Raw genomic sequence first — 548,254 nt, 5'->3', positions numbered from 1 at the left:
CCCATTACACCTGTAGAGCTCTAGAAACATGATTTTCTAAGAAGCTATGCAAAAAATTGAACACCCAAGGTCTTGGCCTTTTGTATTATCTCTTCTTTCCCATCTACTTGGTGTTTTGCGTGTGTGTTGTTAAGAAAGAGCTTCAGGATTTCTATAATTAGACTGGCCATCTTTCCCATCAAGTATACCTCCTTCAGAAGCTACTCTTGAGATTTACAGTGCGGACACCCAGAAACCCTTAATAAGAAGCTCAGTATCAAGACTTCTTGCAGACAGCATCAGTAGGGTTGCCAAGTCCAATTCAAGAAATATCTGGGGACTTTGGGGGTGGAGCCAGAAGACTTTGGGGGTGGAGCCAGAAGACATTGGGGGCGGAGCCAGAAGCAAGGGTGTGACAAGCCCAACTGAACTCCAAAGGGAGTTCTGGCCATTACATTTAAAGGGACCGCACACCTTTTAAATCCCTTCCCTCCATAGAAAATAATGAAGGATAGGGGCACCTTCTTTTGGGGCTCATAGAATTGGTCCCCCGATCCAATCTTTTTGAAACTTGGGGGGTACTTTGGGGAGAGGTACTGGATGCTATGCTGCAAATGTGGTGCCTCCACCTCAAAAAACAGCCCCCCCAGAGCTCCAGATACCCGCAGATCAATTCTCCATTATTTCCTATGAGAATAAGTTTCCTTAGGGAATAATGGAGTTCCCTCCCCTCCCCCCGCTTTCTCTCTCTCACTCTCACACACACTTAACTGTCTCTGTTGCCTCCAACATGAGGTCTGGGAAGTACAGGGGCTACGCTGCTCTCTTTTACACACACACTCACTTGTCTGAAACGAAAGCAAAACAACGAGGGGCTGCACTCTAAGGAGGTCTGCTGTTGCTAACCCTTCCTCATGAAGTACTTCCTGCTCCAATTTAAAGGAACACACACATTTTAAAACCGGACCTGTTTGCAGGTCCTGCCGGAGATCTAGAAGTACATGGTGGCTGTGGGGGGAGGGGCTTCCCCCGCTGGCCAACTGGCTGGGGGTGGGGGAAAGCCTGTAAAACTGGGGGATCCCCCGCTGGGACCTGGAGATTGGGAAGCCTAAGCATCAGAAAGCATCAAGATACCATCCACATTGACTCTCCCGCCTCCTTAGGCGACTGTGACTATTGTGTAACTGGATTAGTATTGTCTGGAGTCTTTTTTTAAATGTACCAAAGTGTGTGTAAACAAGAAAAAACACTTATGTTTAGAATGCGTTATCAGAGATGCGGCTGTCTTGGTGTAGTCAAAACAGCTCCCCAGCAAGTATCGGCTTAGCTTAGCAGGGTGAGATAATAACAGAAGGCTCTTCTCTTCTCTTAGAAGCTGGAATGAAACAACATCAAAGAGATCCTTCCTGTGTCTTAGACGATTAAGTCTTAAAAATGATACTCAACAAGAAATAGGTCAGGCTTGGCTGACAATGGAATGATAATGGATCTATGGTTCCCTGAAGTTTTCAAATGTACTTTATGGGGGGAAACGGTTGCTTTTTTGTTACATTCAGACAAGTCTCAAACATTAATGTTTCAAGAGGAGTCCATATTGGGCTGCTTGGAACATGCCCTGGAGTCATTCTAAATTTTCAACTTCTCAGTAGGCTCTTTTGTTTCTATCGTTGTGATAGATATTGTTAGAGAAAACACAGAAGAAAACTGAAAAGGTCTTGTTCATTTGATTTCTGTGTGCAAATTGTTAGGATGCTCTCAGGGCTTTTTTGGTAGAAGAAGTTTGCATTATTTGCATATTAGGCCACACCCCCTGATGTCACCATTGTTTCACATAGGGCTTTGTTGTAGAAAAAGCCCAGCAGGAATTCATTTACATATTAGACCACACCCCCTGACACCAAGGCAGCCGAAACTGCGTTCTTGTGCTTTCCTGCTAAAAAAAAAAGCTCTGGATTCTCTTATCTTTATGTTGCAACTCCCACTAAGTTTATTTCATAAACAGATTGTCTGGTAGCTTAAATATCTGTAAAAAACAGGATGGCTTCCAAAGTCAGTGTGTTAACAAATAATAATTTGCACTATACCTGGTAAGCTAACATTTGGAACCAGTATAATCAGAAGATAATATTCAGTGGAATGCAATAATCTCAGTATAAAATTATTAAAATATTTATATGCAGGGGGTTGGTCTACAAGCAGCAACGATATGTTATTTTCCATTCTAAAACACAACTATAAAGTAAGTTAATAAGTAAACTGTAGAAGAAGAAGAAGAAGATATTGGATTTATATTCCGCCCTCCACTCCGAAGAGTTTCAGAGTGGCTCACAATCTCCTTTACCTTCCTCCCCCACAACAGACACCCTGTGAGGTGGGTGGGGCTGAGAGAGATTTCAGAGAAGCTGCCCTTTCAAGGACAACCTCTGCCAGAGCTATGGCTGACCCAAGGCCATTCCAGCAGGTGCAAGTGGAGGAGTGGGGAATCAAACCTGGTTCTCCCAGATAAGAGTCCGCACACTTAACCACTACACCAAACTGGCTCTCTGGTGGCAGGCAAAGCAACAATTCTAACAGCAGTCGTTTTCTTTCCTTACAAGTGTTTCTAATTGATAATGCCACAGTACTGCTAGGGTTGCCAAGTCCAATTCAAGAAATATCTGGCGACTTTGGGAGTGGAGCCAGGAGACATTGGGAGAGGAGCCAGGAGCAAGGTTGTAGGAAGCATAATTGAACTCCTAAGGGAGTTTTGGCCATTACATTTAAAGGGACCACACACCTTTTAAATGCTTTCCCTCCTTTGGAAATAATGAAGGATAGGGGCACCTTCTTTTGGGGCTCATAGAATTGGACCCCCTGGTCCAATCCTTTTGAAAACTGGAGGATATTTTGGGGAGAGGCACTGGATGCTACGCTGCAAATATGGTGCTTCTACCTAAAAAAAAAGCTCCCCCAGAGCCCCAGATATCTGCAGATCAAAAAACAGCCCCCCCCAGAGCCTTAGATATCTGCAGATCAATTCTCCATTATACCCCATGGGAATCGATCTCCATAGGGAATAATGGATTGCCCAGCAAACATTTTCCTCCCTCCCCCTGCTTTCTGATGACCCTGAAGTGGGGGGATGGCCTCCAGCCTGGGGGATCCCCTGCTCCACCTGGGGACTGGCAACCCTGATGTAATGTGCTGGGTTCCGAGACTATCAGCAGTCAACATTCTTTATTAGCGAGTACATCACAAAGACAACATGGTGAGTCCGGGTCCCCGATTATATACATTCACCTGGAACAACCCACTTCCCAGTCCAGTCCAAACCTGACCCTTTAAAGTTTGCACCATAGATCTTCATAGGCGGTCAGGTAAGTCCATCCCTAGTCAGACCCAAGGTTCCCCTGAGAGCGCTAGGTACACTGTTTTGTAAATTCAGTCCCTTAAATGCAAGACACAACACCTGAGTACTGCCAGGCTGCAGAAGCACAAGGGAGATCTTCTCCCCCATCCTATGCCTCCCAGACTGTCCAGGAGGTGAACGTTTGCTGGGTGTTCTCCCTGCTTTTTCAGCCTCCTGCTACAAAAGCAGGAAGAAGACCTCTCCCCTCCTCCCGCCACACACACACACCTGGCATTACATCTTATGTCACACATGACCCGGTCTGACAAGGTCTCATTTATGGCAGATCCAGCCCTCAGAAAAAATGAATTTGACACTTCTGTGAGGGTGATGTGAAAGACACATCAGCTACCTGATGTAGCTGAGGGAAACCACTGGCAGTCAGAGTAGACAACACTAACCTTAATCAGACGAAAAATCTGATTTAGAGTTAAGGTGATTTCATCATGAGGATTTAGAAGAGCCAAGCAGAAAATAACAGTACAAAATGCACTGGCCTTCCCATAAACATATATATGGGCTTCATTCTACTTCTTCCTTCATCTGGATAAAAAAAGAAACTAGCTGATGTGCTTATCTTCCTTTTTAATAGGGTTGCCAGGTCCAATTCAAGAAATATCTGGGGACTTTGGGGGGTGGGGAGCCAGGAAACTTTGGGGGTGGAGCCAGAAGCAAGGTTGTGACAAGCATAAATGAACTCCAAAAGGAGTTCTGGCCATCACATTTAAAGGGACCACACACTTTTAAATGCCTTCCCTCCATTGGAAATAATGGATAGGGGCCCCTTCTTTGGGGGCTCATAGAATTCGACCCCATGGTCCAACCTTTTTGAAACCTGGAGGGTGTTTTGAAGAGAGGCATCCGATGCTATGCTGCAAATTTGGTTCCTCTGCCTAGAAAAACAGTCCCCCAGAGCCCCAGATATACGCAGATCAATTCTCCATTATACCCTATGGGAATTGGTCTTCATAGGGAATGATGGAGTGCCCAGAAGACATCCCCCCCGCTTTCTGATGACCTTGAAGTGGGGGAGGGCCTCCAAACCAGGGGATCCCCTGCCCCAACTGGGGTTTGGCAACCCTACTTTTTAATATAAATGTGAATGAGATATTCCAGCAGAGGAAGACATTTGCACGTTTCAGACGCAGTCGAGGCCAAGATAAGCACTTAAGTCCCATTGATTTCAATGAAAGAGAATTAAGTCTCATGCTTTACTACTCCACGAAAATCAATGGTATTTAATTGTGCTTATCATGGTCTGGATCATTCCATTTGTCCTGATTCACTGCGCCAGTATAAAAATAATTAAAGTCTAAGAAAATTATATTGAAGAGATGTATTTTTATCTGACGGGTTAATTAATAGAAGCACCTGGTGCCTGCCTGGATTATTGCTACTTTGTCTGTATTGGAACCAGATTTGATTTTATGGGAATGTGTTTTCATAAAAACCTTATGGGGATTCTGGGGTTTTGTTCCCAGTACAGTTTGTGAGCATACTGGAATAAAAAAAAAAAGATTTCTCCTGATTGAATAGTCAGTACTTTTCTCATTGCATAATGTTTACATTATATTAACTCCACTTATAATATAGTGTGCTTTAATCTTTCATCATCCTCTCATCTGCCATATAGCTTTAATCTCTTCCAGACGATTAAGGGGGAAATTCTGTTTATATGTCATTTAGAGATGAACAATCACATTTCAACTCTATGCAGAAAGCTGACAGTAATATTATTTGAAACTCTCACTCAGGGTTTACAGATCACTGAGAAAGTGCCTTCATGGAAATGGAATCTAAGTATTTATCAGGCGTTTGAACTTGTAACTAAGTGTAAATTTACTCAGAATAGTCCATATGGAAACAGGGATCGGAAATAAGAGGGGTTTCAATCCTGAAACATATTTTAAACATGTGCGCCCAGTTTCATTGCGTTATCTCAATGTTCATAAGAACTGTGTTTCAAACTAACAAACAAACCAAATTTCAAGTGCGCTAAGTGGGCTCACTTAGGCCAAGTTATAACTGGTCCTACACCTTATGTAGGTGACAGTCTTGATCTGGTACTTTGGTTTGGGTGGGGGGAATGTGATCTAAGAGTAGGGTTGCCAGGTCTGTGTTGGAAAATACATGGAGGCTTCGGGGATGGACAGGGCCAGTGCTAGGCTTTCTGGTGCCCTAGGCGAATCACCCACTAGCGCCTCCCCATTATTAAAAAAAAATAGAGAAATTGAAGAGTGCCAAACTTGAAACTTTTCACATTTTTAATTTACTGATTTTTATTTTTATTTTTTTTTTTTTAAAAAATGTGATGTTATAAAAAAAAATTGTGAGAATAAGTGCTTGCCGGCCATGTTAGGAAGAAGGGTGGCAGGATAAGATGAGGTGGGAGGCCAAGTCACATATCAGGGAGAGGGGGGTGGCTTGGCTTTGTTGAGGGCAGCTTGGTGATGGGAGAGGACAAGGTCTGACTGTTCCCTGGAAAATCTAGACCTGGCGTTACAAGCCGTGGCTTCTTGGCTCAGACTGAGTCGGCTGAAATTGAATCCGACGAAGACGGAGGTTCTCTACCTGGGTCGGGGCGGTCCAGGGAGACAGATCCAGCTGCCGGCCCTTGACGGGGTACCACTGATACCGGTCCCTAAGGTCAAGAGTTTAGGCATGCTCCTTGAGTCCTCCCTTACAATGGAGGCTCAGGTAGCAGCCACCGTTAGATCTGCCTTCTTTCATCTCCGGCTAGCGCGGCAGCTGGCCCCTTACCTGGAATGCAACGACTTAGCAACGGTAATCCATGCTACGGTCACCTCAAGAATAGATCACTGTAATGCTCTCTACATGGGGCTACCCCTGATGCTAACCCGGAGACTGCAACTGGTGCAGAACGCTGCGGCACGGCTGTTAATGGGGCTGCCACGACGGGAGCACATTCAGCCAGTGTTGAGAGAGCTGCACTGGTTGCCTGTTGTGTTCCGAGTTCGCTTCAAGGTGTTGGTACTAACCTTTAAAGCCCTCTATGGTCAGGGACCTGCCTATCTACGGGACCGCCTTTCCCCATATATCCCCCAGAGAGCACTGAGATCAGGGAAAAAAAAATCTGTTGTCTGCCCCTGGCCCAAAAGAAGCCAGGTTATGCATAACAAGATCTAGGGCTTTTTCGGTGGCAGCACCAGAACTTTGGAACACCCTCCCAGAAGTTATAAGGGCCCTGCGGGACTTGTCGGCATTCCGCAGGGCCTGTAAGACCGAACTGTTTAAACAGGCTTTTGCGGTTTGATTGGAAAAGGGCTGCCACCAGGACATCCACAGAGTGCTGGCGATCATAGTCGGAAAGTCAATACCGCCTATATTGGATTGAAACAGCGCTAGAATGTTTTTAAAATTGATAAGTAAATTATGGTTTTATATGTTTTATTGAATTGAATTGTTTTTAAGATGTTGTAAGCCGCCCTGAGCCCGCTTGCGGAGAGGGCGGGATATAAATGTGAAGTAATAAATAAATAAATAAATAAATACAAGGTTGCAGTGGTCAGGAGCCAAAGTCATGCGTCAGGGAGGGGGCACCCAGTGGTGCCCCTAGGTCAGGTGGCGCCCTAGGTGACTGCCTACTTTGCGTACTCCCACACACCGGCCCTGGGGATGGAGCCAGGAGAGGGTGGGCTTCAGGGAGGGGAGGTCCTCACCATGGTATTATGCCATAGAATGCACCCTTCAAAGCAGTCATTTTCTCCAAGGGAGCAGGAGATCAGTCGTAAAAGCAGGCAATCTCCAGGCCCCACCTGGGGCTGACAACCCTGTCTGACGAAGCAGGAACTGGTGATGTTCCTTTATCACGGACAAAGCACTATTACTTGGGTCAAGATTTACAAGGATACCAAAACTCTCCCGGATTGGGGGTTCTATTAAAGAAGATGAAGAAGATATTGGGTTTATATCCCGCCCTCCACTCCAAAGAATCTCAGAGCGGCTCACAATCTCCTTTACCTTCCTCCCCCACAACAGACACCCTGTGAGGTGGGTGGGGCTGAGAGGATTCTCCTAGCAGCTGCCCTTTCAAGGACAACCTCTGCCAGAGCTATGGCTGACCCAAGGCCATGCTAGCAGGTGCAAGTGGAGAAGTGGGGAATCAAACCCGGTTCTTCCAGATAAGAGTCCGCACACTTAAACACTACACCAAACTGGCTCTCAACGATCCCCCCTGAGGCTGGAGGGATTCAAATGACAGCTGTAGGGATTTTACTGTTGATATGGCTGGTTTTAATTGCTTGGGCATGATTTTGTTTGGTTTTATGTTTTTTAAGATGTATTTTTATGTTTCTTTGTAATGTGCCAGGTGGCCTTGGTGATCCTAATGAGGGCAGAAAGGTGGGGTATACATTTTGTAAATGAAGTAAGTGAGCTACCTAAAGTCCATCTCCCTTTTGGCATGACTTAGACTCTGAACCCAGGAATAGTGCTGTGCATTTAGGACTGACTTAAACATGACCAGCAGGAGAACCTTTACTGCATCACTTCAGGAAGCTTTAACTAGATTTGGGACTATGGTGCCCAGGGAGGTAAATTAGTTGTTTCCCCTATGCCTTTTTCTCAACCATCACAAAGTTGTTATATAACAGGGGTGGTCAAACTTGCTTAACATAAGAGCCACATAGAATAAACTTCAGATGTTTGAGAGCCGCAAGACATGAATGTCAGAGTTTGAGAGCCAGAAGGAAGGAAGGAAAATAGTTTGGGAGAGAGAGGAAGATGTGGAAAGAAAGCAACTTTAGCTTTAAACGCATTCTCCAAGCTGCCAGCTGGGCTTGGCTTGAAGAAGTTATTTAAGGAGACAAATGCTTTCTCCAAGCTGGCCAGCAGGGAAGTGGGGGCTTTGAGAGCCAATGTGCGAAAGAGCCACATGTGGCTCCCGAGCCACAGTTTTGCCACCCCGCTATATAACCAAAAAAGATACAGATACAGCACATGCTAGTTACGTACTAAGGCCAGTCACAAAATGCAGGGAGCTAGATATGAGACCAGTTGCACCTTAGAGACTAATATGATTCTTGAGGTATAAGAAAAATGTATAGAGGTTCCAAGCCAAGCATCCTTCTACAATGGAAGCAGTTGTTTCTGAGTGGGTTCTCCGTAGTGACACAAAGATAATTTCTTCTAGGTTCTGTTGAAGAACTTTGTGCTGAAATGAGGTGGAAGAAAGCCACAACTGGTAGGGTTGCCAAGTCCAATTCAAGAAATACCTGGGGATTTTGGGGGTGGAGCCAGGAGACATTAGGGGTGGAGCCAAGATCAAGGCTGTGACAAGCATAATTGAACTACAAAGGGAGTTCGGGCCATCACATTTAAAGGGACGGCACACCTTTTCAATTCCTTCCTTCCACAGGAAATAATGAAGGATAGGGACACCTTCTTTGGGGGCTCATAGAATTGGGCCCCCTGGTCCAATCTTTTTGAAACTTGGGGGGTATTTTGGGGAGAGGCACTAGATGCTATACTGAAAATTTGGTGCCTCTACCCCCAAAAATAGCCCCCCCCAGAGCCCCAGATATCCACGGATCAATTCTCCATGATTTTCTATGGGAATAAATCTCCATAGGGAATAATAGAGTTCCCAGCAGACATTTCCCTCCCTTCCCCCCGCTTTCTGACGACCCTGAAGCGGGGGGAGGGTCTCCAAACCGGGGGATCCCCTGCCCCCACCTGGGGATTGGCAACCCTAACAACTGGCTATTTACTTTAGGGAAGAGATACTTTGAGGAAGAAATAAATAAGGACCAGGAAACTTATCAGCGAACATCATGGTGCCCATGAGGATTGCCATGTACTCAGGGGCCCAGAGCAGCTTACAGTTTCCTTCCCTTCCTCTCCCCACAACAGACACCCTGTGCAGTACGTGGGGCTGAAAGAACTCTGAAAGAATTGCTCTTGAGAGAACCGTTCTGAGAGAACTTGTGGCTGACCCAAGGTCACCCAGCTGGCTGCAGGTGGAGGACTGGGGAATCAAACCTGGCTCTCCAGGTTAGAGTCTGCCACTCTTAACCACTATACCAAACTGGCCCCCTATTGGCAAATTTTGTTGCTGGCTTCCTACTGCACCCCTTGTTACCTGCTGTCACTCAGAGCAGTCGTAGGAGTGGGGAAAGCCAGCATCACATTGACATGATGACCTCACAAAGCTCTAGGAATCACTCCAAACTCTGTAGCTTCCTGCAATTCATAGAGTGACATCACTTCTGGTTTTCCCTGGAAGTGACATCATGCCATAGTTGATGCTGTCAGGTTGGAATTCAAAGTTCTGTGTAAACAGCTGCAGATATAGGTCTATCTGCTCCCTCACAGTTAGTAGTAATGGTAAAACTACAGAGTTTGGGGATGATTCCTAGAGCTACGTGAGGTCACTTCCAAGTTTTCCTTGGAAGTAACATCATGTCATAAGTGATGCTGTCCCTGCTCTCAAGCTCCCACCAGTTGCCAGGCATGGCCTGGTAACTCTAGTGTCCATTTTGGGAACCAATGTTTGGGAATCAGAATAGTCACCAAGATCACCACAATGAGGAATGAAAGATCATATGCTCACTTTGAAAGATCAGGTAAAAAATTAATACTAAGGTCTTACCTCTTCCCTTCCAGTCTCAAAGTGTCAGCTAGCATGTTAGACTTTTATAACGGTTACAGCATCACTAGAAAAAGACTACTCTTCCAGTGTGATGGCTGCAAGGCCCAGCTATTCACTCAATGTTTGTTTGAGAGATTATGACATAAAACAATTTTCATGAAAATTGGATGAAAAATTCTTGGCTATTTTTCATCCCCCAGTTTAGCTGATAGGTCTGCTACAGGATAATTTTAAAAAAGCACTCTGATATATCACTGGTAACATTTTTGAATTATTAATTATAATTTTTGTTACATAAATTCACCTAGAGAGTTACAAGGAGGATGGGGATTTATAAATATTGATAGTCTTTTTTCTAAGGTATTTCCCTGTCTGCTCAGTATAAACATATTTGTCTATTCTTTGTGTGTTCATTTGGAATGGTATTTAAAGTAGATCTATTTTTTTAAAAAAAAAGTTAAAATAAATCACATAATCCGTTCATGAAATATGGATTGCCAAAATAAAATCGGTTCCCATTTTTATGAGTGGGGAATTAGTACTGAAACTGAAAGATAAAAATATAATATACAATTTTTAGGAAGGGAAAGTATTTTGCAATAACTATGAAAGCTTGCCATGCTCACAAAGCATCCTTCCCTACAGATAGCTTTTTATGTCTCTGTTTTACATTTGTATTTGATAACATTTTATATTGCTTTCTGATACATTTCATTTGCATATGCATTTATGTGCTTCTTTTCCTCTGGAATGGTCATAGAAGCTATTCTGATTTTTAAAAATAGAAAATAAACAAACTGTTAAAACAGCATATATAATAATAAAGCAAGCAAATCAAAACCAGCTTTTAAAATGTTTTCTCAGAGATCACAGGATATTACACAAGGGGGGAAGTTTATATTTTAAAACGTTTGGGGAATTTGCACCTTGCTTCATTGTGATTAATACTGGAGCCTGGTTCCACAAAAAGGGGCAATTGTTCAATGCCAAAAGTATAAAAATAACTGCCACATGAAATGGCTAGTCTCTGAAGTTGTAGCTCTGAGATTAAAACGTCACACCTGCCCACCAGTCAAGAAGAAGAAGAAGATATTGGATTTATATCCCGCCCTCCACTCCGAAGAGTCTCAGAGCAGCTCACAATCTCCTTTACCTTCCTCCCCCACAACAGACACCCTGTGAGGTGGGTGGGGCTGGAGAGGGCTCTCACAGCAGCTGCCCTTTCAAGGACAACCTCTGCCAGAGCTATGGCTGACCCAAGGCCATTCCAGCAGGTGGAAGTGGAGGAGTGGGGAATCAAACCCGGTTCTCCCAGATAAGAGTCCACACACTTAACCACTACACCAAACTGGCTCTCCAAGATATTATTGTGAGGCTAGGGTGGCCAGCTCCAGGTGGGGAAATAGATAGATAGATAGATAGATAGATAGATAGATAGATAGATAGATAGATAGATAGATAGATAGATAGATAGATAGATAGATAGATAGATAGATGATAGATAGATAAATTTATTGTCATTGTTCTCAACAAAAAGAGAGCAACGAAATGAGGTGCTCTTCCACAAAACATACCAACACATCAAACACACATATTCATATTCATACCATTTAAATACATCTAAAACCATTTAAACCATTAAAACCATTAAAACCATTTAAATACATCTAAAACAGATAAACATTCATAAAACCATTAAAACCATTTAAACCATTTAAATATATCTAAAACAGATAATCCTTCATAACCCTGCATTTAGCCTAACCACAGCACTTGGATAGAAACTGTCCTTAAATCTGTTTGTCCTAGCCTTCAACATCTTCAAATGCCTGAAGATGTTGAGGGTAGGGTTGCCAAGTCTGTGTTGGAAAATACCTGTAGACTTTGGGGGTGGATATGGGAGACCATGGGGTTTAGGGAGGGGAGGGGCTTCAGCATGGGATAATGCCATAAAGTCCACCCTTCAAAGCAGCCATTTTCTTCAGGGTAGCTAATCTCTGCCAGCTGGAGATCAGATGTAAAAGTGGGAGATCTCCAGGCACCACCTGGACACTGGCAACCCTAGTTGATGGTGAAGCCTGGGGAGGGGAGGAACCTCAACAGGGTATAATGCCATAGAATCCACCCTCCAAAGCAGCCATTTTCATCAGGGGAACAGATCTCTGTCATCTGGAGATAAACTGTAATTACAGGAGATCCCCAGGCTCCACATGAAGCCTTGGTATTGGTTATTGGTAACCCATCTGAAGCTAGGGCTGCCAAACCCCAGTTGGGGGCAGGGGATCTCCAGTCTGGAGGTCCTCCCTCCACTTCAGGGTCATCAGAAAGCAGGGGGAAGAGAAATGCCTGCTGGACACTCCATTACTCCCTATGGAGACCGATTCCCATAGGGTATAATGGAGAATTGATCCACGGGTATCTGAGTCTCTGGGGGGGGGCTTGTTTTTTGCAGCATAGCATCCAATGCCTCTCCTCAAAACACCCTCCAAGTCTCAAAAGGATTGGACCAGGGTGTCCAATTCTATAAGCCCCCAAAGAAGGTGCTCCTATCCTTCATTATTTCTAATGGAGAGAAGGCATTTAAAAGGTGTGCAGTCCCTTGAAATGTGATGGCCAGAACTCCCTTTGGAGTTCAGTTGTGCTTGTCACAACCATACTTCTGGCTCCACCCCCAAAGTCCCCAGATATTTCTTGAATTGGACTTGGCAACCCTATTTGAAGGCCTCACAATCAGGAGTGAGTTGGGAAGGGGTCTACCAGAGACACATTAACACCCTGGAACTCTCTCATATAATTTAATTGCTTGATGTAGACATCTTCATTTGGCCAGGGGTTCCCTCAAAGTATTGTGTTCTTTATTCATATTATTTGTTGCTGGGCTTTGTTTTCTGTCTGTTCTTCAACAGCTTGAGACTCATCTGTTCTGTATCCATTTAAAGTTAGGAGAGCTGATGATTTTTTAAAAATTGTCACTGTTGCTATTGCTTTTGAGTGTCAATTTTGCTGGAATGTTTTCTGCTGATTTTACTTTATTAGTATTCTTTTTATTTACAGCTGCAAGCTGCCTCATGCCTTGTTTAAGATTATGAGATAGAAATGGCTTAATTAAAAAATAATATTATGGCTTAATTAAAAAATAATATTATACCAATATCTGTTCTAGGTTCTCTGAATTCCCAGCTTCATTTTTTTTATATAAAATAAGTCTCTTATTTCTAGTCCCCTCCATTCCAGAGATATAAGGAGAAATGCATATCTCCACAATGGAAGATGCTCTAGAGCCTTTTTTAAAAATGAAAACTGGGAATTCAGAGAACCTGTTGTATCAATATAATAATAATATTCTAGGGCCATTTCTGTAAAATTTGACGGTGCGTCACTGATACCAGTGTGCAGGGTCAAGAGCCTGGGAGTGCTTCTGGAGCCTTCCTTGACAATGGAGGCACAAATAGCAGCCACTGCTAAAGCTAAAGCTGCATTTTTCCATCTAAGGAGGGCGAAGCAGTTGGCCCCTTTCCTGGAACGCGGCGACCTAGCAACAGTGATCCATGCAACGGTCACCTTGAGGCTGGACTACTGTAATGCCCTCTACATGGGGCTGCCCCTGCACCGAACTCGGAAACTGCAGCTGGTGCAGAATGCGGCAGCCAGGCTGCTAGTGGGACTACCCCGGTGGGAGCACGTACGGCCTAGGTTGCGGGAGCTGCACTGGCTGCCAATTGCGTTCTGAGTTCGTTACAAGGTGCTGGTTATTACCTTTAAAGCCCTATATGGCCGAGGACCTGTCTACCTTAGGGACCGCCTCTCCCCATATATTCCCCAGAGAGCACTGAGATCTAGCTCCCAAAATCTCTAAAAAATCCCTGGACCAAGGGAGGCCAAAATGAAAACAACTCGAGAGCAGGCCTTCTCAGTAACGGCTCCCCATTGGTGGAATCAATTACCAGCGGAGGTTCAAGCCCTGCGGGACTATAATCAGTTCCGCAGGGCATGCAAAACTATCCTTTTTCAAATGGCCTACAAGATTGAAACCTGAAATGACATCCAGCCATCTGATATACATTGTCTTGTAATTATAGCACCTTATCTGTTGTGGTTTTAACTAATTAATTTATTTATTTAATGTATTTTATTGTATTTTATCGTATATTGTATCTACTGTAATTCATGGCACTTTCCATGTCTGTGAGCCGCCCTGAGCCTGCCTCAGCGGGGAGGGCGGGATATAAATAAAAATTATTATTATTATTATTATTATTATTATTATTATTATTATTATTATTATTATTATTATTATTATTATTATTATTATTATTATTATAAAAAATGAAAATGCCTCTAGAGATAGTGGGATGAAATGGGGACAGAGGTATGGAACATGGCTGCCAGAAAATTTTCCCTCCCACATAACAGCCATCCAGGATATTACTCAAAACTTGGGACAAAAGATCAGAGAAAAACCAGGGAAACATCAGGGTGCTGTGGGAAAGCAGGAACCACCCCCCTTCTCTACAAAACACTGAAGGGGGGGGCAATAATTAATGTGGAAATGACTTGGGGGGTAGATATTGAAATTTTCTCCGCACCACATATACGCTGAAACCTTCCAGAAAGTTATCCCCAAGGGAAAACATTTATTCATCTGTCATGTTAAGCAGCTTACCAGTACCCCCTTTTCCTTCACCTGGTTCGCTCAACATCCACATTGCTCTCATTAGAGATCAATTCCACATACATACACATACACACACACACACACAGAGTGATCACAGCCAAACACAGAAGTGTAGGCTGAAGTCTACAGTTATTACACACTAGTGGCCATACAGAGATAGTAAAACAGGATTGTTTTTCCATGCCTGTTTAGTGTTTCAGCTGGTAGAGTTTTTAAGCTGTATTTAAAATATTCTTGTCTTTTCCACACATTCCTGTTTAATATGACTATAATTTTACCATGTCAATGACATGATCCACGTCATGTCAACTAAACCACATGACAGAAAGCAGTTTGGTCTCTGGCAAGCTATTTTTAATACTTCTTTCTGACTTACACATGGATGGATACCTCAACATTCTCTCTTTTTTAGGAAAATGAAGAGGGCAAGTGGTCAAGGAATACATTCCAGTCTCGCTGTGGTAGTGTAAATTTCCTGTCAGGAACTGAGTCCTGACTGAGACCAGGTTGGAATTCCAAGTTCAGTGTAAACAGCTGTAGATATAGGTCTATCTACTCCCTCACAGTAGTTACCTGTCAATTAAAAAATAGCTCTTCAAAGTTCAAATCACTTCCTGTCATCTGGTTTGATTTGAACAAAAATGTACTATTTATTGTGTCACTGAGGTATTAATGACCCTGCCCATCACCATCACTCTCTCTTCTGTCTTACAATCAAATACTTCAAATTTATTTTTGCAAGGGGGCCAGAAAAATTGGGCATGAAAAATTCTGGTATCTTTATTCCAGTGTTGATTACCTGTCACAAACTGGGGCCTATTATTATGATGGGTAAGGGAAATTATATAGCAGAATGACTTTATATACGTTAAAAAGACCTCTTCAAAGCAACCAAGAAAGTATCTGTTTAATGTGCATATGGAGATATACTGCGCACACACGCTTGCTGGGTCACTGTTAATGGAAAGCAAGCAGTGTCCAGTGAAGGGGGCAGGTTTCCTCCCAACAATGTCCCATATTGCAGTCCACTTATTTTGTCCAAAAATAAGTCCAAAAAACTCAGCCACATCTGCTTGAGGCACTGGCCTAACTTCTTGGTCATGCTGAAGTATTATTGAAACCAGAAAATATTTTTTTTTAAAAAAATCAGTTTGGTGTAGTGGTTAAGTGCGTGGACTCTTATCTGGGAGAACTGGGTTTGATTCTGCACTCCTCCACTTGCACCTGCTGAGATGGCCTTGAGTCAGCCATAGCTTTCATAGAAGCTGTCCTTGAAAGGGCAGCTGCTATAAAAGAACTCTCAGCCCCACCTACCTCACAGGGTGTTTGTTGTGGGGGGAGAAGGTAGAGGAGATTGTGACCGCTCTGAGACTCTGAGATTCAGAGTATAGGGCAGGATATAAATCCGAAAATATTTATATCCATGTATTTTAATTCAATGCCTATAAGCTAGGGTTTCATTCCCCTGATGGGACTGGGAGTTCTCAGCTACTGCTCCTGTTGCCTTCTGCCACTTTTAGCAGTGGTAGGAGACAAAAAACCAAAAACCTGCTATGTCACTGCCAGTTAAAAAACCCAGAAGTGACATAGAGTAGTCATATGGTTTTATCATAGAGTTTACAGTGATTCCTAGAGTTATCTATGGTGCTGCAGCTCATGCTGTGCCCCCCATATCCCCACCCACAACCCTGCTGCTTGTTGCCTGAGAAGACTATTATAAGCACACATTCTGAATGAAGGTACCTGCTTTTACAGGTGAGAAGCCATGCTTGCTCTTTTTGTGAGAGTTCAGAACCTTCCTATTAACATTGAATTTTAAGAAGAACGCAGTGTTTCTTTCTCTAAAACAGGGATTTTCACACTCTCCATTCAGGAAACACTTTTCTCACCAACTTGAGTTGCACATTTGGTGGTGGAAAGAGCTATCAAGTCACTTATGCCAACCCTGGAGAGGCGGTTTGCCATTGCCTGGCTCTGTTGTGACCCTGGTTTTCCTTGGGGGTCTCCCATCCAATACTAACTAGTGCCGACTGGCTTAGCTTTCAAGACCTGTTGAGATCAGGCTAGGCTAGGTCATCCAGGTCAGTTGCACATCTCCCACAAAATATTTGACTACTAGGGCAAATACCATTAACACTGAGTTTTAACCAGATACAACGGCATCACTGCAACTGCCCCACAACTGAATACTCTAAACCATCACAGACCACTTTCTTTGTGTAAATGGCAAGTTCTCCACACAAGCAACTAAGCCCTGATGGTTGGCACCACCACTACTGGGTCTGGAGGCATTGGACAGGACAACAGGCATGGCTAATCCCATTATTACCACCTGGACCCACTGCAAACCCCTAAGGCATCCCTTGGGCTCAAGGTGGTTCCAGCCTGTATGTCCAGCCACATACAACCTTCATCTTCCTCCCCTACTCTATTCACTGGCACACAAATGACTTCACAGGTAGATGTTGCATTGCAGAATACCTAAAAGACTGCCTAGTCCTGACATACTATATTCCACTGAACCTGGGAAGGTTGGCAGCACTGAGCAAGCAGTATTTTAAGGAAGTTTTCCACCAATTACTGAACTTCTCCCTGAGGAGCCTCTGCTAATCTACAGAGTAACCCCAGGGTTCCTTAGAACATTGAGAGCCAGTCTTGTATTATCATGATTTCTTTATAACTAAATGCAACCCCCATCCAAATCCTTCCTTTATTTTTTTTTTCCTTCAGGTGGTAAAGTATTCAAAGCCATGAAAATGTTAGAAGGGTTAAAAGCTTGTCCTTTGCATCATTAATTCATAATTATCCAGCCAAGGTATAATTTCAGTACCATTTAATATGACTCAACCAACACAGAATGGAAGTATGATACAGCCAACAAAGTAGCAACAGAAACAAGGGCAGAATTACAAAATTATGAAAACTATTTGCTTACTTTTCTCAGCATGCATAAGAGCTTTGCTTGAATATCCATGTTTCTATTCAAGATTCAAGTCTCATTTTATGATCATTTAATAATAACACAACAGTACCTAATTATTACACCTTAAGAGAGATTACAACATTGTCTTGTAGCAGTCTCACTTTCACCATGCTGAATCATTTGTTCCTTTTTTCCAACAAATGCTTCTATCTTCCATCTGACAGCCATTCCTGCGCTTCTTTGCAAAGCTCCAGCAAAGACAAGTTGAAGGGAGTGTAAATGTAACTAACACCCAGCTTTTAGTCCTGCTACAGCACCACAAAGTGCCCTTGGTGCAAATGGAAGCTAAGCCTACTGGGAATGGGCATACAGACCCAGTTTGGGTAACTTTTCCTGTGAAACAAGCTCGTTTTTCTGATAGAGATCACCTTTAAAAAAAAAAAATGACAAGGTTCTGCAAAAGCCCCCAGTTTTCCACATCATTTGCACTCAGCCTGGATGATAAAATGATGATTCACTTTCTGAATCTTTAAAGTGAGATGTGACCTTGAAAGAAAGAGGATGACTATGGTGTTGGAAAGTAGAAGTGCCTCCAAGTTTGCAGCAAATGTTCAGTAGATGAACATTCCTTCTTTGACAACTCCAACCAAACTCCTTGCCTCATAATATTACACTGTTAACATTGACTTAGTCCAGTGTCCCCCACTGCGGTGCCAGTCAAAGTCTTTTGGCTAAAGTCTGTAGAAAGTTATGCCTGCCTGATAGGCCTAACAATGAGAATTGTGGGAAGTTTGGTTTCCTAAGAAAGGCAGAGATGTGTTGGTACAGAGGCCCAGGTGTAATGAATCATATTTGCATCAATGACCTGTCAGGAAGGGGGAACATTCCAGTCTTTTTTATCAGTCACTTCATTAGAAATAACCTGGATGAGTACTTGCTAATAAGCTGACGTGGTTCAGCTTCAGAGAATCAAATCATCTATGTGGCAGTGTCTAGACTGGCTCCTGAAATTTGTTTTGTTGCTGGACAATGGGGCATAAAAATGAGTTCCAACTGGGCTTTTTCTACCAAAAAAGCCCTGGATAAGATGAGTACTTCATAGAGAAACAGGACACAGAGAAACAGTACAAAGGTAATTTTGGAAAGGACAGTCCTGCACAGAAAAAAAAATGGAACCCTGTCCAGTAATTCAAAGCAAACAAAATTCTACATGGAGAAAAGGGAGAGAGATCACACCTATTGCCCCTGACCGTGGACAGCCAAGCTTATAGACAAATATCTGCAAGGAACCCCATGTGCATCCATTTCTAGGCTTTGAGTGTGCAACTGAGAATGCTGCAAAAACAGCTCCCAGTAACTCATGAAAAGAATGAGCTTAGGTTTGACTGTGGCACAGAAGAGGTTGATGCATTTCTTCAAAGCCCTCTGGGTTCAAAGGAAAGCATCAGTCTGTTACAGTCCCATATGTTGTTTTTATTTACAAAGGGGGGGGACCACTGGGAGGATCTTAGCCCAACACCTTGAGTGACTGGGTCAATGGAAAATGCATTCCCTCCCATGGGAGAGAGAATGAGGGGTCGTTTTGAAGAAAAAGAGGTGCCAGAGCTCATTTGCACAACTCACTTGCATAACTCATTGGCATATGCCACACACCCCTGACATCACCAGAAGGTGGACTAAATTATATCAGCTCAGCATCTACCTTAAAATGCTTCTTGAATTAGAATTGTCATAATAAAACCTTACTCCCATCTAGGGTTGCCAATCCCCAGGTGGGGGCAGGGGATCCCCCGGTTTGGAGACCCTCACCCTGCTTCAGGGTCATCAGAAAGTGTGGGGGGGGAGGAAAATGTCTGCTGGGCAGTCCATTATTCTGTATGGAGACTGGTATAATGGTGAATTGATCTGCAGGTATCTGGGGCTCTAGGGAGGGCTGTTTTTCTAGACAGTGTCACCAAATTTACAGCATAGCATCTGATGCCTCTCTTCAAAACAGCCTCCAAGTTTCAAAAAGATTGGACCAGAGGGTCCAATTCTATGAGCCCCCAAAGAAGGTGCTCCTATCCTTCATTATTTCCAATGAAGGGAAGGCATTTAAAAGGTATGCAGTCCCTTTATATGTGATGGGCAGAATGCCCTTTGAGTTCAATCAACCTTTCTCCTGGCTGCACGCCCAACGTCTTCTGGCTCCACCCCCAAAGTCCCTAGATATTTCTTGAATTGGACATGGCAACCCTACTCCAATCATACTTTTTAAAATTACTTTCTCCTAGGTGGCCACAGTGGCACAATGAAAATTTTCATCTGTCTGCTTTATATGTTTTGGTTATTCTCCCCCCACCCCGCCTTTTTGTTTGGAAAAATATTAGAAAGTTTGTCAAATCTTACAGTTCAGCAAAATTCTCACAGTGGGTTTGAACAATGGAGTCCAAAACCAAATCTTTGGGGGGAGAGAGAAAGAAAAAAAGAAAGCACAATAAAATTCAGAAGTTTCCGGAGCTCCACTCCTGGGAGCTCCTGCCCAAAATGAGGCTTGCCATTTGAGGCACTTATGGGCCACATTATTACCCTCAGTGAAATAAAACTGCATCTTAACAAGAGCACATGAAACTGCCTTATCATAAATCAGCAGGAAAAAAAAGAGGTAGGCATGTTCTGGAGGTATAAATGCAATAAGCACATCAAAAAGCAAATGTAAAGAAAAATTAGGATAAAATATGACAATTCATAAATATCAACATTCACATAATTATAAATGCAAATAAGGACAAAAGGCAAAAATGTAACAATGTAACAATGTCTTCAGTCAATTATACAATGACAAGTGGGAGAAATTAAACCCCCAGTGCATTTTTTTCTTTATATATATATATATATATATATATATATATATATTTAGGGTTCCCCAAGCTTTTGCATTCAGGTTTTGGAAGAGATCTTTCTACAGCAGGGATGGGGAACCTTTTTTCTGCCAAGGGCCATACGGATATTTATAACATCATTCGCGGGCCGTAAAAAATTATCAGCTTAAAAAAAAGAGAATGATTCAGGACAGCAAAATTAATGCAAATAATTGTTTTTCTATTCAAAGTCATGTGGGGAAAGCCTAATCTGGCACACACCCACCCACACACACACACACCTGACCCGCCACCCTAGGCAAATGCCTAGGTCCAGAGCTATTTTGCAGAAAAAGCCCAGCAGGAACTCAGTAGCATATTAGACCACATCCCCTAATATTAGGCCACACCATCTGGGATAATCAAGTGCAAACTGAACTGTGACAGTAACTCTTTCAGGCCCTGCAGCAATTCTGGCCGGCCAGCCAGGCCCCAGGGAAGAAGACGACGACGACATTGGATTTATATGAACATATGAAGCTGCCTTATGCTGAATCAGACCCTTGGTCCATCAAAGTCAGTATTGTCTTCTCAGACTGGCAGCGGCTCTCCAGGGTCTCAAGCTGAGGTTTTTCACACCTATTTGCCTGGACCCTTTTTTGGAGATGCCAGGGATTGAACCTGGGACCTTCTGCTTCCCAAGCAGATGCTCTACCACTGAGCCACCATCCCTCCCCTATATTCTGCCCTCCACTCACAATCTCCTTTATCTTCCTCCCCCAGACACCCTGTGAGGTGGGTGGGGCTAAGAGGACTCTCACAGAGGCTGCCCTTTCAAGGACAACCTCTGCCAGAGCTATGGCTGACCCAAGGCCATTCCAGCAGGTGCAAGTGAAGAAGTGGGGAATTAAACCTGGTTCTCCCAGGTAAGAGTCTGGACACTTAACCACTACACCAAACTGGCTCTCTAGGCTGCTGCACAGTACATATGGGACCTGTGATCCCTGCCTGGACCTGGGGAGGTGAAGGAGAGAAATAATGTGGTCCGCACACATTACTGGTATGAAACGAGGTATTTTATTTTTGGCACCAACAGCGGAACTTAGCCGGCCATGGGCCCCCAAAATGACTAAGATAAAATTATTCCACATTCAGCCAATTTTATCCACATCCAAAACAAGCAGGAATGCCCCCCAGACTTATTTGATTCAACATTCTCCACCCTCCTGTAACTTCTAGTATTTTTCCACTCTTTCTGTCTCCATGCGTTATCAGCTCCAGCAAGAAGCTTCTCTGAGGCCCCTTTGTTATCTAATACACATCCGAAGGCCTCAATGAGGTCACTGTCTCTTTATCTAATATAAAACCTTGAATTCACACCCACTTGGGGCTGTCTGTGTTTCTAATGAAGGGTTGCATCAGACATCCTCTTTTTGAAGGCATAAGCATGCTTTTATTCATTATTATAGGGGTATTCATTAATTATTCAGGGGTCCCCCTTCAGAGGCTGCTGCACACCGCGGCTGGGCCCCATGATCCTCGCTGTCCAGCCAGGCCCCAGAGAGGCTGCCACATGGCTCGGTTCGGTCCAGCAATCCCCGATGGCCACACCAAGTGACCTCGGGGGCCACATACAGATCCCCATCCCTGTTCTACAGGCTCTATTTAATACCTGCTAAAATAGGGGGGAGGGGGAACTCTTCTGTGTATTCTAGTAGGTTTTTTTTTAACTACTAGCAGATGATCTCATGACCTTCACTTCTCCAGTGCCAACATCCTCAGTTATCCAATGTTCCTGCTCCATCAAATCACTTCAGCCTTTCTCCCTACCTACTCCTTATGCCTGTAACTTCCTCTCAGATGCTACTTTCCTTCCTTCCTTCCTTCCTTTTTTTTTTTTTTTTGCATTTTCTTTACTTAGGAAGAAGGGGGTACAGGAGGGGTGGGAGTTTCTTAAAAGCGAAATACTGAAAGCTCAATCACAGATGTTTCCTATGAGAAGAAAAAATGGAAAATGCCTAAAGAAGCCAAAGTGGCTCCATAAACAGCTCTCTAGAGAAATAAAAAAGACTCCTTTAGGAATTGGCAGGAAGGCCTTATAACCAAGGAAGAATATAAACAAATCACCAGTGCTTGTAGAGAAAAAGTTAGGAAAGCTAAAGCTCAATATGAGCTTAGGCTGGCCAAAGATGTTAAAAACAACAAAAAAGGGTTTTTTTCTTATGTTCAGAGTAAAAAAAAAGAGCAAGGACATGGTAGGCCCATTGCGAGGGCAAGAAAGTGAAATTGTAACAGGTAATGAAGAGAGGGCGGAACTGCTCAATTCCTACTTTTCCTCAGTCTTCTCTTCTGGCAAAAGTATTTGCTCAACATGGCAAAAACAGAACATATAAGGGTATGAAGTTCTAACCTAGGATCAGCATAGGGGTAGTACATAAACATCTAGTTTCTTTAAATGAACTAAGTCCTCAGGACCAGATGAATTGCATCCAAGGATTCTAAAAGAGTTTGCGGATGCAATTTCTGAGCCTCTGGCTATTATTGGAGAACAGGAGAGGTGCCGGAAGATTGGAGGTGGGCGAATGTTGTCTCCATCTTCAAGAAGAGAAAAAAAGATGATCCGGGTAACTACCGACCCATCAGCCCTGGAGCTCGATGCGCTTGGTGGTGTTGGGGTGCCCTGGACCTCGCTCATCCAGATCCCATCCTTGTCGCCACTATAATATAGTAGGTTCTATGCATAGCAGAGTCTCAGAGTAAGTGATTACAAGCTCTTTAATAGGAGTGACATAGTAAAAGTTCACATTACAAGACTCCAGTCATATACATCTCTGGTTTCTTGCACAAGCACATTACTGGGTCATACAACCCGGTGGGGGCTTGTGATTGGTCCTGAGCTGCAGGGATTTGAATCCTGCAGCCCTCTGTTCCCAAGTCCCCAAGCTCAGTCCGCATGGCTCCAATGAGCCCGGCGGGAACATCCAAAGTCTTCCCTTGAGTCCATATACGTAACAGTTCCCATGCCAAGTATCTGAAGTAATCTCAGATATTTTTGTCTCGAGCTCCGTTGCTTTCTAAAAAGCTGTTGCTGCTTTTTGGCATGTTAGCTTATGAAGCTCTTCTAATTCATCCAGGCATTGCGTCACAGGTTGTAGCATTTTATTATATAATTTCTCAGCTCTTGCCTCTGTTTGGTTAGTGCCTGCATTAAAAAAATTGCAGTGAGAGGAGTCTCTTCAGCCATTGACTCACCCCCCTCCAGCATTGTGGAGGAGGTGGATGGTATGTCTGGAGCTGGAAAAGAGTCTGTTAAACGCTGCATTTTTCTTCTTTGTTTTTGCCTTTCTTTCCCCCCTTTGGAGCCATCTTTTAAACTTTTAATTTTGATGTTATAGGGGATAAAAATATTTATTTTTCAAACAGGCTGAGTAAGAGCTTGGCAATGGCTTCCAACCTGGAAATGGGTCAAAGCCACTCCCCCCCTTCCTTCCTTCCTTCCTTCCTTCCTTCCTTCCTTCCTTCCTTCCTTCCTTCCTCCCTCCCTTCCTTCCTTCCTTCCTTCCTTCCTTCCTCCACTTTTCCATGACATCTGACACAACAACCCCACAGTGTTCTGTTCCCTATTGAAACTAAGAATGTACAAAGGAAATGGATTCATCCATATCCTTTCTCCCTCCTTATCTTTGCTTCTCCTTCCTTGCCTTTATCTTCAGACCTTAAACTGATTGGAAGTCTTATTGTACTCTGTAAATCAACAGGCATAGAGGAGGGAGAATGGCTTAATAGAGAACATGCTGTGCACACCGAAAGCCCCAGGAGGAATCCCACCATACAATCCCAGGAGTGACGGTATCAGGGAACATCCCCTTCCATCATCAAGAACCTGGAGACTCAGCCCTGACAATACATATACTAACGTTCTGACTAGGTGTTAAGGAAACTTCATCACCATAAATAATTTTTAAAATGGTGCCTTGAACACACTGCTAACTTTTATGGTGGATATAAACTCTTCTTGCCATGCTGTAGTCTCAGAGAATAAGAAAAAAAAACAAAATAAGGAATGTTAACCACATTTATTGGACCAATGTCCACTGGTGTAGGGCCGTACGTATTTTTTGCATTCTTTAGAACTCTTCATCTGAGTAAAAGCTGCTGAATAAATGGCAAACTCCCATCAACCAAAGAGGACCCATTTCCTGTTTTTACTGCAATTGCCTTTTATTTTTAAATCAACACCTTTCATGGCAACAAGTCTCAATTCAAAGCAGCATACCTTAAAATTCTTTCTTTGTAATAAAACAAATGTAGTGCACTTGTGTTACATATGTGTAAGGGCCAAACTATAAGTGACAGCAGCCACAGAGCCAACATATGGCCATCAACACCATTTTTAGAGGAAAATTTAGCTGTTTTAAAATTGCCTTGAGGGGCAGATCCAGATCAGGCCTGTGGCACAGTGGCAACAGGTGATCTTGTTTCACAACCCCCATCCCCACCTACCTTTTAAAATGCCAAAACAGCCACAAAAGGTGCAAAGTGGAGGATTTTTTAAATGGCAGCAATTTTAAAATGGCTACAGTTTCCTTTAAAATGATGCTGGTGGCAACATTTCCTCTAAAATGATGGACTGGCTGCCATCACATCTAGTTTGATCCTATGACTGTTTTTTTTTTTAAGGTCATGTCTGATTTCATACATTTCCATGACATATTTACAACACTGAGGCCATAGGTTTCCAACAGGCAGCGCTCGAATGACTGCAAGTTTGCTGGCTGCAGCAGAGAAGCTCACGGCATCTTCTAGCCTGATCCAGGAAAACATTTTTAAAAAATATGTTCTAGGCTTTAAAAAAAAATACATTTAATAGGGATTTTCCTCTGTGCTGCTTAGCTGATAATATCATTTCTGGCGTTTTCCCTAGCCCATGAACAAGATTTGTTAGTGTGCAGTGGGAAGAGGAGTTGTTCAGGACATATTTTGTTATTCAGAAGTAGTTCTCATTGCAGAAAAGGCTGTGGTTTAAGCAAAGTTACCCATGTGTTTTCCCTGCCATGACTAATGCGTGATGTAGAGTGTAGAAGGGGAAAGCAATAAATGATGGTCTCACAGTATGAGGAAGTGTGCCTAAATATTTTTAAGAACTTGATGTCAGGCTGATATTTTCAGCAGCAGCCCTTCATTAAACAGCTAGTCTAGTTTCACCTTTGTTTCCCGAAGTTTACTGAGGCCACAAGTTCCATTGACACAATAAGAATTAGGGGTGTTTGAGTGTGCACATAAGCCTGTTCCACTGTCCTTTTCTAACTCTTCTTCACATGCAACCAGACCTGCTTTAGTAACACAGCTGTTGTTTCTCATTAGACAGCCAGTGTGGTGTACTTGTTAGAGAGCCTGACTAGAATCTGGAAGAACTGGGTTCAAATCCCCAATCAACTCACTGGAAGACTATGGGCTAGTCATTCCCTTTCAGCCTAACTAGCTTACAGGGTTGTTATGCAGATAAAATGGGAGAAATGAGAGCTATGCATGCTATTCTGTGTTCCTGTCAAGAAGGGTGGGATAAAAATATGTGTTAAATAAGCTGATATGGTTTGTTCTTTCCCCTACAAACTTAATTCTATTCCAAGTCACCACTTCATAAAACTATTTGTATTTAGTGTATTATTACTTATATTTTCAACTTCTATTTGGTATTTATCTCCAATTAGTTTTTTTTCAGAATTCTTCCCCACTCAGTGCCATCTCTGAAAGGTATTACTGTTCTACTGGTTCCTTTTTTCCAGATTACTTATCAAGAGCCAAATTGGGTCTATACACTATTGTGTAACCCCCACTGACTCTTGTCTGTGCTGCTTATCACTACCAAACCTTATTTACAGTTTTGAGGTCATTTTTTATCCCCATGGCAATGTTCATAACCAACTACCTTATGGAAAGGCATCTTACAGAGTTGTTTCTTTGATTTAAGGATCCACTATCAACGACTCCTGCCTTTGGACTAGATCTTTTTCAAGCAGTAAATCAGTGTTTCAAGCTCTCACGAGAAAATTGGAGTCAGTTCTGCCAATAAGCAGCATTTGCCAGGCCTTTATGTTGCTAGTGCAACAGACCACCACAAACCACAACACCAGCCATTTATTTTTAACAGGAAATGTGCCCGGTCTCCAGCTGTCGGTTGTTTTCTGCTTTTGATGGCTGACTGTAGTTAATAAAAGAAGTTAATCTTCTAGGACGATGGTAGTTCAAAGTGTCTCCCAGTCCACAGGAAGACAGATTACATAGCTAAACATTACTCATATAGTCCACAGGAAAGGAAACATAATTTCTAGGCCGGGGTGGCCAAATTTGCTTAACGTAAGAGTCACATAGAATAAATGTCAGATGTTTGAGAGCCGCAAGAGATGGATGTCAGATGTTGGAAGGAAGGAAGACAAATGGATGGGGGGAGGGAGAGGTGGAAAGAAAGCAACTTCAACTTTTAATACATTCTCTAAGCTGCTGGCTGGCTTGTCTTGGAGAAGTGATTTAAAGAGAGAAATGCCTTCTCCAAGTCAGCTGATAGGGTGGTGGGGGCTTTGAGAGCCACACAATGGGTGATAACAGACCGGTACTTTGGGCCTACTCAGAGAAACCTCAGAAATTGAACAGAAAAATCCTTCCAAACACAAACATCTGCCACCCCTCCCCATCCTGTACTCACCCCATCCTTCAGCGTCCTTAGAGCGGCTCAGAAAGTTACCACAGTTGAAGTGGTAGGAAATTTTTGAGCTGCACACCAAGTCGCCTCCTCAGCGTCTGAAGGCAGAAGCGCACAAGTGAGGCCCCTTGGCAGTGTGAGCCCACCAAGCCACCCCAAACTGCTTCTAGCTAACCCCCCCCAAAAAAAACCTGCTTAAAGTGCATGAGTGCTTGACTCAGAGGTGTCAAAAAGAATGGTCTGGCTTCTGAGGCGCCCCCTGTCTGGTTGTGCCAAGCTGCCTTGCAAGTGGGATGGGGCTGCCTGCACGGGAGCATGTGGAAGGTTCAGGACGGGTTTTTTTTTGAGCCAGCCCAATTTGGGACGCTTCCAATCCACCCCAAAATGCCCATCTGTTATCAGCCAATATGTGTGAAAGAGCTACATGTGGCTCCCAAGCCACAGTTCGGCCACCCTTGTGCTAGGCGATACTCCAGACAGTGAACCGGAGCTATAGAAAAGTTTATTCCCTATTGCATTCTTCAATTTGACCAAGTTAGGTCAGTCATAATGTTTTTTTTCCAAAGCTGGGCCAAAAAAACTTTAATTTTGGATTGTCAGAAAGAAACCCTTTTTGTGGAGCTGTGAAATGAGAACCTTCTTTCACGTCTGTCGCTCTTAGTGTTATGCTAGACTTCCTTTCCTAGCTCAGTTGATAGCCTCGCTGTGCATGTGTTATCTTTCACTGGAAAAGAACTCCCTTTTCTGTTTAGGCAACATCTAGGTGCAAATGCCTCTTCACCTTGGCCCATCATTCAAAAATCATTTGGCATGAAATTACCTTCCATGACCTTACTGTACCACATCCTTGTGGCTGGCTGTTTAAATTCCTTCTCTCTTTGACTTAAAAAAGACATTCTTATCTACAAATCCAAACTGCTGTTAACAATGGAAATGCTTGGAATTTTCTAAGGAGGCAGGCAGTAAAGACCCATGATGACTTTTCAGCTGCTAGGGTGCAACCAAGCCTCATATCTTTGGGTGGGGTTCTTCCTATCCACAATATTCAGCTACCTTTACAATTGGTTTGGATGTCTTTTAGCATCCTGTTTTTAACACCAAGTGATGGAACCCTTATAAAGTCCACAATATTCCAACAACCCGGTGAAGGTTCTGATTCCAATGTGATTCTCCACGGAGACTGATGCTCCTATGTTCTATTGCACAGCTAGGCATAAAGTGATACTCGACGCAGTAGTACTTTTCCCCACGTTTCATTGTTTGCTTCTACAAGCTTTTCCAAAGACTTTTTTTCACCAATTAAATACTGCTGCTTCAGATAGCTTTACGCCTGTATGGTCTAAATAGACCATACAGGAGTAAAGCTATCTGAAGCAGCAGCTGCATCGCGTATCACTTTATGCCTAGCTGTGCAATAGAACATAGGAGCATCGGTCTTCGTGGAGAATCACATCGTTGGAATCAGAACCTTCACCGTGTTATTGGAATATTGTGGACATGGACTTCCATTTTAAATGACTATGGGTGGGTTACATATGTTCCTTTGCTTGCATTTACTGTGAATTTTTGACATGATGCCTATTTATAAGTAAAATTGACATTTTGTATGAGATAGGAGGCTGATCTTCGCGGAGGTTTTTACCTATTTTCCCTGCCCCCTCCATTGGGAATTGGCAACCCCAGGGCTTTTTTTGTAGCAGGAACTCCTTTGCTTATTTAAAAAAAAAAATACAGCAGACCCGGCCGAATTGGCAAATTACCGGCCGGTCTCGAATTTACCGTTTTTAGGTAAAATTATAGAGAGGGCAGTGGCGTTGCAGTTACAGAGTTTTCTGGATGACGCTTCCATCCTAGACCCTTGCCAGTCTGGCTTTCGCCCGGGTCATGGGACGGAGACTGTGCTGGTTGCCTTGGTGGATGACCTCCAGCGGCATCTGGATCGGGGCGGTGCGGTGGTGCTGATGTTGTTGGACCTGTCGGCCGTGTTCGACACGGTCGACCATCGGCTATTGACCCGCCGCCTCGCCGATGTTGGGGTCGGGGGGTTGGCCTTACAATGGCTTTCCTCCTTCCTTGAGGATCAGGGACAAAGGGTGGCAATCGGGGGTGAGCTCTCCCAGAGGCGCACACTACATTGTGGGGTGCCTCAGGGAGCAGTTCTCTCGCGGATGCTATTTAATATCTATATGCGCCCCCTTGCCCAGATTGCCAGGAGGTACGGGCATGGGTGTCACCAGTATGCAGATGACACCCAGCTCTATCTGCTAATGGACGGCCGGCCTGGCTGCGCCCCAGAGAACTTGGACCTGGCACTGCAGACCGTGGCAACTTGGTTAAGGCTGAGCGGGCTGAAACTGAATCCGGTGAAGACAGAGGTCCTTTGCTTAGGCCGGGGCGCTCTAGGAGGGGAAATACTTCTCCCGGTCTTTGACGGGTCAGAAGCACCGGGTCAGAAGCCTGGGAGTTCTACAGGAGCCTTCATTATCAATGGAGGCCCAGATAGCAGCCGCGGCCAAGTCAGCCTTTTTTCATCTGAGGCGGGCAAGGCAGTTGGCCCCCTTCCTGGAGCGTCGGGACCTGGCAACAGTGATCCACGCAACCGTCACCTCGAGACTGGATTACTGTAATGCCTTCTACATGGGGCTGCCTTTGTGCCGAACCCGGAAGCTGCAGCTAGTGCAGAACGCGGCTGCCCGACTGTTGCTGGGGCTTCCAAAGCGGGAGCACATACAGCCGGGGCTGCGTGAACTGCACTGGCTGCCAGTTATATACCGGATTCGCTACAAAGTGCTGGTTATTACCTTTAAAACCCTATATGGCCAAGGACCTGCCTACCTTAGTGTTGTGTCCTAGGTTCAAATGGAGAACTGTTACTTTTGGAGGGAACTGTTACTTTTGGATGGAAGCTGAACAAGCCAAGCTTGTACTCCACACCAGGGTTCCAGAGAAGGCCTAAGTATGCCCAATCAGGGGAAGGATTGAAACATAAGTAGCCAATCAACATCTAGGCTCATACTGTACCCTGATAGGCCCTTAGGCCTCTGTAAATAGCCAATCCATGTACATAGTTAAGGTCCAATCAGAAGGGGGCAAGAATTGTATAAAGGAGCAGGAGGTTTGAATAGAGCTCAGTTTGTGTTGGTGTTCCTGAAGTAAAGCTTGCTGAAATCACTCTCCGACTCTGGTCTCTTACTGCGCCGACCCCAGTACTTTACACTGGCGACGAGGATGGGATGCCAGTAAGAACCAGCAACAGAACCAGGAACACGGAAAGGTGGCTAAATCCAAGCCATCTGGGTCCGCACCTCCGCTCTGCGCACACCCCATCTCTCAAGCCGCCCAGACACGCTGCCAAGAATGGAGGCTTCAGCTAACCTCCTGCAGCCCTTTAGCATCGATCGCCCCGAGCTGTGGGACTCATGGGTCGAAGGCTTCCAGTCATACCTGACCTTCCGGAAGATTACAGAGACTACCATGCAGAGAGCTCTGCTTATCAGTACGTGTGGCACGGAGACCGTGGACTTAGCCAGGGCTCTTCTCCAACCCAGGAAGCTCTCAGAGACGCCGGTGGACGACATCATCAGCGCTCTGGAGAAGTATTTCCAGCCCCAGCCAACCAAGCTCACCCGGCACTGGGACTTCCGACAAAGGACACAGAAGGCAGGCGAAACCACGATGGCGTTCTTGACAAGCCTGCGCCGGGTGGCAAGCCAATGCAGTTTCGCAGACCTCAATGAAGCCCTTCTTGACCAGTTTGTATGGGGCTTGAGGGACGAAAAACTAGTACAGAAACTCCTGTCCCTCTCCGAGTGCGACCTAACAAAGGCAATCGATGTGGCCACCAGCTGGGAGAAGGGCAGATCAGCAGAGCCACGGCTGACAAGACAGGCTGCGGCACACCAGATCAACCCTGAACCATCTACAGAGGACTCAGACGAGGACAAAGCTCTACAAACCAGCTATCGTTCAGCAGGAAGGAAGACCACCCATGCCCCACAGGGCATGAGACACAAGACACCACCTGCATGTGCAAGCTGCGGGGGCCAGCACGAGCGAAAGACCTGCCGATTCCGGAATGCCACCTGTCGACTCTGCAACAAGGAAGGCCACATCGCCTGTGCCTGCAGATCCACATCCCGAGCACGCGTCCCGCAAAGATCTGCGCACTCCGAGGGCCAGCCAGACTTCGAGACCGACGCTCTCCACGCCCACCCATACCCGGTACAGTACCTACCCTCGCCAGTCAGGCCCTCCAAAATCCGGGTCAATGTCGGGATCGGGGGGGTGCCCTGCCAAATGGAGGTGGACTCTGGGTCAGCATCATCTATTATAGCGGCAGAGACATTTTTTAAAATCCCCACCAGGCTGAGGCCTCGTCTCAGGGACCCGGGGTTTACCTTAGTGGACTTCCAGAAGAATAAGGTGCCTATCTTGGGAGTGGGCCCGGTCCCAGTCCAATACAAGGGGTTCAAGGGCCAGCTACAAGTGCTAGTGGTCAAGAACCACCTTACAAACCTTTTGGGTCTCGACTGGTTCAAGCCCCTGGGAATAGAGATCAGGGGGGTCAATAAGACTGTCGGAGTGGACTTTAACAAGGTTTGTGAAGAGTTCCCGGCCATTTTCGATGGCACCTTGGGCTGCTACACGGGTCCCCCGGTTACACTACACCTCGACCCCACAGTGCGGCCTATTAGGCTTAAAGCGTGGCGAGTTCCATTCGCGCTCAAGCCTAAAATTGAGGAGGAACTGGATAAACTGATTGCACAGGGAATACTAGAGCCTGTCACCCACGCAACCTGGGAAACTCCCATCGTGACTCCAGTCAAGCCCAGTGGGGAAGTGCGGATTTGTGCAGACTATAAGTGCACCCTCAACAAGGCTCTTCAGGCCCACGCATACCCTGTGCCCATCGTCAGCCACGTTCTAGCCACCCTAGCCGGCGCAAAAATTTTTGGCAAGTTGGACTTGGCCGAAGCTTACCAACAGCTGCCGGTGGATGAGGCCACGGCCAACACCCAAACAATTGTGACCCACCGGGGGGCCTTTAGAGTAAAGCGGTTGCAATTTGGCGTGAGTGTGGCTCCGGGGTTGTTCCAGGAACTCATGGACTCTCTTTTAAAAGGACTTCCCGGAGTCACTCCATTCTTCGATGATGTGCTGATCGCGGCAGCCTCGCCTGAAGAATTCGCCGCCCGCCTTAGAGGAGTCCTACAACGTTTTGAAACAGCCGGCCTCAAGGTCAAACGGGAGAAGTGCCTCCTGGGCGTGGATCGGGTGGAATTCCTGGGGTTCTCCATCGATGCCCAGGGGGTCCATCCCTCCGACGCCAAGCTGCGTGCCATCAGAGATGCTCCAGCGCCCACCAACAAGCAAGAACTCCAGGCCTTCCTCGGCCTCCTAAACTTTTATCATGCTTTTCTCCCCCACAAGGCAGCGGTGGCCGAACCCCTGCACCGGCTTCTAGACAAGAACCGACCCTGGGCGTGGGGCCGCCAGCACGCTAAAGCCTTCCAGGATATCAAGGGCCTCCTGATGTCCAACTCCGTCCTTGCCCATTTCGACGAGACCCTGCCCTTGGTCCTGGCATGCGACGCATCCCCTTATGGCGTGGGGGCAGTTCTGGGCCACCGACTCCCTGATGGGACCGAAGTCCCTATCGCGTACTACTCGCGGACCCTCTCATCGGCGGAGCGGAACTACGCCCAAATCGACAAAGAAGGGTTGGCAGTTGTGGCCGGTGTCAAAAAATTTCATGATTACATCTACGGCCGGCCCTTTACCCTCTATACGGACCACAAACCCCTCTTGGGCCTCTTTGCATCAGACCGGCAGACCCCTCAGGTGTTGTCCCCACGGGTCCTCCGTTGGTCCATTTTTCTAGCCGGCTACACTTACACCCTAGTGCATCGCCCGGGCAAGGCAATGGGCCATGCTGACGCCCTGAGCCGCTTGCCCTTGCCTGACGTGGATCCCGATCCAGCCCCGGCTCATCAGATCCTACTGATGGACATGCTTCCAGACAGCCCATTGCTCGCCCGCGACGTTGCTGCCCGCTCCGCTCGTGATCCAGTCCTCTCCCGTGTCTTGGACTGGGTGGGGAGGGGGTGGCCCAAGGGCTCGACTGGGCCGGAATTTACTCCGTTTGCAGCCCGGAAAGACGAACTATCCACCCACAAAGGCTGCCTACTATGGGGCAACAGAGTCGTCATCCCCAAACCCTTGCAAGACCAAGTGCTTAGAGCCCTGCACGAGGCACACCCGGGCATAGTCCGCATGAAGGCTCTCGCACGGAGCTATGTCTGGTGGCCTGGCCTCGATGCAGAAATTGAGGCTTGGGTTAAAAGGTGCCCGACATGCCAGGTGTCAAGGCCTGACCCCCCACATGGCCCAGTGCAACCATGGGAATCCACCAAAACCCCCTGGTCAAGACTGCATATGGACTTTGCTGGCCCCTTCCATGGGCGGACTCTACTCATACTAGTGGATTCATACTCCAAGTGGTTGGAGGTGGTCCAGGTGCCCTCGCCATCATCGCAGGTGACCATCACGGCTCTGAGGGCCATCTTTGCAACCCACGGGTTGCCGGAGACCATCGTCACCAACAACGGCACAGCATTCACGTCCGCAGTGTTCCAGGACTTCTTAGCCAGGAACCTCATCAGGCACATTCGCTCTGCCCCGTTTCATCCAGCCACCAATGGCCAGGCAGAGCGGATGGTGCGCACGGCAAAGGAGGCCTTGAACCGTCTGGGCCCCTCAGACTGGCCAAAAGACTTGGCGTGTTTCCTAATGGCCTACCGGACCACACCCACCGCCTCCACAGGTCGCAGTCCAGCCGAACTCCTCATGGGCCGCCGCATCACCACCCTGCTGGACAAGCTGCACCCTGACCGAGCCCCAGACAGGCGACCGGCGCCGGAACACCTTAAAGCCCCCAGAGGGTTCTACCCAGGTGAGACAGTGTGGGCACGGAACTATGCCACCACTGGCCCCGCCTGGCTCCCTGGAAAGGTGGACCACGTCACCGGACCGGTCTCCTATGCAGTGACCTTGGAGGGTGGACATCTCCTGAGGCGACACATCGACCAACTCCGTGGTCGCCTGCCTGCCGGGGAGCCAAGGTCAGAGGCTCCAGATCCGGACAATGTAAGTCCCCGTGAGCCTGACACAGAACAGGGTTCCGTGGAGCCCGCTTCGGCCCAGCAGGAGGAGACCCCCGACCGCGCAGCTGAACTCAGGTCTCCCGGGGCCGCCATCCCAGATGTCTCCAGCTCTGCAGCCGCGGAACCACCAACCGAGTCGGAATGCCCAGTCCCCTCGGAGCTCCGACGCTCGACACGAGACCGCCGCCCTCCGGCATATCTCCAGGACTATGTCACCTGATAGCTGGAACTATGGGGGAGGGGTGTTGTGTCCTAGGTTCAAATGGAGAACTGTTACTTTTGGAGGGAACTGTTACTTTTGGAGGGAAGCTGAACAAGCCAAGCTTGTACTCCACACCAGGGTTCCAGAGAAGGCCTAAGTATGCCCAATCAGGGGAAGGATTGAAACATAAGTAGCCAATCAACATCTAGGCTCATACTGTACCCTGATAGGCCCTTAGGCCTCTGTAAATAGCCAATCCATGTACATAGTTAAGGTCCAATCAGAAGGGGGCAAGAATTGTATAAAGGAGCAGGAGGTTTGAATAGAGCTCAGTTTGTGTTGGTGTTCCTGAAGTAAAGCTTGCTGAAATCACTCTCCGACTCTGGTCTCTTACTGCGCCGACCCCAGTACTTTACACTTAGGGACCGCCTCTCCCCGTATGAACCCCAGAGAGCACTGAGGTCAGCAGGGAAGAACCTGCTGACTATCCCCGGGCCAAAGGAAGTAAGACTCCAGAGCACCCATACTCGGGCTTTCTCAGCTATGGCCCCACAGCTGTGGAATCAGCTCCCAGAGGAAATGCGGGCCCTGCGGGACTTTGAACAGTTCCGCAGGGTCTGCAAAACCATCTTGTTCCAAGCGGCCTTCACCAGCTGAAACTACTAAACTGCCAAATAAATTTGACAGCATAATAGCACTAAATGTATTAATGTTTTTAGAATGTTTTTAGAATTTTAATGGATTTTAATTAATTATAGTTAAATGCTATTTACTGAATAATGTATACACTGAGTTTTGCTGTTAGCCACCCTGAGCCGCTTGGTTGGGGAGGGCGAGATACAAATAAAATGTGACTGACTGACTGACTATTAGGCCACACCCCTTTGATGCAGCCAATCCTCCTGGAGCTTACAGTAGGCCCTGTACCAAGAGTCCTGTAAGTTCTTGGAGGATTGGCTACATCAGGGGTGTGTGGCCTAATACGCAAAGGAGTTCCTGCTACCAAAAAAGCCATGGGCAACCCTATCAACCTGAACTCCCTCTTTCCACTCCCTATCCCTTTCCCTAGTGAGCTATGCTTGGGGAGCTGCCCTACACCATTTTGAAAGTGGAAATTAGCTCTACCTACTTAGCAGTGACAGAGCAAGTGTCCACATGGAAAACTGGACAGGTCAGAAGTTAGAATGGCATTGGAGAAAGAGCTGCTGGCTTAACCCCCAAACAGTTGCCACAGCGATGTGGTCCAACCCTTCATACAGGAGTTACATTTCCCTGGAGGGGGTAAGGGATTCCCTGTTCCCATGGACCACTGCCATTCCAAGTTGAGGCTGGAGAAAAAAAAATTTAAGCCTCATAGCATTGTCTGCAGCGCTACATCACTTCAGGAATTAAAAAAAAAACAAACCCAGAAGTGACACAGAGTAGCTCTAGGAATTTCTGGTGATTCCTACAGTTACCTATGCCACTTTCATTTTTTTGTGCCAGAAGTGATGTGGTGCCACAGCCCATGACATGCCCCCCATATTCCCACTCACAACCCTCCCATCAGTTGCTAGGCCCATCCTGGAAAATCCTTCTTATATGTCTATTCATTTGGGTAACTACAGGCAAAGGCTCGATACCAGGACTTTTTCTGTAGAAATAGCCCAGCAGGGACTCATTGCATATTAGGTCACACTCCCTGACATCACCAATGTTTCACACAGGACTTTTTTGTAGAAAAAGCCCAGCAGGAACTAATTTGTATATTAGGCCACACCCCCTGCCACCAAGCCAGCTGGAACTGTGTTCCTGTGCGTTCCAGCTCAAAAAAAACAACTACTCTGCTCTATACCTTAAGCTTAATATATGTAAGAGGATTGTAAATATATAGTTGTGTGTATATATATATATATATATATATATATATATATATATATATATATATATATATATACATACACACACACACACACACCCATCACAAAGAGGCTAGGAGAGGCTGTCATACTCTATTAATGTGGCTGGTACACATAGATTTATTTTCTTCCCTCTACTGATGACAGCTTACCTATTAATCCTATCCTGTTTTAACTGGCTGTGAACTGCTTTGGATGATTAAAGTTTGGGAAATTTGGGAGAGTGCAGTAAAGATCATATTAATGAAATAAATTCTAAGCAAAATTTAAGACATTCACTTATCATTCAAGTATAATTCACTTAACAGTGCTTTCCCTTCACCCGCATGGAGCAGCTCGTCTCCAGATAAAACAAATTCAGCATGGGGAATTCATTTTAAAACCTAATAGGTTTTTTCTTTGCCTCATGCCTTTTACTCTAAAGAAGGTTACGATGCTGCTGCTGCTGCTGCTGCATAAAAGGTATTTTACTGACATATATAAAGAAATGCAGTTAAGAGCAATAGTTATCCCAGGACTTTGGTTTGCCATTTCTACATATTGCCACCAGCTACCTCAAATAGGGTTGTAAATCCCCAGTTGGGGGCAGGGGATCCCCTGGTTTGGAGGCCCTCCCCCCACTTCAGAGTAATCAGAAAGCGGGGAGGGGGGGCGGAAATGTCTGCTAGGCACTCCATTATACCCTATGGAGACCGATTCTCATATGGAATAATGGATAATTGTTCAATGTGTATCCGGGGCTCGGGGGGTGGGGTTTCTGATGCAGAGGCACCAAATTTTCTGCCTCTCCTCAAAATACCCACCACATTTAAAAAAGATTGGACCAGGGAGTCCAATTCTATGAACCCAAAAGAAGGTGCCCCTTTCATTATTCCAAATGGAGGGAGGGCATTTAAAAGGCATGTAGTTATTTTAAATGTGATGGCCAGAGCTCCCTTTGAGTGTTCAATCGTGCTTGCTACACCCTTGCTCCTGACTTCACCCCCAAAGTCTCCTGGCTCCACTCACAAAGTCCCCAGATATTTCTTGAGTCAGACCTGGCAACCCTAACCTCAAAACCAACCCACTACTATGACTTGCTGGGAAAGGCCATACTACCACCTTTCAGATCACTATCAGCATCAGAAAGCAGCACAAATTACACAAATAGTTTCAGAGGTGTTATTCAGAACTTTTATGCAGTATTCTTTGCAATGCTAAATGCCAGGAACAAAGGCAAATCCTCTCCCTAAACTGGGAAGGAGTTTTGTTGTCATGCCTTTAAGCCTGTGGACTTTTTACAAATATCAAAAAGTTTCTGTGATAAACCAGCCTCCAATGAAGATTTTAACAAACATAACGTTTTTACCACTTCACTAGAGAATATATAAAGAATCTTACAAAAGCAATCTCATACAAATACAATCTCATACAGAATATCTACATACAAAATGGAACCCCAAAAGGTCAAAAAGCCCCCATTCACAAATTCATCAAACAAATAAATGTATAACTCTTCCAGGGTAGAGGCCACACAGTTCCTTCTGTAGGTGGATGTCAGTCCTCCAAAATGTCATCCTCCAAAAGTGCAGCAAGCATGAAAATCTCAGTACGATGAGGCAGTACTTGAAGTTCCTCATTTCACTATCACTTTGTCTAGCTTCCCACTATTCACTCATTAAGACATGGCATGAACACTCACAGACACAGCTGACTCTCAAGTACAATAGCAACAAGTCCTTATCCATGATACTCTGGATTACCCAACTGGGGATTGGCAACCGTAGAGCCCCTGGATCTGCCAATTGCCCTTTTCTATACCCTTTCCACTGCTACAATATTCTTTTTGAGATACAGTGACCAGAATTGTACATAATATTCCAAATGTACCTGCAATACAGGCCAATTTTGTACTCAATTTCTTTCTTAATAGAACTTGCCATAGTCACAGCTGAGCCAATATTTTTTATCAAGCTATCCATCAACAGCATACAATGCTTTACTGGTCAGAAACCATCAAACCACATCGACAGATATTGGGTTTAAAAAAAAAATCTCTAATACATCTAGCTTGACTCTTACCGTTAAAGTAATCTGCTTCATTGCCTTCTACTCCCCCAGATCCTTTAGGAGCTCCTCAGGGCTTTTTTGTAGAAACCCCCCAGCAGGAACTCATTTGCATATTAGGACACACCCCCTGATGTTGCCATTGTTTCACACAAGGCTTTTTGAAGAAAAAGCCCAGCAGGAACTCATTTGCATATTAGGCCACACCCCTGACACCGATCCAGTCAGAACTGCATTCCTGCTCAAAAAAAGCCCTGGAGCTCCTCACAATCCATTCCGGTTCTTACCATCATAAATGGTGTCACCCACAAACTCAGCCAGTTCATTGCTTGTGCCTGAATCCATATCATTTATGAACTAATCAAATGGCAGCTGTCCCCCACCTCCAAACCTTGTGGCAGGGCTGTCTTGACAGCATTATGGGCCCCGGGCAAAGCAGTGTACTGGGCCCCTACGACAACTACTCACAGGAATAAAAATGTAAATGGTCGATAAAATTAAATATATATTTATTTTATTGGCACTTTCAACAAAATCGGTGAAACATTGAAAACATGCTGTGCAGCAGCAACTAATCAACATGATGAACATGCTATGTTTATATTTCCAGGGTTATTCACCTGGAAATATACATTATAAATGTTTAGTATTTAGTCCCATGCCAGGATCTTTATATAGGTCTACAAGACTCATTCAACATTTTCTCAACTTGCACAAATAAAAAGCTTATCTAGTCATATATTCACAAACTATCAATACCTTGTTATTAGTACTGCATCATACACAGACTAGTATGGGGCCCCTATGCTTGTGGGGCCCACAGGCAAGTGCCCATCAGGCCCATGCGTTAAGACAGCCCTGCCTTGTGGAACCCCACTGTTTGCTTTTCTGCCCCACCAAATCGGCTTCCTGTTATTTAACCAAAGTTTGAGTCCAGCAGCATCTTTAAAACCAAACAAGTTTAATTTTGGGTATAAGCTTTTGGTCTTAAAGGACTCAAACTTTGCTCTCTTGCTTCAAACCAAAACAGCCACCCGTCTTTTATTTTACTGTTTTGTAATCCTTGACAGAACCCATCTTCAAACACTGCTAAATTTAGGAGTCCAAAAGCTTTTGGGAAGCCCAGGTATATGATGCCCTGATTTGGATGGCCCACACTAGACTGATCTCATCGGATCTCAGGAGCTAAGCTGCATCAGCCCTGGTTACTATTTATTTGAATGGGAGCCAAACAAGGAATTTCAGGGTCATTGCAAAGAGGAAGGTAATGGCAAATAATCTTCTTTCAGTCTCTTCCCTGGAAAACCCTAGGGTCACCACCACATACACACGCAGGTTATATGCTGTCTTAAACTTCTTACAAAACACCTCCAGTGGACTGTTAAGGGATTTCCATTTGCAGAGACCATGCCGATTTTCTCTCCATAGAGTTTCTGCATGCTTAATTCTCTCTTCATTAGCAGTTTCCACCAATTCACCTGGAAGTGGCCTGTAACGTCCAGATCCCATTTTGTAAAACTGGCATTATATTTGCTACCTTCCAATCCACTTCCCTCCCCCTTCCCCATTCCCATGAACATAAATTCAGAGGGCTACATGGGTTGCAGCAGAAGCGGAGAACCAGTGGAAATCACTGCCACCGCTTCCAAAAACTTTAGTTCTCTTAAATCTTCAGAACTAAGTGATAGGAAGTGAAAGGTCTTTGCCTTTCAGTGCATTGCATTTGGTACAGCTATATAAGTTTATTTTGTTTTCCTACTCCATCGCTGTTATAAAGCAAATGGTTCAGCCTGTGATGTACCAAATGTAATGTCACAGAATAAGAGGAAGGAAAGTCTGTGATTCTACTTTTATATGCTTCAGATGACAGTATTTGCAACGACCCCAACCTTGACTTCCTGATATGAAACCACAGAAGGCATCAGCAAACTGGAAACGAAATGTAATCAGCACTTAAAGCAGAGGATCTTATTCTTCAGATTTCAGCAGTGTGTTTTTGTCATTAAATATTCCTAATCCAGCTAAAAGCAGCCATTCAGATAGCCAAGATAGGTCCAAGCAGCTCTTCGGAAAATCATTTGCTCAAGAAATGGGGTTTTTTTTTCTCATCAAGAAATCTGTTCTGACCAACTGAACTGGTAACAGAGATCAGTTCTTAGTAGGGTTGCCAATCCCCAGGTGAGGGCAGGGGATCCCCCGGTTTGGAGACCCTCCCCCCGCTTCAGGGTCGTCAGAAAGCGGGGGGAAGGGAGGGAAATGTCTGCTGGGAACTCTGTTATTCCCTATGGAGATTTATTCCCATAGAAAATCATGGAGAATTGATCTGCGGGTATCTGGGGCTCTGGGGGGGCTGTTGTTTGGGGAAGAGGCACCAAATTTTCAGTATAACATCTAGTGCCTCTCCCCAAAATACCTCCAAAGTTTCAAAAAGATTGGACCAGGGGGTCCAATTCTATGAGCCCCAAAAGAAGGTGCCCCTATCCTTCATTATTTCCTATGGAAGAAAGGCATTGAAAAGGTGTGCCGTCCCTTTAAATGTGATGGCCAGAACTCACTTTGGAGTTCAATTATGCTTGTCACAGCCTTGATCTTGGCTCCACCCCCAAAGTCTCCTGGCTCCACCCCCAGAGTCCCCTTATATTTCTTGAATTGGACTTGGCAACCCTAGTTCTTAGTGGGGAAAATGTTATAGGGAGGAAAGCCCATTGAAAAGTGAAATTAAAGCTTTACTAGTAAAAGTGGATTATTTAAACACACAACGAACACACATTTTTATCTTTTTCTACAGCTAATAAATTTAAGCAAAGAACTATACATGCATACAAATATTGTTGGGAGTGACTGGTAAGTTAGTCCATTATCCCTTAGCAGAGTGCAACTGGGCTACATGAAGAAGAAGATATTGGATTTATATCCCGCCCTCCACTCCGAAGAGTCTCAGAGTGGCTCACAATCTCCTTTACCTTCCTCCCCCACAACAGACACCCTGTGAGGTGGGTGGAGCTGAGAGGGCTCTCACAGCAGCTGCCCTTTCAAGGACAACCTCTGCCAGAGCTATGGCTGACCCAAGGCCATGCTAGCAGGTGCAAGTGGAGGAGTGAGGAATCAAACCCGGTTCTCACAGATAAGAGTCTGCACAGTTAACCACTACACCAAACTGGCTCTCCATGCAGTAGAAGCCCTTTGTTTTCAGTGTGCTGGCAGATTTACAAAAGTTACACAGAGTCACTAGGGTTGCCAGCCTCCAGGTGGGGCTTAGAGATCTCCTTCTTTTACAGCTGATCTCCAGCTGGCAAAGATCAGTTCCCCTGGAAAAAATGGCTGCTTTGAAGGGTGGACTCTATGGCATTGTATCCAACAGAGGCCCCTCCCCCTCCTCAAGCTCCTCCATCTCTCAGCTCCACGCCCAAAATCTCTAGTATTTTCCAACACTGGCAACCCTAAATGTGAGAGCAGATAGCAAAACATTGTTCCTGTATTTTGAGATTAATTATGTCTTTAGAAGAATAAGTGTTCTGAATTGCAATATTCTATTACTAATAAAAAAAGATTACATCTTTTAGTTAGACAAATTTTATGCAAAGTTTAAACCATCCTAAAAACCTAGGTATTATCTTAATCATTTAACAGTTTCTAAGTCATTCTTACATAGGCTTCCCAAACCTCCCGCTCTGGCGGGAAACCCCTGGGTTGCAGCCTCATCTCCCGCTCTTCAAAAATCGGGAAGCGGGGGGTAGGGGGGGGGGAGAACATACCTGTAGGCTTCATGTTATTATAGAGCTCCTGAGCAGTTTGTAAAATGTATGCCCCTTTAAGGCTGGGCAGGAAGCAGGAAGGGCTTGGGAGAACGGCCCCTCCCTTTCTTTTGCTTTCGTTTTCACAGCAAGAGTTCTCCGGAAGAAGATCTGGTAAGTATTTGTGTGTGAGAGAGAGGGAGGGGGCAGGGGATTCCCTGGTTTGGAGGCCCTCCCCCCCTTTAGAAAGCGTGGGGGTGGAGGGAAATGTCTACTGGGCACTCTATTATTCCCTATGGAGAACGATTCCCATAGGGAATAATAAGGAATTCATCCGTGGGTATTGGGGGCTCTGGGGGAGGGTCTATTTTTTGAGGTAGAGGCACCAAATTTTTAGTATAGCATCTAGTGCCTCTCCCCAAAATACCCCCCAAGTTTCAAAATGATTGGACCAGAGGGTCCAATTCTATGAACCCCAAAAGATGGTGCCCCTATCCTTCATTATTTCCTATGGAAGAAAGGCATTTTAAAAGGTGTGCTGTCCCTTTAAATGTGATGGCCAGAACTCCCTTGGAGTTCAATTATGCTTGTCACATCCTTGTTCTTGGCTCCACCCCCAAAGTCTCATGGCTCCGCCCCCAAAGTCCCCAGATTTTTCTTTAATTGGACTTGGCAACCCTATTCTTACATAGTATTTAAATGCTATTGGAATACTGAATAATAAAAAAGCTATAACTTTTTGGAAGGTTTGACTGGTTGTGCAGATTTTTAAAAACATTGCCGCCAGCAGCTGCCACCACAAAAGAAAGCTCTTCAGGCTATCACTGACGATAAAGGCTGATAGCAGACGGCCGTTTTGGGGCAGCTTGCAGCCGCCCCAAAGAAAGCCAGCCAAAAGAAGAGCACCCTGGAGCTTCCGAATGGCGCTGGAAGAAGGGGCGGACCTTGGGCGGCCGGGGAGCGTGTGGAACGCTCACGTGTCCGGTTCATGGCTCCCTGGGCGCTTGTAAGGCACTCTCTGAGCATCCAGATGGCTGGCCACCGCCTTAGAGCCGCCCCGGCGAAAAGTGGTTCCTGTTTGAGGCAGTCCCTTGGAAAATGGTCCCTTTTTGAGGTGGTTGGAGCGTCTCTCAGAAGGGGGTAAGTGCAGGATGGGGGCGGCCGGCAGATGTTGCTGTGTGGCCGGTTTTTTGGGGTCAACTTCAGAAGCGTCTCTGAGTCAACTCAAAGTGCCACTCTGTTAGCAGCCAAACTGTGGCAGCCATTTTGTGGCTGGCTCCTCCTCCTGCAATATCCATTTTGTGGTTGTGTGCCTACAGGTTCAAAAAGGTTGGGGACCCCTGCTTTAGTTTTCTTCCTCTGTTCCTTTGCTGCTCTCAGCTCTTTCTTCTCCCATTACTTGCTCCTTTCATTTATTTAGAAAATGCCACCTCTCCAGACAGCTTGCTCAAGATAGTTCACAAAGGAAAATATGATGCAATAATAAAACAAAACAAAATTATTGAAATTAACAAACCATGAAAAACCCAGCAATCAGAAATACACAATCATAAACACCAAGCCAACCCCCCACCTCACACACATACCTCCCACTGGTGCCCAGGGGAGACCTGGCAACCATAGCATGAAAACAGCACCAAAAAATCCAGCAGTCACAAATGATCTTCAAAAACTAGTACTTAGAGTAGAAACAGACAATAAAGACAACATTAAAAGATGAAACTCCTTAGTGAAAAGCCAGGGGGGAAAAAAGAAACGTTTGGCCTAGCACCTAAACGAGATTAAGGCAGACATCTGTAGGGTTGCCAGGTCCAACTCAAGAAATATCTGGAGACTTTGGGGGTGGATCCAGGAGCAAGGTTGTGACAAGTATAATTGAACTCCAAAGGGAATTCTGGGTATCACATTTTAAGGGGTTGTGTGCCTTTTAAATGCCTTCCTTCCATTGGAAATAATGGAGGATAGGGTCACCTTCTTCTGGGGCTCATAGAATTGGACCCCCTTGTCCAATCTTTTTGAAACTTTGGGGGGGGAGGGTTGAGGAGAGGCACCAGATTTTATGCTGAACATTTGGTGCCTGTGATCAAATCTCCATTATACCCTATGGGAACTGGTCTCCATTGGATATAATGGAGTGCCCAGCAGGCATTTCCCCCCCCCCACACACACACTTTCTAATAACCCTGAAGTGAGGGGAGGGCCTCCAAATTGAAAAAGCCATTGAAAAAGTCTTGATGCTGGTCACCTCAGCATAATGCCAAAGAGTCCACCCTCCAAAGCACCATTTTCTCCAGGGGAACTGGTTGTCTGGAGATCATTTGTACTTCCAGAAGCTCTCCAGGCCCCAACTAGAGGTTGGTAACCATGGATGGCAGGTGTGACTTAGATATCATCACCTCCTAGACTTGTACTACCATTGCCCAGACCAAGGCAAGTTCCAGTGCTGATGGCTGTACTTAGATCCTAGTAGGGTCGCTGGCTCTGGGTTTTGAATACCTGGAGATAACTTGGACCCTGAAGAGAGCAGGATTTGGAAGGGGAGGAACTTCAGTGGGGCATAATGCCATAGAGTCCACCTTCCAAGGTGGCCATTTTCTCCAGCCACACGTACCACACTGGCGGCATACTGGATGGACCAAAACCCACCATCTATCCTAGCATGGCAATAGAAACTTTGGGAATATTTCATTATGGGTAAGATTTCTGTTCAGACCCAAATCCCTTTGACCGAAAGGTATGAAACCTTTTTTATTGTTGTATGGTACCCAGCGATAAACTACTTATTGGAACAAAATATCTTACCACGCAGAATGCTGTATAGAAAGATGCTGTATTTTTAGTTTCCTTTTAAGCTTATGATCTCTTTATTTCAGCAATTTGTAAAAACGGAAATACCCATTTTGTTTGTTCTTAGTTAATTGTAATTCCTTTTGTTTTATTTGCTTATTCATTTCATTTTTCAAATTTGATATGTAACTACTACTAGAGTGATTTCTTAAACTGAATGTTCAGATCCTTCTAATGTGAGCAGGGCTTGCTTTCCAATGGATTGTGCATATCATCAACAACAAGAATGCATCCCCCTCCTTTGTGGTAACCTTGTTTCCTGTTGATAAACTCAAAGAGGCATATTTATATGAGCTTATCCCCAAAGAAATGGGCTTTAATTCAGTCTGCCACTTGTCCCCCAGCCTTGTCAATTTTCAATCTATTCATAATTCTAGAAGATCTATTTACTCAGATGCCTGCTAATGCATTCTGCAACCTCTGGGCACTTTGGCCTCATGCTTCTCTGGCCCTCAGTTATTTTTCCTGATGCTTTACATGCATGCCTGTTCCTTGACATTCATTTTGTATGCCAGAAAGAAAGGGGGAGAAATGGATTGTTTTCCATTTCTTCCAAATCCTATAAAGGCATTACAGACTATGGGGTGGGGTGAGCAGAGAGGAAGAACGTTTTTATTATTCTTTATTTACAAAGTGCTTTTGCTAAGTATGAGAATTTACTGTCTTTCCAGCTTTGGTTGTTGTCCGCTCAGAGATCAAAAGGGATGTTTGCTGATTTAAGAGACATAATAAAATGTGAGACTATTATTATTATTATTATTATTACTTTAAACTTCTATCCCGCCCTCTCCGCTGAAACTGTAATATACGGGGTTTGGGAAGAAGGGACATGCCTCAAAGTAAACATACTTGTATGTAAACGGACTAGACACTATGAAAGAGAGTGGCTCATATCTCCTCTGGCTTTAAGAAAGTCAGTGAGCAAAACCGCTGGAGATGTGTTAACTCTTAATGGTGCAGTGGTTAAAGTGTGGCATGAGGAACTGACAGACCCAAGTTCAGACCCCAACTCTACCAGGGAAGCCTCTGGGTGACCTTGGGCCTGTCAGCTTAACCTACCTCACAGAGTTGTTGTTATGATAAAATGGCAGCTGGGAGAACAATGTTGTAAGCCACTTAGAAAGAGTCGCTGGGTCTCACCAGCTGACCACGAGCAGGGGATGGGAGAAGAGGGGTCCCATTTCCAGGCTGGGAAACTCCTGCAGATTTGGGGGAGGAGTCTGGGGAAGACAGTGACCTTAGCAGTGCATAATGCCATAGAATCCACCCTCCAAAGCATCCATTTTCTCCAGGGGAACTGATCTTTGTAGTTTGGAGATGAGTTGTAATTCCAGGGGATCCCCAGGTCCCACCTGAACTCCATCAGGGAAAGCAACAGGGTATACATCTCTAAAGAAGTCCCATGCAGGGCCAGCCCTAGGGCACATAGAACCTCAGGCAGCCTCGCCTCCCCCCACACCCTCCCCTGCACAGCGCTGCATGGTGCCACCTTCGCCTCCTTCCTCCCTCCCTCATCCCTTCATCACAATTTTAATGCCTGGGAACGGCAGTGAAGTGCCACACTTCCGGGCTAAAGGCTGACCCCCCTGATCCCTGGACGGAACAACACCAACCATATCAGGTTCAATTGCTTGTTCATCTTTCAGCATTATATATGGCATCAAATGTCAGGAATTCCCTTCCACTCGCTACCTCAGACAGACAGGTCAGTTCTAGTGCAAAATAATAAATGGACATAAATCTGACATTAAAAACAACACTCAACAACCAGTGGGAAAACATTTTAATCTTCCAAATCATTCCTTTGCTAACCGTTCTCAAACAGAGAAGCTTCAAGGGAAGAGTACAACAAAAGATCACTGAACTTGAATTCATTCACAAATTCAAAACAATGGACCCTGCCCCCCCTTGGGCTGAATAGGGATATAGGATTATCTCATTACATGTGCTAATTTTCTGCCTCAAATGTTTCTTTTCTGCCCTAATCAAGCGGATTGCAATATGCATCATACCTCTGCATCCTGAGTTCCTTCTCTGCAACACCCTTTCCACCTTCTATAAGGAATCTCCATTCCTCATTCCATCTGATGAAGACAGTTTTAACTCTCAAAAATTTATACTCCAATAATCTTATGGTCTCTATTAGGCTACTGGACTCAAATCTGTCTGTTCTACTTCGTACCAGCACTGCTGCTCCCTAGAACTTTCTGTTCTAGTGTTCCTTTTCTTGACCACCATATCAGGAATTTTAATCCCTTCTTCTTGGAAGTTCACAAACAAATAAAACACAAAGTTGTATCTTAACATCTTTCACCACTGTTTCCCACACTGAGGTGATGGGAAGGCTATGGGCCTGATGAGATGAGACTTCCACCCAGTGCGCTTTTGCAGACGAAAAAGGGCCACGATGGGAGGCTGTCCATCTTATTTCCTGTTTCACATTTCTGCCCACCATAACTGCCTGTCAGCGAGTCTGTGTGTGAAGCCTGATGGATCAGGATTTCGGTGTCAGAACTTGTAACTCTCTCTCTGTCTGCTTGACCAAACTGACTCCATGCTGTAACCTAACACTAACACAGAGTCCATAGCCTGAGCAATTAACCCTGCACCTCATAGCTATTCTAAATATTTAGGGCTCCAGGGCGGGCGACAGATAGTCTCTGTTCAACATCCACAGGTGCCCTTTGAAGACAGGCCGTTTGGCCTTCACCACAGGGAAGCATCCTCTCTCCTGATAACGAAGCCTGAGAAGGAGACACTTGTCTGTAACCCGTGTGAATGATAGCTTTATTGTACTTTGCTGATGGCATAAAATGTAACCAACTGCCAGGACTTGGCATTACTGTTATCTCGTTGCTCCAGCACTGCAGTTCTTCAATAAAAATCCTTACTTTGCAACAAGTATTGGAATCGTCTGAAGTTCTTCCCAGTTCTGACATTCGGGTCACTAAGCATTTGTCTATTTCAGTGTCTCCTTTTTGTGTCTACCATATTTAGATATCTCTCATCAGCTTCCTACACTATCATCTATCTATCTATCTATCTATCTATCTATCTATCTATCTATCTATCTATCTGTCTGTCTGTCTGTCTGTCTGTCTGTCTGTCTGTCTGTCTGTCTGTCTGTCTGTCTGTCTGTCTGTCTGTCTGTCTGTCTGTTTTTTATTTATAAACCGCCCTTCCCACAACAGGCTCCAGCCTCTGAATTACAGCTAATCTCCAGACTACAGAGATCAGTTCCCCTTGAGAAAATGGATGCTTTGGAGGGTGGATTCTAGGGCATTGTAGCCCTAGGTCCCTGTGCTCCCCAGGTTCCACCCCCAAATCTCCAGGATTTTCCCAACCTGACTCTACCATCTCACCCCTCTCCCATCCCTCACCAGTGGCTGGGGGAACCTGGCAACCCTTCCAGTAGCATCTGGGGAGCAGGGCTGGATCTAGGGGGGAGCAGAGGGGGGAGGTTGCCCTGGGTATGGAGTCCATTCTATTCTATGGGCCCATAAGGGGGCATCATTTTTAAATTCCCGCCCCCCTCAAAAAATGCGTAGATCCAGTCCTGCTGGGGAGTATTCTTCCCCACAAGCTGCTGCTATTTCTGTTTTGTATAATCATTTCCTAAAATTTATCTAACTTCTTTACAGCCCATCTTTCTCATTGGCACTCAAGGTGGATTACAGAGTACACCAAGAAGGAAAAAAATGTAATCCTACAGTACAGAACATCAAATGATCAATGAAATACAATGAGCAGGTTTTCCAGTCACTCAGCCCTGGAAGTTGCTTTTTCTGTGCCTGAAGATGGGAGTCAAGCTTCAGTAAGCAGAGGGACTGGACTTGGGTGTCTCTTGATGTTACAGGCTACTGTCCAAGGGAATTACTCTGTTGATAAGCTTTGCTGTTTATGGGTATGTTCTGACCCTGAAACTTCTGTTGGTAAAACCATGGCTGAGCACCATTCAGGCACATGTTGCTGACTTTCAGCTTGAGGAGTGTTCCACAATCATAAATTTAGGCTGCTAAATGGTTTGTGCTGCAGCTGGGATTTTTCACAGCTGTGAATTTTATATTAGGGACGGTAATATAATTTTATATTAGGGGAGGGACGGTGGCTCAGTGGCAGAGCATCTGCTTGGGAAGCAGAAGGTCCTCGGTTCAATCCCCGGCATCTCCACTAAAAAAGGGTCCAGGCAAATAGGCGTGAAAAACCTCAGCTTGAAACCCTGGAGAGCCGCTGCCAGTCTGAGAAGACAATACTGACTTTGATGGACCGAGGGTCTGATTCAGTATAAGGCAGCTTCATAGGTTCATTAATGATTTCCATGTGTTATGATTTTTTAAAATAATATTTTACGATGTAGCTCAAGCATTTTCTCTGCAGGGGTAGCATTCTTACTTCCAAATCAACAAACATATATGGAGGCGGCAAAGTCTTGCACTGTCCCTGTACTGTTAGTGGTTCACATACCTTCTCTTTTGGCTGTGTTAACAAGAAGAAGATATGGAACATAAGAACATAAGAGAAGCCATGTTGGATCAGGCCAATGGCCCATCCAGTCCAACACTCTGTCACACAGTGGCCAAAAAATTTATATATATATACACACACATATACGCACTGTGGCTAATAGCCACTGATGGACCTCTGCTCCATATTTTTATCTAACCCCCTCTTGAAGCTGGCTATGCTTGTAGCCGCCACCACCTCCTGTGGCAGTGTATTCAGCATGTTAATCACCCTTTGGGTGAAGAAGTACCGTACCTCCTTTTATCCGTTCTAACCCGACTGCTCAGCAATTTCATTGAATGGACTCGAGTTCTTGTATTGTGAGAAAGGGAGAAAAGTACTTCTTTCTCTACCTTCTCCATCCCATGCATAGTCTTGTAAACCTCTATCATGTCACCCCGCAGTTGACGTTTCTCCAAGCTAAAGAGCCCCAAGCGTTTTAACCTTTCTTCATAGGGAAAGTGTTCCTAACCTTTAATCATTCTAGTTGCCCTTTTCTGGACTTTTTCCAATGCTATGATATCCTTTTTGAGGTGCGGTGGCCAGAATTGCACACAGTATTCCAAATGAGACCACACCATCGATTTATACAGGGGCATTATGATACTGGCTGATTTGTTTTCAATTCCCTTCCTAATAATTCCCAGCATGGCGTTGGCCTTTTTTTATTGCAATTGCACACTGTCTTGACATTTTCAGTGAATTATCTACCAAGACCCCAAGATCTCTCTCTTGGTCATTCTCTGCCAGTTCACACCCCATCAACTTAAGAACATAAGAACATAAGAGAAGCCATGTTGGATCAGGCCAACGGCCCATCAAGTCCAACCCTCTGTGTCACACAGTGGCAAAAAAATGTTATATACACATGTACACTGTGGCTAATAGCCACTGATGGACCTGTGCTCCATATTTTTATCTAAACCCCTCTTGAAGGTGGCTATACTTGTGGCCGCCACCACCTCCTGTGGCAGTGAATTCCACATGTTAATCACCCTTTGGGTGAAGAAGTACTTCCTTTTATCCGTTTTAACCTGTCTGCTCAGCAATTTCATCGAATGCCCACGAGTTCTTGTATTGTGAGAAAGGGAGAAAAGTACTTCTTTCTCTACTTTCTCCATTCCATGCATTATCTTGTAAACCTCTATCATGTCACACCGCAGTTGACGTTTCTCCAAGCTAAAGAGTCCCAAGCGTTTCAACCTTTCTTCATAGGGAAAGTGCTCCAGCCCTTTAATCATTCTAGTTGCCCTTCTCTGCACCTTCTCTAATGCTATAATATCCTTTTTGAGGTGCGGCGACCAGAACTGCACACAGTACTCCAAACTTGTATTTGTAGCTGGGATTCTTGGACCTAATGTGCATTACATTGTACTTGGCCACATTGAACCTCATCTGCCACATTGACGCCCACTCACCCAGCCTCAACAGATCCCTTTGGAGTTCCTCACAATCCTCTCTGGTTCTCACCACCCTGAACAATTTAGTGTCATCTGCAAACTTGGCCACTTCACTGCTTACTCTCAACTCCAAATCATTTATGAACAAGTTAAAAAGCATGGGACCCAGTACTGAGCCTTGCGGCACTCGATTGCTTGCCATCCTCCACTGCGAAGACTGCCCATTTATACTCACTCTCTGCTTCCTATTAATTAGCCAGTTTTGATCCATAAGAGGACCTGTCCTTTTACTCCATGACTCTAGAGCTTACTAAGGAGCCTTTGATGAGGAACTTTATCAAAAGCTTTCTGGAAGTCAAGGTAAACAATATCTATCGGGTCTCCTTTGTCCACATGTTTGTTCACCCCCTCAAAGAAATGTAACAGGTTAGTGAGGCAAGATGTTCCCTTACAGAACCCATGCTGAGTCTTCCTCAATAACTCGTGTTCATCAATGTGCCTACTCATTCTGTCCTTGATAATGGTTTCTACCAACTTTCCCGGTATTGAAGTCAGACTAACTGGCCTGTAGTTTCCCGGATCTCCTCTGGAACCCTTTTTAAAGATGGGGGTGACATTTGCTACCTTCCAGTCCTCAGGAATGGAGGCCGATTTCAGTGAAAGATTACATATTTTTGTCAGAAGAACCACAAGTTCAACTTTGAGTTCTTTCAGAACTCTTGGATGTATTGGATTTATATCCCGCCCTCCACTCCAAATTTCAGAGTCTCAGAGCAGCTCACAATCTCCTTTATCTTCCTTCCCCACAACAGACACCCTGTGAGGTGGGTGGGGCTCAGAGGGCTCTCACAACAGCTGCCCTTTCAAAGACAAACTCTGCCAGAGCTATGGCTGACACAAGGCCATTCCATCAGGTGCAAGTGGAGGAGTGGGGAATCAAACCCGGTTCTCCCAGATAAGAGTCCGTGCACTTAACCAATGCACCAAACTGGTTCTCTTAAGTTTTATTGTCACCTGTGAAACAAAACGGACCTCTAATAAGGCCTCTCTGTGGCATTTGTCAAAACAGAACGTGCAAGCTTCTTTTGTCTTGCCATCTAATGTGCTTTCTTCCTTGAAATCTGGCTGTGAGATGTACAAATTTCATCTCTGAGGCTAGAAGTGGTATTAGGGTTACCAATCTCTAGATGGGGCCTAGGGATCTCCTGGAATTACAACAAGTCTCCAGGCTACAGAGATCAGTCCCCTTGGAGGAAATAACAACGTTAGAGGTAAGGTTGCAAGGTCCTACTTTGCTGCCAGTGGGGGAATCCTGGTCCTGGAGTCTTCTATGAAGCAATTATGTCACTTGGAAGTGACGTCATTGTGTTGCTGATATCACGTGTGATGCTTTAGGTTTTGGGCAAGAACTCTATGGGTTTTTTGCTATAAAACCATAGAGTTTGTCCAAAACCCAGCACATCAACACAACATCAGCAACATGTTGGCATCACTTCTGATGTCATCATGTCAGGGATGTCACACAATGATGTTCCAGTTTGGGGGTTGCCTTTCCTCCACAGGCGGGCTTCAAGGTGGTGGATTGGGACCCAAAAAACTGGGGGATCCCTTGGCCGGACTGGGGATCTGGCAACCCTATTTGAAGGGGGAAAGCCTATGGCATTACACCACGCTACGCTTCCTCCCTTCCCCAAACTCTGCCCTCCCCTGGCTCCACCTCCAAAAATCTCCAGGTATTTCCCAACCCAGAATTGGAAACCCTAAGCAGGGTTCATACATAACTGCTGTTAAGTTGCAACTGACTTATGATGACCCCAGCAAGCAGGGCCGGATTAACAATTAGGCAAAGGAGGCACTTGCCTATGGGCCCCCATGCCTTTGGGGCTCCGAGGCCAGCTTTCTCCCCACCCCAGTTCCGCCCCCCATGGCTAGTTTGCCTCTTCCTCCGTTGGCCCCTTCCTCTCAGCTTGCCTGCCTCGCCTCCTCCCCATCGCTTACCCCTTCGTCCACCCTCCCCCTCGCTTCCCTCGTTGCTGCTTCCCTGTTTGCTGTTCGCCCGCTTCCCTCTTCATCTGACCCCTCCCCGTTGTTTCCTTCTTTGTCCGCCTGCCCTGCCTCCTCCCCATCTGCCAGCCCAGCCCCAGGGAAACCCATGTCTGGAACGAGAAACCCGCTTCTGCGCTTGCTGGGCTTGCAAGGTACTTTCCGCAGAGTCAGGCGGGGAGGAAAGGGAAGCCGTTGCAAAACTCCATCTGGGCTCTGGTTGAGTGGTGGGCAGCGGGGACAGGACACTTCCCCCCCCCCTCAGAAGCAGAAATCCGAATCGCCTGCAGCAAAACAAAGTAGGAAAACCAGCCAGGCAAGCTGGCTCCGTCAGGCTCGCCTACCCTTCAGCAGCTCCTCAGCCCCTCTTCTGTGTCTGGCAGTGCCAAGCCAGCCAACACTGGCTCTCCTAGAGCAATGGGACAGGGAGAGAGATTGGGCTGGCAAAATCGCTGCAAAGCTTCCTGCGTTGGGAGCTTGCTTCCCCACCCCCCTCGGTAACTTGCAGGCTGCCTCTGTCAGTAGCAAAGGACAGATATTTTTTTTAAGTTCCCTTTGCTCTTTCGGCTGCCTCTGCTCTTTCTATCAAGTACAAATGGGGGGGGGGGGGAATAACAACTTCCCTTCATTCACTGGGGAGGGGGAAGGGAAAGAGACAGCAGAAAGCCCATGTTGCCCGGGAGTGCCTTGAGAAGCCCAGCAAAGATTCCTTCCAGGTTTTGTGTGCAGTGCTTCTCTGGGACGCCTGCTCCAGAGCCTCCAGTCAGTTCAGCAAGAAAGAGTCTTGTTTGTTTCAGAATGGTTTGCAGGTTGTCTCTCTTACCTTGAGATGTGAAGAGATCAGGTTATACCATACCATTCCACATTTCTACCTGAAGAAGAAGATAAGAAGATACTGGATTTATACCCCGCCTTGCACTCTGAATCTCAGAGTCTTAGAGCAGTTTACAATCTCCTTTACCTTCCCCCCCTCCCACACCAGACACCCTGTAAGGTGGGTGAGGCTGAGAGAGCTCTCCCAGAAGCTTCCCTTTCAAGGACAACTCCTACCAGAGCTATGGCTGACCCAAGGCCATTCCAGCAGCTGCAAGTGGAGGAGTGGGGAATCAAGCCTAGGCTTGCCAATCCCCAGGTCCCAGTGGGGGTTCTCCCGCTTTCCCAGGCTTCTTCCCACCCCCAGTCAGCTGGCCGGCGGGGGAAAGCTCCACCCCCATAGCCCCCATGTGACTTTCATTCTTCGATTGGAAAGGCTTCCGCTTGGAATGGTGTTTCTGTGTTACTTTGAAGAAGTTGGCAGCAACTTGTGAGTAGAGAGACCAATCCCTCGCTTCAGAGTTGCCAGAAACGGCAGGGAGGGAAGGGAAATAGATAGATAGATAGATAGATAGATAGATAGATAGATAGATAGATAGATAGATAGATAGATAGAGAGATAGATAGAGAGATAGATAGATAGATAGATAGATAGATAGATAGATAGATAGATAGATAGATAGATAGATGATAGATAGATAGATAGATAGATAGATAGATAGATAGATAGATAGATAGATAGATAGATAGATAGATAAATAGATAGATAGATAAGATTCTCATAGGGTATAATGGGGAATTGATCTGGAGGTATCGAGGGCCCCGGGGGGGCTGTTGTTTGAGGTAGAGGCACCAAATTTTTAGTATAGCATCTAGTGCCTCTTTCCAAAATACCCCCCCCAAGTTTCAAAACGATTGGACCAGGGGGTCCAATTCTATGAGCCCCCAAAAAGGTGCCCCTATCCTTCATTATTTCCTATGGAAGGAAGGCATTTAAAAAGGTGTGCTGTCCCTTTAAATGTGATGGCCAGAACTCCCTTGGAGTTCAGTTATGCTTGTCACACCCTTGCTCCTGGCTCCACCCCCAAAGTTCCCAGATATTTCTTGAATTGAACTTGGCAACCCTAATCAAGCCTGGTTCGCCCAGATTAAGTCCACGCACTTAACCACTACACCAAACTGGTGTTCATCAGCTGTGCAGTGTTGTATTTGGTTGTGTTCATCAGTTCTTCCTTATTCAGGATGAGAAGGCAGTCCTAGAACTCTTACAGAAGCAGCATTGCATCTAAAAACCAGATGTGACAGACTAGTCATTCCCCCTGTTTCACTGAATTATTAGAAAAAGCTGTGATATTTTACACACGTCTCCTTAATTCCTAGCATTCAGGACAGGCATGTGTGCAGCAGATATAAAGGAAATATATTTGAGATTTCACACTGCACTTCAGTTTGTGACATGACAGTTTCCACAAAAGAATGTGAGCTTAGAACAGGGAAGAACAGGGAACAAATTCTGGCTGAAATATAGGCTGTTTCTCCTCCCCAAAGCGGTCATGGTTGGGTGAATCTTCTAAAAATGCCACAGAACACTATTAGCAGCTCTACCAGTGTTGATTACTTGCTAGCAGGGCTTTTTGGGGTAGAAAAAGCCCAGCAGGAACTCATTTGCATATTAGGCCACACCCCCTGATGTCACTTTTGTTTCACATAGGGCTTTTTGTAGAAAAAGTCCAGCAGGAATTCATTTACGTATTAGGCCACACCCCCTGACACCAAGCCAGCCGGAACTGCGTTCCTGTGCATTCCTGCTCAAAAAAAAAAAAAAGAGCCCTGCTTGCTAGCAAATCGTGATGAGAAGCAAAGCCACCTCCATACTCCATGGTGATCTCACACTTTAGATAAGAAGGCTTCTTGATAGTCCAGTCCTAAGCAGAGTTAACCCTTCTAAGTTCATTGAAGCCAATCAACTTAGAAAAATGTAATGTTATTTAGGACTGCAGTATCAGTCTTGCATGCTGCAACCTTTTGCCCTATGGTTGGGTTGTGGTCCATTATTATATTATAAAGTCTTTATTCTACCTAGATGAGAAGAATTCAGGGTGACGGCAGTCAGGGCCTAAAGAAACTTTGAATTATTTAACAACTCATTTTATATTCCAGTTTCATTTTATGCAGTTGAAGTCCCTTTTTTAATTTGACAAGAAACAGACTTTGAGATGTCCTCTCTCGAAATTCATTGGCTGCTTCTCTCAAAAAGGGACATCTAAATTTGCCTAAAAATTTCACTTCTGACAAAATTCAGTGGCAACTCCTTTTGTAAAGTTTGTATTGTGCAAACTTTGAATGATTTAATAACTCATTTTATACTCCAATTTCCTTTTATGCATTTGAAGTCCCTTTTTGTATTTGACAGGAAACAGACTTCAAGATGTCTTCTCTCAAAATTCATTGGCTGCTTCTCTCAAAAAGGAACATCCAAGTTTGCCTCGAAATTTCACTTCTGACAGAATTCGTTAGCAACTCCTTTTGCACAGTCCATACAATTTCTTGAATATGCTGATCATAGCTGTGTTTCTTTGCATGTGTGTATAAAGTGAGGTGTTTGTGAGTTTCCTGCATTGTGCAGCGGGTTGGACTAGATGACCCTGGAGGTCCCTTCCAACTCTATGATTCTATGAAAGTGCTGTTGATTTGCGATTGACTTATAGTGACCTCAGCAAGGAACTTTCAAGGCAAGCAAGAAGCAGAGATTTCCATTGCCTTCCTCTGCCTTGGTGGTGGTCTTTCCAAATACTGACCCTGCTTAGCTTCTGAGATCTGACAAGATTTGGCTGTACCATGCCACCTTTCCTCCATAGCAGTATGTCTACACAACTGCTTCTATTTATTCTCCTGGTTTCGGGTATAGCAATATGTGGCCTTTGAGGCAGTTAGTTGAATTTCCAGCAAGTGACCCTACTCACAGTTTCCCGTAAAACCGCTTGTCCTCATTATTTACTCATTTATTTAGCAAGTCTGCTTAATCCATTTTTATACATCTCCAGATTCATGCCCATGTACCCAGTGAAATTCACTGAGGGTATTGTTTCCCGATCTTGGCACAGGTTTGTCTAACTCCTTTGCCAAGCCATATAGAGGAAACTGTGCAATGTTATTATGGAGCTCCTGTATGTAATAGCAAGCTCAACAACCTGGAATGCGAAGAGAACTGAAAAATGTTCCCATGTCACAAAGTGTGAGACAGTTTGCTTCACAGTTTGACCAACGTGGAGATTTTCAGCATGATAAGCTTGATTGTGTTTTTAAAAGGACTGGCTCCTTCCTTCCAACTGCATAGATTGAAATCTGAAAGAGAGTGTTTGTTATATCAAAGTAGCCAAGACCCAACTGAGCCAAAAATACTTGACCCTTTTTCATCTGTATTTTCAACAGCATCAAAAGGTGATTTATATTGATTGATAGGGATTTCTTTTTCAGTGACTGAAAAGAAAGAGTTCAAAAGCAATCACTGATTAAGAATTAGTTTTAACACATGGCATTTGCCAAGCGTTCCCAAGTTATAACAAACATATCTTGTGAATTGCCATTGGGTAAAGTCCTCTTGATCTCTAATCAGCGCTTGTAGGCAGAACTCGTGTACACCCTCTATTCTTGCAGAATTCACTGCAGGTTAAATTTGCTTGTGTTTAGGGTTTTTTCCCTGGGGGAATGCAGCAGAACAGAGTTCCAGAACCTCTTTGTAGAAACAAAATTCTCAAAAAAATGTTTAAAAGTTCATGAGGAGCACACCCATGTGTTTCTCCTTCACTTCCCTCTTGAGGGTTCTGGCATCTCTTTTTCCAGAAAAAAAGCCCTGCTTATTTTACACTAAAGTTTGGTTCACACATGCATGTTCAGTTGCCAACTGGCTTAGGAAGCTCGGGATGCCAAATCTGGCCTGGGAAACTCCTGGAGATTTGGGGAGAGGTGCCTAAGGGGGCAGAGTTTGGGATGTGGGGGAGCTCAGCAGGCATGTGATATCCTAGAGTTTGAAGAAGATATTGGATTTATATCCCGCCCTTCACTCTGAATCACAGAGTGGCTTATGATTTCCTTTACCTTCCTTCCACAAAACAGACATCCAGTTAGGTAGGTGGGGCTGAGAGAGCTCTCACAGCAGCTGCCGTTTCAAGGACAACGTCTGCGAGAGCTATGGCTGAGCCAAGGCCATTCCAGCAGCTGCAAATGGAGGAGTGGGGAATCAAACCCGATTCTCCCAGATAAGTGTCCGTGCACTTAACCACTACACCAAACTGGCTCTCTATCTTTGCTATTGTAGGCTTCCGTTTCCTCCAGCGGAATTAATCTCTGCCGACTGGAGATTAGTTATAAGTCCAAGAGAACTCCAGGCCCTAGCATGAGGGTGGTAAGCCTACCACCACCTAATTTTTCTGCATGTATAAACCAAGAAAGCCAGGTTGGTGTAGTGGTTAAGAGCGATGGACTCTAATCTGGAGAACCACATTTGATTCCCCACTCCTCTACATGAAGCCAGCTGGGTGACCTTGTGTGAGTCATAGTTCTCTCAGAGCTCTCTTGGCCTCACTTATCTCACAGGGTTTCTGTTGTGGGGAAGGAGAGGGAAAGGAGATTGTAAACCATTCTAAGACTACAAATGAAGGGCAGAGTATAAATCCAATCTCCTCCTCCTTTTCCTCCTCTCCTCCTCCTCCTCTTCTCCTCCTCCTCCTCCCCTCCTTCTCCTTCTTCTTTTTCTCCTCCTCCTCCTTCTTCTCTGAAGCCATCTTCAGCCGCGGAGGGCAATAGAGGAGAACCTTTTAAGATGGACCGTATTTCAGTGACTAGCTACCGTTTGTACATTTCATAAAGTATTCTCAAATGTTGTAAGAGGCCTCTTTAAAAAGACATTGTTGTCTTTCTAAAATAAATACCATATAATGGGGAAAAGCTTGGCAACAAATGATTTTTGAAGTTTTCTCCCATACAACAAACTCATGATGCATATCTGTGTGCTTCACCTATCAACTATGTTGAAAACAGAAGTTAGTATAAATTCAACCTGCTTTGACTGCTTCTGGCTTCTTAACCTTACTCCATTTTGTAACTAAGAATCCTACAGTGATTAACCAGCCAGTCTGTTCAAAGGAAAGGCATTCAGAAAGGAGAGCTGAAATGTAGTCTATTAGCAATGGAACATTAAACCTGAACAAATACTTGGTCAGCTGTTTGGAAGGCAGGTTTAAAAAAATATCACTGTCATCCTATAGATGAAAGCTAAAAATAGAATTGCCAGAGTGGATGAAAGTTAACACCTTCTGAGGACATAAAAGAGTGCTGGTACAGGAAGTGACTGGCCCAAGGTCACCCAGCAAGTTTGCCATTTGCGGGAAGGATGGAATATAAATCTAAATAAAAAAATAAATACAATAGTTGAAGAAAATGAGAAATGGAAAGATTCAGGGAATATTATTAAAAAAAAATTGCCTCAAATGAGAATGACTTTTTAAACAGTTAACAGTTGTGTAGTGTAGTGGTTAAGTTTGAGGACTCTTATCTGGGAGAACCGGGTTTGATTCCCCACTCCTCCACTTGCACCTGCTGGAATGGCCTTGGGTCAGCCATAGCTCTCACAAGAGTTGTCCTTGAAAGGGGAAGCTGCTGTGAGAGCCCTCTCCAGCCCCCACCCACCTCACAGGGTGTCTGTTGTGGGGGAGGAAGGTAAAGGAGATTGTGAGATTGTGGATCAAAAACTGGCTAATTAATAGGAAGCAGAGAGTGAGTATAAATGGGCAATCTTTGCAGTGGAAGACGGTAAGCAGTGGGGTGCCGCAGGGCTCAGTACTGGGTCACATGCTCTTTAACTTGTTCATAAATGATTTGGAGTTGAGAGTAAGCAGTGAAGTGGCTAAGTCTGCAGATGACACTAAATTGTTCAGGGTGGTAAGAACCAGAAAAGATTGTGAGGCACTCCAAAGGGATCTGTTGAGGTTGGGTGAGTGGGCGTCAACATGGCAGATGAGGTTCAATGTGGCCAAGTGCAAACTAACGCACATTGGGGCCAAAAATCCCAGCTACAAATACAAGTTGATGGGGTGTGACCTGGCAGAGACTGACCAAGAGAGAGATCTTGGGGTCGTGGTAGATAACTCACTGAAAATGTCAAGACAGTGTGCGATTGCAATAAAAAAGGCCAACACCATGCTGGGAATTATTAGGAAGGGAATTGATAACAAATCAGCCAGTATCATAATGCCCCTATATAAATCGATGGTGCGGTCTCATTTGGAATACTGTGTACATTTCTGGTCACCGCACCTCAAAAAGGATATTATAGCATTGGAAAAAGTCCAGAAAAGGGCAACTAGAATGATTAAAGGGTTGAAACACTTTTCCTATGAAGAAAGGTTAAAACTTGGGCATCTTTAGCTTGGAGAAACGTCCACTGCGGGGTGACATGATAGAGGTTTACAAGATGATGCATAGGATGGAGAAAGTAGAGAAAGAAGTACTTTTCTCCCTTTCTCACAATACAAGAACTCATGGGCATTGAATGAAATTGCTGAGCAGTAGGGTTAGAACGGATAAAACGAAGTGTTCACCCAAAGGGTGATTAACGCGTGGAATTCACTGCCACAGGACGTGGTGGCTACAAGCATAGCCAGCTTCAAGAGGGGTTTGGATAAAAATATGGAGCAGAGGTCCATCAGCGGCTATTAGCCACAGCATATTATTGGAACTGTCTGGGGCACTGATGCTCTGTATTCTTGGCGCTTGGGGGAGGGGCAAAGTGGAAGGGCTTCTAGCCCCACTTGTGAACCTTTCAGTACTGTCTACTCAGACTGGCAGCAGCTTTCCAGGGTCTCAAGCTGAGGTTTTTTCACACCTACTTGCCTGGACCTTTTTTAGTTGGAGATGCTGGGGACTGAACCTGGGATCTTCTGCTTACCAAGCAGATACTCTACCAGTGAGCCATCATCCCTGCCCTTGTAGGAGCTGTATTTACTAATCTTGGTGTCTGTCAAGCCAAAGAGAGATGCATAAGAATGCAAACAGTCATCAATGATTTATATAGTACATACGTGTTTCCTTCTCCCACTGATGTCAAAAAGTAATTCCCTAAACTTTTCCTATGCTGATTTTATGGGGACTGTTATTCCCAGCTTGTTTTTTTTAAAAAAAGCCTTTTCTAGCATGGTCATGTTGTAAAGTACATACATATGCATTTTATCTTTCTGTGCAAAGAAAGTATGAAAAATTTTAATAAAAATGTGTGTGATATTTGTTCACATCTTGTAGCTCCCAGACATCTGATGTTTATCCTTTATGTCTCTTACGTTAAGCAAGTTTGGCCACCCCTGCTATAGGTTTATGAATTTTTCTTAGTAGGAATGAATGAAACTCTCCAATTGGTTAGACTAGTGGGCTCTGCCCTGACACTTAGGCCATTTATTCTCTTCCAGCTTCATCTACATCACAAGGTTGCTATGAGTGTAAAGGGGGAGGGGGGGAGAGAACCATATATGGTATCTCCAAGAGTGGGATAAAAATGCACTGCATGTACTAAATTAGGGTTTGATCTTGTTTATTGCCAAACAAATACAGTATCCTCCTACCTTCCCTGACTGCTCTCTGAGTCCTACTGCCTTCAGTGCCTCCTCCTAGCCAGCAGGGATCCTCTGGAAACGCCCATCCACTATGTTCCTATAAGGATGTGTCTCTAAATTACAACAATCACTACACTACAGGTTTCTTCTGTCACCTGTATCTTTTGTTTTCCTGAAGTGTGTTCTAAATACTGATCTGCAATGTTTGCACTGAGGTTTGGGTTTTTTTCTCATTCGTTACTTGGAACTGTAGTTGTACATTCATTCTTTGTCTTAATTGCACACAATTCCTATCAATGTCAATCTGAATTGTTGTCGCCCATTCGGTTTGTGTATTTGAAAACTTGTTTTCAATGGTGATTTGCCCTTCAGGGATGTTCTCACAGATATTCCACAGCATCCAAATTTGTGTTTGTATTTAAGTGTTTGTACCAAAATTGTAATTTGCATCACAGTGCTCTTTCTTCTTTGAAAAGTCACTAGGAATCAGTTTGTCTCAGATGTCCAGAGAAGACAAAATTTAGAGTCGGTGCCAAAGCTTACTTACCAAAGCCAAGAACTCTACTCAAACTATAAAAGTTTTAATTATTTTTAAAGAGAAGTTGGGGGACTATGAAAGCAGCAGAACAGGAATTATCATGATGTGAAGGAACACTAGTCAGAAACTGAGTGGGGAAACAACCAGCATTCTAATATTCTGTGCAACAGATTATAGGTCAGTCTGTGCCACACAAGTGTGGTCTAAGCAATATTGTTAATGACTTGTGGAATTCACATGTAATGCATGTTCCATCTCCAGTCCAAACTATCTATCTATCTATCTATCTATCTATCTATCTATCTATCTATCTATCTATCTAATCTATCTATCTATCTATCTATCTATCTATCTATCTATCTATCTATCTATCTATCTATCTATCTATCTATCTATCTATTACTTTGCATTTATATCCCGCCCTCTCTGCAAGCGGACTCAGGGCGGCTTACAGTATCATAAAAACAATCAATTCCATAAAACATATAAAACCATAATACATTTATCAGTTTAAAACTATTACGCTATCTCAATCCAGTCTGGCGGTATTTGGTTCTGACTATGACCACCAGCTTCTGTAGGATGTCCGGTGGCAGCCCATTTTCAGTCAACCAGAAAAGCCTGTCTAAACAGTTCGGTCTTACAGGCCCTGCGGAACGCCGACAAATCCCGCAGGGCCCTTATAGCTTCTGGGAGGGTGTTCCAGAGTTCTGGTGCTGCCACCGAGAAGGCCCTAGATCTTGTTGCGCATAGCCTGGCTTCTTTTGGGCCAGGGGCAGACAGCAGATTTTTTGTCCCTGATCGCAGTGCTCTCTGGGGGATTTATGGGGAAAGGCGGTCCCGTAGATAGGCAGGTCCCTGACCATAAAGGGCTTTAAAGGTTAATACCAACACCTTGAAGCGAACTCGGAACACAACAGGCAACCAGTGCAGCTCTCTCAGCACTGGCCGAATGTGCTCCCGTCGTGGTAGCCCCATTAACAGCCGTGCCGCAGCGTTCTGCACTATCTATCTATCTATCTATCTATCTATCTATCTATCTATCTATCTATCTATCTATCTATCTATCTATCATCTATCTGTCTGTTCGTCCGTCTGTCTGTCTATTTTTCCCATTTAAAGCCCGGACTTTCCCAAATGGGCTCTGGGCGGGTAACAACAATCAATAATACAAGATTAAAATCAAATGCATATAATAAAATATACAATTTAAAAGCATATAACAATCTAAAAACAAACTCCAATTCTGCAGTTGGTGATATCATTTGCTTCCACCCCTTCCATACATCCCCCAGCTGGTGTAAGATAGATGGGTCAGCGGAGTTATATCATCAGGGTCCTTGCAGCAGAGAGGCCACAGAATAACAAAATGTCCGCCACCTCAGTTGAATGCCTGGTGGAACAGCTCTGTCTTACAGGCCCTGTGGAACTGCAACAACTACTCCCAAGGTTATTTAGTACAAAACAATTCCAATAACAGATTCACTAATGGTATTAACTGGATGAACAGTCAAAATGAACAGTCAAAACTAAGGAAGAGTGAATGGTAGTTCATGTTCAGTATCGCAGACCCCTGTGCTGAAAGATCCGCACTGACTATCTATGGATTTTCCACATTCTTATCTTACTGGCTGGTAAGCTCCTGTTTTGGTGTGTGAAGTGTCCTGTTCCATATGTGTTTTGCTTCCTCCAGTGGTTGATTCAATATCACACAGGTTTATTTCCAGCATTGAAACTTGCAGTTTAAATCTTTAGGGAGATATGCTGGAAATACACATGTCTGATATCGAATTGACCACTAGAGGGAGCAAAATATGAGGAACAGACACACACACACCCTCCAAAGAGAGAGGAACTTACCAGCCAGCCAGTAAGATGAGAATGTGAAGAAGCGCGATTCCTGGGCACATTTCAAAATGCTGGTTCTTACCTTAAAAACCCTAAATAGCTTCAAAACGAAGTGCCTCGTTCCATGTTGCTTCTCCTGCCCGTTAAGACACTGTTCCCAAGTTCTTCATGGCTCTGCCTTAAGATAGCACTTTTAAGTAGGTCTACTCAGAAGTAAGTGTCATTGAATTCAGTTGGACCTGCTCTCAGGAAAGTGTTTTTAGGATTTTAACCAGAGTCAAAGGAAGCTATGACAAGGAAGAAAACTTGATTTAAACAGTGGAAAGCTTGTCCAAATTAGGAGAATTTTAATAACAGTAAGCACAATCTCTGATTTTAAAAAGACCACAAGGAAAAAAACCATAAGGAGTTGGGGCTAAAAATGTCAAGGGAGTCAAACAAAACATTCTTCAAATATATTGGAAACAGGAAATCTGTTAGGAGGTGGATGAACTGTTAGATGACAAAGCAGTGAAAAGATTTCTGAAGAAAGTAGAATAGGAGTAGAACAGAAATGGAATTAAATCTTTGTGTTGGTCTTGGTTGTGGGTGGAGGTAGACACTCTTCTGAATCATTTTTTTGGGGAAGAGGCAAAGTCAAACAGAACTAACAAGGAATAAAGTTTTAGGGCTTATTGACAAATGGACAAATAACACAATGGGTCAGGATGGTATAAATCTGAGTATTCTTAAAGAATTTGAATGTAAAATTGCTGAATTTCCCATCCAAGTCATGCAGTCTCCCACCAGAGGTCTCGAAGTTTCGCAACCTAATAACATTGTTTAATGAGGGATCCAGAGGGGGGCAGGACATTACACAATCTTTAGCCTAATTTGTCTTAAGTAATTTAGTAAAACAAATTACACTCCCAGAAGAAGAATAAATTTGCATGGTGTCTATTGAGAGAAGTTCTGTCTCATTGACCTTCTGGAGTTCTTTGAGAGTGTCAAGAAGCATATGTCTAACAGTCTATGTGGCTGTCTGTGAATATCATATAACTGTATTCCAAGAAGGTTTTGATATAGGTACTCCCCAAACTTTCTTGAGTAACCATAGCAATCATGGCATAAGAGGACAGAAACTCTTAAGAACAGGATGAAAAGGGTCAAACAATTCTCACAAAGGAGGGCATTGAGCAAAGGGTTCCCCAAAAATCTGCTATTGGAATTTCTGTGATTTACTTGTTTTGAGGTGAAATCAAATTATTCAAAATGGTGAAATCCAAGTAGACTTTGAAGAGTTCTTTTCCCTAACCTGGATATCCCAGGCGAGCTCACTCTTGTTAGATCTTGGACACTAAGCAGGATCGGCGCTGGCAAATATTTAGATGGGAAACCACCAAGGAATACCAGGGTCAGTCACGATACAGAGGCAGGCAATGGCAAACTACCTGTGCACATCTCTTGCCTTGAAAGCCCTATGAGGACTCATTGGTCGTTTTCACACTCACCTTTATCAGCAGCGACGACCCTCTTCACCGCGCAGGATCTGCGCGGATTTCGCACTAATTGCCGCGGAGCACCCGGAAGAGCCAGAAAGTCCCGGCGCTTTTGCAGCGCAAACCAAAACCACCAAAAAGCAGTTTCCGTTTGCGCCGCAAAAGCGCCGGGACTTTCCGGCTCTTCCGGGTGCTCCGCGGCAATTAGTGCGAAATCCGCGCAGATCCTGCGCGGTGAAGAGGGTCGTCGCTGCTGATTAAGGTGAGTGCGAAAACGACCCATAAGTCAGCTGTGACGAGAGCAAAAAAAAAAAATTATGTGAGAAACCTTTAAAGACCCAAAAGATCTCTCCGCACTTGGGTGAACAGGAAAACAAGTGGCAAATATAATTCAATGTCAGCAAGCATAAAAGTTATGCAGATTGGGTTTAAAAACGTCTTATTACATATATACAAGCAGGGCTTTTTCATAGAAAAGGAACTCATTTGTATATTAGGCCATGCCCCTTGGTGTCACCACTGTTTAACACGGGACTTTTTGTAGAAAAGGCCCAGCAGGAACTCATTTGCATATTGGGCCACACCCCCTGATGCCAAACCAGCCGGAACTGCATTTCTGCTCAAAAAAAGGCCTGCATACAACCATATCTGTATAGCACATGGTGGTCTGAAAGAGACCATAGGGTTGTGATAAAGAGATGGATGAAAACAGTAACTCAATGTCCAGGGGTTCACAGTGGCTCATGCACACATTACATTTATCCATCTAAGTGTAAGCTTGGACTGAGATATGTAAATATACCCACTTGCTCATGCAAAGTCACTTTATGCTAGTAAAACGATGCAGAAGAAGCATCTATTTCTGAAGGATGCTGATATCTTTATGACCAATCAGGAACATAATATCTTCCATCGACTTTGTTCTGAAATAATAAGGACGGCAATAAATGGAGCACAGATGTTACACGGATGACTTATTCCTTGCTGCAGATAAAAATGATGAACCACACATGGTGGTTGTTGATTATAAATGAAGATGTTGACTTGGATGCTGGCAGAAGTGCCTCACACTGGCTGAGCAGGGGAGTGATTTTTGCCAGTCCCCCCTCCCAATGCAGGTATCCACATCACCATTCCTGGAGGTTCCGTCACCCCCTTGGGATATCATTTCAGGGGACACAGTGAGTTGCAGTGAGAATAGAAGGCATATAAATTCCAGTCTCTCATAGAACTCTGATTATGTTTCTTTGAATTCAAGCCATTCGCTTTATTGTAGTTTAGGAAGGAGATCCAGGACTCATCTTTCCTTATTGTAAGAATTTTATGGGGTGCTCAGGACAAAGAAGACAGCATTTATGTATCTTATATGTAACATTCATTTCAAACTTTCCTAAAATGGGGCAAAAGCTTTCTATGCCACTTCAAACCATCTGATGTTCCAGACTGCATTAAAAAATTCGCCCTGATTCAGATGGCCCAGGCTAGCGTGACCTCATCAGATCTCAGATGCTAAACAGGGTCAGCCCTGGGACAGAAGGAAACATCAAAAAAACAGCTTCCACAGTGGAAGTTTTTGTTTGGGAAGCACAATTCTCAAGCCACTGGGGGCTAGCTTTGTGATTCATTGGACCACAGCCATTATCTGTGTTAGACTTACAAACCCCTGTGTTCATAACTGCGACACTGCACTAGTAATGATTCAAGAGACCGAACTCAAAATTTAATATTCCTCATTTGGGAACAATATGCCTTCCATGGAGCACCCACTTGTAACAGACCCAAGAAAATCCTATGATTTGTCAAGCCACAAGGCTGATATTTCCATGTGTATTATTTTATTTAATGTTGTCTGTCCTATGATAAAAGAAAAAAGTTACTTAGGAATCAAAATACAAAAAAGTAATCAAGGAGATCTAAATACCAGATAGCGAAGTAAATGTGATGGCCACAGGAATAAACAGCTTTCAAAGGGGATTAGATAGATAAGAACATGGGGTGTGGTCACACGTCACATTAAAAGTGGGTGAGTAGCAGTCAAATTTGAACTGCTGAATATTGATTTGATGCAGGGCCGATCAGACGAGCATCTAAGAATGCGACTGTTGTTGAGCGATCAGACATCCAATACTATCACGCTCTTTTCTTGGAGCATGCGTGATCAGATGGTGATTCCTGGGAAGGGGGGTTCCATTGAGGGGGGGGTGAAGCCGGGAGACTTTGGGGGTGGAGCCAGGAGACATTGGGGGCGGAGCCAGGAACAAGGGTGTGACAAGCATAATTGAACTCCAAGGGAGTTCTGGCAATCACATTTAAAGGGACAGCACACCTTTTTAAATGTCTTCCTTCCATAGGAAATAATGAAGGATACGGGCACCTTCTTTTGGGGCTCATAGAATGGGACCCCCTGGTCCAATTGTTTTGAAACTTGGGGGATACTGTACTGAAAATTGTGCCTCTACCTCAAAAAACAGCTCCCCCAGAGCCCCTGAAGCCTCCAGATCAATTCCCCATTATACCCTATGAGAATCAATCTCCACATAGAGAATAATGTTTCTGGTGACTCTGAAGGGGGATTGGCGTCTCTACTCACGAGTTGCTGCCAACTTCTTCAAAGTAACACAGACACCCCATCCCAAGAGGAAGCCTTTCGATCGGAGACTGAAGCCTCCGGAGGTAGAAACGCAGATGGTCCTCTGGGGGCAGGGCTTCCCCCTGCCGGCCAGCTGACTGGGGGCGGGAAGCAGCCTGGGAAAGCGGAAGAACCCCCTCTGGGACCTGGGGATTGGCAAGCCTATCCTAAACCAATAGATTAATCTTGTTTTATCGGCTGTTTTCTTCTCTGTGTCTTTTTTTTTTTAAATTTCAAAGCCTGGAATTTCATAATATTGTCTTTTGAGGTTTTAGGATCAACCTTCAAGAAATGTACACTGTTCTATAAAAGACTCAAAGGGATCTAATGATCCTTTTTGAACCAGCAGGCTGAAGCTCCCTCTTCCCTCAGAGACTTTAGAATCTGAATTCTAACAGGGCAAAAATGCTATTAAATCTCTTACACTACAAACATCATGAAACTGAAGGCAGTTTTATTTAGGTTAATTTATTGACCTTATTGCATGAGCGGGTTTTAAAGCAATAGTTTAACTACCTTCCTTTGCTCAGTCTTATTATTTATGATAATGTGGGCTATAATTTTGCCTGCTTTAACTAGCAAGCTCACCAAATGTTTCCTTTTAAGAGAAAGCATCATTATCACAAATGGCTTTTCCGCTATTGTAGTGTATGGTAAGCTCATCAATATAGATTAAATTTAATTCTTCCTGAATTGGAATTCATAGCATGAATTGGTTAGTACTACAATTAGACTTTTTCTATATAGCTGTAATTCTATATTCATGAAGGGAAAAGTTATATGGAGCATACATATAACCTGAAATTCAAATTTATATAAGCAAATATGCTTCTTGAAGCCTTACGTTTCTGTTTACAGGATATCTTGTTTTACAGATGTATTATGGCCAGAAATGCCACCCGAAAGGGCCAGAGTGATATAAATACCCATTTCAGAATTTTCAACCAATTTACAAGGTCCATGTCAAAAACAGGGGCACAGAAACCTGAGGATGACAGGTGTTAAAGACTTATCGCAACAAACCAAGGTCAGATTCTTTCATCCAGCATACAGAAAGACTCCTGTACAATGGTTTCTAGATGCCATCTTCCAGAGCTTTTTTTGTAGCAGGAACTCCTTTGCATATTAGGCCACACCCCACTGATGTAGCCAATTCTCCAAGACCTTACAAGGCTCTTAGTACAGGGTCTACTGTAAGCTCCAGGAGGATTGGCTAAATCAGGGGTGTGTTGTCTAATATGCAAAGAAGTCCCTGCTACAAAAAAAGCCCTGCCTTCTTCCCAGGAATCTCATATTCAAAATTAAGACATTATAAATAAATAAATGGCTTGCAGTTTCTCAACAATGCCTCTCCATTCTCTTCCCTATCAAGAGTCACTGTTATCAGTCATTTGGTAGAAAAGCAGAGCAAATCTCTCATATTTCCCCTCCTCACGGGCTTATCTATTAGACAGCTATCCACATTCTTAACATAATGTTTGCTGGGTTCTTGAGTCTCTATTGCCCCACTCTTGTGTGTAGGATCTGCCATCCAGCAAAGGCCTGCAATTTCCTCTTTGGCCACCAAAAAAAGAGTATGCTTAGGATCATTGGGCCCATGTGTATAAAAGTCACGTGAGATGGGGACTGTAGTGAGGAGCGAGATTGGGCAAGATGAAGAGAGCTGTGTTTCTCAAAAGCTTATGGTACTACAGGGGGTTTTAAAAGAAAAGGCCCAACCGGAACTCATTTACATATTAGGCCACACCCTATTATATCACCATTGTTTTGCCCAGGGCTTTTTTGTAGAAAAAGTTCACCAGAACCTCATTTGCATATTAGGCCACATACCCCTGACACCAAGCCAGCCAGAACTGCATTCCTGTGCATTCCTGCTCAAAAAAACTCTGTGCTACAATAAAATGTGTTAGTCTTAAAGGTGCTACTGGACTCTTTTGCAGCTACAGACAATGAATAGGTGGATCCAACCCATGGACAGCAGAAAGTAATGGGATCCAGCCCATGGAAAGCAGATAGCAGTGATCTTGTAAGGCATCCTGAGAGTTAACATTGGTCATGTGTTCCAAAATGGTTGTCCAAACAACCTTTCCTTCTTAATAGCAAAACTACCTCAGTACCAAACCATGAGGAACAGAAGTGGAATTTGCTCACTGAAATGAGATTTTCCCAAGGGTGCAGAATGAAAGCAGGCATGAGATCTACTGATGTCCCTCCTGGCGTTGTCCAGACTCCAGAACTTGTTTGATAGGACTCCCAGCTACTTTGGTCTTATGACTTATGAAATGGGAAAATTAGTACTGAATCTTGCAGACTGGAGTCTTTTAAAAACTTACTGATGAGAGCCAGTTTGGTGTAGTGATTAAATATGTGAACTCTTACCTGGGAGAACCGGGGTTTGATTCCCCATTCCTCCACTTGCACCTGCTGGAATGGCCTTGGGTTAGCCATAGCTCTGGCAGAGGTTGTCCTTGAAAGGGCAGCTGCTGTGAGAGCCCTCTCAGCCCCACCCACCTCACAGAGTGTCTGTTGCGGGGGGAGAAGATATAGGAGATTGTAAGCTGCTCTGAGTATTTGATTCAGAGAGAAGGCTGGAGTATAAATCTGCAATTCTTCTTCTTCTATTTGTGAGTGTTACAACCCTGAGGACAAACTTCATTATCATTTTGAATGCTTTCTGAAATATTGTGTCGTAGGTTCGCTCTGAACCGATGATATGCAGCATCATTTCATTCCTCTACACACACACCCTTTTGCATAGCACTTGAAAATAAACATCCTGGTGCCTAACAACTCATTTCCTTATTAATACCATCTCCTTTTAAGTTGTAACAGAGTTTGTCAGGTTAAAAGTCCTTCCTCTTAAAATATTGAAAAAGGCCACAGCGTTCTACCCTTCTCCCTATTCCATATTTAAAATCCTGCTAAAGCTAACAGTCATATTAAAAACTGAAGGCTTTTTATCTCCAAGTGGTCAGGATATCCAGACATTTTTTTTTCTCAAGAAAACACTTTAATAAAGTTTTATCCTACCCAGAACTTTTATTTGAGCAGGAACACACAGGAACGCAGTGTCAGGGTGTGTGCGGTCTAATATGCAAATGAGATCCTGCTGGACTTTTTCTACAAAAAAGGCCCTGGTCGTACCTTCATTTCATGACAAGTGTATATGTTGCTTAAATGTGCCACTGTCCAAATGGCACCATGAAGCTATCATTGGGAATGGGGTTCTGAAGTTGACCTGCTGGCTGGCTACTTGGATTTGCCAGGGACTGAGGAGTAGGTTTGACAGCTCCAGGTTGGAAATACCTGGAGATTTTGTGGGTGGGGCCTGGAGAGGGTGAGGTTTGGGAAGGGGAGGGACTTCACTGGGGTATAATGCCATAGAGTCTACCAAAGCAGCCATTTTCTCTAGTCATGATCAAAACAACTAGAACCGGTGTAATCAATGGAAATAACAGAAAATAACCAAAAGTAATGAAATTTACACGAAAATGTGTATCAATATGTTTTAGTGCAAGCTTATATGAAACTTAAACAAAACAAAACTAAGGAACACTGCTTTCAACATATGAATTTTTCCACACAGTCTTTCAGTAGCCCTGTAAATCAGCTTCCTTCAAGTAGACTCAGTTGTGGGTGAACGCCTTTTTCCTCAGTGCCCGACTCCTAACGATGCGGCACTCTAGGCAAACTGATCTCTGTCATCTAGATTAGTGTTGCCAGCCTTCAGGTGGGGCCTGGAGATTTCCAGCTTTTACAACTGATCTCCAGCTGGCAGAGATCATGTTTATATAGCATTAGCTCTGAGAAGCAGCATCTTTGAGAGAAAAGGCTGAGGAAGATCATGTTTATATATATCATGTTTATATATCATGTTTATATATATCATGTTTATATCATGTTTATATAGCATTAGCTCTGAGAAGCAGCATCTTTGAGAGAAAAGGCTGAGGAAGGACCGAGGATATGAAACCGTGTAAAATCCTGGGAATACAGTTCCATACTCTCTCAGTTGGAATTTTACAGCTAAACACTGGAAGGGTCCACCCAAAGTTACAGACCTACAAACTGATTCAATAGAGGCAGTTGCCTGATGGAACATTGAGCAGTAATAAGACTTTGGGGGAGAGAAGACCTTGTGTTTCGGCTTTGAGTAGCTGCAAATAACGCATAACAGTATTTGTTGAATGTTTAGTTGAATTGCACTGAATAGAACATATGTACACACTGAATGTGTGAAGGTATTATTATTTACGGGTGATTATTCTCACAGTTTTTTCTCCTGGAGGGTGGCATTGTATCCCCAAACCTTGCCCTCTCCCTCCCCACCCCCAGATCCCGCAGGTATTTTCCAACATAGACCTGGCAACCCTAAGATCAACTGTAATACCCAGATCTCCAGCCAGGTTGGCAGCCCTAGCACAGAAGACAGCTACCATACTAAAAGTTGAAATGAAACAATTCTATTTTTAAAAAAGATAAGCCCAAGCAACTTCCTATTCTTTGCAGCCTTGTTAGCAGCCATTTTTTTTTCAGGTGAACTGATCTCTGTTACCTGGAGATCAGCTGTAATCCCAGGAGATTTCCAGCCACTGCCTGGAGGTTGGCGACTCTACAGTGAGGAAATAAAATTTACTGCAGATATTTATTACACAGTGCACAGAATTTTAGGATTAAAAATGACATGCATGGGATACCGTTTAAAAAACTCAAGTAATAATATACAACAAGGTGAAGTTGCACAGTGCACATAGGGTAGTAGTTAGGTATTTGTTTCTAAGTGAATTACCAGCAAACAACATTCCACTGTTGGATCATTACAGTCCTGATACCTCTGATATATTTGCCTGAAACTTTGTTAGCCTTTTCTGACACTTAAACAGAGAGCAGCTAACAGGGAATGTCAAATTAGCTATGTGCAAATTACCAAAGCACACATAACCAAACCTGGTATAAGTGTCAGACTCCCCCAAATCCCCAAAGCTCAAAGCAGGCAGACAGCATATCTAATTCAAGTTTTCAGTTTTGAAGCTGTTGTTCAAAGCATGGAATAACGCTCTAATAACCCATGTTCTCTGCAGTGTATTCTCAGAGAGCTACAGCATGGAAAAGGAGGCACGATTTCAGAACCACATACAATCATAGAAACAGTAAATATATTTACATATTTTTGAATTAGGGCATTGAACTATCTGCTTTTCAACATAGCCAAATCTGTGTATAATATAGTGAGTTCAACGCAAGGAAGAGGTGAGGTGGTAGTGATCGTAGCTCTTTATTTCAGTACAGCATAGTATAGGGCTGCACTCTAAGACTAAAGAACTGGGCTAATGAGGCCAACTATATACAACTCAGGGTTCCTGCAACAGCATGTTATTGGATCATTTAGACCAGCAGGGGGCCCGTGATTGGAGCAGGGCAGCAGGGATTTGGATCCTACTGCCCATTATTCCTGAGTCCGCAAGCTCAGTCCTTCAGGCTCCAATGAGCCAGGCAGGAACACCATTGATACCCATACTATAGTTCACCTACACAACACTGTGGATACTAAAATCCAGAGACTGAGGTCATGGACAGAAAAGACAGTTCTTTCTACAAATCCCCAGGACTACAGAAAAATCCGAAGTCTAAAGGTGGTGGTGGGGATTAGAGGCCTTCTGCTTTCTCTTTATGGTCTGTAATGTGTCGGGGTGAATTTCTAGCTTGTGAACTCCTGTTTTTTGCGCCCATCAAAAAACCCTGCTATAGAATACTACACCTAACAAACAAACGATACAACCACAACATAACCTCTACAAATTAAACTTTGAAAATCTCTCTTTCATGGACATTGACCTGTATCAAGGTATACATAGCCTATCAACAATTGTCTCTCCCACATGCCTCAAATTTTTTCTGGACCAGATGTAACCCTATTCCACATTCCCTTTGTATCTTGATGTCTTAAAGGGCAGAACGCTCTGCTGATGCCAGTTGCTGATACCAGGGGTTACCTTTCATTAGCCTTTTCTGACATCTAAACAGTGTAAGCCAAAATGCCCTCAAAAGAGGTTGGGGAATTGACAGGTGGGCAACTTTGAACCTAGAATCTATGTATACAGGATTCCACTTCCAGAAATTATTGCTAAATTTACCAAGGACACTAATTAAGTAAAACAATTATGCTTTTATTACAGAAACTTATAGAACACACATACAAGGTAATGAATACATATAACACACATACAGACCTAATAAAAATAGAGAGAAATGCACAGAGGTAACACAGGGATAGACAAACAGGGTGATAATTTCCTATCGTAGTCTTTGAGGAAGGCTCCAGTGGCGACAAACTAGGGCGATGGGGGAAGGGACCCTCAACTGATCAGGAACCAGAGATGTATCTAAACAGCAGGAATGGGGTACTGCTAGATGCACATGTGCAGAAAGCTGGGTCAGAGGTTATAAAGTCTACCTGGACCCCTAAGGGGTTAGGAAGTTCAGGGGCGGATGACAGGTGGTCAGCTGGTACATGACCTCAGAAAAAGGGGAGGCTCCGCAATGACCATAAGGGCTGGACTGGTGCGGTAGCCAATGGACAGTTTATTGGGGGCACCTGATTGGATATCCATACCTGGCCAATGAGCAGACCTGGACCTGGTTACCTGATTGGGCTTCCAGGTAACAATGGGCAAGGGGGAGGCTCCAGTGTGACAGTTAGGGCAGGGCATGGGTGGAGGTATTGGGTGGAGGTGATTAAACAAGCTATCCAAACTTATCTATAAGTGACAATAGAGGGTCAAATTGATACCTAAGGTGACACCCGATTTATACAATAACTATGGCTCTGAGTGAAGCTGTTCTTCCTCTTCTTTACTCCTCTGCTGGCACCATCCTTTGTCTTGGGTTCCGTTGGATAAAAGCTTAGGTGGTCTGGCAGGATCCACGCCTAAGATAAGCTTGATTGCCTTATGCAGAAGTTGAAGCAGCTGTTGGATACATGAGTCTCTTGCTTTGCTGTAATGGAGTCAGGAAAACAAGATGGATTCTGGTGGTGTTAGCCTTTGGTTCATGGAAACAGGCTGGAAACTGTTTGCCTGTACAGTTCATGGCGGCATGGCTTCTTTTACTACAACGGCCAAGATTGTGCACGCAAGGAGCGGCTAGAGGCTCGTCTGTAGTTCTGGCTAACACCCATCCAGAGATGTAGAATGCTGCTGCAAAGCTGAGGCTTATAGTATTCACATAAGTCTTAGAAACCATGGGCAAAGTCCACTTCTTAGAGCAGATGTGTGTGAGTCAGAACTCCAGGCACCCTGGCAACCATACTGGTGATCACGATGCCCATGTGTATGAAAAGTAGGGTGCTTTTTCTTACAACAGATAGTAACTAACAGAGGATGCCAAAATGGCTATATGCAAATTACCAAGATACATGTAACCAAACTTTTAATAAGTGTCGACATCTCAAAGAGCATCAAAACAGGTGAAAGGAAAGGAAAGGTTCCGTGTGCAAGCACCACTCGTTTCCGACTCTGTGGTGACGTTGCTTTCACAACATTTTCACGGCAGACTTTTTATGGGGTGGTTTGCCATTGCCTTCCCCAGTCATCTACACTTTCCCCCCAGCAAGCTGGGTACTCATTTTACTGACCTCGGAAGGATGGAAGGCTGAGCCAGCTACCTGAAAACCCAGCTTCCTGGGGATCGAACTCAGGTCGTGAGCAGAGGTTAGGATTGCAGTACTGCAGCTTTAACACTCTGCACCACAGGGCTCTTTAAACAGGCAGAACACCACATCTAATTCAAGTTTTGATTTGTGAAAACATCCTTCAAAGCAAGGAACGGAACTATAACTCCTTGTATAATTCCAGAAGACTTTTGGACAGGTTGCATGCCCATTACACAGTGAAATTAATCTGTTTCCATGACCACCAAACACCTGTAGAATAACAGACAGCATGTCTGGACTGCTGACTGTTTTCCAGTGGTCCTCTTCCTCTTCTCTAATTGCTGACCCTGCACTATTCTTTCCCTCTGGCACTGATTGCCCAGGTGCTTATTTGCCATGTTTCCTCATGAGGCTGAACATGCTCACTCACGTGTCCAATGGAATATATAAATATAAATCAACAAGGCAGAACGCACGTGTGTCTATTTGCATTGGCTTTACAACATGCAAGAATGTGACTGTACAACATCACAAGGAAACCCAAGAGTTGCATTGAGGTTGCCAGCAATTACTAGGATCAGAGGTATGCCATAATGGTGATATATCTGGGATAGGCTTCCCAATCCCCAGGTCCCAGAGGGGGATCCCCTGGTTTTACAGGCTTCCCCCCTCCCCCAGCCAGTTGGCCGGCGGGAGAAGCCCCGCCCCCAGAGCCATCATGCACCTCCATGAACGATTCCCATAGGGAATGATGGGGAATTGAACCGCGGGTATCGGGGGCTCTGAGGGAGCTGTTTTTTGAGATAGAGGCACCAAATTTTCAGTATAGCATCTAGTGCCTCTCCCCAAAATACCTACCAAGTTTCAAAAAGATTGGACCAGGGGGTCCAATTCTATGAGCCCCAAAAGAAGGTGCCCCTATCCTTCATTATTTCCTATGGAAGGAATGCATTTAAAAATTTGTGCAGTCCCTTTAAATGTGATGGCCAGAACTCCCTTGAAGTTCAATTATGCTTCTCACACCCTGGCTCTTGGCTCCGCCCCCAATGTCTCCTGGCTCCACCCCCAAAGTCTCCTGGCTCCACCCCCAAAGTCCCCAGATATTTCTTAAATTGGACTTGGCAACCCTAATCTGGGAAGCTAAAATATTGGATGTATATCCCACCCTATACTCTGAATCTCAATCTCTTAGAGTGGTCACAATCTCCTCTACCTCCCCCCCCACACACACACACAACAGAAATCCTGTGAGGTAATCTAAAGCCTATGCGGAAGCTAAGGCCTATGTGGTTTTATAGTGCTTTTATGCAGGAATTTCACACTTGCTGGTTATTCTAGATATTCAAATTTTAAGCTGTTTTAATGTTTTTAACTGATGTTTTGTTGGTTAATCCTGTTTGCAGGAAGGGTGGGATAAAAATCAAACAAATCAAATAAAAAATATTCTGAAGGGGCTATTATTGCTACAGTAGGCTAGCACGGCTGCCCTTGTGGAATTAGTCTTAGATTTAGGTTTGCCAGTCCCCAGGTCCCAGCGGGGGTTCTTCCGCTTTCCCAAGCTACTTCCCGCCCCCAGTCAGCTGGCTGGCGGGGGGAAGTCCCACCCCCAGAGGTCCATGTGCGTTTCCAGCTCCGGAGGCTTCAGTCTCCGATTGAAAGGCTTCCTCTTTGGATGGGGTGTCTGTGTTACTTTGAAGAAGTTGGCAGCAACTCGTGAGTAGAGAGGCCAATCCCTGGCTTCAGTCACCAGAAACGGGGGGAGGGGGGGAGAGGAAGGGAAACGTCTGCTGAGCACTTCATTATTCCCTATGTGGAGATCGATTCTCATAGGGTATAATGGGGAATTAATCTGGAGGTTTCAGGGGCTCTGAGGGAGTTGTTTTTGAGGTAGAGGCACCAGATTTTCAGTATAGTATCTAGTGCCTCTCCCCAAAGTACCCTCCAAGTTTCAAAACGATTGGACCAGGGGGTCCAATTCTATGAGCCCCTAAAGAAGGTGCCCCTATCCTTCATTATTTCCTATGGAAGGAAGATATTTAAAAAGGTGTGCTGTCCCTTTAAATGTGATGGCCAGAACTCCCTTGGAGTTCAATTATACTTGTCACACTCTTGTTCCTGGCTCCACCCCCAAAGTCCCCAGATATTTCTTGAATTGGACTTGGCAACCCTACTTAGACTCTTTGCTTAGACTCTTCCTATTTCCCTCTTCCTAGGTTCTGAGAACGTCCCCGAATGACAGCAGAAGAACTTCCCTGTGGGCCTTCTGACCATCTATCTCCTTTGTGACAGTCAGGTAGCCAAACCAATTAAAAACAGGCATTTTCCCACCACCACCATAACCCTTAGTGTATTACAATGTAGATTGTCAAACTCATGGCATAGATAGAGGCAATATTCAATTAGTATTCGGTTGGTTTAACATGAAATATTCAACATCTTTGTTAAAAATGCAATTAATTTGTCATATTAAACCTGAGTAGCATTGTATAGCTATCAGATTAAACCTAAAAATTGCACTTAGTGAACTAAATGACTTTTATTTCTAGTAGTAACTACCCTGTGAATCACACTTATATGTGTTTAGAAAATGTAATTAATTTTAACAGTTATTTAAGTTATTTAATAGAGAAACTGTAACTATTTGAAGGACCAATATGTTTTCAGAAGCACTCAAGCTCTGAATGCCAGACGATGGTCATGAGCAATATAGGATGGCCCTTGCCTTCACAACCTACTTTTAATCTTTTAGAAACATTTGGCAGATCTCTATTGGAAGCAGAGTATAGGGGTTAACATACACAGAGCTGCTCTTTTAGTTGCTAGGATCACATATGGGCAGAAAAAACAGGGCTGTGGTTGACATGAGATGTGCGAATTAGAATCATGTCTAGCTCACATCCATTTGTGTGACCAGGGGTCGTTTTGTAGGAAAAAAGGTGCCAGAAGCTATTAGCACTCATTTGCATAACTCATTTGCATAACTCATAATTGCATTTGTCACACACACCTGACATCACTGGAAGGTGTACTACGTTATATCAGCTCAGCATCTACTTTAAAGTGCTTCTTGAATTATAATTTTCATCATATTACTCTCATCATATTCTTAAAATTACTTTCTCTTATATGGCCACAGTGGCATGAGGAATATTTCCATCTGTCTACTTTACGTTTTGGTTATTTCCCCATATTTTGTGGGGGAAAATATTAGAAAGTTTGTCAAATCTTAGAGATCAGCAAAATTCTCATGGGGGTGTGTGTGTGAACAATGGAGCCCAAAAGCAAGTAAGGGGGGTGGGGTTAAGAAAGAAAGAGCACAATAAAATTTAAAGGTTCCAGAGCTCCTGCCCAAAATGAGGCCTGTGTGTGACCAACCAAATAAACAGTCTCAGCTGGATCTTATGACTCCCTTCCAGCATTAGTCCTACAATTCCTTTCTGTAAACTTGTAATTTACAACATACTTCCATTAAGCTGGAAGTTGGAACCTAGAGTTTCCTTCCAACGCAATGAATCCTATGACTTCATTCTGCCAAATTGGAACCTCCAACTTCTTTCTACCAAGATGGATCCTTCAGCTGCCAAGTTGGAATCTGCAACTTTCTCCCATCAAGTTTGATCCTCTGACAGCATTTTGCCAAGGTAGAATCTGGAACTTCCTTCTGCCAGATCTTCCCTGGAAAAAGGCTTGGAGGAAGAGAGTCTTAGGATCCAACCCTAGGGAGGTAGTTGTCGTATTCTTATGCTAACTATCAAATAAGGAGGCAGCATGGTTTCAAACAGGAGCACAGTTCAATAAGTCCACTTCTTTCTTTGTCTGGAGTTACAGTAAGTACAACTTCCTTTCTCCTTGTTTCTGCCCACAGCAAATCCTAGAGTGGACTTGAGCAGTCTAAAACACTGGCCTGAATTCAAGGAACAGTGATGACCAAACACCACAATTGTGAGCTCCTGTTCACTGGCAGTCTTCAAGCAGCAGCGGGATAACACTTGTTGGGACATTTTTAGGCTAGTTCTCCAATGAACAGGGGACTGGACTAGATGGCCTGTACAGCCCCTTCCAACTCTACATGGTACCTTGGCATTTGGCAATAAAGAAGCACAGTTTTTTTTTTATGATTTATGCTTTAAATGAAGTTTCAGTGGATGAGCTTCTGAGAGAGAGTGGCTTACCTATACTCAAAGCAGAAATTCAGGTAACATTCCTTCCTAATTGTTTTTGTAAAACAAAACTGTCTAGAACTAAACAACTCTTTAGAACATTTCACATTTTTGCATCAGCTTCTCTAAAAGGTTTTATTGATGGGGGGCATAAAAAGAAATTCTTTTCATTTGGTATTCCTATTTTAAACAAAAATGGAATTGTAATGCATTTGTATGAAAGGCTGCTGGTATAGAAATGGTGGTGTTTTTTTCTTTATTTCATTTTTTAGTCCTATGTATTTACTTTAGTTCCAAAGAAAATAATGGGTGTGCCTTCTGCCATTATAGACTCTATAATTGGGTTCTATAATCATAATCTTTCACGACTGTTTTGCTTAACACTCGCCATCTGAAAAGTTAAGCCAGTGAACAAAGGCCTCCTTCCTTTGCTACAAAGTCCATATAATTACAGATGAAATGATTCAATTATGCGGACAGGATTCAATCACTCTTTTCTCTTTCCCTATGAGAGCCATTGCTGCAACACTGGGTGGCACTCAGCTCAACTCAACACTTCCACGTACAACCCTACACAACACCAACATATGTACTCACTAAGGGTATTAGAGCTGCCTTCAATTCCTAGCTCCCAACAATAGGAAACGGTTAATGGGGGAGACTTCACACGCTGCTCTGACGCCCGAAATCTTTGTCATACATCAAAGTAGGAAACCCTGTAATTTTCACAGTATGGTAAAGCCAAGGTTTAGTTGCTTTAACAATTGAGTACCTTTGGTGTGTACAATGCACAGGAGGCATCTCCCGCGCAAACCCCATAGAAACTGGGCTGGGCTTGTGCAACTCCACTGCTGTGCTTTTACGCAAGTCCCTTTCATTTCAGAGGATGTTGTGTAGGAGATGTTCCCAGGGGATTCTAGAAGGTGTCACACGCCTCCTGGTTTGGGACTCAAAAATAGAACTCAACATCAATTCCATTTTTGTGTTGTGGTATCTTAACGATTTTGCAAAGGACTGTACCGAACTATATTCTGGGACAGGGTAGACAGTCCATCTGCAAAGTCTACTTGTGAAGATGTTGGTTGGCTAGCAAATAAAATGAGGGGGAGACATGAGGGTTATACTTGGCCAGAAACACCGGGAGCAAGTCGCAACCCAGCAGTACTGCCAATAATGACTCAAGGGCTTGCCTCAAACCTCCCTGGCGGCTACGCGGCTTTGAGAGGCAACGACAAGCATAAATAATACCTGTCACCTTCTCTTATTCCACTGGCTTTGGCAGCAACTCAGAGGCTCACCTTGCTTGCTTGGATGGAACACTGACCTCATACATCAAGCAAAATGGTCTGGCATGCTGCTGTTCCCACACATGTGGCATGGATTGCCTAGTCCTGTTCTGGGGGGGGGGGGGGTTAAAGCCTTGCATTTAAGAGGAGATTCAAGCCACTTATAAATTCACCCATTCTTCTTAAAAACACAGACCCTTTTCCCACTAACCTTGCTCTGACGTTGCTCCGCACCAGGCTTCTGTTTCTCTCTGGAGCAAGCTAGCAATTTTGCACCAGCTGCTCCGTGCTGCCATTTTGCGCCGGGGCAACTCACAATTTGCCGTGTAGCAATGTAAACCTTTTTTTTTCAGGTTTACACTGCCCTGCAGCAAATCACAGGTTGCCCCAGCACAAAATGGCAGCGTGGAGCAGCTGGTGCAAAATCACAAGCTTACTCCGGAGAGAAACAAGCCTGGCACGGAACAACGTCGGAGCAAGGTTAGTGGGAAAACGGTCACAAAAAACACAAAAACATAAAATCAAACAAATTATAAGTCAAAGCTGAATTTCTGGGCCTTCTAAGCAGGGAATTAGTTGCACAGACGCATTTATTAGGACTTAGTTCTACCACCTTTTTGGTAATGGCATAGCTTTACCCCTTCTTTATAATGGTGACAGAGGGATATATAGCCACTCCATGGACTTAGTTCCACCCCCTTCTCAGTAATGGTGACAGGGGGATACATAGCCACTGCATGGATTCCTCTTTGAGCAAGATTAAAGCAGTCTTGTTTTTAATTGGGTTTAGAATGCCCTTTAATATGTGGTCTTCTGGCTTAGTGTGAGATGAGAGATTGACAGTGGTAGCAACCACAGACTACATATGAATAAGACTCAGCTTTAGGTACAGCATGCCACAATGTTGTTGACAGAGCTTCCTTGGCTTTCCTTTGGTGTAGTGGTTAAGTGTGCAGACTGTTATCTGGGAGAACCGGGTTTGATTCCCCACTCCTCCACTTAAGAACATAAGAGAAGCCATGTTGGATCAGGTCAATGGCCCATCCAGTCCAACACTGTGTCACACAGTGGCCAATATATGTGTGTGTGTGTGTGTATATATATATATATATATATATATATATATATACACACACACACACATACACACACACACACACATATACATTGTGGCTAATAGCCACTGATGAACCTCTGCTCCATATTTTTATCCAACCCCCTCTTAAAGCTGGCTATGCTATAGCTGCCACCACCTCCTGTGGCAGTGAATTCCACATGTTAATCACCCTTTGGGTGAAGAAGTACTTCCTTTTATCCATTTTAACCTGACTGCTCAGCAATTTCATTGAATGGCCACAAGTTCTTGTATTGTGAGAAAGGGAGAAAAGTACTTCTTTCTCTGCTTTCTCCATCCCATGGATAATCTTGTAAACCTCTATCATGTCACCCCGCAGTCGACGTTTCTCCAAGCTAAAGAGCCCCATGCGTTTTAAACTTTCTTCATAGAGAAAGTGTTCCAAACCTTGAATCATTCTAGTTGCCCTTTTCTGCACTTTTTCCAATGCTATGATATCCTTTTTGAGGTGCGGTGACCAGAATTGTACACAGTATTCGAAATGAGACTGTACCATCGATTTATACAGGGGCATTATGCTACTGGCTGATTTGTTTTCAATTCCCTTCCTAATAATTCCCAGCATGGCGTTGGCCTTTTTTTATTGCAATTGCACACTGTCTTGACATTTTCAGTGAGTTATCTACCACGACCCCAAGATCTCTCTCTTGGTCATTCTCTGCCAGTTCACAACCCATCAACTTGTACTTGTAGTTGGGATTTTTGGCCCCAATGTGCATTACTTTGCACTTGGCCACATTGAACCTCATCTGCCATGTTGACGCCCACTCACCCAGTCTCAACAGATCCCTTTGGAGTGCCTCACAATCCTCTCTGGTTCTTACCACCCTGAACAATTTAGTGTCATCTGCAAACTTGGCCACTTCATGGTTTACTCCCAACTCCAGATCATTAATGAACAAGTTAAAGAGCATGGGATCCAGTACTGGGTTCCTGGTCCTTACACTACCCCCAGGCTAAAAGCCACAGGGCAAGAGCCCTTTATCTCTCACCCTTCAGCTCGCGCCTCCAGCAAGGCACAGCTTAATAATGCAAAGAGGGTGGGGCCTCAGTCTGCCCCAGGAACACAGCCACTCCTAATCAATCAGCAACAATCACCTTCAGCCCACTCAAACCAAACAAACAGCAGTTCCCCAGCAACCACAAACTCAGAATTTTCAGCAATCACACAGTCACACAAACTCAGAAATTCTCAGCAACTCCCCCAGCTGTTTGGAAAGCCAAACCTCACCCTTATAGCACTTCTTATTTTTTTTATTTATTCTTATCTGCTCTCTCTCAGAGCTCTTGCAGCTGCTGGAATCGCCTTGGGTCAGCCATAGCTCTGGCAGAGGTTGTCCTTGAAAGGGCAGCTGCTGTGAGAGTCCTCTTAGCGCTACCCACCTCACAGGGTGTCTGTTGTGGGGGAGGAAAGTAGAGAAGATTGCGAGCCGCTCTGAGACTCTGAGATTCAGAGTGGAGAGCGGGATATAAATCCAATATCTTCTTCTTCAATATCTTCTTCCTTGTTGGCTGGGAGTTACTTGATTGTTGAGGAAAAGTTAAATTACTGAGGAAGGCTATTCAGTGGGTCCCATACCTCCTTCCACTGATACGTGAACATGAAAAGATGGTGGAATTGTGCGAGCAAGGGGTCCATCAGCCCTCCTGCATTCCCAGCTACCTTGAAAATAGAGATCAAGAGCTGCAGCAATTAAAATGTTTATTGAATAATGTAATAAGTGAATAAACTGTTGCCCTGATAAGCCCTTTTCAAACACACATTTCAGAAGGCAAGCAATCATGTGTGCATCCTGGCAATATTTATGGTCACCATGTTGTCTGGTGGGGCACTGAGTGGATTTTCAGCTTTGGTATGCACGTAGCAGAACGCTGCAAGTTAGAGTTCCATGTCGCATGTACAGAGGCTTTATGTGCATGCAAAATCCATGCATTACCCCTTTCAGTCAACATGACATCCATGGATATTGGAGGATCACAGGGTAGCACATACTCCTGATACATGTGATTAGCAGGCTGCTTGTAGACATGATTGTGATATCTGAGAAGAGCTATAGAAAAAGTCTTTCCCATCCATTGTTTGCTGCTGATGAAATAATACTAATTGGGTGTTTGTATGACTACTTTGCAGGGCCTACTTACCTCTGGGAGACATTGGCGTCACAAAAATGGCATGGAAAGGGTTATCTTTGTTCCCTCAACCAAATTGGGCTTCGAGAGCCAGTTTGGTGTAGCAGTTAAGTGCGTGGACTCTTATCTGGGAGAACCGGGTTTGATTCCCCACTCCTCCACTTGCACCTGCTGGAATAGCCTTGGGTCAGCCATGGCTCTCACAGAGGTTGCCCTTGAAAGGGCAGCTGCTGTGAAAGCCCTCTCAGCCCCACCCACCTCACAGGGTGTCTGTTGTGAGGGGAGAAGATATAGGAGATTGTAAGCCACTCTGAGTCTGTGATTCAGAAAGAAGGGTGGAGTATAAATCTGCAATTCTTCTTCTTTATTGCTGCAGTCCACCATTTTGGACCAATTTATCTAACATATGTTTGTATTTTTTTGTATTTGTGTGGGTGTGCATACATGCATGCCTGAAAGTCATGGTGGCTTCTGGAGCCTCCTACTGGCGCATGGAGGAAGTTCAGAGAAGTGGCTTGATACAGCCTGCCCCTGCCTCCTGGTTGCTGGTATTCCAAGGAGGCCTCCCATCCAAGTACTCGCCAAGGTCATCCCTGCTTAGCTTCTGAGATCTGATAAGATTGGGCTTGCCTGGGCTCTCCAGCTCAGGGTATAGCTAACATATTCTCAATTTCCCCCTGCTTTTTTGTCATTACTGGCTTTCTGTCTTCTCATTTCCCTTCCCTTATTGGCAACATGCAGCACCTGAAACAGAAGGTATTAGAGCCACCAGGTGAAACATAAAATATGACAGTTTGATGTTGCGTTAATTCTGTGGAGCGGGGTAGGGATTTTTAAACAATTGTACCGGCAATTGAGTTAAACCTTCAACTCTTTGAATGCTTGGTCATTTAGGGCCTGTGAGTTATTTTGATTTAAATGATGTGGGTGATAAACAAGCCCTCTGCATCTTTCATTATTCAGTATTTTATTTAAAAAGAATCCATAACCTGCATCAGCATGGCTGGCATTCCCTAAACGTCCAGTCACTGTAATTTTTTAAATGACTAATGCCAAATACATCTAGCTTTGTAAGTAATCCATTCCTGTAATGCTGCATAGGAAATTTATCGTAAATTAAATCACAGGACCCCAGTAAAATCCTGGGAAATTAAAAGGGCTCTTGTGAAGAACAAGAATCAATGAAAGTTTAGACCAGTCTTCAAGACTCTTAAATATTAAAATTTGTTGCAAACCCACAAGAAAAGAAGAAGAGATTGAATTTATATCCCGCTCTTCACTACTCGAAGGAGTCTCAGAGCGGCTTACAATCTCCTTTCCCTTCCCTTCCCCTCCCCACAACAGACACCCTGTGAGATAGGTTGGGGCTGAGACCTCTGACAGAGACTGCTCTTGCCACAACAGCTTCTGAGAGAGTTATGACTGACCTAAGGTCATTCCAGCAGCTGCATATGGAGGAGTGGGGAATCAAACCCAGTTCTCTCAGATAAGAGTCTGTGCACTTAACCACTACACCAAACTGGCTCTCAGAGGAGGGCTTGGAACCAATGGTCCCGTTGTGCCCATACAGCAGCAACAGCACCTCTGGCAGAATGGCTTTCCTTGGACCGATTCCCCCCTCCTTTTGCAGATTCCCAGTTTACAACCCCCCTCCATGCTGTACCTTCATGTTGCTATCACAACGGATCATAGTTCCATGGGACAGAAAGGCTGCGGGGGGGGGGGGGTGAGCAAATGGGGAAGTTGACTTCTTTGGGCACTACTCTACTCGCCCTGCAGAGGATCCAAGACTGCTTTTTTAATCCCAACAACCACAATCATTAAGGTTTGTAGCCTCGGTCCAGCTAAAGCTAATCAGGACAAAACCTTTCTGAAACAAATGTAAAAACAGTTAGGGCTGATTTAAATCCCACACTTTCATAGGAGTTCATTGCACAATCGTTTGCCTATTTTCTCTAGGAAATAAATAAGAGCTTGCCTACATCCCAGGCTTGTACACAGGATTGTAGACATAATGGCAGCTAACTTCAGCTGGATGAGGCCTTTTGAGTATAATTCATAGGGCTTTTTTTGTAGCAGGAACGCCTTTGCATGTAAGGCCACACACCCCTGATTAGGCTTCCCAATCCCCAGGTCCCAGCGGGGGATCCCCTGGTTTTACAGGCTTCCCCCCTCCCCCAGCCAGCTGGCCGGAGGGGGAAGCTCCACCCCCACAGCCATTATGCACCTCCAGGAACGATTCCCATAGGGAATGATGGGGAATTGATCCGCGGGTGTCAGGGGCTCTGGGAAGGCTGTTTTTTGAGGAAGAGGTGCCAAATTTTCCATATAGCATCTAGTGCCTCTCCCCAAAATACCTCCCAAGTTTCAAAAGGATTGGACCAGGGGGTCCAATTCTATGAGCCCCAAAAGAAGGTGCCCCTATCCTTCATTATTTTCTATGGAAGGAAGGCATTCTAAAAGGTGTGCTGTCCCTTTAAATGTGATGGCCACAACTCCCTTGGAGTTCAATTATGCTTGTCACACCCTTGCTACTGGCTCCGCCCCCAATGTCTCCTGGCTCCACCCCCAAAGTCTCCTGGCTCCACCCCCAAACTCCCCAGATATTTCTTGAATTGGACTTGGCAACCCTGCCCCTGGTGCAGCCAATCCTCCTGGAGCTTACAGGGCTCTTAGTACAGGGCCTACTCTGAGCTCTAGGAAGATTGGCTACATCAGGGTGTGTGGCCTAACATGCAATGGAGTTCCTGGAAAGTAGCAAAATGAGGTGGAAGAATCTTGTGGTGGTGGAATGACTTCTAACACTTCAGACTGCAGGTAAAGCAAGACATAGCTGTCAATATAAAACCACATTGGGTATTAAAAGCAAAACAAAAGCTAGCACTCAGGGAGAAATGCTGTCAGTCCCAGCATACTTCTGACTGTACTATTATTCCTTTTGCCAGGAGTTGTTTGCAGCATTCAGAAATGTAACCCTAAACCACCACCATCGGTCGTCTGTCAGCCCATTTTACCACCTTAGAATTCTAACACCTCATGCTTAACTCATGCATATAGACCAGGGATGGCCAAACTTGCTTATTGTAAGAGCCACAAAGAATAAATGTCAGATGTTTGAGAGCCACAAGGGAGGGAGGGGGGTAAGGGAGGGAGGGAGAGAGAGAGAGGAAGGGAGAGAGGAAGGGAGGAAGGAAGGTATAGGGGGAGGGGAGGGGAGATGCAACTTTAAGAGCATTCGCCATTGGCAAAGTGATTTAAAGAAAGAAATGCCTTCTCTAAGCTGGCTGACGGGGTGGTGGGGACTTTGAGAGTCACACAATACATGTGAAAGAGCCATATGTGGCTCCCAAGCTGCAATTTGGCCACCCCTTGCTAAACTTTTTCACAGAGATAAAATGTTAAAGCGGAAATTATGTGGGTTACATAATGCCTTCATTTTGCATGTTTACAGGCTCAAAACTCTGCCTTTCCTCATGCTGCAAATAGAACACGAACAGTCAGTACATTAAATTGTCCTCAGGACTATTGTTTGCCTGAGCTCCAATACCGACCCTCTGCTTTGACATCCGCATCTCTGTGTATCAGAACATTGAGGTTGCCCTGCTCTTCCAAGAAAAAGCCTCCAGCCTCCAATTCCAAGCCACTCTCTGCATGATGAATATTGTCAGCTATAAAACCAGCCAGGGCTGCTTCCTGGAATTTTCCTTCCCTGATGCATACTATAAACGTTTGACATTGTGAAGTGAAGTCAATGAACAGCAGAGGGCTGGAACAGGGAATTAATTTAGATCTTGTAGGGTTTATTGGGGGGGGGGGGTTGCCCCCCTCCCTAGCATATTGTCAGTAAGCAAGGTTCTGGAAAAGGGGGCGAAGAGTATCCATACAACTTTCATCATGTACCCAGGGCTTGTTTTTGTAGCAGGAATCTTTTGCATATTAGGCCACACGCCCCTGATGTAGCCAATCCTCCAAGAGCTTACAGTAGGCCCTATAATAAGAGCACTGAAGGCTCCAGGAGGATTGGCTACAATCAGGGGTGTGTGGCCTAATATGCAAAGGAGTTCCTGCTACAAAAAAAAAGGCTCTGCCTGAAACCATTTATGACAGAACATGAACATGGATTGAAGGACATGACAGTCTGAAGATCTGTTTGCTATTATCCCCTGTCTGACATAAGTAAGGACACTCCAGTTGAGCATTCTGAACTTCCAAACAACTGTCATGGCTACGGCATTCATTTTGCTCCCTCTGTTGGAAAAAATGGGGAAAGCTGGAAGAGATCCTCGAGTGCATCGGTCTCTGGGTCAGACAGCCTTTAAAAAACCCTGTATGCCTTTATTCTGACCTTTATAGCTACCAAAGGTGCATAGCCTCACAGTATCACAGCCTTGCAAGAAAGGAATCAGACAGGAAAAGTTGAGAAAATGACCAAAAAACTGAGGATTTTATATTTGATGCTTTTCTTTTATGTCTTCATTAGAAACGGTGTAATTATTTGCAACATTCTGAGGGTATGTGTTGCTTTTGTTTTTAAATTGAAGGCCATTCATTTAAAACATTTTAATACCACCTTCTCTGCCTAGTAGATCTGAGATGGCTTGCAAGACAAACGCATTGTATTTATTATTTATTTAAATACATTTGTGTGTGTGTGTGTGTGCTGTCATTGGCAACAAACCAGAAATAAAACCACATCGCAAATCACTCCCCATAAAGAAGACAGCCTATCAAATCTCCCATCCCCAAGCTAACTGTAGAAAACCAAACAGCAGGAAACCAATCAAATCAAATGAGAGTCCTTACAAACTAAATGCCCCTGGAAATTTTCTTGAATAAAACTCGATTGCAAAATTTCCAAAATATACAAAAGGAGACTGCTGCATATCACTCCACTGGTGTGCTATGTTTCTGTCTAAAAGACAGCACCTAGTAAACAGGTAGTAGTTGATGATTGTGAAGTCAGGTGAGACTTGGAGATACAACTGGTCTCCAATACTCCCTCTAAACTGTGGAGTCTTGTGAACAAAAATTCTATTTTGTGAGCTACTGGCATTAAAGTTGTGAGCAAGTGATTGGGCTACTGCATCAATTAGTTTGCTCTGGGGCCGTCCTTCCTGAGCGAAGACAAAAATGTGTAAGCTGCAGGTGAAAGAAATGTGAGCTAGCTCACAGTAACTCAGCTTAGAAGGAACACTGCTGGTCTCCAGACTATTGAGACCAGTTCCTCTGGAGAAAATGGCAGCTTTGGAGAGTGGATTATATAGCATCACTTCACTGTTGTGCTCCCTTCCTTTCTCAGGCTCTAAACCCCAATACCCTGGAATTCCCAAGCTGGAGTTCCCAAGAAGGTTTTTATACCTCACTGTTCTCTACCATAGGGAGTCTCAAAGTGGCTTACAATCTCCTTCCCTTTCCCTCCCCGCAACAGGCACCTTGCGAGGTAAGTGGAGTTGAGAGAGTTCTGAGGGAACTGTGACTGTCCCAAGGTCACCCAGCAGGCTTCATGTACATCCTGGCTCTCTAATCATGTTTCTGAGATCATTTTAAAGGCAGTTCCATGTTGAATGCATTGAAGCAATCCAAAACACAAATGACCAGAGCATATGTAATGAGTATATGTTTATAAATGATGAAATGGGCCGGTATATATAGACCAGCTATGCACACATGCAAAGCTCATGGATTCATTTACTTTTGAAATGAAAGATAATTGTCATGCCATTGTAAACATTGCTGATTTAAAACAACAGGAAGAAAAAACAAAGGGGGAAGAAACCCAAGCAGAGAAACAAGGTGGGTATTCAGAAACTTGAGTATAACAAATTTTAAAATATAAAAAAGAATTTATTATACAGTGTAACAATTAACTTTTTAAAAGAGAGACTCATAAACAATGTTAATATCAGAGCTTTTTTGTAGCAGGAATACCTTTGCACAGCACTTTTTTTGAGCAGGAACACACAGGAACACAGTTCCGGCTGGCTTGGTATCAGAGGTTGTGCCTAATATGCAAATGAGTCCCTGCTGAGCTTTTTCTACAAAAAAAGGCCTGTGTGAAACAATGCTGATGTCAGGGTGTGTGGCCTAATATGCAAATGAGTTCCTGCTGGGCTTTTCTGCAAAAAGCCTTGCATTTGCCTATTAGACCACGCCCTCCTGAAATAGCCAATCCTCTAAGAACTTACAGGGCTGTTAGTACAGTGCCTACTGTAAGCTCCAAGAGGATTGGCTACATCAGGGGCATGTGTCCTAATATGCAAAGGAGCTCCTGCTACAAAAAAAGCCCTGGCTAAAATCCAACCTATTGAACTTGAACGGAACATGGATCACATAATCTCATAAAGAGCTGCTAGACCAGATGTGTTTTGGCTCTGAGAGCCTTCTTCAGCAGCTTAAAACCAAAAAGCACACACTTAAAACCATTTATAACAGTTATGGGCCAAGCAGGTTTGGAGTATATCAATGTGAGGGGAGGCTCCATGTAAAAAGCAGGCCTGTGTATAATTCTGAGCCAATCCACAAAGAAGGCAAAGTCTCTCACTAGTTATTCTGTCTCTGGCCAAGTATCCATCATCTCTGTGGGCCCTGATGTAAAACCGTTACATTGTATAATAAATACTTTGCTATATTTTTAAATTTGTTATATTTAACCTTCTGTGTATCCACCTGATTAAAAACAACAAATATTCTTATTATACACTGCCCCCCCTCAGCCTTCTTAATTCTGAATGATCCCAAACTGGATGGACCGTATTACATCTTTGGCTCTCGCTCTTTCTAAAATAGCCTAGCCTAATGGCAACTGTAAATCAGCCCTCGCCAATATGCGATGCTCATTAGCAGACATATTCATGCTCTAACAATAGCCATTGATTCTAATGGAGAATGCCAGAGATTCGGAAGCTCATTTGGCTAGCAACTCAATACCCACACGGACTCAAAGTACGCAAACAAAATGCATATACTGATATTATGAAATGGTAAGCCTAATAAGCACAGTGGAGAATAGCCAATGCCTTCGACGTCCTTAGAGAAAATCGGTCTTTTTTTTTGCTTGGCGTTCATTCCAGGGTGAGAGCTGAGGAGGTGCAGACATAATGCAGAAAGGTGGAAGGACTGTCCGGGAGCCAACATAATGTTCCCAATCTTTTCAGCAATGTCAGGAGATGGCGAACATGCCAAAAGTTCATGCGCTCCCTGCTCCCATGCTAATTCCTCACTCCCTTCTACAGTTTGGTCATAGTCATTTTGTCTCCCAGTGCACTGTTCACACCCTGGTTTGCAATTCTTGTTAGACGTGCAATACTAATCAAGACAGGCCAAGATTAACTCCAGTGGTGCACCATGTTACGAAGGGGGAAGAAGAAAAGTTGTTTTTCTACTCTGCTTTTCTCTACCTCAAGTAGGGTTGCCAAGTCCAATTCAAGAAATATCTGGGGACTTTGGGGGTGGAGCCATGAGACATTGGGGCGGAGCCAGGAACAAGAGTGTGACAAGCATAATTGAACTCCAAGGGAGTTCTGGCCATCACATTTAAGGGGACAGCACACCTTTTTAAATGTCTTCCTTCCATAGGAAATAATGAAGGATAGGGGCACCTTCTTTTGGGGCTCATTGAATTGGACCCCCTGGTCCAATCATTTTGAAACTTGGGGGGTACTTTGAGGAGAGGCACTAGATACTATACTGAAAATTTGGTGCCTCTACCTCAAAAAACAGCTCCCCCAGAGCCCCTGAAACCTCCAGATCAATTCCCCATTATACCCTATGAGAATCGATCTCCACATAGAGAATAATGAAGTGCTCAGTTTCTGGCAACTCTGAAGTGAAGGATTGGCCTCTCTACTCATGAGTTGCTGCCAACTTCTTCAAAGTAACACAGACACACCATCCCAAGAGGAAGCTTTTCAATCGGAGCCTGAAGCCTCCAGAGGAGGAAAAGCACATGGTCCTCTGGGGGCAGAGCTTCCCCCCGCCGGTGAGCTGACTAGGGATGGGAAGGAGTCGGGGAAAGCGGAAGAACCCCTGCTGGGACCTGGGGATTGACAAGCCTAACCTCAAGGAGTCTCAAAGTGGCCTACAGTCTCCTTCCCTTCCTCTCCCTACAACAAGTACCTTGTGGGGTAGGTGGGGCTGAGAGAACTATGACTGGCCCAAGGTCACCCAGTAGACTTAATGTGGAGGAGTGAGGGATCAAACTTGGTTCTCCAGATTAGAACCCACCACTCCTAATCATGACACTATGATGGCTTTCAGTGATAGACAGGCCTTAGTTTCAGTAGGAGTTCACAGGAGCACAGCTCCTGAACCTTTTTGATGGCCTCCCTTCCTCCTCTCCACCTACTTGTCCATTGAATAGTAGGCGTAGCTGCATAACAATCCCTGGATTAGGAGAGGGGTCAGCCAGCCAGCCACCAGAGGCTTTGCCATTCCCCCAGTAGCCCTCATTAACCCCTGGAGAAGTCCACACCACCCTTCTTATGTAATTTTGAGCAGTGGGTGGCTTGCTGGCCTTTTACCCATGTGGGGAGAGCCTCAGGAGAGCCCCAGGAGAGCGAGGCCTGCTTGGGCTAGCTGGCTCTTTAGCCAGCCCAAACAGGCCTCGCTCACCTGGGGCTCTCCTTTCTTGCATTGGGTTTTCTCTACCTGGTTGGGGGTGGGGCGGCATATGCTAATGAGTTATGCTAATGAACTCCACCACGTATTTTTCTACAAAATGATCCCTGGTGTTAGAGCATCTGTTATGCACACAGAAGGTAATAGGATCAATCCTTGGTGTTTCCAGTTAAAAGGATCAGGTAGCAGGTTATGAGAAAGACTCTACTTGGGGCCCTGGGAAGCTGCTGCCAGTCAAAGTAAAAGTGATTCAGCCCCCAAGTTGCATGTTTGATACCCCTGGGCTAGATGGACCAGTGGTCTATGTGGCACTTTCATGAGTGCTTATTTTTAATCTTTATTAGGCAATCGTATTGTTATGTCTGTGTTAAGCTAGAGTGGTAGACTTGGAACACACTCTCGTCCAGGACATTAACAGTAGGCTTGCCAGTCCCCAGGTCTCAACAGGGGATTCCCTGGTTTTGCAGGCTCCTTCCCAGCACCAACCAGTTGGTGGATGGGGGAAAGTCCTGCCCCAACAGCCATAGGGTTGCCAAGTCCAATTTAAGAAATATCTGGGGACTTTGGGGGTGGAGCCAGGAGACTTTGGGGGTGGAGCCAGGAGACATTGGGGTGGAGCCAAGAGCAAGGGTGTGGCAAGCATAATTGAACTCCAAGGGAGTTCTGGCCATCACATTTAAAGTGACTGCACAAATTTTTAAATGCATTCCTTCCATAGGAAATAATGAAGGATAGGGGCACCTTCTTTTGGGGCTCATAGAATTGGACCCCCTGGTCCAATCTTTTTGAAACTTGGTAAGTATTTTGGGGCGAGGTACTAGATGCTATACTGAAAATTTGGTGTCTCTAGCTCAAAAAACAGCCCCCCCAGAGCCCCCGATACCCGTGGTTCAATTCCCCATCATTCCCTATGGGAATCGTTCATGGAGGTGCGTGATGGCTCTGGGGGCGGGGCTTCCCCCGCCGGCCAGCTGGCTGGGGGAGGGGGGAAGCCTGTAAAACTGGGGGATCCCCCTCTGGGACCTGGGGATTGGGAAGCCTAAACAGCCACCATGCATCTTTAAACCTTGGCAGGCTTAGAAGATGCTTAGAACTATTTGTGTTTTGGAACATGTGAGTGCCTTTAAATCTCAGCAGCAGGAAAGCAGGGGCAGGCAAAGCAGGCAAAGCCATGAGCGTGTGAAGCTGTGAGAAAGGCAGAGAGCAGAGTCCCTCTGTTTTGCATTTGCTTCAGAAGTCATTTCTATAGTAAAATGGATAGGAAAGAGTTAGCTAGAACCTGATTATCGGATGGAGGAAAACTCCACCACCCCAGGCTGCTCTCCTTTACTGTTCCTGTATGAAGAAGTTCAAAGCTCAAACCTTCAGATATTATCCATCTATTAACCATCTAAACCTCATTCCATTGTCCCTTAATTTTTCTGTCAATTTTTTATATGTTCTTTTTCCCCCTTTTAAAAACATCTGAAGTCCACACAAATAAAATGTCCAATAGTATTTATCTTGTTATCCTCTTCCCAATTGATTCCAACATTTTTTTAATGTCCCGAATACTTTAAAAACAATATTTTAATTTTGACCTCCAAGCAATGGCCGCCGATGTTTCTCAATGGTATATATATTCCTAGAGTAGGTTTTCCATCCGCTACTTCCTACTTTACTTGCCACCAAGTCTCATTCTCACTGGTAAGGAGATCTTACGATACTTGACGTACTTCCTGTATTGCTTGAATGTGCTGCAGGTCTGTGACGTTGGTGCTCTTTTTTCAAAACCGCAAGTAGACCAAACAATAAATTCCTTTCCACTTTTTAGCACTGTCCTTTATAATCCAAATTTCACCTCTTCCTCCCTTCTTCTTCCAAACTTTCTAGATTTTCATTTCCCACCTCTTAGATTTATTCCATTAAGCTGTAAATAGTCTCGGAATGAAAGATAGTAATCTGTACCTTCTCTTCCAATTATCCAAGTTCCCACCGGTCTTGCGTAGCATTAGATGTTTAGCAATGTCCAAGAAGGTTAGGATTCTGTCGAGCTTATGTCAAATAAATGACTCTGAAAACTTCTGCAGATGATGCAAATGCAACTATTCCCAGAGACCCCTCAAAGCCTCAAAAGAATCCCCCCCCCCGGAACTCCCTTTTAGCCAAGGTAAATCTCCTCAAAGTTTCCTGTGCATATCTTGGATTAATCTCTGACAGAGAAAAATAGGCAGTAGGCATTAACTCGCCTTCCACTACCCCGAACAGAAGTTCCAGCCTGCTCACGTTATGAGAAGCAGCTCAGCTCGACATTTTCCTCCCCCGAAAGTCTCCCGCTAGAGAACTTTGTTGAACCTGTGGGCACTTCTGGAATGTTGGGGGAAATTACAAACCATCACAAAATGGCTGCCATGGAGAGGCACACTACCCAATGGCTGCCAAGGGGTTCTGTAGGACCAATCACACCAAGCTGAAAAGTTGTAAGCCAAGTATCTTCCTAAAATGGAGGCAGCTGTTTCCAAATAGACACAAATGTGATGCCTCTTGGACTCTTCTCAAGCATCTTCTGTACCAGCGAGGTAGAGGAAAGCCAGTATTATCTCTTTCCTCTGATGAAGAAGAAAGTGGGCACCATGCAATCCATTGGCAGGCACCACATTGGGGATCACTGGACTAAAGCACAGGGAGCTGCAGCTGGGGTAGGAATCTAAGACACACACAACAGCATGAGCAAGTTTGGTGTAGTGGTTAAATGTGTGGGCTGTTATCTGGGAGAACCAGGTTTGATTCCCCACTCCTCCACTTGCAGCTGCTAGAATGGCCTTGGGTCAGCTATAGCTCTCGTAGGAGTTGTCCTTGAAAGAGCAGCTGCTGTTAGAGCTCTCTCAGCTCCACCTACCTCACAGGGTGTCTGTTGTGGGGGAGGAAGATAAAAGAGATTGTGACTGCTCGGAGATTCAGAGTATAGGGCAGGATATAAATCCAATATCTTCAATATCAATATCTTCATGTGAGTGGAAGTGCCTTCATGCCAAGCCATTATGTTGTATGTTCCTTGCAAGAAATCCTATTATACAGTCCTTATCTGCTGCTATAGGAAAGGGAATAAACTTTTACAAAACAACTTCATCCCTTCTTCCAGAGGATAACCTGTTTTGTTGAACTGATTAACATTCTGTTCTGATGAATAATGGATGTAACAAGTCTTATCCCAGATGATTATGAACAATAGGCAAACTAATAATCAGGTCCTTGGGTGTGCAGATAAGAGCATAATGCCCTGGATCCTTTACCTCATAGGACCCTCATTTTGTTAGTATTTGTTCCCCCATTTTGTACATATGCACACCTCAGCATGGGCCTAGGAATAACAGATGGAGACTATATTGAACTAATATCAGGTGGCGATGAGTGGTTAAGAGCAGCAGACTCTAATTTAGAGAATGGGATCCGATTCCTCAACTCCTTACTTGAAGCCAGCCGGGACAAACCACTTCACTCTCAGCCTAAAAATTAGCTTAGCTCGCTGCCTAGTGGTGCAAAAAAATAAAAGAGCTACAGCTTCAGGCAGCCAAACAATCCTTTGGGATCTCCTGCCTATTCCACCACACATAATGCCATATGATAATTTAAATTTACACTACGGGCAGGGGTGGAATTCTAGCAGGAGCAGCTTTGCATATTAGGCCACACCCTTCTGATGTAGCCAATTGACCAAGAGCTTACAAAAAAGAGCCTTGTAATCTCTTGGAGGATTGGCTACATCAGGGGTGTGTGGCCAAATAAGCAAAGGAGCTCCTGCTAGAATTCCACCCCTGACTAAGAGTGTAAAGGAATGCAGGGCAGCTCCTCCATCAGTTATGCAAAAGCCCACCCTAAGAGGGATTTTAGTCAAGGGCCAATTTCCCTAATGATCTCAGAGCCACCTTTCAGACAATCTGATCTAAACAAATGACCCAGATATCCAAAACAATAAGCAACGGGAGATCCCAGCTCCATAATTTAACAGTTTCTGTCCTTCCTTTATCGTGCCCAGTGCCCAGTTATAGTTCTAACTTTCAGGTCGTCCCAGGGGAACATTTTGATACATTTAGTGCAAACAGGGAAAACTCCTCTCCACAATACAAAAGAAGAATTTCTTTTCAAACTTGCTCATTTCCAGAAAGGTGTCTTTTTATGACTCTTGCATTCTGACGCCGACACACCTTCCCCTCTTCTCTCTTGGCAAAAGGGAATAAAGAGTTACCCTTCAGCTCCAGATCAGATTCATCCAATTACCCTGGCTTCATGGTTGGCCTCTTAGCTCTAGGGACCCATTTTGCTGTGCTTTCTTCCCTTGCCTGGTCAGTTAAGAACATAAGAGAAGCCATGTTGGATCAGGCCAACGGCCCATCAAGTCCAACACTCTGTGTCACACAGTGGCAAAAAATTTTATATACACACATACACTGTGGCTAATAGCCACTGATGGACCTGTGCTCCATATTTTTATCTAAACCCCTCTTGAAGGTGGCTATACTTGTGGCCGCCACCACCTCCTGTGGCAGTGAATTCCACATGTTAATCACCCTTTGGGTGAAGAAGTACTTCCTTTTATCCGTTTTAACCTGTCTGCTCAGCAATTTCATCGAATGCCCATGAGTTCTTGTATTGTGAGAAAGGGAGAAAAGTACTTCTTTCTCTACTTTCTCCATCCCATGCATTATCTTGTAAACCTCTATCATGTCACCCCGCAGTCGACGTTTCTCCAAGCTAAAGAGTCCCAAGCGTTTCAACCTTTCTTCATAGGGAAAGTTTCAAGCTCCTGAAGCTACTTTATCACTGCCAAGGACAACCCCCCCCCCTTCCTATGTCTTGTTTTCCCCTTTTAGTTTTCCCTTATACTTAGGTAGTTTATTAGGAAAAGGGTTGGGGTTTTTTGATTAACGCTTTTTTCCTTCTCTGCAAACCTTCATTTTACTCTGCAAATTGCTTAAATTTAATTTGGTTTCTTTTCCATTCATTCAATAAAACAATCTTTCTATTTATGAAAGCTTATTCCTCCTCATATTTTCAAGTCTTGGTCTGAATCTGGACCTGACATACTTAAGGTTAAGATCCCAAAGATGTTTTTACCTCCAAATACAAGTATTTGCTCCATGCTAGCTAGAGTATGCCTTTGCAGCTTACAAGACCTTCACGTGTATGCCAGTTTGTGTGACAAATGGGGCAATTCAAACATTTAAGAACATAAGAAAAGCCATCTCGGATCAGGCCAATGGCCCTTCCAGTCCAATATGCCATGTCACACAGTGGCCAAAAAAAAGGTGCCATCAGGAGGTCCACTAGTGGGGCCAGAACACTAGAAGCTCTTCCACTGTTGTCTCCCCTCCCCCAAGCACCAAAAATACAGACCATTACTGCCCCAGACAGAGAGTTCCATCTATACCCTGTGGCTATTAGCCACTGATGGATCTCTGCTCCATATGTTTATCTAGGGTTGCCAAGTCTAATTTAAGAAATATCTGGGGACTTTGGGGGTGGAGCCAGTACAATAAAGATATAACAGACTCTTGAGCAAGTCATTAATACCAATAAACGTCACAGTCAAGAATGGCTAAATGTGTTTATATCTTTATTGTACTTTTCTACTTTGGTATTACATCTGATGAATTTAAAAATATTTTCAACATTATATAAACTTTGTATGGTGAATGTATCTTGTTAAGATTCCACAGTAAATTTGGTGTGTTTAATCCCCAGTGAAGGGCAGGGTATCACCTGGTTTGGAGGCCCTCCCCCCGCTTCAGGGTTATCAGAAAATTGGGTGGGGGACTGGTCCCCATAGGGTATAATGGAGAATTAATTAATTCATAGATATCTGGGGCTCTGGGTGGACTGTTTTTTGAGGTAGAGACACCAAATTTTCACATGGCATTTGGCACCTCTCCTCAAAAAAAAAAATTCAAAAAGGTTGGACCAGGGGGTCCCATTCTATAAGCCCCCAATGTGAGCACATTTCAGATGTAGGTTTGAGAAAATGACAGACTGGTGTCAGATTTCAGCACTGCAAAGCTTAGATTTTGACAGCATATGTTACTTTGAATAAGTGAAGTGAGAAACAGGATCACGTGAGCCGTTTTCCCACTGACCTTACTCCGGAACGATGTCCCTCTTCACCGCGCAGCGTCTGCGCGGATTTCCCACCAACTGCTGCGCACAACCAGGAAGAGCCGCGGCTTTTGCGTCGCAGATGTAAACCGCTAAAAACCAGTTTACATCTGCGACGCAAAAGCCGCGGCACTTCCTGGTTGTGCGCAGCAGTTGGTGGGAAATCCGCGCAGATGCTGCGCGGTGAAGAGGGACGTCGCTCCGGAGTAAGGTCAGTGGGAAAATGGCCTAAGTCTTGTTTTCAGGTAAATGTCAACATAGAGCGTATGCAGGTTGAACAGTCTGCACAGGATTTCTGTCTGCACTATTAGGAACCCAGTTTGAACAGAGTTTCTGATTGTACATGGAAAGCCATACATATTTATAATGGTATGTGTGAAAGCTAGGGACCCCAGACTTACCTGGGCCCTATTTGTGTGCCTGCAGGGGTGGAAGGTGATATAGCTCGATGTGGTTGGCGGGGTCAATGAGGCCTCCACAGCTGCACAAGTTCCCCTGGCCTGCCAAATCAGGATCAGTGTGGGATGGTCAGGGATGGGACCCTGGCTGGCTTACCTCAACAAAGGAGTTTTCCTTCAGGTCTGCCCAGCTCTGTAATTAAGTGTTTCTTAGGGCATATTAGTTTTATCTGACTTCTGAATGGAAATCCATTCTACTGAATTGTGCACTTTATTTAATTAACAAAAGGCATTTAGGTAATTACTTTTTAATTCCAGTGAATATACTACAAGAGAGATTCCTTGGAGAGCCAATGTCATTTCTGAAGAACAGAAGTAATCTGAGGTTTATATCTTTGCATGCATATTGGCCATCCTGCCTTAATAAAATACAATTATCCTATTTGGAGACTCATTTTGAATGATCTGATACATCGTTGTGCCTACATAATAAAGATCGGATTGGCTTTCCATTTTACATTAATTGTGAACAATTGCAAAAGATACCCTGCATATATATGCGCTGGCAATTAAGGCTTAAGGCAGACATGACATGTATTTAGCACAGATAAAACTATATCTAATGTTAGGGGGTTTTGCTAGAGAAACACCTCAGTATTTGGAAACTAGAAAATCTTCTAGCCAATTTTTATTCAGTGGCACTGAAATCAACAACTTGTTTAAATTTGGGGCTCCCTGGTTTTTAGAAAACCCAACAATCTTCTCCCAGACTCATTTTTTTTAAAAAAAATTACTATTGAAATCGCACCTGTGTGAGTAGTGTGAATAATGATGTCTCAAAATTTAAGGGAGGTTTTGTTGTTGTTGTTGTTCCCCGCTGAATTAACATTTGTGGATTTCATAATATTCCCCATTACTATCTGTACTAATCTTGTACATGGGCCTAAAGGAAGCGAAGGTAGATGGTGCTTATTAAAGCACTAAATAATGGCTCAGAAGATTCACAGCGTAAAAAAAACCCCCCAAAAGATAACAATGAAGAGATTGCAGCAGGAGGACTCAGGTACCTTATTCTCCACAGCAATGTGATGAGTTGGTGGAAGGGAGAGATGTTTTGGCAGGCTTTCTGCTGCACTTCAGTGCCACCACTGCAGGTGGCCAAAAGAAAGTATTGCAGCTTGCTGCTCCATAGCAGTCTTAGGCAAAAAACCCCCCAGATGTACCAGTACTAGCTGTGTAGTTAAAAATGTACACCAAATTTCCTATATGTTTTAAATCTTTTTTCAAAGGAGAAAAAAAAAATGTTCTCCAATAAGTAAGAGAGTTGGAATCTATTTTAGTCGGTGGTGGTCTCTGTAATCTGTACAGTTAAAGAACTGTAATTTGGAACATAACATGAAACGCTTAGCCCATGCTGGGTCATGGGTGTGGGATTGGATTTGTAGTTAGATGTGCATTGCGGGGGGGCTCCTCTTAAAAAGCAGTCTTTCATTCTGTGCTGTGAGGAAGCATCACTGCAAGGGGGAGACGGAACTTCCTGTTTCCCTCCCAGTCTGTTATTGCTAGTGGAAACTGGGGACTTTTTGACTCTTCGTCTCCACTAAAAAGCCCCAACGCTACCCTTTTTGCTGGAAAAGCAAAGTGTGAAGCAAACAGGAAGTTCCTTTTTCGCCACCAGCAGAACTCTCTCACAGCATAGAATGAACAAGCACTTTTTAAGGCGAGCTTCCCTGAAGTACATCTGACTGTGAGTCTGGTTATGTACCTATGAAGGATACTGTGTCAGTAAGAGCCTGATGCATGCAGGCCTGAATGCCTTTCTTCTCTATAAACTTCTCTATGGTAAAGACAAGTCAGGGTTGCCTGGTTTGTGTTAGAAAATACCTGGAGACTTCAGGGGTGAAGCTGGAGGAGGTGGGGTTTGGGAAGCAGGGTTGCCAAGTCCAATTCAAGAAATATCTGGGGACTTTGTGGGTGGAGCCAGGAGACATTGGGGCGGAGCCAGGAACAAGGGTGTGACAAGCATAATTGAACTCCAAGGGAGTTCTGGCCATCATATTTAAGGGGACAGCACACCTTTTTAAATGTCTTCCTTCCATAGGAAATAATGGATAGGGGCACCTTCTTTTGAGGCTCATAGAATTGGACCCCCTGGTCCAATCATTTTGAAATCTGGGGGGTACTTTGGGGACCCCCTGGTCCAATCATTTTGAAACCTGGGGGGTACTTTGGGGAGAAGCACTAGATACTATACTGAAAATTTGGTGCCTCTACCTCAAAAAACAGCTCCCCCAGAGCCCCCGAAACCTCCAGATCAATTCCTCATTATACCCTATGAGAATCGATCTCCACATAGGGACTAATGAAGTGCTCAGCAGACGTTTCCCTCCTACCCCCACCCCCCACCCCATTTCTGGTGACTCTGAAGGAGGAATTGGCCTCTCTACTCATGAGTTGCTGCCAACTTCTTCAAAGTAACACAGACACCCCATCCCAAGAGGAAGCCTTTCAATCGGAGACTGAAGCCTCTGTAGTGGAAAGGCACATGGTCCTCTGGGGGTGGGGCTTCCCTCCGCTGGCCAGCTGACTGGGGGTGGGAAGGAGCCTGGGAAAGCGGAAGAACTCCCACTGGGACCTGGGAATTGGCAAGCCTATTGGGAAGGGGCCTCAGCATGGTGCAGCACCATAGAGTCCTTCCAAGCAGCCATTTTCTCCAGGGGAGAATGATCTCTGCTAGCTGGAGATCAGTTGTAAAAGCGGGAGATCTCCAGGCCCCACTTGGAAGCTAAGCAAGCCAACAAAGAGAATCACGGAAAGGAACTATAGCAAGAAAAAAATCCGTGATATATAACTAATACAATATCGAATACTACTTTTAGCTAATTAGGGACATCTAGCTACCACATTTTGAAGCATCATAAAGACTTTTTGCACAAGCACTTTGTTGTTGAGAGAAACAATTGTGAGACTGTTGCTACTTGCTCACGACCTGAGTTCAATCCCAGCGGAAGCTGGTTCAGGTAGCTGGCTCCAGGTTGTCTCAGCCTTCCATCCTTCCGAGGTCGGTAAAATGAGTACCCAGCTTGCTGGGGGGAAAGTGTAGAGGACTGGGGAAGGCAATGGCAAACCACCCCATAAAAAGTCTGCTGTGAAAACAACATCACCCCAGAGCCGAAAATGACTGGTGCTTGCACAGGGGACTACCTTTACCTTTTTACCTTAGCTACTTGTAAATTTCGTTTGCTTATACGACCTGGTGAATTCTCATATGCTTATACATACTTACACAGAGCTTTATATAAATTAACTAAAAGTAGTATTCAATATTGTATTAGTTACTTATCATGGATTTTTTTTCACCCTTGCTATATCCACCAGGAGGCTGGCAACCCTAAGACAAGTAGAGCTTGGGAGTAACTCTAAAGAATCACTCAACATGTTGAAGTTATTCCCCTGCCTCATTTTTCTCTCCACCATTCCACTGAGTGCCAGCATGAGACAGGAAGTGCCAAGGGAGGTTTGCAGTGGACAAGTGGTAACCGTAACATAAGAGATTGTGGGAAACAAAAGGGCAAAGGGCTTCCATTGCAATGACAGAGTGTGCTATATTGTAAGCAAGCATATTTAGCAGCATTTAGAGCAAAATCTTCCCTTCTACTTATGAGAAGCAGAAATAAAACCAATCTGGATTAGTTTTGTCTTCGGGGACTGACTGCTTTCTATAGTTCAATGAAGAGAAAATTATTAAGCTAAAAAATAAGCGAAAGAAGCCATCTGCAGCCAGCAGGGACCGTCTCAGGCTGGGGTGAGTCCTCTAGTAAGGCTGCAAGGAATGGAAAGTTACTTGGGCTCATCTTTTTCTTTTTTAAAAAAATAGCACTGTTTCATTTCAACTCTTAGCGTGGTCTTTGCAGGGCTATTGCTGTCTTTGCAGGGCTAATATTGGAAGAAAGATTGGGTATAAATACTGGAAATACATTTTACAAAATTGCAAAAAAAAAGTTCTGGGGGGGGAAATTAAGGAACTATGGAACAATGTAAAGAAGGGAGATCAATTAAGATTAGAAGTAAAAGGGCCTCAGTGATGCTAAATTGTGCTCCAGTCACCTATTGGAATTTGATTCACAGAGTTGGGTTATTGTGATTTATGCTTATACAAACCTCTGTAAGTAATTATAAGCTATTGAGCTCATTATTTATTGAACAAGAGCCATTGTCAGACCTTGCTCAAGAGACAGATTGCCAAGCACAACTAACGTCCGTAATTGAAATGGCAACTACAGTACCTCTCCACGAATGACCTTGCATTCCCATGATACCAAAAGTAACCGTATCCAGTGCCTGGTCAAATAGTGAATCAAATTGATTTTTTAGGCCAAAGGGATCCTTAAATAAAAACCACCCCCTATCTAAACAAATTAATATTATAAACTGGAATGTAGCAGGATGGAGCAAAGCCTTAATTGATCCTACAGTCTCCACTGCATTGGTTAAATCTGATTGTATCTTGATTCAAAAGTTCTGGCTCTGTGATCCCTTTGCCCTGGACAGATACCTATGCTTATAATGCAGTAAAAATAATACTGTAAAATACTGGGTTCTATGCATGAGGAGGTTCGTAGTAGAATGATCACAGCTCTTTATTAATGATTACGGCATTGCAACGGTTAAACTAAGACTAACGCTAGAGAAATGGGCCAACAATATACAACTCAGATTCCCGTGCTAGAACATCATTGGACCATATGAACCAGCAAGGGGCTTGCTATTGATCTGGGAAGTGTAGAATCCTGCTTTTCATTGTTACAATGTCCCCGAGCTGGGTCCTAGAGGCTCCAATGAGCCAGGCAGGAACTAACAACCCAACATCATTACAATGAATCGCATACAAATACCATGTTCATATTTCACAGCATTGTCTCAATAATACCAAGACTTTAAAATCTAGCCTTGGGTCGCTAATCATTTTGCAACCAGGAGCCTGAAACCTGACCACTGAAGTTTGCATATTGAGCCATTCTAGATTTGTATTTAAACCATAGTTTGGATTCAGATCGCCTTCCTTCCACTGATGGAAGGAGTCCTTTTCTGAATGTAAGATTCCTCCTTCAATAAAAGGACACATTTGAATGCTGGCCAGTGTCTGAGCTGTGATCCTGAGCAAACAGTTTTGCCCTAGATGTACACAGAATTTCAGTGTTTCATGCTGTATTATGCATTGGATCATTTAGAAGTCACATTGTTTCTCTAGGGAATTCTGCACCCTATCCATTACAGTTGCTAACCTCTTGATTAGGGTGACCATAATGTCTGAAGGCCAGCCAGGGACAAGGGGGGGGGGAAGAGGCAGGGGTGTGCGCGCGCGAAGCGCGCGTGCCGCCGGAAACAGGAAGTGACGTCACTTCCGGTGACGTCACTTCCGGTGACGTCATGCCACCACCGGAAACAGGAAGTGGCATCACTTCCTGTGACATCATTTTCCCCACGTCACCTGCCGGAAACGGGAAGTGACATCACTTCCTGTGACATCATTTCCCCCAAATGACATCATTTCCCCCAAATGCCACTGCCGGAAACAGGAAGTGACTTCACAGCACTTCCTGTGACGTCCCCAAAAATCCCCCAAATATCACCGCCGGAAACAATTTTGTTCTCAAATCCTGTATATACTTCATCAGTATATGGGATAAGGCACTTTCTCAACTGTGCTGCATAATGCAGCCTATTTATTTTGTCCTGTTGGCTCTGTTGGCTCTATCTGCGCCACCTTCATCACTTTCGGGGTGTGGATCCCCCAGTGGGGTGGTCTCCCGACTCCCTCCGCTGACTGTTTCTGATAGCCCTGCGCCCCCTCTTTCATTTGATATGTGTCCCGTGCGGGTGCCACCCTCCCGCCGGGAGATGCCGCAAAATGAGCCCCCTTGAGGCTTATGGCGGCAGGGCTCGGGGGAAGCGAGCTAGACTGCTGTTCTTTTGAGGGGTTATAGAGTGTTTCGAGCCCGTCCCTGTGGCATCAGTCCCATCGTTGTGGGAACCAGGGGGCCGGCGCAGCGGCACGCCGAAGCAGCCTGTCACTAATAACACAGGTCGAGATGCAGGACAGGAACCTGGAAGTGACCGACAGGCTGCTTCAGCGTGCCGCTGCGCCGGCCCCCTGGTCCCCACAATGATGGGACCAATGCCACAGGGACGGGCTCGAAACACTCTATAACCCCTCAAAAGAACAGCAGTCTAGCTCGCTTCCCCCAAGCCCTGCCGCCATAAGCCTCGAGGGGGCTCATTTTGCGGCATCTCCCGGCGGGAGGGTGGCACCCGCACGGGACACATATCAAATGAAAGAGGGGGCGCAGGGCTATCAGAAACAGCCGGCGGAGGGAGTCGGGAGACCACTCCACTGGGAGATCCACACCCCGAAAGTGATGAAGGTGGCGCAGATAGAGCCAACAGAGCCAACAGGACAAAATAAATAGGCTGATTTATGCAGCACAGTTGAGAAAGTGCCTTATCCCATATACTGATGAAGTAAATACAGGATCTGAGAACAAAATTGCACTAGAAGACACAAACACAAAGCTCCCTTACACTGAATCAGTGCTTGGGTCCACCAAAGTCAGTATTGTCACATAAGAGAAGCCCTGTTGGATCAGGCCAGTGGCCCATCCAGTCCAACACTCTGCGTCACATAAGAACATAAGAGAAGCCCTGTTGGATCAGGCCAGTGGCCCATCCAGTCCAACACTCTGTGTCACACTTAAGAACATAAGAGAAGCCCTGTTGGATCAGGCCAGTGGCCCATCCAGTCCAACACTGCGTCACATAAGAACATGAGAGAAGCCCTGTTGGATCAGGCCAGTGGCCCATCCAGTCCAACACTCTGTGTCACATAAGAACATAAGAGAAGCCCTGTTGGATCAGGCCAGTGGCCCATCCAGTCCAACACTCTGTGTCACATAAGAACATAAGAGAAGCCCTGTTGGATCAGGCCAGTGGCCCATCCAGTCCAACACTCTGTGTCACACTTAAGAACATAAGAGAAGCCCTGTTGGATCAGGCCAGTGGCCCATCCAGTCCAACACTCTGCGTCACACTTAAGAACATAAGAGAAGCCCTGTTGGATCAGGCCAGTGGCCCATCCAGTCCAACACTCTGTGTCACATAAGAACATAAGAGAAGCCCTGTTGGATCAGGCCAGTGGCCCATCCAGTCCAACACTCTGTGTCACACTTAAGAACATAAGAGAAGCCCTGTTGGATCAGGCCAGTGGCCCATCCAGTCCAACACTCTGCGTCACACTTAAGAACATAAGAGAAGCCCTGTTGGATCAGGCCAGTGGCCCATCCAGTCCAACACTCTGTGTCACATAAGAACATAAGAGAAGCCCTGTTGGATCAGGCCAGTGGCCCATCCAGTCCAACACTCTGCGTCACATAAGGGAGGGAGGGAGGGAGAAAGGGAGAAAGGGAGGGAGAAAGGGAGGGAGGGAAGAAGGGAAGAAAGAAAGGAAGGAGGGAAGGAAGGAAGGAAGGAAGGAAGGAAGGAAGGAAGGAAGGAAGGAAGGAAGGAAGGAAGGAAGGAAGGAAGGAAGGAAGGAAGGAAGGAGGGAAGGAAGGAAGGAAGGAGGGAGGGAGGGAGGGAAAGGAAGGCCACCCCCCCCCCGCTTTCGGCCCCCTTACCTACGGCGGCGGCGAGTCCAGCGGCGGCGGCGGCGAGTCCGGCGGCGGCGAGTCCGGCGGCGGCGGAGAGGCCTTTCCGATGCCCTCCCGGGCCTCCGCCAGCACGGGGGGGGGTGGTAGAGGCCGGGGAAGCGTCGGAAAGGCCCGCGGTGGTCGCTGGAGGCCCTCCAGCGACCCCCGCGGGCCTTTCCGACGCCCGGGGAGGGCGGAGGAGGACGGGGGGTGGGGGTGTGGAGCCCCGGGAAGGGTCGGAAAGGCCCGCGGGGGTCGCTGGAGGCCCTCCAGCGACCCCCGCGGGCCTTTCCGACGCCCGGGGAGGGCGGAGGAGGACGGGGGTGGGGGTGTGCAGCCCCGGGAAGGGTCGGAAAGGCCCGCGGGGGTCGCTGGAGGCCCTCCAGCGACCCCCGCGGGCCTTTCCGACGCCCGGGGAGGGCGGAGGAGGACGGGGGGTGGGGGTGTGGAGCCCCGGGAAGGGTCGGAAAGGCCCGCGGGGGTCGCTGGAGGCCCTCCAGCGACCCCCGCGGGCCTTTCCGACGCCCGGGGAGGGCGGAGGAGGACGGGGGGTGGGGGTGTGGAGCCCCGGGAAGGGTCGGAAAGGCCCGCGGGGGTCGCTGGAGGCCCTCCAGCGACCCCCGCGGGCCTTTCCGACGCCCGGGGAGGGCGGAGGAGGACGGGGGGTGGGGGTGTGCAGCCCCGGGAAGGGTCGGAAAGGCCCGCGGGGGTCGCTGGAGGGCCTCCAGCGACCCCCGCGGGCCTTTCCGACGCCCGGGGAGGGCGGAGGAGGACGGGGGTGGGGGTGTGCAGCCCCGGGAAGGGTCGGAAAGGCCCGCGGGGGTCGCTGGAGGCCCTCCAGCGACCCCCGCGGGCCTTTCCGACGCCCGGGGAGGGCGGAGGAGGACGGGGGTGGGGGTGTGCAGCCCCGGGAAGGGTCGGAAAGGCCCGCGGGGGTCGCTGGAGGCCCTCCAGCGACCCCCGCGGGCCTTTCCGACGCCCGGGGAGGGCGGAGGAGGACGGGGGTGGGGGTGTGCAGCCCCGGGAAGGGTCGGAAAGGCCCGCGGGGGTCGCTGGAGGCCCTCCAGCGACCCCCGCGGGCCTTTCCGACGCCCGGGGAGGGCGGAGGAGGACGGGGGTGGGGGTGTGCAGCCCCGGGAAGGGTCGGAAAGGCCCGCGGGGGTCGCTGGAGGGCCTCCAGCGACCCCCGCGGGCCTTTCCGACGCCCGGGGAGGGCGGAGGAGGACGGGGGGTGGGGGTGTGGAGCCCCGGGAAGGGTCGGAAAGGCCCGCGGGGGTCGCTGGAGGGCCTCCAGCGACCCCCGCGGGCCTTTCCGACGCCCGGGGAGGGCGGAGGAGGACGGGGGGTGGGGGTGTGCAGCCCCGGGAAGGGTCGGGAAGGCCCGCGGGGGTCGCTGGAGGCCCTCCAGCGACCCCCGCGGGCCTTTCCGACGCCCGGGGAGGGCGGAGGAGGACGGGGGTGGGGGTGTGCAGCCCCGGGAAGGGTCGGGAAGGCCCGCGGGGGTCGCTGGAGGCCCTCCAGCGACCCCCGCGGGCCTTTCCGACGCCCGGGGAGGGCGGAGGAGGACGGGGGTGGGGGTGTGCAGCCCCGGGAAGGGTCGGAAAGGCCCGCGGGGGTCGCTGGAGGCCCTCCAGCGACCCCCGCGGGCCTTTCCGACGCCCGGGGAGGGCGGAGGAGGACGGGGGTGGGGGTGTGCAGCCCCGGGAAGGGTCGGAAAGGCCCGCGGGGGTCGCTGGAGGCCCTCCAGCGACCCCCGCGGGCCTTTCCGACGCCCGGGGAGGGCGGAGGAGGACGGGGGTGGGGGTGTGCAGCCCCGGGAAGGGTCGGGAAGGCCCGCGGGGGTCGCTGGAGGCCCTCCAGCGACCCCCGCGGGCCTTTCCGACGCCCGGGGAGGGCGGAGGAGGACGGGGGTGGGGGTGTGCAGCCCCGGGAAGGGTCGGAAAGGCCCGCGGGGGTCGCTGGAGGCCCTCCAGCGACCCCCGCGGGCCTTTCCGACGCCCGGGGAGGGCGGAGGAGGACGGGGGTGGGGGTGTGCAGCCCCGGGAAGGGTCGGAAAGGCCCGCGGGGGTCGCTGGAGGCCCTCCAGCGACCCCCGCGGGCCTTTCCGACGCCCGGGGAGGGCGGAGGAGGACGGGGGTGGGGGTGTGGAGCCCCGGGAAGGGTCGGGAAGGCCCGCGGGGGTCGCTGGAGGCCCTCCAGCGACCCCCGCGGGCCTTTCCGACGCCCGGGGAGGGCGGAGGAGGACGGGGGGTGGGGGTGTGGAGCCCCGGGAAGGGTCGGGAAGGCCCGCGGGGGTCGCTGGAGAGCCTCCAGCGACCCCCGCGGGCCTTTCCGACGCCCGGGGAGGGCGGAGGAGGACGGGGGGTGGGGGTGTGGAGCCCCGGGAAGGGTCGGGAAGGCCCGCGGGGGTCGCTGGAGGCCCTCCAGCGACCCCCGCGGGCCTTTCCGACGCCCGGGGAGGGCGGAGGAGGACGGGGGGTGGGGGTGTGGAGCCCCGGGAAGGGTCGGGAAGGCCCGCGGGGGTCGCTGGAGAGCCTCCAGCGACCCCCGCGGGCCTTTCCGACGCCCGGGGAGGGCGGAGGAGGACGGGGGGTGGGGGTGTGGAGCCCCGGGAAGGGTCGGGAAGGCCCGCGGGGGTCGCTGGAGGCCCTCCAGCGACCCCCGCGGGCCTTTCCGACGCCCGGGGAGGGCGGAGGAGGACGGGGGGTGGAGCCCCGGGAAGGGTCGGGAAGGCCCGCGGGGGTCGCTGGAGAGCCTCCAGCGACCCCCGCGGGCCTTTCCGACGCCCTCCCGGGCCTCCGACGCCACCGCCGGGCCCCGTGCGCGGGCGGGGAAGGCGGCGAGTGAGGGAGGGAGCGTCCCTGCGCGTGCGCAGGGCGATCTGCGCAGGCGCAGGGTCGCTCTCTCCCTCACTCGCCGCCTTCCCCGCCCGGGCGCGCGGCCCCCGGCTCTCTGGCTGGCTAAACCGGGACCTCTTAATGGTCCCGGTATACCCAGCCCGGGAGCCGGGAATTGGGGGCCAGATCCGGGAAAGTCCCGGGAGACCGGGACGGTCTGGCCACCCTACTCTTGATGGAGCCTAGAGATCTCCCAAAATTATAAGTGATCTTCAAACTACACAGAGTAGTTTTCCTGGAGAAAATGGCTGCTATGGAAGGTGAATCATAGACACCCTGCTGATGTCTATGATTGCCAACCTCTGGAAATCTCCCAGTATTACAATTGATCTCCAGATGAAAGTGATCAATTATGCTGGAGAAAATGACTGCTTTGGAGGATGGGCTCTATGACATTATACCCTGTTGAGTGTCATGTTCTCAGGGTGCAGGCAGGCAGGAGTCCAAAGTCAGTCCAAGGTCAAAGTCCAGGAAGTCAAGCAAGAGCCAAGTCACCAATGCAGAATCACAAACCGGAATCAGAAGTCAATGTCCAAAAGCCAAAAGGTCAGGGTGCCAAGGAAATCAAGCAGGTCAGGATCAGGAAGGAGTGTAGATGCAAGCCAGAGAACAGAATTGTTGCTTCCACAAGGTTACCAGGTCCTGGGTGGGAGCTATATGGGAATCGCAATCAGCCTGCTCCCTGGGTGGCAGTGACTCTGCTAGAACTCAGGGCTGAGAGATCTAAAGCATCAGCGTGCCTCATGTCTTCGCTCTGAAAGTTCTTTCTGGAGCCTGCTTCAAACTCTTGAGATGGGAGGAGGAGAGCTTGGAGGAGATTGATCATCAACAGCTGACACTGGTGCCTGGCGAGTGATTGAAGGGCCAGCTGAAGAACTGGCTGGCACTCTTCCAGGTCTGTTAACCCTTCCAGCTCCTCCTCGTCAGGGCTCATAACACTGAGGTCTCTCCCTTTCCAAACCCCACCCTCCCCCAGGCTCCACCCCCAAAATCTTCAGGTATTTCCCGACCCAGAACTGGGAACTCTACTGATGCCCCTTCCCTCCCCAAATGCCACCATCCTGAGGTTTCACCCCAAATCTCCAGGAATTTCCCAATGTTGAGCTGGCAATCCTACACTGCTAAATATTTTGTTCCTTTCCAATAAATGAGAAATCTTTCTTTGGCAGATGGCACTTTTGACAGAGGAAGCAACCTTCATCAAAGCACGGCTTCATCAAAGCAAGACTCCTCCAGAGATAGACATTTTATTTAGTGGAAGGAAATTGTAGGATCTAGTCCAAAAATCTGTTTACTTGAATATTTATCATAAACTGAAAAAGAGGTAAGGCTTGCAACCCTACCCATGTTTATTAGATGTATTTATGACTAAACTTTATGGAAAATTATTCTTGATCTTTGTGTGCATGCATAAGAGTCATCAAATTAAAGGCAACTTTTGGTGACTCCAACAAGGGGTTTTTGAGGCAAGAGAGAAGCTGAGGCAGTTTGCCATTGCGTTCCTCTACAGCAGAGGTGGGGAACCTCCATCCTGAGGGCTGTATGCGGTGTGGCCCTCAGGGATTGCCGGGCCAAACCAAGCCATGTGGCAGCCTCTCTGAGGCCTGGTTGGTCAACGAGGATCGTGGGGCGCAGCAGCCTCCCCAGGGCCAGGCAGGGATCACAGGTCCCAGATGTACTGTGCGGCAGCCTCCCTGGGGCCTGGCCGGCCAGCCAGAATTGCTACAAGGCCTGGAAAAGTTACTGTCACAGTTCAGTTTGCACTTGATTATCCCAGATGGTGTGGCCTAATATGCTAATGAATGTGTGACCTAATATGCTAATATTAGGAGATGTGGTCTAATATGCAACTGAGTTCCTTCTGGGCTTTTTCTACAAAAAAGCCCCGGACCTATGCATTTGCTAGGGCAGCGGGCTGGGTGTGGATGCGTGTGTGCCAGATTAGGCTCTCCCTACATGACTTCAAAAAGAAAAACAATTATTTGCATTAATTTTACTGGCCTGAATCATTCTCCCTTGGCGGAGCACTGTTTTTTAAATTGATAATTTTTATGGCCCGCGAATGATGTTATAAATATCCACATGGCCCTTGGCAGAAAAAAGGTTTCCCACACCTGCTCTACAGAACCTTCTTTGGTGGTCTCTTTTCCAGGTTCTTGTTGGAAGCGAAGGGCTTTGTGCTGTCTCTTAGCCTCAGACTTCAGAAGGGGTCTATAAGAGAGTCAGAGAGACAGAAAAGCCAGGGCACTGATCATCCTTTCCTTTATTCTCTAATTCTGTCCATTTGGTGTGTAGATTACTACTCTCAAGGAATCTTCTTTCCAGGGCTTTTTTTTTTCAGGAAATCCTTTGCATATTAGACCACACCCCCTGATGTAGTCAATTCTCCTGGAATTTACAGTAGGCCCTGTACTAAGAGCCCTGTAAGCTCTTGGGAGTGTTGGCTACATCAAGAATGTGTGGCCTAATGTTCAAAGGAATTCCTTCCTGCTACAAAAAACGCCCTGCTCCTTTCCTTCCAGTTTGACACCTTCTCTCCACACTATGCTAACCTTCTCCATCTTGTCCCCTTGACGGCAGGACAAGCTTCCTGCATTTCTATCCATCCTAGCTAGTTAGATTAGATTAGAATCCTACCTCTAGAATGGAGTTTCTTACAATAAAGGACTCATATTAGTTTTGCAATGATAAAGAAGTTATGTGTGTAACTTTGTTTCTTGTCAGCAGGCACCAATCAGATAGATTCTGCTACATTATTTGTCTTAAACACTCTGCTACCCAAATAATCCTTCAGAACTGACCCTGCATAGCTTCTGAGATCTGATGAGACATTTATCCTTCCTTATGCAGTTCAAGGCGTACAACATAGATAAAATACATAAAAGTAAAAACATAAAAGCTTGATCATAAACACACCCACATACAGAGAGATACAAAAAAAATGGCTTTTCTTTTTCTAAGTATGTCTATATGCTCATAAGTGTTCAGCTATTCTGAAGCACTGTTAGCTTTACATTTTCCTAAGGACCATGTTCCCAAAGAAGGAAAGGAAAGGTCCCCTGTGCAAGCACCAGTCGTTTCCGATTCTGGGGTGACGTCGCTTTCACAACGTTTTCACAGCAGACTTTTTACGGGGTGGTTTGCCATTGCCTTCCCCAGTCTTTTACACTTTCCCCCCACTTTAAAAACGACTCTGCTAATTTTGAGAATAATTGATGAACTCACAGCAGGTCATGGACTTCCTTTCCATCTGGCTAAGCAAATTTAATTAGACCACAACTGCTCACTTAGCAGTGAAGCTTTTGCCTGTATATAAAAAATAGATACTTTTCGTATTATCTCTTGTATAATCAGAACTACATTTATATAATTTCCATGAGAAAGGAAACCGCAGACTTTTTGAAACTGTCGTCAAATCTTCACCCCAGGAATTTTGATAATAATCACCTAAATCCAAAGGTTACCATATGAATATATCATGACATTTCAAAGACCAGCCTGCATCATAAAAATGTCCTAGAGGCTTACAAGTCTGTTTGAACAATTTTCCCATTTACAGACAAGGCAGGGCCTGTCTGAAAGCTGAGATGGAGCAAAAAGTCACTTTCCACATGGGAGCAAGCCCCCCCCCACACCTTTCCTCTTCAAAATGGGCAGGGAAATAATATGGCTTTCCCTTGAATTAGTCGGGGGCAGCACAGTAAATTGGTTAGAGTATTGGACTGGGAGTGGGATTATCGAATTTCAAATCCCTACTAATACATGACATTCCCTGGGTGATGATGATGATGATGATGATGATGATGATGATGATGATGATGATGATGATGATGAAGACCATAGATTTATACCCCACTCTGCTCTCTGAATCAAAGTCTTAGTGTGGTTTACAATCTCCTTTATCTTTTTTCCCATAACACATGCCCTGTGAGGTGGGTGGTTCTGGGAGAGCTCTCCCAGAAGCTGCCCTTTCAAGGACAACTCTTGCGAGTGCTATGGCTGACCCAAGGCCTTCCAGCAGCTATAAGTGGAGGAGTGGGGGATCAAACCTGGTTCTCCCGGATAAGAGTCTACACACTTAACCACTACACCAAACTGGCTGTCAGCCACTCACTCTCTTGCAGCTTAACCTACCTCATAGGGTCATTATGAGACTAAAAGGAAAGGAGAATGTTTTTTATACCACCTTGAACACATTAGAACAAGGGTGGGTTACAAATAAAGTAGAACAAGAAGAAGAAAAGGTTTTTATACCCCACTTGTCTCTATCCTAAGGAGTCTCCAAGTGGCTTACAGTGACCTTCCCATCCTCTCCCCAGAACAGGCACCTTGTGAGGTAGGTGAGGCAAAGAGAGTTCTGAGACAACTGTGACTGGCCCAGGGTCACCCAGAAGGCTTCACATGGAGGAGCAGGAACTCAAACCAAGTTCTCCAGATTAGCATCCGCCACTCTTAACCACTACATCAAGATGGCTCTCCTACAAACAGCTAGTAGCTGCTACTCTTGGCATGTTACAATGTATCATTTTGTCATATTTTATTATGTCCTCTTCCTAAAGTATGGTTTTGGTAATAATATGAACATTCAGAGATTCTGCTGTTATGGTTGTGAGGTGGGGGACAGTTGTCCTTTTCAAACAAGCAACATAGGTTGAAGAAACAAAATTGAGGGTTATGATGTAAGCCATGGCCCCTACCATTGACCATCCATTAGAATGTACATCCAGAAATGTATTGTCTCTTGACTGCATTTGGAACCCTGAAAAAGTGGGATTCCTAATTGTGTGGAAAATGTTTTAGGTGCATACACTTGTATATGCGTAAGACATCCAATGAATGTGTGTAGGGTGGGACGAATTAAAAAATAGAAATGAAATTAATTGATCCCTTCCAAACGGTATTGGAAAGATTACTACTTTAAAATACACTTTGTGTGTGTGCATGATTCATAAACAACTGATCAAGGCTGAAAGCTGGAGGAATGTAAGAAAGTAATGTTCTTCCTCTTCCAGCTCTCTGTTCCTGCTATCCCTCCTCTCTTCTGTGTCCTTCATAAAATGGATCACAATCATGCTCTGGGTTTTTTGCCTAATCCTGTAATCCTTGAACCATTTTACGAGCTCGTTTGCTCCTTGGGAGGACAGCTATGGCAATCCTAGACAGTTTAATAAAAAGTAGAGACATCACCCTGAAGTCCATACGGACAAATTGATGGTATTCCCAGTAGTAACGTATGGCTGTGAGAGCTGGACCATAAGGAAGGCCGAATGCAGAAGAATAGACGCTTTCAAATTGCGGTGCTGGAGAAGACTCTTGAGAGTCCCTTGGACTGCAAGAAGATCCAATCAGTCAGTCCTAAGGGAAATCAACCCAGACTGTTCCCTGGAAGGTCAGATGCTGAAGCTGAAGTTCAAATACTTTGCCCACCAAATGAGAAGGGAGCAGTCACTGGAGAAGACCCTGATGCTGGAAAAGACAGAAGGCAAAAGAAGAAGGGAACAGAAAATATGAGATGGCTGGACAGCATCACTGATGTAACAAACATGAATTTGAGCAGACTTTGGAGGATGGTGGAAGACAGGAGGGCCTGGCATGACTTGGTCCATGGAGTCACAAAGAGTCAGACTCAACTGTGTGACTGAACAACAAAAAGTGCCCAGTGAGACAGATGTCTACAGTCACTGAGAAACATTACCATTCCTTTTTTTCCTGCGAGACAGACGGAGCCACAGTGATGAAGATACAATATTTATGCACACAATTGGCTGGCAGCCTCACTTAGGGAAGAATGCTAGCTCTAGAACTACTATAACCCACCCTGGCTCTCTCTAACCACCCTCTCCAGAAATTTAGGGCCACAAGCTCCACTTCAGGGCTAGTACATGCACCATCTGTCATTAAATGAAAAGCCATCCCAGAAACTTCCATGAAACTGGCCAGACTGAAATGGAAGCAATTGTATTAGCCTGACAGAGATTACACTGTAAATGGTTTGGAAATTTACTCTTCTTTTATTATTTTATGTCAAGCTCTTTCTAAACTGTTCAGTAGTACTTGCAAAAAGAATGCACCAAATGCTAATGGCTCTGCCTAATGCAAATTAAATGTGCTTGACAAGTCATATTTTTTATCGCAAAACAGCTGTGATAAACCCCATAATAAGACTGCATAAAAATAACTGATGTGGTTCAAAGGGAGATGTAAAAGGGCAGGTGTGCAAAGGAGAAAAATATAAACCAAAAAGGAATCGGAAATTTATCTCTGGTGACCAGAAAGGAAATGCCCGCATTTGTCATTCCATTAATATTCACCACCTTGGTGACCTTAGTCAGGTAGAAAGACAGCATAGAAATGTTTTTAAGTTAATTAATTAATTACAAATGACCTTAACTATCAATACTGAAACACTAGAAAAGAACAAGAGTCCGGTAGCACCTTAAGTACTAACAAAGTTTGTGGCAGGGAATGAGTTTTCATGAGTTACTGCTCAGTTCTTCAGAATATTGAAACGAGTACAGTTTACACCATGGTTTGGAATGCTTTTTGCTTCTGTAGACTGTTACCAGCAAAACTCTGCCTTGTTTGTTGCTTCTGCTGTGGCAACCTATTTGGGGCTTTCATGTCCTTGAATACAGACAAGTGTTCAACAACAAAAAGGGCCACTTGTGAAATAAGCTCTTTACCTGCTCCTGATTGGGTGTTTTCAGAAATCCCTGCCTGTGGTTGATGGATTGAGGGCAGGAGGTTCTGTGGAAATGCTGACAGGATGGAATTAACAGCAGCGATGGGAGAAAGGGGCAGATTTGGGGAGCAGAAACCTGCCAACAACAGTGTGTAAAAAATGTCAACCTATTCACCTTGATATTAACAGCCTTGTGTTCTCCCCAGTGGAAACCCAGAGCAGCTGACAACATCATTCTCCCCTCATCCGTTTTATCCTCAAAACAAAACCCCTGTTGGGGTAGGTTTAGCTGAAGATGAGTGACCAAAGCCACCCAATGAGCTCCCATAGTAGAATGAATATTTGAACCTGAGTCAAGCAGATACTAGTCCTCTAACCACCGAATCATGTTGGCTGAGTGTCTAAAATATTTTTAAAACTATCCTTTTAATGTTCATAGCTGGTGAACTGTCCGGCCCTGAGGTTGGTCTCTCCTCCTCCTCTAGGGTTGGGCAGGTTTGTGCTGGAAAATACCTGGAGACTTTGGGGGTTGATCTGGGAGAGGGAAGGGGCCTCAGCGTGCTACAATGCCATGGAGTCTACCCTTCAAAGCAGCCATTTTCTCCAGGGGAGCTGATCTCTGCCAGCTGGAGATCAGTTGTAAAAGCGGGAAATCTCCAGGCCCACCTGGAGGCTGGCAACTCTATCCCCCACCACTGAGGGAAAAGCAGGCATTCCCTGAATATGAACTGGCTATGTGGCTGAGAGCCCACATGCTTTTGAATCCTGACAGCAACGACAAGACAAAACATTGCTGAGCATGGCTTCCTAATCCCCCACGTAGCAGGGAGTAATCATCGGCTGTGGTCACAAAATTAATTTCTTTGGAATGAGAGAGCTGTAGAGAAAGATGACGTTTTTGTTACTCTCTTAATGAAAAACGTCATGAGTTAGGAGCAGTGGAGATGGAAAGTGGAGTACACACCAGTGTGACAAAGGTAGAAATATGCTCTGTTTGTTTATTCATGTCATTTATATCTCACCTTCCTCCCAAATGGGGACCCCAAGTGGCTTACAGTATTATCCTTTTCTTCTGGCACAGAGTGACTGGCCCAAGGTCTCTAAGAAAACTGTCATGGCGGAGTGAGATTTCAAACCCAGGACTCTCAGATCCTAGTCCCACACTCTAACCATTACACCACACTGCCTGCAGCATGTAAAGCCTCAGCCAGGCATCCAACTAGGCCTCCAATAGGGCCTGCAACCAGAGGCCCCCAAAATGGTGCCTCTGCATGCCATGACTCCCCCCTCACATTGTTCCTGGTGCCCCGCTCAGTGTTTATAAAAAGTGTATGGGGCCAGGTGGACCTCTTGTACAGCAAAGCTTCTGATTGGCCATTGGTGACATAGCTGGCTGCCCAGATAGGCTTCCCAGTCCCCAGGTCCCAGAGGGGGATCCCCCGGTTTTACAGGCTTCCCCCCTCCCCCAGCCAGCTAGCTGGTGGGGGAAGCCCCACCCCCACAGCCATCATGCACCTCCATGAACGATTCCCATAGGGAATGATGGGGAATTGAGCCGCGGGTATCAGGGGTTCTGGGGGGGCTGTTTTTTGAGATAGAGGCACCAAATTTTCAGTTTAGCATCTAGTGCCTCTCCCCAAAATACCTCCAAAGTTTCAAAAATATTGGACCAAGGGGTCCAATTCTATGAGCCCCAAAAGGTTCCCCTATCCTTCATTATTTCCTATGGAAGGAAGGCATTTAAAAAGATGTGCAGTCCCTTTAAATGTGATGGCCAGAACTCCCTTGAAGTTCAATTATGCTTGTCACACCCTTGCTCTTGGCTCCATCCCCAAAGTCTCCTGGCTCCACCCCCAAAGTCCCCAGATATTTCTTAAATTGGACTTGGCAATCCTATGCCCAGATTTGTAAAAAGTGTTGCTGTGGCAACAGCTTCCACCACAACACAGGGGTTTTCACTGTGTGGCTGAAGGTAAGCTGCAGCAGTCATGTTGTGATTGGCTTCACCTCCCAGAGCAGTCATTTTTGTGGCAACTATTGTCTGGTTGGCTGCACCCACTATGCTGTGTCCCACTGGCTCAGAAAGATGCCCTCAGACTCAAAAAGGTTAGGAAGCCCTGGCCTATACTAACCTCAACTTCCCCAACATCAATTGTAGCTGCTCAATAAAAGGTACATGCCACTCGGCTGCTAGGTGGCAGTTAAGTGGAAAAGATATTACAGGAGACGTCTTGATGGTCTTGAAGCAAGTGGCTGGGCTCAGTGACAGAGTCTCTGCTTTGCATGCAAAAGGCCACAGGTTCAATCCCTGGAATCTCCAGTAAAAAGGACTAGGCAACAGATGATGTGAAAGACCTCTACTTGATACCCTGGAGAACCACTGCCAGTCTGAATAGACAATACTGACTTTGATGGACAAAGGATTGGATTCAGTATAATGCAGCTTCTCTCTCCCACTATGTACTAGCACTGAATTCTCAGATTTTATTTCTTTTAAAAGTAAGTCTGTGGTAGGGCTGCCAGGTCCAATTCAAGAAATATCTGGGGACTTTGTGGGTGGATACAGGAGACATTGGAGGTGGAGCCAGGATCAAGGGTGTGACGAGCATAATAGAATTCTAAAGGCAGTTCTGGCCTTCACATTTCAAGGGACTGCACACCTTTTAAATGCCTTCCCTCCACTGGAAATAATGAAGGATAGGGGTACCTTCTTTGGGGGCTCATAGAACTGAATCCCCTGGTTCAATCATTTTGAAACTTGGAGGATATTTTGAGGAGAGGCACCAGATGCTATGCTGCAAATTTGGTGCTTCTGCCTCAAAAAACAGGGCCCCCAGAGCCCTAGATACCCCCAGAGCAATTCTCCATTATACCCTATAGCAGGGGTGGCCAACGGTAGCTCTCTAGATGTTTTTTGCCTACAACTCCCAATCAGCCCCAGTCATTGGCCATGCTGGCTGGGGCTGATGGGAGTTGTAGGCAAAAACATCTGGAGAGCTACCGTTGGCCACCCCTGACCTATAGGAATGGGACTCCATAGGGAATAATGGAGTTCCCAGCAGACATTCCCCCCCCCCTGCTTTCTGATGACCCTGAAGCGGGGGAGGGCCTCCAAACCGGGGGATCCCCTGCCCCCACCTGGGGACTGGCAACCCTAGTCTGTGGCCTTTTTGTGATCCCTGGAATAAATTTAAGTCAAAGTAATTAATTTCATCCCAACCCAAAAAATTTGCTCTGGTGTTATATTCATCACTCATTTTCTAGTACGGTGAGATGTAAGTTCTCGGCCTTAAGTGTTTGTGGACTGCAGCCAAAGAGCGACAGACTTCAACAAGACTTGCAAAAGGATTGCTGTTTCTAAAAGTGAGTGAGTGAATAAGATGTATCGAGTCCCGCATTTGGCATGCATACAATCGAGCCATTTGGCAGAGAGGAGACAATACAGGACCAAAACTGCTTGAGGAATTCTGTCCTTGTAAGGTAGCTGGTAAACTCTTTGGAGTGCAAAAACAGTCAGCCAGGCTAGTGAACAACTCCTGACTACTGCAAGATCACAATCAATAGCTGAAATCTGCAACCTCCTTCTTCCAGAGTTGTTCTAACTTTAACAGTAAACAATCTGTGATGTTAGTCGAAGGGTACCAAAGTGAGGGGGGGGGAACAGGAGCAACACCGTGAACTGAAACATGAAAGCCCGAATGAGGTCGATAATAAGGAATGATCATTTGGGCTAGCCTTACTCCTTGCTAAAAATTTCCAACTTAATTGTAGTTTTGCACTCAAATTGGTATTATACTCTATACTCAACTGCAACTTACTTGAGATTCAATTTGCAATATAAGTTGATGTGCAAGAGTTATGGGTTGGATACAAACTTCCACAAATGGAGTTGAATGCGCAAATGTGCTTTTTAGCGCCTTCCCCCAGCAGCCATCTCTCCACTAAAAAGCCACTGTCCTGTGCTGAGGGATTCTTCAGAACAATATACCACGCAGCATCAGGGGTTGTTGTGATCAATGTCATAGAGGAATCAATATCATAGAGTTCACCTTCCATGGAAGCCATTTTCTTCAGGGGAAATTGATTTCTGACACCTGGATAACAGTTGTAATCTCAGAAGATCTTCAGCTACCACCTGGAGATTAGCAACCCCGAGTCTATTCATTCCTTGATCTTGCTATGCTTCATATAAGAGCGAGAGCATATTATGTTAATCCATTACCCTTTATTGGTCCTGTTCCTCAGGCTGCTTGGTATAGCATTATAAGGGAGGGAGGTACCCTGGCCACAGGTGCTTCTGTTTAAAACTATGCTGCCTCCTAGCTGAAGCTCAAATACTTTGGCCACCAAATGAGAAGGAAGCACTCACTGGAGAAGATCTTGATGCTGGGAAAGACAGAAGGCAAAAGAAGAAGGGGACGGCAAAAGATGAGATGGCTGGACAGTGTTACTGATGTAACTAACACAAGTCTGAGCAGACTTCGGAGGATGGTGGAAGACAGGAGGGCCTGGCATGACTTGGTCCATGGGTCACAAAGAGTCAGACTTGACTGTGCGACTGAACAACAATAAATTTTAATGGCTAGCATTAAGGTCTTTCCTCCAAAGCTGTCATTTTCTCCATAAGAACATAAGAGAAGCCATGCTGGATCAGGCCAACGGCCCATCAAGTCCAACACTCTGTGTCACACAGTGGCAAAAATGTTATATACACACATACACTGTGGCTAATAGCCACTGATGGACCTGTGCTCCATATTTTTATCTAAACCCCTCTTGAAGGTGGCTATACTTGTGGCCGTCACCACCTCCTGTGGCAGTGAATTCCACATGTTAATCACCCTTTGGGTGAAGAAGTACTTCCTTTTATCCGTTTTAACCTGTCTGCTCAGCAATTTCATCGAATGCCCACGAGTTCTTGTATTGTGAGAAAGGGAGAAAAGTACTTCTTTCTCTACTTTCTCCATCCCATGCATTATCTTGTAAACCTCTATCATGTCACCCCGCAGTCGACGTTTCTCCAAGCTAAAGAGTCCCAAGCGTTTCAACCTTTCTTCATAACCTTCTTCATAACCTTTCTTCATAACCTTTCTTCAGTTCTCCAGGAGAACTGATCTCTATAGTCTGTAGATCAGTTGTAATTCTGAGAAACCTCCAGGCCCTACCAGGAGGTTAGCAACCATAGTCACTTTGGAACACCAATGGGACAGGCTTTGTTTTCCAGGTTCTGTTTGTAGGCCTTCTGGGGGTGCCCGGTTGGTAACTGTGAGGAACATAATCCTGGACTAGATGAACCAGGGGTCTGATCCATCAGGGCTCTTATGTTCTTAACACCATGTGAGGAATGGCATTTTGAATCTTACTGAGAAAGACCCTTGGATGAGTCCATGGAAGGTGATAGAGCTAAGAATAGACTCCAGTTGCTGGGATTTGGTGATAATGATACGGACATCACAAACAAATTTCTCAGTACTGAATATGAATAGCCCTTTATTGTGGGCTCAGCATGTAGACTCACCAGTGTTCTTTGGAGTTCCCTTCTCTTGTGCCACTCTGAGCTAGTTAAAAGGTTTAAAAGATAGTTAAAAGATTTAACAATCCCTAATTATAAGAAGACTATTTGCACTTACTCGGTTAAATTATTTTCCCTTGGTCATACTGGAAGGCTGATTCTAAGGCTCAGAGTATTAAAACAGAGTTTGGATATGGTCAGCTTGAGTCCTTAGAACATACTTTATTGGAGTGTGAATCTGGCCAGATTTGAGAGAAAGCTATTTGTCCTCCATCTTAACAGGTTATGTGAATTTGCCACCTCAAAAAAAAAAAAAGGTCATTTTTTCTTGTAGATGAGGATTGGAAAACTACCTTAGCAGTTGCTAAATATTGAACTGCAGTGATTGCTTGTAAGAAGAGGGTTTGATTTTGATCTGCTCAACACCTTTGAGTCAGATGAACAGTAAGATAATATGTTCTTAACATCAATGGATAAAACAGAATGCCTTGTTTTTTATGTGTAAAGGATTCATGAGGCATTTTATTCCACTGCGAGCTTTAATTTCTACTTCAAAGTATCTTTGTATTTCATTCTCTATAGATTCTGGGCATCAGTGCACTATAACAAGATCAGAAATAAGCAGAATTGTTTTTTACCTCTCATTGTTATGAAAAGTACAGAATGATTAACCTGTGCTTTCTATGAAACTGTCGGGGCGGAATGACTGCTTTTGTAGTGAGATCATATTAAAGTACTAGCTGTACTGATATTAACTTGTTAGATGTCATTTTAATCTATGTGCAATACTAATACAGATGTTCTAAAAACTATTTTCTTGATGTTACTAATAAAATTATTTCTTTTAAAAGCATGTCATGCTTCTCTTTTCCCAGTGACTATAGCCTGGAGGAAATTACTTTTTAAAAAACCCAACCCTTGGCTAGGATATAGTGAGATTCTGTTTCTCTAAAATAGATTTTATCCCTCTACTGTTTTGCAAAAATTAATAATGCATACAGTGCATTTAAAACTTCTTTTAATTCATACCTTTACAGTTTTAAAAGTGGGCTTTCAATAGGAGAACAAGTGGGGGCCTGTAAGACTCATGGGGGAATTCCACTCTCTCACCAAGCCCAGTGGAGCTCGTAGGCTCTCCAGCAGCTGCTGCAAGGTCCAGCATAGAACCCTTGCCTATTTGTCTCTCCCTGGGCTGAACCATGGAGTAGGGTTGCCAGATCCAACTCACGAAATATTTGGGGACTTTGGGGGTGGAGTCAGAAGACTTTGTAGGTGAAGCCAGGATCAAAGGTGGGCCAAGCATAATTGAACTCCTAAGGGAGTTCTGGCCATCACATTTAAAGGGCGGATTTAAAGCTAGGATCAAGGGTGTGACAAGCACAATTTATTTATTTATTACCTTTAATTTATACCCCGCCCTCTCCGCAAGTGGACTCAGGGCAGCTAACAGTCAATTCCAAATTTCAGACAATAAATACAAATTAAACTTCAAACAATAAACAATAAAACTTCAAACAATAAAAACTTCAAACTTCAAACAATAAAAACTACTAAAACATTTTAAAACCATTTTTCGGTGCTGTTAAATAACTACCCAGGAGGGATTGTCCTCCCAATTGAACTCCCAGGGGAGTTCTGGCCATCCCATTTAAAGGGACCACACACTCCTTTTAAATGCCTTTCCTTCATTGAAAATAATTAAGGATAGGAACACCTTCTTTGGGGGCTCATAGAATTTAAGGAGAGGCACTGGATGCTATGCTGACAATTTGGTGCCTCTACCTAAAAAAACAGCCCCCCCCCCCCGAGCCACAGATACCTGCAGATCAATTCTCCATTATACCCTATGGGAATCAGTCTCCATAGGGTATAATGGAGTGCCCAGCAAACATTTCCTCTTTCTGACACCTCGCTTTCTGATAACCCTGAAGGTGGGAGAAGGCCTCCAAACCAGGGGATCCCCCGTCCCCAACTGGGAATTGGCAACCCTACCATGGAGTCCTGGACCTCAGAGCTCTTGCTACTAGGCCTGGCACAGCTCCTGGGGTACACAGCCAAAGGTGGAATGCCCAGCATGGTTCTCAATCTGTGCCAACAGTGGCATGCCCAGCATGGCTTCTGGGCTGTGTGGCCACTGCTGAGCCCAGCACAGCTGCCTCCACTGGACTCAACATGAAGCCCACCCCCTTTGGCTCTGCAGCCACCGTTAACCACCAGAGGTAAGTGTGTTCTCTGTGCTTGCACAGAGAATGTTGTTTTACTTTTGGGGGGATTTAAACTCCCTGATTTAAAAAAAAAAATCAGATTTTTCTGCAAACCTGAGGAGTGCCCCAAGTTTGCTGGAAAATCTGTTTAGCCTCCACATAGCTCCGATCCACAGATTTAACTGTCTGCAAATGAGGGACATGGGTGGCTATAGAATATAGATATCTTGAGGAAACTTGTTATGCTTGCTGTTATCCACCTTGGAAAACAGAACCAGCAAGAGTGAAAGATGCCTTCGGAGACAGGATTATTTAGTAAGTTTAAATATTTATATCATACCTTTCCATCCAATGATCTACAAGGCAGCTTATACCTCAGTGAGAACAAAAGATGTCTAAACTGGCACACTAACACAATGGTAACAGAGAAACAGCATTAATGTTGATAAGAAAAATCAGGAATATTGTCTACCTCAGCAAGGCCCTCTGAAAATGTATGTTAAATCCATTATTTAGGAATCCATGCTTTGTTCTTTGGGGAAGAGCTGTGCAACTAGATGTGAAACCCCTTTTTCTGTATGCCTATAGGCGAAAAAGAGTTCTCAGTTACAGGTTGGAAAATTCTTGGAGATATGGGGTGGATCCTGGGAAGGGCAGGATTTGGGAAGGGAAAGAACATCAGCAGGATACAATGCTGTAGATAAAGCCCATGCTCCAAAGTGTCCATTTTCTCCAGAAGAATTGATCTCTGTAGTCTGAAGATTAGTTATAATTCCAGGAGATCTCCAGGCCCCACCACAATGTGAATAATAGACTGATGATGATGATGGTAGATGGATGGATGGATGGTGATGACAGACAGACAGACAGATATGAACTTGCATTTATTGTAGTGCTTATGCAGGCCAATGCAAATGGTAGATATACAGTTCCAACCAGGGTTGCCAGCTGCTGTTCAGGACTATTTCCAGGTAGTCATAAGAAGAGAGCAATCAGCCAAATTACTCATATAAAGGGGGCATTATTGCTGTCTTCCTTACACCAAAGAATTTGCATATCTTTTGATTAACTATTGTTCAAGGGCAAGTTACACACAATTTCCTCTTCTTGTCGTAGTTCCATTTTTCTAAAACCTGAGCTCCTTCTCCATGAGCAGATACCAACAAAAGCCCAGCGGCACTCATAAGTCTTATCCTTTGTTTCTAACCAGTGTGATGGCTAGAATGCTGATGTCATTTTGAGGCAGTGCAGTGGTTAGATGCACTACATTGAACTGCTTTGGTTCCTGAGATCTTTTAAACTGTAGGCATTAGCAGAGGTTGTTTTGTAGAAAAACAGGTGATGGAGCTCATTAGCGTAAGCATATGCCACCCCCACCCCCAGCCAAAAGCAACCCAATGCAAGTATGGAGAGCCCCGGGCAAGCGAGGCCTGCTTGGGTTGGCTAGGGATTCAGCCAGCCCAAGCAGGCCTCGCTCGCCTGGGGCTCTCCTGGGCCACCCTCCCCCAGTCAAAAGGCCAGCAAGCCCCCAGCCACCCAAAATCACATAAGAAGTGGCTGCTGGGGGCGTGGCAAAGCCTCTGATGGCTGGCTGGCTGCTGGCTCTCCTAATCCAGGGATTGTTATGCAGATGCACCTACTATTCAATGGACAAGGTAGGTGAGGAGGAGGAGGAGGAACCCTCAGACAGGTTCAGGAGCTGTGCTCCTGTGAGCTCCTGCTGAATCTGAGGCCTGGGCATCAGGATCCAAAACTGAGACCTGTCAGGCATTTTCCTGGAGCTTTATTTATTTATTTGTGCTAATTTCTAGTCCACCCTATCCCACAAGTGGGCTCAGGGCAGATCACAACACACTTAAACAATAACAATGAGCAATAAAATTATAAGTAAATAGGCAGTTAAAACAATAAAATTACTCCATTTCAGGTGGAAGACAACTAATCAGGCCATAGTGCAAACACAGCTGGAACCAATGATGTTCCAGTAGGCCTGATAAATGATGGAGGAAGGCCAGACTCAATGTACTATAGGTATCCTCTGCCTCAAAGGTCTGGCGGAACATCTCCACAGCTTCCACAGCTCCACATTCTATCCATAGGTCTCATCATTGAAGGTCAAATGTGATACTTATCAAGTCCATTTCTCCAGTTATGTTCTCATCAATCCCACTGATTCCCTTAACTGAAAGCCAAGGAAAACATCACCTCCTGGCAATTCTAAAGTTTAATCATTTAATCATCTCAAATAGACCCGTCAAAGGTTTTACTCCTTTAAATCAAGATAAAATGGTTAATGTTTGGGTGAAGATCTGACTTCATTATATGATTAGAGAAGGCTGACAATTATTCTGTGCTGACCTGTGTATGATGTTATTCAGAGCCTGACATCCATGCTATTGGTTTTTACCATGTAAATCTCCAAGGGCATGATGACTCACTTCCTACATGACAAAAAACAGCTGGGAGATATCCTTCTGTCACTAATCCAAACCTGATCCTTAGCTTCCATCCTGACATTTAAAACCTCTGCAACAGTCAGTGATAATAAACATTAGAGCTGAGACTGTAAGGGTCATACGTTCAAAGAAAATAAGTCCCCTCTAAACTTTCTGTGAACAAGGATGACATTATTTGAAGCACGTTACTGCTGTGTGGTGCCAAGTATAAAGATCCTGGATTATATTGTTTCTGTTATTATTTCTGCTGCACAATTAAAGAAAATTTTCAGTGTAATCTTAAACAGAACTACGGTCTATTAAACCCAGCGGATTTAGAACAGTGCAATTCTGTTTAGGATTGCTTCTGCAGTCAATTAATAGTATTCAGGGCTTTTTTGTAGAAAAAGCCCAGCAGGAACTCTGCGGCATATTAGGCCACAGCCCATGACATCACCATTGTTTCATACAGGGTTTTTTTTTAGAAAAAAAAGCTCAGCAGGAACTCAGTTGCATATTAGACCACTGTGGCCACTGTGTGACACAGCGTGTTGGACTGGATGGGCCATTGGCCTGATCCAACATGCTTCTCTTATGTTCTCTTATGACCCAGGGATTTTTTTTTATCAGGAACTCCTTTGCATATTAGGCCACACACCCCTGATGTAGCCAGTCCTCAAAGAGTTTATAGGGCTCTTTTTACAGGGCCTACTGTAAACTCAAGGAGGATTGGCTACATTAAGGGTGTGTGGCCTAATATGCAAAGGCGTTCCTGCTACAAAAAAAGCCCTGATTAGACCACACCCCCAATGCCAAGGCAGACGGAGCTGCATTCCTGTGTGTTTTTGCTAAAAAATAGAAAAGAAAAAGCAAGCCCTGACTGTATGAGGTTTAGACAATCCATCAAATCTGCATATATCTGCAAATGAGAAAAGTCAGTAGAGAAAACAACACAGTTACTTGGTTTGTAGAACATACACTGCTGGGGGACTTCTGTGTGTTTTCCTTACCGCTCGTCACTGCATTCACTCTACTGACAGCAAAAAGTGTGTCTGATTTTCGAACGAAATGCTGGCAGAAATGGCAAGATGCTCAGCTCATGTTAAAGAGGCAATGAAAGGCCTACAGCACACCAACAAACCTGATAAATTGCAGCAACTAAGGATGAAATCCGGTTTAACAAAGAGACTGGGATTTTGAACAAATCTCTGAAACAATGTGTTAAAGAAGAAAAAAGATCTGAGAAAGAATGTGTGTGAGATTGTGAACTTATTCTAATCAAGTGTTTATAATCATTTAGTACAAGTATCACACGGCTGAGAAAATACTGGGAGGCATTATCGGTGGTGTTATCAAGTTGCAGCCAATTTAAGGCAACTCTGTAGGCAGGGCTTTCTTTGTAGAAAAAGCCCAGCAGGAACTCAGTTGCATATTAGGCCACACACCCTGACATCATCATTGTTTCACATAGGGCTTTTTTGTAGAAAAAGCCCACCAGGGCCGCATTTAAGCTTGCAAATCCCCAGGTCCCAGCGGGGGTTCTTCCGCTTTCCCAAGCTCCTTCCCGCCCCCAGTCAGCTGGCCGGCGGGGAGAATCCCCGCCACCACAGCCACCACGTGACTTTCCACCTCCAGAGGCTTCAGTTTCTGATTGGAAAGGCTTCCTCTTGGGATGGTGTGTCAGTGTTACTTTGAAGAAGTTGGCAGCAACTCTTGAGTAGAGACACCAATCCCTCGCTTCAGAATCGCCAGAAATGGGGGAGGGGGAGAAGAAATGTCTGCTGGGCACTTTATTATTTCCTATGTGGAGATGGAATTGATCTGGAGGTATCGTGGGCTCTGAGGGGGCTGTTTTTCGAGATAGAGGCACCAAATTTTCAGTATAGCATCTAGTGCCTATCCCCAAAATGCCCACCAAGTTTCAAAATGATTGGACCAGGGGGTTCAATTCTATGAGCCCCAAAAGAAGGTGCCCCTATCCTTCATTATTTCCAATGGAAAGAAGGCATTTTTAAAGGTGTGCTGTCCCTTTAGATGTGATGGCCAGAACTCCCTTGGTGTTCAATTATGCTTGTCACACCCTTGCTCCTGGCTCCGCCCCCAATGTCTCCTGGCTCCATCCCAGAGTCTCCTGGCTCTACCCCCAAAGTCCCCAGATATTTCTTGAATTGGACTTGGCTACCCTACCTCATTTGCATATTAGGCCACACCTTCTGACACCAAGCCAGCCAGGACTGCGTTTCTGTGCTTTCCTGCTCAAAAAAGCCCTGCATGTAGGGTTTTCAAAGGATGAGATGTTCAGAGGTGGTTTGCCATTGCTTAAAAGCAAAGCTCAAGGTGGAAACGTTATTATCTGAAGCCAAAGCTGCTGCTTAGAAAGAAGATTGTTTCAAATATGAAGACTCTCTGGCTGCTTGTCCTGATTGAGTGACATCCCTAGAGTCACCAATCCCCAGGTGGGCAGGAGATCCCCCGGTTTGGAGGCCCTCCCCCACTCCAGGGTCATCAGAAAGAGGGGAGGGAAATATATAATGGAGAACTGATCTGCAGGTATCTGGGGCTCGGGGGGGGGGGCACGTGATGGCCAGAACTCCCTTTGGAGTTCAATGATGCTTATCACAACCTTGCTTCTGGCTCCACCCCCAATGTCTCCTGGCTCCAGCCCCAAAGTCCCCAGATATTTCTTGAATTGGACCTGGCAACCCTAGACATCCTAAAGAGAAATCACATTAAAATCATCCCAGGAAATCACTCTATGGCTGCGATCACACACACTAAATAATGCACTTTCAATCAAATTTCAATGCACTTTCCATCTGGATTTTGCCAGTTCATACAGTAAAAAACAGCTGGAAAGTGCATGGAAAGTGGGTTGAAAGTGCATTATTTAGTGTGTGTGATCACAGCCTGTTAACATGTATATTTAATATATTTAACCCAATATATTTTATGAGCTAACATTTTATATATATTATAGCATTTTTTATTAACAGTTGCATGCCCTGACCCACTGGGAAGAGGAGTGCGGCATGACATTCTATAATACTTGGCAGCAGGGGCTGATTTGTAGAAAAAAAGGTGCAGGAGCTCAGTAGCATCTCTCATTTGCATATGCCCCGGGATCTGTGTGTAGTGGGGAGAGAACTCCTCACTGCATGCAGACCCTGGCTGGAGGTTCAAGAGCTGTGCTCCTGTGAGCTCCTGCTGAATTCAAGCCCTGCTTGGCAGAATTAAGCAAAGAAAGACAAGTCCATGCCCTCAAGGACCTGACAATCAGATTTCCTATAGAGGAGAGGAGAAAGCAAGGTCAGTGAGAGAGACTGTTAGCAAAAGATGGATGTGTGCAAATGTCATTATAAGCACCGAGGCTTCTGCACAAACAGGGAAAGGGGTAAGCCAAAGGCATCATGGAAATAATGGGTTGTCAGGAAGGTTTCGAAGGACGAAAGAGACGTAATGCGGTGTAGGTGGCTCAGCAAGGGGAATTGTTGAAGGGTGGAGATGTCCTTATGGTGGGTTTTCACTTTTTAGAATAGCAACCTCTGGAATGCAAACGCACATGCACTTAAATAGGGTTGCCAACTCTTGGTTGGGATATTCCTGGAGATTTTGAGGTGCTGCCTAGAGAGAATAGGGTTTCGGGAGCGGGGGGAGGACCTCAGCAGGGTATAACACCTTAGAATCCATCCTTCGAAGCAACCATTTTGTCCTGGAGAACTGATCTCTGTATCTGAAGACCAGCTGTAATATCCAGGCCCCATCTGGAAATTTGCTACTCTAAAGTATTAATATTTTAGTGCTTCTTAGTAAGTTGCTCTTAGGCAATTTAAGCTCAAGCACATCCAAGAGCAGATCTTTTGACCTGGCTGAGAATCTTGCCACCTCTTATTACTTCTGTTGGGCATGATTAAAAGGCTGTTTTCTTCTGCTAATGAGATTTGAAGAGATTTATCATTCTGCTTGAAAAAGCACTACAGTTTATCACAACACTGATGTAATAACACTCAGTCAAGAGCCATTCCGAAGGAAGGAAGGAAGGAAGGAAGGAAGGAAGGAAGGAAGGAAGGAAGGAAGGAAGGAAGGAAGGAAGGAAGGAAGGAAGGAAGGAAGGAAGGAAGGAAGGAGTTTTAAATTAAATGCATATCAACAGTTTGCTCGGCAGTTTGCAAACACTAATCTTTGGCTGGATTATGCCCTTTCTTAGATAGCACTATATTTTCTCCTCAGAGGAAAGCGTATCTTTCTACTAACTAAAATAATGTCTGTAAGAGATACCTAAAATTTACAAAAATAAGGAAGGGAAGAAGAGACAAACAAGGGGTTTTCCCTACCCCAAGCAATAACTGCTTTGGTTAATTTTAGTAAGGAAGGGGGACCTTAAGAATGTGTCCAAAGCTTCATGATAACATAGGATGTGAAGGAGGGTCTGATGTGGCATCCCGTAAGTATTTGGGGAAGCAATTCCAAGTATCTGTCCTATGCTGTGACCACAAGGAATGGTAGGCATGAAGGCCCAAGGCCATCCTGAAAACCAAGAAGTCTCAAGGGTTATAAGAACTGCTTTACCAGCATCTCTCCAAATATCTCCTCCATTACTAAGCTTTCTACAGAGGCTAGCCAAATTCCTTTGGGAAAACAGGAAGCGGTGAAGACCATCACTGTACTTTTGCCCCCCTATGTCTATATGTCTCTATGGGGGGGGGGGAGCATTTCCAGTTACACCAGGGCTCCTCCCACCCCAATCACTCAAAAACAATACTATTGACCACTGCACCGCATTGACTCCAAATGACACACACAACGTTTGAGCCACCAAACTGGCTAGAAATACGGGACAGTTCTCACCAGTGTCAGGCTCTTGTTGACAACTTTCTGCTCATGGTGAGCAAGGAGTCAAGCTCAGGCTATAGAAAAAACTGGACCTGTGTACCTTGGCCTTGGATAAACAGTTCATCATCAAAGGGAACATGAATAGCTCAGTGTTAGAAGACAGCAATAAGGCTCTCATTATATGAATAACTACCAGATTATTGCTCTCTTCATATGCCTATGTGGAACTAGTCATGCACAAGATGTACCATTTCCATCCCATTAAACTGCATGCAGAAGGTAGCCTCTTCATAAAATGGGCACCATATTTCACTGAATCACAGGGCTGCTAGAAAGATACACAGTAGACGAGGATCAGGCAGGACATTCATCTGTTCCAGTCCATGGCTGTAGAGTAGATCATGAACCCATCAGCCCTGTCTCTTTCCATAGCGACTGCATTATGCCAGAAGTGGAGAGCTGCAGATGCAACATAACAAAGGGGCTTGCAGTGGAAATAGCTCCAAATCACTCCAGCCAATGAGAAGTGCTTCAGGATAGAAAAGGGGAGCATGGATCCAATGGTACTATGTCATGGCTTTCTGGATTATATTGTTAGTTGACCTACATTTAGCATTGTAGCATTGTAGAGTGGTTTGCCATTGTCCTTCTCTGCACAGTCTTCCTTGATGGTCTCCTGTCCCATCACCAACCCTGCTTAGGTTCTGAGGTCTGACAAGACTGGGCTATATCGTGCCACCTTCCCTCCTTTCCTACCATCCTACATTTATCCTTGCTTCCCTCCCATCCTACCATCCCACATTTATCCTTGCTGCTGCCACTGCTTAGTGGATGGAACGACTGTTTAGATGTGTGAAGCTGCCTTGCACTGAATCAGATCATGCGCCAACCAAGGGCAGATTTGTCTGCTCTGGCTGGTGACAGCTTTCCAGCGGAGGCCTTTGTCATCCGCTACTAACTCTACCCCTGAGTTGTGCTCCCTGCTCTTATCTTAATGTTTTCTTAGTTGGCTGGTGTTCATGCAATGTTGATCTTCTGAGACCATGTATTTCCCACAGCAGCCCTCCGTTTCCTGTTCTCGAAACTTGTGACCTTTCATCCTGAGAAACCCTTGAAATAGATTTCAGAGAATAGCAGGAGCTTGTTTTCAGTTTAGTGAGGGACCTACATCAATGTGAGGAGCGCCCACGCATGAAATAGAAATTAGCGGAGGAGGAATGTTCCCATTCCTCAACATTATAAACAATCGTGGCATTTCCTTTTAAAGTTTGCATGATGCGGCTTTCATGTTGAAAGGAAGCAATTTCCTCATATTCCCCAAACTGGAGAATATGTTGTCTGCTGCATCATCTGACGTCAGGTGGGTGGATGAAATCCAAACACTTTTTCTATCTGCTATTTACTCCTCGTCAGAGCTGAGGGATTTCAGAGATACAGGCTGGCAGGTCAATCAAACGTCACTTGCAGCCTGCTTACTGAAAGCCCCCTGCCCAGCCATGCTCCTCTTCCTCCATCATTCCCTACTCACTAAGAGCGTCATCAGGGGTATGAATACTCTCAGCAAACTCTGCAAAACTGAATTATTCAAGCAAACTTTTCTAATGCAGGCAACAGAAAAATGATTCACAAATAGGGACGGGCACAGACCAGGAAAATGCAGTTCAGTTCATGTTTCGTGGTGCACCTAGTTCACAAACCACAAACTGTCACAGACTTTTAGATGCTAAATCAGGGGTGGCCAAACTGGCTCGGAAGCCGCATGTGGCTCTTTCACAAGTATTTTGTGACTCTCAAAGCCCCCACCACCATGTCAGCCGGTTTGGAGAAGGCATTTCTCTCTTTAAATCACTTCCCCAAGCCAAGCCAACCAGTGTCTTGGAGAATGCATTTAAAGTTAAAGTTGTTTCTCTCTCTCCCCTCTCCCATCTATTTGTCTTCTTGCCTGCCTGCCTGTCTGTCTTCCTGCCTGTCTGCCTGTCTTGCAGCTCTCAAACATTTCATGTTTATTCTGTGTGGCTCTTACATTAAGCAAGTTTGGCCACCCCTGTGCTAAATGAACTGGTTCACTTTGTGAGGTTTGTGCCCTCCAAGTTTTGTGAGGATTGGATTTACAGGATCTGAGTTTGGGCCCTCCAAAGAAAATGCCCCAATCCTCCATCGCTTCCAATGGAAGAGAAAAGCAGCAAAAAAAGCAAAGGCAATAGAATCTGAGGGTGGGGAACATTTTTGCAAGTCCATCAGAACCAGGGCCACTGTGGCAGTGCAAACCCATCAGGACTAAGCTCAAGCCAGAGAAGTGCTTTTGGGGAAAATGTGAGGTGCAGGTTCAAAAGTGTACAGAATGGACCCCCTGCAAGCTACATATACTAAACACACAGGGAACTGCACCCTGCAACCCACTACTCTACAATCTCTCCAAGTTAGGGGCAGATTACATTTCTGGGATCCCGCTTACAGACCCCCTCCAAAGGTCTCCAACATTTATACCCTCCCACACCTCCTGAGTGTGAACACCTCTGTGTGCCATAAAGGTGAAAGTGGGTGCACAGGTTGCTCATGGCGGGGTGGGGAGTCTCCACCACAGGCCCCACCCCCAGGCACCAAGCCATTCTGCCAGCCCACTTGACCCAGCTTAGCATGGCATCACCAGGGGTTCTGGAGCCTCCTTCCCCTGATCTGTTCCCAGGGCTCTCCACAGAGACAAAAGAGTTGTTAGCACTGCCCGGAGACTCCAGCAGTTGCTAACACTCTTCAAAGAAGACTCTGACAGCAGTGATTCAAAGGGGGGGGGGAGGGAGCCCACAGCTTGAAAACATTCCTGCACCCTCCCCAGTGATCCCTGTGTGACAGAGTGCCACACCCATGTCTGGAGGGCACAACCCCCCTACAACACTTGTCCTCTTCCACCCTTTACAGCCACCTGCAAAGGGCTTGCTGTGATCCAATCAGGGCTTTTTTGTAGAAAAAGCCCAACAGGAACTCATTTGCATGTTAGGCTACACACCCCTCACACCAAGCCAGCTGAAACTATCTCCGTGTGTATTCCTGCCAAGAAAAAGCCCTGGAAATAAGGATTTTTATAAATTCCCCCCACCCCATCCCAAGCTGAAGCATTTGAATTTTTTTTATCATCAAAGCATAGTGTTTGATGGCTCTTTGGGGCAGACGCTGTGCCATGCCATTGCCCTCAAGCCAAGCAGGAATGCAAATGTGACAACTAACATGGATAGACATCACACCCTTTGAACCCTGGCCAAGCAAGCCAGAACCCTAGCCAAGCCAGTCGGAACTGCGTTCCTGTGTGTTCCTGCTCAAAAAAAAAAAAAAGCCCTGCATCCAACTATGTTGCCACCAGAGGAAACAGGGGTGGCCAGTGGGAGGCCCACTTCCTCTCAGTAGGGAAAATCAGAGGGGGAGGCCCCTCTAAGAAAGGCTCTTTGCATTCAGGCTGCCATCAAGGTGGACCACCCTCTGAGGGCCAAAAGGGCTATATGGAGGGCAAGAATGCAATCACTCACCTCATCAGTGAGATGGATGCTGTGGACCGCCAACTGCCGGAGCCCACAGGGGACTTGGTAACCCTATTTGGGGCAAAGTTTTTCCCCCTCGGTGGCATGGAGACAAATGGTGGAGGGGAAACTTCTCCTATGTTATTTTGTGTGTGAGAGGCTGTTGCTTAAAGGTAAAGGAGCAGAGTCAAGGAAGAAGGAAACAGCCTCAGCTAATGCCATTTTCGCTACTATTGAATTCAGTGGGACTTACTTCTGCATGTGCATATTGAGGCTTAGCCTATAAGTCAATTATATAAACCAGTTTAAATTGGCCTGTAGACTGTGTTTCCACCTTGGAGACTTAAATTGGTTTTTATATTTTCTGCCAGGATGCTAAAATTGCAAGTATGAAATGTCAATTGTGCTGAAATTTCCCATCTTGAAGACCCAAGGGACACCTGTTGGAGCCTTGCTAAGGGTTGGCAGATTTTTTTTTTAAGCATAAGTTGCTGCTGACATTCCAATAGCATAGATGATATTGGCTCTGTAAGCCAAAACGTAGGCTGAAGAAATAAGTAAATACATAAATATGGTCACTCAAGCTTCCCACTGAGGCTTTCTTCTTATTTAAATTTATATTAAGCTGTCTCTCATGACATTTTGAACAATAACCTGACTCAGACTATTCAAGCTCCAATTAGCGCCCAGCCTGTTTGACAGCAAAAAACAACTCAGAAAGGTTTCCTGCATATCCTCTGGCCAACCTTCTGAGAAGTAAAATAAACTGGATTCTGACAGCACCTCAAAGACTAACAAGTGCTAAGGATGCCACCCTCCAGATGGTGGTGGCTGCAAGCATAGACAGCTTCAAGAGGGGACTGGATAAGCATATGGAGCAGAGGTCCATCAGTGGAACTCTCTGTCTGAGGAAATTAACGCTCTGTATTCTTGGTGCTTGGGGGGGGGTGTGGAAATGGGAGGGCTTCTAGTGTGCTGGCCCCACTGATGGACCTCCTGATGGCACCTGGGATTTTTGGCCACTGTGACACAGAGTGTTGGACTGGATGGGCCATTGGCCTGGTCCAACATGGTTTCTCTTTTGTTCTTATGGGACCTGGGCATTCCCTGGAACTACATCTCATCTTCAGATCATACAGATCAGTTCCCCTGTAGAAAATGGATGTTTTAGAGGGTGGACTCTATGGCATTGTACCCCACTGAGTGGTGGGAAACAAGTGGAAGGGTTGTCAACTCTGTGTTGAAAATACCTGCCCAGGCTCCATCCCCAAATCTCCAAGACGTTCCCCACCTGGATCTGGCTACCCTACCCCACCCCCCAGTGGCCAGGGAGGAACTTAGCAACCCTACTAACAACATTTGATTCTCTTGTCATGGGCCTGGTCTCCCCCCATCCCCAGCATAGAATCATAGAGTTGGAAGGAACCTCCAGAGTCATCTAGTCCAACCCCCTGCACAATGCAGAAAACTCACAAATACCTCCCCCTAAATTCACAGGATCCTCATTGCTGTCAGATGCCCATCTAGCCTCTGTTTAAAAACTTCCATGGAAGGAGAGCCCACCACCTCCTGAGGAAGCCTGCTCCATTGAGGTACTGCTCTAACAGTCAGGAAGTTCTTCCTAGACCAAGTAAAATTTCAGGAATTTCCCAAATTGGAAATGGCAGACCCACTTTCACTCTGACCTTGTTAGGCTCTTCTAGACAACAGCTGGACCCAAACCTAGCTTCTTCTTGTGAATCCTTTCAACATTTGACCAGAAATTTTTCAGAGAAAAGGCCTCTGCCCTAATGGCATGCTCTGTTACTTGCCCTCCATCACATCAACCCTGAACTTCAACTGGTTGCTCCTGCCCTAAAAAAGATCTACTCTGGTCTTCATTTCAGCAACAAGAATATTTCTGTGTTGCTGTGCGGACTCCCCTGTTCCACTATTACCTCCAGTCTTGATTACCATCATCCTATTCTTGCCATGCTGGGTTTAGGAACTAGAAGGGCTGCCAACCTCCAGGTGGGTCCTGGAGATCTCTCAGTATTACAGCTGATCTCCAGATGACAGAAGCTCTGAAGAAAATGAATGCTTTGATGCCCTGGAGAAAATGGATGCTTTGAAGAATGGTTTGGCCAGGTGTTAGAATTTGCAGGTCCTACTGTGACCATATATCATATTTCTGAAGGCTGTACTGTTCCATGAAAATTGTTATTCAGGAAGAAGTTCGGCATTTGAAAATGGCACTTGTTTCGTGTTGAAACGATCACTGGGCAAGTGACTATCTCTGCTGGAGATAGTTCTAAAAACAGGAGATCTCCATGTCCCACCTGGAGGCTGGCAACCCTAACAAGAGGTGAGAGTGAGGAACCCCCTGCCCCTGTTGAAGGACTGATAACTCTACTTTCATTGCTTGTGACATTGTTTCACAAAGTTTTCAGTTGTGACTATTATAAAATGCATTATGTGTATGAAAATGGACAGAATATTATATTTATTCCCATAGTTTGTTTTTTTAATCATAACTACTCTCATTTGCAGCATGCAGAACACTGATATAAAGGGTCAAAGTAGCTCATGGGAAAAAGCCAGTTACACAGGAAACCTCATTTTAGCTCCCCAGATCTAAACAAGAACATATGAATTTTCCCAGCATGGATAATTTTAGAAAATGGCAATCTACATTTATTTTAAAAAATTACAAATCAGATCGATATCTCTCAACAATGAAAATTGTAGAACTGACATACTGTAGGCCAGACAAACTTTGTTCGAAGTGATCCGTTTTTCATTGGTAGTGATAACCAACTTTCTGTCATTCTTTTCATGTATTTTCAAGATGATAGAATTGTCTTAGCAATATAATTTCAGATTCAGAGCCAGGCGAATTCCCCAAATGATGCCCATATGAATAAGGAGTGGTCTTACTGCAGGTAGATGAAGCTGCAGCTCAGCTAGAATTTTACTAGCTTTATCAGAATGCTATTCTGAGAGCCAGTTAGTGGTTAAGTGCGCAGACTCTAATCTAGGAGAACTGGGTGTGATTCCCCATTTCTCCCACATGCAGCTGCTGGTGTGACCTTCGGTCAGCCACAAGTTTTCAGCAGAGGTGTTCTCAAAAGAGTTCTCTCAGCCCCACCTACCTCATGGGGTGTCTGTTTTGAGGAGAGGAAGGGAAGGAGATTGTAAGCCACTCTGAGTGAAGGGCAGGGTTATAAATCCAGTCTCCTCCTTCTCTTCCTCCTCCTCTTCTTTTTCTATTGGTGGTGGTGGTGGCGTTTTTATTAACTTCATTTAATTTAATATTAACTTCACTAATGCCCATTGACTTTACTCTCTGTTCATGTGTCTAACAGTGCAATCCTAAAGAGGTATACCCTATTAGGCACGCAAACTACAATGGACTTAGTATGGTGTAACACTTAATGTGTTTACCTTTTAATTTCTTTTTAAAATATAGCTATATGCATTTTAAAGCTTGTTAAAATGTGAGTTTTTTATTATTTTATTACATTTGTATCCTGCTCTCCCCTGCTGGGCTCCCCTTATTGTTTTCCACCTTCAGGACTCTAAGTTAAGTGGAAAGGTGGCATAGAAATGTTTTAAATAAATAAATTTCTAGACTTTCTCACTGAGACTGGAGGCACTGTGAAAGCTATGAATCCTGGCATGGAACTGAATCCTTAGCAAAAGGATCACAGAGGGAAGGAGGCACAATTCAGTCTTTACCCTCAAATGTTCCCTTCAGACTATATTTTCCTAATTTAGCAAAAAAAAAAAAAAAAGGTCCTCAGGCCATACATATTTATGTGAAACAAGTCATGTGGTTCTCAATAGCCATGGAAGCATTATCTGGAGGAGGAATCCAGTTTTCCTAGTGGAAACATGTGGTTTGAGTACAGGGGAAGTTCAATAGTTAGGACAAGACAACTGGAAAGATGTGATCAATGTAGACAGGAAAAAAAATATAATGCCAAAGGAATGTCACTTGTAGTTCTCCAGAATTTGGTTCACACAGATTTTGGTTTACACAGACAACTAACCTGTGTGGCATCCAGACATTGCTGATTCTTATGACAAAGGGCTGGAGTATCAAATTAATGGAAAACCTTACTCACCAAATCCAGCTATCAAAAAACCAAATCAGTCCAGAGTAGGCTTGCCAATCCCCAGGTTCCAGCGGGGGTTCTTCCACTTTCCAAGGCTCCTTCCTGTCCCCAGTCAGCTGGCCAGTGGGAAGAAGCCCTGCCCCCAGAGGACCTTTCCACCTCCGGAGGTTTCAGGCTCGGATTGAAAGGCTTCCTCTTAGGATGGTGGGTCTGTTACTTTGAAGAAGTTGGCAGCAACTCATGAGTAGAGAGGCCAATCCCTCGCTTCAGAGTCACCAGAAAAGGGGGGGGGGGGAAACATCTGAGCATTTCATTATTCCCTATGTGGAGATCGATTCTCATAGGGTATAATGGGGAATTGATCTGGAGGTATCGGGGGTTCTGGGGGAGCTGTTTGTTGAGGTAGAGGCACCAAATTTTCAGTATAGTATCTAGGGCTTCTCCCCAAAGTACCCCCCAAGATTCAAAACGATTGGACCAGGGGGTCCAATTCTATGAGCCCCAAAAGAAGGTGCCCCTATCCTTCATGATTTCCTATGGAAGGAAGGCATTTAAAAAGGTGTGCTGTCCCTGAAAATATGATGGCCAGAACTCCCTTGGAGTTCAATTATGCTTGCCACACCCTTGTTCCTGGCTCCGCCCCCAATTTCTCCTAGCTCCACCCCAAAGTCTCCTGGCTCCACCCCCAAAGTCCCCAGATATTTCTTGAATTGGACTTGGCAACCCTAGTCCAGAGGCGTATATTACCAACTGACATTTCTTTATTTTGTATATATAAATTGTTGCCTTCCCCCAATACAAGCCCTCCAATTTATCAAAAGCCCTTCAGAAGGGGTAATATTATACATTTCAACATCCTTACTGCAATAATTATCATGTTATTTCCAATGTGGTCCTATGAGGATTCTTAAATCCGGAAACTGGGGCTATGGACGGACAAGATAGATCTTCCACAAGCCTGAGAAAAGGTCCAGGTCTGCAAAAAAATCTGAAATTTTTAAAATATCCTGGAGAGCTAAAACACTCCAAAATGGTAGAAGCAGTACCTGTACCTCTAAGAAATGAGTGGGGGAACAAGCTTTAAAATGCATATAGCCAACAATAGTGCCAGCTTTCAAACCTCAGTTCCTGTCAGTAAATGGCAAGGTGTTTTCCAGGTAAGATGTCCCATGAGTGTGTCTCTCTCAATATTTCTATATGGACTTTCTATAATGTGGATTGGGGCAGGGAGAGGCTGCCTCCACTCTTCTTCCAAAGTTCTGTAGACTTTTAATGTTCTCCAGAAGTGCAAACCATACCAAATATTTGGTACAGGAAGATCAGAATAGCTTGGTCAGCTGAAAGAAACTAAACTTTTCTTAGCACATCTTGTTCTAGCATAGTGGCAAAAGTAATTGCTATTGGTCACTGTAACTAAAGGTTGTTTTGATTAGCGTACAACTTGTTTAGTTGGATAATGACTATATCAAAATGGTCAAGTGTTTTTCTTCATGACTGCTTCCCCAGGGCAACATTTTCCTCTTGTGTAATCCTTGTACAATGGAGCATCCATATAGGGATATTCTCCATTTTTTCCTCAGTTATCCCCTCACATCTGCCATTTCTCACTCTAATGCCAACAGAGCACTTTCTGCCAGCTTTTTTTTATTTTCAACTGATTGTTACTATATTAGCATAGGTCCTGGGGCACATCTGGAATTCTGACATGACATGATGGGCACAGCAACAAAATGGCTGCTTCAGGAGGCAGATCCAGCCACAAAGCAATTGCCACAGCTTAACTTCAGTAATACAGTGCAGATCCTTGTGCTGTGGTGGCACAACCTACACAGCCAATCAGATCTCTAACCCTGGACAAAAGCCATATCTGGCCTCACCCATTTTCTAAAAACACCTGGTGGGCACCAGAAAAAGCATCAGTGAGTGCCATACCACCCACAAGAACCATGTTCCAGATGCTTGGCATAGTGTTATAACACTATAGCAACACAACATGTGCCAATAGTTTCAAAAATCCAGCCCAAATCTTTCTAGTGGGTAAGGAGGGGAAATGGTGAGTATACACACAGCAAGTAAACCCCTTTTGATGACAATATTTCAGGTTACATCATAGCAAATCCTGGGGGAAGCAGGGGAAAAGTGGGGAAGCAGACAAATCAAGAGCAATTGCATATGGAAGCTCCAAAGAAATCTACTCTGGTTTTATTCCCAAAGTGGAACAGGAAGTCTCTATGGGCCAATCTATACTTTGGAGAAAGAAAGCCATATTAAGAAATTGCCACAAATACAACTGATCCACAGATCTTTCCCCATTCTCTGTAAAGTTATTTTTTTTTGGGGGGGGGGCGGGCAGAAATAGTAAACTAGTGGTCATGGAAACTTGCCTGATATATGTGCTCACCTTTCAGTACGCACCTAAACTCCACAAAATGCCTTGTGAAAACACATAAGCCATCTATCAAACCTAAGAGCAATTAATCCTAGACAAGTAATACTTATAAACTTCATTGAGGCCTTTCTTGGGCAAAATGTATGAAATTGTGTTTTCAACAAGTCATCAGCCTTCTGGCTTTGTTCTGCTTGTTCTTTTACCTCACATATTGAAAATGGAAAACACAAAAGCTGGCTAAAAGAATATGTCCTTATTTACATGAATCATTAGGAGAAGAAAGAAAACAAAGATCACTGACCTGAGACTTATCTCTCACAAATACTCCAAGGGAAGGTATTTCCTGTGCATCAACCAGGGATTTGTAGATACAGCTCAAGAACACTACAAAAAGATTTTAATGGAGGCACTTTAATTTAAAAAAAAAATTAGGTGGAGGCACTTTAATTTTTAAAAGCATTGGCATTGGCTGTAAGGAAGCCATGTTCTAGGGATGTCAGGCCTCCCACTAATTTAAAAAAAGATGCCAGGGTCATGTACTTCTGGGATTCTACCATAGAGTTTCCAGCCATCCCTAGAGCAACATGATATCGCTTCTCTTTTCCCTTGAAGTGACAGTGAATGCAATGCCAGCAACCCCTCCATGTGCCTGGCCTCCAGGCTCCTGCACAGCCTGGCAATCCTACATGTTGCCCAAGCCCAATGAGAAAGGATTTGGGGCAGATGGCTTAAGCCTGAGGCTCAGAAGCTCCTCAAATTTAGACACTTAAACTTTTTGGCATTTTGTATGTTTCACCTCTCCTATGTATAGCTCTGTGTTTGTGTGCATGCTTGTGTGTGTGTGTGTGTTTCCAGATCAGGAACCTATCTGCAGTTGCCAGCCTGACTTAGGGTTGCCAAGTCCAATTCAAGAAATATCTGGGGACTTTGGGGGTGGAGCCAGGAGACTTTGGGGGTGGAGCCAGGAGACATTAGGGGTGGAGCCAAGATCAAGGCTGTGACAAGCATAATTGAACTCCAAAGGGAGTTCTGGCCATCACATTTAAAGGGACGGCACACCTTTTCAATTTCTTCCTTCCATAGGAAATAATGAAGGATAGGGGCACCTTCTTTTGGGACTCATAGAATTGGACCCCCTGGTCCAATCTTTTTGAAACTTGGGGGGTATTTTGGGGAGAGGCACTAGATGCTAGATGCTATACTGAAAATTTGGTGCCTCTACCCCAAAAAACAGGGCCCCCCCCAGCTTACTTTTTGTAAGCTGGTGACGTCGCCAGTGATTCAGTGTTATCACTCCTGGTTGCCCCCCCCCCCGCCCATTTTCTCTGGCATTTTCCTTTCACCACCCATACAGCAGTGGCAGCAGCCAAAACCAGGGAGGGGGGTGTAGCTTTGCCAGCTATCAGATGGAGCCTGGTAGGGCTTTTTTTAATTAACTAATTTGCATATTAGGCCACTCCCCCTTATGTCACCATTGTTTCGCACATGGCTTTTTTGTATAGAAAAAGAAGCCCAGCAGGAACTCATTTACAAATTAGGTCTCACCCCCTGAAACCAAGCCAGCGGGAACTGTGTTCCAGTGTGTTCCTGCTAAAAAAAAAAATCCCTGGGGCCTGGAGATCTCCCAGACTATGTAGATCAATTCCCCTGCAGAAAATGACTGCTTTGGATAGAAGACTCTATAGTCATTATACCCTGTTTAGTGTAGGTCCTTCCTCTTCTCACCCCAAACATCCAAGATGGAGACTGCAAGCCTAGCTTGGATGTTTTTTTGGGGGGGGGGGGAGATTTTTTGCTGAAGGACTCCTTAGGCTGACCTTACTAAGACCTAATTTGTGTAGCAGCTGGTACTTACATGGTTTCCTCTTAAGAAAGGGGCTGCAGTTCAAGGGGAAGAGGAACAAAATCCTGTTCCTTTAATAAATAATATTATACACCAGGTGAACTTCACGCCTCACCTGAAGGTTTGTAACTCTGCTTCCAACCCAGGAGCCACCACCAACTATCACTGAAGAAAGATCCTCCGGCCATCGAAAGCCATTGAGCAAAACTATCATTAGTCTGTTCCAGAATCATCAACTCACCTTCAGTGCTTATTTAGCAACCAGGATAGTTCTCTCTTCACTTGACATCACACAGCAGCTTTCCTGTTGTGCATCCAGAGACCTGCATTTCTGCAGCTTAAAATACTCAGACACTTTCAGAGGGAGGCAGCACCAATTTGAGGTCTGTTACCTGTTTTGGAAAATACCAGAGATTCGTCGTTACTGTCCATTTAACATGCATTAATTTGTTTCCACTTTAACATTAGTATTCCATGATGCTGCCTTCAGGAGGGAAGTTGAAGACCTTTCAGGCACACAGCATCCACACAAATGGATTTGTCTATTTCTACCACCTCTTTTCCTCATTATGAATGTGACAGCTATATTAATTAGCAGAGAAAACAAATGGATTCTCTTGTGTTTGCTTCTGGTGCATTCAGGTTTGTGGCCTGACAGGTCTCTTACTTATTCATGCGTTTTAAGTTTATGCAGCACAATGGAGATTACTTTTTGCAGGATTTTGTGTATTAAAATTTTTTGACAACATGCCTGCATAAGAGACTGCTTCTTAACCTGCTAGAAAGCCTAAGTGCATTGAAAATTTTGCCTGTCGCTTTGTACTCTATTGAATAAAAACAACTGCTAATGAATTAAGATATGAAGATTTTCACTACATGGAACAATCCAGTCCGGCAATTTGCAGAAGTATTTCTGTTTCCAGAATTCCATACAGTGGAATCTTTACATTCATACTGGATTCCATTATTCATTATAGTAGAACACAGTTGTATCATGGTTAATTAATTAATTAACTGACTGACTAACTTCAATTGTACCACACTTCTCCCCCTGCCATGGAGACCCAAAGCAGCTTATATTATTCTCCTCTCCTCCATTTTATCCTCACAACAACTCTGTGAGGTAAGTTAGGCCAAGAGTGTTTGACTGGCCCATGGTCGCCTAGCAACCTTTCATAGCAGAGGGCCAAACCAGATGTAGCTGCCACCAAGGATGCCACTGCCATTTTACAATAATATAAGAATGCCACAAGGGACAGCATGGCACTCTTGTTCCCTCAATGCCTTTTCAAGAGCTGAAGAGTGGTACAGCCATTTCAGTACCTGAGGAGAGAAGAGTGCTTCATCCTGCAGTACTGTGGGCCAAATCACTCCAGCAGTGTTTTAAAATGGCATTCACAAAGCTGCCATCAAATGTAGTTTAGTCCAGACTGGGGATTCAAACTCGGGTCTCCCAGATCCTAATATGAGACTCTAACCACCACACTGGCTCTCGCTGGCTCTTTTGGCCTCAGTTGTTGGGAATGTAGGGATTTTGAATATTTATTTATCCTAAATCTCATTCAAAACACTTGCACATCTTTATTACAACAGTAAACTCCTCAGAGGTCTGGTGGAAAACAGTTCATATTTTTGAAAGAGTATCATTTAAATTAATTTTGGTGGACGCAACTGTGAAAGGACAAGTTTGTAAATCCTCTTCAAACAAAGCAGAGTGGCCGAGGCTTTGTTTAAGGAGGCTTTGGCTGTGTTGTGGAAAGGCTGAAAATGGTTTCTGTTGCATCTTTGGCTATTTTTTTTAAATGGATTTGTTCTGCTTGTTTTATTATTCTCCGTGTGACATTGAAATGTTTATGTGATGGTTTTATCGATCATTAGCTGCTCTGAGAGACTGGATGGCTAGAAATGCATGATTCAAATGGTGGGGAACAAAAATGAAATTAAAACAGAAAAAGAGCGTGCCTTGATGGACTATGAGGGGGCAGAACAAACATGGATTGATATCCTCTTTAGGTGGTCTCCCTCCCTCTTTCTCTCAAACTCATATATGTGGTTCAATGTTGTTTTAATTTTACAAAATATTTGCATGTACTAATCCTGAAGAAACACTGTTCTAAACATAGGAGCCAGTTTGGTGTAGTGCTGGAACCCTAATCTGGAAGAACTGGGTTTGATCCTCCACTTCTCCACATACAGCTGCTGGGTGACCTTGGGTCAGTCACAGTTCTCTCAGAGCTCTCTCAGCCCCACCTACCTCACAGGGTGTCTCTTGTGGGGAGGAGAAAGGAAAGGAAATTGTAAGCCACTTGGAGACTCCGAGTGAAAGGTGGGGATAAACCCAATCTCCTCCTCCTCTTCTTCTTCTTCCGCCATCCTCCATCATTTCCAATAGAGGATTGGGGAAGGAGGAGGAGGAGAAGGAGAAGAGGAGGAATGGCATTTAAAGGGAATGTGGTCCCTTTAAATGTGATGGCCAGAACTCCCTTTGGAGTTAAAAGTCTCATGGCTTCACCCCCAAAGTCCCCAGATATTTCCTGAGTTAGACCTGGTAACCCTACTCAGGGGGGTCCCCCATTCCCCAGGAGCAGCATTTCAGGGGGCATTTTAGCCTGCAACAAGAGAGGAGATGGGAAAGTAATGCTCTGCAAACATAAATTCTTCCATCTGTGGAGATTTCAGGCAGGCTCCAAGCTGGAGGGTCCCTATAGCTGAAGAATCTGTGAATCTGCAGTGAAACTGTTCATTATGGTACACCAGTAAAGTTGCCAACTTCCCACTGGAGCCTGAAAATCTCCTGCTATGTCAACTGATTTCCAGATGACAGAGATCAGTTGCCCTGAAGAAAATGGCTACTTGGGAGGTGGCATCATACCGTGCTGACGCTCCTCCCCTCTCCAAACTCCACATTCTTGAGGCTCCACCCCCAAAATTTCCAGGTATTTCCCCACTCAGAGCTGGCAACCCTATTAACACTAGCGAGAATGAAGCAGCACAATATAGCCCGATCTCATCAGATCTTGAAAGCTAAGTAGGATCAGTGCTGTAATGTGCCGAGTCAGGAGACGTGTGTAGGGCAACATACTTTATTGCAGGTACATCACACACGAGAGAGAGAACACGCGGGCCGGGTCCCGCTTATGTACATCACCCGGGACAACCTCCCCGGCTGGCCAGTCCAATCCTGGCCAGTTAAACTTCCCGCCACTGATGGTGATTGGCGGGTGCTTGTGCGCTGCGCGGAGTCGCCTGGGGCATCCCCACTCGCCTCCTAGCCGCGCTGGGAGAAGACTAACGCCTTTGCGTAATAACGTAACAACGTAATAGTGTATTGTTGCCATCAGCTATCGCCATACACTACAAGTGCATAAAAGGGAGACCACCAAAGAAGACTCTGCAGAGGAAGGCAACAGCAAAAGTCCCTTGCTGAGGTTGCCATGTCAGCTGCAACTTGACAGCACTTTACGCACACAAGAAGGTGTGTAAGGCCGATCTTGATAAAGTGTAAGGCCCACTATAGAAATGCCAAACAGTATATATTTAATGGAGACCTTCTCTAAAACCACCTAGTGAGTTTACTCCAGAATGAAGATTCATTGTAGCATGGGTGGGGGAGAGGGTGAGGAGTTTAAAATCATATCTTCCTGACCTCTTTTCCTATTGCAATTTCTATCCAAGGAAGGTTGATCAAAACGCTAATGTCTGCTTCAGCTCCTCTGCTGAGATCATACTTTTAAAAAACCTGTTGATCTGATATCAGCGGGATCCAAATCATGCTCTTTTTTCCTCTGAGTATTGATTAGAAAATCAATCTAAGGCAGAATAATTTCTGCAATCAATGCCGTGAAAATGCCTTATTGCTGTCAAAGAGATGCAAATAAGCATTGCTAAGAGACGGCAAGTATTCAAAACATAGTGTTTCATATTTAAAAATATTTCATAAACAGCAAATTATTCTTTTGATCCACAGCTCTAAAGAACTCCAGTGAGTCAAACCTGTGTGTTTGCAGTTGTGTTGCATTTAGAATGGGGCTGTAATGACATAATGGCACTAAAATCAAATATACGACATAATTCAGGCACAGCAACAAACCCTGGTTTATCCACTACGTAAATGAGCCTTGAAGAAGCTTCAGGCTTGCTAGCAAGACCTTTGTTTCACTGCTCTTCCCTTGTGGCTAATTCATTCTTTCTAAATTTTTTGATGAGCAATGTGTGATTTGTGGGTTCTCTGCAACTCAGGGTTCAACAGGGTTTGGTCCTGGGGTTTGAATTCCAGTTTGCCATTCGTATCAAATTGTACAGGAGGAACAGCTGTTGCTGATTTTCCCTTCTGGATGTAGAATGCCACCTTGTTCCCTCACCCTCATTGTTTGTTCATTTGGGTTGGGTTGCAAACTCTGGTTTGGGGAATTCCTGGAGATATGGGGGTGGAGCCTGGGAAAGGGAGGATCTAGGGAAAGGAGGGATCTAAGTGAAGTGTAGGATTGTTCCCTCACCCGCTCCTTCTCCAAAAACCACTTGATCTTTGTCATCTAGAGACGGGCTGTAATTCCAGTAGATACTCTGCTCCATTTGCAGTTCTGCAGGATCCAGTTTGAAGTCAGAAATGACTGGGTAGATTGATAGATGATTGACAGACAGACAGACATTCCATTGTGCCCCATCTTTTCAAAGTACAACATGATGAAGTGTTGATAAAATATCATCAAAGTTTAAATAACAACCATCACAACAATGTAACATTTAAAAGTGTACGAGTGCTCTAGATTCTAGCGTATCTCTGATCTGGGGTAAGCTTCTGCACAAATTAAAACTTTCAAGGAACACAGTCTCTCAGAATTCCCCCCAAATTGCATTTATTGAATTAAGAACAAGGACTTGGCAGTTATTTAGCACCTTTCAAATGTTTCAAGCACTTTGTTTCTTCCTTTTGTATCCTGCTTTCGTTCTTAGTAGGGGCACAAAGCAGCTGCCTGCTTCCTTCCCTCTTGATTTTATAGTCACAACAACCCTGTGAGATAGGCTAGGGTGAGAGAGTGGGGCTGGCCCAAGGTCACCCAGCAAGCTTCCATGTAGGTTTGCCAACTGTAGTGTATTGTGCTTAAGGAAAGCACCGCGTGGCCATGCAGCAGAGGCGACCAGGGGAAATCCCCTGGTCACTCGGGGCAGCGCGCGAAAGGACTCCGCCAATCAAGATTTGTGGTGGGAAGTTTGACTGGCCAGGATTGGACTGGGCCAGCTGGAGGGCCATTCCGGGTGGAGTGTATATAAAGCGGGTCCCGGCCCGCGTTGCCCGTTCTGTGATGTACCATCCAATAAAGCATGTTGCCTTCAACACGTTTCGTCTCTGAGTTGCCCGTTCTGTGATGTACCATCCAATAAAGCATGTTGCCTTCAACACGTTTCGTCTCTGAGTTGCCCGTTCTGTGATGTACCATCCAATAAAGCATGTTGCCTTCAACACGTCTCGTCTCTGAGTACATTACACCAACTCTGGCTTGGCAAATCCCTGAAACAAAAATTGGGGGTGGAGCTTGAAGAAGAAGACTGCAGATTTATACCCTGCCCTTCTCTCTTAATCGGAGAAGCTTACAATATCCTGTATCTTCTCCCCTCACAACAGACACCCTGTGAGGTGGCTGGGGCTGAGAGGGGTCTCACAGCAGCTGCCCTTTCAAGGACAACCTCTGCCAGAGCTATGGCTGACCCAAGGCCATGCTAGCAGGTGCAAGTGGAGGAGTGGGGAATCAAACCCGGTTCTCCCAGATAAGAGTCTGCACACTTAACCACTACACCAAACTGGCTCTCTTGAAGAGGGCAAGTTGTGAGGAGGAGAGGGACCTCAAAGTCCACCCTCCAAAGCAGCTATTTGCTCCAGGGGAAAAGCATTCCTTGGACTTAATGAGAAGAGGAAGTTTGAAAAGGAACTCATATACAAATTAATCCACTTTAGAAATACTTCTTTATGCAGATTTACTTTTGTCACTAGATCCTAAAGAAGTACCGCTGGCCCTGTAATATATGCATTATTCTAGGTCCTTTTCGCATAAATATTAAAATCCATGTTTTAGAAAACAAAGCAACAAAAAGAAAATGGAGGATGGATCTCCCTATGACCTGAAAGTTTGCATATGACATTGTATTATTTTGGTTGGAGCTAATACAAAATGTTTTGGTTTGTGATTTTGTTATGGACTAGTTCTGCTGGGGGGGGGCGGGGCTGCGTTAACAGCACAATCAGTTTCTTTGCTTGTGCTGCCACCTACTGGAAAAATCATTGCAAGCCTTTGGCAAGTTTTACAGAGTTCATAAACATGCCTTTTTTTTATTTGTTCAGTCACACAGTCGAGTTCAACTCTTTGCGACCTCATGGACAAAGTCACACCAGGCCCTCCTGTCTTCTTCCACCATCCTCCGAAGTCTGCTCAAATTCGTGTTTGTTACATCAGTAACGCTGTCCAGCCATCTCATCTCTTGCCATCCCCTTCTTTTGCCTTCTATCTTTCCTAGCATCAGGATCTTCTCCAGGGAATGCTCCCTTCTCATTTGGTGGCCAAAATATTTGAGCTTCAGCAGGGAACAGTCTGGTTGATTTCCCTTAGGATTGACTGATTTGATCTTCTTGCAGTCCAAGGGACTCTCAAGAGTCTTCTCCAGCACCACATCCCAAAAGCATCTATTCTTCTGTGCTCAGCCTTCCTTATGGTCCAGCTCTCACAGCCATACATCACTACTCGGAATACCATTGCTTTGACTATACAGGCTTTTGTTGGCAGGGTGATGTCTCTGCTTTTTATTATACTGCCCAGGTTTGCCATAGCTGTCCTCCCAAGGAGCAAACGTCTTTTAATTTCATGGCTACAGTCACCATCTGCAGTGATCTTGGATCCCAGAAATGTGAAGTCTGTACCACTTCCATGTCTTCCCCTTCTATTTGCCAAGGTGTGATGGGGCCAGATGCCATGATCTTAGGTTTTTTGATGTTGAGTTTCAAGCGTACTTTTGTGCTCTCCTCTTTCACCCTCAACAAGAGGTTCTTTAGGTCCTCCTCACTTTCTGCCATTAGAGTAGTGTCATCTGCATATCTGAGGTTGTTGATGTTTTTCCCAGCAATCTTAATTCCAGCTTGTGCTTCATCCAGAACAGCATTCCGCATGATGTATTCTGCATATAAATTAAATAAGCAGGGTGCCAATATACATCCTTGTCGCACTCCTTTTCCTATTCTAAACCAATCAGTTGTTCCATATCCCGTTCTGACCCTTGCTTCTTATACAGGTTTCTCAGGAGACATGTGAGGTGGTCTGGTACTCCCATCTCTTTGAGGACTTGCCACAGTTTGTTGTGATCCACACAATCAAAGGCTTTTAGCATAGACAATGAAACAGAAATAGATGTTTTTCTGATACGCCTGTGCTTTCTCCATAATCCAGCGAATGCTGGCAATTTGATCTCTAGTTCTACCTATCAGAAACCCAGTTTGAACATCTGGTAGTTCCTAATCTACGTACTGCTGAAGCATAGCTTGTAGGATCTTTAGCATGACCTTGCTGGCATGTGAAATGAATGCAATGGTGTGATAGTTTGAACATTCCTTGGCATTACCCTTCTTTGGGATTGGAATATAAACTGATCTTTTCCAATCCTGTGGCCACTGTTGTGTTTCCAAATTTGTTGACAATGTGTGCATCACTTTAACAGCATAATCTTTTAGGACTTTGAATAGTTCAACTGGGATACCATTATCTCCGCTCGCTTTGTTGTTAGTAATGTTTTCTAAAGCTGATTTGACTTCACACTCTAGGATGTCCAGCTCAAGGTCATCGATTTCACTGTCATGGTTGTCCGGGACATTGAGATACTTCCTGTATAATTCTTCTCTGTATTCTTGCTACCTCTTCCTGATCTCTTCTGCTTCTGTTAGGTCCCTACCATTTTTGTCCTTTATCATGGCCATCTTTGCACAAAACATTCCCTTCAATTTCTTGAAGAGATCTCTTGTCCTTCCCATACTATTATTTTCCTCTATTGTTTTGCATTGTTCCTTCAGGAAGGCCTCCTTATCTCTCCTTGCTGTTCTCTGGAAATCTGCATTTAGTTGGGTGAATCTTTCCTTTTCACCTTTGCCTTTTGCTTTCCTACTTTCCTCAAGTCTGAAGAGGATTAACTGTATTGCCAATCAGAAAAGCAGCCGATTTAATTAAGGCTTAATTTTGATGGATGTGAAGTTAAACTTCAAACTAAAATCTGTGGCTGGAGACAAAACAGTATTGATTTAAGAAAGGGTGCCCACATGTCAGGATGATGGGGGGTAAGAACAGGTTGCTTACCTGTAACTGATGATCTTCGAGTGGTCATCTGTGCAGTCACACTGATGGGATATAGGCGCCTGCGCCGATCTCGATCGGTATTCTTGAAAGCTGCGGATTTCCGCGCCCCAGGCCCAGTGCGCATGCGCAGAAGCCCCACTGCGCATGCCCACAGGGACCGGAGCGGACATCCCGCCAGTTCCTTCTGACCGCTGCGTAAGCCCTTAGAGATGGACCGGCAGCGGAGGGGAAGGAGGGCGGGTAGTGTGACTGCACAGATGACCACTCGAAGATCATCAGTTACAGGTAAGCAACCTGTTCATCTTCTTCGTGGTCTCTGTGCATCACACTGATGGGAGATTAGCAAGCAGAGTCCTACCTGGAGGAGGGTGCAACGGTCCATTATCGAGAAGCCTCTTGAAGCACCGCACGGCCCACTGATGAGCGTCTACGCCAGTCCAGGTCCAACGCATAATGGTTTACAAACGTATGCGGGGAGGACCAAGTGGCCGCATCACAAATGTCCTTCAGTGGGATTCCTCTCATAAAGGCTGCCGATGTCGCTAGGGCTCTAGTGGAATGAGCTCTAATCTGTCTTGGCAGGGGCCTCTTGTTTAACAAGTAGCATAGTTTTATCGTCTCAGTTATCCATTTGGAGATCCGCTGTGACGATACTCTTACACCTTGAGATGTTGTGGAATATGAGACAAAAAGTCTAGTGTCCTTACGTCCAGGCCTCACTCTATGTATGTAGAACGAGAGTGCCCTTTTTACATCTAGAGTGTGAAGTTTCCTCTCCCAGTCTGAACTTGGGTTTGGAAAGTACACGGGTAAGCATATTTCTGCATTCAGGTGAAAGGCAGATGTCACTTTCGGAAGGAAGGTTACATCCGGGCGCAGCCTCACTCCTTCCGCGCTGAATTTCAAGTATGGGTCATCGCAGCGCAACGCTGCCAGTTCACCGACCCTGCGGGCTGAGGTAACGGCCACTAGAAAGGCTGTTTTCCAAGACAGTAATTGCAAGGAACATGTCGCCATTGGTTCGAAGGGTTTTCCCGTTAACGCCTGCAACACTGCTGGGAGGTCCCAGGCCGGGGCTGGGTCACGTACCGTAGGGTACAATCTTGCTAAGCCCTTTAAGAACCGTTTAGTATCAGGGTGAGAAAATACCGAATGGCCTCCCAATTGTTCATGGTTAGCCGATATAGCTGCCAGGTATACCCTCACCGATGACACCGTTAGTCCCTTGTCCATTAGTGAAAGCAAAAAGTCTAATATTAGTGGCAGGCCTGCTGTCCTAGGTTCTTTATTAGCCTTGTTAACAAATTGGGCAAACCTTGTCCATTTATACTGATACGATTTTCTCGTGGATAACTTTCTACTATTCAGCATGACGTCAAGGGCTCTGTCCGACAATCTCGTCACTCCAGCCGCCAAGCTGTGAGTTTCAGGTGGGGTACATCGTGGTGAATCACCCTGCCGTCGTGAGATAGTAGAAGGTCTGTGCTCACTGGAAATTGGTGGAACCTCCCGTGAGACAGCCGCAGTATCGGGGAGAACCATTGTTGTCTGGGCCACCATGGTGTGATGAGAATCCCCTTGGGGCGTTCCAAATGAATCTTGTGAACCACCCTCGTGATCAGTGGGATCGGTGGGAAGAGGTACACGTGCCGGCGGGACCATGGGATCAGTAACCCGTCTCCCAACGATAGGGGGTCCGCCCCCCCTCTGCAGCAAAATTTTTCGCATTTTGAGGTGCTGCGTGTGGCAAACACGTCCACTTCCGGTGTGCCCCATTTCTGGAACACCGGCCGAAGAAACTCCCAATTGAGTTCCCATTCGTGGAGAGAGGCCCCCCCTCGACTGAGGTAATCCGCACAGGTGTTCAGATTGCCTGGCAGATGTGTGGCTACTAGAGTTGTGTCCAATTCTCTGCAGACTTCCCAAATCCTTAGGGCTAGAAAGCACAGTTTCCTTGAAACCGTGCCGCCTTGTCTGTTCACATAAGAGAGGGCAGTGGTGTTGTCTGTCAAGATCGCTACCGTTCTCCCCGTAATCAGATGTTTGAAGGAGAGGACGGCATGATGTATGGCCAGCAGCTCCAGGAAGTTGATGTGGTAACGCAGAAGATCCTGAGGCCATTTGCCCCCCACACACATGTCGTTCGCGTGTGCACCCCAGCCCCACAGGGATGCATCCGTGGTTATAGTCAGCGTGGGAGTCTGCCTGTGGAACGGGGCTCCCTGGAGGAGGTTCTGTCTCTCCTGCCACCAGGGCAGGGTCCAGAGCACCGACGGTGGGACCGTCAGTTGGCGTGAAGGGGGGTCTGTTTGGCAGTTGAACACACGTAGGAACCACAGCTGCAGTGTCCTCATGTGGAATCTGGTGAATCTCAGTACTGCCGTGGTCGCTGCCATCAAGCCCAGGAGGCGTTGAATTTGGAACGCCGTGACTGTAGGGTTGGTCAGGAACACGTGTATTAGAGATATGATGTCTTCCGCCCTTTGTGTCGGCAGGAAAGCCCTGCAGGCCTTTGAGTCCAATATGGCCCCTATGAATTGCACCCTCTGGGAGGGCTGCAACGCCGATTTCTTTAGGTTGACCTGTAGGCCTAATTTTTGCAGAAGGGCTAAGGTGACTTCTACGTGCCGTGCTAAAAGTATTTCCGAACTCGCTACCAGCAGCCAGTCGTCTATATAGGGAAAGACAGTGATCCCCTGTAGACGCAGATGAGCAGCCACCACCACCATGATCTTTGTAAAAACTCTCGGTGCCGTAGAGAGGCCAAAGGGCAAAGCTTTGTATTGGTAGTGGGAGTCTCCAATTGTGAACCTGAGGAACTTTCTGTGGCCCTGATGTATGGTCACATGGAAGTAGGCATCTTGCAGGTCTAGTGTGGCCATCCAATCCCCTTGGTTCAGTAGGGGTAGGATGTTCTGTAGGGAGACCATTCTGAATTTGTGGTTTTGTATGAAATTGTTTAGGCCTCGTAAGTCCATGATGGGTCGAAGGCCTCCATCCTTTTTGGGGATGGTGAAATAACGGGAGTAAAACCCTCGCCCCTCTTGGTTGGTTGGCACCTTCTCTATCGCATCTTTTTGGAGAAGCGATTGGACCTCTTCCTGTAGAGTGAGAGATGCTCTGGTGTGAATGACAGTGGGAACTGTGGGGTTTTCTCTGAATTCTATTTGATAACCCTCGCGGATTATCGACAGAACCCATTTGTCCGTAGTGATTGTGGACCATGCCGGAGAGTATGGGAAAAGTCTGGTATGGTATGAGTCCGAAAAGTAGGGGGCAAAACAGGGGGAAGGGCAGTCAAAGACCCTGTTTGGACGGTCTATTCCCCTTTTGTCTGGATGGCTGTGACGAATTAGGTGAGTACTTCGTTTTCGGGTTGTACGGCGGCTTGGAGTAGGTTGAGGAACCTTTGGGCCTCCATTGTTGATCGGTGGGTTGCTTGGAGAATGGCTTCTTACTCCAAGGTTTGTTCCAGGAGCGATTCCCCTGGGTTCTAGATGACATGGGAACCCCCAAATTGCGAGATGTTTTGATGCTTTTGTCCATCTCTTGCAATATGGTGTCTGTGGTGGAGCTGAATAGCCCACTTCCGTCAAAGGGAAGATCTTCGATGCAGGATTGTGTATCCGGCTGGAGTGCCGTCGACCTCAACCAAGAGTGGCGTCTTAAGGTGATAGCTGAGGTGAGTGTTTTTGCTGAGATGTCACCTGCATGTTTAGCCGAATTAATTTGCTGCTTAGCTAGTGCTATGCCTTCCTTTTGAATTTTCTTGAGTGCCTGTTTGGCTTGTTCTGACAGGTCCGGAAGTGTTGATAACTGATCCCATAGGGCGTATTGGTAGCGGCCCATGCACGCGCCATAATTTGCCACCTTTATTCCCAGCGAGCCTGCCGTATAAATTTTTCTGCCTAAATTGTCCAACTTCTTTCCCTCCTTGTCTGGAGGAGAAGCATGTGTCTTTCTGGCCTTTGACGAGGACGCCACCACCACCGAGTTTGGCTTCGGGTGGGTAAACAAAAACTCGGCTGTGGATTCCTGGACTCGATACATGTGGTCGAGTCTTCGGGAGCCTATTGGTGTTGAGGCTGGCTTGTCCCACGATGCTTTTGTCGTGTGTAGCATCACCGTAGTAAGCGGTAACGCTATGGCCGTCGAGGTATCCAATTGCACGACATCGAACACGTTATCGGTAACCACTGGCTTGGGTTGGACCGTCGGTAGCGATAGAGTGTGTGCCATCCTTTTAATTAAATCTCCATATGATTTTAAGTCCTCTGATGGAGATATGGGCAACTCATCGCCTACCTTGCTGGAAGGAGCTGGCTCTTCCGGCGAAGAAATTTCCTCTCGGGGAGAGTCTTCCCCGGATGTTGGGGAGCCTTCTCTGGATCCTGAGTGCTCCGAGGAATGCTTGGGTGTTTCTTGGGCCCTTGGTGACTCGGGAGTCTTCCGCTCGGGGCTCCGAGATCGTGGGGTAGTTTTCGGCTCTTTCGGTGGCGTTGTGTCCGGTGGTTTCGACACCGACGCCGACGGTGTGTGTCGAGGTCGGTATGACGTTCGGGATCTGACAGATGCTTCCGATTGTTGGTCCCAATCCAGATGTCTGGGAGGGAACCAGGGGAACATAGAAGGCATGGGGCAGGACCCGTAGAGGTACTGCCACTGTCTTTGATCCCACGACATTGTAGGTGGTTTCGGTGGAGAACGATCCCTGTTGCGAGATCTCTCCTCTGAATCTCTGGATCGATGCCGATACCGGGGAGCGTGTCGAGGGCTTCTTGAACGGTCGCGCCCGCGGTCCTCCCTCGGCGTGGTAGATCGATCTTCCTTGGGGTGCTGGGTTTGCCGACGATCGGGGCTGACTGATGGTTCCCTGATCGGCGTTCGGGGTTGAGCGGTGTCCTCCACTGTGTGTATCTCCAGTGGGCTGCTCTCCGCTCCCGACCTCTGGGATAGCTCTAAGTCGCGATCCGAGTCGGATGAAATGGCGATCTGCGTCGACATCGATGCCAACACCGGGGGGCTTAACCGGCGGCGTGGGGAAGCGAACAGCTTCAGTGGCGGTACTCTCGCCGTCGATCCCGATGGTGACGTCGGTAGCGAAGTCGCGGATGATCGATGTTTGTCCGATTTTTTCTTTTTCTTCGCTTCCGGCTGCAGTCCCTTCTCCTCCCTTGGCCGTTTTGCAGGAGTGGAGGAGGCGGACTTTAGTGCCGAGCCCGATTTTGTGGGGCATTCGGCGTCGGAGGTGCTCCTGTCGGCGCCGAGCGACTCCGATGTCGACGGGGTGTGCGTCGCCGCCGACGTTCGTTTAGGCGACAGTGCTTTCTCCATCAGTGCCGCTGCTAAACGACCCGCGCGGTTCTTTTTCGTCTGGCGGGAAAATTTTGCGCAGTAGACACACGCGTCGGGGATATGCGTTTCTCCCAAGCAAAAAAGGCAAAGAAGGTGTCCGTCTGTGGGGGAGATCTTGCTACCGCAGTTCTTACACCTTTTGAAAAATCCCCACCGTTTTTCCATACGGGGGGGGGGTGAGGGAAAGGCGGGAAAAAGGGGGAAAACTGAGGGAAAAGTTTCGGAAAATTCTTTCGCCTTCTCCCTCCCTAGTCTTTAAAAAGACTGTTGTGTGGTCTATGCCAAGTAAAGTTCTATAACGTTCAAAATCCAACAACTAGCAACTTCCAAGAAAAGGATTTCTACCGACCGTGCGAGAGATCGACCGATCCAAGCGGCGGTCAGAAGAGAACTGGCGGGATGTCCGCTCCGGTCCCTGTGGGCATGCGCAGTGGGGCTTCTGCGCATGCGCACTGGGCCTGGGGCGCGGAAATCCGCAGCTTTCAAGAATACCGATCGAGATCGGCGCAGGCGCCTATATCCCATCAGTGTGATGCACAGAGACCACGAAGAAGATATCTGGTTAATTTTATGTATTACCTCATTCATAATTCACCTTTCTTGGAACTCAAAGTGGATGACACAGAGTGAGTCAATCAACATGATGGGACACTGAATAAACCGGAGGGATGTGGGGGGGTAGGGTTGCCAGATCGAGGTTGGGAAACTCTTGGAGATCTGAGATGGGGCCAGAGAGGACAGGGACCTCATTGGGGTACAGTGCCACAGGCCCCACCTTCCAAAGCATCCATTTTCTCCAGGAAAACTGCTCTCTGTAGTCTGGAGATGAGCTCTTCCAGAAGACCCCCTTCCTTGGATCTCACCTGGAGGCTGGCATCCCTATCTAAATCAGGGCTTTTTTGCAGCAGGAACTCCTTTGCATATTAGGCCACACACCCCTGATGTAGCTAATCCTCCAAGAGCTTACAGGGCTCTTAGTACAGGGCCTACTGTAAGCTCCAGGAGGATTGGCTACATATCCGGGGTGTGTGGCCTAGTATGCAAAGAGTTCCTGCTACAAAAAAGGTCCTGATTCAAATGCTACTCTATTGCCTGTGCAGAAAAGCCCTCTTGAATAACTGAGCTTTGCACAGTTTGCAGAAAGCCAGGACAGTGGGAGCCTTCCAGAATTCCTAAGGCAGACCATTCCACAAGGTGGGGGCCACAACAGAGAAGGCCCATATGCAGGCAGGGCTGCTAAAAGGTCTGGAGAAAACTCCTATGACTCTTTCATAGAGACTTAATGGGATATTATTTACCAGGTAATGATATTTACCTCCACCATGGCATGAAAAGCTTCACCTGCCCATCTCTACACATTACGACTCTATTAAAGGGGCGGGGCAAATTCCCCCAGACCTGTTGGCAACCCTGGCTCCAGTGAATATTTTTGGCAGCAGAGTGTCGGTTAGTAATGGATGGCCGGAGCATGAACCAGTCTATTTTTAGAATTTGTTAATGGGAAAAGCTGACTCAATAAAGGAAACCGTGGCCTCCAGTTTGAAAGATCTGAGCAAGGCTGTTAACAATAGGATGTTCTGAAGGCCATTAATTCATAAGGTCACCATAAGTTGGAAACAATTTGACAGCACGTAACACACACAATGGGAAAAGCAATATTTAAAAAACTATTCAGACTTGAAGTGCATTTGAAAGAAAGTTCACTGCTTGGCCCATGAATGAAACTCCCACTTTTGCCTCTACCTTGCATATTTTGTAACTGTTTCAAAAATGTGCACAATCTGTTTGAATGAACACAGCAATGGGACAAAAAGAATACGTTTGTGCAGTATGGGAATGCACAGGCATCTTGCAAATCACTTTCTGCCCCCTTAAAAATTACATTGGTCTCCAGCCTTTGGTAAACGTTCCAGGTTTTCTAGTTGTTGAATTATCCCTTTCCTGTCATTGGAACGGATTTTTAAAAACTTTTATCTCATTTGCAGTATCCTTGAATGGCTTCCCACTGGGATATTTTAGGGCTCAGCAGTTCACCCTGCCCCTTCAATTAGAAGTTTGTGATTCTAGGTATTTCTCCTATATCTAGGGTTGCCGGGTCTGTGTTGGGAAATACCTGGAGACTTTGGGGGTGGATCCAGGAGAGGGCAACAAACAGTTTTAGTTGCTGAATCCCTAAATAAAACATTTCAAGCCCAAGAGAGGATGTTGGCCCTGCTTCAAGAACTGAATAACATCATGCCTATCCTTGGATAGCAGCTCACCAATCACTAAAGGGAGTCCAAGTGTGCGATTCCAGTCAGACAGTTATGATGGTGATCAGAAGGCTAATGTAAAAGCCTCCTTTACATTAGTCCTTAATCCTTTTGCTGTAGTTGTTAATGTGTTCCCATGGAGAGGGAGACACATTGATTGGAGCCAGAGAAGCAAAGCAATAGGTCATCTGGCTGATATTTTTAAGCTTCACCATAAAGGTATTGATCTTATTCGGATCGAGAGACTAAGCAGCCCAATCAGGTTTGAATGTTTCCTTTTGCATTTTAGTTCTAAGACAATACCATCAAGTCTGTTTGCCTGATCCACCCAATTAACTGCTCTGGGCATTTGGGTACAGAGACATTTCAAAACCACCTTAATTCAGGAGCTAGCCCCCGAATTTGCTACAATAAAATTTGAGAGGGCAGGGTTTGGGGAGAGGAGGGGAGGGACCTCAGTGTGGTACAATGCCATAGAGCCCACCTTTCAAAGCAGCCATTTTCTCCAGGGGAGCTGATCTCTGCCAGCTGGAGAGGAGTTGTAAAAATGAGAGATCTCCAGGCCCCTCTTGGGGACTGGCAACTCTACCTATATCTTCCCAAGGATTCCAGTTGACTAAATGCTAATGGAGAATACATTGGTGTTGGTACTATTGAGGGGTTTTTTTAAAAAAAAAAATTGTGAGGCCAACGACCAACTCTCAAAATCCCAAACGCACCCATGAATTTAGGGAATGGAACCCCTAAGCTATACCATGGCAACTACACTGAAGGCACCTGAACAGGCAATTTCAATGGTTGCCTCAGAATGAGGAAATTGTATTCTCCTGGAGACTCTCTAACCTCCCCTGTTCCCAGTCCACACCAACCATCTTTCAAAAACCTTGAAGTTGTACATTTTCTGTCTCTTAACAGGAAGGAAGGAAGGAAGGAAGGAAGGAAGGAAGGAAGGAAGGAAGGAAGGAAGGAAGGAAGGAAGGAAGGAAGGAAGGAAGGAAGGAAGGAAGGAACCTCCACCAATTGTCTGAAGTGACTTTATCCATTCTACCACCCTGACCCCAGCATCCTGTGTTTTGTGACAGATGAGGGCAAGGTCCATTATGGTCATTCTTTTTTCCAAAGGAATTCTGAGAACTGTAGTTCTGTGAGATAGGCTTGTAATCTCAAAAAGAGACATTTTTGCATCTCACCAGACTATAGCTCCCGAGACCATTTAGAGGACACCTTGACAGTAAAAATGTTATAAATACTGTGAGTTGGATTCAGGGGTTCATTCCACTAAAGTGAGGAATCTTTCCTTGGCAGAAGACTCCTTCTTCTGACCAAGATAGGATCTCACATAACATCAGTTTGCATTTCGTATATGTTCTGGGTGCCTGCCTTTCCAAAGCAGGGGCTTCCTGGGGGGGAAGTAGAGATTTCCCCCAGGGATATTTGTGCTGGCTGTGCAACTTGGCCTTTGAGGAAGCATATTATTTTGCAAAATACAAATTCACCATATAGCATTGCACTGCATTGTTCTAGAACAAATCCAGAAGCAGTTAATATTATGCAGATGCATTTTACAGAGAGAAGCTGATATTCAGCTTAACCCAATATACAACACAAATAGACACTGACATTTCGTCATCTAAGTACATCTGCAGAGACTGTGCAGGCCAGACTGAAGCCCGTCCAGGGAGAAAGGGAAACTCCTTGCATGAAAATGCTTTTTGTTTCCAAATGTTTAACACATTGAGTTTCTGCTGCCACGTCAGACAGAGCTGAGCTGTACCCTTGCCCTGATTGCTGTGGAAACGATTCTCCAGCTGCTGGGGGACACTAAAAAGATCTGTGTATTCAAGACTCGTCACATATGAAGTTTCCATTAAAGTATGCGTTGGCACAGACAACGGGCACACAAAGCCGTCTGGAAATACAAAATGTTCATTACTTTACATTTGTATTAGGTTACCTTATTAGCTCTTTCCTGAACGGGAAAGGGGTGTGTTTGGAACAGGGACGTGCCATCTCATCCACCATCATTTCTTGGGAATAGTGTGTGGCTGGTATTGCTCTACCAACCTTAGATGGGACTAAGCTTTCTCTGGTAAATCAAGTTAAGAGCATGGGGATGCTCCAGTACCTGGCCTTGTTGATGGATAAACAGGTCAATTTTGTCATTAGGACTGCTTTGTTTAAGACTTGACTGTAACAGTGTTATTTACGTAAATTGTTCATACTAGAAAACTCCTGAGGACTGTTTACTTCTATCTTGGCCAGTTTGGTGTAGTGGTTAAGTGTGCGGACTCTTATCTGGGAGAACCGGGCTTGATTCCCCACTCCTCCACTTGCACCTGCTGGAATGGCCTTGGGTTAGCCATAGCTCTGGCAGAGGTTGTCCTTGAAAGGGCAGCTGCTGTGAGAGCTCTCTCAGCCCCACCCGCCTCACAGGGTGTCTTTTGTGGGGGGAGAAGATATAGGAGATTGTAAGCCGCTCTGAGTCTCTGATTCAGAGAGAAGGGTGGGGTATAAATCTGCAATTCTTCTTCTTCTTTCTCTCTCTGTCTTTTCCCCCCTGGTTATGCCAATAAAGGTTGCCTTTAAAATAAAGTAAGATTGCTTTGTTTCGATGACTTCTGGCCCTCTGTTGGAGTAGGGGATAAAATTATTTTGTCCCTCAAAGGGAGCCATAAGTGGGTTTAAAGGGAAAAGAGAGTTCTGAGGGAAAGAGGGAACTGTGAGGAGGAAAGGGAAAGAGAAGCTGTCTGGGTCTTGGTACGGAGAACACAGTAACCTGAGAAGGAGTCTCGAGAGTCCCATAATTTATTCCTGCAACTTGGCTTGGTGGGAGAAACTGTGATTACATCTGTACTGTAACAACTGTTTTTCTAACACAAATTAGTGCCTGTGGGGGGCATAAAACTCTTTTCAGTGCTGTTTGAGATTGGAAAAATGACAAGGGGGAGACAGAAGCCCCTCCTTCCACTGCCGTGGTGGTCCCAGCCAGTCTTGGGCCCTTGAATGTTCACTGTGCACTCACTGCTTCAAAATGGAGGGTGTCCCTGGAGTGTGTCTGAGGCTGTAGTATTATCTAGTTTGGCCCTAAAGTCAAAGGCAGGGTAACAGATTATTACTGAAGTTGTCATTCTTAGTATTATGCTGACAGCTTTTGATCCCTATAATGACAGGACTGACACAATATTCCACAATGACAACCAGTAAGGTTATGATGATATCACTAACACAGCTACAACAGATGTAATTTCATAGCAGAAAAATAATTATATTGTACCGAAAAGTGCAATTCCCAACTAAAGTGGTGTGCAAAACACTTTTGAATCTTACTAAACACAGATTCCTAACAAAAATTCTGCACACTTCCATCTGAGATATGCCCTAAAACTGCCGAGTTTCATCAAATGATAACTTTCAATTACATTGTTTGGTTATCTGAAATACGTTCTTCTGATTTTCATGGAAGCCGATTTGATTTTGACTGGTTCTCCACCCACAGTCCAGGTGTCCCACTGAATCCCTGTTTCCAGCATCCTCCCTGTGAATCGATGGACACCGTTGAGATTTGCAAGGCCACATCGGCTGAACCACCAACCGGTTTTCTCACTGAAGTTACTGCAGCTCTTTATAGGTTGTTCCTGGAGGGAGCATGCAGGGTTGCAACCATCGTTGTCCATATCGTATGTACTAAAAGGGAATGAATTCTGGTTATCCTCTTTTTTGAGTCCCCGAAATGCATCTCCTGAGGAACAATGAGGAAAAAAAGAGCAATAATAATTAAATTAATTTGAACACACTTCAAAGTACTGTACTCCAAAATACCATACTAAGCACATTTATTACTTGTTACATGTTTATCCTATCCTTCCTCCAAGGAACTTGGGGTGGCAAAGAGCCAGTTTCCATGAGAGCCAGTTTGGTGTAGTGGTTAAGTGCACGGACTCTTATCTGGGAGAACTGTGATTCCCTACTCCTCCACTTGCAGCTGCTAGAATGGCCTTGGGTCAGCCATAGCTCTTATAGGCATTGCTGTAAGGGTAGCTGCTGTAAGAGCTCTCTCAGCTCCACCTACCTCACAGGGTGTCTGTTGGGGGCGGGGGGGGGGTAAAGGAGATTGCAACTGCTCTGAGATTCTGAGATTAAGTGTATAGGGCGGGATATAAATCCAATATAATTATCAATATCATCATCACACCATCAATCAGTGAGATAAATTATGCTGAGAAAGAATGACTGGCCCAAGGTTTCTAGGGAGCTTCATAACAAGCAGGAATTTTCACCTGGCTCCACTACCATCACCAACCTAGCCCCACTACTATGTCAACCAGTGCTTTAAAATATTGCAATTGTCCAGGGCTTTTTTTGTAGCAGGAGCTCCTTCGCATATTACGCCATACATCCCTGATGTAGTCACTCTTCCTGGAGCTTACAGTAGGCCCTGTACTAGCAGGAGCTCCTTCGCATATTAGGCCATACATCCCTGATGTAGTCACTCTTCCTGGAGCTTACAGTAGGCCCTGTACTAAGCGCCCTGTAAACTCTTGGAGGATCAGCTACATCAGGGGGTGTGGCCTAATATGCAAAGGAGTTCACACATATATTGGCCACTGTGTGACACAGAGTGTTGGACTGGATGGGCCATTGGCCTGATCCAACATGGCTTCTCTTATGTTCTTATGGGTAACAAGGCTTCCAGCTGATAGGTTTGCCCCATTCCCCTGCCTGTGTTCCCTAGCAGCAGTCATTCCCTCTCTCTCATCCATTAAGGGCCTCTTCATTTAAGAAGGTGATTGAATATCATTATATAGTTATTATAGTATAACAATATATATATAACAGGGTCTCTGAAATCTGAGCTTTCATTTAAAGTAAAGTCTCTAGCCCCATTTACTGTAGAAATATGCCTTTGTTTCTCCTCATATCTCCAGTGAATTCAGCTAGAAACATACCTTTTTAAAAATAAAAGCTGGAAGTTCAGAGAACCTATTACACATATTAGAGTTGCCAATTCCCAGCTGGGGGCAGGGGACCCCTGGTCTGGAGCCTCTCTCCCCACTTCAGGGCTATAAGAAAGCAGAGGGAGAATGGCCATAGGGTATAAATTAGACCCCTATACTGTATAGTGGAGAATCGATGAAGGAGGAGGAGGATATTGGATTTATACACCGCCCTTATCTCTGAATCTCAGAGTGGTCACAATCTCCTTTACCTTCCTCCCCCACAACAAACACACTGTGAGGTAGGTGAGGCTGAGAGAACTTTCAAGGACAGCTTTGAGAGAGCTATGACTGACCCAAGGCCATTCCAGCCGCTGCAAGTGGAGGAGCGGAAAATCAAATCTGATTCTCCCAGATAAGAGTCAGCGCACTTAACCACTACACCAAACTGGCTCTCAGTGAGTATCTGGAGCTTGCGTGGGGGTTATTTTTTGAGGTAACAGCACCAAAATTTCAGCATAGCTGCTCTCCTAAAAACAGCAATAACAGCAACCAAGTTTCAAAAAGACTGGACCAGTGGGTCCAGTTCTAATAGCCCCAAAAGAAGGTGCCCCCCACCCTCCATTATTTCTAATGGAGGGAAGGCATTTAAAAGGAATGTATTCCTTTTAAATGTGATGGCCAGCTCACCCAAAACTTACTGCGGAGTTCAATCATGCTTCTTCCTTCCCCTCTCCTGGTGCCTCCTATGAAGTCCCCCACTGGCTTGTTGGCCTCACATTGATATGAATACATTATATCACTACCATGGTACTTGCTTGCTGATTTTTAAAACAAAAAGCTGCCCTTAGTGGTAGGTGGGAAGAAATGGCTGCTGTGGAGAAAATGGCTGCCCTATGAATGGGATGGGAAAACCAGAACCTTCCCACCCACACAGCAGCTATCCAGCCTTTTCTGCAACATTTCCTAAAACCTCAGAGCAAAGCAGATCTGGGAGACATCAGGAAGAAGCCAGAGAAATTCCATGAGGTGAATGAATGTACCACAGGGGGGGGGGGGGGGAAACAACTTCTCAACAGCATCCAGTTTGGTGAGCCAGTTTGGTGTAGGGGTTAAGTGTGCGGGCTCTTATCTGGGAAAACCAGGTTTGATTCCCCACTCCTCCACTTGCACCTGCTAGCATGGCCTTGAGTCAGCCATAGCTCTGGCAGAAGTTGTCCTTGAAAGGGCAGCTGCTGTGAGAGCCCTCTCCAGCCCCACCCACCTCACAGGGTGTTTGTTGTGGGGGAGGAAGGTAAAGGAGATTGTGAGCCTCTCTGAGACTCTTCAGAGTGGAGGGCGGGATATAAATCCAATATCTTCTTCTTCATCATCTTCATCCAATCCTGGGGTGCGGTCACACCTCACATTAAAAGCGTGTGTGTAGTGCTCAAATTTGAACAGCTGAATATTGCAGGGCCATTCAGATGAGCATCCAAGAATGCGACTCATTCTGTTGTTGAGCGTTCAGACATCCAATACTATCACACTCTTTTCTTGGAGCATGCGTGATCAGGTGGTGATTTCTGGGAGGGGGGGTCCATTGAACATGCGTCCAACTGTTTGGAGGTGGGAAATCAAACATTACTTCAGAGGGGGGGGGGAGTTTCCAGAAATCCTCCACATTGAAAAAAAGAGACTTTTTCCTGTTCTGAATAGTGGGATAATGTCCCCCCCCCCCCTCCGATCTTGTGTTGATTGGAGAAGCAGAAGCGTCACCTCAGATTCCCGGATGATCTGGCAATGCGCATGTCTGCTGGGGCTTTTTTTTTAAAAAAAAAGGCGAGAGGCAGTATCACGCGTGAGCTGTCCAAACAGGAAAAAGCTGATCTTGTGCAGCTTTTTTGAAAAAGGACCGGACTTTATGTGCTGTCAAATTAATGCGCCATAGATGCATGGCAAGCCGGGATGACACTGGAATACGCTCGATTGCCAGATGTGGATGTCTGAACGAACACATTTAATCCGTCAGCGAGACGGAGCTGTATCACCACTAATGGTACGTCTGGCTGCACCCCTGGTGCAAATAACCTGTGCAAATAACCTCAGTCTTCCCTCCCACATCACTTTTTCAACCAAAAATAGCCATGGCAGGAGGTTTGTCCTGCTGCTGGGGGTCCACATGTCTTGAAATCTCTCCCTCACAATACTCTGTCAGGTGAGTTCTCAGTTCCAACCGCAAGATGGGTAGGAGGAACCCCAGCCTGACTCACAGCACTTGTCTCGTGCCATGAGGACCTCAGTCCTAGAGAGCTCTTATGATCTTAGCAGCACCACTCTGCTGGGGTTTGAATGGACCATGCTGCATCAGACAAAAGTCCTTTTTGGTAATGCTCCTCTTTTATGGTGAGGGAGTTTCTCTCCTCTACCTGGAGGGGCGCACTTCGTGGAACTGCATAGAGTTTCAGAGTAGGATACAATACCTTTTAAAGTGCTGAAACCGCTGCAGTCCCCTCCTCCCATGGCTGACTTGGCACTTGAAAAGGCATTGGGGGGGGCAACAAGAGTGCCTCAGCCAGCCACACTGCAGTCTTGATCAAGTCTTGGCTCTTGCAGCACTTTTAAATCACCCTTGAAAATGGTGGTGGCTTCCCTGCATAGATCCATGGACACCATCATGTCTTCTTTGGCCCAACATTATACATTTTTTAAGAACAGCTTCATCACTATAGGCTTTTAAGAGATGTGAATAGCATCCAAAGGCATCTCACAGACTGTGGATGGCTTAAATAAAAGGGACAAATACTTGAAGCTTCATTGTAGTGAATCAGACCCTTAGTTTATCAAGGTCAGTATTGTCTACTCAGATTGGCTGCAGCTCTCTACAGTGTCTTTCACATCACCTTCTACATGATTTTTTTTAGTAGAGAGATGCCAGGGATTGAACCCAGGACCTCCTGCATGCCAAGCAGATGCCCTGCCACTGAGCCATGGAGAGCCAGTTTGGTGTAGTGGTTAAGTATGCGGACTCTTATCTGGGAGAACTGGGTTTGATTCCCCACTCCTCCACTTGCACCTGCTAGCATGGCCTTGGGTCAGCCATAGCTCTGGCAGAGGTTGTCCTTGAAAGGGCAGCTGCTGGGAGAGCCCTCTCCAGCCCCACCCACCTCACAGGGTGTCTGTTGTGGGGGAGGAAGGTAAAGGAGATTGTGAGTCACTCTGAGACTCTTCGGAGTGGAGGGCGGGATATAAATCCAATATCTTCTTCTTCTTCAATATCTTCTTCTCTGAGGCCAGGTATTCCAGAATGCTCAAACCTTGCCTTGCTGCTAAGTCTTATCAGAAAGCATAAAGCAGAACATAACCTGGTGATTATTCCGAACACAGGAGATGGGATGGATTTTTTTTAAAAAAATAATAATCTGGGTCTACTATTTTCGTGGTGCTGATGGAAAATACCATCCAGTTGCAGCTGACTTACGGTGACTTCTTTGTCCTTACAGTTTTCAATGCAAGGGATGAACAGAGGTGGTTTGCCATTGGTTGCCTCTGCCCACAACCCTGGACTTCCTTGGTGGTCTCCCATCTAAGTACTAACCGGTTTAAGCCCTGCTTAACTTCCCAGATCTGATGAGACCCAGCTAGCCTAGGGCCATCTGGGCTCCACTTTCTTGATAATCTCCTTTTTGAACAGATGCTGCATGCAGAACTTAACTGTCACCTAACTTTTCAATCCGTCATTTGTAAAAGCTGAACAGCTCTGAGCACCCAAAAGAAAAGTCTTACCAGCATTTCCAGAGTATCGTCCTAAATGTATCTTAAAAGAGCATGCTTCGTCCTCTAACCAAAAGCTGTCATACGATGCATATGCGTATGTGTCATCTTCAGACTCCAAGCCCACATAAAGCATGAAGCTGGCTGTTTTCTGGTTGACTATGTGAAAAACCTTCCGGAGCCCAAGCCAAAATTCCCCTATGAATGACATTAAAACAAACTTTGAAAGAACAGAAGCAAAGATGCTATTCTATAGCAGCAAAGATTCTCTGCACCACTTTAAATGGTTCAATTGAAAACAGAGTTACATCTTTCTAACTCTTCAATGGTATAACTATTGGGATATTTGGATAATATAGCAGAGTTTTGCCCAGTCATAGAAGCGTGATATTGAGAACAGTAAATAAATCTCCTAAGAAGTATATTGCATAAAAGATAAACCCACATTTATTCAAGTAGCTCCAGTTCACTTTCAGGTTGCAGTCAAAAGAAGAGTACAGAAGCCTAATCGAAAGTACTTTCCCTATCACAAATGGCCAGCTTGTCTGGCATCACATGTGGGAGTATGAGGGCATTGTCTCTACAGGAGAGACCTACAGAAACATCTGTCTCCATGGAAGGCCATGTAAAATGACTGAGACGAGAGACAGAGAGGTGTGGGTCAGAGGCAGCTGCCAGGTTAAAACAAAAAAGAGGTCCTTCCTTCCTTCCTTCCTTCCTTCCTTCCTTCCTTCTTCCTTCCTTCCTTCCTTCCTTCCTTCCTTCCTTCCTTCCTTCCTTCCTTCCTTCCTATTCAAGGAGATAGCAGCTATACACACTTAGAGTGATGTCTGGGCATTCTGAGTTGCTCACTCCAACAACAACAATAACATTGCTTAAGATTAGTCTGTTTGCCTTCCTGGACCTGTAAGCGAATTCTGAACTGTATGAAGGAAGTAATGTTTAGAAACTAAGAAAAGAAACATGTAGTTAATTATAAGAAAGAAAGAAAGAAAGAAAGAAAGAAAGAAAGAAAGAAAGAAAGAAAGAAAGAAAGAAAGAAAGAAAGAAAGAAAGAAAGAAAGAAAGAAAGAAAGAAAGAAAAGGAAGGAAGGAAGGAAGGAAGGAAGGAAGGAAGGAAGGAAGGAAGGAAGGAAGGAAGGAAGGAAGGAAGGAAGGAAGGAAGGAAGGAAGGAAGGAAGGAAGGAAGGAAGGAAGGAAGGAAGGAAGGAAGGAAGGAAGGAAGGACCTGTAGTTCTGAAGTTATGACAACATTCTTCATCCTCATATTCTGTTTCTCTATGCAGTGGGAAACACTGGGGCTATTCAGATGCACAGTATAATCAGTTTCATACCAGATTAAAAGTGGCTGATCAGACAGCAACACCGGCCTCCCGGTATTAACTCGTAGTAGCCCCCCCACCCCCAATCCTTCTCAGAACCGGAGTATTTTGCCACCTGCTCCTTTGCGGTGTTTTCTGAGTTCTCCAGTTTCACCTCGTAGTTTCCCCATCTGGATAGTTCTCTACCAATTTCCGGATGTCTGAAGGCTGTCCCGGACCAAAAGGAGCCTCAGACATCTGGTTCACGGTCGCCATTTTTTTTACTACTTAGCGATATGCGCATAACAGCATAACCACATAATGTTTTCACCTATGCACATGTGTTCATGTGTGCATGTGTGCATATGCACATAATGTGCAAGTGCGCATAATGCGCATAAAAGTGGAGAAAAAAAGAACTGCATGGTGCTGTTGTGTGGACAGCAGAAGATGGTTTCACTGTGGAGTGATTCCAATTGCAGTATGGCAGTCTGATCGATAATATCCGGAACAAAAATATTCAGAACAGAACTAGGTCAGTTTAACACGGATTCAACACGCAATGTGAACAGGGCCACTGTATGCATGCTATGAGAAATGCCCATGCTTTTCACTGAGTGAGTTTCAGCTTAATGGGATGCTCTATATGTGGGGTTCTAGTGTAGTGGCCATTTGCAAGGGGGAGAAATTCATAGTGTTTTACCTGCAGGGCAATGCAAGTCTGGGATGGCAGCATTTACAAGGAGAGGGACTCCTGTGTTCCCTTTCCCCAATATATTCTTTTTGCTGCTTCCCTCACTTCCAGCTCTTAATCCATCAGAAATCTAGCTCTTTCCCCAACTAGCTCAGCACTTTCATTCTTCAGCATTTCCTCCCCACCTAATCAACACACCCAACTCTTCTTGATGGACTGGTCTAAGAATTGCCTGCACTATACAGGTTTCTGCACCCACATCCCCATTCAGGTAGGACATACCAAACTGGAGATGCCTCCAGCCATCTTGGAATTGTCAGAATGAATGGACTGCAGTGTCTCTTAGCACTAGCACACAGAGAGACTTCAGAAAGGGCAAAAGAGCTAGAAAGGCTTTCTTAATCCGTTCTTTGATCTGCTGTCCTGCAGTTTCTTTGTCACCTGGATTGCTATTCACAAGGAACATACTTCCTTCCGGCTGATCCTTCTCTCTCTCCCCCCCCCCCCTTTTTTCCACCTAACCTTCATGAAGGCAAGATTTGGTCTCTTTTATCTCTCTCCATACTATTAGAATGCACTTTCTACCCTTTTCTACCCAGCATGGAGTTCTTTCTAGCCTAAAGCAGCAGGTCTCTTGTGAACTCAGTTCTTAAAGCAGCATCACAGTCCTGCTGTGCAAAGAAAACTCTTACATTTTAAGGAATGGCTACACACACACACACACACAGTTTATAAATTGATACCTGAAAGGTCCCCAAATCCATCCAAATAGTCAGACCATGTCTTCTGAAATTCAACTATCCCCTCTGTTCTTTTCTGAATCACCGTCCAGCCTCCTCCTCTGAAGTCCATCTCGCATAATACCTAAAATGAAAGGTGTGGAAAATGCCTTTGATAATGCATTTTGTCACTGAGAATTCCACCCCCCCCCCCTTTCAAAACAAGTAAAAATAACAGATACAGTAAGGAACAGTTTACATTTTGCAGAGTGAGGCCAGTGATTTTTCTCAATTTTCAGTCACATCTTTTAAAGAGAACTTAGAAATATTCCTGGAAGTATTTATTTAAGCAATGTCCCACCATTTCCGGGAATTTCCCTGCTCTACAATTGGATCTGTTTTTAGAGAAGGAAAGTGGTGGAGCTATGGGAGTGGACCTGGAATTCTCAAAGTTCCGGTTACTTCAACAAACCAATCCACAGTGGCCCTCCAGTTTAGCAATGGCTAATGAGGCAGTTGCTTGGGGTACTAGGCCAGCAAAATCTCCTGCCCGGACCTGGGGATTGGCAAGTCTACTTCCAGGTCATGTTGGAAGTGATGTAGAGAACCAGTTTGGTGTAGTGGTTAAGTGTGTGGACTCTTATCTGGGAGAACCAGGTTTGATTCCCCACTCCTCCACTTGTAGCTGCTGGAATGGCCTTGGGTCAGCCATAGCTATTGTAGGAGCTGTCCTTGAAAGGGCAGCTGCTGTGAGAGCCCTCTCAGCCCCACCCACATCACAGGGTGTCTGTTATGGGGGAAGAAGATAAAGGAGATTGTAAGAAGCCCTGAGACTCTGATCCAGTGAGAAAGGCGGGGTCTAAATCTATGGTCTTCTTCTTTGCTGCAACATCAGCTGTGCCTTCCTCCTGCTCTCAGTAAGTCCCTCCATCCCCCGCTGGTTACCCGGAGGGACTTGGCAACCCTACCCTGACTTTATTTTCAGACTTAACTCCCCTACCCCCTGGGTTATTTCGGTAACCATGTTTTCACATTGGTTCTTGATCTACGGTCAGTGTTATAAGCAAACATTTTGGCTTATTTGATCATTAACTTCTATAAATGTTGGCCCTGACTCTCAAACATTAGAATGTGTTTTCAGAGGAATTTTTTTTTTTTGCACTTAAATTATCATCTTGGCTATTGCAAAAGTATCCTTTTACTGTGAGTTGAAATAGTTCATGCAGTATAACGTTTTAACCCATAAAAGCCCAAATTTCACTAAGGATTTTTTTTAATCACGGAAATGATTTTTGTACAAGTTACACTGATTGCTTTAATTATATTCTATTGACTTTGAGAGTCAAAGCTCCCTTCGTCAGATATGGATAGTAAGAGGCTTTATTAAAGTATAGTTAAATATAAATTAGACCAGGGGTGGCCAAACTGCGGCTTGGGAGGCACATGTGGCTCATCCACATATTGTTAGCTCTTGAAGTCCCCATCACCCCATTGGCCAGCTTGGAGAAGGCATTTGTCTCTTTAAATCACTTCTCCAAGCCAAGCCAGGTTGTGGCTTGGAGAATGCATTTAAAGTTAGTTGCTTTCTTTCCCCTCTCTGTCTCTCCCTCCATCTATTTGCCTTCCTTCCTTTCAGCTCTAAAATGTCTGACATTTATTCAATGTGGCTCTTACATTAAGCAAGATTGGTCACCCCTGAATTAGACACTGAAATTTAAATTGTTCATAATGTTTGTAGAAAATGCTCAGCACTCCTTCGGCCTAACCCACATTGTATGTATTTACAATTCTTACTCCAAAGAACAGGCTGAACCATTAAAAACACATATTTCATTTTCTTTATTAGCCATTCATGCCCTGATCTGACAAAAACAAATGATACTGAGACTGAAACTATGGGGGGAATGTTTGTTTGGCTGATCAGATCATATCCCTAAGTCAATATCTCTAAAACATTATTGTGTACATTAATGTAATAAAAGTCCCAGTTGCAAAATCAGTTTTTAGCTAAGAAGCACAAACCTTCCCCTTACGTAGCTATTAAGAAGTTAACTGCATGTGGTATCCAGCGGCCTCTGTTAGAAGACCATGGATTGCAGCTAAATTATTATAAAACCAATGGAGGCAACCTGAGACAAAAAACAGTGGGCCAAACAAGGAACAAAATTTGGGTTGTCAGTAACCTCCCAGCCAAACAAGGAACAAATTTGGGTTGTCAGTAACCTCCCAGCCTTTGGGTTCCCACTGCTACTCAATGGAGCACCAGGAGCAAAATGTGGGGAACTATGATCACATGACACTCTAGGAATCTTGTGCAACCATTGGTGCGTTTTGGTGGTGACCTCATCATCAGTAATTGCTCAGAAGGTATCAGAGTCATACCGCTGCTGAAGACAGATGGCTTTAACTTAGCGATAATGGGCGGTGGGGGGAATCAAAGAACTATGTTTTTGCAAGAAACCAGTAAACATAGGAAATGTTCATTACCTCAAAGGGGTAGCTTGAGCCTTCTGGATGGATTATGTACAAGCCACTCGGTGTTTTAGTCACAGTGCCAATTGTGTCTTTAATATCACTGCAGTCCAAACCTAGAGAGTGCATTAACAAAGTTCAGACCCAACTTTGCAAAAGCAACCAAGCATTACAACTAATAAATTGAGACACTGACTTAACTATCCCCCTGCTGACACTTGGCCTGAAACTCCTCCCTCCCCAGCTTCGACTCCATCCTGCTGCAGAATTTAAGAGCTACGTTTTCAAGGGCAGCCTGGCTTAACCCATGCTTGTTAGGCCTTGTTCTTAGTTCATGGCAGGTCCCTGTTTAGAAATGGGCAGGTCAGTTTCCACACAGAACACTGCTGAAGCTTTGTGGGTCTGTGTGATACTGTGGGCAAAATTGCAGGCTCTGGTTATGACAAATGAATTTACTTATGTGCTATTTATTTTCTATTCATGTCATGAGCTTTCCCATGGTTGAAACACATACTGCACACTGACATACCAATTACAGGACTTAGAAGCAGTAACCACACCAAAAAGATCACCTATAAATCATTGGCTATCAGTGACACCAGGTGGATTGCTTATTTGGATAGGTCACTGCCACTCAACTTCACTTTCACCACTGTAAAACATGATTTCATAAGCTATCTCACAGGATGGTAGTAAAGATAAACAAGATAAGAGATTGTGAAACTTATTGCATGTTTAAATGCTGTAGAAATTATTAGGAGCTTTCATAAGGCTGGTTGCATTCATAAGACTAAAGTTCGAGGTTTTGAGGCACTTTTTAGATTGAAGGAAACTAGCAATTCAAAGGGCATTAAACCAAAGGAAGAAAAATGTATAGCTTTAAAACAATTTGTTCCTGCCCCTCCAATCTTGATTTTTTTTCATTGAGTTTCCAGAAGCAGTATAACAAAAAAACAGAAATAATAACTGCTAGGCAAAAGAAGTCTGTACCATGAGATTTAATTGCTCGATGGGGAAATACATCTATTGGTCTCCTGGAAACATCACCATTTAACTGCATAACTCGACTCATAAGTTCGTTAACCTGTGTGTTTAAAAGAAGAAAAATGCTTAAATATCCTTACAGTTTCAGGCCAGAATTGTATCTTCACATTTTTAGCATTTGCTCATAGTCAGAAGCATATGTCCAAAAGGTTTTGGATGAAACATGTCTATGGTTTAGAAATTTATTTATTGGGTTTATAACCTGCTCTCCCCCACACAGCCAGGTTCAATAAATTAGGTTAACAACAATACAATCGGTTAAAACCTTTAAGAGAGATCTAAAACAACAACAAAATTTACAGCAATCAAATATGATGGCACTTAAAGAGAGCACAATAGTGACTAATTTCTTGACAGTGTGGAAGGTAGGAATGCCAGTTCCTAAGTGGGGCAAGGGGATCCTCCAATTTTGGGGGCTTCCTCCAAATGCTGACTGGTTTGACCAGAGATCGTGGAGGTTTTCTGCCATCTTCTGGGCATGGAGCAGGGGTCACTGTTCTGCTGCCACTCTCTCAAGTACCTTGCACAGAAATGACAACTTCTATACTGGGTGTTAGTTGGACAGATCGGTGGGATTCAAAGACAATTTCTTCAGGAATGGTCTCATCACTGTCTCTTTAATCTCCTCAGGAAGACCCCCAAACTCAGGGACAGATTTATAATGTCTTCCAGTGGGCCTCATATTCCATCACCACTGGCTTTCACCAGCTATGATGGACACAAGTCAAGGAGGCAACTGGTGGGCTTCACAGCACCCAGGATCCTGTCAACATTGGTCCAAGAAAGTCAGCTGAATTGGTCAAATATCAGACCAGAAGATGGCAAAGAGGCCTCCATTTCTCATACTGTATCAATGTTGGCAGGCAGGTCCTAGTGGAGTGACAAGATTTTATCCGCAAAAAAAGTTCGCAAAAGCCTCACAGATAATTTCCAAATCAGTACTATTTTGAATTCCTTCTAAGAGGGAAGTTAAAGATCTAAATACCTTAAATAATTTGCCAGGCAAAAGCTAGAAGATGCAATGAGGCTGAATAATATTCCTTTTTTGTGGCCTTTACCACAATCACATAGGCTTCTATAAGATGTTCTTCTTTTTTTAAAAAATCATTTTTAAAAAGACTGTAACTATAAAATATCTGCTAGACAATGATAAAACTCATTCTGCATGCTGAATAAATATTATGGAGTGGAACCAAGTATTTCACAAGATTCTACGAGCATCTATTCACAATCTATTCTGCACATTTTGATGAGAAAACAGCAGCTAGTTTCCATTACAATCAAATAACCCATGCTTGTGGCTGAGGAACAGTAAGTGCGAGCTTATTCTATGAAAGGCATTTATTAAATCTGTAATTCAGACTTCATTTGGATGAAGAAAATTATTCAACTAATACTGCTTCCTATACAGAAAGCAACTCATTCTGTAAGCTCCGACTTCCCTGCCACATTAGATACAGTTAGCGAACCTGAGGCTCCGTGCCTGTCTTCGGATTGTGTCCTGGACGGCTTCGGCGCGCTCAGCCTGGAAGAAGTTGACAGGATCCTCCTATCTGCACGCCCAACAACTTGTAAATTGGACCCATGCCCCTCCTGGCTTATTAAGACCTGCCAGAGGGAGCTAAGATATCCTATACGGGATATCATAAATAGATCCCTATTGGAGGGACACTTTCCATCGGCGCTCAAAGAGGCGGTGGTCCGTCCCCTCCTGAAGAAAACAACGTTAGATCCGACCGAATTGGCACACTACCGGCCGGTATCGAATTTGCCCTTTTTGGGCAAACTTATAGAGAGGGCAGCGGCGTTGCAGCTACAGAGCTTCCTGGAGGATGCTTCTGTCCTCGACCCCTACCAGTCTGGTTTTCGCCCGGGCCACGGGACGGAGGCGGTGCTGGTCGCCCTGGTGGACGACCTTCGGCGACATCTGGATCAAGGCGGCTCGGCGGTGCTGATGTTGCTGGACCTATCGGCAGCGTTCGATATGGTCGACCATCGGCTCCTGGCGTGCCGCCTTGCCGACGCAGGGATTCAGGGGTTGGCCTTGCAATGGCTTTCCTCTTTCCTTGACGGTCGGGGACAAAGGGTGGCGATTGGGGAGGAACTGTCCCGGAGACACACGCTTGAGTGCGGGGTGCCTCAAGGGGCGGTGCTTTCCCCGATGTTATTTAACATCTATATGCGCCCCCTTGCCCAGATGGCCCGAGGGTATGGGCTGGGCTGCCATCAGTATGCTGATGACACCCAGCTCTATCTGCTTATGGACGGCCGGCCCGCCTGCGCCCCAGAAAATCTGGACCGGGCGTTACAGGCAGTGGCTAGGTGGCTTAGGCTGAGTGGGCTGAAGCTGAACCCGGCGAAGACAGAGGTCCTTTGCTTAGGTCGCTGCGGCCCGGGAAGGGAACTCCCCCTGCCAGTTTTTGACGGCGCTCCATTAACAGCGTCGGGCAGGGTTAAGAGCCTGGGGGTGCTGTTGGAGCCTTCATTGACGATGGAGGCTCAGATAGCAGCCACTGCCAAGTCCGCTTTTTTTCATCTTAGGCGGGCGAGGCAGTTGGCCCCCTTCCTGGAACGTGACGACCTGGCAACAGTGATTCATGCTACGGTCACCTCGAGGCTGGACTACTGTAATGCCCTCTACATGGGGCTACCCCTGTGCCGAACCCGGAAACTGCAGTTGGTGCAGAACGCTGCTGCCCGGCTGTTATTAGGGCTCCCAAGATGGGAGCACATTCGACCGGGGCTCCAGGGTCTGCACTGGCTGCCAGTAATATTCCGAGTCCGGTACAAGGTGTTGGTTATGACCTTTAAAGCCCTATATGGCCTGGGACCTGCCTACCTTAGGGACCGTCTCTCCCCACACGTTCCCCAGAGAGTACTACGTTCAGGTTCACAAAACCTGTTGGTAGTCCCTGGGCCAAAGGAGGCCCGCCTAAAATCCACCAGGGATCGGGCCTACTCAATAACGGCACCTTATTGGTGGAACCAGCTGCCGGAAGAGGTGCGGGCCCTGCGGGATCTAGGGCAATTCCGCAGGGCCTGTAAGACAGTCCTCTTCCGGCAGGCCTATGATATTAACTGACAATGTAAAATATCCTGGATGAAAAATGTATCCATAGGCCGCCGGTTTTTACTCCATCTTGTTTTTTACTAAATTATGGTTTAATGGTATTTTAATTGTTTAAACTGAAATTGTTTTAATTATTGTGTTGTAAGCCGCCCTGAGACACCTAGGTGAGAAGGGCGGGGTATAAATCTTAATATAAATAAATAAATAAATAAATAAATAAATAAGTAACAGTGGGCACCTGATTGGAAAGGTAATCCAGAGAAGACTGCTGGTCCTCCATCAAGTTTCTTATCATTTTCTTGGTGCTTCTTGCATATTCCACTAGAGAACTCTGCAAATTCCCTTTGAGCAAAGAGATATTTGTTTTAAAGTTATTTAAACAGTACCATGGCACACATCACAGTACAGAATGTGTTAGTATTATGTGAAAATGTCAAATCAGTTTCCTAAGTCAACATGGGACACAGTTTTGTAGGATTTTGAACACAATGTTCCTCCGCTATGGTGATAGATGGCACTTTCAGGAAGGGACTATAACTAAATTTTGCCATTTAAAAATTCTCACAGCTGGGCTGTGGCTGTTCAGAAACAAATGGATCCCCGTGCAACTGGGAAAGCTTCTACGTGTACCTCATTTTTATGAATTCAAGACAAAACCGGCCGAATTGGCGCATTACCGGCTGGTCTCAAATTTGCCCTTTTGGGCAAAATTATAGAGAGGGCAGTGGCATTGCAGTTACAGAGTTTTCTGGATGATGCTTCCACCTTAGACCCATACCAGTCCGGCTTCCACCCGGGCCATGAGACAGAGACAGTGCTTGTCGCCCTCATGGATGATCTCGGGCGACATCTGGATCAAGGCGGTGCGGCGGTATTGCTGTTATTAGACCTGGCAACAGTGATCCATGCAATGGTCACCTCGAGGTTAGACTACTGTAATGCCCTCTACATGGGGCTGCCCCTGTACCGAACTCGGAAACTGCAGCTAGTGCAGAATGCAGCAGCCAGACTGTTAGTGGGACTACCTCGGTGGGAACATGTACAGCCTAGGCTGCGGGAACTGCACTGGCTGCCAATTGTGTACCGAGTTCGCTACAAGGCGCTGGTTATTACCTTTAAAGCCCTATATGGCCGAGGACCTGCCTACCTTAGGGACCGTCTCTTTCCATATGTTCCCCAGAGAACACTGAGATCTAGTTCACAAAACCTTCTGAAAGTCCCTGGTCCAAAGGAGGCCAAGTTAAAAACAGCAAGGGAGCAGGCCTTTTCGATAATGGCACCCAATGGTGGAACCAGCTGCCAGAGGAGGTGCGGGCCCTACGGGATCTTAATCAGTTCCGTAGGGCTTGTAAAACCACCCTCTTCCAACTTGCCTTTTAAGGTGGAACCTTGGCAATGATATCAAGCCATCTTTATATATGCACTGAAATTGTAGTACCATTAAGTTATACTGGTTTTTAGATTGTTTATTTAACTTAAATTAATTTAATTTATGAATTGTATTTTAATTGTTATTATTCTGATTTTATTGTTATATCATGGCTTGTACCATGTCTTGTAAACCGCCCTGAGCCTGCCTCGGTGGGGAGGGCGGGGTATAAATAAAAATTTATTATTATTATTATTATTATTATTATTACATGGAAACTGGCTTACGAGTGGATAGTCTGATGTACCTTACAGGGTCGCTGTTCTAAGAATTCTATCAAACAGGCTAAGAAAGCATTAAACATTTGTGTCAGTGAAAGGTTTCTAAAATCTGGTTCACATACACATATGTATTACTTAGGGCTGCCAGTCTTCAGGTGAAGCCTGGAGTTCTCCCAGGATTACAACTGCTCTTTAGACTACAGAGATTAGTTCCCCTGGGGGAAATGGCAGGCTTAGAATGGGGACTCTATAGAATCATACCTCTACTGAGCTCCTTCCTCTATACAAACTCCACTGCCCCAGGCACTGCCCCCAAATCTCCAGGAAATTCCCAAGTCAGAGTTGGCAGCCTTTCTTGGGCTGCAGTTCTAAGGACCCTTACCTGGAAGTAAGCCTATCTGGGATTTGTTTAGGATTGCTCCCTTGATTATTCAACCTTTGATGCCACTTAGTGTGAACTGTCTCTGTTGAAAGGCCTATCTTTGATTATTGATCCATGATGACTGATTTATACATACAAATCTTATCATGTGATGCTACAGTCAATGGGTGATGAACTGGTCTTAACTTGAAAACAGGTGCACACAAAAATCAGTATAATGCAGTGTAATTCTGGTTAGGTTTTGTAGTAGAACGACAGGAAGGAATTACTAAAATTAAAAGGTACATACTACACATATAATGTTTTTCTTCCCGCATTATTTTAGCTTGAAAGTCACAAGGCATGGAACATTTTTTCTTCTCTTGTGAAGTATCTACAGATTGATTTTTTGTTCCTGGGCTGTCTGCTATGGAAGTATTCTGAAACATCAAAGAGTAGGGGAAAAATTAAATCTGTAGAAAATATGTGTAGACCAGTTCTCTATATTAAAGAAATAAAAAGAAAACAAAAAGTTGTCATCACAAAGCTAAACAAAGTAATATTTCATATATTCCATTTTTAGGTTTATACCTAAGATGTTTTACAAGTACAACTAAAAATCTGGAGTATGAATGTAGGAATCCTGTAGTTTTCAGCATTTATTTTATAGATGTGCTGAGCTGAGGCTCTGTGTTCGTTTATTTAGAAAATGTATATATGGTTCTCCACAGACCTGCTTAAAGTGCCTCGCAGAGAAAAAACATACAAGCAAAATATAAAAATAACAGTGTTAAAATTATCAGCAAGCCAGAAAAACAAGCCAGTCGCATTAAAAACAGCATAAAACAATATTCATCAGCCTATAATGATATCCATAAAATAATACTTGGGCTAGAAGCAGACCATAAAAACACCTTCAAAGGATTCAACCCCTGCTCTCATCCACTCTCACCATAATATATAAAAGGCTCACAGTGTAATAAACCATACAATTATCATAAACACCATGAGTAGACTGCAAAACATTCTCTACGTTAATTGCATAAATAAACTGAAAAACAATGAACATGTCTGCGTGCTTTGTGTCTTTATTACATACAATTTCTGTGTGATATACATTCAAAACCTTTAAAAACATTTATACTCAAAACCTTTAGAGGCATAGAGTGTTAAAACCAAGGCAGAGAAAACCCTCTGTGTTGATACAACCTCGGATTCAAAACCATGGCTTTGTCTTTATTTGGAATTCCCCAGGCTCATTCCTGTGACATCAAACAATAATGTGTCATTACATATGAGCCATGTCACAACACAGAAGTGAAGAGCTATTGCCTGTGGATAGTGTTGCCAAGCATAGCCTGGCAACCTGCAGGGGACTAGGGGAATGCAGCGACGTGGTATGGTGTCACTTTTGCAGAAAACCTGGAGATTATGTCATGCTTCTCTAGGAATCATGAGAAACTGTGTGGTAAAACCACAGAAGTTCCAACAATTCCTAGAAAGGTCTGATGTCACATCCAGGTTTTCTCTGGAAATGACATCATGCTGTTGCCCAACAGCCATATGTTGTATCTTTTCCTCACTTGTATATTTTCTCACAGTTCAGTCACAGGAAACAGAAGCTGGAGGCAGCAGAGTCTCCCATCTCCAGCAGAGGCTTGGCAGCAATAACAGCAGGGCTGCTTTCTGTTGTGATAGAACTATGCTAAACAGACAGATGATGCTGAGACTACGACTCTCGCATATGTTTGCTAAAATGAAACCAGGAGAACAAGAGCAAAGTTCCTTAGTCTATACTGTTTTACAGGATTATAATTTACCATTGTTGAAAATGACTTGCAAAAAAGGAAGTTAGTTGGCATTAAACAAACTATTTGGAAAACACTCTCAGAAAATTGCTTTTGGTCCTGTTACAGTCGTGTTTTACTATGCTTATTAAATTTGTACTATAGGGTGAAACATTCACAGCACAACTATATTGATGACCAATGCATAAAATTAGCAAACTGTGTAAATTCTATATATATGAAGCAATAGCAACATTGCACGCAGCCTATTCCAGCCACCCTATCTAGGCTCCCATGTATTTTGATATGCAGTTTATATAGTGCATATGGACATACACTTGTATGCCCACAAGAATAATACTGTTGTGAGCTTGGAGTCTGTGAATGGCTCTTCCCTATGGGTTTGTCAGAGCCTGCGACAAAAGAATAGTAATCTTCCTTAAGGCTTCTTAGCTATTAAGAAATGGCTTTAATCTAGAAGAACAAATAGCCCAAGGATACTGGTGAAGCTTATGCTCTGTGTGTGATCGCTGGAAGCTACCGTGTTCTATTTGTAAGAAACTTGGTTGAGACACTAACTGAGAAAACACAGAGGTCGTTTTTGCACTCACCTTAATCAGCAGCGACGACCCGCTTCACCGCACAGGATCTGCGCGGATTTCGCACTAATTGCCACGGAGCACCCAGAAGAGCCGGAAAGTCCCGGCGCTTTTGCGGCGCAAACGGAAACCGCCAAAAACCAGTTTCCGTTTGCGCCGCAAAAGCGCCGGGACTTTCCGGCTCTTCTGGGTGCTCTGCGGCAATTAGTGCGAAATCCGCGTAGATCCTGCGCGGTGAAGCGGGTCGTCGCTGCTGATTAAGGTGAGTGCGAAAACGACCAGAGCTTTTGAGGAAGACACGAAACTGCTTATATTCAAATAACAAGTCAGGCTCAGGGATCCTTCTCTCCTATTTGGAAGCTTGTCTCTTGTTCAAGAGAAGTCCCATTGGTAGTGGAAGAAAGGAGAAAAGCACTCTCTCTCTGGGACTATATTTGTAGAACACCTGTTTTTCCAACGGATAACGGATAAAAGGAAGTATTTCTTCACCCAAAGGGTGATTAACATGTGGAATTCACTGCCACAGGAGGTGGTGGCGGCCACAAGTATAGCCACCTTCAAGAGGGGTTTAGATAAAAATATGGAGCACAGGTCCATCAGTGGCTATTAGCCACAGTGTGTGTGTATATATAAAATTTTTTGCCACTGTGTGACACAGAGTGTTGGACTGGATGGGCCGTTGGCCTGATCCAACATGGCTTCTCTTATGTTCTTATGACTGAAAAGGTTTTTCACCATGGACTGTAATTTTATCAATATTGTTTTACTGTTCTACACTGCAATACACTGTACAGCAGACAGTTGGCTAAAGCAACTTAGATGTGCAGGATTTGTCTTTATAAGGAACAAGATATGGGAGGATGGATCTGTTCTACTGTAGGAGTGCCTCTTTGCCTCCACCTGTACTCTGTTTGTACATCTGAAAATAAAGCAAATGCTTAAAAAAATGTCATATGTCTCCAAAATGAGTCAACCTGGGTAAGCTCTCAACACAGAGCAACATCATGATGTCACTCCTGGTTCATACCTGGAAAGGATGTCAGAGTGCTCTTAGAATTCACACATCTCTTATATTTAAAATTATACAGATAAGTGAATTTCTAAAGCATGACATCACTTCCAGATGTCACATTGTTATGCATCATCACATGTGATGTCACATTGTTATGCATCATCATGTGATGTCACTCACTGCTCCCCACCAGTTGCCAGCATTCAGATGGCAACTCTTGCTATAGAAGGGGAAATGTTTGTCTTGCGCTTCAGTGCTTTTCATTACAGAAACCAAGCACTTATGATGACACTTAAAATCTTACTTTTAAAAATCAAGTTAACAAAGATTTAAGAACTGGAAATCTTGAATTGTCTGAAGCGGGGTGGAGGTGAGGAATACCATTCCCCTTTCCAAACATTCCCCTCACATTCCTTTCTTCCCTTCCTAAGGAAATATTCTGTTTTTTTTACAAATGATAGCTTTGATAAGACTGTATTATTAGAGGCTTTTTTTTAAAAAAGTGAAAACATGCAAAGTGTAAAATGAAAACATTTTAAAATATGAAACTTTTAAAACATTTTTGTTTTACTATTTCTAAAGATGTTCATCTCTGTATTTCTTATTTCTGGCATTGACCATTTACTGACACAATAGTGCATATTGTAAGGCATAATCCTGACAGAGTAGAAACAGTTCCTGAAGGCAAAAGAGCTGTAAGCAAACACTTAAATCCTGAACAAATTTAAACTGAGTGGTTAATGGCAGATTGACGTGACAGAGAGGCTTCTAAAAACAAAATCCTTAACTATAAACAGATTTCCATGTTGTACACATCAGCATCAAAGCACCTGAATCTTGTGCCAGATCTTTCCATTTTCTTGGCTTCAAACAAATTACTAAAAGTTAGAAACATTATAAATCTGAAAATTAATCCTTCAATTAAAAAGATTTTGAGAAGTTTCTACAGGAGCCTACTATGCACCCTAAATTTTCTGTAAAAGAACAGCAACAAGAAACAGATCTAAAAGATTGGGGTGAGTTTTTTAAACCTCTTTTTAAAAGTCAATATATAGCCCCCCACACACTCCTATTAAAAACTGTAATATTATTTTGCATTTACAAAGACACAAAGGTATCTAGAAGTTAATCCAAAGATAGCATAGCCCCTATGTTAAGAGGAAGGTTTCCATCTCTCTCCTTTATTAATAATCTGGTTTTAAAAAGTCTTATCTTTGCTAAAGTTAATGGCAAAATTCCCAGTAACTTTAGAGGATTCATCATTCTTCCTCTGCAATTATGAAACCAAGTTGCCTTAGGACAGATTCAGCAGGGTATTTTCAGGAGGAATGCAACTGCGCTTACCGTCAATATCCCTCCCAAACCTAAATGAAGTTTGAAAACATGAGGCCCTGACTACAGCTCTTCTGTTCTATCATCTGTTCAAGGCGTACGCGTTGCAAACCTTACCATTACAGAACACGGCTGGGCATTGCCAAACACAGCGGCGGCTGAAATGAAAAATATGACACTCAAGAAGATCATTGAGGATGACCTAGGCTGGATCATCTCTGTGCTGAAGGGATGAAAACAGTTTTCAAAGAGTTTCTCAAATTGTCTTGGAAAAGACTGTCCGCTAGCTGATGAAAGCTTGAGTTAAGAATTCAGGAATGTGTACAGCACAAACATTAGCTAGCAAGCCAACCCTTTTATGAACAGACTTCAAGGGGGGGGGATGTACAAAATTACTTTTATATAACACACACATGGTTTGACCCTGGGAGCATTTATAAATTTTACAGCAGTTTGATCCTAACAATGAGGACTGTGAAGGTTGAATGGCTAGCATTTAGGTAACAATTGAAAACAGTGGCTATGATTTTTGCATCTGTGCCAAATATTCTGCAGAAAGAAATATAAGGGCCATTTTAGTTAAACCTGCCAGGTATACCCACGCCCAGGGTTGAATTAACAATTAGGCCAAGGAAGCACTGGCCTATGGGTCCCCACACCTTTAGGGGCCCCAGGCCAGCTCCACCACCCCCCGCCGGTTTCCGCCCTGCTTGCAGCCCTCCCAACCTGCATGCACAACCAGCAACTGAGCCGCTCTTTGCCCATCTTGCCTGGGGTGGCTGCTGCTGGCATCGTTGCCAGATTTGCCTCTCTCTGCCCCTACCCCACAGCTTTGTCAAAGGGGCTTCTGAGAAGGTGCCTGCAGGCTGCAGTGGAGGCCAGGGCAGCAGGGTGGGCTCTCCAACTCTGAGATAATTTGCCGCCACCCCCTCAACAAGATTTTGATTGCCTGGGGCCCTCCACAGGGTTTAATCTGCCACTGCCCACGCCTCCCCTAGCTCACTAAAGCAGAAGTCCTTTAAAAGGAAGTAGTCCCCCACTCCCGACACACACATATGGCTTTTCAGCAAACCCAGCCCCTATTCCCTCAACTCTCTCCTTTATAACAATATAAATAAAGGTGAAGCAGAAAGAAAAGAAGCAAACAGAGCATGCTAGGATGGCAAGGGGCCTCCACCCCTTCCTGGCTTATACTGGTTTACAGGTGTCTTCTCCGCCCTCCCCACCGCCCCAAAGGAAAGCTGAATTCACCAACCAGCTGAATTCACCATCCTCTCTGGTATTTTGCTTCCCCTCCCTCCCAGCTGTTTCCAGAGGTAGAGAGGGAGGGATGGAGGGAGATGGAGACAGGGTTGGCAGCTGCGGTCTCAGGCATATTATGTTACAGTCACCAAAATCCCTATTCAGACGCAGAGATATCTTTTCTTGGGGTGGGGAGCAGCACAATGTGAACCACTGATTTCTGACTCTGATCATCTGGAAACAATCTTGCAACACCCCACAGGATCTCATTAGGCGCCACTGGCTTTAATAATAAGTCTTTCATGCATGCAACCTGTTTTCATGTACCAGATATTGTACAGTTTGAAATGGTTGTGTGTTTTTTTTTGGGGGGGGGAGCAACACTGCTCACACATTTGGGGACAGGTACATTTCCCTTCAGCCAGGACCTCTATGTTTAATGAGAGAGTCACTGTAATAATTCCACCCCCAATATCTGCCAATCCATTCTTACTCCCAGCAATACACCTTCAAGCAAGCAAAAAAGACCCAGCCCTGCTCAGAAGTTGGAGGGGTGGGAGAGTCATTTCGGCTAACGGAAACACCACTTTTCTTCATAAGGATTCCTCACTGTACTCCAATTCTCTCCCAAAAGTTAAAGTGGGCATTCAGTAGCTGCTATCCATCTTCTGGCGTTTGCCCCCTCAACGGTTTGAAGCCAGGCGCAGGGGTGGAATTCTAACAGGAGCTCCTTTGCATGTTAGGTCGCACACCCCTGATGTAGCCAATCCTCCAAGAGCTTACAAAAAAGAGCCTTGTAAGCTCTTGGAGGATTGGCTACATCAGGGGTGTGTGGCCTAATATGCTAAGGAACTCCTGCTAGAATTCCACCCCTGGCCAGGAGGTACATCAAAACAGGACAGTTTTGGCAATGTTAGCCACAGCAAGGTGCACAGGTAGGAATCAAGGCAATCATAAACAAATACGGGCACGGCTTTTTTGTGTAGCAGGAACTCCTTTGCATATTAGGCTACACCCCCCCCCCCCGATGTAGCCAATCCTCCAAGAGCTTACGGGGCCTGGAGGTTGTTTCAAACTGATGTCTCTTCCCACTTTTCTGTGGCTTATAACTTAAAGTAGATACATTTCCACTGTGGATGGCCAATTCATACAACTGATGAAATAAGTTCTGATCAAGGTTCCCTTTAGTGTGAGCATGTGAGCAAATACACACAGATTTTCACTGGGCTGCTCATAGATCTTCAGTCTAAATGTACAGATTCTTCCATTAGGCTAGGTTTACATGATAGTCAAAAGTAGGCTTGCTCACAACTTTAATGCTAGTAGCTCACACAGTAGAATTTTTGCCCACAAGAACCCCCACCTTAGAGAGAACATTGGTTCTGACCTGCTTAAAGTCTAATAAAATCTAATTCCAGCACAAACTTTTGTTTTGTCATAAGGGTGCAAGGGTGTGGCTCAGTGGTAAACCATCTGCTTGGAATGCAGAAGGTCCTGGGTTCAAATCTCCAACATCTCAGGTTTAGAGGACAAGGTAACAGCTGATGCAAAAGACTGTTGTCTAAACACCTTGAAGAACTGTTGCCAGTCTGACCTTGATAGACTGATTGATAGACTTGATAGACGGTTTGACTCCAGTGACACCTTTAAGAACAATGTTTAATGCAAGACATAAGCTTTTGTGTATATGCATGCTTCTACAGATACAGTATAAGGCAATTCAATAAACATTTCTTATGACTACTAGTAGTGCCTCCAATATTGATCCTGCCCCCTCCCCTAAGACATATCACATGTCGTCAGATACATGAAGTACAATGCTGAGTTGGGAAATACCTGGAGATTTTGAGGGTGGAACCTGTGGAGGGCAGAGTATGGGTTAAGGAAGCACTTCCATTAGGGTTGCCTGGTACCCCCTGGCCACCAGTGGGGGATTGGAGGGTCTGGTTTCCCGATACAGGTTGGGAAACTCCTGGAGATTTGAGGATGGAGCTTGGGAGGACAGGAACTTCAGCTGGGTACAATTCCATAGAATCCACCCTCTAAAGCTGCCATTTTCTCCAGGGGAAATTATCTCTGTAGTCTGGAGACGGACTGTAATTCCTGGGGGATCCTCAGGTCCCACCTGGAGACCGGCATCCCTAAACAATGCCGTAGAATCTACCATCCAAAGGAGCCATATGCTCCAGTAGAACTGATCTCTGTACCCTGGAGGTCACTTGCAATTCCAATTGGGGATTGGATAAACATATGGAGCAGAGGTCCATCAGTGGCTATTAGCCACAGGGTATTGCTGGAACTCTCTGTCTGGGGCAGTGATGCTCTGTATTCTTGGTGCTTGGGGCAGGGGCAACAGTGGGAGGGCTTCTGGTGTCCTGGCCCCACTGGTGAACCTCCTGATGGTGCCTGGTGTTTTTGGCCACTGCGTGACACAGAGTGTTGGACTGGATGGGCCACTGGCCTGATCCAACATGGCTTCTCTTATGTTCTTTTGTGACACAGAGTGTTGGACTGGATGGGCCACTGGCCTGATCCAACATGGCTTCTCTTATGTTCTTTTGTGACACAGAGTGTTGGACTGGATGGGCCACTGGCCTGATCCAACATAGCTTCTCTTATGTTCTTATGTGACGCAGAGTGTTGGACTGGATGGGCCACTGGCCTGATCCAACATGGCTTCTCTTATGTTCTTTTGTGACACAGAGTGTTGGACTGGATGGGCCACTGGCCTGATCCAACATGGCTTCTCTTATGTTCTTTTGTGACACAGAGTGTTGGACTGGATGGGCCACTGGCCTGATCCAACATGGCTTCTCTTCTGTTCAGGAGATCTTCAGGGGCCCCCACCGGGAGGTTGGAAACGGGGCTTATTGTGATGACGGCCCTGGACGCCTCGTCACTCTTTCAAGGCGCCCCCACCCCCTCGGCTCTGGCTCGCTTCTCCTCCCGCCTTTCTTCTCCGCCTTCCCTTTCACGCTCCTCCTCCCCGCCTCCGCCGTCCGTCGCCCATGGTTTCCGTTGCGAAGGAAGCGGCGTCGCCGGTTGCTAAGATGGCGGCTGGGCAGCGGCGGCCTGGAGCCAGGCGAGGCGCTTCTGAGGCGGGGAGGGCTCCCTGGCGCGCCCCCGCTGGGCGCTGAGAGCCGAAAGGAGGCCGGCCGGAGGGAGAAGGCGCGAAGAGACGCAGCACTTGGCCTCGCGTGGCAGCGGCGGGGGGCTGAGCCGGGGGTGGGGTGGGGTCGGGGGGAGCCCGTGAGGCGGCGATGGAGGAGGAGGCGGCTGGGCCTTGAATGGAGCCTGGCAGCGGCGCCGGCGGCAGCAGCTACAGCGGGGGCCGCAACGTCGCCTACTACTCCAGCTTCGCGCGGGCGGCGTCGGCCGGTGGGCGGGCGGCGGAAGGCAGGGCTGAGGCGAAGTCCGCCACGCCAGGCTGGAGGAGGAGCCCGTCGGACAGCGCCTTGTCGCGGGTGACCAGCCGCCGGGCGTTGAGCGCCTTCGCCCCCAGCAGCACGTATCCTCCTCTTGGCACGGCGAAGGGAGGTGGCGGCGGGGAAGGAGATGGGAGAGGCTTTCTGGGGGCCACAGGCAAGCTTCGCACCTTGCTTTTTCTTTTTGAAATGTGAGGCGTGCACTTAACCAGTGTTCCCTCTAAGCCAGGGATGGCCAAACTTACTTGACATGAGAGCCACATAGAATAAACATCTGATGTTTGAGACCCGCAAGACAAGAACATTAGACATTTGAGAGCCACAAGGCATGGATGCCAGATGTTTGAGAGCCACAAGGAAGGAAAGGTGGAAAGAAAGCTAGGGAGGAGGAGGGAGGAAGAGGTGGAAAGAAAGCAACTTCACGGGTTGGCTTAGCTTGAAGAACTGATTTAAATCAACAAATGCTTTCTCTCAACAAGGTGGTGGGGGCTTCAGAAACCATAAAATATGTGTGAAAAAGCCACATGTGGCTCCCAAGCCACAGTTTGGCGGCCCCTTCTCTAAGCATTAGCTAGCTCACAGATTTTTAGCCTCCAACTCACATTTTTGTCTAGCTCAGGAAGGATGACCCCAGAGCACACTAATTTATGCAGTAGCTCACAACTTTAATGCCAGTAACTCACAAAGTAGAATTTTTGCTCACAAGACTCTGCAGTTTAGAGGGAACATTGCACTTAATAGGGATTTTTTTTAAGTGTACGCCTAACATCCTGAAACAAAGTGCCCTCCCTCTTTTTTATTTGTATTTAGTGTGGCCAGAATCACACCAACACAGAATTAGGGTGCAAGCTTTTGAGTCCTCCAAAAACTTTCCCCAGCCTGATGAAAAGTTCTGGGGAACTTACAAAATGCTGTTTTGTAAGTCTAGGAGCGGAGTGGGTAGTTGAGTCACTTGTAAAATTAAAAGGAGTCTTGTGCGCTAGATTCCAGAGGAGTAGCACCTCTTAGAAACCGACAATTTTTGAAGGATAGATCCAGGTGGACAGCCCTGTTGGTCTGAAGCAGTAGAACAGATTTTGAGTCCAGTGGTGACTTTCAGGCTGACAAAAGTTTATTCAAGGTATGAGTTTTTATGAGCACATGTGTGTCTGAAGAAGTGTGTGTACACATGAAAGCTCATACCTTGAATAAACTTTTGTTGGTCTTAAAGATGCTACTGGACTCCAAAAAAGATTTTGGGGCTGTAAGCTTTCAAGACTCAAAGCTGCTTAGATGCTCATACCTCTGGTTGGTCTCAGGTGCTACTGGACTTGATTTTATCTTTTTTACTGCCGACCAAGACGGGTGCCCTCTTGAATTAATCTTGTGGCACCTTTAAGGGTTTAATTCAGTGCATGTGCTTTGCCGACTAGAGCTGGCTTCTTCACACACATCTACTCTAGATGGCCTCATGCAACTCTTGTCCACAAAACATTGGGCTTAAAGAAGATTTGTTAGTTTTTAACAATTTTTAAAACTCTTCAAGATGTCACAAGACTCTTGTTTATTAATACCGTTTTGGGTCATTCTGGTTTAACCTTTATAGGCTTCATATGACTTAGGTTTCTGAATTTTGCTTTGAACCAGTGCAGATACTTGTATCTTCTTTTCTGCCTACTGAGATAGGTTCTGGTGTCTGAAGCAACAGAACAAAATTTGAGTCCAGTAGCACTTAAACAACGAAGTTTTATTCTGGGTATAAGCTTTCGTGTGTGTACCCACTTCAGTCCTGTTTCAGTGTATCTGAAGAAGTGGGCACGCACACAAAAGCATATACCCAGAATTAAACTTTAAGAACATAAGAGAAGCCATGTTGGATCAGGCCAATGGCCCATCCAGTCCAACACTGTATCACACAGTGGCCAAATATACACACACACACACTATGGCTAATAGCCACTGATGGACCTCTGTTCCATATTTTTATCTAACCCCCTCTTGAAGCTGGCTATGCTTGTAGCTGCCGCCACCTCCTGTGGCAGTGAATTCCACATGTTCATCACCCTTTGGGTGAAGAAGTACCTCCTTTTATCCGTTCTAACCCGACCGCTCAGCAATTTCATTGAATGCCCATGAGTTCTTGTACTGTGAGAAAGGGAGAAAAGTACTTCTTTCTCTACCTTCTCCATCCCATGCATAATCTTGTAAACCTCTATCGTGTCACCCCGCAGTTGACGTTTCTCCAAGCTAAAGAGCCCCAAGCGTTTTAACCTTTCTTCATAGGTAAAGTGTTCCAAACCTGTAATCATTCTAGTTGCCCTTTTCTGCACTTTTTCCAATGCTATAATATCCTTTTTGAGGTGCGGTGACCAGAATTGCCCACAGTATTCCAAATGAGACCTCACCATCGATTTATACAGGGGCATTATGATACTGGCTGATTTGTTTTCAGTTCCCTTCCTAATAATACCCAGCATGGCGTTGGCCTTTTTTATTGCAATCGCACACTGTCTTGACATTTTCAGTGAGTTATCTACCACGACCCGAAGATCTCTCTCTTGGTCAGTCTCTGCCAGTTCACACCCCATCGACTTGGATTTGCAGTTGGGATTCTTGGCCCCAATGTGCATTATTTTGCACTTGGCCACATTGAACCTCATCTGCCACGTTGACGCCCACTCACCCAGCCTCAACAGATTCCTTTGGAGTTCCTCACAATCCTCTCTGGTTCTTACCACCCTGAACAATTTAGTGTCATCTGCAAACTTGGCCACTTAACTGCTTACTCTCAACTCCAAATCATTTATGAACAAGTTAGAGCATGGGACCCAGTACTGAGCCCTGCGGCACTCCACTGCTTACCTTCCTCCACTGCGAAGACTGCCCATTTCTGCTTTGTTGGTCTTAAAGGTGCCATTGGATTCTAACTTTGTTCTGCCTACTGAGAGTTAGACTTGCCTATTGAGATCAATAGTTCTAAGCCTAACTCTTGGCATAGGATCAGAATGTATAGCTAACCAGGTTGAAAGTGTGAAATGAGTTATACAGATATTCAGAAGCATATGTTTGTCACAGAGGTTCATTCTTTGGGGAGATTCGTTCTTTTGCATGCTATGTGATAGTAAATCTGGGTTTGTCGTTAAATACGTGCTTAAGAGAAAACCATAGGCAGCCTAAGGTTCATAGTGGCTTTGTACACTTGTGCGTCTCATGTTTTACATTTTAGATGTGCAGACTTTTACAGAAATATAGTGAGTGCCTCAAAGCAGAGAGCTGGGATTGCCTTGGGTTCCTGTCAAGTGCATGTTTGGTGGTATATTTGTTGCTGTGCAATATATAACATGGCCCTCTATGGATGGCAAGGTCCTAAAGTGCAGTTCTAAGGGCAGGGAGCTGTCTGAGGGCAGGGAGAGCTGCTCCTTTTGATGGCTGAGTCCTGTAGGACCCGCAATATTGAGCTTAAATTAAGGGTGGGAAGGTACCAGCTGGATATTAGGAAAAACCTTTTTTCAGTAAGAGTTGATCAACCGTGAAATCAGCTACCGAGGGAGCTTCCCCTCACTGGCTGTCTTGAAGCAGCAGCTGGACGAACACTTGTCAGGGATGCTGTAGGCTGATGCTGCATTGAGCAGGGGGTTGGACTAGCTGGCCTGTATGGCCCCTTCCGGCTCTATGATTCTAAGCATGCATACTCAGAAGTAAAATCCTGTTAAGTTCAATGTGGTTTACTGCCAACTAGATGTGTTAAAAGAGCCCCATGGAGCAGAGTGGTAAAGCTGCAGTACTGCAGTCAAACTCTCTGCTCACAACCTGAGTTGAATCCCAGTGGAAGCTGGTTCAGGTAGCCGGCTCCAGGTTGGCGCAGCCTTCCATCCTTCCGAGATCGGTGAAATGAGTACCCAGCTTGCTGGGGGGGAAGCGTAGATGACTGGGGAAGGCGATGGCAAACCACCCCATAAAAAGTCTGCCGTGAAAACGTTGTGAAAGCAACGTCACCCCAGAGTCGGAAGCGACTGGTGCTTGCGCAGGGGACTACCTTTACTTTTAGATGTGTTAAGGATTGCAGCCCCAGGGAACTAGCAATAAATAGTCCACACTTTTTTGCAGACATGGGGCTGGTTTTCATCATAAGAACGTACGAGAAGCCATGGTGGATCAGGCCAATGGCCCATCCAGTCCAACACTCTGTGTTACACAGTGGCCAAAAAAAAACAAGGTGCCATCATCAGGAGGTCCATCAGTGGGGCCAGGACACTAGAAGCCCTCCCACTGTTGTCCCCCCGCCCAAGTATCAAGAATCCTCAATTTGCAACGTAACATTTTATATCAGAGATGGGCAATGTGTGCTTTGGAAAAAACAGGAGAGAGGTTAAGGTTGTAGTTGGACTTGGGAACCTGCTGAGCTGACATTGCTGAGCAGTGCTGGCAGCAACTCAGGGGCCCAGCATGCTGAGCAAAAGATGTGCTGCTGTTCCACAAATACGTCGGGGATTTTCTCAGATGCTTCATGTGTAACTGTTTTAAAAGTATATTTTTGGATCAGCAAAAAACCCTGCCTTGTATGTGTCTGTGTTTCAGAATTTAGAATAGGGGTAAGCAGCCCTATTGTAGGAGACTGACTAGATGTGACTAACCTTATCTTATCAGAGTTCAGAAGCTAAATAGTGTTGACCATGGTTAGTACTCGAATAGGAGACCATCAAGGAGGACTGGGGGTGCTGTGCAGAGGGCCGCTTCTGTTGAAAACCCCAAGGTCCTGAGGCTGAGTCGGTTGCAGCTTGACAGCTCACAGTTATTAATCTTTCTGCCTTTGTTTTGCATTACAGGCCATATAAGATGTTGAATTACAGGGCCTTTTTTGTAGTAGAAACTCCTTTGAAGAAGAAGAATTGCAGATTTATACCCCGCCCTTCTCTCTGAATCAGAGACTCAGAGCAGCTTACAATCTCCCATATCTTCTCCCCCCACAACAGACACCCTGTGAGGTGGGTGGGGCTGAGAGGGCTCTCACAGCAGCTGCCCTTTCAAGGACAACCTCTGCCAGAGCTATGACTAACCCAAGGCCATTCCAGCAGGTGCAAGTGGAGGAGTGGGGAATCAAACCCAGTTCTCCCAGATAAGAGTCCATGCACTTAACCACTACACCAAACTGGCTCTCTGTTATTAGGCCGCACTCCCCTGATGTAGCCTATCCTCCAAGAGCTTACAAGGCTCTTAGTACAGGGACTACTGAAAGCTTCAGGAGGATTGGCTACATCAAGAGGGTGTGGCTAATATGCAGCGGAGTTCCGACTGCAAAAACCCTATTAATTAGGTGGAATTAATCCCCATTAATTTCAGTGGAACTTAATTCTAAGCGTACTTAGGATCATTATAAATACTGATGTGAACAGCGTTTGAATTAATCGGTTAATTAATGCAATATTACTTTTGGTCTAAGAACACAGAACTGGTTTTTGGTTTTAATTTAGTGTATACATTTATTTCCTGTGAAAGGATTAATGGAAATAGGACATTACAATTACATACAATTTAATTTCTGATCTAGATCATAAGCAAGCATTTAACTGGGGTTTCTAGAATTTTTGCTACGGTTTCCATTGTCTTTAATGTCACAATCAGAAATCTAAGGATTTTTCTTGAGAGAGATTTATCAAAAGAACGTCATGAATTGCTAAAGGATCAAAGAAGGATTCACAATCGAGCAAGAAAACATTCTCTAGAAACAAATAAACGAAGGAGGTATGCAAGTATAGGTCATGTTTTATTTTCTGTGTATTTTTATTCAGATGTCTTTTTGTATACTTAATATGTTTTTAAAAGTTGCAGAATAGCTATGATCGTCTGCTTACAATAGGTTTCCAGTGTGCTTCTAAGGACGTGACATTTAACAGTGATAATCAGATTTTTGAAACTTTCTTTATCAAGCATGATTGTGTGACTAAACTCGTAGTGAGCAAGGTTAACACTCTGCTGACCTTTTCAAATTGGTGCTAAATTAAATCATAGCTCAAGGATAAGGTATCTTGTTAGCTTTCTGTTACAGTACTGGTTTACCCCAGTGCAATCAAGACATGTGCAGAGTTCATGAGTTGAAACCACCTGAAATGGCATATGGCCAGGTAATGAAAAACTCTGGAGTCTTTTATTTGCATTGCTAACCTAGCATATTCTTTTTGATATTATACTTGTCTTAATATAAGAGACTTTGTATTTATAGTCTCGATAAGGGGTGGGGGGGAGACTGCAAAATCACAGTTTTGGAAGAGAGATTGAAGAAGGATGCAATGAGAGGTGATTTCTCTTAAGGATTTGCAGACTGATACCTAGACAGACCCCACATGTACCGCTGAAAACCCCTAGCATTGGTTGGATGCCACTTCTCGGTGTGCTAAAGCAAGTTACATGTGGAAAATAATTACTTTAGTGCTGATTTCTTGTAGCGATTAGACCAAGAGTATGTGCTGGACAGTGAATCTTTGATCTGGTTGCTGCAGTCAGTGCTCTGATCTCAGCCAGGTGCTCTGCGTGGGGGCTTTGTTTGGAGATTATTTTGAAGCCGCAGTAGCATGTAATGCTGTGGCAAGGATACTCACTGGAACACGTTATAATTTTCTACTGAAAGAGCTGCACTGGTTATGCTTCCAGGCTCAATTCAACCTGCTCTTTCCCCCATTAAAGCCATAAATGACTTGGGCCTGGAGTGCATAAAAGTAGGATGCCATCTCCCATATGAGCTTGCCCACCAGTTGAGATCGTCTTTGGGGACTGTGCATGAGATTGAGCTGCACAGCTAGTATCTTTGATACTGATTTTTTAATCCTTAAGCTGAAAATGAAGGGTTTGCCCCAGAGGCACTTAATTGCAATGCCTTTAGTTTTCAAAATATGACACTTGAACATTTTTTGGCTCATTGTTAGATGGACTAGTGAGACGCTCTTATTGGATCTCAGAAGCTAAGAAGGGTCAGCCCTGGATAGTACTTGGATGGGAGACCACCAAGGAAGTCCAGGGCTGCTATGCAGAAGCAGGCAAAGGCAAAACACTTCTTGCCTTGAAAACCCTACAGAGTCATCATAGATCAGCTTTGAGTTGATAGCATTTTTTCACCACCTGCATAGGATACCTCCCCCCCCCAGTTTTGGGCCTATTGGTTGATAACAGACGGCCATTTTGGGGTGGCTTGCAGCCGCCCTTAAGAAAGCCAGCTGAAAGAAGAGCGCCTCGGAGCTTCTGGACGGCGCCGGAAGAAGGGGCAGGCCTTGGGCGGCTGGGAGCGTGTGGAATGGTCACACGTCCCGCTCGTAGCTGCCCAGGCGCTTGTAAGGTGCTCTCTGGGCTTCCAGACGGCCGGCCGCTGCCTCAGAGCCACTCCAGTGAAAAGGGACCACTTTCCAAGTGGTTCCTTTTTGAGGCAACTGGAGCGTCTCTCAGGATGGGGTAAGTGCGGGATGGGGGTGGCCAGCAGATGTTGCCGTGTGGCCGGGGTTTTTTTGGGTCGACTTCAGAGGCATCTGTGATTCGACCCAAAGTGCCAGTCTGTTAGCAGCCATTGTGACTGTAAAAGTAAAGGTATTTTCATTGGCAACTGAACCTCTGCAGATATTTTTCACTGTATTATTGCCTTGTGCCAGTCGTTTCCCTACCTGCAGTGTGATTTTTGCTTTTTATGTCACTAGAGGCAGGGCTTTTTTTGTAGAAAAAGCCCAGCAGGAACTTATTTGCATATTATGCCACACACCCTGACATCAAGAAGAAGATGATGATATTGGATTTATATCCTGCCCTCCACTCCGAAGAGTCTCTGAGCGGCTCACAATCTTCTTTACCTTCCTCCCCTACAACAGTCACCCTGTGAGGTGGGTGGGGCTGGAGAGGGCTCTCACAGCAGCTGCCCTTTCAAGGACAACCTCTGCCAGAGCTATGGCTGACCCAAGGCCATTCCAGCAGGTGCAAGTGGAGGAGTGGGGAATCAAACCCGGTTCTCCCAGATAAGAGTCCGCACACTTAAGCACTGCACCAAACATCACCATTGTTTCACACAGGGTTTTTTTATAGAAAAAAACCTCAGCAGATACTAATTTGCATATTAGGCCACACCCCCTAATGCCAAGCTAGCCAGAACTGCATTTCTCTGTGTTCCTGTTCAAAAAAAGCCCTGACTATTGGTAATATACCAATTGCTGATTTAAAAAAAAAAAACTAGCAAGAAACCTGTAGGAGGTAGAGGGGATGGTAGGAGTGAAGGAAGTGGTGCAAGATCTGTATAAGAAGTTTTAAAAATCCCTCCACCTTTCTTTTTACTCCCACACATCCACTTTGGATACAGTCTTTCAGGATGGAGAGTACCAAAACAGGTTGAGGAAACCCTCAGTGGAGATGGAAAAAAGCTCAACAGTGTTGTGCAGAATCTAAAATAAAAATCACTGAGGGTTTTTTGTTTGGGGGCGGATGTGGAACAACAATTCAATGTGGAGCAAGTCTTGGTCTGTAGTTAGATTCATTTGATGTTATATACTCATCTTTTTTTCTGGGGGAAGAATGAACATTCATGTCTGATCATTATCAATATATCACAGGCTATTTCAGGTTGGATTTTTGATGTTTTAGTCTTAGGTAGATAGGAGTTGGAAAACAACTTCACATCACATCCCTTGTTTTCCATGCTTTAGTTTCAATATCAGAATATATTGTGTGTCCTTTCCCCAACAGTGTAGCTTCTTTTAAACCCCCCATAAAATCCATTCCTGCTTAGCCACATGTACTATTTAGAATTGGATGCCCCTCTCATACACATGCAAGACCATCCTGTCTGTTGTTTTGCCTGTCCTGTAATCAACATATATTTGAACAACTACTTAAAGCTAGTTTGCTTTCCTGAATTTCAGAATGATTTTCCGAAAACAGCTCTTTTCCAGCTGATCTCCACCAAACCCCAATACTATCTGGAAGGTAGTATCCTGCCTGGCCAGAGGCTATGCAACAACTACCAGTACTGCTTGTGAGTGATCAGAATGGTTGCAAGGACTCCAAAGTAGTAATGTAGTGCCATGGACTTATGCTTCCTGGTGAGAAGCTGTTGTGACCACTCTAAGCAGTCGTACCACTGCTGATGGTTTCACAACGCCTGAGTACCCCTGAGGTTTTTGAGAACAGGAGCCATTAATGGAGAAGCCATTGCCATTGCCTGGGCAATAACCTTGGAATTTACCTTTTATGTCAGGTAGGATTTGGTGTGTTCACAATATCCGCAAACTGCCAAGCTTGAAACACGGTCCGTATTAAGCCTTACCTTTCTAAATACAGAGTACAGCATTCTTTTGGGACAGAAGAGTTTAAGCAAAAAAGAAAAAGGAAACTTTAGCAAATAATTTTCATAAAGACCACTTGCAATTTCATGGTAATTATTTTTATTTAAAAAGTAGTTATTCTTAAATAGAGCACTTGAAGAAAAATGGAAGGAAGAGGAAGAAAAAGAACAAAGATTTAGAGAACAGATTTTACTGCAACGGAAACTGAAACTCCAGGAAGCAACTGAGAAGTTCCTGCGGGGTCATCTTCCATATGCACAGCGAAAGAGAGCAGGTTTGTGCAGTTAAAGAGGTTTTGCGCCAGGTAAAGAGCTTGGGTGTTTTACTGGAGCCTTCATTATCAATGGAGGCCCAGATAGCAGCCACTGCCAAGTCAGCATTCTTCCATCTGAGGCAGGCGAGGCAGTTGGCCCCTTTCCTAGAGCATCGGGACCTTGCAACAGTGATCCATGCGACGGTCACCTCAAGATTGGACTACTGTAATGCCCTCTACTTGGGGCTGCCTTTGTGCCGGACCCGGAGGCTGCAGCTAGTGCGGAACGCGGCGGCCAGGCTGTTGCTGGGACTCCCGAGGTGGGAGCATATACAGCCGGGGCTACGTGAACTGCACTGGCTGCCGATTACATACCGGGTCCAGTACAAAGTGCTGGTCATTACCTTTAAAGCCCTATATGGCTGAGGACCGGCCTACCTGAGGGACCGTCTTTCCCCATATGAGCCCCAGAGAGCACTGAGGTCAGCTGGGAAAAAATAAACTGACTACTCCTGGGCCGAAAGAAGCTAAACTTCAGAACACCCGGGCACGGGCCTTTTCAATCGCGGCCCCTTCCCTATGGAATCAGCTCCCGGAGGAGGTGCGGGCCCTGCGGAGCCTCGATCAGTTCCGCAGGGCCTGCAAGACCACCCTCTTCAAGCTAGCGTACACGGACTGCTGAATTATGGTTGTTTATAAAGGGAGCCGCCAAAAATGGTTCTGTTTAAGGACCTATGTTATTATGTAAACTATGTAAACTTGACAGAAATTAGTGCCGGAAATACCATCACTACTGCCAGATTAAGTTAAATTTTAATTGTATATTGACTGGTTTTTAATAATGTTAATTTTAAGCCCTCTATTTATTGTTCTCTATGTTTATAAATGTTGTTAGCCGCCCTGAGCCTGCCTAGGCAGGGAGGGCGGGATATAAATAAAATTTTATTATTATTATTATTATTAGATTAAAGGACACTCTGAAGAAGTATGGTAAATCACTGCAGTTAACAACTACAAGATCAGCGACAAGCTCTTTTGTCTGGTTAATTTCAAATTTGTCGATGTGTTGTAGAAACTGGCTTGCTTTGCAAACAGGACTGTATATTTTGGAGTTGGCATCCCTATGAAATGCAATAAAAGTGTGTATTTTAGAATTTCCATTCAATTATTTGAGTCCAGGAATTTTCCTTTAACTATTCCACCCCCCCCCCCCGGTCACATTGGATTTATTGTGCATTGTTTAGTGCATTTAATCAGCTTTAGTTTTCAGTGTTTATTATTGGAATGAGTACACACTGTTGAGAGTAGGTGGCAGTTTTAGCACAGTCTGATGTCTCAGTCAGCTTTCCAAGGGTGAAGCCATGCAATATGGCATTTCACTTAATTCTAGACTGGCTGTCACAAATACACCAAGTCCAAATGTGAGTTAATGTTTCCTACTTACTCATCAGATGGAGGGGGGGAAGAGTTGGTAGTGGTGCATCCTGGGCTTGCTGAGTTTCAGATTTTTGGTGGGATGTGCTGAGGGAGTAATAATTTCCTGATAATTGATTAAGATATTTGCTACTCTGTCAACATGACTTAAGGGAGGGGCCCCTGCACCATTTTCCAAACCTGAAACAGCCCTGAGGGAAGTGTTATTTCCCCAGGGTGGGGGCTTCATCTGGTGGCGTAACTGCATAGGATTTCATCGTAAGGCACAGTAAGAAGGAAACAATGTTAAGTACTGAAATGAAAGGTGCTGGTGTGGGATCAGTCTTTTGAAGACTAATCCTTAGTCTTTTAATGTTAAGAACTTGACATTTCTGCAAGCTACTTTTCAAGGTTGCATCTCTTTTTTAAAACTTCTAGTGGAGAGAAAACCAGAACCTAAATTGGATGAGGCTTTTGAGAAAATTCAAATAACTGGATTACAGTTGCCATTATACAGAGGCGATGGCAGGTAATTTGTCTGTTTATTTAAATATACAGTCATTGTAAGAACCATATGTTAACTTGAGGGATTTTTGCGAAAACATCTGACAAGATATCAGAAGCATAAATAGAAGATATCAGAAGCAGAAGAAACAGCACATGTCAGAGATGAGGTGGGTTGTATTTTTCTAACCGGATAATGTTTACGGGCATTTTAAATATTTCTGTTATAGAATCTCTCAGTTTGAAGGGGGCGTACAGGCCATCTAGTCCACCCCCCTGCTGAGTGCAGGATCAGCTTACAACATCCCTGACAAGCGTTTGTCTAGTCGTTGTGTAAAGACTGCCAGTGAGTGGGTGCTCACCACCCCCCTCAGTAGCTGATTCCATTGTTGAACAACTCTTATTGTAAAAAAGTTTTCCCTAGTATCCAGCCGGTCCCTTCCTGCCCTTAATTTAAGCTCATTGCACACAATACTCCAGGTGTGACCTGACCAATGCAGTGTACAGCAGAACTATGACATCTTGCAATTTGGATGTTATGCCTAATGCATAACGTTAGGTTACCCGTAATTGTCTTAAATAACCCACTGCATTCTTCTGAAACAACCATTGTGATTATTTTTAGGGTATGTCCTCAAGACCTTTCTTCACTTCAATATTTTTGCTTAATTTGATATTTCATCCTGTGTCAATTTTTTTTAAAAAAAATATTTTTCACACCTTTCATCCAAGCTCAGGCCACTATATGTGGTCCTAAGATCTTCATAACATTTATGCTTGAAAGTTGATTTGAACTTGGGCCTCCCTGGGTGCAATTACATGTGACATTGGAAGTTCTGTATATAAGTTCCCTGCTTTATTTTTTTTTTTTAAGCAAAAATATGGCGGTGGAGCCCAAATCTGAACCGGACTTTGTGTAAGGGGTGAAGAGGTGAGCCCACTTCGGCAGGGAGGGCAGTATACAAATCTAATAAATAAATAAATAAGGACCCTAACCCTTCCCCCATGCTGGTTTCCTAATCAGAAATGGTCCGAAGGAGCAGTCACTTGAACAAATATACAGATACTTATATCATGGTATAAGTAGCAGTTGCCCTGGGGCCATTTCAGATTGGGAATACTTAAACCCGAGTCGCGTTCGGAATTCCATCTATCCTTGCACGATATTTTTCTTTTTCTTTTAAAAAAATCTTGGGATACCTATATGTGGAGCCTCCAGCATCACACATAATTGCATCCTTCTGAAACAACTACACATTTCTCTGCGGAGGTAGAAACCTAAGTTCCAACTGTTTGCTTTAAAAAAAATAATTCTCTTCATTTAGCCACCTTCATGGCTTTGTTTCCAGCTGTCCTCTTTTTTTCAGTGCTCAGTTTATTTCCACATAGAGCATTGGCCTTTTGTCTTATTTTTCAGCATCGTACCTTCATTTCCCCTTTTCCTTTTCACTCCTGGCTCTCACTACCTCAGGCAGTTTCTTGTGCATAAAAGGGTATTTGAAAGAATCCTGCCTTTGTTATTTATTGTGGCACCAAAATCTCTGCTTTCAAATATTTCAGATCTTTTAGACTCCTTCAGGACATTGTAGATTCTTAACAAAATATTTAACAATGCAATCAAATACAACAACAAATGTCTCTAGTTGGATGATCATTTGGGATACATTTCCTTTGAAATGTGTTTCCTTACAAATGCTACATGCAGCTATTAAATACTTCAAGTTGTTCTACATGTTACATTCTAGGTATCATATTAGTTTTAAAGGAAATTAATATGGAGGATTGTGCATGAAACTAGTAAGAAGTATAGCTAAAAGTAAATGTATTTTTTCTTCCCTTTAAAAGAACTACTGACACAGCTTCCTTGGCACTCAAAAATGGCCCTTTTCAGTGGAAACAAAATACGGGGAAAACTGGTGGTGATAAAATAATGGAGGAAAATGATAGCACCAGTCCAAATAGAGACCAGCTTAATTTCCAGAAAAATCTGGAGGAAATGCAGCAGCGCCAGCAAGAACAGCATTTCAGCAATCTTCAGGTATCGTTAGCCAACACTTACTTTCTTTCCCATCTTAATGTTTCAGTTCACAGACTACCTCAGCAGAAGTAGTATTTTAACTGCTTAAGCCTATTGATTTCAGTGGGAATACATCAGCATTCTCTTAAGGACTTTGAAGCACAGGACTTACAAATACAAGGAAGCACAGGGTTCCCACACACACTTGGCATATATTAGGGGCACTCCATAGGACTTAACCCAGGCATTCCAGCCTGATCCTTGCACCACTGCTGTGTGTGGTGTAGCATGCGTCCTACAACTGATAGACGAATTAAAAACTAATAAGTCACCGGGTCCGGATGGCATACATCCGAGAGTTCTGAAAGAACTCAAAGTTGAACTTGTGGATCTTCTAACAAAAATCTGTAATCTTTCATTGAAATCTGCCTCCGTTCCTGAGGACTGGAAGGTAGCAAATGTCACCCCCATCTTTAAAAAGGGTTCCAGAGGAGATCCGGGAAATTACAGGCCAGTCCATCTGACTTCAATACCGGGAAAGTTGGTAGAAACCATTATCAAGGACAGAATGAGTAGGTACATTGATGAACACGGGTTATTGAGGAAGACTCAGCATGGGTTCTGTAAGGGAAGATCTTGCCTCACTAACCTGTTACATTTCTTTGAGGGGGTGAACAAACGTGGACAAAGGAGACCCGATAGATGTTGTTTACCTTGACTTCCAGAAAGCTTTTGATAAAGTTCCTCATCAAAGGCTCCTTAGAAAGCTTGAGAGTCATGGAGTAAAAGGACAGGTCCTCTTGTGGATCAAAAACTGGCTGAGTAACAGGAAGCAGAAAGTGAGTATAAATGGGCAGTCTTCGCAGTGGAGGATGGTAAGCAGTGGGGTGCCGCAGGGCTCGGTACTGGGTCCCATGCTCTTTAACTTGTTCATAAATGATTTAGAGTTGGGAGTGAGCAGTGAAGTGGCCAAATTTGCGAATGACACTAAATTGTTCAGGGTGGTGAGAACCAGAGAGGATTGTGAGGAACTCCAAAGGGATCTGTTGAGGCTGGGTGAGTGGGCGTCAACGTGGCAGATGTGGTTCAGTGTGGCCAAGTGCAAAGTAATGCACATTGGGGCCAAGAATCCCAGCTACAAATACAAGTTGATGGGGTGTGAACTGGCAGAGACTGACCAAGAGAGAGATCTTGGGGTCGTGGTAGATAACTCACTGAAAATGTCAAGACAGTGTGCGTTTGCAATAAAAAAGGCCAACGCCATGCTGGGAATTATTAGGAAGGGAATTGAAAACAAATCAGCTAGTATCATAATGCCCCTGTATAAATCGATGGTGTGGTCTCATTTGGAGTACTGTGTGCAGTTCTGGTCGCCGCACCTCAAAAAGGATAGTATAGCATTGGAGAAAGTCCAGAAAAGGGCAACTAGAATGATTAAAGGGCTGGAACACTTTCCCTATGAAGAAAGGTTGAAACGCTTGGGGCTCTTTAGCTTGGAGAAACGTTGACTGCGGGGTGACATGATAGAGGTTTACAAGATAATGCATGGGATGGAGAAAGTAGAGAAAGAAGTACTTTTCTCCCTTTCTCACAATACAAGAACTCGTGGGCATTCGACGAAATTGCTGAGCAGACAGGTTAAAACGGATAAAAGGAAGTACTTCTTCACCCAAAGGGTGATTAACATGTGGAATTCACTGCCACAGGAGGTGGTGGCGGCCACAAGCGTAGCCACCTTCAAGAGGGGGTTAGATAAAAATATGGAGCAGAGGTCCATCAGTAGCTATTAGCCACAGTGTGTATGTGTGTGTGTATATATATAATTTTTGTTTTGGCCACTGTGTGACACAGAGTGTTGGACTGGATGGGCCATTGGCCTGATCTAACGTGGCTTCTCTTATGTTCTTATGCGTAGTTATTCACAGCCCAGTGAGGATCTTACATGCCCATCTTGCTGCACCCTGTGGCCAAGTTTATTACAATCCAAGATCAGAATGTCAGTTCCACACAAGGCAGTAGGAAAGGGCCTGTTACCTTTATCAGTCAGTTAACTGGCTGCTCTCTACTGATTGTGCAGTGGTACAGAAAGATACTGCTTGGAATGAGGATCAGGGGCTGAGGAGCAGACTCACAGTGCACTCTTAAGCAGAGACACTCTTCTAAGCCCGTTCTCTTCAATGGAATTAGAAGGGTGTAACTCTGCTTAGGATTGCACTGTGAGTCTGCTCCTCAACTCCTGGCTATCCTTTAATTATCGGCTATAACCAGTGTTCCCTCTAAGCTGAGTTAATGTGAGTTAGCTCGCAGTTTTGTTGCCCCTGGCTCACACATTTTTTGTCTTAGTTCAGAGAAAATGGCCCCCGAGCAAACTAATTTTTGCAGTAGCTCACAACTTTCATGCCAGTAGCTCACAAAGTTGAATTTTTGTTCACAAAACTCCACAACTTAGAGGGAACATTAGCTATAACTATTAGTTTTAAAAACATATCAATAGTTATTTAAAAGCTTTGAAAACACTGATGAAAGTTTCAGAGGGTAGCCATGGTGTTTCTGCGGTAGAACAGTTAGATTTTAGTCCAGTGGCACTTTAGAGACCAATACGATTTTCAGGGTGTGTAAGCTTTGAAGAGCAAAAGCTTCCTTCATCAAACATGAGTAGGAATGGAGATCTTTTTTATCCCAGTCAGAAGATGATGTGGCTTTATTGAGAGAGTAATTCATATAGTATTACTCAAGTTCTTTTTCGTTTTTGAAATTGTGTACCAGAATTTCCTTTTTAAAAAGTTAGCAGGTTTCTTGCGCTAGCTGTTTTTACTTCAGAACAACAAAAATACTTTCAAAAGCCATATTTTGGTGACAAAATTACGTTATAGTAGAACACTTAACAGTCAAAAAGTATCAAAATCTATTCGCTGTCTAGATTCCCTTGGAATTTAGGATATGTACTCTGGACTGTCTAAATCCACACTAACTTTAGTGGATGACCTGGAAAACAATAATACAAACAACTTATTTTGCTTCCACATAATAAATTGCCACTAGGGGCCGCTGAGTCTTTTCAAGTAGGTTGGGTAAAGTTTTACGTTCCCATCTGAGGATTATTTATGTGTTTTAGGAACTTAACATAGAGGCATATAGCAATATGGTGCAGTAACAGCGTTCATTTAGTGAATGATACTTTTGTTATAATTTTTCATTTGATGTAATCTTTTGTAATTAAGTAAGGATTGGTGATAAGAAACAGTATATACCCGATTCTGTAGCTTATGTTAGACACAGTTATTACAGTTGTTTGTATAGAGAACTTCAGAGCTCAGATTGTGCATCAGACTTGGTTTTTTAATGATTAAGTACTGCTTTAATGTCTCGGTGTTTCAGGCCTATAAAGATTCCTAACATTCCTTTTTTAAAAAACCTAGTGAAAGATCCATAGAGACCTTGCTAACCATAATAAATAGCTGTTCCTATTGACTTCCTTTAAAATAAATCTACTTTCACTAGTAAGCTTGAATACAATAATAGTGTTTGTACTGTGTGCTTGCCTGTTTTTTTTGCTATTTTGAGAATGTTACAGCTAGAGATTCTGGGTTGGATTCAGTGTTCCCTCTAAGCTGAGTTAGTGTGAGTTAGCTTGCAGATTTTTAGCCTCCAGCTCACACATTTTTGTCTTAGCTCAGGAAAAATGGCCCTAGAGCAAACTAATTTATGCATTAGCTCACAACTTTAATGCCAGTAGCTCACAAAGTAGAATTTTTGCTCACAAGACTCTGCAGCTTAGAGGGAACATTGGTTGGATCCTACCATTTTTTCTGCCGGTGCAAAAGGAAGCAGGGGAAATCTTAATAGATTCAAGTGATTCCCCTCCTCACTGCAGCCCTGTCCTACATGACTTTTTGCCCACATGGATCCCATGCCTCCCAACAAAGCTTTTCAAGTGTCAGAAGTGGACCCCCCTCCCTCTTGTGCCAGCTGGTAGGATTCAATCCTTTGTTTCAGTCTATGGATAAAAAGTAATGGTCCTGCAATAAAACCCTGCCCCCCTATTTTACTAATATTAACTAGCTTTTTTCCTCTTTCAAGAGAAACAAGTGCACCTAATTCTTATTCATCAAGCAACAAAGGAAACATACATGTAATTGAAATTAAAGCATTTTCCATCTGTATTTTGTTCAGGTTTCTTGTTTCAGAGTTTTGCAGAACAATCTTAAGCAGAGTTACCCCTTTCTCAGTCCACTGAAGTTAATGGTGTTAGAGGGCGTAGGTCTGAGTAGATTTCACTGTTAATATATTTAAGCCGCTCTTGCAGTGTTAGATATTTTCTGGGTTATGTCTACTAGAGCATTTCATAGGCAGCATATTGTCTAAATTTGCAACATGGCATTGGATTTAAAAAGAAGTATTAGGCTAAGTAGAGTGTTTTTAAAAAGAAGTATTAGGCTAAGTAGAGTGTTTTTAAAAAGAAGTATTAGGCTAAATAGAGTGAAATCAGAGCTAGAAAAATCTGAGGCATGCAGTTGCCTAGAAATTGGATAGTAGCGCCTAGGAAACGGGACATTCGTATTCCCACCTTGTGCAGGGCTGGCACCTAGAATATAAAGCAAGTGGGGTATTGGGAATTTGCACCCTTTTTCTAGCCTTGAAATCAGTGCTTTTGTGCAAATACCAGTTAAAGGAAATTGACTGCTTGGTATTTTGAATACATCTGACCATGCTTGGACAATGATGTTCTATAGCTCAAACACTTTCAGAGACATCAAAAATATAGTTCTTGGGAAGTACTAAAGTTTCCTATTAAAGCCTTTGATTTTTTTTCCTTTTATGATACATGTAATGTGGATAAGAATGTCTGTAATATCTTGATACTTTTGTGAACTTCAAACCCAAAAACCTATTACCCTCCTTTACAAAATACAGTAGGATTTCCTCAGTTTTCACCTAAACTGATCTAAAAACTTGACTAAGTGGCAATGTGTTAGTAATATTCATAATTCATTTACTTTTCTTTCTCAGACTTTTCATCAAGAAGTGAAGGAAATAGCCAATTCAGAAAGCACTAAGAGTCCAGACAGCCTTGAAGCCGGCGAACAAATCGAAAGCTTTGCAACGCCCAGTGATGATTCTTCTGGGTCTGCACAGGTGGACCCTACATTATACAATTCACAGGAATCACATGCTAAAAACAGAAGTTTCTCTGATTATGATAACATGACTTTTTCTAAAAATCAACATGTAAATAATTGGCTCATGAATTTAAATACCTCAGATATCCAAAGAACCACTCCTTTTCGTGACATTTTAACTAAATACAATGTTCTAATTCCTGAGGAGCAGGTTTGTGATCCTGGTCAGAAGCCCTCCTTTCCAAGTACATCTGAACAAAAAGAGTCCAAGAAATGTACTTCTGATGATAATCTAGCCTTAATGCAAAATAAAAGAGGTGAGAAATGCTCTCCATTGAAGAATCCATCTTCAGGAGCAGTTAGCACAGAGGATATGTTAGTTACAGATAAACCTGCACTCAAATTTAGCAAAGCCTGGGCTCCCCCTGATCCAGCTCCAGTTGGTTTAGTATCAGAGAAGCATTCTGAAGTTCTCCAGAATAACAGGGCAGCATTGGCACAGCCCCTCAATCCAATTGCTGCAACACCTATAGTCTTACCTACTGGACAGTGGAGTCCCACCACCACTAACAATAATAGCTTCTCTGCAAATAACCGGCAGAAGGGAAAAGACGTTCACACAGCAAAGTGTACTGAAGATATAGATTGTGCAACAGGTGCTGAAATGGAGAAATACTTAAATGATATTAACAATGAAGCATCTTTGTCTGAAGAGACATGTAAAAACAACCTTGATCAACAGAATGACAGTGTACCCTATGGAGACCTTGCAGCTAATTTACCTGACCATGACCATCAGCAGAATGATAACGATAAGAGAAAAGAAGTGAAATTGCCAAAAAGCATTTTGAAGAAAGAATCTAAATATGAGCCTTATACTAGTTTCAAAGCAGTGGTTGTAAACAGAGGGATCAGATTCGGGAATCGGCCTTTATCTGCTATTAGAGACAGTGTTGAACTGGCTAAAACAAAAGGGAAAGATGCAGATGTTCCAAAGAACTATAAAAAGCTTAGATGGTTTGATGAAATTAACAGAGTACAAGAAACAAACAATGGTGAAAAGTGTTTAGAGCAAAATATCATTGAAATACCTCAGGCACTATCCCAGTCTTCTGGTTTTCCCATTAAAGCCACAACTTCTAGAACAGATCTTAGAAGCATTCCATCTTACATTATTAGTACTGCTGTTCTAGAAAATGGGCAAGATAATTCTCAGGCATCAACCAAGCTTGCTGCTTCCAGAGGCTTAGAGAGAAATAATGAGACACTGAATCCTTTTGAATCTACAAGGTATCACATTGCTAAACAGGCGTGGATGACATCAAAAGGTGACGAAATTAAACCTCCTCTCTGTACTGGTGACCTTAAAAATCCAAAAGGTAACCCACGCAAAGGTAGAGCAAAAATGATTAAAAGACCAAAATCTGCCAAAGCCCCTTCAACTTTTACCCCCAAAACCCGAAAGGGTGCCATTATCCGACCACAGTCTGCCAGCGAAGCCACCAATATTCTGAAAACTCAGGGCAAAGGCATTGCACCTCATCCACCTTACAAATCTGTAGCAGACGAAAGGATGGATCAAAATGGAAGCTCACTTTCAAATGAAGGTCAGGATTTGAATAGAGACACTACAGAAGACCCTTCCCTTCAAAACGCTACGAAACCTTCTGAAGCTCCTCCTGGTATAGTCGCGTGTGATCCTTTGCTTTGCCAATCGGCAAATACTGCTCAATTGGTTGCACAGGACAATAATGTTACAAAAAGAAGCCCCACATACTCAGAAAATGGATTGTGTTTGGATTACACTACAACTGATGAAGAAATCAAGCTTTTGTGGCAAGGAGTGCACAGTGTACTCACCCAGAAGGATGGGGCTGCTGGTAAGGTTTATCTCAGTTCTTGTTGAATAAGAAAGATTTGTTTTCAATTCTCATTTTTTCAAGCATATGAAAAGTCCATTCAGAGGGACTCAGAGAAACATTTAGTTTCAGGCATATTGGGTCATATTAACCTTAGAAATAACAGACTTGTAACAAAAGATAGTCGAGGCTATAATATACTAAAAGCAAGGGACCATCGTGCCCTCACCCAACAGACCACTGCTTCTTCTTGAATTTTCCTTAGACTTCTTCCCCTGATCTGTTCATCCCTTTAAAAGCTTGGTCTTCGCCGTCTCAAAGGCCTCTATAGCACGGGTGTCAAACTCATTTGTTCGAAGGGCCAGATTTGACACAAATGGGACTGTGAGGCTGGGCCGTGTGTGTCATAAAATGTAATGTGAGGTAATGATGGAGATATAAACTTTATACACAGACAAACACAATTAAATATGCTATTCTTTAACTTAAATATAAACATGCTCAAAACTTGCAATATTTCATTTAAAATGGAAAGGTGAGGATATAGTGGGATTTGGCAGTGCATTTAAAAAAAAAACCCAGAAGGATCACAGCAGAAATTAAAAATATGAAATGCTCTGAGCCTGGGAAAACAATGAAATGGCATTGCAAGCTTCTCCCCCCGCTTCCCAGTCTACTCAGATTGGCAATGGCTCTCCAGTATAATATTTCCCTTTGGTTACAGGTTCCCAGATTAGAGTACTCAGATTAGAGTACTCACTAGGTCAGGTCCATTGAGCAGAGACAAACTGGCTCAAAGCATGAACCCTTTATTTGCAAGGACACACTACTCCAGGAAGCCTGAGCTTCTGTTTATATAAGGACGCTGAAAGTGAAACTAGCTCCACTGCACTGAAACACAATGCAGCACAGACAGAGCTACAAGGAAAACATGGAATGCGCCTTCCATCAAGGTCCCTGGGCCCTGTATCTGGGCACAGAGACCATAATGGAAAATCCACTCCATGTTCTCCCCACAGTTTTGCTGGATAATCTGTTCCAGGTTTTCCTTGCAGCTTTGTCTGTGCTGCAATCTGCAAAGACTAGACAGAAAAGGCAAGGAACTTCCTTAGCCTTGGAGCTTCAAATGGTGAGGCCATGAGAGGGGAGGGGTGGGGGGAGAAAAGAGCCCCAGGGGCTTGATTAAAGCCCTGGGCAGGCTAGTTCTGATCCATGGGCCAGACGTTTGACACCCCTGCTCTACAGTCTTTTGTCTGAAAGAAAAGGAAGACTCATGAGGAATGTTTAAAAACAGTGGAAACTATCCATTCATAGAGGAGGGGAGGTGTGCATCTGTTTATCTGGAAGTGAGAAGGATCTTGAGTGGAAGACAGTATTGAAAAAAGAACTCCAGGGGCTGTTTGCAGATATGCAGTGCTGTTTCACCAACAAATGCAATGCTGTTTCATTTGTCAGTTTTGTTCCTTCCAAATGATTTAAGCAGATGGTTGCCCCACCCCTTTAAAATTGGTGATTGGTGAAGCACTACTTTTTCTATAAATTCCAACAAATCCAAGTTTATGCGTAGCAGTAAATAGTTAAGAGTACTCATTGAATTTCTGAATCAGATACAAATTGATGAATGACTTTGGTGAGGGATATATCAGCTTGTACCCTACTGTCTGTTTTTGACAATACTTCAGACACTCAAAAGACCTTGGAATGCTAATGGAATTCAGTACTTTTCTTTGGAATGGTTGATTATTGTGATTCATCACAAACTGATTGTGAAACATATTTTTAAAAAAAGGGTTGTCATGGGAGGGGGGAGAAGCTTATATTCAAGACCTACAAGTCAAAACCCTTCTTGGCCACATGGAACTACTTGTGGTGTTCTTTTTGTCCTGGTTGTCTTTTTAAGTGCTACCACTTTAGTGTTTTCATACTCCAGTAAATTTCCTAACTGTTTTGCTGTGCAGAAATCTTAATGATACAGTTCTGGTGGGACCTGGTAAAAATAGATGGCTATATTTGCTAATAGCTATATTAACAAAGTGACTATTCCTGATGTAACACATTGCAGACCTGTCAATCAGTATTTTGGCAGCAGAGTCTTCCTGAAAGGAAGTACTTTGGCTGTCATCTGACATAGTCCTGGCTATCATATGCAGTGATTTCTGGCACTGCAAGGTTGAAAGAACAAGTGTGGAGAGAAAACATTCAAACCCAATACATGCCTGTGTATTAGGTGCATTATGTAGGGATATTAAGTTGCCTGTAACTTTGCTTCATGAACATTCTTAAGACTCAAGCAATTAGGTAAACTCAATATAAGCACTTGTAATCACAGAACAAAAATAAGTTAGACTTTCTCAGTTTTAAATATATTCTTGACTCTAATTTCCAATCTGATGGATAGAGCTAATGATGTAATTTAAAACTGTGTTTTATTTTTTTTTTTTTGCTTCCAGGGGATTCCAAGCATTACTCTGTACATCGCAATAATTCGAGCAATGGGGACTTGCAGCTCAGTAGAACGAGTGTACCCCACATCACTATCGATGGTGGCAATCTGATAAATGCTTTGAATCCAGGTCTTAGGGTGAATGGATTTTTTTCTTCTCAGCCAAGCAGTAAGGTCCTTCTTTTGTCAGATGTCGATGTAGTAAAAATAATGTGTCACATAAACACACTTAGTGAATCCCGACTCGTCAAATGCGGGCAGGAATGTGTCTAGTTAAAGCCTAGCTAAGTCCCTTAGCTCTGTATGCAAGCATGAAGAAGCCTGTTTGGATAGAGTGCCTACACCCCAGTTTAAATTATATACAATATGTACATTCTGCATCAGTAAATCTCAGAGAATGTAAGAATGTGGTACTCTCGTGAAGACTGGCCATTTTGTCATATTCTTGGGTGAGGAAAATTACCTCTCATATTGAGAGTCTGTACTAGTGAACTAGAACAGGGCAATATGTTTCTTCTGCAACTGTTTGTTCTTTATAACAGCAGTTGACAAACCTTGGGCTCTGCAGCACCTAAGAATTTCATTGTAGTGCCTAGTGTTTTCAGCAGTGACTTTATTGTAGCATCTCTTGGCAATCTTTGGTTTGTCCAAAGCTCATTTCCCATCAGAGCATGCTTTGTTGTATGACACAGCAATTCGTGTGCATGAAGTTCTTGTCATTGTTTGTTTATATGCTAACTTATCCTTCCGTGGTGGTGGATGAATTCATTTCGTAATCATTTGCCTCCTGTGCTGGTTCCAGTAAATTCATATCAATGGAGTTTTTAAAAGCACTAATGCAATTATGAGAAATTGGGGAGTTAAGGTTAGCGTTCAATTTTTGGTTGATGACAACCAGCGCTACTCCCGTGTTTACTTATACGTGACGATGCTTGTGTCGCACGAGATTGTGAAGAGGCTAGGGATTAGGCTTTGTGGTTGCAATAATTAGAAGAACGTAGTTATTAAAATACAAAAGTGTAAAGACTGTAAAACGAGTCTGGCTCCTAAATTTTGCAGCCAGTTCCTCAAGCCAAAGAAAATTTGTCAAGGCTTGGCTTACAAGCAGCATGGGTACTGCTGAAAATTGATGGGTGCGCTTGTTCCAAATCTCAGTTCAGATCAATGTAGCCTTAGGAATCAACAAGCATGCCCTTAACTTTCAACTCCACTAATTAATAATGCCATTACTAGTTGAAATTTACCCCAACTGATAAACTAAATCCCTGTTTATTAAATTATACCTCACTTTTCTCCCCAGTGGCGACCCAAAGCAGTTTACGTCATCCTTCTCCCCTCATATCTGCACAACAACCCTGTGGCATAGGTTAACCAAGAGAGAATAACTGGTCCACGGCGAGTGGGGATTTGAACCCAGATGTCCCAGATCCTAATCCAGTGCTCTAATAATTTTTGGTGCTTCTCTCGACTTTAGTAGCTAAATTTAAACCTTGCAGCCCTGATTACCATTTGCCATGACAAAATAATGCGGTTACTGTTAGCACAGGACCAGAGCTCAGGCAGAAAATCTAGCAAAGACTTTTACTTGAGACCTGTAAGCTGCTGTTGATCAAATGAGGCAATACTGGCCACAGTTTACCAGTGGCTGGTTTGGCATAAGGCAACTTCATAGGAATTTTTTTATTGCAGATTCTGCTGTGCTGATTATGTTCCTGTTATGTCTGAAATGTTTAAGGGCTTAAAGTATGTAGAGTACTGTGCATCACTAATCAAAGAGAGCTGCTTAATTTGCCATCTAAGGTTGACTTCTTAGTAATTCTTGCACCAGATACAGCTTTGGTTTGCCACATAGGACGGGCCTCTTCTCTAGGAATGGATATGAACTGCGAAAATGTGGTTTCATTCAGTGCATGGTGTGCCCAGGTTTGTGGTGATTTGTGGTTTGTGAATTGGGCAAACCATGAACCACCACAAACTTTTAGGAGCAAAACAACTTGGTGAGGTTTGTGATGTGGTAAAACAGCCTCCCCCCTCCCCATGTGCTAGAGACACCAAACTCACCAGGGATCTCCAGCTGACTCTCCTCTACTTGCCCTTCAAGTTTGGTGAGGATTAGATTTACAGGGTCCAAGATATCCCACCCCCCTCAAAGAAGATGCCCTCATCATCGGCTGTTTCCAATGGAGGGAAAAAAAACAGCAAAAAGAGGCAATAGAAGCCCAGCAGAACAGAATTAAAGTCCCAGAGAAACTCTGCAGTAGAAACTGAAGGTGAGGGACATTTTTGCAAGCCCAACAGAAGCAGTGCAATGTGCCCAGCAAAACCAGTGCAAATCCAACAGGATTAAGGTCAAGCCAGAGAATCTACAGTAGAAACTTAATGTGGGGTGGGGGGCATTTTAGCAAGCCCAGTAGAACCAATGTCACTGTGGCAGTACAAACCCAAGAAGACTAAGGTCAAGCCAGAGAATCTCTGCAGGAGAAACTGAAGGTCGTGGAGGGGGCATTTTTGCAAGTCCAGTGGAACCAGTGCAGCGTACTAGTGTCCAGCAGAACCCAGTGCCATTATGACATTGCCAGCTCAACAGGATTGATGTGAAATACAAACTCACTCTCTAAGCAAGGGGGGATTGCAAGTCCAGAAGAACCAGTGCAATGCACTAGTGCTCAGCAGAACTCAGTGCCATTGTGACAATGCCAGCTCAATAGGACTGATGTGAAGTACAGAATCACTATCCAAGCTTGAGGGGGAGAGTGTTGCAAGACCAGCACAACCAGTTCAACATCAGGAAGAACTTCCTGACAGAGCGATTCCTCAGTGGAACTGGCTTCCTCGGGAGGTGGTGGGCTCTCCTTCCTTGGAGGTTTTTAAACAGAGGCTAGATGGCCATCTGATAGCAGTGAAGATCCTGTGAATTTAGGGGGAGGTATTTGTGAGTTTCCTGCATTGTGTATGGGGTTGGACTAGATGACCCTGGAGGTCTCTTCCAACTCTATGATTCAGTGTACAGAACGCCCAGCAGAAGCCAGTGCCACTGTGGCCATGCAAGTAACCAAGCACAGGATACTCATGTCAAACTGAGAATCCCTACTGTACAGACTGAAGGAGGAGAGAACATTTTTTCAACCCCAACACAACCAATTCATTGTATGCCCAGCAGACCCAGTGCCACTGTGATACTGCAAGCTTAAAAGGACTGCTCTCAAAGCACAGTACCACAATAAATCTAAGCTGGGGGGGGGCAAGCTCTGTGAGAAAATGGAAAGGGAACGCAAAGGAAGGTCAGCAAACAATTTCAGTGGCTGTAAAGACCATATTCAATGAGAAGTTTGAACTGGCAGAGGAAATCATGATGATGTACCAATAAGAAGACAGAGAGAAGCTGAGAAAGAATTGTTTGATGGCATAATAGTGAATGAACATAGAGGTGCACATGTGTGAGTGGAATAAATGAATGTGTGGACAGGCATCCTTCCTGTTAAAAGGGCTGGGAACCATCACGGTAAAATATTAAGAATAATCAGTAGCCATGTGTTTTTAGGAAAGTGATTTGACAAAGTAATCTGCAGAAAGTGTCTGAATTTGCCATTTAACCTGTTTGGCATTTCTGATTTAACTACGGTTTAGTAGGCTTTGGCAACCTGCTTATTTCAACCCCCCCCCCCCCCAATACTTTCTGGAGATTCTGTGGGGATCACTGCCAGTTTATATAAACAGGTGTGTTTCTTTAAATGTAGTATGTTATCTCTTCCAGCTGCTGTTGCAAGACGAAAACAACATAACGATAGTATTGAAAATAAGCGCAGGGCTCTTTTAGAACAGAGAAGAAAAATGGCAGGCTCAGCAGGATGGAAGTCCCCTTACATTGGACAGGTATATTTGACTGAGAAAAAGAAAGAAAGAAAGAAAGATTTTTATATTATGTTGCAGAAATAACAGATAAAACAGTGAAGAAAATAAAACACTACTTTGAGTAGAAGAGGGAATAGTTCTCTGGCTCTCTCTGGACCTCTTGTTCCCACCACTCTGATATGGTAGAACATGGAAAGTGGGATTCCAGAATACTTGTACCTTATAAAGCCTAAATGATATGGTGGTGCAGTTGCTTCATCAATAGCCATTGTATCCTGTGCTTGGTTACATTTTTGGTTGATAGACAGCTAAAGAGATGAGAGAGAGAGATGTAGTGTGTATAACACACAGCTAGAGTGTGGTGTAAAAATGTTCCTTGAGTAGATAATAAGTGATGGGGAAGGTCCAAAAATAGCATTCAGAAGGACACCCAAGAACAACACTTAACACTTTTGCAATAAAGAGTCATTTTAATTACCGGTACAGTAATATTCCTCTGCATTGTTCCAGCTGTAAGAACAGTACAAGTAACCTTTTATCAGTGTTGCCTGTTCCTATTGATACAGCTTGGCATCTCTTCAGCGTTGCAGGTTATTACATATCACCAATACTACAACAACAGCTATTAGAGATGCTTTTTTGTTCTACTATTTGCCCTATAGTTCAGAACAGCATCAGCAGTTGTAGATCCAGGTTATTTTTTAAAGTAGTATTTAATTCGTTTTCATTTTTCTGTAGACTGGGTGATAAAAATACATTCTTTGTTCTCTTAATAGACCTCAACACAAGCCATGAAGTTAGGACCGTCTCAGTCTGCTTCTGAGCCAGTGCATGCCATGGGCGGCGCAGGTCATGCTGACAAAGGTAATGCAGCACATTTCCATCTGTTACTAGACAGTTATTTCTTCATTATTGCTAGGTACCATATTCCATTTCTGCTCCAGAAGTACCAGTCAAGTATCCACATCAGTGGTACTGTTTATGTGATTTACAGTGCAATCCATAATCTGTTTAGGATAGCAACTAAGGTACAAGGCCTTCTTTAAGTTTCCATTTTCTCTGCTGAGAGAGCATAAAAACACCAACTGGCCATTAGTAAAAATAAATAAATAAATAAAATATGCTCCAATACTCTGGGAAAAAACTCAGGAAGACACCATTGGAGTTTTTGAAATTTTATTGCTCTAATTTGAATTGTTATGTTGGTTTAATTTGTGTATTTACTTGTGTTTTTATTTGATGTACATCTCCCAGAGCCTGGCCTAGTGGGTGATTAAGTAAATCGAATAAATAACAACAACCCAGGTACTGTTAAAACAATTTTGATCTTGTATGCATTTCTGTCATGTTCTTCAGTTTCAGACAGCACCACCCAATTTCTGCTAGCAGAACACTTAGCAAACACTGCAGCTACGGAAAGTGAAATTCTGACTTATTTGGACACAGCCCAGCAGTCCAAACCAACTGTGGTGCTAAACAGACCCCCGCAGCCAGGAATGAGTGCACTCTCTCTTGAAGAGCACAAAGTACTTCAGTCTCTAGACCGCCTCAATCAAAGGCTGCAAAGTAAGGATTCAGTCGATCTGTAAAGTGTTTTTTTAAAAAACAATGTTCTTGTCAGTTTCACAGTTCATCTAAATGTAATCACATGGAACAGACAAAACATCTTTTTTTGTGAGGGGGGGCTCGCACTGCCTTGCTTTCTGTTATTCAGCAAGTAAAATATGCAGCAGCCTAAAGCCCAAACTTCACAGTGTGAAATTTTGGCACGGTGTTTTCCTCGAGTAAAAATTAATCCAACTGGTTATATGGATCTATATGCGATCTGAAAAGAAATCAGGGTATATATTTTACATTTCTCATGAGCATTCTCTAGCCCGTTAGACAATTCAGTAAGGAAGATGGCTAGCTACCATTGATTTTCCTAAGGCAGTTGATAAATTCTCCCTTTCCATCCATATGATCACAGAGGCACATTGAGGACACACATTCTAACAATACGTCATGAGGCAAATGTTCATCTATGTATTGAACTTGTTTTAAAAGATTTGTGCCACTTTGATCCAGAAAAGGAGAATAAAATTAACATCCAGTGGCACCTTAAAGACTGATGACATTTCTTTCTATATTAGCTTTTGTCAGGGCTTTATTTGAGCAGAAACACAGTTCCAGCTGGCTTGGCAGTGGGGGGAGTGGCCTAATATGCAAATGAGTTCCTGCTGGGGGGGATTTCTACTAAAAAAGCCCTAGTTTGTGGCTATGCAGTGGTAAAATGAGGTATTTTATACAGGCCAAGCAGCAGCTAAGCCAATAAACTGGCATATTTAAACTTTGCTTTTGTGCAACTCAGCATACTAAGGAGATTTCAGCCAAAACTACCACCCTTTCTTTAGTATCTTTGTATATTTGAAGAGAGCTCCTGTGGTCACTTGCAAAGAATAGGTTGGGAAATGACTGTCATTTGTAATAGTTCCTGAGGAGCCTTCTGGCAAAAACAAATACTGCTTTGTATGTCCTTGGGGTCCTGACCTGGATAGCTCAGACAAACTCCGTCTCACCAGATCTCGAAAGCTAAGCAGGGCTGGCCTCTGGTCAATATTTGGATGGGACATGGGAGACCACCAAGGAATACCAGGGCTGTTATACAGAGGCAGGTGATTGCAAACTGTCTCTGAGTGTCTCTTGCCTTGGAAACCCCACAGGGCTGCTGTAATTCAGGTGTGACCAAAAAAAAAAAGGCCCTGGGTTCTGTAGTAACTTTATTAGCATATTATGATCAGCAGTATCAGAGATTGTAGAAATACCTGGAGTTGTCATGTGTAAACAATTTCTATAACCAAATAGTAGCAGCTGGTATAGCATGCCACTTGGGTTGAAAGCCGGAATAGCAAACAAAATAAACGTTTTTGCAGATAAAGCAAAATGGAACTGTCCTACAGGCAGGCCTTGAATTCAGCAGGAGCTCACAGGAGCACAGCTCCTGATCCTCCCCACAGGCTCCCCCTCCTCCTCCCCACCTACCTTGTTCATTGAATAGTAGGTACAGCTGCATAACAATCCCTGGACTAGGAGAGCAGGCAACAGCCACCAGGAGCTTTGCCACACCCTCAGCAGCCCTCATTAACCTCTTGAGAAGCCCATGCCACCCTTTCTCCACTTCTTACATGATTTTGGGCAACATATAGCTTGCTGGCCTTTAGATTGTGGGGTGGGGGTGGCCAAGGAGAGCCACAGATGAGCAAGGTCTGCTTGGGCTGGCTGGATCTCTCCTTTCTTGCGTCAGGTTGCTTTTGGCTGGTGGTGGGGCAGAATATGCTAATGATTTGCTAATGAGCTCCACCACCTATTTTTCTACAAAACGACCCCTGCCTACAGGTACTGTAAATGTTATATTTGAATGAAGAATTGTGCTAAAATAGTGACTGTACACTCAAGTTCCTTTTGGGCCATATCATTAAACTATTTTATATCATTTTAGATGTCCAAGAAACCATTAACCAAAATCCATCCTGTACAAGCATTATACAAACCATTTGCCCTTTGGTAAGCATACAGGTTTTTTCTTCAAAGTTTTATTTTGTCCATTGTACAGCTTGTTAAATATGTGTATAGTTTTCTTTACATATGATAAGACTGAGGTAAAACTTGAATTTATTTAAAACTCAAACAGTCAGCTTGTGTGCTTCCGGAGGCATCTGGCTGGCTGCTGCGCAAACCAGAGTGCTGAACCAGTTGTATCTTTATATTATCTGGCAAGAGATAGAATAAATACCTTGCAACAGCTGATCATCTTGGCGGCAAACTACACCTTACATGCTAATGTATATATCAGTACTTGGATACCTTTTTAAAGAAAAGCAACACTGCTTTGCAATATGGGAACTTAAAGCAGAGAAAGCAGCAAGGACAGGATTCTTAACTCTTCCCACTTCAAATCCATCTCCACCCAATGATGTTTCAAATGCATGTACAGAGTGCAAAGCAAAGCTCCTATCCTTTGCAAAGACTGGGTTATGGGTGGGATGAGAAGCACAATGCCTTCAGGACCATCGCTGGCTTCTAAACTAATCTGTCATTACATGGAGTTGATAATGTAGAGAGTGACATGTTAGAATATTTGGTTTTCTGCTGTTAACGATACTTGCTTTTCTTCCAGATTACACCTTCCTCTCATGTGGACGTCATGCCATCTGTACAAAGGTGTAAGAACATATTAGCTGATGCTCGAACTCTTACACAGAGAAAATACTGACCTGGCCTAACAGGCTTGTTGAAAAGGGATTTTTTAAAATATATATATATATATATTCTTGGCTGCTATGTATGTAATATAATTATTTGCAACATGCCTTAACATACTATTCAGAAAATCCAAAGAAAATAAAAATGTAACACAAGTATTGACTGCTTGTTACCTAGTTTACATATAGGACAAAAATTATTTTATATATGCACTTTATTGTACAATATGTTGTGTGTGTGTGTGTGTTTTTTAAAAGAATGGAAAATACCTCACTTTTGAATGTGTGGTGATGTTTGTAAATTTATTGTACATTTTAATTAAAAGGAAAAGGAATTATTTTGCTACTGATTAAAATTATGTATGAGTTTATCTCCTAACTTTATGGCTTTTATTAATTGCTAAATAAATTTCTAATACATTTGTAAAAGGTATGTTGCAGAAAATTATCATCAATTATCTACAAAGTTCACCAGGTTAATAATTTGTTTCTCATTTTTTCTTTGATGTTTTACCAAACCAGGGGTGGGAAGTGGGAGGGGAGAGGATGTTTGATATTATGAGTCATGGAATCTTCAGAAGGCACCTACTCAGTCTTGATAGGATATGTCCCAAGAGAAATAATTACATTGTTCAGTAAGTAACCTAACAATGAAAACCTATTTTACAGTGATGAAGGATTTTGGATCATCCCCTTTTCACCTATTATCTAGTTGCTTTATGAAATACTTCTAGAGTGGTAGCTGTGTTAGCCTGTAGCAGCAAAATAGAACCAAAGTTCAGTGATATTTATAGATTGATTTAAATTTTTTGGCACTACTCACTCAAAGGATCTTGTGGCAACCTACAACATTAAAACAAATAAGAGAAACAACATAAAAACAACATATATAAAACATTAATGTTAAAATATTAAAATATGTGGCTATCACCATACTGTTATTAAAGCAGCCTAAACACATGGTTACTCTCCCAAAGACCAATCTAAATACTTCAATTTTGCATGCTTGCAGAAAGGAAACAGGTCCGGCAGCGCACAGGTGTTATCTGAGAGTGCATTCCACAGGGTAGGGCCAGAACTGAGAAGGCCCTTCCCCTGGTTACAGCTAAGTGAGGCCCCAAGACGCTGACTGTCAGGAATGGTGCGATTGCAACAGGAAAGGCAGTCCTGTAGGTATGAGAGTCCCTGACCACTAAGGGCTTTGAAAGTTAACACAATACCTTGAATTGGATTTGGAGACTAATTGGTAGCCAGTGCAGCTGCCGCAGAATTGGAGTAATATGAACTGACCATGATGTTGCAGTCAGCAACCTGCCAGCTGCATTCTGGACCACCTACAGTTTCCAAAGCATTTTCAAGGGTAGCTCTACATAGAGTGAATGGGAGTAATTTAATTACTGGAGGTGACCATTGCATGGATCAATGTGACATCATCTGACCCAGACAAATAAGGAGCCAGCTGGTGGGCCTGGGACAGGTGAAAAAATGCTGACTTGCACTACCATGGACACCTTAAAGACTAACAAAATTTGCTGAAGAATAAACTTTCATGAGTCAGAAGGGGACTAATTTCATCAGAAGTACATTCTTACTAAGAGTTACAAGCAACAGAAGGCTTGAACAAAGACTTGGGCTATCTCATTGTAGGTAATAATAGCTCAGCACAACCCACCCTTTACATTTCTTAATTAGTTCTGCTTATCAAGTTGCACACTGTACCTACTTTGATCAGATTTTCTGTTTATTGTAGTTTATCCATGAGGAGTGGTTTTTGCCTGCTCTTACATGGACTGATTTCTCTTTGTTTGTGCAGCCATATTGCTCTTAGGCAATAGAGCAAAGTTTGAGCCCATTGGCACCTTTAAGACCAAAGTTTAATTCTGGGTATAAGCCTATACCCAGAATTAAACTTCATTGGTCTTAAAGGTGCCACTGGACCCAAACTTTGTTCTCTTTGTTTCATTACGGATTCAAACTGGTTTCTCTCTGTAACATAACCCCAGGCCCTAAAAAGAAAAAGAAAAAACAGCACCTGCCCCTCTTCAATTCAAGGTAGAAATGACCACCAAGGATGTATGCTCCATACTTGTGTTCGGAGGACTGACTCATGAAAATTTACACTGGAATGAATTCTGTTAATCTCTAAAGTGCCACCAGACTTCTGATTCATTTTTGGAAACAACTGAGCTGTACCTCTATTTCATTTCTAGAAATATATCTTTCATCTTCTGTCTTTTTGCAAGACTTTATGTTCCCGTGACTATTTAATATATAGCATACATTCTTGTATGAAGACAAAGCATGTGTCATACAGTAGTACCAGGACTTTTTTTGTAGCAGGAAATCCTTTGCATATTAGGCCACACACCCCTGATGTAGCCAATCCTCCAAGAGCTTACAGGGCTCTTAGTACAGGGACGATTCACTACTTCTGGGGTCTGTGACCTAATATTCAAAGCCTGGGATAGCACCAGTATATATTGGGGGTAGATGTAAGGATCATCTAAATATATGTTGTGGTGAAAGGAACCTGCCATTATTTTATATTGGTCTTGGAAGTAAGAGAATAACACAAGTGAATGAGAGATTGCCGTTCTGGAAAGAGTATTAACTTGTGGTTATTTACTTCTGATAGTAGAATTAATCTCATCTAGAATGGAAGGAAGAAGTGTTAAAGCCAGATGTTATCCATAAGCAGCCCAGTAAACTATCTGGAATACTAAATTTTTACCCTACAATACATGTTATATTCAACTTGTATTTGTGTACTGGCTGCCTTTATTTTCATTAATCTGGTTCTTCACACAACAGCAAAAATAAACATATGAAGCTCCCTTATACTGAATCAGACCTGGGTCCATCAAAGTCAGTATTGTTTACTCAGACTGACAGCGGCTCTCCATGGTCTCAAGCTGAGGTTTTTCGCGCCTATTTGCCTGGACCCTTTTCAGTTGGAGATGCCGGGGATTGAACCTGGGACCTTCTGCTTACCGACCAGATGCTCTACCACTGAGCCACCGTCCCTCCCCAAAATAGTGGCAATGAAGATACTGAATGAGAAAGAGCAGGGGAAGAAGTCACAGTTCCCTCATACCTCAGTGATTCACGCGGTGTATGAATATTTTCATATCGATGGAGAGAGGAGAGATCAAAAATTAGTTCATTTCAGCAAAATAAGGCATTGGGAAGGAAGGGGATCAAAATTTTCAACTGCAGCTTTTATCAAACAGTGATGCATTTAATTTCCAGTAAATGGCATTTGATATAAGTGCATACCCTTTTGATTTTGAGTATTTAGCATCCGCGCTGAAGGAGAAATTTAGGAATGTTTTTCTTACAGTTGAAGAAATATATTTTGTTTCAAGATGGAGCAGTTATCATGATGGCTGCTGAGTTCTTGGCACTTGAACATAAGAACATAAGAGAAGCCATGTTGGATCAGGCCAATGGCCCATCAAGTCCAACACTCTGTGTCACACAGTGGCAAAAAATTTTATATACACACATACACTGTGGCTAATAGCCACTGATGGACCTCTGCTCCATATTTTTATCTAAACCCTTCTTGAAGGTGGCTATACTTGTGGCCGCCACCACCTCCTGTGGCGGTGAATTCCACATGTTAATTACCCTTTGGGTGAAGAAGTACCCTTTGGGTGAAGAAGTACTTGTTTTTTTAAAAGGTTTTTTTTAAAAGCTATTTATTTAAGGTACTTGTATACTGCCTTTCCATTGTTGCATATGGCTGGCACTAAGCTTTTCCTATGCCTGATCAAGAATATTTCATTCATGAAAGCCATAATGAAAAATGATAAAGACAATGGAAATAACTTGGATCAGTTAAAGCCCTTTAGCATAACATGAGCAAAAATGGAAGGAACTGGATTTGTTTAATTTGAAGAACATTGAGGCTGATGAGAATCTTCAAAGACATGAAAGAGCTGCCTAAATTAGTGAATTAGTCGTCTTTGTCTACAGTGCACAATTTAAGAAATAACAAGAAACCAGACAGTGAACCTGTTTAAGGCTGGGCATTAGGAATAATTTTATAGTTGTAAAAGTAGTAGATTTCCCTAGGATTCATCACTGGAGGTCTTAAAGGCTGTGATCCTAAGCATGGGCTTGGATTCCATGGTGGATGTCTGTGGATGGAAGGGAAAGAAATTTTTACAGATTCTCCCTGCTTACTGCATACTTGGACCCCTCCTCACAGCTATTCCCAGAGACTTTCTTTCCCCCCAGATACCCCATGTTGGTAGTAGGGTTGCCAGGTGGTGGCAGGGGATCCCCTGGTTTGGAGGCCCTCCCCCTTCTTCAGGGTCATCAGAAAGTGGGAAGGAGGGAGGGAAATGGCTGCTGAGCACTCCATTATTCCCTATGGAGACCAATTCCCATAGGGTATAATGAAAAATTGATCTGCAGGTATCTGGGGCTCGGGGAGGGGATGTTGTTTGAGCTAGAGACACCAAATTTGCAGCATACCATCCAGTGTCTCTCCCGCAAATACCCTCCAAGTTTCAAACAGGTTGGACCAGGGAGTCCAATTCTATAAGCCCTATAAGAAGGCGCCCCTATCCTTCATTATTTCCAATGGAGGGAAGGCATTTAAAAGGTGTGCAGTCCCTTTAAATGTGATGGCCAGAACTCCCTTTGGAGTTCAATTATGCTTATCACAACCTTGCTCCTGGCTCTACTCCCAAAGTCTCCTAGCTCCACCCCCAAAGTCACCTGGCCACATCCACAAAGTCACCTGGCCCCACCCCCAATGTCCCCAGATATTCCTTGGATTGGACTTGGCAACCCTAGTAGGAAGATATTTGTGGCTGCAGTGGAGGGGAGGCAAGGAGGTCCTGCTTCATTGATGGGAATCCCTTCCATCAGCAGAAATCTCCAGCGGAGACAAGCCTTGTTACTGACTTATGTGTACACAGGATCAGGTAGCAATACCAGATGGAGAAGAATTTAGTTTGATTGGCTTAGAGGGATCGCATTTTGGAATTAAATGGGATGACCTTTTGGATGCTTCTCAAGGTATTACCAGACATTTTCAAAGAGTTTCCATCTACGGAGAAGCCGGGGGTTATATAGTTGTTTGACATTAATAGCTTCAGGCTGGATTCCATGGCATAGGGGTTGTGGTCATTTCCATTAATGCTTACTTGAATTCAAATGGAGGGGGGTTAGATTGGAATGTATTTATTTAAACTGGCATGAAAACATGTTATAATTCAAATCTGCTAAATAAGTTCTGGTTTGACCATTTGATATATTCAACTGTGTATGTGAAATCATCAACTCTGTATGTAAAATGATTATAGCTTAAGTAAAGCTCATGCTGATGTTCTGCGTTGTCTGATCTTTCAGACCATTTTTTAAATCTTTGTCATTGTGTAAACCATAAATAAAAATATATATTTTTGATAATATTTATTTTGAGGTTAGCCTGGCCCTTTTAACATTGTTGTATATTTTGGGCTGAGGTTCTCCCTCCCCCCTTTTTTTGTCCTAAATTCCGGTTTGGTCAGAAGGTAAGTTTCTTGTCTGGACAGGTTTTCTTCTAGAAATGTCTCTTCCAAATACAAGTTTCATTCAGTTTGCTTACCCTAATGTTGACTTTTCAGCTTATTCTTTTTAAATTGTCTATAAAGCCAGCTCACATACAACTTCTAGATGTGTCAACCAATTCCCTTTTTCACCCTGTTGGTGCAGTGGAAAAGCCAGAAACAACCAATCAGTCTTCTGGGAACCCTCAAAGAAAGATGGGAGGGTGAAGCTGGCAGAAGAAAAGGATCTGTCGTTTTTCTCAGATTGACTCTAGACATTTTGACAGGCAGGTTAGAAGTAGCCTTTTCTCATAGTCTGCCTTCTAGTGTGGGTAACTAGAAGGGCATGCAGTAATTTGTCAACTCTCAAACTCTGTATTCCTGTGGGGAGCAAATCTAAAGCCCAGATTCAGGGCCACAAGTCTTAAACTAGGCTTTTGCTTGGTATATAGGAGTGGACAAGATGCGTTAAATACCAGGGCAGGAGAGACCTAGTATCTCCAAAGAACACCAGAGGCAGCCATTACCAGCATCAGAACAAAGTTTGAGTCCAATAGCACCTTTAAGAACAACAGAAGTTTAATTCTGGGCATAAGCTTTTGTGTGCATGCACACTTCTTCAGCATCAGTTATTTACCTCACAGGTAGTTAACAACCAAATAAATCGCCCAGCACTAACAGCCAATTAATCTTTGGCCGTTCTGTGTTATTTAAAATTGCCCAGCGATGGGCTGAGTGATGTGGGAATGAGTCTTCCAATATTCACAATCTAACACACTACCAAGCAGAGGACAGTGATAATCTATAATCACTGTTTCTGCCAGAAGAGGAAAGGATTCAGGGTTGTACTCATATACACACCTATAATTATGCCAGAGAAATAACAAAACCCACACAAAGCCACACTCAATTAAGAACGTCACAGATCTTCTTCGTGGTCTCTGTGCAGTCCCACACATGGGTTTTCCCGTCAGGACGAACCCTACCTCGGAGATTTTAAAAGCTAGCCTAGGCGTTATTTTTGGCGCGCACTCCCTTCCGTCCTGGGGAGCAGGCATCCACTGCGCATGCCTGGAACGGGAGGGAGGCGCCCCACCCAGCCAGTTTCTTTCCAACCGTCGCCCGGGATAGTCTTACCTCGTTGCGCTCCTTTTTTACCTCAGAACCTAGCCTTCGCTTCTTCGTCGTTTCCTCTCTTTTATTCCATTTTCCTTCTTATATTCTTATACTCTTCATTACTCTTCAAAAGAAAAAAAAAAAAAAAGAAAAAAAAATATCTTTCCTGCTTTTACCTCAGACCTCCCTTCCCCTACCCCCCCCCCCGGGCGTATGGAAGGAAGGGATAGTAGAATAACCTTTAAAAGGTGTTCGCGTTGTAGGGCAAAAATCCCTACATCGGACGGACATTCACTTTGTTTATTTTGCCTGGGAGAAGCCCATAAAGTAGACGCCTGTGCGCATTGCCTTCAATTCGGCAAACAGGCGCGGAAAAACAGGGCCGCTAGACTGAGAAGTCATCTTATGGAGTCTGTGCTTCACCCTGAAATGTCGCAATCCTCTACTACAAGTAAGTCGCCTCCCCTTCTGTCTCCCCAAGGGGACGGCGCAAGGTCGGCAGCTTCAGTGGCCACTGTTCCCAGCAAGCATAAGCCCGGCGATGCCGCGAAAACCGGCGACGGCGCGAAGACGTCACAACAAACGGTCGCGCCTATTAAATTGAAAACTGGGAAGCACACCAAGAAACACAAGCACTCCGATCCGAAGGGCCCGAAGGATTCGAGAAAACCTACCGACCCGAAGGAACCGAAAAAATCTACCGACCCGAAGGACTCGAAAAAACCTACCGCTCCGAACAAACCTTCGGAACAACACGAGTCTGACAGACATGGTGATCCGTCCACACCCGGATCCGATACCCAGGAAGCGGCCACTCCGCTTACGGACTCACCGCATCAGCAGACGGAGGAAGTTATCCCGGTTCCGTCCCGATCTCCTTCTTTGCAAGGATCCATACCAGACCCTTCGCTGGAGAAGATCCGAGACCCGCTGCAGTGGACTCAACAACACATCAACCCCAGATCGTTCCGCGATATGTCGAATCCCATCCAATATAGACACGATGCTCATCGCTACTTTGATACTCATCGATTCCCAGCCAGATCTCCGAGCATCGAGAGACATCGGTACCATCATACACGTTTCCCGGAGAGATCCCCTAGCAGGGGGAGGGACCGCTATCGCTACAACCCGAGATCTCGGTCTCCATCCATGTCCCCGAGAAGACGCTACTACACCTCGAGGTCTCCATCAATGGATTCCCATCAATGCTGCGGTTACCACCACTCTCGGTACCGTGCAGATCACCACAGGAACCAATCCAAGGAAGCAACTCCCGACCAACGGAGTAAGCAGCCAACGAAACAGCCATCTCCGACTCCTTCCACTTCGACCTCTAAACCTAAGAACACGAGTCCAACCAGACCGGACCCGCAAGCACCCGAACCTGACAACTCCGATGTCGAATCCGACGCGTCATCGGACTCGATGCAATCGATGTCCTCTCCTGGATCCCCAGCTTCAGATATTGCAAAGCCTGCAGATTTGTCACCATCCGACGGAGCCAAAACATATCTGGACTTGGTCGCAAACATGGCTTCTGCTCTTAATGTAAAGCTGACATCGGACGCGCCCAAGGTCACGGATGTAGTTCACGATTTGGTCCATTCGGACCTACCCGCTGGTTCCTTTCTGCCAATGCTTCCGGTGCATCTAGATGCCATTAAAGAAGCCTGGGACAAGCCGGCATCTATTCCTCCCACGTCAAAGCGCATCGAATCCCTATACAAGATCCAAGCTACGGAGTCGAAGTTTCTTTTCAGTCACCCGGCTCCGAACTCGATGATAGTCCACTCTTCCTCCAAATCGAAGCAGACTCGTCATCCTGTACCCCCGGAGAAGGAGGGCAGGAAATTGGACACACTGGGAAGGAAGATGTATTCCATCTCCACAGCAAACGCCAAAATCAATAATTATTTGGCATATTTTGCTGCTTACTCCCACAATCTGTCCTCCCAACTGGGCACGCTTGTCTCGGCTCTACCAGAACCTGCTCAAAAACAGGCATGCACATTATTACAGGAGCTCAATAGAGTCTCCAAACAACAGATAAATACCATTCGTCACTCCGTGGGATGCACCTCCAAGGCGATGGCTGCTTCCATTGCCTTGAGAAGGCACGCCTGGCTTCGCTCCTCTTCCCTACAACCCGACATTAAATTCAAAATCGAAGATCTCCCTTTCGACGGCCAAGGCCTTTTTAATGCCACGACAGACGACATACTCACCACAGTCGACGACAGCCGCAAACGGGCAAAAAGACTTGGTGTGACCCAACAGCAACAGCAGGGCTACAAAGCCAGACCATGGAAGCCAATGCCATTCAAACGCTCCAGGTCCCCTCGACAGTCGGAATACTGGAAGCGTAAGGCTCCACCATCTAAGCAACCTTTTAACCAGCGGCAGCAAAGACCACAACAACCTAAAAAGACTGCAACTGCATCCAAGCAGTCTCTTTGACTCTCCACCTCTGCCACCTCACAACACTTCCAGACTCCTACCGTTCTACGAGAACTGGAAGTTAATTACCACAGACAAATGGGTCCTGAATATCATTTTAAGAGGTTATTCAATAGAGTTTCATTCTCCCCCTGCAAGACACCACTTTGTTGCAACCCCTCCATCCCCTCCCCTCCAAGAAGAGATCATCACTCTTATGGCCAAGGCGGCCATAGAACCTGTCCCAGATCAGTACCATCGGACAGGCTTCTACTCCCGGTACTTTCTAGTCCCCAAGAGGGATGGAGGTCAGCGCCCGATTTTGGACCTCAGGGCTCTCAACAAGTTCATCCACCACAGAAAATTCAGGATGGCCACCCTCCAATCCATTTTGCCCCTAATCCCTCAAAATGCTTGGATGGCGCTGGTAGACTTACAGGATGCCTATTTTCACCTAACAATCCATCAAGGCCACAGAAAGTTCCTGAGATTTGCCGTGGGAAACAGACATTATCAGTTTCGAGCGCTTCCGTTCGGACTCTCCACAGCACCCAGGACTTTTACAAAGTGTATGGCGGTGGTCGCTGCATACCTCAGACAGCGCGGAATTGCAACTTACCCATACATAGACGATTGGCTCCTTGTGGGGCCTTCAAGGCCACAACTGGAAAAAGACATTGCTATAACCCTTGCACTCTTAGCAGACCTGGGTCTCCAAGTCAACCAGCAAAAATCGAATTTAATCCCCTCACAGGACATTCAATTCATAGGGGCTCGCCTCTGCACCACGGACCACAGGGCGTACCTCCCAACAGACAGAATAGCCTCTATTCACACACTAGCCACAGAAATAATGCAACAGCCAAAACAGACAGCTTTCACCATTCAACGCATGTTAGGACTCATGGCAGCGACAACGGCGGTCCTACCACATGCAAGACTCCGTATGAGGCCCCTACAAATCTGGTTTGTTCGTGCATATCGTCCCCAACACCAATCTCAACAAACCCTCCTAACTGTCCCAAACAACATCCTTCCCTCTCTGGGATGGTGGACAGTTCGAAATCATTTGCTGACAGGCATGCCATTCTTAAGACCAAGCCCGTCAGCGGTAGTCACAACAGATGCATCAAGGTGGGGCTGGGGAGCCCATCTAAACACCCTCTCAGTCCAGGGGCAATGGACGCCATACGAACAGTTGCTCCATATCAACTGCCTGGAGCTCTTAGCCGTCCACAGAGCTCTGAAATCATTCCTGCCAACTCTTCACGGCCGTCACGTTCAAATAGCGTCCGACAACGTGGCGACTGTGTTCTATATAAACAGGCAAGGAGGGACTGCATCTACCCGTCTTTGCAAGCGAGCAATGCACCTCTGGCACTGGAGTATCGCGCATCAGATCCATCTCACTGCAGTACATCTCCCCGGTGCCCAGAACACACAAGCGGACACATTGAGCAGGTATCTCATCAACGACCACGAGTGGTCACTCCACAGGCAATACCTCCTACCAGTGTTCCAGAAATTCGGAACACCATCAATAGATGTGTTTGCTGCACCAGACAATGCACAATGTGCTCTCTTCTTTATGAGAGGTCCGCCCTCACCACAATCTGCAGGGGATGCCTTCATTCAGAGATGGACAGGTCCATTACATTTCCTCTTCCCACCGTTTCCACTGATAACACGATCAATACAGAAAATTCAACTGGACAATACAAATTGTATTCTAATCACACCGTGGTGGCCTCGCCAACCATGGTTCACAACGCTCCTTTTCCTATCGGACAATACTTACCATCACTTCCCCCGGGCCAAGAATCTCCTCTCACAACAGAACGGCAGGGTTCTTCATCACGACCCGGACAGACTCCGCTTGACAGCTTGGAGGATACTTTCTCAGAATTCCCTGAGGGAGTGAGAAACGTCCTATTAAATGCACGAAAACCATCAACGAGAAAGTCATATTCCATGAAATGGAAAAGATTTTCCATCTACGCAACCAAGCATAACTTTAAACCTTTGTCTGCCTCTATGCCTCAAATCTTGGCCTATACATTGTCATTATCTGAAAAGGGGCTAACTCATTCGTCTTTAAAGGTGCACCTGGCAGCAATCTCAGCTTTTCACCCTCACATACAAGGACGGTCTGTATTCTCACACCCCGCTGCGAAATCCTTCTTGAAAGGAATTTTACACCTGCATCCACCATCACGACAACTGTACCCCAGTTGGAGTTTATCTCTAGTATTAAGCCAGCTAATGAAACCACCTTTTGAACCCATGGCTTCAATCCCTTTGCATTTCCTCTCGTGGAAAACGGCGCTGCTAGTCGCACTTACCTCCGCTAAAAGAGCCAGCGATATTTGTGCGTTTAGAGCAGACACGCCTTACACCATTTTTCATCACGATAGGGTAGTGTTACGACCAGATCCTACCTTCTTGCCTAAGGTAGTATCCACGTTTCACCTCCACAGGATCACAACTCTACCCGCTTTCTTTCAACGTCCTACGGATAAGGGCCAAGAAGCCCTACACTGCCTAGATGTTAGACGGGCACTCGCCTATTACATAGATAGAACAGCATCATTCAGGAAGGACTCCAGACTCTTTGTGGCCTATGGACGGCACAATAAGGGACAAAAGATATCTACGCAGAGACTTTCGAAATGGTTGGTTGCTGCTATAAAGCTGTGTTACAGACTAGCAAAGCAGCCGGTTCCAACTACACTACGAGCTCACTCTACAAGAGCTTTGTCAACATCATCTGCCTTAGCCAGAGGGGTCTCCATGGAAGACGTCTGCGCTGCCGCCGCCTGGTCTTCCACCTCGACCTTTGCTATGCACTACGCTCTGGACGTTCGTGCTAGGCAAGATGCCTCCTTTGGACAGGCAGTACTCCGCTCTATCTTCGACTAAGATACGATCTGGATCCGGTAAGTACCAACTTACCTTGGAGTCCAATACTTGCTTGACTGATTTGCATTAACATTGCATTAATTTTTCTCTCCTACTCTAGTGCCAGCACCCACCACCGTGCAGTTCAGCTTATCAGTCACCCATGTGTGGGACTGCACAGAGACCACGAAGAAGATAAACAGGTTACTCACCTGTAATTGATGATCTTCGAGTGGTCATCTGTGCAGTCACACACGCCCGCCCAACCATCCCCGCTGCTGGCCACTGGTACTCTGCAACCGCTCATCTACTATGTCGGCGGCGGGGAAAGAAACTGGCTGGGTGGGGCGCCTCCCTCCCGTTCCAGGCATGCGCAGTGGATGCCTGCTCCCCAGGACGGAAGGGAGTGCGCGCCAAAAATAACGCCTAGGCTAGCTTTTAAAATCTCCGAGGTAGGGTTCGTCCTGACGGGAAAACCCATGTGTGTGACTGCACAGATGACCACTCGAAGATCATCAATTACAGGTGAGTAACCTGTTTTTATTCATTCTGTCAAAAGTTCCTAAGAAAAAACTGAGTGATTTTACCAATTGCTATTATGTGGCAAATCTTTAGGGTATTAGTGCTACATACAGCACTCAGATGAAAGCCACCTGGCCCCAATATCATGTTCCTTTTAAAATTAAACATAATGTACTATGGTTGTAGTCTGCTGGGATTGGCAGGAAATATGACTACACCCTGCACCCAGATTGCTTACTATTTATGCGTCAGACCTGTTCACAACCTCCAGGATATTTCTTGGTTCCTAAGTATGAAAGAAGTTGCTTTTATCTTCACTTGTCACAGGTATGAATCCTGTCACACCACCCCTCTCTCTGTCACCATCAGGAAGGATTAATCCAGTGCTCTTGAAATGGGTATACAAACAAACGATAAATGAGTCATGAACTAGCGTAGATTTGGCTGATATCTGCATTCTACATGGGGAAATCAGATCAGACTATATTATTACACCTGTGCCCCAAAGCTCCTAAATGGCACGCCAACTTGTTTTCAACTTCAATGGCATGCCAACTTTATTTTTAAAAGGGTTACATCTAAATTCCTTTAGGTGACTTCTGCCTCTCAAGGTCTTATCCTGGCTTGAACTGAAGGAGCTGGGTAAGAATTCTAGTGATTGCCACAGTCGACTGTCTGGCTAATCCTGATTCTCATTTGCAGAATGACTGACTTTGGAGTAGCAGAAATTTAATTCTGAATATAGAATAATAAGATCAACAACAATAACTCAGCAACATATTTAGCCAACTGCACATGCAAAGCAATTTTCTATGCATCCATCCCCAAATTTACAATTTTATTGTGTGTTTATGTAAGTTAAGTGCTGCCAAGTAGCTTCCAAATTAATGTCCTCCAAAACTTCCTATCTTTAACAGCCTTGCTCAGGTGTTGCAAACTGATGGCTGATTGAGTAAATCCATTCATGTTGGGTCTTCCTTTTTTCTTGCTGCCTTCAACTTTCTGTAGCATTACTCTCTTTTCCAGTAAATCTTGTCTTCTCATAAAGTGACCAAAGTATAATAGTCTTAGTTTACTCATTTTAGTTTCTAAGGAGAGTTCAGGCTTGATGTGATCTGGAACACACTTTGGCTTTTGAGTAGCTGTAAAACTCTCCTCTAACACCACATGTCAAATTAATCTACCTGTCAGCTTTCTTCATAGTCCAGCTTCCACACCCATGCATAGTAATGGGGGATCATACAGTATAAATTGTCTTGATCTTGGTCTTCAGAGACACATCCTAACATTTAAGAGTCTTTTCTAGCTGTTTCATGGCTGCCTTTCCCAATCTCCTGCTTTCTTGGTTGCAGTCTCCCTTTTGGTTGATGATTGAGCCAAAGAATAGAAAATTTTGAACAATTTCAGTTTCTTCATCATCAACCACCTTAAAGTTGTGTAATTCCGCAGCAGTCATCACTTTTGTCTTCTTGATGTTCCGATGTAATCCCACTTCGGCATCTCCTGCATTAACCTTCAGCAAGAGTTGTTTCAAGTCTTCACTATTTTCATGTGGTATCTCAACCTGTTAATGTTCCTTCCATCAAATTTCACTTCGCCTTCAGCTAAATCGAATCTAGCTTCCCTTATTCTATATTCTGCATACAGATTGGGGAGATGAGATAAATATGCCCTAGTTTGACCCCTATGCAAATTGGCAACTATTCTATTTCTCCATATTCTGTTCTAACAGTAGCCTCTTGTCTGAGTAAAGGTTGCACATGAAAAAAAAGTCAGATATTGTGATACACCCATTTATTTTAAAACCAAACATAATTTTTCATGATCTACACAATCAAAAACATTGCTGTAATATATGATACACAAGCTGAAATTCCCTCATAAACTCCAGTAACCAATGTAAAATTGCAATATGATCTCCAGTGCCTCCCCAGACTTCCTCTTTAAATCTCCAGGAGTTTCTCAGCCAGGATTTGGCAACCCTATCCCTCATCCCCTGCCGGTGGCCGGGAGTTGGTGGGGGAGCTCGCAACCCTAGTTGGAAAAAGAGGGAATACCCTGCTGCTAAGGCATAAATTGTTATAGTCTTTGTTTTTAGTTTGTCCTTTTTAACCTTGGTTTTGCTTATTTTGTCCTTACATAGTTTTTACATTGTGTCTACTTGCCTTATGTCCTGGATGCCGTGGAGAAAGACGGGTATATAAATATTTTAAATAAATAAAGCCTGTGGTGGTGTGGGTTTAAATCTCGCATCGGCAATAAACTTACTGGGTGGCATTAGGCAAGCCACTAAATCTCCATCTCCTCTCCCTTCCATTGTGGTTATTTACTTAAAATATTTATTTCCCTTCTTATCTTCTTGTGCTCAAGGCAGCTATCAAAGCAACAAGAAGCTGCAAATGTATGAATTTAACATAACAGTAAATCAGCAAGAGAACAGCATATGAGATAACAAATCTTCCTAAACACTTCTCCCTCCACCAAAAGCTCTTTGAAATAGGGCCATTTTACACATCTTCCTGAATGTGCAAGGTGCCCTTGCCCTTCTATCAAGGATGAAGATGAAGATAATACTGGCCTATTCCCCAGGGCGTCTGTAAGGCCTGTTGAGATAACATATGTAAAACCCTTGACATTTGCAGTTAGGTAAGCTATTTAGTGCCCAAGAAGGCATTCTTTTAGTCCAGTAACAGCCATTAAGGTTGAAAGAGTGTCTTCTTAAGGCCATCCATACATCTTATTCACACAAGCTAATGTTCACCACTATAACATCTGCAAAGGGACCCAAACTGGATTGGAGACACAACCCCAGGGCAGAAGAGCTTTACTCCTACCCCTCAAGTACAATTTCACCTATCAAAACCTTCTAACAGTCTCATCTCTGGGCTGGGGAATTCCAGGAGATCTGGAGGTTGAACCTGGGGAAAGCAAGGTTTGGGGAGTAGGGTTGCCACCTCTGTGTTGGATTCCTGGAGATTGGAGCCTGGAGGAAGCTGGGGTTTGGGGAAGGGACTAAAGTTGCTAGTAGGGTTGCCAGGTCCCCCCTGGCCACCTGTGGGTTATGTGGGGGCAGGGCTGTCAGATCCAGATTAGGAAATTCCTGGAGGCTTGGGGATGGAACCTGGGGAAGACAGGGACCTCAGTGTAGTACAGTGTCCTAGAGTCCATCTTCCAAAGCATCCATTTTCTTCAGGGGAACTGATCTCTGTAGTATGGAGATGAAATGTAATTCCAGGGAATTCCCAGGCCCCACCTGGAGGCTGGCATCCCTAGTTGCCAGCTCTAGGCTGAGAAATTCCTGGAGATTTTGAGGGTGGAACTTGGAAGCGGTAAGTTTTGGGAGGGGACCTCAGTTGGGTACCGTGCCATTCCAAAGAAGCCATGTTCTTCAGGTGACTTGACCTCTGTAGCCTGGAGACCATTTGTAATTCCAGGAGATCTCCACATTCCAACTGGCGACTGGCAGCCCTAGGGCGTTGATAAAAGTGTGACAGAATGATGCGTTATCATCCGGCTTTCGAAAAAGCTATCTGTAGTGGAACATGGTTCAAGCTAGCGATCACGTGAGGTGATCTTTACCTTAGAAGCCGACGTCATTGGTTGGAATCCTCATGTGTTGTGAGAAAGAAGGAGGTTCTTTTATCCCTTTGGAGTTGTGAATTTCTTCAGGAATTGACCTATGAGAATGGATTATTTTTGGACTATATATGTGTGGGATTTCCTTTCAAATAGTTTTTTATCGCATGAATTGAGAACTTTCTATATAAATTTGTATATTTAATTACTAAAGACTTGGTTTTTTGCTCTTTTTGGCAGTTGATTTTTGTTCATCGACCTCCAGGTGGTGGCTGGGGATCCCCTGCTATTAGAATTGATCTCCAGGCAATATAGATCATTTCACCTGGAGAATATGACTGCTGTGTAAGGTGGATTCTATGGCATTATACCCCATTGAAATCCCATCCCTTTTCAAACTCTGACCCGCTCAGGCTCCACTCTCAAAATCTCCAGGTATTTCTCAACCTGGGGCTGGCAACCCTAACAGTGTTTTCTCTAGTTTGGCCCTAGCTAAAATACTCTTGAAAGAAGATACTTCTGAGTTTCTACATTTGTTTTAGTTTAGCTAACCACAGTCAGTGCTTCAGAGAGCCCATCATACTGAAAATACTTGCTGGACCAAGCCAAAGATGACATTTGGGTGCTTCATAAACTTCCTTTGAATCAGTGTATTTATTATTCATTTATTTATTTGATTTCTATCCCACCCTTCTTGCAACCAGGCTCAGAAGTCTTACGACAAAAGGTATGGATGCAGTTGCTCTTCCTGCCAACACCCTGCATGGGCCCTTCCTTTCCTTCCCTCACTTAAAGATCTGGAATGACCAGTTGGAGAAGTGAACACACCCTCGTCGTCTTCCTTACTCAGTAGCTGAGCTGGAAGCTTTCGCAACAGGCTGAGCAGGTGAATCTCTGGCACCTGATGACTATCTTGGGGGCTCTACTATTTGCTTAAACTTTGTCTTCAGGATGTATGGCCCCAGTATGTGCACGTAGTGGCAAGCAGGGAACCTGTAAGGATTCACAAGGGAGAAGTCCTACTTCCTCAGCTGGTCCCCACTTCCTCCTCTCTCGCTTTGCATTTTTCTCTCCTTTCTCCTCATCCAGTCGCTGTCTCTTCACCCAATCCCTGGCTCAGGACAAAGTACCTGCTTTGCATGCAGAAGGTCCCAGGTTCATCCCTGGTTAAAGGGAGCAGGTAGTAAATGATGCAAAAGACCTCTGCTTGAGACCCTGGAGACACACTGCAGCTTGAGCAGACAAACTAATAGCACCCCCTGGGATCATTTCAGGTCAGAACAATGGTGTGTGGGTGAGGGGAATTCTAGCCAATTATCTTGCAGTGTCAAAGTCACGATCCAGACTGGGCACAGTGTGTGCAAGAACTGAAGAGAACTCACAACTCATATGTGACTGTTACTTAGAACAGAGGGTGGGGACCTCAGAACTAACCATTGTTATCCATAACGTATGATTCAGCTAATACAGATCAATAGCCTGACTCACAAAAAGGCAGTTTCAGTGATGCAATACCCTTCTGTGTACATTTTCACTTGTATTTGGGGAGATGTCTGGTGCAGAGTGTTAAAGCTGTAGTACTGCAGTCCTAAACTCTGCTCACAACTTGAGTTCAATCCCCAGTGGAAGCTGGGTTTTCAGGTAGCCAACTCGAGATTGACTCAGCCTTCCATCCTTCCAAGGATGGTAAAATGAGTACCCAGCTCGCTGGGGGGGAGTGTAGATGACTGGGGAAGGCAATGGCAAACCACCCCGTAAAAAGTCTGCCGTGAAAACGTTGTGAAAGCAACGTCACCCCAGAGTCGGAAACGACTTTCCTTTTCCTGGCATGTATGCACAGATGGCACCAATTACTTGGGGGTGGGCTAAATAAATTTAGACTTTTAGTATTTATTTGTAAATCTGAGGATAACTGCTACTTAACAGAAACATATACTAAAGTTTTTCATGTGTTTCCTGTCCAGTTTTGGTCCACAGAATACAGTCAATCTCAAGCATTATTATTAGATATGTTTTCAAGACAGCCATAGTTCATTCTCTCAGTATTTGGATGTTGCTTGGTCTACAGAGGGATGCCAGTCTCCAGGTGGAACCCCAGGATCTCCTGGAATTACAGCTCATCTCCAGACTACAAAGATCAGTTTCCCTGGAGACAATGGGTGCTTTGGAGGGTGGACTCTATGGGATTGTACCCCACTGAGGCTCCATTGGACTCTATTGGACTCCAGTGGACTCTATGGGATTGTACCTCTTTCCGGGCTCCATTCTTTAATCTTCAGGAGTTTCCCAACCTGTACCTGGCACCTTCAGCCCCCTATCCCCCTGCAATGGCTAGAAGGGAATCTGACAATCCTAGATAGGGACAAACTGCATCCGTGATAGTGCCACTGAAGAAGATGCCTAACGAGAGCAAGCAAGGAAAGTTAATATCCAGCTCTGATCAGTTTATTCTCAATTGTCTTTGTGCTGAGATTGATGCAGCCCAATCCCACCTCTTTTGCAGAAGAATGGCGCTTCTGAATGCAAGTGCCATATGAGGTGATTCTGCCCAGTCTGAAATAACTTATCTGCCTAGGATGGTTGGGGGAAAGTGCTCATCCGCGCCTGCTACTTTGCGTATTTCGTTCGCATGAGGCACACCTTGCAGAGCTTTCCGAACAAGTCAATCCTGTGCAAAGGTTTCCCTTCCTTCGCGAGCGGGAGGGGCGACTGCGCGCAGGCACCGAATAATGCTGACTCAAATGTGTGTCAGCTACCTAACGCTACTATCATCATGTGCACAATACATCCAAGTGGGGGAAAGGAAAAGTTTGTTGCCTCATGCTAACTTGGGAGTCTGAGCAAGTTTTGAACAAGAGAGACGAGCCCAGTTGTTAAAGACGAGGGCGTTAAGGGCACACACCCTTTGTGACAGAACAAAGTTTGAGTCCAGTGGCACCTTTAAGCCCCACCTTTAATTCTGGGTATAAGCTTTTGTGTGCATGCCCACTTCATCAGGTAAGCATGCACAGGAAAGCTTATACCCAGAATTAAACCATTGAGGCTCTTAAAGGCGCCAGTGGACTGCAGTGGACTCAAAATTAGGGTTGCTAGCCTCCAGGTGGAGCCTGGAGGTCTCCAGCTTTTACAACTGATCTCCAGCTGGCTGAGATCAGCTCCCCTGGAGAAAATGACTGTTTTAAAGGGTGGACTCTATGGCATTGTACCATGCTGAGTGAAGCCCCTCTCCTCCCCTAACCCCACCTTCTCCTGGATCCACCCCCAAAGTCTCCAGGTATTTCCCAACACAGACCTCGCAACCCTAACTCAAACTTTGTTCTGCTGCTACTTCAAACTAATACGGCTACCCATCCATCCTTGGAGACTGATATTTTACTAAATCCGGGCAAGAGTTTATGACTGATATGTGCAGAAAGCAATAACAACAATAGCCGCCAAGCGCTCATTCCCCACTTCCAGTCACGCTCCTTTCCCCTTAGATTTGACGGAAAATGATCTCCCGCCAGTTGGATGAGACCTCAATCTTTTTTTTGTAAAGAAAAAAAAACCCGGAACCATAGTTATCGGCGCGGGTTCTTCGGGGACAGAAAACGCAAAGGCACTGCACAGCGCTGGCTGAAAGCGAGCGCGTTTCCATGGTGACCAGCCGAGCGTCTTCTCCTCCAGTTGCGATGATGTCTGCTTGTGGAGACGACGAATTTCGGCCCCGATACACTTTCCACCACCTCCCTCAAAAAAGCTTTCCCTCCCTGGAAAGCCGGGAAACCCGGGACCGCCTGGTCAAATGGTGCGGAGGAGAGCCGGCTAGAGTAGTTTCCTCTGGGGATGGGGGGAGACGAAACCGTGGTCTGAAATGGAGGATCCGTTTTGAGGGCTGTGAGACTGGGGTGGGAAGAGGCCTCTGAAATGCAGGGGGACGCTGAGTGGATGGGTTGCGTTTCTTGAAGTAGTGAGATTTTAGGTCAGAAACGCGCCCGTAATGATTCAGCAGGTAATTCCTAATGTTAAAAAAGCACTTTTGTAAACATTTTTTAAAAAGGTTCTTTGACCATCTTTGCTGCATATTTGTTGTGATATGAAATGGTTGCCTCTTCTGTGTGTCTGTCCTCTTTTTGGGCTCTTTAAAAAAAAACTGATGAAAATGTCCTTTTTGGGTTGGAAAGTTATGGATATTCCTAGCTAGTAGCAATTATTGCAAGTTATATGTTGTCGAAGGCAGGTTAAGTAGTATAGTATTGCAGGTTAAATAGTATAGAGGTATTTAAAAAGAGATTTGTCATAATGATCACTTGTTTGAAGTAGTCAGGAAATATGTCCTCTTTTTCGCTTTTCAAAATATGGTAACCCTAAATGGATACATCCATTTCTTGAAGAGGCAGTGGAACAGAGGAGAAAGCCGTTAAGGTTCAAAAGAGGTCTTGAGGTTGTAGCGGAAAATTGAATGAAAAGGTTGGCTCAGTGCGCAGCAGCGGTGAAAAAAGGCAAACTTCATGGTAGGAATTATTTGGAAAGGGACTGAAAATAAAATGGGCAATATTGTAATGTATAAAGCTATGGTGTTGCCTCATTTAGAATGCTGTGTGCAGTTCTGGTCACTGTATTTCAAAAAGGATATTGCTGAGCTGGGAAATGTACAAATGAGTGCAACCAAAATGATTAGGGGGTTTTGGAGCACCTTTTCTTTGAGAAAAGGCTGGAACGAGTGGCCAAACTGTGGCTCAGAAGCTACATGTGGCTCTTTCACACATATTGTGTGGCTCTCCAAGCCCCTATTGCCCCATTAGCCGGCTTGGAGAAGGCATTTGGCTCTAAATAATTTATCCAAGCCAGCCATTGGGTTGCAGAATGCATTTAAAGTTAACTTTGCTTTCTTTCCACTTCTTCCTTCCTCCCTTCCCCCATCTATTGCCTGCCTGCCTTCCTGCTCTCAAATATCTGATGTTCATGTCCTGCAACTCTCAAACATTTGACATTTATTCTATGTCAGGGGTGACCAACAGTAGCTCTCCAGATGTTTTTTGCCTACAACTCCCATCAGCCCCAGCCATTGGCCATGCTGGCTGGGGCTAATGGGAGTTTTAGGCAAAAAACATCTGGAGAGCTACCGTTGGCCACCCCTGTACTTATGTTAAGCAAATTTGGCCATCCCCGGGCTGGAGAGTCTTAGATTTTTCAGTCAGGGGAAAAAGACAACTAATGAGAGATATGGTAGAGTAGGGGTCTCCATGGGCCTGCCAACTTTTTTTTTTTGTGCCCACTAAGTGATTTTAGAAAGTGGACAGGGCTTGCTGAGGGTTTTGCCTAGCAGGGCTTCTGATTGGCTGTGCAGATTAAAAGGCATCCTGTTAGAGCTTCTGCCTGAAATGTTGAAGAGTTACTATTAGAGTGATACATAACCTTTTTCTGGTTGGCCCTGCCTCCTGCAGCAGCCATTTTGTGATAAGCTCCACCTACTGTTGCAGCTGTTTTGTGATTGCGCCCTCCATCCTGTATCAGAAAGGTGCCCATAGACTCAAAAAGATTGGGGACCCTTTTGGTAGATGTTTATAAAATTATGTTCAAGATGGAGAAAATGGAACCTTTATTTTATTTTCAATTTCTAGCCTACCCTCCCCATTCAGGCTCAAGACAGGTTTTCTCTCTCCCATAATAAAGCTTGGGGGCACTCAGTGAAATCATTGGAAAAGGTTTGGGACAGAAAAAAAATAGTTGTTTACTCCATAAGTAATTAAACTGAGAAATTCATTTCCAGTGGAGGTAGTGATAGCTGTGAGCATGGGTGACTTTAAAGAGGGGCTAGACAGATTAATGGAAGAGAGAGGTCTATCAATGGCTGCGAGTCATATTGACTGAAGGGAGCCTCTGTCCGTAGCTGACTATCAGTGTTGGGAGGCAGCAGCAGGGGAGGGCTTTGGCCTCTATGCCCTGTTTGGACAGCCTTCCAGGGCAACTGGTTGTCCACTGCTGTGTGGAAAAGTGTGCTGAACTAGATGAACCAGTGGGCTGATCCTGCAGGATCTACTTACATCCTTATAGTTGCATCATCAATCAATACCAACGCTTTCCTGGTGCTAGAGTGCTTGTTTACTCAGAAGTCAATCTTATTTTATTCCATGGGGCTTACTACCTGGTAAGAGTTTTTAAGATTACAGGAAGTGCTTCTGCTCCGTCACCATGGAAAGATGACATTTCCTTCCTTGTGCCTCATGAGGTGTCACTCCAGAGGGCCTATTGATTTCAGGTGGAGATTAGGTGGTACAAGAGTCTGCTGATGAACTGGAGAAACTTAAGACGCTGTCAGTGTGTGAGTGGCACACCCTACCTGCTTGTTCAGATCCCAGCCTTTGTAAAGATGAGTTTTGAATTCTGTCCTCTCAGCCTTTCCAGTTCAACTACCTGCCTACCCAGGCTTCACAAGTTACAAAGGCCTTAATCCTGAAAAATCAGATGTGGGGCACTTTAATGAATTTCTCCTCTGACTTCTCAAGCAGCTCTAAGTTTACAATGAGATACAAAATATTAAAAAGATCAAAATAGAATTTGAATCAGAAGAAGAAGAAGATATTGGATTTATATCCTGCCCTCCACTCCGAAGAGTCTCAGAGCAGCTCACAATCTCCTTTACCTTCCTCCCTCCCTCACAACAGACATTCTGTGAGGTGGGTGGGGCTGAGAGGGCTCTCACAGCAGCTGTCCTTTCAAGGACAACCTCTGCCCGAGCTATGGCTGACCCAAGGCCATGCTAGCAGGTGCAAGTGGAGGAGTGGGGAATCAAACCTGGTTCTCCCAGATAAGAGTCCGCACACTTAACCACTACACCAAACTGGCTCTCTCTATTAATCACTAATTAAGTCTGCAGTAAAAAAAATTAAAGCAATTCATAAACCATTCTAGTAGATCTCTCCAAGTTTGTTGCAACAAAACAAGAAACTGTTGTACTGTTTTTTAAGAACCTGCAGGTTGTGACTTTGGTGGGCCACTCCTGGGATACAGGTCTACAAAACAGGGGTCACAAATCTCTTTGTTTCCTTTTGAACTGTGTATATGTACACTTGTATGTTCCTAATTCACACCATATATTTTTGTGTACATAAATATGTGAGTGACTTGCCATGAGCCAAACCCATGTGTATGGTTTGGCCCTGAGTTTGAATTAGGCCTCCCATTTATTCAATCCCAACTTCCCACTCCTGAAGAATTGAAAAGTGGGAGGGAAAAATGGCCTTCATGGAGTAATGCTCTAGGAATTTCCCCTATGATCCTTACCATAGAGACTACGAGAGGCAGCACAGAGCATCATTTGGAAGGGAGATCACATCCTCCCTAACCTCCACTCTTCCCAGGTATCATTCCCCAAATCTCTCAGCATTTGCTAGGGCAATGTTGAGAACCCTGTTGAATTAGGATTCCTAAATGACCTGGAAGAAAAAAAGTCCTGTCGTTTTAATGGAGGATTTATGTGTATTAATGGCCAGGTGAAGTTTGTCATGGGATGGAGGTAAATAATATCACCTGGTAAATAATTCCCCATTAAGCTTCTGTTAAGAGTGCAGAACATTTTTTTCTCCAGATTGTTGGTCACCTTAGTTTGATTGGCTTTTAGCATAGAGTCTTGGTGAACGCAGTTAACAGTATACAATAGTAGAATGAATAATATGACAAGTCTGCCAGCGGGGGAATGCCATTGTTTAATATTCTTTCATAAGAAGAAACATTTTTAACCCAAATCTGCTGTTTTCTGTTCGTTTTTATTTTATACATATGTTTATGCAGGGAAGCACTAGAAAAAAATATGGTTTCCCCACCTGTATTCTGAAAGTGATATAGTGAATTCCATCACATAATTCTGTGGCATGTATAGACCAACCCCATTACTGCATTTGTTCTGTACAGGTCCATGGATGGCAGAATCACAGCACAGGCATTCAGCTTTGATCAGAATTTCAAAAGCTATCAACAGGAAGATTTTCTTATGGTAGTTATCCAAATGTATTTATTTACTAATATGACAATTGTGTTTCCTCTGACCAGGATGGTCAAGGCGAGCTTGATGTCATATTGTTCAACCTCATAAGCTAAACAAGGTCAGCCTCTGTTAGTTCTTGGATGGGAGAGCAACAAAGAGTACAGGGTTGCTTAGCAGAGGCAGGCAATGGCAAACCACCTTTGCAGTTCTGTTGCCTTGAAAACCCTACATGGTCAAAATAAGTTGGCTACGACTTGATGGCACTTTCTACCACCACATGACAGTTGGATAAGTTTCGTTCACAGACCTGGTTCTGTTAGTCATTCCCATGGTGGAAAATTGTAACACGGGAAGATTTATATCCCACTGTACTTCCAAGTCAGGCCTGGGTTTGCTGAGGAGCAGCTTTGTAGAGCTTTCTGGTTTATGACTAGAAATGAACATAAATTCTTCTCAGTTTACACTCTCTATTGTTAGAATGCCTTGCAAGGGTAACTCCATGAATGAAAATGTTAAATACTGGGTTCGACAGTAAGAACGAGGGCTCCAGGAATAGTGATCAGCAACTTTACTAGTGATTTCAGCAACTAGTACAAGCTTGCAAACCCCAGACTATGGCCTGGTTATATATTGTTAGGCTTCGCCCTGCTCCCAACCCATAGGTGAATTCAAATTGACCCTCAAGCCCCCTATAGGTAGTCCAGTGCAGCTCGTCCAACCAGACTGTGGCTGCTGCGATCCTAGTCCTCTGTTGTCTTTAGGTATGCAGAATCCCTAGGAAACTTCAGCCTGGACATAACAAAAATCTTAATATGGGAAGCAGTTCTGAATTTTAGAGTTTTGGAGGGCGAAAGGGCTCATGAGCTTTCTGACACATCTATAAAACTTCATTTAGTAACTGTCTGTTCAATCAATTAATTGTGATTTGTTTTGCACTTCTAGGACTTCTTTAATCACCCAGATGTTAACAGCAATTTAAAAATGCTTTCAGCCTCTGGACAATGGACTATGTTAAGTAAGTAGCAAATATTTGGGAGAAACTTCTTTTCTTCTTTTGAGGCGATCATTTTTTCTTCTGCAGCCGCTCCCAGTTTGTAATAGCAGTATGATTCATATTTATATCTTCTCAATAACTGCAAAATGCAAAACATCACTGTTAAGTTTATTATTTATTTATTTATTCGACTTTAATCCCGCCCTCCCCGCCGAAGCAAGCTCAGAGTGGCTCACATTAAGAGATCACAAGACCAATATTATTAGACGAAAGATAAAAATACAAATACATCATAAATAAAACATATAAAACAATTAGATAAAACAATGGTAGATGCTATTAGATCAGATATATTGATGTATTAAAAATATATTAAAGATGGTGGATACTACCAATTCCATCGATGTTTAGATTTTATTATTCAAGTATTTTTTCTGGATGTCCTATAAAAAAAAATAAAAGATCCCCAGTCACAATATGATGGTCGAGGTGGGTCGAATGGATTAGTTTCTGCCTTTCTATTGCTGTTGATTTTAATTCAAAAATGCCTGGTGGAAGAGCTCCGTTTTGCAGGCCCTGTGGAACTGTGAAAGCTCTTGCAGGGCCCTAACCTCCTATGGCAGCTCATTCCACCAGGCAGGAGCTGCAACAGAGAATGCCCTGACTCTGGTTGTCTTGAACCTGGCCTCTTTGATGCTGGGGATTGAGATCAGGTTTTGTGACCCTGACCAAAGTGCTCTCTGGGCCACATGTGGGGAAAGGTGGTCCCTAAGGTATGCAGGTCCCTGGCCATATAGGGCTTTAAAGGTAATAACCAGCACCTTGAAGCAAATCCGGTAAGCAATAGGTAACCAGTGCAGTGCTTTCAGCACAGTTTGAATGTGTTCCTGGGAAGGAAGCCCCACTAACAACCTGGCTGCAGCATTCTGCACTAGTTGAAGCCTCTGGATTTGGGACAAGGGCAGCCCCATGTAGAGGGCATTACAGTAGTCCAAGCAGTAAGAGACATTAACATGTTTGGATTCTCAGTTGTTCAGAATGCATCATCTGTATTTGACACTTAGATTTATTTTAATGATTTGTGCAACAGAGTTTGGTATTATTTCAGAAAATGTTTTCTTTTTTAAAAAGCTGTGGTATGAATCAAATCTGCTTGTAGTATTAACCTAGCATTTCACTCCACCCAAAGCTTCTAAACAATTATGTTCTGGTGATTTTTCTTCATGCTTTGCTTTTTCTCTTTGTAATGAATCCTCTGCTCTTTGATTTCTGCATTATTTAAACCCAATAATACACTTAGCAACATCCACTACCTAAAGGTGAGGAACTGTCTGCCATTTACCTGTAAGCTATTTGTTAGGTTTGTTGTAAATTTCTTAGATATATCCTCCTGGTTTCCTTGGAAGGCAGTTTTCTGAAACACTTAGAATCATAGAGTTGGAAGGAACCTCCAGGGTCATCTAGTCTAGCCCCATGCACAATGCAGGAAACCCACAAGTACCTACCCCAAATTCACAGGATCTTCATCGCTGTCAGATGGCCATCTAGCCTCTGTTTAAAAACCTCCAAGGAAGGAGAGCCCACCACCTCCCGAGGAAGCCTGTTCCACTGAGGAATCGCTCTAACGGTCAGGAAGTTCTTCCTAATGTTGAGCCGGAAACTCTTTTGATTTAATTTCAACCCATTGGTTCTGGTCCTACCTTCTGGGGCCACAGAAAACAATTCCACCCCATCCTCTATATGATCACTTGAAGATGGTGATCATATCACCTCTTAGCCACCTCCTCCCCAGGCTAAACATCCCCAGCTCCTTCAACCTTTCCTCATAGGACTTGGTCTCCAGACCCCTCACCATCTTCATCGCCCTCCTCTGGACCCGTTCCAGCTTGTCTATATCCTTCTTAAAATGTGCCCAAAACTGAACACAATATCCAGGTGAGCCTTACCAGAGCAGAGCAAAGTGATCTGGACACTATACTTCTGTTGATACAGCCCAAAATTGCATTTGCCTTTTTAGCCACCACGTCACACTGTTGACTCACGTTCAGCGTATGATCCACTAAGACCCCTAGATCCTTTTTACACATACTACTGTTAAGACAAGTCTCCCCCATTCTATAACTATGCATGGGATTTTTCCTACTGAAATACTTGAATGTGGAAAATGTATACTTTTGTTAACCTCATTCATGTCTACCGTTTAATAATCTTTTAAAAAGAAAAATGAGGGGGTACACACATTGGAGGTATTAGAGTGAATAGATAGACTCAGGGCTTTTTTTGTAGCAGGAACTCCTTTGCATATTAGGCCACACACCCCTGATGTAGCCAAACCTCTTGGAGCTTACAGTAGGCCCTGTACTAAGAGCCCTGGAAGCTTTTGGAGGATTGGCTACATCAGGGGAGTGTGGTCTAATATTCAAAGGAGTTCCTGCTACAAAAAAAGCCTGAACCTGTTCTCCTTTTCTCTTAATACCAGAACTTGAGGTCACTCAGTGAAGTTGATGAGCAGCAGACTGAGCACAGAGAACTGAAGTAACTTTTTCACACTGTGTGAAACTTATGGAATTCACTGCCATGGGATATAGCGATGACTTGGGCTAGAGTTGGATAGGCTATCAACAGGTATTAGTCAAAATGGCTAAAAGAAATCTCCCAGAGGAAATGTTGAGTACCATTTTCTTGTGGGAGCAGAGGGGACAACATAAGAAGAGCCCTGTTGGATCAGACCACTGGTCCAGCTAGTCCAGCATCCTGTCTCACGCAGTGGCCAGCCAGTTCCTCTGGAGGGCCAAAAATGGGGCATAGAAGCTGAGGCCTTTCCCTGATGGTGCCTCCTGGCTCTGGGATTCAGAAGTTTAGTGCCCCTGATTGTGGAGATTCCCCTCAGTTACCATGGTTAGTAGCTACTGATATAGACTTATCCTCAAGAAATCTATCTAATCCCATATTAAAGCTGTTTATTCCTGCGACCATCACCACAGCCTATGGCAGCAACTTCCACATTTTAATCACTCGAAGTATTTCCTTTTGAACATCTTGAATCTACTGCCCATCAGCTTTGTTGGGTGCCCTTGAGTTCTAGTGCTTTGGCCCATCCAGTCCAACACTCTGTGTCACACAGTGGTAAAAAAAAAACCCAGGTGCCATCAGGAGGTCCATCAGTGGGGCCAGGACATTAGAAGCTCTCCCACTGTTCCCCCCCTCCCCACATGCACCAGAGCATCATTGCCCCAGACAGACAGTTCCATCAGTATCCTGTGGCTAGTAGCCACTGATGGACCTCTGCTGCATATGTTTATCCAGTCCCTATAGGAAAGGTGCTGCAACTCCCTAATCATCTTGATTGCCTTCTTCTGTACTTTTCCCAGTTCTGCAGTGACCTTTCAGAGGTCTTGTAACCAGAATCGGACACAGTATTCTAAGTGAGGGTTTACCATAGATCTGTATCTATACTTATACTGCATTCGTGTCTCACTGGTGGGCTTCCCAGAGGCATCTGGTTGATCACTTTGAGAAATGGGAACAGATATTATCTCATTGCAATCTGACAGGGCTCTACTTATCTTTGGAATCTTTAGAAAGCTGTTCTGAAGGGCCTCTAGAGCTGGTCTCCAGCAGAGTCCCAACCCCATTGCCAGGGCTGCTGATTAGATAAAAATGAAGAGCCTGGCCTGCGCTTGACAAGTGTCACTTGTGACTTTAGCAGCAGCATGATCAGCAGAAATCAGTAGGTGAAGCATTTTACAGTCTGGCAATAGGGACTGTAATCTGTATATGTATGCAGAGCAAATGTTATTACTGGCACAGGAAGAGAAGCCAGTAAAAAAAAAAGTCAGCTTTACCCACTGTATCTGCAATCAGCTTATTACTCTCTTACATGCTCAGATATATACACATTTTGTCATTAGCTGTGTGGGTGATTGGTTTCGCTCCATATGAAGCCTTTTGCTTAGCATCTTTTATATTGTTTTCTTTTAATCATTGACTTCTAGCTAGGTACTACTGAAAAAAGTATTCTGTTCTGGCTGTTTATCAAATAACTCTTTATTATTGGTATGTCAACAAAATAATGTATTTCTTGTTTATTAGGGTTTGTAGAATCTTTCAGGATCAAGTGCCGTGTTCTACTGGAGAAAGTTTTCCTTGTTTGTTCATTTATTTATTACAGGTTATTTATTTTCCACGGTGTGACCATAAAGTCCTCAAAGTAGTGTAGAACAGTGGCCCCCAACCTTTTTGGCACCAGGGACCGGTTTTGTGGAAGACAATTTTTTCACGGCCCAGTGGGGGTGGGAGTGCTGGGGTTTTTGCTGCCTCAGGCTCCCCCCACACCCACACCCCATCCTTGCCCCCCCCCATGGGGGTCTTTAAATGAGAAGTAGGTGAAGATCTCTGCCTCACTTCGCGGCTTGGTTGCTAACAGGCCACGGACCAGTACTGATCCGTGGCCTGGGGGTTGGAGACCCCTGGTTTAGAAGATTTTTAAAAGTTAGCTGCATGTATTCTGCCATGCATTTCCCCCTGGTAGCATAGCATTTTTGTTCATGAAAGAGGGGACGGAGATTTGTGCTGAATTCCCTGTCCCATTGTGGACTTCCACTGTGTCTCCCTTTCTTTTCTCGAGGGTGTACTGACACCCGGGGAGGGGGCAGGAAGCTTCTGGCAAAAATTGTCCATCCTCCCTATCATGGCTGTGGAAATTCTAGGCAAGATCCAAACTACTGTTTTCTTCTCATCTTTTGTCCCCCATTATAGCCTAGCCTTCCTTTTTGGAGCTCACAGTAGCGTTAACTTATGCCTTTGATAAGGCTGAATGGTGTACTGACTTATCCAAGATTACCCAATGAGTGGAATTACACACTATGAAGAGCACAAGGATGCCACTGAAAATGGCAGGCTCACATTATGTCTTTCTCCTCCCCCAGTCATTTCCAGTTGCACTTCCCTGTGTCTTCACATCATCCTTTCTTGAGTCCCAGTAAGAAAGGTGGACTGTATATAATGTAAGTAAATAGATAAATCAAACAACACATGGTGTTACTTTAACCTTGCTTCACATAATTGACTGCCATTGCTAGAGGCAGCAAAATGCAAACTGGGATATATTCAGATCACCATGAGCAGTGTGAAATTTGGAGAGCCAGACATCCCTGTCTCTTCCCCCCTGCTGCCTCTCTGCTGAGCTTCCTCCCACTGTTTTGTTTCTGTGGGCAAAGAACAGTATAGAGAGTTGGCAGTGGGAGAAGAGAAAGTTGCATAAATACATAACTGAATTAAAGCAATAGATTTAGCAATAAAGCAGTAATAATTTATAGCATAAGTTGTCCTTCAAAGCACAGATAAACAGGACAGGCTTTACCTGTTAAGTAAAAGGTGATAAAATAGGTGCCAGGCAAATTGGACTAGGGAGGTAATTCCATAAAGCTGCCACCCAAGAAAAGGTCTCAATGCAGAGAGATGCCTTCGAAGGCCTCTGATGCAGTCCTTAAGCTATGTTCATATAAAAACAAGCAATACTTAAGATACCCTGGTCTGAGCTTATCTAGGCAATCACCTAGAGATTTAGAGGTCCGAGGCTGTTGAACTAGACGTTTATTATGCCTAGTTTCCTTTGAGGTAAGGGAAACTGTTTTCAATTGCAGCCCCTGTGTTCTCCATAATATTTGATTCTGCCTTGTGATTTGGTTGGAATTTGAATCTGAATTTTCAATAGTAGTATTCAATATAAGTATTCCTATTTATAAATGTGTTATCTTCTGTATTCACCCATGCTGCACATCTGTAAAAATATAACCTTGTGACTGCAAGTCAAAATTACTTCTCTTATCCCATCAGCTTCCTTTCTACCTTACCTTTCAGATACCAGTGTGAAGAAAGTTGAAGTGAAGAATATTCCATGTACCAAAGTCTCCATGTCATTTTTTGACCGGTTGTACTGTGAAGGGGTTGTTCGAGAAAATGGGTATATTGTCAAGTGTTTTGATGAATACTGTGATGAGATTCTAATTGCTGATGAGCTAAGAAAGGTCAGTACAGGGTGAAACTTACCTTAATTTTCTGCCAGTGTCCACACATTGTTTAGCATTGCCCAGTGATTTTCATTATCCATCTACATTTTCCACTAGTGTTTCTTAGAAGGAAATGTCAGCTTTGAAAAAGAGGGATGTAAATCAAAACACAGATATATTGAAGTTCACCAGTAAAAGGCCGCTTTGCAACCAGCTTCAGGGTTTTTACAATCAGATTATGTTTGTATCTTCTTTCCACAAACAAAGGATTAAATCCAGCTAGTTTGTTTGCTCGGGTCTCGCCCAATTCTCCTCTAAAGACCTTGTCCAATATGGCTTTTGTCCACACAGATTCTGTGATCCCCAGAATAGCCTTTTGGGATAGTCAAAAGGGAACCCTCCTCCCTTTTTCAGCAGTGTAAAGGCTGGCTGAATCAACCTAAGATCAGTAACATTTGGGTTTCCTTTTCAAAAGATGAAATTTATAGAGTGCCTTTAGGGTGGATCCAAAGCTTCAGTCTGCTAACAGCAGAGCCATCCGTCACTGCAAGGAGCTTTCTGCTGGACCAAAGAGCCTCCTTTTGGTGGAAGAGGCCTGTTTCTAGAGATGTGGAAGTCTGATATTCAAAAACCCAGGAAAAAGTCAGGAAGGGGAAAAAAAGTATTTTTTCATTCTCCTCCCCCCCCCCCCCCGCCCCGATGACTTTCCATCAAAGGGGAAAAAATGAAATTTTGAAAAGAACTGGAAAAAAAATGTGAACTGTTTGGAATAGAGGAAATGCTTTTAAAGATGATGTTTTAATCTGAAGATCTTTATGTATGGTCATGGATAATGATAATTCCTGGGTATACTTGTAGACATTTACAATCTACTTTCAAGGATATATTTATTGTTAAAATGTGACTAATTTCATCCACAATTAATATCCTACAAGTGGAGACTTGCAAGAAACTTTGCTCCCTTTGCTCTCCACCCTCTCTTTCTCTCTCTCCCCTCCCCTGACAAGCTTATTCCCTTTCTCTCCCTTCCATTCTCTGAGAATCTTACCCACCTCTCTTTTTTTCTCCCCTTCTCCATCAATCTCCCCTGTATTTCTCTTCCTACCCCTTCTCTGACTGTTCTCCTCCCCCTCCCTTGATATTCCCCCATCTCGCTTTCTCCCTGCCCCAGCCTTCCCTCACCTCTTCAACTGTAGCTGGAGTCTGGCTGATTAAAAACCAGGAGGGTAGAGTTTTAAAAAGAGAGCTGGGTCAGCAACTACGAGGCATGAAGAGGCTGGCTCCTTCTCACCCCCCACCCCCTTGCTGCTGACTCAACTGTCTTTTAAAAACTTTCTCCCAGCTTCTAAGCAGTCAGACTGCTGTGAGCAGCAGCATGAGAGCTGGAGGGGAAGCAAAAAAGCCTCCTCCATCCTCACCTCCACTGCTGCTTCTTCCTGAAGTCTGACCACGAGAAAGTTTTAAAAGGGCAACTGAACCAGGATGGGAATGAGAAGGAACCTCCATGCCCACACTCACATGCATCTTTAGTCACTGCACCCTTACCTCCCTCCCCAACAGCAGTAGTATCCCAACCACCTCCCCTCCCTCCCCCACAGCAGAGGTGTCAGAGCCCCTGGCAGCCAGCAAGGCCCTCCAGAGATGCAGTGTCAGGAGCAGGGCCCCTGGCAGATGGCAGGGCCCTCCAGAGCTACTGCATTAGTGAAAGAGCTCCCTGGGGCCATGGCACCAGCTGCAGGGCCCCCTTCTGGTAAGCGCTCTGTGAGCACAAGAGAACATTTTTGTTTTGTTAATTCTCATCCCCAAACGTGTTTTTTGATGCTTTTATATTTTTATGCCAACTTCAGGTTTGGAGGAAAAAATCCTTTTTCTCAGATTTAGGTATCTGTAGATCTGCCCACATTTGAGAAATAGGTATCTTGTTCCCTCTAAGCTGAGTTAGTGTGAACTAGCTCATAATTTTTTTAGCCTCTGGCTCACACATTTTTGTCTTAGCTCAGGAAGGAAGCCCCCAGAGTAAACGAATTTATGAGATAGCCAAATCGCTAGTTCACAGCTTTAATGCCAGTAGCTCATGAAGTAGAATTTTTACTCACAGGACTCCGCAGCTTAGAGCAAGCATTGGTTGCTAGGCTGTGCCTGATTACCAGTGGTAGGCTTGGAGGCAGGAACTTGTGGCTGTGATGTCCTGTGTATTGCTGTGGCATTTCTGGGGAGAACTTGGAAGTGATATAGGGTATCTCTAGGAATCTCTGGAAACTCTAGGGTAAAACTTAGCAAAGCATACAGGATGCTGACTTTTTTCCTCCTGGAGTGGTGGTGGGCAAGGATGGCTGCTGGTGTGGGGGGGGCTTCCTGCCATAGAAGGAAGCCTGGCAGCCAAGATCCTAGCTTTGATAGAAAGTTAGAATCTGTCTATATTTTCTATCCAATATGGAATTCCTTTAGAATAAGGGACTTCTGTTTCTTTTTAAAAGCAACCAGCCTTGTGTGAACTTTATTTTTAAAGTAGCATCTGATTGATCAGCAGAAGGTCCTACTGGATCAGGAGGAAGCTGTTTGCGCTGGGGGCAAGCACCACCGTTAACTAAACAGGATCCAAACCATGATCTGTATTCTAGTATGTAACATACTGTATGTTGCTTGGAGAATCTTGTGAGGCTGAATAGAATTGTGGGTTTTCAACAGATAAAATAACTCTTTGCTCATGCCCATTTTGAAGATAAAAATCTTGAGTCAGTTTTGTTTTAAAGCTATAAAAGCTCCTGAGCACATATGATTTCATTTCAAATAAGTACCACAATTCATGTTCTTTGTTAAACTTGTGCAGCAACACACTGTACAACTCTTCTTTTTGTATGCTTCCATTGCCCTTTATTTTCAAAATAAATATTTTTTTCAAAATAAATATTTCAAAATAAATAAATATGTGTTGTATTGTAGAATAATTTTTGTATGTACAAGTATTGTAGAATAATTTTTGTGGGAGTTTCTTAACAACTATCCCCAGTGAGACCTGCTCCCTGGAAAGTGTCCTTAGGATGCAGCCACTCTGTGGTACTCATAGTCTCATGTGCGTATCCCGCACCAGCAGCATAGTTCAGCAGTTAAGATGAACCTAGTCTCCACATTGTCAGACAGCTGTCTTCCTGAAGAACAAAATCTAAGCCATATGCTTAAGTCTGGGCTTGCCCTCTTCTGTCAGTTTCTTCTTTCAATGGTGATTCCAGCCTGTGTCATTTCCTTGCCAGTACAGGGCTTTTCTTCTGGGGGACCATGGTGGAATGGAGTTCTGGAACCTCTTTGTGGAAACAAAAATAAATGTGTAAAAGTTCATGAAGGGCACCTGTGTGTTTCTCCTTCATTTTCCTCTTGAGAGTTCCAGCATCTCATCCCTTTGATTTAACGGTGGAAACTGATGCCAAATTAATCTCATTAATTCACCAAAGGGTTCCGGGTTGGGTACTTTCACACGTCTGGTGGCCCATATTTATTAGAACCAAGTGACTGTATAAAAGATATTTCTCGATGAAGAGATAACTGATTACAAATTGATTATCAGATGCATCGTATATATTAATGTAAAAATGGGACTTAATCAGTTTTTATATTCAATGTAAGTACTGAACTATTTTATGCATTTTCCATTTTATCTTTTTCTCTGTCTCATAAAAGGTACTTCTTTTGGAAGATTCAGATCACTATGATTTATTTGGCCAACTGGATCGTGAGGAGTTTCTCTTCTGCCTTTTTAAGCATCTTTGCATTGGAGGTGCTCTTTGTCAGTATGAAGAGGATGTTGGCCCATACTTAGAAACAACAAAGGCTTTATATAAAGATCTAGTGAGGTAAACTTGTCCTGTTATGAATCTGATTTTCAGAAATACATGCGATTTCTGATTTGTTAAGAATTGTGTGTGCATGCAAATATTAGCAAAACTGCACTTAAATAGGTTAGGGATTGCTTGGTTTAGTTCCCTTTCTAAAAAGGCATTTTCTTCTCCGTTCCCTGATGCTGAACTATGTATCCATATTAGCTATTCTTATTTCCCTTTAAGGTCTAGATTTTGCATTCTTTCATATCTTAAGCTATCAGCCTCCTCAATCACTTAGCGAGTCTTCCTTAAGCCCTTGGATACCTATCTCATACTATAAAATTTTAACTAGTTTAGGTGTTTGCATTAAACACTGCTTTTTGATTTCTGTATTTCAGTGTTCAAAAGGATCCTGAAACTAAAGAAATTAATATAATATCTACTGTTTTTAAAGTTTCTGCCTACGTAAGTATCTCATTGGAGCAAAAGCATTGACTAAGCATATAATTAAAAAATATTGTCAGGTATCATTTTAAAGTAAAAGAAAGAGCATTCATAGAGACTTTCAATAAGCACATATGTTTTAAGGTAAAGCATTTTAAATCACATGTACTTACAAGACTTTGGCTGGATCTTTAATATTTTCTGTGAAGTTATTTTTGCATCATAGGTGGTTTTTGTGTGTGGCTGATCAATTATTTCCCCCCTCTCATCTCCTTTACATTTTAAAACAATATTTAATCAATGGGAATGCTGTTAGGATGCCTGCTTGAAGGCATAGTTGCCAAGGTTTCTCAGAGTTCACAAACAAACCATAATTTGGTTTTGCCAGGAACAAAGGTGGTTTATTTTTGTACTCACCACTCCCTCTCTCCTTCCCTCTGTCACATGGTATACCAAGATGGAGATGGACCCTGCCGCAAATTTAGTTAGTCTTTAAGTTGCGACTTAATTCTTGTTCTTTCCTTTCCTTTTTTTTGTGATATCCAAGGCAAGTGTAGTTTGTCTCTTTCCCATTCCAAGTACCTTCATTTCAGTGGGCTTTGACTGAAGTAGCTCTGCTTAAAATTGCGCTGTTAATAAAATTGAGACCTGTTTAAGTGTCCTTAATCCTGGTTTGCTAAGGCACTTGCATTCAGCCATTGTGACATATTGGAGTTAGACCAAATATTTGTGTGCTGAGCAAGGGGAGAAGAGAGAAAGTGCTGAAGCCCAGCAATAAGCAGTTCTTTTGCCCATCATGAGCACACCCTGGTTTTTCCATGATTATCTGAATGCAGGCTAAGATACAAACAGTGCAGTCCTAAGGACAATTACCAGGGTATAAATCCTATTGGTCCTGACATGGATATCCCAGGCTAGCCTGATCTTATCAGATCTCAGAAGCTAAGGGTTGGCCTTGTCCAGTATTTGGATATGAGACCTCCAAGGAAAACCAGGGTTGTGATATGAAGGCAGGCAATGGGAAACCACCTCTGAATGTCTCTTGCCTTGAAAACCCTGTGGGGTCGCCATAAGCCAACTGTGACTTGATGGTACTTTCCTCCGCCACCACCAAGTCCTATTGAGCAACTAGGGTTCTGAGTGGGCCTGCTTAGGGTTGATATCTAAGAATTACGCCAATTTATGTCCATTGATTTCAGTGGGCTTAGACAAGAAGAAGCACTGCAGATTTATACCTTGCCCTTCTCTCTGAATCAGAGTCTCAGAGAGGCTTACAATCTCCCATGTCTTCTCCCCCCACAACAGACACCCTGTGAGGTGGGTGGGGCTGAGAGGGCTCTCACAACAGCTGTCCTTTCAAGGACAACCTCTGCCAGAGCTATGGCTAACCCAAGGCCATTCCAGCAGGTGCAAGCGGAGGAGTGGGGAATCAAACCCGGTTCTCCCAGATAAGAGTCCATACACTTAACCACTACATTAAACTGACTCTCCATAGGAGTGCCTGTAAGGCACTTTAACCTAGTAGTGTTGTGTATTTGACCACCATTTTGACTTGACAGCTGGATCTGATACTGGTTTACCTGGATGTAAGTCTGAATTCCATAGGATTTACTCCCACCAGGTAAGGGCATATAGGACTACACCCTCTGTTAATTAGTGTGGTGAATTCTGACATAGCATGTTCTACTCACATGAGCACCTTCCAGAGTCCTTACATGGATCTAATTGGGTAGTCTTGCAACAGATCAGAAAATCCACTGAAAGAAGCAATGATATTTTAGTTAGAGCGGTTCCTCAGAGGAACAGATTTCCTCGGGAGGTGATGGGCTCTCCTTCCTTGGAGGTGTCTAAACAGAGGCTAAATGGTCATTTGACAGAGATGCGGATCCTGTGAATTTGGGAGGGAGGTATTTGTGAATTTCCTGCATTGTGCAGGAGGCTGGACTAGATGACCCTGGAGGTACCTTCAAACTCTATTATTCTATGATTTCTATGCAACTTTATTTTCTGCAATGTGTTGTTTTTGCATATTTGCTTTTCCTGCATTATTTGAACCAGTGTAGGGTAACCCTAAAGTTCCAGTCTCAATAGTAGTCACAAATACAAGTCAAAGAAAAGCTGTCATATTCATTTTAGCAGTTGAGAATCTAACCCTTTTCCACTGTGACCAGTTTAACGAATGGCAGCGCAGTCTGCCTACTAACTTGATGATTCACTGTGTTGACAACTAACCAGATCCTCACAGATGTTTGTTACGGATGATCTAAGGAACATATAGTTACCCACAATGCAATTCTGAGTGGCCTTCCTAGTCCTTTGAAGTTAATGGGCTTAGACTACCTAGGGCTTCACTTTCAGTACTATGCACTGTCTAGCAGCCACTCTCCAAGATCTCTGAGAAGTCTTTTTACCTGCCCTACGCTGAGATCCTTTCTATGGTTGAATCTCTACTCTTCTGTGGCCCTTGTGAGCTATGGTATCTCCACTCCGCATAATCCAATAATTCATTTGGGTCAAACATTCCATGTTCCATATTATCAGGGCTTTTTCTGAACAGGAACAGAGTTCCGACAGGCTTTGTGTCAGGGGGTGTGGTCAACATGCAAATGAGTTTCTGTTGGGCTTTTTCTAGGGGAAAAAAACCAGTGCAAAACAACAGAGACATCAGGGGTGTGACCTAATATGCAAACAAGTATCTGCTGGGCTTTTTCTTTAAAAAAAAAAAAAAGCCCTGCATATTACAGCATGGATGGATAGTGGTTTGGGGCCAGTGTCTCAGGAGAAAAAAGTTTTTAAAAAGAAAAATAAGGACTACTTTCTGGAAATCTTGACCATAGCATTCGTGATGAATCCTTAGATGAGGCCTTATTTTTCTTTTTAGAATTTTTCTCCCCAGGATGATCGTGGCCCTCCCTTTGGTCCTAGCTTCTGCCCACTGATCAGCTGAGCAATCAGCTGGCAAGGGGTGAAATTGGCTGGAGGTCTCATACCATAAGTGGGTAAACGGGAACCCTAATAATACCAAGTCAGATCCCTGGTCTACCTAGTCCAATAATTTTCAATTTCAGCTGACAACTATCCAAAGACATGGGTGCTTGTCCTACCCACTTTTAAAAAAAAGCAACCTGAGCTACCGTGGATTGAACCTGTGACCTTTGGTACATGAAACATCTTGTCTGAACTCCAGCTGTTCCCAACAGTTCATCTCAGGTCTTAGGATGCATGTCAGATGAGCGCTTCCCCATGCAGGAATATCGAGTTTGTATTTGCACAGACCTGCTCTACAGCCCATTTCCAAGACTTTGTAAAAACAGCCTCATTAGGAGAGTGTGAAATCTCATTGGCTTTTGGATTGACAGCCCGATTCATTATAAGTAATGGCAATATTTCCTCAGTTTTAAGAAAGCCAAGGATTTTCTACCAGCCAGCCCTGGCCCATGAATAACTAAAGTTCCTGGACTTCACCCAATGGTAAATCAGCTGGAATATAACTCAGTGATAGGTGTGGTTGTTCACAGTTGTCACAATAACTTGAGGCTGAAAGATTTCGCTGATATGAGATTTCAAAATAAAGAACGGAGCATTGGCTCTTCCCTGAAGGATCCTTCTCTTCAGTGGAGGCCAAGTCATCCACAACATAGCCCTATCGAGCGAGCAGAGGCGTGACCTAACCATTTCTGGATGACTTCCCCCCACTGAAGGAGAAAGGAGCTGAAAGTGCTATTGAATGCCATCAAAGATGATAGAGCTTTACAAGATTATGCATGGGATGGAGAAAGTAGAGAAAGAAGTACTTTTCTCCCTTTCTCACAATACAAGAACTCGTGGGCATTCGATGAAATTGCTGAGCAGTCAGGTTAAAATGGATAAAAGGAAGTACTTCTTCACCCAAAGAGTGATTAACATGTGGAATTCACTGCCACAGGAGGTGGTGGCGGCTACAAGCATAGACAGCTTCAAAAGAAGGTTAGATAAAAATATGGAGCAGAGGTCCATCAGTGATTATTAGCCACAGTGTGTGTATATATATGTGTGTGTGTATATAATTTTTTGGCCACTGTGTGACACAGAGTGTTGGACTGGATGGGCCATTGGCCTGATCCAACATGGCTTCTCTTATGTTCTTATATGCTCGTTTGGACTTTTATCTGCTTTTGGCAACAGAGAGGTAAACAAATGCAGTTTCACCAAGGCAGATAATCTAGGCACGGTTATTCTGGAGTAAGTTGCATTTAATTGTAGTAAAATGTTCTTCTGAGTGAACTTGCTTAGGATCAGGCTGTAAGCTATGTTAGGAAAGCTGGTATAATTATACTAGTACTAAACTCTGGTGCATAATACTGACTTGCCCTGTAAACATTCGACAGAGGAGTTAATTGCACTGTAGGCAACTCACATCTTTTACAATCATCACTGGATTAAATGACATTTCTACAAAGTCCAGAGCTAAAACGATCTGGCATCGGCGTCATTAAATCTGCTGAGTCCTGAACACTTCACACCTGTTAAAAGTTAAAAGCAACCAATAGTGGAACAGATACTATTCTTAAGTAGTGTACACAGAGTCTAAATACTGCGCCGAGGATGTAAATAGATTTAGCTATTATCTTTAAACAGCTCAGATGAGAACTACATCTGAGACAGCTAAAATAAATTACATTACCCAGCTAAATCCAGGTGGCTAGCCGTGTTGGTCTGAAGCAATAGAACAAAGTTGGAGTCCGGTAGCACCTTTAAGACCAACCAAGTTTTATTCAGAATGTAAGCTTTCATATGCATGCATACTTCATCAGATGAAGGAATGTTGTACAGTGAGCAGAGTTACATACAGCTGGTGGGCAGTGGTTAAGCATGCAAAATGGTACAAAGTCACCCAGCTATATTTCTAGAGGTTAAGATGGTAACTATCTAGGATCAGTTTAGTTGGGAAAATAAGTACATTTTGAACTCCATATAGAGCTTTTCCAAGGAAAATAGTTAGAAGCGGCCTGCTGGATATACCACTGAATGTGGACACGTTATTTTATTATTTATTAATAGTCTTTATTATTATTAATCATTATTCTCAACACAGTCACCTATGAAGCACCTGCAGAGTGCTTTATAATCATTATGCTGTCCTTGAAACAACCTTATGGTGCAATCATAAGTAGACAGATCAAGATGGGTAGCCATGTTAGTCTGCCTATAGCAGTAAAAAAGAGTAAGAGTCCAGTAGCAACTTAAAGACTAACAAAATTTGTGGCAGAGTAGGAGCTTTTTTGAGTCACTGCTCGCTTTTTCAGAAACCAATGACTCATGAAGTACCAACACTTTTTTGAGCGACCTTTGAAGAAGAAGATGATGATATTGGATTTATATCCCGCCCTCCACTCTGAAGAGTCTCAGAGCGGCTCACAATCTCCTTTACCTTCCTCCCCCACAACAGACACCCTGTGAGGTGGGTGGAGCTGGAGAGGGCTCTCACAGCAGCTGCCTTTTCAAGGACAACCTCTGCCAGAGCTATGGCTGACCCAAGGGTGACAGTGATCCACCAGGCAGCTTCAGCTATGTCTTCACCATTCACACATCCAGGGGTGGAATTCTAGCTCCTTTGCATATTAAGCCACATCCCCTTGATGTAGCCAATCCTTCAACAGCTTACAAAAAAGAGCCTTGTAAGCTCTTGGAGGATTGGCTATATCAGGGGGGTATGGCCTAATATGCAAAGGAGTTCCTGCTAGAATTCCACCCCTGCACGTATTCTATCCTGCTTGTTGGTCTATAGATTTTAATGGAGATAGATTTTTAACCATGTTATATTTTTAAACTTTGAGTCCCTTTCGGGGGATAGGGAGAAGGATATAAATTTGATTGACAACCACCTCCTTCCAAACTCCACATCACTGCATGTAGCTAAAAATTATGCTGATTTCCTATTTATCTGCCCTGTCTAAATTTTAAAAAATTTAACTTGAATTCCTCTTCTGATTTGCTAGCTATAGGTTTTGTTCCCCAAATAGGTTTTAGCCATTAGGTTTATTTTAAACACACAGGCACACACAGTCTCTCCCTTCCCTCCTCTCATCTTGGCAGCTTTTAAAAAACCAAGATAGACTACATGGATCCAAGTATATAAATGTGATGCTGATGCAACTTACTGTAGCCATTTTATCCACTCTGATTTCTAGTTTAGTTTTCTGGATGGTTTGATTTAATTTGATTAATTTAGTTTTCTGGATTGTTACAAATTTCTTAATTTGGCAATAATGGATGCATTCTTGACTTGCAAACTTTCTTGTATAATGAACAATGAAGCATGATGAAGGTCTGCTGTTTCACATCTGTTGAAAAAACATCTGCAAATTTTTGGCCTCAGATGTGCATAAAGTCCTCAAGGCCTTTTATCTTTAGCTGGAAACCTCAAAGAGGTAAATGCCTCTCTCAAGAATGGCTGTGACTAAGCAGACAAATAACTGCCCTTTAACTTGTGTGGTTTTGAAATATTATGGCCATGGGGGCCACGGAGATGTCCTCACTGCTGCCAAGCAAAGCCGAATTTCCTTGTCCACAGTTTCAAATAAAACACAGACCTGGTTTGCAGCTGCATTTAAATGTAGCAAATCAGACAAAACAGGTCTTACCACTGTGGTCAGCAAAATCTGAAGCCTTCTTCCAAACCTAAGGAGCCTTTCTCTGACGCTTTGTATAGTCAAATTTAAACAAATAGGGCCACATAGAAAAAAGTACCGTGAATTGATTGGAGAAAGAGGAATAATACTGACCCATTTGTAGAATTAATGAGATAATGGTATGTAGCTCATAAGAAAATGTGGGACGGAGAGTGCGACTGCAGGGGAGGTTGATTAACATCAGAAGAGGACAAATGAGATAAGATAGAGTCAATTGATTGGAGGAACAGAAGACCATGGTAGCAATTTAGGGCTGGTCTACACCTTCAAGACTACATTTATTTCAGTGTGAACTTGTGAGAGCCTCAGCTCACTTCAGATCTGTGATGGAAAATCAGATTGGGAAATCTGATGGGGTGGGAGGCTGAAGTCAGGAGTAAGGTTGAGTCACTGAAGTGTAAATCTCAATGTAAGGGGAAAAGGGAAAAGTTGATTAAGAAAGGGTGGGTGTAGGACTTCACAGGTGAGAAGTGATGGATGTTAATTTGTGTTCCCTTACTTTAACGATTCCCAGTAAGTGGAAAAACAACACAGCACTTGAAGAGCTAAACTGGAACCTTTCATTCTATGTGCTAATTTAAAGGATTTTTTACATGGGGAAGCATTAAAAATGTGACTCCCCCAGCTACATAAAGTGGCACAGTCCATTCTGCTGCCTCATTCTGTTGCTTATGTAGACCAGCCCTTAGTTTTTATTGTTTTATTGCAGAAATTACTATTGAAAGTACCTCTGCAACTGCAGCAGTTGTATTCTTCCTGCAATACTTTAATTAAATCTGATTTGCTTGCTGATAAGAGAGTCTTAAATTTTCCCAAGACAGAAAGCTTTCAACTTCCTCCTCTATTACTGAATTTTCCCCTCTCCCCACCTCCATCCGCTGCTTACTGCACTGAATGTAGTATGTAGCCATTGTGATTATGAAGTGTGGGAAGAAAATGATGCGAACAGGGCGATACTTGCATCCGAAACACTCAAGGCTAATAACAATATAGATCAAACAGGTACAGAATATTTTGCCTCAGAATGGATGTCCAATTCAATTTAGCAGCCTCATAATTAGGCATCAACTTAGAAAAGGTCCATCTGTTTACTGCGTTCCATAGACTACTATTGCCTAAATAGATCTAGTTATTTGTTTTCTAAAGAAATGTTTATGCTCCCTTTCCACCCAAATAGGGTGCCTAAGGTGGCAAACATGAAAATATTAAAACATTTAAAATATTATATAAAACAATTCAATAAAACGTAGAAGCACTGACGTACCAATAGGATGGCCAATAACAGTTACCGGGCAAAGCAGGAGTCAAGTTGCACCTTTAAGACCAACCAATTTTTATTTAGAACATAAGCTTTCGTGTGCTCTTAAGCTCACTTCATCAGATGAGGAATCCAGCACAGTGAGCAAAGACATACATAGCTGAGCAGAGCCATACATAGCTGGTAGGCAGTGGCCCAGAATGCAACATGGTACACATTTAAAAACCAGTGACAGTGAAGTAAAATTATCTGGTAGGCAGTGGTTTAGAATGTAAAATGGTACAATGACAGAAGAGTAAAATTAACAAATTGAGCAAACCTTTGATCTGAGTAGCATGAGCATGCGAAAGCAACAAAACAGTAGTATGTCAAAATGTGAGATTGTCTGTCAATGACAATGGGAGATGGGTTCAATATATGTAATGGGATAAGCAACCAAAGTCCCTGTTTGAGTGTGTCAATACAGCTAAAAGAGAAATACATTGGATAGTGATGTTCTTGTCCGCCTAATTTACTTTTTAACATGTAAACATAATTCTAGTTTGCCATAGGAAAAGGGAATACAATGAAATATAGTGAAAATGGGTAAAGCATATGTAATGAGATATACAGCCAATACCCCTATTTTGAGTTATGTCAATACAAATAATTATACTGATAAACAATTCTAAAAGAGAAACACATTGGAATACTGTGGATGTACAGCTATATTTGGGTTTAGCATCTGTAATGAGATAAAAACCCAATATCCCTGTTCAGTCCTGGGGAGGTGTTTGTTCCAGGTTTCATAATAATTTGTAATTCAGAAGTTTCTCTCTCCATTCTGTTCTTGAATTTCCTTTGCAGTAAAAGTTATTGAGGATATAGCAAATGAAACAAAAAAGATTCCACCCACTGATGGAAGACAGTGATAGAGGGAGTTCCAGTTTTTGGCACCATAACCAAGAAGGCCCTTCCTCAGGTTACCACCCATCTAGCCTCAGATGGCTGGGACACCTGAAGCAGGGCCTCTGAAGATGACCGGAGTTGATAAGTAGGTCTTTCACATCACCTACTGCTTGGTCTTTTAAACTGGAGATGCTGAGGATTGAAGGTTGGGACCTTATGCCTGCCAAGCAGATGGTCTGCCAATGCCACCAGTTCACGTTGCTCTACTCATGACTCCTGCTTGTACCATGGTGTGACATATTTTATTATGCACCTCTCAAGGTATTTAATTTTTTAATCAAATTTAGCAACATTTCCCATCTTTGCCTTTCATTTTCATTTATAGAACAAAATTTGAGTTCAGTGGCACCTTTAAGACCTACAAGGCACCACCAAACTCAGACTTAACTGTTTCAGGCCAACGCAGCTGCCCACCTGGATCTAGTTTCATTTATAATTAGCAAAAATGTATTTGGCCACCATCCTGCGCAAGTGTAATAAAAATTGTTTATAAACCAACCTGCATCAGACCGATGAATAAATATGAAGCTCTTCTGTTAGAATGCTTTAATAAGTCTCAATATTTTATCTTCTAGGGTGTTAATGGCCTTTGTTATCCATCGTGCAGCAGCCATGATCAAACATTTGCCTTCTTGGTTGTCAATCATCTGAAACGACATGTCTATGTCCTGTACCATTCTTTTGGATCAAGTTTCTTCTGCAACTGAGTGGTTTAAAAGGTGTTGAATTAGGGAAGAACTTTTTAAAATCTAGGTTTATAGGAGTCTCATTATTGTCCCAATAACACACGAGACTGTCAATTTCATACACTTACTATTTGTATTTTATAAGCTTACTGTTTTTTATCAAGCATTATTATTTAAATGTGTATTCAGACCAGTAATTATAGAAAAGTTGCTCTGCTACTGGATTGACTAAGGATTCCTTGTTCTTTTTCCTTCATTCATGTATGAGATACCTTTTAGATATAATTTTTTTTAAAAAATGTAACATTTCTGAAATAGTGTTGGAGGCACAATTGTGGGAAGAAAAGGCCTTTTCATAAGCGACAATAGGATGTATTTATAAAACTAGTAATTCTGGGATTTTTCAAAGCACAGGCAATAAGTATGTTTACTGAAAAGTCAGCCGCCCCACGCTATTCTTGTCGGGGCGAATGTCCCTAGGACCCGGCACCCTCCGCATTTCCTTTAGGAAAACTCAGTGTGTGTGTGCGGGGTGTGTGTTTGTTCTCCGACTCTGAGTGAAAACATTGATGGGCGGTCGGGGGTGGTGGAGGAATTCTCCCCCAGTTCCCAGAGACCTCAGCGCTTTAATTTCACGACTCAGATGTAATGATCACCAAGTGGCCCGACAGAGCAAGGAAGAACTTTTCTTTCTGCTACCCTCCCAGCTGCAAATGCACCGCGAGGCCACCTTAGAGCCAGCGTGGGTTGCCCGCGGGGAGGGGAGTCTCTACGCGCCTTCAACTCTGTTCTGCCGCCCGGCTTCAAAATTTGCAACGGGGGGGGGGAGGGGGGCGTCAAGTTATGTCGATGATCGGAAGGACTGCTGCTCCCTCCACCAACCTCTGGGACCAAAGTCTCATCCACTTCCATGCAACACGGTCTTCCTTCTCCTCTCCCCACCCCCAGCGTGATTTTGGATCCCGTCTTTTTTCCTCCCCCCATTTCTGGCTGCGAGAGGGAAAATAGTCCCAACTTTCCCTCCTCCTTGTTCCTGTGGGAGGGTTGGAAAAACTTTTTTTGGGGAAAGCGTAAAACACTTGGTTGCTGGACCTTTTGAAGACGGAGAATGGTGTGGGCGGGTGCAAAAAACTACGAATCAACCCTCAGCAAAAATCAAAAGTGGGGGCAAAGTTGGTTGTCTTCGGCGGGGAGGCATAAAAGCCAAGGACACTTCTTTAGATAACATGCAATGGAAGAAAAGCAGCTTTGTGGACAGAGGTGGAAAGCAAATTAGCATAGAACACTTGATATGCATATTTGCAGGGGTCGTTTTGTAGAAAAATAGGTGGTGGAGCTCATCCAGGGATTGTTATACAGCTGCACGTACTATCCAATGGACAAGGTGGGGGAATCATCAGAAAGGTTCAGGAATTGCGCTCCTGCAGAATTCAAGGCCTGCATATTTGAGGCAATATAAACAATGACAATAAGAACAGACCAAATGTACAGGATCAACAGCTATATGGATCCAATTAAGGCGAAAGGACGTTTGAAGCCATCAATATGTCAAAATAGAGAAAAGCGTGTAAAAAAATCTAATGGTGGGAAATTAACTGAGATTGACAACGCAGGCGCAGTCGATACCTCGCACGGGTTCTCTTTAAATTCAGCGCGGTCGGGCGCGCCGAGCGGCCAAAGCAAGCGAGGGCGGAGGGAAGGTCCTTCTCGCCGGCTGGGCTGAATTAAGTCCCGTCGATTTCCGTGCGGGCGGGCTCGCGCTGGGCGGAGCTGGCTCGGGCGGGCGCATCTCCGAACTTTTGTTTGGGGAGTGTTTTGTGCGCCAGCGAAGTTGGATCACTTTCCAGTATTGATTTATTCGCGTCCCGCCGCTCAGAGGGGCCTGATCCGGCGGGGCTGGGGAAAAGTTGCGGGACTACGGGAGAGGAAAGAAAGCCAGCGGGGAGGGCCGTCGTGGGTGCGGGGCATGCGGGACGGAGAGCCCGAAGCTGTTGCTTAAAGAGAAGCGGCTGAAGCAGGGAGGCTGGCCAGCCAGCCAGCCATGGACCCCGCCGGGCAGCCCCCGCAGCAGCAGCCTCCGTCGGCCGCCTCTCAGCAGCAGCAGCCGCCTTCGGGGCAGCCCCCTCAAGCCACGGCGCCCCAGCAGCAACAGGCCACCGGCGGCAGCGCCGTCTCCGGAGCTCCCCCGGCCGGGCACCAGATCGTCCACGTCCGGGGCGACTCGGAGACCGACTTGGAGGCTCTTTTCAACGCCGTCATGAACCCCAAGGGCGCCAACGTGCCCCACACGCTGCCCATGAGGCTCCGCAAGCTGCCCGACTCCTTCTTCAAGCCTCCCGAGCCCAAGGCCCACTCCCGCCAGGTGAGAGGAGGGGAAGGTGGGCGGGCGGGCGGTGGGGGAGCAGAGCGCCAGGGGGCGCTGCTGAGGAAGCACTGGTTAGGGGGTGGGATGATGGAGGAGGAGGGAGAAGACGGGGGCCCCTCTCCCTCTTCTCCCACCCTCTAAGCCAGGGATGTCAAACATGCAGCCCAGGAGCCGAATCAGGCCCTCGGAGGGCACCTATCAGGCTCCCCAACAACTGGTGTCATCTGTTTCCTTCTCCCTCTCTCTTGCTTCCTTCTGCATCACAGCTTCCTTTGCAAGGCTTGTTCAATTGCACAGGAGGTACAGAGCAAAATCTCCTGATGGCACTTGTTTTTTTTTGGCCTCTGTGTGACAGAGTGTTGGACTGGATGGGCCATGGCTTCTCTTATGGACTGGATGATCCACCATGGCTTCTCTTATGTTCTTAACCTCGATTTTCTCCATTGGTTGAGGCTCCTCCCCTCCTGGTCCCCTGGGGAGGGAGGGAAAGAGCTTCCTTTGCCCAGTTCCCTGGATCTTATGGGAGAAATACAAAGAAAGTACCTTTAAGAGCAGCGTGCTAATGCTTTAAGTATGTTTTAAGTTTAAAAAATTAGTTATGTTTGCCAGTGTCCTTTAAAACGTTTATATCTCTGCTACCTAATCTTAATTAGGTACACACACGGTCTGGCCCAACTAGGGTTGCCAATCCCCAGGTGGGGGCAGGGGATCCCCTGGTTTGGAGACCCTCCCCCTGCTTCAGGGTCATCAAAAAGCGGGGGGGGAGGGGGGGCAATGTCTGCTGGGAACTCTGTTATTCCCTATGGAGATTTATTCCCATAGAAAATCATGGAGAATTGATCCGCAGGTTTCTGGGGCTCTGGGGCGGCTGTTTTTTGGGATAGAGGCACCAAATTTTCAGTATAACATCTAGTGCCTCTCCCCCAAATACCCCCCAAGTTTCAAAAAGATTGGACCAGGGGGTCCGATTCTATGAGCCCCAAAAGAAGGTGCCCCTATCCTTCATGATTTCCTATGGAAGGAAGGCATTGAAAAGGTGTGCCATCCCTTTAAATGGGATGCCCAGAACTCCCTTTGGAGTTCAGTTATGCTTGTCACAGCCTTGATCTTGGCTCCACCCCCAAAGTCCCCAGATATTTCTTGAATTGGACTTGGCAACCCAACGTGGTCTGGCCCGGCCCAACAAGGTCTCATTTAGGTCAGATCTAGCCCTCAAAGCAAATGAGTTCGACACCCCTGCTCTAAGCTGTTTTAACTCATTTTTGGGCTGCAGCTTTTAAAACACATCTCCCCTGTTATGCTCCAAGATGGGGAACAACAGAGGGGGATCCTCACAGGTATGAGGGAGTGTCTCTAAATGCTTTTTTGCTCCTACTTTTATACACACACACAAACACCTTTTCACCCCCTACCTTTTCAGCCCACATTTTGCAGGGCATCTTTGGCCTACACCTTTCTTTCCACCCCCTCTGAGACTTGAGCGTGGTGCAGGGTTTAAGCACCAGAGGTCCAGAGAGGCCTGGGTCGCTTCCAGCTTTTGGAGGCCCCGGCCCTCAGAAGGAGAATGCCGCACGAAGCTGTGCAACTTTCTTTGAAAATATGTTGTTGAAGGCTTTCACGGAAGCTGTGAAACTGCCTCAAGTGCCAAAAAATTAACAACATGGAGCCTTCTTACCATGAGCGTTAAACCTAGGCTAAAATGGTTCTCTGAGAATCGGCCTGATCTTCATTCCGCCATGGAAGCTCCTTGAGGGACCCCCCACTCTACCCCGGGGTCCTTTTCCAGTTCCCCACCCCCCAACTTAGTTTACCTCACAGGGTGGTGGGTGTGAGGAGAAGGTAGGGGAGTGTTGAACTAAGTAGCTACTTTAGGGCCCTGGGGGTGGGGAGGGGGGAGGAAGAAAGTGTAGATATAAGCCATTACTTATCTAAATCCTTTCCACCCCGTACTTATCTAAAAACCTTTTCACCCCCTAACCTACTAATAGTTTGTAGAAGTGGGAATCTTTTTCTTCCACTCAAACACACACCCAGTAAGGTGAGAATAATTAGAACAACGCAGGAGTCCAGTAGCGCCTTTAAGACCAACAAAGTTTTATTCAGAATGTAAGCTTCCGTGCGCATGCACACTTCTGAATAAAACTTTGATGGTCTTAAAGGTGCTACTAGACTCCTACTTTGTTCTGTTGCTTCAGACCAACATGGCTGCCCACCTGGATATATCTACGTGAGAATAATTAATTAAATAAGCTCCAGAAGGCGTCTGTGCCAAATAGGCTCTATGGTGCTTTTGAGTATGGGGCGTCTGGGATCATCATTGGCACCAGCGGTATTATAATTATTAATATAATAATCGAGCAGTGTGTTTAGCAAACGTGCTGACGGGTGGGGGGAGGTCGGTCGACAGGTCCTTACAGAAGTGCTTTCTGTCTCCATTTCAAAAGAGTAGGGGGGTAGGTAAAACGTGTGTGAATCTTCAGAACAAAAAAAGCCTTGACTCCGCCACATGCCTAGGAGCCGCCTTCACACATTCACATTGTCCTGAAGAGGGGTGTGTGTGTGTGTTGTGGGAGGGAGAATGTGTAGGCTACTGTTGTGCAGGCTCGTGTTGCTGTATGTGCATTGCTGAGCGCTGGAAGAACCCACTTTCTGACTAAATAGACCTGCCTATTGAGCAAAACGTTTGCTTGTGTTCTTGTTTTAGTATTAAGGGGATATGAAAAATGAAGTGCGTGTGTTGGAGTGGGGGAAGCCATCCCGAGCTTGGAGGAAGGAAGTTTCCAGGTCAGAGATGGTGCCTTCCCTCAAGCTGGCTTTCCTCACAGAGAATGGTGTACCTTCTGCCCGATTGTAAAGTTGCTGGCATTCTCTGTGTGCATGGCTCTTTGCCCAGTCTCTGGGTCACAACCATAGCAAAATATGGTTGTTGCTGCTTTTTTTAAAAAGTGCATAGTTCCCTTTGAAGCTTTTCTTGCACTGTGGGGTATTTCCTGTTTGTTCCTAGTCTTCCTTGGGACTTTGAAGAAGGATTTCCCCAAGGGCTTCATACAAATCTGTAGCTTCTTATGGGGATGAAGGCAGAGGTGGGAATGTGGGAGACCCCTTGCTTTGTTTTCCCATTTTACTTTCTGATTGTGGGCTTCTGTCCCTTTCCTAAGCCTCTGAGTGGAGGGCAGAGACTTGACTCTCCTTTCTATTCTATCTGTGGCTGGTCTTGGCGACTGTGTGGGTGGATTGGTATTCTTCGCATTCCTGGTGCTATTGGGGTGGGGGAGAGTAAGCCCCACTTTTCAGCTCCCTCTTCCTGGCTTTTGGGAGTGTATGGCGATGAGGGGGTAGCTTAAAAAATCGCTGCTGCAATGGATGTCCTACTCTTTCAAATAAAAAGGCTTAATGTTTATGAGGAGACGTCAGGTAAGTTTCTCTGTGAAATTCTGGCTTCCTGGGAGGACTTAATCTCCCTTCTGTTCTGGCTGCAGGGGAAAGAAGAGGAACTGTGGCTGGTATATTCATAGAGAATACAGAGGCATCCACTTAGATTTTTGTGTGCAAATTCTTTCCTCCTTGAGACGGTTCCCTGGATAACTGCTGCTTGCATTGTTTACCTGCATTGTGTACCACCTATATTTTTCTTCCAGGGCCTGCCCTTATGGTATAAAAACTGCCTCTCCCCCCTCCCCAAATCTATCATGTTAAACTTTTGTGCTGAACCTCCTTCTGTAAGAGAGCCATCCCCTTTGATTGCCTCCATTTTGACGTCCCTTGTGAGAGAACTGACCTTTCCTCTGGTTTAATTTCTTTTCCCTTCCTTAAATCCCTGGATGTGCTCATTCATTTCTTCCTCAGTTCTTCCGCTTGGCGAGGAGTCGCTCCATCCCATGGGTTGGGCCTTGCAGGCTGACAACTGTTTATCCTTTTCTCCCCGTCAGAAAGGGAGGGGGGTGGATTTCACCCCCTGGCTCCACAGTTGCAATATAAAGAGGGGGGGGAGTTTGCATGCACATACCCCCTCACCCTTCCGTTTGTGGGAAGTCTGGTGTTTTGCTCTGAGTTCAAGGCAGGTATTATAAGCCAACTTGCTTGATTTGTGTGTGTGTGTGCATGCTGTCTGGGCCTCACCCTGTGTGTGGAATAGCAATAACTGAACTCTTGTTTTTCCCCACTGGGGTTTGGGGGAGCCTAGGGGGCCTAAGAAACACTCTGGGGAAAAATGAATTACTTATAAGGCAGTAGGGACTTTGATCCCATCATCGCTCTTTGTCTACGTCTGTTTTGTGTGTGGAGTGAAAAGAGGCCAAAAAAAAAAAAAAAATCCAGGGGCAAAGCTGTGCATTTTTAGCTGGCTCGACTTTCACTCGTTCCATGGCTTCCTTGTTGTCGTGCACAAAATAAATCTTGCTAATTGCAGAGCTTGAGTGCTGTTGACATTTTGCTGATGCCATCTCTAAAGTGGATTGTTTGCAGACCTGAAGCTTAAACCAAGGTGGTGGTGGTGGGCAGACCTCTTTCCTCACAAAGCCATTCATAAATGGAGAAAAATCGCTGCAGTTGGGGGGAAGTGGGTCTCCAAACTGTGTTGAATAGAAAATGGATGTAACAGTGGGAGTTGTGTCTGTCTACTCAGAAGTGTTTAAAAAACAAATGTTGCAGCTAGGCTGTAAAATGAGGGTTTTTAAAAATTACACAGTTATTGTCGCATCTCCTACAGAGCCAGTGAAAGCATGAATGGCTAATCTTCGACTGCTGGTGATATTTCTGTACCAGATTATGTCAGCTTTTCCATTTGTTAAAGTTCATTTTAAGAGGGACTTGGCTCGACATGCTGCTTCTTCTTTTAATACTTAAAAAATCCAGCTCCAACCTTCTCACACTACATCCTTGGCCAAAGATTAGTTCCTTTAACATACGTTGAACCTAAAAAAGCACAGCCTTACAATTGCAGAGGATCATAGAATGACTCTCTTTGGTTTCTTTGAACTTTAACCGACTGCAGGCTTATCACATAGTTTCCAGTATCTCCACTCCCCTGACAATTATGGAATACAATTTAATGACTGTGCACATATGTTAAAAATTTTGAAATGAGTTGAGAGCAGAGTTTCCCCCACCATGGTTTCCTATCTGCAGAGTGATACTAGCCTGCATTTAAACTGCCTCCCCTGTGGAGTTGTATGTTGTGATCACTGTACAGTGCTTGGATAAAAAGGTGCTTGAAAATACTTGTGAGAATCATTACTGTATATGAAAGCCAGCATGGTATAGTGCAGGAGTGGCTAAACTGTGACCTTGGAGCCACAAGTGTCTCTTTGACACATATTTTGTGGCTCTCAAAGCTCCCACCACCCCATTGGCTGGTTTGGATAATGCATTTAAAGTTAAAGTTGTTTTATTTCCTTCCTTCCTGTCCTCAGGCGCTCAAACATCTGATGGTCATGTCTTGCAACGCTCAAGCATCTGTTCTATGTGGCTCTTACATTAGCAGTTTGGCCACCCCTGGTATAGTGGTTAGTTTGATGGACTAGGATTTGGGAGACACAGGTTCGAATCCTCTTTCATGCCATGGAAGCTTGCTTGGGAGACCTTAGAACAGTTGTATACTCTCAGCCTAACTATCTTACTGGGATGTTGTGAGGATAAAATGTAGAAGGGGAAAACATTGTAAGCCACTTGGGTCCCCACTGGGGAGAAAAGCGATGTATAAGTGAAGTAAAATAGGTATTTAGGATGTGGATCTTGGAATTCATGTAGTCCAGGGGTGGCCAACGGTAGCTTTCCAGATGTTTTTTGCCTACATTTCCCATCAGCCCCAGCCATTGGCCATGCTGGCTGGGGCTGATGGGAGTTGTAGGCAAAAAACATCTGGAGAGCTACCGTTGGCCACCTCTGATGTAGTCATATGCCATGACCCATAAAGCTTTGCAGAATCATGTGCATGTACAAAGTATAAATTATAAATTTATCTACTTAATGTGCATTGTGTCTTTTTCTCCAGTGGGGACCCAAAGAGGCTTACATTTCTCTGCTTTCCACATAGCAGTCCAAGATGGTGGGTTTCACTGAGTGTGTGGGGCTTGGCTTAAGGTCACACAGCAAGTTTCCATGGCAGAGTGGGCATTTGAACTTGGGTCTCCCAAATCCTAGTCTGACCCTTGATAACAACTGCACAACACTCTGTGGGGGGGGGGGTGTGAGAGAGAGAGTGTGCGCATTACAATCTTTGTGAACAGCTTAAATGTATAACTACTGTGGTTTACTTAGCTCAGGGCTTTTTTTGTAGTAGGAACTCCTTTGCATATTAGGCCACACATCCCTGATGTAGCCATTCCTCCTGGAGCTTAAAGTAGGCCCTGTACTAAGAGCCCTGTGAGCTCTTAGAGTATTGGCTACATCAGAGGGGTGTGGCCTAATATGCAAAGGAATTCTTGCTGCAAAAAAAGCCCTGAGCTTGACTATTAGACTTGGGTTATGCAAGCAGAAGCCTTCCAGAGCAAAACCTCTTTTTCAGATGGGAGTGTATTTTGCACATTTGTCATATATAAACAGGGAAATGTGCATAATGTTGTATGTTCTGCAAGGATGGGTTGGTTTTAAAAAGGTCAGACATTATAAAATGAGAAAATCACCAAGTTTTAGTAGATCAGGGTTCTCCACATATATTCTGCATGAAGGTGATCAACTAAGGTCATTTGCTGATCCATGTGATTCATAAAGTGAAGTGGGGTAGCTACAAGTGACCAGCATCCTCTGTGACGCAGAGGTTGTTCACCCCCCCCCCACTGTAGTACTGGGGTTTTTTTCTGTGTTGCTTAGGTATTTGATTGCAGTGCTTTTGATTAGGTTTCATTTATTATTTTATGCAGCCTCTATTCCACTCCTGTCCCCGCAAGCAGGTTACTTGTAGTGTCTTTGTTTTGATAGACTGTAATTTTTTTCTTGTTTATTGAAGAGTTCTGCAGATTTTTGTTGTCTTTTTGGTCAAGATTGTATAGTTTGAAAGTATGCAGCATAAATACTTTAAAATCACATTCATATAGTCTCCCTAAAGTTAAAACAGGGATCTTTTCTTGCTTCACTTTAAAAATACGTCCAAGTTTAACCTGGTCAGTCGCGCTTGGTGGATGGTTCCCCGGTTCTGTGTCTCAGCTTGCCTCACCATGGTTCTGTGAGGATAGATGGAATATCCCAAGTGTGCTTCTTTAAGTAAGGATGGGCTGCTTGCTCCATCTGTGGTTTTACTTGGCACACAATTTTTTTTGGGGGGGAGGGGTGTTCTTTGATACAATGTACATTTAAAATGTCCTGTTCTTCTTTTTGTGCTGTGCTTGGCTACTTCAGAATTCTCTCCACTTTGAAATTGGGAAGCTTACAAAATTTCTCCTTGATTCCTTCTCCCAACCTTGCCACAGTTGATATTGACTTATTCTCGAATACCATATGAACATATGAAGCTGTCTTATCCTTAATCAGACCCTCGGTCCACCAAAGTCAGTATTGTCTACTCAGACTGGCAGCGGCTCTCCAGGGTCTCAAGCTGAGGTTTTTCACACCTATTTGCCTGGACCCTTTTTAGTTGGATATGCCAGGGTTTGAACCAGGGATCATCTGCTTACCAAGCAGATGCTCTACCACTGAGCCACTGTCCCTCCCCTATTTCTCTAGACTTATCCCAGACCTGGGGCATTCACAAACCAAAAGGGTTCCTGGAATCAGATATTATTTCTTCCACTTTACCCAATATGTGAGTATAAATGGGCAATCTTTGCAGTGGAAGACAGTAAGCAGTGGGGTGCCGCAGGGCTCGGTACTGGGTCCCATGCTCTTTAACTTGTTCACAAATGATTTGGAGTTGAGAGTAAGCAGTGAAGGGGCTAAGTTTGCAGGTGACACTAAATTGTTCAGGGTGGTAAGATCTGGGATCTGTTGAGGCTGGGTGAGTGGGCGTCAACGTGGCAGATGAGGTTCAGTGTAGCCAAGTGCAAAGTAATGCACATCGGGGCAAAAAAATCCCAGCTACAAATACAAGTTGATGGGGTGTGAACTGGCAGAGACTGACCGAGAGATCTTGGGGTAGTGGTAGGTAACTCACTGAAAATGTCAAGACAGTGTGCGATTGCAATAAAAAAGGCCAACGCCATGCTGGAAATTATTAGGAAGGGAATTGAAAACAAATCAGCCAGTATCATAATGCCCCTGTATAAATCAGTGGTGCGGTCTCATTTGGAATACTGTGTACAATTCTGGTCACCACACCTCAAAAAGGATATTATAGCATTGGAAAAAGTGCAGAAAAGGGCAACTAGAATGATTACAGGTTTGGAACACTTTCCCTATGAAGAAAGGTTAAAATGCTTGGGGCTCTTTAGCTTGGAGAAACGTCGACTGCGGGGTGACATGATAGAGGTTTACAAGATTATGCGTTTCCAACTCTGGGGTGACACTGCATCATAACATTTTCACGGCAGACTTTTTAAAAGGGTGGACATATGAAGCTGCCTTATACTGCATCAGACCCTTGGTCCATCAAAGTCAGTATTGTTTATCAGACTGGCAGCGGCTCTCCAGGGTCTCAAGCTGAGGTTTTCCACACCTATTTGCCTGGACCCTTTTTTGGAGGTGCCAGGGATTGAACCTGGGACCTTCTGCTTACCAAGCAGATGCTCTACCACTGAGCCAGTGGTTTGCCATTGCCTTCCCCAGTCATCTACACTTTACCCCCAGCAAACTGGGTACATTTTACCAACCTTGGAAGGATAGAAGGTTGAGTCAACCTTGATCTGGCTACCTGAACCCTGCTTCCACTGGGATTGAATTCAGATTGTGAGCAGAGCTTGGACTGCAATACTGCAGCTTATCACTCTGGCTTTAAAAGTGGATTGAACGAATTCATGGAGGGCAGGCTCATCAATAGTTATTAGCCATGATGACCAAATGGACACATAGGAAGCTGTATTGTACTGAGTTGGGAAAGAAAGAGGAGGACAAAACCCCCCAAAAAACTGAATTAAGAACTTGAAAGCTTAAATGGATACAAATATAGGGAGGACAATCTTGAAATCAATAAATGTACAAGATAAATATTACAAAGTATCAAAATTACATGTATGTATTTATTTATTTATTTTGTAGGCTTCTATTCCGCCTTCTCCCGTAACCAGGCTCAAGGCGAATTACAACATATAATAGTAACAATACAAAGCTATAAAACAGAGCTAAAATACCACATTAAAATTAAACAGGAAAAACAATAACCAATAAATAAAATGCACCATCAGCGAAAAAGGCGCAGCATGTCATGTAGCCAGTTATAAGCCTGCATTTAAGTGATGGTGATAGCACTGCGATAAGGTACAATGTCCCACAAGGGCACAATGTCCCCACACGGGAGGCCAAATGATGGAATAATAGGGCGCCCGCTGCCTCAACCATAAGCCCAGTGGAACAGCTCCATCTTGCAGGCCCTACGAAATGGTAGTAGTTCAGGTAGGACCCGGATCTCCACAGGGAGCTGATTCCACCAGGCAGGGGCCAGGGCTGAAAAGGCCCTGCCCCTGGTTGAGGCAAGCCGGGCATCCTTAGGGCCAGGGGTGGTCAGGAGGTGTTGCGAAGCCGATTGCAACGACCTCTGGGGCGTATATGTGGAAAGGTGGTCCCTCAGGTATGTTGGTCCCAGAGCGCGCAAGGCTTTAAATGTCAGTACCAATACCTTGAAGCGGATCCGGTACTCAATAGGTAGCCAGTGCAGCTGTTTGCAATTGGTCTATAAAGGCAATGCAGTTAACAGCCGTGCTACCACATTCTTCACTAGCTGGAGTTTCCGGATCAGCCGCAAGGGTAAGCCTGCGTAGAGCGACTTACAATAATCCAACCTGGAAGTGACCGTTGCATGGATCACAGTAGCTAAATCCTGGGGGGATAGGTAGGGCGCCAGCTGCCTGGCCTGCTGGAGAAGGTGAAAGGCAGATGGAGCAACTGCTGTGACCTGGCCTCCATGGTAAGTGAGGCATCCAGTATCACTCCCAGACTCCTCCCCTTCTGAGTCAATGCAAGGGATGCACCGTCCTGGGTTGGGAGTCAGAGGCCCAGCTCTCGTCCCCCACGGTTCAGGTACAGGACCTCCGTCTTGGTTGAATTGAGCTTCCAAAGCCCCGGTCAGATGGCTAAGAGCAGTGTCTGATTTATTACAGATTAATTTAAAAACAATTCTAAGCCCAAATATAGCCTCAATATTACAGATAAGAACATAAGAGAAGCCATGTTGGATCAGGTCAGTGGCCCATCCAGTCCCATACTCTGTGTGACACAGTGGCCAAAAAAACCAAGTGCCATTAAGAGGTCCACCAATGGGGCTAGAAGCCCTTCCACTGTGCCCCCCTCAGCACAAGAATACAGAGCATCACTGCCCCAGACAGAGAATTCCAACAATAAGCTGTGGCTAATAGCCACTGATGGACTTCACCTCCATATGTTTATCCATTCACCTCTTGAAGCTGTCTGTGCTTGTAGCCACCACCACACAGTGGCAGATCATACAGTGTGCACAATAGGGACCTTATGCAACCCTCAAACAGATGTGTTTTGGCCTTCTCCAGTGGTCAAGCATAAATGTTACACAAAGGCTCAACTATTGCAATACTAACATTAATCCATATAGGACCAAGTGAAAATTGTGTTCTGATAAATATCAGTGACACAAGGCAAATATGTGATATATAAGTCTCGTGTCCAAGTCAGGTACAGATAACCAAAATGATATTTCAATTGTGTACCTTCTGTTTTGGTCCAGAAAATTCATTTCCGAAAGCAAACGTGGAGCTGGTGTAACAATTAGTATGGAGAGTCTTGGGCCTAGATTTTAATCAAGCCTCAGTTTTAATTAAGATTTGAGGCCCTAGATTTTAATAGACTTTAATAATATATTTGGACCTAGAATTGTTTTAAAAAATAATTTGTAATAAATACATGTATTTTTGATCATTTGTAATATTTATATTTTTCACACTACCTCCTATCTGATCCTTTTAACTGTCAGGGATTGAACCTGGAACCTTCTTCATGCCAAGCAGAGACTCTCACTGAGCCAGTCATGGCACCTCTGTGTTCAGAGGTAATGATTACATAACTAGAACTTCTGCATAACTTGAACTTCCATGTTCAAAAGCAGTTGCTTTCCGAATACCAGTGTTAGCATGCCAAACAATTTTTGTGCAGCTAGTTCAAGTGTAGTTCTCTGCTTTTCCATTGTGTTGACAGCAATCACTTTTAACATCTGTATTTGTGACTAACACCTTCCTGTTTGCCCAAATGTTATGCCCCATAGGGTAATGTCTAGGCACACTTATCTTGAACACCTGACTTCCCAGCTTCATAGGCAGCTATTTATCAGTTAATTCCCTGCACGAGTCATGCCTTGTGCTTCTATATTTAACCTGTCTCTCTCATTCCTGCCTCATCAGCTTCACAGGGATAAACTGCATGGTACACACAGCCAGAGTGCCGGTGTAACAAAACCCACCAACTGGATTTTAACAAAATTCAGAAAAATTGGGGAGTACATGGAAGTGACTGGCTTAGTGGAGGGACTTAACCCTTTGTTTGCCAGTTTATTTCATTTGTTTTTGTTGCCCCCCCCCCCCCATAAGGTGTGAAAAAGACAAAATTGAGGGTTGCAGATATCTAGTGAGTTGAAATATTATCCTTGCTTATAATGATCATAATACTTACTGGCATAAGAAGGAATGTTCCATGCACTAAGTATGACAATTCTAAATTCAAGTTGATACAGTGAAGACAATTCGGAATATAAAACAGGGGACTGGATCTTAGCCAATTGTTTGTGCTTTGCATTAGACCTGAAACAGGCACTCAGTTAAGCTGTTTATTTATTTTTGGGATTTATATCCCACCCATCCTGCCAAAGTATGCTCATTAATCACAAACCCCGTATTCTTTGCGGTGCTGTTTAATGTTCCGAATTTTTAACGTTAACATACATTATAAACATCGTTGTAGTTTGCCATTAGAAAAAAAAGAATACATTAAAATATAGTGGAAGATGGGTTTAGTATATGTAATGAGATAAGCAGCCAAGATCCCTTATTTCAGTATGTCAATACAAAAAATTATTCCGATACACTATTCTAAAAAATACATTGGAATACTATGAATACGTATCTATACTTGGTGAGAATGGGTTTAGCATATGTAATGAGATAAAAAAACCCTGATATCCCTGTTCAGTCCTGGGGAGGTGTTTGTTCCAGGTTTCATACTAATTTGTAATTCAGCAATTTTCCTCTCTGTTCTGTTCTTGAAGTTCCTTTGTAGTAAAACAGCAACTTTGAGGTCACCCATTGAATGGCCTGGAAGGTTAAAGTGTTCTACAGGTTTCTCAGTTTTGTAATTCCTGATGTCAGATTTGTGTCCATTTATCCTTTGACGTAGGGTTTGTCGTGCTTGCCCTATGTAGAGAACTGAAGGGCATTATTGGCACTTAATGGCATATATAATGTTGGAAGATGAACAAGTGAATGAGCCTGAGATGGTGTAGTTCAGGGGTGTTACTCATTTGTTATGAGGGCCGGATCTGACACAAATGAGACTTTGTCGGGCTGGGCCACGTGTGTCATAAAAGGTAATGTCAGGTAGCAGAGATATAAACTTTATAAAGGACACAGACAAACACAATTAAAGATTTAAAAAAAACCTTAAAACATGCTTAAAACATTAGCACTCACTGGTTTTAAAGGTGCTTTCTTTGCATCTCTCCCATGCAATCCAGGGAACTGGGCAAAGGAAGCTCTGGCTCCTTCTCTTCCTTCCCCATGGGATCAAGAGGGGAAGGAGCCTCAGCCAATAGAAGGGAGAGAGGCTTGGCTCGGTAGCTTTGCTGTGAGATTGAGACAGCCTGGCAAAGCAAGCTCTCCACCCCCCCTTCCTCAGGAGGAGCCTCAGCCAATGGAGAAAATAGATGCCTTGCTCTGTAGCTCCTGTGTGATTGAGCAAGCCTGGCAAAGCAAGCTGTGACGCAGAAAGAAGCAAAAGAGTGGGAGAAGGAAGCAGACAACAGCCAGTTACTTGGCCTCATAGGAGTCCTCCAGGGGCCTAATTTGGCCCCTGGGCCGCATGTTTGACATGTGTAGTTTAATGCTGTTAGGTCCAGTGTGTTGTCTGGGTGTATGTGGCAGCAAAGTTGGCACTTGGATAAAATAAATTTGCCTTTGCACCAGCACCTACTGTTGTCTTTTTCCCTTGAGTTTTCACTTGTGCAAGAGCTTTTGCAGAAGTGGGAAATTTTGCACTGGGTCCAATCCTTTGGACTGAATTTATTTTGTTTTATTTCGTTAGATAAATACACTTTTATTCCCACCTTTCCTCCAAGCAAACTCACAGCAGTATACATGATTCTTACTTCCCACCATGCTATCTTTGCTGCAGCCTTGTAGACCAGGAGGATGACTGACCCAGAGTGTCTCAGTGAGTTCATAGCAAGTAGGGATTGAGATCTGGGTCTCCCCAGACTTAGTCTGACATGAATCGATGTACCATAGTTGGCCATAGGTTCTGAAAGTTTTGAAGCTTTGGCAGTTTATAAAATCCAGTCCTGTGCGGTTGGTGATAGGATTTTATTTCTCTATGGAAGTGGTGGTGGGAAGGAATGATCCTGGGAGTGGTCTAAAACGTGGGGAGCAATGTTCCAAAATAACAGGAAATGTGAGGAGAGTTAGTGTAAGAGAGTTGCCTTGTCTAGCTTTCTCTTCCTCCCTCACCCCCCCTGTCTTCTGTCATCTGGAACGCATTTTAGCAAAAAAAAAAAAGCCAGACGTGTATTGCTGTTTGCAATGTGGACCTCATTTGTCCTGTTTTGTGTGCAAGTTTTGTAATACTTCTTAAATAGATTTCACAGCTGTCTCTGAAACCCTTGCTGAAGATGTGGGACAAAAGAGGGAAAACAGCGCTGGGGAGGAAGCTGCTGGGCGGAGGAGGGCACGCGGAACCCAAGTGTCTAACGTAGTAAAGTAGGAAAGAGCTTAAGGCAGGGGTATCAAACTCATTTATTATGAGGGACAGATCTGACATAAATGAGACCTTGTTAGTCTGGGCCATGTGTGTCATAAAATGTAATGCCAGGTGGCAGAGAGATAAACTTTATAAAGGACACAGACAAACACAATTAAAGGGTTTAAAAAAAACCCCAAAAAACAAACTTAAAACATGCTTAAAACATGCTTAAAACTCATTGGTCTTGAAGGAGTTTTCTTTGTATCTCTCCCATGTGATCCAAGCAACTGGGCAACTCTGGCTCTTTCCTTCCTTCCCTCCCCAGGGGACCAGGAGGGGGAGGAGCCTCAGCCAATAGAAGAAAGAGAGGCTTGGCTTAGTAGCTCTGTTGTGTGATTGAGACAGCCTGGCAAAACAAGCTGTGATGCAGAAGGAAGCAAGAGAGAGGGAGAAGGAAGCAGTTCCTCAGGGTCCTGTTAGGAGCCCTCTGGGGCCTGATTTGGTCCTGGGGCTGCATATTTGACACCCCTGGCTTAAGGACTTCCTGCAAATCTTAATAAGTACAGCAACATGAAGCAGAGAAAAAGGCATAGAAGTCATGCCATGCTGTTCGTAAGCGCCAAGGTATTTTTTAAAACTACTGCAGTTCAAGGTGCTAATGCAACAATGAGTACAGATTTATTTGTGTGAAAACAAATTCAGTTATTGTATTGTCTGCTGGGATGCTGGTTCAGTATCCATTTTGGCATTAGCCTTTTCTCCTACCCTTAATTCATCCCTTAGGTCCTGGGAGTCCAGTTGCTGTGGACCACGGGGCTCAGAAAAGAGGTGATTGGCTACCTTGCATATTGAAAGAATGGCTTCTCTCTTTCTCTCTCTACAGGCCAGCACCGATGCAGGGACAGCAGGAACCCTGACTCCTCAGCATGTCCGTGCTCATTCTTCTCCAGCCTCGCTGCAGCTGGGCACTGTCTCTCCAGGGACACTCACCCCCACTGGTGTCGTTTCTGGAGCCTCACCTTCTTCTCAGCATCTTCGCCAGCCATCTTTTGAAATTCCTGATGATGTGCCTCTACCACCTGGCTGGGAGATGGCAAAAACTCCTTCTGGTCAGAGATACTTTCTGAAGTAAGTGGGCTTTTGCTTTCCTTTACAAAGGAGGGAGGGGGACAGTGGTGGTGGTGGAAAATGTCACCAAGTCGCAGCTAACTTATAGCAACCCCATAGGGCTATAGGAGCCCTGTGGCACAGAGTTGAAATACTGCAGTTTGTTTGTTTGTTTGTTTGTTTGTTTATTTATTCTATAACTTATATCCCGCCCTTCCCACAAAATAGCTCAGGGCGGCTCACAGCAAACAATAAAACAGTAAAACAGAGTTCAAAATTATTACATTTAAAAGTTAAAACATTTAAAAACCTAAAAACCTTAAAATTTTAACATTAAATCTATACCGTATGAGTCACAGAAGTCTAATAAGCTACATTTATTTCCCAGTCAGGCGTAGGCTAACCGGAAGAGGGTTGTCTTACAGGCCCTGCGGAACTGAGCAAGGTCCCGCAGGGCCCTCACCTCTTCCGGCAGCTGGTTCCACCATGTAGGAGCCATTGTGGAAAAGGCCCTGTCTCTGGTTGTCTTGAGACGGACTTCCTTAGGCCCGGGGATGGTGAGAAGGTTTTGAGTCCCAGACCTCAGTTTAAACTCTGCTCACAGCCTGAGTTCAATCCCAGCAGAAGCTGGGTTCAGGTAGCCAGCTCAAGGTTGACTCAGCCTTCCATCCTTCTGAGGTCGGTAAAATGAGTTCCCAGCTTGCTGGGGGTAAAGTGTAGATAACTGGGGAAGGCAATGGCAAACCACCCTGTAAAAAGTCTGCCATGAAAACACCATGATTTGATGTTACCTTGTGGTTCGGTAATGACCCGGTACTTGCCCAGGGGACTACCTTTACTACATAGGGGTATAGCGACCTTGCTGATTTCCCATCCAAGTACTAAACTAGGGCTGACCCTGTTTAGCTTCCAAGATCTGGCAAGATCAGGATAGCCTGGGCCATCCAGGGCAGGGCAGGGCAGGGGACGAGCGATGGTGATGGTGGTGGAAAGTGCCGTCAAGTCACAGCAGATTTATGGCAGCCACATAAGGTTTTCGAGGCAAGGGATGTTCAGGGTTGGGTTGCCTGCCTCCGTGTCGGTGGTCTCCCCTCCAGAGCCAGCCCTGCATAACTTGTGAGATCTAATGAGATCAGGGTCAGGGCAGGGGAATGGTAATAGCCACAGGTGTGATTGTTGTTACCTGCCCAGAGCCCATTTGGGAATGGGCGAACTCTAAATTGAAAATAATAAATAAATAAATACATTTTCAGGTTTTTTTTTTTTTTTAGAGTACATACCTATGAATACTCTTTTTAAAAAAACCCTAAAAATGTATTCATTTGTGGCTGTTACCATTCCCTTGCCCTGACCCGGATGGCAAAGGCTAGCCTGATCTCAATAGATCTCACAAGGCTGGCTCTGGTTAATATTTGGATGGGAGACCAAGAGTACATACCTATGAATAAGGAGCCCCGTGGCGCAGAGTGGTAAGCTGCAGTATTGCAGTCCAAAGCTCTGCTCACGACCTGAGTTCATTCCTGGCAGAAGCTGGTTTCAGGTAGTCAGCTCAAGGTTGACTCAGCCTTCCATTCTTCCGAGGTCGGTAAAATGAGTACCCGGCTTGCTGGGGGGAAAGTGTAGATGACTGGGGAAGGCAATGGCAAACCACCCCGTAATAAGTCTGCCGTGAAAACATCATGATGTGATGTCACCCCAGAGTTGGAAACGACCGGTGCTTGCACAGGGGACTACCTTTACCTTTTTTTTTTTTAACCTATGAATTTGTTCATATAAGACTGTGTTTGCCTTTGCTTAAGGTAGACAACTGGTTTGACAGTGCCAGTCATTTTGCAGATGTATTGAGCTGACTTGCAGCTAACTTGCACAGTTTTACTGCATGAAACTTAATCACTTTTATGAGTGTGCGCAGTCCTTGAATATTCTTGGTATATGAGAGGACCATATACCAAGAATACGTGCTGTGCATGTAAAAGGCATGAGGAGCAGTTCCTAGAAGTTGCAGCTTGCAGGGTCATTCAGGTTGCCAGGTCCCCTCGTCGCTCCAGTGGGGGGATTGGAGGGGGGTGTTCCAGGGGTGGTTGAGGACCCTGCGTCATTGATAGCAGCGCTAGTGGTATCTGTGCCTAAAGAGATTTGCTGCCTATCAGAGCAGACAGTTGTACACTTGATGACCTCACTCAGTATAAGGCAGCTCATTATCCTTGTACCTTTTCTGTGGGGGGCGGGGAGGGGGAATGCAGTCAAGTCCTTGCTGACTTATGACCGCTCCAGATGATTTTCAAGGCAAGAGATGAATAGAGGTGGTGTGCTGTTGCCTGCCTCTGTATAGCAGTCTTGGACTTCCTTGCTGGCCACCTATCTAAATACTAATCGGAGTCTACCCTTCTTAGCTTCTGAGTTCTGACAAGATGGGGCTAGCCTGGGCTTTTCTTACTGGTCAGTGCTTTTCTTACTGTTTAGCAGGGGTGGAATTCTATCAGGAGCTGGTTTACATATTAGACCACACACCCCTGATGTAACCAATCCTCCAAGAGCTTACAAGGCTCTTTTTTGTAAGTTCTTGGAGGATTAGCTAAATCAGGGGTATGTGGCCTAATATGCAAAGGAGCTCCTGCTAGAATTCCACCCCTGCTGGTTAGGAATAGAGTTGGAAGGAAGAGGAAGTGTCATGGTTTCTCTCCCTATTTCTGATCCATTTGCTATCGCTTTTTCAAGTTTCTCTAACTGGGGGGGTTAGAAAACTTTGGTGTGTAGCTATAAAAAACCCTGCAACTTTCTAAACAGTAACAGCAGTATATAGGTTATGCCTATTTGCCCATACCTTCTTTTATGCACCTCTGATTGCAGGTTTGCCACACATACCTTCGGCACCTATGTAATTATATGATTGAATGGGGATCTCGGGTGTGAGGTCCTGAAAAACACAAGGCTTCTGGTGCACAGACAGGAGGCTTTATTAGACTGGTGCCATAAGCAGGGAGAAGAAAAAGGCGAATCTGCCTTGTTTTCAAATTTATGTTGACCAATTTTGGGGCCTATACAGATGATGAAGAAGATGATGATATTGGATATATATCCTGCCCTCCACTCCGAAGAGTCTCAGAGCAGCTCACAATCTCCTTTACCTTCCTCCTCCACAACAGACACCCTGTGAGGTGGGTGGAACAACCTCAAAGCATGCTTAAAACACTAGCACTTGTTGGTCTGAAAGGTGCTTTCTTTGTATTTCTCCCATGTGATCCAGGAACTGGGCAAAGAAAGCTCTGGCTCTTTCCCTCCCTCCCCAGCAGACCAGGAGGGGGGGGAGCCTCAACCAATGGAGAAAATCGAGGTTTTGCTCTGTAGCTCCTATGCGATTGAGCAAGCCTTGCAAAGCAAGTTGAGATGCAGAAGGAAGCAAGAGAGAGGGAGAAGGAAGCAGATGACACCAGTTGCTCTGGGCCTGATAGGACTCCAGTGGCCTGGTTTGGCCCCCGGGCAGCATGTTTGACACCACTGGTATAGCTGTCATATTGAGAGTGGACTGCAGGATGGAGTCTGAATTAGAGTTTAAGAGAGAATTTAGGAGTGCCCTTAACCCGAGGGTGGATGTAATCTGTTGACTCTAAAGGAAAGGTCATTCAGACACCTGTCATACCAAATCCAACATAAGAACATAAGAGAAGCCATGTTAGATCAGGCCAGTGGCCCATCCAGTCCAACATTCTGTGTCACACAGCGGCCAAATACACACACACACACACACACACACACACACACTGTGGCTAAAAACCAATAGCAGTGTTCCGTACTGAAAAGATGCATGGAGAAACTGCAAAAAGCTATTAATTGGGTTCAGTCTTATAGTTCAAAATAAAGGAACTTTATACTTTCAAGCTGAAGCTGCGTATGTAGGCCCGCAGCATTAATAGCGTATGCATAAATATGAAGTCCACAGAATTGATATTCAGCCTCCCTTTATTTCTGACTCCTCCCATCTGGGGGGGAAAAAAACTGTTGGAGTCTTTTTGGTGTTGTGCTGTTTTAAACAGGCAGAATCTGCCTTTTTAAAAAATCTCCACTTGAGAGAGAGAACTGGTCGATACATCAATATAATCTCAGCCAGTGGCAGAAAAGACTGTGGTGGGCTATTTGGTTGTCATTGTTGAACTCCTGGAAAAAAGCAGTGTCATGTTGTGGCATGCTTCTAGCAAATGATGAACAAGTGTGCATGTTGTAGGGCCGGATTTAAACAAGTAGGCTTGTCTAAACATTGTATTATTCTGGGCTAAGTATTCAGTTTGAGGAAATTGGCTTGATCCCCCCCCCCCCAAGAACATGTAAGAAGGTATGTCTTGGGGTGCTAACTGACCAGCCTTGTGGCACATATTCAGATGACCTTGATCATGACTGGTGCTGGATGTTTCTTTCAAAATGAAATAACGTTGGACTATTCAGAAGGCTTCTCAGAGCTAACATTTGCAGTATGGGACAATTCTGTTGCTGCCATAGACCATGGGCTTTGCTTCTAGCAAAGGCCAGATAATAGTCTTTAGTTGCTGTCCTTTATCTATGCCTCACAAATTTCAAAGATACTTAAATGCTCCTAACTTTCTCCTGGTAACATTCAGTTTTTTACAGTCCAACCAAATAAAAATAATGTGCACCCAGGTGGTAATAGAGCATATACCCAAGTTTTTCAACAAGTCCTTGTTCTAGGTTGTTTACTTTCTAAACAAATTGCTTTAAAATAGTGGTGAAGAGAATGAGCTGTGAGCCAGAGAATCCTTGACTTCAAATCTTGCCACATCCATGAAGCATAGGTAGCCATCTGATCATACTTGTGATGTAGGGGTAATATTTCTTTCGTAACTTCATTTATGCCCCTCTTTTAACATATTGAACATATGAAGCTGCCTTATACTGAATCAGACCCTCAGTCCATCAAAGTCAGTATTGTCTACTCAGACTGGCAGTGGCTCTCCAGGGTCTTAAGCTGAGGTTTTTCATGCCTACTTGCCTGGACCCTTTTTAGTTGGAGATGCCGGGGATTAAACCAGGGACCTTCTGCTTACCAAGCAGATGCTCTACTCTTCCCAGTGGGTACCCAAAAGTGGCTTACCTCATTCCCCTCTCCTCCATTTCATCCTCATGACATGACATGGGTTAGACAGAGATTGTGACTGTCCCAAGGTCACCCAGTGAGCTTCGGCAACAGAATGGGAATTTGAACCTGAGTGTCCAGATCAGAGTACACTGTATAGAATACTGGTCTACTTGCCTACAGTGCAACACTTAAAATGTCCTAGGCATAGTACAGCCTGCTTTGGTGGGGAGGGCGGGGTATAAATAAAAATTTATTATTATTATTATTAACATATGAACAGGCCTTGGAACAATTTTACTTGCCTCTTAGAGAGCCAGCAGCCAAATTTAGGAGCCAGGTGACTATACATATATTTTAAAGGCTATGCACTACAGTGAAATTTCTAGGCGCCATGCCAAACCGGCACCTGGGATTTGTCAAGCCTTGCATTAGAAGCAGTATGGTTCCTGGTGGCCACAGCCTTCTAGGGCAAAAGCGTCAGACTCATTTGTTGCAAGGACTGGATTGGACTTCACCCAAAGGGTGATTAACATGTAGAATTCACTGCCACAGAAGGTGGTGGTGGCTACAAGCATAGACAGCTTCAAGAGGGGGTTAGATAAAAATATGGAGCAGAGGTCCATCAGTGGCTATTAGCCACTGATTTTTTGGCTATTAGCCACTGATTTTTTGGCCACTGTGTGACACAGTGTTGGACTGGAAGGGCCATTGGCCTGATCCAACATGGCTTCTCTTATGTTCTTAAGGATTTAACATAAATTTCCCTTTGTCGAGCCGGGCCATGTAATGAAATGCCAGGTACTGGAGATATAACCTTTGAAAAGGATGCAGGCAAAACCAAAAAAGTATATTTTTAATCAAAATACAAACATGCTGTAAATTTTAAGTATCTCCCTGATACCCACCCTCCCATGAACATATGAACATATATATGAACATATGAAGCTGCCTTATACCGAATCAGACCTTTGGTCCATCAAAGTCAGTATTGTCTTCTCAGACTGGCAGCGGCTCTCCAGGGTCTCAAGCTGAGGTTTTTCACACCTGTTTGCCTGGACCCTTTTTTGGAGATGCCGGGGATTGAACCTGGGACCTTCTGCTTCCCAAGCAGATGCTCTACCACTGAGCCACCGTCCCTCCCATTTCCACCTTGCATTACGCACTAGCACTGGGACAATATATAGAGCCCTGGATGGGCCAGTTCTGGCCTGTGAGCAATATTCTTGATACCTCTGTTCTAGGGCATACTGTAGGGGTGGCCAAACTTGCTTATTGTAAGAGCTGTAAGACGGAAAGGGAGGGAGGGAGGTGGAAAGGAGAGATGAAAAGAAAGCAACGTTAAGTTTAAATGCATTCTCTCAGGTGACAGCTGGCTTTGCTTGGAGAAGTGATTTAAAGAGGGAAATGCCCACTCCAAGCTGGCCAGCAGGGCAGTGGAGGCTTAGAGAGCCACATGTGGCTCCCAAGCCACAGTTTGGCCACCCCTGTATACTGGATGGAGAAGGACATGCAAACAAAGGAGGGCATGGCACTGGGAGCGCTCTCCAAGCACACAATGCAAACTTCCTTTTTAAGAGTGCCATGAAGATTGTTTACAATGGAAAGGTGAGAACATCCTCTGAACAGATAAATATTAAATCTGGCAAGGTCCTGTTCAGGATTTTGACTCTGATGGGTGGAAGGGCTGCTAAATAAGCGAATGTGAAGCTTGTTCAGCATTTGGAAATACCAGGTGGTTATGTTAAAGAAGGCTAAGGTTTGTCTGGGTGAGTAAGGGATAAGTGGGTGCATCAAACAGGCTAATAACATGCCCATGCATGACAGCAGTGGTGTAGGATGCATGGATTTTGGTGGCACGTTTCCACCCCAGATTAGGGCACGCAGCCTGTCAGTTTGGAGCAAACGTACTTGATTTGCAAGCTGTGTATTAAACCTCGCAGTGAAATTGGCTTGCTGGCTTTATTGAAAAATTTATTTTTTTCGAAGTGTTGGTGAAGCTTAACCCACCTTTATAGTTTTGTTTTTAAAATTTGACTGGAGGGGTGACAACAGAGGACAGCCTTCAAAGCTTTTAAACAGAGCATTTTTGTAGGAGGAACTCCTTTGCATATTAGGCCACACACCCCTGATGTAGCCAATCCTCCCAAGAGCTTACAGGGCTCTTGGCACAGGGCATACTGTAGGCTCCAGGAGGATTGGCTGCATCGGTGTTTGTGGCCTAATATGCAAAGGAGTTCCTGCTACACATAAAGCCCTGCTTTTAAACATTTATTTTTGCCTCTGCAGAAGGGAAGGAGGTGCATATGGACGGTCGCACTGGTGCTTGGTTGGATCTGTCCTTTCTTGCTGTCCTAGTATCTGTTTCAAAGGGTTAGGTTTCACTAAGAACAATAAAGCGCCTGAGACTGCAGAGTACACACAAGTCTGGCAAACTCATCTGCATGAGCGAGATCATTTGTTCTCAAACAGGCATCCAAAGTAAATGATTTCGAGAGCTGCTAGCTGTGAAGGATGTGTCTTGAAGGGGGGGAGGGGAGAAGACAAATAGAAACAAACCAGGTTGTTAGGAAGAAAAAAGGCTGCACGGTTTTTTGAACCTCTCCCCTGCTGGGTCACATGCTGATCTGGGGAAATTTTCAACATCTTAATAAGTTGTTTTTCTTCTCTGCTTCTCCTTGGGTGCTGCCACAGTGTGAGAGAATCTAAGGACAGTTTTGGAAGTTGTGCTTAATCTTGAAGAGCAGCGTTGCATCTCCTTTTTGTATAGGGCCTGTGACTATCTTATGTATTATGGGGTCTTGTACATACTGCAGTTTTCCTTGAAATGATTTATTTTCACCTTGCAGCCCGGTTTTGCTTATACTTGTGTGCCTGTTTTTGTCTTGTAAACCGTCTCTGTCTGTCTGTCTCTCTCTAGGTATTTGAAACCATTTGAATTGTTTAGGTTTTGTTTGTACACTGCAGTTGATAGAGAACTTCTAAGCATGTATTTAACTGCGTAACTTGATTTCTTCTATATTTTGTTGTTGGTCTTATCCTACCATGAGATCATTTTGAGGGCCTGTTCCAGACTGGGATCGGCATTGGAAATCTGCATAGTCAGCCACTTAGATTCCACACTGTTTTACATCACCAAGGACTATTTGTTCTCATTGCTTTGGTCTTGCTCCTTTTTTTTTAAGGTTAGAAGAGAAAGTGATGGTTGCTGAGGTTTGCCTCAACAGTATTGCACACTTGTTAAATGCAGCAGAGCATTATAATAGACACTGTATGCATGTCTTATGCCTTTCCATGCTATACTGTTTGTTCTTCACTGGAGAAAATGCCTTCCCGGCCAAAGTGAGCAAGGACGTTGGGACAGGAGTCTGGAGGGGGGGAAGGACTAATTTTATTTTTATTTTATTTTATTTTAAGTCTGCCCTTCCCGTAAGGCACGCTCAGGGTGGGTTACATCATAAAAAACAATCAACTGTAAAAAGCAATGAAAGCCCAATTTAAAATATATACATTCTAAAACTACAGAGCGACAATAGAGACTAAAATGGCAGGTTCTGCCTCACAGACATGGCCTGTTGTCCAGGTCCAGCAGATCTTATAGCACTGGGATGGAATGAAGGGGGGAGGCCGGTAACAAGCGACATCCACTGCCTCAGCCTGGCGACACAGCTCTGTTTTCAGGCCCTGCGGAATTGGAGCAGATATCTAAGATGTCAGAAAGGCAGAGGGGTAGTATAGATGGCGGTGGCAGGAGGAGTGGAAGAGGACAGTAGGGATAGGATTTACATTCCAATGCAAGTTTGTCTCAGGTGCCAGATAACAGGACTTGCCCTAATGGATATAAACTACCACAGGTGTTCCCAGTGTGGTGTCTTTCAGCATCCTGGTACCCGCCAACGCCTTTCCTGGCACTAAGTGTTTTTAGCAAGTGGGTGGGGCCTAGTAAAGCTTTTGCCCAGCAAGACTTTGATTTGCCATTGGCTGTGCAGATTTAAAAAAAAACAAAAACATTGCTTTAACAGCAGCTGCCATCACAGCTCACGGACCTTCTCTGTGTGGCTGAAGGTAAGCCATGGCAACCATTTTGTGGCTGGCTTTGTCTCCTGATTTGCAGCCATTTTGTGGCTTTGCCTTGTCGGTATTCCAAAAGTGCCAGCTCATTCAAAATGGTTGGGGACCCCTGAATTACAGTAAAGGAGTTTTCATCTAAATTTCAGGAAGAACTTCTTGGCAGTAAGGTATGTTTGGCACTGGAACAGTCTCCCTTGAGAGGTGGTGTATTCTTCATTGCTGGAGGTTTTTAAGTATTGATTGGATAGCTATTTGGAAAGGGGGATATTATAGCTGTAGTTCCTACATTGGCAGGGGGTTGAATTAGAACTAGATGACCTGGGTCCAACTCTGAGATTAAATAAAAGAAGTCCCTTGCTTGTGTTCTGTATAGTTTCAAATCCACAACCAATTGTGCTTGGACCTGAAGAATATTATTGAGTCTCCTGGTATTGCTTCTGTGTGTGTTTGTCTGTTATGAGTTGAACCATCTAAAGCAAACCATCTTTTTAAAAAGCTGTTTGTGGTCCACGACCGAACAGAGGGCTGTTCTATCAGTATCATTTTAGACTGCTCTGTTTTGTACCTTGGCTTGATTCCAGTGGTGATTTTATTGGTCTGGTTTTTATTATGGCTTGTTTTCATTGTTGTATATTTCACTTTATTGTTGTGAACTGACTGGAGTAGGTCTGGAAAGGCAGCAAACAAAATTTTTAATAAATTAAAATAAACTGGAATTCATTCGCTATCCTTTCTGAGTAATCTGGTTTAGGCCCCAAATTTAAGTTTCCCAAACTAAAACATTTATGCATATTAATTTAATTTTTCAGGAGACCAATACGATACTCGAGATTTTCCTTCTTGTATCCATTGACATGAGAGTGGTGCAGAACAACTGTAGTTCCTGTCCATTTCAGTGGGATATATGCAGGACCATTTCCTGGTGAATTATGCTTTGAAACAAGGCTCATGTCTAAAGACCAAATAACTCCACCTGTAAATCCATTTTATCAAAATATTATTCTTTATAGATTGTGCAGGAATTATTCTCAATCAGTATTTCCCCAAATGGGGATCCAAAATGGCTTACAACACCATTCTCACTGCCTTCATTTTATCCTCACAACAACCTTGTGAGGTAGGCTCATTGAGAATAAGTGGCTTGAAATTGTATGGTGGTAAATGGCTGGGTTTTGACCAAAAGCCCTTCCCTAAAACGCACATACTTTTCTTCCTGTAGGAGACCTGCATTTTCTTTGATGTGGTAGTTTTGAGTATAAAGTTGTTGGCATAGAAGTCCTTTTCCCTGCCATTTCCTGCCAAACTATGATGTCCACTTCTCCAAAAAAAAAGGGGGGGAGGGGGGGAAGATACACATTTCATGTAGACTGAACCACAGTGTTCAGATGGGGGCACATTCGGCCGGGTCTTCGGGCTCTGCACTGGCTGCCAATAATATACCGAGTCCGGTACAAGGTGCTGGTCATTACCTTTAAAGCCCTATATGGCCTGGGACCTGCCTACCCGAAGGACCGTCTCTCCCCACATGTTCCCCAGAGAGTACTGAGATTGGGAACCCAAAATCTTCTCGCTATCCCTGGGCCAAAAGAAGCCCGCCTAAAATCTACTAGGGACAGGGCCTTCTCTGTTTTGGCCCCTACATGGTGGAACCAGCTGCCGGAGGAGGTGAGGGCCCTGCGGGACCTTGTTCAATTCCGCAGGGCCTGTAAGACAACCCTCTTCCGGCTAGCTTACACCTGACATAGGAAATTAAATGTAGCTACCAGATTCTTGCTATACATACTGTTATAATGCTTAATGTTTTTAAGGTTTTAAATGTTTTGAATGTTTATATATTTAAATGCCAATTTAATTTTATGTTTGACTATCTGTTGTGAGCCGCCCTGAGCCACCTTCGTGGGAAGGGCGGGATATAAATCATAAATAAATAAATAAATAAATTTCAAATAAATGATTTTGCTTTTGTAGCAGTGTTCTTCAAAGGCAGGGCAGGTTCCAGCCATTGCTGGAAGAGGTTTGTCTGTTTCCTCTGCCCCCAAACTGGATCAGTAAGCTGAGTACAGAATGGAGGGGTGTGTTGAGTCAGCATGGTATAATGAATTAAGAACATAAGAGAAGCCATGTTGGATCAGGCCAATGGCCCATCCAGTCCAACACTGTGTCACACACTGTTTCACACAGTGGCCAAAAAACCCAGGTGCCATCAGAAGGTCCATCAGTGGGGCCAAGACATGAGAAGTCCTCACACTGTTGCCCCTCCCAAGCACCAAGAATACAGAGCATCACTTGCCCCAAACTCGTGTCCCAAACAATACGCTGTGGCTAATAGCCACTGATGGACCTCTGCTCCATATGTTTATCCACTCCCCTCTTGAAGTTGTCTATGCTTGTAGCCATCACCTCCTGTGGCAGTGAATGTGTTAATCACCCTTTGGGTGAAGAGGTACTTCCTTTTATCCATTCTAACCCAACTGCTCAGCAATTTCATTGAGTGCCCACGAGTGCCGTGGTCTGGGAGATCCAGGTTTTGAGTCCCCACGTTGCCTTGGAACTTGCTGGGTGACTTTGAGCCAGTCACTTTCTCAAAACATAACCTACTGCATTGGGTTTTGTGGATGAACGGAAGAGGGGCAACAATCGATGGCACCCTGTGCTCCTTGGAGGAAGGGAAGGATAAAAATGTACTAAATATCTATTTCTTCAGCCCTTGTATTGCCTGACTCTAGTGGGAGGAGCAGTGCAGCAAACTTACTGGCTTCCCTAGGGCCAGCCTATCTGATTTCAAGGCATGCCTGTGTGACTCATCTCCTTCAATCTCCTCATTTCTTTATATCAAAAAGCTGTTTGGGGACATTAATGGTGTGAACAGGGAATATAAGTGCCTCTTCCTCCAGAACCCATTCCACCACTGAACCATCTGAAATACATTGTTTACATCTTCCCACATGGGGGATATGCAGTTTCTAGTATGAAATGGTGTGGGAGCTCTGCAAGAACTGAATTCTAGATGAGATGTGGAGGAACTGGAAGAGCAAGGCATGTTGCTGTTGGTGGTTTCCACTGTACAACTCCATCCTTTCTGGAGCCCACCTTTGGCTTAGGCAACCTGGAAATACCCTCCTTGGCTCAGGAAGGCTCACTGCCCTGATAGAAGATAGATTCAGGTAGGCAGCCATGTTGGTCTAAAACAGCAGGACAACATTTGAGTCCAGTGTCAGCTTTACATCCATTTTCTTCAAGGTATAAACTTTCATGTGCATGCACTTTTCTTCAGTGTGCTTGCACACAAAAGTTTATACCGTGAAGAAAATGTTGTTGGTCTTAATGGTGCCGTTGGGCTCAAACTTTGTTATCCTGATGGAAGTCTGAGAAAGTCCCTCTTTAGTGTTACTGCAACCAGTGTTCCCTCTAAGTTGAGCTAGCGTGAGGTAGCTCTCAGATTTTTAGCCTCCAGCTCTCACATTTTTGTCTTAGCTCAGGAAGGATGACCCCAGAGTGCACTGATTTGTGCAGTAGCTCACAACTTTAATGCCAGTAGCTCACAAAGTAGAATTTTTGCTCACAAGACTCTGCAGTTTAGAGGGAACATTGACAGCAACAGAGCTAAAAATGAAGAGCTTAACAAAGAGATTGCTATGACAAGTGGAAGCCTAATTTGAGGGTTCAGAGGGCAGTCCATTGCATGTCCACTCCCAGTGATCTCCCATACGTTTTGACAGGGCTTGTGTTGGCTGTCTGGCTAGTGCCTTCAGTGGGGCCATTCACTGGAGAGATCAGTATTCGTTTCAAAATAAAAAAGGGTTTGTGTGCCATGCAAACGGCTAGCTGAACAGAGACATCTGTGCTGCTTTTTAAATGCTTCCTGTTGGCCAGCTGTAGGTTGACATTGCAGTGAACTATGGAGAAGGGGCTCCAGTTCATCCTTTAAAGCAAAATGCAACTTCACTTTGTAGCTGATGATGATTTGCAGGCATATGTCTTAGTGGAAAGGGTTTCTTTCCCCCCACCTCCCCCAGGTGTATGTATGTGTTTGCCATTTTCTTGTTCAGAGGGGGTGGAGGGAGAGAAGTCAGATGGTTTTGACCTCATATGCTTCTGCATCTGATTCCTGCACAGACTCTAGAAATGCTAATGAATAATGCCACATTCCGAGGAAGTGGTTACTGATCAGTCCGCCTGTCTTATTCAGTTAACTTTCTCTTCAGGAAACTGTTCATCCAAGAAGTTTGTCAACAACTTCCTTATTTTCTTTCTGAGGTGTTTGTGTAACTTCCTGAATGAAGCTGTGACACATTTTTGGTGGATGTCTGTGGGTGCCCATGAGGGTATTGATGCAGCCCTCAGGTTAAGACTTATCAGATTGCGAAGTGTGCTGTACTTTCAACACATGATCACCGAGGCCAAAATTATGATGATTAGCTCATGAAAACAACACCCCCCAAAAGGGCGGGGGGTGTTTGCTGGATTCACCATCATGGTCTCTGTGCAGTCCCGCATGGGGTACTGTGCCTGTGCAGGCCTGTTGTGGGGAAACTTCTGGAGCTCCCAGATGCCATCTTTTCCCGCTCTTTTGAATGGAGGCATGGGGGAAGGGAATACTATCCTCCAGTTCTTTCTCTGCATTCTTTAGTGAACTCTTGTTTGTACCTTTACATAGCAGTCAGTTATCCTATAATTTGAATTTTTTGGGGAAAAAAGATGTTATTTTGGAGAAACTGGATTTTTTTTAAAAAAAGGTGGTCTCATGAGGAGACACCATAGTGCAGAAGGGTTTATTTTTTAAAAATGTTATCAGGTGTGGAGCCAAAATGCCTCAATTGGACAAATGCTACTTATGCCTGCTGTATTTGGGCCAGGGATATGATGTCTCAAAACGCCTTGCTTGACTGTTTAGCTGTCCTCTGTGTGGGAGCTGTCTTCTGGGGTTTCACAGGGCGCAATCTTATCTCCCATGTTACCCAATCTTTATGTAAAGTCTTTAGGGGAAATCATTCATAGCTTTGGAACTGGATGTCATCAATATGCAGATGACACCCAGCTCCATCTCTCTATCCAAATACCCTGGTGATGCCATAGAGGCCATGAGTTACTGCCTGTCTCTTGAGGTTTGTGCCTGCAGAAGGCCCTGCTCAGATGAGTGAAGCTATCATGGAGGAGAGGCAGTCCCACAGATGCGAGGGACTAAAGTCATGAAGTGCTTTATATGTGGCGGTCAGTACCTTAAATTGAGCCCAGTAACTGAAGAGCAGCCAATGGAGTGACTGCCGAGTGAGAGCAAATATGCATGTTTTGCCTAGCTCGTGGTAATAACGAAGCCAAAGTGTTCTGCACCAACTTGTGCCTCTGCGTTGACTTCAAGGGGAGACCTATGTAGAGTGCATTATAGTATTCTAGTCTTGCATGGATCCAGGCCCCCAGATCAGCCCGCTCAGGGTAGGGGGCCATCTGGCAGGCTAGTGGGAAGAATGCATTTTTAAAAAATCAGCTACATTAACTTGCTTCTCCAGCAGCAGTGTTGGATCCAGTATGGCGCATAGGCTCAACCGAGTTAGCAAAGGTCATCAAAGTAGGGAGGACACATGCATGTCAAAAAGTGCTTCCATTTTTGTACCTTTCCTGATGTCATTTGGCAGAAATTTACACAACCAGAATTAAGGACGTAACAGCACTTAGAGTGCTAAGCGTTTTACACTAAAAACGTCATCCGACTTCTGCACCAAAGTGATTTGGATTGTGTGAAAAAAGAGGAACTCTTGATATATGTCAGTATGTCAAATTAAGCAAACATAACTCACATAACAGAGCAAGAGGACTTCCTTATTCCCAGGGAATGTGAAGGAGAGGTGTTCTGTCTGGCTCTGCCTCCCACAGAAGCCATTTCTGGTTTGGTTCCATCTCCTCTGGAAGCTGTTTTTTGGGGGGTGCTCACACCACTCACATGTATTTCTGGGAACAAATTTTGAGTCCAGTGGCACCTTTTAAGACAAAGTTTTATTCAAGGTGTGAACTTTTGTTTGTGTGCAACCTAAAGCTTACACCTTGAATAAAACTTTGCTGGTCATAAAAGACTCCAGATTTGTTCTACTGCTTCAGACCAACATGGCTCCCCACCTGGATCTGTATTTCCAGGTTTTCCTACAGGGAGCTCTTCATGACAAATGTGGGGATGTTTAGTTAGCTGCGTAGAGAATCTGTGAAGTAGGTTAGGCTGAGAGGTAGTAACTTGGCCAAAACCTGGATAAGATGCTGACTGGAGGAGATGTGAGAGCAATTTATATTACATGGAGCTTGATCATTCTGAGTACTTATTAGAGCCTAGTGGCACTTGAGAAGCCAGAAATGCTTGCAGTTTGGCACTTTGTGGTTACAACAGAATGCAGCCATTTCCCTAGCATTAGTTGCCATGTAAATAGAGCCAGCTTCACAAGGAGGTGTGGCTAGAATGTCTTTTCCCTATCTTGTGTTGTGATCCTGCACCCAAATGTGGTGTCCCCAAATGGGAACTGGAATTGTAGGCTGTGTGCCATACTAGTCTCATAGGGGAGACACAGGCACCTTTTCTTTTCCCCCAGCACACACTTTTGAGGTCTTTCACTTGGAGCTATTACAACAGGTGTCCCCATCCTGTGGGCACATCTGGAATTTAGAGGGGTGGTGGTGAGTGCCACCCCAAAAACAGCTTCCACAGGAGATTGGAGCCAAACCCAGAAATAGCTTCTGAGGAAGACGAAGCCAGACAGAACACCTTCACACCTCCTGAGAAGGAAAACCCGAAAGGGAAATTGGAGCTACGTACTGACCAAGGAAAGTCTAGGGGCTTATAAGTCTTCAGAGCCCCGATCCTTTAGTGGAAAAGAAGGCCGCCAGTAGCAAGTCTTCCTTTACAATAACTTTACCTACTTCCTGAAACTCTCAATGGGATGGGCACCAGGGGAAGTACCAGCTAGTACCACTTTGCGGAACCCTGTACTATATATCTGTGTATTTTGTCAAACTACCATATAGAATATACCAGACATTTTAAAACATTAGTTTACCATTTGTGTGTGCATGCGTTGGTAAAGTGCATGCCTGATATACAGCAGTACTTTTTGACAGTCAATACTACAGCAGTTTTCTGAGAGATCAGTGTTGCAAAGCTAACTTCAGTGCAGTCTTGACAAAATAACTTTTGTATCTGGGGAGATGTGGGAGTGTCTGCCTATTTGTCTTGATGTCGAAGCAGAGCTAGGAGAGATGAGAGCCCAGGCCTCTCTGTGGGTGGGCACCCGGGGAAAGAGTGACAAGCTAAATACCGCACTGATTTTTAAAAAGAAAACACTGATAACATCCTTGGAGTGAGTACTGGCTACGTGCAAAACTGCTGGGAAGAGAAGACTGCAAAAGCAGGATTTTTAAGCAAATGGACTTTGGGTGCTGTAGTCACATTAGCAAAACAAACAGCTTGAATCTGCCACTTTTACTGGATTGCTTCCTTTTTGGTGCAGTTGGTAAAGCTTTATATTAACAGTTGTGGGTGCAGTCAATAAAGTGCAGTGTGTTGGCAGGGTGATGTCTTGGCACTCTTTCACCAAAAGGAAAAATCTGGCATGAGAGTAGGCAGTTTTGATGAATCCCTGCGTCTCATGCACCTTGGGTATCATTCAGGAAACCAGCTTTAGGTATGTTCAACTGGACCCTGCTTTGTTTGAAAGGCAGGTTCCAGGGCTGGTCCTCAGCTTCCTTTTGGAATATGCTGTGCTCCGTGCTACATTTGTGGAGCAAACAGCACTGTTTTCTAGGCTGTCAACTTACGGTATTTCCTTGCTTACAGTGTGTTGGTGTTTTACTGTTCCACTTGCCTTTACCACTTTTTATTTTAAAAACAACAGAGATAGGGAAACTGATGGCTTGTATCTTTTGCCACTTTGCTCAGTTTGAAGTCTTCGCTTGATGGAAATTACTCTTTGGCCCATGAAAGGCCACTTCTGTTGGAGGAAGACTTCTGAGACTTGTCTGAGTGAAGTGGTAGGGTTAGTAGACTAGAACCTCGCTTATTGCAGTTAGGGAACCTAACCCATCCCTATATTAGAACAACTGATAAATGACTTTACCTTCTAGCAAATGAGTATGTGAAACAAGGTGCTCTAACATTCTTTCCCTTTATTCCCTGGAAATTGATTACGGTCATTTGGATCCTAACTGCGTTTTCCCCTTGCATTTCTTTTAACATATTTGTTTTTGCCGGTTCCCCACTCCTACTGTAGACGACAACTTTGCCTGCTATGCTATTCCCCGGGGACAGGACTTTTGGGCAGCATCGCAGACACTGTTCCCTCTAAGCTGACTTGGTGTGAGCTAGTTCACCGAATTTTAGCCTCCAGCTCGCACATTTTTGTCTTAGCTCAGGATGACCCCGGAGCACACTGATTTATGCAGTAGCTCATGACTTTAATGCCAGTAGCTCACAAAGTAGAATTTTTGCTCACAAGACTCTGCAGCTTAGAGGGAACGTTGATCGCAGGCTGTTGTGGGAATGGGGGCAGATATCAGAGTTCCCTTCTGTGAGTGCAGCTGCTATACTCACATAGTCTAGCATCCAAGCAACTTGAAGAAAATGAGCAATTTCTTACTGGACTGGTTTTTTCTTGGTGACTTTTTATTTACTCTTGAAATCTTATTATTTCTCTGTAACTTACAGTGGTGTAAACTTATTCTTTATAATTAAAATAACGTATGCTTATGGTATCATAAGATATTCTTCAGAGGCTGGAATTGGTAAGCACAGTTTTAACCAGTGATTTTGCTGAGGACTCCAGCTATGCAATAGATAACAGGTTTGTTCAGTGATTTATAAGCATGTGTGCGTTTTAATTGTGCTGTTTGAAGGGGGGGTTAACCCTGTCTGCAGTTTAACCCTGTCTCCTCATAATCTGTTCTCTCCACCCCCCCCCCCCCTTTCTCCTCAGCCCAACTTGTAGTGAATGGAGCTGGGAGAAACTCATTTAGTGAAGGGGGCTTTGGAGAAACAGCAAGGGGCAAGGGCGATTGAGATTGATCGCTACTTGGCTGCTTTCTCCTATTCACTCTTGAAAAAGAAATGCAATAACTTACACCCCCTCACACACATACTTTGTGACTGGGGCAAAACAGTCATTGATTTTAGACATTTGTGTTGGTTCTGATTTTTGCCTAGAGATATTTGGGTTATTCTAGAAATACAGAATGTGAGGCGCAACCATGTCATTCTTTAATGAAATATAGTAACTTCATTGTGCTTTTGGGTGCCCAAATACTGTAGTGGAAGGCTTTTCTGACAATTAAATGCTGCTGCCATGGAAGCATCTTTATTTGCTCAGGTCTTGACCTTTCCAAGAGGCAAACAAGAACTGGTTATAAATAATTGCACTTGGGCTTCTAACCCCCTTACCCTTTCTTTTCTCCTCCCATGCTCTTCACACAGGAGTGGTTGAATGTGCTGGTTTTCTTCTGGCTTATAACATGACAAGCAACATAGCTTGATTGGACTCAAATGTGTCTTCAAACCGTGCACTTTAAATCATATTTTGGAATTCTTGCATATTTTTTGAAGACAAATACTAACTAGTTGGCAATAAATCTGATCCATTAGTTGGCTAAGGAGTACAACCTTAGGAGTTGTTCTTGTAACTTTGGTCATGCAGCCCATGGGCCTTGAGCATAACAGAATTAATGTCTGGCTTCCTTGGTGTAAGTGCATGGATACTAGATTAGATCTTGTTTACATCACAGTCCCATGCAGCATTTCTCCAGCCGGAATACACCGAGTTACATAGAGTAACTCTGCATAGGATTGTGCTGTGGGTGTCCACTAGTATTCTCCAATGATATGGAAAGAAAATGTGTCTCCTGATGTTATTTATTACATTTAAGGCTGCCTTAGCTTGGAGCCCACAATTATCACTGCACCTAAATTTGGAAATCTGACTCTTACCTTATTTTGTTAAAATAGAATAGCAGCCTTTAACTTAGTCATATTAGATGGCAGTGGTTTCATTTTAAGTGTTTTAGAAAATAGACTTAAGCATGTTAAATTAAACTAACTGGGACCTTCAAAATTCAGTTTTAAACACATCATTTTAAAAATTCATTCATTCTGACCTCCATTTTCCTAGGCAGTGGGATGGGAGAAACTTTTTTACTTATTTTTATTCATTTATTTTATTTACATTATTTATAGCCCACCTTTTTCACATTGACTCAAGGCAGATTACATAGAGCGAGTCAAGTGAGGCTAAGTTGTAAGTAGCTGTCAAAAGTGGCAATGATTTTTTTTAGCATGGATGTAAGTGGCAATAGCTTAGTTAATTGGTGGTCTGACCTTGGCCGTATTATGTTCTTCTTTGTCCTGTATCTGCAAAACATTTTCTTCTGTAAAGAGCAAGGAGGTAAGAACATGTGGATACATATATTTGTTCAAGAGTTGAGATATAAAGTTTCCAGAAACATTGAAGCCACAGGGGGATGGAAAATTGTTCCTTAACTTTGTGTGTGTGTGTCTGTGTGTGAGTGTGTATGTGTGTGGAGGGGAATTGAAATATGTGCAATACTTAATTTCCTATAAAACCTAAGCTAGTTTTATTGGTTTAACAGTATAAAGTGCATCATTTATAACTTAGCAAATAAAATTTTAATTCTCTGTATTTTTATGGAATTTAAAAGTAAAAATGTTGTTTTATAAAACAAAAATCATGGACATAACGCATGACAGTTGCAAACTGTAGCACATAATTTCTCTTACCTTTCAGGTGGCAAAAATTACATATTACATGGTAGTATAAAGTGCTACAGTTTGCAACTGTCATGTTTGGACAGAATTGCAATAGATAGGACCAGTGTTCCCTCCTAAGCTGAGTTAGTGAGCTAGCTCACAGTTTTTTAGCCTCCAGCTCACACATTTTTGTCTTAGCTCAGGAAGGATGACTCCAGAGCAAACTAATTTATGCAGTAGCCAAATCTCTGCTTACAGCTTTAATGCCAGTAGCTCACAAAGTAGAATTTTTGCTCACAAGACTCCAGAGCTTAGAGGAACTACCAGCTGTTTGGATTTTAAGTTAAATTTTATAATATCAAAAACACTGAGCTTTTAAATAAAAATATTGTCATTAAATGCATTATACATTAATTGTTGCCAAAGATATTCTTGAAAATATTTTATGTCTACAGTATACACAAGAATTGTTATTTAATACTGTAGATTGTCTTGCATAAATATGTTTGTCACTACACTTTTAAGTAAAACCATCTTTCACTTAATCAAAATAAAAAAAGTCGTAGGGGTTTTCCCATTGTAAAAACTGAGAAAGTCCTCAGTTTTCAGTATCTCTTTATTGACTCTGCAGTTTGTGCAGAGCTTATTTTGGAGTGTCAGAAATAGGGCTGAATGTTTATGAAATCCTTTCATAAGATGCTGGTGATAATTGGGAGTAAGGTGTAACTGTGTTGCTGATATATCATCATGATATGGGCTTATTAAGAGCTGTTTATCTATTTCATTTTAATGTGTGTGTCACTCTGTCTACCAGAGGCACTTGAGGCTGCTTATGGGTACTCGTTTATTCAATTAAGAACTTAGGTAATTGAGTATGTCTTTAGCTGGAGCTGAAAATTCAGGACATTTATGGTATCGTCTGAGAATCTGTAGAGACTTCCAAAGTTGAGATGCCGCCACAGAAGAGTTTTTTTGCCTTGAATGGCCCCCCTACCTAATTAAAGGTAATAGTGGCACATGGACTAGGGCAGGGGTGTCAAAACATGCAGCCTGGGGGCCAAATCAGGCCCTTGGAGGGCTCCTATCAGCCCCCTGAAGCAACTAACTGTCATCTGTTTCCTTCTGCATAATAGCTTGCTTTGCAAGGCTTGCTCAATCGCACAGGAGCTACAGAGCACAGACTATTTTCTCCATTGGCTGAGGTTCTTCCCTTTGGGAGGAAGGGCGAAGGGAGAGCTTGCTTTGCCAGGTTGTCTCAATTGCACAGCAGAGCTACTGAGCCAAGCCTCTCTTCCTTCTACTGGCTGAGGCTCCTCCCCCTCCTGGTCCCCTGGAGAAGGAAGGAAAGAGCCAAAGCTTCCTTTGCTCCGGCCTCTGGATCCCATGAGAGAGATACAAAGAAAGTACCTTTAAGACCAATGAGTGCTAATGTTTTAAGCATGTTTTATTTTAACTTTTTAAAATAAAAAAACTTTGTGTTCATCTGTGTTCTTTATAAAGTTTATATCTCTGCTACCTAATCTTAAATAGGTACACACGTGACCTGGCCCGACCTGACATGGCTCAGCCCAACAAGGTCTCATTTATGTCAGATCTGGTCCTCATAACAAATGAGTTCGACATCCCTGGACTAGGGCTTCAGAGATATATTTAGCAAGTTTGCATCACCCTGTGAGATGTTTCATGTGACCGGTTTGTCTTGACTGTGCTTTCAATTGCTTTTGTGACCAGCCTGCATTCTCACAAGTATGAAAAATTCTTGCCGTAAGCTCATAGCCCAACGTGAAAACCAGCTTCTATTATTGAATTAGACAAAGTCAACAAAGGTAAACATAGTCATATAAATTCCACCATCATAAATTACAAAACAACCATAACTTTTAGTCCTTAATGAAAAAGGAAGCATTAGCACCAAGTGTCCTTCTTTTCATCCTGTGGTAAAACTTCCCATCTCATTCCATGAAATCCTGGTGTAGTACTCCAGATGTTTAATGTTTGTCAAAAAATGCAGCCAATAATCCAAGTTTCCAAGGACAAGGTGGTACTGAACCCTTGTTTCGTGTGAGCTGCAATAATCCTGAATGACATAAATAATACACAATAATATACAATAAAACCATGTGCACACAAGCCATAAAAACATTTTAAACCCTGAATAAAATCAGCAAACCTCTTAGCAGTTTCTCTTAAGTATTAGGCCAAACAGTCACCATGTTTAAACGAACACCTACAAGGTGCTACAATGAATCATGCTAAATGGCTTATATGCAGCAGATGCAACCATTCAAAATGTTCCTTAAAGTTACAGAGTACCCAGCTACAGAAATGTTAAAAACTTATTATGAACAGATGTCCAAAGCACATGCCAACAGTATATTTTATAAAAAAACATGCTAAATCCCAATCACTATTTAGACCACGAGGAAACATCGTCCCCAATTTAAAGATCAAACGCATTTCCTGCTGATGTAACCATCTACTGCAATCCATCCCACCTTGCAAACGCGTTGGAAACTTAAGAAGTACACAAAAACGTAAAGAGTCTGGATCATGATTAAACCGATTATTTTTCTGTCCTTTTGCCGTGTTACTCTCTGTGTGTTGTGTAAGCTCATAGCCAGCATCTGGGGAAGGCCTTGGCTTCTGTGCCCTGTTGTTGGACCTGCAGAGGAACCAGTTGATCACTGTGTGAAACAAGTTGCGGGACCAGATGGACCACTGGTCTGATCCAGCTTCTGTTATGTTCTTAGTATGGGATTCTGGAATAGATAAGACATGTTACAAATCAGAATTTGTAACACAGCTTCTCCATGGAAAAAACTTGTTCAAAGTTGACTTAGGCAGTTGCAGCGATTCAATACCTACAACTTTCTGCTTTCCTTCTGCACGTTATCTTGATTACTGCTGTGTGCTTGCAGACTTCTTTTCATGTTTTGGAAAGAGGCCAAATGGCTGTATTGGGAGTTTAACTCCTTGAAGTCAACAGGCCTGCCATTCCTTGTAGTAGTAAAACACAAAGCTCAATGAATCTTTTTATTAGCAGTGGAAATCCTAGTTGCTTGAACACAGATGTAATGCTTCATTGATGCAGATTAATGCTAACAAAATAGATCTTGGTCCATCCTGCCTCCGAATCACAAGTACATAAGAGAAGCCATGCTGGATCAGGCCAGTGGCCCATCCAGTCCAACACTTTTGTCACACAGTGGCCCAAAACCCAGGTGCCATCAGGAGGTCCACCAATCACACAGAATTCTTAAACAATTTGCTACATTTTCCAGGGCTTGTGTAACTTAGGACATTTTAAAAAGTTATTAAAGATAATAAGTGTCATGTTTCAGGAATACCAGGAAGCTATGCAGGTGCATGTGTAGAACTGGATTGTCTAAAATGGTAGGTGGAGCTCCCCTAGTAGGTGAGGGATCAGATCTTCCTTACCTGGCAGCTGCAAGTTATCCCCCCCTCCCCTTGCTTCGCTTCTGCCGAAACATGAGGAGATCTAACTGCAGCTGAAAGCCAGGAACTTTTGCCCTTGTTTTTTGCCTTCACAGTGATTTTTTTCAAGAACAGAACCCTTACACCTGTTCCTGACAATGGGAACATTGTTCAGTATCAGGTACATGGAATAGGCTGAACAGTTTTCTGATGCTTGGGAAGGGACTGTTGTTAACTTTGGGAGGGGAGGGTCCATGGCTCAGTAGCAGAGCATCTCCTTGGCATACAGAATGTCCCCCGTTCAATACTCATCATCTCCAGCTCAAGAATCTGCCAATAAATACTGTGAAAGACATCCTGAAGAGCTGCTGCCTGTCTGAGTAGACACTACTGTGATGGACTTGATTCAGTATAAGGCAGTGTCATGTGTGTTTAACTGTGTGTGTTCTGTCTTGTTAACTTAGTTAATTTCACCCATTTTCTTTTAGTTAGTTCTGTCTTGATCTATGTGTGAATATGAAATAAAAGGGCATCTCTCCAGTACTGTTCACTTGTTAGTCTTCATGCTCAAGAGTGGGTGGGGTTTTCTCTGCAAGGAAGAATGAGTTTATAACATAGATGCTGTTTGGGGGTTCATTTTTATTTCCTTTATCTCCCAGTCTTTGATACCATAATTTCCATAAATTAGAAGCAGCTGCTGGTGCTTCTTTCCAGGGGAATGCATATTCACTCCTGAATTGCTGGGAAAGTCAAGAAATGACTTGCAGGTATAAGATGTTTTCAAAGAAAACACCAGCCATACCTGGCCTGCCATTTTAAAATAATTACCAGAGTCATTCAGCTATGGGTTAAGTGCTATATGCATGCATGTGAATCAGACTTCTAACTTAAGCAGAGGGCCTCCCTACAAAGTGAGGGAACCTTCCTTGTCCTTGAAAAATTCTGCAAGCAGCCGGTTAGCCACACTTGCTTATATCTTTCATTAAGGAGAAAAGTGAGCAAAGTATTGTAAAGCCGACTGCATTTAAGAATTCAGACTAACATAGGAGGCTAGAGGAGGGGTGTCAAACATTCGGCCCAGGGGCTGAATCAGGCCCCCGGAGGGCTCCTATCAGGCCCACAAGCAATTGGCTGTCATCTGCTTCCTTCTCCCTTTCTCTTGCTTCCTTCTGCATAACAGCTTTGCCAGGCTTTCTCAATTACACAGAAGCTACAAGCAAAACCTTTGTTTCATGGGTGTCAAACATGCAGTCTAGGGGCCCCCAGAGGGTTTCTATCAGACCCCCGAGCAACTGGCTGTCATCTGCTTCCGTCTCCCTATATCTTGCTTTCTTCTGCATAACGGCTTGCTCAATTGCACAGGAACTACAGAGCAAAACCTGTTTTTTTCATTGGCTGAGGGTCCTCCCTTGGGGAGGAAGAGAAGTAGAGCTTGTTTTTCCAGGCTCTCTAAATTGCATAGCAGAGCTACTGAGCCAAGCTTCTTTTCCTTCTATTGGCTGTAGCTCCATCCCCCGTCCCCTGGGGAAGGAAGGAAAAAGCCAGAGCTTCCTTTGCCCAGCTTCCTCTGGGCAGCTAGCAGGATCATTTTTGAGCTAAGTATGTGAGCTAGGTACCTGTATTTTTGTAAAATTACTGTTTTCCTTGCTGGGCATTTTAGGCCCATAGTGGAGCATGGTGATATAAATAGCAATTCCAAAATAAGGTACTTGGCTTCTGATTACTATTAACAGAACTAATATGTGCCTCATACAACCTGCTTGTATCCTGTTCTAATTTTACCTCTGGTGAAGCAAACTTCACTGAGTGAAATGTGCCTTCATTAGGACTTCATCCTTGGCCATACCTGTCTGAGTTAGACTGTGACTAAAAGTATAAAAGGAAACCTTACTTGTAGGTAATTGAACAGAGGTGGAAGACTCCATAATAATGAAGTACTTATCAGTCTACTAGGAGATTCAGCTGACTTTTTACATGGCATGTCAACGCTGAGGAGTCCTCTCTAGTGATTGATTTTTTTTCTCTCCTGAAAGTTCATCTAAAACATTACACTTTTAGCTATTTTATGAACTTGGTACAGGCATGCTGGGATTTTTTGGACAGGGTTGTGGTGGTTGCCCTTGAAACAGACTGCAATAGATAGCAATAGCCTCTCTCTGGAGGAATAAATCAACCCCTACTCTATCTCACAACAACACTAGTGAGGTACTTGATTACTACAAATCTTAAGTTTGAGCTGCTTGTTAATGACAGCCTGAAACTAGTTACTTTTGCAGATGCAGACTAGGCTGAAGATTTAACAGATGGGTATGTGGGAAGAGGTATTTGTGAGCTTCTCCCTAAGAGGCAGAGGACATCTTGGGTGTTTTCCCACCGTCCAATCAGGGAGGCAGGAATCTAAAAGATCTTCCCCTTCCTGTGGCTGTGGGAACCACCCTTCAGTTCTGTTCCTGCCTCAACAGGGAGAGCAAGTGTTTAGAATAGGCTCCTATTCTTTTCTTGTAGAGAGACTAATTTCTTAAAAAAAAAAAACTTTCCTCAGATCTTTTCTTCTCCTTCCTATCCTAATCTAATTATTCTACTTTACCCTTCGTCTAAATACTGCAGCCTTTTGCTCACTCACCAGCTCTTCTTCTTTTCGCTACTCCTCCCCCCCCTTTTCCATTTTCCTTCGGAGAGAGGAGCGGCGCCGCGGAAACCGCGAGCGAAACGCAAGCCGCGGCGCGAATAGAGGCCAGATGGCACGTCGGGGGAGAGATCCCTTTTTAGATGACGACTCGGCGCCCGACGCATCGCGCGGGGCCGAAAGGCCGCTTCCCGGAGCCGGCATGACCTTGGGGCTTGCCTCGGCTGCCGGCAACGTGCCCTGTAGGGGCAGAAGAAAAGACGAAAGGAAGCGGCGCTGGTCCTTTTCTGCAGCGGAGGAGGCCTCCTCAGAGCTGCATTCCGGCCACGACGGCCATTTTGAGCGCCACAAAAAGGCGCGAAAGGAAGCGGGCCTGCAGGCCGACAGCCTCCAGTGGCGGGGGACGATGGATGCCAATCTCCAGGCGGGAGACCCCAGCGCCTTCAGTGACCAGCCAACTCAGGAAGCTCCGCAGACCTACCAGCCCCAGAGGGGCTCTGGTAACGTACCCACCATGGGGCCCTCTTTGTTTGCAGAATTTTTAGACTCCATAAAACAAACTGTGGGTGCAGCAGTTATGGCAGCCACCCACAAGAGACCAAGGTCCCCTAGCCATGCTTCCTCCTCCAGATCCCCATCTCCCAAGAGATCCAGGGGGCATTCTAAGGCTCCCAGGGGTTCCTCAGCCAGTGATTTCCGGGGGGGTGAGAGGCTCCCATATGAAGCTCTATCGGAGGAGTCTTATGGGGAAGAACGGGAGGAGGGTGAATTCCTCTCAGATGAAGAAATAGAGAGCACTACTGTGCCAGAACCCTCCTCACGCCTTTTCAAACCAGAGGAGTTTCAATCTCTTCTTCCCAAAGTGCTAGCTGCACTGGACCTTCAGGGGTCACCTGAGGAACAGGAAACAACAAGTTCCCTGACTAACCCCAAAAATAAGCCCAAGGGAAACGCAGAGTTCTTCCCAAGGCACCGTGCTTCGGACAACGTCTTCCCCTTCCCAGAGTTCTTTGAACGTCATTTAAAAGCTGAATGGGCCAAACCAAGTGTCAGCAAGCAAGTTCCCAATTCTGTCAAAAAATTGTATGAGCTTCCCTCCTTTGCTAACGATATGTTACAGGTTCCCCTGGTAGATGCTCCCGTGGCAGCCCTACAGTCCCAGGGGTTGCTAGCTGAGGACGGCCAGGGTTCAGTCCGCGACAGTTGGGACAGGAAAATCGACCTGGCCTTGAGAAGGAGCCACGAGGCCACAGCCCTGGCCATCAAGGCAACTACTGCTACTTCTATTGTGGCTAGAGCAGCAATAGTGTGGGTCAGACGCTTAGCACAACTCGTACCAGACACGGATAAGAGGATTCTGGAGGGCACCAGCAGACTCATGCGGGCAGCAGAGTTCTCAGCGGACGCCTCACTGGACTCTCTTTCGTTCTCAGCCAGGGCGATGGCAGCTAACACCGTCGCGAGAAGGGGCTTATGGCTGAGAGCGTGGCCAGCCGACAATCACTCAAAATCCATCGTGTCAGGCTATCCCTTTCAAGGAGAGAAGCTATTCGGGGACTCACTGGAGAAGATCCTGGTGGAGACGCGAGACAAAAAGAAAGCAATGCCAAAGTTTCTGAGACGCCCCGACAGACGGGGGTTCGGTCCTAGTTCCTTTCGTAATACAGCCAACTTCTCCAAGCCTAAACAAGAATACAGAAGACAATCCTGGAGTCAATCCAAACAAACCTTCCGCAAGAACTTCTCCAACCCCCGATTCCAGAGGAACCAGCCCAACCGATCGGACAAGTTTGAGAAGGGCCCCAAGCCCAGTAAGGCATGACTGGGATCTCATCCCAGTAGGGGGCCGCTTGCTTCACTTCCATCAAGCCTGGAGGGAGTCACGGGCGGACTCATGGACTCTGGACATTGTTACTCGGGGCTACCCGATAGAATTCAAGCGCTCACCCCCAGACCGCTTTATCGTTTCTCCTCTTCGCTCGAACCCGGGTCGGAGGAATGTTACCCTCAGGGCTATAGACCACCTCCTAGAGATCGCAGCTATAGAACAAGTGCCCTTGAACCAGAGATATCAAGGTGTCTATTCGATATTCTTCACAGTCCCCAAAAGGAACGGGGACTGGAGGGCGATCCTGGACTTAAAATTCCTGAACAAGAACATCAAACTTCGACACTTCAGAATGGAGTCCATCAGGTCCATTACAGAAGCCCTACATCACCAAGATTACATGGCATCACTGGATCTAACGGAGGCTTATTTGCACATTCCGATCCTACCCGCGCATCGCAGATTTCTTCGTTTTTGCGTGAACAGATCGCACTACCAATTCAGGGCCCTTCCATTCGGCCTGGCGACGGCACCGCGGGTGTTCACCAAGGTCCTGGTGAATCCGATAGCACACCTCAGACAGAGGGGAATCCACGTGCACCCCTATCTCGACGACCTGTTGATAAGATCGTCGTCGAGGAGGGAAGCGGAATTGGACGTTCAGCGCACTGTCAATTGCCTTCAACAGCACGGGTTCTTAATAAACCTATCCAAAAGCCAATTGCATCCGACCCAGAGACTGGAACATCTGGGCATGATAATCGACACCAACTTGAACTCCATATTCCTTCCGGAGGACAAGATCTCAAAGACCAAGACACTGGTACAGCAGGTGATTCAGGGGTCATCTTCAACGCTCCTGACACTAGCAAGGCTCATGGGTCTCCTGATCTCGAATCTCGAGGCATTACAGTGGGGTCGCCATCACACCAGACAGTTGCAAATGTTTCTACGACCCTATCAACTCCGCATCATGGAGAGAAGTGCCATCTCACTGACGGTACCGATGAAGGTCAAGGAGAGTCTTCTGTGGTGGACCAAGACCACCAACCTTCGGCAGGGAAGAATCTACGCCGCAGAGAGAGAACTACAACTGTTCTCAGACGCCAGCCTCTCAGGTTGGGGGGCTACTCTCAACGAGGTTCCCACACAGGGTCTGTGGTCAGCCAAGGAGTCGACTCTTCCAATCAACCTTCTGGAGCTCCGGGCCATACGATTGGCACTACTCTACTTTCAGGTCCAGGTATCGGGACAGCACGTGCTAGTGCGAACGGACAATATAGCGGCGAAAGCCTACTTAAACAATCAAGGGGGGTCCAGGTCCAGTTCCCTTTACAAGGAGGCTGCGAAGTTATTCGAATGGGCGGAACTCCATTTAAAATCAATAAGAGCGGAGCACATCAAGGGGGCCTGCAATGTCCAAGCAGACTGGCTCAGTCGGGAGAGCATTCAAGCAGGGGAGTGGTCGCTCAACAGGGCCTTGTTTCTGAAGATAGTGAACCATTTCGGCCCACCTTCACTGGATCTCTTTGCGTCTCACCAGAATCACCAGCTCCCTCGGTTCTTCACGAGGTACTACCACAGTCGGGCGGAGGCCACAGACGCCTTAACATCTCCATGGCCGCAGGATCTCCTATACGCCTTTCCCCCGATACCGGTCATTCCCAAGTTGCTCAGGAAGATCAGCCGGCTGGGGGCCGAGGTCATACTAGTTGCACCCTGGTGGCCTCGTCGTCCTTGGTTTTCTTCAATTCAGCAGATGTCGGTGGAAGAACCTCTCCACCTACCAGTTCAACCAGACATGCTATTGCAGGGACCAGTATGGCACCCCCATCCCGAATGGCTGAGTCTGACCGTGTGGAGGTTGAGAGGAGATCACTACTAGACCTAGGCTATTCTAGTGATGTGACCAATACAATTCTAGCTTCCAGAAGAGAATCCACTACGCGGATCTATAACGCGTCTTGGAAGGCCTTCCACAGGTGGTGTAGGAGAAAACAGGTGGACCCGCTACAGCCTACGGTCCCTAGGATCCTACAATTTCTTCAAGACGGCCTCCGATCCGGACTGAAACCTGCTACTCTCAGACGACAGGTCGCGGCCCTGGCATCAGTTCTCCAACAGGTAGATGGCGTACATCTGCCATCCCATCCGCACCTCCGGCGGTTCCTTAGAGGGGCTTCCTTGAGCTCTCCACCACAAATGCATCGCTTTCCAACTTGGCGACTGAACACGGTGCTCTCGGCTCTAACCAATCCACCCTTCGAACCATTAATGTCCGTACCATTAAGGATAATGCGCATGAAGACGATTTTCCTGGTGGCAATAACCTCGGCCAGGAGGATCTCGGAAATCGGTGCGCTGTCGGTCAGGAAGGAACTTTGCGTATTTCATAAGGACAAGGTCGTTCTTTACCCGGATCCCACTTTCCGCCCGAAGATTTCCTCTAGATTCCACCAGAGCCAGGAGATCAATCTACCATCGTTTTGTCCAGATCCCAAGCACCCGAAGGAGCGCACGTGGCATAACTTGGACGTGCGCAGGGCACTCAAGATCTACTTGATTAGGACTGAGACATTTCGTAAATCTGACGCCATGTTTGTCAATGTGGCAGAACCCAGAATGGGACAGAAGATGTCCAAGTCTGCCATCAGTTATGCAATCAAGCAGTGCATAACGGAGGCATACAAGGCGTTACACCTCAAAGTTCCACAAGGAATCACGGCACATTCGACCAGGAGTTCAGCGGCCAACGCGGCCTTCAATAAGAACGCCTCTGTCGAGGAGGTGTGCAAGGCAGCTACGTGGTCTTCAATATCCACCTTTATTCGGCACTATAAACTGAATGGCTACGCTTCAGCAGACGCCGCCTTCGGCAGGCGAATCCTTCAACACGTCCTGCCCGAGTAGGGCGACCCCACCCTGCTTAACAATACTGCTCTGGGAGCACCCAAGATGTCCTCTGCCTCTTAGGGAGAACGACCCTTGGCACTTACCGTGAGGGGTCCTTCTCCTAAGAGGACAGGAGGACATCTTGCCCTCCCATCTATCGCCCTACCTTGGGCAGCCTGTTCCTACTCCTTCATTCTACACCTATTGCTGGTACTTTCTACCAATTATGTCCATTGTCATGGACCTGTTTTTTCTCCCTTACGTTCCTTTTTTAGGGTTTACCTTGAATTTCAATCTGCCGCGTTTAGGCAGTTGTACCTAACGTACCGTTAACTGTTTGCATGATAAGTTCTTTTTTTACTAGATATAGAATTTTCGTACTGCTTCTCGGAGTCACCCGAACTGAAGGGTGGTTCCCACAGCCACAGGAAGGGGAAGATCTTTTAGATTCCTGCCTCCCTGATTGGACGGTGGGAAAACACCCAAGATGTCCTCCTGTCCTCTTAGGAGAAGGACCCCTCACGGTAAGTGCCAAGGGTCGTTCCTGCATTGTGCAGGGGGTTGGACTAGATGACCCTGGAGATCCCTTCCAACTCCTGTGATTCTGTGATTCTGAGTTCACCAGCAGTGATATAGTTTATATCTGAATAAGATGGGATATAAAGAAGTTCTCTTTCTGTATGTTGTAACCAGCTTTCCCTCTTCTGATTCTTCTCTTTTCATCATTTTTCCTGTTACATTAATTGTTATGTATTTGTTGGTTAGCATATCATATCATGTTTGTTTTGCTCATATCCCTTTGCTTTGTGATTGTTAATATAATGTTAATTTAAAAAAGAAATAGACTGCATTTTATTGACAAATAAAATATTAAACACTCCCCTGCCCTTTTAATGATATGAACCAGTTGGCAGAGAAGAAAGTTTTAATCCAGAAGAGGTGAAGTCCAGTCCCTTCTCTGTTGTGGGCTCGTTGTGCGGCCTTTAGCAGTGACATTCTGTTCCTAAAGTTTAGTGACGCAGCTGGTCTAGTAGCAGCTATCCTTACTGGAGCACTGCTTTGAGAAGAGATTGGCAGCGCCTCACCCATGCTCTCCTGGTTGGAGTGTCTGTAAGTTCCAGGACACAATGCTGTCAACTCTTTGTCAGTAGCCGTAACATGAAGGTTGGTCCTTCGAATTCAAGGATTCACACCCAAGCCTTTCTTAACTAAACCCAGGGCCGCAACCACCATGCCACGATGGCTGTCAAAGGGGACTGCCGCTTCCCACTAGATCTAAATTACATGGCAATGCTGTGTTTTCGAAATCGTGTGGCTGAACATGTAACTTTTAAAAATACAGGTTCAGCAAACTTAGATCCTGTTCAATAAAACATTGATATAAGTTGCCTTTGGCAATAAACCTGAATTCATTGTTTTTAAAAAATTAGCCAAAGTGCAATAAATGTAACAATTAAGATTCCTAAAGGGGCTGGACAAGCAGCTAATGGTAAGGTTATTAAGTTGAAATTAATTTTACAGTTGATAAAGATCGTCTACTAAATTGCTTGATAAGATCTACGCAGATTTTTTTTAGGGAAGAAAATGGAACAGGCTTCTGCTCCTATTGCGTCAGGCACAAACATTGTTAATCTCGCTTTTGAGAATTACTCAGTTTGAGCATTGAATAAGGAGGGGAAAGTGCAACAAAACCTAGAAACTCATTTCAATCTCACTGGGTAAATGTGGGTTAATGTATCCTAAATTTAAACAAAAGCATGTATAAATAGCAGGGGGCAGAAAACTGCTAAAATAACCTCATGCCCATCCCTGGACACACAATGCCTGCCAGGATAAACATTGCCTCTAGAAATTACTCTAGCTTGAGCTTTGGCAAATGCCCAGGGAGAGCTAGTTCCAGAACTGGAGAAGAGCCAGTGTGAATACCCTTTTTGCTCTGGCAGTGACTGTGTACTCCTGGCACAGGGGCAGAGGTGGCCTTGATGGAAGCCCCAAGCCCTCTGGGAGGGAAACCGAAAGGGATAGTTTGAGAAGCATTTCTGTTTTTCGAGTATAGAGATGAAAGCCAGAACTCCCCTGTTTGCTCTGCTCTTAGAAGGTGCCGATGCACCATTCATCTTCAGTAAAAAGGTTTTGAGGACCTTGTGCTATGTTTGTACAGCTGATGCTTAAGGGGGGCCTAAATAATTGTGACGCCTCAGGTGGGAAACCCAAACTGTAGCACATACGTGCACACACCCTCTTTGCTCAAGGCACAGTCTAGATCTTGAAAAGCTCTTGTGTGGTTTCCATATGTTCCATTGGGACTTGAACAGGGGCCCTTCCAAGTCATTCTGATCCCCGGAGGTAGAATCTACTCCCCACTCCCCTGGGATCTTTAATGTCACCTAAAACCTGCTTCCTGAACCTTATCCATCTTGTCTTAGAATGTACCCCTGGTTCTTGATGAAAGAACTAGAAACCTGAATTTTTGACTTGTGATCAAAGCTTAAGGAATGTTTTAATTATGTAAGTAACTGTTTGCTGTCTGTTGTAATCCATGCTGAAATTAATTTTCAAAAACTGTGATGACAGTTCTTTAGCTCCTGCTGTTAAGAATCAATTAGCACCTTGAAGCTTTTACATTTTTTTTTAAAAAAAGTAAATGTGCTATTTGTGGATCTCCCCCCTGTTTCGTTGTGCTCAGGGCTGCAACCTGAATCTTGTTTATGCAAAGTTGCTGTGCAAGTTGGAGGTTGTATGTCAATCTTAATTGATTCCTCCACCCTGTAGTTTTGCTGAAGGAAGAGTTCAGAACCTCTGCTGGGTAAACTTTGCTCTCTTAAAGTGTCTTCCAGTTGTTTGCTTTCTCAGTACAAAGTAGGGATGAATAGGTTAATAACTTGCTTTAGAAGTTAACTTAGCTGAAATAGTAACTGAAGAAGTCTTTGGCAAAATGAAAAAGAAAGCAATTTTGGCTCCAGTAAGCTTCCCCCCCCCTCCCCGCTCACGTTATTTTGTTCAAGCTTGTAACAGGTAAAGCAGGTGTTGAAATAACCCAAGTAGACTATCACCCAGCATCTTCCAGGGAAATGTTTCTTCAGTCACTTTGATCCACAGTTTTTCCCCCCCACTAGCAAAGTTTTCAATTGATCCTATATGACTGGTCTTACAAAATTCTTTATTTTTTTTTGTTTTGAATAATTCAAGGGAGTATAAAATCTAGTACTCAGCACCTGTATAGCCCTAGATTGGAGGACACCTAATTTTTTCCATTCACGTTGAGATATGTGGAGTAGAAGGAACATAAAGTGAGATGAACTGTCGGAGTTTGTTTGGTGTTTTGCCAGAGGTCACAGAGTCGAGACTCTTGAGAAAAGGGGACAGATTTCAACATGAAGGCAAACTGGTTGGAGCAGTTTGTAGGTGGGTGCCTCCATGCTTAAACAGCAGCTAATGGCAATTGTTACTTTAATTTTTAGGCATTTTTAATTTCTGAAGTAGGCCACTGCTCTGGCACAGAAGACCACTGCTTCTGTTGTAAAGATGATGATGATATTGAATTTAAATCCCGCCCTCCACTCCAGATCTCAGAGTCTTGGAGTGGCTCACAATCTCCTTTATCTTCCTTCCCCACAACAGGCACCCTGTGAGGTGGGTGGGGCTGAGAGGGCTCTCACAGCAGCTGCCCTTTCAAGGACAACCTTTGTGAGAGCTATGGCTGACCCAAGGCCATTCCAGCAGCTGCAAGTGGTGGAGTGGGGAATCAAACCCAGTTCTCCCAGATGAGAGTCCACACACTTAACCACTACACCAAACTGGCTTTCTAAAGGTATTGTATGGAAGATAGTAGAACATGGCTTAATAGAGGTGTCGAACTTATTTGTTATGAGGGCCAGATCTGACATAAATGAGACACTGTTGGACTGGGCCATGTATGTCATAAAATGTAATGCCAGATAGCAGAGATATAAACTTTATAAAGGACACAAACACAATTAAAGATTTTTTTAACACTTAAAATAAAGCATGCTTAAAGATTTGCACTCTTGCAATATTTTTTTAAGTCTCTGATAACTGATGCCTCTTGTTCTGAATTACTGCATTAAAATCTGGAGACAATGTCTGTGCTGTAGCAATCTTGAGTAGGCTGTTCAGGGGTGTACTGTAAGTAGCAAACTACTTTTGATTTATTTACATTAATTACAGAAATCTCACAGTCAGAGGAAAACATGAGCTTTTGTACCTAAGTTGCTCCATGTGCTGGTCAAGAACATGTGAAGGCACTATGACACAGACTGAGGGCTATGTGTTGGTCTACAAAGCTATAGTCTTTCCCACAGAAATAACTGTAACTCCTATGAGGCAGTGCAAAGAATACGGAGACATTAATGTATAGTGGTCAGTATCAGTCTATTTATATGGGAAGCCTAGGTTAAAATCCCCAGTCTGCAAAGGGAAATATGGTGGGTGAACTTGGTCTTGATACACACTCTCAGCCACCTCACTGACTTTTTGTTAGCGCTCATGTAAATAGTTCATTGATTTCCTACTGAGAAAGAGTGGATCAGGAAGGCATGAATATGGAGAAAGGGGAGAGGCAAACCCAGTTGCATCCAGGAGAACCCCAGCATAATGAGCCAACAAAACTCTCTCACACGCTCTCTCTGTTTCTCTCCCCCCCCCCCCCTCCAGCTTAGATCTACAAATAACATAGTGCTGCAAATGTAAACGGGATTTAAACTGCTCAAACTGTTTCTACTGCCGCTGGGTGTTCTGGGAATTGTAGGTTTACCCACATGAAAATCCATTTGGCCCTGATGCTAGAAGTCTGAGGGTCCTTGGGTGAAACACAAAGTTTGTTATATGTGTCTGTGTATGTAAAGTGCTGTTGAGTCACAGCCAATTTTCAGTGACCCCGTAGAATTTTCAAGGTGAGAGACGTTTGCCATTTCCTGCCTCTCGCGTATTGGCCCTGGACTTCCTTGCTGGCTTCCCTTCCAAGTAGAGTTGCCAAGATCCAGGTTGGGGGGTAGGGTTGCCAGATCCAGGTTGGGAAACTCCTGGAAATTTGGGGATGGAGCCTGGGGAGGACAGGGACCTTGTTGGGATACAAGGCTATAGAGTCTATCCTTTAAAGCATCCATTTTCTGCAGGGGAACTGATCTCTGTAGCTGGAGATGAGCTGTAATTCCGGGGATCCCCAGGTCCTACCTGAAGGCTGGCATCCCTATGATCCAAGCACTAATTAGGAAGCTGGCCCTGCTTAGCTTCCGAGATCTGACAGGATCAGGCTAACCTAGTCCATCCAGGCCTGTTGGTTACATGATGTAAACTGGTTTACTTTTCTGTAATGTGAATTTCCATTAACCTTTGTGCCTAGTTCTCATAACATCTCTCATAAGCTCCCCCCCTCCCCGAGTAGTTTATTGTATTTTTAGCTCATTCTATTGTTAGGAAAGCATATTCCAATGAATGAATAAATGATACATTCGTATTTGGAAATGTTAAAACTGACGTTCCATCTTAGTTTTAGAAGAAGCACATGCAACGTTTAAATTTGGGGAACATGCTGTAAGCCAAAATGCCCTCAAAATGAGGATGGGGAATTGTCAGGTGGGCACCTGGCTTAATCAGGATCTTTTACCTGTGTATACAGGATTCCACGTCCAGAAATTAATGCTTAAAAATATTAGGGACTCTAGTTAAGTAAAACAATTAAAATTTATTCCAGAAAATATAGGCTTACATACAAGATAAAATACTCATAAAATCATCCATACAGTCCTAGGAAAAATAGAGAGAGATATAGAGACAACACATGGGTAGACAAACAAGGTGATAATTACCGATCGTAGTCTTCAGGGAAGCTCCAATGGCGATGTAAGAGGACGGGGGAAATGGGACCCTCAACTGGCCAAGAATTGGGGATGGATCTAGACAGCGGAGATAGGGTACTGCTAGATTCACACCTGAGTGGATCTGGGTCAGAGGTTAAATAGACTACTTTGGACCCTCGGGGGAGGAAAAAGGGGAGTCTCTGCAGTGACCATAAGGGCTGGACTTCTGCAGTAGCCAATAGCAGATTAATTGGTGGCACCTAATTGGGTGCCCATAACTGATCAATGAACAAGCTTGGGCCCGGGTTACCTGATTGGCTGTACAGGTAACCATGGGTCAAGGGGGAGGCTCCAGACTGACAGTTGGGGAGAGAAATGGGAGAAATTACTGGGTGGAGGGGGTGCTTAAGATTATTATACTTATCTAAAAAGGTGACAATAGATGGCCAAATTACTACCTAGGTAACACCCGGTTTGCACAGAGGAACTTGCCTCTGGCTGAAGATGGTCTTCCTCTTCTTCAGTGTTCTTCTTGCCACCAGTCTTTGTCCTGGGTTCCGTTGGACAAATGCTTGGTGGTTCGGCAGGGTCCACGCCTGGATAAGCTTGATCTGTTGCATACGTGTGCTTCCCGTTGTGCTAAAATGGAGTCTTGGCACTGCTGGAAGATAGCAGGTATTAGCCTCCCAAAGTGAATTCTATGGTCAAGGCTGAAAACTGCATGGCCTGGATAGCTCCTAACGGCGCACTTTCTTCCGCTCCAGAGATGGTGTTCGCCTGAAGCGGCTGGAAACCATCCGATCTCCTTGCTGGCGCTCTTCCAGAGACATGGAGCACTGCTTTAGCGTTGTGGCTGTTAGTACTCATAAGTCCTTTCCAGTCTGGTAGGCAAACCCACATCCTTCTGGCAGATATGTGAGAGCTCTGTCTCCAGGCGCTCTGGCAACCAGATGGGTGACTACGATGTTCTGGAAATTAGGGGCATTTCCTTATAATGCAGGTTTTCAGCTTTTTAAATTTTTCTTTAGGAACTCAACTGCATGGGAAACTTAAGATCAGGATGAATAATACCTTTTTCCTACAGGGAAGGCAGGAGAGGAAGATACGAGTGGGATGGGGACTGAGTTTAATCTAACCCTATATATGCTATTTCCATTATACAAATCACCATCTTTCCAAAAACTGCCTGGAATGGGAAGGCACTAGAAAAAGAAAGGTTAAAAATTCCCCTTCTCTGCTCCCTTTCTCATGTGTGTTTTAGCCTTTCAGAAAAAAAGGGGGAAAACTTGATCTCCCATGTCTCATTCCTACAATAAGAGTTAAAGCATGTTGAGTTGAGAAATGTCATGGTGTCATTAAATACTATAGATAGGGCTGCCAGCCTCCAGGTGTGGCTGGAAATCTTCTGTGATTACAACTGATCTTCACTTGAGGAAAATGGCTGCTTTGGAAGGTGGACTCTGTGGCATTAATACCCCATTGAAGTCCTTGCCCTCCTCAGGCTCTGCCTCCCCAAATCTCCAGGTATTTCAAAATCTGGGACTGGCAACCCTAACTATAGGTGAGTCATATGTACTGTAAACAATATGGTGGAATGGAGCAGTGGAATCATGGTCCACTCGCTCCTGCCTCAGCTCCACATGTCTGCTGGTTGGATTGTCCTTAATGAACATCCCCTTGGCAGGAGCAAGGCACTGAGGTTATGCGGTGGCCAGCCAGCTTGGGTTTTCTTGGATGGGAGAGAATATCTAAATCCACTTCAGCCTTTCTTATGTCCTGGCATGGTACTTGAAACTGTTTTGGCTGTACTTTTAATGGGAGACAGCTAGGGGGAGTAGGACTCTAGTGATTTTTTTTTTGCCCTCTCAGCAGCATTCAGTGCCATCAAGTATGGAATCTCAAAGGGATGTTTGGCTGAAGTGAGGGTAAAAAGAATTATGGGGGAGGTGTGATAGCCCCAGATGGCTGGTTGGTTCTGGAAGATACAGTTCTCCCCCATGACATTTTTGCTGTGGGCTTCTACAAGGTTCTTTTGTCTCTCTCTATTCCAGGGGTGGCCAAACTTGCTTAACCTAGGAGCCACATAGAGTAAATGTCAGATGTTTGAGAGCTCAAGGAAGGAAGGAAGGCACATAGATGTGGAGGGGAAGAGGGAAAGAAAGTAACTTTAACTTTAAATGCATTCTCCAAGCTGCTGGCTGGCTTGGCTTGGAGAAGTGATTTAGAGAAATGCCATCTCCAAGCCAACTGACGGGCTGGTGGGGGTTTCGAAAGCCACACAATATGTGTGAAAAAGCCACCTGTGGCTCGTGAGCTGCAGTTTGCCCACCCCAGCTCTATTCTGTTGTATGAAACCTCTGGGAGAGATTATGAAAAAGTCTGGAATGAAGTATCATATCTGCACTGGCACTCAGGTCTCCTTCTCCCTTTCCTGAGAACAGTGTGTATTAGTGGACGTTGTTCTGGAGTCCGAATGGACTTGGATGAAGGTCACTGAAGCACAGTTTGGATAAGGTCTGTTTGTCATTCAGTAATAAGCCAAACAAGGAACCAGTTTGGGGTGGGGTTACAGTGTCCCTGGAGTGTGGTTGCTGTTGGATCCATGCATATAGTAAGTGGATACTCAGTTTTCCTTTGTGACAGAAAGTTGCTTTTAACAAATTTGCTTGGTCCAACGATTTGGTCCAGTAACACCCAGGTAGGGCTATTACATGAGACTGCTTAAAGATCTAGGTTTAAATTACATCTGGAAATTTATCACCAGCAGCAAAATTTGAATTGTTATCTATAAAGCCTTTGAATGATCTTCTACCAGTCAGATAAACGTGGCCCTATTTGGTGTGCCCCCACCTGCTGAAGGTGGTAAGGGAGCTTGTGGAACAGTGCTGCATCTACAGAACCCATCTCTTTGTTGGTATTTAACTTGTTGAATTTTAGGTAGAAGAAAAAGCTCTGTTTCTTGAAGTTCAGCTTGTCATCTGCTTTCCTGTTGGTTAGTTTTATTGCTGTCTATTGAAAGTGTATAGTTTACCCTTGGTGGGTGGAAAGAGCCTTATAGTCTCCTGTTTTTTTTATTTTAAATGTGTACTTATTCTAATAATGTTTGTCTTGTGACTTTGTATGGAAACCAGCTTTAGAGGCTTCACTGATGAAACAGAGCATAATTTTTTTTTATAAATGACATGTCCTCTTATGTCCCAACATAACAAAAAACCCTAAAAATTGTGCTTGTGAGTCAGTGTATGCATATAGAAGATAACATGGAGGAGGCAGGACACTGAGAGAATGATCCTTTCCACGATCTCTGCTCAGAACTCCTGTCTTGTGTATTATGCCTGTCTCATTTTGATGTTATATAAAAAGAGCAAGCAATATCCCGTTTGCCTTAATCGATTATATGCTGGCCTAGAAGTTATTCCACAGTTCAAATTCTTCTGTCCTTTGCATTCTTGTCATTATTATTGTCATTATCTCCTCCGCAGCAGTGTTTAGCATTTTTTGATCAAACTTGATATTAATACAGGTTTACTTCAGAAAATGTCAAAATAAGAATGTTCCATAATCTGCTTGTTTCTGTTTAGTGGTTGGACTGATCCTTCCAGTTGACCTGCTTTATTTAATTGCCAGGCTGTGAAAAAGCTAGAATAAACCATGGACTCTTTTAATTAGCTACCTTTTAAACTAGACTTAGAAAGCAGAAGTAGGTTGACTCTGTGTTTCTAAATGGAAGACAATGCATTTTCTCTTGGTCTTATTGCTTTCTTTATCTGTGGCGTGCATAGACACAATGTGTGGGGTCTCCCATACCATATAAAACATGCAGACTAGAATTCCAGGCCCCAGTCAGCTAAGATGTATTTATCTTTATACCTTTCCCCCCAGTGGGGACCAAGAACAGCTCTCAGCATCATTCTTTCTCCTGGATTTATCCTCACATCAACCCTGTGAAAGTAGGTTAGGCTGACAGAATAACTGTCCAAGGTCACCTATTGAGCTTCCATGGCAGAGTGAGCATTGGTTTCTAAGGTCCATCGCCAGGGCTTTTTTTAATAGCAAGAACTCCTTTGCATATTAGGCCGCTCCTCCCTGATGTAGTCAATCCTCCTGGATCTTACAGTAGGCCCTGTACTAAGAGCCCTGCTCTTGGAGGATTGGCTACATCAGGGGTGTGTAGCCTAATATGCAAAGGAGCTCCTGCTACAAAAAAGTCTTGTCCATCACACTGGCACTCTGTGTTTAGAAATATGAAGGATTATGTGATTATTAGTGGGGAGCTATAAGAGGAGCTCACTTCTCTCTCGGCTTGGCTTCGCGAACGAAGATTTAAGAAGGGTGCAATAGTCCACGTTTGCTGCAGGCTCGCTGGTGGCTGACAAGACCAATGTGGGACAGGCAGGTCCGGCCACAGCGGCTGCAGGGAGCTCACTTAGGTTTAAATAAAATTTATTTTAGCTGTGGTATGTTATTATTCCACCCCATTAAAAAGTCTGCTGTAAAAACATCGTGATGCGATGTTACCCCAGAGTTGGAAACGACTGGTGCTTGCACAGGGGCTACCATTACTTTTTATGTTATTGTAATGAAAAATGACAGATATCCACAATAGCTATATATGTGTGTGTGTAACTGTATAATTATTGTATGTAAAAAAATCAAGTGGTGATTGAAAGTTTAGTATGCAATGGATTAATAATATACAGGCTAATTTGTTAATCACGTAAAAGTCAGTATCAAACTGTATTGCTGTATACTGAAAATGTATAGTTGACTTTTTCCATAAATTAACACAAAAACATATGAATGATCACATAACATGCAGTGGCATGAAGTTTTCCAGAAAACTGGAAATGTTTTAGAGATTTAATTTTAGCATGCTTCTTCGACTGATTTAACAAACATGTTTTGTTGTTTTGATAAGTTTACATTTAATGGATTGGATACAACCAGTTTTTCCACTGTTGAAAAAGAATCCCCTCTGATCACCAAAAAAGGCTGCATTCATGATCATGGGGCCTGCATAGATAAAAGCCGCATGAAACGAGGCCTATACTTGAGCAGAAAAGCTGGCTGCATCAAACCCTCCCTAGGGGAGGGACAGTGGCTCAGGGGTAGAGCATCTGCTTGGGAAGCAGAAGGTCCCAGGTTCAATCCCCAGCATCTCCAAAAAAGGGTCCAGGCAAATAGGTGTGAAAAACCTCAGCTTGAGACCCTGGAGAGCCGCTGCCAGTCTGAGAAGACAATACTGACTTTGATGGACCAAGGGTCTGATTCAGTATAAGGCAGCTTCATATGTTCAACCCTGTATGTCACTTTCCTCCTAAATAACCCGGAACAGCTGACTAAAATCCTTATTCATTTAGGGGTTAAAAATTTAATCACGTGACCTTAATATGGCTTGGGTATGAGAGCCAGCAAGTGAGAAGTTAAAAAAAAAATGCATGCACAGCAGATGAAAAGTTTTCTCACCTGGTACTGCAGACCTGCAGGTGCATTCTGGCCCAGGATTCCTGGGAGCCCTCTTGGAAGGCATTCTGGGAAACCTCCAGGAATGGCCTGGAGACTTCCTAGCATCAGATTCTTTAGTTTGTTTTCCTACCAGAGCCATTAACATATGTATAGCTGTAATCTAGCAAACAATTGAAATGGTTCCCTGCCACTTCCAAAGAGGGGGCGAAAACATACTTCACCCATGTAATATATTTTATTCAGGCCAACCCAAGTGATACAAAACATTGTGCAAGTTTTTGATTTCAGTAGAACCTTTTACCAGGCAGACATTTCAAAAAATTGAAAGGTGAGGGGTGGGGGAGAAGAATTTTCCAGGTCCAGTTCTTAAGATCCTGTCATGCATGACTTTGATGGTGGAGACTATAGTTTTAAGTGCTGTTGGTTCTGGATTACACCACTTGCGTTCTGGGAAGAAGAAACAAGGAAGGGTTATCTCAGCTGAAAGAAGAAAAAAACAGAATGCAGCAAGGACCTACCCTCCCCCCAAGCCCATGAGAGAACAATTCTATCTGCCATTATTTCATTTTTATTAGATGCTGTCATCCTTTTTTTCTGATCAAAGTGGCATACCCTCCTCCTGCCTAACCAAATTGTCATATTCTAGAGATATTTAAGCCTTACATCAACATTAAACATTTAATGCATCTGTGACGGAACCGGCCCGATTCTGCCTTCAGACCTGGTCCCGTCAACTCCCTATTGAGTCGCCAACTCCTGGAGGGAGCCATTTCTCCTCTGGCCACTTGGGCTCGCTGCCACCACCTGCTCAGTCTAGGGGTTCAGATTGAGAGGAACAGGACTCCCAATCCCCCTCTCCAGCTATGAGGCCAGGCCTCAAGGTCCTCTGCCACCCTGTACTTGGGTATCACAGAGACCACAGCACTTCTTCGGGGAACCCCTGGAGGATTGGCACCTTATCCAACTGCATGCCTTCCCCCTTCCCCGGGGCCCCCTTCATAAAGCAGCGTGGTCTAAGCGGTTGGGGATCTATGTGGTACAGAGTTTGACTGCCAGCATTCAAAACAGTAAAAATGTTTAATAAGAAGAGAAATAAAAATAAAAACAAAAACAGTTACATGTAAAAGTTTAGCACAGCACCTGGACAGCAACAAGCAGGACAAATAAAAGGTGGGTTTAAACTCATCCCCTCGTCCCTGGTGTAAACTTGCCCTACCTTGTGAATGACTGCCTGGGGTCCCACAGGCTGGCAACCTCTCTTCCTGAGCACCATCTGAGAACTGGCCTTTTCCCGCCTAACTCAAATAAATAAAACAAAAGAACTTCCTGCCCCTCTAGGAGGCTTTCCCCCCTAGAGTTGGTGGTTTAACTCCAGAAGGGGGGAGGCAATGAGGGGAAGGCTAAAGAACTTCCTGCCCCTCTAGGAGGCTTTCCCCCTAGAGGTGCTGGTTTAACTCTGGAGGGGAGGAGGGGATGAAGGGAGGCTAGGCCAAAGCCTGCTTTAGTAGTTTAATGTTCCCTTCCAACGAAGCACCAATATTAACTAAGATGGCGTTCCTCCACAGCATCAAACAGTTAAAAAAAAAAAGATAGCAGGGTTTTTTAAAAGCTAGTGAAAGAAAACCACTACTCAGTGTTTGCTGGACATGGGTGGTGACAGCCGAAGACGTCATGTATGGATGCCCTGGAATCCCTGGGTGGCTGTGAAGCTTCTCCCTGTAGTGGTGCAACTTGGAGGATATGGCTTGTGAGACAACTGCTTAGGTTCAGCATACTGCACAAGAAGTGCTATCACTGCCTGGTGGCACTGACTCATTGCCTTGTGCTGGTGCCAAGGACTGGGACTGGAAGAAACAATCTGCCCACTTCTGATTTTCCCCCTCTTGCTCCCATCTTCTCTTGTAACTACTTGCTGATTGCTGTGTTCTGTACTCCATTTTACCTGCTTTCATCTTGGTTTCCAGCCCAGCACTGTTGGCTCTGCCCTGACATGTATGTTTGGGGGCTGTAGTCTTTTGTCCCTTCTATTTCTTCCCTGTGGTCCAGACTGACCCTTCTTTTCACCTCATTTTGTTGTGTTGACTTAATATACTATTAGAACACACTGGCCTGTGCGAGCTGCTATGACCCACCTTCTGTATGCCGCTTTTGTCCTCTTCCCTTGTAAACTATTAATTCTGAGGCTTCTCAGGTAGGTATCATCCATGTTCCAGAACTTTATATGTGCAAATTTGAAAAAAAAAAATAGAAATCTACAGAAAGGGAGGCTGAATTAGGTTTATGCTTCGAGGTGAACCCAACAGCTATGATTTTTCATTAGGACCTTTTGAATAAGGTCTTAGCACCAAAAATGTTACCTACAGTCTTCTGCTAGGACTCTAATTTTACCACAAAAATGACATGCCCATCATTGCGTTTGTTCTGTAGATGGGGGAACTTAAGCATCTACTTTTTAACAATGAACTCATAAATATGCTGCTTGTTAATCATTAATGCTAGAAGGAGGAAAAGGACCCATTAATGCTTAACTCTGTTGGGGTTGTGCCATAAAGCTAAAGAAGTTTTTCATTTTTGCACTGAAGAACCTAGCTTTTATTACTTCTGTTATAAATAGGGTAATGATTTCCCAAGCCCTGTTTAAAAGTGATACTTTCCCCTACAGTAGATGGTAAATGTTTAAAGTGTAACTTGTGAATGCTTAATCTTGACTTTCAGATAGTCTCGATAAAGATGTGTGCTTGTATAAATTATGTATTTAAAACATAAAGTTTATGTATTCTAAAAAAGAGGGAATTGATGTGTCTTGCTTAACCAAGATATGGTTAGAAGAAAATGGCATGGTGTGTCTGACCCAGCTAACCCCACTTGGTTATACAGTTCTCTAGCAACCCCACACGTGGAGGGGTTGGCATCATCTTCCATGAGTCCTACAACTTCTACAAACTGGCATTGAGTATGAGCACCTTACACTGGATTAGGCATTGTGCTTGTTTACCAGCCCCTCAGCTCCCTAGTAGCTACCCTTTCTGAGCTGGCAGAGGTGCTCTCAGATCATGGTGAAGACCCTCAGACTCATTGTTCTGGGTTACTTCAACATTCATGCTGACTGCTGCTCTGCCAGGCTGGCCCAAGATTTCATAGCAACTTTAACTGCCCTGAAACTCTTTCAAATTGTGACAGGGCCAACACATGAAAAATACCATACCTTAAACTTGATCTTTTGTTCTGCGCCTCTGAAGGAAGGTCTTATTTTAGAAGTTCAGCCTGAACTCTGGTCTGACCACTAACAAGAGTGACGATGAAGGGTGCAAGAAGGCAAGGGTGACGATGACACCAATACCACACAAAAAGGAAGGCCCAGTTAAAATGACCTTTGTTTGGAGGCTTATGGCTCTTTCTGGATTCCAAAATGCTCTGGAAAATTTTGGGATTCCAAACACTTGCCTTGTTGAGGCTGTGGTGGCAGTTTGAACATGAAGCTCCTGGTCATCCTCTCCTGCCTTTAGGGAGTAACCTAGAGAGGATTGGAAGGCATCTGGAAAGACTGTAGCAGGACAACTTGCACTTCATCTGTCAGAGCACCACAGAGCCCCTTTGCAAACTTACAAAGTGATGGTGATAGTGTAAAGAAATGTTATTTCTCTGCAACTATTTTAACAGCTACTTCATGACTCTCCCAGCTGTTTAAGGTGTCCCATCGTCTGGTGACTCCTAAGTCTGAACCTTTACTGTTTTGGAAACAGATTATTAGCTGTAACACCTTTGCAAGGTTCTTTGCTGATAAAATAACATGCGTACACTCTGACCTGGATGCCACTGGTTAAGAGAAGTCTGGCAGATGAAATGCTTAATACACTATATATTCTGCTTATGGACCATTTTGACCTACTTACTGTGATGGGTATTGACAGGATCCTGGGATCAGTGAAGGCTACTCATATACCCTGAACTCTTGTTTATTGTGGCTGCTCAAATCGTGCAAAATCCATGTAATAGAGCTCTTTGTGACTATCTTAAATCAGTTAGTATCCCAGGGCACTTTCAAACAGGTCATCTATGACTCTAAAAACCATCCCTAAATAAAATTATCTCTCCTTCCTAGGCAAAGTGATTGAGAAAACAGAAGCAGACCAACTCCAGGTCTTCCTGGGTAACTGACGTGCTGTAGACCTTTTCCAGTTTTGGCTGGTCAATAAGATGAAGAAGGCTCTAGTGGCTTTGGTTGATGACCTCCGTTTGAATGTAGACAGAGATCATGCTTCCCTGTTTTCCCTCCTGGATCTGTCTGCAGCCTTTGGTACAGTAGACTGTGTCATCCTATTGAGGCCTTTGGAGGCAGAAGGAGGTGTCAAGGGATGTGCCTTAAACTGGTTTAAATAATTAATCATGAATCAAACGCAAAGAGCTGTTGTTGGAGACTAGCTGTTTTGGGAGTTGCAGAGTTCCTCAGGGTGCAATCTTATCTGCTGTGTTATTCAACCTATTACATAAAGCAGGGTTGTCAAAACTCATTTGCTCTGAGGGCTGGATCTGACATAAACAAGGCCTTGTTGGGCGGGGCCATGTGTGTCATAAAATGTAGCAGAGACATAAACTTTATAAAGAACACAGACAAACACAAAGTGTTTTAATTTAAAAAAAACATGCTTAAAAGATTAGCACTCTTGCAATATTTTATTTTACAGTCTCTGATAATTGAAGGAAGCAAGAGAGAGGGAGAAGGAAGCAGACTTGCTCGTGGGCCTGATAGGAGCCCTCTGGGGGCCTGATTCAACCCCCAGGCTGCATGTTTGACACCCCTGACATAAAGCCTTTAGGATAAATCATTCAGTGCTTTCGGAAGTAGATGTCATTAATGCGGAAATGACACCTAGCTTTACATATCTCTGTCGAAAACTCCAGGTGATGCACTAGAGGTCTGAAAGCAAATAAATGGAAATCAGACAAGACTGAAGGTAATGCTGGTTGGGAAGGTGGATGTCATGGAGGACCTTGTGCTTCCCACTTTTGATGGTGTTGAGCTAACACCTGTGGACTCTGTTAAGAGCCTTGTAGTTTTACCTGTATCATTACTTCTGGAGAAGCAGGTTAGTGCAGCTACAGAAAACACTTTCTTCCAACTCAGTCTGTCCTGCAAGATGGCTGCCTCCTACCTTGACTTGTCCCATCTAGGTACCTGGATCCATGCCATGGTCACATTAAGACTAGACGACTAGAATGGCACTCTGTATTGGTCTGCTCTTGAAGTCAATTTGGAGCCTCCATTTAATTCAAAACGCTGCAGCTATATTGTTATTGGGAGCCAGACAGAACATGCACATCAGTCCCATTCAGCAGTCACTCCACTGGCAGCCTATCAGCTACCAGGCTCAATTCAAGGTATTGACTGTTAACACACAAAGCCATTCATGACCTTGGTCCCTCTTATCTGTGGGACCATTCTCTCTCCCTGTGCTCGCCATGCAAACATCACTCATCCCAGCAGCTGTCTGCAGGTGGGCAAAACTGGTAACTGCCTGTACTTGTGCATTGTGGCTCCCGCTTTCTGAAAATGGCCTCCCCTATGAGATTATGTAGGCTCCCACTCTCTGACTTTCCACAATTAATGCAAAAACCAGAATGATTCAAGAGGGCTTTTTGCACAGGTAAGTAAAACTGTACTATAAGGAAACTGTTAGAAAGTTACGTTGCTAAAAGGCTAAGGACTGTGACTGACACCACTGTATTGCTACCTAACACTAAGTATGCTCCAGACTAGGTAGTTTCCACACCACTTAATGCATCATGTTTAAAAGTTCATGCTTTTTTTCAGCTCTGAGATTTGTTTGCTTTCAAATTTCTGTAGTCCAAACACTATTGTATTTCTCATTGGATGCCCCGTACTTGATTTATGCTACATAGTTAGCCTTGAGTCTCAGTGAGAAAGTCAGGCTGCATAAATTAAAAACCCAGAGTTCGTTTTTGTATATCCTGAATAAGTGCATTGAGTTCCAATATGCTTTTAAATAAGAATGTGAGTTATGGCCGATGCCCTCCATTTCATGTGGAAACCCAACTGTTTGTTTGCTTGCTCTGTGGCATTAATAAATCTCAACGATTGTAATCTTTCACTCATATGTAATTGTAGTGTGGTGTGTTTGAACTTTTGTGTTGACAATTCTGAAAACAGACGAAAGCAAATGTGCAAATAGTGTAACCCAAACAAAGACCATGCGTGTTTTGTGTGAAGAACTGTAGAAAGATTAGTCAACAATAAAGTATTGTCCGGAGAGTCAATTAAGCGTGTAGATTTAGCGAGCTTGAGAACAAGCCCTAGCATGTGACTCTATAAATAACAATTTCACAACAAACACTGGCTTGATAAGTGGGCCATAAATCTGGGCAGCCAGCCTACCATGCGTTTTTAACGTCAGCCCTGGCTGTCGCATTACTTTGAATCAGTTTGGAGAGGGGGATGAGTGAGAAAATTAAGGATTGAACAAAAGTTAGAGTCCAATGGCACCTTTAAGACCAACGAAGTTTTATTCAAGGTATGAGGTTTCGTGTGCACGCACACTTCTTCACACGAAGGTTTGAGACTTAGGAAGGTTAATAACACTATGAGGTTTGGCAGGTGGTAGAAGACGACTGCAGATTTATACCCCGCCCTTCTCTCTGAATAAGAGACTCAGAGCGGCTTATAATCTCCTATATCTTCTCCCCCCCCAACAGATACCCTGTGAGTTTGGTGGGGCTGAGAGGGCTCTCACAGCAGCTGCCCTTTCAAGGACAACCTCTGCCAGAGCTATGACTAACCCAAGACCATTCCAGCAGCTGCAAGTGAAGTGGGAAATCAAACCCAGTTCTCCCAGATAAGAGTCCACACACTTAACCACTACACAAAACTGGCTCTGGTAATCTTGTAAAAAGATAGCATTTGTAAGTAACTTAGGTGCCATCTTATGCTATGCAAATTATGGTCTGGAGGACTGGGAAAATGTTTAGGTTCTCCCCACCATCACCACCACTTTTCCTGGTTTACAGTAGTCGTAGCTCAAACGACATCTGAATCGGTTGGCGCTGAACTCCATCCCATATTTGGAAGTGTGCGTTGAAGATGGGTGTGTAGCTTGGGGTTTGGAGGCTGACAGTACTCATAATTAGGACATCACAGAAAATCCAGTTTGGAGGTTACTGGAGATGAAGGAGGGAATTATCACATGAGATGGGGGAGGAGGGAATATGCAAGGTTTTGGGGGAAGAAACTTCCTCCACTTTGTCCAAGTGTCTGCATTCAGGTATCATGACAAATCGGAAGCTTTCAGTATAAATCCCAAACAGTATTCAATTTTTCTTCAGTGCATGAAGGAGGGAATGAGCAGGCGCTACCATTAATCAAGTCTGTGCTTGTTGCAAACAAACAGTGATTTGTTTGCAGTGTCTGAATATACCTTTTGGTTGTAACAGTGGCACCCTCGATAAAAATCCCGTGAAGCCCTAGCATGAATCTTTTCCCTGTGGCAGGTTCCTTCCGCTTGTGTTGCTTGTCTTCCTTCCTGGTATCTTTAAATGCGCTGTCGCAAGTCATGAAGTCACTTACTTCCCAGTTCTTGTTTCTTCTGTCTCTGAAAAAAGAAGCTGGTTATGGAAACTGTAACATGAGACACAAGCTGAACAGGGAGCCAGAGATTTGCCTCTGAAGAGCAGACTCTGTATTAAAGGAGTGAGAGCCAAATGCTTTGTAAACAGCATGTAGCAGGCAATCCAAAATATTTAATTTGGCTCTTGAAGAGCCTGGGATAAGTTGCTGATAAGTTTTTCCACAAATGCACTTTGGTTTCATCGGCTGGTCTAAATTAGCATGCATTTCCCCCAAAGCTTATTGTGAGGAGCTCTCCTGAGTTTGTTTCCAGTAAACGGATTAGTTCTTTAGTCGATGTTTTTAATAAATGGCATTAGGGAAAGTGAATTTAAACCTTCAAGTTGCTCCATTTTAATAAAGACTGAAACCCAGGGGTTGGTTTCCCCTCCTCCCTTCCAAAGTTTTCCTGAACTAGGAAAGATGAGATGGTGATTCATACACTACTCTGCAGTTCATTTTCAGGTAGCCTGCAGAATTATGGTGGAAATGTGGGGTGGGGAAAGAATGGGAGAGCTCCTGCCAGAATGAACAATGACTGTTTTGGCCTTTAGAAACACTATTGGGCTGATGAAAGTTATGTTGTAAAACATGTACAAACCTAGCAGTGCGTGATTAATACCTAGTGGTGTTGGCACTGGCATATGAGGAAGTTTTAATTAAGTAACCTCCCATGTGGCGACCCCCTCTTAACATGTTAACATAAGTATTTTGCTTGCAAAGAACAAGCAAACTAGAACAATACTTGGTACTTTTTTGGGTTATATGAAAATTATGTTAAGGTTTAGTGCATCGTCCTATTTCTATGGCGGTTAGCAAAACCTGTTGACCCAACTGGCTATAAATGCATTCAAGTGTTTTTTTTTTTATTCTGTGCACCTTTCTCAGAAGGCTTGTCTATGCAGCACACTTCTTTTTCCCAAGGAAGAGTTGCAGTGGCTTCATTAAAGCAATAGGCCCCTGATCCCTGAGTATTTTTCACAAGAGTTTTTCTGTTTCTGGAGTCCTGAAGTGGATTTGAGGAACTGGAAATAAGGCAGAGAGCAATGCTGTACTTTTGAGCTGTGATTTCAGATCTTCTCTTGGGGTCTCCAGTCAAAAAGATATTCTCAGTGGCCAGGGGCTAATACTATTCATGCTGTTAAAACTGTTCCCCGCTTCCTTTTTCACTTTACTGAACAGCTTCTTTTGATTAATTTTTGTTCCTTTGTTTGCCTTCACCACCCAGACATTAAAATGTATATAGATGTATTCTGACCCAGCTTCAGAAGCTGAGGAGCTGAAAAACCCTTTGTTGGTATATGTCTGAATATGGCACACGAGAGGCTGATATAAATTTCCAATGTATGAACTGTTTCACATTTATGAGGAAATGGTAATAGACTCAGGGAGGCTTGTGGTTTAAACTGGACAGGTAAAAAGATAAGTGCAATGAGGGTAACTTTGTATAACCGTATACAATAAATAGTTTTATCACAAAATATGTAGCTGTTTTGTTTTTTCAACAGGTGTTTATCACCGTTGAGAGAGATCATTTAGCTGTCATGCCATAGGTAAATAGGCATAAACTTATTTGACACAAAATTACTAAAATCTGTGGAGGCAGGAGTATAGACAAAGGTCCTAGTTTTGCTGCTTTAACATTTGATAGGGATCACCCTCTTTCCTAGGAGGTATATCCCTAAGGGAAGGACTATGGTTTCCCTTTCCTATTTCAGGATCCTCTTTGACGTTTCACTTCCCCCCTTTGTCTTACTCATCCCACCTTCCTTCCTAACTGCCACTCTCAACCAGTAGAAGGCAAGGAATTCCTTAGCTCTTGTTTTCCATATGCAGGCCACAATTTCCAGCAGAAGCCCTCAATTATTATTTTTTATTTCCTCCAAATGAAAGCAGATAGGAACCCGTATTGTTGGCCTGCTGCCGAAAACCTTTGGCAAGAGGTTCTGAGGACTACTGTGGTAGGCCCTGGGCTTATTATGCAAGGCCAAAGTGGGATTTCTTTTTTGCTTTGAAAAACAGTTTTCTTATGTCGTATTGGAAACCTGCATTTGAAACTCACCTCATTTTAAGAAGTGAAATTCATAGTAGGAAGCAATCTAATTGGAGTCTGTATATAGCATTAAAGTGAATCACCATCATTGAAATAGGCCCATATTGACTCATTAAAAACAAAACAAAAAAGTGTATTGTGATTTTTTTTGTTTTGTTTCAGGCCTGTCAACTTATCACAAAATTGTGTGTTCAGGCTTTTGGGTTTCCCAGAACTCAGTCAAGCGGGACTTAAGTACAAAAGTGTGTGGGTGGGGCGGGGGGGATTTTTGAGGGAATGTTGGCAGAAACCAGAATTGTGTGATTTGTGGCTTCCTTAAAATTAGGCTTGTCGGCTCTGAGTTGGGAAAAGCCTGGAGATTTTTTTTTGGGGGGTGGGGGGAGAGCAGGATTTGAGGATAGGAGGGACCTTAGCAGGGTATATGCCACAGAGGCCCCCTCTCAAACTAGCCATTTTCTTCAGGGGAACTGATCTTGATCAGCTGGAGATCTCCAGGTGCCACCTGGAATTTGGCAACCCTACTTAAAATGGAAACTCCAATGGTATTGTAGACTTAATGAGGTTACATAATGCTGAATAAAATAATCAGGATTCGGGATACTCTTAAAGGCTTCTGGGATGAAGAAACAAAAAAGAGTTTCTCCTTTTGAAGATGTAAAAACCAGCAGTTCATCAGAATATGTCCCTCATCCCCACCATTCCTCGTCACTATTTGAAGCATACGAAGATCCTTGTAAAGTCTGTGAGCTGCAGGAAAATATAGTAATTCTTGCATTCATGAAGATGAAAAATCAGATAATACAGTAAGAAGCAAGTTAGTGGAATCCAAACTGGGTAGTGCTATCTAGTGATTTAAAAGCATATAAATTTATAAACAGAGTCCCATTAGAAGAACCTTCTTTTTTCAGTTATAGAACAATTTTCTTGGATTGCTAAATACACTGTTTGCCAAAAAAGGCAAAAGTATGGGTAGCGGTGTTGATCCTGGAAGTGGAGGTGGGGAATCCAAAAGCAGTAGAGTAATACCTTTTTTATTAGACCCCACCAAAATACCAGATGCTTTCAAGTTCCCTAGATGGCTTAATAAAGCTGAAACTGAGAGCTCTTGGCAAAATTTGTCTGCCTTCAGGTTTGCTCTTTTGAAACGTAAGAAGCAAAAGGAGGTGAACTACTTAAAATATGCACAAGGGCTTTCTACTCTTTGCATGACACTGTCATATTTCACTGCTGGCTGAAGAAGCATATTTGTTTTAAAAAGAACGAAGACTTGTTGCTATTCAAAGTGCTTTTTAAAAACATTGGTTTAATGCTTTCTCTTACAATTTTTGTTGTACTCTTTTATAAGGTCATTAAGATTGTGGCGAGTTAAACTCATCGTTCTGTTCTTGTTTTGGTTCAGCCACATTGATCAGACGACAACATGGCAGGATCCACGGAAGGCCCTCCTCTCCCAGATGAACGTTACAGCCCCCACAAGCCCTCCAGTGCAACAGAACATCATAAATTCAGCATCAGGTAAGGAGGAATCAACAAATCTTCAAAGACGTTGCCACAAGCAGCTTGGCATCTCGTAATGTAAAGCTACGCATCATGCAGGCATGGCCTGTCATTATTCTCCTCCTGCAAACGCTTCGTATAGAAAACATATCTTATCTCTCCCCTGTAATTATAATATAGTGGCATTTCTACTGCGTGGGTGCAACACCCAATCTGAAACAGTATATGTTTGTGTCATTAAAGAGGAGGTTACGTTATTTTAGTAATGGGAAGTGAGATGTAATTTTGCAGGATCATATGTACGTCTTTGTTTATGGAAAATTAGGTACTGCTCTTATATTCTTTTAAACCTCTTTTGCCTTGATGTGTGTTAGAATTGTGTCTTTTCTCCTCTAGCTCTGTTTTTGCTGAGCAAACCAATGTGTGCTTTCTGACTAGAACCCTATTGAAACCATCATCCATTTCCCCCCCAACTTTTTTTTAATTTTGGAAACAGTGCACTTAACTTCTCCTACTGTCTTATATAAAATTCCTCCATAGTCCCCCCCCCCTTCCACTTCCAGCCTCTTTCATATAAGGTTGTTTCATTTGTGGGCGACGGCTGGGTTGTACCCTTTATAGGGCTATAGATGGTGGAAGTGAAAAAGGAAGAGATGGAGGAGCAAGGAAGGCTGTCCTTGAGAGCGGAGGATAAATGGGGGTCTGTTCTGGTCCCCACAGAAAAGATGAACAGATGGAATAGGTTTCCATCATTCTTTGTTGGACTCCTAATGATCAGAAAAATGTAACTCTGAGAAAGGGGGTTTGTTTTTGTTGGCATCCTCCACTTTCTGTAGGTGAAAATAGAGAAATGGCTACCTATATTCCAGATTGTGTAGTAAAGGACCAGTATTTACCTGCACCTAATCTAGATGGCATCTCTTGCTGTCCAGTCATCATGGGTACTTATGTGCCTAGGTAGTACTTGCAGTATATTTTGTTTGAATACACGCGGAGTGATGATGTAATACAAACAAGCACATGCAGTTATAAAATTGTGCAGTATGAATTACAAATAATTCAGCTGGAAGTTCCAAATTCTGTAATTGGTCTTTGAAATTTACACTGCAGATTTGAAATATGTTTGCTTTTATTACATGTGCTAATGCTTTCTGTTGAGGATTTTGATTGTGAAATATGACTTTTTTTTAAAGCAGGCTGTTTAGTAGGTTAGCAGTCCAGAACTGTAAAATGAATCAATGGTAGTTGCAGCTTTTGATGGGAATCCTTTAGGGGGTGAAGTGGTGGTTGGAAAGTGGGCCAGTTGATGGAGGACTCCTACAGCAATATGCATCATCTACTTCAGAGGTCCCCAAACTTTTTGAGCCTGTGGGAACCTTTGGAATTTTGTGGGCCCAACAACAAAATGGCTACAACATTAAGTGGAGCCAATCACAAAACAGCTGCGATAGGCAGAACCAACCACAAAGTCAGGTTATATATAAGTAATAGTAACTCTTCAACAATTCAGGCAGAAGCTGTGTCTAATGGCCTGTCTTTTAATCTAAACAGCCAATCAGAATTCCTGCTAGGCAAAAGCCCCTCCTAGCCGTGCGCACTTTCTAAAAGGTGCCAGAAATGGTGTCAGCGGGCAGCATGGCACTCACAGGCACTCTGTTGGGGGCCTCTGATCTCTCTGTTAGATAAAGTCATGCTTTAATTTGGAAGAGTGATTGAGTTGGAGTGGTGGTGGTGGTGGTGGCACACATCTGGAACCAAAGCAGAAGACCAGTTTGAGAACTGCTAGAGTAATGTACCCAGTAGAAGAAAATTCCACACTAATTTGTTTGAAACTGGGAAAGGGTGGGGCTTCATGGCCATACATTTTGATGTATAGGATGTGTATGTGTGCAGTAATGCAATATTCCTAGTTTACAACAGTTTCTTGGTTTCTTAATAATGCTTCTCACAACTGTTGGGTAACAGATGACTTGCTGCCTTGCCTACGTTTGAAAGAGAATCTAGTAATTAATGATTAACAAAGATTCCTGAAGGGGCACCCCAAATATACATTGGGGAGGGAATGAATGAATGGATGGGGCGTAACTGTTTGCTGCACGAGTGGATTGAGAGAAAATGTCCTCAGCCTCTCATCTTGTATTGAAAAGCTTCTTTTTATGTTTACTTACCATATGTTGTAATAGATTGTGCAACTTTTTGTGGCTTACACACTGTAGTCTTCAGCATGTGCATGGTAGTACAGTAAAGGCTTCTGTGAGTTCAAGCCTATACTCTGACATGAAGCTCATGGGATTATTATAGAGGATGCACTCTTTAGAAGGAGGAAGGGTTGGGGAAAAGTTAACTTTTTAAAAGGTGTATTTTGTGGCATCAGTGTGCACCAGTTTTCTTCCCAGTGGACATACAAAGTATCTTACAGATCTTCTTCGTGGTCTCTGTGCATTCACACATATGGGTAATCCGCAGGATTGGCCCCGACCTCGGAGAGTTCAAAGCAATCTTGATCGTAGATCTGGCGCGCCTCCCGCTTGTCCTGGGAGGAGTCAGCTACTGCGCATGCCTGGAGAAGGGGGAGGTGCTTAGCCACTCAGTTTCTTCCTTACCGCCGACCGGATCGCACCTTCCTCGTTGATCTCCAACTTCTTCATTGCAATCTCTACAACTACCTTCTCTTCAACCTCAACTCTTCATCTTCTACTTCTACCTGGTATCGTATAAAAAAAAAAAAAAAAAAAAAAAAAAAGGCCTTTTCTTACTATCTCTTCGGGACTTTTCCCCTCCCCCCCCCCCCTCCCCGGGCGGATGGAAGGAAGGGACAAGATAATCTTTAAACGCTGCACCAGCTGCTCATCCAAAATCCCCTCATCCGACGGTCACTCTCTGTGCTTGTTCTGCCTTGGAGAGGCCCACCGTCCAGACTCCTGCGTGCACTGCAGCCAATTTGGCAAACAGGCCCGCAAGAACCGCGCCGCGAGACTCAGGAGCCACCTCATGGAAACCACACTCCGACCGGCCATGCCGCATGGCGGACAAAAACAACCCGCGCCATCTTCCCCACACCTCGTGGGAGAGACGCAGTCGGCAGCTTCCGTGGCACAGAGTCCCAGTAAGCCTAAGACCGGCAAGCACTCCAAGAAGTCGGACGACCCCAAGAAGCGCCGCCGTTCCGATTCCGCCCACTCGGACCCGACGGGTAGCGTGAGCTCCAAGAAGCACAAGACCCGACCTCTCGACTCGGTCTCGAACCCGACCACCAAGCCGAAGACCCCGAACCCGAGCGCCACTGCCTCCGGATCGCTGTCGAAGACTCCGACATCGAAGTCGACAGCAACACCATCAATCACTCCATTGGAAATCATCCGCATTTCATCCAAGTCACCGTCCATTCCGAATTCCCCACCAGACCAACTGCTGGATACGCACTCTACCGCATCCGTTGGGATCCTCGACCCATCTAAATTCATAGATCTCTCGCACCCTGTAGACGCCCACGCGCTCACCAGAGAACCCTCGACCCCGAGAGTCCTCCCGACCAGACCGCGGTCTCGCAGTCGCAGACGCACCAGATCCCGCAGTCGCCGGCACACCAGGTCGCGCAGTCGCCGTCACACCAGGTCTCGCAGCCGCCGCCGCACCAGGTCCCGCAGTCGCCGCCGCACCAGGTCCCGCAGCCGCCGTCGCTCCCGCAGCCACCGCAGGGGGAGACACTACTACTACTCTCCATCGAGATCCAGGTCTCCATCCCCACGGAACCGAAGACGGCACCGACGATCACCATCCTACGATCGACATTACCACAGCTACCAAGAGTCTCCTCGCGACCGAGATCGCTCACACAGACTCCATTCCGCATCGGTCGAACCGCTTCACCATGACGACCTTACGAATCTCGGCGCCGAACCGAAACTCCCGCCGCCACTCGAGTCCTTACACACGGCTCCCAAGACAACGCCCCAGCCCGACCTGCACCAGGGAACCGACGACGGATCCGAGGAGGAACTCTCCGACTCCGACCACTCTTCGGGTTCGGACCTACAATCCCCAGAATCCGACATAGCCAAGCCAGCAGACCTATCGCCGTCCGAGGGCCCGAAATCCTACCTCGACCTCGTGGCAAACATGGCAAGTTCGCTGAACCTGAAGCTCAATACGGACGCCCCCAGAGTCTCGGACGTCGTATTCGATCTGGTGCATGCGGATCTTCCATCCAGCTCATCTCTTCCCATGCTCCCCGTCCTCCTAGAAACACTCAGAGAAGCATGGGACAAACCGGCATCAGTACCGCCGACATCCAAGAAGGTCGAAGCCCTCTACAAGATACATGCACCTGAATCCAAGTTCCTATTCACTCACCCGGCTCCGAACTCGATCATCGTGCATTCGTCTTCGAAATCGAAGCAGACTAGGCACCCGGTACCACCAGAACGAGAGGGCAAGAAACTCGACACGATCGGGAGAAAGATCTACGCCCTCACTACAGCCACAACCAAAATCCTCAACTACATGGCATGCTTTTCCGCATACACCCACAACCTGACCACTTCCCTCGGCGCACTGGTACCATCCCTACCCGAGGCGTCCCAGAAGTCAGCCGCCACTACCCTGCAAGAGATCGCCAGAGTGAGCAAACAGCAAATCAACACTGCACGGCACGCTGCACAGTGTTCTTCCAAAACCTTGGCCTCAGCCATAGCACTCCGTAGACACGCGTGGCTCAGATCCTCCTCCCTCCAACCAGACATCAAATACAAGGTGGAAGACCTGCCCTTTGATGGCCTCGGCCTGTTCAGCTCATCTACAGATGACATCCTCACGTCAGTAGACGATGGCAGGAAGAGGGCGAAACGTCTGGGAGTTTCCCAACCTCTGACACAATCCAACCGACAAAGGAACTGGAGGTCCAGCCAATACAAAGGGGCCAGATCCCCACGACAACAGGATTCATGGAAGCGCAAACCACCACAGTCCAAGCCTTCCTTTCAGCACAGACGCCAAACAACCAAGAAACCTCCAACCACATCCAAACCATCTCTCTGACCTCCCTGCCCCGAGCCGTCCAGTCCCCCTTCATCAGCCAAACCCATCAACACGACTACAACCGTTCTACACTGCCTGGAGGACCATAACATCAGACGCCTGGGTCCTCACCATCATTCAAAGAGGCTACCTGATAGAGTTTACATCCACTCCAAGGCACCACCGATTCCTCACCACACCCCCGTCCGCACCCCTGCAGACAGAAATTGCGTCTCTGCTGGACAAGGGCGCGATAGAACCAGTCCCACCCCAATACCATCGCACCGGCTTCTACTCCCGGTACTTCCTGGTACCAAAAAGGGACGGAGGACTCCGACCCATCCTCGACCTCCGCAAACTCAACCTACACATAATCTACAAGAAATTCCGTATGGTCACGCTTCAGGCAATCCTTCCGCTCATCCCAGAACGAGCATGGATGGCGTCCATAGACCTCCAGGATGCCTACTTCCACATAACAATCAATCATCATCACAGAAGATTCCTAAGGTTCGCCGTAGGGAGGCAGCACTTCCAGTTCTGCTCCCTCCCCTTCGGCCTCTCCACAGCACCAAGGGTCTTCACCAAGTGCATGGCAGTAGTAGCAGCCACATTACGCCAGCAACAGATATCAATCTTCCCGTACATAGACGACTGGCTGATCGTCGCCCATTCCAGGGAGCAACTACAACTGGACGTCTCGACCACCCTCTCCACCCTGGCCACCCTAGGCCTCCGAGTCAACCTCTCAAAATCCAAACTAATCCCTACCCAGAGGATTCAGTTCATAGGGGCGGACATCTCCACGCTCTCGCAAACGGCTTCCCTACCTCAGGACAGAGCACTCGCCATACTGTCAATGGCCAACACTATCATCGCCCAGCGCTCCCAAACAGCGCTCACCTTCCAAAGAATGCTAGGCCTCATGGCAGCAACCACAGCAGTTCTGCGGTTTGCGAAGCTGCACATGCGCCCCCTTCAAATGTGGTTCGTAAGGACTTTTCGCCCCCACACACAACATCAATCCACACTACTCACCCTCCCACCGCACATTGTGCCATCCCTCAAATGGTGGACCAAGCAACATCACCTCTTCAAGGGCATGCCATTCAAACAGACACCGCCCTCGGTGATCGTAACCACAGATGCATCCAAGTGGGGATGGGGAGCCCACTTAGAGGACCTCACGGTGCAGGGCCAATGGACAGACTACGAACGCTCTCTCCACATAAATTGCCTGGAGCTCATCGCAGTGCACAAGGCCCTGCGGTCTTTCCTCCCGTCGCTAAAGAACCAGCACGTCCAGGTCACCTCCGACAACATCGCCACAGTCTTTTACATCAACAGGCAGGGCGGCACCGCCTCCGTCAGACTCTGCAGGAGAGCCCTCGCACTGTGGCATTGGAGCATAAGCCAGGGCATCTTCCTCACGGCCGTGCACCTACCAGGGACCGACAACACCCAGGCAGACGCCCTGAGTCGCCACTCGACCAACAACCACGAGTGGTCCATCAACAGTCGATACATCCGACAGATCTTCAACGTCTTCGGACAACCGAAGATAGATGTATTTGCTTCACCATCAAATGCCCAATGCACCCGCTTCTACATGAGAGGTCCCCCATCCCACCTCTCCAGGGGGGATGCCTTCCTACAAACTTGGAACGGAACACTGCACTACCTCTTTCCCCCCATCCCACTTATCACCAGAGTTCTACAGAAGATTCAGGTAGACCACACAAACTGCATCCTCATAACTCCATGGTGGCCGCGCCAACCCTGGTTTACGACCGTGCTGCTCCTGTCCAACAATACCTTCGTCCAGCTCCCTCAAACACGGGATCTCCTCTCCCAACAGGACGGCAGGGTCCTTCACCACAACCCGGCGTCACTCAAGCTAACAGCCTGGAGAATCAATTTCTAGATTTCCCCCCAGAGGTCCGTCACGTCCTAGTGAATTCCAGAAAACCATCTACTAGGAAATCCTATCTACTTAAGTGGAAACGCTTCTCACACTATGCCTCACAACACAACTTCGACCCCAACTATGCCACCATACCTCAGGTACTAACTTACACCTTAACGCTCTCTAGAGCGGGTCTGTCGTATTCCTCCCTGAAGGTACATCTGGCAGCCATCTCTGCTTTCCACCCCCGCATCGATGGCACAACGGTTTTTTCTCACCATGCGACTAGAGCCTTCCTCAAGGGCATCATTCGCCTTCACCCACCAATCAAACAAGTTCTACCCACCTGGAGCCTATCTCTAGTCCTGAGCCAACTCATGAAACCGCCCTTCGAACCCATGGCTTCCATTCCACTGCACCTGCTGTCATGGAAGACGGCATTACTTACGGCCCTCACCACAGGTAAGAGGGCCAGTGACATCTGCGCATTCAGAGCAGACCCACCGTATACGACATTTCATAACAGTACGGTGGTCCTCCGACCTGACCCGACCTTTCTTCCCAAGGTCGTCTCTCCCTTCCATCTGGGAAGACAGTCCATTATACCAGCCTTCTTCCAGCACCCCGCGGACGCGGGACAAAGGGCACTCCACAACTTGGATGCACGGAGAGCCCTAGCCTTCTACATAGATAGAACCCGCCAAATCCGTAAAGACCCCAGACTCTTTATCACTTACGCTACCCATAATCAGGGCAGCAGAATATCTACCCAGAGACTCTCCAAATGGATTGTTGCTGCCATCGAACTCTGCTACCAGCTGGCAAAACAACCAATCCCTCAACATATACGAGCCCACTCAACCAGAGCCGTGGCCACCTCGTCCGCCTTCATGAAAGGCATACCTATAGAGGACATCTGCGCCGCAGCCGTCTGGTCCTCTACATCTACCTTCGCCTCGCACTACGCCCTCGACGTTCGTGCCCGGCGAGACGCCTCCTTCGGACAAGCGGTGCTACGATCGATCTTCGACTAACCACCGTGAGTAACACTATCATTATGTTACACTCTAATCCTACATTTTCTTACAGATCCAGCACCCACCTCCGAAGAAATGGCTCGCTAATCACCCATATGTGTGAATGCACAGAGACCACGAAGAAGATGGACAGGTTTCTTACCTGTAACTGGTGATCTTCGAGTGGTCATCTGTGCAATCACACAGACCCACCCAGCCTTCCCCGCTGCTGGAAGTTAGTTAGCACAGTTATTTCCACCTACCCGGCGGCGGGAAGAAACTGAGTGGCTAAGCACCTCCCCCTTCTCCAGGCATGCGCAGTAGCTGACTCCTCCCAGGACAAGCGGGAGGCGCGCCAGATCTACGATCAAGATTGCTTTGAACTCTCCGAGGTCGGGGCCAATCCTGCGGATTACCCATATGTGTGATTGCACAGATGACCACTCGAAGATCACCAGTTACAGGTAAGAAACCTGTCCTTGTCTCCCATTCTCCATTGTTCTTACAATTGTTTCCTCTCTTTGATTGTATCTTCACAATACCCCTAGGAGGTAGGTTGGGCTGATTGACTGGCCCAGCATCACCCAGCAGACTTTTGTGGCAGATTGCAGATTACTTTACAACTGTCAAATTGTGTAGTCTGTAAACAGTTGAAAGAACATAGACAAGAAGAGGACAAATTAGGGACAGGTAAGAATAGGTATTTTGTACTACATTTTTCTTCCATGTTCTGTTCTAGAGATGTCCACCACAATTTATCTCCACTCTGTGAAGTAGATCAAGCTGAGAGAGCGAGTTAATGGCCTAGAATTGCCCATTGTTCTTTGTTGCAACCAGGCATTTGAACCCAGATCTTTCAATGCATCCTCTAGTGCAGGGGTGGCCAAACTTGCTTAAAGTAAGAGTCACATAGAATACATGTCAGATATTTGAGAGCCGCAAGATATGTACGTCAGATGCTTGAGAGCTGCAAGGAAGGCAGGCAGGCAAATAGATTGGGGTAGGGAGAGAGGTAGAAATAAAGTAACTTTAACTTTAAATGCCTTCTACAAACTGCCAGCTGATTTTACTTGGAGAAGAGATTTAAAGAGAGAAATGCCTTCTCCAGGCCAAACAACAAGGGCATTAGGGGCTTCAGGAACCACAAAATGTGTGTGAAAGAGCCATATGTGATTCCTGAGCTGCAGTTTGGCCACCCCTACTCTTAGTGCTTTGGCTGCTGTGCTGTGCTGCACTGGCTTAATGTGAAGAAACAGTTACATGTAACTTTGATTTTGTTGCTGGCGGTTGGATGAAGCCTAAAAGAGAAGGAAAACCTTTGCGTTGCGGAGAGTTGGAGGCAAAAGGTCATGGGGAGAAGAGAAGAATGTATATCTGGTAACTGGAAAAACCAGTGCTTGTCACTACCTAGTACTTCTTTTGTTTTTTGGCTATCGAGTCATAGCCACCTTGTGGCAATCACATAGGATTTTCACGGCAAAAGGCGTTCAAAGGTGGTTTACCATTGCCTGCATGTAGTAATCCTGGACTTTCCTAGTGGTCTCCCATCCAAGTACTAACCAGAGATCTGTCATTATATTGAGCTAGCCTGGTTCTGTCTAGGTCAGGGCATGATATAGAAACACAATATAAAAACATTCCTAATAAGCAGATGTTTGGTTCTCTTCCACATATTCTTCTGTATTACCTCAGGGTGGTCTTTCTACATTCAATTTAGTTTTTTCTTATTTTGGATGGGCAACTCTGAAAGCAATTGTGGATTAATCAGCGTCGCTTTCCATCTCATCTGCATGTTTATTTACATAATTAATGTGTTTGTATGTAGAATTTGCATTGGAGCTAACTGGGGCATGTTGTGCTTCTGTGGCATCTCAGTGAGGAGTGTTGTTAAAATGGGGCATAGCCGTGGAGTGGGATGCTGTAGGTCCCAGTCAAAAAATCCAACAACTTGACAATTAATTATCTGTATAGCTCTCAACATACAGAATTCTTCATAATTAATCTGTGCTCACTTCAGTCTTGTAGACAGTAACTGAATCTGAAATGGTAAGACTTTAACTGAAGTTTTCCAGTGAATCCACAGTGAAATAGGCTTTTGGGTTTGGATCTTTCATGCTCAAATTCAGTGCTGTGTTCCCTGGACTGTACAAGCCCTGACAGGATTCCAGTGGAAGAATAAAGAGCCTCTTCATTTATAGTACTGTAGCAATTGACTTTAAGTAATATGTAGCTCACCATCATTTCACTAATTGTCACCCAGTGTGGGTTAAAAGTATAGTTACATTGAGCAAGGCTGTTCATCATGATAAGACATTTTGGAGGTCATTAATTCAAAGTGTCTCCATAAGTCAAAGCAGCTTGATGGCACATAATGCACATACACCCAGCCACATTGTTGGGGATGGTGGTGGATCTTTTTTTAAGCAAAAATGAAACAGTAGGGAAAGGGAGAAGTTAATACATAAAGGAAATCAACATTAACCCTTAAATTCTGGTGTATTTCAGTTGATTCTGTAAGAGAGAAAACAAAAATGGAGACGGTTGCTTTTTATCTGATTATGAGGCCTTCAGGGGAGAAGGAATGATCTCCTATCTGTGTAATTACAGTTTCCTGTCAGAAACTCTGTAATGGGATAAATGTAGAATAAATAAGATGGAGTGACTTCTGAGAAAGTTTCATACCCTCCAGAATTAAAAGTGCTTCAGTGTAATACAGCTGCTTTTTCTCTCCCCCCCCCCCCCCAATCTCAGGGCTACTAAACAGTGAAACTATTAGTTTCATGTGCTGTGTTCTAGTATACATTTATTTGGGGTTTATTTCTTTAAATAGCTAACTCTTCAGTGGGGGCAAACCAGAGCCTACTATGAATTGCTTCCTTCTGTGTTACAGGCCCGCTCCCTGATGGATGGGAACAAGCCATGACCCAGGATGGAGAAATTTACTACATAAACCATAAGAACAAGACCACATCTTGGCTAGATCCAAGGCTTGACCCACGCTTTGGTAAAAGTTCCTCTCACTTCAGACTTTTGTTTTGTTTTGTTTCGTTTCACTTAGAACACGTCTATATTTAGGTAATATTTTTAAAGTTGAGTCCTGTAGCAAAGACTAGGCTGGCCCTCTGGCCACCTCAGATTAATAAGTGAAGTTCATCCCCTCCCCTCAGACCGTGTCTCTTCAGCCAACTTGCACATCTTCCCACTTTTGCCAGCAGACATCCTTCCTATGCAGCACATGAAGTTTCTCCTGAGCTCTGCTTTCATCCTAATTCATTTAATTTATTTATGCCAATGCTGTCTCTGCACCCAAGTAAAGAGTCCCAAAGGTGGCAAACATCAGGCATTAAAGCATTACCAACAGTAAGATAAGATTTAAAATGTACAAATATAAATATTTAACACCACCTGCTGCTTGTTCTCCCCTTATTCCACCTACCCAGAAATGTTTCCAGTTTTTCTGAAAGGAAAAATTGGACAGTTGGGGCAACGCTTCCTTTTTTGAATGAGTGAAAGGCCTTTTATAAGAGATTTCACTCAAATGCTTTCTAAGAAGTGTAATTTTTTTATTTGTAAGACAATCTACAGTGTTAGATGCTGATTCCTGGGAATACTAAAATGTTTGTCCTTTAAATGTAGACAGTTTTAGCCATAGCTAATATGACCTATGAAACTTATGTTTATTGAAGTCAGTATTTTCAATTTTAAACTTAACTTGGTCTCCAAATCTGATAGTCCTTAGTACTGTGACTGAATGAATACTTCAGCTGCCTTTTTGTTAACTACACAGTTTATGGTTACTATTTTTGACTTTCATCTTTTCCTATTTGTCTGAAAACAAATATAAGCACTAGGATACAGCAGTTTGCAATGTTCTCTTTTATATATATATAACTTAAGACATTTATACTTTCAGCTTTCGTAAATATGCCAAGTAGTACAACTGTATGTGCTAACAGATTTGAGTGGCATGTTTTATTATTAAAGGAGAAAAACAGGTTTAGGCTTGGTAAGAAAGTAAACATTGCATATATTTTAATTTCTTTTTCCAAATTTCTGTTTGTGTTAAAGCAGGTTTCCAGGAAACTTGCACTGCTACTCCCATCGTACCATAGGCCCTTGCTTCTCAGTCCATTATGATATTTGCCATTTCTTTATGGAGTTCAGTGCACTCCAGCCATCTTCTCAGTCTTCATATTACAGACAGGGGGATTAGGCTGTTAATAGTTGCTTGCCTTAGCCCGCTTAGTGAATTCAGGGCAGAAGCAAGATTCCAACCAGGATCATCCTGGTCAGGGTTACTTACCATGTCTATCTACCTTGTCCCCATTTTTTAAAAGCAAAACTGCCTGTTTGGTGTAGTAGTTAAAGTGTGTGGACTCTTATCTGGGGGAACGAGGTTTGATTCCCCACTCATCCACTTGCAGCTGCTGGAATGGCCTTGGGTCAGCCATAGCTCTTGTAGAAGTTGTCCTTGAAAGGGCAGCTGCTGTAAGAGTTCTCTCAGCCCCACCTACCTCACAGGGTGTCTGTTGTGTGTGGGGGGAGGTAAAGGAGATTGTGACTGCTCTGAGATTCAGAGTATAGGGTGGGATATAAATTCAATATCATCTTCTTCTTTCCCTAACTTTTGTGTCTGTTCAGCTTCTCAGTTTCCCTTCAGCTGACTTAACACCTCCCATTCAATTTCTTAGGAACCGAGATCCAGACATCTAACTGAGTCACGACAGCTGCTGCCTATCAGCCTGTCTTTGCTGGCTGACTTTCCAGTTCGTACACTGCAGCTCACTGTTAACATTCTGACTGCTGCTTGCTCCCCAGGAATTCAGATCTTTGTGGAATATCTGTGACATCGTAGTAGTGACTATCTGAGTATATACAGGAGCACAGCATCAACTTGGAGGCTATGAGTGGTGACTGCATTAATATTGAGATTTTAGGGATTTTTCTTTAGGCTGCTAGTTTTGTACTCAAGGAATTATTTAATAGTATCAAACTTTCTTCCTATAATTGTCCATATTTGTTTTGGCATAGCAAAAAATTGTTTTCTTGGAATTTAGGAAATAAGGTTGTTTCCAGACAGCCACCAGTGTAAATGGTACGTGGATTTTCCCTATGTGCCCCTTTCCTCCAATAGTTCCTCTTTCCCCCCCTTGCGAAGATGATGTCTGGATGACTTAGATGCACAAGGAAAAATCCCGCCCCCCCAAACATTTAGGGTCCAGATGCTGCAGTGAGAAGAGGGAAATTTCTAACCAGTGGTATCATGTTACATTTTGAAGTGTAGGAGATCTTCATGACATCTTGTAGCCATGCCCCCAGTACAACAGAAATAAACTTATTTTATATCTAATTCTTTGGAACGAGTAGCAATCCAGGATTAGAATATGTCCCAGGTGGAGCTCCAGCCAGATTCTTTTTGAAAGCTCAGCACCTCTGATGTAAAACCCAGTTACTGTTAAAATGTGTCTGTCTCAGGAAGGTGAAATAGATTTTGCGCTATTTCATCTTAGTGGTCAACAGACTGATCATTATTTCAAGGCTGGTGATCACTCTTACAGTACAGGAGCAATAAGTTTCCTTTATGGTTGTTGTAAGAGTGGGTGGAAATTAATGTGCTGGATGAGACTAAGGGGGCCCACTTAGTCCAGCATCTTGTTTTGCATAGGGATGCACCTGATTACACCAGGAAAGGCACAAAGACCTTCCCTTAAACAATGGGGAAGTCCAGAGATAAACTGCCTTTAAAAACATGAAGGTTCCATTTACAGGCTCCATTAAACCCAGTGCAAAACCAGGCCCTAAAGGGAGCTCTTTTAAAAAAAAATCCACATAAGGCCAGAGATGGAGAGCAACAAAGAAAATAACTGATACTTTTTAAAACCTCCCCCCCCCAAGTAATACAAATAACATTCTGAGACTATATTCTGAGATTTTAGTGGCCATTTTGGAGGTTGCTATGCAACCCCAACAATATTGCCAGGCACTGTTTTGTGTATCAGAGGTGGGGTAAGAGACTAAAAATGGTAGAATATGGGAGGGAAGGAAGGAATGAAGCAGGGGGAAAGGAGGAGAACCAAAAGGGTGTGTGTGGAAGAAATGTAAGGAAAGGAAATAAAGACTGAAGGGGGTAGATAAAGGAAGGTGGGGAGGGAGAGAAGAAAACAGTGAAAGGGGCAAAGAAGGATTTCGGAGGCTGCCATTGTGAAGGAAAGAAGAAATAGTGTGGGGAGGGGAAAATGTTCAGAGTACTCAACATCTCAGTAATTGTTTTCACCCAAAAGTTTACTTCCCACATTGCCAAAACAACAAGAACCTTAAAGAAAACACCTTTTATTTTTGTATGAGCAGCATCTTGGGGGTGGAAAAAAAAACCAGTAAGGAAAAGCTGAAGGGAGAAAGGGAGACGAGAGAGAGAGGGAGAAATAATTTTTTGTTGATCAAGGAATGTTTGTATGTTTTTTCCAGAAGTTTGGGTTTTTTAGGGGATGAAAGCTGGCAGTTCAGACAACCTGGCTCACCTTTGTTATAACATTCTGTCGATATAACAGTACAGTAGTGCCAGTTCAAAAAACTGAAGCCTTTTGTTGGGAGGGGAGAAAATAGCTACTATGTCTCAGGGAATATGGCTGCCATGTAGGTGGGAGAAATCTGAATTTTCCCAGAATACAGCCATCAAAAAAAAAAAAAAATGGAGCAAAGTGGATTGAAGAAAAATCAGAGGAAAGCCAGTGATCTCTCCCCATCTCCCATAAGATGCACAAATGCACTGTGATGCTTATGGGGAAGCAGGAAGGAAACCATTTCCCAACGTTATTGAAACCAAAGCAGATAACCCATGTGGAAATCATCAGAGGTTCTAGATGCTTTACTGTAGTGAGGCTGAGGCAGATGCTTGCCTGTCTTGAGATGCAGCTAAGCCTGTCAGCCAAAACAGCATTGAAGGGGATGCAAGACCACCCACCTATATTTTCAAGTTTTGGCCTCATTCCTTCTCATTGTTGCCCTCCCTGGGAAGATAAAACCTATGGAACAGTAAAACAGCAAACCTCAATTCATGCTATGAACACTCAAGTTAATACTTCCTTAAAGGTCTGTCAGTTCACACAACCTGGCACACCTTTGTTATAACATTCTGTCGATATAACAGTACAGTAGTGCCAGTTTAAAAAACTGAAGCCTCTTGTCGTGAGGGGGAGGAAATAGCTACTAGTGAAAGGGTGAGTGATGAAAGGGTGATTTCCCCCCCCACCCACACCCCCCCCCTTTTCATATATGGTGATCTGTATTAGTGGCTATAAATGTGGAATAGTGGATTTCTTTCTGAATTAAACAACACAAACAATAGTGTTGCAACGATAGTTTGTGTTTGTGGTTTATAATCTTGTTTTAAATTTAAAAGCATATATGAAATCTGAGATTAGTAGAGTTTTACCTATTTTAGGGGCCCAGATGAATGGGAGGGGGGGAGGGACGGTGGCTCTTGACAGCCCGGACTTTGGAGAGGGACTGTGGATTAGTGGTTGAACATCTACTTTTGCACTCCTCTGCAAGCACATCTCCCCCCTCTGCAAGCACATCTCCAGTTTTTAAAAAATCCAATAAGTGACATGAAAGATTTTTCTTAAGACACAAAGAACTTCTGCCAGTTAACATTTTTATGTTATTTATTTGAGTTCTTTATTGCCTGCCTTTTCTCACTGAGACTTATGGCGGATTACACAGAGTGAGTCAATACAATGAACAGAATCAAGGTTGTGGAACCAACCAAACATCTGAAAACAGAACTGAAGCTTAAGTATTAACATGACACATTAAATAATTAAAAATTTCTTAGTAGGAGCCTACATACAGCAAGCTGTACTCAGTATTGTAGGCCACAGTCCCTCATAATTTATCCAAGTAATTTTGTGGATCATGTTGCACAGTACAACAGTATTGCCTACATAGAAAAGCCCTTTGACCAATACTGTGGCCTGGCTTCAGAAAACTTCATGTGTGTATTTACTACACCCATGTTCCACACTGCAGCATGCTGAGCTATTGCAGCACCAGGCATCCTATCTCTATATATCAAAGGGACTGCTGGGGGAAAGAAAAGGTCCTGATGAAAAAGAATGGTGTGTCTTCATGATTGTGTGCAGGGATGGGCATGAACCTAATTTTGTCACTAACATTGCCCAGTTTGTGGGTTGTGTGATTGTGCCTGCAACAAACCTCCCATGTCATCAATGATTTTTATAGTGCTTTTTGTGGACATGTTGGTGCTGATCAATAATTGTTGAAGCAGAGGAAGGAATGGATTTCTGCAGCCCTGGAAACCGCAATAGTGGCCCTCCCAAACACTAAATAGAAGTGGCCCTTGTGGAACTTGGAGGTGTGGAGGCAACTGTGAAAGAGCCTGGGTCGGGGGGGGGGGGGGGTGGAAGGAGATGAGGGAGAGGCGGAAGAGGGGTGCAGTGCAGGAAAGAGAAGAGACGGAGATCCAAGGCTTGGGAGAAAGAGGAAGCCAATCTCCTTTGTGCAGAAGTGGTGGGAACTTCCAGGAAACTGGGCCAGGAGCAGTCAGAGGGAGTTCAGTTGTGGAGCCCTTTGAAAGAGGAGCAAAGGATGCTTTTGGGGATAATGCAGTGTGTAAAGGTGTGACTAGGCTGATTTGTTACAGGTTTAACACAGACAACTCAGCTTCATTTAAGGAAGAAAAATGTCACTTCTTCAGGGCTCTTCAAAAACAAACACAAAAATAGCTAAAACAACCACACAATTAGCAGTTAAAACAAGCCATTAAAACAGCCGCCCATAGCTTAAAAGGGAAATATCTCGAACAGCCCAGAACTTAAATGTAGACCATAAAAACACAAGAAAGGTGAATTAAAAGTACAGGGGTGTTTTAGTCTGATGCCTGAAGGACCATCAAGTAGGTCCTTCAAGGAAATAATATTCCAGAGGGCTAGGTGCCATCCTTGAAAAAGCCCTGCCTTTCATTGTCTCCTCCCTGAAATCTGCTGGGGGGCGGGGAGGCTAAAACAGGGCTTAGGAACAGGCTCTTAACCAGTGATACGAGCTATAGAGGAGAAGGTGTCCTTGAAGTGCAAGCTGTTTATAGCCTTAAAGATGGGAACCAGAACTTTGAATTGCGCTTTGAAGCAAATGGGCAGCAAGCGAAGATACTTCATTGCAGAGTTGATATGATCTCTGTACAGCTGGACTAATTAAAGTTTATAAACAATTTTCAAAGGCAATCCCTACTTGAGCCTATCGTTTCTGCCTTCTTCGCTTATACAAATGAAGGAAATGAGGTTGAAGTTGCAAGTAGTTTCCAACAGATGCTTACTAATAGCCAGGTTATGAACACGTTTGGGTTTCCCAATATTTAATGAATGGCTTTTGTGAATATGGAAAAAATTCACAGGACAATCCTGTGCAGAGTCACTCCAGTGAAAACCCGCTGAGATTGGTGTGCTCAGGCTCTTCATAGGGTTGTGCACTGTAAATTTTATAGTTACCTTAAATTTGGTTGGAATAGAATTTAGGATTTTCCAGCTAGAATTGTATGTTGTTTTCAAGGCTATTTCAGCGTGAGCTGGCATGCAAATACATGGTAAACAAGGTGTTGGTTCAGATATATGGCTTCCGGTTATTGAAGGGCTTTGGAGATAATAACCAGCATGTTGAAATTTTCCTGTTTGGAAATAGTCAACTAGTGTCAACGCACAGCTGTTGCTGCCAGAGGTGGATAGAACTTGAGCCATCGTGTCTTGTACCAGTTGGAGTTAAGCTTCTGAAACCAGTGAGGTGGGACAGAAAGTTTTCCAATGCTATATTATTTTTCCCCACATGTAAATACAGCCTTATCTATAGTTGTCAAGGCTGTTGAGCTGTAAGCTGGTCTTGTTAGATGGGCTAAACATAGGATATGAAACATGGACAAACCTTAGTGCTTCTGCATGGTGTATTTGCCCTTTTTTTGCTAAAAGTATTTAAATCGTTGATTTGAATTGAGAGAAACCCACATCACAGTCTGCAGTTGACTTCAAGAGCAACCTCACATGGCAATATTATGTGGGTTTGTGTTTTCTCCTGAAGAATTTCTCTGTGTGTGTGTGCATATGAGTATTTTCCCCCTTAAATAAAAATGGAGATGAGTTAGCTGGGACAAAAAAGGGACATGAGTGGTTCATTGGCTGCAACTACCTGCCTGGTAATGGGAGATTGCTTGGGAGTCCCCTGGAAACAAATCTAATTGAAGAACTTTTGTTTTTGAAGAACAGGGTGCAGGAGGCAGAGTTAAATTTGTGGTTTTTAAAACACGTATTGGTTAGCTTCTGGTTATTTCTTGCTGACCAAACCACAGTTTTAGTTAGTGTTCAGATAGTCTACTCCAGAAGTGCATGGCACCATTGATGAAAGAGAACAGACTTTCCGTGGCTTCTCCGCTTGGTATAGTTAAATGAAAATAGTGTGCAGATCACTGAGTAGGTCAGGCTGAGATTACACAAAAGGCTTTGAAGTTTTACAATGTTTTTTGACCTATTAACAGCTGTAGGCCTCTTTGGGGAGAGGCATTCCTTAACCCCATGTATGCCATCAAAACGTGCACTGCCAGAAGACTCAGTGTTTCATGCCTTCCATGTTGCCTTCACTGCTATATTTTGTTAAACATCAAATGCAACTTCAGGATGTTGTGATGTATTCAAAACAAAAATCCAAAGTCCTGCTATGGAGAGAGGGGTTGACGATGGCAAAGATGGAGGTGGGTCCGGAGCTCTTTCGAACCAGTGAGACACCAAGCCGGTGCCCTGCCCTGTGACTTAATGGTGTTGCTCAAGACTTTGTTTCAGAAGGGGGAGTAAGACTGCACCACACCCACATATTATGAAGGGATGAAATCACAGACTGCCTAGTAAATTTGAACCTGGCAATTCACATAGCAAACCTGTTCATTTAAATTTTCTCCTGTTCTGTTGCCCATTGTGAGTCGATTGTAACCCAAAACCAATAGCATGTAGTATAGACAGTAGATACTACATATGTGAAGTTTAATCTGGGAGAGATCAGGGGGCACCCAATACAATCCTACTGTCACATTTCCAGGCACCCCACTGGCCACAGTTCATTAGGAGCTCCCTTCTCATCCTGCAGAATGCAAACTTGGTAGAAATGTCAGCCCCAACGCCTGAAGTGGTGGGAGAGCTGGCAAGAGCACCCTGGCGCCACCTCCTGCCTCCGCGCTGTCATCTGCAGGGGTGACTGCATTCATCATCATATATTCATAAGCTTGTCTCCTCTGTTCATTTTTCTGCCAATGGAACAGCACTTTGGCAGGTGGGGGAGGGTAACTTCTGTGGGGTCCCCAAACCTTGGGCACAATTGCAGGGATTCAGCAGGCGGGAGCGTGGAAATGGGGAAAATTCTGCTCTACTGGCAGTGCTCCAGTTGGGATACATGCCATAATCATTTAGAACTGAAACCACAATCTTAGATCAAACCCACTTGCTGGGTTCAATATTGGAGTCAGACCATGGTTTGATGCTAGACTGAGAAACCTGCAGCGAGCCTGAGGCTTGCACTCCATCCTCTCCCTGTCCCCTTTTTGTTTGAAGGCAAACCACAATTTGCTGTTGCTTGAAAACCATGGTTGGTACTCCATACCGGTCTGGCAGATTGTGATTAAGCCATGGCATCTGAGAAGAGGCATTGTAATAGAAAGAACGATGTGCAATTGAAAAAATAAACAAGAAAGATATCTTCAGGTTTTTGTGTCACAAACATGGCATGAGGGCTTGGATCCAATGGGGTGTTCTCTGCAGATGGAGCATTTCTGCCCACAAAATGCAATGTTCTTGAGACTGCAGCAGGAGGAGGAAAGATGAGAAAGTTGCATTCTGTGTTTGAAAGTCCTTCTGTCCTTGGAAAAAGCTCTTTTGCATCTGAAACCATAGATGACAATTTGTACCACTGAGCAAACTGAATTTTTAAGCTCTGTTAAGCAAACAGCATAGATTTTCCTGACCTAGGACCCACCTAAGCATGTTACCTGCTGGCTTGCAAACATGTGACAGGAATTCATGCGATAGGGAAGGAGAGAGCTAGATTGCTGACCTCACTGCTGTCATGGCCAGGACTTTGGGTGGAAGACCTGAAGAACAAGAGAAGGGAAACACAAGCCAGGCAACAGGAGGTGCTTTAGTGAGGAACAAGCCAAGGACCAGAGTTATGGAGGAGCTTTTGACCCAGCAGGAGGGGGGGTCTGCTACCCATCTGAGGGTCCTGACTATGGGTTGAAGACTTCAGGCATAGATTGTAATTTTCCTTCTCCTATACTAATAATTTTCTGCCTTATAACTCCTTTTCCTTGCTTCAGGGATGTTCGAGACACTTAGGCTTCCAATAAGTGATTTTGCTTTATAGCTCACTAATGGGGAGAGAGAATGAGTGAGACTGAAACGGACATTTTTAATTTCACAGTTGCTTCCCTAATTAAATTAAACTTTCTGGTGCACAAAGCATGCAGGCTGCATGCTCGCAGACTGTGACTCCTGCAGCTCGCATGCTTTTTCTGATGGAAAGCTTCTCTTTAATTGCAAACATATATTGAATTAAAATAGTAGTAAGCAACCAGTAGTAAGCAGTGGATATGAATTCTTGGTCGGGAAGTGTATGAAATACAGGACTGAAACTTTATTCAACCAATGATCATTCCTAGTGATTTCTTTTCAGAACAGAGATTTAAATGATCATTAATTTACATCAGTTTACCATGTGCAGCACAGTGAGTGTCTGAATGAGAAGGGCAAAAATGGAACAGGCTCCTGAATTATGAAAGGCTGCTTTGCCCGACCACCTGGAGGCAGTTTGTACCTTTTGAGTGGGCTGATATTATGCATATCAAATGGCTGCCTTCCCACCATCACATGAAGTGCTACCAAAATAACGGCATGGGGGCGGGGATGCTGCATAGCTGCAATGTACGCTTGTTGGCTGTGGGTAAGGGGGATGGGGAGGAAGGGTGAGGGAGGGAGACGGACAGCTTCTTGTCCCAGGCAAGAGCTGGTGAGCTGCAAAGTTGGACCATGTGTCGGTTATCTGAAATGAGATCTGAAAGGAAGGTTTTGTTTTGCTCCTTTCCCATGCAGTTGCTCTCCGTCCTGCTCGTATTATCTCCCCCCCCCCCTCCCCTGACTTGTCAGAGCCAGTAAAAGGGCTCTGGAATAAAGAGCTAGAGCAAAGGTCACAAGCTGGAAGCATCATCTCCCTTCTGGAAACAAACTCCATTTGCTGTAAATAAAGGCGGCCTCTCTGTAAAGGGGATGTAACTTCTTGCCTTAAGCTTTCTGCCATTTCCTAAGACACTAGTGGCAGCATCAGTTAAGCTCCAGAAGTCTTAACTATTCCAAAGAGATGCATACAGCGGGTGGTTTTTTCTCTCTCTTTTAATTGCATCGTTTCCCTTTTGGGGCCCACTGTGTATGCCTAGCCCAGACAAGCTTGAGTACATGCCAGATTTTTTTTGGGGGGGGGGGAGAGGGGTGCTTGGACTTTTTAATCTGTTCCAGGCCTTTTCACTCAGGAGTTCTAACAGGATGGGGGTGGGTAGGGAGAGAGAGCTCTGGCATGTGGGCTTCTCTGGTCTGGTGGAAATGAAGACTGGCTTCTGCCGGACAGGGAGAGTTAGCAGAAGTTATGGGCAATGAAAGAGTTACGCTTGCAACCCTTTCTCTTATCTGAACATCTTCTCCCCACTGCCTCAGTAGTTTATACAACAAACGGAAATTCAGTTATCCGGATAAGGGGAAGAAAGTGTTAATAGAGGCTGTTGTCTGCCAGTGTGCAGTTTGAGCCCCATTAAGACCAGAAGAGAGACGCAGACTGGGCCCATGGGGGTCACAATCCGCCAGAACATTGTACTGCATAATCCCCACTGAAACAAATTATCTTGAGCAGCTCCTCTAAATTTGGGGTGAGCAGGGCTTTTTTTTTTTTTTTTTTTTTTGAGCAGGAATGTACAGCATTGCAGTTCCGGGTGGTTTGGTGTCAGGGTGTGTGGCCTAATATGCAAATGAGTCCCTGCTGAAAAACCCTGTGCTAAAAATGGTGATGCCAGGGTGTGTGACCTATTATGCAAATGAGTTCCTGCTGGGCTTTTACTACAAAAAAAGCCCTGGGGGTGAGTATGCATGCGTAGTACAAGTTGTGCTTTGCGCTAATTGTGGGGAGGGGGGATTAGGTCGTGCTGCCTCTTCGATGCTGAATTTAAAACCCCAAAAGTTCTTTGTGCTGGTTTTGCTTTAGCTCATCCACGTATTCAAGGAATCTGCATTACAGTAACCTTTTAAAAAAAGGTGATTCAGAAACTTTGGTGTAGTGGTTAAGTGGGCAGACTCTTATCTGGGAGAACTGGGTTTGATTCCCACTCCTCCACTTGCACCTGGTAGCATGGCCTTGGGTCAGCCATAGCTCTGGCAGAGGTTGTCCTTGAAAGGGCAGCTGCTGTGAGAGCCCTTTCCAGCCCCACCCACCTCACAGGGTGTCTGTTGTGGGGGAGGAAGGTAAAGGAGATTGTGAGCCGCTCTGAGACTCTTCGGAGTGGAGGGCAGGATATAAATCCAATATCTTCTTCTTCTTCCAACAATTTAGAACAGTTTAAAATCTAGTTTGATCCCAAGGACTTTTGGCTGTCCTTTTAGCACAGTTCCTGTCTTAAGACTAATAGCAATGGCCTGAGATGAGTCCATTTTTGAAAAATTGAAGATTAAGATAAATGTGAAGGAACAGGCTCACAAACCCTGTTTCCTCATGGTTCCAGAAGATCAGAAAACCCTGTGTTCATCCCAAGTCATTGTTCAGTATTGTCTGCCCCTTTTCCTGCAATCTTTGAGGGATTCCAAAATCAAACTGGGTAGTAGCTGCTGCCCCCTGAAAATTGGAGTATCTTCTGCTAGGCAGATTTGCACATCTTATTTATTTATATTTTAAATTGGATTTTTACTCGTACTTATGTTGCCATTTAAAGACTCTGCCTAGTTGCTACATTTCCCACTTTGCACCTACAAGCTACTGCAGCGGGTGTTCAGTTGCACGCCCAAACTGTCATGCTCGAGATGGCAGGCTTTCTCACTGCACCTCCCTGTGACAGCATTTCAGGTAGCAAGATATCAGTCTTAAGAACATAAGAGAAGCCATGTTGGATCAGGCCAGTGGCCCATCCAGTCCAACACTCTGTGTCACACAGTGGCCAAAAAAAAAAAAAGAGGTTCAGAAGTGGGGTTAGAAGCCCTTCCACTTTGCCCCCCCCCCAGCACACCGATTGACCTCTGCTCCATATGTTTATCCAAACCCCTATTGAAGCTGGCTATGTTTGTAGCCACCACCATGTCCTGTGGCAGTGAATTCCACATGCTAATCTCCCTTTGGGTGAAGAAGTACTTCAAGCTGAATAGAAGTAAAGAGAGTACACATAGTCTGTTCAAGCAGTGGTACAAAGAAAAGGTGAATACAGGCATTCCTTTCACCATGAACTCTGCTTATTCTAATGATGTTGGTGCTAGGATAGGCTTGTGTATCTCTTCATAAAGGTGTAGTCCAAGGGAGGCCAAACTGCATTTAAAGCTTGCTTGCTTGCTTGCTTGCTTGCTTGCTTGCTTGCTTCCTTCCTTCCTTCCTTCCTTCCTTCCTTCCTTCCTTCCTTCCTTCCTTCCTTCCTTCCTTCCTTCTTTCCTTCCTTCCTCTGATGTACATGTATTGCGGGTCTCAAACATCCGACATTTATTTTATGTGGCTGTTACATTAAGACGAAGAAGATGATATTGGATTTATTGGACTTAAGCGAGTTTGGCTACTCCTGGTGTAGTCGTTCATAGCTTCAGCCCATCCAAAAAAAATAATTAGATGGAGAAGAGCTTCTTTCTCATGCCCTGATCATTTATAGTTTCTTCTCTGAGAGTCGATTCTGTTGTGGGATCTTCCTGATCAGTATATAATTACTATATAGCCATTTGACTAAATCTGTGTCCCTTGAGGTGTGACTTCCTTGCAAAGTATGACGTGGTAGCCCTTTTCTACTTCAGCCTGAGCCATTATCTACAAGCACTACTCTGTTCTTGGGGCTTGACGGTTCATCCCTTGGCCCCATACTTTCTGCCAGTTATAAGTCACAACTTCCGAAAATAGTGTAGCCCAAAGATTGAATTCTAAGGTTGGAGGAAGGCTTTTCATTCATCTTTTTTAAAAAATATCCTTAATCCTGTTTCCCAGAAGGTCTACAGTGATGACATTGGTTTAAGAATATAACAAAATAAGTCATTGAGTAGCATGGGCTTCATTGTACAAAGAAGCAGCATGTATTGCATCTTGGCTGTTCTGGGTTTCCCCTTTCTTGCTAGCTAGTGGGATCAAGATTTTACCCTCATCTTCTCTAACGCTCTCACAGTACTGAAATATGCTGTGCTTTAGATGCTGACTGAACAAGGTCCATCGGAATGCCTAATACCACCTATTTATGGACCACTTTGACCCACTTTCTATGATAGACGTTGACAAACCTCTGGGAATCAATGAAGACCAATACTTGTGCCCTGAATCTTTGCCCACTCTGGCTTCTGAAATCATGTAAAGACTATATCACCATATCCTTATTTATTTATTTATTTATTTATTTGTTTGTTTATTTTATGACTTATATCCCGCCCTTCCCAACAAGTGGCTCAGGGCGGCTCACAACACAAGAATCTGACATAAATACATTTTAAGCATAAAAACATTTAAATTTTAAACATTAAACCATTTAAAACATTAAACCATTTAAAATATTTAGAACATTGGGGATAGCAGACATCTAACGTAATTACGCTCAGTATCTTGTATCAGCTAATCATGGGCCAGCCGGAAGAGGGTTGTCTTACAGGCCCTGCGGAACTGGGCGAGGTCCCGCAGGGCCCTCACCTCTTCCAGCAGCTGGTTCCACCAGGAGGGGGCCGTAATAGAAAAGGCCCGGTCCCTTGTAGATTTTAAGCGGGCTTCCTTTGGCCCGGGGATAACGAGGAGATTTTGAGTTCCTGATCTCAGTACTCTCTGGGGAACATGTGGGGAGAGACGGTCCTTCAGGTAGGCAGGTCCTAGGCCATATAGGGCTTTAAAGGTAATGACCAGCACCTTGTACCGGACTCGGTAAGCTATCGGCAGCCAGTGCAGATCCCGGAGTCCCAGCCGGATGTGCTCCCTTTTTGGGAGCCCTAGCAACAGCCGGGCCGCGGCATTCTGCACCAGCTGCAGCTTTCGGATTCGGCACAAAGGCAGCCCCATGTAGAGAGCATTACAGTAGTCCAACCTCGAGGTGACCGTGGCATGGATCACTGTTGCTAGATCGTCACGTTCCAGGAAGGGGGCCAACTGCCTTGCCCGCCTAAGATGAAAGAATGCGGACTTGGCAGTGGCTGCTATCTGAGCCTCCATCGTTAAGGAGGACTCCAATAGTACCCCCAGGCTCTTGACCTTGTCCGCCGCTATCAGCGGCGCACCCTCAAAAGCTGGTAGGGGGATTTCCCTCCCTGGGTCCCGACGACCCAAGCAAAGGACCTCTGTCTTCGCCGGATTTAGCTTCAGCCCGCTCAGCCTGAGCCACCCAGCCACTTCCTGTAATGCCCGGTCTAGATAGAGCTGGGTGTCATCAGCATACTGGTGGCAACCCAGCCCATACCCTCGAGCAATCTGGGCAAGGGGACGCATATAGATGTTAAATAACATCAGGGAGAGAACCGCCCCCTGAGGCACTCCGCAATCAAGCGTTCGCCTTTGGGATAGCTCACCCCCAATTGCGACCCTTTGTCCCCGACCTTCGAGGAAAGAGGAGAGCCACTGTAAAGCCAACCCCTGAATCCCCGCATCGGCGAGGCGGCAGGTCAGTAACCGATGGTCGACCGTGTCGAATGCAGTCGACAGGTCCAACAGCATCAGCACCGCCGAGCCGCCCCGATCCAGATGCCGTTGGAGGTCATCCACCAGGGCGACCAGCACCGTCTCCGTCCCATGACCGGGGCGAAAGCCGGACTGGAGTGGGTCGAGGACGGAAGCATCCTCCAGGAAAGTCTGTAACTGCATCGCCACTGCCCTCTCGATAAGCTTGCCCAAGAAGGGCAAGTTTGAGACCGGCCGGTAGTGCGCCAATTGGGCCGGGTCTAAAGTTGGTTTTTTCAAGAGGGGGCGGACCACTGCCTCTTTGAGTGGCGTTGGAAAATGCCCTTCCATCAGGGATCTATTTATGATATCCCGTATAGGATATCTAAGCTCCCTCTGGCAAGATTTAATAAGCCAGGAGGGGCAAGGGTCCAGATTACAGGTTGTTGGGCGTGCAGATAAGAGAATCCTGTCAACTTCCTCCAGGCTGAGAGGGCCGAAGCCATCCAGAACACAGTCTGAAGACAGGCCCGAAGCCTCGGTTTCACTAACTGTCTCAAATATGGCCGGGGGGTCGGGGCGGAGTGACGCGATCTTGTCCGCAAAGAATTTCGCAAAAGCCTCACAGCCAATCTCCAATTCAATAGAATTTGGTCTGCCTTGTGGCAGTGTCGTAAGGTTCCAAATTATATCAAACAATTATATCAAACAACTTAGTGTCTATTACAAATCAATCACTAAGGACACCTTCCCTTGACCACTCAAAAAGGTAGTTATCTGTCCAGTGCTTTTTTTTTTTTTTAATCCCTATAGAAAAATAATGCAGGCAATTATTGCCCTGTCTCTAAACTGCCTTTCCTAGGAAAGTGTCTGAGAGAGAAGTAACAGACCAGCTTCAGGTCTTCTTGCATAACTCCTCTGTTAAAGTCTGCTTTCAGACCGTGATGGGATGGAGATGACTTTGTTGACTTTAGTTAAAGACCACCATTTACAGGTAGACAAAGATCAGGTTTCCTTGTTGCTCCTCTTGGGTTTATCTGCACAGTGGATCACGTTGGGGCTCCTGGAGGCAGAAGTAGGCCTCAGGGGTTATAATTTAGACTGGTTCAGGTATTTTCTCATGGACCACGCCTAAAAAATTGCCCTTGGATTCCAGTTATCATCAGTTTAGGACCTATCTGTGGGAGTCACACAGGGTGCAATCCTCCCCGCCACTATGCTGTTAAATCTTTATGTAAAGCCCTAAAGCCAAATCCTTCATATCTTTGGGTGCTGGCTGTCATCAATATGCTGATGATACACAACCTATATATATTGTTATCCAAATCTCCTGATGATAAAGGGGAGAGAGCCTTTCCATCATTGCATTAAACGTGCATGCTTCTTGGTGTCCGACCCATGCATGGAATGTGACTGCTAAAAAGGCTTATTGTAAGAGAGAGAATATAAATCTTTTTGCTTGCATGTTTGATATTCCGAGAGCATATCCTTCAGTGACTAGGTTGGCAGCCAAAGAAAGGAGTTGCATGAGGCTTCAGTTCTTAACAGTGCCATCCTAAGCAGTGTTGCTGGTGGTGGGAAGTGCCATCAAGTTGCAGCTGATTTATGGCAACCTCATAGGGTTTTCAAGGCAAAAGACTTTGTCACCTGCCTCTGTGTAGCAATCCTGGACTCCCTGAGTGGTCTCCCATCCAACTAAGGTGGTCTCCCTGGGTGGTCTCCCAAGGGTTGACTCTGCTTAGCTTCCAACATCTGATGAGCTCTGGCTAGCTTGGGCCATCACCCTTTTGGGAAGGGATGGTGGCTCAGTGGTAGGGCATCTGCTTGGTAAGTAGAAGGTCCCAGGTTCAATTGCTGGCATCTCCAAATAGAAAGGGTCCAGGCAAATAGGTGTGAAAAACCTCAGCTTGAGACCCTGGAGAGCCAGTTTGAGTAGACAATACTGACGTTGATGGACTGAGGGTCTGATTGAGTATAAGGCAGCTTCATATGTTCATATATGTTCATATGTTCCAAGTCTCTTGAGGGCAGTGGACTTAGAATGATGCCACTCTACTTAGGATGACAAAGTGAGTCTTCTACTATAGACTTGTAAGAGTTCCATAGCATGAAATCAGGGAATTATGTTCTAGCTCGTTTTTATCCCACCTTTCCTCCCAGTTTAAATTGTTAAAGGAAAAGGTACTAAAAATATATGAAAACTGGGACTTTTCAAGTACTGGTGTATCATTTGATACCTTGGTGAAACACAGTAAGTGCTGTCTATATAGATGAGAGAGGAGGCTAATGCTGACCTGAATATTTTTGCATGCAATTCAGCACCTTGGCTTTCATCTACTGTAGAGAGCATGATGCTGGCCAGTATGTGTGCAAAATATGAATAATGAATGGTTAAATCTTTCTCCAAAAAAGGAATTGCTGATAACTTCCAGAAGTGAAAGATGGAGACTTCTGCATTCTACTAGCAGGAGCACAATCTATTATGTGAAATTAGCATCGTTCCAGATGTGCAATTTGGAGTGCATTTTTAAACACAGAGAGCTTTGATCATAGATGCATGATTTATGTTGTAGTGTTAGAACAGTGAGTATCGATCTTGGAAACAGTATCCAAGTTTTCTTGACACACCGTTTGTACTGCCCTGCTTTATAGAGCTGCGCTGTGTGTTCTGCAGCCAGATTTTAAAATACCAGGAGATTTTCCAGAGGGCACTTTCTTTGTGGGGTACGGTTGAAGGATGGAAGTATCCAGGAACTGAAAATCTACTCTGAAAGACAAAAGTGTTTTCTGGCTGTGAATCATGGTTGTCATGTATTGCTCCGACTGAGAGCTCCCTTTCCCCAACATCCAGGTGCCATCAATTAGCGTGGCCATCGGAGGGAGGCCAGGGCAATCCGATGTATTTCTTGACTGTGCATAGAGCTGAGGATCCCTTCTTCAAGCAACAATTGTATTCAGTTTAAATATTGGACACAAGAAGGGGCCTTATAATAGTATGACCATTGGTCTTTTCAAGTCAATATTGTCTGCAGAGACTGGCGCAGGCTTTCCAGTAAAGGTCCTTTACATCATCATCTATGCCAGGGGTGGGGAACAGTGGCTCTCCAGATGTTTTTTGCCTACAACTCCCATCAGCCCCAGCCAGCATGGCCAATGGCTGGGGCTGATGGGAGTTGTAGGCAAAAAACATCTGGAGAGCCACTGTTCCCCACCCCTGATCCATGCAATTCTTTTAACTATAGATACTGGGGATTGAACCTGAGGGCTTGTGCATGCCAAACAGATACTCTACCACTGAGTCACCACCTCTTCCTGCTATTTTTTAAAAATTCCTGTGAGTCACTTTGGGAACCAGTTGTTTTTTTCCTCAAAAAGTGAATAAAAAAATAAAATAGTGCTGTTGGGTTTAATTGCATGTATACATTGATTTGCCTGTAAAGAGAGTCCGAGTGGCAGTATTTTCTTGATTATCATTTGAAATGGATAGTCATAATTTTTTTTGGGGGGGGGGGGGGGAGACAAGCATTGCAGGTTTCAGCTCAATCAACGATCAGTCACAGTTGTTCTTGAACATTATTTTTGCCCTCAAGAATGAATTCTGAACAATGTCAGTGGAAATGTTCGTAATACTTTTATTGTAACTGAAATGTGCTGATTAAAAGTTTCTGTTTCAGCATGGTGCCCCAACTTTGAACAGTTTCTGTTATACTTCCCTTGTGGAGAATACAAGGCAACCAGTTCTTAAGTGAATGATGGGTACAGTGGTGGCTTTATGTAAAAGGAAAGCAAAAATGCCAGGGACCTGCCTACGTTTGCTCCCCAAGTATCAGATGTTTTATTAATTGCATTTCCCAGCCTTGCACTGCTGAAGACTTGAATTTCTTGTAGCACTTTTAAATATATAAATATAGTGAAAACACCATTTGCAGGAAAAGGTAGTCACTTTGGGAACCAGTTGTTTTGATATCTCGTCTGCTTATCATAAGCTGCTTAGAGTTCTTGATCCAATTATGTTTTGTAGTGGTATATTTGTTTATTTCATGTATATACTGCCTTTCACCCCAGTGGGGACTCAAAACGGTGTACAATCCTCTCCTCCATTTTGTCCTCACAACAGCCCTGTGAGGTGGGTTTGGCTGAGAGGTTGTGACTGACCTGAGATCATCCAGCCAGTTTCCATGGCAGAATGGGGATTCAAACCTGGCTTTTCCAGATCCTACTTGGACATTCCAACCATTACACCACATTGGGTCGATGTAGTCTTGGGGGAGGGGGCTGTATCACATGATTTCTCAACATGTAGATTGTCTAAAGCCTTACCTGGGTAGCCAGGTTTGTCTGATTTCATGACATCTCAGAAGCTAAACAGGGTCATCCCTGGTGAGTATTAGGATGGGGGACTGCCAAGGAATATCAGGGTCGCTTTGCAGAGGCAAGCAATGACAAACCACCTTTGCAACCACCACTCTTGCCTTGAAAACCCTACAGGGGCACCATAAGTTAGCTGCGACTTGGTGAAGTCTGATTCTTGAAGCTGCAGTGGTCTCTGCAGATTGATTTTGGTTTTCCAGCCTAACCCATCTCTGAGACAAGGGAGAGGAAGTGAATACTTGGTTCTTTGTCTAATAAACTGAGCTGATAATCTTGTTTATGACTTAACTGCTTACAGACCTCAGTACGCGATTGCTTTCTGGTCTTGGGGGAGGGGGCTTAAATACTTGATCATTTTCTTTTTATAGAAAAGTGCTAAAGGTGCCTAGGGTTGCGGACTGGAGATCTGGAATTGCACCTGAGCTTCAGACTACATAAATACCTTATTTATTTATTTAAAGCATTTATTCCACTTCTCTTGGAAAAAATGGCTGCTTTGGAAAGTGGACTGCATGGCATTTATACCCTACCATGGCTCCTCCCTTCCCCTAAACCCCACTCTCCCAGGCTTTAGCCACAAATCTCCAGGTAATTCTAAACCCAGATCTGGCAACCCTATCTTAAGTACATACCTATAGTTTGGTTCTGAGTGATTAAAGGTAAAGGTAGTTCCCTATGCAAGCACCAAGTCATTACTGATCCATGGGGTGAGTGAGTAGGCCACTCTCAAAACACGGGGTGCGCTGCAGCTAACGTGCAACTATACAGTAGAAAATTGATTAGACAGCACTATGTTTTAAAATATGCTGTCTACATCAAAATAAAATAATTGTTTAGTGGTTGCAAGAAGTATAAATGTAAAGGGTTTGGGGGTTTTCTTTGTTATGTAGTACAATTCCCCTCCCCCCCCCATTCTAAATCCCTCCTTCCTCCTAAATCCCTCTCTTTCCTTTCCCAAAACAAAGAGTTATTTGTCCCTAGTCTGCCTGTGAGGTCTTTTGCTACTTGCCCTGCATGTGGGTGTAGAGCCCCATATTAAATGCTTCCCTGATACCCATGAAAGTTAGGAACAGAAAACTGGTAAATCCTGGCTCTAGTGGATAAAGGCAGTTATTTTGCCTTTATTTTCTTCTTGGTTCAGGCAGAGCAAAGCATTTAAAGATCATCAAGAAGCCTCCTTTTTAAAAAGAGCAAGCATTGAAGGTTTATAACAGTGTGCATGTGAAAGTTGCAAAGCTTAAAAAGTTGCTTGTACCAGTTCGCTGTATCCTGCTCCTCGATTAGTCATGGCTCCCCACCCTTTCCTCTCAACAGCTTTAAGAATTAAATGAAGTCTGTTTCTTGCCCGTTTGAATGCAAGGTTTTATAGTGCAAACAAATGCATTTTCCCAGACGTCTCTAGCTGTCCTTTAAGAGTTTGCAATAGTATGGGGAAAGCCCTTGATTTTACTTGTGCTGCCATTTCAGATCGAAAGTTGAAAGTCTCTCACGCATCTGATTGGGGGCGGGGGGGAGGCATATTCTCTTGTGCATTTTTAAAGTGCTCCCTTTTAATGCTTTAAATCTAGTTAACATTTCTTGATTTCCTAACTGTCACTTCCCATATGCTTTTTAAGGAAGCCTTCAAAATTGTCATCAGAATAGCACCTTCTCTTGTTTTGGATGTGCAGGAAAATTTTCCCCCAGAATAAAACTTCTCATTGGTCTTAAAGGTGCCACTGGAGTCTGGGCTCAAATTTTGTTTTGCAGACGAAGTGAGCTCTGAGGCCAAGAAGCTCTCTTGGGCCACTCCCTTTGCTTCCATTTATCTTTTGGTAGGAGATTTTCCTGGAGGAGTTGTGCTCATAAATGTTAATCTTAGTGCATTTTGAAGCTGGCTGGAAATAGGCTCAGGGAATTGAAAGTGTTTGGTTATTTTTTGCCACCCAGCTATAAATATCCCCTGGGTTTGATCTACAGCCCAGTGGGGCTGGCTGATACTGGTCTATTTACAACTGAAATGGAAACTGGCACTAAGTTCAATACGAGCCTATATTTATCATAAATGTATTTTATTTTTGTGACTCTGGAGTGGCATAGTTGGCTAAACTGTGTAATTGGGAGAGCAGATTTGCCATCCAAGGTCTTCCTTAGTTTAAACAGACTTCAAGAAGTCATAGCAGGAGCTGTTCTCTCAAGTGTCCTGTTCTCTTCTCCATCTGGGTCATTTTTGTTTTCACTGTTTTCACTTGGTTCATTGGCACCTCTTTATTACAGAGAGGCGACCATCATCAGCAAGGCAGAGCAAGCTTATCACAAAAACATTAAAACACTTTTAAAATAACAATATGCACGGTGGCCATGATTTGATGAGTGGGTGATAGGGTTGCCAGCCTCCAGGTGGGGCCTGGAGATCGCCTGCTTCTACAGCTGATCTCCAGCTGGCAGAGATCAGCTTCCTTAGAGAAAATGGCTGCTTAGAAGGGTGAACTCTATGGCATTGTACCATGAAGCTCCTCCCCTCCCCCAACCCCACCCTCTCCTGACTCCATCCCAAAGTCTCCAGGTATTTTCCAACACAGGCCTGGCAACCCTAGGCTTTAGAATTGTACAGACCCATATTGTCTCACTCCTTCTACAGCAGTGGCGCCCAACCTTTTTGGCAACAGGGACCGGTTTCATGGAAGACAATTTTTCCACGGACTGGTGGAGGGGCAGCCCTAGAGGTTTTACCATCCCAGGCTGCCACCCTGCCCATGCCCCATCCCTGCGCCCCATGGGGGTCTTTAAATGGGAGACTGGGGCTGCTTTTGCCGCCTCCCTGCTAAGTGGCAAAAGGCCAGTCTGCATCTTCCTCCCATTTAAAGACCCCCCACCCAAGGCTGCGCCGCCTCTTTCATCTGCCCGGGTTCTGGGTGGGTGGGGGCTGTGTGGCTCCTCTGCCTTGCTCCGTGGCGCGGTTGCTAGCAGACCACAGACTGGTACTGGTCTGCAGCCTGAAGGGTGGGGACCCCTGTTCTACAGCATTAGAAACTTTTCATTAATTCCCCACTCTCCGAAACACACCCCGGTTTCAAAAGTGACATGGAAAAGAGTGTGTGGGCTGTAGTCCTGACTCCTGGGACCTGCTTTTGCAGATCATGATCTCTATTACGTAGCAAAAGATTTCAGCACTTGGTTACCCCCTGTTTAGTTAACCTACTGAGTTCCATGCATGGTGGTGAAGCAACACAAACAGAAGCCAAGATGAGGGAAGGTATTTGTGAGTTTCCTGCATTGTGCAGGGGACTAGATGACTCTGGAGGTCCCTTCCAACTCTTATGAGTCATAGAATTCTTCTGTTTCCTAGCTCACAAGCCTTCAGTGAAGGTTCCTTTTCGTTTCTTACGGGTCCTGCAACCTCTGCGAAGGACTTAGGTCTTCCAAGCCTTATTACCACACGGCACAGTTCCAATAGGAACTTGCTCCCAACTTTTATTTCACACATTTAGCTGCCTTTATTTCTGCTTCTCTTGATGGCAGACAGCATTTCACGCTGATTGAAAAGTGGCAAAATAAAATAAAATAGATATCCCAGGCTAGCCAGATTTTATCAGATCTCAGAAGCTAAGTAGGATTGGCCCTGGCTACTTTTTAGATGAAAGACCACCAAGGAATACCAAGGTTGCTACACAGAGGCAGACCCTGGCAAACCACCTCTGAATGTCTCTTGCTGTTCACTGTAAGTTGGCTGCAGCTTAACAGCATTTTCCTCCAGGGCTGTAGTGTCACGCTAAACCATCTTAACTGACCAAGGGAGCATTGACTCTCTAAAACTTGTACCCAGAAAATTTTGTTGGTGCAACTGGACTCAAATCTAAACTAAGTTACACCATAAGGGCTTAGAAGGCAGTAATTTTGTTCAGCATTATACTGATCTATAGCCAGCACTCTTACGTGTAGTGGTTTGTGGAAACAACACCAATGCTGTCTTCTTTTTGGATGTCTGCCTTGGATCTGGATTTGAAGTGTGCCATAGAATATAGCTTTCCAAACTATTGCTGAGTGGCTTTAACACCCCCTGCATGTTTGTCTCCCCAGCTATGAGCCAGAGAATCAGCCAAAGCGCTCCAATGAAGCAGCCACCTCCATTAGCCCCTCAGAGCCCACCTGGTGGTGTGCTGGGAAGTGGCAGCTCCAATCAGCAGCAACAGATGAGGCTACAGCAGCTGCAGGTGGAAAAAGAGAGGCTGCGACTGAAACACCAAGAACTGCTGCGGCAGGTGAGGCCACAGGTTAGAAACACACTTCCACTCTAATATTCTGTTGTGTGTGCATGTATATAGCGTGCTTGTTGGCTTGTGCTGCCTTCTAGCATCGACAGTTTGGAGGGGAGGATGAAGCATCCTCTTCAGGAAGATTTCGCCTTGTCTGTTCTAAAGAACTCTCGCCTCCTTCCCTCCCTCCCTGCTAAGTTTCCCATGCAAGCAGGGCTGACACCACTGCGAGTGCATCTCGGGGCCGTAACCTTTTCAGATTACTTGATGCAGTCTCTGGCACAGAGGCTGGTTCCCAGCACTGATGTGCTTTGCTGTCATTTCAAACATAATTTTTCAGTTCTGCCACACGGGCATGATGTCAAGTCCAAGAGATGCCAGGCTGCTTCTCAAAAATATTAAGGCTCTACATGGATGCAGACGGCCAGCTTTTCTGTTCATGAAGTTGGAAGAACTTGTAACCTGGTTTTAGTTTTTTGTGTGTGCTTGCTTGGAGTCTTTTGCTTATTTGTAGCCATTTTCCAGGCAGTGCATAAACAAGCAGTGCCTTTCAGTAACATACTTATTATGGACACGGTGAAACAGACCAAAAAACTTCAGGTACTCCAGCAGCCCTTTTCTCCTCAGCAGCCAGCATTGATGCTTCTGAAAGCTCATCAGGTGGGCATGAAGAAAGCGACTTTATCCATTTTGTCTCCAACATTTGGCATTCAGAGATGCGCTGCCTCCGTTGAGCCATTTCTCTTTTTATGATTGTATCCGGTCTTCCTTGAAATGCCACTTCATGCCATCTTATGATGTTGAATCCTCCTGGTTTTTTTTACATGTTTTTTATTTATTTGGTTAATTTATATTCCGCCCTTTCCCATGTTGTAACTTGGAAAAGTCCAACTTGGTACATGAGTATTTGTAACTGCGGATTTCCTCCAGTTGGGCATCCTGGACATACATTGGACAACATCCGTTTGTTTTACAAGCCACCTAACAGCAATAAATATTATTCTGCTTTCTCATAAATGTGTCATTCCAGCATTTTGCCTAGTCTGTGGTTGGCTTGACTTGGAGAAGGAATCTAAGAGGACAGAGTGCATGTGAATGTAGTATAATTATATACATCCATCCCACTATAACCAGCTTGTCTGCTTGATCTAGGTGAAGGGAAAATGGGGACGGGGGGGGGGGTCATCCATTTTAGAGCAACGTTTATGCTGTTTGCAAGTAATTCGTAAGAGCATAGCTGTCTTAAAAACAAGCTGTATTAGCAGGCTTTTGGCTTGGCTTTAATGAACACTTAAATGTTTTAATAATTTTCCTTAATGGTGCAAATATTGGTTATGATTTTGCTGCTTTTGCTTTTTTAAACCTACAAGCATACATAACCCTGGAAGCATGAATTCAAGAAACAGCAAGGCTTACTTTCTAGAACTGTTGCTCTTCGTCCGTGCTTCTAGATCTCTTGCTAATTACATTGATTAGCTCCTAGTTTTCAAATGTCTGGCATCAGCGCTTTATCAAGGTTATGAGGCGTCTCAGCATCCTAACTTCTCTTTGAGGGAATCCTTTTAAGAATCTCTTCTCTCCCCCCCCCCCCCCTTTTTGGGTGATGGATCCATTTTTGTGCTCGTGGAAATCTTTTCCTTGGGCTTTCTTCCCCTTCATCACCTCTCGCTTTTTCTGCTCTTATCCTGGAGGCTCTAGCTCTGGAGGCATATTTTTAGGTGTAACTCTACCTTGGTGTATACTGGATTATCCTTGTGGGTGCATCTCGGTTTCTGAGGAGGGAAGAACTCCTCTTCTGAAGAAGGGTCTAAGACTTTTGGGGCTGAAATACCTGAGCTTCTCCTATAACTGCTTTGCTATTAATTCTTAAGCCAATATGTTCACTCTGTCAGCATGCTTTTTAGAAGAGGCTTCTAATTTTTTAAAATTTCTTTTCTATAGTAAACTCCCTTATGTCAACTAACTTCAGGCTGGGCAATATTCGCTTCCCTTGATGTTCCCTCTTTTTTTGTTCCCTATCTGAACGACGCTGTTCATCTGTAAAGCACTTCTAAGCGTCTTGTGCTGTTACGCAGTGGCTTTTTGTCAGCTTTTAACTCCCTTGCCCTTTGTCATCTTTGGCTGTCGCGGAAACTTGCCTCTCCCGAATGCTAAGAGGGTGATGTGTGTATCGACTCAGCCTACCCACCCCCAACCGTGCACAGCTTTTTTAATTTTTATCCATCTTATTTCTTTTGCTCTTAGGCATTGCGGAATATCAATCCCAGCACAGCAAATTCTCCAAAACGTCAGGTAGGCTCTTAATAAATGTTTCAGAAAAAAAAAAAAGAAAAGAAACATTTTTTTTAAAGTATTAAGTTAGATCAGCTACATAAGATGCTTGGCCTACGCAAACTGACTTGGATTTTCTGACTCATGGTCCGCCAGTCACCTGAGTATGACTGAAGAGGATCTCTGTAATAAACTCAAAAGCTCACTTCCAGGATTGAAAGGAGTAGTTGGCCTGATGAAAGGTATATCATCTGGCTTGCTCTGTGTTTCTGAAAGGTATATCATCTGGCTTGCTCTGTGTTTCTGAAAGGTATATCATCTGGCTTGCTCTGTGTTTCTGCCATGGTTTCCAGATACCCTGTCCTCTTTGCCCATGCTAGGAATACCGTTGGATGAATGACTGTTGAGCTTTCCGTTAGACACATAGGCTCTCTGACTTCCAAAAATGAAGTTAGCCATTAGAGAGGGAATCCAGGCATCAGGAACCTAAAATGGTAGATTATAAGAATGTCAGCCTTCAATCTTGCTAGTCTTTCTTTTCTAGCAGCATTATTAAATCTTTATTGATCTACATGGGACATGCCTAAAAGGTGGAAATTATCCAGTTTACCAAACTTTATCAAGATAATGGGATTCCTTGTTGCTGCTGCTTTTTTCAGATTTGTTGTGCAAACAACTCATAAGAACATAAGAGAAGCCATGTTGGAGCAGGCCAATGGCCCATCCAGTCCAACACTCTGTGTCGCACATTGGCCAAAAAACCCAGGTGCCATCAGGAGGTCCATCGATGGGACCAGGGCACTAGAAGCCCTCCCACTGTTGCCCCCCAAGCACCAAGAGCATCAGTGTCCCAGACAGAAAGTTCCAACAATACGCTGTGGCTAATAGCCACTGATGGGCCTCTGCTCCATATGTTTATCCAATCCCCTCTTGAAGCTGTCTATGCTTGCAGCTACCACTGCCTCCTGTGGCAGTGAATTCCATGTGTTAATCACCCTTTGGGTGAAGAAGTGCTTCCTTTTATCTGTTTTAACTCTTTGTTTTACACCTGATTACTCCATGTAAAATGCAGTGGGAAGAGGGAGTAATTGTTGAGTCCCCGTCCCCCCCACCGCCAAGTGTTTAAGCCTAACATTAATTTGATACAGCCTAGAATCCTTTTATTGGTAGTGATGGGATGTTTGGGCTTTGCTTCAGATTTTGGCTAGGCATGTAATGAACACGTATACACACTGGCACTGTTCAAACTTATCTCTTGCAAGCCTTTTCTGTTCATCGCAGTTATACCTCATCCTTCGTCAGAGGAGCTCAGGATGGCACACATGGAGTCATCCCTCCCCACCTTAAACAAATAACCCTCTCAGCAACTTGTAGGTTTGTCTGAGAGCTGCCAGCTTGGCAAAGGGCACTTGGTGAGCTTTATAGTTGAAGGAGTTTTTAAACTGAGCCTTTGTAATTCAGGTCTGGCCCACTGTTTGCTGTATCGCACTGATCTGACGTTCATGAGCTTGTCAAAGTGATTTCATGGCATTCCAGAGAGCCATGTACTCTTGTTGTTTTGGCTAGTTGACTTTGGCATCACTACTCCAGTGAGGCTGGAAATTCACAGTCGCTGGTTGGACTTTTAGAATTCTGCCCCCAAGCAATGAATTTCTTTTTCTTTTCTTTTGGCTGGCATGTCCTGAACCAGTGAACATGTATAGCTGAACAGTCATCTGTTTGTAACCTACAGTCAGTTGACTTCAGTAGTGTCTTTCACTTGTTTCATGCTTTTTTAATACGCCTCCAGTAAAAGGAAGGGACTGCAGTAACAGAAACCAGGCTTGAAACAATTACATTTGGCAGTTGGAGAAAAACGGTCAAGATTTTCTTTATTTTTGTTGTGTCCTGCAAATTGGGATCACCGATGCATTTAAAGGAGACAGTCAACCCGAGCTGCTTTATGTCAGAAGTTCTTGGCCCCTTGTCACATTTGCTTTGTCAACACAGGCTATCAGATTTGAGCCGGATTTAGACTGGTGATTGTACAAAGAGCACTCTGTTTCTTAGATTTATTTCTGGCCCGTTGGGGGAAGACAGCTTGGGCTACAGCTGAGCACTGCTCACCATCCTTTCCAACTTTAATTTATTGAAGGAGTCATGGAAAAAGCTTAAGTGCCAGTATCTCACATCAGGTTTCTGCTTTTGTTAAGACAGTTGTATGATCAATCTAATATTTCTGTTTGCTTTAGGACTAGCTGGAGGGTTTGTGTTATCCACAGCATTTTTTCCATATTGGTTAGCCCACCTTTCTCAGAGTGGCTTACATCATTCTCTTCTCCATTTTATTCTCACAACAGTCCTGTCAGGTAGGTTAGTCTGAGAGATTGTGAGTGGCCCAGGGTCACCCAGCATACAGGGTGGGGACTGGAATCTGGATCTCCCAGGTGCTAGCTAGTCCAACGCTCTTAACCACACTGGCTCTGTGCAGGTCTCAATCACAGTCTCAGAGTTAATAATTCTGTTATTTTTCCACTGTATCTGAAAGGGGCTAAGTCTTTTAACAGCTTACAGAGACTATGCACTCTTCTCTGCTGTTGCATTTGTTTCTGCTACTCCTGCCCTCACTGCTGTACCTTTCTGCACATGGCTTTGTAAAACACTTTCTCAGCTAGTTATGGCTCCATAATCTGCTGGCCCCAAGCTCATACTATGCTCTCTTTATCAGTCTTTTGGCTCTTGGTATTCAGGGAGCGTTCTCAGGATTTATTAGCCTTCCTTCATCTCTTCTCTACCAACCCATGTGACAGTAGTTGAAAAGTTGGTCCAACTGCTTCCCTTCCCTTCTCCAGTATTACTTACAGCTTCTTAACTAGACTCCCCCACCCCAAGACTTGAGAAGAAAAGTTGCCTTTCTGCTTGGCTCCCATACAGTGGCTCAATATGTAAAAAGTCAGAAGGGATCCCTAGGAGAACAGCCAGGATGATAAAAGAATCCCAACAGGCAAGCTTTGAAAGATCACACTGCATTCAGTCTTTAAACTGTTTATGAAACAATCACATTTTCAGAGCCTTGTTATGGATATTGGGAAGGAGAGATGACAGTAATTGACCCTGTCACTGGAGGCCCAGGACAGAGGTAGCAGTTTAAAACTTGTGGGGGGGCATGGTGAAGGTGCTTTGTTTTGAATTTTGAATTCTCTATGCTAGAAAGGTTTTTTTTATTCTTTAGTTTGGATCCAGATGCAGGTTTCCATGTGCACAACAACTTTCTCCCATGGGATGTGTTTTTCCTGCCTCCTCTCTCCCTCAGCAGCCTGAAATCCTGTTCCCAGGAGTCTGTTGGGACAGTTCCAGCTACTGGGTGGTGGTGGAGGGATTGCACTGCCTGGGCAATTGTTGTTGCACTGCGCAAACATTAGTCAGAATCCGGTCCTCTATCTTGAACATTATTAAAGAATACCGGTTGAGTGGCACAGACTTACCGGATAAGCAGGTAAGTAAACAATCTTGCCTTAGAGTAAAGAGGTGAGCTAGATGATCCAGTGGTGAGCCTGTAACCTGTTGAATTAGAAGAGAGGCTCAGTTTTTACCCAGTTGGCTCATAAGAACATGTCTTGAAGATAATCAGCCTTACTCTGTATGTGTATAAAATCTGGTTTGTTTCTCTTCCCATATTCAAGCAAATTAATGGAATTAATAAAACGACTTCATTCTTTTTATACCTGTTGAGCTTGCGCACATAAGCTTAGACAAATAGAAATAGCCAAGGGCATACCTCTCACATATTTATATTACTATAATTCAATACATCCAACCACACTAAAGTAGTAGAATAGGCTTAGCACCCTCAATAGGGTGTTTGTTTTTTGTTTGTTTTGTTTTTGAGGGATAAGAATCCTGGACTACTTTTGGCATTACAATGAAATCACTTTATGTGGGCTTTCTATAAGATGTGAAATATCTTCTTTTGGGTTTTACTTCTGCAGAAGTTAACTTTTTGCTATCTCCATTGAATCTTGAAAGAAACAGTCCCCATTATCAGCTTTGCTTCGCTTGGGTAGACACTTCAAGTTTATTTTGCCCTTTTGAAGTAGTTTGTCTAGCTTGACTTAGTTGAACAACCCCAGGTTGTCTCCAGTTCAGGGGCCTCTTGTGTCCGCCCTACTGAGGGTTCTTGTGAATAGCATGCTTTGGATTGCATTACATGGAGTAATCAAAGGGTGTGCAGTAGATTTTGCATTGCATTCTGAGTTGCATATTGAACAGAGTTGCACATTAGTCTTTCCCAGTGTGTACTTCTTCAGGCTGCAGGTACAAGATCCTGTTGGAAAACGTTCCCTTATCTCTGCAGTTGGAACGTTATCACATGACAATAGGGCTGGCTAAGACATCTCCGATATGCTAGTTTAGTGAACCATGGCTTTAACATGGGGAGAGCATTTTAACAGTGCAGTCTCTTACTAGCAATCTAAAGTGGCATAGACCAGAAAGACCACATAATTCTGCTGAATGTCAACCTTGGCTTTTCGGACTTGAGAACATTCTGGTCATGTCCTGCCTTGTAACACATTGATAAATGGAAAAAAGTCCAGGTGTATTTTATTTGTTAGCCTCGTGTTGTTTAGTACTTTTTGTTATGCAGGCAGGTGATTTATATTTACATTAGCTTTTCTCACTGAGACTCAAGGCGGATTACACGGAGTCAGTCAGTAAAATCAACAGGATGGGTCATTGAATATACTGTTGAATAGGATTTGGATTGTAGAACCAACCAGAAATTTTAAAAAGCAGAACTGAAGCAAAGCAAATTGTTACCATGACACATTAAATGAAGCAAAATTCCATAGTAGGATCCAGTTTACAGCTATAGTATAGTATAGCTATAGTATAGACCGCAGTCCCTAATAATTTATCCAAGTAACTTTGTGAATAATTTTGTACAGTGCTGTTTTATTGGCTATTGATGTCATTGCCGATTTGAAATATGGTTGGTAGAAGCCATGTCAGATCCAGTACAGTAGACTTCTGTTTCCATAGTATTTAGAGTTGCTTCTAACATTCTTTTTGTGAAAATGCTCTCGAGTGAATTTGCCTGATCCCAGCAGGGTAAGTCCCAGTTATGACTGAAACCATCAAGCAGGAATTGACTTGGACAGAGGTCCATACCCCTGAAGTCCATCTCTGTTCCCACCCACACGGCTGGTGTATATTACCGCAGTGAATAGTGATGTTGTTTGTTTCACTTTGGGTTCACAAGAGTGACTGCTTCTGTGGTCCGTTTCCTTATGGGGGAGTGGGGAATGAATGCTCTTAAGTAAGACAGTGTGTGCTTGTAATTGTAAGCCTAATGTTTGTGGTGTTCCATCTTCTCCCAGTGTGGGTCACAGCCTTGCCAGACCTCAGACACACACACACCAGCCGCTCTGCATTTCTGCATTCTTGTAGAGGATTCAGAACTGATTAAAGAGCTTGCTTGACATAAATTGTGCTAAGGAACATGAAGAGTGTTTGAAGGGAGCACTTCACTGACCTGGTTTCAAGCAACCATGGCAAAAGTAAACAAGACTGGCTTTGGCATAGTCAAAGAGGAAGGAGTCCTTTGCGGTCGGCTTATAGATAGTGTGTTGACTGACACAAGAATGCACTCTGTGTGAAATGGAGACCTGGGGCAGACATTGCTGCAGCCACCTTCCTGTGAAGGTCCATTCATAACAGCAGTGTTAAATCAAAGAGAAGACAGCAGTTCCTTCCCGTTCAGTCACCAAAATCACATCTCTCCTCCCCTCACCCCACCCCTGATGTAGAGCAGCTGTTTGCAAGACGCAGTTTCTGATGGCATAAGGGTTCAGTCCTCAGCTCATCTGAGTTTTTGTCCTCATGTCAATATCAAAATTGTTCTCTCAGCCCTGTTCTGGACTATTCCGCTGGAGTTCAGATGCGGTCAGATCCTGAATCCCAGCAAGGACTCTGATCAGGAGCAACATGTTTATCAAAGCACCCAGCTATTAAGGTCAAGCGGTCTGATAGAAAATTTAGATGCAGGCCCAAATAAACCTGTGTAAATTGCAAATGTTCTGTAGTTCTGCTTCAGGTAATTTTCAGGATGGCTTTCACATTTATTAATTGCTAATGCTGGGTTATGCTTGTGTGTGGGATAGTGAACACCAATACGGTGTTGGTTGTATTGTTAAGAAAACAGAGCATTGCAAACACTGACAGAGAGCTGCGATATTCCTCGCATTGGCTTGGTTTATTTAAAGAATCCACCGTCATTCTGCTGGTGATAAGACGGGTTGGATGTTCCTTTGAACATGTTGTTCTTAAACATCCAACGTGGCCTGACCATAAAGCAGCCCCTTGTAGCATAACTGCTCTCAGGAGTTCATCAAGCTCATTGTTGCTTTAGCAAAATAGATTGCAAACTTCTCTGGAAGAGCTAATTGCAAAACTGAGTGTTCTATTTTTGTCGTCTCATTGACTGCAGAGCAGTGGCCCCTGTTGATGGCTCAGGGTTGGCAAAGGAAACAGTTTATCCCATTTGACTTGGAAAACATTTTCCAGCTCCTAACAGATGTTTTGTGTTTTGACTCTGTTTTTTTCAAGCTTTCTGAACTCTGATGCTCTCACACACACACCCCCTACACACACACACACACTCTCTCTCTCTCTTTAAAAACTGACTAGAGCAATGTGCTCTCCCATACAGTGCTTGTATGCAGAGGGATTCCTGTAGGGCCTGATTGCTGCCCCCTTTGGCTCATGCCCACAAGAGCTCAGTGTGCCTCCCATACGTAAGCTCTGGCGTTTGCTTAGTCAAGGAATACTCGTTCTCTGGATTGCCCTGGCATGATGTCTGTGCAGGAAGATGAAAGAGAGAAATGCAGGACTCAGTTATTCTTTCCAGGAATCCCTTCCAGCACAGAGAAGGGGGTGTACCTTTCCACTTTCAACAGCATCATTGCTCTCTGCTTTTCTTCTGAGTCCTAACCTACTGAGCTTGTTCTGCAGTTATCATTGCAATCTCTGAGAGGATTGTGTTCATTGAGAGTTCCATCATCTGTGCAGCACAAGCTTCCCAGTACATGCAAAAAAATTTCTAGCCCGAACTTTGACTCTTCTCATCCAGCCAGGGCTCAACAGATAAACTTCAGGATACTGACCACCACTTCAGCTGCTCAGTAGGTTGTTGAGGATACCCACTCATTCTGTTGTTGAAGCGAATCCACCCATCCAGTGTCTAACACGTCTAAGACATGGTAGGGATAGGCAACTGGGATAGGACCCTTTTTTAAAAGGGACTTACTATACAAATAAAGAAGTGTATACAACAATAAAAGATTATAAGCAAACACCTAAAAGTGACAGAAGGTATAAAAATTATAAATATTCTTCCTTGTTCTTGGCATTCTCTAACATGTTACTCTAGGCTAAGCCCATGTATTTCAGTGGGTTGCAAGTATTTCATTACCAGTTACTCTTTACTACGTCAGACAGGGCAACTCAAACGTAGATTCTTTGTTCAAGACTTTTTCATACTGACATTGACTGTGTGTGCCAAGGGACTGGTAGCTTGGTGGTATGTAGAAGGTCCCAGGTTCAGTCCCTGACATCTTCAGATAAAAGAACCAGGAGCAGATGATGTAAAAGACCTTGACCTGTGGCCTTGGAGAGCTGCCTAGCGTAGACAGTACTGACTTATAGACCTGTGGTCTGACCCAGCGGAAGGTGACTATGTACTTGTTCTTGTGTATTTCTTTGCTCAGATCTAAGAACCAGCACTAAGGGAAAGTCAGACCATCTTGGGTTACCTTCACCCTCAGACCCTTCACTCCAAAGAGTTTCAGAAATGTGCAAACTAAAGATTAATTACTTATTGAAATTTTGCCAGGTAATCAAAAACTATGTGGAAGGCAAGCATCATGGCACAGCCTGATCTCGTCAGATCTTGGAAGCTAAGCAGGGTCAGTACTTGGAAGAGAGACCACCAAGGAAGGAAGGGCGATGGCAAACCACTTCTGCTTCTCGCTTGCCTTGAAAGCCACTCACTGGAGTTGCCATAAGTCAGCTGCCACCTGACAGCACTTCACACACAATCAAAAAATAACTTGACGGGTAAAAGGAAGGGCTAAAGTCTGCCATTCAAAGTGAGTCTCCAAGTTTTCAAACTTGGTGTTATTGATCATTTTTGCATCAAGTACCTGAGAAATGCTGAGACTTTAAGAATGAGCAACACACACACACTCACCATCCAGTATTATGGGCAGAACCAAACTGAAAGCATCAGTGAACAGGGTAGAAGAAATTCTGTGTTCATACATTTTTCAATAGGCAACTAGAGATTAAAAGAGAGAGGATTTGGCGTGTATGCACAATGGAATTGGTAAACCATCATGCCTGGGACCTGCTGTCTGCTTCTCCACTGCTCCCATCATCGCTGCTGATGGCCAGCATGCCCAGCTCAGTGACAGTACTGAATGGGAGTCGACCAGACCCTGCAGTCTTCTCAACTGATATCCCTAATTCCTCATGAACGTCAGTTTACAAACTTTTACTGTGTGTGGGTCCCATGTGCCACCTTGTATAAGGGCTCCCATAATTCTGATCGGTGTGGGATTTTAGAATATTGTTCTAGATTTTAACTACTCCTTGAAGTGTTTGTGGGATTTAGTAGTTGCACTAGCACATCTGACTCAGCTCGCCTCTCTTAGGAGTTTGTGTTAACATTTCCTTCCTTTCTACAGTTGTTTGAAAAGCTGCTTCTTTGTATCAGGGCTGCTTTCCTTGATTGCCCTTTCATTGGCAAGGAAGAAGGAAAAAAGAGTTGACGTGCCCAGCAAGCTTGCTTAATTGCTAAAAGTACCAAAGGACAAGCGGCCCAGTATTTAAGTGTTGGGTGGAAGGCTCTGATTTGGAGGTGCTTCAGATTTTTGAGCTGCAGAAACTTTGCAGGAACTGAACTAATTGCTTCTCTTCAGTATGGAATAACTAACTTTCTCTAACACAATGTGGTTGAAATAGGATTGAAATAACTACAAGCCATGCATATCAGTCTCTTCAATCTTTCATTTAAGGGGCCTTTAGTGGTCCTGTACTAGTTTGAAATCTGTTTTCATGGTAGTGATACTAGAATTGATTTGGAAGTGAGTCTTCTGTAAGATTTAATTGCACTTGCATTCTTTGAACTAAGATTATGTTCTGATTAAATGAGGTACATAAAGCAAACTGGGAAAGGCTTAGTCTCAGAGTATTGTAATTTCAACTGTAGCATTCATTCAGTTTATGCTTACAGAGTTAAAACCTTTTGTCTGCTTTTTAAACCTTAATTGTTGGTCTTGGTATAAGTATCTATTACTTTAAATTTGATCATTCTGAAAGAGCAAATAAAGGTTTGCAAATTGTTGAATTTGACATTGATGGTTATTGGCTAGCAAAAAACTTTTTTACTGAATAGATTTTCTTTGTTTACAGGATTAGTCGAGTTCTGCTATGTTTAATTGAACATGATGTCAAATGTATTGGTTGGTTGTTTTTTTGCTTTATCAGTGTATCAGTTTTACTGTTAATTTTTTTTTGCTAAACTTTATAATAACATTGGACTCTTCACTGATCATTGTGTGGTCATTACACACAGGGTCATAATACAAAATTAGCCGCACAGTGGACATGTCTTACCATTGACCTTATCACGTCACACTGAGTTCAATCCAGCACAAGGACTGCACAAAGGTTATGGATCTTCCCTGCTTCCCCTCCCCCCAGCAGTCATTTTGGCTCCTGGCAAAGTTGATAACTGGGGTTATGAGACTGACATGAGATAATAGCTGTAGGGATCAAGAAACTGCAGTGGTGGGAGGGGAAGGAGACAGGATGGCTTCTTTCTTTTGTCCTGACAAAAGAGGCCAAAAGATGGTAGGATCTAGCCTACAGAATGGCTTTTTAAAAAAATCTATAGCTGCTTACTGTAGATGTTTTCTATTCATCTTTCCATCCCAGCCTTGGTCTCTTCCCATTGGACAATGTATGTAGAAATAAATTAAACTCCACTTCCTCACTATTGACAATTGCAATTAAAGAGACTATGTTGAAGGTTAAAAATAAAGCCTTTACGGCTGCCCTTCCCAGTCTCAATCTCCTTCTGATTTCTTTGTTGCAGTCTCCTTTTTAGTTGGTGATGGAGCCAAGGAACAGAAATTCTTGAATAATTTCAATTTCTTCATTGTCAGCCTGACAGTTGTGTAATTTCCAAGTCGTCGTCTTGATACTCAGCTGTAATCCTTCTTCAGCACTTCTTGTTTAACCTTCATCAATAGTCATTTTAGGTCTTCACTGTTTTCAGTATTGTGTCGTCTGCATATCTCAAAGTATTAATGTTCCTTCTACCAATTTTCATTCCCCCTTCATTTAAATCTAATCCAGTTTTGTTTGTGATATGTTCTGCATATAAATTGGGTAGGGAGATAAAATAAATCGTCGTCTGACCCCTTAGCCATATTCTGTCCAAACTGTAGCTTCTTGGCCAGAATACAGGCTGTGCATCAAAATAATCAGATGTTGTGGCACACTTGTTTCTTTTATAACCAACCATTTATTTATTTTATTTATTTACTTTAAATTTCTATCCCGCCCTCTCCGCAAGTAGACTCAGGGTGGCTAACAACATTCATATTTACAAGTTAAAACTAATAAAACATAGTTACAATTTAAAACCATTTTGTGGTGCTATACCACTGCAATATAAGCGAGTTCTTCTTTTCTGATGGTGATCACATAGTAATTCTATAATGATGTGGGGTGACAGTTCTCTCCCGGCTAGATATCAAAGGCCTGTTGGAACAATTCGGTCTTACAGGCCCTGTGGAAAGTAGAAAGATCCCGCAGGGCCCTTATGGCCTCTGGGAGAGCATTCCACAGTTCTGGTGCTGCCACCGAGAAGGCCCTAGCTCATGTCAAACGCAGCCTAGCCTCTTTTGGTCCAGAGATGGACAGTAGCTGTAGTTTCCGAGTCAGCATCAAGGGTAGCTCCATGTAGAGAGCATTACAGTGATCTGTTCTTGAGGTGACAGTAGCATGGATCACTGTTGCTAAGTCGTCATGCTCCAGGAAAGGGACCAACTGCCGCACTCGCCGAAGATGAAAAAAGGCAGATCTAGTAGTGGCTGCGACCTGGGCCTCCATTGTAAGAGAGGGCTCCAGGAACACACCTAAGCTCTTGACCTTAGGGGCTGGTATTAGTGGCACCCTGTTAGGGGCTGGCAGAGGGATCTCCCCCCTCTGGACCACATGGGTTCAGATAGAGATCCTCCGTCTTCGTCCGATTTAGCTTCATAACTTTTCATGATCCACATAGTCAAAGGGCTTTGCTGTAATCCATAGAACACCATCAGTTATTACCAGCTAAAAATTCAAGTGTGCAATTCAGAGTCGTTAGCTGATGTAGGAATTTGCACCACCATTCAAATCACTGTTTGAGAGAACCTCCATATAAGCACTATAGAAGAGGCATTAGAGATGAGTAGTATAGAAGAGGCATTTGTCTTCCTCAAAGCTCAATAGGATTTATTAAACCAATATTTTCAAACAGTGGAAGTGGCAGAAATGATAGGGCTTGAGATAAAGCTTGCAAAAAAAACCAACCCTCCCTCCCACCAACAGTATTATAATGGTTAATCTATTTTTTTACTCCTTTAGCTGTTAGCATTGCTGTTGGATATAAGCTGCTAGAAGGGTTTTTTCTCTGTTACTCTAAATCCATATTGATTTATTCATAGTAGTAGAGCCCTTTTCAGTAAATGCAGGGGCCAAAAATAATTTGGACGCAATATTGGAAAACATTTTGTACCTTTTCATTTTGGAATGCCTAAGAAAAATCCTTGATACGGCTGAAATGGAAAAAGCCTGTATTGTCTCTATATAGTTTCACTCTATGCTTTAGTAGTTTAATAAATCCATCCACTTTATGCTAAAGCACCTATTGTAAACAGTTGCCACTAGAACTTTGTTTCTTACCTACTAACAGTGCAGTCCTAAGTGCAGGTCACTGAAATCTATTCAACGGAGCTTATGCCCAAGAAAGTATTCTTAGGATAGCCTTGCTAATAATGTATTTATTTTGCATATTTTTGTCCCTTTTTTTTTCTCCATGAAACTCAGGGCTGCATACAAATATCCTCATCAGCCCAGTGAGCCACATCAGGCTGAGAGTGAATGGTTGATCCAAGGTTATCAAAAGAGTTTGATGGCAAGGAGATATTTGAACCTCGGTTTGTCCAGGCCTGGCTCCAGCATTCTTAGCCATTGCACCACCCTGTTTCATTGTAAAATATTCTTGACATAAATACTACTAAAATACCACCAGGATTCCTCATCTGTACTCTTGAAGCTTGCCATTTCAAAGGTGGACTTTCAGCATTGTTCTTTTTGGGGACTTTTGATATAGCTAAGATAGGGTTTGAACCAAGATCTCTGTTCAGCACTATCTATTCAGTGGTTTCTAGTCCCTGATTGCTTGTTGATTTAATGGATTGCCTCGGTTGAAGCATGAAAATGTGATTCAGTTTTTTTACTCTGACACTTGTGCTAATTCACATCCTTGTTGACTATATAAATTAATATAAAAGATGTCAAGGCTATGAAATGCAAGGTAATGTGAGTTTCAGTTCTAGAAGCATTCAGTTCCAGAAGCTCGACTTTTCGAGAGTGCTTATGGCTGTGCATTTTGAGACATGCTGTGAAGTTTTGTAGAAAGTTTTTTCTAAGTAGAAAAAATAGCTTTCCAAAACCGAGTGGATTGGTTTCAAAAAAGCTTACCTCATTTTTATAGTAGCTTCTCCAAGGGACTGACAAATCATTTTGGCTCGTTTGCAGTATCCAGAATTAGAATTTTGTAACTATGATCATTAAATCGACTTTCCCGAGGGCCACTGGAAAAGTTTGACTTGTATGTTAAAAGAACAGTAGAGAAATTCAAGCCTTATCAATTTTCAGCCAGATTTTTTTTGCAGACTTTTTATTTTTGTATGTAGAACAGTAATACATAGTTGTAGGTGCAGGACCTCTCTGTGAATAGGCCTCTCTCCCTCATCCCTGTACTCTAGAAAAAACTGCTTCTAAAGAGAAAGAGAATCCTGAGGATGCCGTTAGGAAGACAGCACCTTAAGGGGAAATTGGCAGAAATCATCCCCACCTCTCTTGTAAAGCAGCCATTGTCCCCTCTAGATTACCAGTGGCCAACTTATGACCATGTGTGCCACAAGTTGTCTTGCAGTATGAGAGTGGCACTCTAGTGTACACTTCATTACATATGTAGTCCATCTTCCCTCCTAGTGCTTTGGGTAGTTTTGTCTCTTATGCTAGTGACCTGACCCAAGTGCAAGTGGAGGAAAACTCTAGGCAAGCACAACCAGTAGGAGTAAGGGCTCATCTTTTTGCCTAGTCTGTGGCAAAGCATTAGTGTTTTTCTGCCACCATTGCATTTGCAAAGACACACAGCTGAGGTGGTCTATGATGGTGTGGGGGAGCATCTGTGTCTTGTTCTAGAAATGCTCAGCAGTGCACTGTGACTCATTTGCTAGACGCTTCACAGATAAAATGGCTTACATGTACCACAACTTTGTCATATAGAAATAGCAGTTAAAGATCATTATCTTGAACACAGCTTAATCAGTTACTTGGATGCAGTTCGGTTGTTGCAACCTGGTGACGTAGGCAAGTTGCTTGGAGGAGTTCAACCCACCGCATCTTTGCTCAACCATTATCATTTGCAGCTTATTAAGATGAGTCGAAGGAGATTGCTTGGTTACATCTGGGAGGTGCTGAATTAAGAAGGCATATTGTCAGCAGCTCTTTGTGAACCCTAATGACCTGAACATCTGTTAGCTGGTAGAAAACATCCCCTTCTTGGGCAACCTGGATCAAATAGGTGGGCAACTCCAGTCTCTCTTGGGTGAAATAGATAGTATAGGTACCCATTTCAATCCAGCTTCTAGTCTGGTTTTAGAAACACCTTGGTTTCTTAATAAACTGCCTTTGGCAGAAGAGAGATGGGTGCTGTATGGCCCTGTTTGCTGCTGTTCAGCTCTTGGTAGCTGTTGATGCTTATATCCTATAATTTCAGGCAACATGGTTCTCCAGGTTCTCAGTGAAAATAATGAAAAATAGAACCCCCCCCCCCCCCCCCCCCGATTAGCTAGCTGAGATGGATATTGGAAACATTGTGTTTGCAATGGTTCTCTTTTGCTCTTACTGATCAGTACTAGAAAGCGGTACTGGGCGGAAGATGTTCAGCTCTGCAGCCCTTGTACTGTAGGGTTCCATGGGGTTTTCAGCTGTTTAAGATCTACATGAAACGTTTGGGTGAAGTCACTGGGACAGAAGTGTCATCAGTATGCTGAAAACAGGCAATTTGCATTTCTTCTTTCCAGTAGACTGATGAGAAGGAGGAGGGCAGGAGGGCTTGCATCAGTGCTTAGTTCTCATGGCCCTTTCTTACACGTCCAAGGAAATGCTGATCACCACTTTGAAGTCAGGAAGTGATTTTTCTCCAGGCTAGTTTGACCAGGGATCCTAGAGTCTTTTGCCATCTTTTGGGCATGGAGCAGGGGTCACTGGGTGTGTATGTGTGTGTGGAGGGGGGATTGTGTAATTCCTGCATTGTGCAGAAGGTAGACTAGATGACCCTGGAGGTCCCTTTCAGCTCTGTGATTCTTTGAGTCAAATGAGACAGTGGGATGTCCTGAATGATGGTTTGAAATCAATAACACTCAGCATAAAGTCCAATAAATTAAATCATAATCCTACAGGATCTTGTTCACACACACTGCTTCCCATAAATTTATCCCCCATCCAATATGTGTGTTCCTCATTTTTGTTACCTACATGTAGAACTCAGCACTAATCGTTGTTAAATTGCATCTTGTTCACTTCTGCCCACTTTTCCAGCTTGTTCAGATCTCATTGAATTCTGTCTTTATCTTCTGATGTGTTCACTGCTGCTTCCAATTTGGTTGTTATCTGCAGATTTAATTAGTAGCCCCTCCACACCCTCATCCTGATAACTGATAAAAAATATTTAAAATTACCAGACCCAGAACCAAGCCTTATGGCATCCCACTGGACACTTCCCTCCATTTGGATGAAATGCCATTGGCAACTACTCTTTGAATCCGGTTCTCCAATCAATTCCCCATGCACCTAACTATCCTAGAGTCCAGTCCACAAGTTTACCTATCAGAACATCGTGGGGAACTCTGTCAAAAGCTTTACTGAAATCCAGGTAAACAGCATCAACAACATTCCCTCAATCCAATAAGCTCGTCACTCAATCAAAGATCATCTTCAGAATACAACACTGAAGGTATGGAAATCAGGGATTATATTGGACATCCTGGGTCAAATACTGCTTGTTAACTTCCCATAATAAAGATTATAAAGCAACAAAAAAGTTTAATACATTTTAATTGTATTAAAGGGCATACAGAGCAATATAAACAAATAACTGCACTGCTACAAAAATATTTAAAATACCCAAAATTAATCACACACACACACTCATTCTTTGTTGTTCTATATAATATACCAGAATGTTTCTTGACATGTCATGGTAGGTTATTTCATATTTTATAAAGAAGATTTGATTGAAAATGACTTGTTTTTCCATTAACCAGTAATTATATTTATTGTTACAAGCTGTATAACTCATAATATTTTCATAATTGTCTTGTACTTTGAAACCAGGCAAACCAGAGAACAAGAAGTTGACTTGTTTTGCATGTTGTTGCCATCCCCCCCCCCCCCAAAAAAGCCAAATGTCCGTGGTTTGCAGTGTGCCTATAGATGAAGATGCAGGTGTCTTCTGTAGCATATAATGCCACATTTTTGTTGGTCTGACAGCTGTGCTCCTCCATTTAGAAGCATTGTCCACATTCTGATCAGATGCAGGTTGGATTATTGCAATGGGCTGCCTTTGAGCACTAATTCGGAAGTTGCTGTTGTGAGATTGCCTGCTCATACAAGCTATAAAGAACACAGCAATCTTGGCGGATCTTCATTGGGTGCTTGGTCCCCCCCCTCCCAGTATAATACAAGGGTACAGTTATTACCTATAAAGCCTGGGTCCTGCAGTAAGGACAACTCTCTCCTGTATAACCCTATCCATTGCCAAAAGCCCTGCTGAGTATAGCCCTGTCTTCTGAAATAAGGTGGCCAGCCACTTGGAGTAGTGGTCATTCGGCAGTGACTAGGGATGGGCATGAACCAAATTATGAGCCGTTCTACTGCATCACAAACTCACAAACCATGAACCGGTTCATTAAATGGAAAGGTTTGTGAAGGTTTGTGGTTGGTTGTTCGTGAGACCTCATGAACCTCCATTTTCCTGGTTCATGCCTATCCCTAGCAGTGCCACCTCAGTAGTATAATTCCTCTCCCTTGAAGTTCACCTGATGCCAGACTCGTAGTTTTACGGGCTAGAGTTCTGGCCCCACTGGTGGCCTCCTGATGGCACCTGAGTTTTGGCCACTGTGTGACACAGGGTGTTGGACTGGATGGGCCACTGGCCTGATCCAACATGGAATCTTAACATTGTTTTTCATCTTGGTCTTCTGTAATGATCTTAATTTGGGGAGAGGTTTTTTTTTTTTGGCTTGCCTGTGGTGGGACAGGTTATTTTATATCCCGTTTCATGCTTACTTTTAAGCATTACTATTACTGTCTCTTCTTTCCTTTGAAAATGAATTTTAAACCCAGTTTATTGCCTTTTTTAGTGGTTTTTAAATGGGTCTTAGATCATAAATGAAATGCTGAGTCTTGCTTTCTTTTTTAACATTGCAAGAATTTTGAGTTCAGCATAAGTATCAGTTCTCTTGAACTATACACCATGAGTCAGGCCCTTTTGCTTCTGTCAGAGTGTGCTACAAATCTTTCCTGTATGTGTCACTTGTCAACCAGTTGTTGAACTGGCAGCACGGCTGTGGTCATAGCAATTCATGTTAGTTTTCTATGCCAAATGTTTAACTTTATGTAACTGGCCTCAAAATACTCTTAAGGTCCCTCTTATCCCCATTTTGCAGGTGAATAATTGAGGCTTAAAAAATTGTGCCAACACAAAGGCACACAATGAGTTTGTGGTGGAAGTGGGTCTTGAATCTCGGTTTCCCATGTGTAAACCCAATGTTGTGTACAATGTACAGTCCTGGCTGATAGCTGACTAATGCAGTTGGTGGTACAGAATGCTTCCTTCCCCCCTTTATGTTTGTACCTTACAGAAGTACCATTTTTCTGAAAAGATAATTTCTCATTAAAGAGATGCATGCTTTTTGCACAATGAAGTTTGTTCTTTAACTAGAGCACATTTATTCGTAACAATGATTTTCTGCCATTTGCACTTCTGGTCTCAGAATTTTGTTATTTCACAATTTCCTCTGAAGATTAATCCCATTCTAAAACTGCATCAAACTTACTGCAGTTCCAGTATTTTGAAGGCACATAGCACAAGCTTTAGAAGGAACAAGTGCGTGTGAGAACTGGTATAAGGTGGTACAAAGGTGAAATGCAGCACAGCCAGAGTACAGGGCTTAATATGGCATAGCATTTGCATGGAATCACAGTCTCTAATGATGGGTTCCTAACATTGACTGGCACGAATTAATGCAGTCACTTTTTGTTTGGCAGGAATTGGCTCTCCGAAGTCAGCTTCCCAGCATGGAGCAAGATGGCGGCTCTCAGAATCCAGTGTCCTCTCCTGGAATGTCTCAAGAACTGAGAACTATGACCACAAATAGTTCCGATCCTTTTCTTAACAGGTTTGTAGCTGTGGCCGCTGGTGGTTTTGTTTAGTCAAAAGATTATCATTTGCAAATTCTGTTTAGCTCATGTAATCATCTCTTTTTGAACATCTCTCTGTGCCAAGAACCACAGCTGTAAATGAATCTTTCCTTACATGGCAAGTCCGGGTTCTTTCTTCTCTTTTTAATGTTGAGGATTAAAAGCTGTCTCTCACAGGAGGAAGTCAACTGTTCAGACTTGTAGGAAGGGTTTGTCTTCACAGTCACAACATGTTTGCCCAAGCACCATCCTGATGAGCAGCCGTTTAGAATTACTGATTCGGAAAGAAGCGTATGCCTGCACACAAAAGCGTATACTTTGAATAAAACTTCGTTGGTCTTAAAGGTGCCACTGAACTCAAATTTTGTTCTGATCCAGAATGGCTTTTCAGAAGCTAGTAATGAGATCTGCCGTGGAGCTCAATTTTAAGGAGTTTCTTGGCAAGCATTCCTGGTTCTATTTTTATCCTTAAAGCATTGACACAGGATAAAAATAAGACTTTGTGATAAGACTTTGTCATATCATATTACAAGGGATATACAGACTAGCTGCCCGGAGATTCTTGCACAAAATGTTGAATTTCCAGTTTTTAATTTTAAGAAACGCTTGTCATGGTTGTAAAGGTAAGCTTGAAAATGGAAAATCTGAAGATCCTAGGGAGTGGACAGAAAGAGCCCGGTATAATTATCATTTGCCCTGACGTGAATAGGCTAGACTAGCTCGATTTCATCAGATCTCAGATCTTAGCTGGGTTGGCCCTGGCTAGTATTTGGATGGGAGGCCACCATGGAATACCAGGATCATGATGTAGAGACAGACAATGGCACACCATCTCTTACTGTCTCTTGCCTTGAAAAACCTATGGGATCAATAATCTGTGACTTGGCAGTACCTTCCGCCACCAACACAGTTGTATTTTGGGTCTCCAGATTTTAACTATATGATATGAACACCTACTTTAAATAGTCATACTTGCTTGGAAAGGAGTAATACTTATTTGCAAGTACACATGCTTTAACAGGGGTGTCAAACTCATTTGTTATGAGGGCTGGATCTGACATAAATGAGATTTTGTCAGGCTGAGCCATGTCAGACTGGGCCATGTGTGTACCTATTTAAGATTAGGTAGCAGAGATAAACTTTATAAAGGACACAGACACTCCCCAATTAATTTTTTTAAAAAATGTTTAAAATGCTTAAAATATTAGCAATTGTTGGTCTTAAAGGTGCTTTCTTTATATCTTTCCCATGGGATCCAGGGAACTGGGTAAAGGAAGCTCTGGCTCTTTCCTTCCTTCCTTCCACAGGGGACCAGAAGGGGAAGGGGCCTCAGCCACTAAAAGGAAGAGAGGCGTGGCTCAGTAGATCTGCTGTGTGATTGAGAGGGCCTAGCAAAGCAAGCTATCCATCCCCCCTTCCTTCCCAAGGGGGAAGTCTCAACCAATGGAGAAAATAGAGGCTTTACTTTCGTAGTTCCTGTGCGATTGAGCAAGCCTTGCAAAGCAAGCTCTTATGCAGAAGGAAGGAAGAGAGAAGGAGAAGGAAGCAGATGACAGCCAGTAGCTTGGGGGTCTGATTCGCCCCCCGGGCTGCATGTTTGACACCCCTGTGCTATAACTTCTTAGCGATTAGAGTTTGGTCCTGAACAGCAAGCATCAATCCCCGCAACAGTGTTCACAGTTTTGTTTAGGGGTTTGTTTGGTTTTGTGTGGGGGTTTTTGCTTTCAGGTCACAACTGACTCATGGCAACCCTCCAGAGTTTTCAAGGCGAGACATTCAGAGGTGGTAGGCCATTGCCTGCCTCTGCCTTGTGACCCTGGACTTCCTTGATAGTCTCCCATCCAAATACTAAGCAGGGCTTACTCTGCTTACCTTCTGAAAATTGACAAGGTTAGGCTATCCTGAGCTATCCAGGTCAGGGCTCACTTGCAACCATGGATGTTCTATGCCTAGTCAAAGCATAAAGTGAGGGTCAAAACAGACATTGACATGTGGACATCTATTATTAGGTCTAGCAACTCTTCCCCTTTCCTTCAGATCAGTCACTGGGAACTGCTGACTTAACCAAGGAGTGGTTCTAGGTGGCAGTCTTGTGCCTCTACTATCTCCCTCATCTTAATTTTCGCTCTCTCCCAAGCTAACAGTAGATGGGTGCAATAACAGTAGAACAGGAAAAGGAGAAAAATCCGGGAGGGGGGGCGGGCAGCCGGGCAAAAGCTGAGGATCCCAAGAAGATATGCTCTATCCCCAGTCATGCTTCTCCTGCAGTGGAAATCTCATATGTACGTCTCATTCTGGTTTTGGCTTCACAATCGCTTTCTGAAGTTAAACTTAACCTGCATATCCAACATTTTCTTGTACCTCTCTCCTGACACATTGTTGCTAGCCAAACTGTGCACCAAAATCACATGAGGAAGTAAAGGTCATCTCTTCCTCCTTCGACACCCTTCTGTTTTTTCCTCCTTTAAAGCATACTGTCATGGCTGAGACAGATGTCTCCCCAAAGCCAACACTGCTTGGGCATCAGCTGCAGGCCTGGGCGTGTTTAGGTTATAAGGTTAAACACTGGGCATGAAGTTGCATATCCTTGATTCTTTCTTTGTTCAAATTGCAAAGTTGATGCTGTTGGCAGAATTTGGTTTCTCCAGGATTAGAGTTTTCAGTGCCTCTCTGAGTGCCTCTGCAGGTCCTTTCATATGTTTTTTTCTCTTTATAGTGGAACTTTTCACTCAAGAGATGAGAGCACAGACAGTGGCCTCAGCATGAGCAGTTACAGTGTCCCCAGAACTCCAGATGACTTTCTCAACAGTGTCGATGAAATGGATACAGGTTTGTTTCCTTCCCTTCTAGTGGAGCTCTTACTTAGGTGTTTCATAGCTTGTCTGGAAGCAGAGGATAGGGGAGTGGGCACTTAGGAATAAAGTCAAAATGGTTTTACACTGCTTGCCCACGTTCAATAAATGTGTGTCTCAAGAATTCTAGGATCCCCTGGAAGCCAGTACAGACAAGGCATCTATAGAAAACTTTTTTAAAAAAAGTTGGTATTGTTTACTTTAATTACCTGGATTCTTAAACACCGTTGTGGCCCTCATTTATTCTTGATGTGACAAGTATCCAACCGTCTTTCAGCCTTGAGGAGCAGGACTTTCCCCTTCTGTTGCAGCCCCCTGGAATTTTGTTCATGAGATTCAGCCATGGGGTGTGAGGCAGAAAAACCCCATCCCTCTATGTGCCTGTGGTCATCACTGCATTGATCCAACTAATGTATCCGACCCTGAGGGATACATTAGGCCACCCCCCACCCCCAAAACTCTGATTCTGTAGTTCCTCCCCTGATACTTTTTGGATTGTTGGAGAGCCAGTTTGGTGTACTGCTTAAGTGTGCGGACCCTTATCTGGGAGAACCCAGTTTGATTCCCCACTCCTCCACTTGCACCTGCTGGAATGATCTTGGGTCAGCCATAGCTCTGGCAGAGGTTGTCCTTGACAGGGCAGCTGATGTGAGAGCCTTCTCAGCCCCATCCACCTCACAGGGTGTCTGTTGTGGGGGAGGAAGATAAAGGAGATTGTGAGCTACTCGAGATTCGGAGTGGAGGGTGGGATATAAATCCAATATTATCATCTTCTGAAACTGAAATGCCATTCCATCAGAGGAAGGTTTGTTGGATACAGGCCAGTGTTTTCAAAGCAGACACTGTTAGGTCATAATCCAAAATAGTTCCTAGCTGCCGCCTCTGTTGTACATGTTCTCCTGCTCTTGGTTGTTGACTGCATGCAGCCAAGACACTAAATCCTCCAAACGGGGGCTACACAATACCTATTGGAGGATGGGGTGTCTTTGTTTCATAACAGTTATAAATGAGAAACAAGATTACAGATCTGAACCATGACTGCATCATGATATTTTGGATTTGCAATTTTCCAGCTGAAGATCATGAAGGTTCATTATGTGGAATTCTAGAATCTAAACTTCTAGGACATAGAATACAGTACCCATTGCATGTGTCGAGTTCTCAGCTACTTACGGTCCTGCCATCAGAACTCATTAAGCAGAATATTTTGCTAGCACTATGAACGCAGTGGTGATTGGTTCAAGGGACTTGCTACTCCTGTGGAAGCCACCCACCCTGCACCTGTTGCTACATGACTGGCCAGCCAGTATAAGAAACACAAGTGACACAGGCAGCAGAGATCTGTGGCGTACAGGAACAGGAAGGCCTGTTGGCCTAACCATGGTAGAATCAGATCTGTGATTCTGCTTCATTCTCACATCTGTCCTGCTGCCCACTTTTCTAGGAGACCAGAGGCAGCAGCTACAGTAAAGCCCAAAGGGTTGCATACATGCATACCAGGCTGGCATGCACTTCCATATTTCATTGCTATGGTTTATGGTTTATTAGACTTATATCCTGCCCTCCCCGCCGAAGCAGGCTCAGGGTGGCTCACAACCAGTAAAATCACAATAACATTTCAACACAATAATTCTCAACACATTAATTGCATCATAGTTAAAACAAAAATTAAAACAGTCAGGTGCTAATATCGTTTGATGTCATTTCATTTCCAGTGGCATTTAATATTTATTGGGTATCATTCCTTACTACTATATTGGTACTTCAGAATCAATTAAAGACTAGCTGGAATAGTGTTGTCTTGCAGGCCTTGCAGACTTAAGGGCATACTTGCAAAAAAAAAAAGTTGGCATACCATTGTGCTCCTTGTCATGGTTGAATCTTCCCCAGCCCCACACACCTTGTCTACTTACTACACTGGACATAATGTAGCAATAACAGAGCAGCATGAAATATCAGGGGAGGAACTACAGAATCAGAGCTTTTATTTTGGGGGGGGGGGGGGGGGAGGAGCCTAATGTATCCCTCAGGGGACTGAGAGGAACCCTCCACATTCAGAGGCAGTAAAGCCCAAAGGGTTGCATACATGCATACCAGGCTGGCATGCACTTCCAGATTTCATTGAACTCTAGTGCCAGGAAACAACATTAGGGATAGGCCTTGGGCTCTGAACTCTAGTGCCAGGAAACAACATTAGGGATAGGCCTTGGGCTCTGTGCCCTGTTGTTGGACCTCCAGAGGAACGGGATGGCTGCACTGTGAGACAGGATGCTGCACAAGGTAGTCCACTGGTCTGATCCAGCAAGGCTGCTCTTATGTTCTTAAGCAATACATTTGAGGTTTTCAGTCTGTTGTTTCTCCTGCTTTTTATATTCACATTTTTATCTAGGTGATAGTATCAACCAAAGCAACATCCCTTCGCATCAGAACCGTTTTCCAGATTACCTCGAAGCCATTCCAGGGACAAACGTGGACCTTGGGACGCTGGAAGGAGATGCCATGAATATAGAAGGAGAGGAGCTGATGCCAAGCCTGCAGGAGGCTCTGAGCTCTGATATCCTGAATGACATGGAGTCTGTACTGGCAGCCACCAGGCTAGATAAAGAAAGCTTTCTTACCTGGTTATAGGGGCCTCAGGGAGACAAAGTCTGAAATCTTTGAAGGATCTAAGGAGATAAGACATGTACCTGATGTTGAGAACAAGCCTGTGCGGCAAAGGCTTTCTTGGCTTACGATCAGAGAAGAAAACAAGTAAATGAACAAAATACTCCAGATTCTTTTCATCCAACATTTTGTTCTTCCTTGTCCAATCGCTGCTATTATACTGCTGACCTCTTTTCACAGTTGACTCTGAAGAATTAGACTGTTTTATCCCCCCCCGCCCCCCCCCGCCCTGCTGTTGCAGCTACTGTTCAACATGGTGGTGATGGAGGGGGAGGTGAGAAGTAGCAAGAGAATAGACCAGCCCTGTTTTTGGATGACGACTGCCATTCCTTTCTGCCCTGCTACCTGTAATGCATATCCTTTAAAAAAAAACAAAACTAATGAGGATTTTGTTGCATGCCCCTACTTGCAGCTGGACTTCCGTGTTGTTTTGCCTGCGACAAGTGGCAACAAATGCGACTTACTGGCTTGGCGAGCCAAAAACGACGTATCTGATGGGGCAAAAAGAGTTGGTGCTGATTTGGAGGCAAGCATCAGAAGAGACAGCTTGTTAGCCTTGGATGCTGTACCCACCAGGCACAGGGGCTGCTTGATCACCATTTAAATGAATGGGAGTTGCATGGCAGCAGCATTTGCTGGATCATGCCCATTGTTAGCTAATTATTAGCTTTCCCTGTTGGCTTGCTCACCTTTTATTGCACCATAAATCATGAGTCATTTTGCATAAACTTTATGAATCTTGATTGTTACCTCTTACTCTAGCTTTTTTCCCCTTTCTGAATCTTAGATTTTTTTTTTAATTATAGCAGTAGGTGTTTGTAAGTTAACTTTTTTTTAAAAGTAGTGAAACCAAAATTTCCTGACTTCACTTAGTCTTATTTAAATCTGAAATGGTTGACTTTTTTATATCTAATCTAGTGTAGTCAGCCAGAATATCTATTAGTCCTATGTTGTGCTTGTAACTATTTTTTTTTTAAAGATAGCTTTGAATGTATTCATTAGACTACAGGATCCATGGCTTATCTTTTATGTTTTTACTGCCAGAATTTGAAGTAAAGATCTTCTTAGGGACCTTGTCCTAAATTCACTTCCTTCCTTCAAAATTTTAGCTCCGCTTGTTTCAAGAGGAACTTGCATCTGTCTAATGTTCAGGATTGCCATTTAAAGAGTAGCCAGTTGTATGGAAGCTTTTTTTTTAAAGTGATAATTTTTTAAAAAAAACACAGCAACTATTATGCTATGAAGTTTCATCATGGAACAGCTCTTGCAATTGTGGGAAGAGCTTTTATAGCGTTGATGAAATTGGTGGCTTGAAATTCCAAAGTCCCTGATGGATAAAAAGGACAAAAGATGCTTTTCCCTGTAGTTAGTTTTCATATCATCTGCACTGTCACCTGAGTTTACAATACTGGCAAGACACTAAAGTTTTAAGGTGCATCAAAAGCATAGTTTAAGGTGCATCGGAAGCCGAATGGTGCATATTAGAAGACTGTAAAGATACGTGTTAGAGTGCGAGGTGAGCAAGTAGAAGAGTATTTTAGTTGTAGAGGTTAGTTAGCACTGAGATCGAGGGCCTAGTACATCTTGACGTCATGACTTTTAACAGGAAATAATTGCCTTCGCAGTTGTCTGCGGGAATGGTATGACATGTTTTCCAAAGAGTATTTTTAAGAGAACAAAAAGAGCATGAATCAATGTTATGGTATAAGCTATGAAGTATTTCTGTGGTTTTTTTTAATTGATTGGCACCAACTAGTACCTTAAGGATCTGTTATCATTCCTAGTGATTTTGTTTTCCTTATTTTCGAGATTTATCCATTTGCCTTCCAAAAGTGTTTTGGACTGAAACTTGGAACACAGGAAATATTGAAAAGTGGGGGGGATGGCTGGCTCCTCCTAGTTGATGTGGCCCTGTGACATTGGCCGCACTTATTGCCTGCAACTCTGTCAGCCGAGAGAGCAGTAATGTGAAGGGAGGGGGTCAAGAGAGCAGATCACACTCCCATTAATAGGCTTCTTTCCTCTAGTCTTCCCACCATCCCTCCCCCCCTCAAAAAAAAAAAACACTTTCAGAAACACTGAAGCTAAATATAAACTGACATGCATAGTCTTATAGATGGACAACAGGGCGAAAGTTCAGTGTTCGTGCAATCTGTTCCCCTATTTTGTATCCAGTTACTGGAGGACCACTTTGTACCTGTTTGAGCACCAAATAGGAAATGGTGAACTTCTCATCCTGGGTGTCATATAGATAGACATGCTTTGGTTGATCACAGCTTCAGAGTTGGAAACTTTTTTTGCCATGACATTGTACATACACTACACAGCTTATACTGTATCTGAGCAGCACTGTTGGAGTGGTACAGACATAAAACTGGGAATTCTTGAATTTCTCTTAACACTAAACTTGTTTATGCAATACTTAAAAACTTTATAGTTACTTTTTAAGCCTCTTTGTTTGATGGGAAATGTGCCTTAGAGATAATTTGTACTGTTGGCAGAAAAATAAATAAATAGACCGATGGAAAGTTTTTATCAAATCTATCACTTGACAAAGTGGCTTAACCTTTTTTTTTTGTACTGAAATGCAAAAAAGAAAAAAGTGTTATGGGTGGTATTTTGTATTTGATTGGTGTATATATTTAAACAGATCACTTTCCTAACTTTGTAGCTTCTAGAATTTTTTTAAAAACTACATTGCATTCAGAAAGTAATTGAAACTTAATGAATTCTTATAAGTCTGTAGCGTTACCTGCTTTGGAATATGTACCGTTTCTATAAATCACATGGATCAAAATTTGTGTACCAATCAGTGTTGGAACTCAAGCAATGCAAGAGGAAGAGAGACAATTTCAGAGTGATTAACGGTAACAGAGCTTTTGCACATCTGGAGAATCCATATTAAAATGACTTCACTTTTAATCATGGGGGTGTTTTCCGTAAGTGACAGGTGTGTGCTTGTCTAAACTGACTTTTTTTTTCCTTTAGGGAGAAAAAAAAAATCCTCCATATTTTAAAATGTTTTCTATTAGAGAACTCTGAAACACAACTTTTTTCCAAATATATATATACTTAAAATGTTATATTTTCTTTAGATGTAAAAGCATGCCTCTGTTAGGTACCGTAGTAAATCCTGTTACATTATTTTTCTTTTATGTAATACATTTTTCATTGCTTTTTTGTTTTGTTTTGTTTTGTTTTACATTGATATAAATATATACTTTGTGCTTACACTGTCTTGTTCAGTTGATTTTTTAAAAAATATATATATTAAACTGATCTTAGTACTCATGGGGAAGATGTCAGGATATCTTAGGCAAAAGTTTGAGAACTTGTGAAGAAGAATCAGACTCGCTGGTAAGAACAGAAGATGATGGTGGTAGATTTATACCCCGCCCTTCTCTCTGAATCAGAGTCTCAGAGCAGCTCACAATCTCCTTTATCTTCTCGCCCCACAACAGATGCCCTGTGAGGTGGGGTGGGGCTGAGAGGGCTTTCACAGTAGCTGCCCTTTCAAGGACAGCTCTGTGAGAGCTATGGCTCACTCAAGGCCTTCCAGCAGCTGCAAGTGGAGGAGTGGGGAATCAAACCCAGTTCTCCCAGATAAGAGTCCACACACTTAACCACTACACCACACTGGCTCATAAGAACATAAGAGAAGCCATGTTAGACCAGGCCAATGGCCCATCCAGTCCAACACTCTGTGTCACACAGTGGCAAAAAAATTATATATATACACACACACACACACACTGTGGCTAATAGCCACTGATGGACCTCTGCTCCGTATTTTTATCTAAACCCCTCTTGAAGGTGGCTATACTTGTGGCCACCACCACCTCCTGTGGCAGTGAATTCCACATGTTAATCACCCTTTGGGTGAAGAAGTACTTCCTTTTATCCGTTTTTACCTGTCTGCTCAGCAATTTCATCGAATGCCCACGAGTTCTTGTATTGTGAGGGAGGGAGAGCAATCAGCCTGGCATACTTCTCCTTTGTGCCCAGGTCTAGATTCAGCTGGCAATCCCCTTTCTTTCCCTACAATGTTTTATAGTGTATTTTAATTGGTATAGGTGTAAACCCAGTTTTGGCTGAAAAGTTAGAATATAATATAATAAACAGTCTAATGACAGTGGTTGGTATCCTAATGCAGGTGTCTTGACTGCTTCAGAATGCCAAACTGTAGCATTCTGAAGTAGTCAGAATGTTTCACATAGCTTGTTCGAGTAATTTGTACAACTGTCCTGCAAGGGAAGGGAGGAGTATTACTCCCAAATAGCAGATGGGAGCAGCAGGGCCCCCGAGATAACAGTGGCTTGCTTAAGGCCACTTAATGAGTCCGTGGCTTAGTACAGTCTGATTCAGGGGTCTCCCAGTGTGCGTTCTTTGCCATTACATGAGTTCTCAATATTAACTTTGGCTGTTTTTAAAAGAGCTAGATAATGACGGGGAGGGACGGTGGCTCAGTGGTAGAGCATCTGCTTGGGAGGCAGAAGGTCCCAGGTTCAATCCCTGGCATCTCCAAAAAGGGTCCAGGCAAATAGGTGTGGAAAAACCTCAGCTTGAGACCCTGGAGAGCTGCTGCCAGTCTGAGAAGACAATACTGACTTTGATGGACCAAAGGTCTGATTCAGTATAAGGCAGCTTCATGTGTTCATATGATTGAAATCAGCACAGTAAGGGGTAGAAATCAAGACTTTGATGCATTATACCCATGTTGTTAAATTGTATTGGGATCTTTTGATTAGGAAGTAAGAAAAAGTGGACAACTGGGTAAGGCTTAGCCATAGGCTAATGTGTTTTCTTCAGAGTTGGGAGAAGTCAGTTTTTTAACCTTTTATTTAAGAGGGATAGGGGGTAAGAAAACTAGTTCAATGGCATAATCCACTCAGACTTTTCCATAAGATTTAATTGTCATCCTTCTGCATGTGTTTGCCACTTGTTCAATACTCTTTCCATATGGTGTGGTGTTCACCTAGCACTGGCTTGAAGGATAAGGCAGGTTAGCAGCTGAATCACAAGAGGTGTTACATTTCAGTTTGAGACTTCAAAATTTTCATTAACCTATGTTTTTTTCTTACTCACTGCATACCGTATCCCCTTTTATTTACAGATTCAGTCTGTCACCTTCAGCATTCAGAACCAATTTAGTCACTGGAACTCAGTTTTGTTTTTCTAGATTAAAAATGAAAGGTATGCTGCCTCTCAAAAATATGCATGGGTGTGTGATACACTCAGTGGACTCCCTGGTTAAACAGAAAGCAAGGAAACATACCTTGCAGTGGGAGGGAGGGAAGCAAGCAACGGCGTAAACTGATGTATACTGGGGCAAAAATTACGCTTAAAGCATATATAAGTAGTGATTGAGTCTAAATTGACTGTGACTGGGCAGAGAAAACATCTTAGATTTCTGATAGATAACTTGATGAACGTTATCAGTGTATGACAATAATGGGGGAGGCAAATACCACCCTGGGGATTATTAGGAAAGGGACTGAAAATAACACTTTTGGGTAAATCACACTGGGAATGCTATCTGTAGTTTTGGTTGCATCATCTGAGGGAGGGTGTTGGATAGAAAAGATGTAGAAAAAGGCCAGCAAGATGATGCAGAGGTTGGAGCAGCTTCCCTACAAGGAAAGAATGTAGAATTTGGGCCTTTAGTGAGAATAAAAGTTAACTAAATTTGCATCTTGATAGACAGAGGGTTATAAAATTATGTATAACATATACACACAAAAACAGAGGATGGCTAGTAAGAGTTTGCATACTTCTAAGCCCAGTGACTTCAGTGTGTTTAGAAGACAGTAAAAGATTAGGATATTACTGTAAAGTAGTTATGAGACTTGCTTTTTCCTGTGTCCCATCATGTTGGGGGGGAAAGGAAGGTGGAAGAACACATAATATGCTTGGCAGAGGCAGTAGAACTACGAGATGACCATGGAGACTATCTGAAATTTGCACTGCTTTGAAGCCTCTCTCAGCATCTTTTGGAAGCATTCAGGAAGACATAAGGGCTGAAAAGTTTTGGAATCTGAGCATCCTATTTAGTCTTTTAATTAGAATCTTATTAAACCTTTCCTAACTTACTCCGGGCCCTCAGGAAGTACTGGGTTATACCTTAAAATTAATGGCACCGTTTGTGTTAGGTACAAATTAAACTACTTTTTGCCATGCTTATGTTTGGCTAACGTCATAAACGTTATGGGCTCTAGCTCTTCCAGCTGAATCCTCTGGCTTCATCCCTCCCTTAAAACAAACACACACACAGACACAGAGACCCTCATTTCAAAGTATTTCTATTTGAGCATCGAACTGCTCTTCAAATAGATTTAGGAACTACCATTCTATCAAAGCAGTAGAGTTTCTAATTTTCCTGCTGTGGAGCGTCAGCCAAAGTCAATGTTCTCTTGCCACATTAAACACCCAGAGTGCTCATGTTCTTTTGGGAGGCGTTCCCTACACTCCATGTTTGAAGTCTCTGTTTCTCTATCAGTGTATCTGTTTCCTTGAAGCTTGGATGTAGAGAGAAGAGCATCAGCACAAAAAGGAAAGGCGTGCCATGCCAGCCACCCACAGGGGTGATTTCCACCACGCAGGCCTAAACTGTAGTGTGTCAGATTCCCATGACCCAAGAGGCTACAGCAGAAGCAGACAGGTCAAACCTGAACTGCCTAGCTGCAATCAGGCCATCTGCCAAATTAATCCCACACCTCATTACAGGCTTCTTATCAAAAGGAGATTTGGGTGTTGTAGACATCTGGATTCTGCTTCATGGCCATTCTTTAAAAAAAACCCTGAGGTTTGACACAGCCCGTGTAACCTTAAAGAAAGCAGGTCCAGGTGGCTTTTACAGTATGACGTTTTTAAGGGCATTCCACAAGTCAAGGAAATCAAGATATGTGGTGATCTCTTTGCCTTTATTAGCTATTACTATGAATGGTCACAGATAGTCAGTGTCCTGCAATTTAAGATCTAGCCAGGTTCCTGGGAATTGCAGATGTATCTTTGCAAGATTCTTAATAATCCCAGCAACTGATGAGTTGGTGTTATTTGCTCCGTGTCCAGAATGTCCAGGTGTTCCTTGAGACTTCTAGGCACTGCTCCAAGGGCTCTAGGGACAGCTGGCATGATGGTCTTCTTCTCTCGGAGGCGCTCTAACTCTATTCATAGGTCTTGGTGTTTCATGATCTCCTCGTCTGTCTTATTCTGCTGTCTCCTGGGATTGCAATGTCAGTGATCCAAACTCTATTTCTCATCTTTTTTCTATAACTGTTATATCAGGAATGTTATTCTCCTGGTCAAGGGTAGCCAAACTGTAGCTTGGGAGCCACATGTGGCTCCTAAACGCATATTATGTGGCTCTCCCACTGCCCCATCAGCCAGCTTGGAGAAGGCATTTGTGGCTTTCCCACCATCCCTTCTGCCAGCTTGGAGAAGGTGTTTTGTCTCTTTAAATCGCTTCTCTGAGTCATGCCAGCTGGCAGCTTGGAGAATGCATTTAAAGTTAAAATTGCTTTCTTTTCACCTCCCATCTATTTTCCTTCCTTCCTTTGCTTTCAAACGTGTGGCATTCCTGTCCTGCAACTCTTAAACATCTGACATTTATTCCGTGTGCCTCCTACGTTAAGCAAGTTTAGCCACCCCAGCTCCAGGTGTTCTGTTTGCATTCAGAAATCTTTGTTTTGTCATTCTCCATGGTCTTTATTGGCCGATTTGTGCTCCCATGAATATATGGCTGATGGTAAGCCATACTTCTTGCAGAGGTTCCCCATGGGGTGCTAGCTTGCTGTGCCTGATGGGGTGAAGCACAGGGCTATGTTACCAGTAGGGTAGCTGCAGATAGGGTCTCTCATGGTAGGCAGGCCTCTGCTAAGGAGTCAGACTAAATGCATCCCAACCCTTCTCACCCCAATTTAATGTGGTGAGAAAATCAAATTCAAAGTCTATACCAGCCCAGTTGTCTCTTGGGTTAACAAGGACCACATCAAAGATTGCTGGATCTTTCGTGAAAAATGGCTACAGGAAGAAGACGACCACAGATTTATACCACCACCCCTCTCTCTGAATCAGAGACTCAGAGCAGCTTACAATCTCCTTTACCTTATCCCCCCACAACAGACACCTTGTGAGATGGGTAGGGCTGAGAGGGCTCTCCCAGAAGCTGCCCTTTCAAGGACAACTTCTGCGATAGCTATGGCTGACTCAAGGCCATTCCAGCAGCTGCAAGTGGAGGAGTGGGGAATCAAACCAGTTCTCCCAGGTAAGAGTCTGTGCACTTAACCACTACACCAAACTGGCTCTCACAGGTTCTTCTGTGGGGCACCACAAGCAGAAGCCTGATGTGGTACTGGAAACGGTATAAAGCAACCAGAGCGCAGGGACCTAATCAACTATTGGAATACTGGTAGTAATAACAATGTTGTTGAAGTTGCAGCTGACTTCTGGCGACCCTGTGGGGTTTTCACGGCAAGAGGCATTCCGAGGTGGTTTGTCATTGCCTGCCTCTGCGTGGTGACCCTGGAATCCCTGGTAGTCTCCATCCAAATACAAACCAGCAGCTGAAATCTGACCAGGTCAGGCCAGTCTGACCCACCCAGGTCAGGGCAACAGATAAAAGTTCTAAGAACAGCTTTGTTTTCCAGCATCCTTTTAATGTCTCATCCAGTAGACTGAGAGGCACAGAAGAACACTGAACTCCAGGTCTAGCTATACAGCTGGTTGGGGCTATGGGTAGAATGGGGCAAACCTTACCTACTAAAGCAAATGACCTTTTGCCTTCCAAAATAACCTGCAGTTGCTTGGGAAGTAGCAGCTGACATTTCCGATAACCTTACGCAAAACGCTTCTATGTTGTTTCATCGGCTTATGCTTTCGTACGAACAATGATGCATAAATTTTAGCTAAGTACCCTGCAGCTCCCAAGCCCATGTACGGACTTTCTGGCTTCTGGTATAGCCCAGAAACAGAGATTTAGATCATGCTTTTCAGTGCTTTCTCTGAAGCTGTTCCTCACTCTCAGCCCGTTCCTCTTATTCTGGCCAGCACCAAGCCAGCAGTCAGCAGGGCACAGAGGCAAATTCAACAGAGAGCTGAGCTGGCAGTTGTTTGGAAGTGCGCTTTTTTCCCCATAGGAAAGAGGTCAGGGGAAACAAGCAGGCGTTTGCTGCAGCAAGCCCTGGCTGTTACCATCTCCCCACATGAGCTGAATGAAATGCATTTTTCTTCATAAGCAGTTGATAGCTCAAAGGCTTAAACTTCTCCGTTCCAGAGCAAGTCACAGACACCATCTATCTTCCTTTCCAAGAAACAGATATCATGCTTGAGTGTCAGCATAGATGGAGGGCTCCACGAATTCTGGCTGGACTCCTATGTAGCTCCGAGAAGTATGTGAGTCCAGAAAGTCCTAACTTTTAGAACGGAATATTCTAGCTCCCTCACAGAAATAATGTTTGGGAAATGTTAAGGATGAATTCTATTTCCTGTGGAAGCAGTTTTTACTCATGAAAAGCCGGGAAAAGCACAGGTAGGGAAGGAAATATTCCCTCTATGACTAAATAAAAAGGGGTTTAATGATTTCCCTGCCCTCTCAGAGCCTGTGTAGTGTCACAATTAGCATGTCTGACTAGGATCTAAGACACTCGGGTTCAAATGTTGAAGAATGCGCCTACTCTAGCCTGCAAAGCTTCCCTGCTTCGTTGTGAAGGGAATTTTTACCACGGGCAATCAGGCAAGTACTTATTTACCAATCTGGAAATCAGTTTTATCACAAAACTGGGTTATTTTGATTCCTATTCCGCCCTCCCCACAAGCGAGCTCAGGGTGGATTATATTGGACAATATCCACATGGGCGCAGCCTATCAAAAGATGGAATTTTCTTATCTCCCATATAACACCATAGATGGGAGTGGGACAATGTTAAAACAAGCTAACGTATATGCCCTGCGGAGGTGAGGATGCCCTTGTGGGATGAATGAGATTGAGGATAATCACCATATTCTTCTGTATTGTAAATTCTATAACGTATTCGCGCTGTATTTTTAAAGCCCTTTTTGCAACCCTTGGAGCAGTGGCCCCCATCCTTTTTGGCACCAGGGACCAGTGTTGTGGAAGATAATTTTTCTGCGGACTGGTGGGGATGCTAGGGCTTTTGCTGCCCCTATGCTCACACCCCATCCCTATCCCCCATGGGGGTCTTTAAATGAGGAGTAGGTGAAGGTCTCTGCCTCACTCCACGGCCCTGTTGCTAACAGGCCACAGACTGGTACCGGTGTGCGGACCAGGGGTTGGAGACCTCTGCCTCGGAGGGTGGATCTGAGGACCATAAGGTCTTTTCACTATTAGCCTCAAACAAGAGTGTAACTATTCATTCTGTAGCAAAATTCCTTTACCATGCTTTCAGGAGGAGATGTTCTTTTTGACCATAGACTCTGTTGTTATCCATATGGTGTTGTATTGTTATGTGATTTTTTGTGATTATGACAATAGAAGATGATGATGATATTGGATTTATATCCCGCCCTTCACTCTGAATCTCAGAGCGGTCACAATCTCCTTTGCCTTCCTCCCCCACAATAAACACCCTGTGAGGTAGGTGGGGCTGAGAGAGCTCTCCCAGAAGCTGCACTTTCAAGGACAACTCCTGCAATAGCTATGGCTGACCCAAGGCCATTCCAGCAGGTGCATGTGGAGGAGTGGGGAATCAAACCCAGTTCTCCCAGATAAGAGTCTGTGCACAACCACTACACCAAACTGGCTCTATCCAAAGCTGTGGTCCAATATCCAAAGCAGGGGACCATTAGAGGGAGGGTCCAATGATTATGTGCTTTCGCTGCTCCCCTTCTTTGCTTTATGCAGTTCCAGCTCTTTCAAACTTTAGGACTTCTGTCTTGCTCTATCCAATCTTTTCCTTTTAATTTTTTTGTTCCAACTATTCATTAGTCTGTATCAAATTCTGTATTTGGGTTTAATCATTGGCAAGAACTCTTGTCACCTTCATGGGAAGGAGTTGTTCAACTGAGCTGGAGGAAGGAGATAAATCTTTTTTTTTTAAAACCTTATCAAGGCAAAATAAAACCAACAATTGCATGACTAATGTTCCAGAAAGCCTGGATTTGAGTTGACATTTGTTTTTATTAACTTGGAAGAAGAACAAAGCGCCTCTCCCACATCCTCGTGTGTGGACTACACCCCTGTTTGAAATTTCTAGGTAAACATGCACATCTGCTGCTTTACACTGGTGTCTAAAAGTCTCGTTGCTGTGGGGAATGTGAAAGGTGCTGGCCCAGATTACAGGAGAGGTGCTTTCTATGCACTTCTGAGGTGTAAGTATGAACCGTGTCAGTTCTATTTATATGGTTTCTTCAAAAGCAAGCCCCTTCTGTTGCTATTCATACCTGATATAGTGTAGCAATCCTTTCTTCATAGGGTTGCCAGCCTCCAGGTGGCATCTGGAGATCTCCCAACGTTACACTTGATCTCCAGACAACCAAGATCAGTTCTTCTGGAGAAAATGACTGGTTTGGAGAGCGGACTTTATGACATACCCTGCTGAGGTCTCTCCCCTCCCCAAACTCTGTCCTCCTCAGGCTCCACCCCCCCCCCAAAAAAACCCTCCAGATCTTTTCCAGGCCAGAGCTGGCAACCGTATTTCCAGAGCCAGTTTGGTGTCGTGGTTAAGTGTGCAGACTCTTATCTGGGAGATCCGGGTTTAATCCCCCACTCCTCCACTTGCAGCTGCTGGAATGGACTTGGGTTAGCCATAGCTCTTGCAGGAGTTGTCCTTGAAAGGGCAACTTCTGGGAGAGCTCTCTCAGCCCCACCCACCTCACAGGATGTCTGTTGTGGGGGAAGGAGATAAAGGAGATCGTAAGCCGCTCTGAGACTCTGATCCAGAAAGAAGGACAGGGTATAAATCTGCAGTCGTCTTCTCATCAGCCGGGACCCATCTCAGCATCATCCTCCAGCTTCCCACTCTGGAATCTTCTAGAAGGGGTGCCTCAGGGCAGTGGTGGGGGGTTGCTTTAGGAATTTTTTTGGAACAAAACAATAAATGACTCCTCATGAAACAGAAAAAAAAAATCCAGTAGCACCTTAAAGACTAACACAATTTGTGGCAAGGTATGAGCTTTTGTTAGTCATTGTTCACTTCCGTCGTTTGGAGTCCACTCTTTTCTGCTCCTACAGACAGACTAACAGGGCTAGTCATCTTGATCTGTCCCCTTGAAACAAATACGTACACACCCCAATGATTCCTTTAGGCCAACTTCATACATCAAGAGAGCAGCGAAGTGTTTTCCCACAGCATAATCCCTTGCAGATTCAGTCAAGTGAGAAGAATATAATCCTGTAGAAACCTCTCATCCTGTAGATACTTGCCGGGCCGTAATCCGGACTGGAGGTGTGGGATTGGATTTTTCCCACCTGTTCTTGGGCCAACACTGCATGATTCTGTCTTTCTCTGTTAGGTGGTGAAGCAGATAATGCAGCCTGGTGGGGAATGTTGACCACAGAGCTTCGTTAACACTTTGTTAACGTGAAGTGAATGAATGGCCGTGAGTGCTTCTCTGGCGCTGAAGGATGGAGTGTGCCTTTGTTACCAAATGGATGCTGTTTTATATATAAGTGATTTCTATGCTGGCATAATTAATTGGTGAGGGGAAGTACTGTCAACTTGCAGTTGATTTATGACAACCCCTTAAAGTTTTCGAGGCAAGAGAGGAACCAAAGTGGTTTGCTTTTGTGTAGGAACCCCAGCCTTCCTTGGTGGTCTCCAGGGGCTTTTTTTTGTAGCAGGAACTCCTTTGCATATTAGGCCACACACCCCTGTTGTAGCCAATCCTCCAGGAGTTTACAATAGACCCTGTAAGCTCTTGGAGGATTGGCTACTTCAGGGAGGTGTAACCTAATATGCAAAGAAGTTCCTGCTACAAAAAAAGCCCTCCCATCCAAATACTACCCAAGGCCAACTCTGCTTAGCTTCCATGATCTGATGAGACTGGGCTATCCAGGTCAGAGCAGCAGAATGAATTACTGTGAGGCTATTTACCATCACGCCGAGGCTTCATGCCTTCCAGTCCATGTTACTCATGGCTGCTAGAGTGGGTGGAACTGGAGATCAGCAACGAGGCAGTGCTGATCCATTGCAACTGGGGACCTTTCCAAACAAGTGTTCCTCTACTGATTCTGAAGCATGCTGAACCTCTAATCCAGGGGTGGGGAACCTTTTTTCTACCAAGGGCCGTACGGATATTTATAACATCATTCACGGGCCATAAAAATTATCAGCTTAAAAAACAGTGCTCCGCTAAGGGAGAATGATTCAGGCCAGTAAATTTAATGCAAATAATTGTTTTTCTGTTTGAAGTCATGTAGGGAGAGCCTAATCTGGCACACACACACACAGCCCGCCACCCTAGGCAAATGCATAGCTCCAGGGCTTTTTTGTAGAAAAATCCCAGCAGGAACTCAGTAGCATACTAGACCATATCCCCTAATATTAGCATATTAGGTCACACACTCATTAGCATATTAGGCCACACCATCCGGGATAATCAAGTGCAAACTGAACTGTGACAGTAACTTTTCCAGGCCCTGTAGCAATTCTGGCCAGCCGGCCTCCAGGGAGGCTGCCGCACAGTACATCTGGGCCCTGTGATCCTTGCCTGGCCCTGGGGAGGCTGCTGCACAGCACAGCTGGGCCCCACAATCCTCGCTGGTCAACCAGACCCCAGAGAGGCTGCCACATGGCTTGGTTTGGCCCAGCAATCCCCGAGGGCCACACCAAGTGACCTCGAGGGCCGCATATGGCCCTCGGGATGGAGGTTCCCCACCCCTACTCTAATCTGACAGCACCAATGAGGCATGATGCAAAAGAGGGATGTAGTCCAGCCTGCCCCAGGGGCACAGCAACTAATCCGTTTGCCCTTCTGGGGGGAGAGAAGGGGGCAGAGAAGGAGAAAGAAAAAAATGGAGGATGGGGACACCTCCTTTTGGGGCTCATAGAATTGGACCCCCTAGTCCAATCTTTTTGGAACTTGGGAGTGGGGTGGTTGAGAAGAGGCGCCAGATGCTATGCTGAAAATTTGGTGCCTCAACCTCAAAAAACAGCCCCCTCAGCCCCAGATACCCACAGATTGATTCCCCATTATATCCTATGAGGATTGAGCTCCATAGAGTATAACAGAGTGCCCAGTGAACATCCCCCCACCTTGCTTTCTGCTAACCCTAAAGCGGGGGGAGGGCCTCCAAACCAGGGGACCCCCTGCCCCCAACTGGGGATTAAGCAAACCGGAAACCACAGTGTACAGATTAGTAAAACTGGAAACAACACTGTGTAACTAGCTACAAATAAATGCTGAACACATTCTTATATAATTCTCCTTTGTAATTCTCATAAATTTCTCAGAACAAATCTGTTGTTCATAAACTAGAGTATAGTTCCAAATGAAGATCAAATTCTAGATCAGGGGTCCTCAAACTTTTTAAATAGGGGGCCAGTTCACTGTCCCTCAGACTGTTGGAGGGCCGGACTGCCGTTACTGTACAAGGCCGCGGGCCGTCAGTTCTCCGTCTTCTGCATCTCTCTCCCTTCCCCACACCACACACCCCGGCCTGGGAACTCACCTCACCTCGGTATCGCCTCACACTCTGTCTCCGCCGCCTCAGCCCAGTGCCGGAAGTGTGCGTTGCTAACGCGAGTTTAGGTCGAACGTCACTTCCGGTCTGATTTTGCAATAACCCGGCGGGCCGCATAAATGTTCTCAGCGGGCCGCATCTGGCCCGCGGGTCGTAGTTTGAGGACCCCTGTTCTAGATACTGCAAGTACAAAAATCTGCTATCTTTACATCCCTCTGTTGACAGACACAGCACCAGCTAATATAATTCTTCTGAGGGTAGCAGTCCTCAATTCAACAGGTGCGGCTACACGAGTCCTAGGTTCAATCCGTGTTTCATTTGCCACTGCTACTGGCCGCTTATCTTGTAGTCCGGAACCCGTGCTAAGGCAACAGCTCACATCGGCTTTGTCACATTTCATTGGCATGCATGAATGGTCTGTCAACAGAGGGATGTAAAGACAGCGATTTTTGTACTTGCAGTATCTAGAATTTGATCTTCATTTGGAACTATACTTTAGTTTAGAAACAATAGATTTGTTTTGAGAAATTTATGAGAATTACAAGTGAGAATTATATAAGAATGTGTTCAGCATTTATTTGTAGCTCGTTACATAGTGTTGTTTCCAGTTTTACTAACCCAATTGGGGATTGGCAACCCTAAATTAAGCAGCCTAGCTGAAGTTCTGCAGATCTGGGGCTGATCAGTGACAAGATAGGAGACCTCCAGGAAACCCAAGGATGTCGCCTTGAGCTCCGTAATGAAAGAAAATAATAAAAGTGCCTTTGAGTTGCAACCAACTCATGGCAACCCCATAAGAACATAAGAAGATCCTGGCTGGATCAGACCAATGGTCCATCGTCCAACATCCTGATTCACACAGTGGCCAGCTAGTTCCTGTAGAGATCCAACAAGGCTAAAGCCTTCCCCTGATGTTGCCTTAGTGGCTTAGTGCCTCTGAATGGAGAGGTTCCGTTTAGTTACCACGGCTAGTAGCCCCTGTTAGACCTATCTTCCACAAATCTATCTAATCTCCTTTTAAAGCCCTCCATACCTGTGGCCATCACTACATCCTCTGGCAGTGAATTCCACATTTTAATCACTCGCTGTGTGAAGAAGTATTTCTTTTTGTCCATTGAGGCAAGACACAAGCAGAGGTGTTTGACCATTGTCGGTGGTTGACCTCTCATTGAGGGCCATTGACCCTGCTTAGCTCCCAGGCTCTGACGAGCTCAGGCCATTGTACTAACAGACACACTTCTTTCAGGCATGTCCTCAGCCAGTTTGGTGAAGTGGTTAAGTGTGCGAGCTCTTATCTGGGAGAACCGGGTTTGATTCCCCACTCCTCCACTTGTAGCTGCTGGAATGGCCTTGGGTCAGCCATAGCTCTCGCAGGAGTTGTCTTTGAAATGGCAGCTGCTGTAAGAGCCCTCTCAGCCCCACACACCTCACAGGGTGTCTGTTGTGGGAGGGAGAAGATATAGGAGATTGTGAGCTGCTCTGAGTCTCCTCTGATTCAGAGCGAAGGGCGGAGTATAAATCGGCAGTCTTCTTCTTCTTCTATGCCATCCTATGCAAAGTTACACCCTAAATCACTGAAGTCAGGCTTTAAGAGGGGCCACTCTCCTCAGGATAGCACAGTAAATTTGCTAGACATTGCCACTGGAGAAGCTGGTGCCCAGAGGGAACTCCATCCAAAGGAGCTGTAAGACGAGGGAGCCGAAAAGCTCCTGCCAAAGACTTTCATTCAGACACAACAGAACATGCAGGCGGCCTGATCTACTCAGCTGCTTGGCAACGGTTATAAAACTTGCAGTTTAGGAGCCAGCGTTGGCAGAACAAAAGGGGCTCTTAAAAATTTCAGCATAACAAGTGTGTGTGGCCTTTCAAGAGGACAGCCGCCCGCAATATATAAAGGGAGGGCTTGCAGATTTATAGCTGGGTCAAAAGAGATTGCCTTTTAGGGTGTGCTCTAATGTAGCTTGCCCTCCAAATGAGACTGAAAGAACTTGTGGAGGGGATTGGATAAACATATGGAGCAAAGGTCTATCAGTGGCTATTAGCCACAGTGTATTGATGGAACTCCCTGTCTGAGGCAGTGATGCTCTGTATTCTTGGTGCTTGGGGTGGGGTGGGGGGGACAGTGGGAGGGCTTCTAGTGTCCTGGCTCCACTGATGGACCTTCTGATAGCACCTGGTTTTTTCGCCACTGTATGACAGAGTGTTGGACTGGATGGCCATTAGCCTGATCCAGCATGGCTCCTCTTACGTTCTTATGTGGAGGTTTCTACTGGAACTGGGGTCTTCAACGTGGTGCCCATGGTTGCTATAGAATCATAGAGTTGGAAGGGACCTCCAGTGTCATCTAGTGCAACCCCCTGCACAATGCAGGATACTCACAAATACCTCCCTCTAAATTCACAGGATCTTCATTGCTGTCAGATGGCCATCTAGCCTCTGTTTGAAAACCTCCAAGGAAGGAGACCCCACCACCTCCCGAGGAAGCCTGTTCCACTGAGGAATTACTCTGTCAGGAAGTTCTTCCTAATGTTGAACTGGAAACTCTTTTGATTTAATTTCAACCCATTGGTTCTGGTCCTGCCTTCTGGGGCCACAGAAAACAATTCCACACCATCCTCTATATGACAGCCTTTCAAGTACTTGAAGATGGTGATCGTATCGCCTCTCATCCACCTCCTCTCCAGGCTAGACATCCCCAGCTCCTTCAACCTTTCCTCACAGGACTTGGTCTCCAGACCCCTCAACATCTTCGTTGCCCTCCTCTGGACCCATTCCAGCTTGTCTATATCCTTCTTAAAATGTAGTGCCCAAAACTGAACACAATACTCCAGGTGAGGTCTTACCAGAGCAGAGTAAAGCAATATTATCACATCACGTGATTTGGACACTAAACTTCTGTTGATACAGCCCAAAATTGCATTTGCCTTTTTAGCCACCGCATCACACTGTTGACTCATGTTCAGTATATGATCCACTAAGACCCCTAGATCCTTTTCGCACATACTACTGCTAAGACAAGTCTCCCCATCACTATGCATGGGATTTTTCCAACCGAAATGCAGAACTTTACATTTATCCCTGTTAAAATTCATTTTATTGGTTTATTGCTATGGAGCTCACAGACACTTTTCTTGCTGCTCACCAAGTCTTTTTAGAAAGTGGGCAGGACCGGGCGGCTTTTGCCCAGCAAGGCTTCTGATTGGCTACTGGAGATGTGATTGACTGAAGATTTTTTTAAAAAATGTTCTTTGGGCAGCAACTGCCACTACAGTACAGGCATCTCCATGGTGTGATTGAAGGTAAGCTGTGGCAACCATTTTGTGCTTAGCTCCACCTTCAGTGTAGGGCTGCCAGCCTCCAGGTGATGACTGGAGATCTCCCACTATTACAATTGTTCTTCATGCCACAGATCAGTTCACCTGAAGAAAATGCTTGCATCAGAAAGTGGAATTTATGGCATTATATCCCACTAAGTCCTTCTACTCCCCAAAGCCCACACCGTCTTCAGGCTCCACTCTCAAAATCTCCAGATATCTCCCAACCTGGAGCTGGTAGCCCAGGCCCAGTGTAGAGTAGCCAACCTCTAGGTGGTACCTGGAGGCATCCCACTATAACAACTGATCTCCAGATGACCAAGATCAGTTTCCCTGGAGAAAATGGGTGCTTTGGAGGGGTAGACTCTATGGCAGGGGTGTCCAAACTTATTTAACATAAGAGCCACATAGATTAAACACCAGATGTTTGAGAGCCGTAAGACATGAATGTTAGATGTTTGAGAGGCACAAGACAGGAAGGCAGGAAGGAAGGAAGGCAAATCGATGAGGGGTGAGGAAGAGATGGAAAGAAAGTAACTTTAAATGAATTCTCCGAGCTGCTGGCTGGCTTAGTTTGGATAAGTGATTTAAAGAGATTTTAAATGCCTTCTCCATGGGGTATGGTGGGGGCTTTGAGAGCCACCCAATATGTGTGAAAGAGCCACATGTGGCTCACAAGCCGCAGTTTGACCACCCCTGCTCTATGGCATTATATCCTGCTGAGGCCCCTTGTGTTCCTAAATGTGCCCTCCCTAAGCTCCACCCCCCAAATCCCCAGTTATTTCCCAACCCATATCTGGTATCCTTGTTCCAGCAGCAGCCATTTTGTGGCAGCCACTTTCTGACTGCACCCACCACATTGTGTCAGAATTTCAAAAGTGGGCTCAAAAAGGTTGGGCAGAAGAGAAAGTCATGTTGAACAACACATGGAGTCACTTCTGTGGGGCTCTGGAGGAGGAGGAGAAATTGGATTTATAACCTGCCCTTTACTACTCAAAGGAGTCTCAAAGTGACTTACAATCTCCTTTCCCTTCCCCTCCCCACAACAGACACCCTGTGAGGTAGGTGGAGCTGAGAGAGCTCTAACAGAGACTGCTCTTGAGAGGAACAGCTCTGTGAGAACTTGTGACTGCCTCATGGTCACTCCACCAGGTGCATGTGAAGGAGTGGGGAATCAAACCCAGTTCTCCCACATGAGAGCCTGCACACTGAACCACTAACTGACATGTCCTGCTGCAGAGCTCTGAAACCCAGGTCTCAACAAGTACCTCATTTAAAAAAAACATAAATCCCAGAAGGAGCTACGTTTGGCAGGCGTTTTTCAAGCAAGAAAACTGTTATTCTGCCAGCTGAACCAGTACTGCGGGTAGCTGTATTTCAACACAAAGGACAACTAGCAGCCAACTTGCCCACCTAATTAGGAAACAGGATCATCCGTGATGTGCAAGTTGGAGCAAGAGATGGGGATAGGCTTCCCAAATCCCCCGCCTAGGCGGGGGACCCCCGATTTGGAGCCTCCTCCCCCCGCTCGGCAAAATCCAGAAAGCGGGGGGAATGGTGGCCCTTCCCACGCAACCTAGGTCCCAGCAGCTTCTCCTCTCCCCTTCCCACCGATCCCTGATGCTTCTCCTCCTCCCTTCCCTTCGCACCTCAGATCGCAGCAGCTTCTCCTTGCCCCTCCCCTTCCCACCCAGCTCCATCGCAGCAGCCGGAGCTTTCCCAGGCTGCTTCCTGCCCCGCCCCAAAGGACCATGTGCCTTTGCACCTCCGGAGGTGGTGAAAGGCTTCAACTTTCTGTGTCTTTGTTACTGTGAAGAAGCTGGCTGGTGAGTAGAGAGCCAATCCCCTACATCAGTTTTGCGAGAAGGGGTGTGTATGGAGGAGAGGGAAACGTCTTCATAATTCCCTATGTGGAATATTTCTCATAGGGTATAATGGGGAATTGATCTGGAGGTTTCGGGGGCTCTGGGGGAGCTATTTTTTGAGGTAGAGGCACCAAATTTTCAGTATAGTATCTAGTGCCTCTCCCCAAAATACCCTCCAAGTTTCAAAACGATTGGACCAGGGGGTCCAGTTCTATGAGCCTCAAAAGAAGGTGCCCCTATCCTTCATTATTTCCTATGGAAGAAAGACATTTAAAAAGGTGTGCTGTCCCTTTAAATTTGATGACCAGAACTCCCTTGGAGTTCAATTATGCTTGTCACACCCTTGTTCCTGGCTCCGCCCCCAATGTCTCCTGGCTCCACCCCCAAAGTCCCCAGATATTTCTTGAATTGGACTTGACAACCCTAGATGGGGATGCAATAAAACTGTCATAAAGGAGTGAAGGAGAGCTGGGTAAAATGGGTCGAAGCCCCCCTGAAAGCATAACCCCAGGGCTCTGTCAACTGCACCAGTGATCTGTTTGATTCTGGGCTGGTTACTGTTGGTGGGAGGTGGGGGGGTGGGAGATGAGAACTATGAGCTAGATCAGGGGTGTTGAACTCATTTGTTATGAGGGCTGGATCTGACCTAAATGAGGCCTTGTCGGGCCGGACCATGTGTGTACCTATTTAAGATTAGGTAGCAGAGATATAATCATTTTAAAGGACACAGACAAACATGACTAAAGATTTTTTTAAAAAAACACCTTAAAACATGCTTAAAGCATTAGCACTTGTTGATCTTAAAGGTGCTTTCTTTGTATTTCTCCCATGGGATCCAGGGAACTGGGCAAAGGAAGCTCTGGATCTTTCCTCCCTCCCCAGGGGACCAGGAGGGGGAGGAGCCTCAACCAATAGAGAAAATCGAGGCTTTGCTCTGCAGCTCCTGTGCAATTGAACAATCCTGGCAAAGCAAGCTGTGATGCGGAAGGAAGCAAGAGAGATGAAGAAGGAAGCAGGTGACAAATAGTTGCTGGGGGACCTAATAGGAGCTCTCCGAGGGCCTGATTCGGCCCCTGGACTGCATGTTTGACACCCCTGAGATAGATACTGGACATAATCCACATATATCACAGAGAAGTTGCAACTTTATGCAGGAGATAACTGTAGCATTCTTTATGGTGATCACAGCCATCAAGCCCAAAGTGCACAGTGACAAAGCACGCTAAACTTCCTAGCTGCCCACTGAGCTGGGCTTTCTGTTTCTTTATTTACGTACTTTCCCCTCTTGCTCGACTGACAAAGGAGACAGGCCGCTTCTGCAGTGCTTGGAGGAGATGGCCCCTCCCTTCAGAGGTACTTCAGGGGACTGACCACATGGACCGCAAACAAAGTACAAAAGGTAAAACTTCAGGCCTGGACATGCCAGTCTAGCCAGGCCTAACATTTCATCTTGCTGTTTGCCTCAGACAAGCTGTCAGTTTAATGATCTATTATTTTCTTCAGCCAAACTGACCATGTGGACCTTGATGTCAGCATTTCCCAAAGCTATCCATCACACAGGCACGCTTGTCGTCCAAATTATATGTTTTACACCCCAAAAGAATATGCAATTTTTATTTTTTCAAGAAAGAGAGGGGAAAGAGGAAATGGAAATAGAAAAGTAATAACACATCTGTCAAAAAAGAGTACGTTCTGCATGTTGCTGTAACATTCAAACAGAAAAAAAGTTTCATCATATTGTTACACGCTTAACCTCTCATCATAGTAGTCATATAGAGTTATATTGTAAGTTCCCATTTAGGTTATCAATTTAGCTTGTATTTCAGCCATATAGACTGAAGAATATTAACCACAAAAGCACTTCATTTTTGAGAGTAAAGTCACTCAACCTCAGAGGAGTCCCACTGCTTGATGCGAGCCACTGCTCTGTGCATAAACCTAGATGGGAAAGAGTCAAGAGACATGCCGAGGGAGGGCTTCACAAAGACATAATCCTCCTCCAAGGCCCATTGCACATTGCAGAGAACTCTGAGAGAGAGCAGAGAAGTGCTACAAGCGTGAGGTTTGTGGCTTAGCAGCTGGGGGAGTTGCTGAAAACTTCTGAGTTTGTGTGAAGGGCTGAAGGTGAAAGTGATTGAAGGTGATTGTTGCTGACTGATTAAGAGTGGCTGCATTCCCCACCCTCTTTGCATTATTAAGCTGCGCCTTGCCAGAGAGCTAAAGGGCTCTTGGCCTGTGGCTCTTAGCCTGGGGGCTGTGTAAGGACCAGGAACCCAGATTCCTTGTGTTCCCAATAAGGTAAGTAGACTCTCCAGGCGGGGAGCCACATAAACAAACAGGGTTTAAAAGGGGACTGTATATTTTTAAAAAGCTATCATGAAGGTAGAATGCCAGCAGGGAAGTGGGGGCTTTCCAGTGTTTTGCATTGAGTGTCACATGCATGACTATCTGCCCACAGGGCAGAAGTCTTGGGTGTGTGCTCGATGCAAGGAGCTCCTGGTCCTCAGGGAACGAGTTCGTACCCTTGAGGCTGAGGTGACTGACCTGGAGAAGCAGAGACAGTCAGTTAGACACTAGGAGAAGACTCTCGGGGACGTGTTAGATGAGCCCCGCTCTGAACGTGGCAGCCCCACGGCTGCCAGGGAGCATGAGGGTCAAGAGGGAACAGGGCACCGGGCTGAGGATAAGGGGAATGTGCCCTCAGAAGGGACCTCTTCTTCAGTTGGTGAGTGGCTATCCTTTCACGCCAAGGAACCATCCCTGGGCAGGGAAAGAGTTGGTAGTTGGTGATTCGATCCTTAGGCAAGTAGACAGCTGGGTGGCAAAACCGCTTACTGACCGTATGGTGACTTGCCTGCCTGGTGAGAAGGCAGCAGACATTACATGTGTAGTAGCCTTGAACAGTTCCGCAGGGCCTGCAAGACCACCCTTTTTAGGATGGCCTTTGCCGGCTGAGCGACTGATGTTAAGTGACTTCTATCACCATTATTTTATGAACAGAATTAGCACCTGAAATCTATTTGTATTTGTATTCGTTTTAAATTGGAATGTTTTAAGACTAATGTGATTTTAAACCTTTGTATAATTATATGAATATGTTGTTAGCCGCCCTGAGCCCACTTTGGCGAGGAGGGCGGGATATAAATAAAAATTTATTATTATTATTATAGGCTGATAGACAGTGCTGGGGAGGAGCCAGTGGTTGTGGTGCATGTTGGCACCAACGATGTGGGGAAATGCAGTCGTGAGGTCCTGGAGGAAAAATTTAGGCTGCTAGGCGGGAGACTTAAGGCCAGGACCTCCAAGGTAGCCTTCTCAGAAGTGCTACCTGTTCCACGCGCAGGGCAGGAGAGACAGGCACAAATTAGAAGTCTCAATGTGTGGATGAGACGATGGTGTAAGGGGGAAGGGTTTAAATTTGTTAGGCACTGGGATGCTTTCTGGAACAAGCGGGAGCTGTACAAAAAAGACGGTCTCCACTTGTCCCTGGATGGAACCAGGCTGCTGGCGCTTAAAATCAAAAAGGTGGCAGAGCAGTTTTTAAACTAAATCTTGGGGAAGCCGACAGGAGATGAAATGTCTCTGGTTTGGGAGGACTCATCTCAAAGAGATGAAGGGTTAGCTATTACTTTTCTACTGGGTAATGGATCAGAGTTGTCCACTGAGATGGTGACAAACAGAATGGACTGTCTGCCAGAGTCTCGAGGCGGCAGGAGGAAGGTGGTGGGCCTAGCTTGCCTGGGAAATTATACACAAATGCTAGAAGTGTTCAAAGTAAAATTGGTGAATTGGAATATTTAGTGTTGGGAGAAAACATAGACATTGTGGGAATTTCAGAAACTTGGTGGAATGAGGAGAATCAGTGCGACACAGTGATTCCTGGATATAAGTTATATCGGAAGGATAGGGAGGGAAGGGTTGGAGGTGGGGTGGCTCTGTATGTCAAAGAGGGCATATGGTCCAGTAAGACTGACATCAGAGATTGAGATTCCTTTCTAGAAATGCTTTGGGTTGAATAGGGCCCAAAAGGAAATTTAACTATGGGAGTTTGTTATCACCCACCAAATCAAAAGATAGAGGACAACTATAATATGATGGAAGGCTTAAAGAAAGTGGCTAGACGTAAAAACTGTGTTGTCGTAGGTGATTTTAACTACCCGCAGATTGATTGGGTCAATATGTGTTCTGGTCGAGAGAAAGAGATTGAGTTTCTAGATACTCTCAATGACTGTGCTATGGAGCAGATGGTCTCTGAACCTACCAGGAGTGGGGCGATCCAGGATTTGGTCCTAAGTAATGCCCAAGACTTGGTGAGAGATGTAAAAGTGATCGCACCGCTTGGGAGCAGTGACCATAATGTTATTGATTTCACCATTTGTATAAATAGATAGTTGCCCCAAAAGACCAGCACAACCACATTTAACTTTAAAAGGGGTAAATTCTCTGAGATGAGGAGGCATGTGAAGAGGAAACTGAAAGGAAAGGTAAATACGGTCAAAACCCTTGGGGAAGCTTGGAGGCTATTTAAAACTACAATCCTAGAAGCTCAGATAAAATATATACCACAAGTTAGGAAAGGCACAAACAGGTATAAGAGAAGGCCTGCATGGTTAACAAACAAAGTAATGGAAGCTGTAAAAGGTAAGAAGGACTCCTTTAAGCAGTGGAAAGCTAGTCCAAGTGAGATTAATAAAAGGGAACACAGGCAGTGGCAAATCAAATGCAAGACTCTGATCAGGCAGGCAAAAAGGGACTATGAGGATCATATTGCAAAACACATAAAGACCAACAATAAAAATTTCTTCAAATATATTAGCAGCAGGAAACCAGCCAGGGAGGCAGTGGGGCCCTTGGGTGACCAAGGGGTCAAAGGATCACTGAAGGAGGATAGGGAAATGGCTGACAAGCTGAGTGCATTTTTTTGCCTCAGTCTTCACTGTGGAAGATGAGAAGTATTTGCCTGCTCCAGAACCACTTATATTGGAAGGGGTGTTGAAAGACCTGAGTCAGATCGAGGTGACTAGAGAGGAGGTCCTACAACTGATAGACGAATTAAAAACTAATAAGTCACTAGGTCCAGATGGCATACATCCAAGAGTTCTGAAAGAACTCAAAGTTGAACTTGCGGATCTTCTGACAAAAATATGTAATCTTTCATTGAAATCTGCCTCCGTTCCTGAGGACTGGAAGGTAGCAAATGTCACCCCCATCTTTAAAAAGGGTTCCAGAGGAGATCCGGGAAACTACAGGACAGTCAGTTTGACTTCAATACCAGGAAAGTTGGTAGAAACCATTATCAAGGACAGAATGAGTAGGCACATTGATGAACATGAGTTATTGAGGAAGACTCAGCATGGGTTCTGTAAGGGAAGATCTTGCCTCACTAACCTGTTACATTTCTTTGAGGGGGTGAACAAACATATGGACAAAAGAGACCCGATAGATATTGTTTGCCTTGACTTCCAGAAAGCTTTTGATAAAGTTCCTCATCAAAGACTCCTTAGTAAGCTCGAGAGTCATGGAGTAAAAGGACAGGTCTTCTTGGGGATCAAAAACTGGCTAATTAATAGGAAGCAGAAAGTGAGTATAAATGGGCAGTCTTTGCAGTGGAGGACGGTAAGCAGTGGAGTGCCGCAGGGCTCAGTACTGGGTCCTATGCTCTTTAACATGTTCATAAATGATTTGGAGTTGAGAGTAAGCAGTGAAGTGGCCAAGTTTGCAGATGACACTAAATTGTTCAGGGTGGTGAGAACCAGAGAGGATTGGGAGGAACTCCAGAGGGATCTGTTGAGGTTGGGTGAGTGGGCATCAATGTGGCAGATGAGGTTCAGTGTGGCCAATTGCAAAGTAATGCACATTGGGGCCAAGAATCCCAGCTACAAATACAAGTTGATGGGGTGTGAACTGGCAGAAACTGACCAAGAGAGAGATCTTGGGGTTGTGGTAGATAACTCACTGAAAATGTCAAGACAGTGTGCGATTGCAATAACAAAGGCCAACGCCATGCTGGGAATTATTAGGAAGGGAACTGAAAACAAATCAGCCAGTATCATAATGCCCCTGTATAAATCGATGGTGCGGACTCATTTGGAATACTGTGTGCAATTCTGGTCACCGCACCTCATAAAGGATATTATAGCATTGGAAAAAGTGCAGAAAAGGGCAACTAGAATGATTAAAGGTTTGGAACACTTTCCCTATGAAGAAAGGTTAAAACGCTTGGGGCTCTTTAGTTTGGAGAAACGTTGACTGCGGGGTGACATGATAGAGGTTTACAAGATTATGCATGGGATGGAGCAGGTAGAGAAAGAAGTACTTTTCTCCCTTTCTCACAATACAAGAACTCGTGGGCATTCAATGAAATTGCTGAGCAGTCGGGTTAGAACGGATAAAAGAAGGTACTTCTTCACCCAAAGGGTGATTAACGTGTGGAATTCACTGCCACAGGAGGTGGCGGTGGCTACAAGCATAGACAGTTTCAAGAGGGGGTTAGATGAAAATATGGAGCAGAGGTCCATCAGTGGCTATTAGCCACAGTGTGTGTGTGTATATATAAATAAATTTTTTTTGCCACTGTGTGACACAGAGTGTTGGACTGGATGGTCCATTGGCCTGATCCAACATGGCTTCTCTTATGTTCAAGGCTTCCTGGGTCTGCATTCTGCATCGTCAGGGATGGAATGATTCAACTGTGCCCAAAGCAGAGGCTATGGAGGACTGCATGCCAGAAGCAGAGGTGCCCTGAAAGATAGCAAGGCCAGCACAGCAAAGCATGCAAAGGCACAACTGGCAAATAGCACTGAAGAGGAGTATTAGGGCCAATCCTTGAGGTGGGCCAGCTGTTTGAGCTCAGGGCTTCTGGCAGGACCACGGTCATTGACCCCGTCCTTGGCCACCTGTCTGTGTGTCCTTCCATGCACATCTGTTTGCAATAGGGTTGCCAATCCCCAGGTGAGGACAGGGGATCCCCCAGTTTGGAGGCCCTCCCCACACTTCAGAGTCATTGGAAAGGGGGGGGGGGAATGCCTGCTGGGCACTCCATTATTCCTTAAGGAGACCAATTCCCATAGGGTATAATGGTGAATTTATCTGTGGGCATCTGGGGCTCGGGGGGGGGGCTGTTTTTTGAGGTAGAGACACCAGATTTTCCGCACAGCATCTGGTGCCTCTTCTCAAAACACCCTCCAAGTTTCAAAAAGATTAGACCAGGGGTTTCAATTCTATGAGCCCCCAAAGAAGGTTCCCCTATCCTTCATTATTTCTAATGGAGAGAAGGCATTTAAAAGGTGTGCCGTCCTTTTAAATGTAGTGGCCAGAACTCCCTTTGCAGTTCAATTATGCTTGTCACAACCTTGCTCCTGGCTCCACCCCCAAAGTCCCCAGATATTTCTTGAATTGGACCTGGCAACCCTAGCTTGCAAGGGTTCCACCACTCATGCTCTCAGATTCCCAGTGTTGATGGGGAAGTGCCTGTCTGCCATTGGCCAAACAGCCTAGATACCTGAAAGGGGTAAGGCAGCCAGAAGGTCCCAAGATGGCCCATGACAGTAGACAAGAGCAGAAACTCCAGGGAGGCAGGGGATGAAGGACTGGAAGGTTTAGAATAGGGCATGGCCCAGACTAGTGAAAGGTAGAAAATCCAGAATCTGAGAGGGAAAGAAAATTTGGAGGAAAAGGTGGGGAGACAGGAGAGTTGCCCAGCCCAAGTAAAGAAGGATGACTTTCTGTATTACTTTCAGGAACAACCGAATTAGTTCTTTGTGCATAAAAACTATTTGGCTTCGCACTACCTAAGATTTTCCTTCCTTCGTGTTCCTGGTACAGAGAACAGGTGTTTATGCTTCCTTCAAAGAATCCAAGGGCTCAGCCAGTAGGCTCATCCAAGCCCAATCCAAAGCTCCGACAGCTCCTTGCATGGAGTTCTAGACATGGAGTTCCACTTCCAAAATAGTAGAAGCAACATCTGTAGATGTATGCCCATGAGAATGAGATTATGTAGATGTATGCCCATGAGAATGAGATTATGTGTGGGGGGGGGTTGCCATTTGGGGGGTTCCTAAGCAGTCACAGCACTGGTGATCCCCCCAAGTCAAAAGTCAGAGGAAGCAGGGAAGCAGAAGGGGAGACTGAAGGAAATGTAGGTATGGGAGTGGGAAAGAGCACAAGGGAAGAGGCTTCCAATGGGGAGGAGAAAAAGCTTAAGAACAGGAGGGGAGCTATAAAAATAGGTAAGTGGGTGGGTGGATACAGGGCGAAAAGGAAGCAGAGAAAGGAGACAGGCTTTTGGAGTTGGTGGGTGTTGAATGGCAGGTTCGATACATGAGGAGACTTGGTTGTGGTTAATCACAGCTCTTTATTAGCGATTACAGCATAGCAATGGTTAAACTAAGACTACTGAACTGGGCCAACGGGGCCAAATATATACACATAACAGTTCCCGCGCTTGCACATCATTGGACCATTTGCAATTGGGCCAGGGAAACAGAGATTTGGATCCTGCTTCCCATTTTCTCAACGTCCCCAAGCTCAGTCCTAGAGGCTCCAATGAGCCAGGCAGGAACTAGCAACCCACATGAAACACAGAGTCACGTACACAACAGTGGAAGAAGGAAAGAGGAAATAGTGCAGGAAGGTGCATGGAGGGGGAAATTAGAACCCTTCTGTGATTCCTCTTTTTCTCTGTTGTGTATGCAGACCAATAGTACGTATTAAGAACATAAGAGAAGCCATGTTAGATCAGGCCAATGGCCCATCCAGTCCAACATTCTGTGTCACACGGCGGCCAAATATATATATACACACATACACACACACACTGTGGCTAATAGCCACTGATGGACCTGTGCTCCATATTTTTATCTAAATCCCTCTTGAAGGTGGCTATGCTTGTGGCCGCCACCACCTCCTGTGGCAGTGAATTCCACATGTTAATCACCCTTTGGGTGAAGAAGTACTTCCTATTATCCGTTTTAACCTGTCTGCTCAGCAATTTCATCGAATGCCCATGAGTTAATTATTAATAGGTTCCTGCCTGGTTCATTGGAGCCTGTAGGACTGAGCTTGGGGACTCAGGAACAACGGGCAGTAGGATCCAAATCCCTGCTCCAATCACAGGCCCCCTGCTGGTCTGAATGATCCAATGGTGTCCTAGCGCGGGAACCTTGAAATGAATATAGCTGGCCCAGTTCTTCAGTTGAGTTCGGCCACTGCCATGCTGTACTTAATAAAAGAGCTATGCTTTGATCACTGCTGGCTTGTCTCTTCTCCATGTGTTGATCCCACAATATTATAGTCTCCCCCTTGTCAAACAATAATGTTTAATGGCATGGCTTTCAAGCCAACACCAAACACAACCGTTGTCTCTCTGACACCCTTAAATGTGTAGCATATAAACAAAAATGGACCAACTTTGAACAGCTTCCTCCTCCACGAAGTAAATCATGCATGGTAAAGCTAATGTCTTAACAAGTCTACTTTACTGTGCAAAAGAGCAGAATGGGCGTGGGGAACTTGAAAAGCAATTTATGGGGAGGCGGGCGAAGAGGACATATAAATCAGCTGCTCTTCCTGACACACACACTTCCATTCTTGGTTGCCTCATTCTTCACCCACTTCCTGACACAGAAACTGCAGTTGTCAAAACACCTGAGACGCAGCCCTGCCTAAAACTACAACTGGGGCTAGCCCGGAGTCTTAGACTTGAGGATTGCAGGCTTGACTAATTATTATGCTACAACATCTGTTCCACAATACATCAGTTTACTAATTATTTACTAACCAAGAGTACCTGCAGTTCTGCTTGTTTGATTCTGCCTGAGGGTGGGAGGAGATGGCATGGGAGCTGCAAGGGGCAGTCAGTTGAAGTGGGATATTAATCAACAAGAAACTAGTTGCTTGAAGAGTAGAAACCAATTTTAATCCATGGACATGAGAGATAACAGCTCTCCTGATGCTCTTCCGGACGGCATCAGTTAACAAAGAAAATCGCAAAGATTGCTCTCTCTCTCTCTCTTGACAACGAGTGGGGGACTTTTTGTTGTCGTTTAGTGTCAAACGCTGCTTTCTGCATCTCAAAGAGACGCCCAGTTACCTGTAATGCTGTAATGTTTCCCATGACCAGGGGTCGTTTTGTAGAAAAATAGGTGGTGGAGCTCATTAGTATAACTCATTAGTGTATGCCGCCCTGCCACCAGCCAAAAACAACCCGATGCAAAAAAGGAGAGATCCAGCCAGCCCAAGCAGGCCTCGCTCACCTGGGGCTCTCCTTGGTTGCCCCCCCGCAGTCAAAAGGCCAGCAAGACACCTGCCAGCCAAATCACATAAGAAGTGGAGATTGTGTGGAGATGGGGTGGGCTTCTTCAGGGGTTAATGAGGGCTGCTGGGTGTGTGTGGCAAAGCCCCTGGCGGCTGGCTGGCTGCCCGCTCTCCTAATCCAGGGAATGTTATGCAGCTGCACCTACTATTCAATAGACGAGGTGGGTGGGGAGGAGGAGGGGAAACCCTCAGAAAGGTTCAGGAGCTGTGCTCCTGTGAGCTCCTGCTGAATTCAAGGCCTGCCTATTACTATGTACTGGTGTGAAAGCTGGACGGTGAAGAAAGCTGATAGGAGGGAAGTAAATTCCTTTGAAATGTGGTCTTGGAGGAAAGTTTTATGGATACCATGGACCAGGGCTTTTTTGGGTAGAAAAATCCCAGCAGAATCTTATTTGCATATTAGGCCACACCCCCTGACACCAAGCCAGCCAGAACTGCATCCCTCTGTGTTCCTGCTCAAAAAAAGCCCTGCCATGGACTCTCCCTTAGAAGTTAAAATTGCTAAACTGAGGTTATTGTATTTTGAGCACATTTTTTAGAAGACAAGACACTGGAAAAGACAATAATGCTAGGAAAAGTCGAAGGCAGCAGGAAAAGAGAGCGACCCAATCAGGGGTGGAATTCTAGCAGGAGCTCCTTTGCATATTAGGCCACACCCCCTGATGTAGCCAATCCTCCTAGAGCTTACAAAAAAGAGCCTTGTAAGCTCTTGGAGGCTTGGCTACATCAGGGGTGTGTGGCCTAATATGCAAAGGAGCTCCTGCTAGAATTCTACCCCTGGACCCAACATTAGATGGATTGACTCAATCAGCACCTGAGAACAGCTGCTAATAGGACATTTTGGAGAACATTAATTCATAGGGTTACCATAAGCTGATTTGACAGCACTTGAGACACACAGACATGTCTTAGGATGGGAGCTGAGCCAGGGGTGGGTTAGCTAATGATAGGACATTTTGGAGAACATTCATTCATAGGGTTGCCATAAGTTGGAAGTGATTTGACAGCACTTGAGACATTATTTACGACGGGAGTCGAGCCAGGGGTGGGTAAGTGGACTCCAAAGGTTGCAGTGGTTTTGCCAGAGTTAAGAGGCTGCACACAGTCCTAGGCAATGGTCTTCCAAAAGCTAATAGGTATGGAAAGGGCAGCCAAAAAGATCAAAGGTTGGAGCACCTGTCCTGCAAGGAAAGGATAAAAATGTTGTGGTTTTTAGGTTAGGGGGGAAAAGATAAGAGCAGGGGGTCACAATGACTGGCCTGTCAAACCCTTTGCCCCACTCAGCAAGGGGAGGGAGATGTAAAAAAAAAAAAAAGTTCCTTCAGCATTTTATCATTAAGAGGATGTTCGAAGGAATGCGCATGAAACACAGCATAAGTCTAAACAAAGGACCTCTGCCAAAAGGGGTGTCCTGGAGCCTCTTCTTGTCCAGTGTCTTCAATGGATTGAGGCAGAACTGCACCAGAATCACATTTTCCTACTATGGGGTGTTCCAGCACTCCTGCAATCCAAGTTTTATTACAAAGCAGCATTTAAAATATAACATCCTATTTAAAAGATTGGATTCATGCTGCTTTGTCCATAGTTTGCTATATGTCTTGCAATGATGTGGATCCTATCCCTATCCTACCACTCCACTGAGCAAAGTTGCAGACATTCCTCCAACCTAAGGAAGTTTTCTCCAAGTTAAGTGGCTCTTCCTTTAGAGGAAGGCTCCTTATGCTACTTGGAAAATGGTTGGGTCCACCCCATTTAGTCAAGAATTACAGGGCTGCATACTGTTTGCTCTCCCATTCCTTTATTGGTAGGGTGACATTTTAAAATATTTTTTTGAACCTCAGTGTTACCTAGATCAACAGATTTGCACCTTTGGTAGTCACTCCCAGTCCACAGGTGTTATCCTACAGGGTTTTTTCCTCCTTTGGAAACCCAGTATTTTCTATTGCCTCACATGCTGGCTAAAACCATGACAACAGAGGAACAACATCAGTAACAGATGGATAACCTTGGCTGAAACTAGTTGTTACATCGGTCACAGCTGTTGGACCTTAACATGTTTTAGTTTTCAGGCCTGGTCCGTCATCACAGCAAACAAACACACAACGAAGAGAGCGATTTTCAAAATTACATAGCACCAGGGCTTCTTTTGAGCAGGAACGCAGTTCTGGTAGGCTTGGTGTCAGGGGGTGTGGCCTAATATGCAAATGAGTTCCTGCTGGGCTTTTTCTACAAAAAAAGAGAAGCTCCGCACAGCACTTACATGAAATTTACTTGCCATTCTGGTCCAAACGGATACGGTCGTTGTATGTTCTTCCTAGTCATGTTCACAACATCTGCAACAAAGCGGTGCAAAGTGACAACTTTACATAAGCAAATTCAGACAAAATATGCTACCCACAACAGAAATTCAATGTGTTCTGCAGAGGTTCCTTCCAAAATTCCAGTGCCAGCTACAATACATGCTGCATCACGTACTTCGGGAAGGTTTTTGGGTTTTTTTCCCAAGCAACCATAGCAGGCTGTGCTTAGATAAATAAAATCACCAGGAACCCGCACACCTTAAGTACTGGCTGTGACTTTTAAAAGGTCCACTTAACAAATATTAAAGTGAACAAAGGCAGAGGGGTTCTGCCTCTTCCTTTAAGAATGGTGTATGGTTAGAAAGAGAAGAAAAGAGCAAGAGTCCAGTAGCACCTTAAAGACAACAAAATTTGTGGCAGGGGATGAAGAAGTGAGCAGTGATTCACGAAAACTCACAAATGCCGTGAGTCTTTAAGGCGCTACTGGACTCTTGCTCTTGCTGCTCCTACAGACATGGCTAGCCATCTTGATCTTTGGTCAAAAGGGTTAGACCAGTGGTGGCAAACTCATTCGTTATGAGGACCCGATCTGACATAAATGAGACCTTGTCGGGCCAGGCCATGTGCGTTATAAAATGCAATGTCAGGTAGCAGAGATATAAACTTTATAAAGGACACAAATGCAATTAAAGGTTCTTTAAAAACTTAAAACATACTCAAAACATTAACACTTGTTGGACTTAAAGGTGCTTTCTTTGTTTCTCCCCTGTGCAATCCAGGGAACAGGGCAAAGGAAGCTCTGGCTCTTTCCTTCCTTCCCTAGGGGACAAAGAATGGGAGGATTCTCAGTCAATAGAAGGAACAGAGGCTTGGCTCAGTAGCTCTGCTGTGCGATTGAGCAAGCCTGGCAGAGTAAGCTATGATAAGGAAGGAAGCAGATGACAGCTAGTTGCTCAGGGGCCTGATGGGAGCCTTCCAGGGGCCTGATTTGGCCCTCGGACCGCATGTTTGACACCCATGGGTTAGACAAACCATTTTGTGACTGGCTCTTCCTATTGCAGCAGCCATAATGTGGTTGCACCCACTGCCATGTGTCAGAATTCCAAAGGTGCCCTCAGGCTCAAAAAGGTTGGGGACCCTTGATTTAACCAATGCTAAGCCAGGTAACACATTTTTGTGATGCCTCTGCTGCCACTAGCGGTTGCTGATCCCTAGTGCAGTCGCCCCAAACCCATTCTGTGATGACCGGTGCATCCTATTGGCACAGTGGTGGCTGGGTATTCTTCTGGATACTTAATTGCTGAGCCGGCAGCTCATGATTCCAGGCCTTTCATCTTTCAGATCATTCATGCTGTTATAGAGAATATTAAAGAAACGGCAGCCGTTTATGTCCAGAGAAGCCACCGCCACAGTCGGGCAAGCTTTAACAATGGTAATATTGTGCTCAGCCTCCCCCCTACATTGTCTTCCTTGTTCCTGGGAGACAGCTGGGGAGGAGCACAATTGGTCACTCTTCTCTTTAATCAGCTGGTTCCCAAGGGAGACTTGGAGACGAGAAGGTTACACTTGGAACACACACTCGGTTGTGAAGCTGCTGAGAGGATCAGACAGCGGTAGCTCTGTTTGCCCGGAAAGCCAACGGCTGGGATTCCCAAGGTGCCGTTCCGCCTGCACAAGAGAAGTTCTTCTGAGGAAGTGGCATTTCCATTTGCACAAGAGGGGCACCCCTTTGGCTACAGACCCCCTCTTTGCTCCCTCCTTCATCCCACACTCCTCCATCTACAGGAAGACATTCACAAGATAATACTCCGTTGGTCCTGAAGACAGATTTCTCCATTCCATTTGGGGGATCGACAACAGCATTTAAAACCCTGACTCTGTGCAAGACACATTGATGGTGGGTAAAGGTTGGAGTGTTCCTTAGCAGGGCTTTTTTTGTAAAAGGAACTCCTTTGCATATTAGGCCACCCCTGATGTACCCAATCCTCCAAGAGCTTACAGGGCTCTTAGTACAGGGCCTACTGTAAACTCCAGAAGGACTGGCTACATCAGGAGTCTGTGCCCTAATATGCAAAGGAGTTCCTGCTACAAAAAAAAGCCCTGCCCCTTAGTATTTCTCTCCTTTGAAAAAAGGGATTCCAAATGTACTCCTAAATGATAACGTGACTGCCAGACTTTCCAGAAACTAGGAAACTAGAAAGCTAGAAAGAGAGGGAGGGAGGGAGACAGAGAAGCAGAGATATAGGCTATGCCAGGGGTGGCCAACGGTGGCTCTCCAGATGTTTTTTGCTTACAGCTCCCATCAGCCCCAGCCATTGGCCACACTGGCTGGGGTTGATAGGAGTTGTAGGCAAAAAGCATCTGGAGAGCTACCATTGGCCACCCCTGGTTATACTATCTTGATGACTATGAAAGTCCAAAAGAGAAGCATTCCTACATCTTTCCCAACAAAGCTTAAATTTGGCTCACACGTAACCCGAGACATGCTGACTGAAAACAGGATATTTTTATACCAAACCGTCAAGACTTGTGGCACGAATTTTACATCATAATAATGACCAACATTCCAGCACAAAGCCAGGCAAGGCTCATATGAGGGAGAGAAGCTCTGTCGCTTCTTTGCATGCTGAGATAAGACTTGGATTGGGGAGATGGCAGCTCTCAGGAGAAGCCAGGAAAAATCATCTCTACTTGTAAAACGAAAGATTTATATAGTATAAACAGTTGGACTTCACCTATTCAAGTGACTGGGCAGCAGGATCAAAACTGATCAAATAATTCCATAATAGAAAGTTGAGAGCCAGTTTGGTGTAGTAGTTAAGTGCACGGACTCGTATCTGGAAGAGCCAAGCTCTTCCACTTGCAGCTGCTGGAATGGTCTTGGGTCAGCCATAGCTCTTGCAGAGCTGTCCTTGAAAGGGCAGCTTCTGGGAGAGCTCTCTCAGCCCCACCTACCTCATAGGGTGTCTGTTGGATGGAATGGAAGGGATAGGAAATTGTAAACCACTCAGATTTCAGAGTGAAGGGCGGGGTATAAATCCAATATCATCATCTACTACGCCATGAGTAGTAGGGAAGTAGGGTAAAGTCTGGAAATGGAAATTTGCCTTTCCAATAAAACATGGAGCACTGTCTCATACCAACTATAGGCACTCTAGGAGAAAGTGAAACTTGAGGAAGTCACTCAGATACCAAGACTGAGGTATTCTCACTCCATTGACTTGGAGAAGGGGGATTTTCAGTGACAGCCAGGAAGTTGTGTATATTCCTCTGGAATGCAAGATATTTACAAGTCATTTTACATAAATCTTTGTCTGTTATTCAGGATTAAAAATTCAAACTGTTTCCAAAATGCCCCCATTTGGAAGAAGCTGTGAGCAGGAACTAGGGTTGCTGCTAGCCTTGGGTTGTGAAATATCTGGAGATGGAGGGGGAGGGGGAGCCTGAGGAGGGTGGAGTTTGGGGAGGGAGGGGAGGGGAGGGACTTCAGTGGGGTCTGATGCCAGAGAGTCAGCCTTCCAAAGGAGCCATTTTCTTCCAGGGGAGCTGACCTCCCCCTTGCAGCATAGCATTCCCCTTTCATAAGAACATAAGAGAAGCCATGTTGGATCAGGCCAACGGCCCATCAAGTCCAACACTCTGTGTCACACAGTGGCAAAAAATTTTATATACACACATACACTGTGGCTAATAGCCACTGATGGACCTGTGCTCCATATTTTTATCTAAACCCCTCTTGAAGGTGGCTATACTTGTGGCCGCCACCACCTCCTGTGGCAGTGAATTCCACATGTTAATCACCCTTTGGGTGAAGAAGTACTTCCTTTTATCCGTTTTAACCTTTTTGCTCAGCAATTTCATCGAATGCCCACGAGTTCTTGTATTGTGAGAAAGGGAGAAAAGTACTTCTTTCTCTACTTTCTCCATCCCATGCATTATCTTGTAAACCTCTATCATGTCACCCCGCAGTCGACGTTTCTCCAAGCTAAAGAGTCCCAAGCGTTTCAACCTTTCTTCATAGGGAAAGTGCTCCAGCCCTTTAATCATTCTAGTTGCCCTTCTCTGGACTTTCTCCAATGCTATAATATCCTTTTTGAGGTGCGGTGACCAGAACTGCACACAGTACTCAAAATGAGACCGCACCATCGATTTATACAGGGGCATTATGATACTGGCTGATTTGTTTTCAATTCCCTTCCTAATAATTCCCAGCATGGCGTTGGCCTTTTTTATTGCAGACGCACACTGTCTTGACATTTTCAGTGAGTTATCTACCACGACCCCAAGCCACTTTCCCGCTGAGCTGCTGTTAAAGCTGGGAACAAAGTGTTCAAGGGGAGAGGGTGCTTCGTTCCGCCATTTTGAAGGCTGAGTTTAGCTCTTCTCCCCGGACTGGCTGTGGGTGGAGCCCCCACAGGAGCAAATCATTGTGTGGAAGCTCCAAAACCCCCCCCCCCTGCATTCTGGGGGATGGGATACCTGTGGAGAAGCAGCTGCAGGGGAACTTCCATGAGCCGATGCATGTTATCAATCTAGGTGGGCTACATCGATGCAACTTATTTTATTTTCTGGACATGCGGTCAAATGGTCTCATGACAGATTTTTCATGCATTTCCCCCATGCAGTCGCTTTTTGCTGCATTACTGCTGATCTCACTTTCCAAGGCATCAGAGAGATGGAGGTTTTTAAACAGAGGCTAGATGACCATCTGACAGCAATGTGGATCCTTTGAATTTAGGGGGAGGTATCAAGCTAGATACTCGTTTTTTCCAAAGTTGGTTAAATGAGTACCCAGCTTGCTGGGGGTAAAGTGTAGATGACTGCAGAAGGCAATGGCTAACTGCCCTGTAAAAAGCCTGCCATGAAAATGTCGTGATGCGACGTCACCCTAGAGTTGGAAATGATTGGTGCTTGCACCTTTACCTTGATTTGTGAATTTCCTGCATTGTGCAAGGGTTGGACTAGATGACCCTGGAGGTCCCTTCCAACTCTACGATTCTTCCCAACATAAAAAGGGGAGAATAATTATGAAATCATTGATGAAGCCAATCAGCAAACATGAAAAAGATAGAAACTATAAAACAATATAAAGATTAAAATTCAAATCAGCGACAAAAGATGCAGTTGAAAGAAATCCCCAGAATTTTTACAGACCAGAAAATCCAGATGTCAGCTGTAAGCTGAAGTCATTGATCCTGGCAATGTTGATGCTCCTTGGTACTTCAGCGGAGACTGTGCCCTGGCTGCTTTGATCATTACCCCAGTGGATAAACTTGTTTTCCTTCTTATGAGAGAGGGACTCCTTGGTTTCATATTTCTCGTTATAAACTGGAAAAGTCATCTTAGAAGCAGGGGGAACAGCTGCTCTCTTTTTACCATCCTCTTAGGCACGTGGGTCAAGACAGCCTCACTTAATTTCTGTGGCTTCACAGAAATAGAACCCAACAGGATTGGCGGCCTCTCCTGAGGTGATTCAGGAGAACGGACATCCATATTGTCTGTACACAGTCTTAAGAACGTGAGTGCTCTACATTGTTCCCCAAAGGAAAACATCCAGGAAAATCAGTGTAGGGACAGTGCAGGGAAGAGCCAGTAGTTAATGGTGGTGCATGAGGCCAGGGGAGACCCACATCTGAAAAACCCTGTGCTCCTGTGCGATGGTGCTCGCTGGGTGAATTTAGGGCAATCCCTCCCTCAGCCTAAACTACCTCATGGGGTTGTTGTGATGATAAAATGGGGGTGGGAAGGACCCAATTTGCAGTAGTGAAGTGGGCAGCAGTGACAGAATGGTGGCGGTAGTGGTAAATGTTGAGTGTTCACAGATCGCAGTTACAGATAGGGCCAATTAGCAAACAAGTTTCCTGTTTGTTACAATATCCTGCCTATCCACTTCTCCTGGTTTTCTCCTCTCCCTCAGATCTCTCTTGAAATTCAGCTTCTGCAATGGTCACCAACCAACTTTCCCTCATGTTCCACTAGGGTTGCTAGCAATGTTCCCTCTAAGCTGCAGAGTCCTGTGAGCAAAAATTCTACTTTGTGAGCTACTGGCATTAAAGTTGTGGGCTCTGGGGCCATTTTTCCAAGACAAAAAATGTGTGAGCTGGAGACTAAAAATCTGTGAGCTAGCTCACGCTAACTCAGCTTAGAGGGAACACTGGTTGCTAGTGCCCCCCCCCTGCCAGTGAAGGGATCCCTCACCACCAGGCCCCAGCACCCCTCCACCAATTAGCTGGCTGGTGGCTGGATTTACCAGGAGAAAGAGGAAGGCCCAGACCACATTGCTGGCATTGCAGAGGAAGTGATGTCGTCATGTCAGTGATGCCAGGGCAATATCCTCATATTTGGGCAAAAACTATGGGAGAAGTTGTGCTTACCATAGAGTTTTTGCAAAAGTACCAGAGCATTGCAGCATTGTTTTTAATCCTATCAGTTCCCTCCCGTTCTCTTTGGAAATTTCTGAGGATTTGAGAGGGTGGAGTCAGGAAAAGTGGGGTAAAATGCTATGCAGTCCACTTTCCAAAGCAGACCGTTTCTCAATAAATAATAATAATAATACATTGGATTTATATTCCGCCCTCCACTCAGAGTCTCAGAGCGGCTCACAATCTCCTTTATCTTCCTCCCCCATAACAAACACCCTGCACCCTGCACCTTGGATGGGGCTGAGAGGACTCACAGCAACTGCCTTTTCAAGGACAACCTCTGCCAGAACTATGGCTGGCCCAAGGCCATTCCAGCAGGTGCAAGTGGAGGAGTGGGGAATCAAACCCGGTTCTCCCAGATAAGAGTTCATGCACTTAACCTCTACACCAAACTGGCTCTGCAATTAGTCTGGAAAACCAATTACAATTCTGTAGGATCTCCAGCACCCACCTGGAAGTTGGCAACTCTATGACTGATGAGGGACTGGGGGGAGGGGACACCAGCACCTTGTTTTTATTTTATAGCAAACTAAAAGCACTATTAACAGTTTTTTAAAATGCCGTTGGTTATTGTAACAGCATAATTACAAATAAGCAGTATTTTAAAAAAAGAAATTGGTAGCATGGAAATGCAACTTCTATGATTCCTGTGGGTTACTAGAAAAAAGGACAGCCAGTGGAGATCATCAACTAACTAACTGTGTATGTCAAGTGCCATCAAGTGTGTGTCAAGTACCTGAAGACTTTGGGGGTGGAGCCAGGAGAGGGTGGGGTTTGGGGAGAGGAGGGGCCTCAGCATGGTACAGTGCCATAGAGTCCACCCTTCCAAGCAGCCATTTTCTCCAGGAGAGATGATCTCTGCCAGCTGGAGATCTCCAGGCCCCACCTGGAGGCTGGCAACCCTAGCTACACTTTGCTGCCTTTCCTCCTAACTCATTAGGTTGGAAGAAAAGGATTTTAAAGGGATGGTAATTCTGGGAAGCTTTAAAAGAACTCTAGCTGTCCATGTGAGCCTGCCTGACACAGCAACTGTATTTTAAATGTAAAAGATAGCCCATCCAAACCACCACAAACCGAGTCTGAAAGAAGGGTGGGGGGAGAGAGAGAACCACAGAAAATATTGCAGTGCCATTGGCTGACTCCCAACAGGCTGGGCAATTATCTGCATTTTGGGGGGGGGGGAGGAAATTACTGAACGAATCGTAGTACTGACCAAACAGATCCTTCACAATTAAAAAAAAAATTCAGCAATTTTTAGCTTTCCCTTTTCACGCCACAGGAGGGCGCCGACACAACAGAAGTGCTGCATTCGTTAATACAGCGCTGACCTCTTTTCTTCCCTTTTTAAATCTATGGGGTGGTCTTGGAACCTCTTCGTTGATTTTTTTTTTTAATCTGTTGGATACAAAAATGCTTAGTTAATTTATCATTGATATGTACTGCTTTGGTCATTTTCATACTGCCTTTTCTAAACTCAAGGTGGTAGTTTACAAGCTATTAAGGACGTGGATAAGAGTTAATAAAGGAACATAAATAGCAATTAAAACCTAACCATAACACTACATAAAATACAATTAAACAACAACGGCCCAAATAAAAGGACAACTTCTCAGCAGGAATGTCAACATGCAATTAAAGGCCAACTGGAACAGGAATGCCTTCCTGCTTTCCATGCAAAGCTGCTGATCCTACAACTACAAAAGCTCTCCTTCTGGAACTCTTCAACTTTACTAATTGGAAAGGCAGCCCAAGCAAGAGTGCTGATTGGATGGATCTTAGCTGGCCAGGGAATCCATCTGGGAGTAGACAATCCTACAAGAATGTGGGTCACAGATTACAAGGTGTAGGGATGCCAACCTCCAGGTGGCACTGGTTTAAGACCAGCCTCGAATCAAAAACTCATAAACGCCACTTAAAGATGTGTAGCCAGGGCTTTGTTTGTAGAAAAAGCCCAGCAGGAACTCATTTGCATATTAGGTCACACCCCTGGCACCAAAGCCAGCCGGAACTGCGTTCCTGCTATTAAGAAAGCCCAGTGTATAACAAATATTTCAATAAAATCCTCTTTCCATTCAGTATGAAATTCCTCATTTTATAAGTACTGATATACAACAGAACATGCAGCTATTCCACTATACAGGGGTGTCAAACATCCAGCTCGTGGGCCAAATCGGGTGCTCGGAGGGCTCTTATCAGGCCTTCAAGCAACTAGCTGCCATCTGCTTCCTTCTCCCTCTCCTTTGCTTCCTTCTGCATAACAGGCTTTGCATGGCTTGCTCAATTGCACAGGAGCTAGAGAGCAAAATCTCTATTTTCTCCATTGGTAGAGGCTTCTTCCTTTGGGAAGAAGGGGTGGAAGAGGCAGAGCTTGTTTTGCCAGGCTCTCTCAATCACACAGCAGAGTCACTGAGCAAAGTCTCGCTTCCTTCTATTGGCTCCTCGCCTGCCCCCCCAGTCCCCTGGTGAGGGAAGGAAAGAGCCAGAGCTTCCTTTGCCCAGGTCCTTGGATCCTATGGGAGAAATACAAAGAAAACACCTTTAAGAGCAACGAGTGATAATGTTTTAAGCATGGTTTAATGTTTTTTTAAACAACAACAACAACATTTAATTGTGTTTGTCTTTGTCCTTTATCTCTGCTAACTAATCTTAAATAAGTACGCACATTGCCTGGCCTGACATGGCCCGGCCCGACAAGGTCTCATTTATGTCAGATCTGGCCCTCATAACAAATAAGTTTGACACTACTGCACTAGAATAAGGAGTCTCTATAGTATTCACAGAACTTCAACCATCCATAGAAGGTACTCCATTTTCAATACAAAGTTCCAAGCGTAAGCTGTAGCAATTCCTTCAACAGCTTTCAAAGTTCAGTCTTCCATGGAAACAGCGTTTGTACCAACGAGTCAGTACTCCATCCCTCATTTCACAAAAAAAATGCTTTTCCCAAGCATTCCACTTTAAGAATAAATTTCAGGCAGGAACACTTTCTGGCACGCCATACTCTCCTGTGCAATAAAGATGTCTGAAAGATGTTATTGTGCAGTGACATTTTTTGCAACCACCTCCAGGGGGCAGCAGGTGATGTCCTGGAAATGCAGCTCTGATCTCCGGACTATGGAGGTCAGTCCTCCTGGAGGAAAAGGTAGCTTTGGAGGGTGGACTTTATGGCATCCCATCCCCCTCCCCAAACTCGACCCCCAAAGGAATTTCCCAACCCTGAGATGGCAAACCTATGGTGGTTAACATTTGCCTTTTAAATTGAACTTGGAAGGAAATATATTTGCCTTTTAAATTGAACAGATAACTAGTGCAACTGGTTCAGTTGAATGCAGAAGAGTCACCTTAACTAACCACTAGCTCTTGATTGAAACCCAGATGCTATGCTGAAAATTTGGTGCCTCTAGCACAAAAAACAGCTCTCCTAGAGCCCAGATACCTGCAGATTAATTCTCCATTATACCCATGGGAATCGGTTTCCATAGGGAATAATAGATTGCCCAGCAGATATTTCCCTCCCCGCCCCCTGCTTTCTGATGACCCTGAAGCAGGGGGAGGCCCTCCAAACTGGGGGATCCCCTGCTACCACCTGGGGATTGGAAACCCTACACTTTCCACTGTCACCAAGGCTCCCACTGGAAGTAACTGGACTGCTTTGCTTTGCAAACGCAGATTGGGAAGTAAAACAAGCCCTAGAAAGGGCCCCTGCTGCCCCTCAAAGGGAGGTGGGAGGGCAGGAGGAGGAGGAATGCCCTGCCCCCCCCCCCCGATGCCAGTCTTCAAGTGGGGCCTGCGGATCCCCCACAATTGCAGCTTATCTACAGGCTGCGAGATCAATCCCCCTGGAGAAATCAGATACTTTGGAGGGTGATGGACTCTGTGGCATCAGACCCCATTGAAGTCCCTGCCCTCGCCAGGCTCCATCCCCACATCTCCGACCTGGAGTTGGCAACTGTACTCCCATCCCGTCAGTGGCTAAAGGCTGAATTTAAGCCCACTTACGGGGAGGGCAGGATACAAATAGAAATACTTAATTAAAGGGGACCTGGCAACCCTTCCCCACCCTCCAACTGAGCAGGGGTGAAGGAGATGCTTACTGCAGGGTCTGCCTAGAGTGGTGTGGGCCATCTGGTGGGACTTTCCCTGGTAGCCTTAAGACTTTCAGGCTCCAGCTGGTCAGCAACAGGACTCCTACAAGTTTAGCTATGACGATAGCGCAACTGAGGTCAGAGAAAAACTGGAAACCCCTCAGAATCCCAGGACAGGGTGTCCTCGGATTTCCCAGCCAGATGCATTTACATTGACATTTATTTTTCTCATCTTGTGACTTTCTCTTTCCTACTGTCAACTTTTCACTTTGTTTTGTAATCAGGAGCCTTCATTTCAGAAGCAGTCAAAACATGACCCTTAGTTGCATTTTAGCATTTGTGCCCATATAAGAACATAAGAGAAGCAATGTTGGATCAGGCCAACGGCCCATCCAGTCCAACACTCTGTGGCACACAGTGGCCAAAAATTTTATTTATATACACACACACACACACACACACTGTGTGTGTGTGTGTGTGTGTATAAATTCTTTTTAGTCAGGCTGTAATTCTGACTTCTGGAGGTTGGCAACCCTAAATGAGCTTCACAGCTGAAAAGGAATTGGAACATGAGCCTCTCCAGTTCTAACCACTAGACCACACTGCAACCGCCACGTAAAAGCCTTGCGCAAGGTTTGAACTGCCACATAACGTAACAGCCTGACCAAAAAGCTTTGAGAAAAACCCTGCCATATAAAGCAATATTAGTTAAATACAGTTAACATTTATTCCTTGCAACAGTTTTCTGTTTCACTCTCTTGTTCAAACAAAAACATGGCAAAAATAAAATAAAATATAGACAAAATGGCCTGGAACATAATCCAACTTTGTCTGTCTAAAACTGATTACATAAGAGTAAGTTTCATTTCATCAGCAGTTGAAAGTTAATGTCTGAGAAACGAAACTGAAAGACACCAAGTTTATTCACTGCACTGAGTGGCTTATTTGTGGCATTTGAGAAGTTTCAAAAGGAATGGGGAAGACTTGGGGAAACGTCCCTTACTAGTACGGGGAAAATAAAATGAATTGTAAGCAAATGAGTACATGAAATTAATAAAGATTTTTTAAAATTTTTTTTTAAATCTTGGTTTTATGTAGACTCACAATGAATTAACTCTGTCAGCTCTTTAAAGGTAAAGTGCAAGCACCAGTCATTTCCGACTCTGGGGTGACATCGCATCACAGCTTTTTCACGGCACACTTTTTACAGGGTGGTTTGCCTTTGCCTTCCCCAGTCATCTACACTTTACCCCCAGCAAGCTGGGTACTCATTTTACCAACCTTGGAAGGATGGAAGGCTGAGTCAACCTTGAGCCAGCTACCTGAACCCAACTTCCGCCGGGATCGAACTCAGGTCGTGAGCAGAGCTTGGACAGCAGTACTGCAATTTACCGCTCTGCGCCACAGGGCTCTTTTAGCCATCTCTTTATAGCCTAATAAACATCATCACGATCAGAGGCATAATCTTTACAGAAAAACATACACAAATTTTGTAGCGCTTAAGTTCATGTATTGATTTTGAGTGACATATTAATCATGCTTAACTATAACGGAAACAGAATTTTAGTTAAAGCTTGGAGAACTACTAAGAATTTTTTAACATTAATGCCCATGTCGTATTATTCATTTGTATTCTGCTTACTGCTTTTTTATATTATTATTTGTTGTTGTCATTTAAAAATAATAATAATAATAAAAATAAATTTTGTAGAGATTTCATTAAATGTTACCAATTATAGCTGGGCCATTTCATTGTAAACTGGATGAATGTTTCCTCAATACATTTGGCCACTAGGGTTGCCAATCCCCAGGTGGGGGCAGGGGATCCCCCGGTTTGGAGGCCCTCCCTCCGCTTCTGGGTCGTCAGAAAGCGGGGGGAGGGAAGGGAAATGTCTGCTGGGAACTCTGTTATTCCCAATGGAGCTTTATTCCCATAGAAAATCATGGAGAATTGATCTGCGGGTATCTGGGGCTCTGGGGGGGGGCTGTTTTGGGGGGTAGAGGCACCTAATTTTCAGTATAGCATCTAGTGCCTCTCCCCAAAATACAATCCAAATTTCAAAAAGATTGGACCAGGGGGTCCAATTCTATGAGCCCCAAAAGAAGGTGCCCCTATCTTTCATGATTTCCTATGGGAGGAAGACATTTAAAAAGGTGTGCTGTCCCTTTAAATGTGATGGCCGGAACTCCCTTTGGAGTTCAATTATGCTTGTCACAGCCTTGATCTTGGCTCCACCCCTAATGTCTCCTGGCTCCACCCCCAAAGTCCCCAGATATTTCTTGAATTGGACTTGGCAGCCCTATTGGCCACTGCATAGCACTCTGGCCTGATGTTCAACAAAGAATACTGCTGTGCCTTTCTTTGTCTCACGCTGGAGTGAGGTTGCATTTTCTGTACAGTAGACCGAGGAATGTTTTTGCAAGGGCCAGTCCCAGGGCCTCCCTGTGCCCACTAGCACGCCTCTCATGGGGTCCACCCACATGCTACCACTTGCGTGCGCATCATTCTCCTGCCCGCTAGCAGCTCTCCTACCCCCTGCAATCGCAGCTGCCCATATTGCCTGCACACCTTTCCCCCAACGATGATTGGTGGTGGGATCAACTAGGAGCTTGGCCACCAGGAACACTGCTGCTTTGGGCACCACCCACATGCCCTTCTCCAAGAGCGCTAGACGCCACATGCAGCTGGGAGTGCAGACGGTAACGCCCTCACAAGCAGGCAGCAAATGAGTGCAAGTGCAGGCATCAGAGATGAGTGAGTAGGAAACAAGGAGCGGTGGCCCCACCTCATGGGTATGTTGGTGTTGGCCCTGGTTTTTGTTTTTGCCTTTTCTGGGTTAGATGTCTGAGTTCAGTTGTGCTGCTTGTGATCTCTTCTCAAAGAGCATTCTGGATGGGCAGATCAGGTAGCAAGGAAGCCTTACCAGAGTCAAAGAAGTACACCGGGAACAGATAGGGCAGAGAGAAGTTGTTATGTATGTGAAGACATGCCTGGATATGTTGGGTATTGTGTCCTGAGCTTGAGGCACAACACAATAGACCGAGAGGATCCAAAGATCTGCATCCCAATTGGCTGCATAGTTCAAACTGGCCAATTGGGAGGAGTATCAGAGAATCCTAGGATCTGCCAATGAGGATATTCTAACTAGGGTTGCCAATCCCCAGGTGGGGGCAGGGGATCCCCCAGTTTGGAGGCCCTCCCCCCACTTCAGGGTCATCAGAAAGTGGGGGGAGGGGAGGGAAATGTCTGCTGGGAATTCTATTATTCTCTATGGAGATTTATTCCCATAGAAAATAATGGAGAATTGATCCACTGATATCTGGGGCTCTGGGGGGGCTGTTTTTTGAGGTAGAGGCACCAAATTTTCAGTACAGCATCTAGTGCCTCTCTCCAAATATCGTTTCAAAACGATGGGACTAGGGGGTCCAATTCTATGAGCCCCAAAAGAAGGTGCCCCTATCCATTATTTCCTATGGAAGGAAGGCACTGAAAAGGTGTTTGGTCCCTTTAAATGTGATGGCCAGAACTCCCTTTGGAGTTCAATTATGCTTGTCACAGCCTTGATCTTGGCTCCACTCCACTCCACTTGTCTCCTGGCTCCACCCCCAAAGTCTCCCGGCTCCACCCCCAAAGTCCCCAGATATTTCTTAAACTGGACTTGGCAACCCTACCCGTGAGAGAAGAATAGCGCAGGAAAGTGAGGCCAGTCCCCCTGCGGAGATAAGTGAAGAGAGAGTGGGTGTTTGTGTGTTCGTCAGGCTGAGGCCCCTGCAGGGAAAACTGGCGTGACTTCAAGCGCTTTGTGACGTCACCCGCAAGGTGGCTAACAAGCCCTTCAAGCCTCACAGCCTCTGCCTCCATGCCCATTGCGGGTGAAAAGCAGCCACTGATCCCCAAGGGGACCCACCCTGGGTGGCACGGGATGCCCTGCGCCTTTACGCAGGGAGTGGCATTCGTCCTTGCCAAAGGCGCGAGCCGAAGGGCAAGAGCTAAAGGGCTCTTCGCCTAGTGGCTCTGTAAGGACCAGGATCCCAGATCCCTAATTTCCTTGTTCTCCCAATAAGGTAAGTTGACCCTCCAGAAGGGGAGCCACTTAAACAAACAGCATTTAAAGAGGACTGTATATTTTAAAAATATGTATATATCATGAAGATAGAATGCCAGCAGGGGGGTGGGGACTTTCCAGTGTTTTGCACTGAGTGTCACATGTATGACTATCTGCCCAAAGGACAGAAGTCTTGGGTGTGTGCTCGGTGCAAGGAGCTCCTGGTGCTCAGGAAATGAGTTCGTACCCTTGAGGCCGAGGTGACTGCCCTGGAGAAGCAGAGACGGTCAGTTAGGCAATTGGGGAAGACTCTCGGGGGCATATTAGATGAGCCCCACTCTGAACGTGGCAGCCCCGTTGCTGCCAGAGAGCGTGAGGGTCAAGAGGGAACAGGGCACCATGCTGAGGATAAGAGGAATGCGCCCTCAGAAGGGACCTCTTCTTCGGTTGGTGAGCGGGAATCCTTTCGCGCCAAGGAACCATCCCTGAGCAGGGGGAGAGGGGGGGTATTGGTAGTTGGTGATTCGATCATTAGGCAAGTAGATAGCCGGGTGGCGAAACCGCGTACTGACCGTATGGTGACTTGCCTGCCTGGTGCGAAGGTAGCGGACATTACGTGTGTAGTAGATAGGCTGATAGACAGTGCTGGGGAGGAGCCTGCGGTCGTGGTGCATGTTGGCACCAATGATGTGGGGAAATGCAGTCGTGAGGTCCTGGAGGAAAAATTTAGGCTGCTAGGCGGGAGACTTAAGGCCAGGACCTCCAAGGTAGCCTTCTCAGAAGTGCTACCTGTTCCACGTGCAGGGCAGGAGAGACAGGCACAAATTAGAAGTCTCAATGTGTGGATGAGACGATGGTGTAAGGAGGAAGGGTTTAAGTTTGTTAGGCACTGGGATGCTTTCTGGAACAAGCGGGAGCTGTACAAAAAAGACGGTTTCCACTTGTCCCCGGATGGAACCAGGCTGCTGGCGCTTAAAATCAAAAAGGTGGCAGAGCAGTTTTTAAACTAAATCTTGGGGGAAGCCGACAGGAGATGAAATGTCTCTGGTTCGGGAGGACTCATCTCAAAGAGATGAAGGGTTAGCTATTACTTTTCTACTGGGTAATGGATCAGAGTTGTCCACTGAGATGGTGACAAACAGAATGGACTGCCTGCCAGAGTCTCGAGGCAGCAGGAGGAAGGTGGTGGGCCTAGCTTGCCTTGGAAATTATAGACGTTTGTACACAAATGCTAGAAGTGTTCAAAGTAAAATTGGTAAGTTGGAATGTTTAGTGTTGGGAGAAAACATAGACATTGTGGGAATTTCAGAAACTTGGTGGAATGAGGAGGATCAGTGGGACACGGTGATTCCTGGATATAAGTTATATCGGAAGGATAGGGAGGGAAGGGTTGGGGGTGGGGTGGCTCTGTATGTCAGAAAGGATATACTGTCCAGTAAGACTGAGGTCAGAGAATTAGATTCCCTTTTAGAAATGCTTTGGGTTGAAATAGAGGACCCAAAAGGAAATTTAACTATGGGAGTTTGTTATCGCCCACCAAATCAAAAGAGAGAGGACGATTATAATATGATGGAAGGCTTAAAGATAGCAGCTAGACGTAAAAACTGTGTCATAATAGGTGATTTTAACGACCCGCAGATTGATTGGATCAATATGTGTTCTGGTCGAGAGAAAGAGATTGAGTTTCTTGATGCTCTCAATGACTGTGCTATGGAGCAGATGGTCTCAGAACCTACCAGGGGTGGGGCGATCCTGGATTTGGTTCTAAGTAATGCCCAAGACTTGGTGAGAGATGTAAAAGTGATTCCACCGCTTGGGAGCAGTGACCATAATGTTATTGATTTCACCGTTTGTATAAATAGGGAGTTGCCCAAAAAGACCGCCACAACCACGTTTAACTTTAAAAGGGGTAAATTCTCTGAGATGAGGAGGCATGTGAGGAGGAAACTGAAAGGAAAGGTAAATACGGTCAAAACTCTTGGGGAAGCTTGGAGACTATTTCAAACTATAATCCTAGAAGCTCAGATAAAATACATACCACAAGTTAGGAAAGGCACAAACAGGCATAAGAAAAAACGTGCATGGTTAACAAACAAAGTAATGGAGGCTGTAAAAGGTAAGAAGGACTCCTTTAAGCGGTGGAAAACCAGTCCAAGTGAGATTAATAAAAGGGAACACAGGCTGTGGCAAATCAAATGCAAGACTGTGATCAGGCAGGCAAAAAGGGACTATGAGGAGCATATTGCAAAAAACATAAAGACCAACAATAAAAATTTCTTCAAATATATTAGAAGTAGGGAGGCAGTGGGGCCCTTGGATGACCATGGGGTAAAAGGATTACTGAAGGAGGATAGGGAAATGGCTGAGAAGCTGAATGAATTTTTTGCCTCCATCTTCACTGTGGAAGATGAGAACTTTTTGTCCGCCCCAGAACCACTAATTTTGGAAGGGGTGTTGAAAGACCTGAGTCAGATTGAGGTGACAAAAGAGGAGGTCCTACAACTGATAGAAAACTTAAAAACTAATAAGTCACCGGGTCCGGATGGCATACATCCGAGAGTTCTGAAAGAACTCAAAGTTGAACTTGTGGATCTTCTAACAAAAATCTGTAATCTTTCATTGAAATCTGCCTTCGTTCCTGAGGACTGGAAGGTAGCAAATGTCATCCCCATCTTTAAAAAGGGTTCCAGAGGAGATCCGGAGAATTACAGGCCAGTCAGTCTGACTTCAATACTGGGAAACTCTGAAGGCAATATTAAATATAGACATACATTTTAAACCTGAGATGATGTTATTAACTTTAGTTAGAAAAGAAATCCCTCAAGAGGATGAGTACTTAACAGTTTATATTCTTACGGCGGCAAGAATTGTATTTGCCAAATATTGGAGACAAAAGAAATGTCTGGAATTAGATGAGGTAGTAGACAAAATACTACAAGCTGCAGAAATGGATATACTGTCAAACTTGTTGAAAGGGATGCCAAAATCCGAAGCAAGTAAAAAATGGGAAAAATTTTATAAATGGTTGAAAAAAAAGAATGATTTACAGGTTTAATATAGAGATAATGATGAATTTAATGAATTACTGTATGGTTATATTATTATAATCAATAATTTAATTTAATCCAGTCTCGAACCACTTCCAACCTCTTCTAGTGTGATTATATGGAGGTTAAGTTTTTGTATTTATTTTATTTATATGTATAATGATGAAATATGATGGAAGAAAAGGTGAAATAATAAAAATATCAACAGCCGGGGAAAAAATATACCTGGAAAGTTGGTAGAAACCATTATCAAGGACAGAATGAGTAGGCACATTGATGAACACGGGTTATTGAGGAAGACTCAGCATGGGTTCTGTAAGGGAAGATCTTGCCTCACTAACCTGTTACATTTCTTTGAGGGGGTGAACAAACATGTGGACAAAAGAGACCCGATAGATATTGTTTACCTTGACTTCCAGAAAGCTTTTGATAAAGTTCCTCATCAAAGGCTCCTTAGTAAGCTCGAGAGTTATGGAGTAAAAGGACAGTTTCTCTTGCGGATCAAAAACTGGCTAATTAATAGGAAGCAGAGAGTGAGTATATATGGGCAGTCTTTGCAGTGGAGGACGGTAAGCAGTGGAGTGCCGCAGGGCTCAGTACTGGGTCCCATGCTCTTTAACTTGTTCATAAATGATTTAGAGTTGGGAGTGAGCAGTGAAGTGGCCAAGTTTGTGGATGACACTAAATTGTTCAGGGTGGTGAGAACCAGAGAGGATTGTGAGGAACTCCAAAGGGATCTGTTGAGGCTGAGTGAGTGGGGGTTGATGTGGTAGATGAGGTTCAATGTGGCCAAGTGCAAAGTAACGTGCATTGGGGCCAAGAATCCCAGCTGCAAATACAAGTTGATGGGGTGTGAACTGGCAGAGACTGACTAAGAGAGAGATCTTGGGGTCGTGGTAGATAACTCACTGAAAATGTCAAGACAGTGAGCATTTGCAATAAAAAAGGCCAATGCCATGCTGGGAATTATTAGGAAGGGAATTGAAAACAAATCAGCCAGTATCATAATGCCCCTGTATAAATCGATGGTGCAGTCTCATTTGGATTACTGTGTGCAGTTCTGGTCGCCGCACCTCAAAAAGGATATTATAGCATTGGAGAAAGTCCAGAAAGGGCAACTAGAATGATTAAAGAGCTGGAACACTTTCCCTATGAAGAAAGGTTGAAACGCTTGGGGCTCTTTAGCTCGGAGAAACGTCGACTGCGGGTGACATGATAGAGGTTTACAAGATAATGCATGGGATGGAGAAAGTAGAGAAAGAAGTACTTTTCTCCCTTTCTCACAATACAAGAACTCGTGGGCATTCGATGAAATTGCTGAGCAGACAGGTTAAAACGGATAAAAGGAAGTACTTCTTCACCCAAAGGGTGATTAACGTGTGGAATTCACTGCCACAGGAGGTGGTGGCGGCCACAAGCATAGCCACCTTCAAGAGGGGGTTAGATAAAAATATATAAAAATATATATAATTTTTTTTTGGCCACTGTGTGACACAGAGTGTTGGATTGGATGGGCCATTGGCCTGATCTAACATGGCTTCTCTTATGTCCCCACGCTGCTGGTGTCCTGGTCTTTGGGGGAGAACTGGCTTCCATTCCCCACCTCCACCTGCAGCTACTGGAATGGCCTTGGGTCAGCCATATCCCTCACAGAGTTGTCCTTGAAAGGGCAGCTGCTGCAAGAGCTCTCTCAACCCCACCTACCTCTCAGGGTGTTTGTTGTGGAGGAGGAAGATAAAGGAGACTGTGAGCCGCTCTGAGATTCAGAGTGAAGGGCTGGATATAAATCCAATATCTTCTTCCTCATCTTAGAGTGTTACTAGTTAACTAGGAGCTTGGAGACCCAGGTTCAAATCCCCACTCTGCCATGGAAGCTCCCTGGGGGACCTTGGGCCTGTCACTCAGCTTAACCTACCTCACAGGGTTGTAGGCTTCACAGTGTTTTGCTTTCTTTCAGACAAGTGAGTGTGTGTGTAAAAGAAAGCAGCATAGCCCCTGTACTTTCCAGACCTCATTGTGGAGGCACCAGAGACAGTTAAGCGTGTGTGTGAGTGAGAGAAAGAAAGCACGGGGTCGAGAGGGGAGGTAACTATTATTCCCTAAGGAGATTTATTCTCATAGGAAATAATAGAGAATTGATCCACGGGTATCTGGGGCTCTGGGGAGGCTGTTTTTTTAGGTAGATGCACCAAATTTGCAACATAGCATCCAGGGCCTCTCCCCAAAATACCCCCCAAGTTTCAAAAAGATTGGACCAGGAGGTCCAATTCTATGAGCCCCAAGAGAAGATGTCCCTATCCTTCATTGTTTCCTATGGAGGGAAGGGATTTAAAAGATGTGATGGCCAGAACTCCCTTGACGTTCAATTATGCTTGTCACACCCTTGCTTCTGGCTCTGCCCCCAATGTCTCCTGGCTCCAACCTCAAAGTCTCCTGGCTCCACCCCCAAAGTCCCCAGATATTTCTTGAATTGGACTTGGCAACCCTAGCTGAGAGAGCTCTCCCAGAAGCTGCCCTTTCAAGGACCGCTCTGTGAGAGCTATGGCTAACCCAAGGCCATTCCAGCAGCTGCAAGTGGAGGAGTGGGAATCAAACCTGGTTCTCTCAGATAAGAGTCCACACACCTAACCACTACATCAAACTGGCTCTCTGAACCAGTGCTTCTGCTTATTTAGTGCTTATGCTGCTGGTTTATCATACCCTGTCTTCTGGATGATCTGCATGAATGTGCTTAAAATGTGAAGAACTGTACACAGAATTCTTTTATGGAACTAAATCCAGCATCAGTCCCACCGTATGCTTAACAATGCCCGAGACACTCAGAGGCTGGAAACTGCATACATGTTCATCATGAGCCCGTTAGGGGAGGGCGGGATATAATAAAATAAATAAAATAAATTCATTTGATAAAATAAAATAAATTCATTTTTTGCATTTTATCATTTTCTTTTGATTACGTGAGTTGGATCCCACAAAACATTTCCACTTGCACAAGAGCTCCACTGCTACTATTTGACATGTACACAGGTGAGCACATGAAAAAGTACCCAAAGATTCCCCCAATGCAGCCACACCTTTAACTGGTGATCACTGTGGGTGGGGGAGCCACTATGCAATTAGTAAACTCTATACAGACATTATTGTCAGCTGAGTTCTATACTTACTCACCGAGATCATACTTGCTCTAGCGTAAATTTAGCACCGCCTTTCTTTCAGCCTCTAAATCCCTTTTCTTTGTCACCACGAAAGCTGAAATGATGGGGTGGAGGGTACCGGTTTGCACATGACTCATGACAATCAGCTGCAAAGCTTGTTGCAAAATGAGGGAATGACTTTCCCTACATTCGAAAGCGCTCAGGGGAGAGTCGTTCTGCCATTGCACCACCAGGATTTTCAGACTCTGGGAGAGGAAAGAATCCCTCTATTTCAAATACCTTGCAATCATAGAAGAAACTGGTAATTCAAGAGGAGTATAAATTGTAGCAAAAATAAACAGGATTCTTGTAGCATCTTAAAGACCAACAAAATTTATTTCAGTGTAAGTTTTGGGGGAATAGACTAGAGGCCACTTGTTAAGTCTCAAGGGGAAAGGCGAAGTAAGTCAACATTTCGATCACTTTGAATTCTTTTGGCGGTAGTAATGCAGTGAGAGGGAGTTTTTCTGCTTCTGAATGTTGGCAAATAATTGTCATGAAGCAAAACACCGATCTCTCTCTGACTCCTTTCTATGTGCCTGGGAAGAGGGGGAGGGTCTCTCATTCTGCACAGTTCTCCACTTCTCCAGTTCTCTGGGATAAACAAAGAACTGAGAAAGGAATGGTCTTGCACAAGTGAATGGGCAATCACCAGGAAAAGATCAACAGCTGCTAATAGCTACCCAGAAATCACAGTTCTGGAACCTTAAGACAGTTCTAGATCAATCTCCTAGACCTAGATCAAAAGCAGTAAAATTCAAATGTGCCAAGTCCAGTTTGTTACGTTATTGTCTAAACTCAAAATGAGAATGCATGCACATTGGTTTGGGCTCATTTCAAGGGATTCATTTCAATTTCTTAGTCTTATCTAGCTACTGCTTTGAATTTCCTATGTTAACTTCCCTATTACTAGATGGAAAGCGGAAGTTGCCATTGCTTAAAATACATAATGTGTCTCTCTGAGGGTCATTTGTGTAGGAGTGTCACCTGTGATAAAAATAATCAGAAAAGTTCATGAATCTGCATCTAATTTTGGATGGACTACACGCACAATGAGAATTTTTCTTTTGTGGTTTATGTTTGACCTTGAAATAATTTGGAGAACTAAGGTAGAGCTTTCATGTTCTTTCATGCCACTGCACTGTGTTCTGAATTATCCGATTGTGGTCGATATATCTTTTCAACTTGCAGAGATTAATCACCAAACCCATTTTCAAGACCCCTTGAAAAATCTGGTTTAAAAAAATCCCCTGGCTACCCCAAATTATGTTGATTAACATCTGTGGCAAGCTCCCCAACTTATCCACCCTCCTGCAGGCAAGCTGCAAATAACCCAGGCCCCGACGGCCCTGACCCAGAGGGGCAGGCAACAGGGAACCAGGAACTGTAGCCCCCATTGCTGCTAGAGAGGAGGCTAAAGACCTGGACAACCCTGTAATGGCCCTTAGAGGTGAAGGCCAGCAGCGAGGAAGGGCCAAGGTAATAAGGTGATGGAGGAAGGAGGCTGGGCTGGATGTCTTTAAAGAAGAAGATGATATTGGATTTATATCCCACGCTCCACTCCGAAGAGTCTCAGAGTGGCTCACAATCTCCTTTGCCTTCCTCCCCCACAACAGACACCCTGTGAGGTGGGTGGGGCTGGAGAGGGCTCTCACAGCAGCTGCCCTTTCAAGGACAACCTCTACCAGAGCTATGGCTGACCCAAGGCCATGCCAGTAGGTGCAAGTGGAGTGGGGGATCAAACTCAGTTCTCCCAGATAAGAGTCTGCATACTTAACCACTACACCAAACTGGCTCTTTTGCGCCCAGGAAGGAGCGCAAAAGACACTCCTGAATGGATACTTATATCACTTCCAGGAAGAGGTGTGCCAAACCTTAATCAGGGCAAGGGGGTTGGACCAAGGGTAGTATATAAGGGATGATTCCAAGTCAGGCTAGGGAGGAAAAACCTGGTGGAGCATGATAGATTGGTCCATTGGTATGGTAAACTAGTAGATTGTAGCTTACTTCTGCAGAGTGCACTTAAGGCTAAATGCAACATAACTTCTCTGTTCAGAGTGTGCTGGTCAGCTACAGAATTACACAAAGCTGCTAGACAGTTTCAAACTAATAAGAGTTATTTAGAGAACTCTATTCTAGATAGTAAAGGAAACAGTCAGGATCTAACTATTCTAACTACCTGGATGGATGCAGAGGGAAGTTGCATCCACTGTGCAAAGGTGCAGAACGTATCTCCTTCTCCATGTGTGAGACAGAAGTTATGTAAAGAAGGCTGAATTGTCAGTCTGCACATCAAAGGGACAAAGGCAGAAGGATAAACAGGAAGGAAACCCGCAGTTTCCCTGCCTGACTCTCTTGTAATCACCCTTTGGAGGCTGAGGCTAAGAGACAGCATCTGGTTCTTCTCTTCCAACAGAGCTCACAGGGTCAAAGGAAGATTCAGGTGGGTAGCTGAGTTGGTTTGAAGCAAGAGAACAAAGTTAGAGTCCAGTGGCACCTATAAGACCAACAAAGTTTTCTTCAGGGTGTGAGCTTTCGTGTGCGCACACATTTCGTCAGAAAGAATGAGACTTACGAGTCCATACATATAAGGCAGAGATTGAAAAGCAAATTAATATGTGAACATACAGTAAAATGAAATGTTTTAACAGATGCAAACAGGAATAACAAGCTAAGTTTACAAGGTCGTTATTGTTAAGATTCAATTCCGGGAGATGCATTAATTACGGAGTGTTAAGAGCAACCATCTGACCCTGTTGTCATGCTCCATCTGTCTCCTCTCTAGCGTGGAGGTAACTGATGGTATCTTTTCCCTTGAGATGGAGTGATTTGTGGTGTTGTGTCATGTCTCTTCTGTACCATTCCAATATACTATTCTGATTAATTGCATTACATTACTATCACCATTCTACTATTCCAAAAAAGAAATACACTAAAATAAAGAGGATGTGTAGCCCTCCTTGGTGAGAATACAGATGTAAGGACTGAGTGGATTTAACATGTCAGGGGTGGCCAACGGTAGCTCTCCAGATGTTTTTTGCCTACAACTCCCATCAGCCCCAGCCAGCATGGCAAATGGCTGAGGCTGATGGGAGTTGTAGGCAAAAACATCTGGAGAGCTACCATTGGCCACCCCTGACATATATGTAGTGAGATAGAAAACCAATATCCCTGTTGAGTCCTGCAGAGGGGATTGTTCCAAGCGTAATAATTTCTAATTCAGCAATTTCCTTTTCCATTCCTTTCTTGAAGTTCCTTTGCAATAAAACAGCTACTTTGAGGTCACCCATTGAATGTCTGGAAGGTTGAAGTGTCCTCCTACAGGTTTTTTGGTTTGTGCTTCCTGATATCAGATTTGTGTCTTTATTCTTTGGCATAGGGTTTGACCTGTTTGTCCTATGTAGAGAACTGAAGGGCATTATTGGCACTTAATGGCGCATACAATGCTAGAAGATGAGCAAGTGAATGAGTCCAAGATGGTGTAGTTGATAGTTAGGTCCAGTGATTGTGTTGTCTAGGTGTATGTGGCAGCAAAGTTGGCATTTGGGTTTATTGCAAGCTCTGGAACCAGTGTCCATGTTCAAAACAGATGTTGCATTATTTTGGGTGAGGAGTTGTTTGAGATTGCCCAAAGGAAGGACAAAAGTGATCATTTGGGGAAAAGAAAAAGATGATATTGGATTTATATCCCGCCCTCCACTCCGAAGAGTCTCAGAGCGGCTCACAATCTCCTCTACCTTCCTCCCCCACAACAGACACCCTGTGAGGTGGGTGGGGCTGGAGAGGGCTCTCACAGCAGCTGCCCTTTCAAGGACAACCTCTGCCAGAGCTATGGCTGACCCAAGGCCATTCCAGCAGGTGCAAGTGGAGGAGTGGGGAATCAAACCCGGTTCTCCCAGATAAGAGTCTCTACACTTAACCACTACACCAAACTGGCTCTTCTATTCTGAGGAAGTTCCTATTCTGAGGCTGGCAGGAAGGCTAGCTCAAAGCCATCCAGGAAGCAGAGGGTGGGTGAGCCAGTATAGCAAAGGGCAAGCCTCACATGGAATATGGCCTGCTATTCGATTGCATACACACTGCAGTTTACTTAATTTTCCCGTTAAAGTATAACAAAATATGCAAGTGGTATATACAAGTATGTATAGTTTAATAATGGAAGTTGAGATTCTAAAACATCTGTTAAGTCTTCTGCATTCTGCATCAGGCTGCTACAGCTGTTCTTTCCAATCATGCATATTTTAGGACCTCATTTATGTCTTTCTCAGGAGAAGGGACATTTTCAATTATGTAAGAATAGGCATTCTAATAGAGGACACAGAACTAAGGCAGGGTCTGATGGATAAAATGCTCCTTCATCCAATCTTCAGGTTGGCCGCCCTTCAGGTAAGTATTTACATTGGGGTGGAAAGCTAACCAAATCCCTAGTCTACTGCCGTCACTTTCCAGCCTATCACTTTCCTGTGCATACTGCACTCATAATGGTTTCTAGAAAGTCAGTCCCAGTAGCCACAATATCCACAGAGGTACAGCATCTTAAGCGCAGCTCTTAGAACTACAGCACCAGGAATGTCTCTACCGTTTAGAATAGTGAGAAGGTATTGACTGCAGCAGCAAGAAGGAAGAAAGAGGTGTCATATTGGGGGGGGGGGGTATGTGGATAGCAGATCTCGTGCAGAACAACAATGGCACTTTCAAAAGAATGTTCTGTTAATTATACCTGTTTGCCAACAATGACCCAGACCCAGCATGCAAGATTGCTAATTTCAAACCAACACCAATCCAGATGTGCAAAACCCAAGTGTGTCTCAGAGGATGCTATTCTAAACACAGGCTGACCTAGAGCAGTTAGGGAAGTGAGCTGAGGCTGGGAAACTTGCACTGAGATTTCAGATTACCAAACTGTTGGAAGGAATGGATTGTGCTGTTATACCATCTACATGCCCCGTCCATACACATGCTTTGTGGAGGGTATAGTCAGACTGCACTGCAGTGCAAGCAACCCTCAATAATACTAGGCACTTGTGATATTGGTACTTTGGAAACTCTGTGCTAGGCTTGGCACACACAAAATGGAGCCTGGCCTCACTTGGTCAAGCTGACCCAACTATTAGACATGCTGTGACCCCCAAGCATAACACCTACAAGCCTCTAGCAATAACAGGTAAGTCTGAAACTTCTTTATCTTTGGCTTAGCATCTGCTTTATCTGCCTGGCTCCCAGGCTCAGGAGAAAGAAAGCACCTAGCTAATCATATCATCCTCTCAGCCTCCAGGAAATGCATAAACTAGTAATAACAAGCCTCAATGTGACCTTATTCATCTGTGCATTGACAAACCATGGTTTATTTGATCCAAAAAAACCCTCTTCTCTGAACTGGGCGTCTAAGAAACAAGGTGTGTTCTATTTGGTTGTTTAAAAACCTGTGGTTAGTTCTAAATGAGCCAGATCTTCAACTGAGCTGTGATGTACAGTGGGATGAAAGCGGGTGGTGGTGGTCAGTTCATCTGTCTTTCCACAGCAGGCAGAAACTCCTCCAAAAATAAAGCTAGGTGCCTCAAAATTGGCTACCAAAAATTGGCTACCAACTTCAGGATGAGTGTGAATATTGCAGCGCCAAACATGAGAAGAATCAGAACTTCCTGGCCATTGCAGTACCCAGAAATCTACTCTCATTCAGTACTCAAACTGTTGTTAAATACTGCGAGCGGAGTAAGAAGCCACACTTAAATGCAGCAAAAACTATTTTGCAAATGAATCCAGACTGACAACCGGTAACAGTTACAGGCCTGTTGAGGAAATAATCATTTTGGAAATTTCACCTTAACAAGAACACGTAGTTTCTTACCAGGAACCACTGACTAGAACTTATTCACAAAGTACAGTTCCTTTTTGCTTGTTTCCCAGATTGCATAAAACACCTTTGTCTGCCCTGCCCTCACATGAACAGGGTTTTTTAAAATAAAATCTGATTGTACCAAGAAAAACAAAACAGTATAAGAAAATGCTAAAATAAGACTTTATTTTGCCATGTGACTGCACAGTACGATCATACAAAATATGACACAGATTCAGACTTCTGGTAATAAAAATCTTCTGTTGACATCTGCTGTGGAATTTTCCCTAAATTTTATGTACTGGGGAAAAACTCTTTTGTCTTAAAATTCCACAAAATGTTTCCTTTTGAGTTTATTTAAATATTTTAGTCATCTCATTAAAAGGTTTATCGCTGATCAAAATTTCCCTACATGTTAACAACCAACTGAGCCCAAAGGACTGAAGTTCACCACATGGCACCATTTTCAGGAGGTGGAAGTTGGTTCCTTATTCGCAGTTCGTTATTCATTCCTTATTCGTGAATTCAACCGAGAACACTGAAGAGAGTTTTACAGCTCTGAACCCCAAAATAAGGCCTGGACCCCCATATATCATACATCCCCTTGTTCAGGGGACTCTGCCCTTCGAGAAGACATGTGCTGCCTCATGCTCCAATGAGCAGTTCTCGTGCCACTTGCTCCAAAACAAGATGCCACCAGAATACTTAAGACACTGGGGACAGGCTGTACCCCAAAACACATCCCCATGCTTGGGACACTGTCCCCTTCAAGAAGACATGCAGTACTGCCCGGTCCAAACACTGCTTCTGGCACCACAAGCTTCTATTTGGAATGCCACCTAGAAGCCTGCATTTCAAAGGAGATTTTGAATAAGGAACTCTTTTGATTGATTGCCCTCTGCACCCCAAAATACAGCATGAGCCACCACATGCCATACACCCCCACGTTCAGGGAACTCTGCCCTTCTGGAAGACATGTGCTGCTTCATGGTCCAATGAGCGGTTCTCATGACAGCTGCTCCAGAGCAAGGTACCCCCAGGACACTCAAAAAGGCAGACACTGGGGCCAGGCTGTACCCCAAAACAATGTTTGGACCGCCCCAAGTGATACATGTCCACGCTCAGGACACTGTCCCCTGCAAGAATACATGCAGTACTGCCCAGTCCAAACATTGGTTCTGGCACCACAAGCTTCTATTTGGAGTGCCACCTAGAAGCCTGTATTTCAAAGGAGATTTGAAGAAGGAACTATCTTGATTTTTTGCCCTCTACACCCCAAAAAGCAATATGGACCACCACATGCCATACACCCCCATGTGCTGCTTCATGGTCCAATGAGTGGTTCTCGTGCCAGCTGCTGCAGAGCAAGGGCCCCCGGGACACTCAAAGAGGCAGACACTCAAGCCAAGCTATACCCCAAAACAATGAATGGGGATTGACCATCCTCCAAGCTTCAATTTGTGGTAACAAACTGAGATCTCTAAATTTGAATTCATTCTCTAGTTCACAATGATGCACCTATCAGGGCTCAAGGGATTTTTACCTCACCTTTGATGCTAACGTACCACACCCAAGTCCCAAACATTGTTCTAGTTTGCCATTATTTTGACTGCAAAATAGTGAAATTAACAAATTGAAAGAGCAATTGGTCTGGATAACATTTGCATGGGACAATAAAAGGTGGATCCAAGTGGGCAGCAGACATGTCATAGGTGTGAAGTACCATAGATCTGGGTGTCACTCTGAGTTCCTTAGTTTAAATGGAGGTGTAAAAGTTGTCAGTTGATTGCCCTATGGTTCGCAAGCAGGAGTTGTACCCTGGACAGTTATTGTATGTGATTGGTCGTTGACTGAAGACTAAGCCAGATATGAATTGTGCAATTTTCTATAGGATGCTTTTGGTCCTCAAATACATCACATAACCCACAGTGGGTGTTTGAGGTCAGATTTTTCATACCTATTTCAGGAGCATGCTGAATTTTCATCTTTATGTATTTGGTAAGCTCTTTACATCATTGTGAGATCATCATTTATTTGTGGAAATATCTTGGAAAGCCAGAAAAGATCGATCTGCCTTTGAGGACAACATTGTAACTTCATTCCTACAACACTATCGTTTGCTGCAGAAGGAAGGCTATTGGAGGACTACTTCTATTTGGGGATGGATAGCAAGTGAGTTAGATTCAATCAAATGCAATGCAGTTTACTATATAATTTTTGGAGTGAAGACCGAAGGGGACGGAGAACCAAAACAATTTTAATGGTTCAAGCTGAGGAAACCTATGGTGACTGTCAGCAGCCTGAAGATTCATGTCCTTCTGTCATGTATGACGAGTGCAAGGGTTGGTCTCCTCCAATAACAGCTGAAGCTGCACAATGAAATCTTGCTGCAAGTAGTGCTGTGGCTCCTCAAAGTGTGGTGGTTTCCCATAACATGAAAGTGCCAGTGACTGTTTGTCTGTGTTTTCTGAAAAGAAAGATGTGCTCAGTTCCAATGAGAAAAACCAGCAAGGAATTGTTGATCATGGCAATCAGTTACTTGTGTCTGAAAACAGTGAAATGATTCTTAGCAATAGAGAGGTGGTCGTCAGAAATTCCACCTTGCAGTGAATGCTGCACACTGAATTACCTGTTTCTGCAAGTGGGGAATTTAGAGCCACATGTTTACCTTCATTTGCCATCACTTTGTGTACAAGTGAATGGAGACAGATATACTTGGGAAAATCACAACCTAGATTACAGATTGGCTGGGCAACTTTCTTGGAGGAAAAAATTAAGTAATATAACAAATCTTGTGTGTTCACTTTCATATACAACTGCATTAAAATGGAGAATTCAAGGAAAAGCAATTCCCCATTTTGGTATGGCAAAGCAAAATGCAAATTTAATGGGTGCATTATGTTATACATGAGTATTAAGGATATGCCAATAAACGAAATGAGTTCTGTCAAAATAAGTATCACTGTAAAAAGACAAATAAGTCATGAAGTTGGCCAATTTTACAAAAGACACACATGTAAACCTGAAAGAATTACACTGAGAAAAGAACTTAAAGGAGACACGCCGAGTCAACTGAGGGTTCAGCTCATCAGTCGTTGTGGCCCTGATGCATTAATCGCTGGCAACCACAAAGACATTAAGAGTTCTTTGGTGCTGCAAAAAATTTCAAGTGAAGGGAATCTTGATGGACGGACAGATTCTCATGTCATCTAAGACCGCATCAATGTCCAGGGGAAGCAGGATGCTGCGGAACATTTTGTTTATAAAACAAGACTTTCACACCTGCAGGTGATTTCCAATTCACCTTTTGAATTAAACATGTACATGGATGTGCAGCTTCACCTGCTATCAGATCTTCAGAAAGCAGGTTTATATGAGCTATACCTTGATGCCACTGGATCTGTCGTTAAGATACCTCGATCAGCTTAACACCAAATATTATACTATGCTTTGTGCACAAAATTACCCTCAGACTCCTCATGCATAATTCCTGTAGCAGAGATGCTTTCCTCAGACCAGAGCACTCCTCTCATCCATCGCTGGTTGGCATTGCTTTCACGTGATATGTTTCGAGTTACTGGAAACCATCTGAAGCCTCAAAAAATCGAATGTGACCATAGTTGGGCATTAATACATGCTGTCACACAGGCTCTCAACGAAGTAGCACTTCCTAAGTACATACTTAAAAATGTGTTATGGTGTGTGTGTTAATGACAGTGAGGACAACTTCACTGTAGTACACATCTGTGCAGCACACATGATAAAACTTATTGCTGGACATGTCAGTAAGTTAAATCTTTCCAGAAAAGTGAAAAGTTTTTTTCCTCTACTCATTTGCACTGCTACAAAATGTATACAGTATGATATCCAAAATGTTGAATAAATAAAATAAATACCTGTAAAAGTGGTAGCTGTTTCACACAGAACAATAAAAAAATTTACACTTGCATGATTAACAGTCTGGACCAAGTAAGGTTATGGGAACTAGCGAGTTGCGTTGTCATACTATGACATTTCAGTATGAGAAGCCATTTGCAATAGATGTAGCTTTTTAGCTGGCACAAGAACAGCTCATTGGGCCATGAAGCAGCATGTCCTCTCAAAGGGTGGAGTTCCCTGAACGTGGGGGTGTATGGCATGTGGTGGTCCATATTGCTTTTTGGGGTGTAGAGGGCAATCAATCAAAATATTTCCTTATTCAGCTCTCCTTTGGAATAGAGGCCTCTTGGAAGCACTCCAAATAGAAGCTTGTGGTGCCAGAAGCAGTGTTTGGACCGGGCAGCACTGCATGTCCTCTTGAAGGGGACACTGTGCCAAGCGTGGGGATGGGTCTCTTGGAGTGGTCCAAAGATTGCTTTGGGGTACAGCCTGTCCCCAGTGTCTGCCTCTTTGAGTGTCCTGGGGGTACCTTGTGCTGGAGCAGCTGGCATGAGAACCGCTCATTGGACCATGAAGCAGCAAATGTCCTCTCAAAGGGCAGAGTTCCCTGAATGTGGGGGTGTATGGCATGTGGTGGTTCATGCTGTATTTTGGGGTGCAGAGGGCAATCAATCAAAAGAGTTCCTTATTCAAATCCCCTTTGAAATACAGGCTTCTAGGTGGCATTCCAAATAGAAGCTTGTGGTGCCAGAAGCAGTATTTGGACCACGCAGTACTGCATGTCTTCTTGAAGGGGACAGTGTCCCAAGCATGGGGATGTGTCACTTGGGGTGGTCCAAATATTGTTTTGGGGTACAACCTGTTCCCAGTGTATGTCTGTTTAAGTGTTCTGGGGGCACCTTGTTTTGGAGCTGCTGGCACGAGAACCTCTCATTGGACCACGAGGCAGCACATGTCTTCTCGAAGGGCAGCAAAAGTATGATATATGGGGGTCTAGGCCTTATTTTGGGGTCAGAGCTTTAAAACTCTCTTCAGTGTTTTTGGTTGAATTCATGAATAAGGATCTGCGAATAAGGAACCAACTTCAGCCTTCTTCCATTTTCTTTGTCATGGTTTATCTGCAGCCTGCAGGGTATGAGGTTGACGGTTACTTTCCTAAGATAACTTGCTGCGTTAATATCAAGAGTATATGAACCACTGAACACCATGCAACATTTATCACCTGAGATGCAGAGAAGGGCTTATGGCTATCTAAGGCTAGAGACAAAGACCCAGATCCTCATATAGGAGTCTGATATGTTTGGGCAGCCTATAATCCAAAAATGTAAATCCAAGGGAAGGAGCAGGAAGAGATGAAAGTGGGTATTGTTCTGAAGGGCCAGTAGCTTAGCTCAGTTTTTAAAGCGCTGTTTCCAGATGTGGCCAACTCATGCAAAGACACTTGTAGAACTTTTACAGATTTTATTGAAATCCCAAATATTTTACAGGCTACTCACTGCGTTCCCGTCATAAGGTGGGAAACGCATGCTGAAATAGCTCTTACAAATGAGGAATATGAGGTGGAAAAAGAGATAAGTGTCTCCGGGCTGCCATCATTGCACTAGTTGTTTAACAAAGGATTGTAAAACAGACAGGAAAAGGACAATAAAAACTTTCCCAGAGCTGCAGAGGGGACCACAATTAGCCAATTAAAGGGGACAATATAATCCCACTTGACCTACAGCACCTAAAACCTACAGATCCCATCACCCCATATCCTTAAAGGTACAGCATTTCCTTCTTCTTACTGAATTAATTCACAAGCCAGAAACATTTTTCTGATTCCAAGATACTGGCAGCTTTGGAGAGGCAAACAGCTCAATATGGAATCAAATTCTAGTTTTGGGGCTAGAACCTTGAATAAAAACAGGGAAATTCCTTTTCCTTAGACTTGGAGAAAGGCAATCCACACGAACTCACAGGTATGTTTTATCTGATTGGCTGGACTTCACAGATCCTGGAAAGGAGGAGCAGTGTCAGGGAGGTAGTGTGCTGGAGGCAATCTCGATTACCTCACTGAGCTGGGACTTGTAGCAGAAAACTTTCCACAATGTGGATCATGAAATGCTATGACTAGGTTTAAAAGAAATGAGCATCCCACAACATCTGGTGCTTCAGACATGCAACCTGTACTCTGGATAAGAGGCTACTATTAGGACAGAATATGGGGAAACAGAATTATTTCCAATTAGCAAAGGTATCAGACAAGGATGTATATTATCTCCAGTCTCTTCAATATATATGCAAAACATAAGATGAGGAAAGCTGGTTTAGATTTAGATGAAGATGGGAGTGAAAACTGGTAGAACGACCCTTGGCACTTACCGTGAGGGGTCCTTCTCCTAAGAGGATAGGAGGACATCTTGGGTGTTTCCCACCGTCCAATCAGGGAGGCAGGAATCTAAAATCTTCCTCTTCCTGTGGCTGTGGGAACCACCCTCTTGCTCAGTTTGGGTGACTCTGAGCAGCAGTACCAATAACCTATATAAGAACAGCAAAAAACTGCAACTTTAAGACAAAAAATATTGCCGTGTAAAAACAACTGGTATGAAGAGGAAAAGGCAGGTCATAGTACTTGACCTAAAAAGCCTTGTAAACTTTCAGCTATATAATAGAGAGAAGGAAAGATAGTATTTCATAGATAGTATTTCATAGATAGGGCAATAGACGGGAGGGCAAGATGTCCTCCTATCCTCTTAGGAGAAGGACCCCTCACGGTAAGTGCCAAGGGTCGTTCTCCCTAAGAGGCGGAGGACATCTTGGGTGCTCCCAGAGCAGTGTTAGTCAGGGAGGGATCGCCCTATTCGGGCAGCACGTGCTGCAATATCCGTCTGCCAAAGGCTGCGTCCGCAGAGGCGTAAGTGTTGATCTTGAATGCCTGACAAATGTGGAGACAGATGACCATGTGGCTGCTTTGCAAACTTCTTCGACCGAAGCGTTCTTCTCAAGTGCGGCATTGGTTGCTGCGCTTCTTGTTGAATGAGCGGTAATCCCCGGGGGCACTTTGAGATGCATCGCCTTATAAGCCTCTGCTATGCATTGTTTGATGGCATAACTTATTGCCGCTTTGGACATTTTCTGGCCCAGCCTGGGCGATGTTATATTGATGAACATAGACTCTGACTGACGAATCTGTTCAGTTCTGGCCAAATAGATCTTGAGTGCTCTACGCACATCCAGTGTATGCCATACCTTCTCCTTGTGATGCTTGGGATTCGGGCAAAACGATGGTAAATTGATTTCCTGGTTTTTATTAAATTTAGAGGAAACCTTTGGCTGGAAGGTAGGGTCTGTGTAGAGGACCACCTTATCTTTGTGAAATACACATAGCTCCCGCTTGACGGATAGAGCCCCGAGTTCGGAAACCCTTCTGGCCAATGTTATTGCCACCAGAAAGATAACCCTCATACGCAGCATCCTCAAAGGAACTGACATTAAAGGCTCGAATGGGGGGTTGGTTAAGGCTGACAGCACTGGATTTAGTCGCCACGTAGGAAAACGATGAGACTGAGGGGGAGACGTTAGTGAGGCTCCTCTTAGGAAACGGCGAATATGAGGGTGAGCTGACAACTTGTACCCCTCCACTTGGTGAAGCACTGATGAAAGTGCTGCCAGCTGACGTCTAAGTGTGGCCGGTTTAAGGCCTGTGCGTAAACCATCCTGGAGAAATTGCAAGATCTTTGGAATAGAAGGCTGTAAAGGGTCCACCCCCTTTCTCCGACACCATCTGTGGAAGGCTTTCCATTAGGCGTTATATATACGTGGTGGAGTCTTTTCTGGATGCTAAGATAGTGCTAGCTACTTCCGTTGAATATCCCAGATCTAGCAACGATCTCCTCTCAACCTCCACGCGGTCAATTGCAGCCAGTCAGGATGCGGGTGCCACACCGGTCCCTGTAACAGCGCGTCTGGCCACATAGGCAGGTGAAGTGGTTCCGTTGTCGACATCTGGTGAATTGAGGAGAACCACGGACGTCACGGCCACCAGGGAGCAACCAGCAAAATCTCGGCTCTCAGAAGCTTGACTCTTCTGAGCAGTTTTGGAATGACAGGAATCGGAGGAAAGGCGTAAAGAAGACCTTGAGGCCACGGGGATGTTAGAGCGTCTGTGGACTCCGCCTGGCTGTGGAAGAATCTTGTGAAGAACCTTGGAAGCTGGTGATTTTGACCTGATGCAAAGAGGTCCAGGATCGGTAGACCGAAGTGATCCACTATTCTCTGAAACAACAATTTGTTGAGCGACCACTCCCCGAATTGAATGCTCTCTCTGCTGAGCCAGTCCGCCTTGATGTTGCAGATTCCCTGAATGTGCTCTGCTCTGACTTCACATGGCCTTCCGCCCAGCTGAACAACTTCACGGCCTCCTTGTACAGAGCTGAGGACCTGGATCCCCCTTGGTTGTTCAAATAGGCTTTGGCTGCTATGTTGTCTGTCCGGGCTAAGACATGCTGACCGATGATCTGGTCCTGGAAGTGGAGTAGTGCTAATCGAATGGCTCGAAGCTCCAATAGGTTGATCGGGAGCTTGCTTCCCTGGTGGACCACTGACCCTGCGTGGGCTTCTCGTCGAGGGTCGCCCCCCAACCGGAAAGGCTGGCGTCTGAGAAGATCTGCATCTCCTTCTCCACATAGAAGATCCTCCCTTGTCGTAGGTTGGTATCTATTGTCCACCATCTTAGGCTCTTCTTCACTTCTAGAGGTACTGTCAGAGACAGGGTACGCTTTTCCATAATCTGGAGCTGGTAAGGTTGTAAAAACATCTGCAATGGGTTGGTATGGAATCGCCCCCACTGGACCGCCTCGAGATTCGAGACCAACAGACCCATGAGTCTTGCCAGGGATTGGAGGGATGATGATCTTTCCTTGATCACCTGATTTACCATAGTCTTGGTTCTCAGCACCTTGTCCTCTGGTAGGAAGAGGGCGTTCCGGTTCGTGTCTATGACCATGCCCAGATGTTCCAGCCTCTGGGTCAGGCGCAAGTGACTCTTGGAGAGGTTGACTATAAACCCGTGTTGTTGCAGACAATTGATGGTGTGTTGTACATCTTGTAGGGCGCTCCCCATGGAGATGCCCTTATCAACGGGTCGTTGAGATACGGGTGTACATGTATCCCCTGTTGTCGGAGAAGAGCTATTATGTTCACCAGTACTTTGGTGAACACCCTGGGTGCTGTTGCCAGGCCGAATGGTAGAGCCCTGAATTGGAAGTGCGACCCGTTCACGCAGAAACGAAGAAACTTGCGATGTGCCAGAAGAATCGGTATGTGCAGATATGCTTCTGTCAAGTCTAGGGATGTCATGTAGTCCTGATGATGGAGAGCTTCCGTTATGGATTTGAGGGACTCCATACGAAAGTGACGGAGTTTGATGGCCCTGTTCAGAAATTTCAAATCCAGGATTGCTCTCCAGTCCCCGTTCTACTTGGGAACCGTAAAAAAAATTGAATAGACACCTTAACATCTCTGATTCTGTGGTACTGGTTCTATCGCTGCGCACTCCAATAGGTGATGAATTGCCTTGAAAGTGATGTCTCTCCTGGTTGGGTCTGAACGAAGAGGGGATACAAGAAAGCGATTTGGGGGGGTTCTTCGAAACTCTATGGCGTATCCCTGGGAGACAATTTCTAAGGCCCAAGAGTCGGCTTGTGAAGTCGCCCAGATCTGATGGAAATGAAGAAGGCGACCCCCAACGGGAATGGAAGTCCAGTCAGGCTTTATTGGGCTTAGAGTCCCTCTCTGGCTTATCCGATCTGTCGGACTGGTGCCTCTGGAACCTCTGGTTACCGAAGTTCTTGCGAAACCCCTGTCTGGGCTGCCCCCAGGGTGACTTCCGAAAGTCCTGTTTTGGCTTGTTGTCGGTTGAAGCTCAAAAGGAGCTGGATCGGAAGCCCTTCCTGTCTGGACGCCTGAGGTACTTAGGCATAGCCTTCTTCTTATCACGCGTCTCCACGAGTATCTTGTCCAGAGCGTCTCCAAACAGCTTCTCACCCTGGAAGGGATAGGAAGACACTATTGATTTGGAATGAATGTCCGCCGGCCAGGCCCGAAGCCACAGCCCCCTTCTCGCTACTGCCGATGACGCCATTGCTCTAGCGGCAAAGGTAAGAGTATCCAAAGAAGCATCCGCAGAAAACTCGGCCGCTCTCAGAAGTCTGTTGGTGCCCTCGAGGATCCTCCTGTCTGTGTTGGGAAGTAGTTGGGTTAACCGTCGAACCCAAACGATTGCTGCACGAGACACGATAGAGTTTGTAGCCGCTGCCTTAATTGCCAAGGCCGTGGCCTCATGGTTTCTTTTCAGAGCTAGGTCGATCTTTCTGTCCCAGCTGTCTCGAACCGATTCATGCCCGTCCTCAGACAGGAGTCCTTGTGACTGTAGGGCCGACACTGGCGCATCAACCAGCGGTACCTGCAGCATGTCATTGGCAAAAGAAGGCAATGCATACAATTTTTAAGGAAACCTGGCACCTGGCGATTAGAATTGGGTTTAGCCCACTCCACCTTCAACTGGTGTTCAAAAAACTCAGGGAAAGGAAAAACCTTATCTGTGGAACGGTACCGAGGGAAGAACTCTGTGTTCCCCTTAGGTTTGTTCTTAGGATTTGCTAGGGGACAACTAGCCTCTTGCTCTTCAGGTGATTCGTAGAGGTCTAAGGCTGCCAGTACTTTGGCTAGGAGTGGTTGATACTCCTCTGCTTTAAAAAATCTTAAGGAAGGCTCTGGGTCTGCATTGCACTCTATTTCTTCATCTGAAATAAACTCGCCCTCCTCCCGGTCCTCCCTCTCAGAATCCTCTGAGTGATCCACTTCAGGTGATCCCACTCTCCCTGCACATTCACTTGCTAGGGTCTTTTTCTGTGCCTTGGTGAGCCAAGTACGACTTTTGGACCTCTTTGGGGAGGGAGACCTGGAAGAAGAGACAGAGCTCGCAGCATAAGGTCTTTTATGAGTTGCAGCTCTGACTGCACTGTCTACCGTCAGCTTAATGCATTCTAAAAAATCAAAGGTAAAAGAAGAAGTTCCCATTGAGGGTACGTTACCTTGCCCCACCAGGGGCTGAGATGTCTGTGCGTTCTCTTGGAGGCCGTGGTCGAAGTCTCCCGGCTGGAGGTTGGCCTCTGGAAACTCTTGCTGCTCAGCAAAGGGCTGCCGCTGCCCGGGCCCGCTTCGCACTGTTTTTCGCGCCTCAAAATGGCCGACGGGGGAAGAGAACGCAGCGCGCGCTTCTTCTGTGGCCGAAGACGACCAGCACCGCTTTCTGCCGCTCGCCGGCGGCCCGCCCCTACAGGGCATGTTGCCGGTAGCCGCCGCAAGCCCGCGGGTCATGCCGGCTCCGGAGGATCCCCGTTCTTCAGCCCCGTGCCAGGCATCTGAGTCAGGGTCATCCATAAAGTCGTCCATGGGACGGCGTTGCATCCCGCCTTTTCTTCGCGCCGCGGCTGTCCCTTAAAGGGGCCTCAGCCTGTTCAGCGCTCCCTTCCCTCAGAGTTGAGGTAAAGGGAAAAAATAGGCGAGAGAGGTGAAATGAAGGTAGAAGAGGCAAGGAGGATTAAATATAAGAAGAAGAAGAGGAAGGTAAATTTTTTTTTGTAAGTTAAGAGTAAGAATAAGGAAAAAAAGGGATAGGAGCCTATCCTGGAAACTTGCTCTCCCTGTCGAGGCAGGAAATGAACTGAGCAAGAGGGTGGTTCCCACAACCACAGGAAGAGGAAGATTTTAGATTCCTGCCTCCCTGATTGGACGGTGGGAAACACCCAAGATGTCCTCCGCCTCTTAGGGAGAACATTAAGTTTGAGATATGCAGTTGACATCATATTACTGCCAGAAAATAGTGAACATCTGAAACTACTACTGATGGTTAAAGTGCTAAAGTAGGATTACAGTGGAACATCATAAAAAGTAATGACAATCTAGGAATTACAGAATTTTGAAGTGAACAATGTAGAAATGGAAATCATTAAAGATTTTCTATTTTTTGACTGACTCATCAACCAAAAGGGAGACTGCAACCAAGAAATCAGAAGGACATAGAGGCATGGAAAGGAGACAAGATCCATAAAAAGAAGGGCCATTGGGGCTAAGATAATTAATTCTATTCCCCATTACTATGGATGGATGTGAAAGCTGGACAATGAAGAAAGCTGAAAGGAAGGAAATTGATTCATTTTTAATGTAGTGCCGGAGGAAAGTCTGATGGTACCATGGACTACCAAAGAGACAAATAAGTGTGTTCTAGATCAAATCAAGTCTAAATTCTCCCTAGAAGCAAAAATGATTAACTGAGCCTGTTGTACTCTAGCCACATCATAAGACAAGAATTACTGGAAAAAAACAATGTTAGGAAAAGCTGAACACAGTAGATAAGAGGAAGACTAAACAGTCTGATAACTCAACAGGCATTGCTGGATTCCATACTACTGGTTACAGCTCTGAGCAGGGGCCAGTGCAGTGCTGTCAGGGTACCTGGTGCACATGAAACAGCACAAGAGAGAGCAGCAATTCTTGCACAAGCAGCCAAGGGGTGCAAACATCCAGGGTATTTTTCCTGTTTAACTGATAAGACGGGAAACAAAATGGTGAACACGGTGAAAGTGAGTGGAGGCTGGAGGGTTAAATCCTCTCTTCCTTTGTGTCAAAACCCTGTGGCAAACTAAGGCTGCAATTTGCAGTCTAGCTGCAGCACAGAGATGCTGATCTTCATTTCATTTGCTTGTGCCCTAAGCGCTACCAAATCCACAGCATCCCAAACCCTGAAACTCATGGGGTAAGATCTGATGATTAATGGCATAGGCCCTGGTGATGTCATACTTTCATAGTATAGCCTGGTTAATTCCAGTCAAGGTTGATTCTGACCCATGAGTAAGAAAAAAAAAATTACCATTGCTCTTAAAATTTTCCATTTGATTGTCTATATATGAAGCCTTGAAGGCCTCTAATTCTTGGGTATTTTTCCATGAGTAAAGTTTAAACACACCTATTATGCAAATTTAAAATCTCCATTAATTAGAATACAAATTTGATTTCCATTCTGCGCTAGTAATATTCACATATGGACCAAGCAGCTTGATAGAGCTTAAGTATGCTTTTTACTATCATGTGGTAAAATACATGCTGCCAGATAAGAAACATAACTGATATGTTAAAATGGAAAGGTCTCTGATAAGACTGTACTAAAAGAAGCTCATGGCAGAATTACAGCTTACTGCTCACTCTCCAAGGTTCACATGGCACTGAGCCTATTTTTTTTTTTTAATCAAGCTGTCTGCCAGCTGGTTTGGCACACAGGAAATCATTCAGAGGACTGGAATTCCCCTTCATGAGAAAGGGTCATATGAAGGGGAAATGGTGCTGCTGGGTTTCCCCTAGACAAAAAGTACCTAGCATTCTTCCCAGGCAACTTTATATACTAGTCTTCCACGTTTAATTTTTTTAAAAATGAATATATTATCTTGTTGAGAGTTTATATGCTATTGAAGGAGGAACATGAGTAATCTAAACCAACTCAAAAGGGAGAAAAATTTTCTGTATGCCAGCTCAAGTGAATTCCAGAACACTGTCCATTATTATTGTACTATGATAATTTTTTTTCATTCTGTACTCAGTAACAGTTACTTTTCTTTCTTTCTTTAAAAAAAAACAAAAAACATTTTGCATTCACTGGGAATTTCCCAGAAGGGAAACATCTCATCCACTTGGAATCTTTGCCATGAATTTACTGGAAAGCCTTACTGAAAATCGGTATCTCTTAACAATTAGCTGCACCCCCCTACTTTTCTATAACAGGGATGTAATACAGAATTTCTGCCAATTATGTGCATGAATAAATGTCTCAGGTACTGAACACTTGTGGTGTGTGCATTCAGTTACTGTTAATATACTTACACATACTCTTCCCCTAACCAAGTCAAGCCATGTGTTCCTAATAAAAGCCTTCTATGGTTTGTGCATGTGGCTGTACAGTTTAGTTTTTTTCAGCCAAGAAATAATAAATCCATTCCCACCCTAGGTCATCAGGACAGCCAGAAAAGGCCTACATCCATAAATGAAAACTGCAACAACCCAGAATAAACCATCTTTCCCTATCAAGTGAGATAACTGTGGGGCTCATATGCTTAGCTCCACATCTTAACTTCTGCCTTGTATGCACAGTGAGGATGAATTGTGCCAGTTTTGCTCCTCCTTTGCTACAGAGTCAAGACCTTTCCTGAAAGAAATCCAACAGTAAGAATATGAATCAAACTTTTACAAATCTGATCAACTTGCAGCAAATATAGCTGCAGCTGGGGTCTGGAGAGCAGCAAACCTCCTCTCAAAGTACCTGACGTGCCAATCCTAAGCAGCTGCTGAAACCAACAGGGACAGGCTGCCATAATTTTGCACAAGATTGTCCTATAAAGCTGGGAGCCCATTCCTATAAGGGAACGGCTGTTATTGAACTCTTTTAGGAAGTGGATGTATGACAAGGCAGCAAACTGTACAGTCTCCGGCACCCTCATCTCACCTGGGAAACGGGGGGGGGGGTGATTGGGAGTAATCGGATTGCATTTTAAAACTTAAACTGAAATATTAAAAGTGTGAACTTATTCTATTGACTGCACTTACTTACGCTTTTATGATCCCACACTGCGTCCCCGTGAGAAAGGCACACAAAACAAACTTCAAGTCCAGTTAAGCCTTTTCAAGGGTCAAAACTTTGTGCTCCTGCTTCAGACTAACACGGCCACCCACCTAAATCTATCCTCATCATAAAAAGGTACACAAGGTAAGAGGGAGAGCACTCAAAAAGAAACGGTCCATAATCAAAATGTCGAAAGCTTTGACACAGAGAACAAAACCAGAGCCAAGCCTTGGCTGGCTACGAAAGCGGGGGAGGAGATGGAAAGACATGCATTTTGAAATGAAGTCGGAATCAGAAGACGCGGACGCCAAAGGCTCCCCCCCCTCCACGACACGGATCTCCGCGTCCCCCCTCCCACCCCGGTTATCTGGACTGGACAAAAGCAGAGAAGGGGGGGGGGTGGCGAAAGAGCCCCTCTGAAAGGAAACAAGCGAAGCCGCAAGCCCAACGTCAAAACCAAAATCCGAGAAGGGGTGGGTAGCTGGGTGAGGAAACCTATCCGCTTAAGCCAGACGTCGGGCCATGACGGCCAACCGACTTCTGCTAACTCGAGAGGATATTACACACAGGACTACAACCGCCGAGAGGATATTACACAGAATTTCCCCCCCTCCTGAGGGAACAAAGAGCGGCCGTTACGAACCTCACCCCCGCCCTTCGGCTTCCCCCGCGCATGCGCTGCGAACACTTGGGCGGTTTCCCCCCCCCCCCTTTTTCTTTCCGTCCCACTCTCGTTAGAGGGCAGCCCTCAGCCGCCAATGGAAAGGGCGGAAATTTCCGTTTCAAGAGGCGGGACTTCAGCGCGGCTCCTTCCTTCCCTCACAAGGCTTTGTGTATATATAAGGGGAGGAAGAGTTCGGCGGTCGGTTTTCACTGCGAGCCGAGTCGGTAAGTCAACGAGCGATGAGGCGCCAGGGCTCGTGAGGGGAGGGGGCGGGGCTGTCTGTTGCCGGGCAACTCGTGGAGGGGTTGCTCGTTGCTGCGGTTTCTCTCTCTCTCTTTTTCCCTCGCTCTTCCCCTCCCCCATCCGGGTGTGTTGCTTTGCCAGGGCTGAGTCGTCGGCAGGCCGGGCGGGGCGTTGTTCTTCTGTTGCTTTTAATTGGTTGCCAAATAAAATAAAATACAAAGGGCTCAGCTCTGTCTGTAAGATCTGCGTGTGGCCTTTTCCAGGCCTCGAAGGGGGGGAGATTTTGTTACCTTTTAAAGGGGGTAGGTTCCCCCCTCTCTTTTCTATGAATGCTAACAATACTAATCGTAAAACAAAGCAGGAGTCAAGTGACGTTTAAAACCAACCGAGTTTTATTCAGAACGTAAGCTTTCGTATGCTCCAAGCACACTTCATCAGACGAGGAATCAGGTACAGGTGAGCAGAGCTACATATAGCTGGCCTGGTAGGCAGTGACTTAGAATGCAAAATGGTACAAATTTAAGATCCAATGTCAGAATAGTAGAATTAACAAATTGAGCAAACCTTTGGTCTGGATAGCACGTTTTATTCAGAATGTAAGCTTTCGTGTGCAGGCACACTTCTTCAGACGAGGGGATAGGGTACAGTGGGCTGAAATACATGTAGTTATGAACGTATGAAGCTGCCTTATACTGAATCAGACCCTCAGTCCATCAAAGTCAGTATTGTCTTCTCAGACTGGCAGCGGCTCTCCAGGGTCTCAAGTTGAGGTTTTTCACACCTATTTGCCTGGACCCTTTTTTCGGGGATTGAACCTGGGACCTTCTGCTTCCCAAGCAGATGCTCTACCACTGAGCCACCGTCCCTCCCTTGGTGGGTTAAGAGTGTAAACTGATTCAAAGTTAGGATTCAATGGTGGAATAGTGGAATAAATTGGAAAGCCATTTGGTCTGAATAGCAATAAAAACAGCCAATATCCCTTGTTTGAGTATGTCAATACAAAAAAATTATTCTGATACACTATTCTAAAAGAGAAATACATTGTAATACTGTGGATGTATAGCTATATTCGGTGAGAGTGGGTTTAGCACAGGGGTGGCCAAACTGCTTCAGGAGCTGGATGTGGCTCTTTCACACATACTGTGTGGCTTTTGAAGCCCCCACTGCCCTGTTGGCCAGATTGGAGAAGGTGTTTCTCTTTTTAGATCACTTCGCCAAGCCTGCTAGCAACTTGGAGAATGCATTTAAAGTTAAAGTTGCTTTCTTTCCACTTTCCCCTCCCTCATCTATTTCCCTCCCTCCCTTGTCTTGTGGCTCTCAAACATCTGAAGTTTATTCTGTGTGGCTCTTACATTAAGCAAGTTTGGCCACCCCTGGTTTAGCATATGTAATGAGAGAAAAAAAACCCCAATATCCCTAATCAGTCCTGGGGAGGTGTTTGTTCCAAATTTCATAATAATTTGTAACTCAGCAATTTCTCCATTCTGTTCTTGAAGTTCCTTTGCAGTAAAACAGTCGTTGGTTATTTGGGGGCATTTGGAATGCATAATGCTTTACCTAGGTTGGCTTTGTTGGCATCTTTACAGCAGCCCTGCAAGGAAGGCCAGCAGTTATTTCACCTGTTATCTGATCCTTGTAAGCTTAAATCTCGGACCTTCTGCTGCAAAAGCAGCTGTGCTGTCACTGCTCCATAGGCCCCCTTGTCTAGTGCATTTATTCCCTATCTGCTTTTTAGGGATATTCCATTTATATCCTATCTACCCTTTAGGGGTGTCTGTGGTTTTCCTTCATTATATCTCCACAACAGCCCTGTGAGGTCGTAATGCTGAACAAGACTGAATGACTATCCCTATATTCATAGAATCATAAGAGTCAGAAGATATCCCCTAGGGTCATCTGGTCCAACCTCTCTGTAGAATGCAGGAAATTCACACATACTTCCCCCTAAATTCACAGGATCAGCATTGCATGGATGAAGGGACTAAGTGGGTTATGTTCTTATTCATTCATTTATTTTTGCTGTTAACTGCTTTCTGCAAGGTTTTATGGAGAGGGAGGCTGGAAATTTTCTAAAGAAGCAAGATCACCTAGTGACTTCTTGACTGCAGTGAACTTTGAAACTCCTGGATCACAGCTGGTTCTCTGTGCTTCACAAACAGTTGAGTTTAATTTTTTTTTAAATTATACTCCTCTCAAAGGCTTCTGAGGTGGTTTCTGTATAGAATCAGTAATTAATGTGGTAGACAGGCTAGCTAACAGCATGATTTATTGCCAGCCCAAATGAAACATACAACAAGACAAGATGATACAGCCCAAAGCCCTGAGTTAACAAAAAACTCAATATAGTGGTGTCCAGCAAATAGATGTTGAGAGTTCTGCATCAGAGGTGCCACTCTGGAGAAGGCCCTGTTCCATCACACTTGTGAAATAACATTTTAAAATTGAAAAAATGATGTGGGGCACCTTGATTTCACTGTGTTGAAGGAGGCTGAGGAATGTGACTGAAAGAACGTAGTCATTCCATTAGGCATGGAATCTGCCATCCTAAAGTGTGAGTACTAGAGAGTAAGTGACATTGGTCTTGCTGGGATTGATCTTGGAGTAGTCAAGTTGAAGGTTTCTCATGCAAGGTTTAACTCCCCATTGTGCTCTTGCTGCTGCAAGCCATTTGCAGCAGCTTGCAGCCTCTGTAGGAGGATATTTTCTCCTAAACTCTAATGCTTGGAATTCTCTCTCTCCCTCCCCCACTTTGCTGCAGGAGTGGTTTTACATTTGTTTAAAAATGCAGTAGTTGTTATATCCCTATAGCACAACACTGTATACCTCCTACTGATTCTTTAAAAGGCACTAGCAAAAAGCCTGCTAGTTCTGGGGGTGGGGAATGGTGAACATGAGAAGGGGGAATCCCACCAGCTGTGGACTCTTTCAGGAAAGAATGTATTCAGTACTGGGTTGAGAAAATGCAGAGCCAGTGGAAAACCCAGAAGGTGAATGATTGTGTGATAAGGTTGCCATCCTCCAGGTGCAGTTGATCTCCAGACAACTAAGATCAGTTTAATAGGCTGCTTTGGAGGGTGGATTCCATGGCATTTTATCCTGCTGAGGTCCCTCCCCTCCCCAAACCCCACCCTTCTCAGGCTTCACCCCCAAAATCTGCAGGTATTTTCCAACCCAGAGTTGATGATGCAGTTGTGGAAGCATTTTCCCCCCACACACCCTGCAACTTGAGAGTGGGGGAATAACTAGCAAATGTTTCCATGTGGAGCATCTGAAAATCATGTTGTAAGGGTGCAGTCTTTTCCACACTGGCTTAGGAGTTGAGAAGCAGTGGGAAGATATTGGACTAGCCCAGGTGTGCCAGTACAGGTTTGCCTAGTCATTTGTGGAAAGTGTTTCACAGCAGGAGTTTTTTTGCACAGAAAATAGTTCTTTTCAGTCTCATGTGAGTATGTGTTAGGCAGGCAGGCTAGTAAAAATGTTTCAGCTGGTAATTTTTGTTGCTTGATAGTGGTTGTTATGTGGATCAACCAGTGTTTCATTGCTCATGCTCAGAATCTAAAATTCCAAGAGCACTAGTAGGAAAAACATATTTTTGAGACCAGTTAGAATTCCACAAGTTAGCAAGAAAGCAAACAAGTTGCTAATTTGGGATGCTTTGGTTGGCCCTAGTAAAAAGAATCACACTGCCAGTTTGCTTGCCTGTGTTTTACTTTTAACAGATCTGCATGCCTGTCTTCATGTTTTGTCTAAGGAGGATTAATAATCTCTTAAAGGCATTGAGATTATGCCTTTGTTCTTATAGTCAGAATGGGGAAAAGGAGTATTCAGAATTAACAATAGTGTATTAATCCCAGTGTGAAAGGTTGAATAATAGCTAGAGTGGAATGACTGTTGTTGCACTGTGATCTTTTATTGTTAAGAGCAGAACGATGTGATAGAGGACATTAAATATTTACAGTAGCTTCAGTATCCGGGCATGTGTTCCTGATTAATTTCCTCTCCCCTCAAAGCAGAACTCTTATTCTACGTAAGTAAGAACTTTCCTCTTTTAAATTAGGTTTAGACAGCCTGTGCCAGATAAAGATTGCGTGGTTTGAAAGCTTCGCTCTTTTTGCCCAGTAAGTGATAGCTTGTGTATCTACTGTTGGCAGTCCTGTTGTGCCCTGATATATTTTCAGTGCAACACTGAATGTTAGGACTGGCATGGATTGTGGAAAACTGTGAAGTAACAAATTGAACAGGGGATGAGACTAGTGTGGTATAGTGGTGTGATATTCAGATTTTTTGCCTTCAAGAGGCTCTTTCCCACACTGCTTTAGGTTTGTGTTATGTAGGATGAAACAGTGGCAGAATCCTGCGAGATGAAATATGTTTCAATGGAAGAAGGACTTTCCTATTGGTAGAATGGATCCAGAGAATCCTAGCTTTCAGGGGATGGCCCATGGCTCAGAAGGTGAGGACCTGCTTTTCATGCAAAACATCCCAGGTTCAACCTCCAGCATCTCTAAATAAAAGGAAGTGAAGGACCTCCACAATTGCCAATGAAAATAGACAATACTGACTTTGATTTACCAATGGTCTGATTCAATATAAGGCAGCTTCATGTTCAAACTTATTGTCTTACAGATGGATCTCCCCAATCACATTTAGGACCTGCTTTTTAAAACAAAAGGTGCTGTGTTGGCATAGGGTAGTGAACCATCTTCCCTTGACCTGCTACTGACTTTCCTGTAATCTCTTCCGAAGAAGCTTGTCTCCGGGCTCAATCTCTTCCAAGTTTTGAGAACAGGGGAAGATAAAGTGACCTTAGGAGAGAGAGGCTGTAGAGGGTGCCAAATTCTTCTCCTGCCTCCAGCTTACCTACTTTCTTCACCTTGCACGCCTCACTCACTGCTTTGGGATTGGAGCAGACAGGGATTTAAATAAAACTGGATTGTTGCCATCAGTTGCAGTTCCGCAGATGAAGCTCAGAATACCTCTGAGTGTCTTCTGTGCATCCCCAAGCTGTTGCTGAAGATCAGGAGGCACAATTTATGGGGCACTATCCACTCTTGCTGGGCCTCTCCATTGTTCCATGTGAACTGAGACGGTGTCCCAGGGCACCACCCACTTTCAGCTGCAGCTGTCTTTATGGGGACAAGATGAGTAGACGGTAAGGCTAAGCTGTCTGAGAGGAGTTGGTCTGGCATCAACTGATTAGCTTCCCAGAATTCCTGGGTTTCCAGGAGGCTGTGAAACTAGATGAGTATAAGCACTGCCCTGCTAGATCAGGTTGAAGTTCTGCCTTGTCTTGAGTTCTGTTTTCATTTGCAGCAGGCAGTTACTTCTGGGAAGCTCTTGAACAGGACATAAATGCAACAGCTTGTGTTTGAATATTAAGTAGTTTCTTCCAAGAAGTGGTGGAATCTTTTCTTTTTTTAAAAGCTGTTTCAAGCAGAAGCTGTTTGTGGGTTTTGTGCAAGTAATTTCATAAGTTAACCAAGTATTCTTGTGAATTTCGTAAGTTAGCCAAGTATTCTTGTGAATTTCATAAGTTAACCAGTATTCTTGTGAAGTTCTTCTTTGTCCTGAATGTTCCTCAGTCATTTTTGTTGGGTGTTCATGTTCTAGCAAAGCAACCAGCTTTTTCTCCCAGCCCTGCTCCACTACTATCTCACCATTCATACTTCTGAAGTAGCATGAATGAAGTTGAAGTCTAGTGGCACCGTTATGAGAACTGTATTTGAGGAAGTGTGCAGTCACACAAAAGCTTATACCTTGAATAAAACTTTGTTGTCTTAAAGGTGCCACTGGACTTAAACTTCATTCATACTTTTATAAATGTATACCATAGTCATCTTTTTCATCTTTTTTTCCTCCTCAAACTACTGGACTCTTGATGGTATATTTTAATCTGGTATGTTTTAATAAGTAGAGACCATGTTTTTCTGTTGTCATACCTTTCTGGGTTTTTAAGAATTTCCTTTTTAAAATACTGTGATTCCACAGTTCATTTTTGGGATTAATCACGTGACTATATTTCACCCATGGCTCATAGGTCACTTGACATTCTGTTCATTGCTCATGACATTCTGTTCAATGCTCCCTCCCAACCACACCCACTGAGTTTTCAGTTTATTCATCTCAAGATTCTACCCCCTTTTGGTATTCTGGGGAAGTTTTTGAAACAGGGTTTGTTTGGGTTTTTTTTTGCCATTTTGCATCTGAGCTGTTTTCCTCAATCCCTGAAGTGCAAGTCCAATAAATTGCTATGACAGATCCCTGGCACTGCCCCACTATCAGTCAAGTTCCCCCACTAAAAATTAGTTCCCTACTGTGACTGAGCAGTCCCAGGTAGAGTGGATTTAGTTATAGTGTATTGATGGAGCCCTCTGTTTTTTTTCCCCTTTCAAATGACACTTGAGACTGTATAACATTCAAACAGAAATATCAATTTTATTTAACCATCGGAATAGTGTGGTTAGGGGTTGGAAATACTGAGATAAAATTATGGTTAGTACAGATTGTACTTCTTTTAACAATCAAAATAGCAGCACTATCTTTTATAGGGAGTACTGGTAACACTCATAGGGAGACTTGATAGGGTTGCTGGTTTGCCTTCCCTTTTCAGAATGGGTGTGGGGCATTGGTTCTTTCAATTACCACAGCTTTATGCGACATAAATAATACTTTTATTTCAGGATGCTGGGGTGCCATGGTGTACCCGAGAGCAGCTGATCACCTTTTGCTGCATATTCTTTGATATGTCATCTGAAAAATGTTCAGACCGCCAAAAGTGCATCGTGATGTGGAAATGCTTTGCTAAGCACAGGGGTCATGGGGGGGGGGTGTGAGTCAGCCTGATAAGCTATTTCTGTGGAAGCCTGCTGATGTCAGTCATTTGAAGTGCACTTCAGCACTTTCCTGCAGTTGCTAAGATGGACTTGGTTTAGGGGCTGCCAACTGTTAGAGATCTCTTAACCTGCGGCTTATTTGGCTGCTGAATCCAAACCAGATGACACATTGGAATATCCAAGTATAACACAGCATTTGCAGGTCTTCTGTCCAGATTGGGACCGCAGTGCTGAGATGTATTTGAACCTTCCCCCCAGTGCCACTTGCCCCTCTCTGAATTGAACAACTAGCAGCTTCAGAAGGACCTTGTGAAATTAGGAAAGCCCTGCAGAATGGGGAGAAGGGTCATCCCTCATACCGTATTGGGATTGTCTTCATCTGCTATTTAGCAATTTTTTTTAAAAAAAAACAGTCACATGAATCTGAGTCACTCGTCTAGTTCAACTCTCGCTCACTTATCTATGTCCTAATATCTCAGAGGTGCAATTTGTGAAGGACCATGCCAGATCCTTCTAAGAACTTGAGATTTTAAAAAGGCAATAATGCTTTCCCTGTGAAGAAATGTAGGCTCATATAGTTAGGGCATGCCATGTTCTAACTGGAGATGACATTTGTGTGTAGAAAAACTCTCATCTTAAGGTTCCCATAAGAATGGGAAGGGGGACTACTATGGAATTTTTAAAGCGCTGACTGACCTGAAAACACTGAAATGAATGGCTTGAATATTTAACACTTGTAACTGTGTTCACATGTTTGTCGCCAAATTAATGACCTGTTTTTTCATGGCATGGTGAATGAGCTAATACCAGTTTAGTTGCTATGGTGCTAGAATAAAGCTATTTCCTGCATAACTTCTGACCTGGTTGATATACTGCTGTGTTCTCAAAGGCTTGGAAGCATTGCCTTCCATGGGCCTGCACATTTTAGAATACCTTTAGAGGACTGCCTAACTATGACACTTCCACATCGGCAATTAATCTTGTAGCATGTTTGATGTACCGGTATGAGGATGTGGACTTCAGGGTACTTTTCACACATGCAGTCCCCCTTTGTGTTTTTTAGGTTGGTTTATTTGTGTGGAGAATTGTACCACTATCTCTTAACTGGTTGAATTTGTGTGTGTCCATGCTTTGAATGGCATTTCTGCTATTGAGTGGATTAGCTGGGCCATTGACAATAAAAGTAACTTGTGCACTTTGATACGGTAGTAAAGATATGAGAAGATTTGTGAATGTTTTATAGTTGCTCTGTTGAATGTAACTGCATTGTCATTTTGAGACTCTAGATATACTTGAGATCTCTGTTGTAATGCTAGTATTTATTGCTGTGTATAAACTGTCGAGGGCTTATCTGTGCCCCAGTTTATGTGTCATGGGTCCATAGACTTTGTGCCTCATTTTTGTATGATTCCCTGTACTTTTAATTACTACAGCATTTGGAATGATTCCTCTGGTTTTTTGCAAGCCTGTGTATTGGGAAGGTTGTATTGGGATCAGGATGACCATTCTTAATAAACACAGTGTGCTGTTAGCCAAAAGACTAGTGTGAATTTCACCCTCCCACCTCAGATATTGTTCTCAGAAAGGGGGATCGTGCTTATTCTAGGTTCTCCCATAACAGTTAAGAAGAAGAAGACTGCAGATTTATACCCCGCCCTTCTCTCTGAATCAGAGACTCAGAGCGGCTTAAAATCACCTATATCTTCTGCCCCCACAACAGACACCCTGTGGGGGGTGTGGGACTGAGAGGGCTCTCACAGCAGCTGCAAGTGGAGGAGTGGGGAATCAAACCCCAGATAAGAGTCTGCATTCTTATTTTCTTTGCTTCTGGGTTCCCACTACTTTAGGGTTCCCCACCTCCCTGTTTCACACGTGTTTTGTTCCCTCTAGTGCAGTGTTTCCCATTTGCATGGTTGTGACTTGGTACCGGGCCACGGAAGCCTCACTACTGGGTCACAAGAAAAGCCAAAGCTAGCCCCGCCCCCAGCAAAGATAGCCCCACCCCCAGCAAAGCTCTGCTTCCTTCCTTCCCCCAACTCTCTGTTGTGCAGAGAAAAGCTAGCCTTGAAGATTGACACAGGCTACAAAGCCTGAGCTCCATTTGGCTGGCTTCCTTCCTTCCCTCATCTTTCTGTTGTGCAGAGAAAACCTAGCCTTGAAGACTGACACAGGCTGCACAGTCTGAGCTCTGTTTGGCTTCCTTCCTTCCCCCGTCTCTGTGATGTGCAGAGAGGAGCTGGGCTGCCTCTCCTTCCTTCTCCCCCCCCTCCAAGTGTTTGAAAGAAAAGCTGGCCTCCACTGGCATTTTAGACCCATGAAGTGTTCTTCAAGGTATGAGCTTTCCTGTGCCTTGCAGTATGTTCTTTTGGGGAGATTTCCCCGGGAGGTCTGGGCGGCAAAGAAGGGTGTGTGTGTTTTTTTCAGCTGGGAGGGGCGGGGAGGGGGCATTCTAGTAGGTTTTTTTTTTTTTTTACTAAACGATCCCTGGGCAGAATTGTTGCTGGCTGAGGTCACCTGATGATGAGGAAGGCTTTTTTTCCTTTGTCCCCCCCCCCCCTTCTTTCTTTCCCTGCAAGTGATGCTCTGTCTGTATTCTTGGTGCTGGGAGAGGGGGGAAGCAACAGTGGGAGGGAGGACTTCTAGTGCCCTGGCCCCACTGGTGGACATTCTGAAAGTGACATCACAGGAAAAGGTGGAGTTTTGGTTGTGTGCCCCAGAAGTGACATCACTTGGCCCGTGACACCACAGGAAATGACATAATTCCTGTCTCCTGGCTCAACTCCCAAAGTCTCCTGGCTCCACCCCCAAATATGGGACTGACTTGACATTTCTGCCTTCTAGCTACTGATTTATGTCTTCTGTTTAATAAGGGAGGCATAGCTATACAAAGCTTTGCAAACTGGGCCTGCTCATACACATTTCAGTGACATTAATGTTGATTTATTGATGTTTTTACTGTTGACATGTTTTAAGTCCCACTTAAAACATGGGTCTAGCTTCCAAATAAATATGCTAATTGTGATGTACATCTATGTAGTTCCTTATTGAGTCCCTCATAACAAGATGCATAGATATATTTTTTGTTTATGCTGCGAACAGAGCAGTGTGAAACAAAGTTTAAACTTTAAACTTTACAGTCCTCTAAATTGGGCATACTCTCACATTTTGAGAAACAGTTGTGTGTACACAATGTACTTTTTCTTTTGTCTTGTAGGAAGCTGACCCATCTTTCTCTTTTCACACAGGTCTTGATAACCTGAAAAAAAAAAGGATTGTGTGTGTCACACCCGATATTTTCATTTTCTTCTGGTGAAGCCCACATTGCAGTATGGCTGCCTAAGCCCCTTGAAAGGGAGTCTGAAGCCTGGGAGGTAGTTTTGTGCATAACCCCCCCCCCCAATTGGTATTCAAGAAAACTGCTACTAAATAAACATGACTTGCCATTTTATTTTAATTTATGGATATATAAGATGGAAGTTTCACTGTTCAAAGCTGCATAGTTATGTTAAATGCTGTGATAGCCCAATAATATTAAAGCAGCCTGGTTAAAACGGTACTGCTTAAGTAGGACTTCACTGGCAGTGTATAGAAAGAGAATTATCGAAGTCTGTGGATCCCGCTGGTACCCAAGAGTAAGTCTGTAGAGACTGTTTTTGCATCAGTGGTGTCAGAGCTTTATGGTGGGGAAACCTCAGACCCCCACGATGGTGGGGAAACCTCAGACAGGCAACAATAGTCTTCTTGTTGGGGATTACTAAAAAGAACAAAATTTTGACACACTTTTGCCATGCCTTAGGGAGAAATGTGAAAACATATGCTTTAAGTTAATCTTAAACATGAAGCTGCCTTGTACCACATTGGACCACTGGTCCATCTGTCTCACTGGCCTGTATCTTATCTCTTCAGGCGAATCTGAAGCCTTCCTCCAACGTAAGTGGCTCTTGCTCCTGTGGAAGAGCTCCTGAGGCTGGAGGAGCTTCCTCTAGCTTAAGGCAGAATGCTGCCCAGGGTTCTTTGCAGCAGGAGTCTGCACCTTTTTAAGCCATTGGGCACATTTGGAATTCTGAGACAGTGTGGTGGGAACAGCACAAAATGGTTGCCACGGGAGGCAGAACCAGCTGCAAAATGACTGCTGCAGCTTAACTTTCAATCGCATAGTGGAAATCCTTGTGCTTTGGTGGCAGATGCTGTCAAAGCAATGTTTTTAAAAATCTGCTCAGCCAATCAGAGGCCTTGCCGGACAAAAGCTCCGCTTGGCCCCACCCACTTTCTAAAAACACTTGTCAGGCAACAGGAAAGGTGATGGTAGGTGCCTTGGTGCCCATGGACACCGCATTGGGGACCCATGGTCTACAGTGTGTGAGGAGTGTCTAGCATCTTGGGCAGCAGAGAAAGGTCTTTTCCCTAAATATTTGCTATCTGAGGCCTGATTTAAATGGATATTGGCTGAGACTTGTGCATGGTGGAATAGCCTCCTGCACAGGTCAAATATGGCCCCCGCATTATTAGCATTTTGACAGAAGCATAAGTTTAAACAGTTTGGTTTAGGCAGTCCATCAGCTTTCTGGTCAACTTTCTGAAGTTGTTGTAATCTTTGTTATATGTAAGTATTAATTGCTTGCTTTGATGGCTACTGTGACTCATCTTGTGGTATTGTAGGGAAAAGATAGACTAAAAGGGCTTTAAATATTTCAGCCCTTTTATCTAAATTAATAGTATTGGGAACTCAGTACACTCCTAAACAGAATTATGGCCTTGAAAGCCCATTGGTATTTACTGTCAGTCTTGTACTCCAGTCCTTACTTGCATATTAATTGATTTCAGTGGAATTTATGTTCCAAGCATCCATGCTTAGGATTCAGCTGTAGTTTCCTGCCTGTCTTTTTTTCCTGAGACTTACCACTTCCCCTTCCCCTCGGGTATGATTGATGAATAAATTTCCATTAAGGAACTGGGGAAACACAGTAGTATAAGGAACAAGGGATTGTGAAAAGAGAACTACTTTACATGAATGACTGCATGAAAAGTACTTTTAAAAGCAAATTGGGTTTTTCAAAGAAGGAAATTGCATGTAATCTTTCACTTTCAGGTTCTTTCTTTCTTTTTTTAAACAATGGCCTGGAAGTTTGCACAAAACTACCTCCCAGGGTTCAGACTCGTCCCCTCCTCCTATCATATTTCATTATGAATATAGCGGAAAGCAGCCCATTCCAGTCTAAACTGAAGAGCAGCAGCAGCAGCAGCGAGAGCGATCTGAGATATGACTTATCATGTGAGCTCTACAGGATTGCTACCTTTTCAACTTTCCCCCTGAACGTTCCTGTGTCAGAAAGGAGCCTTGCCCGTGCTGGTTTCTATTACACTGGCCTGAAAGACAAAGTGAAGTGTTTTAGATGCGGCTTGATGTTGGATAACTGGAAGAAAGGAGACAACGCTTTGGACAAACACAAGCAACTGTATCCAAGCTGCAGCTTTGTTCAGGGCCTGGCTTCAGCAAACAGTCTCAGTTCCTCATTTCATTCTGCCTTCTCGCCTCCAGTTACTTCAATGGGGGCGAAGATGGATGTTGAAAGGAAAGCACCGAGTTTGGATCAAGGTGGCTATTTCAGCGGACGCTACACAAGTTTCCCCCAAGATCCAGTAACATCCAGGGCAGTGGAAGACTTGTCCTATTTCAGACCCAAATCTTTCAATCGCTCTATGAAGACAGAAGAAGCCAGACGGCGAACTTTCCAGGCATGGCCCTTGACGTTTCTGGCACCTTCCGATCTGGCCAAAGCTGGGTTTTACTACGTCGGCCCTGCAGACAAGGTCGCTTGTTTTGCCTGCGGTGGCCAGTTGGGCAACTGGGATCCAGAGGATAACGCCATGTCTGAACATCGGAGGCACTTTCCCAGCTGCCCTTTTGTGAAAAATCTATATGGAGACCTGCCCGGTTTCTCAGTTGCTAACCTGAGAATGCAAACACACAGCGCCCGTGTCAGCACATTCACCAGCTGGCCAATTACGATTCCAGTCCGGCCACAGCAGCTTGCAGACGCCGGCTTCTATTACGTAGGCAAGAGAACTTAATCTTTTTTTAATGGCTTGGGCTCTGGCAGATTCTCAGATTTAATCAATGCCTTCTCAGAGTGTCTGGTTATTTGACTCCTTGGTCATTTTCTTTCTTTAAAGGTTGCAATGATGATGTCAAATGTTTCTGCTGTGATGGTGGACTCAGATGCTGGGAGTCTGGGGACGATCCGTGGGTGGAGCATGCAAAATGGTTTCCAAGGTACTTGAAAAATTCTTAATTTTTTTATATTTACTTTAGTTTGCCTTTTACATGGAGACTCAAGGCAGACTGCATTCAATGCAGTCAGCAAAATGGGACATTCAGTAAACAGTGCAGTAATGTTTAAATCACAGAAATTTGAAACCAAGCAGAAATCTGAAGCAGAGTTTAATCAAAGTGTAAGCATTAATGTGACATGTTAAGTAATTAGGGTAGCCAGCTCTGGGTTGGGAAATACCAGAAGATTTTGGGAGTTGGAGCCTGGGGAAGGAAGGGACCTCAGCAAGTTATAATGCCTTACAGTCCACCCTCCAAAGGAGCCATTTTCTCCAGGAAACTGATTTCGGTTGTCTGGGTTGTCTTGGTTGTGGGGGATCTCTGGGTGCCATCTGTAAGTTGGCAACAGTAACAACTATGCAGGAATTACAAAGTAGGATTTACTTACAGCAACAAGCTGTACATATTGCACACAGTAGAATACACCACAGTGCCTTTTACCAAAGGTTATTTCAGAAACATTTCACTAAAATCCAGCTGTTATTAGGAATGGGCATGAACCAGCTCACAAATATAAGTTTGTGACCAGTTTCGGCTGCTTCATGGTTTGTGAGACAAAGTTCATGAACTGAAGAGCTGCCACAAACCTCAACGAATTTTAAGGTGCTATGTGAAGAACAGAAAGCAGGGGTTTGAATGCTCTGAGCCATTTAAATGCCTGCTTTCTCCACACACACAAAAAACTGAGCTAGAAAGCAGAGAGGAGCTGAAAACGGGGGCTGCAAACTGCTGCAAACTGGTTCGGTTCACAAACTAATGTCCCATTTCTTATTGGTTCATGATTCAGTTTGTGGTTTAGTCACAACCCCCCCAAAATCTGCAAAAATGTCATTCATGGCCCACTCTAACCTTGATGAAACAAGTCCTCCTAAATCAGCTTTGCATAGTTTGTGGAAAGTCAGGCAAGCAGGTGGGAGTGTTTATAACCTCATTGGACAGGCCATTCCATAAGGTGGGGACCACAATGGAGAATACACATGCATGGGCAGGGTTTTTTTAATCTATTTGTGGGGTGGCTCCTACAGAGGCCTTGTTCTGATGAATGAATCTGTCATGGAAGAGTGTGTAGAGAGAGGCAGTCCTGCAGATAAGAGGGACTGAGGCCATCAAGGGCTTTGCCTGTGATTGCCAGTGACTTGAATCTGAGCCCTGTGAATGATGAGCAGCCAAGGGAGTGACTGCAGAATGAGAATAATATGCATGTTCCACCTAGCTTCTGAACAACAGGGCAGTAGAAGGAACCTGAATCTCATTATCATTGTGTGTTAAAGACTGTGTGAGAGTTTATTTGTGTTTGCAAGCTTAGCTTTCTAAGTGATTTTTGGATGGTTGTTGAGCCTCAAGCCCCCTTGGGGGTATATTGAACTTCTGTTAGCCACTTGGATCTTGGTCAGCTACTTCAGATTTGGGTTTCTGTTACTGAGAGAGCAATTTTAAGCAAGTCTGTTCCAGATTCTACTCTAGTCTTTACGGTGGGTCAATTCCAGAGAAATGTTGTAAGAGAACCAACTCAGAATAAATGTTCTGAAGCCTTAATGGCCTGTTCTTTGAAGCAGTAATATTACTAAGTAGCACACAGTCACTTAGTATTCTTATTAATTCTACCCTATAAGAGACCACTGTTTTCCTCTTGTTCTGACCTAGATGGTCCAGGCTACCTCAATCTTGTCAAATCTTGGAAGCCAAGCAAGGTTGGCCCTGATTAGTATTTGGATGGGAGACCACTAAGAAGTCCAGAATCTCTGCGCAGAGGCAGGCAATGGCGAAGCATCTCAGAAAAGTGATGAATCTCTCGAGAGTACGGCTGCATTTGGGTTGTGTAGAAGAGTGTTTCTTGGCTCTAGTACAGATGCTCAACAGAAGTTGGCCAAGCATATACCTCCAAGCTGGCATTCAGTCTTTTAAAAAATCCAGAAGTCATAATTACATCTGTAAGCAATTTATTTAGCAAGTAAAGTGAATGCAGAGAAATGTACCTGCTTTAGACTATTGCACACACTGTAATTGCGTCAGTTAATTCAAGGCATTAACTGAAGTACAGACATTTAGTCCTTGACCTGAAGCTAGATTCCCGTCAAGATTTGTGTGGGTGGCCCATTTAATATAGTACTCTGCTGTGGCTGGTAACACAATTAAATACTTTTAGAGAGTTCTTAAAATTCTCACAACAGACAGGTGGAACTAGCAGGGCTGCATTTCATTACGCTTAACCATGACACATCTGAGTCTTCTCTGCCTGTGGGTGTACCTGACAAAGTTAACCCTACATTTTATATATTAACATGTTTTAAATGTTTTAATTATTTTAACTGTTTATATGCTTAAACCTTATTTATGTGAGATTTTATGTTGTAAGCCGCCCTGAGCCACTTGCTGGGGAGGGCGGGATATAAATCATAGAATAAATAAATAAATGAAATAAATAAACATTGAAATGTGATGCCCTTTATCTTCTAGATGCGAGTACCTGCTTCATGTGAAAGGGCAAGAGTTTGTCCATCAGGTTCAAGAAAGATACCCTCGCCTTCTTGAACAGGTATGAAGTTGCTTTGTTTTTAGTCTGCTCTATACAGGTTTAAGATGTCTGTGTGCTGGACTTTCCAAGGGCTTTTATAAATAGTTTTGGCTGTAAGGATGAAATGGTCACCCTTAAAAGGGTCCAAGGACACTGATCGTTCAGAGAGCATTTGAGGCTTCTGGTGACCCAGTGGAAGCTGAAACCCTTGTTTGTCAAGAGACAATTGAGAGGGTTGCCTAAGATGTTCCTAATCATATGACTGAACGTTCCTGCGAAGCAATCTGCTTGATGTTTCCTTAAACAGGGTGGTGGTTTTACATTAAAAAAAAATGTTCCTCATCAGTGTTGAGTGAACAGGGTGTGGTACTGTGTGGCTTTTGTCACAAACAGCTGTGTTGACATTAGTTGCCTTGCAGCTCAGAATGACATATTCTGGAGTTGAAGAGAGTTATATCCTGCCTTTCCACTAAAATGCTCAGGGTGACTTAAGAATTTAAAAATGCATATTAAATTATGCTAAATCAGTGCAATGAGGGTTTCCAATGTGGTGCCCATCACTGCACCTTTTCTTGTGCTCACCAAGTGTTAGAAAGTGGGCGGGGTTTTTGCCCAGTGAGGCTTCTGATTGAGCACTGGAGATCTGATTGGCTCTGTGGGTTTTTAAATGTATTGCTTTGGCAGCAGCTGCCACCACATCAAAAGGATCTTCACTGTGTGACTGCAGGTGAGCTGCAGGAGCCATTTTGCAGCTGGCTTTGCCTCCTGCAGTAGCTATTTTGTGGCTGCACCCACCGCCTTGTATGAGAATTCCAAAGGCACAAAAAGGTTGGGGGACCCTTACAGTACACGGTGAAGAATTGAAGTCTGCCCCTTCCTTCCAATGCTAGCACAGAATAATGTATATTTTTATTTATTTTATTTCTTGCGTTTTTATACTGCATTCTCTCCTGTATGGTCTTGGAGCGGTTTAAAATAAAACATTTGACAATAAGCCTTCAATAAAATTGATCAAAACATTAACATAGCACTGGCTGTTGTGCATTGGCTGCTGCAGGGATTACAAATGGGAGGAGTCTCTGGCCTTTCCCTGCAACCTCTGTAGCCCCACCAAATTCTCACCTGGCTTGATGCCAAATCTTAATGTTTGCTTCTCTAAGTGCTTAAGAGTGAGGCAGAGATGGGGCCAGGTTTTCCAGTGGTTGTACCAGCACAGAGCTTGTTTCTATCCAAGGGTTTCTGTGGATGGAACGGATTTCCGTCAACAGAAAGCATCTTTTCCCCTCCACTTTCCAGCCAAAATACTGCCCTTCCTTTACTCCATGTAAATCTTCTGGTGCTTCCAAGCCAATATCTTAAACGGGATTTGTTCTGGCATTTTATGCCAAGCATGCACAGATATTGAAGATGAGGGTTTAAATTTGCCAGGTTGTGAAAAGTATTAATCCATTAAAAAGAATAGTTTAAAGAACACTGCTCTTTTATGTTTTGTAGCTATTGTCCACTTCAGACATACCTGTGTTTGAGAACACTGATCCACCAGGTAAGTGTTTTGTTAACAGGCATAATTAGGGTTCCCAGCTCCAGGTTGGGAAATATGTGAAGATTTTGGGTGCGGGGCCTGATGAGGGTGGGGTTTTGAGAGGGTGAGGGACTTCAGTGGGGTATAATGCCATAGGGCCCACCTTCCAAAGCAGCTGTTTTCTCCAGGTGAACTGATCTCTGTCACCTGGAGTTCAGCTGAGTGAGGGGTCACCAGCCACCACCTGGAGGTTGGCAACCCTACAACATGATGGGAGTGTGGAGTCTGTCATAATGCTGCTCATTAAAATACCATGAAGTGTCTGTTTCCAGTCCATCTTTGTCAAATGAGTGAAAATGATCTTAATGATGTTCTGAGACAAAGCTATGTCCACATTATATGCGTGCTCAGAAAAACAAAATGCTCCCCAAATTTGGTTTTGCTTTGCGTAGATTTCGATCAAAAGTGAGATAAGAATAAGAGACAAAATATAATGTTACCAGTCTGTCCCATCTAGGTGCCAATTTGCCCTTTGTGAAAAAGCCTTTAGATTGAATAATGGTGTAAAATCTGATTGCTTGACTAGGTAATTTTTTTTAAAGCAGCATAAAGCTGCCACAAGATCTTAGCCATACAACACAAGAACCAGCTTCCTTGATTGGACTAGCAGTTCTTCTGTTCCAGCATCCTGTTTCATACAGTGACCAGCCAGTTGCCATGGAGGGCTAACAAGCAGGGTATAAAAGCCAAGGCATACCCCAATGTTACCTATTCTCCATCAACTTCATTGGGTGCCTTTGAGTTCTAGTATTATGAAAGAAAGTGGGAAAAAGGCTCTGTTCACTCTTTTTTCTTCAGGCATAATGTTTTAGACCTCTATCATTGTCTCCCAGTTGTCTTTTGTTTCTAATCTGAAAAAACCAGACTCCTTAAGCCTTTCCTTATAGGAATGTTGCTCCAGCCTGTTCATTATCCTGGGTGCTCTCTTCTGCACTTCTTGAGCTCTGCAATATCTTTTTTGATGTAACACAACTAGAATAGTATGTGTTAGATCTACATAAGGTCATTATGACATTGGCTGCTGTATTTTTAGTCCTGTTCCTAATAACCCCAGCATGGAATTTTTATTTTTCTCACACTGACTTTTTCCATCAAATTGTCTACTACAGCATCATCTTACCCTTAACGATGCTAAACTACATTTGCCACATTGTCCTCCATTCACCCAGTTTGGAGAGATCCTCCTGTATCTCTTCACAATCTACTCCCCTTTCTAACCAGTTTGGTGTAATCCGTAGACTTGACCACCTCACTTCTTACCCCCAGTTCTGGATCACTTCTTACCCCCAGCCTCCATACTAATTCACAACATGATGCAGTACATATTTGATGACAGTTTTCAATTAAATATTAATCTGCCAGATTCATTCTGATGTAAAATCTGAACAGGTCATTTTTTTCCTTTTTCTCTTTTGAATAGTCATCCATTTTGAACCTGGAGAAAAGCTTTCAGAAGATGCGGTCATGATGAAAAACCCAGTGGTGGAAGCTGCTTTGGAGATGGGTTTCAACAGAAGGCTTATTAAGCAAACCATTCAGAGTAAAATCCTAACAACAGGGGAGAACTACAAGTCGGTATATGATCTTGTGTCTGATCTCATTGCCACAGAAGATGAAAGCAGGGAAGAAGAAAAGGAAGTACAGCTGGAGGAAGTGACATCAGGTAATAAGAGCAAAGGTGATTCTGCCTTTTCTGTGTTGGTCCCTTCTCTCTCTGCCAATGTGATAATTAAAAGCTTGCAAATCTAGTGGTTCTGACCAAAACACTCAATTGTTCTTCTTTTGAAAAAGTCTCCTTCTATTCCAGGGTTTTATTCTCTGGGTTTCTGGGAGTTATAAACCAGAAATTTTCATTTCTGAAATACAAATAGCACAAATTAGGGAATTTAAAATCAAGTACAACAGTTCCATCTTTTCTGGCATGAATCTTGCTGTCTGTTCCTTTGGTGGCCTACTTTGAATATCTCATCCTTTGTGAGATGATAAGGTGATGATTTGGGGGTGTGATGCAGTCTTGGATAATCTGAATAATCTGGGAAAGCAGGTTAGAAATTTTTTTAATATTTTGGAAACTCCCTTTGCCAATCTGAAGATGTGGCATTTTTAATAGCTGCTTAGCGTTTGCATCTGTCACCATTGAGAAGATGTTTGGGGACTGGTTTAACCTGAATGCTTCTATTCTGAATGTGGGCCCTTGGAAAGCAATGCCGCAAGAGCAGAGTAAAATGACCACCCAGAGTTCATGTTAATTGACTACCTATCTATTTTTCTTTCAGCTTTCTGTGCTCATACTTCTGTAATGCCAGGAGCATTCTGTAATGCCATGGCACTATGTAAATCAGAGAACCTAGATAAAAAAGCACGTAAATTGAGCCTCTTTATGCAAATTAACCACACTCTGTAATGCTAATAGACATAATTGATAGATCCCAGCCTGTCGTATTCACTGAAGGCTTGATTTAATTTTGAACTGTGTTCCGAGGTAACAGTTTAATAACTGAGCAGCTGTTGTGTATTAAAACTGCTGGCATGCATTCATGTTCCCCCCCAAGATATTCTCCATCCAAGCTGATACACATTTACTCAAAACTAAATCCCACTAAGTTCATTTAAAGCTCTAGACATGATTTGGAATTAGTGAGCAGTCAAAAGTTTACTGGTAGTTAAGCATTTACTGTTCCAAAGCTCTAGTGAAGGGGAAAAAATCATTTAAGCTAGATGGAAGCTTGGTTGGAGGGGCAGGACCATCATCTGTCTCTTCTGTGCAGCGTGACTTTGCAGTGTAGTTTGTGTTCCAAGTTTTTGCTCTAAAAATAAAGTAGTTGCGACATCTGATAATGCCTGTTTCATTCGCCCCCTCACCCATTTTTACAGTCTGTTAAGACTAAAGCAATATTTTGTGTGCCTTAAACTGCAGCAGCTTCAACTGTGTTTTGTAACTCAGCAGAGACAAAGATTGTCCAATAAACCTGTGTACACATTAAAAACCAGAAATGTACTAAGAGTATTTTTTTAGTACACACACAACTTTTCTTAAATAACAAACTTACATTTAGGAAGGAAATTTAAGCTGGATCCAGTCCTCTGTCTCGTGTTGCAATATAAAAGAAGAAAGGGGGCTTCAATTTTCTCTCTCCTTCTGCCCTCCAGAAGGAGAAAAGGAGAGGAAAGCCCATACATTTCAAAATGCTTACTTCTCTACTCCAGCAGAGAGATTTAAGAAACACGCAAAGAAGTGTGTAACTCAGTTTCTCTCTTCATTGATGTGTTTCAGATGATCTATCCTTAATCCGAAAGTACCGGATGGCACTGTTTCAGCGCTTAACATGTATGCTTCCCATCCTGGAAAAGTTGCTGACTTCCAAAGTCATATCCGAGTTTGAAAACGATGTCATCAAACAGAAAACACAGACGCCTCTGCAAGCAAGAGAATTGATTGATACCATCTTGGTGAAAGGAAATGCAGCTGCAAGCATATTCAGAAACTGTTTACAGGAATGTGATCCTCTCTTATACAAAGATTTGTTTGGTGAGTGTGCTGGTTGACTTCTAACTACCGCTTCTTTGAGGAGTGGGCAGTTTGGGGCTATAGGCATATACAGCATCAGTAGCTCTTGTCACTGGGCTAACTCTTGCAGATGAGAGAAGCATGCTTGTTATATAATCTTCTTCCTTGAGGTTTTATATTGGAGGCTGTTTAATTGGCATAACAGCCCATTGACTGAAAGAAGCCTTAATGCTTTGGTCTGATTGAAACAGTTGATCTCTTTTTTGACTGAACAAGGTTTTTTTTGGTGGTTTTTTTTTAGTGGAGAAGAATGTGACATACATACCAACAGAAGATGCTTCAGGTAAATACTTAATTAATTTAAACCTTGTGTTTGTGCATAAAAGAGAAAAGATGGCTGTAGTGTTTTTGGAGGTACTTAAACCTGATACTACTCATTTAGCCTATAGGTTTAGAGTAGTGCCATGTTAGAATCTGCATAACCCAAGCTTAAAAAAAAACCCTCTTAAAATTCTACTTGAGAAATTTTTTCATAGCAACAGCCAAAGTAATTTCAGAATCCAACCCAGCCAACAGTCTCCCTAATTTTTCTCCTGTTGATGCACCTACCATCTTACCTAAGGATAGAATAATCCACATAATTTCACATTTGAGAAAAAGATGCATTTCAATAAACACTGTTCCAGTGTATCAAGTTTTCCCAGTAGCGCATAAGAATAGCCTCTTTGGTGCCATCTTATAATGACCATTCCATTACTTGAGATAGTATAGGTAGTTTATTATGGCACCAGTACATCATATAACTAAAACTTATAACCACTGATAGCATAGCTAAAAGTTGCATTAAAACATAAACAAGTATGGGTACTAGTTAAAAGTATAAGCTTAGGACAAATTTAAAAGACCTTTTTGAATAGAGTAACAAGCAGCGCAGAATTTATGGTATAGAATTCAACCTAGCAAGCATAAAAGCTCTCCTATATCAAGGCACAATCAGTTGCTTAATATAGAGTGGAAGACTTGTCGGGTAGGACAATCCCAGGTTGCTTTGGAAGTGAAAGCATCTATCTCTTCAGCCCTCCCTGCACTTAGTTTGAAAGTCAGTAATGGGCTTCTGCTCTCTGTGTTGGATCCAGACTGAATGTTCTGCTAACAGAAAGGTCAAGGGTAATTTCCAGCCATTCCCTGTTCCTGCTGCAGAGCCCCAGTTTCTTCTCATGCTGTTCCTGAGGGTTCCCCCTGTCCCAAAGGAGCAGCATTTTGGGGGGGATCAGTGGGCTGCAGCAGGACGAAGAACACAGGAGCATTCTGGTCCACTGACAGAAGCATCTTGCTTGAGAAGAACATGTAGCCTGGATCAAATCCTCTGTCTCACATTGCAACATAAAAGAAAGGGGTGTCTTTCTCCTTCCTGCCAGATTTGCAGTGTCCATATGAAAATGGAAGTGTAGATATCAGCTCTCTAACAGGGGAATGACTCCATAACCCATTTTACACATTACAGGAAGCAGAAGCACAGTTTAATACCTGGTTTTTAGTCTCTTTACAACCTGTGTAGCGGTCTTTAAGCTTGTTCTGGGTTAGCATCATCATCTCTGAAATAAAAAAAAATTCTAAAAAAGCACGGGTTTATCTTTGGTGCATATACTGGGAAATCTCAAAGCAGGTCTAACATTAGGAGTTTCCTCCTTTTGCCTGTTAAAATATCTTGTTTTAGTGGATGCAGAAGGGAATTGTGGAGGAGTGTGTATGTGGGTTTTGAGGAATTAAGATGATCCTATTTCTTCGTTTTTCTGTTATTTTGATGTATGACAGTTCAGAAAGGTGGTGCATCTTTATAACGTATTATCTCCACTTCAGACATAATAAGTAGATTCTTTCCCTTCAGGGCTGCCCATGGAAGAACAGCTGAGACGTCTACAAGAAGAGAGAACATGCAAAGTCTGCATGGACAAGGAAGTGTCCATCGTCTTCATCCCATGTGGCCATTTAGTGGTGTGTAAAGAGTGTGCACCATCCCTTAGGAAATGCCCTATATGCAGGGGTACAATCAAGGGTACAGTTCGGACATTTCTTTCATGAGGGGCTGAAAGATGCAACCATGGTGGTTGCGATACCCAGTCCAAGAGGTGCAGAAGAGGTGCAGAATCCCTGCGTGATGTTGCAGGATATCATAGGCCATACCTTTTCAAGCAAACGCTTCTTCCCTGGTACTCCAAGGGATGTCCTGAATTGCTTGTCCGAGTGAGCCAAGCCTTTTGCCACTAGACCAGTACAGTTTCTGAGCCAATTTTGATTTGGTGGGAACCATCCACTTAGTTTGTTATACTTAGCTTTCAGTTTACTAGAGCAATAAAATGTATTGCTAATGTTTACAAAAAAGTTTCTGGAATTTTATTTCTAGATGCATATTACATTGCAGTGACTTTAGAAAATGCCCTTTTGGAATCTGGTATGTTGCAGTCTTTTCAGCCCACATGTTCTAGGAGAGAATTTGTTTTCATAGCTTGATATCAAGAACAAGTGTTTGCTTGTTTGTAAATCCACTTCTTGCATTTTACATTACAAACAGCTCATTCTTTTTTCTTTTTTTTTAAAACTCTCTGCAGTGACTGTAGGCTTTTACTCCTTTCAAACATTTGCTTTCTAGAGGCTGTGGAAAATCAACCAAGTACCCTATGCATTACATTATGATCATTTAACACTGTGGAGCTTTAGATCTCAATCCCAAACAACCTAACCATCCAGACTGGAAACGTTTTGTTTGGTATGTCTAGAAATGACAGTGGCCTGTATTCTACCACTCCCACTAAGCAAAGTTTGAAACCTCCTCCAGTAGAAAAGCCGCTTTATTATGGGAGGAAGGCATCATTGGGTTGGATCCTGTGCAGAATTTCCCCTTGTGCAAGCCAAAATGCAAGGAAAAGACCAGGATTGCTGCTCAAGCAGGACTAAACAGTGGTTGCACAGTATCTTGCACAAGTGGAAATGCTTTAAGTCCATTTGTTTCTGCTGGTACATCACTGGATCCAAGCAACTATCAAGACTGCCAATATAGCATGATGTAGGGAGTATGTAGGGAATATGACATTTGATGTTGCACTGTGGATACTAGAGTTCCAATGCATGCCCAGTGAGGCCAAATAATGTTGGGCCTGTGTACCTGCCTCACAGGATTGTGAATTTGAGGGCTGGGGATTACAGTGTTCATTACCTTGTACTACTGAAGGGATGAGAGAAAAGCAGTCATGATAGTAAATTACCGAACATCTCCACTGCATGCACCGGCCCGCTTTGATGGAGCTGTGTTCTTTATGGAGTTTCAATTCATAGAATCACAGAGTTGGAAGGGGCCATACAGACCATCTAGTCCAGTGATGGCCACCTTGGCTTGGGAGCCACATGTGGCTCTTTCACACATATTGTGTGACTCTTGAAACCCCCATTGCCCCTTCGGTTGGCTTGGAAAAGGCATTTCTCTCTTTAAATCACTTCGCTAAGCCAAGCCAGCGGCTTGGAGAATGCAGTTAAAGTTGCTTTCTTTCCACCTCTCCTTCCCCATCTTTTTCCTTCCTACCTACCTCTGACATTCATGTCTTGCGGCTCTCAAACATCTGCTGTTCATGTTTTCCAGCTCTCAAACATCTGACTTCTATGTGGCTCTTGCAGTAAGCAGGTTTGGCCACCCCTGATCTAGTCCAACCCCCTGAATGCAGAATCAGCCTAGAGCATCCCTGACGAGTGTTTATCCAGCTCTCAATTCACCTTTATTTGGCTCCAGATATCTCAGTGAAGATTTCCATACATGAAGGTTGGCTTAGGGGCAAATTATGGTATGAGGACCACTGCGGGACCTTTCATCCACTCTCAAGCATCTGGGTATATCAACCCACTGGGCTTGCAGCATTGGCTAGTGGCCCAGTGTATCAGAAAAATGATACTCAGGAAGAGGTCTAACAGATACCAACATCCCTTCAAGAACTCCCAAAGAGATGTGGCATGTGGGCTGAAAATTTTGCCCAGCCTTGGCTAAGGTCATCATGAACTTAGGCTTTATTATAAAAACAGCAAGATATATTTCAAGAACATAACTGGCAGAAGATGCCCACTAGCTTCAATAAAAGCACATTCTAGACAGGTCAAAGATCAAATTAACTGGTGCTCTTAACTTTGCATAGTGCCACAGATTGTATAAGTAAATTATTCTGGATTGCTCTGGTTGCAGTCCAATTGTGTTCACACCTACCATAGCTTTGTAGAAAGTGTTTTTTGTCCTAGTAAATGATTGTTCTGGATTGCTCTGGCTGCAGTCCAGTTGTGCTCACACCTAGCCATAGCTTGCAGAAAGGGTTTTTTTTAATCCTTGACATTCTTACACTGCATTTCTGTGAACTTTCACCCACCTGTTTTTACTCACGGCACAAACTCTTCTTTTCTATACTGCTATTGCTTACGGTATGAAACTCTTAAATTAACCCTGGCAGTGGAAGCACTCCTGTTGTGGTTTGATGGAGATTTATGAATCATTTCATACAACGTATGGAAGAACATTCCACTCTTTTCATTACTTTGGACAAAAAGCAAACATTCCAATGGAAATAGAATACGTGGAACATGTTGAAGTATTCCCTTATTCCTTGTTAGTATAAGTATACTTGGTCGTGGTGCTGCCATCTAGAGAAGACTCCATTTAATACAAGCGCAGTGGTCTGAGTATTAGGCAGCATCATACAATCATATACGATAACCTTATTCAAAGGCTTAAAGTCTATGAAATGTATCTTAGCTATTTAGTATTATGTGTGATAATTGGCTTTTTTTGTAGTAGGAACTCATTTGCATATTAGGTCACACCCCCTGATGTAGCCAATCCACCAAGAGCTTACGGGGCTCTTAGTACAGGGCCTGCTGTAAGCTCCAGGAGGATTGGCTACATCAGGGGTGGGTGGCCCAATATGCAAAGGAGCTCCTGCTACAAGAAAACCCCGGTGAGAATTCAGAAAAAATTCTAGAAGGGTTCGTAAGCTGTGCTGGAATCTTGAGCTCTTGTTTGTGGACAGTTGCTTTGAAGCATTACAACAAGAATTGCTTCAGGGATAGACCCTGGCTGGGGTCAAAGGTGAAGCGACCCAGGGCAAAGAAATGCTAGTGACTTAGGAGGTCTTTGGGGATAGCTGGAGTTGAGTGAAGTAATCAGGATGGATTTTTGTGTGTGTGTGTCAGTTCTTCAAATATTTATCTCTTAAGCATCTAACAGAACTAGGTAGCCGCTGTAAAAGTGGGGAAAAACTAAACAAGGGGTCCCTATCTCAGGTTTGCTATCTAAACAGTTCAGCCTTCACTATCTCCCGTTGTTGCTTCCCACCCCTCCCTGTTAATGAACTTTGCTCCCCCCTTGGTTTTTTCATCCTGTACCCTGTGCTTGTTAGTACATCCTTTGCAGCAAACCAAAATCTCTGTAAATTAGATCATGACGTTTTAGGCAGGAGACAGTTCTGCAGGCTGGTCCTTTTAGAAGTGTGGGCCAAGCCAAGAAGCTCATTCTCTAAACCTCCCCCAATTTTAGTTAATGTACATACAAGGTCATCCTAGATACTGAGTGAGTCACATCCATAAAACCCACATTAAGGGCTCGGATCCAATACAGCATTTACATGGATGGAAGAGATTTCTATCACCAGAGGACAAATTTCTCAATTCACTGCACTGCTGCAATCCAAATGCCACCCCCTCCCAATTCTGTCTGCAGAAACACACTGCTTTTTAAAAGGAGAAAAACAAGGAGATATTCAAGATATAGACTGTATGGAATAAAATTTGTCACCAATGCAGCATTTTCTTGGAAACAACAGGTTCCAGATTATAGGATCGTTTACTGTTAAATGCATCTCATTCAGACTTGAATGAATGCCAGAGCTTAGAAAATATATGTCTAATGGCAAAGATTCAGCAGCCAGTAAAAAAAAATAGGGACATGAGCAGAATGGATCTTTCAGTGACTCTGTCTCAAATGTTCTATTCTTGAGCAAGGTGATTGACAGGGTAGGGGCTGGACAACTCCAAGTCTTCTTGGGTGAGGTAAACTGGATTCCTTCCAATCTGTTTTCAGGCCTGGGTTATAGGATTGAAACAGCCTTCATTGCCCTGGTGGATGACTTACAACAGGAGATGGACAGAGCAACTGGGACTCTGTTCATTCTCCTGGACCATTTACAAGATGACGACACTGGATTTATATTCTGCCCTCCACTCAGAGCACCTCACAATCTCCTTTATCTTCCTCCCCCACAACAAACACCCTATGAGGTAGGTGGGGCTGAGAGGCTCAGAAGCTGCTCTTTCAAGGATAAGCTATGTGAAAACTATGGCTGACCCAAGGCAATTCCAGCAGCTGCAAGTGGAGGAGTGGGGAATCAAACCCGGTTCTCCCAGATAAAAGTCCGTGCACTTAACCACTACACCAAACGGGCTGTTTAGCAGCCTTCAATACCATTAATCACGGCAGCCTTCAATACCATCAATCATGGCATGCCTCTCTGGATTGGGAGGCACCATTCTGTGGTGGTTCCCATCCATCCTGGAGGGTGTTTCAGAAGGTGATGCTGTCCAGCCCCTTGGCCTTTGGCTTATGGGGTCCCACAAGGTTCTGTCTTGTCCCCTATGCTCTGTAACATCTACATGAAACCACTGGGTGAAGTCACCTGAGAAATGGGCTGGGTTGTCACCAGTATGTGGATGGGACTCAGCTCTATCTTACACTTCTAGCTGATCCCAGGGAGGCTATAGAAACCCTGAACCAGTACCTGGAAGCTGTTTTGGAGTGGATAGAGGCTAATGAACTGAAGCTTAATCCTGACAAGACAGAAGTGCTGCTGGTGAATGCAAAGCCAGACTTGGGATTTTAGTCCTCTGTTCTGGGTGGGTCGCACTTGGAGAAACAGATCCATAGTATGGGGGTGCTCCTGGACCCAGCTCTACTGTTTGATAAGCAGCTAGCAGCTGTGGCCAAGAGTGCCTTTTACCAACTTCATCTGGTTATTTCCTGGACAGAAAACTCCGGCCACTATGCTGCATCATGCCGATTATATCCTGATTACATTGAGAGCCAGTTTGGTGTAGCGGTTAAGTGCACAGACTCTCTTATCTGGTAGAACTGGGTTTGATGCCCCACTCCATCCATGTAATCTTCAAAAATAGCTCAACCTTTCCTTTAAAAGAAATAAAGAATAGAGCATGTGTGTATGACATGTGATAGCAACTGGAAAATTGATTCATCACACGCAATTAGACACATCTTTATACTGCGCATCCTCTGTAGAGAATCATTAGTACTATTTATGGAGTAAGTGGAGGGAAACAGAGGTTAACAATGGGTCAGGAAGGACGTGGGAATTCAAGGACTCAGCTACGTTATTATCTGTGCAATCCTAAAGAGTCATTCCAGTTGGCTTAGATTGGAGTAACTCTTTTAAGGACAGCATTGTATGTCTCCAGGTTCACGTTTTGATCAGAATCTCATGTAAGCTCTAAGAATGTTACTTTAAAAAGCTGTAGCAGAAACTGATTTTGCTGATGAGGGATGATACAGATAAAGGATGGGGACCTTGCTGCCTCCTGCCTTTTTCCTGATCCTAAAGAGCATCCAAGTGGGAAGTTATTTGGAATTGCACATGGACTAATCTGTGCACTCACAGCTCAACAGAGTTCCCAACAGAAATTTCTTCCCTGGAACTTGTCTCCAAAGATGATTGGTTAGGAGCACTCATCTCTGGATCTCTTGCAATGATCCAGTTGGAAGAGTGAAATGTCATTGTTTGGAAATTAGAAGAATCAAAGTAAAGCAAGTCACCTGCAGCTGATGATAGTAAACACCTGAACATGAAAAATAACAGAGGGTGGATGTTTTATGTAATGCCTAACCCTAGATTTGTGTTACTATTGTGGAAAAAATCACAGTAATGATCCAAAAGAGCAATTGTTATCTTTTCAGTTAGGAAATTTCAGAGTGTACACTCCTAGACTAAACTATTGATTGCAGTCTTGTTTTGAAGATAAACACAAACCATATACCACCAGTTTCAGTGCAGTGTAATTGGTTCATCAGGTTTAAACCATAGGTCCATCAAAGTCAGTAATCTACTCCAGGGGTGTCAAATGTGCGGCCTGGGGGCCGAATCAGGCTCCCGAGCAACTGGCTGTCATCTGCTTCCTTCTGCATCACAGCTTGCTCTGCTGCACAGGGGCTACAGAGCAAAACCTCTATTTTCTCCATTGACTGAGGCTCTCAATCACACAACAGACCTACTGAGCCAAGCCTTCCTTCCATTGGCTGAGGCTCCTCCCCCTCCTGGTTCCCTGGGGAAGGAAGGAAGGAGCCAGAGCTTTCTTTCCCCAGTTCCCTGGGGCCCATGGGAGAAATTCAAAGAAAGCACCTTTAAGACCAAGTGCTAATATTTTAAGGCTGTTTTAAGGTTTTTATTTTTTAAAAAATCTTTTGTGTTTGTCTGTGTCCTTTATAAAGTTTATATCTCTGCTACACATATGGCTCGGCCTGACAAGGTCTCATTTATGTCAGATTCAGCCCTCGTAACAATGAGTTTGACACCCCTGGTCTACTCAGACTGGCAGTGGCTCTTGAGAGTCTCAAGTGGAGATCTTTCACATCACTTCTCTACCTGATCCTTTTAACTAGACATGCCAGGGATTGACCTTCTAAATGCAAAGCAATTGCTGTACCATGGAGTCACAGATTACTGACTTTACAATATCTAAATTTAATATTAAAACCAGGACTTGTACTAGAGACCACAACTCCTTTCCTTATATGTACTCCCATCATGTGATATAAGTAACAAACTACACATCCCATTACCTTGAAAAATGGCTGAACCTTATGAATCAACAGACAACAATTTTCATAAACTTTATTTTTGCAAATAAAGGGGACAAGCAAGATGGGGCTAAAGTCAATTACATTTTGATTTTAGAAAGGCAACCAATATATACTTTTTCAAACTCAGTAGTTGAATATCAGTTACTGACTTGCTGTGTAATTTAATTCACTGCAAAATCTGAAAACAACAAGAGACAAGTGGTTACATTTTTGTTGAATAAAGCATCTAGACCTCAAGAGGGTGAATTATTTGGTACAAAAAAGCTGCTTAATGGTAACTACAAGAGTCTGTATTTTTGTCTTTTTTTTTCTTTAAAAGGAAGTATAGATAAAAATCCAAGCTCCTATTTTTTGTTAAATGATCAGCCTGTCATTCTAACAGAAATCACACTTGCATAGTAAGTATTTAGAAAAATAGAATTCTTACAAAACCTCTCAAAAGACTGGAAAAAAAATAGAATTCTTATAAAACTTCTCAAGAGACTGAAACTCTTTCTGTACGACAAACCTGTTTCTGTTTTGAACCACTTCAACTCTTACAGCTTCTCCCAAGTAAACCTGGGAACAGTGGTTTTTTAGGATGTTGATCATGGATAAGAGATTTCTCTGCCTGTTTTTGTGAAGGATCCCTGGGAAGAGGAAACAGTGGTCAAAACCAGTTAAGTGTGTAGTGTGGACATGCCCTGAGTGAAGAATTTCTAAATTCTTTCTTTGCAATTTCCCTGAAATATTTTGTCAACCATTACATTCTCAGCACCAAGACTAGAGAATTAGGGGCTGAACTACAGAGTACACTCCCTACACAATCCCTCAACTAGAGAATTTAGCACTCAGACATGCTTATCATGACAAATGTGGGTCATCAAAGCATCCACTCCTTCATAGGCTGCCATATGCTATCAGACAACTGGTCCACTGAGCATAGTACTGTCTGTTCAATCTGGCAGTAGCTCTCTGGGGTCTCAAGCACGGAACTTTCACATCACACACTATCTGACCTTTTCCTTTTTTTAACTGGAGAGGCTGAGGATTGAACCTGGGGCCTTCTACATGCCAAGCAGCTACTTTGCCATTTAGCCACAGCACTTCCTCCAAAACAGAGATGCTTTTGAAAGAGTTGACAGTGATCCCTACAGCAGGCTCCTCTAAATACTAAAAGATTTTTTTTAAAAAAAATTAAATTTACTCAGTGCTTTTAACATTGTGTGCTGGTTCCTAGTGATTACTTTCTTTAAATTTGCTATTCTGCTGGAGAAAAACAGAGGATATCCTTTGGACAGCCAACATTATGCCAGGACCTTCCTGAACAAAAGACATCTGCGCATCAGGGACTGGAGTATGAAGTTGAATCAGGTGACAGCGAGTGAAGAAACCTGGTTGGATCCAAGCCCATGATCACTACTTTGGCAGTTCCCATGGGCAATAATCCCCTACTGAAGGTGCTTTAGGAGGCTAGTCAGCCCTCATGTGCTTTTTCTACAATGAACTATCCTACCCAACAGACTGTCAAAGCCTTAGTTTCATTTGAAATCTTTTCAGCATCAAGATGGTAGAATTCAACAAAAGCCAGAAAGAAGGCTTGGAAACTTCTGTTTGGCTATTTGTGGTCTTGGGGCCACTAGTATGAATCTGAGATTTTGAAATCCCTGCAAGAGCAAGAGAGGCAGTGAGCAGAGCCATGAACAAAAGATTATATAGCATTTTAAGGGGGAAAAAATGTAACCCATTGTAAAAACTATATAAAGGCTTCACCACCTTATGCCCATTCGCCAGGGTGACATGCTGGCCCAGCTGAGCTTGGTCTCCCTCTCGATCACCCTGGAAAATAGTGGTTAAAAGGTCTGAGTGTCAGGAGGTTGTTTTTCAATTATTGGAGAGAATGGAGAGAAGAAAACCCAGGTCAGCCATGACCACCTATCTCCCTATAACATGTACTCTGGGGATCATATGTGAGGTGATAAAAATCACCAGGCATCAAATGAAAGCCATATGAACCAACGTGAGGGGGTTATAATTTTGTCTGAGGACTCTCTACAATCTCATGAACTCACAGATGAATTGGCCCCTGCTTCAATTATGGTCCCCTAAGGACTACCAAACATGACACAGGAAAACAAGAAAAAATACTGCAAAAAAAAAAAAAAGCTTTAAAATTTAAACTGGTCTCATATTTACGTTTCAAAATAACTTAGGAATTAACTCCACAGTAGCCAGTCAAGCCACATCAATGGACAAGGGCCAAATGTAAGAAATACCCCTTTGTGAAACTCACACTGGAGTGTGTATGTGTGTACATGACAGGAAATAATCTTACTAATTTTACGCCTTTGGATGAGGTTCTGAAGACAACAGGGTACCAGGCAGACATTTTAGAAGAAGAAAAACAGGTAAGATAGGGTTCTAAAAAAAAGAAGAATATATGCAGCACAGTAACTGTCTCTTTCTGCAAATAGTGCATAAAGCTTCTTAGTAAAAAGCAGGCTGGAAACAGATGGTGGTTTTTAAAATTATTCAGAGTTAGAGGCACTTGGAAAGAGGAAATGATGATCAAGGTGTCAATTCTCATTCCACTTTCACCTCTAGCAAATTATTTTTTTCCAGGTTTTCTTTATCAACTGATTTGCTCAGGGTGACAGTGGGAAAAGTCAAACTTTGCACACCAAGGAAAGGAATGCCCTCCCCAAAACATTCCAAAATCTCTTAAAAAAAACATCTATAGTCTGTTTCCAGCCCCAGTTTTTAGAAGCAAGAATTCAAGTTTAAACTATTCTCAGTGGAAACCTTCTGATCCATCATTTACAACCATGGGTTAACGCACATGAATATGATACACAGGATACAATCATCATGCAGTTGTCCGTATTATACTGATCAAAGGGCCAAGTCACATCAGCTTTAGAGACCCCAGGTTGACCTGCGTAGATTTCACCACAGGGTGAACCAACTAAGCCATTGTTTCAATGGGCCCTCAAATGGGAAATCAGTCCTCCTCAAAGAACTGAGATTGTGCTAATTCTGGACTGAGCTTGGGGCACAGCACACACTTTGGATACAACACTCGAGAAGCTGTCTTATACTGAATCAGAACACAGGTCCATCCAGATCAGTAATGGCTATTTAGACTAGCAGGCAGAGGTGTTTCACATCACCTTTTATCTGGAGATGCCAGCGATTGAACTCGGGACCTTCTGCATACAAAGCAGAGGCTCTTCTTCCACTGAGCCCTCCAGCCTCTCCCCCAAACGAAATTACATAATCAGTTGTAGATTTTCTAGGCTGTATGGCTGTGGTCTTGGCATTGTAGAACCTGACGTTTCGCCCGCAGCTGTGACTGGCATCCTCAGAGGTATAACACAGAAGGCTAGAATTCTCTGTGTCAAAGTGAGAAGATGATGGTAGGCAGGTCGCAGCTGCTGGTGAAATGTCAGGTTCTATAATGCCAAGACCACAGCCATACAGCCCAGAAAATCTACACCAACTAATGAACTCTGGCAATGAAAGCCTTCGACAACAAAATTACATAATACCCAGGATCTCAAGCAGCAGGTAATAGGAAAGACTTTTCACTTCACTGCTGAGACACATGGCAAAGTCACTGCCTGTCAACAATACTGAGGTGGATGGATGAATGGTCTGACTCAGAATATGGCAGCTTTGTACATCATGTGATGTGCTGAAACAAGGACAAAACTGCTTTACCATAGCAACCCAAGAAGGTTCATGTGAATCCACCTTCGTGGTAAAAACAACCCTGTTTCTGTCTCAAAATATACTTCAACCTAATAAAGAATGGTACACAGATATTGTACCAATTTCAAACAAAGCATGTTTCTTGAAAAATTTTTCCTACCTCATGCAGAGACAAAAACATGCCCCCCCAATATACACATGCATCTGTTTCTTAGCATTAGAAAGCAGACAAATATTTCCTTAAAAATCCAACAAGCACAAACCTTGAAACACCCCTAGATCGTTAACAAAAGAGGACCCCTCCAAACCCCCCTCCCCCCCCGGCAACAAAAACTACATTCCACAAATCTAATATAAACAAACTGAAAATGTTGCTTTTGGATTCACTGGCTGCCTTTGAAAAAGGAAGCTTTGTTATTTATCTAGTATTGTCTGGATAGTTTATTGTACAGAAAGGCCATGTGACTTACAAGCGAGTGTAAGTGCGGTCACAATTTTGACACCACAGCTCAGGCTCTATTATGGGAGCTGACGTCTCTGATCTTTTATGCACAACAGCTAAATGGTAATAACTTTTAACTAGGCTCTTTTAAGTCTTCAGAAGATGACTGAAACTCTGGTGTCAACCATGAAGTTATTTCTTGGAATTCTTCTGTGCTTTGAAGTGTTCTGCGTCCTTCAGAATCGCATTGGGTGCACCGTGACACAAGAATGAAGGATTCCCATGTAGGCTGTGATCAACTTTTTTCCCATTAAGGCATGTTTTCTTGGGGAGGGGAATTGTTTCTAAACGAAAGAGTAACAGTGGTTGTTTCATGTTTGGAGTCCACTCCTTAAATGATAGCATCATGTTCGTCACTGGAAAAAAAGACCGTAGATTAATATACAGTAAGCAATAACTAAACTAGGTAAATTCATCAACTGTATGGTTGAAAAACCCACCAAATGAAGAGTGCTTTGTTCGTGATTAAGGGCTTATGTCAACACCCCAGAATGTGGTTTGGCAGTCTCATCACTCAATCTAATTTTGAGAATGATGACAGCTTTCTCACCTGGTTCCCACTTTTGGAGACATGTAAGTCGGACCTTTGCTCTGATTTAGTGAGACGATTCTAATGGTCAATCACCTCCTCTGTTAGTCTCTGCTCTCATATTCATAGGCCAATGGAAAATTCTTCTTGGATGCTGTATATTATGGATGACTGTGGTCATGATGTAAGGAAAATGGATAACCGAAAGAAGGGAAGTTTCTTTTTTGGGGAGAAGATTTTGCAGAGGACAAGGCTGGGATGCAATGGAAGAATTTGATTCATTCATGAAAATGAAACTTGAGTTGCATCAAAGTTTTGATAAAAGACACTGGGCTGTTCTTATTTGAGTGGACTTTAAACCCCTTGTCCATCCAAAGGTTCTCACTAATATGTCAAACATTTAAACTTCTGTATCTTTCTGTTTTGTTCCCCCTACATTCTACTGACTTAGTTTACAAGCCTCTGCAGAATTACTTGGGTGATTTTCTCACTGCAAGACCTTTAGGAAAGGAGATAACTGGATCTCCGGGAGAAGTACAGTTACAACTATCAGATTCCATCCATCTTCCACTGGAACATTCCAGAACCACTCAACCAACTTTTGCCCACAAGATTTCACTTAAAAGATGGTATCATGTAGTAGGCGCTACTTAAACAGCTTATTTTAACAAAAGTTGGTGACTTGTCTTAGAATTCAAGATCTCCCAAATTTCCCTTAATGCTCAGTTGGCTATGTCAAAGCTATCTAAGACCTCTCTGATATCAGAACAGTTAAGCCAATGGCATCAAGAAGTGATATGACCCTGTAAGCATCAGAGCAGATGCTCCATTCTATGCCCTATTGGCTAGTCATATGATTACAGGCCAGCTCCTCAGGTTCTTCCTCTCTGCAAGTGAAATCAGGGCTCTGTTTTACACAGAGGTTAGTTCTCAGTGCCTCCCCCTGAATTCCAGGACAGGAATCTAAGTCATATGAAGTACTGAATCAGACTCAAGACCATAGTCAGCAAGGGGGAGCACAGGGGCGGTGTCCCCTATAGAATCTGCAGCACCCCACCCAATCTTCCCTTTCACTGAAAGGGGAGATTAGGGAAGACTGGGTGGGGGTACCGCAGATTCTATAGGGGGCACTGCCCCGTGCCCCCTGCTGGCTATGGCCCTGATCAGACTGTAGGTCCATTTACCTCAGAACTGCCTATTCTGACTGGCAGCAGATCTCCAAGGTCTCTGGCAAAAGAAAGGAAATTCTGAACACAAACTACCTCAGATTCTTTAACTGAGGATGTAAGGGACTGGACCGGAAACCTTCTATGAACAAAGTGTCTGTCCTACCACTGACCCACAGCCTATTCTTAAAGGATCATTGCTGAGGGGGGAAATGCTTTTATGTGTCGTGCTACCCTTCCTAATTGCAGCGGATAGGCAAATATTTGGCAATAAATATGAAAACAGGAGCAGTTTTTAAAGAAATATAGTAGTTTTTTAAATGAGGGACCCAACTCCAAGAGAAGAGAAATATGCCCAGGGCATATGTATCAGAGGCAGAACACAGCTAGATAAAAATTGTGTCGGGGTTACAAAGCAAGAGAGCGGCAGAACACTTGTCAAGACCAGGCCAGGCCCGAGGTTAATCCAGCATGCTCAAACATTCCTTGCATAAATTGCCACAGGGAAGTCCACAACTGCAAGGAACAAATGTGCAGATGAAACGGCAGCTGGGCTTGCTGAGACAAGGAGTGGGGGGGGGGGAGAGAAACTTGAGCAGAATTTACTACATAGTAATTCTTTCCCCCTCTTTTTAGTACAACTACGTTGCGGGGGGGGGGGGGGGTGGAGAAGCAAAATGCAGATTTAGGTATTCCAGGATCAGAGCGCAGCTGTATTCCTTCACCAGAAACGACTCAAATAAACAACTCTTTGAAGGCCTACGTGCTTCTTTGTTCAGCAGGGGGGTTTGCCAAACAGCAGGAGGGGTCGGAGGTTTGCTGCCATTCAATAGGGAGTGAAGCTGTGCATACAAGCAGCTAAAAGAGTTCAAAAGAAGGGGATGTGGCCCTATGGCCTGATGGCTAAGGAGATCCCGGGAATCAAAGAGAGTCACCTTCTGTCAAACAGGAGACTTGTAAAGATTAGGAATGACAACAAAGGCTTTAACAACATGAGTGTTCCTGTTCTGGCAAGGTTGTGCTGGTCTCCTGCATCACAGAAACCAACGCACAGCTGAGATAAAAGCAAACAGAGGCATCTGGCCACAAACAACTGGATTCAATGCTGCTGAGTTCTAACAGAAGGCATGAGGATAAGTGACTCCAGCCAAGGGTGCAGAAGTCCTCTGTACTGTGCCCTGTAAAAAGGGCAGGAAACAATACCTTCCTGGCACTGACAGGGCATATGATGTGTCTTTTGGGGCAGAGTGGTAAAGCTGCAGTACTGCAGTCGGAGCCCTCTGCCTACAACCTGAGTTCGATCCCAACAGAAGCTGGTTCAGGTAGCCAGCTCCAGGTTGACTCAGCCTTCCATCCTTCCGAAGTCGGTAAAATGAGTACCCAGCTTGCTAGGGGGAAAGTGTAGATGACTGGGGAAGGCAATGGCAAACCACCCAGTAAAAAGTCTGCCGTGAAAATGTTGTGAAAGCAATGTCACCTCAGAGTCGAAAACGACTGGTGCTTGCACAGGGGACTACCTTTACCTTTATCTTAAGGCCTTCTGAAGGTGGCACAACTCCACCTGTGTCCCAAGAAAGGGCCTGACAAAATGGCAGCTTGTAACACTTGGTCTGGGACTCAGGAAGTAAACCTTGGAAGTGTACAACCAGGTACCATAAAAGCAATGTAGGCGTAGCAGAAATCTTGTCCGAAGAAACACTCTTTGAACATTATTCCATTATAGGAGGAACCTTTTGTACTCTGGTGTTGATAACACCTTGATTTCATTTCTTGCTTTGGGTTCTCTTTGCAAAGCCACATCGGGCTTAGGAAAAAGTGGTATATAAATATTTTAAATAAGTCAAACATACATGGTTCGGTACTGGACGCCCCTTTTTGCGTGGTAAGTCCTACATCCAATGTAGCCAATGATGAGAAGCCCCAGGGTCAACACAATGCCGCCTATGAAACTTCCCACATCAAATCCTGAAGATTTGGGAAGGGTTGCTGCAGCTTTAGGAGAGGCTGAAACAAAAGAATTTTTAAAAATTATGTTTATGCAATGCATAAGAACATAAGAGATGCCATGTTGGAACAGGCCCATGGCCCATCCAGTTCAACACTCTGTGTCACACACTGGCCAAAAAAACCAAGTGCCAACAGGAGTCCACCAGAGGGGCTAGAAACCCTCCCACTGTACCCCCCTATCAAGCACCAAGAATACAGAGGATCACTGCCCCAGAGAGTTCCAACAATACGTTGTGGCTAACAGTCACTGATGGACCTCTGCTCCATATGCTTATCCAATCCCCTCTTGAAGCTAGCTGCCTGTGCTTGTAACTGCCACCACCTCCTGTGGCAGTGAATATGTCTGCTTGACGTTTAAAGGCCTTCCCTGTTATCTCCTAATCAAATGGTGCAAGATATACATTTATCCAGTAAAATTAAATACCGTAAATGAACCCTGGTAATCACATTTTTAAAAAGAAAATCTTGATATTCAAAGGTCCATCACTTCAGCTGTGACTGGACTTTCCCCACAACTCTGTAACTGGAAGACACTAGAACAGGTAATTTCCAAATGTTGCAATGCAGATGCTAGAATCCCACAGAAAATACAAGATCAAAAGCACTTACCTGTTACTGCAGTGCTATTGGTAGAGGTTGGTGCCTTGGGTGTTACTGTGGTCACATTGATAGATTTGGGTGAAGTTGGTGAGACTTTTGTAGTGTTGGTTTTTGCAGGGGGGGGATTTGTTGTGGGAGTGGTGATGTTTCTTGTTGTCACGGTGGTGTGTGTTATTGTGGTGGTGGAGGCGGTAGTGTTAGAAGGCACAGCAGATGGGACTACGGGTTGGGTGCCATTCTGGGTGGTGGTGGTAATGTTGGTTGTTGGTTTAACCACAGCTGCAAACATTACAAAGAAGTAGTTTAGTTACAACTCAACATGTACTAAAAAGAGACCTCACAACTTTTATTTAAAAAATGAAGACAATTACCATTAACAAATTAATAATGAGTATTTAAGGGACAGTTAACACATCTTTACACTGTACAATGGCAAATTAATTACTCTGCTGCAAGAGAGAGGACTTTGAGCAAGGTTGACTAACTTGTAACATCATATTTTGGATTCCAAAACTCCCACCAATCTCCAGTATAATAGGTTACCACTGTTTCAACTTAATAGTTTTGGTCACTTTACATCGTGATTCGGGACCCACGTGTGTTGGTTCCCTGTAGAGCTACCCAGTGTGGTTCCATATGTATTTTCTCAATCTTCTTTCCCCAATGGTTGCCAGCACTGTTCCCTCTTCTTCATCAATTATCCTGTGCTCCCAGTCCCAACTCTTTCAGTCATTCTCTGAAACTCTGAAAGGGTTTTAACCCTTTACCAGGTTCAGATGCTCTCTTTGTCTTTTTGCTCCCTCTGATTTAAGGAAGTCTTGAAAGGCAGTCAACGCAGAGAGACAATCTTCCTGTGCTCTGACCCTTCCATAAAAATCAGTAGGTAAAGAATATGCAATATTAAAACCATGTGGGTCCAGTCCCAAAAATATTACCAAGAGAGAAGCAGAGAAATGCGATTATTTCTCACCATCCTTTTAAAAAACACATGTCCAGAAGACACCCTTAACACATCAAATGGAGCAGCTCCATAGATTTAATAAGAATGTGTAAAGAGGTTCACATTTAGAATCAATATTGTGATGAGCACTGGGCAGAGGTGTTACTGTCTCATCTTGGAGTACCGCTGCCAACTGGCTTGGAGAACAAATGTCCTATCCCTTTTATAAAGGCTTGATATAGGGCAGGGGTGGCCAAACTTGCTTTATGGAAGAGCCACACAGAAAGAACATCAGATGTTTGAGCCTCAAGACAAGGAAGGAAGGAAGGAAGGAAGGAAGGAAGGAAGGAAGGAAGGAAGGAAGGAAGGAAGGAAGGAAGGAAGGAAGGAAGGAAGGAAGGAAGGAAGGAAGGAAGGAAGGAAGGAAGGAAGGAAGGAAAATAGATGAGGGAGGGAAGAGGTGGAAAGAAATCAACTTTAAATGCATTCTCCAAGCTGCTGGCTGGCTTGACTTGGACAAGTGATTTAAAGAGAAAAATGCCTTCTCCAAGCTGGCCAATGAGGCAGTGGGGGTTTTGAGAGCCACATAATATGTGTGAAAGAGCCGCATGTGGCTCCCGAGCCACAGTTTGGCCACCTGATATAGGGGAATGTGTAGCTGAAAACTTTCATGGTGAGGAGGTTAATAACACCATATTAAAAGAAAAAAGTGTGCTGTCAAGTTACAACTGACTCCTGGTGACCCCGCAAAGTTCTTCCTCAAGGGGGCTTTCATGGCCAAGAGATGAGCAGAGTGGTTTGCCATTGCCTTCCTCTGCACAGCAGCCCCTGTTTCCCTCAGTGGTCTCCCATCCATGTACTGACCAATGTTCCCTCTGAGCTGCAGAGTTTTGTGAGCAAAAATTCTACTTTGTGAGCTACTAGTATGAAAGTTGTGAGCTACTGGCATTAATGTTGTGAGCTACTGCATAAATTAGTTTGCCCTGGGACCATTTTTCCTGAGCCAAGACAAAAATGTGGGAGCTGGAGGCTAAAAATCTGTGAGCTAGCTCACACTAACTCAGCTTAGAGGGAACACTGGTACTGACCCTGCTTAGCTTCTGAGGTCTGATGTGATCAGGCTGCTCTGGGAGATTAGGGCTAATACCCTATTAAGCCTCTGTTAGAGAGGCAGGACGTTTTTCTCCAGGCCAGTTCGCAACCATAGGTTGGAGCCATTACACTCTACAGTGGAAGGACCAAGATAAGAAGAAACAGAAGGCAAGGAAGGGTAAATGAGCAGTGCAAGAAGCGTGGAGGGTCAGGTGGCAAAGTTCGTACAGATGAAGAACTGGTTACATAAAAGTACATGCACGTGAAACTTCATTATAGTAAAAGTAAGACCACCGGTCTATCCAGATCTATGTTATCTATGACCAGCAGTTGCTCTTTGAGGACTGGGGTGGAGGTCTTTCACGTCACCTCCTACCTGATCCTTTTAACTGGAGAAGCTGGAGATCAAACGTGGGACCTTCAGCATGCAAAGCAGATGCTCTACTTCTGAGCCACAGCCCCTCCTTGAGAGACAGAACTCACTATCCTACTCTATGTGGGCGCTGCTATGCAGAGAATCCGTGCTGCGAACTGGCTGCATACATGTGATCCAAACAGAGAAATGGCTCCAGTTGTCCGTGGGCATACAATTAGCTCACCTTCACGTCCCTCCACCTACCCAAGAAGTAAGAGACAGAATATAGACCATAGAACTACACATTTCCTATCCCTATCCTCTCTGAAGTGACCTTGGGAAGACAGGCAAAGGTTAAGATTCTTTCTTTTCCCACTCCTAGTATTGCCATTGTAGGGATGGGGGGAGCCAAGGACTTCACAAACTTGCTGACTGATGCTGCCATGCAATATCCTCAGTAGAATACAGGCATTAGTGAGCAATGAGCCAGGCATGAGAGAAGGAACCTTTCAGCAATGAGAGATTACCTCACCACCACTGAAGATACTGGCGGTACTGCATATACAGATATCTCCTGTCTGTCCTGGACATATTTATATTTAAGAAATATCATTTTTTGTTGTTCAATCGCACAGTCGAGTCCGACTCTTTGAGACCCCATGGACAAAGTCACACCAGGCCCTCCTGTATTCTACCATCCTCTGAAGTCTGCTCAAAAGAAATATCATAGTGGAAATTGAGCTCAGAGAATGCACTTCCTCTGAAACCAACTGGATCTTCATTTAAAACAACAAAATGTACTTTGTTAGTATAGCAATATAATTCTCACAACTGAACATATATGTTACGTGTTACTGTTTGAGTTTTGTACCTTCACATTCCCAACCTGTATCCTCATATGCTGTCAATGGGAGAGGGGAGAACAAGCTAACAAATCTGTCTCATTTAGGAAGTCTTTAGTAGAAGATATGAACTCACTCATTCAAAGGGCACACGGTCTTGATCTCTACAACTGTGAAACAGGAAGTCCCCAGTTTCATCTCTGCTAGGGCCTCAGACAAGATCTCAGGCAAGCCTGTTTCTCCCTTTCATACTTATCTGCAATCCAGGGATGAAAATACTGACCTACCACTGTATTGTAAGAATTACTGAGACTGTGTACATTAAAAGTTTTCAACAGTCTGAAGAGCTAAAGGCCTGAAAAGTACTATTATTGCTAACCACTCCTTGCATATCTAGCATAACTACTATTTTCTCATGCGTATATGTTCAGTCTTAGAAGTTTTATTCTCCGCTGATTCTACCATTTTAAAAAATGGTTTCTCCCAGAGTCCCATGTTATTTGTATTTCAAATAGCTGATTACCACTTAAGGATGAATAACGTATTCAACATAACCAGCTGCAAGGATGAGAAAACATCAAGTAGAACCCGAGAAGCTGGATTTCACTCTTAAGCCCGGCAATGAATGAAAGCTCATTTGGGGAGGGACGGTGGCTCAGTGGTAGAGCATCTGCTTGGGAAGCAGAAGGTCCCAGGTTCAATCCCTGGCATCTCCAAAAAAGGGTCCAGGCAAATAGGTGTGAAAAACCTCAGCTGGAGACCCTGGAGAGCTGCTGCCAGTCTGAGAAGACAATACTGACTTTGATGGACCCAGGGTCTGATTCAGTAGAAGGCAGCTTCATATGTTCATATGTTCATATGCTCAGCCTCTGCCGAAGAGACAAAATATGCAAATATCTTCCTGGCCCTTTTTTTGGTGCCGTGAAATTTTAGCCAATGAAAAGACATTGATTAACTCAACTTGAGAAGACTAATATATCCATCAGCCCTGCATTCGTTAATGATGTGTTTTGAAAAGCAGATAAAAAGCAGCAGAGCAATCTGAATGAAAGCATATGTCCTTCTTACGGTAAACACCGGTACCTTGGTGAACGCTGAATAGTTCCTGGCAATTCTTCATGCAGTGAGAATCTACTGGGAAATATCAGCAACTCTGCAAGAATTTCCTAGAGCTGTTGGTCAACGATCACATTTTTTCCATATTTCCGCTGTTACTGTCATATAGTTACATTTTTCTCAATAAAACCTCCTTTCCAAGTTTAGGGAGCTATCTGTTAAGGAAACTCCAACAAGATAAAACAGCTTAAAGCAACCATCTCTTTACATCCGCACACTATCCTCGCATCCTACATCCTGGTTTATATATGTCTTCTTCCCTAGCTATAAGCTCTCTTAAAGCAACACGCCTAAACATCATGTTTCCTCCTCTCTTAACCTATTACATACTAATAACAGATACATGTTTTACTCAAACAAGTACAAAAAATCCACAACTGCAAGAAATTCACCACACATCATTGCATAACACAGTCTAGTCCAAACTGGTGATTGTCTAATTCTTACATCTTTTCCCCCCCCAACCACTACTGCAAATGGTGTTATCTTGAGGTGACGATGATTAGGGCTGGAATTCTAGCAGGAGCTCCTTTGCATAATAGGCCACAGACCCCTGATGTAGCCAATCCTTCAAGAGCTTACAAAAAAGAGCCTTGTAAACTCTTGGAAGATTGGCAACATCAGGGGTGCGTCGCCTAATATGCAAAGGAGCTCCTGCTAGAATTCCACCCCTGACGATAATTGATAAATGTATCTTGAGGTGATGACTGAAGGCCTGGATTAAACCCATCTTGATCAGGCCCAAACTTATCTTGAAATACTGGTGACAAAAAGGAACCATCTGAATCAGAATTAGTTTCATTCCATCTAGAAAAAGCTAGTACCAACTGGGAAACATTCCATATATGCCCATCAGATCATCTATAAGTACACAACACTTTTTTCTCCACAGTCACAAGAGGTTGAGTTACACTCTCCTTTCTGCAAAATTCCACGTCTTCTCACTCTTAATAAAAGAACCACATTCAAGTTAAACATTTTTAGTACCTCTGTGCTTATCCGTATAAGCCTTATATCTCTTTTGCTTTTGAACACTCTCTTTCTTAACAATTTGCCTTCAGGGCTCAAAGAACATTTAATTTAGTGCACAGATCTCTCCCATGTAATAATTCTGCCAATGATCTTTGTGTTGTAGTATGTTATGTTGCCATACACGTTTGCAAAAAACCAGTAGTAGAAGTAGTTCATGCCTTCCTTTCCAATTCAGTAATCTGCAAACTGTCTTTCAGACTTCTACAACAATTAAAAATTTCTCCATTTGATTGCAGGTAACACATAAATGACCTTCTATGCATGATGTTTCATTCCACAAGAAATCAAACTCCAAAGAAGTTAACTGGGCACCATCATTCTTTAGGGTCTTCTTTACTAAAAATTATAGACAAAAACTTAATCACAGCAGCAGCAGAAGGTTGTGATGTAAATGCTATTTCTGGCTACTTACCAAAGTCTATTCAGGTAATGACAGACTGACGATCAATGGAAGCAGTAACAAAGGTTCCACAACATCAATTGCAACCTTCTCCCATGCAGAGTGTGGAAATGGAACTGGCTGCAATGGTGCTGGATATGTAACTGCTGTTGCATTTTACAAGGCGCACACAGATTACTTATTCCAGAAGAACAGCACCCTGCCCATATATCTTGCCCATAATACACATCAAGGAACTGTACAGATTAAACAACAATTGCAAGATCTGTATTGGTGTTTTGGGATGGGGATTCTTAAGTGGAAGTAGCTATTAAAGTTTGTATTCCCTATCAGTTACACATTAAAACAGTAGTAACGCACCCACCGCCATTGCAGCCAGTTCCATTTCTACACTCTGCATGGGAGAAGAATGCAACTGAGATGGTGTGAGCTGCAGGTTAAAATGCTTGGGGTTCTTTAGCTTGGAGAAACGTCGACTGAGGGGTGACATGATAGAGGTTTACAAGATTATGTATGGGATAGAGAAAGTGGAGAAAGAAGTATTTTTCTCCCTTTCTCACAATACAAGAATTTGTGGGCATGCAATGAAATTGCTGAGCAGTCGGGTTAGAACTGATAAAAGGAAGTTCTTCTTCACCCAAAGCGTGATTAACATGTAGAATTCACTGCCACAGGAGGTGGTGGCTGCTATAAGCATAGACAGCTTCAAGAGGGGATTGGCTAAGCATATGGAGCAGAGGTCCATCAGTGTCTATTAGCCACAGCATATTGTTGGAGCTCGCTCTCTGGGCAGTGGTGCTCTGTATTCTTGTGCTTGGGGGCAGGGGGAACAGTGGGAGGACTTCTAGTGTCCTGGCCCCACTGATGGACTTACTGATGGCTCCTGGTTTTTTGGCCACTGTGTGACACAGAGTGTTGGACTGGATGAGCCATTGGCTTGATCCAACATGGCTTCTCTTATGTTCTTATGACTGGCATCTTCTCCCGAGTCGATCCAAACTAGGCAACAAAACAGCTTGAACTGAACCGGCTGGGGTCAACTCCTCTTTACCGTTGACAGCCACTGCCCCGCTGATGGAGAGGGGTTCATTGGTAGATCCTCCGCTTGGCATGCAGAAGGTCCCAGGTTCAATCCCTGGCAGCATCTCCAGCTAAAAGGACCATGCAGGAGGGGATGGGAAAGACCAAAGCATGAGAGCTTGGCCAGAAAAAAGTTTCAGTCCAGTGGCACTTTTAAGACCAACATAGTTTTATTTAAGTCTTAAGGGTGCCACTGGACTCACTTTATTCTGCTGCTTCAGACCAACACGGGTACCCACCTGAGATCTTACCATAATGGGCTAGCCTGGACCATCTGTGTCAGAGCTCATAGAGGGAATTCAGCTCCTGGCAAGTTCTAGACTGCGCACTCCATGCTCTCTGCCGCCTCCAGCCTCCAAAGGGCTTGTGAAGAGAGTGAGAGACATGGAGTGCCCCCTCCTGGAAGAATCTGGACCTGCCACTGCCTGCTTCGCTGCATGTAACTCTCTCTCCAGCTGTGTTTGGGGAGGGGGCCAAAACAAGGTCTCTCATTGGGCTGTGTGAGCACACACATCCATGAAACGCAGCTGATGGCACTGTATTGTTCTGTGTCAATATGCGGAAAGTAACATATTCAATGGGTGATGTCACTTCCGGTGATGCCAGGGGATGTGGCCTTAATATGCAAATAAGTTCCTATTGGGCTTTTTCTACAAAAAAAAGCCATAATATGCTCTCCACACCTCTGAATAGTGTTCAGGAACTACAGGTGATTCAGAATTTCATGGGAGGGGGAGAAATATGACCTTGGCTTTGAAACACTGGGTATTACTTGGTTTCGGTACCCAGTTCAATGTGCTGGTTTTGCCTCTTTATATTCCAATGCTGCTTGGGGAACACAGTATTTTATGAACCCCCTCCTTCCATATGAACATGTGTGTACTCCGATCATCTTGGAGTCACAGTAGATAGCTCACTGAAAACATTTACTCCTGGCCCCACTGGTGCACCTCCTGATTACACCTGGGTTTTGAACATAAGAGAAGCCATATTGGATCAGGCCAATGGCCCATCCAGTCCAACACACTGTGCCACAAAGTGACCAAAACCCACCCCCCACAGTGTATCTGAGGCCTTCAGAAGAGTGGCTGGGTGGCTCTCTTAGCAGCAGTGCGAATTTTATGTACTGTATATCTTCACCTAGAGTGGTTTGTTGTGCTGTGCCTTCTTCAGCCTTCAGAGCAGGATGGTATTACTGCTGCTTTTTTTTTTTTTGACTGTGTGGTGTTGTTTTAACTGCTGGGATTCTGAATGTAGTGGTTTTGGGTTTTATCACACTACTGGCTGGTTAGGCACCTGAATACTGTTCTGATCTCTTTGTTTTTAGTTCACCATTTAGCAAGCTGCTTAGCAGGCCACAGGTCAAAAATAGTCTAAAAACATTAAATGACAGCATTGTGGTTAAGGGGCTCTTGGGGCAAGTTGTGTGTGTGGTGTATGTGAACAGCCTTGTTTGGGTCTTGCAAACTGAGGGCCATGGCCTCCTTGATCCAAGTCAATCCATCTCATGTCAGGTCTTCCTCTTTTCCTACTGCCTTCAACTTTTCCTAACGATTGTCTTTTCCAGTGACTCTTGTCTTCTCATAACGTGACCAAAATACTATCGCTTCAGTTTAACCACATTTTAGCTTCCAGGGAGAGTTCAGGCTTGATTTGATCTAAAATATTTCTGCAGTCCTTGGTAACTGCAGAACTCTCCTCCAACACATTTCAAATGAATCCACTTTTTCCTGTCAGCTTTCTTCATGGTACAACTTTCACATCCGTATACGGTAATGGGGAATGCAATGGTATGAATTATCTTGATCTTCATCGCCAGTGACACGTCCTTATATTTAGATTCTTTTCGAGCTCCTTCATGGCTGCCCTTCTCAGTCCCAACCTCCTTCTGATTTCTTGGTTACAGTCTCCCTTTTGGTGGATGATGGAGCCAAGGAATAGGAAATCTTGAACAATTTCAATTTTTTCTTTGTCAACCTTAGTAAAGGTAGTCCCCTGTACAAGCACCAGTTGTTCCTGACTCTGGGGTGACATCGCATCACGATGTTTTCATGGCAGACTTTTTACAGGGTGGTTTGCCATTGCCTTCCCCAGTCATCTACAGTTCCCCCCCAGCAAACCGGCTACTCATTTTACCAACCTCGGAAGGATAAAAGGCTGAGTCAACCTTGAGCCAGCTACCTGAACCAGCTTCTGCCGGGATTGAACTCAGGTCATGAGCAGAGAGCTCAGACTGCAGTACTGCAGCTTTACCACTGTGTAATTCCCAGGTCTTTTTTTTGTAGCAGGAACTCCTTTTCATATTAGGCCACACACCCCTGATGTAGCCAATCCACCTGGAGCTTACAGTAGGCCCTGCAATAAGAGCCCTGTAAGCTCTTGGAGGATTGGCTACATCACAGGTGTGTGGCCTAATATGCAAAGGAGTTCCTGCTACAAAAAAAGAAGGCCTGGTAATTTCCCAGAAGTCATTACTTTTGTCTTTTATATGTCCAGCTGTAATACCGCTTTGACACTTTCTGCTCTTGGAAAAAGGACTGTTTACATTTCCAGCAATTCATGTGCATGTATTTTCTTATATGGAAGTAAATCAGACCACAGGCCTTGATGAGACATGAGCAATATTCAATTGAGAAGTGCCTGGGAGGTTGATTTCAGAAGAATCAAAAAGACTACAGAGGCCAGGCAGTGAGAAAGAACGCAAGTAAGTTGACAGTTCTGAGTGGGAACCCAGCAAACAAGCTCCGGAAATAGCTTGAGGAATGGACACAGTAGGGTGGAACAAAAGATCTAAAAATAGGCAGGTTTAAGGAGACAATAACTGCAGAACTCTCCTCCAACACATTTCGAATGAATCCACTTTTTCCTGTCAGCTTTCTTCATGGTACGACTTTCGCACCCGTATACGGTAATATAAAGAACTTGAGGCAAGAATGGGCAAGGATCTACCCACCTGCAGAAAGTGCAAAGGAGATCTTGTTCCCTGAATAAAGCACTAATATTGTATTAATATGGATTTGCTATCTGTGAACAGGTCTTCTAAAAAAAAATCCCTGTAGATAACACAGGTGTATGTGAATTAGAAAAAATACTGTTTGATGTGGAACAAATAAACTATATGTATACTTTAAGATCGGAAATGGTCTTTCTGCCACTCAGATGATACCTCAGTTTTCATTGGGGGGGGGGGGGAATCAGAACTAAACCACGATTTAAAAAGGACAAGAAATGCTATAGATGTGCTGATTTTATAGATGTATTCCTCATAACGACAATCATATTTGCATTTTAATGTATGTTTACTTCTTAGAAATGGGGTCAAAATGCTTTGAGACAATTTCAGAAAAATGTTTTGTTTTCTACAGCACCAATGTAACATTTTCCTGCTTTGTTTTCGAGCAGAGGTGGTCTTTAGGATCTTTCAGTGTGGTATAGTGGTTAAGACTTGCGGACTTTAATCTGGAGAACCGGGTTTAATTCCACACCCCTCCACGTGAAACCTGCTGGGTGACCTTGGGTCAGTTACAGTTCTCTCAGCCCCACCTACCTCACCGGGTGCCTGTTGTGGGGAAGGGAAGGGAAGGCGATTGTAAGCTGCTTTGAGATATCTTAGGGTAGAGAAAAACAGGGTATAAAACCTGGTCTTTGCAGCCTGTACTTGCTTTTCTTTTACAAGAGGTTTGAGGTGGGGGTGGGTTATGCCCAGTTTTGCTTAATTCAATGGACTGAGAAACAATTCCTGATACTGATCTAGCAGCTCACAAAGCGCACACACAGTATGTGTAGAAGACTACACTGACACATTAATTGACTTACTTTCCTACAGGCCCCAGAATTTATTGCAAGAGTTGAAAAATCCACCACTCCCTTGTGAATCACCTCTGAGGGAGACTGCAAATTGGAGAACACTTCCACAGATTGCAAGACGATTGTTAGAAATAATGATAAATATAGAAGAAACTCCTTGGAATACCTGTTCTTTTTGAATTAGCAATTCAGTTAGGGAAAGGTAAGGGAATGCTTTAAAGCAAGTACTGAATTTCTTACAGAAGATAACAAACAGAACTATTATTATTGGCAATGGGCTGGATCTAGCCAGTTTTTACTTTCCCCCCAATTTCCCTTTTTACTGCAGCCCCTAACTCACCTGACTTTTCTAAATGTAGTCCTCCTAATTTCCTAGGAGTCAAAACAACCCTTCCTTTCTTTTTTCACCAGCAGAAAAGCTCATTGGATCCAACCCTTTAGCCCACCTCTGCTCCAAGGAACACACGGTACCATATTTCCCTCAGTATGTACAGGACTTTTTTTGTAGTAGGAACTCCTTTGCATATTAGGCCACACACCCGACGTAGCCAATCCTCCAAGAGCTCTTAGTACAGGGCCTACTGTAAACTCCAGGAGGATTGGCTAGATCAGGGGGTGTGGCCTAATATGCAAAGGATTCTTACTGCAAAAAAAAAAGCCCTGAGTTTGTATCCTCATAAAGAATCCAGCTCAGTGGGTCAAGCTGAGAGACAGGGACTTGGCCCAGCACAGCCAATCAGGTGCCTTGATCTAAATGCAAGTATTAGTCCATGAGACCAAACTGGCCTAGCCCCAACTGAGAATATGACTGAACTTTAATTTTCCCAATGAAACAGATCAGGTGGCCATGGTTTCTCCACCAATTTCTTGTCCTTCTGATACTTTTGATTGAGACAATGGTGTGCGGATAAGCAGGGCTCCTGCCTCCACCCCCCCCCACCCTCACAGTTTCTGTCAGCCAAAAGAACTCAGGGGCTGCAGGAGTACACTTTCACGAAGCTGTGACCAATATCCACCCTGCAGGCCCCTGGTCATTTCAGTTGCCAAAATTAACCAATGGGGGAGAGAGGAAAGAGCTCCTCTTCCGCCCGCCCCCCCAAACTGCTGTCCTGGTCAGAATCAAGTCTATCTCTGCTTTTTATATACAAGTTGCCATGGGGATTGGAAGCTGCAGCATCGCTTCAAATCCTTGCGTCAAACTTGTGGAAGTAATAATCTCTAGGTTGCATCTCAGTCATCTCCTTCTCCCCTAACAACCATTGCCAAGTTGGACTCAACAAGCATAAATATGTAGGAAAGAGAAAGGGAGCCAGAAACTAAACGTTTTTAGATAGCATTCTCTCAAAGTGCTGAATTTGTCAACAAGAACTTTGCTTCCAAGACAGATCAGAAATGCTCTAAAAATGAACAAAATAATTCAGTCTAATGTTTTACTGTTTCCTGTAAACTGCCCTCTATAATAATTAGTGTATGTATTATAAAACTGCCACACTGCCGGGTAGGAATTGGCAGGAAGCTGGGCATTGTGGGCAAGTTTCTTGCAGCACAGAGGTGTGCCAAGAAGTCATGTCTCAACTGTACATGCAGAGCAATGCATGTACTACACCAAGGCTGTCCACATTTTCTCTGACAGCTGCTTCAATCTTAACAGTTGAATAGGAAATAGAAATTCAGAGGGTGAAGCCTTCCCAGCAAGCAGAAACAGAGATGGGGAAAAGCCATTCCTATAAATATGTGAAGCTATCATACCAATTTGAGGTTTTGTCTACCAATCCCCAATGACCAATGGACTCCCCTAAATTCTTTCCATGCAAGAATTTTTAAATGTATGAAGTAGTTTCACATTCTTCTTAGGTTTTTCTTGTATTTCTTCATTCTGAGAAGTCTGGCTTTAAACAGAACCTTTCTTTGAAGAAGGTTTTGCTCTGCCTAGATGTCAAAACGGGAATGCTGTTTTTTTAAAGAGCATCCACGTGATGTTGCATTCTGTGTTCCAACCATCCCTTCCTGTCCGCAGTATGTTCTTTCCCAAACCTGCTTTGCTACAATTTTTTGGGGAAGAGTGTCATACAATTGCATTTATGCATCTGGATGGCAAGGCACCCATTTTTCTAAAGATCTCACCCATATCACATGAAACTGCTTTTATACTGAATCAGACCACTGGTCCATCAAGTTCTATATCATCTACTTAGACTGGCAGCAGCTCTCCAGGGACTCAGCTGGAGGTCTTTCACATCTCTCTTTAACTGGAGATGCTGGGGATTGAACTTGGGGCCTTCTGCATGTGAAGCATTGAGTCAAAGGGGAGGGGGTGAAGCACTGAGTCAAAGGGGAGGGGGTGCCACCTTCCTGCCGTCAGCACCACACAGCTGCTGTTTTCCCTGATGTTGTCACTGGAACTCTTAGGGGTTCTTAAACAAATAGTATTTGCTATAACCAGGGCTTTTCGGATGTGAGGGAGATCTGGCTGTGACATCTGTCTCCCCATTGATCACCAGGGTTGATTTGGCTGATCTAGCTGGATAGGCGGGTGTCCCCTACCTCCCTCACCGCTCCATGTGTGTCCCTCCTGAAGCTGCACGTTTGGTGGAAGAGGACGACCATCCCAGATAGAAGGAGTATACTGTCCTTTGGTCAAGGGTATACTAGGGCTTTTTATGAGCAGGAATCCATAGGAATGCAATTCTGGCTGGCTTGGTATCAGGGGGTGTGGCCTAATATCCAAATGAGTTCCTGTTGGGCTTTTTCTACTAAAAAAAAGTACTGGCTATAACACTACAGCAATTGATGATTCTTTTTGGTGCCTGACAGAGGAAGGACTGCAAAAAAAGTCCCTTGTGGAAGTTCCTCTTCCAGTTTCAATGCCTCTACATTTGCACCAGCAATGAGAACAACACGGGGAATCCTCACTGTGCAGTATCGACCAGGGAGAATAAATACAGCAGAAAGGAGGGAAAAGGAGAAATGGAAACAAAAAACCTGCAGCGACACAGTTCTACTACCTAAGCCCTACCCAGCAGGGAAAGGAGTAGGATATAAGTTGAATATAAATAACAATAATTTTGCAGTAAGCCTTTAGAAAAAGAAAACGGTGGGTAACAGTTAAGCTTGGTACACAGTGAGTATAGGACTGGTGGCTTTAGAAATGAAACCACAGGTATTCCCGCCGCCCCAAATGTTTTATTCAACTCATCCCTCACTTCAGACAAGAGAGCATGTCATTCCCTCCAATTTACAGTTTAAAAAAAAAACAAAACAACATTAGCTAAGGTTTCATTGTCATGGGGTCCTTTCCTTGCTGTACTCACCTACTAACAACTGGGATGCTCAGGTCCTTTGCACAGCATGAATGAAACATACAAATAAGTAAAACACACACGCAGACCAGATTTTAAATGCTGATATGTGAACCCTCTAAAAAGGGGGAAATATTGCTATATGCTTTGTTTTCTGCAGAGCTTCCATGTTCCTTTAAAAAAAAAGGATTTTAAATCCAGCAGAAGTCACGCTGTTAGATCTACATTAGTATTGGCCAATTTGGATGTTTTGAAACTTCTCCATGTGGTGGAATGACTTGGCAGTGCAAACGGTCTTGCACAGCAGGGCATGGAGGGGGCGTGGCCACATTCATGAGCTCCACCCCCCCCCCCATGAATACGCGTAAGAAAGTTTCGGTTTAAGACAGCGGCTCCAGTTGTAGTGATGAACAGGCAGAGATAAAAACAGAAGCATAAATATTGACCTAGGGTATTCTTTCAGGGTTTGGTGAAACTCAACATTCCCAAAGAATGCCACAATTCCACTAGCGGACCACCTGATTTTATATGAAACAGTCCACAGCAACAAAATTAAACCATATGAAAGCAGTAGGGTAGGGGAGGCATTTAAAAGCTGAAACTCACGTGCTGTACTTGTGTGATCTGAAAAAAAAGAAGACAGGAAAAAAGAAATGAGATCTGATTTCCTCCTCAGCCTCTTTTGATTTTTTAAAAAGGCAACTCTGTCCTGCTTGCAAAATGCATAGAAATGATAACCTGCCCAGCCTGTTGTTTGAACTTGCACGTGGCGAAATGCCCAGCTGCAGTTCCTTCCAAGCAGATAATTAATCCATGATGAAACACCCAAGCACGTTGTTGCCTTCTGTGCCTTTGTTCTAGATCCAAACTGCAGCGATATGTTTGGACCAACATCCCTTCCAAACAAAAGACTTCTCAGTTAGCTGAAATGATCCCTGTTGACTTCCCCAGCGTTTTGGATCAGGTGTGCATTAGGGGCGGCCGTTTTGAAAGGGTGCAGTGTTTTTAAAAGAACAACAGAACTTCCGCTGAATAGTAAAAATGAGTCAGTTTAATGTTGTGAATTTCATTGAGTTGGGGACGCATGGAAAGCTCTATCACTTCAATCCTTTAAATGTCCAAACTGCTCTGAGAAGAGATTCCAAGGTTCACCCCACCCCCCATGCAGGTTACTCTGAACAGCAGAGCCAGGATAAACATCATTAGCTTTCTGCATATCAGAAATTAATTCCCACCTGTACACCCCACCGAGCAAACTCACCCCATTCTATTTATTAACGCTCACAGACCAATTGGTCATAAGCAATTAACACTCACAGACCAGTTGGTCATGAGCCTGCTTCGGCAGGGAGGGTGGGATATAAATCAAATAAACCTAAAGAAAAGACACAAAATATGAGCCCTGGAAATGGATGTTTTGCAAACTGGATAGTAAAGGAGTGTGTAGGAGCCATGGGGAAGTGCAAAAGGGCAGGCGCATCAACGCTGTGTTGAATTGTCACAGGAAAGGGAAGTTCAAGGTGTGGGTGGGTATAAGCGCGTCAGCATTGGGAAGGTGTATTCAATTTGGCTTGTAGTTCAAAAGATGGTTTTAGAAGGCACTGCAAGTCTGAGACAAGGGTGGAATTCTGTCGAGTTTGTTGGGTTCAGCACACGTACATAATAATATGACAGACAGAGGCGGACTGCTGAGTGGCTTCAAATGGTTGTTCCATGATGGACTATACTTCTTGGGCCTTGTGGTAATTCAGTCTGAGACCTGTCTCCCACATGCAGATGAATAGAAGGGGCAAACTGCTGAGGCGGACAGAATGGACTGTACTAGTTCAGATGACGGACGATTACATTTTTCGAAGTCCCCCTATGTTAAAAAGTTCCATGAAAATTACACAAGATGAAAAGAACTCCCCTCTCTCACGTGATCTGTTTAGCTGTAGGCAATTTTTAAATCGAGGAAAAGGGGAGCATTGGAACTGTGACTTGCCCTCCTCATTTCAAATGGTACAGTCCATTCTACATCCACAGGACTCTATTCTGTTATTTTGCAGTCTTCCTGTTTCACATGGCTGCCTTCTTAGATAAGGAACTGGATAACAGTCTTTATTTGTATGTGCACTCTTCCCATGTTGCCTTGGTGTATCTTTGGTTACATTAAGTACTGGAGCTTGGCTGGTGCTAAAAAGCTGGAAAGTACTTTCTCCTCCTGGCAGTCTGGCCTGTTTCTTCCCACCCATCTTGCCTTTGAGGAGGGAAGGGAAAGAACAGGATGTGCTCCTGTTCATTCCCGTGCTCAGGTGCCTCCATTTCACTCTTGGTTTTGGCAGATCAGCTCTCCACTCCTGCCCCACAGCTGTGTTTTGCCTCCTGTATTTGTACTGTGCTAGAATACAGAATCATGGGGATACCTGTACACACAGCGCCACTAGCCTTCAAAACAAGTGGCACCTGGAATGTTGAAGTTATAGGAAATGTTATACCGTTCTAAGTCCCCTGACTTCAATGGAATTACAGGGGTGAAAAGTGGCTTAGGATGGCACTGTTGGGGATTACATCTGGTGCAAACACACACACACACAGTATTGCAGCAGAGAGAGCAAAATGGCTGAGCTGAGACTTACTTATTCCCTTGGAAGCAGGAACAGGGGGGTCTGCTTGGTCATCTGAAACAGACACATTGTAATAAATAACTGCACTACATTTTCATTCAATGCCACAAACCTTCACGCTCATAACAATCTCTATGTAGTCATTTTTATTTACGTATTTATTTATTTAGTTGACTTATATCCCGCCCTTTCCCGTGAGTGGGCTCAGAGTGGGGAACAACATCATTTAAGTCACAATCAATACATACATATTAAAACCACTAAAGCAATGTAATAAAACCATTAAAACAATAACACAACAGGGTAGGTGGCAGTTCTAATTGGGTATGTTCAGCGTATCAATGTAGCTATAGGCCTGAAGATGGCATTATCAGAGGAACAGCGTCACAGCTAGGAAGGCCAAGTAGACGGAATTTGGGCACCCACAGCCTGAACCAAAGGGCCTGCAGAATAGCTCCATCTTACAGGCCCTACAAAAAGGTAGTAGATCAGGTAGGGCCTGTATGTCTGCAGGGAGCTGATTCAACCAGGCCGGGGACAAGGCCGAAAAAAAGCCCCGGCCCTGGTTGAGGCACGACAGATATCCTTTGGGCCAGGTATGGTCAACAGATACTGTGAGGTAGATCATAATGATCTCCGGGGCACATATGGGGAGAGGCGGTCCCAGAGGTATGGCGGTCCCAGGTCATGTAAGGCTTTAAATGTCAGAACCAGAACCTTAAAGTGGATCTGGTACTCAACTGGTAGCTAGAGGAGTGTCCCTACGGAAATTTTAATGAAGGAATTAGATGTGTGTGTAAATCTGCTTAAAATGGCACTGTCAGGATCACATCAGGTGGAACCCCTCCTCCCAAAAAACTACCACCCCCAAAACAACAACAAAACCACAAGTTTGTCCCTTTGTGTGAAATGCACACAGACCTAAGCGGTGAGTCCCAGCAATGATTTCTAACTAGGGTTTGCACTCGATTTGTTAACCAATGACATGTATGTAAACATGATCCACAACAAGTCTGATCACCCCTTGAGCTGCTGAGGAGAAAAAACCAACCAACCAGCTTTTATATTTGCCTTTGGAAGCTGCTGATGCAAGGCTTTTCATTGTATTGCAATAGAGAGGGGGGAAACAGCTAAGCTGAACTTACTTGTTCCATTGGAAATGGTAGAAACAGGGTCAACTGCTTGGCCATCTGAAACACACACACAATCTGATAAATATTTGCACTACATTTTCATTCTGAGCCTGCTTTGTGAGAAAGGCGGGCTACAAATTGAGTAAAATAAAAATTCAGTGCTACAAACCTTCACACTCATAAAAATTTCTATGTAGTCATGCAGCATCCTTACAGAAATTTTAATAAAGAGGCACACAGCTTGTACATTCACCATGCAAATAATTTCCTGGGGAGCTCTGCTCCCATATTACAGTATTTTTGGTATAATATAAGGCCACAAATCATAGAATCGCAACAGTTCAAAGGGGCAATACAGGCCACCTAGCCTAACCCCCTGCTCAATACAGGATCAGCCCAGAGCATCCCTAACAAGTGTTTGTCCAGCCACTGCTTAAAAGACTGCCAGTGAGGGGGAGCTCGCCACCTCCCTAGGGAGCTGATTACATTGCTTAACAACTTTGACCGTAAGTAAGTTTTTCCTAATACCCAGCCAGTACCTTCCTGCCTTTAATTTAACATAAGAACATAAGAGAAGCCATGTTGGATCAGGCCAATGGCCCATCCAGTCCAACACTCTGTGTCACACAGTGGCCAAAAATTGTGTGTGTGTGTATACATACACACACACACACATATATATACACACTGTGGCTAATAGCCACTGATGGACCTCTGTTCCATATTTTCATCTAACCCCCACTTGAAGCTGGCTATGCTTGTAGCCGCCGCCACCTCCTGTGGCAGTGAATTCCAAATGTTAATCACGCTTTGGGTGAAGAAGTACCTCCTTTTATCCGTTCTAACCCGATTGCTCAGCAATTTCATTGAATGCCCACGAGTTCTTGTATTGTGAGAAAGGGAGAAAAGGACTTCTTTCTCTACCTTCTCCATCCCATGCATAATCTTGTAAACCTCTATCATGTCACCCCGTAGTCGACGTTTCTCCAAGCTAAAGAGCCCCAAGCGTTTTAACCTTTCTTAGGGAAAGTGTTCCAAACCTTTAATCATTCAAGTTGCCCTTTTCTGCACTTTTTCCAATACTATAATATCCTTTTTGAGGTACGTTAACCAGAATTGCACACAGTATTCCAAATGAGACCGCACCATCGATTTATACAGGGGCATTATGCTACTGGCTGATTTGTTTTCAATTCCCCTCCTAATAATTCCCAGCATGGCGTTGGCCTTTTTTATTGCAATCGCACATTGTCTTGACATTTTCAGTGAGTTATCTACCACGACCCCAAGATCTCTCTCATGGTCAGTCTCTGACAGTTCACACCCCATCAACTTGTATTTGTAGCTCGGATTTTTGGACCCAATGTGCATTACTTTGCACTTGGCCACATTGAACCTCATCTGCCACGTTGACGCCCACTCACCCAGCCTCAACAGATCCCTTTGGAGTTCCTCACAATCCTCTCTGGTTCTTACCACCCGGAACAATTTAGTGTCATCTGCAAACTTGGCCACTTCACTGCTTACTCTCAACTCCAAATCATTTATGAACAAGTTAAAGAGCATGGGACCCAGTACTGAGCCCTGTGGCACTCCACTGCTTACCGTCCTCCACTGCAAAGACTGCCCATTTATACTCACTCTCTGCTTCCTATTAATTAGCCAGTTTTGATCCACAAGAGGACCTGTCCTTTTACTGTATGACTCTCGAGCTTACCAAGGAGCCTTTGATGAGAAACTTTATCAAAAGCTTTCTGGAAGTCAAGATAAACAATATCTATCGGGGTCTCCTTTGTCCACATGTTTGTTCACCCCCTCAAAGAAATGTAACAGGTTAGTGAGGCAAGATCTTCCCTTACAGAACCCATGCTGAGTCTTCCTCAATAACTCGTGTTCATCAATGTGCCTACTCATTCTGTCCTTGATAATGGTTTCTACCAACTTTTCCGGTATTTAAGTCAGACTGACTGGCCTGTAGTTTCCCAGATCTCCTCTGGAACCCTTTTTAAAGATGGGGGTGACATTTGTTACCTTCCAGTCCTCAGGAACCCATTATTGCAAGTCCTATCCTCTGCTGTCAACAGGAACAGCTCCCCACCCTCCTCTAAGTGATAGCCCTTTGACTACTTAAAGAGAGCAATCATGTCCCTCCTCAACCTCCTCTTCTCCAGACCAAACATTCCAAAGTCCCTCAGCCTTTCCTTATAGGGCTTGGTCTCCAGGCCTCCTCTGTACCCGCTCCATTCTGTCCACATCTTTTTGAAGGGAGACCTCCAGAACAGGACACAATACTCCAGGTGTGGCCTGACCAATGCAGTGTACAGCGGGACTAGGACATCTTGTGATGTAGATGTTATGCCTCTGTTGAATCACCCTAAGATTGTATTAGCCATTTTTGTTGCTGCATCACACTGGCTGCTTATATTTAACTTACGGTCCATCCGTACCCCAAGACCTTGTTCATCCACACTGCTAAATCACACCTTTCTAACTACTACCACACACTGTGAACGGATGCTGTATACACATGGAATGAAAGCCACCCAGGAAACACAACCCTGAAAAGCCCAGACGGAGTAGGTCAGTCCCACTATCACTGGTACCTACTCACAAGTAAAAATTTGCTCAGGATTGGCCTTTATATTCATCAGACTTCATATATTCATCAGACTTCAAAAGGTGTCTTCTTGCTTGAGAAACAGTTTGGCAGATTCTGAAAATCCCAAAGGGGCCGCCATATCATTCTATTGCAAGGGCCCCTGACCTTTTTGAACCTATGAGCACCTGTGGCATTCTGACCCAAGTGTAGCCAAACACACAAAGGAAGTCCAAGAACAAGAAAAGAGAATTAAGTACGAGAAGTATGGACAGAATAAAACAAACAAAAATGATGTGCCAATCAGATTTCCAGTGGCCAGTTACAAGTCCTGCATGGCAGGAGCACCCCCCCACAAGACCAACTCATTTTTCTAAAAACACTTGGTGAGCACATGGAAAGATGTTAGCAGGAAACACGGCACCTTTGGGTGCAATGCTGGGGACCTCTGATCTATCGTACAAAAATTAAACAGAAGTCCAGTGGCACTTTAAAGACTAACAACCTTTATTCTTGCATGAGCTTTTGCGAATCAGAGCTTCAAGTGATTCAGCAAATAGCACTCTTCCAAATTCCACCTACACCATGCAACCGGTAGGTGGAAACGTAGCTATCTGCCTCCACTGCTCTTATCAAGAAAGCAGCCTCTGCAACTCTGATTTAAACACTGTGCTTGGACATCATAACAAACTGGGACACAATCAAAGCCCAGATAGATAGGTAAAACAGCAATCTAGCACATTTTTCTCCTGCCCTTTTACCAGGAAGTGCAGGGCAGCATATATACTGCTTGTGATGGGAGAGGCCCGGTAGACTTGCAGACCCTGCTCTGCCCACACACTCTGCTGGGTTGCAACCTCCTAGAGGGGAGCTATTCCTCTTCCTTCCACTAGGGTATTCACTGCCACCACCTGTTCATTTCAGGGGTCCTGACTGAGATGAACAGGATTCTCAATTCCTTTTCCTAGTTCTGAGGCCTGGCCTAAAGGTCTCCTGCTACCCAGTATCAGGTTGCCACAGAAACTAAATGCAGCTTTGGGATTCCCCTAAAGAGTTGGCCACTTGCATCCTGGGTGCTTTCCTTCTCCCTGGGGTGTGTGTGTGTGTGTCTTGCAAATGTCCAAAAGTGGCCGGTGCAGGATGTGGTACAGAGATTCACTGCCACCATCAATGGATCAAAATATTTATTAAAAAGAGAAAAAGTTTACAAGCATACTTTAGCACAACACCAGATCAGCAAACAGCAACAAAAGAAATTGGGAATAAACACGTTTCTTGTGTCCCTGGTTTATACACATGCTCCGGCTAGATGGTAGGACTAGAGCAGGCATTTAAAGCTTACAAAGTTGCAAGATGGTTCCCTTGTTGTTCCATTTTACCTGGACGGCCACATGTCCAGGGAAAAGAGACGGCTGCCTGCTGGCAGAGCAGATCTCAGAGATGTCCCCACCAGTGTTCCCTCTAAGCTGAGTCAGTGTGAGCCAGCTCACTTTTTTAGCCTCCGGCTCACACATTTTTGTCTTAGCTCAGGGAAAATGGCCTCAGATCAAGCTAATGTGTACAGTAGCTCACAAATTTAATGCCAGTGGTTCATAAAGTAGAATTTTCACTCACAAGATTCCACAGCTTAGAGGGAACATTGGTCTCCACCTCAGCATCCCCAGGAGAAGAGCCCCCACCTTCCCCCTGCAGATGTTTTGTTAATTCTCTGTCTCTACCCTCTTTACAGCATTCCCTTCACCCCTTTGACCTGCTCCACCCAGGTCACAAAGTGCATCCTGGGACACACAGGTGCATTCTGGGAGCTCTGCTGGAAGACATTCTGGGAAATCTCCAGGAATCACATGGAGGCTTTCTAGCACCAAAACCCTCAGATAAATTTCCTACCTGGCCATAGCATATCTACAACTGTGAACTGGCATACAACTGACTTAGCCTCCTGACCTTCCAGAGAGAAGAGAAAGAAATGACTTTTAAAACTCGGGGGAGGGGGCATTTCTTCACAGAGCACCATTCCTTCATGATGCCCCCCAAACAACCCTCTGAGGTAGATTAGATAGAGAGGAAATAACTGGTCCATGTGATAACCAATGAACCTGAACAGGGATTTGAACCTGGTTTGCCTAGATCCCGAGTCCTCCGCTCAGACCACATCACTGAAAGCTGATGGTCTAACAAACCAAGACTTTGTTGGTTTGTACCACACCGGGATTTCAAACTGGAAACTGTAGTTGGTTTGCTAACCACATCTTCTATTGAGTTTGATTTGTTGGCATCTGAATTCTCTCAACATGGGTGGGGGGGGGGTTGTTGTTTGCTTGTTTTTTAAATAGCGCAGATGATGGACCACGGATATAGCAGAGGAAAAATGGGACAGAGAGTGAGACAACCAGGATTTCTTACTGAGCATGTCTAGCAGAATCAATGAGCGTTCCTTACAAAGATTACCCCATCAGAATGCAGCTAGAAGCTTGCAGCAAGAGGGACTATGTTTGCTATGGGTCAATTTCTCTCCTGTAGTGTTACACCATTTTAACTTGTGTCCAGGGGAACTCTGTGGCCTTTGCTGCCCGGATGTCTGCCAAGGTGGGAGACATTCTCTGTGCCAGTAAGGATAAAGCAGACAAAGAAAAGAGGAAAAGAGGGAGATAAGAGAAGCAGATACACAAAGCCTGTGCAAGAAGGCAGCTGTAAAGAAAAAAAACAAATGTGGCTGGAAATGTAACCCTGAATGCTCCTTGCTGGCGGACCTATTAGCAAGGAAACAACTCCCATCTGTCCCCCACACCAAAACTTGCCCATGGCTTCCCTACTCGCAGCCTCCTTACAATCATTACCATTTTTAAAACTGGGGTTTATGCCTTTAATACTGTGCACAACAGATAGACATTCAACAGACATGACTTCCGCCCCAACACACAAACTTCATGTTGACAGCTGCAACTGACACATTATTTTCCTACGAAGTAAAGGCTAGAGTAGTCAACTTTTGAACCACCTCTTGCTTTAGCAGCAGTTTGAGTCACAATAATTAGCACAGAAGCTTCAGGCCATGTAAAGCTATTACCTTCTGATTTCTGCAGTTTAAACTCTAAGTTACTGATTCTCACACACACCGGTCAAATAGCAATTCCAATCAAAAACACGAGACCTGGATTCCTTTGCAGTTGGTTACCTGGTACCCAAAACAGTCCAATAAAGTACTGCATTCATACTTTAAACATGAAACTGGGACATCTCCTTTCGTTATGTCTCAGGAAAAGTGACTAGTCCCCCAATTAGAATACAACAGACACAGCTTTGCTCCCTTCTTTTCTATAAAAAAAAGTAAAGGTAGTCCCCTGTGCAAGTCCCAGTCATTTCCAACTCGGGGGTGACGTTGCATCACGATGTTTTCATGGTAGACTTTTTACGGGGTGCTTTGCCATTGCCTTCCCCAGTCATCTACACTTTCCCCCCAGCAAGCTGGGTACTCATTTTACTGACCTTAGAAGGATGGAAGGCTGAGTCAACCTTGAGCCGTCTACCTGAACCAGCTTCCGCCGGGATTGAACTCAGGTCGTGAGCAGAGAGCTTAAACTGCAGTACTGCAGCTTTACCACTCTGCACCACAGGGCTCCTTTCCTTTCTATAACATATTGCATATTCACAATGCCTTCTTTCTTTCATAATATTCTGTGATATTGTGATTTTATCGCAGAGACCTGGCGAAAGGTCAGTGGCCAGCTGCTGTAGGGCGCATAGAAATTGCAAGGCCCTAAGCTCAATTTCTAATGGACCCTTTTTGAAATAGCTCAAATGTTCTTTGGTAACATGCATGGCATTTGAAAAATCTCTCTCTCTCCTCTGGCCTCACTGCTTTGTTGGCTTCCAGCAAGAAATTTCCAATATTGAAAGTGTTCCCAGAATGTTCTTGCCAACACAAGTCCTCTTCTGTAACCTCCTATGACATCAAGAATGTTGGGAAAGAGAGAAGTTCAGTAGGTGTGATTCATTCTGGAAGCAGAAAATGTTGTCAGGTTGCAGCTGGCTTCCGGTGACCCCACAGGGTTTTCAAGGCAAGGGACAAACAGAGGTGGTTTGCAATTGCCTGCCTCTGTGTAGGAAAAGAGAGGCTGGGGGCGGGGGGAGGTTAGTTGCCAGGAAGGGCCAATTAGAGTCAAGAAAGAGACAGAAACAAAAATGGAAATTGAGAAAGAGATAAGAAACCAATATCCCTTTAAAGTCCTGGGGATTCCATTGTTCTGAGTGTTGTAATGACTTGTAACTCATATGTATAGTCTGTTCCTGAAGTTCCTTTGCCATAAAACAGCTACTCTGAGGTCACCCACTGAATGTCCTGGAAGGGTAAAGTGTTCTACAGGTTTCTCAGTCTTGTGATTCTTGATGTCAGCTTTGCATCCATTTATCCTTTGGCATAGAATTTGACCTGTTTGCCCTATGTAGAGAACCAAAGGGCACTGTTGGCATTTAATGGCATATACGATGTTAGAAAATGAGCATATGAATAAGCCTGAGATGGTGTAGATGCTGTTAGGTCCAGTGACTGTTTGTCTTATACCTTGAACTGTGCTTGTGCAGTTCAAGGTATAAAACTTATGTTGGTCTTAAGGATGCCAGTGCACTCAGACTTTGTTCTGCTACCTACATAAAACTATATACAAATCACAGTTACATGCTATATAAAAAATAAATGTGTGAAAGCTTACTTTCCCCCCATAGATCTTCATTTTCATCAATGCTCCCAATCTGTTGCTGTTTTGGCACAGCTACTTCCGGAATAGGGTTTCTTTTCTCCTTTCTGGAGAGCTTCCAGTGAACCAACACTCACAAATTGAAAGTGATGATCTGACAAAGCTAGACAGCCAGTTCAAAACGCCTGAGTGCCAATGTCATAGATGGCAAATGAACCCATACCACAGAGGCAATGGTACACCCCAGAATGCTCCCACAGATGATCCTAGTCAGTCAGGGATCACAACAGTGAACACAATTACACCACCAAGAGTAATCGAAGCCTATTCTGAATGAGCAGTCGATGCTTCCTGTATGGAGGAATATTTTCATCTTCATTTGCATCAACCCTCAGACAAGACATACAGCAAGAAGAGGTGGGTTTTGATGCTGGTAAGAATGGTTTGTGATTTCATGCTCAGTTCTAATTCTTAGGATATGTATAGGTTTGGGTTTTTTTTTTTTTTTACTTCATCTATTCCCTGTCTTGCTCCACTGAGACTCACGATGGATGTTCAAAACAATTCATATAACTGATCACAATAATTCTTATAAAAACTCTATAAAGCAGATCAGGATGAGTATCCTCATATTGTAAATTGCCAGCTACAGAGGACTGAAGATGAAATGCCCAAAGCCACCACCCATATTTGGGGAAAGATATGAAAACAGGAATTTCCTGGTACTCTGCTTGGGGTTTTACCCATCATGTTGTGTTGGCCCAACAAAGAACCACATGATCTTTCCTTCCTGCATATGAAGAAGAGGAACAAAAAGTGTTGATGCAACTCCTCACAGCACTCTGTAAGATCAAGCTACATTATTCTATAACAACTAGGCTGTATGCCCTGGCTTGGACAGCCCAGGATTGACTGAACTTGTCAGATCCTGGAAGCTACGTAGGGCTGGCACTGGTCACTAATGGAGGGAGACCATCCCTAAAGTCCAGGGTTACTATGTAAAGGCAGGCAATGGCAAACCACCTCTGAATGTCTCTTGCCTTTCAGGGCTTTTTTTTGTAGCAGGAACTCCTTTGCATATTGAGCTACACCCCCCATGTAGCCAATCCTCCAAAAGCTTACAGGGCTCTTAGTCAGGGTCTGCTGTAAGCCCCAGGAGGATTGGCTACATCAAGGGCACGTGGCCTCATATGCAAAGGAGTTCCTGCTACAAAAAAAGCCCTGCTTAAAACCATACAAGTCACCTGCTACTTGACAGCGAAAAAATTAAAAGGTTATCTAACACATTCAGACTCAAAAAACAAGCTTTATTTTATTCACGGCAGGAATTAGCCACAAAGTCCTCATATCTCTCCCCCAATCATGGTTTAAAAATAACTGCAATTTTTATGACGTATAAAATGGGCCAGTTTGTTCCTTAACTTCAAACCACAGTTCTAACTCAGCCAATTATGAATAAAAATACATTTTAAAAAATCAAAATAATCAGATTTTTTAAAAATTAAAACTAGATTTCCTCCCCGTCAGACTCATGAAGGGAGTGCTGTGTCTCAAAAGCTTATCACCTAGAAATATTGTTGGTCTTTTAATGTGGTACTGGACTCCAATCTATCTTGAGATGGTTTTTTTTCATTACAATACATTATAGCTCCAAGATATGGAATGGGGATTATTACTTATAATTTTGAAACATGAGAATATGTTCATGTAATGTTTAAGAAAGGTTTTTGGAAATGAGTTTCAGTCAGGGGTGGAATTCTAGCAGAAGCTCCTTTACATATTTGGCCACATGCCCCTGATGTAGCCAATCATCTAAGAGCTTGCAAAAAAAAGCCTTGTAAACTCTTGGAGGATTGGCTACATCAGGGGTGTGTGGCCTAATATGCAAAGGAGCTCCTGCTAGAATTCCACCCCTGGTTTCAGTAATTCATGAATCAGGGCATCAGTTCCATCTTATTCCAGAGATTTTTGTAAAGATTATTAATTATGTTAATCTTTTCCAACTACCCAACAGGTGCAATCCAGAACAGAGGTCCCCAGCAACACCTTTTTCTAGTGCCCGCCAAGTGTTTTTAGGAAGTGGATGGAGACAGATAGGACTTTGGCTTACTAAGGCTTCTGATTGACTATTGGATATCTGATTGGCTGTGCGGAGTTTTTTAAATGCTATTTTGGCAGCAACTGGCACTGCAGCACAAGAACTATAGTATGTTACTGAAGTTAAGCTGTGGCAATTGTTTTCTGGCTGGCTCTGCATCCTGCTGTAGCTATTTTGTTGCGGTCAGAATTCCCAATTTGCCCGCAGGCTCAAAAAAGTTGGGGAGCCGCTGGCCAAGAAGATACATTTGGTTATGCAGTTCTTAAACGGTGAACCTGTATCTTCATTTTCTGATATGGCTATAAACTATCCTGAAAAGTTTCAAAATAAATTAAAAATGTATAGTGTGTGCTTTCTAAAAATGAAATCTCTATCCGTCTCAGAGTTGTAAATATGCATTTATGTTCTAGCAACCAGGAAGAGTAGACTGATGTAGAAAACCATGATTAAATCGAGTCTTCCTGACCAATGACTTAAATCAACGTGATTAAAATGAAATCCACCCTGATGTGAACCTACTTGTGCATGTTTATTGCTGAGTGCATGCAGGAGCGGAAGCCATAATAGGAGTATAAAACCATATCTGCAGAGGAAGTGATTAGAGTTGGTGATAAGTGATAAGAGTTACTCTTTTAAAAAGGAAGCTATCTAAAATGTAACCAATTTTTCCCCCTGAAGTTGTCAAATACAACTGAAAAGTTCTTCAGGTAAGGAAGCAGGGAGGCAGGGGGAGTGGGGCTGTAGTTAGAATACCAGAAATGAGAACGAATCTGTTGTATTTGTGCAGCCTGACTGAACACAATTTTATTTGAATTATAATTGTCATAATAAAGCCTTACTCCCATCGTACTTTTAAACTTAATGTCTCCTAGGTGGCCACAGTGGCACAATGAAGATTTCCATCTGTTTGCTTGATATGTTTTGGTTATTTCCCCATTTTTGTGGGGGGAAATATTAGACAAGTTGTCAAATCTTAAGAGCTCTGCAAAATTCTCACAGGGGGTTTGAACAATGGATCCCAGAAACAAGGGGGGGGGTTGGGGGGGGAAGGTAAGAAAGAAAGAAAGCACAATGAAATTTAGAGGTTCCTGCCTAAAATGAGACCTGATTGTCATCATCTAAAGTCTCTGAAAGAGGACACCTGGAGATTTGGGCTAAGCAACTACTAATATGCAGATAACACTTGGCTCTATCTTGTGCTTCCAGAAGATCCCAGGATGGCTATGGAAACCGTGAACAGGTGCTTCCAGGCAGTTTTAGGATGAATGAGGGCTACCAAGTTGAAACTTAATCCTGACAAAACACAGCTGCTACTGTTGGGGGCGGAAGGTCTGACCCAGGAACTGGGAATCTCCTATTTGGGTAGGATTGAGCTCCCCTTAAAGAGCGGGCTTGTTGCTTGGGGGTGGCCTGGACTCGGACCTCCAGTTTGGCAAACAGGCAGCAGAAATGAGCAGGGGTGCCTTCCACCAGCTTTGGTTCTGGTGAGCCAGCTGCTGCTCTTTCTGGAAGGGAAGGATCTTGCCACTGTGGTGTGTGCTCTGATAACATTTAGGTAAGGCTACTCCAATGTGCTCCACGTAGACAGTCCGGAAGTTACAGATGAATGCTGTGACCACCACTCTACAGAGACCTCCTTGAGCTCATTAAAGAATGAGTTATGAGGGGAAAAGCATGGGCCCTGGTTGATTCCAACCAGACTGCCTTGAGAAAGGGAACAACTAGCAGATGTCAAATTTAGGAACACCACTGGCACACAACAGTTATCTATTTTTAACTGTTTTCTGTGTATTTTAATAGTGCAAGCTGCCTTGAGTGTTTAGGTTATAAATATTTTAATAAATATATAATCATGTAAAAGAGGAAAGTATTTTTGGCAAGCAAAATCTATCACATTACGTAGTTCAGGAACTTTAACCTCCATTAGTTCTGGCCACTCTAGAAATCTCTTCAGAGCATTAAAAATGTTATTTTTTTAAAAAAAATTATACATTCCTTATCCCCAAATGCATGTAGTAGTGTACAAGAACAATGATCACAACAAAACTATATAAAAACTTTGGCTTAATAATTTCCTGAGTGAATGAAAGACACAGTACAAAGAGTTCTCAAGCTGCCTTCTTCCAATACACAAAACTAACAACTAGAAAGACAGTTTGGTGCAGTGGTTAAGTGTGTGGACTCTTATATAGAAGAACCAGGTTTGATTCCTCACTGCTTCACATGCACCTGTTGAAGTGACCTTGGGCCAGTCATAACTCTCTCAGAGCTGTTCTGCACAAGAGCAATTTCTGTCAGAGCTCTCTCCTACCTCACAGGGTGTCTGTTGTGGGGAGGGGAAGGGAAAGAAGATTGTAAATCACTCTGAGAGACTCCGAGTGAAGGGCAGGGTATAAATCCAATCTCTTCTTCTTCCTTGTCAAAAAGTCAGGAATGGTCATGCAAGCGTGCATTTTGATTATGACAGATCCAATCGGTTCTTGAGGTTAGGAAAAGGAGGACTGGGGCAGAAAGGGAATACATGGGAAGTCTAGGACAGGCATGGGAGTCAGAGGGACAGGGAATGAGGAGATACAAATACCACTTGGAAGCCTCATTCTATTTTTAAACCTGTCTAAACACATGCAAACTTGTGTTTATCTTTCGACTATCAGGACTTGAATGCTCCTTTCCCAAATGAAAGCTGAGGTTCTCCACATTATTTCAAACAACCAGCTTTTTGGGAGGTGCTGCAATGGACGCAAAGCTGTAACCCCACCCCATCCCTTAGTGCTTGCTAAATGCGCTGTCTCCTTTTCAAAACACCGGTTTCTTCTCACCACGGCTTGGTATTCTACATTATCCCACTACGCTTTTGGATGCCAATAGCAGAGAGGTGAGGTGAATAGAAATACTGTACATTGTAATGACCAAGCTAGGCAAGGACCACTGGATACTGACCGCATCTCACTGTCACTGAATAGTGGACTATTGTACACACAGATCTGCCTTCTACACAATCAGATTGCTGGTCTTCAAGAGTGTAGGTTTTTATACACTGTTTTTCTTTATCTTTATAAGGTGCTTTTATAAGTTTCACCTGGGCACATATGGTGCTGCCTTATACTGAATCAGACCATTGTCTGCTCAGACTGGCAGCAGCTCTTCAGTCCCAAAGTGGCTTACAATCATCTTTCCTCCCTGGCAACAGGTACCTTGTGAGGCAGGTGGGGCTGAGAGAGTTCTGAGAGAATGGTGGCTGGCCCAAAGTCGCCTGGCAGGTGCCATGTGGAGGAGAGGGGGGATCAAACCATATTAGAGTCCACCACTCTTAACCACCACATCATGCTAACTCTAGATCAATCTTATATATTCTGCCTGACAGTGGCTCTCCAGGGTCTTGGATAAAGGTCTTTCACATCATGTACCACTTGATCCTTTTAAATGGGGCTGCACCTGGGACCTTCCGCATGCCAAGTAGATACTCTCCCACTGAGTTACAGCTCCGCAGCTGAATGCTTGTAACAAACACAATATCCAAGGATGTGCACACCCTACCTTTTATAAAGCAGAGAACTTGTAGGGACTGTTTTTGTTTATTTATTTCATTCATTTATACCACATCTTTCTCCCCAATGGGGGCCCAAAGCGGCTTACAGTATTCTGCTCTCCTTCATTTTATTCTCACAACAACCCTGTGAGGTAGGTTAGACTGAGTGTGGTGTGATTGGCTGAAGGTCACTCAGCAAGCTTCCATGGCATGAGTGGGGATTTGAACCTGGGTCTTCTAGATACTAATTTGATACTCTTAACCGCTATACCACACTGCAACCGCAGTCAATTGTTTACTATAATAACTAGTTCAGTCCTCGAGAGGAGGCCATAAATTAGCTCCAGTGCATCTGTTTGGATCTGTTTCCAAATTAAATCTGAACTACAGAAGTGACTAGAGCTATATATCTTAGGGGGATGGTACTACCGGGCGTGCGGTGCCTGAAGTATTTGTTCTCTATTAAACATTTAACAAGTCGCCTCTGTTTTCCCAAGGGAGTAAGAAAAGCAGATTCATAGCTCAGGGAGAGATAACATAAAGCCTGAAATGTCACACTATAGTTTTGTATAAAATCATACCTCCCAGCCTTATCTTGAAGAGAAAAAGCCAACTTCTGCATTGTTGAGGGCACCCACTCTGAGGGTACAACCACACAACAATCTCAAGGATGCTCTACATGGGTACCAACCAATGCTTCAGAAGCATGCAGCACGTGACCTCAGTGTGAGTTGTCAGGTAGGTAACAGGGACTAAACAGGCGTCTCAGAAGGCCCCTTTGACCACTAGCAGCGATTTCCTGTCTTGCCCTTTGTTGTATACTGAGGCCTAGTGTTTCTCTTACTGAACTTGACAGAACAGCCTGTGCTGTGCTCTGCATTGTGTGGTGGGTTTGGACCAAGGAGATCAGGGTTTCAAATCCTCGTTCGGCCATGACACTCAGCTGTGACCTTGAACCTGTCACTGCCCCGCAGCCTAAACTCCCATAAAGGGGGAAGATTTTAAAAAAGGCAGAGAGACAGACCAACTTGAATACATGTATGTTAAAATTGCTAATATTCTTATTACTCAGACCTCCATTTTCTTCTTTTTCTTTCCCCTGTCTTCCTTCAAAAATGAGATTACAGGTCAGGTCAGGGACTTTTTTTCTTAGCCTACTTTATAGGTTACACCTGGACACACATGATGGTGACTTATGCTGAAACAGACCATTGGTCCTTAAGATCAGTATCATCTGCTCAGACTAGCAGCAGCTCTCCAGGGTCTCCAACAGAGAACTTCCACCTGATCCTCTCAGCTGGAGATACCGGGAATTGAATCTGGGACCTTCTGTAGGCCAGGCAGATGTAGTATCAGAGAACCATGGCCCCTCCCCACAAGCTGTTACATCATAACGATAATTCTTCCCCCTAAAAGCAGTGCCTTGATTAAAATTTAGTAGGCCACTGGAGGCCCTGTAGTGACTTAGAAGCCCAATTTTCCCATTCAGTGTCTCACTGGGAAATCTCAAACAAGGAAAAAATGTAGCAAAACGAGGATAGAGTAAGGGTTAAGACTGTAGCCTGAGTTGATTCTATAATTCAACAAGATTTACTTTCAAGTAACTGTTTCGCCTCAGGATGCCATGCCTTGTTTACACAATCTGGCCCATGCTTTGATTTTTAACCCCAGATTGCCAAATCAAGCTTTCTCCGGAGAGGATGCCAAAGGCCAGAATGCAACAACTCTCCAGTCTCATTTTAGTCCCTTTAAAAAGGGAGTATGTGAGTGGGGTGGGGGTGGCGTGTGTGTGTGTGTAGACATTCTACTTACAGACCTTGGTCATAAATCCAACGCAGAGACACCACAACAGTGAACAAAACCTCAGCTCCTGGGTCTATATGAGACCGATATGCAACAAAAACTTGCAAAAAAAAAAAAATCCAACAACAATTCGGCCCAAGCCACATGCAACACGATCGCCCCTCACTTCGCGCTAACAAAGTCCTTCAGATTAATATATAACTGTTAATAATATGTTCAGATCCAGAGCATTCTCGGGGATCCGCTGCCCGTCGCCTTGTTGCCAGCGGCACCACACACACCACAACATGGCCAGAGATCTGTTTTCATATGCGCCTTTTAACCCCACGATTCAACCCGAGCCTAGCAGCACCCGAAACGCCAGTCGCACGACTGATTCCAGCATGAGTTTCCATGCCACCGGAGCCTCTCCCTTTCCCAGCTGCGAAAGGTAGGCTCCCCCCCTCCTCCGGATCCACACGGGCAACGGATCAGCTATGCGCAGCCACTCGTTTGCAAAAGCAACAGTTTTTAAAAATAATCTGACACGTGGGTGGCGAATGGAAGTTAAAACTTTCCCCCTTTTTAGCTTTTTCTCTTTTTGGGGAGGGCGGGAGGAGGAGGAGGGTGCGCGTCCCAAGATTTACTTACTCGCTTGCACGCGACAGCAGCAAGACAGGAGCACCAGCCACAGCCCGGGGAAGGCAAGCCCAGCAAAGAGTTTCATGGCTGAAAGGAGGGGCGAGATCCTTTCCAAGACAGCTGGAGGAGAGAGGGGGGGGGGGGAAAGGGCAGCAAGCGACGGGAAACAGCAATTGCCCCGCAGCGATCTCACGCCGTTGCTGCGATCCTGTGCACGGAAGCGCGGCAGCTACCGCGAGGAGGACCCGGGGCTGTCTTCCCACGTGACGAAGCAGGCAGAGCGAGGCTGCGGACGGGTGGGGAGGGGGAGGGAGGAGGGCCCGAGCGGGGAGCCTCGCCATTGGTCCGCGCGCTCAGGAAGCGGCTGCTCTGGTCTGGTTGCATTGCATTGCAAATGCTCGATGGAGAGCGAGAGCAGGTTTGCATGTGGAGCGGCGGGCTCTTGAAAGTGGGTCGCGCAAGGTCCCGCGTGCAAAGCTGCCTCCTTGGTTTTTACGCCTACCAGGGGGAAATGGGGGGGGGTCGAGTGTGCCAGCGGGGAAAAGGACCCCCCCCCCCCTCCTCCACATCAAGATATTTTCCGCCCTAGACCTTTAATCCTGGTTCAGCCCAAACTGATTTTCTGCAGTAGAATCATAACCTTATAGAGCTGGTTTCTATGATCTCAGAATTCAAGGAGGGACGGTGGCTCGGTGGTAGAGGCTCTGCTTGGCAAGCAGAAAGTCCCAGGTTCAATCCCTAGCATCTCCAACTAAAAAAGGTCCAGGCAAATAGGCGTGAAAAACCTCAGCTTGAGACCCTGGAGAGCCGCTGCCAGTTTGAGTAGACAATACCGACTTTGATGGACTGAGGGGGCTGATTCAGTATAGGAAAGGAAAGGTCCCCTGTGCAAGCGCCAGTTGTTTCTGACTCTGGGATGACGTTGTTTTCACGGCAGACTTTTTACGGGGTGGTTTGCCATTGCCTTCCCCAGTCTTCTACACTTTCCCCCCAGCAAGCTGGGTACTCATTTTACCGACCTCAGAAGGACGGAAGGCTGAGTCGACCTCAAGCTGGATACCTGAAAACCCTGTCAAAGATGAACCAGGATTAAAGAGCTAGTGCAGAATTGGCCCCTTTTTTGATATATTTAATTTGATTTTTATCCCACCCCTTTGCTGGCAATCGGGGCTCCCGATGGTTAAAAAAACCCCAAGTGCTGCCTGAAAAGAAGGAAACTGGCACTGAAGACCAGAGTTTGCGTCTGATGCTCATTTTCTACTTGCAAGGATTTGCTGTTTGTTTTAGCGTGGGAAATATTCCAAGATGGGGGCCACCACCTGATCCTGTTATTCTAGCAACTAATTCTCTTGCACGTGTGAATCAAGGCAACTTTAAAACGGGATGCTGTCTTGGTGCAAAGGCCCATGGTGGGTGGGGAGAATTCTGTCTTCCCCCGCCCAGTCATGCTTCAAAGCCAGCAGCTGCAGCTCAGCCAGACCTCAGCTCTAGCCGCCTTTGTGGCTGGGTGCCTGGGAACTGACATGTAAACAGTGTAATTAATGACCTCAAATGAGGGCTCACCGCCTCTCATTGCAAGGGCAGCAATGAAATAGCATTCAAGGGCAGGGTGCCACAGTCACAAAGAGTGACCATTCAGTTGATTAGGCCCAGCCACAAAGAAGGGTTTGGTTAGTTTGGAGAAAAACAGAAACCTTGGCATGGTGGCTTTGGGCTTGTGCAAGAGTAGACTGGATATGTATACGGAGGTGATAGTCGTTTTTAGTGTGGGCTAGTTGCAGGAGGTGGCGACATACAAAATAGGCATCTGCCATGTGTGCCCAGAAGTGACATCAGTGCAATACTCTGGAATTCCACCCAACTTGTTTTGGTGGAATCCTGGAGTGTCACACAGACAACACTTCCAGGGTTTAGCCAGAAGTGAGGTTGCAGTGTTGACGTGATGCATCTTCCCCTCTTTGTTTCCCCCACCACCACTCTATAACAGTTGGCAACTCCCTGCCCCCCCCCCCCCCGCCAGAGCCAGATTAACAATTAGGTCAAGTAGGCACTGGCCTATGGGGCTCTGTGCTGGCTCCCCCCCCATTTCCCCCCCTGCTTGCAGCTCTCCCAGCCAATGTTCCTTCATAAGAACGTAAGAGAAGCCATGTTGGATCAGGCCAATGGCCCATCCAGTCCAACACTCTTTTGTAGAGTCAACCCTCTAAGCTGCAGAGTCTTGTGAGCAAAAATTCTATGTTGTGAGCTACTGGCATTAAAACGGTGAGCTACTGGCATTAAAGTTGTGAGCTGCTGGCATTAAAGTTGTGAGCTGCTGCATAAACTATTGTGCTCTGGGGTCATCCTTATTGAGCCAAGACAAGAGGTGTGAGCTGGAGGCTAAAAATCTGTGAGCTAGCTCACACTAACTCAGCTTGGAAGGAACACTGCTCCCAGCCTACAAATGCAGCCAGCAACTGAGCCACTCTTTGCCCAACTTGCCTGGTGTGGCTGCTGATGGCATCATTGCTACGTTTGCCTCTCTCTGCCTCTCCTCCACAGCTTTGTCAAAGGGGCTTTTGGGAAAGAGCCTGCAGACTGCAGCAGGGGCCACGGACAGCAGGGAGGGTGCTCCAACTCTAAGATAATTTGCAAGCCCCCCCCCCCCCGCCAAGATTTTGACTGCCTAGGGGGCTGCACAGAGTTTAATCCGGCACTGCCCCCGCAGGTAGTGTTCTGCCTTAGTGAGAGACCTGGGGCCATTTGCCCCAGGTTCTAGCCTGAATAGCTGAGCCTAGCCTCAACTCCTCTAGACTTGAAAGCCTAAGCAAGGTTGGCTGTGGTTACAACTTGGATGGGTGACTACCTGTGCTGCAGGAAGAGAAAGGCAATGGCAAACCACCTCTGTTCACCTCTTATCTCTGGCCTTGAACATCCCCATAGCTGGGGTAGCCATGAGCACTGTAGCCATGTTGTTGGGAAGCTGGGCTTTTTTTCCTGCTTCCCCACAGCATTGTGGGGAAATACTGCAGTGAAGCCTGGATGGCTGCCATGTGGGTCGGAATATTTGGAATTTCCCAACCACATTCCAGCTATCTCCCTGAAGCCTCTATTTCCTTTCTCCTTCCACTGGGGACCTTTTTATTTTAATAGGCCACTGAATATCATTATCATGTATTCTGATAGTCACATGTGGACTCATCTGCGGATATTTATATTTATGAATTGAGCTTGCATGGTGAGAAGAGGAAGTTTCCTCTAAATTTGAGGGACCTCCCAGGTTTACAGCAAAAAGTTAAAACCTACGATAAAAAGGCTGGGTAAAACCCCCTAAAACGCAGTGTTGCTACAGTGTGAAAGGGGAAGAGGATGGGAAATAGCAGTGCTGGAAGCACATGGCTAGATGAGAAGAATCCTCACCCCACGTTTCCAGTGCTACTTTTCCGCACAGTCTCCCCAGATAGAAGCTGGCGAGAAAGTTTAAATGGGGCAGCTGAGCGGGCAGCTATGGAGGCAGGGGTGAGAAAGGCCCCCCCCTCCCAGATGCCTTTATAGCCATGATCCACAACATTTTTTTGCAGGTTCCCACTGGTATCAATATAACATTATATGTATGTGTGTACCAGGTTCTGTACATTCCCACCTTTCATTTTTAAAAAGAGGAAACCTTGCTATAATATAGTGGGTTCTGTGCATGGCAGAGTCTCGGAGTAAATGATAACAAGCTCTTTAATAGGAATCACATAGTAAAAGGTTACAGTGCAAGACTGGGGATGGGGCCTGCCGGCCCAACTAATATACATCTCTGGATTCCCGCGTTGGCACATCATTGGCTCATTCAAACCAGTGAGGCTGGTGATTGGTCTAGGGCTGCAGGGGTTTGAATCCTGCAGCGCTTTGTTCCCAAGTCCCCAAGCTCAGTCCGCCTGACTCCAATGAGCCCGGCGGGAACAGTCAGAGTCTTCCCTTGAGTCCACATACATAATACTTACGATGCAGGGAAAGGTATATGTCTGCAACAAAGGGGCAAGAAATTTCAAGCAGTTTAAAAATGAAAGCTGGGAGTTCAGAGAATCAGATACACACACTGTTCTAGCATTTTATATGTGTAACAATGAGGCCTTGAATTCATCAGGAGCGAACCTTTCTGAGGGTTCTCCCACCTTGTCCATTGAATGGTAGGTACAGCTGCATAACAATCCCTGGATTAGGAGAGTGGGCAGCCAGCCAGCCAGCCACCAGGGGCTTTGCCACAAACCCAGGAGCCCTCATTAGCCCATGCCATCTTTCTCCACTTCTTATGTGATTTTGGGCAGCAGACGGCTTGCTGGCCTTTTGACTGTGGTGGGAGGCAGCCAAGGAGAATCCCAGGTGAGCGAGGCCTTTCTTGCCTGGGCTCTCCTTTCTTGCATCGGGTTGCTTTTGGCTGTAGGGGGGGGGGGGCGGCATATACTAATGAGTGACCCAACAGAAGGGAAGATGGCTGCCTCAGAGGGGATGGGGCAGGACAAATGTAAGGAAACCTGCATGTGAAAGCTCCAGTACCCCTGTGTTGTGTTGGCAACAGCAACGGGAGAAACAACACAAGCGTGTCCCTATGTGGAGACTACCAACTCTCAGGCAGAAAGCCACACTGGAGTTGATTAGTAGGGAATGTGATTGAAATGGTCAGTATTGCTATATCGTTTGATCCAGTTAGATCTATTGGGAAAACAGAATGTCTTGCAGAAAGCGTGAAGGGATGAAGTGAAGTATCATAATTTTTAATAGCTCTTAAAGTGATACCGTGGTGGAGACAGAATATGTCCAAATATTTAATGTCTCTCTCCTCCACCCCGCCCCAATCTCCCCTTCTGTACAATGGGGATATTTGATGATGATGATGATGATGATGATGATATTGGATTTATATCCCACTCTCCTCTCCGAAGAGTCTCAGAGCAGCTCACAATCTCCTTTACCTTCCTTCCCCACAACAGACACCCTGTGAGGTGGGTGGGGCTGGAGAGGGCTCTCACAGCAGCTGCCCTTTCAAGGACAACCTCTGCCAGAGCTATGGCTGACCCAAGGCCATGCTAGCAGGTGCAAGTGGAGGAGTGGGGAATCAAACCCGATTCTCCCAGATAAGAGTCCGCACACTTAACCACTACACCAAGCTAGCTCTCCTATTTGTAGCTGCTCTCAAGCGTATGGGCAGGACAAAATATGATGAGAAACTCTCTGATTGGGGATGAGGAGTAAGTAAAAGAATGCAGCTTTATGGGAATAATTCTGGTTTGGGATTCTAATTCCACAGGGGTAGACACAAGCAGTTGCCAGTTTTTCTATTTTGTTTTTTTGCTGAAGATAAACAGATGTATTAAAGACACAAACTTTTGGGACCCCACACATGACACAGAGGAGGAAAAAATTGTGAGATCAGAGGCCGAGTTTGTAATGTTTCTACACAGAAATACACAAGATTTACTTCTGTGACCCTCTCAGCAACTGTAACTAGTGGCAACATCAGAAACGGCTCTTGCGTGACTCAAACTGTGTGTCAAAGTTGCAATAGTTTAAAGAAGGGTAGGCGTAAAAAAAGAAAACTTTAAATTGCTAACCAATTCAGATTCTTGCATGCACATGAAACAGATGGAAGGATGGAGCCACAGAGATGGATCCAACTGGCTTTTCCACGGGTGAAAAAGCCAGAATGGGGACACATTTGAATATGAACAAGGTCATGGTGAGCGGAAGGTATGCCTAATGGTCGCAGGCACACTGCTGGCATCCAGATGGATGAAAGCCATTTCACTTTGTGGCCTTCGTACAGGAGGAAGGAGGGAGAAGGGTTTCCATCACTTCTGCTCCCCTCTGGGATCTGCTCTGAAGAGTCCCCTGTCTTTGGGCAGCGGCACACTCCAGCAGCAGCAACCCCCCTAGCTGATCCTCCTTAGCCTGGGACAGCTGGGGCTTCAATAGCCCAGCAAGGCCCTCCCACACTCCACCCCTCCCTCCTAGGCTTGCCAATCCTCAGGTCCCAGCGGGATTCTCCTGGTTTCCCAGGTTTCCCAGGTTCTAGGAAGCCCCACAGCCACCATGTGACTTTCCACCTCCGGAGGCTTCAGTCTCTGATTGAAAGGCTTCCTCGTAGGATGGTGTGTCTGTGCTACTTTGAAGAAGTTGGCAGCAACTCGTGAGTAGAGAGGCCAATCCCTCGCTTCAGAGTCACCAGAAACGCAGGGGCAGGGGAATGTCTGCTGGGCACTTCATTATTCCCTATGTGGAGATTGATTCTCATAGGGTATGATGGGGAATTGACCTGGAGGTATTGGCGGCTCTGGGGGGGGGGCTGTTTTTTGAGGTAGAGGCACCAAATTTTCAGTATATCATCTAGTGCCTGTCCCCCAAAATACCCCCAAGTTTCAAAATGTTTGGACCAGGGGGTCCAATTCTATGAGCCCCAAAAGAAGGTGCCCTTATCCTTCATTATTTCCTATGGAATGAAGGCATTTAAAAAGGTGTGCTGTCCCTTTAAATGTGATGGCCAGAACTCCCTTGGATTTCAATTATGCTTTGTCACACCCTTGCTCCTCACTCCGCCCCCAATGTCTCCTGGCTCCACCCCCAAAGTTCCCAGATATTTCTTGAATTGGACTTGGCAACCCTACTCCCTCCCGACCCAGCAATTACTGCTTCTCCCAGGACTCCCTTTCCTGTCTTCTGGGAACCACAGTCAGGCAACGCTGCTTGCAGGATAGAGGCTGGAGTGACCCCCTCTAGGTCATCACTCAGCTCTCAGGGCTTGCTAGGGGTTGCTGCTGCTGGAGCATGCAGTTGCCCAAAGACAGGGGACTATTCAGAGCAGATCCCAGAGGGGAACAGAAGTGATGGAAACCCTTCTTCCTCCTTCCCTCCCTCCATTCAGCCTTGGCAGTCCTGTTTCTGGCACAGTCACTGGTGCCCTATGCAGCCCTGAAGTCAACTCAGACCTGGTGCTCCCCTAGCTCCTTAGTAGCGTTGCCAAGTTCATTTCAAGAAATATCTGGGGACTTTGGGGATGGAGCCAGGAGACTTTGGAGGTGGAGCTAGGAGCAAGCATAATTGAATTCCAAAGGGAGTTCTGGCCATCATATTTAAAGGGACTGCACACCTTTTAAATGCCTTCCCTCCATTGGAAAGAATGGATAGGATAGGAGCACTTTCTTTTGGGGCTTATAGAATTGGACCCCCTGGTCCAATCCTTCTGAAACTTGGAGGGTTTTTTGGGGAGAGGCACTGGACACTATGCTGAAAATTTGGCACTTCCACCTCAAAATACAGC

General features: G+C 44.5%; 6 protein-coding genes across 13 annotated transcripts; 4 read left to right on the top strand and 2 right to left on the bottom strand.

Moving 5' to 3' along the window:
- Window positions 1–162,627: 162,627 nt before the first annotated feature.
- Window positions 162,628–184,384, bottom strand: ANGPTL5 (angiopoietin like 5). The gene is made up of 8 exons (XM_060235188.1): window positions 184,232–184,384; window positions 179,695–179,824; window positions 177,612–177,715; window positions 174,250–174,343; window positions 173,275–173,375; window positions 170,812–170,932; window positions 168,086–168,271; window positions 162,628–163,125 (listed from the first exon to the last, which is right to left on the bottom strand). The coding sequence occupies exons 1-8, from the start codon at window positions 184,328–184,330 to the stop codon at window positions 162,815–162,817; spliced, it is 1,146 nt and encodes a 381-aa protein (XP_060091171.1). The 5' UTR covers window positions 184,331–184,384; the 3' UTR covers window positions 162,628–162,814.
- A 4,253-nt stretch (window positions 184,385–188,637) lies between these two features.
- On the top strand, window positions 188,638–220,206 carry CEP126 (centrosomal protein 126). The gene is made up of 12 exons (XM_060234904.1): window positions 188,638–188,864; window positions 194,383–194,502; window positions 198,200–198,345; window positions 200,176–200,266; window positions 202,087–202,279; window positions 207,269–209,258; window positions 211,688–211,849; window positions 215,435–215,553; window positions 216,309–216,396; window positions 216,889–217,098; window positions 219,011–219,075; window positions 219,689–220,206. Exons 1-12 carry the CDS (start codon window positions 188,644–188,646, stop codon window positions 219,782–219,784), a joined length of 3,501 nt encoding a protein of 1,166 aa, XP_060090887.1. The 5' UTR covers window positions 188,638–188,643; the 3' UTR covers window positions 219,785–220,206.
- A 19,229-nt stretch (window positions 220,207–239,435) lies between these two features.
- On the top strand, window positions 239,436–264,879 carry CFAP300 (cilia and flagella associated protein 300). Its single transcript, XM_060235187.1, has 7 exons — window positions 239,436–239,654; window positions 243,761–243,842; window positions 244,776–244,848; window positions 250,690–250,856; window positions 254,514–254,686; window positions 255,052–255,118; window positions 264,550–264,879. Exons 1-7 carry the CDS (start codon window positions 239,503–239,505, stop codon window positions 264,679–264,681), a joined length of 846 nt encoding a protein of 281 aa, XP_060091170.1. The 5' UTR covers window positions 239,436–239,502; the 3' UTR covers window positions 264,682–264,879.
- Window positions 264,880–266,611: 1,732 nt separating this feature from the next.
- Window positions 266,612–397,006, top strand: YAP1 (Yes1 associated transcriptional regulator). 8 transcript variants are annotated; one of them, XM_060234894.1, is made up of 9 exons: window positions 266,612–267,022; window positions 281,907–282,151; window positions 335,153–335,268; window positions 346,079–346,192; window positions 369,508–369,689; window positions 371,928–371,975; window positions 389,604–389,734; window positions 392,473–392,585; window positions 394,998–397,006. In XM_060234894.1, exons 1-9 carry the CDS (start codon window positions 266,702–266,704, stop codon window positions 395,234–395,236), a joined length of 1,509 nt encoding a protein of 502 aa, XP_060090877.1. In that variant the 5' UTR covers window positions 266,612–266,701; the 3' UTR covers window positions 395,237–397,006. The 8 variants fall into 8 exon arrangements, with proteins under 8 accessions (XP_060090877.1, XP_060090876.1, XP_060090881.1 ...); XM_060234893.1 differs by having other exon boundaries at window positions 369,508–369,701; XM_060234898.1 differs by lacking the exon at window positions 346,079–346,192.
- Window positions 397,007–480,438: 83,432 nt separating this feature from the next.
- On the top strand, window positions 480,439–492,924 carry BIRC2 (baculoviral IAP repeat containing 2). The gene is made up of 8 exons (XM_060234892.1): window positions 480,439–482,664; window positions 482,781–482,880; window positions 485,395–485,473; window positions 486,947–486,995; window positions 488,455–488,697; window positions 490,309–490,563; window positions 490,844–490,885; window positions 492,431–492,924. The coding sequence occupies exons 1-8, from the start codon at window positions 481,614–481,616 to the stop codon at window positions 492,622–492,624; spliced, it is 2,013 nt and encodes a 670-aa protein (XP_060090875.1). The 5' UTR covers window positions 480,439–481,613; the 3' UTR covers window positions 492,625–492,924.
- A 14,888-nt stretch (window positions 492,925–507,812) lies between these two features.
- Window positions 507,813–541,219, bottom strand: LOC132569134 (adipocyte plasma membrane-associated protein Hemomucin-like). Its single transcript, XM_060235317.1, has 6 exons — window positions 540,982–541,219; window positions 525,644–525,688; window positions 524,511–524,552; window positions 522,499–522,516; window positions 507,939–508,208; window positions 507,813–507,862 (listed from the first exon to the last, which is right to left on the bottom strand). Exons 1-6 carry the CDS (start codon window positions 541,055–541,057, stop codon window positions 507,813–507,815), a joined length of 501 nt encoding a protein of 166 aa, XP_060091300.1. The 5' UTR covers window positions 541,058–541,219.
- Window positions 541,220–548,254: the final 7,035 nt, after the last annotated feature.

This window comes from Heteronotia binoei, chromosome 3, assembly GCF_032191835.1.
Source record: "Heteronotia binoei isolate CCM8104 ecotype False Entrance Well chromosome 3, APGP_CSIRO_Hbin_v1, whole genome shotgun sequence".
NCBI lineage: Eukaryota > Metazoa > Chordata > Lepidosauria > Squamata > Gekkonidae > Heteronotia > Heteronotia binoei.
The sequence above is the reverse complement of the archived record's forward strand: the minus strand, read 5'-3'. Positions and strand labels throughout refer to the sequence as shown.

Coding starts and splice junctions, on each gene's coding strand:
- ANGPTL5 (XM_060235188.1), bottom strand. CDS start 184,330: ATGATCCAGCCTAGGTCATCCTCAATGATCTTCTTGAGTGTCATATTT. Junction 168,272..170,811: donor TGGATTTGGGGACCTTTCAG/GTATCAATTTAT, acceptor TGTCATTCATAG/GGGAATTTTGGCTTGGGCTC. Junction 163,126..168,085: donor ACGATACTCTGGAAATGCTG/GTAAGACTTTTC, acceptor ATTGTTCCTCAG/GAGATGCATTTCGGGGACTC.
- CEP126 (XM_060234904.1), top strand. CDS start 188,644: ATGGAGCCTGGCAGCGGCGCCGGCGGCAGCAGCTACAGCGGGGGCCGC. Junction 211,850..215,434: donor TTTTTCTTCTCAGCCAAGCA/GTAAGGTCCTTC, acceptor TATCTCTTCCAG/CTGCTGTTGCAAGACGAAAA. Junction 217,099..219,010: donor CCTCAATCAAAGGCTGCAAA/GTAAGGATTCAG, acceptor ATATCATTTTAG/ATGTCCAAGAAACCATTAAC.
- CFAP300 (XM_060235187.1), top strand. CDS start 239,503: ATGGTGACCAGCCGAGCGTCTTCTCCTCCAGTTGCGATGATGTCTGCT. Junction 239,655..243,760: donor CGGGACCGCCTGGTCAAATG/GTGCGGAGGAGA, acceptor TGTTCTGTACAG/GTCCATGGATGGCAGAATCA. Junction 255,119..264,549: donor TTTTTAAAGTTTCTGCCTAC/GTAAGTATCTCA, acceptor TTTATCTTCTAG/GGTGTTAATGGCCTTTGTTA.
- YAP1 (XM_060234893.1), top strand. CDS start 266,702: ATGGACCCCGCCGGGCAGCCCCCGCAGCAGCAGCCTCCGTCGGCCGCC. Junction 389,735..392,472: donor TCCGATCCTTTTCTTAACAG/GTTTGTAGCTGT, acceptor TTCTCTTTATAG/TGGAACTTTTCACTCAAGAG. Junction 392,586..394,997: donor TGTCGATGAAATGGATACAG/GTTTGTTTCCTT, acceptor ATTTTTATCTAG/GTGATAGTATCAACCAAAGC.
- BIRC2 (XM_060234892.1), top strand. CDS start 481,614: ATGAATGACTGCATGAAAAGTACTTTTAAAAGCAAATTGGGTTTTTCA. Junction 486,996..488,454: donor TGAGAACACTGATCCACCAG/GTAAGTGTTTTG, acceptor TCTTTTGAATAG/TCATCCATTTTGAACCTGGA. Junction 490,564..490,843: donor CTTATACAAAGATTTGTTTG/GTGAGTGTGCTG, acceptor GTTTTTTTTTAG/TGGAGAAGAATGTGACATAC.
- LOC132569134 (XM_060235317.1), bottom strand. CDS start 541,057: ATGAAACTCTTTGCTGGGCTTGCCTTCCCCGGGCTGTGGCTGGTGCTC. Junction 524,553..525,643: donor TACCATTTCCAATGGAACAA/GTAAGTTCAGCT, acceptor TGTCTGTTTCAG/ATGACCAAGCAGACCCCCCT. Junction 507,863..507,938: donor CAATAGCACTGCAGTAACAG/GTAAGTGCTTTT, acceptor TACCTGTTCTAG/TGTCTTCCAGTTACAGAGTT.